This window comes from Bufo bufo, chromosome 7 (genome assembly GCF_905171765.1).
Source record: "Bufo bufo chromosome 7, aBufBuf1.1, whole genome shotgun sequence".
Lineage (NCBI taxonomy): Eukaryota > Metazoa > Chordata > Amphibia > Anura > Bufonidae > Bufo > Bufo bufo.
The window spans coordinates 141,820,701-142,373,796 of record NC_053395.1 but is presented as its reverse complement, the minus strand read 5'-3'; the positions used below and the strand labels follow the sequence as shown (position 1 = coordinate 142,373,796).

General features: G+C 44.8%; 3 protein-coding genes and 1 long non-coding RNA gene across 15 annotated transcripts; 3 read left to right on the top strand and 1 right to left on the bottom strand.

The window, feature by feature from the left end:
* The first annotated feature begins 115,912 nt into the window (after positions 1-115,912).
* Positions 115,913-361,307, top strand: NBEAL1 (neurobeachin like 1). 4 transcript variants are annotated; one of them, XM_040441754.1, is made up of 56 exons: positions 115,913-116,350; positions 127,526-127,979; positions 165,519-165,610; positions 169,786-169,947; positions 172,736-172,817; positions 174,044-174,171; positions 175,203-175,285; positions 175,363-175,448; positions 182,765-183,071; positions 183,639-183,745; positions 185,316-185,402; positions 189,720-189,803; positions 190,637-190,735; positions 207,494-208,074; positions 208,517-208,649; positions 209,380-209,502; positions 210,062-210,362; positions 216,267-216,352; positions 219,391-219,480; positions 228,389-228,557; positions 230,501-230,634; positions 233,415-233,574; positions 233,656-233,758; positions 237,854-238,001; positions 238,080-238,238; positions 246,443-246,602; positions 247,971-248,059; positions 251,795-252,376; positions 257,888-258,063; positions 258,163-258,313; positions 260,930-261,058; positions 263,084-263,389; positions 264,563-264,712; positions 265,086-265,243; positions 265,976-266,100; positions 267,159-267,279; positions 274,301-274,449; positions 282,696-282,829; positions 283,424-283,525; positions 289,931-290,026; positions 290,193-290,317; positions 290,577-290,717; positions 303,391-303,521; positions 304,506-304,615; positions 304,697-304,814; positions 306,011-306,108; positions 316,670-316,786; positions 316,956-317,045; positions 321,542-321,651; positions 325,871-326,043; positions 326,168-326,262; positions 334,104-334,220; positions 334,311-334,472; positions 345,971-346,119; positions 358,314-358,449; positions 360,757-361,307. In XM_040441754.1, the coding sequence occupies exons 2-56, from the start codon at positions 127,929-127,931 to the stop codon at positions 360,853-360,855; spliced, it is 8,154 nt and encodes a 2,717-aa protein (XP_040297688.1). In that variant the 5' UTR covers positions 115,913-116,350; positions 127,526-127,928; the 3' UTR covers positions 360,856-361,307. The 4 variants fall into 4 exon arrangements, with proteins under 4 accessions (XP_040297688.1, XP_040297689.1, XP_040297690.1 ...); XM_040441755.1 differs by having other exon boundaries at positions 115,913-116,354; XM_040441756.1 differs by lacking the exon at positions 185,316-185,402 and having other exon boundaries at positions 115,914-116,350.
* Positions 361,308-373,689: 12,382 nt separating this feature from the next.
* Positions 373,690-387,912, top strand: LOC121007710. The gene is made up of 3 exons (XR_005780462.1): positions 373,690-373,825; positions 380,748-380,751; positions 387,900-387,912. It is a non-coding gene; the product is annotated as an uncharacterized LOC121007710 (long non-coding RNA).
* Positions 374,872-449,940, bottom strand: LOC121007708 (alpha-aspartyl dipeptidase-like). 9 transcript variants are annotated; one of them, XM_040439830.1, is made up of 14 exons: positions 449,864-449,911; positions 420,070-420,149; positions 419,921-419,982; positions 419,749-419,850; positions 419,309-419,389; positions 419,011-419,227; positions 409,610-409,747; positions 403,448-403,536; positions 393,863-393,937; positions 390,208-390,287; positions 379,519-379,692; positions 378,795-378,854; positions 377,227-377,309; positions 374,872-374,970 (listed from the first exon to the last, which is right to left on the bottom strand). In XM_040439830.1, exons 6-14 carry the CDS (start codon positions 419,013-419,015, stop codon positions 374,910-374,912), a joined length of 765 nt encoding a protein of 254 aa, XP_040295764.1. In that variant the 5' UTR covers positions 419,016-419,227; positions 419,309-419,389; positions 419,749-419,850; positions 419,921-419,982; positions 420,070-420,149; positions 449,864-449,911; the 3' UTR covers positions 374,872-374,909. The 9 variants fall into 9 exon arrangements, 7 of the variants coding, with proteins under 7 accessions (XP_040295764.1, XP_040295765.1, XP_040295766.1 ...); XM_040439831.1 differs by having other exon boundaries at positions 419,011-419,389; positions 419,749-419,848; XR_005780461.1 differs by having other exon boundaries at positions 374,919-374,970; positions 378,742-378,854; positions 419,011-419,389.
* A 2-nt stretch (positions 449,941-449,942) lies between these two features.
* Positions 449,943-537,153, top strand: LOC121007707 (cytochrome P450 20A1). The gene is made up of 13 exons (XM_040439829.1): positions 449,943-450,083; positions 457,064-457,113; positions 461,438-461,604; positions 464,143-464,288; positions 485,637-485,804; positions 491,113-491,191; positions 493,407-493,522; positions 516,748-516,802; positions 525,319-525,439; positions 527,440-527,551; positions 528,972-529,036; positions 529,229-529,318; positions 535,976-537,153. The coding sequence occupies exons 1-13, from the start codon at positions 449,967-449,969 to the stop codon at positions 536,124-536,126; spliced, it is 1,437 nt and encodes a 478-aa protein (XP_040295763.1). The 5' UTR covers positions 449,943-449,966; the 3' UTR covers positions 536,127-537,153.
* Positions 537,154-553,096: the final 15,943 nt, after the last annotated feature.

The window sequence follows — 553,096 nt, the reverse complement described above, 5'->3', positions numbered from 1 at the left end:
GAGAGCCGGATCGTTCCACTGGGTATCCGTAGCCCACCTACGGAACTCTGAACAATACTCCTCTACTGGCCGATCTCCCCGTAGGAGTCTCCGTAACTTCGACTCAGCCAGGGCGACTTGGTCAGGGTCATCATATATGAGACCCAAGGCCCCAAAAAATTCCTCCACAGACCGGAGAGCCGGAGAATCAGTGGGTAAAGAGAACGCCGAGGATTGCGGGTCCCCCTGAAGCAGGGAAATAACAATCCCCACCCGCTGTTCTTCATTACCAGAGGAGTAGGGGCGCAAATCTAAAATATAACTTACAGGCCTCACGGAACGTCACAAATTTGTCCCTTCCCCCAGAAAATCTGTCAGGAAGAACGACCTTGGGTTCCGAAGCAACCTGGTTACCCATAGCGATCTGCTGCAATTGCTGCTGTTGCTGGAGGACCAACGCCTTCAATCCTGCCACCTCAAAAGACAGGCCTTGAAGTTGCTTTGTCAAAGCGGCAATAGGATCCATGCTGGATTCTAAATAGGCAAAAAAAAAAAAAAAGTCTTTTTTTTTTTGCACAAAATAAGGGCCAGATATAATATCACGACCGGCGTGCTGATCACATACGTGACGCAAAGGGAGGGAAAAAGGGAAGGTCCTGTCCAAGAGAGAGGGATAGATGGTGACCCCTAACTCACCTTGAGGCTGGCACCTGACTGCCCTGACTTCCTTAGACGGGTTTTTCACCCATACGCCGATCACGTGCCTAAACCCTGGCTTTCCTTAAGATGAGCCCCAAGTAGTGAATAGGGCGGTGGGAACACTAGTCCACACCACTAACACTAAAGGAAAACACCAGGGAGAGGACAGACAATACTGACGAAACATATAATCCCAGGTGGGCGACAACAGCGGACAACAAAAGACCAACAGGGATCCGGAGTGTAATGCTCTGGTACGACAACCAGGAATAACAGCTACACAGCTACACAGCTCCAGTGGGAAGCTCTATCTCTGGCGACCAGAGAAGTGGGAGAGGGGAATATAAAGAGGTTGGGAGTGCCGGACAAGAAACAGCTGAGGAGAAGAAGCTACGGATCCCTGAGTGAGACAAAAAGGATTGCAAGGCAAACACAGAAAGCTACCATTAAGTAACAGCTCGATCTTTAGACATAGAGCGCGCAGCCACCCGCTGCGACTTCCTGACCCCGGGTATAACGGAGTCAGACGTGACTCTTGACACCCTCATGGCAGTACCCCCCTTTCCACGAGGGGCCAGGTCTCTCAGGATAAGAGGCATGAAAAGCCCGAACTAACCTGTTGGCATTTACCTCTGACGCTGGAACCCACATTCTTTCCTCGGGACCGTAACCCCGATCACGTGATAACGCAGATGTAGTGCGTTACGTCCTCCTCTCTCCCCGCGGCTCGGCTACCCCCGCTGTTATCGGCGTCCCCGCTGCCGCTCCTGCCTTCATGGACCTGGGGCCCGAGTTGCTGCCCTAGCCTCCCGACTCCGCCTCCCCCTGGCGGTGTTTGCTTCTGTGGTTTCCTCCGACCTCCTCTCTTCCACACTTTACCTCTGTGCTTGCCTCGCTGGGATCGGTTGGATACCAGGACCTCTGGACACTGTCTTGGAGCCTTACTTTGTCTCCTTCACGCTCCCCTCTGCTTCTTCATTCGTACCTACTTCCTGGCTGGCGGGGGGAAGCGCATTCGGCTGACTGGATCGGAGGGCACCTGCTGTACTTGGGATCCTGGATGCTGTTTCCTGGGGTGCCTCCTGGTTGTCCGGTTCTTGCTAGTGACAGGCTCCTTCTCCTCTGGACGGGTTTGCTCCGCACTCTGCGCCCTAACACTGGCGGCCACTGGAGTCTGGTTGGCTGTTTCTGCTGCTTTGGACACTTGGCTCCTTTCTGGCGGCTTCCTCCTTCTCCTGCTCCGTCACCCCTGCAGTGTTTGCGGGATCAAGTGGCTTCCTCCGGTCGTTCAGGTGTGACCCCTCTGGACATTCGGACGGCTGAAGAGTGGAAAAGCGGGTGAGATTGCTCCTTTTTTCTTCCTTTGGCTCCCCCATGCCCTCTGCCCCTCTATATTAACTATACTAACTATACTAACTACTAACAAATCAATAAAAAGAAATAAAATATACTGAAGCATACCTAATCTATACCGCACATGGGCCACTACTGGGAGAGAACAAAGAGATAAATATAAAAGAACAGAGGGAAGAAGGTAAAAAGAGAGAAAAGGAAGAAATAGAAAAAAGGAACGGGGAATGGCTCCAAAAGCTAGTAGGCGCTCGGCAGATCTCTCTGGCCAGAAAGCGGGCATCAAAACTTTTGAAGCGCCAAAAATAGACCAATTCCTGAGGTCTCCAAGGGTTAATGCGAGGGGGGGCCAAAAGGATATCGGTTCCAAAAAAATCGATAATTTTGAGGGGATGGAAAGAGAGTCACAATCACAAAAACTCTCTGGACACCCTCAAGGGGAAGAGGGAACAGAGGGAGAAGACATGTCTAGCGCCAATTCCTCTCCGCTAAAAGAAATACTGTTGGCGGTAAAACAGAACGGGGATTTAATACAGGGTACCACAACCCAACTCGGGTCTATCCAAGCTGACGTGGGACTGATGAGAGACGATCTGTCAAAAATTTGAGACAGAGTTAGCAATGTGGAGAGCTCTATGGCGCTTATACAGAATGAATCCCAAAAAATAAACTGAAATTTCCACACTAAAGATAGAGTCTAATATCCTGAAGAGAAAGGTGGCGGATCCGGAAGATAGATCACGAAGATATAATGTGAGAATCTTGGGGGTTCCAGAGGGCGCCGAAGACAAGAATCCTTCCCAATTTACACAGATGCTAATCCTTGAGAATTTTGGGAGGGATTCGTTCTCTCCACTGTTTATGATAGAAAGAGCTCATCGGGTCCCAGGTGGCAAACCAATCCCTGGGCGACAACCCCGGACACTCTTTGTTAAATTGTTGGTTTCAAAGGACAGAGATATGTTGCTGAGAAGGGCGAGGGAATGTCCACCTGTTGTATATGATGGAGGCAGACTGGCCTTCTTCCCTGATTTCTCGAAAGATATCCAAGAAAAGAGACTCTCGTCCATGATGGTTAAAAAGAGGTTAAGAGAAAGGGATATTAAATACTCTCTTATGTTCCCAGCAAAACTCGGATTATTTATAAGGACACAACCTTATTCTTTGATACCCCGGACAAAGCCGTGGATTGGCTTGAACGAAATGATATCTGATCTAAGGGGTTTAGGGTTCGCAGGGAACAACAATTGGCAGAGGATGTTTATATTTTCAAGTTTTTCTGTTACCTAGCGGGGAGGTGCCGAGCGGGGAAGAGTGTGGGAGGGATGGTCATAGGAGAGAAATCTGCTACAACATGTGGTGGATTACCTGTAAGGGGGTGGGATTTGGGCTGTGATGCGTCCTTTTTTTTTTTTTTTCTCCCCACCTAACTGCTTTATATAATGTTGGTTAAAATTCTTGCCTGGAACGTACGGGGTCTGGGCGATAGAAGAAAGAGACAAGCGGTTTTTGATCTGACACGGACCCATCTCCCAGCAATAGTATGATTGTTGGAAATGCACCTTACTGGGGAGACCTCCAGGGTGGTCGGCAGGGGATGGGCTGCGCACACGTATCATTCTACTTTTTCCAGCTACTATAGGGGTGTCACCATCTATATACACAGAACGATTGATTTCGTGTGCGAGGCATCCTCGGTCGACCAGCAAGGGAGATTTGTTTATCTATACTGCAGGTTGATGGGGAGGACATGTATTTTGGCCTTTGTTTATATTCCACCGCCATTTTCCTTTACAGTCCTCAACTCTCTGCTATCATTTATGGATAAATGGCCAGAATGTCCAACATTGATCATTAGGGATTTCAATTGTGTTATTAATCCTGTGTTGGATAGGGTTTCTATGGGTGTCAAGGGAGACACTCCTGTTCAGGGGTCTCCCTTGGCACGGTTCTGTTCTGAGGCCGGGTTCGAAGATCCCTGGGGATATTTAGGTCATGGGAAAAGGGTTTATTCATGTATTAACAAATCAGGTAAATCTATGTCCAGAATAGACCTTGCCTTGATGAATAGAAAATATGTGAGACTCGTAAAACGAATGAAGTATTAGACAAGGTCACTCTCGGACCATTTGCCTCTACTTCTTGAACTCTGTTTGACCCAGGAGAAATGCATAGTGAGACCCCCATTCAGACTAAACCCGTATTAGTTATCAGTAATAAAGAGACATGAAATAATACAAAATGAAATTGACCGATTTTGGGATAATAATTACGGCTCAGTAAAAATTCAGGTGGTATGGGACACTTTTAAGGCCTATATGAGGGGAATAATGGTCAGTAATATAGCGAACCTCAGCCTCTGCTACACAATCCTTCTATGTACAGTACAGACCAAAAGTTTGGACACACCTTCTCATTCAAAGAGTTTTATTTATTTTCAGGACTATGAAGGCATCAAAACTATGAATTAACACATGTGGAATTATATACATAACATAAGTGTGAAACAACTGAAAATATGTCATATTCTAGGTTCTTCAAAGTAGCCACCTTTTGCTTCGATTACTGCTTTGCACACTCTTGGCATTCTCTTGATGAGCTTCAAGAGGTAGTCTCCTGAAATGGTCTTCCAACAGTCTTGATAGAGTTCCCAGAGATGCTTAGCACTTGTTGGCCCTTTTGCCTTCACTCTGCGGTCCAGCTCACCCCAAACCATCTCGATTGGGTTCAGGTCCGGTGACTGTGGAGGCCAGGTCATCTGGCGCAGCACCCCATCACTCTCCTTCATGGTCAAATAGCCCTTACTTTCAAAGTTTTCCCAATTTTTCGGCTGACTGACTGACCTTAATTTCTTAAAGTAATGATGGCCACTCGTTTTTCTTTACTTAGCTGCTTTTTTCTTGCCATTTCTTGCAAATTCTAACAGTCTATTCAGTAGGACTATCAGCTGTGTATCCACCTGACTTCTCCTCAACGCAACTGATGGTCCCAACCCCATTTATAAGGCAAGAAATCCCACTTATTAAACCTGACAGGGCACACCTGTGAAGTGAAAACTATTTCAGGGGACTACCTCTTAAAGCTCATCAAGAGAATGCCAAGAGTGTGCAAAGCAGTAATCAAAGCAAAAGGTGGCTACTTTGAAGAACCTAGAATATGACATATTTTCAGTTGTTTCACACTTGTTTGTTATGTATATGATTCCACATGTGTTAATTCATAGTTTTGATGCCTTCAGTGTGAATCTACAATTTTTATAGTCATGAAAATAAAGAAAACTCTTTGAATGAGAAGGTGTGTCCAAACTTTTGGTCTGTACTGTAAATAAGACGGAGGAGAATAGGGAAAATATGCAAAAGACCTTACACAAGCATACTCTAACTTCCTGCTGGACAAGGCCCAACAAAGTCTATTCTTCAAGGGGCAAAAATATTTTACAGAGTCAGGGAGACCTGGAAAACTCTTATCCAGAGTGATCTCGAGTCAAGAATCTAAAAGATATATAGATAATGTCCGGCTGGTTAACGACAGGATGGTTAGTGGACAAGGTTCTGTAGAGAAGACCCTTCTGGACTATTTTTCAGATATTTATAAAGCTGAAACTAAGATTACAGATGAAATGATGGATTCTTACCTCGATGGTATTGTTTTTCCAACTATTACTCTGGACCAAAAGAAAACACTTGAGCTAGAGTTCTCGATTCAGGAACTTGAGGGGGCAATCAAACTATGTTCAGGGAATACCACCCCCGGTTCAGACGGACTCCCATATGAGTTTTATAGCAAATATAAGGAGTGTATTCTCCCTAGACTGTTAGGGGTCTTTGCTGAATCGGTGAAGGATGGGAAACTCCCAGACTCAATGATGGAAGCAGTAATAACACTAATCCCAAAAAAGGTAAGGACCCTGCAGATCTGGGATCGTATAGACCGATCTCACTGCTCAATGCAGATGTAAAGCTCCTCGCAAGGATTTTGGCCACAAGGCTCTCCAGGGTTATTTCCTCCATTGTCCATCCAGATCAGAATGGCTTTATTCAAAATAAGGGTACGCATCACAATCTGCATCGGCTCTTTGCCAACATACAGACCCCTGGGGGGACCGCCCGCTCCATACTGTCATTGGATGCCTCTAAGGCCTTTGACACGGTGGAGTGGAGGGTTCTGACAAGGATGGGCTTTGGGGAAAGATTTATAAATATCCTTAAATTATTGTATAGATCTCCTACGGCAAAACTGAGTCTTAATGGGATCTTGACCACTAGTTTTGATTCAAATAGAGGTATGCGGCAGGGTTGCCCACTATCCCCATTGTTATTTGATATCTACATTGAGCCCCTAGCTCAAGGATTTGGAACATTAGGAGCGCAAGACCATATCTCTTTATATGCGGATGATGTTCTCCCCAGAATTATTCAAATGGTTAAATCATTTGGTGAGGTGTCCGGTCTTCTTATAAACTGGTCTAAGACCAGTTTGATGCCAATAGACCCGCTACCCCAGAAGGAGGCTCTTGGGACTCAGTTGGACATCGTTGACACCTTTCAATACTTGGGCTTGATTATATCGCCCAGGGTTGAAAATTTTGCCCAACTTAATGTGATCCCCTTAATAACGAAAACTAGAGTAAAAATAGGGATCTGGTTGAGACTTCCCCTATCCAGAGCTGACCGAGTTTCATTGGTTAAAATGGTGATACTACCACAATTTCTTTATGTGCTCAGGAATACACGTACCTGGATAGAAGATAAATATTTTAAACTCATGGAAAGAATAATTAATGATTTAGTGTGGGGAAGAAAACGAGTTTGGTTAAAATTGGAACATCTAAATAAACCACTGGAATATGGGGGTTTAAATCTCCCCTATCTTAAAGGGTATTTTTATTGCTGCCCAGCTACTGATGTGTTATGAATCAAAAAATAGTGCACTTCTAGAGAGCTTAGTAGGGAGCTATGCTCATAATAATATATTTACCCTTTTGGAATCCGGGCTATTGAGTAGCCAAGAGCGGGGTTATAGAGAGACTATAAAATTACTTTCGAAAGTGTGGGCTACTACTAGAACATGGCTGAAGGTAAAGGGTTCACTCACATTCACGCCTCTTTGGCATAACGTACACTTACAGATGCTAGATGGTATTGCAGCGGACCCATTTTGGCAAAAGAATAGGATTTTTTATATTTCACAAGTAGTCAAGGATAGAGAGATTAAGTCATTCACAGAGTTATCACATAATGTAGAAAACCTTTCATGGTTTAGGTACTTTCAGCTGCGTTCAGTATTATCTAGTCTGGATGATAAATTAATGCTGGATATAGATAGTTCATCTTTTTTAAATGACTGGATAGGGAGGACACCTTTAAGAATGAAGATTTCAAATATATATAAACTATTACTTAAGGCACGGTTTTGTGATACACAGTCACCAGGACAAAGAGCCTGGGAGCTGGATTGTCCGAATATACAATTAGAAGGATGGGGGAATATCTTTGCTAATTTAGGCTCACTATCCCAGAACTTTAACCATGTTCTAGTACATTTTAATATCTGCCATAGACTATATGTTAGCCCTATATGGCTAAATAAATGTGGGCTAAGAGATACATACAAGTGCCCTAGATGCGACACCTCAGGTGCGACTACCTCCATATGATCTGGACCTGCTCAGAACTTACAAAATACTGGAATAGTATCAACAACTTTCTTATTTACAAACTTAAAATATGAATACCTTTTGAACCACAAGTGTTCTCCACAATAAGCAGCCATAAGTATCAAAAGATTCTTCTAGGCAGGATATTGCTGTTAGCTAGAATTTTGGTTAGTCGGACCTGGTTTGCTCGGCACACTCCAGAATTAAACACATGGATAAATCTAGTTAACAAGGTAAAAAACTACGAGCAGATTCTGTACAGGCAGAGAGATGTGGATGAGAAGTGGATTAAGATATGGGGCGGTTGGAAGATATGACTGATTGTAATTTATAAAACCTTTTTTTTTTTTCTCCCCTGCCCCCTGTCTCTGCCCCTTTTTCTGGGGGGGGGGGGGCGGATGCATCACAGGTTCAGGGTGGGGGGGAGGGGGTAGGTCTGGGGGAATAGGGATAAGGGGAAAATATATTGAATATGTGGAGTGTTTACTTAATTTTCTTGTTCATTGTAATTTGTTTTGATATATTAATAAAGGTAATAAAAATAATTTTAAAAAGTAACAGCGCGATCTTTAGACATAGAGCGCGCAGCCACCTGCTGCGACTTCCTGACCCCAGGTATAACGGAGTCAGACGTGGCTCTTGACACCCTCTTGACAGGTTATAGCCAGGGGAGTATACAGCGTATAGCAATCCCCACACACATGAGACGAGGCTCTATGTTGAAGGTAAAACAGGAACTCTTTAATGACCACACAAGCATTGCCTTTTATACACATTTTCCAACAAGGTTACCACCCACGTGGACCTGGTTGGGAACTGAGGACATAACATAGCAGCCAATCCTGTACAGTTTTACAGTTTAAACACACCCATTCATCTGCTTGGGAAATAGTTGAGTTAATTGTGGTATCAGCTTAATTATTTCCAAGCGAACAATATACTTTTACACACATTTCTGTAACTCTAAAACTATACATTCAACAAACACAATGGCATTGCCTGTGACACAATCAACAACACAATGGCATTGTCTGTGACACAATGAACAAACACAATGGGTATTGCCTGTGATATATTTAACAAACACAATGGACTCTGCCTGTGATATATTTAACAAACACAATGGACTTAATCACTCACAAGCAGAAAACACACATTTTTCCCAACCACAGAAAACACCACATATCTCCATAAAAGTCACATGCCCTGATAGCATCGATCTGGGTGAACAACCTATCCAAAAATCACCCAGATTGGTTCAGGGGTTAAGGAATTTCCTGGAAGTCTTATTTTTGCCCCATCGTACACATGGTCCCATGCCCCAAATAGTTCCAGTAAAAAGTCCAAGGGGCAGAAACAGTGACTTTGAAATCCAATATGCCTAAATAGTGTCCCAGGGGCCATAGTCACAGGGCAAGAGGCTGGCAAGCAGGCCTCTCCAACTCCCAGTGACGAAGGTGCTTTCGTCACTGTGACGAATACCACACCTCGTGCCCGCTTGACGTCACCTATGCTCACGAGACGCAGTATGATCACGGGTTACCAAAGCGTGACATTACGCCCTCCAGAGGAGCAGGTAAGGTTAGCTTGGTACAGTTTACACAGACACCTCCTGTCCACGCGGGCACAGAGAGGCAACAAGCTGAGAGAGCCTTTTCACTGCCGCAGTGAACACAGCGCTGTCTCAGCCCGGGTAACTGCCATCAGCTTCTCGTTTGATATAAGCCTGTTCCTCTAACGGGATAATATAGGGTGAGAAACAAACCCGCGGTAGCTTATAACTAGGCCAAAACACGGACGTGGGGATTTGTGATCGAGATACAAGATAGCACAAGATTAAATTATATATTTAATCGCCTTAATGGCACACTAGATGACACAATATACACAGAGCATATATACAGTAGTCTGAGATTACAGATACTGGTGATATAGGTACAACAGGGTTAAGCAGAACAATAAATCAGTTTACCAGATATATGAGTCCTTTGGGTAGTGAGTTCTTAGCTGTATTCACGTCGGAGGCAGTGATGTCAGCTGGTTGCAGGTCCCTCCAAACACATTGCACCATATGACCCCCTTTCAGAGAAAAGACGCCGCCCGCTGGCTTGCATGAGCTTATGACCTGTAGCTGGCCGCTCCCCTCCCCGCCTATGGGTAGGGTCCCCTACTTCTTCTCTAGTGCTGGCAGCAAGTGACCCATAAAACCCCTTAGGGCTCATAGCCCCAGACCAGAATGTCGCAGGAAGATGGTTTCGGGCCCAATTCATCCGCCTGGGTTCCGGCTACAACTAGAGTCCAAACATGATGCCGCTATTAGGCTCCCGCGTACCCACCACCCATTCATTCCGGACCCGTGGAGTCACCCGGACTGAGCCTGACACTGAGGCCACAATTACTGGCATCAGTCGGTACTATAAACGGCCGCGTGAAGTATCGGGAAGCTGGAAAGGGTGTCCTTCAGTGCCTAGAAGGCCATCTCGCAGTCGTCTGTCCAGTCGACTGTGGAGGGCAGCTTTTTCCTGGTGCCGTCCGTCAGGGGCTTCGCCAGGCTACTATAGTGGGGCGCGAACCCCCTATAGTACCCGGCAGTGCCCAGGAAGTACAGGGTGGGCCATTTATATGGATACACATTAATAAAATGGGAATGGTTGGAGATATTAACTTCCTGTTTGTGGCACATTAGTATATGTGAGGGGGGAAACTTTTCAAGATGGGTGGTGACCATGGCGGCCATTTTGAAGTCGGCCATTTTAAATCCAACTTTTGTTTTTTCAATAGGAAGAGGGTCATGTGACACATCAAACTTATTGGCAATTTCACACGAAAAACAATGGTGTGCTTGGTATTAACGTAACTTTATCCTTTTATGAGTTATTTACAAGTTTCTCTTTGTTCACAGCCATTGACATGTCGCCGAGGTTAACACGTGAGGAGCGGATAGAAATTGTGTTGATGTCTGGTGAACGCAGTAACCGGGTCATTGCAGCAGATTTCAATGGACCCTACGAGACCACCCATCTCCCATGCTACAGTTAGCAAACTGCTTGCTAAGTTTCGTGAAACTGGTTCAGTGTTGGATTTGCCAAAATGTGGACGCATGAAATCTGTCTCTAATGAAGAAACATCAGTGGCTGTCCTAGCTTCATTCAGCAAGAGCCCACAGCGTAGCACTCGCCGCATGTCACTGGAGAGTGGCATTAGTCGAACATCCCTTCGGCGGATATTAGCTACTCACAAATGGCACCCTTACAAACTCCAGCTACTGCAGCATCTCAACGAGGATGACCCAGATCGGCGCACTGAATTTGCAGAATGGGCAAAACAAAATTTGGAACAGGACCCTCAGTTTACGCAGAAGATTTTGTTCAGTGATGAGGCAAACTTTTATGTGAATGGTGAAGTTAACAAACAAAACCACCGCTATTGGTCTGACACTAACCCACATTGGATAGATCCCTCCAAGACTGTTGGAACAAAAAAATTTATGGTATGGTGTGGTATATGGGGTACAAAGATAGTGGGGCCATTCTTCATCAATTGAAACCTCAAGGCCACTGGATATGCGAAATTGCTACATGATGATGTGTTTCCCTCTTTATGCACTGAAGCTGGCACGTTCCCTGAGTTTTTCCAGCAAGATGGTGCACCACCACATTATGGGTGTCAGGTCCGAGCATTCCTAGATGAACAGTTTCCTGGAAAGTGGATTGGTTGTCGTGGGCCAGTTGAATGGCCCCCAAGGTCTCCCGATCCGACCCCCTTAGACTTTTATCTTTGGGGTCATCTGAAGGCAATTGTCTATGCTGTGAAGATACGAGATGTGCAGCACCTGAAACTACGGATACTGGAAGCCTGTGCTACCATTTCTCCTGCGGTGTTGCTATCAGTGTGTGAAGAGTGGGAGAAGAGGGTTGCATTGACAATCCAACACAATGGGCAGCACATTGAACACATTTTATAAGTGGTCAGAAACTTGTAAATAACTCATGAAAGAATAAAGTTACGTTAAAACCAAGCACACCATTGTTTTTCTTGTGAAATTGCCAATAAGTTTGATGTGTCACATGACCCTCTTCCTATTGAAAAAACAAAAGTTGGATTCAAAATGGCCGACTTCAAAATGGCCACCATGGTCACCACCCATCTTGAAAAGTTTCCCCCCTCACATATACTAATGTGCCACAAACAGGAAGTTAATATCACCAACCATTCCCATTTTATTATGGTGTATCCATATAAATGGCCCACCCTGTACATCACCTGGTGCTTGTCCCGGAGGGTGAGCCAGGATGCGCTGTGCAGCTTGTAGGAGAGCAGCCAAGCCGGCTTGGCTGGGGGGATGGGCAGGTGGAGTGAGGACCACCGCGGACCTCACCTCCGGCAACTGGCTCTTTGGGGAGCTTTGGCTGTGCTCCCCCTTGCCTTCCACCTCCTCTGGGCCCATTATCTGGACTGCGTCCTCACCACCACCATTCAAGCATCTGCCATCTCCTTAGCTTTGCTCCGTGTGTAACTGGCCATCATTGCCACGGATGGTCACTGACACAGCCTCAACCTGACACACACACCTTATTGTATTTGTACTCAGACTGTCTTGTATTAAGCTGATCTTAAGACTCCAGCGGCAAAAGCTACTGCTGGTCGTTTTTAGTGTCTGGGAGTATAGGTCTCACACACACTAGTATCTCGATCCCACTTTGCTGCCACCAATATGTGACGCATACCACACCTCGTGCCCGCTTGAAGTCACCTACGTCGAGCTCACGAGACGCAGTATGGTCATGGGTTATCAAAGAGCAACATTATGCCCTCCAGAGGAGCAGGTAAGGTCAGCTTGGTACAGTTTACACAGACACCTGTCTATGTGGGCACAGAGAGGCAACAAGCTGAGAGAGCCTTTTCACTGCTGCAGTGAACACAGCGCTGTCTCAGCCCGTGTAACTGCTCCAGCTTCTCATTTGATATAAGCCCGGTCCGCTAACGGGATTATATAGGGTGAGAAACCAATCCGCGGTAGCTTATAACTAGGCCAAAACACAGACGTGGGGATTCTGATCGAGATACAAGATAGCACAAGATTAAATTATATATTTAATCGCCTTAATGGCACACTAGATGACACAATATACACAGAAAATATATACAGTAGTCTGAGGTTACAGATGCAGGTGATATAGGTACAACAGGGTTAAGCAGAACAATAAGTCAGTTTACCAGATATATGAGTCCTTTGGGTAGTGATGAGTTCTTAGCTGTACTCATGTCGGAGGCAGTGATGTCAGCTCGTTGCAGGTCCCTCCAAACACATTGCACGATGTGACCCCCTTTCAGAGAGAAGACGCCGCCCGCTGGCTTGCACAGGCTTATGACCTGTAGCTGACCGCACCCCTCCCCGCCTATGGGTAAGGTCCCCACCCTTCTCTGGTGCTGGCAGCAAATGACCCATAAAACCCCTTAGGGCTCATAGCCCCAGACCAGAATGTCGCAGGAAGATGGTTCCAGGCCCAATTGATCCGCCTGGGTTCCGGCTACAACTAGAGTCCAAACATGATGCCGCTATTGGGTTTCTGTGGAGAGATATGGATATCTCCCTTCCCTGGCATCCCACCCTCAAACAAAGACCATGGGCATGTTCATCGTGGCCACCGGGACACAAATATTGCGCCTGCGATGGCGGGCGATTCATAATTCCTTATGAAATGTAGGTGCCAACATATCTGGGAGGTATCATTGATCTTGGCAAGGGCTGATACCTCCTGCTGGGGGTTTTCCTGCAGGATCCGTGCTGTCTGACTGGAGGTGTGAAATATAACCAAATGTGGCCTGCTAGGAGTTTTCTGCTATCTGGCTGTGGCTTTGAAGCAGGGTCCCCCTGTGGAGCTTAATTTTCTCTGCCATCTTTCAGGACATGGCTGACAGTAAATATTAATCCATATTCCTGACAGTCACACTGGGTTTATTACAAAAAGAGGGAATAATTATGTCCTGGGATTTATGAAAAGATGACACTATGTTTGGGAGAAAGGTTGATTCTAATTTGAAAATAAGCCTTCTAAGGATTGAAAATATGGGAAAACAGTAGAAAGTACCTCACATACCCTTCTGGCAGAAGTAATGGCCACCAAAAATATAGTTTTTCAAGTCAAAAATCTTAGAAAAATGGAGGAACAAAATTATGGATGGTGGGATGCAAACGTTCTAGAAACCTAGTGTCACGACTGTGACTGATCCAGACAGGTCTGGGAGGAGAAGGTCGCAGCGACTTGCCACTCGCGATAGCTTGTGAGTTTGCTCCGTGGTTCAGGGTATGTCTTCCGGGTTTTGCCTTGTGAACCTTTTTGTCCTGACTGGGAGTTTGTAGGCATCCTTCTCAGGTGAGTCCTGTCTGCCACTCCCAGCTACTATATTAGTTTCAGTTTCACTTGCAGTCATTGCCAGATATAGTCCTTACTTCCAGTGCTATTCTGACCTTTGAAGGAGATCGTTTGACGGTGTTGCTGTGGAGCTCTTGTCCGGCGTGGACTGTCGTGTTTGGGATCGCCTTCTCTGCTCGTGACTGGATAAGTCTATCTCTGCTATAGATTGTTTGTTTGTTGCTGTCTTCTGCTGTTGTTCTCCTAGACGTGAGTGATGGTGACTAGTGCTCCCATCGGCCTTTCCCCAGTCTAGTCTTGTTAGGGTGACTGAGGGTTTAGGCATCCTGCTCGCCGCACGGGTTCACACCCCGTCTAGGGTATCAGGGCAGACAGGTGCCAGCTTAGGGTTAGTCAGGGGTGGCCGTTCTATTTCTCATCCGTAGATAAGGGTCCCCCTTCCCCTCCATCTGGTGCGACACGACTGCTGCTGGGATAGCGGTCGTGACACCTAGAAATTAATTTGTCTTCAGATAATCTGGAATCATAGAAGACACTTAACGCTGCAGCCTGAACTCTAAGAATACTAGGTTTAAGCCCAAGATCCATTCCTTCCTGAAATAATTCTAGAATTGCAGGGACACTAAGAAAAGAAAAATCAATATTATTGCTGCTGCACCAAGAAGAAAATTTTCCCCAAACTTTACCATAACTGTCTTTAGTGGTAACCTTTCTACTCTGCAGTAATTTGTCTACCACTCTAGATGAAAAACCTCTATTTTCTAGGCTGACTCATTCAACATCCAGGCTCTTAGATCTAGTTTTTTTAGTCTTGGATGTGGAACTGGACCCTGCATGACTAGATTGGGAATATGTGAAAGCTGGAGAGGGAAAGAGAGCTCATTATGAGCAAGAACCACGCTCTTCTGGGCCACAATGGAGCAACCAGTATGACCTTGGCATTTTCTATCTTTTGAAGCACCCTGGACCGTATGTTTATCGGAAGATAGGCATAACAGAGATTCGAAGTCCACTTAATGGAAAACGCGTCCACATGAGTTGGGATGTCTTCTGGATGCAGGGAGCAGAATCTCTTTAGATTTTGGTTGTTTCTCCTTGCGAAGAGATCTATGGATGGGTACCCCCATTTTTTACGATTAAGGGCTCATGCACACGACCGTATGCCCTCCGAGACATAGGGTCCGTGAGCGATCTATATGTCCCGAAGCAGCATACATTGTGGGCACGGGAGTGCACAGCATCATAGGTTACTATGATGCTGTGCACAACGGGCCGCCTGCTGGGCTATTGTCCTGCACTCATAATATCATATGAGTGCGGGACAATAGTCGCGCGGGCGGCCCGATGCGCACAGCATCATAGTAACCTATGATGCTGTGCGCTCCCGTGCGCACGATATATGCCGCTCCGGGACATATGGCCCGCTTACGGACCGTATGTCTCAAAGGGCATACGGTCGTGTGCACGAGCCCTAAATCGAATGCCTGATTCGCAAGAGTCTATCCCTCGCAATGATCCGATTTCTACTTAGAAAGTCCACCCAAACATTTTCTTGACCCCTGAGGTGAACTGCTGTCAGAGATAACAGATTTTCTTCTGCCCACTGAAGAATCTCTCCTTATAATCTCTTCAGTTGTTGCCCCCTCGTACATCCCTGATGTTGGAGAAGCGCAACTGTTATCATGATTTTCAAGTGGGATCCGGATATTATTTTCCCTGACGCTTTCATTGCTTTCCAAACAACTGCCAATTCTGTCTAGTTTGATGATGCTTCCTTCATACTTTTGCTCCAATAAAAGATATCTGACCCACGTGTGCTCCCCAACCTCTGCTGCTTGCATCCGTTGTCATTAATAGAGAGGGTTCACTGCCCATACCCCTGAAGACGCCAAGTGTTTGGCGAAACATGTCGTGGGGCAGAGAGTAATACATGTTACATTTTAGCTAGCTGATGCCTTGCAAAGTAACAAGTTCAGTTAGGACCTTACAATGAGCGTATGGTGAACACTAGGAGAGCTGCTACTACCTGCAGGTAGTGCACTGTGACACTAAATGTTAAATTTTAGATACGCTTACAACACGTGTCAACCCAGAGACAATCACTGGTCCTAGTGACCAATTGTAAATACTTTTTCACAATGGCTGACCCTTTAACGGTGACCGCCCCTTTAACAGCAACTTTCACAGTGGCCACCCCTTTAACGGTGACCGCCCCTTTAATGGTGATTGCCCCTTTAACAGTGACTTTCACGGTGGCTGCCCTTTTAACAGTGACTTTCACAGCGGCTGCCCCTTTAAGGGTGACTGGCCCTTTAACAGTGACTTTCACAGTGGCCACCCCTTTAACGGTGACAGCCCCTTTAACAGTGACTTTAGGAGTGGCCGCCCCCCTTTTAACGGTGACCGCCCCTTTAACAGTGACTTTCACAATGGCCGCCCCTTTAACGGTGAACGGCCCTTTAACAGTGAATTTCACAGCGACCACCCCTTTAACAGTGACTTTCACAGTGGCTGTTCTTTTAACAGTGACCACCCCTTTAACGGTGACTTTCACAGTGGCCACCCCGTTAACAGTGGCCGCCCTTTTAAAAGTGACTTTCACAGTGGGCGCCCCTTTAACAGTGACCACCCCTTTAACAGTGACCTCCACAGTGCAGGCCCCTTTAACAGTGAACTCCACGGTGCCGGCCCCTTTAACAGTGAACTCCACGGTTCCTGCCCCTTTAACAGTGAACTCCACGGTGCCACCCTTTTAAAGGTGGCCGCCCCTTTAACAGTGACTTCCATGGTTACCGCCTCTTTAACAGTGACTTTCACGTTGGCCGCCCATTTAATAGTTACTTTCACAGTGGCCGCCACTTTAACAGTGACTTTCACGGTGACCGCCCCTTTAACAGTGACACCCCTTTAACAGTGACCGCCCCTTTAACAGTGACTTTCACGGTGGCTGCCCTTTCAACAGTGACTTTCACAGTGGCTGGCCCTTTAATAGTGACTTTCACAGTGGCCACCCCTTTAACGGTGACAGCCCCTTTAACAGTGACCTTCACAGTGGCCGCCCCTCTTTTAACGGTGACCGCCCCTTTAACAGTGACTTTCACAATGGCCGCCCCTTTAACGGTGACCGGCCCTTTAACAGTGAATTTCATAGTGGCCGCCCCTTTAACAGTGACCGCCCCTTTAACAGTGACTTTCACAGTGGCCGTTCTAACAGTGACCGCCCCTTTAACAGTGACTTTAACAGTGGCCACCCCGTTAACAGTGGCCGCCCTTTTAACATTGACTTTCACAGTGGGCGCCCCTTTAACAGTGACCGCCTTTTTAACAGTGATTTTCACAGTGGCCGCCCCTTTAACAGTGACCACCCCTTTAACAGTGACCTCCACAGTGCCCGTCCCTTTAACAGTGAACTCCACAGTGCCGCCCTTTTAAAGGTGACTGCCCCTTTAACAGTGACTTTCATGGTGGCCGCCCCTTTAACAGTGACTTCCATGGTTACCGCCTCTTTAATAGTGACTTTCACGGTGGCCGCCCATTTAATAGTTACTTTCACAGTGGCCAGCACTTTAACAGTGACTTTCACGGTGACCGCCCCTTTAACAGTGACCGCCCTTTTAACAGTGACTTTCACAGTGGCCGCCCCTTTAACAGTGACCGCCACTTTAACAGTGAACTCCATGGTGCCTGCCCCTTTAACAGTGAACTCCGCGTTGCCCGCCCCTTTGACAGTGAACTCCACAGCGCCCGCCCCTTTAACAGTAAACTCCACAGTGCCCGTCTGTTTAATAGTGGCCCCTGCCCCCAATGCATGTAGCAGTGTAGTTGTGCCGTCATACGACTGAATATTTCAGTACCTGCGAACTGTTAAAACCTGTGATCAGTTGCTTTGGCAACCTGGAGTAGGACCTGCGAGTTTCTATTGGCTGATAAGGGACATGTAACCGTGTGTATGGCAGTTAGGATTTAAAGGGTTTCTGTCATGAGAAAAATCGGACGTCAATCAACTTACATGGGCGTGCCAAAGGGTGAGAAGACGGAGCCTCTAGGTGCTGCAGCAACGCCCCACTAGCCCCGAGAGGCTCATTTGCATATATTAAAAGTCTTTATTTTAAAAGAACGGCGGCAGGCAGGGAGTTATAAAGCATACTGTTATGTACTGCTGACATTAGCACATCGCTGTCAGTCAGATACATAACGATTTTTCTCATGACAGAAACCCTTTAAGTGAAAGGCTGGCAGGCTTGTATTGACTAATGCAGGTTATTTTTTTGGAATATCTCGGGAACGGTACGTCCTAGAGAGCTGAGACCCCCGCAATATTATTTCCATGTAGCAAGGGATGTGTATACCAAGTTTCGTTGAAATGGATGGTTGCGTTTTTTAGTTTTCGCGGAACATACATACATCCATACACACACACATCCATACACACATACGTCCTTTTTTATATATATAGATTTATATATATTAAATATTCTTATATAATCACCCACTTTTTTCCACATTTTAGGCTACATGCACACGAACGTTGTTTGTTTCCGTGTCCGTTCCGTTTTTTTTTTGCTGTGCTGTCTGCATCAGTACGTCCATTCTGTATCCCCGCAATTTTTTTTCCAATTCTTGTCCGTTTTAGCCATTGTTACAATGGATCGCAAAACACATACGGTCGTGTGCATGCAGCCTAAGCCTCATTCACACATCAGTGTTTTGGTCAGTGATTTCCATCACTGATTGTGAGCCAAAACCAGGATTGGAGCCTCCACAGACATAAGGTGTAAGGGAAAGATCTGTACCTGTTCTGTGTTTAGAGCCGCACCTGGTTTTGGCTCAAAATCACTGATGAAAATCACTGACCAAAACACTGATGTGTGAATGAGGCATTAGAGTATTATACTCTGTGCCATGATGATCTGATAGCACTTCCACCAGGAATTTGAAGTTTTACTACAGCCTGCAATCTTTTAGTAACATACCGTATTTTTCGCCCTATAAGACGCACCGGCCCATAAGACGCACCTAGGTTTTTGAGGAGGAAAATAAGAAAAAAAATTTTTTAACCAGTAGGTGTGCTTGGTGGGTTTTGAACTAATTGTGGTCTGTGAATGACGCACTGTTATGGGGGATCTGTGAATGGCGAACTGTTATGGGGGATCTGTGAGTGAGACAAAAACACAGAAATATAGTGGCAATACTGGAGGAGCGGCTCAACCCCTAACACTGTAGCGTGTTTTACATTGGGGGAGCAGCCCCACCGCATGTGGACCGCAGCAAACGACTATCCCCAGCAAAAAATGCATACGGTGGAGGATGTCGGCGCGGTCCACATGCACCACCAGGGCATCCTACACAAAACGGAGCATTGTGCGGATGTAAATACAATCATATAAATCACAGAAAAAATGCACCAAACGGATATGCCACTGACTATACTGGCTAGTCATAAATGCAGATATTAAAAGCTGAGAGTTTCGCCAATATATTCCTGTCAGGAAAATATCGGAGCCCATCATTGCACCACGTCACGGTCACTCAGCATGGCAAAGGGTCCTACCACTACGCTACCTATGGTGTGAACACGGTCTGAAGGCGATGTAATCCAGCTCGCAGCCAGGCTTCCACACAAACGCCTAGCAGGACAACTAGTGCAATGTGAACAAAGCCAAGACTGCAAGCCACGCCCATATCAGACCCTGTGATGGAGGTCACCAGGTGCAAAAGAGTGCTTGAATGCCAGGTAACGGCACATACACTACATATAAAACAAGACAAAAATACAGAAATATAGTGGCAATACTGGAGGAGCGGCTCAACCCCTAACACTGTAGCGTGTTTTACATTGGGGGAGCAGCCCCACCGCATGTGGACCGCAGCAAACAACTATCCCCAGCAAAAAATGCATCTGGATGGATCTGTGAGTGACACTTATGGGGGATCTGTGGGTGACACTTATGGGGGAACTGTGGGTGACACTTATGGGGGATCTGTGGGTGACACTTATGGGGGATCTGTGGGTGACACTTATGGGGGATCTGTGGGTGACACTTATGGGGGATCTGTGGGTGACACTTATGGGGGATCTGTGGGTGACACTTATGGGGGATCTGTGGGTGACACTTATGGGGGATCTGTGGGTGGCTCTTATTGGGGTCTCTGGATGGCACTGTTATGGGGATCTGTGTATGACAGTTATGGGGGGGGGATCTGTGGATGACACATATATAGCATCTTATGCTATGTGTCATCCACAGATCCCCTCCATAACAGTGTCCCTGTAGTGAATGACCCTCAATACAGGGGGTGGGGGTCGCATCTGCTTTTATAATGACAGCGGGGCCCGTGCAGTGACTGTATTCTACTACACGGGCCCCGCTCACTGTATAATCGTATCTGTAATAGTTAATTATGTATATACCGGTAATCGCATAATCAGCGCCTGTATAAGTATTACTTACAACTACAAGCGCTCGGTAGGTAGCAGAGAAGAGGGAGGAGGCAGGCCGGGAGGACGGGCGCTGGCAGCGTGAGTCACTACGTCATGCGCCCACGCCGCCTGCTTCATTCATAAAGTGGGCGGCGCAGGCGCGTGACATAGTGACTCACGCTGTCAGCGCCCGTCCTCCCGGCCTGCCTCCTCCCTCTTCTCTGCTACCTACCGAGCGCTTGTAGTTGTAAGTAATACAGGTGCTGATTATGCGATTACCGGTATATACATAATTAACTATTACTGTCACGACTGTGACTGATCCAGACAGGTCTGGGAGGAGAAGGTCGCAGCGACTTGCTACTCGCGATAGCTTGTGAGTTTGCTCCGTGGTTCAGGGTATGTCATCTGGGTTTTGCCTTGTGAACCTTTTTGTCCTGACTGGGAGTTTGTAGGCATCCTTCTCAGGTGAGTCCTGTCTGCCACTCCCAGCTACTATATTAGTTTCAGTTTCACTTGCAGTCATTGCCAGATATAGTCCTTACTTCCAGTTCTATTCTGACCATTGAAGGAGATCGTTTGATGGTGTTGCTGTGGAGCCTCTTGTCTGGCGTGGACTGTCGTGATTGGGATCGCCTTCTCTGCTCGTGACTGGATAAGTCTATCTCTGCTATAGTTTGTTTGTTGCTGTATTCCCCTGCTGTTCTCCTAGACGTGAGTGATGGTGACTAGCGCTCCCATCGGCCTTTCCCCACTCTAGGCTTGTTAGGGTGACTGAGGGTTTAGGCATCCAGCTCGCCGCACGGGTTCACACCCCGTCTAGGGTATCAGGGCAGACAGGTGCCAGCTTAGGGTTAGTCAGGGGTGGCCATTCTATTCCCATCCGTAGATAAGGGTCCCCCTTCCCCTCCGTCTGGTGCGACACGACTGCTGCTGGCATAGCAGTCGTGACAGTATATCTGGCCCTTTAAAAAAAAAAAAAAAAAAGTGACTTTTTTTTTTTTTTTTTTTTTTCTGCTTGCTGTTTTGCTTTGTATTCTGTCTGTTCCACTATGGATCCGGTTTCGGTTTTGGCGAAACAATTACAGGGGATATCCCTTGAAGTGGCAGGATTAAAAGCAACAGTGCTGCAGCAGCAATCCTTGGGTTCCACCGTTGCTACGGGAAACCAAGGTACTCCTGAGCCAAAAGTGGCTTTACCTGATAGGTTCTCAGGAGGGAGAGACCAATTTGTAACCTTCAGAGAAGCTTGCAAATTGTTCTTCAGGTTACGCCCTAGATCCTCCGGCGGTGAGGAACAATGGGTGGGCATTGTATTTTCTCTCCTGCAAGGAGATCCGCAGGCTTGGGCTTTCTCCCTACCATCAGACTCTCCGGCCTTACGATCAGTGGAGGAGTTTTTTGAAGCCCTAGGTCTCGTATATGATGACCCGGTCTGCTGAACTATATTGTTCCGAATTCCGTAGGTGGGCTACTGATACGTTATGGAACGACTCGCCCCTTAGGAGTCAGTTCTGCCAGGGGTTGTCTGAAAAATTAAAAGACGCGCTGGCGGTATACGAGGTCCCTGGGTCTCTTGAGGCTGCTATGTCTCTGTCTATAAGAATCGACAGACGACTCAGGGAGAGACTATTAAATTTTACGGAGGCCTCTATAGGGCAGGGATCGGTCTGTTATAGTCCAGTCGAACCAATGCAAATAGGGGGCGCCACTAGACGGGTGAATCCTCCTAAGTTCCGCCGTAGGTCAGAGGTTTGTTTTCCTTGTGGGGGGAGGGGTCATTTTGTAAAGGTTTGTCCCTCAGAACCCAAGAGACCACAAACAAAGGAGCCGCCGGAAAAACTAGAGTCCCCAGATTGTGCGGAGGAGAACAGTCTGGGCGTATTCGTTTCCTCCATACGCATGTCTCAGTTTTTGTTGTCCGCTACCGTTGAGGCGGGCAATAAAACTGAGATCTGTTCCGTCTTTTTGGACAGTGGGGCGGGGGTCAACTTGGTGGATTCACGGTTTGCTCAGGCTCTGGGTTTTACTCCGGAACCGGTATGCAGAACTATTCCTGTTTTTGCCATCGACTCCTCCCCTCTTACTCAGAGAGAGTTAACTCAGATCATCCATAATATCCATCTGCAGGTAGGGGACCTCCATAAAGAGCATATCTCTTGTTATGTCCTGGACGGTCTTCCGGCTCCTATGGTATTGGGGCTTCCCTGGCTGGTGACTCACAATCCAGTGGTGGATTGGCAGGCCGGGGAGATTGTGGAGTGGAGTGAACATTGTAAGGACAACTGCTTGAGTAGTAGGTGCTCTACACTCTCTGTAACATCTTTACCTGCCTTTCTGTCAGATTTTATGGATGTGTTCTCTGAGAAGGGTTGTCAGGGGTTACCACCTCATCGTCCATATGATTGCCCGATTAATCTATTACCTGGGGCAAAACTACCTAAAACCCGGTTATACAATCTTTCCGGCCCGGAGAGGAAGGCTATGAAAGATTATATTTCGGAGAGTTTGGCTAAGGGACACATCAGACCCTCTTCTTCACCTGTGGCTGCAGGGTTCTTTTTCGTTAAAAAAAAAGATGGGGGCCTACGTCCTTGCCTGGATTTCCGGGAATTAAACCGGATAACTATCCGAGATCCCTATCCTCTTCCTCTCATTCCCGACCTCTTTAATTAGGTTGCTGGTGCTAAATGGTTCTCCAAAATGGATCTCAGAGAAGCCTATAACCTGGTTCGCATCAAAGAGGGGGATGAGTGGAAGACAGCTTTTAATACTCCGGAAGGGCATTATTAAAATCTGGTCATGCCATTCGGTCTTACTAATGCGCCTGCGGTATTCCAACATTTTGTCAACGATATTTTTAGTCACCTTATCGGGAGATTTGTTGTGATATATCTTGATGACATCCTGGTCTATTCCCCGGATCTGAATACACATAAGATCCATGTGAGACAAGTGCTGCAGATATTAAGGGCCAACAAATTGTTTGCTAAGCTAGAAAAATGTGTGTTCGCCGTAAAAGAACTGCCATTTCTGGGGTATGTGTTGTCAGATTCAGGTTTCCGCATGGATCCAGAGAAAGTCCGGGCGATTATAGACTGGGATCTGCCTGAGAACCTGAAGGCATTGCAACGCTTCCTGGGGTTTGCCAATTTTTATAGAAAGTTTATAAAGAACTATTCCTTGGTGGTTAAACCACTGACGGACATGACCCGTAAGGGATCCGATTTTTCCAAATGGTCACATGCAGCCAAAACTGCCTTTGCATCTCTGAAGGAGAGATTCACCTTGGCCCCTATTCTCGTACAGCCAGATGTCTCGCTTCCTTTTATTGTAGAGGTTGACGCATCAGAGGTGGGGGTGGGAGCGGTACTATCTCAGGGCCCGTCCCCTGGTGAATGGCGTCCGTGTGCTTTCTTTTCGAAGAAATTGTCTACTGCAGAAAGGAACTATGATATTGGCAACAGGGAACTTTTGGCTATTAAGTTGGCTTTTGAGGAGTGGCGTCATTTTTTGGAGGGGGCGGTTCATCCCGTCACGGTGATTACTGATCACAAAAACTTATTATATCTGGAGTCTGCTAAACGTCTCACCCCTAGACAGGCTCGGTGGTCGTTATTTTTTACTAGGTTTAATTTTGTAATAACCTATCGCCCGGGGGCAAAAAATACTAAGGCGGATGCATTGTCTCGAAGTTATCCTGGAGAGGGTGATGTTGAGGTACCAGAGCCCATTTTGCAAAAGGGGGTGGTGGTCTCTGCATTACACTCAGGTTTGGAGGGGAGGGTGTTGGAAGCTCAGGGGGACGCCCCGGCCTCCTGCCCCTCGGGTAAACTGTTTGTGCCAGTAAATTTACGACTGGAGATACTAAAAGAACACCATAACTCCACACTGGCAGGACACCCAGGTAGTAGGGCAACCTCTGAGTTAGTGTCTCGTCGGTTCTGGTGGCCTAAATGGCGCCAGGAGGTGTTGAATTTTGTGTCTGCATGTGCTACCTGTGCTCGTTCTAAGGTAGATCATACTCGTCCGGCAGGGCGTCTTTTACCTCTGGCCATCCCCAACAGGCCTTGGACGCACCTGTCAATGGATTTCATTACGGATCTACCAGTATCAGCGGGGAAGACTGTTATTCTTGTAGTTGTTGACAGATTCAGTAAAATGGTGCACTTTATTGCTCTTGCCGCATTGCCTAATGCTAACACACTGGCTCAGGTTTTTATTGACCACATCGTGAAGCTTCACAGGGTCCCTTCCGATATTGTTTCGGATCGTGGTACCCAATTAGTTTCTAAATTTTGGAAAGCTTTTTGTTCTCGTTTAGGGGTTCATCTGTCGTTTTCTTCATCTTTCCATCCACAGTCCAACGGTCAGACTGAACGTACCAATCAAAACCTAGAGACATATTTGAGATGCTTTGTTTCCGAAAATCAGGAGGAATGGTCATCTTATTTACCGTTAGCCGAGTTTGCCATTAATAATCGTCGTCAAGAATCCACCGATAAGTCACCATTTTTTGGTGCGTATGGTTTCCATCCTCAGTTTTGTACGTTTAGTGAGGGGGGGCCGTCTGGGATTCCCGAGGAGGAACGATTTGCATCTTCACTTTCTTCAGTGTGGCAGAGTGTGCAAGAAAGTTTGAAGAGAATTGGTGGTAGATACAAACGTGCGGCTGATAGGAAGCGCTCTGAAGGTCCGGACCTTGGGGTGAATGACTTGATGTGGTTGTCTACCAGAAATATCAAGTTGAAGGTTCCCTCGTGGAAATTAGGTCCGAGATTTATTGGTCCTTATAGGGTAATTAAGATCATTAACCCGGTGGCTTTTCGTCTGGAGCTACCTCAGACTCTAAGGATCCATAATGTCTTCCACAGATCTCTGCTTAAGAGATATGTAGAACCTCCTGAACCATTGCCACTACCGCCTCCACCGGTGGTTGTTGATGGCAGTCTTGAGTTTCAGGTAGAAAAGATTGTTGATTCACGATATGTTCGCCGCTCTCTTCAGTACCTGGTGCACTGGAAAGGTTATGGTTCCGAAGAGAGAATGTGGGTTCCAGCATCAGAGATAAAAGCGGACAGACTCATTCGGGCTTTTCATAGCTCCCATCCGGAGAGGCCTGGTCTTGAGGGTCCAGGGGCCCCTCGTAGAAAGGGGGGTACTGTCACGACTGTGACTGATCCAGACAGGTCTGGGAGGAGAAGGTCGCAGCGACTTGCTACTCGCGATAGCTTGTGAGTTTGCTCCGTGGTTCAGGGTATGTCATCTGGGTTTTGCCTTGTGAACCTTTTTGTCCTGACTGGGAGTTTGTAGGCATCCTTCTCAGGTGAGTCCAGTCTGCCACTCCCAGCTACTATATTAGTTTCAGTTTCACTTGCAGTCATTGCCAGATATAGTCCTTACTTCCAGTTCTATTCTGACCATTGAAGGAGATCATTTGATGGTGTTGCTGTGGAGCTTCTTGTCCGGCGTGGACTGTCGTGATTGGGATCGCCTTCTCTGCTCGTGACTGGATAAGTCTCTCTGCTATAGTTTGTTTGTTGCTGTCTTCCCCTGCTGTTCTCCTAGACATGAGTGATGGTGACTAGTGCTCCCATCGGCCTTTCCCCACTCTAGGCTTGTTAGGGTGACTGAGGGTTTAGGCATCCAGCTCGCCGCACGGGTTCACACCCCGTCTAGGGTATCAGGGCAGACAGGTGCCAGCTTAGGGTTAGTCAGGGGTGGCCATTCTATTCCCATCCGTAGATAAGGGTCCCTCTTCCCCTCCGTCTGGTGCGACACGACTGCTGCTGGGATAGCAGTCGTGACAATTACAGATACGATTATACAGTGAGCGGGGCCCGTGTAGTAGAATCCAGTCACTGCACGGGCCCCGCTGTCATTATAAAAGCAGATGCCGGCCCCCAGCCCCTCCTCCCTCACAGCTGATACACCCGCCGCGCGGCATCGCGGCGGGTGTATCATTAAAAATTCTGCAAAATCAGCAGCATTCGCCCCATAAGACGCACTGCTATTTCCCCCCCACACTTTTGGGGGGGGGGGGAAAGTGTGTCTTATAGGGCGAAAAATACGGTAGTATATAAGGCCGAAAAAAGACATCTGTCCATCCAGTTCGGCCTGTCATTCCGCAAGTTAATCCAGAGGAAGGCAAAAAAAAAACTGTGAGGTAGAAGCTCATTTTCCCCACTTTAGGGGAATAAAAAATTCCTTCCCAACTCCAATCAGGCAATCAGAATAACTCCCTGGATCAACGACCCCTCTCTAGTAGCTATAGCCTATAATATTATTACGCTCCAGAAATACATCCAGGCCCCTCTTAAATTTCTTTTATTGTACTCACCATCACCACCTCCTCAGGCAGAGAGTTCCATAGTCTCACCTCTCTTACCGTAAAGAATCCTCTTCTATGTTTGTGTACAAACCTTCTTTCCTCCAGACGCAGAGGATGTCCCCTCGTCACAGTCACAATCCTGGGGATAAATAGATGATGGGAGAGATCTCTGTACTGACCCCATTGAGCATTGTTATTGTGGTTGAGATTTGATTGCTATGTTCTACGCTAACCATGTGTAGTAGACCAGAGCGGGTACTACCATTCGTACACCCTGCTACTGATTCTAATAGCTAACAATAATGTAATCTGTGTATTTTTTTACAGGTCCTCCTACACTGTGCCTTAATAATATTGCTATGCAACTGTTATGTTCATGTACTGTGCCTGGTTGTCACGACTGAGGATGGGGGAAACCCTCAGCCGTGCGATATTCTGAAGATGTCCGGTCGCTACTCGGCCAGGACGACAGAATTAGGGAGCAGGTCACCTCCTATTGCGTCCCTAACACTGACCCTGTCTCCTAGCCGTATGAGCTGACCCCGATGGTAGGAGGGCTCATACTCTGGAACCTAATAGTCCCTAGAAGCCCTCAGGCTGTCCCTGAACTAAGAGGAGGGTAAGACTACCTATTCCTCCTAGGCACGGAGGAACAGGAGTCTCACTGGCCAAGCAGCAGGGAGAAGGGGAACAAGAACAGACCTATGAATATGACAGGTGAACCAAACAGTTCCACACTAACCTGCCACAGCCTTGCTGACTGGAACCCGTGCTCAGAAACGCTGTCCACACAAACATTAGACAAACAGCACACACATAAAACACAGAGGAACCAGGATTTCCATAGCTGCAATAAAAACCAAAAGCATAGGACATCAACTAAACATCAGGGTGTCACTACCAGAGCTTTGAGACGTTCTCACAGCTCTGTTTCTCCACCCCTGTGATGATGTCACTACTAGAGCTTGGAGGCGTTTCCTCTGCTCTGTTTCTCCGCCCCTGTGTTGAGGTCTTTACTTCCTCCCAGCTGTCCCTCCTGTGTTTGATTTCTCTGCCTTTAAATCACCCCTCCTCCTTTTGTAGGGTGTGGATTATACTTTTCATTTGAGCTGTATCTCTCGCTTGAGTATCTTCACTTGTATGTTATCTTTCTATGGACCTGAGTTCTGCTGAAGCAAGTACTTCGGATAGTGTCTGCTGACTTTGGATCTGTCTTCACTGCTGCTACAGCTCCTTCAGTTAAGTGTGCAGACATTGTGTGTTTCTGTTTGTTTTCTGACTGGATCCGAGGCGACCCCGGTTCCGTCCATATTCTGAGCAGGGCACCGGTGGCCGTGCCCCTTCCACTATTGTAGGGGTTACAGTGGTCATCAGCCTTAGGTACGCAGGCATGTCTCGATCCACCATTTGGATCTGGACATGTGCTTAGCAGCATAGGGAGAGCTTTTAGGGTCTGACAGGGGTCACCCTTTATCCTCCCTAGTTTGGGTCCGGTCAGTAGCTTATTCACTGTGTATGCTCTTGTTGCTCACATACAGACGTGACATTATAATCCACCATAACCGTCCTTTTGACATGGATCCGCTTTCTAACCTGGTTGACCGTATGCAGGGTCTTTCTTTGGAGGTAGCGGATCTCCGTCAATCTATGACTCAGCTTCATGCATTGGGCTATGCTCCGGCCCATGGAGTCTGTTGCGAGCCAAAGGTCTCACTTCCGGAAACGTTCTCCGGGGGCAGTGAGAATTTTGTTCGCTTCAGAGAGACATGCAAACTCCATTTTTGCTTGTGTCCCCATTCCTCTGGTAATGAGGAGCAGAGGGTGAGGATTGTCATCTCCCTGCTCAGGGGTAATGCTCAGACTTGGGCTTTTTCGCTGCCATCGGGGGATCCCTCCCTTCAATCCGTGGAAAGATTTTTTGTGGCCCTGGGGCAGATATATGATGACCCGGATCGTGTTGCTCTGGCTGAATCCAACTTACGTTTTTATGCCAGAACAAACTGTCTGCGGAGCTTTATTGTTCTGAATTTTGGAGATGGGCAGCTGATTCAGGTTGGAATGATGCTGCACTCCGGAGTCAGTTCTGTCATGGTCTCTCAGAGAGATTGAAAGATGCGTTTGCTTTCCATGAGAGACCAACGTCCTTAGAGTCTGCCATGTCATTGGCGGTACGCCTTGACAGGCGTCTAAGAGAAAGAAACGAGACCTCTCTGTCCAGCCATTGTCAGTCTAGGGGCAGTGGTGCAGACTCATTCAGTGTGCAGGGGCCTCATCCTGTCTCGGTCCCCTCTGAGGAGGAGCCCATGCAGCTAGGTCGACTTGCCCCTGATAAAGGAGGATTTAATCCTCAGAGAATGGTGTGTTTTTGTTGTGGGGGCATAGGTCATTTGGCAAATGTTTGTCCGTCTAGGAAATTCATGAACTGTACTAAGAGTGATAATAAGAGAAAAACCTCAAAAGGTAAATCATCAAACTCTGCTTCATCTGCTACTTTGGGCAAAGTTGATGTAGGAATTGATGCTTTTCCTCTGACCTGCAGTTCCTGTTTTCTCCTTTCTGCCAAGGTGGCACTAGAGAGCAAAGTCATTTCTTGTGAAATTTTTGTCGATAGTGGAGCGGCCGTCAATCTTATTGACACTCAATTTGTAGCCATGCATGGTTTTCAGGTTTGCACATTAGAAAAGGATATACCTGTTTTTGCTATTGACTCTGCTCCACTCTCACAGAGATCCCTGAAGGGCATTGTTCACAATATTCGGTTAGCTGTAGGTGACACTCATGTGGAGGATATTTCTTGTTTTGTCCTTAAAGGATTGCCTTCTCCTCTAGTTTGGGGTTACCCTGGCTCACTAGACATAACCCCACTATTGATTGGCAAGGAAGGCAAATAAATGAGTGGAGTGAGTTTTGTAGAGAGAATTGTCTCACAGCGACTTTGGCAGAGGTGTCTACTAAAACTGTGCCATCATTTCTCTCTGATTTCTCGGACGTGTTTTCCGAGAGCGGTGTTCAGGAGCTACCTCCTCACCGGGAGTTTGACTGTCCCATTAACCTCATTCCCGGCGCCAAGCTGCCAAAAGCACGCCTCTACAATCTCTCACAACCGGAAAGAATCGCAATGCGAACCTATATCTCTGAGAGTCTCGATAAGGGGCATATTCGTCCCTCAAAATCACCTGTTGCCGCAGTTTTTTTTTTTTTTTTAAAAGATGGCTCTCTGAGACCTTGTCTAGATTTTAGGGAGCTGAACCGTATCACGATTCGCGATCCCTATCCCCTTCCTCTGATCCCGGACCTCTTCAACCAAATTGTTGGGGCCAAGGTTTTTTCCAAATTGGATTTGAGAGGCGTGTACAACCTAGTCAGGGTCAGAGAGGGGGATGAATGGAAAACGGCCTTTAATACCTCTAACGGGCATTTCGAGAATCTCGTTATGCCTTTCGGCCTGATGAATGCTCCGGCCGTCTTTCAGCATTTTGTTAACAGTATTTTCTACCATTTAATGGGGAAATTTGTATTGGTGTATATTGATGATATTTTGATTTTTTTTCCCCTGATGTTCAGACCCATCAAGATCATCTTTTTCAGGTTCTGCGGATTCTGCGGGAAAATAAATTGTACGCCAAGCTGGAGAAATGTGTTTTTATGGTATCGGAGATTCAATTTCTGGGTTTTCTCCTCTCTGCTTCTGGTTTTCGCATGGATCCGGAGAAGGTCCGTGCTGTGCTTAAGTGGGAGCTTCCTGAGAATCAGAAGGCTTTGATGCGCTTTCTGGGTTTTGCGAACTATTACAGAAAGTTCATTTTGAATTATTTCTCTGTTGTCAAACCCCTCACTGACATGACAAAAAAGGGGGCGGATTTTTCCTCTTGGTCGGAGGAGGCGCTTGCAGCTTTTTCTAAGATTAAAGAGAGTTTTGCGTCTGCTCCCATCTTGGTGCATCCCGATGTTTCCTTACCTTTTATTGTTGAGGTGGATGCTTCCGAGGTGGGTGTGGGTGCGGTATTGTCCCAGGGCCCTTCTCCTGCCAAATGGCGACCCTGTGCCTTTTTCTCTAAAAAACTCTCCCCGGCAGAGAAAAACTATGATGTGGGAGATAGGGAGTTGTTGGCCATCAAGTTGGCTTTCGAGGAATGGCGCCATTGGTTGGAGGGGGGCAGGCACCCTATCACCGTTTTTACCGACCATAAGAATCTGGCGTACTTGGAGTCGGCCAAGCGTATGAATCCGAGACAGGCCAGATGGTCTCTGTTCTTCTCCAGATTAAATTTTGTCGTTACATTCCGCCCTGGGATCAAAAATGTGAAGGCTGATGCTCTCTCTCGCTGTTTTCCGGGAGTAGGAAACTCCGAGGACCCGGGTCCCATTTTGGCGGAGGGGGTAGTTGTTTCTGCTCTGTATTCTGATTTGGAGGCCGAGGTCCAGGCTGCCCAGACTGAGGCACCTGCCCATTTTCCTTCTGGGAAGTTGTTTGTGCCTCCTGAGTTACGTCACAAACTCTTCAAGGAGCATCATGATACTGTTCTTGCTGGTCACCCCGGGAGTAGAGCCACGGTAGATCTCATTGCTCGGAGATTTTGGTGGCCGGCTCTTCGTAAGTCGGTGGAGGGTTTTGTGGCTGCTTGTGAGACGTGCGCTCGCGCGAAGGTCCCTCGTTCACGGCCTTCAGGTCCCCTTCTCCCGTTACCCATACCTTCCCGTCCTTGGACACACCTGTCCATGGACTTTATCACGGATCTTCCTCGTTCCTCAGGGAAGTCGGTGATCCTGGTGGTGGTGGACCGTTTTAGCAAGATGGTTCATTTCGTACCCTTCCCTGGTTTACCCAATGCTAAAACGTTGGCGTAAGCTTTTGTCGACCATATTCTTAAATTGCATGGCATTCCCTCTGATATTGTTTCCGATAGAGGCACGCAGTTTGTGTCCAGATTCTGGAAGGCTTTCTGTTCTCGCCTGGGGGTTCGGCTGTCCTTCTCTTCTGCTATTCACCCGCAGTCGAATGGTCAGACTGAACGTGTCAATCAGAATCTGGAGACATATTTGCGCTGTTTTGTGGCAGAGAACCAGGAGGATTGGTGTTCATTTCTCCCTCTGGCTGAGTTTGCTCTGAACAACCGTCGTCAGGAATCTTCTGATAAGTCACCATTCTTTGGTGCATATGGGTTCCATCCGCAGTTTGGGACATTCTCGGGAGGGGCTCCTTCTGGTTTGCTTGAGGAGGAGAGATTTTCCTCGTCTTTGTCTACCATTTGGCAAAAGATTCAGAGTAATCTTAGAAAGATGAGTGAGAAATATAAGCGTGTGGCTGATAAGAGACGTGTGCCGGGTCCGGACCTGAATGTGGGTGATCTGGTGTGGTTGTCTACAAGAAATATTAAACTGAAGGTTCCCTCCTGGAAATTGGGTCCCAAGTTTATTGGGCCTTATAAAATCTTGTCAGTCGTCAATCCTGTTGCCTTCCGTCTTGATCTTCCACGGGTTTGGAAGATACATAATGTATTTCACAGATCTCTCTTAAAACCATATGTCCAGCCCACGGTACCCTCCTCTTTGCCTCCTCCTCCGATTTTGGTTGATGGCAATCTGGAGTTTGAGGTTTCCAGAATTGTGGACTCTCGCATTGTCCGCGGTTCTCTTCAGTACCTCGTTCATTGGAAGGGTTATGGTCCTGAGGAGAGGATGTGGGTCCCGGTGTCGGACATTAAAGCCACTCGCCTCATCAGGGCATTTCATAGGGCTCATCCTGAGAAGGTGGGTCCTGGGTGTCCGGAGTCCACCCGTAGAGGGGGGGGGGGTACTGTCACTACCAGAGCTTTGAGACGTTCTCACAGCTCTGTTTCTCCACCCCTGTGATGATGTCACTACTAGAGCTTGGAGGAGTTCCCTCTGCTCTGTTTCTCCGCCCCTGTGTTGAGGTCTTTACTTCCTCCCAGCTGTCCCTCCTGTGTTTGATTTCTCTGCCTTTAAATCACCCCTCCTCCTTTGTAGGGTGTGGATTATACTTTTCATTTGAGCTGTATCTCTCGCTTGAGTATCTTCACTTGTATGTTATCTTTCTATGGACCTGAGTTCTGCTGAAGCAAGTACTTCGGATAGTGTCTGCTGACTTTGGGACTTTGGATCTGTCTTCACTGCTGCTGCAGCTCCTTCAGTTAAGTGTGCAGACATTGTGTGTTTCTGTTTGTTTTCTGACTGGATCCGAGGCCACCCCGGTTCCGTCCATATTCTGAGCAGGGCACCGGTGGCCGTGCCCCTTCAACTATTGTAGGGGTTACAGTGGTCATCAGCCTTAGGTACGCGGGCATGTCTCGATCCACCATTTGGATCTGGACATGTGCTCAGCAGCATAGGGAGAGCTTTTAGGGTCTGACAGGGGTAACCCTTTATCCTCCCTAGTTTGGGTCCGGTCAGTAGCTTATTCACTGTGTATGCTCTTGTTGCTCACATACAGATGTGACACAGGGATTTGGATTTATGACCGGAAGGGTGGCCCTTACTGGAAGGATGGTCACAGGATACCAGGAGGACGACTCCAGCAACATGCCTGGAGTACCCCTCAAGCTTCTGCCATCCAGCAGGAAGCTAAATAACCCAAGCGGCCACACCCACACACACACTAGGAAAGGAGCTTAACCCTTTCATCACCAAACCAGGTAAGTGTCACTTAAAGGGGAAGTGTACAGACATCAAACTCCCTTTCACCAAACATAAAAAGTGAACACTAAAACCACACGTTGCCAGAGGCAACCGCATGCCGTGACAGCGAGCGCCTAGCAACCGCTCAGGTCGCTTCACTGCCAACAACCTTATGTTGCCAGCGGCAACCACACGTGAGGCAAGATACAGAGCCCACACCTGTGGAAGACAACATAAGACAAACCGCTGACAACAGCATGCGAACCAAGGAGTCACAACCACAACCATGGTCGTGACACTGGTTCACCCACAGGTGACAGTGTATCTGGCAGAGAGAAGGGAAGATCTTTAGATAGAATGGAATGTACCATTTCATTCTCCCCCTTTTGGGTTAGTCCTGCTTCCTACCAAGGGAAGAGTTGTAGGAAGCTAAGCTCAGTGGTAGTTCTAGTCAGTTCTGGTCTAGTCATGTCAGTCTAGAGCAGGGATGCTCAACCTGCGGCCCCCCAGCTGTTGTAAAACTACAATTCCCACCATGCCCTGCTGTAGGTTGATAACTGTAGGCTGCCAGGGCATGCTGGGAGTTGTAGTTTTGCAACAGCTGGAGGGCTGCAGGTTGGGCATCCCTGGTGTAGAGTCAATAATGGAGTGTTGGAGAGATAAGACATGGCGCAGTAAGGGGAATGGCCCCCTCTCCTGCAGCAGGAGTCTCCCAAGTGAAGCATCTCATACTGCAGCATGACTCCTTACAGCTTATAGAAAGAGTATTACGAGGAGGTCAACGGCGCTCAATAGTACCAGAACTGTCATAAAGTCCAGCTACCAGACTGAAGCCAGAGTCTAGCTCATCAGAGAAAGAGAAAGCAATGTATTCAAGTTCACCTCCAGTTTACTCCAAAACCTGCTGGAGCCAGAGAAAGACCAGGTATTGTCTGGATGCAAGTTTATTCAAGTAAAGCTGTTAACCTTTTACCAAATCTGAACTCTTACGCCACCAACTATCACTCTCCCCTTTATTGCTGTTATTGCACATGATATAGTTCTATTTTGGCTGTGTGGCAGATATATGTTAATTGTTTTAAGTCTCTTAACCCGTAGAGGACCCGCGCCGTACATGTACGGCGCAACCGGACGTGACTTAAAGAGGACCTTTCATCTGGCAAAACATTTTGAACTAAGTATCATGATCTGTACAGCGGCGCCCAGGGATCTCACTGCACTTCCTGGGCGCCGCTCCGTTCTCCCGCTATGCCCTCTGGTATGTTCGGTCACTTGGTTTCACTCTAAAAAGTGACATTTTGAAATTGTATCTCTATTTTCCATTAATTCTTGTGGAACACCTAAAGGGTTAACAAAGTTTGTAAAATCAGTTTTGAATACCTTGAGGTGTGTAATTTCTAAAATGGTCACTTTTTTGGAGTTTCTACTCTAGGGGTGCATCAGGGGGGCTTCAAATGGGACATGGTGTCAAAAAACCAGTCCAGCAAAATCTGCCTTCCAAAAACCGTATGGCATTCCTTTCCTTCTGTGCCCTGCCGTGTGCCCGTACAGCAGTGTACGACCACATATGGGGTGTTTCTGTAAACTACAGAATCAGGGCCATAAATATTGAGTTTTGTTTGGCTGTTAACCCTTGCTTTGGAACTGGAAAAAATCTGCCAAAAAAGTGAAATTTAGAAATCTCTATTTTCCATTAATTCTTGTAGAACACCTAAAGGGTTAACAAAGTCTGTAAAATCAGTTTTAAATACCTTGAGGGGTGTAGTTTCTAGAATGGGGTCATTTTTGGGTGGTTTCTATTATGTAAGCCTCACAAAGTAACTTCAGACCTGAACTGGTCCTTAAGAGCTATGTCGCATGTATAGACACCCTGACGTGGCCCTACAGTGGAAACCTCAAAAAGTGACCCCATTCCGGAAACTACACCCCTCAAGGAATATTTCAAGGTGTGTAGTAAGCACTTTGACACATCGGGTATTTCACAGAATTAGCAAACGCTTGGCTGTGAAAATTTCAAATTAAATTTTTTCCAGAAAAAGTTGCTTTACACCCACATTTTTCACTTTCACAAGGGGTAACAGAACAAAATGCACCCCACATTTTGATCCCCATTTCCCCCCGAATACGCCAAAACCCCATATGTGCTAAAAAAATTATGTATAGGCGCATGGCAGTTCTCTAGAGTCAAACAGCTAAATATGGATTTTGATGACCTGAATTGGCAGACATGTATTTTAGGTGCCATGTCGCATTAAATACATTTCTGAGGTCCCCAGAAATGAAAAACCCCAATAAGTGACCCCATTTCGGAAAGAGCACCCCCATACGAACATTTTAAGTGGTAGAAAGAGTACTTTTCAGCAAACAGGTGTCTCACAGAAAACAGAAATACTTGGAAAGCATTTGAAAGCACAGATTTGTGAAAGAAAAAAAAAATGACTAGCAGACCCCAATTTTTTTCCCACAAGGGTTTAAAGGAGAAAATGCATCCCAGGTCGTGTTCCCCATTTTCTCCCCATTCAGGAAACACCCTATATGTGCTTGTAGCCTGCTGTTCGTGCACATAGCAGGCAAATGGCAAAATATGAATTTCCTTATCCCTCTTTTGGAACACACCATGCATCTTTTTTGGGTCCTTCCCTTCCTTGCTGTCTGGGGGACTTGACCTGGAAATTCTTTCCCTGGTACAACACGGGCACCATGACTCCCTGAAGTACTAGGACCCTCCACGGCCTGGCTTTGAAAAATTAGGGCTTTGATAACCACCTCTTGGAACTGGAGGAAAGTTATTGTGTGGCCTGCAGATTGAAATAGCACGTACGCATTGTACATTGCCACCTGTACAATGTGTACGGCCAGTTTTTTGTACCCCACTTTTGTTTTTCGTGTGGCACTGTAGGGCTTCAGAACTTGATCTGAAAGATCAACCCCTCCCATGTGCTTATTGTAGTCCAAGATGCAAACTGGTTTGGGGACAGTGGTAGTGGTACCTTGCACATGAGCAGGGGAGCCGGTATTTGTGTGAATGGTGGTCAGTACAAGGACGTCCCTCTTGTCCTTGTATCTAACTGCCAGCATGTTTTAATGGAGGAGAGCCCTGCTTTCACCCATTCTCAGTGGTTGCCCTACCAGGGATCTAGGGAGGCCTTTCTGATTTTTGCGCACTGTCCGCAAGCCACAGTACTTCTGGCAGTTAGGGACCTGAATAGGGGTATGCTGGTAAAATAGTTATCCACATAGAGGTGGTAACCCTTATCCAGCAGTGGGTCCAGCAAGTCCCACACAATCTTTCCACTAACTCCTAGGATGGGGGGGCATTCTGGGGGTTCTATGCATAAATCTTTCCCATCATAAACGCGGAACTTGTGGGTCTAGCCGGAGCTACTCTCACAAAGTTTGCAATTTTTTATGCCATACCTTGCCTGTTTGCTAGGCAGGTACTGGCGGAATCTAACCCTCCCTTTTAAAAGTAACAGGGACTCATCTATACATACATTTTTATCAGGGGTGTACACCTCAGCAAACTTGGTGTTAAAGTGGTCAAGGACGGGCCTAACCTTGAACAGACGGTCAAATGTCGGGCGATTTTGGGGTCGGCACTGTGTATTGTTGTTGTAGTGTGGGAATTTCCAAATTGACTCAAAACTCTTCGGGGTCATGGTGTTACTGTAAATTGGAGTCTGGTTGAAAATGTCCGAACTCCAATATTGTCTGACGTTTGGCTTCTTTACTACGCCCATATGCAGCACGAGTCCCCAAAACTTCATCATCTCTGCTGCACTTACTGGGGTCCAACCTAGGGGTCTAGCATATGATGAGGTAGGGTTCTGAGCTATAAATTGTTGGGCGTACAAATTGGTTTAGGCCATTATTATATTTACAAAATCTTCAGAGATGTTCTGTGAAGCCCACACTGTCTATCTGTATTCCGGAGTTGCCCACAAAATCCAGAATTTGGGGCTGATAATCGTCCGGAGATGGGGTCCATATGGGGTCACTCTGGGTGCTGCCTCCTCTGCTACCCTGGGGCACCTTCTGGAGGGTCCCTCATCAGCAGAGGATGATGATGATGAGGGGGTAGAGGAGTAGAGGAAAGTGGCCTCCTCTTCTCCCTCACTGGCCGACTCAATATCAGAGGCAAGATACGCGTATGCCTCTTCAGCTGAGTAAACTTGTTGGGACAGATGGGCCATTTTTATTTTATCGGGGTGTTTTGTGTGAAATGTGTAAAACTTTATTTAGTATGGGGTGTGTATGTAGTGTATTCACACGTGAAGGGGCTTGTTATAAATTTGAAATATAGAGAAAAGAGTTGAAAAAATAAATACTAAATTTACACTAACACTACCTAACTAAAATTGATTTCTATATATATGTACAGGTGAAACTCGAAAAATTAGAATATCATGCAAAAGTCCATTTATTTCAGTAAGGCAAATTAAAAGGAATTGTATTAATGCAACTTAAAATTTTAATTTTGTGAAAAGGTTCAATATTCTAAGCTCAAAGTGTCACACTCTAGTCAGCTAATTAATCTATACCCCCTGAGCAAAGGGTACCTCAAAATTGAGACTTTGGGGTTTAATAAGCTATAAGCCATAATAATCCAAATTATAACAAATAAAGGTTTGAAATATCTCGCTTTGCATGTAATGAGTCTATCTCATATATTAGTTTCACCTTTTAAGTTGCAATACTGAAATAAATGAACTTTGCATGATATTAAAATTTTTCATGTTTCACCTGTATATGGAGATTTATATATATAGATAAAACTAACTACACAAAAAAAAAAACAGGCACAGTAAACTGAGCAGACCGGTCAGAAAAATTGATGTTTCTGATCAGCGCTCAGCAGGTGCAGGACGCACTCACGCACACAGATATTATGTGCGTGCAAAAATCTACACTAACACTACCTAACTAAAATTGATTTCTATCTAACACTAAAAGTACTTTTTACACCAAAAAATAAAAAAAAATAAGCACAAAAGCGACTAGTAAAAAAAATGGTACTTATTGGTGCTCAGGGCTGCAGAACGCATGCAAGTGGACGTATAAGAATTTACTTCAGATACAGAAAAAGAACCCTAGCTAAAAATGAACTTATATATATATCATTCTAACTATTACTTCTTAAAAAAAATAGAAAATAAAGGGACAGATTAAAAAAATATATATCTACGTAAAAAAAAGTAAAGTAATAGTGGTGCTGAGCAGTGAAGTACGGACTGATCAGCACTTGGCGTTCACAGCTCGCACACAGAATAAGTGGTGCAGAGCAGGAAATTTTTTTTTTATAAAAGTGACAAAAAAAAATTTAAATTTCTTCGCCGCAGGCAAAATCGGACGGGAAGGGGGGTGGGAAAGGGATTAAGAATCTGGAACTTCTGCTGCAGAAAATAGAAATAAATCACTGCAGCAGATGTTCCAGAGCAGTAAAGGCAGTGAAAGCTGTGGTAGAACCACAAATCCCAGTAGATCAAGCACAGAGAAGCACAGAACCTCTCAGCATGCAGTCACCAGCTAGAATGACTGCATGCAGGGAGGTTCTGCCCTTTCCTGTGCAGCTATAGCGCTGCCATTGGCTGGAGTGTTGTTCCAGCCAATCGCAGCGCTGGCAGGGGACTCCAAACACTGGTGTCCCCTGCCTCACCTTGGAGGTAACCGGTGCTGACTAGTTCAGCACCGGTCACCTCCCCCTGACCTCCCCCCGACCAGCCCTGCAGCTTACATGTCCTTCCAGGGCTGTGATGTGCCGGTCTTCACTGATCGGCCCATCGCAGCGCATCGAGCTGCAGAGGAGCCAAAATAGCATATGCTGCTCTTACCCGGCATGGCTGCCTGTCGGTAAGAGCAGCCATCGCGCTCTGGTCCCCCCGAGATTTTCATCCAGAGCCCGGCGGACCTCGCGGTGTACATGTACGGCGCTGGTCCATTAACCAGGCAATTTTTTATAAATCTGACCAGTGTCACTTTATGTGGTGCTTACATTAAAACCCTTTGACTTATCCAGGCCATTCTGAAACTGTTTTTTCATCACATATTGTACTTCATGACACTGGTAAAATAGAGTCAAAAAAATGCATTTTTATTTATAAAAAATACCAAATTTACAAAAGAAAAATTGCAAATTTGCAAATTTTTAAGTTTTAATTTCTCTACTTCTATAATACATAGTAATACCTCCAAAATAGTTATTACTTTACATTCCCCATATGTCTACTTCATGTTTGGATCATTTTGGGAATAATATTTTATTTTTTGGGGATGTTACAAGGCTTAGAAGTTTAGAAGCAAATCTTGAAATTTTTCAGAATCTTTCAAAAACCCACTTTTTAATTACCATTCCAGCTAAATCCGCTCTCTTAATGCCATATGGTGCTCCTTCCACTCTGAAGCCTGCTGTGCGCCCATACATCATTTTTTGAGCACATATGGGGTGTTGGCATATTCGGAGGGAAATGGGGAACAGAATGTGGGGTGTTTTTTGTCCTGTGACCCCTTGTGAAAGTGAAAAATGTGGGTGTAAAGCAACTTTTTCTGGAAAAAAATTAAATTTTTCATTTTCACAGCCAAGCATTTCCTAATTCTGTGAAACGCCCGATGGGTCAAAGTGCTCACTACACACCTTGAAATATTCCTTGAGGGGTGTAGTTTCTGGAGTGGGGTCACATTTTGGGGGTTTCCTCTCTAGGGCTACCTCAGGATGTGTTCAATTGTCAACTATTCCGGTGAAATCTGCCTTCCAGAAGCCATTTGGTGCTCCTTTCCTTCTGACCCCCGTGGTATGCCCATATAGCAGTATACAAGCACATATGGGGTATTGATGTAATCAGCAGAAATTGGGCAATACATTAGTGGGTACACTTTCTCCAGTTCCCCCTTGTGAAAGTGGAAAAATTGCAATTTTCACAGCCAATTCCATGAATCACCTTTGAGGACAAAGTTCTCACTACATATCTTGAAATATTGCTTGAGGGGTGTAGTTTTCAGAATGGGGTTACTTTTTGGGGTTTCCATTCTAGGGGTACCTCAGGATGTCTTCATATGCGACATATCTCCCAAAAGCCAAACCTGCAAAATCTGTCCTCCAAAAGCCCTATGGCGCTACTTGCCTTTTGAACCCTGCCATGTATCCATACATCATTTTTTGAGCACATATGGGGTGTTTTTTGTATTCAAGGGGAAATGGGGAACAAAATCTGGGGTGCATTTTGTCCTGTTTCCCCTTGTTAAAGTGAAAAATGTGGGTGTAAAGCAACTTTTTCTGGAAAAAATTTGAATTTTTCATTTTCACAGCCAATCGTTTCCTATTTCTGTGAAACTCCTGATGGCTGAAAGTGCTCACTACACACTTTTAAATATTCCTTGAGGGGTGTAGTTTCTGGAATGGGGTCACTTTTTGGGGGTTTCCACTGGAGAGCCATGTTAAAGCAGCCCTAAATTAGGGCATTTTAGATACACTCTGGTGCTCCAAATCAATGTACCCCCCCCCCCAGGGGTTAATATCCACGCATTGCTGAGAGACTAGACGCTGACACATAGATGGTCAATGCAATCTCTAACTTTTATTACATGGGGTAAGCGTATATACATCTTCAGAAGAGGGCAGTCCTCACTGAGGCTTAAACATTGTTTCATTGGTCAAAAAAGAAGAAGAGATAAGAGAGAGGAGATAATACACCTGCATCTGCGCACTGGGCCCTACTTTGGAATGTGAACTAATGTAAACATCTGGTTACCATCGCCATTTTGTAATGGCTCCTATTCTAACAATAATACTGCATACGTCATATGTGACACTTCAAAGAGCTTCTCTATAGGCAGTGAATAATATATACATATCATCAAGCCATATGATTGGCTTACGCATTCCACCACACTCTATGGGACACCTGTAGAAAGATGAGAAACCAGACACCTCTCACAGCACAGCTCTTTGCCCCCTCTCTTCTACAGTCTTGAAACAAAGAGAGGGGTGGGAGGAAGGCACTTGGAAAAGAAAAAGTTAGCTCATTACAGTCCTAGAGATACAAAATATAGAATAAAATTCACACATCTTTAACAGTCCCCCCTTGAATTTCATTTTCTCCCTAAACCTAAACATCTGTCCCAATGCTCCGCCTCCTCTTCACCAGCTTCCACGACAAGCCATACCTAGCGAACAGCCTCCCGTGACACTGGATATAAGCACGGGGAAGTCAGATGATCTTTCCCTAACTGGCGTTGACATTATATGGGGGGACTGAAGGTAATCAATGCTTCTGATTTTCTGGATTGATGCTTTCATACAATTTTTCCATATTCTTTTGAGTCATAATCAACAGTCACAAGGGAAAACCAGTCTCAACACTTCCTTGAAATCAATCCAATTATGCTTTTCTTTGAGCTTCACTGTGCTTGTGGTCAACAACACTCGGAATGGACCATCAAACCAGGGTTTTAGGACTTTTCTAACGTGTCTTTTTCTACCACCCAATCTCCAGACACAAGTGGGTGGGTTCCTGGTACTTTATCGAAAATGTACTTTAGTCAAATGCTTGTACAAACTGATCACATAATCTGCCAGACAACCATGTTGCATCTGAAGCTCCTGTGGGAAATAAATCCTATCCTAGGGGCTGACCCAAAAAGGACCTTATAGGGACAAAGGCCTGTCTCACGGTTAGGCGTATACCTTACTAAAAGAGGGCTACCAGCAGGCACTCTAAGGCTTTTTGAATCTTTAACTTAGTGTCCCGTTCAGTTCCTTTTCCCTACTCTACTGCTGCTTTGTGGATGGTACGAAGCATGTAAGGCCTGTCCTACACCCAAAACCTTCATCATCTCCTGCATCACTTCACCTGTGAAGTGAACACCTGTGTCACTTTCAATGATCTAAAGTACCCCATACCTGTACACAACTTCGGCCATAATCTTCTTTACTTCTTTGGGTACAGTTTTGGCCATCCTGAAAACAAGTCATTACATATCAATACATACTCATACATGCCCACCTTGTGTAGTTGAAGGTAGTCTGCAAACGTTGAAACAGATACAAAAAGCAAGACGTGTTTCTTGAGTACCTTAACCACCTTGCCCACGTTGTTCTGGGCACAAATCATTTATCCTTGAGTATGTCTGACTGTTACAGTGCTGAACCCTGGGGCGTACCATATGCTACGTACTAAATCACACATAGCAGTTTTGTCTGGTGCATCACTCCATGGGTTGCCTGTGCCATCGTGGAGTAGAGGGACCTGGGAAGGTAAAGTTTCCCTTCTTATTTGTAGTCCCCCCTTTTCCATCCACCAGTCCCTTTCCTCCTTCCCCATCTGGTTCTGTAAGGTCTTAAGAACTTTCGGGAGACAGGAGGAGTTATTTCAGGGACCTGAACTGTGGCCACTTAAGACAGGGGTCTGCTTAGGTAATTTGCCGCCTGATCTGCTGTGGCTTTCCCCTTTGCCTTCTCTGCATCTGTTTACAGTGGCCTTTCGTTGCTATCATCACCTCCCATGTTAGTGACAAGTGGGCTTCCATCAGAGACCTCACTGCTTCCCCATTTTCAATGGGTTTACCTGAAGCGATCAAGGAGTCTCTGGCTTTCCATATGGGCCCATAGTCATGGGCTATCCCAAAAGCACACCTGGAATCAGTGTAAATGTTGGCTGTTTTTTCCATCTGCATATCTGCAAGCCATCTTCAGAGTCTTTTAGCTCCACTTCTTGAGCAGACATGTGTGGTAGTTCACGTTTAATCACCACTGCCCAACCTGTGTAGTACCTGCCATCCTGGCCATACCTCGATCCATCCACAAAGAGCACATGATCTAGATTACCTAATGGCTGATTTACCAAATCCCATCATCTGCAAACAGCCAGGAGCCTCTTCCTTTGAATCTGGAAGAAAAGTTTAAAGTGCGGTGCCCTAACTCTTCCCTCCCCCCTTGGTCCAGAGGCAACAGGGTGGCTGGATCCAAAGTATTACACCTTTGGAGAGCAACATTGTCAGGCAACAAAATGGAACACTGCATTCTCAAATAACGCGCAAAAAAACAATCATTTGGATTGTACGTACATGAGGATAGATGTAATATCAAACTCCAGCCTAATTAGATACAGTTAATTGTAATGGGTTAAAGGTAAGGAATAGACGGTCCAGCAAAGGCATAACCCTAAATAATAAATAATTTTAATAGTACTCATACAAAAAACAATATGTCCTAAAATGTCCATGCATAAAGGCGTCCATCAAAATATGGGAGTGGGGAATAAATGACCCTAATAATGATTCCTAAAGCTAGGCCCTGTGCCCAGGGGCGACTCCTGATGGTGGAGACCCCCCGTCCTCGAACCTTACTAGCAACTCCTAGTTAACCCTACAATGTATGGGCTATTGATAAATCTAGTGGTGGACTAGGTTTAGGCACGGACAAAAAGGATATATGAAGATGCACGGTGTATACAACCCTATTGGTAAATTATACCAAAAGGTACATAGTGCAGCTGCATCAGGATGTGAAGAAAATTTAAAATAAATACTGGGCCATCTTAAAGATGGACCCTGACCTTTCTGAAGTCGTGTCTGATCGCCCTTCCGTCTCTTATAGACGGGGCAAAAGTCTTAGGGATCGGCTGGTGGCTAGTCATTTCATATCATCCGTTAAAGAGGGTACATGGTTGGACCGACGTCCGGTAGGTGTTTATAGATGCGGTGGGTGCAAAGCATGCAAATTTTTAAATACAGCTAAGATTATCACTGGATCAACAACGGGTCAGACCTTCCTGATACGTGACTTCGTTAATTGCAGATCTAAGGGCCTAGTATACTTGTGTCAATGTTGTTGTCCTCTGGACTATGTCAGCAAGACAGTCAGAGAATTTAGAAGGCGAATTCTTGAACATGTAAATGACGTGAAGAAAAAGGAGGTGACCCCGATTGCGACACATGTGAATGAGGTCCATGATGGAGATCCGAGGTCCCTCCGTTTTACTGTTCTTGATGTAGTTCGTCCATCTCCCCGTGGGGGCGATTGGGACAGGAGGATTCTACAAATAGAAAGCGAATGGATTCATAGGCTCCGGTCCCAATCCCCCCACGGGCTCAATGAAAGACTCACATTCTCTTGTTTTTTGTGACCATTTTTGCTTTCTGGCCCTTTGGCATATCCCTGATATATTCTCTTGTCTCCCTCTTCCCTTACCCCTATCCCCTCCCTTTATTCCCTTGTAACCTATGGGTTCGGCTGATCGTTCTGTCCCTATATACTTTGCCCGGTGCGCGAAGCACCGATATGTTACTATTATGGACAGTGAATTATTATATATTTTTTCACTTATCTTGTTATCTTATATATATCTATTATCATATTAATACTGCAAATTTATAGTTGTCCTATGTTATACCCTCGGTTCAGCCACTCCCCATAAGCTATTTCTTACACCTCTCACTCATAAGGCATTATAATCTGGTTAATAACTCCTCATTGAGAGATACCTGATCTCCTCTCTATCACTAGGGGTTGCTTTTGGTGCCATATTTATTATATTATGGTATCTATTCCTTAAGTATATTCCAGCTGCACCTTTTTCAACGGTCCGGCCGACGTGCGTTCCACTGTGGAACGCATGTCCACGGGTTATGACGTCTAAATCGGACGCCACACACAGTCTCCACTATCTCAGTGCTGAGTTGCGCTTCACTCTGAAGCGCAGGCTCCCAGACGTCATATCCGGGTGCCGCAACCGGAAGTCTCTTGTACGGCGTGCGTTCCACTGTGGAACGCACATTATCATTACCAGCTGACGAGAGACGGATGCCGGTCTAGCCTAGCTGTCACATTCATTACCCTTGATTGGGAGGTATCTACTATAAGAGGGGGTGGCTATCCATGGCAAATTGTTGGACCCTGGGATAAGTTATCATCAATCATGGGAGGATAAGCGTTTTTGGTGGCACTAACAGTGAGTAACCCCAGCTACTTCATGGCTATGTGTGGAGCAGACTTCGATTTGGTTATAGGAACAAACGACTGATCATATGCTTTTGTTATATAGGGGATGCAGGATTGATAGCCTCTTTATCCAAGGTGTCTGTCTGATTTGATTCATTACGCTTTTGTAAGGTATGCTTTTTGCCTTGTTTAGGCTATACTATGAAGGTCTTATTAGCTTATCTCTCCATTTATTGGTCATCTCAATTTGTTTCAGTTTACCGTTGTCTGCTATTTCCAAATACACCTGAATTTGTGAACACCACCTGTCTTTAGTTTATCAGTGAGGCCAACCTAGGCCTTGTCTGTGAGCGGGGTTGTATATATCTGTATACATGGAATATCGCCTATGGACACAGTGAGTGACCCTCTTGAATGAGGCCTCTCGTTTTGGTGATGGTCCCTCACGTTTTTTATTATGGTGTTTGGCTACAGGTAGATGTATGCTTTTCTCTTTTTCCTACAGGTACCCATCCTGGTTCCAAAACACCAATATTACGTGCCCTAAAATACCATGACTGCTGCTGTTTGCTTTTTCCTCCCTTGGTTTCTCCCAGTAAGGTCATCTGGTCCAATCTTTTAAACTTTACCTTTGACTATCATTTGACACCCTTGTCTGTCCTACGGGCGTATTGTGGTTGTCCCAACTGGGCCTCCCTCCGTTGGACATTTATCATTGTAATCATTTAATATTAATCCATTTACCCCCTGATGATCGCACACAGTGGGGGAAACGCGTTGGGGTTGAACACAGATACGTCTGTGTCACTATCAGTTATCTTTTTAGGTGTCGTTTTTGTGTTAGTTAGTCAGCTGCACTGTGTACCTTTTGGTATAATTTACCAATAGGGTTGTATACACCGTGCATCTTCATATATCCTTTTTGTCCGTGCCTAAACCTAGTCCACCACTAGATTTATCAATAGCCCATACATTGTAGGGTTAACTAGGAGTTGCTAGTAAGGTTCGAGGACGGGGGGTCTCCACCATCAGGAGTCGCCCCTGGGCACAGGGCCTAGCTTTAGGAATCATTATTAGGGTCATTTATTCCCCACTCCCATATTTTGATGGACGCCTTTATGCATGGACATTTTAGGACATATTGTTTTTTGTATGAGTACTATTAAAATTATTTATTATTTAGGGTTATGCCTTTGCTGGACCGTCTAGATGTAATATCACCATCACTTTGTGGTTCAGAACTATCTCTGAGCTTTCATCAAGCATAGCTAGTACAACTACTACAGCTCTGATGCAGAAAGGGGCACCTCTGGCCATGGGATCAAGTCTGGCTGAATAATATGCTACGGGGCGTTATTGCTGGCCATGCAGTTTGGTGAGGACAGCTGAGTGATGGCCACTCACTTCATAACAATACAATCTAAATGTAATAATCTGATAGGCCCAGTGTGGGGGAACACGAAATTGCCAGTTCTAAGCATAAAAAGCATCTACCACCTCATCTGTGAGCAGGGGCGGATTAAGTGCATGATAGGCCCGGGGCTGTCTACCCAACTTAGGCCCCTACCTCTATTTTAGTTTAGGTTTTTTTTGTATGAAGAGGCTGCGGTGCTTCATGAGCGCCACAGTCTCTTCCTAGGCCATATGACATCTTCATACTAAAAAAAAATACCCCAAATTGGGTCCTAAACTGAAAAATTTGGTCGCCAAATTTAAAATACATATAATTATAATAAAAAAGACATGGAGGAGAATACAGCACCACATACCTCTTACATCCAGTGACATCTCCTGTCATGTAGACCTTCTCTTTCCTCTTCTCCTCCATTTTACCCAGACCACCATGGCAAATTCTTTCAGCCGCATCTCGTCTCTACAGTTTGTAACACAGACACGTTAGATTTCAAAATTTTTCCATCAACCTCCTCATCCTGGTGTCCCCACAGTGTCATCCTGCTGCCACCCCCAATACTGTGCCCGTTTTGCTCCCCAATGTCCAAGGTACTATACTGCTGAAAAAAATGTGACCCTAATAGACATAATTATAGTCATTTATCAAACTGGTGTAGAGTAGAACTGGATATCCAAAAGAGCTGTCAAATATGAAAGGTGAGATCTGATTGGCTGCTATGGGCAACTAAGCCAGTTCTGCTTTACACCAGTTTGATAAATTACCCCAAATGTTCCTATAGTGTCCACAGCAGCTATAATGTCCCCTAGAGTGCCCCCAGTAATAATACCACCCTCTATTGTGCTCCAGGCAATAATCCCTGTATAGTGTCCCCAAAAATAATAGAATTGCCCCTACAGTGCCTCCCCAATAGCAACACTCCATATAGTAATTTCCACAACACTGCCCCATATAGTAATCCCCCATAGTAATTTGCCCCACACAGTAATTTCCCCCAAACTGCCCCATATAGTAGTTTGCCCCCACACAGTAATTTGCCCCACACTGCCCCTACATAGTAATTTCCACCACTCTGCCTCCACATAGTAATTTCCACCACACTGCCCCCACATAGCAATTTGCCCCCACATAGCAATTTCCCCACACTGTCCCCACACAATAGTTTTCCCCACACTGCCCCCACGCAATAGTTTCCCCCACATAGTAATTTGTCCCCACATAGCAATTCCCCCACACTGTCCCCACATAGCAATTCCCCCACACTGTCCCCACATAGCAATTCCCCCACACTGTCCCCACATAGAAATTCCCCCACACTGTCCCCACATAGCAATTTCCCCACATAGAAATTACCCCACTGTCCCCACATAGAAATTACCCCACACTGTCCCCACATAGCAATTTTCCCCACACTGTCCCCACACAATAGTTTCCCCCACACTGCCCCCACATAGTAATTTTCCCCCACACTGCCCCATATAGTAATTTGCCCCCACATAGTAGTCCCTCCCATACTTATTTGCCCCCACACTGCCCCCACGCAATAGTTTCCCCCACATACTAATTTGCCCCCACATAGTAATTTGTCCCCACATAACAATTTCCCCACACTGTCCCCACATAGCAATTACCCCACACTGTCCCCACATAGCAATTTCCCCACACTGTCCCCACATAGAAATTCCCCCACACTGTCCACACATAGCAATTTCCCCACACTGTCCCCACATAAAAATTACCCCACTGTCCTCACATAGAAATTACCCCACACTGTCCCCACATAGCAATTTTCCCCACACTGTCCCCACACAATAGTTTCCCCCACACTGCCCCCACATAGTAATTTCCCCCCACACTGCCCCATATAGTAATTTGCCCCCACATAGTAGTCCCTCCCATAATAATTTGGCCCCACACAGTAATTTGTCCCCACATAGTATTCCCTCCCATAATAATTTGGCCCTACAGCCCCCACATTCTCCCCCTCCGCATGTACTCGATGTCTCTTAATATGTCCTACTGTATGTCCCCCACCCCCCACATGTCCCCCAAAGTAGGCACATGAAATAAAAAATGAAAAAAAATGAAAAGCTAAATACTCACCTAGGCTATGTCCAGGGCCAGGCTCTCAGAGGAAGGTGGGATGAGGCAGTGCTGCGTCCCGGCACAGGCGCGCGATGACGTCATCACACATGCCTGTGCCGGGATTTCACTACCACATAGGCCTCAGGCCTATATGCGGCCTGAAGCCTATGTCGGTGATCGGCGATGGGACAGGGAGCTATGCGCTCCCGTGCCCCGCCGCAGTATGTGGGCGTTCGGGTCGGCGTTGGGCCCCCCAGCGGTGCTGGGCCCGGGGCTGCCGACCCGAACGTCCCTATTGTAATCCGCCACTGTCTGTGAGGCGGTAGAGACTAAAGGACAAATCAATCACAGTGGAGTGAGCAGGGGTAATGGGAACCTGAGCCAACAAGGTGTGTGTATTGGGCACGATGTGGGTGTTAGAAACTGTGGCTTCATTAACGGCATGTAGGTCATGTACCATCCAATGGTGAGTGGTTTTGCTTTTCTCAGCTTCTGGGAGTACTGATACAAACATGGACCAGGGAATTTTATCACTAATGGCCAACAAACAAAGTTCCTGGTCGTTGAGGGCACCTGTAAGCTTCACAGTGCCGTCCTCCTGATATGAGATACCAGCATGTACTTTTGAAAGCAAATCTGCACCCAGGAGGCAACAAGGGGTGTTACCACTGACCAGCAAACGGGCATCTTGGTTAGGGGCAAATCTAATATGGATGGTTTCTGTTGAAAAGTGAGCGTACTACTTTCCCATCCACTTCTACCCAAAGACTGGTGTCCTTGGGGAGTAAATCAGGGGAGGCCATGTTTGCTGTGCACAACTGTCTTGGCTGCTCCAGTATCAATCAAAAACGGGACTACTTCTTTATCACCCAGAGTGAGGGATATCATTGGGCCAGACTGAATCTGCTAAAAGATTTTAAAAGTAGAGCCAATACTGGATTTCCTGTTTCCTAATCTTGATCTAACTCCCCCCCTCACCTGTCTTTGTGTTCTCCTTATGACAAAAAACATGGGTGTCTGTGGGGACGGACAGTGATCCGGGCATGGTCAACATAGAATACAATCCTCTCATGTGGTGTGGACGAGGAGTACCACACACAGCACAACACTCTCTCTTCTGGGATCTGGGTCCCACAGACTCTGCAGGCCCATCATAGGGTGGCAGACTTACTTTTTCCTCACTTCAAGTGAGGCGTTTGACATCAAGGCTGAAGCAATGCCAAAGGAACACTACCTATGGTTGGCACCACTGAACCACCCAATGCTGCTTGATGTTACTCTGCATTTTGGCTTACAGAAGTATCCAACTTTTCCTATCGCGGAATTAATAGACTGGAAAACAAAACAGGACTTCTCATCTTCCATGGGAGTGTCTTGTAACTAGGGGATGGGCACAAGGGCTGTCATTGTTTGTAACGTCCACCCCTATCCTCCTCCCTCCGCTCTGAGTCATCTAAGTCCACCCCTTTCAGTCGGACGCTGTGGTCCTCCTTTTGTCCGTCAGTAATGTGCCAGCTATCCATAAGAACCGAGCTCTGATGTGAAGCACAACACTTAACATGTAACACGTAACTTCAAACATTGAAACAAACAGATCTGACAATACAGACATGAACACACAAAGGGCCCATAAAAACTTTTCATTGACTTCGATAAAAAAAATGTACAGCTTGATCAATGCTGTTGGCACCAATAAAAACCAAAAACTTCCAAGAAAACGAAAATAAAATCCTCAATGCGCATATTATTTAAAAAACAAATACCGTTCTCCATACGCATTCATATACATTTTCATGTACTAATTTTCATTAACAGCTCATAACCACGCCCTTACACATAAAATATGAATTGCATTCACAGCTCTGCTAAAAACATCCATCAGTCACAAAGCCACACCCGTTCACATTCCACTAAATCATTTATGTCTTCCAACCTAGCCACACTGTTTTCATCCCAAAAACTTGCAGCACAGACAAACAAAGCTTTCCTGGAAACGGATAGCCACACCACACCCAGAATTGCTGATGGTCTGTCGCTGTAAGACAATATACATGTTATAATCATACAGTCATTTTGTTAAAAGCTGGATTCCCACAGTACACTGCTTGGGAAAGAAGAAAGAAGAAAGAAAGTTATTGAACAATTTTTTTTGTCTTCTATAATAATATTACACATATAACATCACTTACTCTGCATGATTCCCTGCCCCCATGATTCCCTCCCCCCTTTCCCTGCTCCTCTTATCTCAGGAATGTTTCTGTGTGAAGGCGGGGGGAAAGTGAATCTCTCTATTTCACACTTCCATTAACTGACCATCTTTTAGGATCTTCCCTATTTAACCAGTTCATTTCTGAACATTTAACACAAGCGCCTTTCTGATTGCAGACACTGGGGCACTTTCTTTCTTGCTAATGCCATCAATTATCATCCTGACACTGCTCTGTTTTCTCACTCGTTAAAACTCCCCCTTTAACATCACAGGAGTTCTGATGCCCACAGTCTGTAAGCTCTAACTTCACAGTTTCTTACAGATGTTCATCTATGTTGCCAGCCGGGCCACCTGCTGTCCGGGTCCACACTTTCTCTAACATTCTTTGTCACATTTTAACTTTCAATTCTCCATATCACATCCTATAATCTCCCTCTTCCCTCGCTACTAGCTAGGGGCTGTATTTTCTCCTTCTTCCTGGGACTGACCCATTTCAATAGCAGTATTTCAAACTGACACACACACAAAACAGAGGAGTGATCAGCACCTTTAACCCTTTCCTCCGCAGACAAAGGATTCCCACTGGTTTGCTCAAATATGACTATTACGTCTGACTAGTCAGCTGGGACTCCCCGCATGTCTTCCCCCTAGAGGGTCAGGTGGGCTCCGCCGCGTCTTCCTGGGGTCAGGTCAGGTAGAGAATATCTCCGCAGTCTTCCCTTAGGTCAAAGGGTAATGAGGCTCTACCGTCTTCCTGGGGTCAGGTCAGGTAGAGAATATCTCCGCAGTCTTCCCTTAGGTCAAAGGGCCATGAGACTCTACTGTCTTCCTGGCCAGGTCAGCCGGAGTTTACTTTGTCCCACACCTCGGCGCTACAGCGTCCCCTTCCAAACCAGGAGGTTACTGTCCCCTCCCTTTGTCTGTGGTTTTACCGTCTGTGCTCAACTCACTCCTCACATAAATTACAGACACACACAAAACATATACACACCAGAGTGATCTATCAATTCAGAATATGGTTCTATGGACCCCATGCTTTCAGCATATAATTTTCATTCCCATTTTCATTAAATTCTTGTGGGGCACCTAAATTTCTTGTGGGGCACCCTTGAGGGGTGTAGTTTCTAAAATGGTGTGATTTATGGGTGGTTTTAATATGTAAGCCCCAGAAAGTGACTTTATAACTGAACTGGTCCTGAAAAAATTGGGGTTTGGAAATGTTCTTAAAAATGTTAAGATTTGCTTCTAAACTTCTAAGCCTTCTAACGTCCCAAAAAAATAAAATGTCATTTTCAAAATGATCCAAACATGAAGTAGACATATGAGGAATGTAAAGTAATAACTATTTTTTGAGTTATTACTATCTATTATAAAAGTAGAGAAATTGAAATTTGAAAATTTGAAAATTTGAAAATTTTTCTATCTTTTTGGTAAATTTTGTATTTTTTATAAATTAAAAATGAAAAATTTTTTACTCAATTTTACCACTGTCATGAAGTACAATATGTGACGAGAAAACAATCTCAGAATGGCCTGGATAGGTAAAAGCATTTTAAAGTTATTACCACATAAAGTGAAACTGGTCAGATTTGCTAAAAAATGCCCTGGTCCTTAAAGAGGACCTTTCACTAGAATAGAAAATCTAAACTAAGTATTCAGACATGGAGAGCGGCGCCCAGGGATCCCCCTGCACTTACTATTATCCCTGGGCGCCGTTCCGTTCTCACGGTATAGGCTCCGGTATCTACATATGTTCGGCTCCACCCAGTGGAGCCTGCCGGGTCTCTTTCTCCCAGGCTGTAGCGCTGGCCAATTGCAGCGCTCAGCTCATAGCCTGAGAGAAAAAAAAATGGGAGAAGCATGGGAGAAGGAGACGCCGGCAGGCTCAACTGGGTGAAGCCGAACATATGAAGATACCGGAGCCTATACCGGGAGAACGGAGCGGCGCCCAGGGATAACAGTAAGTGCAGGGAGATCCCTGGGCGCCGCTCTCCATGTCTGTATACTTAGTTTAGATTTTTTATTCTAGTGAAAGGTCCTCTTTAAGGTGAAAAATGGCAGGGTCCTGAAGGGGTTAAAATTGTGAATCGTATACATTTTTTCAAGCCTCATACTATTGTGCAATCTTGGGATAATGGTGGATGTATGCATCTGCAATTTATTCCATTCTTGTTCCATTAATGCTTGTTTGCAACATGTGTCACAGACCTCCAATGATTTAACAATGTTCCTGCATCCCCACTGCATTTTCTTGAAGCTCATTTTCTTGCAGTACCACAAATCTGGGGGTTTCTGCAAACGTTTTATGTGTTGTTATGTTCTGCTCTGTATTCCAGCATAGGAGGTATAGTTGGCAGGAAGTACCCTGTATTGCTACAGGTAGTTATAATGCCCCCCCCCCATACTGTAACAGGTCGTTAAAATGCCCCCCCATCATGTCCCCATTAGTTATAATGCCCCCTTTATTGCTACTAGTTATTATGCCATTCTGTATTGCCTCATGTAGTTATAATGTCCCCCTGTATTGCTGCAAATAGTTATAATGACCCTCTGTATTACCCCAGGTAGTAATAATGTCCCTGGTAATTATATCCCCCCTCCCCTCGTTATAAAGCCAGCCTGTCTGCCATTTCTCAAGTAGTTATAATGCCCCCTATATTGCCACAGGTAGTTTAATTCCGCTGAGTAGTTATAATGTCCCCCGTATTTCCCTAGGTAGTTATAATGTCCCCTGTATTGACCCAGGTAGCCACGCTCTATTTCCTCAGTTAGTTATAATGTCCCCTAGATGTCCCTCTGTATTGCTCCCTGTCTCCCGGGCTACAACTGTCGCATTTCTTGTATCAAGCCCCAGAGACAATGTCAGAAGCGTTTTTCCCGGGCTAAGAGGAAAAAGGACTGGACTTTTGCTTGGTGGTCAAAAGTTCTGTTTTCATTTGAATTTTGCATTTCATTTGGAAATCAAGGTCCCAGAGTCTGGAGGAAGAGTCGAGAGGCACACAATCCAACTTGCTTGAGGTCCACTGTGAAGTTTTCACAGTCAGTGATGGTTTAGGGAGCCATGTCATCTGCTGGTGTTGGTCCACTGTGTTATATCAAGTCCAAAGTCAGCGCAGCCGCCTACCAGGACATTTTGGAGCACTTCATGCTTCCCTCTGCTGACGAGATTTATGGAGATGCTGTCTTTTCCAGGAGGACTTGGCACCTGCCCGCACTGCCAAAAGTACCAATACCTGGTTTAATAACCATGGCATCACTATGCTTGATTGGCCGGCAAACTCTTCTGACCTAAACCCTATAGAGAATCTAAGAGGTATTGTCAAGAGGAAGATGAGAGACACCAGACCTAACAATGGATACAAGCTGAAGGCCACTATATAAGCAACTTAGGCATCCATAACCCCTCAGCAGTGCCACAGGCTGATGGCCTCCATGCCACACCACATTGATGCAGTAATTCATGCAAAAGGAGCCCTGACCAAGTATTAAGTGCATATACTGTACATACTTTTCAGCAGGTCTTTCACAGGGCGCATCCTGATGAAGTGGGCCCTGGGTGTCCGGAGATCACCCATAGAGGGGAGTATTGTCACGGTCCCTGCCTTAACAGAGGTGAGAAGATCTGAGAGACTTGCGGCATGTGAGGGTATCTGACAGTCTCTCTGTTTTCATCTTGCAGAGTTGTTGTTTGGTAATGACCACACCTCTTGTCAGGTGCAGCTTGTGGTCATTACTGAGGTTCTATTTAGTTCTGACTCACACTGCTTACCATGCGGTTGATATTTCCTGCTGGAGTGGTTGGTTGAGCTGGTGTGTTGTTCCTTTGGATCTCCTGCTTCTCCATTCTTCTTTAAGCTAAGTGCATTTTGTTGTTCGCTTGTGTGTATTGTTGTCTAGGCCTCAGGGAGATGCTGGTTCCTTCATCTGGGGAGGAACCAGTAGTCCCATTCCCTGCCACCACTCTTAGGGCCTTCCAGGGTCTCCAGGGCTAAGGTTACGGTGTATGAGTATTTCCACCTTCAGGGTCTACTCATACTGGCAGGAGTCAGGAAGAGGTCTAGGGATTCCTAGGAGGTCACCATCCCTTTCTCTTACCTTTGAGGCCTAGACTCCGGTCTATTCCTTCTGTGTGTTATCTGGTGTTATCCCCTCCCCATTACCCGTGACAGTTGTATTATGTCTTCTACAGCCATGACCGATCCATCTTGAACACCATTGAAAGTCATTGATGGACGGATCCGTTTTCTATTGTGCCAGATTGTGTCAGATCCGCCTCAATCAGCATTTTGGTGTCCGCCTCCAGAGCGGAATGGTGACTGAACGGAGGCAAACTGATACATTCTGAGCAGATCCTTTTCCATTCAGAATGCATTAGGGCAAAACTGATCCGTTTTGGACCACTTTTGAGAGCCCTGAACAGATCTCACAAACGGAAAGCCAAAACGCTAGTGTGAAAGTAGCCCTAGCTATAAGGAAAAATCATCAACATTAAAAGAAATAAATGCTTGAAATAGATCGCTCTATGTGTAATGACTCTATATATGAGTTTCACTTTTTGAACTGAATTACTGAAATTAATTAACTTTTTTATATTTTAATTTATTGAGCTGCACTAGTGTGTGTGTGTGTGTATATATATATATATATATATATATATATATATACACTGCTCAAAAAAATAAAGGGAACACTTAAACAACACAATGTAACTCCAAGTCAATCACACTTCTGTGAAATCAAACTGTCCACTTAGGAAGCAACACTGAGTGACAATCAATTTCACATGCTGTTGTGCAAATGGGATAGACTACAGGTGGAAATTATAGGCAATTAGCAAGACACCCCCCAATAAAGGAGTGGTTCTGCAGGTGGTGACCTGACCACTTCTCAGTTCCTATGCTTCCTGGCTGATGTTTTGGTCACTTTTGAATGCTAGCGGTGCTTTCACTCTAGTGGTAGCATGAGACGGAGTCTACAACCCACACAAGTGGCTCAGGTAGTGCAGCTTATCCAGGATGGCACATCAATGCGAGCTGTGGCAAGAAGGTTTGCTGTGTCTGTCAGCGTAGTGTCCAGAGCATGGAGGCGCTACCAGGAGACAGGCCAGTACATCAGGAGACGTGGAGGAGGCCGTAGGAGGGCAACAACCCAGCAGCAGGACCGCTACCTCCGCCTTTGTGCAAGGAGGAACAGGAGGAGCACTGCCAGAGCCCTGCAAAATGATCTCCAGCAGGCCACAAATGTGCATGTGTCTGCTCAAACGGTCAGAAACAGACTCAACGCCGTGCAGGACGTTTGGCATTTGCCAGAAAACACCAATATTGGCAAATTCGCCACTGGCGCCCTGTGCTCTTTACAGATGAAAGCAGGTTCACACTGAGCACATGTGACAGACGTGACAGAGTCTGGAGACGCCGTGGAGAACGTTCTGCTGCCTGCAACATCGTCCAGCATGACCGGTTTGGCATTAGGTCAGTAATGGTGTGGGGTGGCATTTCTTTGGAGGGCCGCACAGCCCTCCATGTGCTCGCCAGAGGTAGCCTGACTGCCATTAGGTACCGAGATGAGATCCTCAGACCCCTTGTGAGACCATATGCTGGTGCGGTTGGCCCTGGGTTCCTCCTAATGCAAGACAATGCTAGACGTCATGTGGCTGGAGTGTGTCAGCAGTTCCTGCAAGACGAAGGCATTGATGCTATGGACTGGCCCACCCGTTCCCCAGACCTGAATCCAATTGAGCACATCTGGGACATCACGTCTCGCTCTATCCACCAACGTCACGTTGCACCACAGACTGTCGAGGAGTTGGCAGATGCTTTAGTCCAGGTCTGGGAGGAGATCCTTCAGGAGACCGTCCGCCACCTCATCAGGAGCATGCACAGGCGTTGTAGTGAGGTCATACAGGCACGTGGAGGCCACACACACTACTGAGCCTCATTTTGACTTGTTTTAAGAACATTACATCAAAGTTGGATCAGCCTGTAGTGTGTTTTTCCACTTTAATTTTGAGGGTGACTCCAAATCCAGACCTTCATGGGTTAAAAAATTTGATTCCCATTTTTTTCTTTTGTGTGATTTTGTTGTCAGCACATTCAACTATGTAAAGAACAAAGTATTTCAGAAGAATATTTAATTAATTCAGATCTAGGATGTGTTATTTTTGTGTTCCCTTTATTTTTTTGAGTAGTGTATATATATATATATTATATTATATTATATATAGCCCTCCCTTGTAGATTGTAAGCCCTCATGGGCAGGGCCCTCTCTCCTTCTATATATATCACCAGGGGAAGCTGTACAGTCGTGGCCAAAAGTTTAGAGAATTACAAAAATATTAGTTTTCACAAAGTTTGCTGCTAAACTGCTTTTAGATCTTTGTTTCAGTTGTTTCTGTGATGTAGTGAAATATAATTACACGCACTTCATACGTTTCAAAGGCTTTTATCGACAATTACATGACATTTATGCAAAGAGTCAGTATTTGCAGTGTTGGCCCTTCTTTTTCAGGACCTCTGCAATTCGACTGGGCATGCTCTCAATTAACTTCTGGGCCAATTCCTGACTGATAGCAACACATTCTTTCATTAGTGGTTTTTTTTTTTGTCCACCCGCCTCTTGAGGATTGACCACAAGTTCTCAATGGGATTAAGATCTAGGGAGTTTACAGGCCATGAACCCAAAATGTCAATGTTTTGGTCCCCGAGCCACTTAGTTATCACTTTTGCCTTATGGCATGGTGCTCCATCGTGCTGGAAAATGCATTGTTCTTCACCAAACTGTTGTTGGATTGTTGGAAGAAGTTGCTGTTGGAGGGTGTTTTGGTACCATTCTTTATTCATGGCTGTGTTTTGGGGAAAATTGTGAGTGAGCCTACTCCCTTGGATGAGAAGCAACCCCACATATGAATGGTCTCAGGATGCTTTACTGTTGGCATGACACAGGACTGATGGTAGCGCTCACCTTTTCTTCTCCGGACAAGCCTTTTTCCAGATGCCCCAAACAATCGGAAAGAGGCTTCATCTGAGAATATGACTTTGCCCCAGTCCTCAGCAGTCCATTCACCATACTTTCTGCAGAAGATCAATCTGTCCCTGATGTTTTTTTTGGAGAGAAGTGGCTTCTTTGCTGGCCTTCTTGACACCAGGCCATCTACCAAAAGTCTTCGCCTCACTGTGCGTGCAGATGCGCTCACACCTGCCTGCTGCCATTCCTGAGCAAGCTCTGCACTGGTGGCACTCCGATCCCGCAGCTGATTCCTCTTTAGGAGACGATCCTGGCGCTTGCTGGACTTTCTTGGACGCCCTGAAGCCTTCTTAACAAGAATTGAACCTCTTTCCTTGACGTTCTTGATGATAAATTGTTGATTGAGGTGCAATCTTAGTAGCCACAATATCCTTGCCTTTGAAGCCATTTTTATGCAACGCAATGATGGCTGCACGCGTTTCTTTGCAGGTCACCATGGTTAACAATGGAAGAACAATGATTTCAAGCATCACCCTTCTTTTAACATGTCAAGTCTGCCATTTTAACCCAATCAGCCTGACATAATGATCTCCAGCCTTGTGCTCGTCAACATTCTCACCTGAGTTAACAAGACGATTACTGAAATGATCTCAGCAGGTCCTTTAATGACAGCAATGAAATGCAGTGGAAAGTTTTTTTTGGGATTAAGTTAATTTTCATGGCAAAGAAGGACTATGCAATTCATCTGATCACTCTTCATAACATTCTGGAGTATATAAATTGCTATTATAAAAACTTAAGCAGCAACTTTTCCAATTTCCAATATTTATGTAATTCTCAAAACTTTTGGCCACGACTGTACAAACACTACACTGCATTACAACACAGATTGGGCACTATATACAAAACCACCATCATGAGGAGATATACAATAATTACACTGCAGGTGGCAGCAGAAAAAGGGTTCTCTTTTTCTGGAGAAAAAAACCTCTTTGCATATAATTTTTCCATGAAGCATTGCCACCAAGCCTCAATACACAGGTGGTCTCCATAAAGGGTTGTCCTATTTCACCGTTCAGCTTCAGACTTTAGTCACTTCGGCCCACCGGAGGATTCTCTTGTACTCTCTGGTGCAGTAGTCCAACCTTGTCACCATTTTCCACAGCAAGATGAATCTAAGCATCAGCCCTAGGTGGCTGGGCTTACAGAAAGAGCCAAGCGGGCCAGCGATCTGCTGTTTCTGTAGCTCGCATAGCAACAAATGGGAGCTATGCAAAAAGATTAGCACAGAAAGCTATGCTTCTTCTGTTACAGAAGCAGAGTGGCTTGTTTTTCTACACTGTTTGAATTGCTTCCATTCCCGGCAATAAGAGCTACAGAAACTGCACAGCACTGGCCCACTTGGCTGTTTCCATAAGCCCAGCCACCTAGGGCCGGAGCTTAGTCCCGTTTTGTCAGGGAAATAGTAAGATGGGATAAACCCTTTAAGGAGAGTCAGTATTTCCCCTAAGTTGCATCCATGACATCTCACTCAGACAGTCAGAATCGTTCCTCGCACTGTCACAGCTGTCTGCAGATGGATATTTGGTTTGGATATTTTCTCGTCACCTTCCATAGCTTGTCAAAAAGTCGGACTTTGACTAATTGGGAACCACTTCCAAAAGGTGAGACTAGCAAAGCGTTTATTTATTTTTTCGTTTTTGAGATACTTCTTTGCATACACTGAATTATAGCAGGGACAGGCGGATACATACAAAACCACCACTAGGGGAACTGTAAATAATAATACAGTTTTAGATCTCTAGCAATCTTTGCATCTATGAGGTCAGGTAGAAGGATGAGGCACCCTCTGCTTTTCGATTGGAGCCCCGCAGCGAAATCACAGGGCTCCGATCAGTTACGATGACAGCCTGGGGTCTGCTAAAGGTTCCCAGGCTTGTCATGGTAATATGCTTGCAAAGCTGTGCATGACGCACAGCTCAGCACATAGAGTGGCAGGATCCCGTTCACCATTATAGATTTCTATGATGGTAAATGGGACAAGGGATAAAAAGATCCCAGGTTGTAGCCCTCTAAAAGTAAAAAAATATATAAAGTTTAAATTACCCCATTTCCCAATTTTATATATAAAAATACATTTAAAAAAGTAAACATAACAAATATTGCCATGTCTGAAGTATTAAAATATAAAAATATTTTTTTCTACGCAGTATACCCCATAACGGAAAAAATAAAAACTGGCGATTTGAATTTTTTTTGTCACCATATCCCCCCCCCCAAAAAAATAACAGTAATTAAAAAGTTGTATGCACCCCAAAAATGGTATCAATAAAAACTACAGTTCATTCTGAAAAATCATACAGCTCTGTGGATGGTAATATAAAAAGGTTATGGATGTCAGAAAATGGGGATGCAAAGAATTTTTTTTTAAAGTTTTTATTTACCGCCATAAATGCAAAAAATGTTTTTTTTTCCACTTTAAACCCACAAAGAATTAACTTTTGCCATTAAGGAATATAACTTATCCCGCAAAAAATAAGCTGTCATATGGCTATATGAACAGAAATTTTAAAAAGTTATGGCTATTGGAACATGTGAGGGAAAAAACACAAATGCAAAAACTAAAATGGGTCCTCTACTTAAAGGGTTAACAACAACCAACAGGGAGAGAGGTACAATAATCACACTTTATTATAACAGGGATTGGCTGATATTAGGGACTGAACCCGAATTCGGGAAATGTTTTTTTACAGTAGAAATCAATTTATGAAGTTATTACACAAAGTCTCGCGAGACTCTGCGAAGTAATAACTTCGGCCCATCGGAGCCAATAATAACAATTCTAATACTGTATGGAGCGCTTGCTCCGTACAGTACTGAAACAAAGTTTTATGCGAATAGATTTCGGATGCTCCATCCAAAGTTAATTCGCTAATCCCTAGCTGATATATAAACAACTACCCAGGGTTGCACAATACAGGAATTACATTGTAGTACAGCACAGCCTGGCTGATATATTCAGAATCACCACTAGAGGGAGTTGTGCAATAATTACATTTTATTATACCACAGACTGACCAGTATTTACAGAGCTATCAACAGGGGCAGCACAACAATAATTACATTGTATTATAGCATACACTGGCTGATATATACAGTCGAAAACATACAAAGGCAGCTGTACAATAATTACACTTTATTAAACCATAGACTGACCAGCATATACAGAACCATCACAAGGGGAGCACTACAATAATTACATTTTATTATGGCATACGCTGGCTGATATACTGTATACAGTCCAAAATGTAATTATATTGTGTTAGTGCAGACTGTCTGACACATAAAACCACCACCAGGAAGAGCTGTATAACCAGAGGCATAGTTAGAATTCATAGCTAGCAAAATAAGATGAGGCCTGTAGCTGGCCAGCTAAGACCTGTCCTAGGTTGCTAATACAGCTTATATGTTTATACAGCTAGACCTGCCAATAACCTTAATACAGTTCCTATGTTTGTGTGTTAAAGACAAAAGAAGAGTTATTTACAGTGACTTCATGTTTGGATGTCATATAACTGTTATATATATATATTGTGTTCACAGAAGCAGAAAATATAATATGCCTTTAAGATTCATTATATGGATGTGAGGTAAGCTCAATGACACAGCAGAAACAACAGAAAGCATAGAGTTAAACTGATGCTGCTGGGCAGGAGTCTTGACCAATCACAGCCAGCCTCGCACACAGCAGGAGTCTTGGCCAATCACAGCCAGCCTCGCACACAGCAGGAGTCTTGGCCAATCACAGCCAGCCTCACACACAGCCTGTGTGGGAAATTCCCTAGCAGGAGCTGCTAGAAAGTATTATTCACCAGAGAGAGAGAAGCTGAACAGACATTCACTCCACTAAGAGCTGTGTTTTATGGAAGCAGAGAGGCCAAAATAGGTATTTGAAAACAGTTATATAATGTTCCTACTGTTAATATAGTGATAAGAACTGTACACTGAACCAGTTATATGTGTGTTTACTTACAGTTCCACCAATTGCAAACCACAAATTAGTTGGAAACTACAAAGTTCACAATCCAAATTCAAATTCCATATTGCAATCCAAATTGCATACAACCATACCAGATCATACTCAACCAATCTTCAAATAGTTACTGCTAACTGCATTTTGCAAATTGCGACCAAATTCAGCAAGTGAACTATTAGTTAGACCTCAGAGAAATATATCCACCATTTTATGTTGAATGACAAGATTGAACAGTTGAACCACCATCTTATGCATACTGCCATTTTGTGATATCTTTTCAACACGTGTTTTGTACATGGACTATCTGCTGCGGAGGTGGTACTGTTATATATGAAGAAAAGTTAAAGTTAATAAAGTTATTTCAAGCATTTGGTGTGCTCTTTAAACCTACTGTTTCCATAGAATGGCGCTAGAGGAATTACAGAGTAACAGACAGTCTGGTTAGACTAAAAAGTCAGAGATATCAAAATTCTTCTGATGCCACAGCGCAAAGGCACTTCATAGTGCTGCGCCTGCCACAGTGGAACTATTACCCTCAGAGGGCAAAGCGATAGCGCTCCTCAACTTGCACAGTAAAGAGCACATTAGAAGAGCAGAGCACCAGCATATACTGCCGCGCAGCAACTGTTCCCTGAGTGAGCAAGCAAAGACACCTCAGCGGAGCTACCATAGAGGCCATAGAACGTGTGCATTAGTCAAACTACAGCCGACTCTTAAAGTGGCAGAATGGCAAAGGCAAAATAGTCAGAGAAAGAGGGCCAACCCAAATGCGATCCCTAAAGAGAGAAAGAGACGCATGGTGGGAGGCCAAAGTCCAGAGCTACAGTGCCCGCACCGCTATCCACGGAGAGACCACGTACTGCAACCAGCTAGTTTCCCGCCACTAGGCCCAAAGCCTGCAGCAGCGTATCCAAGCCAGCGAATAGCAAGTCTGCACAGAGCATCGCAAATCTCCACAGAGCATCGCAAGTCATCACAGAGCATAGCAAGTCATCACAGAGCATAGCAAGTTAGCACAGAGCATCGCAAGTCAGCATAGAGCATCGCATCACATCAAGAAAAGACAAGTCTCCTTTAAGACAGACATTTGTTCCAGCAACCTTCAGATCGCAGTATCCTGCTCTTTAGAATAAGGTCTGTGCTTTCCTTTATTACTTATCATTGCATACAGGCTTTGGCTTGGCATAAAGCCACATTTTCGTGTTTAGGAATAAATTAAAACAAAGGACAGTTTGTAGTACACGGATGCTAAAGTATTTAAAGTTAAAGTCATTAATTGCCTGCATTTATCACTGTTACATTAAAAGTGAAAGTCATTTATTTCTGCATTTATTAATATTGCATTTAAAGTGAAAGGTTCCTTAATATTCGTATTGATTGTTATAGCATTTAAAGTAAAATGTCTGAGCCTAGTATTACCATGCCACTGTTAGAAGATACAAGGATAGATAGGATAGAAGGTGAAGAGCAAGAGAACCTGTCTGAGTGAGAAGAGTCTGATGCAGCATTAGTCTTGCCTCAAACGCACCATTCTTTCTGCAGTGGCTTCTATATATGATCCATTGGGATTCTTGGCCCCAGTAATCCTCAGAGCAAAAGAAATACTACAAGAATTATGCAGACAGTAGTTGGGATGGGACGAGTCCATACCTGAAAATTTGATGCCAAGGTGGGAGAGTTGGATAAGAGACTTGCAAAACTTGAGAGAAGTTCGGATACCCAGATGTTTTGTACCTCATGATTTCGGAAAGTACAAGAAAATAGAACTTCATCACTTTTCAGATGCCAGTAGTTATGGTTATGGTCAGTGCTCCTACATCAGAGTGATAGGAGAAGAAAAGATACACTGTGCCCTGGTAATGGGGAAGGCCAGAGTTGCACCTATCAGTATTCAGACAATATAAAATGGAATGAGGGGCACTCAAATATCAAGGAACCTCGGACCACAAATACATATATAGTGGTTATTTTATTAAACACTAAAAACAGGGTATCATAAAATATAACATCACATATATAAAAAGCAGGCAGATGGCTGACATATACAATCAAAATGGATGGCGTGATGATAGGGTTGGTATGGTCGTACGTGTCCGTATACAACCTAGATGGAAAGATAATCATCGGTTGCACAGACACTAAAGCTGATATCCCATATAGAGGTAGACGACCATAGACAGGGACCTGTCGTTGAGGGGCGTGTCTCTTAGTGGATATGTGGTATAACCATATGGGAATGTGTCCGTGGCTAATAGATCCGATGTGTATACGGAGTGGCTATATGCTTAGCCACCGGATCACAAGCCTGTAACAGAATTCCTTATTGCACTGCCGGTGCAGAGTCTTACCACAGGGTCGTGTTGCCGAGTGTATTCAGACAATGCCAAGACTTAAACTGACAGCAGCTGTTGTTTCAGCATCAGTAAGTAAGTTTCTGAGAGAAGAATTGGAGTTGAAAATAGATGAAGAATATTTTTGGACAGACTCACAAGTTGTCCTAGGATACATAAACAATGAAGCTCCAAGATTCCATATCTTTGTCACCAACAGAGTTGAGAAAATTTGGGAAATAAATCCAGAACATTAGCATTACATTGACACAAAGCATAACCCAGCAGATCATGCTTCAAGGGGCCTGAATGTAACAGAATTTAAAGATTCAAATTGGTTCACAGGCCCAGAGTTCCTTTGGGAAAAGGAAATCACGCCCAGTAAAGGTTACACAGAATTGTCTATGGGAGATCCAGAAGTAAAAGTTGTACAAAGGATTGAGCACTGCTGCCAAGTGTCAAGATCCGTCCGTTCCGTAAAAAGATAGAGCAAGTTCTATCTTTTTGCAGTGTAGAGGCTTGGAACGGAACCCACGAAAGCACTCCAGAAGTGCTACCGCAGGGTTCCGTTCCGTGGTTCCTTTCCGCATTTCCGGACCCATTCAAGTGAATGGGTCCGCATCTGTGATGCGGAATGCACACAGACGGTGCCCCGTGTATTGCAGACCTGCCGTATGCGGGACGCAATACGGCAACAGAGGGGCAACGGTAGTGTGAACAAGCGCTAAAGCTTTGGGAGTTGACAATCAAACTGACGTATGGAGGAAAGCAGTAATGGGAGAGAGAGGTTTGGATTAGTGATGAGCGAACCAGGTTCAGCCTGCTGTGTTTGAACCTGGTTCTTTCCTGTCCATAAGTCATAATGGGAAGGAAAGAGAAGATCCATACTTATATAAAAAGTATTGCCTCCGGTGAGGCTCTTTCAATAAGGCCGCTGGTAACGTGAAACTCAAATTGTAACGGCGCATGCATTAATATTTTATAATACAAATTCGAACTCGGGTTCATGGCGTGCGTCACAAACATTAATAAACCCGGATTCGCAATGTAAAAAATTAATGTATGCTCCGTTATTTACAGTAACGGTGCATGCACAAGACAATACATTTGATACAAGTAGGGAGCTTCTCTTTCCGTCCCATTAGGTCTTATGTACAGGAATGAAACCGGTCCACTCATCACTAGTTCGGATTTTGGTCATACACCATTGGCAGTACAGAGAGCAGGGGTAGGGATCCTTCACACAGCTTTGGTCCTGGCTTTTTGGGGCATTTTTGCAGCATTACTTAGTTGTCTTTGCCCATATAGTGTGTTTTACCTTTTTTTAAAGGCGTTCCCTGTCTCTAGATATTGCTGGCCTATCTTCAAGGTAGGTCATCAATATCAGATTGCTGGGAGTTAGTTCTGGTGCCGGAACTTGCACAGAGCAGAAGCACTAAGCTGTGTTCTATGTGTAGTGGCTCCTAAATAGGAGCTGAGCTGCAGTAACCAAGCATGGACACTACAACGAGAAAGGAGCTGTATTCCTGATCAGTTTTCTGTATTATACCGGCTGATCAGTGGGGGTGCTGGGGGACCAATCTAAAATTGATGACCTATCCTGAGAATGTTTTACTGAAAGCCGCAGTGTTCAATAAGTCTTCAGATGAGAATAATATTAGATATAGCAGCATTCAGAGAAAACATGGTAGGGACATTATCATTGATGAGGAAAGGGGGTTTAGGGGGTCATTTGAATTTTCGGATGTGATCTGAGGTCTGCAGGGATCTTAGGGAAGTTGGTATAGGGGGCCACATGAATTTTGGGGTTTGACCTGAGTTTTGAAGCGATCGGATGATTTAGGGGGCCACACGAATATGAGGTCTGATCAGAGATCTGATTTAAGGGATGGTGGGGTGGCGGTTATTGGGGGCCAAATGAATTTGTGGTCTGTATGAATTTGGGGTCTTATCTAGGGTTTGTATGAATGTGGGATTAACTTAGGGTCTGTATTAATTTTAGGCTCTATCAAGAGGTTTGTATTAATTTTTGGGTCTGGCCTGGGGTTCGCTTTGAGCCCCATAATTTTCTAGTTCTGTAGCTGTGTACTTTGGCTTTTCTTTTGGCAGTACAGTAATTGGGGGTCATTGAGAAGCAATGTGGGTACAGTAATGTGGGCACACGGGGCAGCAGAAGGCACAGTACTGGAGGAAGCTACAGGATGTTAAAGGGGCAGCTGGATAGGGAGTTCTTTACTATAGAGGGTGGGGATGGACTGCAGAAGCAATGAGTCAAGGCAGAGGTGTAACCTAATCTCTAATGTAAAATCTGTATTAGCCCCCCCCTACCATGTGCCATTTATTAATATTGGTGTCTTCTTATATGGCAGAGGGTGTAGTACACCCCTGGCCAAAGACGTCTGGACCAAATGGAGAAGAAAAGGAAAATGAACAACTGAAATCTGTGGAAACGTCACCTGTACGTCACTGGATATACATTGGGTATACCCATGACTGCTTCTTAAAAATGTTTTTAAATGTCTTTATTAGAAAGTAGGGTAACTTTAATTTGAATCGGATGGCGGGGGTGCAATCTGCCTGTTCTGTCTAGGGAACCAAAGTAATGGCCCTTTCACAATTTTGATATTGACGGCATATCCTCAAGATGGGTTATTAATATCAGATTATTGGGGGTCCTACACCCTGATCCCCCACTCGTCAGTTCTTACCTTGTAGTTAGGGACTGGAAGTGAGCACCAAAGCTACCCAGCTCCAATCACTGTGCAGTGGACGGAGCTGATAACTGTAGCACTTCTCCCATTCATTTCACTGGTAGCATGCTGCAGTTCCTAGCTCTGAACGCTATACAATGGACGAACTTGTGTAGTTCCAGCTCCAACTTTGAACCCCCACTGATGTGATATTGATGGCTTATTCCGGACATCCTCTTTAAGGAGACCCAGCACTTCCCCTAAGCTGTATTCAAGGCATCTTCCTCAGTCAGCCAGAATCCTTCATGCTGATGAGGGACAAGTACCCTAAAATGGCTGTCTACGGATGGATATATGGTTTGGCTATTTTCCCTTGTCATGTTCTAAAGCTTTTTGAAAAATGAAACTTTGGCTGAGGTTTACTAATCCTATAGATGGCGTAAACTCAGACAGGCAGTCTATAGATGCTGTAAACTCAGACAGGCAGTCTATAGATGCTGCCACCAATATGATAACCGGATCAATAGTTTAAATACTACGAAGAGGGCAAAAACGTGTAAACTGAGTCACAAACAAATTGCAACACCACACTTCGGTGAGAAAGGGGTAAATCCAAACTTTATTAAAAGTAAAATATTACAATACAGTACATAGATAATTATTTTAGACAGCAGCCATAACAAAATGGAGGACACAAAACCAAGGAGGAGGCTGAGGGGTCAGCACATACGGGACATTGCGAACAGCATGAAAAAAGCAGACATCCACCTGTCTATAAGGTACATGAAACTCCCAGACAAAACCAAGGAAAAAGGAGAAAGCAAAAGTGACATGTGGAGAAACATAAATATAGTAAATACCCGCCATGTGCTGGCTCCTCAGCCACGGCCTCCCAACGCCGTTTCACCAGACACGCTGGCTTCTTCTGGGGATGGTGTGTAGGTGGTACTATGGTCTTTTTATAGTGATCTTAATAAGAGGATAACAGATTGGTGTGCTAAAGGAACACCCACAATGGGCGGACCAATAGACCGTGTTGCCAGAAAGTCACTCGTAAATAGTTAAAATATACTGTTCAGTCAGATATACAATCAAGATAAAATAGAATAAGACTCGATAGTTGATAGTCTATGGTATAAAATGGGAGGCACACTGCAAAAATTATGCAAAAACAGCATATAAGTTCAGAGTAAAAGGACCTTCTGACATAAGGTTGTGGGTATGGCCAAACCCTACATGACACAAATCATGTGAGGAGACTTGTAGTTTCATAGTGGTAGGACCTTATGACGCACGTTTTTGTGGGCGTAACCAAGCCTCACATGACATAATTTATGGGCGTGGCTGAGCCTCACATGACATGGTTTACGGGCGTAGCCAAGCCTCGCATATAATAGTTTGTATGCCCAACTAAGCCTTGCATCACATGATCTGTGGGCGTAGCCAAACTTCACATGACATAGTTTGTGGGCGCAACTAAGTCCTACATGATCTAGTTGGTCACTACGGACAACAGTGATTGCGTATAATAGAGCAGCTGAATGAATGCCGAACCCAGTATATACCAAAGACGTAACTACACAGCGTATAATTAAAAAGAGAGACTCAAACTATCCATATCCCACAGTGTGAAAATGAGTATATATTATCTTATACTTGTTTAACACAAATCTAAATCATAATCATATGTGAAAAATGTATAAATGTGTACGGAATTGACAATAATGCACACAACATAAATAAGTGAGCAGATATATAAAAGCATGATACATAAGATATATAAACAAGGTTATAGTGATGTCATGATAATGCCCTGACAAAAATATCAGAGTGATTGATAAAAAGCGCCTAAAATACATGAATATATATATATATATGTTAATAAATAAGTACTCAATGGTACTCATTCGATCGGGATCGAACCTGCGACCCTGAGAACTCAGGTGAACACAGATTGCTGCAACGGAGCATTAGGTACAGTAAATCATGTAAGACAGATGGAACCATGGGAAAAATTTCCCATAGGTAAATAGAGGTTGTTCCAAGCACACCAAAAGAAACATGAGATCTAATGATAAAGACAAAAAAACACAACTGTTAAAATGAGTAAGAACAAAAATGTATACTGGATACCACCAGGATAATCAGGATGTGCAAATGAGTATATTGCAACAAAGGATCATGAGTAGGGTCATTATGGAAATATTACAAAAATGGTGCAAAACACATATCTTCATTTAGGCCTCTAGGTACCATACTATCTAAGTGATAGATCCATTTTATCTCTTTTTGAGCAAGAACTGGTCGCCAATTCCCACCTCTCAATGAGATATAAACTTGATCAATTCCTCTGACACGGAATGATGTGCTATCACAATTATGGGCTTCCTTAAAATGCCTGGGGATAGTTTTCAGTACAGCTAGGTCCTTCTCCTCTTTTGCTGCTTCTATCCCGAGGATGTGCTCCACAACTCGTCTCTTTAGTTCCCTAGATGTCATGCCAATATAGATTAGAGAACATGGACAAGAGGCCAGATAGATAACCCCAACAGTGTGACAGGAAATGTTATGAGTAATCTTATAACTTCTGTCACTCAAAGATGGATTACTGAAATGAGTCGCCCTATCCATATTCGGACAGGCCACGCATTTACCACATGGATAGCGTCCCCATTTGGGGCCTTTAGATCCAAAGATTTTTGATGGATTTTTACCAGGGTAGTAGCTTTTAACCAGAAGGTCTCTCAAGTTTTTTGTCCTTCTGTATGTAATGGCCGGGCATGTGGGAAGAATTTTATGTAGAGTGGGGTCTAACTGAAGCACTTCCCAATGTTTATTAAGGGCACCCCTAATTGAGCGCCACTGAGGGTTAAAGGAGGTAATAAAACGTACCTTCTCATCTGGTGTCTGATGTTTTTGGCGATAGGATAGCAATTGGTCCCTTTTAGCTAATTTAGCTTTCTTGTGGCCTTCTGTAATGCTGGTATCGGAATATCCTCGTTGTGTGAATCTATTGCGAAGATCCTGAGATTGTAGATCAAAAGACGTGTCAGTGAAACAGATCCTTCTGGCTCTCAAAAATTGGCTATATGGAATGCTGTGGATCAAGTTCTTGGGATGGCACGAATTGGCATGTAGAATTGAATTAGTGGAAGTTGCTTTACGGTATAAGTCCGTGGAGATTTTTCCTTCATTATCAACCAGGATTTTAATGTCCAAGAAGTCCAAATCGGTCTTACTCATCCTGTGAGTTAATTTAATATTGTAATTATTATAGTTGAGGTTGTTAATGAGGTCAGTGAATCCAGACTGTGGGCCTTGCGACACGATGAAAATGTCATCTATGTAGCGGGCCCACATCTGGACCCCCCCGACCAACATGTAGGTCTCTGTCAGGAAGACTTCCCTCTCCCACAGCCCCAGGAACAGGTTGGCGAAGGACGGCGCACAGGCCGCCACCATCGCTGTCCCCTGGAGCTGCAGGTAGAAGGTGTCCTCAAACAGAAAAAAGTTGTGGGTGAGAACAAAGTGTAGAAGATCCACAATAAACTCACCATATTCCTCATCGCTGTCAGACATCGTCAGAAAAAAGCATGCAGCCTCTAATCCGTCTTGGTGTCGAATACTCGTGTAGAGTGATTCGACATCACAGGATGCGATCCACATATCTGGTTCGAGGTGTAGGTCATTAAGTCGGCGTAGAAGGCCTGTAGTGTCCTTTATAAAAGATGGCAATTGTTCAACCAATGGCTGCAACACAAAATCAATGAGTTTACAGGCAGGTTCGCATAGATTACCCCTCCCAGAAACTATGGGTTGTCCCGGGGGGCAGATGGTGTTCTTATGGATCTTGGGAAGTAAATATAGGCATGCGACCTGAGGGTGTTCGGGTATAAGGCTGTCTGCTTCTTTCTTTGAAATGATGCCTCTCTTCTGGGCTCCACTAACAAGAGTTTCCAATTCTTTTTTATATTGTAGACTGGGATTATAGGTAAGGCGTTGATAGCATGATATGTCCTTTATATGCCTGTATGCCTCTTTTTCATATTGGCGTTCATATTATCTATGTACTGTATTGTAATTTTTTACCTTTAATAAAGTTTGTATTTACCACTTTCTCACCGAAGTGTGGCGTTGCAATTTGTTTGTGGCTCAGTCTATAGATGCCGTAAACTCAGACAGGCAGTCTATAGATGCCGTAAACTCAGACAGGCAGTCTATAGATGCCGTAAACTCAGACAGGCAGTCTATAGATGCCATAAACTCAGACAGGCAGTCTATAGATGCCGTAAACTAAGACAGGCAGTCTATAGATGCCGTAAACTCAGACAGGCAGTCTATAGATGCCGTAAACTCAGACAGGCAGTCTATAGATCCTGTAAACACAGACAAGCAGTCTATAGAAGGCGTAAACTCAGACAGGCATTCTATAGAAGGCGTAAACTCAGACAGGCAGTCTGTAGATGGCATAAACTCAGACAGGCAGCCTATAGATGGTGTAAACGCTGACAGGCAGTCTATAGATGGCTTAAACTCAGACAGGCAGTCTATAGATGGTGTAAACTCAGACAGGCAGTCTATAGATGGCGTAAACTCAGACAGGCAGTTTAACTCCTTAAGGACACAGCCTAATTTCACCTTAAGGACCTGGCCATTTTTTTAAAATCTGACCAGTGTCACTTTAAGTGTTGATAACTTTAAAACACTTTGACTTATCCAGGCCATTCTGAGATTGTTTTTTCGTCACATATTGTACTTCATGACACTGGTAAAATGAAGTAAAAAAAATTCATTTTAATTTTTTTTTAAATGCCAAATTTAGTAAAAATTTGTAAAAAATTGCAAATTTCCAAGTTTCAATTTCTCTACTTTTATAATACATAGTAATACCTCCAAAAATAATTACTTTACATTCCCCATATGTCTACTTCATGTTTGGATAATTTTGGGAATGATATTTTATTTTTTGGGGATGTTACAAGGCTTAGAAGTTTAGAAGCAAATCTTGAAATTTTTCAGAAATTTTCAAAAACCCAATTTTTAGGGACCAGTTCAGGTCTGAAGTCACTTTGTGAGGCTTACATAATAGAAACCACCCAAAAATGACCCATTCTAGAAACTATACCCCTCAAGGTATTCAAAACTGATTTTACAAACTTTGTTAACCCATTAGGTGTTCCACAAGAATCAATGGAAAATAGAGATACAATTTCAAAATTTCACTTTTTTGGCAGATTTTCCATTTTAATAATTTTTTTTCAGTTACAAAGCAAGGGTTAACAGCCAAACCAAACTCAATATTTATGGCTCTGATTCAGTTGTTTACAGAAACACCCCATATGTGGTCGTAAACCGCTGTACGGGCACACGGCAGGGCGCAGAAGAAAAGGAATGCCATACAGCTTTTGGAAGGCAGGTTTTGCTGGACTGGTTTTTTTGACACCATGTCCCATTTGAAGCCCCCCTGATGCACCCCTAGAGTAGAAACTCCATAAAAGTGACCCCATCTAAGAAACTACACCCCTCAAGGTATTCAAAACTGATTTTACAAACTTTGTTAACCCTTTAGGTGTACCACAAGAATTAATGGAAAATAGAGATACAATTTTAAAATTTCACTTTTTTGGCAGATTTTCCATTTTAATATTTTTTTTTACTTTTACAAAGCAAGGGTTAACAGCCAAACAAAACTCAATATTTATGGCCCTGATTCTGTAGTTTACAGAAACACCCCATATGTGGTCGTAAACTACTGTACGGGCACACGGCAGGGCGCAGAAGGAAAGGAATGCCATACGGTTTTTGGAAGGCAGATTTTGCTGGACTGGTTTTTCTGACACCATGTCCCATTTGAAGCCCCCCTGATGCAACCCTAGAGTAGAAACTCCATAAATGTACCCCATCTAAGAAACTACACCCCTCAAGGTATTCAAAATTGATTTTACAAACGTCGTTAACCCTTTAGGTGTTCCACAAGAGTTATTGGCAAATGGAGATGAAATTTCAGAATTAAATTTTTTGGGCAAATTTTTAATTTTAATCCATTTTTTCCAGTAACAAAGCAAGGGTTAACAGCCAAACAAAACTCAATATTTATTGCCCGGATTCTGTAGTTTACAGAAACACCTCATATGTGGTCGTAAACTACTGTACGGGCACACGGTAGGGCGCAGAAGGAAAGGAATGCCATATGGTTTTTGGAAGGCAGATTTTGCTGGACTGTTTGTTTTTGACACCATGTCCCATTTGAAGCCCCCCTGATGCACCCCTAGAGTAGAAACTCCATACAAGTGACCCCATCTAAGAAACTACACCCCTCAAGGTATTCAAAACTGATTTTACAAACGTCGTTAACCCTTTAGGTGTTCCACAAAAGTTATTGGCAAATGGAGATGAAATTTCAGAATTTAAATTTTTCTGGCAAATTTTCCATTTTAATCCATTTTTCCAGTAACAAAGCAAGGATTAACAGCCAAACAAAACTCAATATTTCTGACCCTGATTCTGTAGTTTACAGAAACACCCCATATGTGGTCGTAAACTGCTGTATGAGCACACGGCAGGGCGCAGAATGAAAGGAATGCCATACGGTTTTTGGAAGGCAGATTTTGCTGGACTGTTTTTTTTTTTACACCATGTCCCATTTGAAGCCCCCCTGATGCACCCCTAGCGTAGAAACTCCAAAAAAGTGACCCCATTTTAGAAACTACAGGATAGGGTGGAAGTTTTGTTGGTACTAGTTTAGGGTACATATGATTTTTGGTTGCTCTATATTACACTTTTTGTGAGGCAAGATAACAAGAAATAGCTGTTTTGGCACTGTTTTTATTTTTTGTTATTTACAACATTCATCTGACAGGTTAGATCATATGATATGTTTATAGACCAGGTTGTCACGGACGCGGCGATACCTAATATGTATACTTTTTTTTATTTATGTACGTTTTACACAATTATTTCATTTTTGAAGCAAAATAAATCATGTTTTAGTGTTTCCATAGTCTGAGAGCCATTTTTTTTTGCAGTTTTTGGGCGATTACCTTGAGTAGGGTATGAATTTTGCGGGATGAGATGACGGTTTTATTGGCACTATTTTGGGGTACGTGTGACTTTTTGATCGCTTGCTATTACACTTTTTGTGATGTAAGGTGACAAAAAATTGTTTATTTAGCACAGTTTTCATTTTTTATGGTGTTCATCTGAGGGGTTAGGTCATGTGATATTTTTATAGAGCCGGTCGATACGGACGCGGCGATACCTAATATGTATACTTTATTTTTATTTATGTAAGTTTTACACAATAACAGCTTTTTTAAAACAAAAAAAAAGATGTTTTAGTGTCTCCATATTCTGAGTCATAGTTTTTTTATTTTTTGGGCGATTGTCTCAGATAGGGGCTCATTTTTTGCGGGATGAGGTGACTGTTAGATTGGTACTATTTTGGTGGGCAACCGCCATTTTGATCGCTTGCTGTTGTACTTTTTGTGATGTAAGGTGCCCAAAAAATGGTTTATTTAGCATAGTTTTTATTTTTTATGGTGTTCATCTGAGGGGTTAGGTCATGTGTTATGTTTATATAGCCGGTCGATACGGACGCGGCGATACCTAATATGTATACATTTTTCCCCCATTTTTTATTAATTTTTTTGAACTTTATTTGGGGAAAATGAAGTTTTTGTTTATTTTTACTTGAAACTTTAAATTTTTTGGGGGAAAAAACTTTTTTTTTTCACTTAATTTTTTGTCCCACTTTGGGACTTGAACTTTTGGGGGTATATTCCTTTACAATGCATTCCAATACTTCTGTATTGGAATGCATTGGCTGTATGAGTAATACTGTGTGTATTACTCATACAGCTTCCGGCCTGTGAGATCCAGGGGGCTGGATCTCACAGGCACGTCACAGGAAGGCAGCGCGATGCCTTCCTTAGACATCGCGCTGCCTTCCACGCCATCGGGTCCCCCCTATAGCCGCATGGGGACCCGATGCCACCGCCTGCCGCAATAGGTAAAAGCCGCAAACCGCAGGTCTGAATTGACCTGTCACGGGACCCCCCCGGGCATTTAGCCGAGGTGCCTGCTCAATGATTTACGCAGACAGTCTGTGGCAGGCGCAGCACTATGAAGTGCCTTTTGCGCTGTGGCATTAGAAGAATTTTGATATCTCTGACTTTTTAGTCTAACCAGACTGTCTATTACTCTGTAATTCCTCTAGCGCCTTTCTATGAAAGCAGTAGGTTTAAAGAGCACACCAAATGCTTGAAATAACTTCTTTATTAACTTCAACTTTTCTTCATATAACACTGCCACCTCCGTAGCAGATAGTCCATGTACAAAACACGTGTTGCATAAAGATTCATAAAATGGTGGTATGCATAAAATGGTGGTTCAACTGTTCAATCTTGTCATTCAACATAAAATGGTGGATATATGTCTCTCTTGAGTATCTGTACTCTCACTTTAAGTTATTTAAGCACTTTATGATCTCTCAGAGAGGTATATCTGAGGTCTAACTAATAGTTAAATTGTTGAATTTGTTTGCAATTTGCAGTATGCAGTTAGCAGTAACTATTTGCAGATTGGTTGAGTATGATCTGGTATGGTTGTATGCAATTTGGATTGCAATATGGAATTTGAATTTGGATTGTGAACTTTGTAGTTTGCAATTGGTGGAACTGTAAGTAAACACACATATAACTAGTTCAGTATACAGTTCTAATCAGTACATTAACAATATGAACATTATATAACTGTTTTAAATATCTATTTTGGCCTCTATGCTTCCATAAAACACAGCTCTTAGTGGAGTGTGTGTCTGTTCAGCTTCTCTCTTTGGTGAATAATAATTCCAGCAGCTCCTGCTAGGGGAATTTCCCACACAGGCTGTGTGTGAGGCTGGCTGTAATTGGTCAAAACTCCTGCTGTGTGTGACGCTGGCTATAATTGGTCAAGACTCCTGCCCAGAAGCAACAGTTTAACTCTATGCTTTCTGTTGTTTTTGCTGTGTCATTGAGCTTACCTTACATCCAAATAATGAATCTTAAAGGCATACTATCTTTTCTGCTTCTGTGAACACAAAATATAACAGTTATATGACATCCAAACATGAAGTCACTGTAAATAACTCTGCTTTGGTCTTTAACACACAAACATAGGAACTGTATTTAGGTTATTGGCAGTTCTAGCTGTATAAACACACAAGCTACTTTAGCAACCTAGGACAGTACTTAGCTGGCCAGCTATACTCCCACCAAAATTACCTATAATTCTATGTTCTTAGTGGTAGGACTTAACCATGAATTTAGGGAATTTTCCATCAGGTTCCAAACTTCCAAGTGTCTTTTATCACTCTCAAGTAGAACAACTAACTTCTGTATAGGACGTTCCCACTTGAGTGGAGTAGTGAGACGTTTTCCTTTTTGTCAAGTTTTGAGTCTCCTATGTGTAACAACACCTTGGCCAAAAAATTTTCAGGTATGGGTTCATCCCATCCTAACTTCTGTCTGCATAATTCTTGTAGTACTTCTTTTGCTCTGTGGATTACTGGGGCCAAGAATCCCAATGGATCATATATATAAGCCACTGTGGAAAGAATGGTACGTCTAGTTGCAACTTTCTCTTCAATAGAAACTTCAAAGAAGAACTTGTCATTCTCTACATTCCATCCCAATCCAAGTACGTTCTGGACTGGAAGATGATCATAATTGAGATCTATATTCTTCAATGTTGATGCACGTTTAGAGTCACTGATGGATTCCAGTACCTCTCTGTTGTTTGAGATGAATTTCTGAAGGCACAAGTTTCCTCTTGCGCATAACTCTTGGCTTTCTTTCACTAGTTTGATTGCAGATTCTGTGGACTCTAGACTTATAAGACCATCATCTACATAAACGTTTTTCTTCAGAAAATTTGCTGCTGACGGGCATTCCTTTTCATTCTGATTGGCCAGGTACTTCATACCATAATTGGCTCAACCTGGAGATGATGCAGCTCCAAACAAGTGTACTTTCATTCTGTATTCTGCTGGCTCTGAATCTGTATCTCCATGCTCCCACCATAGAAACCTCAGGAAGTCTCTATCTTCATTCTTCGCATGAAACTGGTGGAACATCTTTTCAACGTCACACATGACTGCTACGGGATACTTTCTGAATCTACAGAGTACTCCAGGCAGAGTGTTTTTAAGATCTGGTTCTTTTAGTAGATGATCGTTCAATGCAACACCATCGTACTTTGCTGAGCAATCAAATACCACTCTAATCTTATCTGGTTTCTTTGAGTGGTAAACACCTTGATGTGGGATGTACCACTGTTGAGGGAAGTTTGGATTTAAATATATATGTATATATGCCCTTACATATATGCATGTATATTGGCCCTTTTGCATGGGCCGGTCCAGGTGGTATGGGTGTATACATGGAGATGTATGTATGCCCCCTTGTCAGCATACATCTCTATGTATAATATATCCATATGCAGGTGGGCTTATTACTGCCCATTTATGATATTGTGTATATGGACATGCATGTAGATGGGCCCCAAACATCTATATGGATGTATATACCTAAGTATCCCCAGGTTGTGTAGTGTGTATATGTGTACATATATATATTGATCAGCCTGGTTCGTTTATGACGTGGGAGTGGGTGATGTTATGTTGTAGCAGCAGCTGGGGGCTTACAGCTTGTGCAGGAAGTCCTTTGTTTCAGCTCTAGCATTCCGTCACACAACCCCACGATGATGTCATCACCCTCCTGTTGAAGAAGGAGGAGGGGGGCTGCTTTGGTGGTATAAAGCCCCCAGCATGGCAGACATGCTCTCTCTTGGATTCCTGGACTGCAATGAGGCACATGGGCGCTGCACCCTGAAGAGAGGCCACATGGCCCTGAAAAATGGCTGAGTACCAACCATCCCCTAACCCCTGGCTGCTGACTTCATGTCTCAGCATTAATCCTTGATGAGCCTGTACCCTGGAAGCAGCCCAGTCACCCCCTGTATAACCCTTGGTTACCCTTAACCTCTCCTGCCCTGAGTCCCCCTATAATCATATATCCCCTGTGTTCCCCCAGGATTGTAGATCCCTCATATCCCCTGTTCCGTAATAACCCCTGGTTATTCCCCGTAGGGATAGTATATTGTCAGGATTGGGTGGGCTGCTGGTAAAGTGCATGCATGTGTATTAGTACAATTGTAGTTAGATGTTGGGGAGGACTGGGGAATGTGTTAGTGTAGTTAGTACCGTAATAGTGTATTGTTACTTATATTGTTGTGTGCTGCTATAAATATATATATCTATTTCATTGATATAGATATATATAATTATAAGCAAATATTAGACTGTGACATATAGTGGGTGAATAAATCCCTGCAGAACATTAACCTCTGCATTGCTCTGTATTAACCCCTGCAGAGCCACCCTTGTGTTTAACTCCTTGTACCCCATAGGGACAGTGATTAGTCAGGCGGGTGTGTTACTGATATTTGTGTGTATACGAATGTATTATTGCATTATATAGATAGTGTGTGGGGTGGAATTTGGGATTGTGCTGTGTAGAGTAGTTAGGCTTGTATTGTGTTTATTGTAGTACCATTTCTATACTGCGGTGTGTACTTCTGTATGTATATATATTCATATCCATTGATCTATGAATATATATAGATATAGCATATTGTTCTTGTATAATTTTATTGTGTAATAAATATTCCTTATTGTTCATAATGCAGTGTATGGTGTTTTTACTAGTCGCCGCCGTAGTATAGTGATAGTAAGTCGCACGTAGTGTAGTTCAGTGTAGTGTATAGGCAATCAGAGGTAATCAGTAGTGTTTTATGTTTATTTAGGTATAAATGGGCGGAGTCATCAATAGACGGCTCCTCCCATTTATGAATATTAATTATCGATATTTGCATAAATATTGCTGATTAATATTCCCCCTTAACATTGGCGAGCCAGGCCCACTGCTAAGAATTTGTTTTCTGTGTTTGTTTTTGGTGAAAAGAATCGTTTACGCTGTCAACTAGTCAGACGGGAGGGACGCGGTCAGTGGATTCTGAGCGTCCATTGCCTGATAGTTCGTACAGGTAAAGCGTTTTGTTCAATCAGAACCAAACACGGAGCAATCTCTACAGCAGAGAATTTAAATCTTTCTGATTTGTGTATTAACGATTTTCTGATTGCCTTGCACGCCCACTGAACACTGGAGAGAAGTCGTCGCATACGTCACTGAAGAGAGGACCATCGCCGTTGGAGCTGAACAGAGAAGTCCGGCTGAGCGGGAGAAGGCGTTACAGGACCTTCTCCACGCAGCATACAAGGGACAACAAAGGACAACACCAAGGAAGATGACCTCTCATCAAAACGGGAGTATGGACTTCTCCACACTACACCAGCTAGCTAAACACAGCACATTTAACCCCATCCTCCCCACCACTCACAAGTCAGCAGAAATGCTGTGGTCCGATTTGTTAGCACAGGCTTGTACTTATGACAAGCTATGTGTTAACAGACGGACGGTGTTGAACAAGGCCACCAAACGGCTTCGGATGCTAGCCAAACTCGTTCATACGTTTGAGGCTAGCATCTGCAAGCCAAAGGAAGTGGCGCTGGTGTCTCAGTCAACAGAGACAATTCCTCCGAACATTCACTGCCAATGCTGTGCCAGTAATTCGGACCAGGTCTCGGCATTGCGAGCACAGCTGGCAGAGAATGTGCAGTCTACTGTTGACCGAGATGCGCAGGTGGCTAGGATAGAGTCACAGTTAGTAGAGCTGCAGAGGTAGAAGGAGGAAATTGAGGCTAAGTTGACTCAGTCTTATACTGAGGTCAAGGCCTTCAAGGAGCGGACTGCCTCTACTGACGTGACGGTAGCCAAATTGAAGGCTCAGGTTGCTGTAAGGTCCCAGCTAATGTCTGGCATGCAACAAGTTATCACCAGGTTGGTGCCGGCCCTTTCTTTTTCCATAAAGCCAGGGTCGGAATCTCCCAAAACGTTGCCCTGTGCAGGGCCACAAGGGGGGAGAGTAGTCTGTGACCGGTCTAATGATCAGGTCAAGCGGTCCAGACTAACAGAGATTTTTCCCTGACTTGTGAAGAGTGCGTCCCTGAGGATGGAACAATTCAGGAGAAGGGAGCACGGCTGCAGTGTAGATGGACCTGGGCCATGCAGAGCAAACATCAGATGTTTTGCATGTGGTGGCCTAGGTCACATAGCGAGACACTGCGAAACAGATAGGAACATAACACACAGGACAGGAAACCAAGTCACGTGTTTCAGGTGTGGGAACAAAGGACACATTGCAAGGAATTGCCCTTGTGCAGGTAATTGCAATGTGTCCAGCAGTATCAGCCAGGTAACAAATTGTGCAGTGGGGTCTAGTCAGCCTGGCCATAACGGGGTTACCTCTCGGCAGCATCACCAGCTGCTGAGGGGTCAGAGTGGCCAAGCTAGGCTAGGCAACATTTGACACCCCTGTACTATTTGTTACACCGTTTGTTCCCTGTGTATGTCCATGTTGTGTGTTTTTGTTATCTGTTTGTAAGTTTTTCTTGGTGTTGATGGTGGTAGTCCTTGTCTGCGGATGTGTTATACCATGCTGATTTATGTAGTGGTGTAAGTCCCATCTGCTGTCTGTTTCATTCTGTGTCCCCTTGCAGTGGAACAGTGTTATACTGTGGATCGAGAACGTATAGGCTTGCGAGCAGATAATTTCACACGGGAAATCCTACACAAAGGATGATGTGATATTATTCTGGGCAGCCAGGGTCTCGGATCGATACGGATAACACTGTTTTGCTCAAGGTTTTCGGTAGGGCTGTGTTGCGCTGGGGACTGGGGCGGACAGACAACATTGGTGTAATGTTGTGCTGCGCACTTAATTCTAGTCTGAGCAGGCAGCACAGCTCTGATAGGGATTGGACGCAGAGTGTTTGGCAGCAGAGTGTGGACTGTGTTCTTGTGTTGTGGGGTCCTGGGGAGCCGGGGCATGCCTATGCCATTGGTTCTGCGGGCCTCCACAAGATGGGATCACAGGGGGAAATCAGCCTGGGTACACATGGGTGGACGGGGATGCGGTGCCATCAATAACAAGATGGTGCTTTGTCCACAGAACTCCAGTTATCCTAACCTAGTAGGGTGGCCATCCTTATCTGTTGGTGCAGAGGGATGTGCAGCAGAGGACTCAATCCTCTGAAGGTAGGGTGTTCAGACACCAGTGTTGGGATAACGAGGGGTCCTGTGAGATAAAGGGCAGCCCAATACCTTTCTCTACCCATGGGTTAAAGGTATTGGTGCTGGAAATTTTCACATTTAATTGCACTGTTAGGGGAGAAATTCCCCTGGGAGCGCCTGGTGTTTTCTTCTGCCATAGGTGTGATTTTATATGGAGCGGAAGAAAAACCTAGGAGATGCCACAGAAGAGGCCAGCTATTCCCCCTGACACTGTTGTGAAGCTCCAGAGGATCCCACTGGATTTTGGCAACTAAGCGACCTCTGCCTAGAGGTGTTCTAGAGAAGACTGTGCCACAATCCAGCGGGAGCATTATTTAAGGCTCTGGAGGAAGACTTGGGAGACGTTCGGGTGGAAGAACTTATCACTTGTTTCACCCAGTGAAACTTCTTCTGGTTCTGGTCATCGTAATCGGAGGGTCAAGGGACTTACTGACCAAATACACCAGAACCAGACAGAACTTTGCAGAACTATCCGGAGGAGGAGGCTCAGGACATAACTCCAACTTTGTCCTGTAGCCAAATATTTTATGGACACTTTGTTTCCTATGAGGGTTCGGGACGTATAACATGTACTACCCTGAAACCCCATAGCACATTGTATTGTATATATATTGATTATGTTTGTTGGTTGATTGTGGACCTATAGACACTCTAGGTACAAATGTGTGACAGCCTATACCCAGGGAAACTCGCCAAACGCATTGCGGTGAGTTATTATTTGGCTGTACACATTTGCATCCTATAGTCGTTTCCCATTGACACAGGGGTCTGCGACCTACTTTCTTGATCAATAAAGGTGATATCACTCTGGGCATCCAGTAGCGCATAGGCGTATACCTTCTTGTTCCTCCTTTTAGGATTTGAAATGCACACTGGTACAACCATTGATGTGCCGTTGCTTTCTCCTTCCCTCACTCTGCAAAAGAATACCAATACTTTCTTTCAGTATCTTTAGGTATTGAGGATTTATCTTTCTTTGGATGTTCTTCATGTAGTAGTGTAGGATGGCGTCCTTTGCAAATGCTGCATGTGGCCTTTTTCTTACACTCCTTAGTAACATTGCCTTTTGTTAGACAACCGAAACACAGTTGGTTCTAAAGTACAAACCTTTTCTTTTCATCTGGGGACGTCTCCTTCAATTGTTGGCAATTCTGTATGGAGTGGAACGCAGAACATACATTTAAAGGTAGTCTGAAGATTTGTCAGTTCTGTCTCTCTACTGATCCCAGTAGTGACTTTGGACTTGCTCTAGTAGCCTTTCTTCTAAGGATTTTAAGACGCAAGATGATGTTACTGGATTACATGCTATCCGTGATTCCTTATTGACGAACTCACAGAACTCTTTAAAACTTGAGAGGTTCTTGCCTAGATATAACTGTTCAGTCACATAGCAATTCCATCTAGAAGCCACTTCAGGTAGCTTGGCTATCATCCTATGGTTTTATAGATAGTAGTTCATTACTTCCAGTCCTTGAACATGTGGGATGGCATTGCTGCATGCTTGCAGGAAGTCACCATACTTTTGGAGTCTGAAGTGTTCTTTAGGACCTATTTTAGGCCAGTTATTCAGTTTCTCTCTAAAGGCTCTTTGTACTAAGAAAGGATGACCATATCTTGCATTCAATTTTTCCCAAGCTTGCTTGTAGGCTTCTTTGTCTTTTCTATAGAAGTTACCTTAAAGAACTTCCTTGGCTTTTCCACCAACATATCTTTGAAGGTAGAATAACTTGTCAACTGGACTGAAGCAATGATGCTCAATAATTATCTCAAAACTTGCCTTCCACTCTATGAACTTCAGTACGTCTCCTGAAAATACAGTAGGTTCCAGAGCGGGAAGTCTAGCTAGGAATGTTCTCTGTTGTCTTGCTGGGACAATGGTTTTAACACTCTCCTGGGCATTGGAATAGAATCATCCGGTTCTATTTTCTCACTTAGTTCTGAATTAGAGGAGTCTCTTTCTTCATCTTTAGAAATAGAGGAAAAATTCACACACCTTTTTCCTAACATCGGACTAGGCCTCTCTTTGTTTTTCTCAGCAGGGATGGATGGATAATGACTTATTTCCTCACTATAAGCTGGAGATTTCCTTCCATTCTCCTGGGCTTATAAAGGAAAGTAGGAGTCTGTTTCTTCACTTAGTACATATTTAAACCTATGACTACTATGACTCATATCCTCCTCGTGTACTCTAAATCTGGCTTCTATGATCTTAATTTCTTTCTGCCTTTTCACACTTTTCATCTGTTGGTGCTGTGCTTCTATTTGATGGCACTGTGCCTCCATTTCAGCTTCCATCTGATGGCGCTGTGCATCCATTTCAGCTTCCTTTTCAACCATCAGTTGTCGCTGCGCCTCGATGGCAGCCATCTATCTTAATCTCTGCTCTCTTGACAGCAAGTTGTTCAGCTAATTCCTTTCTTTTGGCTAAAGTATTTGAGGACTCTGATATGTGGGTGGCACTTCTGCTAGTGAAGGAAGTCACACTGGAGATTGTGGTACCACCTAAGGACCTAGCATAGTCTCTCATAATAAGCTCATTCATTCTACTTCTTGCTTTAACTTCATCATAGTTTGCTGCAGATGATAGTTCTCTCATGAGCTTTACTAAATCTTTAGTGACCGCAGTACATGTGTCCATGTTCCTTACAATATCCTGGGAAGGTGTCATAAAAGACTGCAGATTGACATATGCTGCCATAAGCTTTGATTCAGATTCTTCTACCGTCTTTACCATATCACTCAAGTTCCTTTTTATACTTTATTGCTTTAGCTTTCTAAAAATGTCTTAAATGTATGATTTCCACCTATCATACATCCGGGCGAACTTTTTCTCTTTTAATGCTGCTTATTGCTCCAAATTTTTCAGCATCTTTGAGGTCGGTTTTCTGGCACGTGATGAAAGTCTTAGTTCATCTGTTTGGGCTATATTTGTTTGAGGCAAGACTAATGCTGCATCAGACTCTTCTAACTCAGACAGGTTCTCTTGCTCTTCCCCCTCTACTCTATCTATCTTTGTATCCTCTAATAGTGGCATGGTAATACTAGGCTCAGACATTTTACTTTAAATGCTATAACAATCAATACGAATATTAAAGGAACTTTCACTTTAAATGCAATATTGATAAATGCAGAAATAAATGACTTTCACTAAAAATGCAATAGCAATAGATGCAGGCAATAAATGACGAGTATTACAAACTGTCCTTTGTCTTTTATTCCTGAACACGAAAATGTCTCTTTATTCCAAAACCTATGTGCAATGATAAGTAATAAAAGGAACGCTCTGACCTTATTCTGAAGGGCAGGAACAATTGTCAGTTTTAAAGGAGACGTGTCTTTTCTCGAAGATGCTATGCGCTGACTTGCGATGCTCTGTGCAGACATGCGATGCGCTGGCTCAAATACGCTGCTGCAGGCTTTGGGCCTAGTGGCGGGAAACTAGCTGGCTGCAGTACGTGGTCTCTCCTTGGATAAAAAGCAGTGCGGGCACTCTAGCTCTGGCCCCCCACCATGCGTCTCTTTCGCTCTCTAGGGATCGCAATTGGGTTGGCGCTCTTTCTCTGACTTTTGCCTTTGCCGTTCTGCCACTTTAAGAGTCGGCTGCAGTTTGACTAATGCACACGTTCTATGGCCTCTATGGTAGCTCTGCTGAGGTGTCTTTGCTTGCTCACTCAGGGAACAGTTGCTGCACGGCTGTATATACTGGTGCTCTGCTGCTCTAATGCGCTCTTTACTGTGCAAGTTGAGGAGCGCTATCACTTCGCCCTTTGAGGGTAATAGTTCCACTGTGGCAGGCGCAGCACTATGAAGTGCCTTTTGCACTGTGGCATTAGAAGAATTTTGATCTCTCTGACTTTTTAGTCTAACCAGACTATTACTCTGTAATTCCTCTAGCGCTGTTCTATGGAAGCAGTAGGTTTAAAAAGCACACCAAATGCTTGAAATAACTTCTTTATTAACTTCAACTTTTCTTCATATAACACTGCCGCCTCCGCAGCAGATGGTCCATGTACAAAACACGTGTTGCATAAAGATTCATAAAATGGCGGTATGCATAAGATGGTGGTTTAACTGTTCAATCTTGTCATTCAACATAAAATGGTAGACATATTTCTCTCTTGAGTATCTGTACTCTCACTTTAAGTTATTTAAGCACTTTATGATCTCTCAGAGAGGTATATCTGAGGTCTAACTAATAGTTAAATTGCTGAATTTGTTTGCAATTTGCAGTAGGCAGTTAGCATTAACTATTTGCAGATTGGTTGAGTATGATCTGGTATGGTTGTATGCAATTTGGATTGCAATATGGAATTTGAATTTGGATTGTGAACTTTGTATTTTGCAATTGGTGGAACTGTAAGTAAACACACATTTAACTAGTTTAGTATACAGTTCTAATCAGTACATTAACAATAGGAACATTATATAACTGTTTTTTTTTTTTTTAAATTGTTTATTTTATTGATTTTTTTTATCAATGAAAAAATAGTACAGGTACATTGTCTCATTGCACAATCGTAAGAGGCAATACAGGTACATTACTATGTTGCATAACGTCAATACCAACAAATGTACATTAGTATACAAAACATACATTTTGCATCTGAGGCCAATAAACGCACTAAGGGCTGAAACCACAAAAGGACATAAGACAATTACAATGACACGACACATGGGGGAAATTAGAGGAAGGGGGAAAAATAATAATCTAACTGGTAATCAAAGGTCTTTTATTGTAAGTGATCAAAAGCGTCATCCCATGTTTGCCAGATCTTTGTAAATCTATCGACTGAGTTAGTAATACATGCAGTTAAGTATTCCATTTTCCTAACTTCTCTTACACTATGTATAAGGTCCATTCGGGTAGGCGCGTCTGCCCTCAACCAAAACCTCGCAATTAGGCGTCTGGCCGCCGTTAACACCTGAAGGACTAGTAGGAGGAATTGTTTTTTTAATGACATTTTTGGCATATTCAATAAGTAAAAAAAAGGTGTAAAAGGAAAACGAATTGCGAGGAGTTGAAAAAAGACAGACTCCACCATTCTCCAAAAGGGCACAATCACAGGACATTCCCAGAAAATGTGAAGGTGGGTCCCCTCACCTATCATACACCTCCAACATCTATCAGAGATATCTTGGCTAAAGTGTTTTAATAGCTGTGGGGTATGATACCAAAACATAAGCACTTTATATGTGTTTTCCCTATATGTGATACATGAGGACGACTTCGCTGCTCGTTCCCATATCTGTTTCCATTCTGCATACGTTATAGGATGGCCTAGAATTACTTCCCATTTAGACATGTAGGAGTGAGTGACAGAGGAGGATGATAGGATAAGATAAATGTCTGAAATGAGACCCTTCGTTGTAACAGTCAATTTACAAAGTTTCTCAAACGGCGTGGGGGTTGACACCTTTGTTGAGTGAAAGAGGTCCGAAAAAAAAATGGCAAATCTGCAGATATTGATACCCAGAGGACTCCGGCAATTGATGCAAGGATCGTACCTCGTCAAATGAGAAAAAGCCCAGAGTCCTATAGTTTACAACATCCGCAAATCTGAACAACTTCCTGGGAAACCATGTTTTAAGAAAAGCTGTGCTCATTCCCAACTTAAATAGTGGGTTATACAGAAAGGAGACCATAGAAGATTTTTCCGATGCAAGTGAAAACAGTCTGTTACATCTCGACCATATGTTACATGTAAAAGACATAGGGCCCAGTAGCTCAGGTCTAAGTGAGGGTTGTAGAGAGTACCAAATGAGTGAGTTCGGATGTACAGGGGCTATCCACAACTTCTCTATTTCCATCCATCTGGAGTACGCGTACATATTGGACCAGGCTGGCAGTCTTCTAAGGTGTGTAGCCCAGTAATATTTTTTAATATTTGGAACTGCTAATCCACCTTGAGTTTTGGGTGACATTAAAATTGAGCAAGCTATACGATGCCTCTTTCCATTCCAGATGAACCTGAATATGGATGACTGAAAATCACGCAGCTCCTTCTCAGGGACAGGAATTGGGAGAGTTTCAAACAAATACAGTAATTTAGGCAAAATATTCATCTTAACTGAAGCTATACGGCCCAAAAGGGAAATGGGAAAAGGCATCCATTTAATCAATAAGGCCTTGAGTTCTTGGAACATAGATGGAAAATTTTGAGCGTACAACGAGGAATAAGTAGGGGTTAAGTTGACCCCCAAATACCTCAAGGACGTTTCCGTCCATTGAAAATTAAAGCTGGATTTTAAGGTGGTCAAAATATCAGGGGCTAGGTTAAGAGGGAGAGCCTCAGTTTTTGTGGTATTAATTTTATAACCGGACAACCTACCATAAGTCTCTAGTAATTTAAAGAGGTTGGGAAGCGAAATATGTAAGTCAGTTAATGTTAGCAGGATATCATCTGCGAATAGTGAAAGTTTGAATTCTACTGCATTCACTTTAATCCCATGAATATCAGGATGAGACCTAATGGCCGCCGCTAGGGGTTCTATGCATAGAACGAAGAGCAGGGGGGACAGTGGACATCCCTGTCGCGTACCATTTTTTATAGGAAAAGGCAAAGAATGAGCATGCTTCATTTTCACTATCGCTGTGGGTTGGGCATATAGAACATGGAGGGCTGTAAGGAAAGGGCCTTTCAGACCGAAGGCCTCCATGGTAGAGAACATAAAAGGCCACCCTAAGCGATCAAACGCTTTCTCTGCGTCAAGACTTAGCAACAACGCCGAGTCTCTGCGTTTATTTGTGATATCAATTAAGTCAATGGTGCGCCTTGTATTATCTCCGCCCTGTCGGTTTCGAACAAAGCCCACTTGATCTTTATGGATCAGTTGGGGTAGCCAGTCTGAAAGTCGGTTAGCCAGAGTTTTCGTGAAAATTTTCAGATCCGAATTAAGAAGTGCAATGGGCCTATAATTTCCACATTCTAGGGGATCTTTACCCGGTTTAGGTATTAAAGTTATATAGGAGTGTGACATTGAAGTGGGTATTGGTGACCCTTGTAGGAAGGAGTTGAACAACAGCGTCATATGTGGCAAAAGAATATCAGAAAATGTTGCGTAATAGATGTATGGTAGACCATCTGGCCCAGGGGCTTTATTATTGGGCAGCTGTTTCAGTACTTCCTGTAGTTCCTCCACAGTAATGGGAGCGTTTAATGAGGCAAGAGCTTCTCCTGACAACTGAGGAAGATCACACTTAGAAAGAAAGGAATCCAGGAGGAGTCTACTGCGCCCTGGGTCAGATGGGAGTTGTTGAGGGATAGAGTAAAGTGCCTTATAATAATCTTGAAATAAGTTGGAAATGACCTCTGGGTCATACACTATTGCCCCATCCCCTCGCCTCATTGCAGTCGGAGTGTTTATAGTGCCAGAGTCCCGAAGCTGTCGAGCCAGAAGGGTATGCGGTTTGTTTCCCCACATATAAAATCTTTGACGCGAATATAGTAATTTTTTCTCAGTTTTATAAAACAACAATTCCTTCAATCTAGCACGCAGGGTTATAATGCGCCTAAGCAGAGGCCGCGAGCATCGGGACTCTAGCATCTTTTCTAAATCCTTCAGCTGTGAGGTGATATTGTGTTGTTGCATAGTACGGTCTTTTTTCAGTCGAGACCCCATAGCTATACATGTACCTCTAAAGACTGCCTTGTGGGCTTCCCATATCATAGATATAGGGGGTCCTGAGGACTGATTTAAGGTGAAGTATTCTGTAAGGCCCTCACGTAACTCCTGCCTAAGCGGCAGCTGGTGTAGGAAGGATTCATTAAGGCGCCAATGACATACTCTAGGGTAGTAACCTGATGTTTTAATGTTAATTGACACTGGAGCATGGTCCGACCAGGAAATTGGTCCTATGTCGGCATCTGCAAGCATCCTTAAAATTGGGATATTACCAAAAAAGTAATCTATACGGGAATGTGTATTATGTGGATGTGAGAAGAAAGAAAACGTTTTTGCAGTGGGATAGTTAATTCTCCAGAGGTCATATAATTCGAATTTTCTAATAAGACGCCTAAAAAGACGTGAGTTTCGACACTGATCCTTAGTAGGCGGTCTATTCTGAAGGGTTAATCTATCTAGACGCTCGGAGAAGGAGAGATTAAAGTCTCCTCCTACTAGCAATGCAGCTGGGAGCAACTTCGATAATTTCAAAAACACCTTATTAAGAAAAGGGATTTGAGCAGTATTCGGAGCGTATAAATTGCACAGTACGTGTGGGCTACCATTGAGTGTGGCTTTCAGTATAATATACCTGCCAGCTGGATCAATAATAGCATCTTCCACCTGTAAAGGGCAATCAGCAGACATGAGAATGGCAACACCTGCTCTCTTTCTCCCAGAGGAAGCAGAATATATACGAGGGAATAAATATTGCGCAAACTTGAAAGAGCCCTGGTGATCAAAGTGGGTCTCCTGAAGAAAGACTATGTCAGCTTTCTGAGACTTGCACTCAGTAAGTGCCAGGCGTCTCTTCACATTAGAGTTAAGACCTTTTACATTAAGCGAGACATATTTAATCATTTTCAAAGCATGGAATATATGTACTTGCTATGTGGCTGCTATGGATCCTTCTCAAGGACACTGTCACAGATGAAAACACCTTAAGGCATTCAGTCGATTGTGATTTGGGTTCTGGAGACCTGAGTATAAGAAACAATAAAAAGAGACACAAAAGGGAAGGGGGGGAGACACAAGACCATACAAACATAAAGAATACACCATTTAGTATCAGAACATTGGGTGTTGCCACCCAGATACAGATCAGTGAGCAGCAACTAGTGATATTAATATCAGTAAACTGCCGCCCCTCCAGCCCAACCAACAGAAGCTGGGGGGGGAGGGCGAAACTACTGGTCTGCTTATTGGAAGCATGACTGGACTGGCACAGGATGGGCCAGGTTTCAAAGCTTATTAGAACATGAAATAACCAGAGAATTGAACAATAAACCAATTCTACTAACATAGGATCTTAACAGAGAACCATAAGGCCGTCGCCTCCTGGCAAATAAGAACAGTAGGAGATACAAATTAAGCTAATGAAGTCCATGCAGCAATCATGGGGGTTCATCTTGTGGCTCACGTAGAGGGGTCCCTCCAGCGGGGGAAGATCTTCTTCTCTTTTGTCTGGCAGGTTGCCAAATTGGACCCAGGGCAGGCTGTGGATCCGGTAGTTCCCAGTCCGTGATGGATGGAATCTCAATGCCCAAAGCAGCACAAAAATCAGGGAGGTCTGAATGCTGACGCAAGATGGAGGATCTGCCATTTTTCGTGACTATTAATGCAAACGGGAACCCCCATCTATAAGGGATCTTCTTTTCCTTCAGCAGTTGCAATAAAGGCTGTAATACTCTTCTTTTTTGGAGTGTGCACCAAGATAAGTCCTGATATAAATGAACAGAAGCGCCATGGAAATCAATGGAGCGTGCTTCCCTGGCTTTGGACATAATGCTTTCCTTCACCTGGAAATCATGTACGCAGCAAATTACGTCTCTGGGCTGCGTGGATGAGGACTTAGGCCGCAGCGCTCTATGAGCTCGATCAAGCTTGATAAACTGGGGTGGCTGTGTGCCTAATAAAGCATTAAAAAGTTCAGATAATATTTCCTGCAGATTTTCTTCCGCATTAGCTTCAGGCAAACCCCGTACACGGATGTTATTTCTGCGTCCTCTGTTATCTAGGTCTTCCAGATGACGTGCATTGTCCCTGATAACTTGGGATTGAGAAGCAATAACAGATTGTAAATGTGCCACACTTCTACGGGTGTCATCATGGTCTATTTCAATAGTGTCCATGCGGTCTGCTAAGTGCTTCAGATCCTGCCTTAAAGATGAGATTTCCGATTTACAGGCATTTCTGACTTCTGAGACCAGCATTTTAAAATCATCCTTAGTAGGCAAATGTTGTAATGTCTGCTGAAGTATTGTAGGGCCCTGGGACGGTTGCAGAAGATCTCCCTCTCCCTCGTCCTCATATTCACTTCCCCGCTCCCAAGTAACAGCTTCTCCCCCCTCTCTTCTTCTATGATGCTGCTGGTTAGGGGGATCTTCAGAGGATTCGGCCCAATCTCGCCGCCTCTGGGACGGAGTGGCCATTTGTTTGGCTTGTTTAGCTGCCGATTTTGGCGGCATAATGGCGGCTGTGCCTCCTGCTAGATGTAGCCTCTCTCCTGCCCCTGTGGAATTTAGCTGTGTCCCTACAGCGTTAGTGGGTAGGAAAGTCCTTGCTAGTGGGGACAGGGAGGAGGTAGGAAGCCGTAAGGCTGGGTTACTGCTCGTACCTGTCGGCGGCTATGCGCTCGTCTCTTCACCCTCACACGCGCCGGCCTGAGATGGAAGCAGGCCGCAACCGGACGGAACCGCGCGGAGTGGACGGCTGAGGTAGGAATCGAGCGTCTTATTCCCCCAGGTGGATGATCGGGACGAGGTGGAGGGCTTGCCCAACAATTTTTTCCCCATGTGCTGCGATGGCGCGGTAGGAGAGTCTCCTTTAGCAGCTAATGGCGGCGGAGCTCTGTCTTCACGCGGCCATTCCTGACGACGTCCAGGCCACGCCCCCCTATATAACTGTTTTAAATACCTATTTTGGCCTCTCTGCTTCCATAAAACACAGTTCTTAGAGGAGCGTGTGTCGGTTCAGCTCCTCTCTCTGGTGAATAATAATTCCAGCAGCTCCTGCTAGGGTAATTTCCCACACAGGCTGTTGTGAGGCTTGCTGTAATTGGTCAAAACTCCTGCTGTGTGGGAGGCTGGCTGTAATTGGTCAAGACTCCTGCCCAGCAGCAACAGTTTAACTCTGCTTTCTGTTGTTTCTGCTGTGCCATTGAGCTTACCTTACATTATATAATGAATCTTAAAGGCATACTATCTTTTCTGCTTCTGTGAACACAAAATATATGACATCCAAACATGAAGTCATTGTAAATAACTCTGCTTTTGTCTTTAACACACGAACACAGGAACTGTATTAGGGTTATTGGCAGGTCTAGCTGTATAAACACACAAGCTATATTAGCAACCTAGGACAGGTCTTAGCTGGCCAGCTACACAGGCAGTTTATAGATGGCGTAAACTCAGACAGGCTGTCTATATATGGTGAAAACTCAGACAGACGGTTTATAAATGGCGTAAACTCAGACAGGCAGTTTATAGATGGTGTAAACTCAGACAGGCCGTTTATAGATGGTGTACACTCAGACAGGCAGTCTCTAGATGGCGTAAACTCAGACAGAATGTCTAGACCTGCAGCAGATTTATCACAGGGGCTCAGGGTGGATAATAAATATGGTGCAGGGATGGAGCCTTTTCTCTGATTCTATAGCAGATATTGGTTGGCTTAGGGCTCATGCACAGGAGCGTGTGCCCCATGCCCATATTGCGAATCACAAGCAGCAGGTCCGCAATATACAGGCATCGGCCATGTATGCTCTGTATCATGGATGCGGACCATTTGACTTGAATGGGTCTGCAATCCTGAAGATACAGAGTGGTGGAGAGAGGTATGGAGTGTAGGCACAGATCGGAAGCCCATGGAAGCACTACGAATCGCTTCTGGGGGATTTTGTTCTGTGCCTCCGCACTGTGGTACAGACCTTCTCTTGCAGATCGGGGACCCATTCAAGTCTGCAAATAGCGTGTGAATAGCGGTGCCCATGCATTGCATACACACTCGCATACATGAGCCCTAACTTTGAGACTGAATTTTACACTAGATTTGTGGGTAATTTTGGCTCAACACGGGGCAACTTAGGCCGCGCCCTTTCCCAGTGAAGTTCTGACCCCTTTTTCAAGCATGAGTGTAGAAGCTGTAGTCGTGCCGATGTGCATCACTTTTTAGACAGATTTTAGGCATAGACACATTGGGCCATTGACTCTCAGGGAGTCAGTCCCACTGGGCAGGGCCGGCCTTTGGGGTGTGCGGGCTGTGCAGCCGCACAGGGCGCCATAGCAACAGGGGCGCCGGGCGGCCGACAGCTCGCAATGTAATATGCGGCAGGCGAGGCGGCACTTGTGTTCTCCCTAGGGGCGGGCCCACCGCCCCCTCCATCTCCCCCTCCCCTGTACTTAGCAGGGGGCGCCCGGCGCCCGTCGCGGTTTAAAAAAAAATAAAAAAGTTGCTTATATAAGTTCGGGCGTCCGGCGGCGCCCCTCATGCTGCGCCGCCTGAGCGGCTGAGGCTGAGCGCTTGCCACTCTAAAGAATCCTGCCTACACCTGCTGTGTGCTGTTAATGTAGCGTGGCCGATGCCTGCTCACTTAGTGTGCACTTCCTGTCAGTCCGGCCGGGTACAGGAAACAAATGCTCCTGTACCGCGGATCGAACAGAGCTCGGCCACGCTACACTAGAGGTGGAGGTGGGAGTAGAATGAGAGTGACAAGGGGGGAGGGGGGAGGAATAATGAGAATGAAAAGGGGGGGAGGAAGGGGAGGAAATAATGAGAGTGACAAGGGGGGGGGGGGAATAATGAGAGTGACAATGGGGGAGGGGGGGTGAAATAATGAGAGTGACAAGGGGGGAGGGGGGGAAATAATGAGAGTGACAAGGGGGAGGGGGGGAATAATGAGAGTGACAAGGGGGGAGGGGGGGATAATGAGAGTGACAAGGGGGGAGGGGGAAGGAAATAATGAGAGTGAAAAGGGGGGAGGGGGGAGGAAATAATGAGAGTGACAAGGGGGGAGGAAGGGGGGGGAAATAATGAGAGTGACAAGGGGGAGAGTGGGGAATAATGAGAGTGACAAGGGGGGGGAATAATGAGTGACAAGGGGGGAGGGGGGGGAAATAATGAGAGTGACAAGGGGGGAGGGGGGGAAATAATGAGAGTGACAAGGGGGGAGGGAGGGGGGGAAATAATGAGAGTGACAAGGGGGTGGAGGGAGGGGGGGGAAATAATGAGAGTGACAAGGGGGGAGGGGGGAAATAATGAGAGTGACAAGGGGGGGTGGAATAATGAGAGTGACAAGGGAGAGGGGGGGGAATAATGAGTGACAAGGGAGAGGGGGGGGAATAATGAGAGTGACAAGGGAGAGGGGGGAATAATGAGAGTGACAAGGGAGAGGGGGGGGAAATAATGAGTGACAAGGGAGAGGGGGGGGAATAATGAGAGTGACAAGGGAGAGGGGGGGGGAAATAATGAGTGACAAGGGAGGGGGGGGGGAATAATGAGAGTGACAAGGGAGAGGGGGGGAATAATGAGAGTGACAAGGGGGGGGTGGAATAATGAGAGTGACAAGGAAGGGGGGGGGAATAATGAGAGTGACAAGGGAGGGAGGGAGGGGGAGGGGGGAGAAGAGAGTGTTAATGGAGTCCCCAGAGCCAGACTGCAGCCAGAGTCCAGATCATCTTATTGTCCTGGTGGTAAGTAGACAATGCAATATGTTTATTATTTAATTGTTTAGTTATGAATACTACATTGGAAACAAATTTTCTCAGCTGGACACCGGCCGACACTGCGCATGCGCTGGGGGCCTCACCAGCGGTTAGGGTAGGGAAAAAGCACTGGCCCGTACGTAATTTTTCCCTTCCCTAACCGCTGGTGAGGCTCCCGGTGCATGCGCAGTGTCGGCCGGTGTTCAGCTGAGAACATCCATCCGATCACTGCGCCTGCGCATTGGCCCATAGTTTTTCCCTACCCTAACCGCCGGCGAGGCTCCTGGCAATCGCACTCTGCTGTGAAATTTCCCTAACCTGTCGTTGTGCGCCTGCGCGGCGCTGCACACCTCCTCACGTCATGTCCGGTGCGACCGGAAGTGACGAGGGTAGGGAAATCTCACGAAGTAGGGAAGTATAACATTACACCGGCCTTTGGGGTGTGTGGGCTGGTAACTACTTGGTTGGATAGTCAGCCAGCCTATGCCATGATGCCAGCAACAAGCAGTGTTTTTTTTGGGGGGGGGGGGGGGGGGGGCGCCACAAGGTTAGCTCGCACAGGGCGCCTGAACACCTAAGGCCGGCCCTGCCACTGGGGCGGTTCTCTTTCTCTGGGAAATACCTCTTTGCAGTCAGGTTTCCGAACACTTTTGGACAAGGTAATTGCACATCACACCCAGTCTGAACTAACCACTGACCTTTGATTACTTTACAAAACTTAAAATTCCTTTGTTTCCTCAAGTGGAACAAGGGCTGAGGTTCTCATGAAAAAGAATGCTTTGATCACTGTGGGTCTAAAGGCCTCACAACTTAAAGAGAACCTGTCACACCTCTCCAGACATGCCTGGTGTAGTACCTGCATTCCCCATGTAATTCTGGAGCATCTATTCTTATTGCACTATGTTGTGCCGTTCCTCAGTTATTTCCCCTAGAAGTTTATAAATGAATTATCAGCAGCTGGCAGTAACAGATGGTACAGATGGGTGTTACTAGTTGGGGGTGTGTCCCTGCACAGTCTGACACAGCAGCACTGATTGGACAGAGTCAGACACACCAGCTACTGTTAAGACCCAGACTGCTGGCAAGTTATTTCATAATCTTCTAGGTGGAATAATACAGGAATGGCATAACACAGAGCCATACGAATAGATGCTCCAGAATTGTTATTACACGAGGAATGCCACCTAATATGTTACTGCTGGTGTTTCACATTATGTTTTTTTTCTGTTTTGTTTCTGCATTTCTATACATATTAAATCCGTGCACACCATTGTCTTTGTTGTTGGGGTGAACTGTACATGGTTTTGCAGGGGAAAATATCGTCATCCGAACGATCATTTGTTCAGCAGCTATTGTATGTGTCCCTCCCAACTTCCCATTAGGCCTCATGCACACGACCGTTGTTGTGTTCCGTTTCACAATATGGGGTTCCGTTGTTCCGTGATCCGTTGTGTTTCTGTGTGTCTTCCGGTTTTTTTCGCGGACCGCTATCAGTGATCTGCATTTTTTAAAGGAAGGAAAAAAAATGTCATTTTCATATCCCCACCCAGGATACAGGTATATAATGCTATTCACCGGAGTGCTTCGCGGCCATTTTCTGCAGTCTTCACAGGGTATAGAGTGTTGTTGGCTTTGCTGATCTTTGCTTCTCAGTTTGCGGCTTGGGTTCACCATGGCAGATGATTCTGAGGAAGAGGTCGTACTGCGCTGCCTTATTTCTCGTCGATGGGGACAGCGCACCCTTTTGTTGGACGAGGAACCGATTAGAAGGCGGCGATTTTGGGTGCATCCCATTGTTTCCCAACGCTACCGGAAAGGACACTTTCATACCCTCTACCAAGATCTTCGCCAGCATCCAGAGAAGTTCTTTGCGTTCTCTCGGATGTCAGTGTCTACTTTTTGCTGTCGTCTCTACGTACTGTCCTTACCTTTATGGACACCAATATGAGGCGCAGCATTTCTCCTGAGGAAAGGCTCGTCGTCACGTTGAGGTAAGCAGTATAGTACTTTTATACTTGAAATAGTAATGTGCACTGCTTCCGACATGAGGCCCATGTCAGCAAATTAGCCTGGTCTTACACGTGTTAATGTTTTTTTGCGTTGCCTTTCTTATCCCATAATATGTATGTATCAGTGACGTTTGAATTTTTCATGTAATAAATCCCAGATACCTAAAATGCCAAGTGCAAAGGTAGTCGTGTATTTTTAACCGTATTTCCTTTGGGATTTGCTTAACTTTATCAGCCTGCAGACTGTTTAAATTCTTCCTTCATTTGGCCATACCTTCTGCTTGGGAATGGCGTTATCACAGTTGGGGTAACATAGCTTGTGGAAGTAGTGCCCACACCCCAATTGCTACTAGTGTTTTTAGCTAACCCCAAAAATGCTATTGTGTAGGTTGTTATTTATCAATGGACGTTTTACAAACACGTGTCTTTAAAAGCATTAAATGAAACATGTATTGTATGTTTACTTTTTGAAGGTGTTTACTTTTTCTTTTTTTATCTTCTACAGATTCCTTGCAACTGGGAACTCTTTTGCATCCCTGCATTTTGAGTTTCTTTTGGGAACCTCAACGATTTCTTGGATTGTGCGTCACACTTGCCAGGTCATCTGGCAGCAACTCCGAGAGACGGTGATGCCGCAGCCGAAGGTGAATGATTGGGTTCGGATTGCTGAGGGTTTCAATATTTTGGCCCAGTTTCCAAACTGCATTGGGGCAATGGATGGCAAGCACATCCGTGTGAAGAAGCCGCCACACTCAGGGACCCAATTATAAACAATATTTTTCGGTAGTGCTTATGGCTGTTGCTGACAGTAACTACCGGTTTATAATGGTTGATATCGGGTCCTATGGAAGCACTGCTGATGCTCGCATCTTTAGTGCTTCTAGCATGGGTGAGCGGCTTCGTGCCAACCAGCTTGCCCTGCCCGAGTCCAGAAGACTGCCCGGATATGCAGGTCCGCCGGCTCCATTTGTCATCGTGGCGGATGAAGGTTTTGCATTGACTAACCATGTTATGCGGCCCTTCCCAAAGCGTGGTTTGGATGTCAGGAGGCGCATTTTCAACTACCGGTTGACTCGTGCACGTCGGTATGTTGAGTGCGCTTTTGGAATACTCTCTAGCAAATGGAGGATGTTTCTGTCATCCATACAGATGGATCCGGAGAATGCTACCCTGGTGATTCAAGCTTGTGTTGTTCTACACAACTTCATCTTCTGTTGACATGGATGAATTTCCGTTGTCAACAGTTTTGGGATTGGATAGGACCCTGCATAGACGACCAGGGACTGCAGGAATTGCAGTTCGTGAACTCTATGCAGACTACTTTTCCAGCCCAGAGGGGTCCTTGCCATGGCAGATGGACGCTATTCGTGGCAGTGTTTAATTTCTTCTGTTCTCGCTAGTTGTTTTTTATTTTGTCAGATAGCTAAATAAATTTATGTTGTAGTTGAGTGTAGGGACTCGCAAGAGAATGAGGACCCTTGACGTGGGCTTGCGGGCTGAGGATTTTGGGACCAAAATTTTTTAAAATTAAAATTTTATGAATAAATATGTTTATGGAAGTACACTTTGATAAACATATTTTAAATTTTTGGTTTATGGTTCCAAAATTCTTCTAATACCTCAAGTACAGATTATTTTTGCAATCATTATATATTTATAAATATTATTTATACTTTTTTTATTTTTATTTGATTATTATATTTTTTTTTACAAGAAAAAATAAAATGATGTTATATTGATCCAGGTCCAAACATATCTTTGTATTGGCCCCGATTAGTGTTTACTCTATAAATTTTATTTATTCTTCTCAACCAAAAAGGTTGATTGGTGTGTCGAGGGCTGTTTATTGTTATGCATTTTTTGGTTGACCTAATATACATTTATTTGACAAATAAACGCAGACAAATTGTTTTTGGAAAACGTCAAATTTAGTGGAAACAAACCCCCCCCACAAAAAAATACAATATAAACATGAATTACACTATTGCACATAATAAAGAACATAATTTGTTATTAATGATCAATACACTTAATTATAAATCAAACAAATCCCGACTGAACGGGCCGGGGTTTGAAAAGGACACGGCCTGTTGTGGCTGAGGTCGTTGGGTCTCTGATGGCAAAGGGCCAACCGAAGATGGATGTGCTGCTGGCAGATTTGAAACTGTTGGCCAGCGGAAAGGATTCGGCCCATAAGAAGGTTGGTCATGGGGTGGTTGTGGGTGGTAGCTGGTGACATGGTGTGTTTGTTGGGGCATGTTTTGTACCCGTAAATTATTCAATTGCGTAAGAACATCACCAGCAATTTCCTGTGAGAAACTATAGCCACCCTGGCTACACATAAATTGTGCCTTTCTCTTGGGTCACCACGCAATAAGTGGGCGAGACCCCTTAAGCAAGGCTTCCTCCTGGCCCTCACTCCTCCTCTGGGCTAGGAACTCAATAACCCGGGCATCAATCATTTCCCGAGTTACTAGCCCAGAGGTTGACTGGCGGGCACTCCTCCTTGTCCTTGGCTGGCGCTGTGGGGATGTCTGAGGACTCCCTTCTGTCCCAACTGTTGTTGCCATGGCTGGTTGAGTGGACTCTTCAGCTGGTGTTGGTGTGGGACTTGTTTCCTCTCCACCACATCCAAGTCCTCAAGGTTCTTCCAGGCTGTCCACAGTACTGTATATAGATACAACAAAATACAAATAAAAAAAAATGTTTAGGTCAAATTTAATAAACAAACACACAAAATCCTATCTTCAAACATAGTGCTGTAGGTCTATTATATAAGGTGAGGTGGCATTAATTTCAAAGGGGAGCCTAATGGTAAAGTTACACCTTCATTAAACAATAAGTACACCAAGCATCAACCAACCTTTTTAGGACTCTTGTTTTGGACACTGTGCTAATATCCAGTAGAAAAAAACAAAGCCTGCTGGCCCTTGACACATCGTGGAGCTAACCAAATGCTGATTTCAAATCCAATGTAGATCTAGGCAGCTCAACCTGCGCCCATCAAGCTGTTGCTAAAGTCCTACTCACATCATTCCCAGACAAGCTACATCTTTTAGCCTACACAAGAGCATGTTGGGAGCTGCATGTTTGCAACAGCAGAAAGGACGCACGTTGAGCACCCCTGTGGTATCTCTCAAAAGGCAATATTGAATTTAAATTTTTTTGTTTTTAAGAGCAATCTTTCGTGCCGAGTTTGCGAGAATAGATGAACAAGGTACAGGAGATATGCCAGCTAGAAGAGTTGACAAGCTGGGAAACCCTATCCCATGACAAGTTCCTAATGTCCTGGAGTAAATGGAAAGATTGGTACGCTTCTGTCTCAGATACTGTATAGAGGGAATTCCATACTTGTCCTCTAGATTATATAAGGGTGCAAGCAGGATAGCTAATCTTTTCAGACATACTAACATAAGAAGGTTAGAGGGAATTTTTGCAAGATAACGGGTTGATTATGCTATTTACATTGGATATATATATTGTAATGTGCATTGTACTTAGGCTTATGGTTAAATGGCTATACATGTGACTTGCAAACTCTGTTTGTGCCTTATTGATATATGCCGATTTTGCTTCTACGTTTCAACTTGCCAAACGAATCCCTTCATGTACCTCAACTTCTTTATACATGTAACCAGATATGTTTATTATGGAGCAGTTATTACTTCTTAATAATTTTTATTTTCATATGTACTTGTCTTATTATATGAAGAAAATCTTAATAAATAAAGATTTGCTAAAAAAAAAAAAAAGAGCAATCTTTCATTGAAAAAAATTCAACAATTCACACTGGTTGGGTGGATTGGGGCCAGAAGAATGGCGGGTGCAGTGGTGGTAAGTCTTGTGAGTTGTCACGCAATTTAGGTTATTTTGGATTGTGATTGTGTTGCATTTTTAAGATACTGTAGGTTTGTGCCAGACACCAAAAAAACTATTTCTTCACTGATGAAGTTGGTGTTTGGTTTCATTTTTAAACCATTTTAACATGATGATAGTGTTCATTAATTGCATTATTTCTAAAAACTGCAAACAACAATTTAAATTGAGGGAATACTTTTTTTCCCAAAAAAAAAAGATGATCCAGACAACATCGTCATCTAACTTTTTTTTCAAAATAAGATGACTAAAAACCTTGATTGACATAGTTTCACTCACCTGGTGGAGAACCCAATTATTACAAAAAATGTCTATTACAAAATTCAACAAGAAAAAGCAAGAAGAATATGCCGCCTACCCAATCAACTGAAACTGTTGGTTTTTAAAAATATACTTACATCAAACTGAAATTTCTACAAAACTCAACGTTTCTACACTAACCATTTTAAGATAGTTTTTTTCTCCAAAAATGTATTACCTCCCTTGCAAAGGAGCGTTCCTGATGCTGCAAATCCCCAACTCCACTTCCGCCATGACCTACCAGCACTGCCGAGGTGACATATCATTCTATAGATTTATGATGGTAGTTACCCCTTAACAGTTCATGAATGTATGGGATTAGACTGGCATTATTATTATGCCAGAGTTCTACTAGAAATTTAAATTGTGTAAAGGGTTAACTGAGCATCATAAATGAATAAAAATGAATGTGACCCCGGCAGTGCTGAAAGGCCCGCACAGAAGCTCAATATTAGATTGGCAGCGGGATAAACAGTCATCTACAACGGGACGTTGCCTATTTTAAAGAGGTCCAAAGTTGCTCATCACTATCATCTCATAGCAAACATGCAGGACATTTACACCAAATGTATATGCACTTGCCTGGCTATGTGTTCCGATTTTACACAGAAGCTAGCATTTCTATTGGGCCAGTGTAGCATCAAAATTGCACAATCTAAGGGTCCATTCACACGTCCGTTGTTCCTTTCCTGATCTGTTCCGTTTTTTGCGGAACAGATCTGGACCCATTCATTTTCAATGGGTCCTGAAAAAAATCGGACAGCTCAATGTCTGATTTTTTTCAGGACCCATTGAAAATGAATGGGTCCAGATCTGTTCCGCAAAAAACGAAACAGATCAGGAAAGAAACAACGGACGTGTGAATGGACCCTTACAGCAGGCTGGCATTTTCACACACCACACAAGTGATGCCTCAAAATATCGCCATATCTGCACAGCACCTTTTTTTGAAAAGGGTACATATACAATACAGGTGCAATGCTTTCCCTGGACGCATTGGACCCAAATTGCATTTCAACCCCTGTGAAAAGGTATAATAATTGTTTTCAAAGAGAAATTAGTGTGAGGAAAACATTTTTCAAAGCTAACCTATATTCAAAATGTTAATAATTAAAATCTCTTAAAAATTTTCTCAGTAAAAAAATAGATATTCTGACAGTGGGCAATCACATATATAACAGTTTAAATTTACTGTAAATTTTTAATCAAAAAACTTCAAGTCCATCACCGGCCTCAGAAATTGAAGCTGGGCGGAATAGATGTATGCCCTTTTTCTTGTTGAGCCCTCACCACTCCGGCCCCTTTCATTGCACTCACGCCGGTTGGTCGCGGCAGCTGTTCCAGCGGGTCTTAGTTTTTTTAACTGTGAAAGCAGCAAACAAGAAACAGTCATTGCACACAATAACATAAAACATGTTTTACATTATGGTTAAAAACCCCAAAAAATAATTGGCAAATAACCAACAAAACAAGGGCCAAATATACAGCACATGGTACACTAGGGCAGCTGTGGCTATCCTATGTTTCTATCTATCCAGTAAGGACAGGATAATTTATGCTAGGCCTTTGTTTAGTAAAAACTTTAGTATATGTGAAGTATACACATATCTTTGGCCATTAATTTAAACAGGGTCACGTGCGTCACCAAAATACTGCACAAACATGCTGGGTATACAGTACTACTGTGGGCATGAGGTAAGGTTGGGACAGCTATTAAAACATGTGCTTGTGCGGTAATAAGTGCCTAAACAAGCCATAAAACATGTCCATACCACATCAGAATTAAGCCTGCCCACAAAAGGGACATGAATCTGAAGAGATGTAAGTACTAGCAACAACATAAAGAACAACACAGGGCCAAGACACTTACCTAATTCCGCACGACCCCTGGCATCGGCTTTTTCCCATTCGGCACGCCTCATACGCCGTGCCACTTTCTCCCAAGCAACCTCCTTCTTCACCCGATCGAGAAACACATTGGTGCGTGTGTCCCACAGCTCGGGCCTTTCCTGCACCAAGGTTATTAGCCTTTCAACATCCAACTTTGGCATTTTGGAAGTCAAAATCAAGCTTTCTTTCTCTGACAAAATGCACCAACTCTCTCTGGCATGTGTCCAGAAATCACCACAGTTTGAAATCTGTCAGGTGGAACTTCCTGTACAATTTTTTTTTCATTTGGCAAAAGTTCTGAGCCACAGGTTGCCAGGCAACTGATCCGCGAAAAAACGCGGCTGCGGATGACAGACAGATGGCTTCTGTTGTGCTTCCGCGCTTTTTCGCGGTCCCATTGACTTGAATGGGTCCGCGAAAAAAAATAGGACAGATTATATTTTTTTGACGGACTGGAACCACGGATCACGGACGACAAACGGTGCATTAGCTGAGTTTTCAACGGACCCATTGAAAGTCAAGGGGTCCGCCAAAAATCACGAAAAACGGACACGGAACACAACAACGGTCGTATGCATGAGGCCTTACACATACACAGTCGGCATGGCTGAACGACTATGTGTATGCTATGGGAAGAGCAGAGAAAGCTGCTGCCTGATCCATGTCTCCCCGATGTCATCTGTCACGACGACATGTGTCTCGCGACAATAAGTCGCGCAACACATGGGGCACAACTACACTGCAACATCTGTTGCACAACAATTTTTATAATGGTAGTCTATGGTGTCACACATGCTGTGACCTGACAGTTGCAGAAAAATCCATCTTGAATGGGTTTTTTGCAACTGTCGTGTCGCAGTCGCAGTGCAGCACCATAGACTACCATTATAAAAATTGTCACGAGACATTGGTGCGCCAAATATCGTTGTGTAGACCTAGCCTAAGTTCACGCTTCAGTTATTTGGTCACTTATTTTTATCAGTTAGGGCTCATTCAGACGGCTGTATGCTGTCCGCAAAAATGCAGATGCCTTTTTTTGCAGATTAGATGCGCACCCATTCACTTCTATGGGGCTCTTTTCTTCCGTTATATGGCTCCACAAAACAAGTAAAACATGTCCTATACTAGTCAGTGAAAATCAGGACGCGGCCCCCATTGAAGTCTATAAGTCCACAAATATGCGGAATGCAATCCCTTTTTTTGCGGACATACTGAACTGTCTGCAAAAAAACGGATCCGTGTTTTTGCAGACAACATATGGTTGTCTGAATGAGCCCTTACTGTGAGCCAAAACCAGGTGGGGGTCAAAAACACAGAACAGGTGCAGATCTTTCCATTATACCTTATCTTTGAGTAGGCCTCACTACTGGTTTTGGCTCACAATAAGGCTACATGCACACGAACGTTGTTTGTTTCCGTGTCCGTTCAGTTTTTTTTGCGGATAGGATGCGGACCCATTAATTTCAATGGGTCCGCAAAAAATGCTGTCCGCATCAGTATGTCCGTTCCGTAGCCCTGCAAAAAAAATAGAACATGTCCTATTCTTGTCCGTTTTAGGCATTGTTACAATGGATCCGGAAAAAAAAAACTGATGTCATACGGATGTCATCCATTTTTTTTGGGCGGATCCACAATTTGTGGACTGCAAAACACATACGGTCGTGTGCATGTAGCCTAACTGATGGAAATAACTGAAAAATGTATGAAGTGTGAACTCAGCCTAACATGTTCGGCCGGCTTTAATATTGGTCAGCTGGGAAATTCCTACCTCCATGTATATACCATGTCTCACCAAGTTCCATATAACTGACATAATCTCCTGTAAAAGTTATCTGTAATTGTATGCATATCTGATGACATCAGTATTACAGATCAGTAACTCTATCTGCAATACGGAAGAAAACATAGATTAAAGGGGTTATCCCTTGATTCATATAAATAATGAAAATCAGACATCATATAGTACATGACAATCTCTTTAACAAAGCTAGAACCAGACCTATACCTCATATAGATCCAGAGATCTTCTCATTCATTGTTCCATTTGCTCTGCTAGATTATCTTCAGCCTGGCAGCTCAGGGGGCGTGTCCTTTCTGCTGCAGCTCTATCCCTGTAACTGCAACAGCTTCTAACACAACATATGGCTGGTTGCATTTGAAGATTTAAACTGAGCATTATTCCATATTGTGTAGGATTTTTTGTGGCACATGTGGTCCGCTGCCGGCCTCCTCCATTGTACGCATTATTTGCTGGGGATAGCCGTTTGCAGCGGCTCACATGTGGAGATTTTGCTCCCCCGGTTACAAATACGCTACAGTATTTGGGGTTCTGAGCATTTCCTCCCATTTAGGCCACTTTATTCAGTGATTTGTCTCTATATGTATGGAATGTGCTATTTTGTTATCTTTGGCAACATTCTCGTGCACCTGGTAGCCTGTGTCACACCAGCCTGTTATAGGTGGGGCTCACAGCCTCCTCTTATTATATTTGTGATCTCACTTTGGACCTTAGCACCTATTAGACAGTGTTCAAACACTATAGGTAGGTTTAGCTGTAGGTCCCGCGCCAACTGAGATACCTTAACTGGGTGCGCGGGCTCCGATATGTTCTTGAACGGAATATATTGGCTAAAGTCTCATTTTAACATCTAGCGTGAAGGTTTAACCTTGTATTTTCATTGCATATATTGTAGTGCACCTTTGCAGTGATTTGGTTAAACTGAGCACTTTCAAAAAATTCAGTGAGACAGACAGCAGGTGGCGCTATACAGATATCATTTATTGAATATCTCACTGGCTATACAAATTTTTTAATTACATGTAGTTGCAAAAGTGTTCAGATCCAGGTGCTGTTTTGAAAAATGTGGAATATGCTTCATACACTGCTCAAAAAAATAAAGGGAACGCAAAAATAACACATCCTAGATCTGAATTAATTAAATATTATTCTGAAATACTTTGTTCTTTACATAGTTGAATGTGCTGACAACAAAATCACACAAAAATAAATAAATGGAAATCAAATTTTTCAACCCATGGAGGTCTGGATTTGGAGTCACACTCAAAATTAAAGTGGAAAAACACACTACAGGCTGATCCAACTTTGATGTAATGTCCTTAAAACAAGTCAAAATGAGGCTCAGTAGTGTGTGTGGCCTCCACGTGCCTGTATGACCTCCCTACAACGCCTGTGCATGCTCCTGATGAGGTGGCGGACGGTCTCCTGAGGGATCTCCTCCCAGACCTGGACTAAAGCATCTGCCAACTCCTGGACAGTCTGTGGTGCAACGTGATGTTGGTGGATAGAGCGAGACGTGATGTCCCAGATGTGCTCAATTGGATTCAGGTCTGGGGAACGGGCGGGCCAGTCCATAGCATCAATGCCTTCGTCTTGCAGGAACTGTTGACACACTCCAGCCACATGAGGTCTAGCATTGTCTTGCATTAGGAGGAACCCAGGGCCAACCGCACCAGCATATGGTCTCACAAGGGGTCTCAGGATCTCATCCCGGTACCTAATAGCAGTCAGGCTACCTCTGGCGAGCACATGGAGGGCTGTGCGGCCCTCCAAAGAAATGCCACCCCATACCATTACTGACCCAATGCCAAACCGGTCATGCTGGAGGATGTTGCAGGCAGCAGAACGTTCTCAACGGCGTCTCAAGACTCTGTCACATGTGCTCAGTGTGAACCTGCTTTCATCTGTGAAGAGCACAGGGCGACAATGGCGAATTTGCCAATCTTGGTGTTTTCTGTCAAATGCCAAACGTCCTGCACGGGGTTGGGCTGTAAGCACAACCCCCACCTGTGGATGTCGGGCCCTCATATCACCCTCATGGAGTCTGTTTATGACCGTTTGAGCAGACACATGCACATTTGTGGACTGCTGGAGGTCATTTTGCAGGGCTCTGGCAGTGCTCCTCCTGTTCCTCCTTGCACAAAGGCGGAGGTAGCGGTCCTGCTGCTGGGTTGTTGCCCTCCTACGGCCTCCTCCACGTCTCCTGAAGCGCCTCCATGCTCTGGACACTACGCTGACAGACACAGCAAACCTTCTTGCCACAGCTCGCATTGATGTGCCATCCTGGATAAGCTGCACTACCTGAGCCACTAGTGTGAAATAAATGGGTACACGTGCTGTGCGTGGAAAATGCAAAAAGCACACATCAGTATGCTGCTTTTCCATCTGATTGATGAGCACTATTTATACATTTGGAAAAGCTCCCGGCATATGTGTTAAACATATCCATAGTCCCCCAGTTCATGTGATAAGGTCGGGCTACATGGTGATCTTGGCTGTGACACCCATCGTGCAACCAAAGAATGTGGCTGCAAACCCATTCAGTTTAATGGCTACACAGCGATCCTTGGTTGTGTGGCGGTGTATCTGCCAAGATTGATAGAGTGTGCTTCTCGGCTGTCAGGCTGCTACATTGGTATACTTTTTTCCGACTGTACGGATGTAGCAGATTTAAGTATCACAGTCATAACGCGTTAACTAGATGTGATAACTCACCAAGCGTGTATGTTAAGGGCTCTTTCACACTTGCGTTCTTTTCTTCCAGCATAGAGTTCCATCGTCGGGGCTCTATGCCGGAAGAATCCTGATCAGGATTATCCCCATGCATTCTGAATGGAGTGAAATCCGTTCAGGATGCATCAGGATGTCTTCAGTTCTGGAACGGAACGTTTTTTGGCCGGAGAAAATACTGCAGCATGCTGCGCTTTTTGCTCCGGCCAAAAATCCTGAAGACTTGCCACAAGGCCGGATCCGGAATTAATGCCCATTGAAAGGCATTGATCCGGATCCGGCCTTAAGCTAAACGTCGTTTCGGTGCATTACCGGACCCGACGTTTAGCTTTTTCTGAATGGTTACCATGGCTGCCGGGACGCTAAAGTCCTGGCAGCCATGGTAAAGTGTAGCGGGGGAGCAGCATACTTACCGTCCGTGCGGCTCCCGGGGCGCTCCAGAGTGACGTCAGGGCGCCCCAAGCGCATGGATCACGTGATCGCATGGATCACGTCATCCATGCGCATGGGGTGCTCTGACGTCATTCTGGAGCGCCCCGGGAGCCGCACGGACGGTAAGTATACCGCTCCCCGCTCCTACTATGGCAACCAGGACTTTAATAGCGTCCTGGCTGCCATAGTAACACTGAACGCATTTTGAAGACGGCTCCGTCTTCAAATTCTTTCAGTACACTTGCGTTTTTCCGGATCCGGCGTGTAATTCCGGCAAGTGGAGTACACGCCGGATCCGGACAACGCAAGTGTGAAAGAGGCCTAACTCTGCTATATCTGTACATGGTACAGCAGTCTGGTCTTTCCTATACAGAGCAACAAGTCAATAGTAGAAGTTGTAACATATTAAGGGAAATTTTGTAAGCAAAATGCAACAAAAATTCAAATGTAAAATGTGCATTAAATTTGGTGCATGACATGTACACTTTTAGACACTTTTTACACATCGGCAGTAGTGAAAAGTGTCTAGAAAATGAAGAACAGCAAAAGGTGACATACACGTAACAGCAAAGTTGGGCATTCTACAGATTTTGTAATTTTGTTCTACTTTTGTAGACAATCTCATAACGTCACACAGCAAATTTTGATAAAATTTGCACCACTATCATCCTGTGTCAGTTTTGATAAGACCAAAGAGCTAAAAGAGGTGCAAGATGTTACAAAGCAGTATGTTTTTATTAATCAACCAAGTCAATGGGACAATCAGCTGTAGGACCTATTCATGCGACCATGTGAATGGGTCCGCACCCGTTCCGCAATTTTGCGGAACAGGTGCGAACCCATTCATTTCAATGGGGCTGCAAAAGAAGCGACCAGCACACCATGTGCTGTCCACATCTGTAATTCCATTCTGTGGCCCTGCAAAAAACATAGAATATGTCCTATTCTTGTTTTCTATGATAGTGCCAGCAATGTGTGGTCTGCAAATTGCAGAACGAACACGGACTGGAATCACTGTTTTGCAGACTAGCAAAAAATGGATTTTTGTACTCACCGTAAAATCCTTTTCTCGTAGGATGCATTGGGGGACACAGCACCATGGGTATATGCCCAGCTGCCACTAGGAGGCTGACACTAGAAAGAAAAATGTTGGCTCCACCCATCTGGGCTATACCCACTGCACATGCAGAAGCTAGCCAGTAGGTAGAAAAGCAGTATGAGCACCAAACTGAAAAAAAGGAAAAGCCAACATGCCCCGAACCAGAGAGAGTCGATAACAAAAAACCCCAGAGAAAACCGGAAGGCTTGAACTGAAAACAAACCAAAGCGGGATGGATCTGTGTCCCCCAATGCATCCTACGAGAAAAGGATTTTACGGCAAGTACAAAAATCCATTTTTTTTCTCGTGAATGGCATTGGGGGACACAGCACCATGGGACGTCCTAAAGCAGTCCACGAGGGAGGGAAGAAACATCTAAAGAAAAGCATCTAACACACAGCTGCTTGCAGAACCTTTCGACCTAGACTGGCATCAGCAGAGGCCAAGGAATGGATGTGATAGAACTTTGAAAAGGTATGAACAGAAGCCCAGGTGGCGGCCTTGCAGACCTGGGAAGCTGAGGCCTGATGCCGAACCGCCCAAGAGGCCCCGACCGCCCTAGTGGAGTGAGCGGTCAACCAAAAAGGGGGAACATGACCCTTTGTAACATAGGCCTCCTTGACAGCCGACCGAATCCAACGGGAGATGGTGGCCTTGGAAGCTTGCAGACCCTTACGAGGGCCCTCAGGAACCACAAAGAGGGAGTCAGAACGTCGGAAAGACTCCGTTAACCGAAGGTACAGGCGGAGCGTCCGAACGACATCCAGATGGTGGAGGGATCGCTCTCTGGGATGAGAGGGATTAGGACAGAAGGACAATCTCCTCATTAATATGGAATGAGGACACCACCTTGGGGAGAAAAGAGGAAACCAGACGTAGGACCACTTTGTCCTGGTGAAACACCAGGTAGGGGGATCTGCAAGAAAGTGCAGCAAGCTCAGAGACTGCGGATTGAAGTAATCGCCACAAGAAAGGCAACCTTAAGCGATGCTAAGGAAAGAGAGATATCCTTCAAGGGCTCAAAAGGAGGGGACTGAAGAGCGTAAAGGACAAGATTAAAGTCCCACGGTTCCACAGGGGAACGAAAGGGGGGAGCACGGTGAGCAACCACCTGGAGGAAGGTCTTCACCTGGGGACGAGAAGCCAGGGGTCTTTAGAAGAGAACGGACAGGGTTGATATCTGACCCTTAAGAGAGGCCAGCTGAAGACCCTTGTCAAAACCAGCCTGGAGAAAAGACAGGATCCTGGGAAGAGAAACACAGAGAGAAGTACGCCCTCCAGGTACGGTGGTAAATCCTGGCCGATTGGGGTTTGCGTGCATGAAGCATAGTCTGGATGACAGACTCCGAGAGAGTACCGGAATTGGAGGGAAGAGGTAAGGGAGGCTGAACTGGGACCAAGGAAGGACCAGAGCATCTACTGCCAGAACCTGAGGGTCCCGGGACCTGGCGGCGTAAACTGGAAGCTTGTGGTTCAGACGAGAGGCGAACAGATCCACGTCTGGGGTTCCCCACCGGTGGCATAGTTGTAGAAACACTTCTGGATGGAGGGACCACTCGCCCGGGTCGAGGCGTTGGCGAATGAGAAAATCTGCTGCCCAATTGTCGACCCCGGGGATGTGGACTGCGGAGAGGGCGGGAACGTGTTCCTCCACCCACAGCAGAATGCGTGAGGCTTCCTTGAGGACCGTCCCGCTTTTGGTGCCCCCTGGTGGTTCAAGTAAGCCATGGCTGAGGAATTGTCTGACTGGATCCGGATCGGGAGACCGCTGAGGAGGGGAGTCCAGTGGGAGAGAGCTAGGAAGATGGCTCTGAGCTCCAAGACATTGATTGACAGGGAGGACTCCTCTGCTGACAACTGGGCCTGGGCAGCGAGGTACCCGAAGACAGCCCCCCAACAGTCAGGCTGGCATCGGTGGTAATCACCTGCCAACTTGGACGAAGTGAGGCCTAGTCCCGGCAGAAGCCGGGGACTAAATTAAGGGAAGAATCCAGAAAGAGGGGAGAGGCCCGGGGAGAAAGAGGGAAATCATACGCCCTGGCCATGAATTGGAGCCTAGGGGATTTTACTATCATTGGGAGGTTGAAAATACTCACCATCTGTCGTCTTCAGGCGCCGCAAGGTCACCATATCGGCAGACTCAACACAGGGACCGTGGGAATGCCGGCATGCCTCTGCGGATGCAGATCTGGGGACTGGGTGACCGGCGTAGGTACCGAAGTACGCGCCCGCAGGGGGTGCAACAAAAGTGGTGTCCCATCCTGCAGCAGGCCGAAACCCGCAGAAGAGAGAGAAAAAAAAATAATTACCAGCAGGACCTGCGAAAAATGAGCAGGTCATGTCTGCCTTCTACGGACGCTAGAAAAAAAATGGCTAGCTTCTGCATGTGCAAAGGGTATAGCTCAGATGGGTGGAGCCAACACTTTTTTTTTCTAGCGTCAGCCTCCTAGTGACAGCTGGGCATATACCCATGGTGCTGTGTCCCCCAATGCCATTAACGAGAAACACTATGGCTGTCTGAATAAACCCTTAATTATACTGCAACACCTCTACAAGCAAGGTGGCGCACAGGTCACTTTGAAGAGGAAGCAGCACTGCGCACAAGGGCCATTACCTCTTCTTACAGTTGATTGGTGGGGGTGCAGGGAGTTGGAACCTCTGATCTGATGAATAAGTCATCGATCTCTTTGCACTGCACAGCCCCTTCAGGCTACCTGAACACGTGTGCATTTTATCTGCACCTTGACATGCTGCAGATTTCAAAATCCGAACGGCAGATCAATATCAGCAAAGTGTACATAAGATTTATTTAATTTAATATTACTGGTACTGTATTACGCTGTGGGTTTTCCGCATGAGCATCCATATTTTATTACATTATTAACTACAAACATTGAGGGAAATTTATCAAGCCCTGCACACCAGAATTCTGGCTTAAAAAAGTTGCAAGTAGGGGCTTTGCAACTTTCCGGGGGTCACCTGCTTTGCAACTTTTTGAGCACTGCATCTTCCAGCGCCACCTACAGATTTGGAGTGAAAGTTGATCACTTTTGTGACACAAGTATTAGGCATCCACCTAGTGTACTTTTGATATTTTCAGACAGAGGATTTTGTCCATGACAAAATCTTCCACGTATCGAACAGCAGAAACTGCAGCACTGTCCAATGAATACCTTAGGAGGTCAACATAAAAAAAAAAGTGACTTTGAAGGAGTTGCTAATGTTTTGGCAAAATCTGTTCTGGCAGTACGGTGTCATAGAATCGGCAACAGAAAAATAGGACACCAAAATCCAAAATGCGCTCTTGTCCTTGGAAGTCTTGTGGTGAGTCCATTTTCATGGTACAAGCAGGAATGGATTTACAAATGTTTTGTCTTTATTTTTTAGCATCCACATGCTACTTACAGTACCTTATTGTGCAAATGAAACGGCAACCACTTTATTGGAGGAAAGCAGAGTATTCTATAGTAAGTACTCTCATCTCATCTCATCTATCCATCCTCAGTAAGTCATATGAATGTTAGGCTTTTTCTTTTGAAACTATTTATTTCGGTTTTGTATTTTCTAAATCAACAGAAACTGAGTGAGTGAAATTCATGTACAAGAAATGCTTGGACTCTGGGTACAAGAGTGCTGGCCAATCAGATGCAGCGCCTGCACGTCCACTGAGAAGGCAATTATTGGGACGAATGTTCATACCTGATAATTGCCGTTTGTCAGAGGAGGGGAGAGCTGTATTTACATCCAGCAATCTTCTCCCCTGTAGCTGCAATCATCGCGGCTACTGCGATCACTCATCTTCATAGAGAATCATTGATTCTGGGCAGTAGATCTCCATTTACAAAGCACAATCTGCCCACAAACACATACCTGGACCAACGTTCTAGGCAATTATCGGGAACAAACCATTCGTTATCGATGGTTGGCTGATCGTCAGCAGAAGGGAAAGCTGCATTTACATGCAGCAGTTACCTGCATACTAGTGATCGTTTGACCCCATAAAAAATGATTGCTTCTGGGCAGCAAATCCCTGGTTACACAGGGACATGTGCTGTAAATCCAACATTACTCCCCATCTGACTAGACTGTGCACAACCATGAAATTATCATAGAACAGCATTACGCCGGTCTATGATATCCCCTGCGCTGCCAGAGGATGTACATAATTTATGACAAGGCGCAGGTCTTGTGATAAATTTAGGCGCTACCTTCTGGCAGTCCATGCACCTAAACGGAAGTCTTCACCAACTCGGAGCTGCCGTAGATTTCAGTCTTACTTTACGGCAGAAGACTGGATATGCCCGGCCCGCTGGCCCCGTCCCCTCCCTCACCACAGCCCTTTCTCAGGAATGTAGCAAGGGCAGAGTAGAAACTTTTCTTGCGTCTAAAATTAGATGCAATGGCGTTTTAAGAGTCACAATGTCTAAGTTTGTGACTTTTATGCCAGAAAACTAGAGTGGGATATGATAAATCCCCCCATTATCTTATTAGCAAGTGAAACGAACACACGCTCACTAAAGTTTGCCTAGTCACTCCTTTGTGTTAAAGGGGTTGTCCGCTTTTTACTACTGATGACCTATCCTTAAGATAGGTCAATATCAGATCGGCAGGGGTCTGATTCCTGGCACCCCCGCGGACTAGCTGTTTGGAGAGAAGGCAGTGCTCATAGAAGAGCTGCCTTCTCTGCTCTGTTAATCTGCTTGCAGCAATTGCAGTGGTCAGCAGGTGTAATTACAACTATGGCGTCCCCATTCACTTCTATGGGACGGCTCTGTACTAGTCACTTGAACAGACAGAGCCGTCCCATAGAAGTGAATGGGGACTCCATACTTGTAATTACACCTGCTCAGCACTGCAATTGCTGCAGCGAGCAGATAAACAGAGCAGAGAGGGCTACAAAACATACAGGGTAATAAAGCGCCACATATGTACCTCTTACATCCAGTGACGTCTCCTCTGATGTGGACGTTCTCTTTCCTCATCTTCTCCATTCAGACCAGACCACCATGATGATTTATTTCAGCTCTCTCTTTTCGTTGACAAACAGACATCTAAGTTTCCTACCTTTCCATCATCCTCCCACCGTCTGAACACCCCATCCTGCCGCCCTCAATGCTGTGCCCACTTAGCTCCCCAATACTATACTGCAGAAACACTCCCCCTGAAAATACAGTTACCACACAGATAGTGCCCCCATTAGTAGTTATTGGTACACAGTGCCCTAAAAAATAACTGCGCCCAGCAAATAGTGTCCCTAACACTAATAGTATCAATATGATGTCCCCAAAAAATAATTGTGATAATCTGATATAGTGCCAGGGTACCCCGACAGTAATAGTGCTCCCAAAGTCCCACCATTGGAAATAATTATCTGCCAGAGCGCACCTTGTCTTCAAAGTGCCCCTAATAGTAATCATGTCCCCCATTGAGCCCTATTCATTATTTATGACATATTCCGCAGCGCTTTACAGATTTGCATTGGGCTGTCCCCAATGGGGCTCACAATCTAAGTTCTCTATCAGTATGTCTTTGGAGGCCTAGATGTATTAATGCCCCCACAGTCCCCATACTAGTAATATCATGTTCCTCATACTCCCCCAGTAATAATTCTCCTTATAATGCATGCCAGGCCAAAAAATATTCCATTATAATACATGCTAGTGCAAAACACGCTCCCTCTTAGTGCCCCCAGTAGAGCCAAAATCCCTATAGCACCCTCCATGTGTGTCAGTACAATAACATGCCGCATTGTGTGTGCCAGTACAAATGCCCCCATTCATGGTGGCCCAGCAGCATGGTGCCAAATGAAAAACAATAAACTCAAATACTTCCCTCCATGTGGCTATCAGCGATGCGGTGCAGGTCTATTCCGGCCTGTTTCCTGAGCTGCATGCCGCCTGTGCCAGGCTCTCATATGCTACAGGCACTAGGCTGGAATCCTATGAGAGGTAGAGGTGGGGCATGGAGACATTTCTCCCTTGCCATGCCGCAGCACCTGTGCCACTGGCAAGGGGGGGTGGTCTCAATTGAGACCATTATAGCTATGCCCCTGGATCACATGACGGTTGGGTTCCAGTATAGAGGCCTTGTGGTGAGCGACACACTGCCCCAGCTGCCGGTCTGATGATCTGTGCAGCCATCGCATACGACAGTCGGTCCCCCCCTAGTAGTGATACAGGGGACACTAACAGCTCAGGGATATGTGCAGGACATCCTGCGGCCACATGTGCTGCAGATTTATCACCAATCGGCCATTTACGGGACCAGATGGAAACGGCAGCTTTACCATCAGTGGGCAAAAGTGCCACAGCTACAGGATGCCATACTGAACCTGCATGCCTCCTCTTGCATCCAGGCTAGAGCCTACTTTCAGTTGTATAGTTTTCCCCAATAAACTTACCCTTTTGCTCTAATATTGTAATATTGTAATAATTTACATATATCATCATTACATTCACACATAGAAGGTGGTCTTGGTGCCTTCCTTTTTTGTCAATGAGTATAATTTTGGTTTTACATAGACCCCCTGACTGTAAAGCGCTGCAGAATACGGGCTCATGAACACAAACATATTTTTTTCTCCGGAAATGACTCTATGTGTGCGTATGTCTGTTCCACATAAAAATAGAACATGTCTGCATTATGGACAAGGATAGGACCGTTCTATTAGCGGCCGGCCTTACGTTCCGAAAAATACGGAATGCACATGTCCGGGATCCAATAGCCGATTATTGATTCCGCTACCACGGACCACAACGGAATTCGGAATCCATATCGGGATCCTCCGCTAACCGGACGCCGAACTTAAAACAGAAGTTCGCTCAACACTATGCATGAGCCCTATGGTAGTGCTATATAAATCAGTCACCAGAGAGGTGCGGGGTGCTCGCCTCATAAAGTATGGTCCACATTTACTAATGTCTAATATTAAAAGGGTTTTCCGGGCTTTTAATATTGATGACCTATCATTCACAGACAGCAAGCAGAGATCTTGTATTTGTTGAGCAATGGTAAGTGCAGTTCTTTTCAGCATTCATTTACACAACACCTGTTTCAGTGCATTCCCACGATATACATGCAGGGATGAGGTAACCTAGGAAAGGCTCACTCTGCAGACACGTCACTGCCCCACAGCTTCCTCTTCCCTGGCAGGACTGGGAGATGCACCGGGCTCCACACACCTGGGGGTCAGGTGCTGCGCATGCGCGTCCGTCCTGCACGGCGCTGCGCTCCATAGGGTCTTTGCACTAGTTTATTCCAGGCCTGTTCCCGTCACACGCCCGTTCTCCAGCATGCACCGTGTAAACGCACCCCGGAAAGGCTCCCAGCGTCCAGCAGGCTAGTGGGCGTGGCTGGGCTCCTCGTCACGTAGGGGCGGGGTTTGGAGAGGCCGCCTGCTGCGCGCTCCTGGGGTGACAGGTCGTGAGTGTGTGGGAACGCGGAGAGGACGGCGCCGCCCGGGACTGGGATATCGGACTCTGGGACTACTGCGGGCTCACCCGGCAGCGACTACACAGTAGGTGTGAGAGGAGCGGGGGAGCGGCTGCTGCTGAGCTGGCCGGGCCTGCTGATGTGGAAGAATGAGGGAGGGGGGACTGTCAGCTCTGAGGGGCAGGGTGCGACAACAAGTATAGGATGGGACCATGTGTGGACTAATGGGAGAGACTCAGGCTGCTGACCCTGTGCCCCTCATGTCATGCCCATCACCCCTCATCCAGTCTGGGGTCTTGTAAACATGCATGCTCGGATCGGCTCAGCATGCGTGTTTATAACGACTGTCCCCTATGGCATGGCGACTGTGGTAAAATGTGGTCCTGTTACGGGTAGTTCAGATTTCAGGTTGGGACGAAGCAGTGGAAGCAGGACTCCAAAGTCACCTTAGTTAATGGTGGAGATTAATCAAAGTGGTGTAAAATAGAACTTGAGTAGTTGCCCATAGCAACCAATCAGATTCCACCTTTCGTTTTTCACAGCTCCTTTGGAAAATGAAAGGTGGAATCTGATTGGTTGTTATGGGCAACTGAGCCAGTTCTACTTTACACCAGTTTGATAAATCTCCCCCAATGACCATAGAAAGTTGTCCAGTGGTGACGGATCCTGGCGTTCATCGGCCAGTACTCTGCTGAGTATATGGTACAGTACTCTGCTGAGTATATGGTACAGTACTCTGCTGAGTATATGGTACAGTACTCTGCTGAGTATATGGTACAGTACTCTGCTGAGTATATGGTACAGTACTCTCCTGAGTATATGGTACAGTGCTCTGCTGAGTATATGGTACAGTACTCTGCTGAGTATATGGTACAGTACTCTGCTGAGTATATGGTACAGTACTCTGCTGAGTATATGGTACGGTGCTCTGCTGAGTATATGGTACGGTGCTCTGCTGAGTATATGGTACGGTGCTCTCCTGAGTATATGGTACGGTACTCTGCTGAGTATATGGTAGGGTACTCTGCTGAGTATATGGTACGGTACTCTGCTGAGTATATGGTACGGTACTCTGCTGAGTATATGGTACGGTACTCTGCTGAGTATATGGTACGGTACTCTGCTGAGTATATGGTACGGTACTCTGCTGAGTATATGGTAGGGTACTCTGCTGAGTATATGGTAGGGTACTCTGCTGAGTATATGGTACGGTACTCTGCTGAGTATATGGTAGGGTACTCTGCTGAGTATATGGTAGGGTACTCTGCTGAGTATATGGTAGGGTACTCTGCTGAGTATATGGTAGGGTACTCTGCTGAGTATATGGTAGGGTACTCTGCTGAGTATATGGTAGGGTACTCTGCTGAGTATATGGTAGGGTACTCTGCTGAGTATATGGTAGGGTACTCTGCTGAGTATATGGTAGGGTACTCTGCTGAGTATATGGTACGGTACTCTGCTGAGTATATGGTACGGTACTCTGCTGAGTATATGGTACGGTACTCTGCTGAGTATATGGCACGGGGCACTCTGCTGAGTATATGGCACGGGGCACTCTGCTGAGTATATGGCACGGGGCACTCTGCTGAGTATATGGCACGGGGCGCTCTGCTGAGTATATGGCACGGGGCGCTCTGCTGAGTATATGGCACGGGGCGCTCTGCTGAGTATATGGCACGGGGCGCTCTGCTGAGTATATGGCACGGGGCGCTCTGCTGAGTATATGGCACGGGGCGCTCTGCTGAGTATATGGCACGGGGCGCTCTGCTGAGTATATGGCACGGGGCGCTCTGCTGAGTATATGGCACGGGGCGCTCTGCTGAGTATATGGCACGGGGCGCTCTGCTGAGTATATGGCACGGGGCGCTCTGCTGAGTATATGGCACGGGGCGCTCTGCTGAGTATATGGCACGGGGCGCTCTGCTGAGTATATGGCACGGGGCGCTCTGCTGAGTATATGGCACGGGGCGCTCTGCTGAGTATATGGCACGGGGCGCTCTGCTGAGTATATGGCACGGGGCGCTCTGCTGAGTATATGGTACGGCGCTCTGCTGAGTATATGGCACGGGGCGCTCTGCTGAGTATATGGCACGGGGCGCTCTGCTGAGTATATGGTACAGTACTCTGCTGAGTATATGGCACGGGGCGCTCTGCTGAGTATATGGCACGGGGCGCTCTGCTGAGTATATGGCACGGGGCGCTCTGCTGAGTATATGGCACGGGGCGCTCTGCTGAGTATATGGCACGGGGCGCTCTGCTGAGTATATGGCACGGGGCGCTCTGCTGAGTATATGGCACGGGGCGCTCTGCTGAGTATATGGCACGGGGCGCTCTGCTGAGTATATGGCACGGGGCGCTCTGCTGAGTATATGGCACGGGGCGCTCTGCTGAGTATATGGCACGGGGCGCTCTGCTGAGTATATGGCACGGGGCGCTCTGCTGAGTATATGGTACAGTACTCTGCTGAGTATATGGCACGGGGCGCTCTGCTGAGTATATGGCACGGGGCGCTCTGCTGAGTATATGGCACGGGGCGCTCTGCTGAGTATATGGTACGGCGCTCTGCTGAGTATATGGCACGGGGCGCTCTGCTGAGTATATCATACTGGTAGAAGTCTTTGTCTCGCTTGTCCTTGTCCTGGTTAACACAGCATGCAATGGCGTCCACCCAGGACAGTGGTCGTGGTGCTGTGGATGGCTCGTCAGTAGCGTTGAGCGAACTTGTATTTTAAGTTCAGCCTATCTATATAAGTTATGGTCGGTGGTAGCAGAATCCATAGCGGAATTCTTAGATAACCCGAACCTTGTGCGCCGAACTTGAAAAGAGAAGTTTGCTCATCCCTACTCCTCATCACGTGCTGCAGTAATCGGAGGACTGGTGGAGACCGGGGGATAGCCGCACAGGTAGGAAACCTGAAATATTTAGGCTAATTCCAGATGTGCGTGTCCACATGTGGGAGCGTGATCTCTGCCCGACCTCCGCTGTTGCATATTGCTGTCCGTACAAATCAGTACATGGAAGGTTGGTCAGAGACACACAGCCTCATAAATTATCTCCTGTCCCCGGAGAAGTGTCCATAATGGAGATCGCACTCCCACACGGACTGCGTTTCCTGCAGTGGACACTCTTGTCTGAAATGAGCTGAAAGGGGTTGTCCATATTATTTTTATTGATGACCTATTCTCAGGACAGGAGATCAATATGGGGGTCCGACACCTGGTACCGCTGCTGATGAGCTGGTTGTCGTGCCCGCACTGCCTTCCCTTCATTGTCGACATCGCAGAGGTGAGCAGCTGTAATTACAAGCCGTCCTATTCACTTCTATGGGACGGCTCCTTCCCATTCAAGTTTATAGGAACGAGCCGCCCCATAGAAATGAAGGGGACAGCATTTTGTAATTACACCTGCTCACCGCTGCGATGTCGATGGCAAACAATGAAGGGAAGGCATTGCTGGCACAAGCACCACTCTTCTCATGAAACAGCTGATCGGCGGAAGTGCTGGGTGTCGGAGCCCTGCCGATCTGATATTGATGACCTATCCTCAGGATTAATGAAGAGCTACATCCGAAGTCGCTTTGCTCAAAACTTCAGAATAATACTGTGCGGAGATCCGACTCCATACAGTATTAGAATGTATGGGCTCTGATGAGCCGAAGTAAGTTATTCGCAAAGTTGAGCGTGACTTTGTTGAATAACTTTTGATTTGTAAAGTGGAGGAACTTGAAACAGAACTCGGCTTCAGTTCCAACTAGTGCCTCAGATCCGAAGCAGCGTTCGCTTACAAGTTTTATAGTATTCTGCCACTTTACAAATCAATTACCAAAGTTATTCAACAAAGTCACGCTCAACTTTGCGAATAACTAACTTCGGCTCATCAGAGCCCATACATTCTAATACTGTACAGAGACGGATCTCCGTCCAGTATTAATCCGAAGTTTTGAGGGAACCGACTTCAAAAGTCGCATCTGAAGCTCACTTTGCTCATCACTAATCCTGAGGATAGGTCATCAATAAAAAATAACTTAGACAATCTCTGTAAAGGGGTTTTCCTCAGGATAGTTCATCAGTATCTGATCAGTGGGGGTCCTAAACCCGGGACCCCCTGCCAATCAACTGTTTGAGCAGGCATCGTCACGCGCAGTTTAGCTGTGTCCTTCTCTCAGCTTTCTCTAGGCCGAGTGAGGACACGTTCTTCAGTCACGGTGCGAAGTGAAGTGAATGGAGCTGAGCGTGATACCAAGCACAGCCACTGTACAACGTATGGCACTGTGACTGGTGAGCGCCGAGAAGGCCTCCGCATTTACAGGAAGGCCGGTGCCTTCTCAAGCAGCTGATCAGCTGGGGTGCCGGGTGTCGGACCTCCTCCAATGAGATACTGATGGCCTATCCTGAGGCACTATTCATCCTGTCAGATATGATGGACTCTATGAGTCTGATGGGATTATAGGCTGAAACGTTAGTGAATTCCATTCTCCACAGTATAATAAGGGAAATTGTGTACATTTGGCATTTTATGGCTGAGATGGTTGCTGGTGAGGAACCTCCTCGGTGAGTTGGAACGCTTGGAGACATCTGAGTGATCTGATCGTCTTGTAGATATAGATTGAATCTGACTGGGGGAATCGGCCTTGGGGCTGAGTGTGGGGAGTTCTGTGTGTCCTCAAGCCTGTGCATTAGCGTCACATGCTGCGCTTACTTTGCTGTTTTTTGTTTTTTTGTGGTGCTTTTTCTTCACTGAGAAATAGGAAAAAAATCAAGATCAGAGCATCTCCTAGGACTGGCACCAGCAACCTTCGGCACTCCAGCTGCGGTGAAACTACAACTCCCAGTATGCACACTTGTTCAGCTGTTTTAGAAGTGCCAGGAGGATTCTGGAAGTTGTAGTTTCAGAACAGCTGGTGTGCCGGAGGTTGCTGATCCCTGTCCTATAAAGACGTGGCTGAAGTAGTGTTTGTAGACCACGCGGTCCGGAGGAATTTACTGAGATGTACAGCGATAAATGTATTGTAAAAATGCCAGAGAGCGAGAACAATGTGCCACAAAGAAGGAATACAGCACATTCATGGTTGTGGCGCCGGGCACTGTACCTGCCGACCCTTTTGGACAGCCTCTGTGTATATCTGTCCACAGCGCCTGTCAATCATTGGTGAGGGGCGAGCTCCAGGACAGCTACTCCACTGTATTGTTATCAATGGATATAATATAAATGGTTGGGTTTGTCATAATCGTATTCTGCCCTTTAATAGGGTAGCTTATTTGTATGATGGATCCCTTTAAGTATGTCTCCAGGCTACTGTTCTGCCCGCTTCACTGGATATAAGCAGTCTGGGCACCACACACTAGCCTTGCCAACTGTAGTGTCTGGCATGCAGTTTGGTCTCTCCATGCATGATGTCAGATGGGTGGGACGTCGCCCTGGAATACACGGCAAGATTCAGACTTTGCACTGTGATGCTACACAAAGCCACATCACTGGTGCAGGGGGAGCAGATGCTTCGCAGAAGGGACTTTTCTGCTGATTATAATATAGGAGTTATTGATTTGACACATTTAGGGGCTTTGGAGCCTTTTTGAAATAAGTTGGACAGCAGTTAAAGGGGCCGTTCACCCATTTCGGAGGCGTTTGTTATGTGAATACAAATTAGAATGGAACCACTTCAGGCAATTTCTGTTGTAGGCAATTAAAAGGCATTTTACTTGAAAACACAAGACTTGTCGAGCAAGTGTGAAGAATTGTAGAAACCTTTGTTGCGCCAACTTGCACCAGTTAGTGCCACTTTTTAGACAGATTTTAGGCACAGACACATTAGTAGATCTGGGACGGTGCGTCTTACCACTAGTGTTTTTCTTCATGGCGTTTCTTCCCCTATAGAGAAGGTGATGTGAAAACGGCAAGAGCTACATCCTGCTGTGTGCTTAAAAGGAAGCCAGAAAGGCCAAAACGCCACCTAATTAATGAAGGCACCAGCAGGAAAAACGCCTGTGTGTCCTGAGTTTAATATTTCCCATAGACCTTCAGCTAAAATATGGAGCTGGCGTGGCAAAAAGCACTGCAGAAAAGAAATGCAAATGTGCCATGTGAGTGAAGAGCTTGCTATTATTCACGCTCCGTGGTCACCCGCCTGCACGCACAACGCTGCTTTGGATCCTGACGTGCACACATTGTCAGGACATTTTAGTTCACTGGCGCTGCGGCTGGGCACTGATGGCTAGGAGGGGCAAGGGAGGGAACTGATGGCTGGTGGCATTGGGGGAGGAGCTGGTGGGAGGGGGAGGGGGAGGAGCTGGTGGGAGGGGGAGGAGCTGGTGGGAGGGGGAGGGGGAGGAGCTGGTGGGAGGGGGAGGGGGAGGAGCTGGTGGGAGGGGGAGGGGGAGGAGCTGGTGGCATTGGAGGGAGAGCTGAAGGCACTGTGGGTGGGGGAGAGCTGAAGGCACTAAGGGGAACTAATGCACTTGGGTTGATTGCACAGGGGGAAACAAAGGGTGTTGGGGACTGATGGCGGGGGTCTGATGAGTTTTTATAAAAGAAAACAGTCAATTCATTTTTTCTTATTTGAATACTCGATTAATTGTAAAAATAATTGGTAGAGTACTCGATTACTAAAATAATCGTTTACATATATATATATATATATATATATATGTCACAAGGTGACAACTGTCTGTTCAATAATCCAGAAAATCTGTTCCCAGCACAGATCTTAAATGGATTCTGTCATCAGATTTAACCCCTCTAACCAAAACATATGCTCATGTCCAGACTAATAAGAAGAATCCTAAGCTGGCCTTATTAAACCTCACTGTGGCTCTATTTGCCCAAAAAACTGGTTTTTATAACCTGTCAATCACTTACTTAAGGTGCCCAAGGGGAGGTCCGTTAATACAGGGTGCCCAGCTGCACCCCTCGCCGTCCAGTGCCCAGCGCCGCCTTCCCTGTCTTCAGCGCCGCCTTCTACAGCTCAGCGCCGCCTCCGCAATCCTCCCCGTCCCTCTGCCAGATCCCGCACCAGCGCAGTAGGCTAGGCTCAGGGACGGGGAGGATTGCAGAGGCGGCGTTGAGCTGTAGAAGGCGGCGCTGAAGACAGGGAAGGCGGCGCTGGGCACCGGACGGCGAGGGGTGCAGCCGGGCACCCTGTATTAACGGACCATTTTAGTGTAGGGACCCACTCGAAAGAGGTCACCTTGATGTGCCGAGCAGGCTTTTGCATTTTGTACTGTATTATGCTGCTTTATTTGACGTCAGCTGTACTTCTCATGCAGTACTGGAGGTTTTAGGACCTGTCTGAATTTCACACGTTTGTTCACATGCGGCAGATTTGTTGCAAAAAGTTCTGCAACTGAAAATCCATTCAGCACATGTGAATCGGCTGTCCACTGCGGGTCTGTCTCCTGAAACCATATTATTGCCAGGCAAAGAGATCTAAACCACACACAATACATGGTCAAGTTGGAAAACGTCACTTCACAGTAGATCTTCACTCAATAAGGGGCGATCCCGAGCAGGGGGACTCAGATGTGATGTAAATATTTCCTATTGGGACAACCCTATCAAAGTATGATTGCCCTGAGTTATTTGGTCACGTGTGATCATTGTCCTTATGCTGGGCTCATGAATGGGTTAAAGGTAGAAGTCACATGCTGCCAGCTGATCCTGAGGAATGTGCCCTGTGGCAGATCTCCTCTCTGTTTGGAGGCAGCAGATTCCTCTTATGGTCGCTTAACACGTTGCTTTCTGAAAACGCATACGTTTTTACTGCTATTGTGTGTTTTTTTTTTTTTTTTACACGTAAAATGTTAAATAAGTGTGTTTCACTTAAAAACTGCATGTGCAATTACCACACTGATTTTACATTTCAACTGTTAAAAAAAAAAAAAAAAAAAGCAATTTCAATAAAAGTGCATGTTTGTTTTTATGTGTCTTTTGTAATGGATTTTTGATGCATTTTAGAAAGCAGCAGGTGAACCTGGCGTGTCCCTCACTTTACAATATATTGTCCTGTTCAGTCATCATAGAAAAGGCCTAGGCTACGGCCCACGGTGCAGCTGGCTGTATGTGTACAGGCCCCGTCCACCCGTGGCAAACAATGACCATTTTAGTGTAGGGACCCACTCTAAAGAGGTCACCTTGATGTGCTGAGCAGGCTTTTGCATTTTGTACTGTATTATGCTGCTTTTTTTTTTTTTTTTTTGCAAGAGAGTCCGCACTTAATCCACAACCTGTGGAGGTAGCCTAAAAATATGGAGACACAAAGCCAAATTTGTGCTGCAGAGTTTGCTGCGTTTCCACAGCTAATTCTGCAAAATCTGCATGTGTTACATGTGGATTTGCCACAGATTTGGATAAATATGTGCTACGGATTTCACCTTATGTATTGCAAAGGGTGAAATCCGCGGTGGAAGTCCGAAGCAAAAATTTACACATATCTCAGGTCAGCTTACGATATTGATCTTTTTCACAGCATGTGGATTAGTTTTGCGGAAAATCCACAGTTGCGAATCCACAGTGAATCCATCCTATGTGGACATGCCCTACAGATTTTCCCTTGATTGACGTTTTTTCCATTGTTATGATATGTGGTCACTTTCTGATTTCCAACCTCTCATGCCATGGCTCGGGATGAAGGTGCCACGTTGCTGCTTCAGCTGAATGGAGCCCTCAGACCCTTACCAGTCAGAAAGGAATGTACCTACTGCTAGGAAAAGTTTTGTGGAAATTTTTAATTTCTTTCTTTGCCAAAAAATAAAAACAGTTTCTCCTGTATAATTTTAGCTGGCGAATGCCTTAAATGCATTCTCATTGCTTTGTCGCCCCAGCCTTATTCTTTGGTTTTAGAGTTCTTTGTATGTTTACTTCAGTATGCTCTCTTAGAGGGTTCTGACTTCTAACAGGCGTAAAGGGGTTGTCCGACCTCCAAAGCAATTTAACGTATGGCGCTGAAAGTGCTTACCATAAAAAAGCCAGTTACCTATTCACTGGCACTCTGTTACTGTACTGAGGGTCCCATCCCTGCTGCTTCTAGTCCCCTGTGGACCAGAAGTGTGTCTTCCCGTCCGTCGTCACATTCACTGCTGCAGCCATTCACTGACCTCAGCAGTGACATGTCCACAAAGAGGAACATGATGGCTGAGGCCAGTGAATGGCTGCGTCAGTGCACGAGACCACGAGCGGGATGTCACACTTCTGGTCCACAAAGGACCAGAAGCAGCAGGGACGAGATCCTCAACAAAGTAAGGGAGCGCCAGTGAATAGTTAAATGGCTTTTTTTTTTCTTCATGCCAAACATGTTTAGGGCCATATGTAAAATTGGTTTGGGGGTCAGACAACCGCTTTATGTAATGTTCACATCATGTGTAGCTGTACGTTTGGCATATGCGATGGGAAGCTCCCAAAATACATGCAGAGGCCAAAACGGTGTCCTTTTGGCCCCATCGTGTTGGGGATGGAAAAGCGTAATAGAATGTATATTTCATACAGTAAAAAATAAATAAAAATCCTGTGTGGATTACGCTACTTTCCCACTTCCAACAGGCTGTTTGGTCAGATCTCCGCCAGACCCCATTGTAGTCAGTGGGGCTGCTGGGCATTGCGGTAACGTCCGGCGGATCCAGAGAGCTCCGTCAGGTCTGTCATGTCTGCAGTGTGAAACTAGTCCCGATCCTAATCTGGATTCTGTACAGTGGGGATAGGTTGCAGCCCCCCATCGGTGATATCCTTGTACGCTGGGAGATGTGAACAAAGCCATAAATGAGTTCTATTCATCGGCTTTAAATACATGCATTCCAGATCAGTGCATCAGGTATCTTCTGTGGTGGAACTCTCCATAGAAGCATTGTCCAAGAGTCCTTTTGGAAATGTAATGACAAATTTGGATGGCATTTTCTGGGCCTTACTTTGTGCCATGTCATGGTACTTATATTTCGGACTGGTTGAATGTAGTGTAGCCCAGGTTTAGCTATAGAGCCAGAGGCGCTGGGTCCTGAACACTACTGAGCCCAAAATGAGAGAAACTGGGGGGGGGGGCTGCAAAACTTTTCTGCCCTTCCTGGCAATTCTTCCAGCATCAAATGGCTGATTACAAGGAACAATAGATTGTATTTAAGTGCTGCAAAGCATACAAATCGGACACACGTGAGGTTTGAAGTCCCTTTGAATTTCCCATCAACATAAATGGTTTTGCTTCTTCTACCAGATTAGTGATTTGTTTGCAGCATTTGTCCTAAATCATGGGGCTGTCACAGGACCTCGTTTGGTGTTACCATGGTTTTCTAGGCAGTTTTTGGCCGCATAGTATTTATAGGTTAGTCAGGTTAAAAGCCTGTAAACACTAAAAATTTGGTGGGGAAGGGGATGGTCTGCGAGGCCCGTCTCATTTACCGTTTTCTATGCTTGGTTTAGGCGGCTCTTCATAACTTCGGCAGATCCAGCGCAGGGGTTATTAAGAACTGCTCCTAAAACGCCGGTCTTAATAAATGACCCCCTAAGAGCCCCAAAACCTCCTTCACAGCTCTAGGAATTTGCCATGAAGCCCCCTGCATTTGACTGCAAACTACCAGTATGCGTGAGGGCATCCTTTGTGGGAAGTGCAGATCAATGCGCCAATCAAGTCCGCCGTGTAGGAATATTCGCTGACTTTGTATGGCTGCTGACTGGCCCCCTTTGACCCCTGGCATTACGTGGCTTGTCTGATGGACATTCACAGATCAGCTATCAAGGGCTTTATCTTTATAGTATCTTCACATGTAGCAGACTTTCCATCCGGATTAGCAGATTATTACAGAAGCAGCAAAGCAGATAGGACTATAACAAATCTGTGATATCCACATCAGATTTTTGTCCAGTATGTGTTGACATACCCTTATTTTTGCACATAAGTGAGCATTGCACCTACAGTATGTTCACGGGCTTGCCAGACTTGCTGCTAATAGTTTTCTGACTTTGTATGCTTGCTGTGAATTGAATCGTCCTGTGGACAGCTTTAGGGTCTGTTCATGGCTGTGACAGATTCTGCCGTGGATTCCCTGCCAAAATCCGCATTGAGGACAGTCCGCATGCTGTACATGGGGTGTCCGCAACTCCGTTCACATGCAGCCGAGTGGCTGTGGAAATGGGTAGAATGCAGTTTGTTCTGCTGATTCAGCAGTATGCGGTGGCGTTCTTGTGCACGTCCACATCAGCATGTCATCCATGTGCAAGCCTTCAATGATGAATATTTTACTTCAGGTTCAGTGTTATTTCATACATTGTCTTTCTTCTTAGGTGGCCCAGCGTCCTGATCTAACCATCATGGTAACAGAACTCCCCGACGTGTGCGCCATCATCGGACAATGGATGTGACCTTACCTAGCGTAAGAAATAACCTCACTACAACTTGTTTGGACTACGTGCACGTCACATAACTTTTTAATTTTTTTGGGCCACCAGTGTTTTTGTCACTAGAGGAAGTACAGCCTTACGAAGCGGGTCCAGGTCCTGTTAAGCTGGTTTTGTGCTAGTTCGATCTGCAGAGAACTCGCCTCTGAGCTCTTTCTTTCTTCTTGTTTGTTTGGCGGGAGTACACCACCGGAGACGGTAACATAAACTACCAAGGACGAAGCTCTAGAAAATGTTGATGGACTGGTTCTGAAATATATTTGTGCAATTGTGAAGCGGAGGTGACGGGATGGCTTCCAAGGAGAGACTGTGTGAGCTGTGGATGCTGTATTGCAGCAAGGTAAGCCCTTCTCCTCCAGCTTGTGATTTGGGGAGGGTAGAAAGAGATGCTTTAGTGTTGAGAGATGAGGCCAGGCAGAAGTATATAAGGTATCAATGTATCTCAATGTACAGTTTCTCGCTATCCTGAAGAAGGGTTTGTTCTGCATATAAATTTTTTAACATTTAATGAAATAGCCTCAGGTATTTGTATATGTATTTATGTGTTTGGTGCTCTCCTGTGACCGTCACCTGCCAGTTACACCCTGTCATTAAAGTGTCCATTACAACTGGCCATATCCCAAGGCATCCCTGGGATAAAGTGCTCCTGACTATCTTCATGCTGACTCTGCCGTCCATAAAGTGGTAGGCTTCTTGGAACCATTAGCAACCTCTAGTTTTGGAGGTGTTACTTTCACACTAGCGTTCGGAGCGGATCCGTCTGATGTTTCATCAGACGGATCCGCTCCGATAATGCAGACGTTCGCATCCGTTCAGAACGGATGCGTCTGCATTAAAACTTAGAAAATTTTCTAAGTGTGAAAGTTGTCTGAGCGGATCCGTTCAGACTTTACATTGTAAGTCAATGGGGAACGGATCCGCTTGAAGATTGAGCCATATTGTGTCATCTTCAAGCGGATCCGTCCCCATTGACTTACATTGTAAGTGTGGACGGATCCGCTCGCCTCCGCACGGCCAGGCGGACACCCGAACGCTGCAAGCAGCGTTCAGGTGTCCGCTCACTGAGCGGAGCGGAGGCTGAACGCTGGCAGGCGGATGCATTCTCAGTGGATCCGCCTCCACTGAGAATGCATTGGGGCCAGACGGATGCGTTCGGGGCCGCTCGTGAGCCCCTTCAAACGGTGCGCACGAGCGGACACCCGAATGCTAGTGTGAAAGTAGCTAGAACTTAATTATTGATGACCTATTTTTAGGGTAGGTCATCAATATGTGATCAGCAAGGGGGTCTGACTCCTGGCACCGCAGCCGATCAGCTGTTTTTATTAATTGTGGTGCCAGAATCGGGCACAGAAACTACACCCCTCTGTACTCTGTGCAGTGGCATGCCTGGTTCAAGTGAATGGGAGCGGCGCTGCAGTAACCGGGCATGGGTGCCACTCATAGTACGGAGCGGTGGTGTTCTGGTACCGCAGATAGTAAAAGCAGCTGACCAGTGGAAATGTCATGAGTCGGACACCGCTGGTCTGATGTCGATGACCTATCCTAAGGACAGGTCGTCAGACTCGTCAATAAGTAAGGCAATTTTGGGGTTTGCCCATAATGGGCATTTATCACCTGTTCACGTCACAGGATAAAAGCCCCAGCTTGAATAGTGCGAGGTTGACATGAGCCGTGTAATAACGCCAATGTGCTGACAGTAACTGCACTCAGCTCTCTGACTGGAGTGATGGGGGCATGCTCAGCTGATGCTCCATTCAAACCCCTAATCACTGGAGTCGTGGACTCGGGACCCCCGTTCTAGTGATCAAGTGTATCTTGGTGTGACAGCGGTGGGAGCCCCCAGTCATCAGACATTTATCATCTATTCTGTGAATAGGTGTGAAATAATAATTGTAGAATAACCCTCGTATCCTTTACCATGGCTCTTAGCACATGCTCCATACCTTACACTCTGTAAGTGGATCTCTTCGATGCTTGAAGTGTTGACCTTGTGAATGGGAAGAAGCACTTTAATAAAGGGGTTGTGCAGAGGTTTTATATTGATGGCATCCCCGCTGTTCAGCTGCTCTTTACACTAGCGTTACCTCCCCTGTAGCGGTGGTGTAGTGTAATTCCAAGTACTTGCGCTATTCATGTGAACAAAGCGAGTACTTGTCATTACACGCTTCTGAGACGACGCACGGTGTAATGAACAGGAAGCGTCACTCGCATGGAGCGCCACCTCCTCTTGAAACAGCTGATCGGCAGGGTCTTGGGTGTCGGACCCCCACCGATCTGATATTGATTACCTATGCTGAGGATAGGTCATCATTATAAAACCCCTGCATAGCCCCTTTAATGACAGAAAACAAGCATACCCTAATGATAGACCCTTGTTCTGTGTCCTTCAGAGAAAGTTTAAGAAATGACAACTAGGCAATGTTTGTTCCTAAAATATCTGAACACGTTACGAGGTCTGCATGATGAGACAGTCACTCTTATAGGGTTAAAAGAAGAAACTGCGATCTGCATCAGCCCTGCAGAGCGCCCTGCGCCGTGCCCATTACACACGGTGTGGTTCCTGGTATGCAGAGGCTGTAGTCAGGGATGAAATGTTTGCTTGTCGGCAAGCCGTCAGCATCCAGAATACACTGCTGTACTGTCTGTACGTGAACTTTAGGTCTGCATAGCTGGCATTGTTTGTTTATGTCCTGGCAGGGGCACAGCGCCAGTTTCTTCACAAAGTATCCGTCCATGAATCTCCGTAATATTATTCGTATGATTGTAGATAATGTGTGCCCCGTTGATGAGTCTGCCGCATGCTACACAGACCTGCTAACGACCTACTGCGATTTCCGGACATCCGCAGTGTGGATGTCGAGGTTGTGCTGAATTGTCCCATGAATGGCCATGATTGTGTGAGCAGATCTGGGCCGGCCAGCACTGCCCGTGATTAGACTGATCCCATGTTTGGTCACTCTTGAGCCTTGGAATCCACATTATTTTCAGCTGATCTCAACCAGGGAAAAGGTGGGTTAGCTGAGAAGTGCGTCACTGATCTCTGAAAAGAATGCTAAGGCTACTTGCACACTAGCGTTCGGGTGTCCGCTCGTGCGCACCGTTTGAAGGGGCTCACGAGCGGCCCCGAACGCATCCGTCTGGCCCCAATGCATTCTCAGTGGAGGCGGATCCACTGAGAATGCATCCGCCTGCCAGCGTTCAGCCTCCGCTCCGCTCAGTGAGCGGACACCTGAACGCTGCTTGCAGCGTTCGGGTGTCCGTCTGGCCGTGCGGAGGCGAGCGGATCCGTCCAGACTTACAATGTAAGTCAATGGGGACGGATCCGCTTGAAGATGACACAATATGGCTCAATCTTCAAGCGGATCCGTTCCCCATTGACTTTCAATGTAAAGTCTGAACGGATCCGCTCAGACAACTTTCACACTTAGAAAATTTTCTAAGTTTTAATGCAGACGCATCCGTTCTGAACGGATGCGAACGTCTGCATTATCGGAGCGGATCCGTCTGATGAAACATCAGACGGATCCGCTCCGAACGCTAGTGTGAAAGTAGCCTAAATCGGGATCAGCTGAGTGAGATACGGACAGGACATAGATGAAAATGGTTTAATTACATCCTTATTCATTATTAATCAGTCCAGCTTATCAGGGTTTCCTCACTGTCATTGGTCATGAAAATGGAACATTTTAGTCTGCCAATTATCCGTATGTAGCCAATGGGGAGAGGGCAAAAACTGCTGGCAACTCCCGCAAGAAAAAACGGCACAAAAAAGTGTGATCTTGGGACCAGTGCAGTGTCACAGCCGGGCGCTGTTTGTTATTCCTTTCTTTTCTGTCAGGTTTTCTTTGCTGTGTGACGGCGAGCATGGCGTAAAAACAGAAAAACAGGACAGGCCGTTATGCCTCATTCACACTTGTGTATTTGGTCAGTATTTTACATATTTGTAAGTCTAAATCAGAAGTGAAACATAGGTGGAGAAGAGTATGATGAAAAATTTGTACCTCTTTTGTGTTTTGAATGTTCTCCTGGTTTTGACTAATGCAAAAAAAAAGATCATCAATGGATCCTTCATAGCCGTAATGGCTGTGACATCAGTGCGAACAGGATCCTGCGCAACGTTGTGTGTAGGAATAGGTAAGCACACTTGCAATTCTCTTAAGGCTAGTTTTACACCAGTTAGACTGCCTGCTGGAGTTCACCGGATCCGGCCTAGCTGGATACTGCTGTTCACTGCGGGACCTCATTGACTATAATAGGATTTACCACTATCTGGCATACCGTAAATGCCGGTTTTCGTACGGACAGAAACTGTTGCATGCAATGGGTTTTGCCACCATGTCGCTGGAAAGCAGATGGTTCCCAACTTCCCATTATATTTAAAGGGGTCCAGTGGTGAACAGCAATATCCAGCTAGGCCGGATCCGGTGAACTCCGGCAGGCTATTCTCTGCCAGAACAGGTAAACGGAGGTGTGAGACTAGCCTTAGGCCTCTCTTTCCTTTAGCAGTGGGAGTCTGTTAGGCCCTGAGAGTGCAACAATCCAATGTATACCTGCAGTGTATCCCACTGTATAAGTGTGCGGTTAACCCTGTTGCCCATAGGGTTGCATTGTAAGAATATATCCAGCATGGTTTTTTGCAGGACCCTGGCCAGCCGGAGGGCAAAACGCACTCTTATGGGCCTTCCTGAAGTTAATTGAACTGTATGGCCCCTTTCACACGGGCGAGAATTCCGTGTGGGTGCAATGCATGAGGTGAACGCATTGCACCTGCACTGAATCCGGACACATTCACTCCAATGGGGCTGTGCACATGAGCGGTGATTTTCACGCATCATGTGTGCGTTGCGTGAAAATCGCAGCATCTTCCATATTCAGCGTTTTTCACGCAATGCAGGCCCCATAGAAATGAATGGGTATGCGTGAAAATCACAAGCAAGTGCAGATGCGGTGCGATTTTCACGCATGGTTGCTAGGAGATGATAGGGATGAAAGCAACCCGGACCCTATTAAAGTGTATTCCCTGTATTATTTTCCCTTACACATATGGTTATAAGGGAAAATATTAGCATTCTTAATACAGAATAATAAATAATACAATACTATTTTTACTATTACAGAATAATAATATTAATACAATAAATAAAATTAACTTACCTGTTCCAATTGATTACGCAGCTGGCATTGTCTTTTTGCTTCTTCTTTCAGGACCTGCAAAAGGACCTTTGGTGACGTAATCGCGCTCACCACATGGTGAGCGCGGTGATGTCAGCGCAGGTCCTGCTGAATGAAGATAGGACACCAAACCCGAACTTCAGTGAAGAAGTCCGGGTTCGGGTCTGGGTACCACAGTCAGTTTTTATCACTTGCGTGCAAAACGCATTGCACCCGCGCGATAAAAACTGAACATCGGAACGCAATCGTAGTCAAAACTGACTGCAATTGCGTACCTACTTGCACGATTTTCCCGCGACGCACCCGCATCCTATCCGGCCCTCACACGCGACGCCTATGTGAAAGGGGCCTATGGGGCACGTTTAATGTGTACAAGAGCTTTTCTCGGCATACGCGTGTAGCAGCAGCCGGTTGCCTGATCTGAACAGTGTCTGTGATGTCCTACTAAATAACACGATTCTCTTCCTTAGGAGACGTCTACGTGTCCTTTTCTTATACATTACACTTCAATAGGAAAAATCGAACTCATCACATCTATTTTGTTTCCGCAAGTTTGGACAAGGGTTGATTGTTTCTCAGACATTTGAAGTCACTGTTCCTTTAAGTGATTTCTGTTCCTACAGTATTGTGCATGTCTTCTCTGCTTTTTATGAGATTTCATTTACTGTGGACATCATAGTCACCTAGGTTGGTGGAATCTCCTTTCTTCAGGAAGTTCTGTGCACTTTGTTTTGTGAGTAGCGTATTAAGTGTTGTCACGTCATTGAAGGTGAATCATTTGGGTGATTTGGAGTGTCATGGCTATGATTATCTGATACAAGGGACGAGTTATATGGCCGATGGTGACTAAATATACATAATACAGAGAGTGGTAAGTAGTGTTAGGTCAGTACTTCAGGTGTTATGTGAATGGGTGTTACACGCCAGGCCTGATGGCTAAGTACAAGGTCTTGTCAGACTAGCTCGGTGTGGTATGTGTACCGGTTCTGTTAAGCAGGCTAGATATCAGGAATGCAGGCTTACATAACAGAGGCTGTTGTTTTCCTTTCTTTTAATTAGAAACTCTCTAGCTGCAAAATCGAGATTTTCGTTAATCCTTAATTCTTAAGCTAGTTAAACACGTCACCTTAGGGTCGGATAAAAACTGCAATAAAGGAGGAAAACAACTCGTAAAGACATCGGGGTGTTGTCAATCAGAATAACATTGTACTTATAACTGTATATATAATATGTATAGTACAGACTAGTAATAATGAAGGAATACAACCACACGCAATGCCACCCCGGGGATTTTTGTTTTGAAGCAGATCATTGCTGTGAAAAGCACCTGATAGTCATATTTGTATGTAATTGGAAAAAAGACTCAGGTCCATCAAGTCCAACCTACACTGTATAGACAAAAGTATTAGGACAGTCTTCTTAGTCCTTGAATTCAGTCCCATTGCCACAGGTGTATAAAGTCAAGCATCTAGCCATGCAGGCTGCCTTTACAGATGTCACGCCCTGCCCTGTGAGAGGTCTGAGAAGATCTGACAGACTTGCTGCACGTGAGTCTATCTGACAGATTGTTCTGTTTCTCTTTGTTGTGGTTTTGGGCAGGATCCCACCTCCCCACAGGTTCTGCTCATTAGCTATTTAGTGGTGCTATTTATACCCGCCTCTCACTATAGCCCTTGTGGTTTATATTTGCTTCTTGGGTTCTCAGCTGGTGTTTGGTGGATCTCCTGCTCCCCGTCCGTCTTAAAGCTAAGTCCTACTCCTTCTCTTTTGTTGTGTGTTCTGGCTAGGCCTCAGGAAAATGCTGGTTCCTGCACCTAGCGCTAGGAACCGGTCATCCTATCTCAAGCTCCCTAGCTGAGGGTTGGTTACAGTTTCAGCTAGGCTTAGGTTTCAGCGCATGAGCACTTCCACTTTAAGGATTTGCTCATGTTGTCAGGAGTCAGGGAAAGGCTCAGGGATTATCAGGTGGTGCCCTTTCCCTGTTCCCTAGCTTTGGGGCCTAGCCTGGTGTTTTGTTGCTTTTGTTGTATTTGGTTTGCTTCCCTTCCCTCACCTAACCGTGACAACAGACATTTGCGAAAGGTCTGCCACCAATGCAACAAATTAGATCGTGAAAGGTCTTCCCTCCTAGATATGTGAGCAACTGTGAGTGGTATCAATGTGAAGTAGAAGCATTTAGGAAGTACAGCCACTCAACCATGAAGTGGCAGACCATGTGAAGTTATTCAGCGTGGTCACCAATGCTGAGGAGCATAGTAGTCTAAACCTCCTCTTCCATTAACATTACAAGAACTGCTTCATGACATAGGTTTATTACACGTCCAACCAGCTGCATGCAATTCTTACATCACCAAACATTGGATGTAGTGGGGTGAAGCATGCCACCACTGCACTTTGGAGCACGCTTCTCTATCTGGCAGTCTGATGGACAAGCCCGGGTTTGGCAAATACCAGAAAAATGTTACCTGTCTAACTGCATTGTGCCAACTGTAAAGTTTGGTAGAGGATGGATAATTCTACAGTTGTTTTTCAGAAGTTGGCCTAGGCCTCTTAGTTCAAGTGAAGAGAAATCCTAATGCTTCAGCTTACCAAAACACTTTGTATAATTGTGTGCTTCCAACTTTGTGGGACAGTTTGGGGAATGCCCTATCCGGTTCTAGCAGAACTGTGCGCCAGCACACAAAGCAAGGTCCATAAGAGCATGGTTTAGTGAGTTTGGTGTGGATTCTGTGGAAGAAATTAACTGGTCCACACAGAGCCCTGACCTCAATCCTATTGAACACTTTTGGCATGATCTAGAATAGAGATTGTGATCCAGGTCCTCTGATCCAGCATCAGTGTCTGGCCTCTTCTGGGTGAATAGCCAAACATTCACTCACACTGACAAACTCTGAAATTTTGTAGGAAGCCTTCCCAAAAGAACAAAGGGGGACCCACTCCATATTAATGCCTGTGGGTTTAGAATGGAAAATCATAAAAGCTTCTGCATGTGTCCCAATGCTTCTATCCATATAGAGTATGTTGATTCAGAGGATGGCAAAACCCCCTATGAGGTGGTCAACATTTACCCAATATTAGGGGAAAAAGGTCCTTCCATACTTTAAATATGGCATCAGAATAAATCTCTGGATCAACTTCCCATCTCCAGAAATCCGGTACCCATAACTTGGAGTATTTTTACTTTAAAAAAAGTGTTTAATAATGCTGACCTATCTTCAGGATAGGTCATCAGTATCTGAATGGTAAGGGTCTGACTTGCCGCAACCCCGCCAGTCAACTGTTTGAAGCAATGAGCACTACGGTCTAGGCGTAGCTTAGTCCAATGCAAGAGAATGCGGCTTGGCTGGAATACCAGCAATGGACGGTGCTATGCTTGGTGAGCTGCAAAGAGGCTGCGGAGCTCACTGGAGCGCTGCAGCCTCCTCAGTCAGCTGATCATCGGGGTGCAGGGATTGGGGCCACCACCGATCACATACTGATTGCCTAGCCTTGGGATAGATGATTAGTATGAAACATTTGGACCACTTCTTTAAAGGGGTTATCCCATCAAAAGGATCATAGTTTAATTTGTCCATGCTGCGACAATGATCATTTTACTAAATATAATGTTTAAGCCAATTCCTACCCTTCTCGCTAAAAACCTCCCCCTTTTACCTCATTGTTGTACTGTGTCCTCCCTTAGTTACGGCCACCTTTCGCTGGCCGAATGCAATGGCCTCGCATGCGCGGCGAGCAAAACAACCTTAATCCAGTGTGTGGCTGCATTTCTTCCATGAACGCGCACGCCACCGGCCCGGCATGCACGGTTCTTCTTTCCTTCTGTGCGGCTTCTGAAACAGAGCCGCGCATGCTCTGTTTTTAGCGCAACACAAGTGCGGTAGTAATTATTGTGCCAGCAAGTCCGGAATGCAGGACGTGAGAGGGTAGAGAAAGCGCTGCGGCGTCTCCCGGAATGAAGTTTGGCTATAACGGGAGCGCGCACGTAAGTAAGGGAGGCGAAGTCAACTGATCAGCAGAGCGCTGACGAGCTGCCCAGCAATAGAAAGGACAACGCCCCAGGAAATAGTACAGAGCTAACAGGAGACGCTGCAATGAAATTAGAAGGTGGGATAACCCCTTTAAGTCTATATGTAAAGGCTGTCCTGTTTTCATGTCTACCGTAGGTATAAACATATCATTACAATTATCTCTGTACTGTCCATGCATGGATTTGTACGTTGTAATTGGATTGCCCCAAACCCCAAGTTTGAGAACTTTTCTTGGTACTACAACCCACCCATTCCCTTAGCGAGGACCTGTCGCCTCCCCTGACTGGTCTATTTTAGTAAGTAATTGTTTTCCCCTTAAATAGCCATTGTGGAGCATCTTTTGTATCTGTAAGTTGTGCCGCTCCTTTATTATTCCTGCAGTCTGCCACTGGCAGCCCTGATTAGATAATGTCAGACTGCGCAGGGACACGTGTCAGTGGGTAGAACCCAGCTGTACCAGTCGTACACACGTTCTGTGCCACGCCGTAGTATGCAGCTGCCCAATTCATTTCAGTGATTAATTACCGAAAATAAGAAGGGGCCTCAAATACTCTCTTCCTGGACTACTCCCTTAAGCTTTGGGACAACCCCGACCAATGTAATAGGGGTGTTGCCAGTCTTTATTTGGTAATAGTTTCTGTGGCTAATTGCAGTGCAATAGTCAATTGATAATGGGAGGTTCAGTCATTTCAGTGACTGGAAATCTCTCGTGTCGCAATATGTTTGAATTCTCTTCCTAAATGTCTTGTAGGCCTCCTGTGTGTCTAAACAGTAGATACAGCTGATCTGATGGGTTCACATCACATTTTATGCCTCTGTTTAACGTATACATTAGAAACAAAAAGGATACAAAAACGCAGCACACCGCGTTCTTGTATCCTGCACAGTCCTGTAAAAAAGAATGTACATTTTATTTCTTTTTATTCAATGGAACTCTATGGTGAATGGATGCCACTGTATATCATCAGTCTGAGGCATCCGCTAAACGTATACATTAAACGGATGGAAAGAACGTAATGTGAACCCACCCTAAGACTGAACATTGGACCGATACATTCATGAGAACTATTTTCAGTGTTTTCATTGGAAATTAATATGTACTTTGATGATATTCTCTTCTTTAGTTGGTCAGGCCATAGATTACAGTGGTCGTCCCAGGAAGGATATTTATAACCTATCTACAGAACAGCTGATACGTTTTGGAATCTTACCAGGTCCAGCCTTCGGGACTCCCAGCAATCCAGTGAATGAGGCCTCCCCAGGTCCAGTCCCGGGTCCAGTGCTCCATTGATTTCTACAGAACTATAGAGCAGTCTGTGTGGGACTGAATAACAGGTGGGGTCTAGCTGACACACTGTGCTGTGCTCCTCCACGCTGCTCAGCCGCTGCATTTTTATTTATTTATTTTTTGGGTCATTGAACTGTTTTAGGAAATTGGAGAGCCGCACATCTAAACCTGGTGATGCTGGTTTGTTGAATTTCCTCAGCATAACCGTGCTGTTGCTAAAATTGAATTATCAGATTGGTAGAAGCAAGGTCTGTATCACAAGTGCTGCGTATATTAGTTATAGAATTCAATGGCGCATAGCTTTACAGTAAATAAAATGTGCATGCACTGTGGAAAATTTGTACCGTATTTATACATTTAATCACTTGTTCTGCACTCCTAGGGGCAAACCTGCAAAGGGATGCGTATTTAGGCTACTTTCACACTTACACTTACAAAAAAACTCTTCAGTTACTGATAATACAACCGTCTGCATCCATTATAAATGGATCTGGTTGTATTATCTTTAACATAGCCAAGACGGATCCGTCATGAGCTCCATTGAAAGTCAATGGGGAACGGATCCGTTTTCTATTGTGTCTGAGAAAACAGATCCGTCCCTATTGACTTACATTGGGGGTCATGCCGGATCCGTTTTGCTCCGCATCCCATGATGGAACGAGCAAGCTGCGGTTCGCTCTCCGGTATGGGAACGCAATCGAACGGAATGCATTTTGTAGCACTCCTCTCTGTTCAGTTCTGTTTTGTCCCCATTGACAATGAATTGAGACAAAACGGAAACAAAATAGAAGCGTTTTTCTCTGGTATCCTCTGCCGGATCTTAAAACCTGAAGAAAAAACGCACATGTGAAAGTAGCCTTACCTGCTTCCCAGCTCCTCGTTCTCCGGGTCAGTACAGTTGCATCGATACCACATTTTTATAGTTTTCCTGTGTTTTAATAGTTTGAAAAAAACAAAATGTATTTACATCTATGGAGCTGTGTAAGGGCCCATTTTTTGCTCATTTGTAGTTTTTATTGATTCCATTTTGGGATGTATGACTTTTTGATCACTTCTTATTCAATGTTTTTGGGAGGTGAATCAGCCATGTTGATATTATTTTATTTTTTTCCTCCATTATGCCGTTCACTGTGGGATAAAATTATTTTTAATGTGGGGAAAAGGGCGGTGATTTAAATTTTTATCTCTTTACTTCACTTTAACACTTTATGTCCTCCTAGGGGACTTTAACATGTAATTGTCTGATTACTTCTCCCATGGACTACAAAAAATTAACATTGCAGTCTATGGGAGATTCAGTGTGCTCCAGAGCACCACAGCCTTTTCAAACAGCTGATCGGCCACTGTGTCGAACTCTCCCTGATCAGATACCGATGGCCTTTCCTGAGCATAGTTCATCAATATAGAAGTCCCAGAAAACCTGGAATTTTCATATTGATGCCTTATCCTTAGGATCAGTCATCAATATGAGATCAGTAGAAGTCTGACACACCCACCGATCAGCGATTTAAGGAATCTGCAGTGCCCACCAGCGCTATGAGTACTGTGGCCTCCTTGCAGCTTAGGCCACTTTCACACTCACGTTTGGTGTGGATTCATCTTGTATCTGCACAGACTGATCCGCACTGATAATGCAAACACTTGTATCTGTTAATAACGGATCCGTTTGCATTATTAATTGAAAAATTAAAAAGTCTAAGTCAAAACGGATCCGTCTCGACTTACATTGAAAGTCAATGGGGGACGGAGCCGTTTTCAATTGCACCATATTATGTCAGTGAAAAATTGATCTGTCCCCATTGACTTACATTGTAAGTCAGGACGGATCTGTTTAACTCCGCATTGTCAGGCGGTCACCAAAACGCTGCAAGCTGCGTTTTAGTGACAGTCTAAAAAACGCAACGGAGACCAAACGCAGCCAAATTGATGCATTCTGAACGGATCCTTATCCATTCAGAATGCATTGGGGCTGAACTGATCTGTTTTGGGCCGCTTGTGAGAGCCCTGAAACGGATCTCACAAGCGGACCCAGAAACGCCAGTGTGAAAGTAGCCTTACCAAGCATAGCGCCGTCCATTTGCTAGCTGTGCTTGGAATGGGACTGAGCTGTGCCTAGGTCCTATGACCAGTCAACGGGACGTCACGTGGCCCAGGAAGAGGCCTAAGCGCTGCAGTCTTTTTGAACATCTGATCGGCACTGTCGATCTCATATTGATGACCAATGAATGGATTGCTGGCGCTGTTAGAGTACCATAACTCTGGTTTTGATGAACCATGGGAGGTCCTGGCGTGGCATCCATATTATGTTCACAAAAAAGTAACTGTATTACACCCGTCTTTTAAAGGTGTGGATTTTGAAATCTGCAGTGTCGGCTCTGCCCAAAAATCTGCACTGAAAATCTGCATCAAACTACAATGCAGTGTTTTTTATTTTTTATTTTATTTATTTTATTTTAATTTAATTTAAATGCATACTCATCCACTGGGGTCATACACACTTGTACAGAAAGAAAGATCTGAGTAAGGTATTGTTTTAAACCTAAGCTTTCAAACAAGACTAGAAATTGTGGTGCTAGCTGCAGTACTAGCTGTAGTACAGTTTGGGAGTAAAAGCTGCATATACCTGATCAGGCAGCAGCTTCAACATGGAGGACATTGTACAGCAGAACTAGATATGAATCAAGCACTGGTGTGAGTGAACTTCTTACAGTCACCAGCAGTGTCTCTGTGCGTATGTGCTTCTGTCTTCCTCCAGCAGCAGGGTGGACAAAGAGGTATTTTTTCTTCTTTGAAAAGATGTATGACAAAGTTTCTTATATTTGCTTTTACTATTAATTTGTGCAAAGCTTGATGAAAATACAGTGACTGTTTAATGGAGTTTTAGGGTACTTTCACACTAGCGGTCTTCTTTTCCGGCATTTAGTTCCGTCCTAGGGGCTCAATACTGGAAAAGAACTGATCAGTTTTATCCTAATGCATTCTGAATGGAGAGCAATCCGTTCAGGATGTATCAGGATCTCTTCAGTTCAGTCTTTTTGCCATTTCAGGATGGAGAATATACTGCAGCATGCTGCGGTTTTCTCTTCGGCCAAAAAGACTGAACACTTGCCGGAATACCGGATCCGGCATTAATTTACATTGAAGAGTATTAGTGCCGGATCCATCATTAAGTGTGTCAGCTTGCTCAAACCTGAAAAAAATGCTAAAAAAAATTATACTGGATGACACCGAAGAGACGGATCCGGCATTTCAATGCATTTGTCAGACGGATCCGCCAAGTGTGAAAGTACCCTTACTGTAGAACTAAATGTTCATAACAAGAACCGTTTTTGTCATTTCCTCTTGAAGTACTGTAGCTCTTTTCTTGACCTTTAGATCCAACAATCTCGTTTTCTGTTAGGGGAATGAAGTTATGCCACCAAAAATCCTGCTTTCCACATGTGTCCATGGCTATAAATGTTTATCTCTGAGAACCTGTTCTTCTTGTAACCAGAGCTGATCCCATGATAGGGGAAGTCATTGATTCATCTGATCATAATGACCTTGTAAAAGCACAACCGCCTGGTGACCTCATATCTCACTGCAAACAGAATGTTTTTGATACCATCATATACTGTCTTTTTATTCAATCCTGAACCCAGCAAATGTCAACTTGAAAAAATTAGCACATTAAAGGAACAGTTACAGCAGACCTTAGATTTGGACTTAAAGGGGTTGTGTCACTTCAGCAAATGGCATTTTCATATAGAGAAAGTTAATACAAGGCATTTACTAATGTATTGTGATTGTCCATATTGCCTCCTTTGCTGGCTGCACTTCTTGTTTCCATGGTTACGACCACCGTGCAATACATCAGCCGTGGCCGTGCTTGCACACTGTAGGACTCTCTAGTGGCTGGGACCATGGGAGCACACACAGGCTTACGCCTTTTCCCTTAGTGCGCTAGCATGTTTAATGTGATGGAAAAATGAAGTCAGCAAAGGAGACAATATGGACAATCACAATACATTAGTAAGTGCCTTGTATTACCTTTGTCTACACGGTAAATACCATTTGCTGAAGTGAAACAACCCCTTTAAGGTGGATTTAGCAGCTGCTCATTCAGTGGAAGTGAAGCGCGATCACCTCCACAGTATAAGAATGAGGGGTCGCTATTGCCAATGCTCATCCTCATACAGATTCATTGTTTCTGGGCAGCAGATCGCTGTTTAGACGACACGATCTGCTGCCCACAAATGATGATTTAGGTGCCTGCACGAACAAAAGAATTACCCGATGAACTTGCGTTTGACCTCTTTCACACGGTCAGTATTTTGCATCAGTATTTGTAAGCCAAAAGCCGGAGTGGGCCAAAACACAGCAGACATGCGAATATTGCCATCACATTTTATCTCTGCTTTGGACCCACTCCTGTTTTTGGATTACAAATACTGATAAAATACTGACCGTGTGAAAGAGGTGTTTCACTCATTTATCAGGTGATCGGCTGCACCTTTACACAGCAGATTGTCGGAAACAAGCGTTTGCTCGTCTAAATCCACCATTAACAAAAGCCATTGAACAGTTCAAAACAGCATGGTTTTTAAAATAAGGTGTTTTAAAAAAAAAAAAAAGGCAAAATCTACCTTTTCGGCAGCACGTCACTATTCCCTGTAATCTTTTCTAGATTAAGTAAGAAAGGTGTAGACGAGTAGTGGAGCCCACTTCAGTTAATAATCTGCACAGCGTGTTCCAGATGCATCGGTACAGGAAACACTTGCACGATTATCCAAGTCAAAGAAAAGGTTTCCACGCGCCAGGCGGTGCTGCTGCACCGTGCTGTTTTTAATGTTGTTTTTTTATTAAAAGAATTGGATTTTTTTTTCCTGACGTGCAGAAACCTTTTTTTCTACTTATAAAATCAGATGACCCTTTTAGGGCAATCTGGTAAATTCTGGCAGATGAGACAGATTTTAGGCAGATGAGATGACTTTTACACACACCAGTTCATATTGATATTAATCTGAGTGGGAAAAAATAGTCAGAGATGTGAGAACGTTAAAGTGACATTAGATTACTGTTGTAGGAGCCTGACAGTCCAGCCTGCGTCAGGATTGTGTGCTAGGCCAGCCAACAGGTCAGCAGGAAATAATCCCTGACCAGGGGGCCTGGAAGTAGCTTATTCCCCTCTCATCAATGGAATTAATGTGCATGCTCAGTCTTTCTGGGGATCCAATCGCACCACACGTGGCTTGTAGACTACAGACACGTAGCACTGCATGGGACCTGTATACAATACTAGCATGGCACGACCACTTACTGTTATCTCACATATATATTCTTATTATAGCCAAATTTACCACCCTAACTCCTCCCACAGTTTTACACTACATGGACAGTAATATACTGAAACGCGCGGATTGTTCCCGATTGGTGTGCTATTACTTTGTGGAACGTTCCGCCGGTGGTTCACGAAAATATCAGCGTTTTTGTGGCGGAATGTTCAAAACTAGAATGGGAGCTGAAAAATCAGGACATGATTTCTAAACTACCACCACTCCCTCATTTTCAAGCCCACCTACACAAAACGTTCAGCTATCCCTGCTGCCACTAAGCCATAGTCCTGGTAGTTTTCACAATATGACCGTTTGTTTGCAACTCACGCCGCCCATTGACATTCATTAAAACTCCACTCTAGCCACCTCAAATTTGAAGGGCAATTTCTAAACTGCGACTGTGCCTTTATTTTTAATATTTCAGAGACAAACTATGCATGAAAATGTAGGTCTGGGTCTTGTGATTCTCTTCGCTGTAGGATTTATAGTTTTTAAACTACAACCGTTTGACGATGGCAACCGCCAGTGAAGTGACCTCTCTTTACTGCTGGGATGGGGTGTGCTTTCTATTGCTGTGTCTGTACAGAAGTCTGAGGGCATGTCATGTGACTACTCCTCTGAAGATGCTTGCTGCAATGCATGCTGGGATATTTACTTTCACTTTACAGCTGCTCCGCCCACACAGCCGGTCTGAGGAGCTCCTCAGGGGAACATGTCATGGTGAACAGATTCGAAAAACTACATATAGCCAGCACATTTAGCATGATATAAATACTTCATAGCTTGGGCTATTGTCTGGGGCACTTTGGATTTTTGATACATAGGGTGGCCAACCCCTTTAACCCCTTAAGGACCAGGCTCATTTTCACCTTAAGGACCAGGCCATTTTTTGCAAATCTGACCAGTGTCACTTTATGTGAATAATTTTAAAACGCTTTGACTTATCCAGGCCATTCTGAGATTGTTTTTTCATCACATATTGTACTTCATGACACTGGCAAAATGGAGTAAAATTAAATTCATTTTTATTTATAAAAAAAATACCAAATTTACCCAAATTTTTTAAAAATTAGCAAATTTCCAAGTTTCAATTTCTCTACTTCTATAATGCATAGTAATACCTCCAAAAATAGTTATTCATTTACATTCCCCATATGTCTACTTCATGTTTGGATCATTTTAGGAATGCCATTTAATTTTTTGGGGACGTTACAAGGCTTAGAAGTTTAGAAGCAAATCTTAAATTTTCAGAAATCTTTCAAAACCCACTTTTCAAGGACCAGTTCAGGTCTGAAGTCACTTTGTGAGGCTTACATAATAGAAACCCCCTAAAAATGACCACATTTTGGAAACTACACCCCTCAAGGTATTCAAAACTGATTTTACAAACTTTGTTAACCCTTTAGGTGTTCCACAAGAGTTATTGGCAAATGGAGATGAAATTTCAGAATTTCAATTTCTCGTCCATATTCATTGGGGGACACAGGAACCGTGGGTATAGCTAGGTCCTCTAGGAGGCGTTGACACTAGTAAACTCTGTTAGCTCCTCCCCTGGCAGCTATACCCCCTCCAGCCTGGAGAGAGAGATTCAGTTTTTTTCTAGTGTCAATAGGAGGCAAGACCTCCCTGCTCTGCAGGGATCTCCTGAATATTTTTTATTTTAGTTTATTTTTTTCCTTCTTTTTCAGATGGGAAAACAGTGGACGCCTCGCCTCCCTGTTCTCCCGGGGTCGAGTTGCGCCAGTGCCAGTCATCCGCACTGCTGCCTCCCCCACAGAAGACAATGTGGACCAGGGCAGCCTCGCTCCCCTGCATCCCGCCAGCCAAGGGGTCACCTAGGTCCGCCAAAGAGAAGACCCTCCCGCCATACCAGACTCCTGCCACTCCGGTGCCAGCTGCTGAGGAGGTGACCCTGCTGGAGAAGGTGACCTTATAGGCCCACTTAGGGAGGGTGAAGAGGATGAAGATGAGGTGAATACACGGGACTAGGTGAGTATGAAGTCCCCCCCCCCTTTTGAAGATCTGGGTCGCCCTAAGGACATATCAAGGGTTAATGGCCAGGGGACTTTATTTAGCTAAGAAACTAGTCCCCTAAGGAGAGAAGGGGTTAATCCGGCGGGCGCCATGCGCCACCAACGACACGCGGCCCCCCATATCTCACTTCCCCTCTAGGCCGACGGCTTTCCGGCTCATAGAGGGTTAATGTATCTTCCCGGACACCTCCAGCGAAAGACTGGAGCGCAGGGCGACTCCCACTCCCAGCTATTCAGGCAGCAGTGTCCTCCATATTCCTCTTCTTTCGAAAGCAGGCGCCAAGCACGCCACTCCGAAGGAGTTAATGCGATCGCGGACGCCTGAGCCCTTGCGCGAGGCACTTACTTTGCATGGGAGCACAGGGTATTGGACTCCCGCTGTCACGATTTCCGGGCCGCGGGGTGAACATCCCGGTCTTCCGGGCGCCGCAAAAAATTTAGGCCCCGGCTTCAATTGGGGCCTACAGTTGTCATCCCGGCCGCGGGGCGGCACCTCCGGCCGGAATGTGTATGTTGCGCACCGCTCCGGGTCCCTCTACCCTCCGGCTGACTTACAGTACAGAGGGGGAGGGTCCCGGTTTGCCGAGTATCGGAACTTTAGGCCCTGGCCTCGCGGCCTAGTACTAGGCCGCAACACATCTTAAGTATGTGAGGGGGAGGGAGGTGGGCTGGCGCGAATTCTTCCCGCCTAGCTGCCGCTGCCCCCGCCCCCATCAGCACCGCCCCTGGGTTTCAAGTTCTTTTTTAACCCTTCCTAGCCAGCCACTTCTGTTAGGCCGGCACCGGATTGTCAGGGGTTAGATGGGCAGTGAAAAATTGCTTCATATTGCACAGTTAACCCCTTCCTGCCTCTTATCCTGAGGGGTAGACACTTGAGGCTAGGCATGCCAGTGTAAGAAAAAAAAAGAGAAATAAAAATAAACGTTTAAATCCATACGGGCCCTACTCCCCTCAGTCACAATCCACTCTGACTGTGCGGCACCAAGCTGGGCCTGTGCCCTATCCCGGACATGTGACGACCTCTCATAATTTCCCAATCTGCCCTCCGCGGCTGTTTTGTTGATAACTCCCCGCCTGCACAATACAGTGAAGGTCACCTGAAGAACCCCCACTCCGCCCTCTGGGGCCGTTTGGTTGATAATCCTCCACCGACTTAATCCAGTGGAGGACCTCTGACAGTTCCCAACCCACCCTCCGGGGTAGCTTGGTTGATTAATTTCCTCCGGTTAAATACAGTTGAGTACCTCTGGAATTCCCAATCCACTCTCCGGGGTCGTTTGGTTGATAATGCACCGCCTGCGCAACCCAGTTGAGGACCTCTAAAATTCCCAATCCTCCCTCTGGGGTCGTTTGGTTGATAATTCACCGCCTGCGCATTCCAGTGGAGGACCTCTGGAATCCCAATCCACCCTCCGCGGTCGTTTGGTTGATAATGCACCGCCTGCGCATTCCAGTGGAGGACCTCTAGACTTCCCATTTCACCCCCTAGGTAGTTTGGTTGATAATCCTCCACCTGCGCATTTCAATAAAGGACCTCTAACTTCGCAATCCACCCTCTCGGGTCGCTTGGTCGGGATTCTCCACCTGCTCAATTCAATAAGGACCTCTCACTTCCCAATCCACCCTTCCGGGTCGTTTGGTTGATAATTCTCCACCTGCGCAATCCAGTGGAGGACCTTTGGCACTTCCAATCCACCCTCCGGGGTTATTTGGTGATAATGCATTGCCTGCGCAATCCAGTGAATGGACCTCTAGAGTTCCCATTCCACCCTCTGGGTAGTTTGGTTGATAAGCCCCCACCTGCGCAGTTCACAACTGCCAGGGGCAAGGTTCTGAGGGGTAGACTTACGCGCAAGCGGACCACAGTAGGACATCCTTTCTCTGTGGATATCTCCTCTCCCTCACCCTTCCTCCCTGGGTCATGCTCGGACATACCTTCTCTCCCCGGGGAGGATCAGTCCGAGGGGGTTGGATCACTAATTCAGACTCCCGAAGATACACCCGAAGCAGTCTCCCAAGATTGCATCTACGGTGGCCAGCAGTACTGTTGTATGCTTGCCCCCTTCCATATGCAGAGTCATTGCACTTCTACGGGGATACAGTACTCGCTTCATATACTGTCCCCTTCCTTGGGTGGACTAAGTACGATAACACTGATTTTTCAGTGCCAGGTGTATTCCCCCCCCCCCCCCTCCCCTTCTGTAGGTGGCGGAATTGCATCTTCACTGGGTTCAGTACCTGACGTATGCATTAGCCCCTTTTATAGGTGGCGTGATGACATTATCACAGGTTGCAACGTCTGCTGTAGGCATTACCCCTTACTTAGGTAAAATAATTGCACTCCCACGGGGTACAGGATTTGCCATATGCACTAGTTCCTGCCGTAGGCATTGCCCCCCCTTCACAGGTGGAGTATTTTCCCTACCACTGGTTTAAGTACTTGCCGTATGCATTCCACCTTCCATAGGTAGGGTGATTGCACTGCCATTGGATTTGGTCCCGACTGTCGCGCTATCCCTTCCATAGGCGGAGTGTTGCACATCACCGTGCTTCCGGTCGCATTACCCCCTTCCACTAGTGATCCACTAGCGGGGGAATAATAAGCATCTTGGGATGCCGCATTTCAACTGAACCATGACTTCTACGGGACAGTCTCAGGCCTCCCCCTCAGTTTTGCGCTGACGGGGCAAGCACTGGCTACTACTGTGGGAGTGGTAATTGCTTTACAACTACATACTGGGCTGCTTATTTCACAGCTCCTTCGCAGGTGGCGGATCCTTCTAGTACTGAATTCGGTGGCCTCTGCGGGTGGCCCCCTCCTTTGCTGGAGTAGGGGGCTAACAATACAGTATGACTCCTCTTGCCTGGCTTCCTGGATGCCTTATTTTATTTCGCAAGTGGGGCCTGTCACCAGTCGGTACCCGCGGTTGCCCGGTACTCTAGTGGCATATGGGTACCGCCAGTGGATACGGTGGCTATTCCACATTGTATCCTCTTCTTTTGATGCTGGTTTTGGGCATGACTAAAACTTCCTCTGCCTTCAGGGGGTTACCTAGCAACACTTGTGTCCCAGAGACCCCCATCTCCATGAGCCTCCACTGTTCCAGTCGGTCATGGATTTGTCCGCATCAATACGTAGTGCGTACATCATTACACTTATATGGTGCATGCGTTCCACCGAGTCGGGTGTTTTTCTCTGACTCTGTAGTCTCTATCCACCACTTCTCCTTATTGGTAAAGTGATTATGCTGGCACTCTGGTTTAACTACTACAACCAGTTCTCCTCCACAGGGGCAGATTTTACGCTAAGGCTCGAGTTCGTGGTTGCTGCAGTGAGGCATCCCCTCAGATGTGGGTCCTACCCTGGCGTTAGCTTGGCAGTTGCTCCTGTTCAGCGCCCTTCCAGGTAGAGTTTTTTGAGGCTCATGCCACCCCGCAAGCCTTAGTGGCTCCTAGGTTACTGCCTTCCCTCATCTGCATTGCACGGGGTATTCTTTCTGGCCTTCCATTCCCCTTTTACAGGGAATCCTTCCCATTGGTCCTGGGTGTGCTTACTGTGTCTACACGAAGCTTCCCACCCTTCTATCCCGAGCAAGAGATCCAGAAGCATGCGGCGTGGACGTCCTGCTCTCCCCTTGGTAGGAGTTCCTCCTCTACGTGCTTTCCCTTTCCCCTCCTATTCAGGGTTCTACGGAAGATCATGATGGAGGGCATTCCGACATTCCTAGTCGCTCCGGATGGCCCCGTCGCACGTGATACGCCGACCTCGTTCTCTTTCTAGGAGACGTCCCTTGGTCGCTGCCGCTCAGAGACTACCTTCTTCAGGGTGCGGTCTTCCATCAGCATTTAAGGTCTCTTCGTTTGACGGCGTGGCTATTGCAACCGCCATTCTGACGCGAAGAGGTTTTTTTAGCGGATGTCATGCGCACTACGATTCAGGCCAGGAAGCCTGCATCGCCCAGGATCTATTACACGGCCTGGAGGTCTTCCTGGGTTTCTGGGGAACCGGAACATTGCCCCACTTCGTTGTTTCTCTCCCCAGGGTCCTGTCCTTCCTTCAATCGGGGTTGGACCTTGGTCTGGCCCTTAGTTCTTGGCAGGGTCAGGTGTTGGCGTTTACTATCTTTTTCCAGCGTTCTCTGGCCCCCTTGGGCCTGTAAGAACCTTCTTTCTAGGAGTGGCACATTCGGTTCCTCCGTGCCAGCCTCTTTTAACGCCTTTGGATCTGAATTAGTCCTCTCTGTGCTCCAGGCTTCCCCCCTGAGCCCTTGCAGGAGTTTTCACTCAGACTCCTGTCCTGGAAGGTAGTTTTTTACTGGTTGCTATCACATCCATTAGATGGGTGTCCGAGTTGGCAACGTTCTCTTCCAGAGAACCCTTACTGGTTATTCATAGGGACAAGTGGGTTTCCTCTTGTCCCTTCTTTTCTTCCGAAGGTGGTCTCTGACTTCCATGTTAATGTGGAAATTCCTTCCCTCACTGTGTCCATCTCCTTCACATTCTGAGGAACAGGAGTTACACCATTTGGACGTTGTGAGAGCTCTGAAGCTCTATTTAGCAGCCTCCAGTCCCTTCCGCCGTACGTGCTCCCTTAACATGACATAGTAACATAGTACTTAAGGCCGAAAAAAGACATCTGTTCATCCAGTTCGGCCTATTATCCTGCAAGTTGATCCAGAGGAAGGCAAAAAAAAAACCTGTGAGGTAGAAGCCAATTTTCCCCACTTTAGGGGAATAAGAAATTCCTTCCCGACTCTAATCAGGCAATCAGAATAACTCCCTGGATCATCGACCCCTCTTTAGTAGCTATAGCCTGTAATATTATTACACTCCAGAAATACATCCAGGCCCCTCTTGAATTCCTTTATTGTACTCACCATCACCACCTCCTCAGGCAGAGAGTTCCATAGTCTCACTGCTCTTACCGTAAAGAATCCTCTTCTATGTGTACAAACCTTCTTTTCTCCAGACACAGAGGATGTCCCCTCGTCACAGTTACAGTCCTGGGGATAAATAGATGATGGGATAGATCTCTGTACTGACCTTTATATATTTATACATAGTAATTAGATCTCCCCTCAGTCGTCTTTTTTCTAAAGTGAATAACCCTAATTTTGATAATCTTTTAGGGTACTGTAGTTGCCCCATTCCAGTTATTACTTTAGTTGCCCTCCTCTGGACCTTCTCCAGCTCTGCTATGTCTGCCTTGTTTACAGGAGCCCAGAACTGTACACAGTACTCCATGTGTGGTCTGACTAGCGATTTGTAAAGTGGTAGGACTATGTTCTTATCACGGGCATCTATGCCCCTTCTGATGCAACCCATTATCTTATTGGCCTTGGCAGCAGCTGCTTGACACTGGTTTTTACTGCTTAGTTTGCTATTTATTAAAATTCTTTTTCATGTCAGTGTTACTGAGTGTTTTATCATTTAGTATGTACGGGTGACTTGCATTCTTCCTTCCCATGTGCATAACTTTACATTTGTCAGTGTTAAACCTCATCTGCCACTTATCTGCCCAAGCCTCCAATCTATCCAGATCCCTCTGTAGTAGTATACTGCCCTCTTCAGTGTAAATTACTTTACACAGTTTAGTGTCATCTGCGAAAATTGACACTTTACTATGCAAGCCTTCTACGAGATCATTAATAAATATATTGAAGAGAATAGGGCCCCCAATACTGACCCCTGAGGTACCCCACTAGTGACAGTGACCCAATCTGAGTGTGTACCGTTAATAACCACCCTCTGTTTTCTATCATTGAGCCAGTTACTTACCCACATACAGACGTTTTCTCCCAGTCCGAGCATTCTCATTTTATATACTAACCTTTTATGTGGTACAGTGTCAAATGCTTTGGAGAAGTCCAGATATACGACATCCATTGATTCGCCGCTGTCAAATCTAGAACTTACCTCCTCATAGAAACTGATTAAATTAGATTGGCATGACCGATCCCTCACGAAGCCATGCTGATATGGCGTTATTTGCTTATTTCCGTTGAGATGCTCTAAGATAGCATCTCTCAGAAAACCTTCAAACAGTTTACCCACAACAGATGTTAAACTTACCGGCCTATAGTTTCCAGGCTCTGTTTTTGGACCCTTTTTGAATATTGACACCACATTTGCCATGCGCCAATCCTGTGGGACATTCCCTGTCAGTATAGCGTCCGCAAATATCAGAAATAAGGGTCTGGCTATGACATTACTTAATTCCCTTAGGATATGGGGGTGTATGCCATCCGGTCCTGGCGATTTTGTCTATTTTAATCTTTAAGTCGCTGATGTACTTCTTCCTGGGTCAGACAGGACACTTTTTTAATGGGGAATTTATTTTTACATTCTGCATGTCATTTGACAGTTTATTTTCCTCAGTGAATACATTGGAGAAAAAAATATTTAACAACTTTGCTTTCTCCTCGTCGCTCTCTGCGAATCCCCCCTCATTACTCTTTAAAGGGCCGACACCTTCAGATTTGTACTTTTTAACATTTTATATAATTGAAGAACATTTTAGGGTTAGTTTTACTCTCTTTGGCAATTAATCTCTCGGGCTCTAGTTTGGCCGCTTTTATTTGTTTTTTACATGTTCTATTTTTTTCCTTAGTTTTTCAGTGCTTCCGTGCTACCCTCCTGTTTTAGTGATTTATGTGCTCTCTTAGTTGGCTAAATTTAGCTTTTTTGAAGTTTGGTATTTTTGTTCCTCCCTGTAGAAACGGTCTTTTGAATGATAATTGGAAGGTTATTACTTTTGGTCACTATTTCCCAGGTGTCCCACAACCTGCACGTCTGTTGTTCTGTCAGGTCTATTGGTTAATACCAAGTCCAGTATGGCCGTCCCTCTAGTCGGGTCCTTAACCAGTTGGGAGAGGTAATTGTCTTTGGTTATTGCCAAGAACCTGTTTCCCTTATGAGATATACAAGTTTCAGTTTCCCAGTCTATAACTGGGTAGTTGAAGTCCCCCATAATAACCACCTCATTATGATTTGCCGCCTCGTCTATTTCGTTTAGTAGTAGATTTTCTGTGGACCCTGGTATATTAGGTGGTTTATAGAAAACTCCTTTTAGTAATTTATTGTTGTTTTTAGCTCCATGTATCTCTAACCCACAGTGACTCCACATGTTCATGTCCCTCACTTATATATTCACGGAGTGTGGGCTTTAGACAGGACTTTACATAAAGGCAGACCCCTCCCCCTCTCCGGTTTTGACGATCCTTTCTAAACAGACTGTAACCTTGTACATTAACTGCCCAGTCATAGCTATCATCCAGCCATGTCTCAGTTATTCCCACTATGTCATAGTCCTCCTCACACATCACTAATTCCAGCTCCCCAGTTTTATTAGTCAGGCTTCTGGCATTAGTATACATACATTTGAGAGGTTTATGTATATTTTTTACCCTACACCTTTCCTTCTGAACTGTTCTAGTCCCTCCTTCCATTCCTCCCCCAGTCCCACTACCTTGCCCCCGGTCTCTATCTGCACCATCTTCCCCTTCTATAGTGTAATTACCCTCCCCCCCCAGTCCCTAGTTTAAACACTCCTCCAACCTTCTAGCCATCTTCTTCCCCAACACAGCTGCCCCTTCCCCATTGAGGTGTAGCCCGTCCCTACGATAGAGCCTGTATCCGATAGAGAAGTCGGCCCAATTCTCCAGGAACCCAAACCCCTCCTTCCTACACCAGTTCTTGAGCCACTTGTTAATCTCCCTAATCTCCCACTGCCTTTCTTGTGTGGCTCGTGGTACAGGCAGTATTTCGGAAAATACTACCTTTGAGGTCCTTGCCCTAAGCTTTTGACCTAAATCCCTGAAATCATTTTTAAGGACTCTCCACCTACCTCTAACTTTGTCATTGGTTCCAATATGGACCATGACCGCTGGATCTTCTCCAGCCCCTCCCAGTAATCTGTCAACCCAATCCGCGATGTGTCTAACTCTAGCGCCAGGAAGACAGCACACTGTTCGGCGATCACGATCTTTGTGACAGATTTTCCTATCTGTTCTCCTAATAATGGAGTCTCCCACTACCAGCACCTGTCTGGCCTGCCCTGCTCTCCTCAGGCCGGCGCATGCTCACTTCGCTCAACGAAGCCGCTGCCAGGAGTCCGCGGCGCATCAGGCTGAGCCTAGTGCGCAGGCGCCGGATCTAGCAGAGGGACGGGAGGATTGCGGAGGCGGGGCTGAGGTGAGGAAGGCGGCGCTGGGCACCAGACTGCGAGGGGTGCGGGCGGGCACCCTGGGTTAACGTAAAACCCCTTGGGCACCTTAGGTAGGTGAGTGACAGCTTAAAAAAAACTGTTTTTTGGGCTAATAGAGCCACAAGCAGGTTTAATAAGGGCAGTTTAGGATTCATGTTATTAGTACGGACCTGGCCATATGTTTAGCTTATAGGGCTCAAATCTCATGACGAATCCCTTTAAGTCCCGCAAAGAAATGACGTACATGTACATCATGGGTCCTTAAGGGGTTAATGTTACTGTGAAGCACTTTGGGCAACAACATAGCAATTAAATGTGGTATATAAATAAATCAAAGTTGAAATGCATTTCTCACTCTCCAGACCACCATTGTCTATACCAAGTAGGTAATACTAGCACAAATTACCGTCGCCCCATTAGAACTTCCCCTTCCTGCATTTTGCCGAGGTTACTGATAAAATAAAACTAGCGCCGGTAGTGAGAGCAAGAATTGTTTGGGGCATTTATGAAATCTGGTACATCAGTGTTCTGGTATAAAAATGTCACAAGTACTGGTGCACGGGACTTTTTGTGCAAAGTGTTGATTTTCTTAACAAAAGTTGCAAAAATGTTGCAACTTCATGCCAGGCATGCACCAGGCTACTTTAAAAGATATATGCGTCTACCACCTTGCCCTTGCACCAAATTCATTATTACTGTGCGACGTTTCATGAATTGGGCGCACCGGCACAAACCAAAGATGGACTTAAATCTGACACAAAAAAACACTGCAAATGGTAAATTCCCCTTCTGAGTGTGTTGAGGGGAGACAGAAGGGACATCCTTCATGAAATATCATCCACAGAGACGGCTTTTCTTGAGTGTACTGTTCACATAGGGAAACCACGGCACCTTCTTCAATGTAGAATATTTGATGGACTGGGTCTCTACCACATGGCACATGATCTAGACGTCCTAGGTCGCTGTGATGTGAAATAGCTTCTCTTTAGTTGGATTACTAGGATGAAATCACTGCAGTTCCCTGGTCTCTAGTCTGTAGCGGTGACATGGTTTCCCATGGCGTGGCCACATATGACGGCACTTTCTGGCTTCTCTCCTTCTCCACCTGTTTCCTGTCAGCGGCATACTGTGCGGCTCCTCCATCAGTGAAGAACAGCTGGTTGTGTTTGTAATGCTCGTGAATTTGCAGTTGTCCATATGTGCTTGTCTGAGGAGTGTAGATTACTGGAGCTCATGTAGGTAACAGAATGGCTTTTGATATGAGACTATGTATTTGTGAGACTATGTTACATTTTAAAGTAGAAAAGTCCCATATTCAATTTTACTCAAAATTGGAATGTCTAAAAAGATGCTACTAATGACCACTCAAAGATAAGCATCTTGTAAGAACATAATATAATGGAAAAAACTGAGTTCCCTCCGCTGCAGCCCGGTAGACAAGGCTTTATTAACATGAATATGATTGGTTTGTGTGATTCGGCTGCTGATATTAAGAGATTGTGCTGGTGAAGGGACAGCGAGAGAGAGATGCTCCTTAAAGGGCTTGTCCAGCCTAGGAGTTGATAATCCCAATGGCCAAGTGAAAAAAAAAATAAAAATTGTCTGTCCACGGTCCCGCAGGTCCCATGCAGTGACATGCCATTCTAGCACATGTGACTATTGAGGTCAGTGATTGGCTGTAGTGGTCACAGGACAAATGTGTTTTTATTTATTTATTTTTCTTCACTTTGCCACAGGTTACCACTTTTGGGGTTGTTTTCTCCTAGATGGACAACCCATTTAAAGGGAACCTGTCACCTGCAAAACGCATATTAAACCGACCGCAGTACCTTACAGTATCCCCCAGTGTGTTGCTAATCATGTTTTTCTTTCCTCTTTGTGTATCTTCATACTTGTTAAAAACGCTGTTTTAATGTCGGTTGGCGCTGTCTCTGAGTCAGGCTTGAAGTCAAGGGGGCAGTGGCCTCCTTGCTTCAAGTAAAGCTAAGCCCACCCCTTACCCCTCCTCTCTACAATTAGATGGACGTGATGCCAGGATCGCGCTCTTCTAGTGCATACGCGGTACGCTGCCTGTTACAGCGCGATCCTCACTTACCCGCCTGCATTTTGCTGACTGCGGATGCACTGGACAGTTCGATCGCGCCCGGCCGTCACGCCAACCGACATTAAAACAGCGTTTTTAACAAGTATGAAGAAAGAAAAACATGATTAGCAACACACTGGGCGATACTGTAAGGTACTGCGGTCGGTTTAATATGCGTTTTGCAGGTGACAGGTTCCCTTTAATTAATTGTCTGATTAAATGTCTGTTCCAGAGACATTGTACAGACAAATGCAACAGTCATAAATTTACATACCCTGGACAGAATTTGTTTTTGGAAAACATGAGGGACTCTGCAAAACCATTCATTATTTTAGGAGTATTGGTCAGATGAATTGTATAGCGTCACAGAATTATTTGTACTGTTTAGTGAAATCTCACAGATTGCCATGATGAAAAGTTTACATACCCTTGAATGTTTGAGCTAATGATATACCCTGAAGTTGGCACACACAGGTTGAGATTGCAGTGAAGGCAATCTATCAATGCCTCTGCACTGTTTGAGCGCATTGAATCCAGACATAGTGTCACAGTGCACCCGGAAACTATGCTGATGAATGGTTTTACCACCAATCAGGGCTAGCGGCCATGAATGGTCTGTTTGACAACTGCATTGATGTGCTGCCTCATCCTCCTCTCCTACTTCTCAGGGATTATGATCCTGAATACAGATGATAAGATCTTCAGCTGAATCTCTGTAGGAATGGAGTTCATGAGGAGACATGAAGTACAGAGAAGAGGTGGGGATGTGGCTAATGAGCAGCAGCACTTGTTTACAGTCTCCACTACCACAGCCCCACATTACCACCGTCTGTCCTGCCTGTTCTCTCTTCAGCCTTCTACTCATGAACTCTATTAATACAGAGATTCACCTGAAGATCTTATCTGTATTCAGGATCATAATCCCTGACAAGTAGAGCAGAGAGGAGGATGAGGCAGATTTTTAGCTCAGTCTTGTGAAGTAACTTGTCCTCCTGTGTGATTAGGACAGGTTTTATGTGTACTAATAGGATGGAGGCCATTTTATTTCTCCCAATGATTGCTCCCCAGACATAGCAAGCTATTATAAATAATGAAAGTTATTTGGGAATATATATATATATATATATATAGCAAAGAAAAGCAGGCGACACCACCTTCTGGAATAAGCGTGGAACTGTGGAAATACTCTTTGGAATATTTATTCAGAGATATCACACATATAAAATGGCCAATATAATGAAATAAAATACACTAAAACATTCAATTACAATAATACACTGAATAAAAACAATTGAATAAATAAGGAAGTGATCTCCTAAAATAATGTCACATGAGATAAATTGCGGCAGAGAGCTGTAAAAATCCACCTGTAAGTGTTTTCCAAATAGGACTGTCTCTGTGAGACTCTTACCGCTCTATAGTCCCGATGTATATGGTAAACTTCCACGGAGCGGTGGAGAGGTGTTATCACCAGAACCCTGGACGCTGGATGTTGAACAAGCGTGCAGCTTGCAGTATGTAGTCACACGTCGGTGCAGGATACAGACACCGGAGCGCAGGACGCTGAGTGCTGAATGTTCAGCTCGGAGGGCGTGCTCTCAGTCAGGTGATCCTATGCAAATGAATCAGATGTTCTGATCAGCTGATAGGTATCGCCCAATCACGTACTGCTCAGGTCCTTGTCCTTGCTACTGAGGAAGAGGCAGGAGGCCTCGAAACGCGTCTAGCGGACTACGCAACTTTCATATCTAGTACTGGTCCGGACCCCAAGTACGAAAGATCCCGTGGACAAAGAGTATTTACACTCTAAATATTATCCACCAACACTGCAATTTTAGGACCTGGATTGACGCTGTGCCTAGTGACCTTTGGTACAAGGACCTGAGCAGTACGTGATTGGGCGATACCTATCAGCTGATCAGAACATCTGATTCATTTGCATAGGACCACCTGACTGAGAGCACGCCCTCCGAGCTGAACATTCAGCACTCAGCGTCCTGCGCTCCGGTGTCTGTATCCTGCACCGACGTGTGACTACATACTGCAAGCTGCACGCTTGTTCAACATCCAGCGTCCAGGGTTCTGGTGATAACACCTCTCCACCGCTCCGTGGAAGTTTACCATATACATCGGGACTATAGAGCGGTAAGAGTCTCACAGAGACAGTCCTATTTGGAAAACACTTACAGGTGGATTTTTACAGCTCTCTGCCGCAATTTATCTCATGTGACATTATTTTAGGAGATCACTTCCTTATTTATTCAATTGTTTTTATTCAGTGTATTATTGTAATTGAATGTTTTAGTGTATTTTATTTCATTATATTGGCCATTTTATATGTGTGATATCTCTGAATAAATATTCCAAAGAGTATTTCCACAGTTCCACGCTTATTCCAGAAGGTGGTGTCGCCTGCTTTTCTTTGCTATATATTTTATTTTCTTAATTGGGTGAGTGACCCAATTAGCAGTGAACCCACCGCTATCCGTTCATCCTAAGTGTTGAGCCTCCCTACCTTGCCTTTTTCTATATATATATATATATATATATATATTATATATATATATATATATATAATCTCTATCTCTCTAAGTATTTTCATTTTCTTAATTCCCAGAGAACCCCTTTAGGAAAGAAGCTGGTCTCTGATTGCATATGATTAGGTGTTGGCCAGTTGTCTGCTTCAGCCGTCTTCTCCATAGGAGCCTCTGCCAAAATATATGCTGCAGTGGGAAATGGATCTAAACCTAATGTTCACTCCGGAACGGAGACAACATGCAATTATCTGTCTTAAATCATCTGTTGGCTCATGATGTCAGGAAGCAGGACATAAATTGTTCTCTGATTCAATGTTCCAGCCCGATTACATGCCCTCATGCAGGGAGTTGATCCCATGTGTTAGGCCCCTTTCACACGAGCGAGAACTCCACGCGGGTGCAATGCGTGATGCGAACGTATTGCGCCCGCACGGAATCCGGACCCATTCATTTAAATGGGTCTGTGTACATGAGCGGTGGTTTTCACACATCACTTTTGCGTTGTGTGAAAATCGCAGCATGTTCTATATTCTCCGATTTTCATGCAACGCTGGCCCCAGAAGTGAATGGGGCTGCGTGAAAATCGCGTCCGCAAGCAAGATGGTTGCTAAGAGATGTTGTTTATAAACAATTAGTTTTTTATCACGCTCTTGCATAACGCATTAAATCGCATTGCACCCGCGCGATAAAAACTGAACGCGATCGCAAACAAAACTGAATGGCTTTGTTTGCGAAATCGCACAGTTTTCACTGAACGCACCTGCAATGCATCCGGACATAATCCGGACACGCTCGTCTGCAAGGGGCCTTAGGCTACATTCACGCAAACGTATTTTGTTTCAGTGTCCGTTCCTTTTTATTTTTTTGTGGACAGGATGCGGATTTATTTTAATGGGTCCGAAAAAATGCATTGTGTGCTATCCGTATGTTTGTTCTGTAGCCCTGCAAAAAAGATAGAACATGTCCGTTTTTCTAACAAGAATAGGCATTGTTACAATGGATCTGCAAAAAAAACTGATGCCATACGGAACGTCATCCGTTTTTTTTGAGGAAGAGGCTACCCTTCCAATCATCTTCACAAGTATTACATTTCCAGGATCGCAATAGATAATATGCGCTGTAACTGGATTGTCCATGGAACTCTGAGTTCAGTTGCTGTGAGATACATTTGAGTGTATAAAAACAAAAACCCTCTACTAAATTTTCTCATGATGGCCACTTCCTTGATGTGGAAAAAGATATTACAACTCCCCCCCACCCCCCAATAATGTTGCTTTGGTTTTCCAAGGTGAATGATTTCATGTATTTGAAGAACATGACTTCCTCCATACATGATTCGTATGACTGCTTTTATAAAACAAGGTTCTGTTGGATGGAACATTATTCATATGGTCGTGTGTCCCATTCTCTGGTGAAAGTCTACCCAGAGGTGCTGGCTGTTCCAATTTAAAGGTAATCTGCTCCCCTAAACTATAGTAGGCAGTATATATAGTGTAAGTGACGCAGGGTCCGGGTATGTAACTTTTATCGTCATACATCCAACGCTGTGCTCTGACGAAACAGCAGTAAATGCATTGAGAGGACTCCCGAGATCATGCACATAATGGAGAGGAGTCCTCGCAATTGGTTTGTGGAAGCACAGCGTCAGAATGCAAGTGAATATGGAAATTAAAGTTATATAACCGGATCCTGCATCACTTGCGCTGTACACCGCTTATTCTACTTTAGGGCATGTTTTGGAGCTGAAACATTGCTTTTAAGTAAACGGCTGAGCGGTGATTAAAGGGTCGCCCTCCTGGGGCTCATTCAGACGAACGGATCTGAACCTGTTCATTTTAATGGGGCCGCAAAAGATGTGGACAGCACACTGTGTGCTGTCCGCATCTGTACTTTCATTCCGCGGCCCCGCAAAAAGATAGAGCATGTACTAAATAGGCATTTCTGTCATAAGGCCTGCCGTGTGCGTTCTGCAAAATGCTGGTATCCGTGTTTTGCGGACAGCAAAACGCATACGGTCGTCTGAATGAGCCCTTACTCTAATTAATATACTGATGATGGTCCCGGAAAAGGGACTGTAGACTGTTTGTAATATAAACCAATAAGACACCGGGAGTACGCTCTGCTTTAACTCCTTAGTGACCAGCCTTTTTTGGGCCCTACTGACCAAGCGTTTTTTTTTTTCTTTCCTTTTTTGATCGTTGCCTTCCAAGAGCTATAACTTTATTTTTCCACCTATGTAGCCATATGAGGGCTTTTTTTTTTTTCTTTTCCGCAGGACAAGTTGTAGTTTTTAATGGCACCATTTTGGGGTACACATAACTTTCTGATTAACTTTTATTAACTCTTTCTGGGAGGGAGATGGGAAAAACAGCAATACTGCCAATGAACTGAGTTTTTATGTTTATAAATTTCATGGCATTCATTTTTTAAAAAAGGATGAAAATCATTTTGCATCGCCACTCCCAAAGACCAATAACTTTTTTTATTTTTCTTTCTATGGAGTTGTGTGAGTGCTTGAATTTTGCAGGACAACTTTTAGTTTTCATTGGTATCATTTTGGAGTAAATTAAGCTGTTTGATCGCTTGTTGAATAAATTAGCAATTTTTAGTCTTTTTTTTTTATTTTATTTTTTTTATTCATATTTTTTTTTACAGCGTTCACTGTAGGGGATAATTTACATGATAAGCATGTAGTGCATGTCGTTACGGATGCGATGATACTAAATATTTGGGGGGGATTTTTTTTTGTTTGTAACTTGCGGGGTGCCAATGGGAGACAGAGGGAGTCTGCTCCCTCTGTCACCGCTTTACATGTGGTGGGCGCCATTTGCCGCAGCATGTAAAGGGTTAAACAACCCGAATCGGCACTCCTGATGGTCCAGGCTGTGAGAGTCAATCCACCATCACAACCCCCCCTTGTACAGAGCTTAGACTGGGCCGCCATGAAAAAGTGGCGGCCCAGCCAAAGGCCCCTTAGTGACTGCCGTAAGAAAAAGCGTATTGGTGGTCACTAAGGGGTTAATGAATGAACCATTGGCATCTTTTTTAATTTTCAGCTTTTCCCTTACTTGCATAAGTGGTTACACCAGTACTTTTATACATGGCCTCCATTGGGTTACGCCCAGCCTGTCCTCTTACTAGCAAACTGTGGAAATTACTGATTTGTAATTGCTAATGACAGTGATCTTGCAGAGATTCCGGTTATCTCAAGTTCAGATGCACTGTAGCAATGCTAAATATTAGATGCCTTGTTTTGGTCTTGGCGTGCAAGGATTTTTGCCAACACAAGCAAAGCTACATTTTGGCGCCCCCCCCTCCCCAGTCACATCACCCCCCCAGTCACATCACCCCCCTCCCATGTCAGATTTCACCCCCTCAATGTCACATTTCTCCCCCTCTACTCCATGTCACATCACCCCCTTTGTGTCACATTTCTTCTTCCCCATGGCACATCATTCCCCCCCTTCCCCAAGAGGCCCTTTCATGGGTCCAAACATTGTAAGATAACGATCTGTATATGTAGTGCGCCGCCCAGGGATCTCACTGCACTTATTATTTTTCCTGGGCGTCGCTCCGTTCGCCCGCTTTGGCCCCGTTACCATCTCCGGCGCTGTATGATAATTACTACTATGGGAGCAATGGGGAGGAGACATCAGCTTCTCTCCTGGGCGTTCCTTCTCCCTCGCTGTGACGATGTGCGATTGGACAGCGCTACAGCCAGGGAGAAGGAACGCCCAGGAGAGAAGCTGATGTCTTCTCCCTGTTGCGAAGTTGGTAGTAATTAGCATACGGCGCGGGAGACAGTAACGGGGGCCACAGCGGGCGAACGGAGCGGCGCCCAGGCATAATAGAAAGTGCAGTGAGATCCCTGAGTGCCGCGCTACATATACAGATATATAATATATATATGTTTCATTTTTCAGTCCCCCCCCCCCCCTCCCCACCGGCTCAGCGTCTCTGCACCCTAAGGCAGCCACTTGGTCTGCCTTATTATAGCGCCGGGCCTGGGCGTGCCCCCTGCGTTGCTACACGTCTGGATTTTTCACTGCGTGTTAGGTGATCTCATGTTAGAAGCGAGCAGAGGCTGAAAACGCGTGGAGAGGATTGCGTACTTGAGATGAGTGTTGCACTATACCATGGAAGGAATGCATTGCCCTGCCCTGGCTGCACTCCCTGTTTTGGCTTTGTTCCCAGCTCTCTTTTCCTCAGGAGAATCGAAAATGATTTTTGATACAGGCAAGAGAGTAAATGATGACCTTGACATAGAGAAGGCCAGTGCGGTGGCACAGATTTAGCTCAATTGATTTGTTTTGTATGCAATGAAATATTTCTACTGCCACCACCTTGATGCTCGCTGCACCAGGGCATCGCACACTGTATCTGCTGGGGCCCCACCACACATACCGTGGTAACACCTAGGCCTCACCATTAGCACTGGAATTCCATGCTAAAATTATCATTTAGCAGTTTATCTTTTATCTGTCTCCTGATCGCTGTATAACATTAAAACAAGATTAAAAAAATGAGAGAATTGACTTGCTAAGGCCTCATGCACACTGTATTAATTTGGCGGTCCGCATATCTTGGATTTGCAAAAAACGTATACCAGCCGCTGCTTTCCACATTTTACCCTTCCGCACAGCCCAACCCATGTTAAAAATGCCTATTGTTCGCAATTTACCGGAATGGGAGATGAATGACCTTTTTTGCTGGTCGTCAGAATGTGGATAGCACACTGTGTACCGTCCACATTTTTTGTGGCCTCATTCAAATGAGTGGGATCTCATCTGATCTGCAAAGTATGCGAACCAGATGCAGACCAAAAATACAGTTGTGTGCACGGAAACCAGTAATGAGAACTGCCTCTCCTCCTGCTGAGCCTTGCCAACAACTAGGCACCAGCACTACTGTACCCACTTCTGCCTGTGGAAGTGAAGATAATACCACACTCTGATAAGAAACGGTTTTAAACTGCTTTACAGAACATGAAATTGTGTGAAAAAATTTATAAATGAAAACCTGTATTGTAATTTGACTTGTATTGTTCTAAATGAAAGCCATGACCCTGTGCTGGATGACGCATGGGTAAATGACAGACCCCAATGACTGCTAATCAGCAAAACCCTTAGGCTTCTTTCAGACGGGCATTGCGGGAAAATGCGCGGGTGCGTTGCGGGAACACGCCCAATTTTTCCGCGCGTGTGCAAAACATTGTAATGCGTTTTGCACTCGTGTGAGAAAAATCGCGCGTGTTTGGTACCCAAACCCGAACTTCTTCACAGAAGTTCGGGCTTGGGATCAGGGTTGTGTAGATTGTATTATGTTCCCTTATAACATGGTTATAAGGGAAAATAATAGCATTCTGAATACAGAATGCATAGTAAAATAGCGCTGGAGAGGTTAAAAAAAAAAAAATAATAATTTAACTCACCTTAATCCACTTGCTCGCGCTGCCGGCATCTCGTCTGTCTCCTTCTTTGCTGAACAGGACCTGTGGTGAGCATTCATTGCAGCAACCTGACCTGTGGTGACGTCACTCCGGTAATCACATGATCCATCACATGACCCATCACTATGGTAAAAGATCATGTGATGACCGGAGTGACGTCACCACAGGTCCTGTTGCTGCAATGAATGCTCACCACAGGTCCTGTTCAGCAAAGAAGGAGACAGACGAGATGCCGGCAGCGCGAGCAAGTGGATTAAGGGAGTAAATTTTTTTTTATTTTTTTTAACCCCTCCAGCGCTATTTTACTATGCATTCTGTATTCAGAATGCTATTATTTTCCCTTATAACATAATAATAATGATCGGGTCTCCATCCCGATCGTCTCCTAGCAACCGTGCGTGAAAATCGCACCGCATCCGCACTTGCTTGCAGATGCTTGCGATTTTCACGCAACCCCATTCACTTCTATGGGGCATGCGTTGCGTGAAAAACGCAGAATATAGAGCATGCTGCGATTTTCACGCAACGCACAAATGATGCGTGAAAATCACTGCTCATGTGAACAGCCCCATAGAAATGAATGGGTCGGTATTCAGTGCGGGTGCAATGCGTTTAACTCACGCATCGCATCCGCGCGGAATACTCACCCGTGTGAAAGGGGCCTTATAAAATGCTCTAGTACAACTGTGAACGTAGCCTAAGGCTAGTTTCACACTAGCGGCAGGGGACTCGGGCAGGTGAACAACCTTTCGGATCCGTCCTGCCGTTAGTTCACGTGTGCATGCAGTACTTTTAGTCCGGCTGCCTCTCGCCATGCACTGCTGTGCTGTAGCCAGAACTCCGCCCCTGCCCCCGCAGTCAATGGGGACGGAGCGACAGTCCGGGGGCACACGTGAACTAGCAGCAGGACGGATCCGACAACCGCCTGCTGGACTCCCCTGCCGCTAGTGTGAAAGTACCTTAAGTTAGAGGTTATCATCTGTAAGAAGAAGAATGGTGTCAAACACTTTTCAAGGGCAGTAGTGGAGATAACTGAAAGGACCCGATAGGTACTGGACTATCGGATATAGTGGATTTTTGATTAATCCTAAACTATTTTCAAACCCAAACTCCAGAATATTTCCAGATTATCATATCTGGAGATCTAGTGGAGTTGGCCTATCACACATGTAGCCATCACCCCAGAGAGGTTCCCTGTCGGATGCGTTGTCACTACAGAGGAAATGTTTTGGGTCCCTAGGCAAGGGGCAGGAACTTTAGGCATGGCCCACTGTGCTTTTGTGGAACATTTGCTGCTTTTTTCACACATGCACTCACTCAGACAAAAGAGTTAGTACTAGGGCTCTGGGACAGATCATTCAGATGTTTGTGTTCACACTCCAGGTAGTCTCCAGAAAAGGTCTGGATTCCTCTAAGTGTAAATGGGGCTCTAGAAAGACACTTACAACTCACTTGTAAGGTTTGGAAACTCTCAGAAAGAAAGCACAAGCTAACACAGAATGATTATCTCAGGATGAAAATTATTTTTCAAAAAGAACCTGCTGAAGAGGTCATCTTATCAGCGTGGGTCCGGAGATCAGTTGGGGGGAGCAGGGGACATGTCGCTAGTGTATCTGTGATGATCAGCAGTACAGTGGAGCCCTAGGCGCTTATTGTCATTCTCTGAACTTTGTTTTTAAGCATTATTTGTTTTGTAGAATTTGTTTGTGATAATTGGAATAATTGACTCATTATTTTATTTTATTAAATGTCTGTTTTTCATTCACAGAAAGACCCGGTCTATCTGCGGCTGTGGTTGGACAGTTTTGTTTCTAATTCTGAACAATTCCTTGATGTTGACTTTGATGAGTTGCCAACCAGGTAAAATAAAAAATAACACGTGTATATATAGCAGTATGTAATGGTTTTTAAAGGGACTCTGTCACCACTTTCTAACCCCCCCTTTTAAAAGTATTGTTATCTCCATGGCGCCCCTGTGATTACAAAGGTGTTGTTAGAAGATAAATTCGCCGTCTCCTTTTGATAAAAAGAGCTTTTATCTAACCTGTCAATCTTCTTGATAAGGTGCCCAGGGCGTTTCTGTTGGTCTCAAGCTGCCGCCCGCCGCCGCCGCCGCTGTTGGTGCCCAGCTCCTCCCCTGATGCTTTCAGCGCCGCCTGAATGTAATGAAATACGCCTCCGGCTCTCGCTCAGTGCCCCCGGCCGGCTGCAGTGCTCGTCTGATGAGGAGGTTGAGCGAAGTGCGCGCATGCGCACTTCGCTCAATGAGGCTGATTGTAAATGTCCGCACGGGCGCATCAGGCACAGGCCTGTGCGCACGCGCGGGATCTTTGAAATGGAGGAGGGGGCACTGAGCGAGAGCCGGTGGCGTATTTCATTACATTCAGGCGGCGCTGAAAGCATCAGGGGAGGAGCTGGGCACCAACGGCGGCGGCGGCGGGCGGCAGCTTGAGACCAACAGAAACGCCCTGGGCACCTTATCAAGAAGATTGACAGGTTAGATAAAAGCTCTTTTTATCAAAAGGAGACGGCGAATTTATCTTCTAACAACACCTTTGTAATCACAGGGGCGCCATGGAGATAACAATACTTTTAAAAGGGGGGATTAGAAAGTGGTGACAGAGTCCCTTTAAAGGGAGTGTTTGGGAATTTAGCCATTTCTCCATATAATAAGATCACATTTAGCGACGTCAATGGCCTTATAACATTAAGATAGTGATTAGGTAAAACCAATCCTCTTGGCTGATTGCATGAAGGGTTCATTTGACTCTACATGAGTTACTGTAGTCTGAAGAGTAAAAGTAACCTGCACATCAATTTTACCACATATTAACGTCCTGTATGTGACTTCTGTGTAATGTTTTTTATAATAAATGAGTGAATAGTTTTCTGTGGTTGTCACTCCATGTATACTATTTCCTGTCCATACTTTAACCTCCTCTCTGTACTTATAGTACATCAGAGAGTCTCGCTTAACACTTTCAGGCCATCAGTCGGACCAGGGAGGAGTGGTGACTGAATTAGTGCAGAACATCTATGCTATCACAGAATTGTGAATGATCCGGTTTATACTAACAATGCACTACTCCTCTATATGTTTATTAGGCCAAGGGTACGCAACCTTTTCTTGTTGGGGGCCACATTGTCAGACTGAAGCAATCCCAAGGGCCAAAAATAAAACTTAGAGGGTATTGCCAACTGAAGTACTGTACTTATGACATATTGTACATACAGTGTATACCATAAATGTCTGGTTACACTTCCAGGATTCCCATCTAATGGAAGAATACATGAAAAATACATATAGTCATACGCAATACCTGTGCAATACATACGTGCGGCAGTAATACATATGCAATACATGTGAGCAGCCACAAGATGGACATACATGTCTGCTATCAGATGGTTGAGCACCACACAAATTGGTATCAAGGGTCGCATGTACCCCCAGGCCCCAGGTTGTACACCCCTGATTTAGGCCCATCAAAAGAACAATAGAGCTTTCATGCTGTCTGTTTTTCCAGTCCCCTGCCTACTACTCAAATGAGGATTACTTTGCAGATAAACTGTTCCCTGTATAGTGGAGTCACAACTGAGATTACTTTGCTCACTCATTGAGAACTTTTATCTCTCTGTGATCACTACTAGTGTAGAACAATATTTTGTGTTTAGTTTTCATTAATCTAGTAATGAAAAATTTTAAAAAGGCAAAAATTAAAAAGTTTACTATGAATATTTAGTTAAAAAAAACAACTTTGCGTTCAAAAACCCTTTCTGATTGAAGTTCCACTTTAAAATACAAAGACATTTTTTTGTCAGAAAATGGCCTAATGTTTACATCTATTTTTTATGTCAAACTTTTTTTAAACTGTGGGTCCTGTACTATCTGCAGTGCAATTGGAAAGTCCAGCCCATTTCACTTTTTTCACATTTTGTTATGTTCTGCCAAGTTCATTACACCGTAATGACAAAGGAAAAACTAAAATCTTGCATTGACATAAGTATTCAGACTCTTTAGGGCTCATTCAGACGGCCGTATGCTGTCCGCAAAAATACTGAATGCTATCTGTTTTTTTGCGGATCCGCAAAAAAAATTAAACATGTCCTATACTTGTCCGTGAAAATCAGGACATGGCCCCACTGAAGTCTATGGGTCCGCAAAAATACTGAATGCTATCCGTTTTTTTGCAGATCCGTTTTTTTTGCGGATCCGCAAAAAAACGGATAGCATTCAGTATTTTTGCGGACAGCATACGGCCGTCTGAATGAGCCCTTACTCAGTACTTAGTTGAAGCACCTTTGGCAGCGATTACAGCCTCCAGTCTTCTTGGGTATGTTGCCACAAACTTGGCACACCTGGATTTGGGTATTTTCTGCCATTCTTCTCTGCAGATCCTCTCAAGATCAGTCCGGTTGGATAGGGACTGTCGGACAGTCAATTTCAGGTCTCTCCACAGATGTTCTATTGGGTTCAAGTCAGGGCTCTGGCTGAGCCACTCGACATTCAGAGTTGTCCCTAAGTCCCTCCTGTGTTGTCTTGGCTGAGTGCTAGGGTTATTGTCTTGTTGGATGCAGAACATTTGGCCCAGTCTAAGGTCCAGAGCCCCCTGGATGAAGTTTTCATTAAGAATATCTCTATTCTTTGCTCCATTCAGCTTTCCCTTAACCCTGACCAGTCTCATTGTTCCAGCTGCTGAAAACCACCCCCACAGCATAATGCTGCCACCTCTATGCTTCACCTGGTATTGTGCAGGTGATGGATGAGAAGTTCCTGTTTTTTTCCCACACATAACGCTTAGAATTGGGGCCAAAAAGTTCAGTCTTGGTTTCATCAGACCAGAGAATCTTGTTTCTAATAATCAGAGAGTCCTTTAGGTGCTTTTATTTTTGTATACTCCCGGCAGGCTTTCAATTGTCTTTTACTGAGGAGAGGCTTCTTTCTGGGCACTCTGCCTTTAAAGCCTCGATTGTGGCGTGCTGAAGTGATGGTTGACCTTTCTGAAAGCTTCTCCCATCCACACACTTCTTTTGAACTCAGCCAGAGTGATTACTTACCGTAGTTTGGTAGGGTGTCCAGTTCTAGGAAGAGTCCTCGTTGGTGTAGACTTATTCCAGTTAAGAATTATGGAGGCCATTGTGCTCTTGAGAACTTTCAGTGTAGCAGAGATTTTTTGATACCCTTCTCCAGCTCTGTGCCTCCACAAAATCCTGTCTCTGTGCAGTACAAGCAGTTCTTTCCTCCTAATGGCTTGTTTTTTGCTCTAATATGCATTGTCAGCTGTGAGGCCTCATATAGACAGGGCTGCTTCTCTCCAAATCATGTCCAATCAACTGAATTTACCACAGGTGGACTCCAATCAAAGTAGAAATATCTTAAAGATGATCAAAAGCTAAATTTCAAGTGCTGTAGTAAAGGGTCTGAATACTTAAATACAGGCAAAATTCTAGTTTTCTCTTTTTAATAAATTTGCGAAAATTTCTACTATTCTGTTTTCAATTTCTCATTATGGCGCTAAGAGTGCAGATTGATTGGGGGAAAATGTTTGTGGTTTTGTTTTTTAGCACAAGGCCGAAGCGTAACAAAATGTGAAAAAAGTGGAAGGGTCTGAAGACTTTTTGAATGTATTGTATAGAGGTTATTGTACTTATAATCCAGGTTTTTATACAAAAAACTGTTTAATACAGTACCAAATCTCATATATACAGTGCATTTTATGTGTAGATTTTGAATCTGCAGCATGTCAATTATTTTGTGCAGATTTTACCCTTTATAATGCCAAGTTTGAGATGCAGATTTTAGTGAGGAAATTCAGTGAAATGCACAAACTACATTGCAATGTTAATGTAGCATTAGGATTAGTGGCAATTTAAAAAATAAATATCTAAAATTGTTTAACATGTTTGATTTATACGCTAGGTCATCTTCACATTCACTTTGAACATTTTAAAATAGACGAATTTCAAGGCTGTGGTCAACTTAGCACTTTTTTCCTCCTTTTATTTGTACTTTTAACTACTTTTATTTCTCTTTGCAGAATTGATGATGAACCCCCAGGATTATCTATGCTTGAAGACCACATCTTACAAGTGCTTAGGCTCCAGCTGCTGTACTGTGTGCAGAAGACAGCGGATGGCCTGGAGGAGGAACAGCAGGCCCTGTCACTTCTACTTGTGAAATTCTTCATTATAATTTGCAGGTGCATTGCTGCTTGCTGTGCAATTACCAGCTTCCAGAGTGTTTTATCTGTCTGTCCAGAAAATGTCCTATTCTTGTGAGAAAAATGTGCAATGCACGTGGAAGGTATTGGTATTTGTGCATGTTTGCAGTCTGCAATACGGGCATGGTCATGCGCATGAAGCCTCAAACATAGAAACATGCTATATTAGGCCTCTTTCACACAAGTGGGTTTTCTATCCGGATGCTATGCCTGTAGTGAGCACATAGTATCCAGACTGAATCCTGACCCATTATTTCAATAGGTCTATGTACAGTCATGGCTGAAATTGTTGACTAGTTGATGAAGCCTGGATGGGACAAAACGCGTCCTAATATGTACTTTATGATGCAATGAAGAGCATAAACTTGGAAACACCTTGCGTGTGCTGGGATTTTGTTACTGTGTTACTGGAGATATCGCCTTCCCGCTGCAGCGCACATGAAGATCACATGCTGACTAGTTCCATCTACATTATGCCCGAAATTGTTGGCAACCCTGAAATTTTTCTAGAAGATGAAGTATTTCTCTCAGAAAATTTATTTTGTTATACACATGTTTATTTCCTTTGTGTGTATTGGAACAACACAAAAACAGAGGAAAAAAAAAAAAGCCAAAAATGATATAATTACACACAAAACTCAAAAAATGGACCAGACAAATTTACTGGAACCATCAACTTAATATTTGTTTGCACACCCTTTGGAAGAAATAACTGAAATCAATTGCTTCCATCAAAAAGCTTCTTACTTCTCTAAACTGGAAATTTGGACCACTCTTCCTTAGCAAAACTGCTCCCAGGTCTCTCATATCTGAAGGGTGCCTTCTCCCAACAGCAATTTTAAGATCTCTCCACAGGTGTTCAATGGGATTTAGACCTGGACTCATTGCTGGCCACTTTAGAACTTTCCAGCGCTTTGTTCCCCTCCATTTCTGGGTGCTTCTTGAAGTATGGTCATTGTCCTACTGGAAGACCCATGACCTAGGACGCAAACCCAGTTTTCTGACACTGGGCCGTACATTTTGGCAAACTGCAGTCTAGTTTTTTTTTGTAGTGTGCGATCACATTTGCATTTTCCGTTTGTATATGTATTTCGCCATAGTGATCTGCACCTGCAGCAGGTTGTGCTGACCCAATCCCTTATTTTTTTCTTTGTAGTATATATTGGAGGCGTGGCGATCTCCTTGGAGTCATTGCACACCTGACCAGTTAATCTGTCCTTGAGGCTGGTTTTAAAGTCAGTATAAAACTGAGTCTGCTTGTATAGAACCTACCATTAGCCATCTGGCTCCAGGAGAAGTATATGGTAGGTTCAGCATGCATGTTGGTACTTGCATCCCTGGATCCGATGAAAGCTGTAATGGCACCGGACGGGGTTACAAGCAAAGTGTACTTGGCTTGCATGCTGACCTGCATTCCCTGGATTTTATGTGGCTGTCATGGCCCATGAACAGGTAGGAACAAGAGTTAGGGACCACTCATGAGACAGCCTTGACGCGGTGAGTGGCTTACTATGCTTTGGCCAAAATATAAACCAATGTCTCATCCAGCATGGAGGGCAGAGTGCTGGATGTAGTGTGCGATCACATTTGCATTTTTAGTTTTTTTTTTTAGTTTTTTTATGTCTGTGTCCTCCTGGGTCTCCTGCCATAGCATTTTATTCAAATGTCCACAGAGAATTCGCGCTCACACTGATGCCCCCTTAGCCTGCAGGAAGGCGTGAATTTCTTTGGAACTTGATTGGTACTGCTTATCCACCATCTGAACTATGCTGCGTTGCAACCTTTAATCGTTTTTCTCTTCCATCCACGTCCAGGGAGATTAGCTACACTGCCATGGGTTTAAACTTCTTGATTATGTGGTGCATTGAGGACAAAGGAACATCAAGATCTCTGGAGATGGACTTGTAACCTTGAAATTGTTGATATTTTTTCACAATTTTGATTCTCCAGTCCTCAGACAGTTCTCTTCTCCTCTTTCTGTTCTCCATGCTCAGTGTGGTGCACACAGACACACAATGCAAAGACTGATTCAACTTCTCCCCTTTGTATCTGGTTTCAGGTGTGATTTTTTTTTTATTTTATTAATTTTTTTTATATTGCCCACACCTGTTACTTGCCACAGGTGAGTTTGACTGAGCATCACATGCTTGAAACAAAGTTGTTTACCCACGATTTTGAAAAGGTTTTGAAACAAATTGTCGGCCCATTTTTGGAGTTTTGTATGAAAATTATGTCCAATTTGCCTTTTCTCCGTTTTTTGTGTTCCAATACACACAAAGGAAAGAAACATGTGCATAACAACACATGTGTAATTGCAATAATTTTCTGGAAGAAATATTTTATTTTCTGGAAAAATTTCAGGGGTGCCAACACTTTTGGCCATGACTGTATGTACATGTTTTTCACGCATCATCCCTGCGTTCGGGAAAAATAGCAAATGGTGCAATAAAAAAAATGCTCATACTGGAAAAAACCACCTCTCATATGGTTTTGGAGAAATTAAGAGTTACGGCTCTCGGAAGGCAGGGATGAAAGAACAAAATCATTGCGCCACAGAGGCTAAACTGGCTGTGGCACCAAGGGGTTAAATAGCAAAAGTTCTCCAACTACTGGGCTGCGTCCTGGATTATTCTTCTGTTTGCAGTTTTGATCACTGTTTTGGCAACTGGGGTTTTCTTTTCTTACTGGAAAGACTGTTTGCCCCAGCTGTACTTGGGTTTATTTCTCTATTAACACTGAACAATATTATCTCATTATCTATTCCCAGAAACCTGTCCAACGTGGAGGAGATCGGGTGCTGCTCGTACATCAACCTGTCATTACCAATGACAACACTCTATGTCCAGCAGGTAATCTGCGCTATGTTTAATATGGCGTTGATGATTACTAGAGGTGAGCGAATCGGTTCATTCCTCAAACAGATTTCTTGAGCAGCGAGGGACTGTCCCTGCTGCTGAAAATGCTTCCCCTCTCACTTGATTGTCAGGGCCGGACATCTCACCCAGCCCTATCAATCTCGTGCCTGCGCCACCCGTCCAAGTAGTGATGCAAGTGCAGAGGCCCTGCTGCTACTAGTGGAGCAGTGACTGTTCATGCGCAGCTACACGTCCGGGTAGCAGTGGGCACATACACATTCGCTGCTCTGGTAGTAGTACCTGAACCTTTGTGCTTGCGCCGCTGCTCTGACTTGTCCGGTGCTGTGAATCGAGCAGGGAGCCTCTTGAGTAGTGAAGACAACTTATCACTTCTCAAGTACTCTGTATGATGAACAAATCGATTTGTACCAATTGTTTTTCTCATCTCTAAGGGTGACCATAGGTCTATCTTTCCTGTCAAAATCTCATTTAAAAGCTGCGTCCTCGACATGATTAGTCAGCCAATATAAAATGTAGCTTATTCGTAACATTTCTCTTTGGTGTGTGTTTTTGATTTATTAATTTTTTCATTTATTTCTTCATTTGCTTTTACTCTGTGCATGGTACGGCTTTGTTCACATCCATTGGGTATTCTGTTTCTTCTGTTCCATCATAGATCACATAACGGACACCAGTGATGGTCGATGAACCCCGCTGACTATAATGGGGTTTATCGGGTTTCCGTTCTTTTACTGGATAGAATTAGCACAGTATGCTCCTCCATCTTTTGCTAGCATTTTTGGGGGAATCTGTGATGGGAGCTTCTGCTCCATTCATCTTTGTGGTGGGTCCAGAAATCCTGGACATGACCATTTAGATTTATAGAACAGAACTTTCTGCAACGAATAAGTGTATGTAAAAATGCGTCCGTTTTTTGGGAGAAATTTCTGTTCCATAAACCAATCTGAAATTGTATTACTTTACCGGAAAACCCCTTTAGACAAAATCTGAAATTAGACATATTAAGGGATCTTTATACAGACATCCCGGTTGTCACCTTTGCCTTAGCTTCTTTGGTACTGATGGAACATGCTTTCTGAACTGTCTCACTATGTAGATGAAACCTCATTGCTAAACTTTGGCATCTGCTCCAAGTTTCTTGACATGCATAAACTTTTTAGGATTTCAGTAAATGGCAATTGTTAATAACTTGTTTACAGCTTAAAAGTAAAACAAAAGAGAAAGAAGTCACAGACCAAGCCCCTATAGAAGAATTTGTAAGACATGCCCTGGTGTTTTGTGAAAGCCTGTATGACCCGTATCGGAACTGGCGGTATATTGTGTCGGGGTAAGTCTCATGAGGAATGTACTGTACAAAGCATTCCAATACCAGCAGACATGGAAACCTGCCAGATATCGCAGTTCTTTCACTGTTCAGTGTATAGATTCATAGGCTATACTACATGATAATAAATTATATTCAGTACCCTAAATTTGTTTGTCAAATTGATTTTTAACCTCCTCTGTAAGAATTTAGACATTTTATGTGCAAAAGTTACAGTGGGGTCTGGGGAGCAGAGTTGTGTAGTCCTCTCTGAGTTCTTACTGTGGACGACTGACCAGGGCCTGCACAGCTGGTGAATAGAACTTTTGGGTTCTTGGTTTTTGCTAGTCAGGGCCTATGATTTTCAGTGTTAACATCCATGTCCTTGAGGCGCCATTTGCTTTAACATTTTACATTTTTTAAGGGATTGTCCAGGATTAAAATATATCCTGCTATACGATATACAGTGTACAGCTCATGTTCATACCCATGTATCTCCATGGCTATGCCTGTGTGCAGTCTGATCCTGCAGTCATCTGTTACTCCCTTCTTTTGGTGCCCACTCCTACTTCCTGTAGGTTGGAAAGAAAGGGAGCAAATGGCAAGGGTTAATTTCTGACTGGAGGATGAGACTTCACATAGGGTTTGTAACCATCCCATGGAGACACCTAGGCAGAGTTGCTTAATTTTTGGATGTAGCAAGAATAAGAATTAAAAAAACCAAAAAAACTTGCAAAGATATGCCTATTTTACGGTTCAAAATTTTGGACATTGTGAGATCTTTCAATATTTGGACCCCCTTTCACTACAAATCTAGTTTACTGGCAGAGTATTGGGGTTCACAGGTGGGCTGATGTGCAGTCAGCTGTCCATGTTGATGAGATATCTGCCTGTCCACGGCTGCTCTATAGTAAGTTACGATCACATAGATACAATAAATATCTGTTACATTCATGGAAACAATGAGTCTGTCAGTAGAGGCGCGAAGAGTGGTTATGAATACTTTTCAGATGACTTCCATATAAACGGTAATGATGAATCCCATTGTCTTTCAGTCGAACCATCAGTCCTGTGGAAAAGAGCAGGCAGAAATACAAAGCAGCTCCTCTAACAGTAGAATTCATTCCCTTCTTTTACCGTAAGTACCGATGTGGCATGCAGAGTGGTAGACTCCGTCTGTCCTATGAGTCTTATGGATGATGTCTCTAATTTCAGAATGTTTCCAAGAAAGTGAACATCTCAAAGAAAGTTTAAAGTGTTGCTTATTACATCTGTTTGGAGCTGTTTTATCTGGTGGGCAAGTAAGTGGTCACCGCTATTCTAAAATATATTTTACACTTTCAGATATCAAAGCATTTCCTTAAAGGCTATGTACACCTTTTGGAGGCAATTTTTGTTTATGATTGCTAAAAATCATATTTTCAATTGGCCTTTCTTAAAAACATTGAGCCATTCTGTCACAAAGAGTTAACTGTTTTTCTAACTGTGTGACTGGTACTTTCACTTTGTGCTGGTCATCTAATAAACCATATCTCTAAACTACTAAGAGGTCTTTAAGCCACTTATTCAAGCCACATTCTTATCAGTAAGATAAGGACTGAGTTTATAATGTCAGAGGGCAGAGATAAGGAGTCCTTCTGCTCCTGGTCTAACAGAAAATCTTGGTACTGGGGTTACGGTTAACTACAGCCTCCTCTCCTTTCTGTGACTGGGACTGAGCTGCCATACCAGGCACAGCCACTGTGATCAGTAATGAGCTGTGCCTGATAATAAGGGGGTGGGGCATGTCTTGAGTCAGACCTCTACTGCTCTAACACTGAAGTGCCAGATAGCTCCAGTTCCAGATGATAGACTGTCTCTGAACTGGCCTGCAGATATCTGTACTCAGTTGCGTAATGCAGTTGTCTTAAAGGGGTTCTCCAGAAATGGTTTAAAATGGCTTCTAGCAATATGTCCTAGAATGTGAGCAGGTTGGTTGCCTAGGGAGCTGTGGGGGTGAGGCCTCACTACACACTATGCTTCAGCACTCGCATATACTACACATTGGTGAGCGTTCCTAGCAGGCTGCTCAGCCATGATGGCATATTGTAGGCAGGACCCCATCATCACCCTCTATTGTAGAGCAGTGCAGTGAGACCACCCCCTCCCCCCCAACCCCTCTTTCCCTAGGCAGCCCTGCAAATGAAGGTAACCAGGCCCGCTCACCTCCTAAGAAAGGTTGCTTGTGGCCATTTTAAATCTTTCCTAGAGAATCCCTTTAAGATGGAGGCAAGTACAAGAAGTCATTGTTAACATGAGTCACTTTTTTCTCGGAGACTTCACAGCATCATCATGGAATTACTTGACATTACGTGCTTAAAAATGTTTACTACAATACTGATACTACTTTACCGATGGTTAGTACAGTAGCTTGTGTCGCATCTACTTAAAGGGGTTGTGCACTGTAATGATATCGATGACCTATCCTCACTATCACTTGAATGGGGCGAGCAGTTGGTTTTACACTTCACTGCTGTTAATAGCTAGATGGCGTATAGGTAAAGAGGACGCAGTGCTCGTATGAGTGCGGCACCACTTTTAAACAGCTGATCATCGGGGTGCTAGTATTTAGTCCTCTGTCAATCTGGTATCGATAATGTATCCTGAGGAAAGGTCATCAATATCATTACAGCTCACAACCCCTTTAGCCACTGTTTCTCGCCCAGTTTCCTTGGGGGACACAGAAGACCTTGGGTATAGCTCATCTCCATAGGAGGCGTGACACTAAGTGAAAGCTGTTAAGCCCCTCCTCCACAGCTATACCCTCAGCCTGGAGAGAGAGAGACTGCCAGTTTTTGCTTAGTGTCCAAGGAGGCAAAACACTCCCTGCTCTGCAGGGCTGGTTTCTCCTTGTTTAAATTTTAGATTTTTACTTTTTTCTTTTCTTTTTGTTCCAGATCATCAGGGATAACAGAGACGCACTAGACCTCTCTGTTCTCCCGGGGTTGAGCTGCGCAGGTGCCGGTCACCCGCACTGCTGCCTCCCCCACAGAAGACAAGGTGGATCAGGGCAGCCCAGCTCCCCTACATCCCGCCAGCGCAAGGGTCGCCCGCACGCCAAGTCCCTCTTCCAGCGTCCTGCCACTACGGTGCCAGTAGCTGAAGGGGCGACCCTGCTGGAATGGACCGAGGGTGAAGACGGCTGTGGTAAGAGAGAGGCTTCTCCAGCCCTACGTCCCCCACCCCTCCACCCTGGTCTCCTGCGTGCCTGACCCCCATACTGGGCCTCTAGTCCCCTGCTGGATCTATGCTGGCCCCAGCTACAGAAGCGGCAACATAGTTTATTTCTCTATCAGCACAGGCACCCGGTCTCTGGGTACCCCCCTACATCTCCTACCGGAGTGTTGCTCCAGGCCTGAGGCTCCTGACGGCTGTGGAGTAAGGCCTCGCCTCCGGCCGACATTGGTATTCCGGTGCGGCCGGGCGCCGCAAAAATCTTAGCCCAGGCTCCGCGGCCTGCTAGGCCGTCATTCCGGGTCCCTGACTTTTCCGGCCGGCGGGGTGGGCTCCCGCGGCCGGCAAGCCGCCATTCCGAGCCCCTGACTCTTCCGGCCGGCGGGGTGGGCTCCCGCGGCCGGCAAGCCGCCATTCTGGGCCCCTGACTCTTCCGGCCGGCGGGGTGGGCTCCCGCGGCCGGCAAGCCGCCATTCTGGGCCCCTGACTCTTCCGGCCGGCGGGGTGGGCTCCCGCGGCCGGCTTTGGGCTTGACTTCTAGGCCCAGCAGGCCCCGGCCGACCGTCGGTGCCGGTCTGTGGGGCTCCGCAAATTTTGGCCCAGGCTTCGCGGCCTGCTGGGCCGCAATTCCGACCGGCCCGCGGGGTGGGCACCCGCGGCCGGTTTGATGCGCCACTCCGCCTCAGGTCCCGGCGGTACATACCGGGCGCCGCAAATTTAGACCCCGGCTTCACGGCCTACTAGGGCGCAAAATTCCGGCCTCTGGTGGAGGGGGCGGGAACTTCTCCAGGCGCGAATTCTTCCCGCCGGGAGGTTCCTCCGCCCCCAGGGGATCGCAGCGCCGCCCTCCAGGCCGGATCCATGTTAACCCTTTGGGTACAGGCCGGATCCCAATGGGCCTGTATGGCTGGCCCCCCTTTTTCCTTTTTCCTGACTATCTGTGCCCCTATATGGTGGCCCCCTTTAGCCTCAGAGAGGCTGTGTTTAAAAAAAAAGAAAAAAAAAAAAGAAATAATAATAAATACATATATATATATATAATAATAATAACAGATTTCTTTTGGACTGCGCAGGACGCTGCAGCCTCATCAGTAGTGCTGCATGTCTGCATGCCCTCTTTCCACAGGCGGCATAGTGTTGCGCTCCCAACCTGCGTCGCTGCTAGGGCATTTCCCCTTTTAGGCGGTTTTCCTGCCCTCTTCCAGGATACGGCGCTGGCCAAGTGCATGCGGCCCTTCCGTAGGCAGCATTCATCATCTCTCCAGTTATGGTGCCTGCCATGTGCATCCCCCCCCCTCCTAGGCGGGATACTGCACTCTCCCTGGCTGCCGGCTGGCCATGTGCATGACCCCCTTTTAGGCGGAATACTGCACCTTCACCGGATACGGTGCTGGCCATGTGCACGACCCCCTTCCATAGGCGGAATGCTGCACTCTCTATGGATTTGCTGCCGGCCATGTGCACGACCCCCTTCTCTAGGCGGAACGCTGCACTCTCACTGGATTCACTGCCGGCCATGTGCGTGACCCCCTTCCATGGGCGGAACGCAGCGCTCTCACTGGATTAGTTGCCGATCATGTGCATGACCCCCCTTTTTAGACGGAATACTGCACTCTCACCGGATACGGTACTGGCTATGTGCACGACCCCCTTCCATAGGCGGAACGCTGCACTCTCTCTGATGGGCTATGATGTACTTATGTACTATGTTACTATGCTGCACTCTCACTGGTTTCGCTGCCGGCCATAGGCATGACTCAGGCAGCATACATACATCCCTCTGTCTGTGGTTGTTTTCTCGCAGGTACGTTACTGGCCATGTGCATGTACCCCATACATGGCGGGGTGCTTGCACTCTCGCTGGATCCGCTGTCGGCCATATACATGACCCCTCTTCCGTGGGCGGTGTACGCACTCTCGCTGGATTCGCTTCCTGCCATGGGCATGCCTTCCTTCCTCAGGTGACATACACACATTCTCACTGACTGTGTTTGTCTCTCACCAGTACGTTGCTGGCCATGTGTATGACTCCCATACATGGCGGGTGCACGCACTCTCCCTGGATGAGATGCTGGCCATGTGCATTAACCCCCCTTTTTTTCTGGGCGGCATGCTACACTCTCACCGGATACCTTGCTGGCCATGAGCATGGACCTCTAACATGGGTGGAACGCTTGCACTCCCATTGGATACGGTGCTGGCCTTGTGCGTGACCACCCCACATTCCATGGGCAGAATTTGGCACGCTCATGAGATTCACGGCTGTCCTTGTATGGCTGTGCTGGACTTGTACATGTCCCCCTTCATTGGCAGAGTAGTTGCACTCTCGCTAAGTCAGTGTTGGGTGTATTATTGCACACTCACTTAATGCTAGGATAACCCTGTGCATGTTCCCCTTTCACTAGGTGGACCTCCTGCGTTCCTGCTGGATTATAGGGTATGTCCTGCTTCTCTGAAGTAGGTACGGCCTTAGGCATCACTCCCTTTTGGGACCGGCCTTTGCACTCTTGCCGACTGCAGTTTGCCAGATACAATTTCCCCCCTTTCGGGGCGGACTGCTTGCGTTCCATCGCATGCTATACTAGGCTTGTGCATAACTCCCTTGCAGGTTGCACTTTGCAATTACGTACATGCTGTGGCACTCTGTGGCGAGCCCCCTTTTTCGCTGAATTAACCTTTTTGCAGTGAGCGGACGTTCTTGTGCGTTGTTTGGGCCGTGTATGCCTTCTCCTCCTGTAGGTGGGTTGGCCTTCTCACTGCTTACGGGCTGCTCGTACGTATGCCTCATCTGCTTCCTGCGGCATACTTTTGTTTTCTTGGGATACGATGCTTGCCGCAAGCCTTGCACTCGTCTCTAAGGAGTTCATTCTGTCCACCTGACCCGGACGGGCTCTACTTGCTCTCTGCTGCACGGAGCTGGGTGGTACTCATTCATTTAGTTGGCCCTTCATCCCAGGGAGTGTTCGTGGTTCCTAGATGCGTGCCCATTCGTCCTTCCGCGGTATTGCTTCCCTGCGCTAGTGGTCACATGGTCGAGAGTGCTGTTGTCTGGAGCGCCCCTCGAATTCTTCGTTGGCTCTGGCAGGACTGCGGTTCCCTTGCCTGCTGCAATTTCCTCCTCTTCGGATGTAGTGTGGTATGAGTCCTTCCTCTTGGCGCCTCTACGCTTCAGTCTGATCTGCTACCAGGTGCGGGCCGCTTTTCTCGGGAAGGTCACCCAAATTCTCTTGGGTGCTCGATTACCTCCACCTTGGGTTCTTCAGGGTATTCGCCTTCTGCGAGGCGGTGAACCGGGCACCTCACAGTGTAGCAGGGTTCTGCTTTTGAGCTGTCCTATGGCTTCCCTGTTGCCCACTCCTCCGTTCGGTTGGAGGGTGTTATGCCGGCCTCTGTCTCGACTACCTTATCTCGCCGGCTCTGTTTGGCTCCCGCTCGGTACAGATCACTCCGATGTGGCTTCTGTCCCGCCAGACTTCAGAGGCTGTTCCTTCACTGTCCTCCCCTCTGGGGAGAGCATGGTTGTTCATGTGGATGGTTCCGGTGTTCCTTTTGGCCTCGTACTGTCTCCCTTGTTCACACTGGCTGTATTAGCTGTGCCTATTTACCGAGTCTACCGCGTTCTGTCCTCCCGCTGAGTGCAGATTGCGTGGTCCATTCTAAGACAATGGTCCTGCTGTAGACTTACCTTCTCGGTAACTTGGGGGGGACTACCTTTCGGTCCAGATTGTCCTTTGATCTCCCACACCGGGACTGTAGAACATGGCTACATCAGCATGGACTTTAGCCTGTCTTGTCCTGGCATCTGGCGGATACTGGGCGGACCCTTTGGTTCCGTTCCGTCTGTCCTTCTGCTCCCCCATTAGGGTGGATACGGGACAACGTTGCTCGGGGGCCGACGGGACCAGTTTTGTCGACTTCTGCCCGTGTTACTGGTCTGCGCCTGATCACATTGGGTTTTCGCCCGCTTGCCAGGCGACTCCAGCGGGTTCGCTACTGTCCGCTCCTGGCTGTATTTCGTCCAGGATCTGTCGTAAGACTTATGGTTTTTTTGTCTGGGGTTCTGTGGGAAGCTGTGCATTCCCCACTCTGACTTTTTCTCTCCCCATGGTTCTGTCTTTTTTCCAGTCCGGCCTGGACCTGGGACTGGGATTCCTTTACTTGAGGTGTCAAGTGTCAGCGCTGTTCTTCCTCTTCCAGCGTTCCCCGGCCCTCTGGGCCTGTCAAGACCTTCTTACTCGAAATGGCTCTTTGGTTCCTCTGTACTGTCCTTCGGTACCGCCCTGGGAACTACATACTGAGCTCTCGGCGCTCCAATCTTTTCCTTGGAGCCGTTACAGAAGTTCTATCTACCCCGCCTGTCCTGTACGGTTGTGTTTCCGTATCAGTCGTGTCTCTGACGGGTGCCTGAATGGCCCCTTTTTGTTCTGAGCCTTCTGTCTTTTCCCAGGACAGGGCTGTTTCTACATCCCATTCCTTCCTTCTGAAGGTAGTGTTGCCTTTCGCTTCAACACTTCACCGATTTGGACGTTGTTTGGGCCTTGCCGGTTTTACTTGGAGATCTCTGACTCTTGTCGACGTTCGGTCTCTTGGGTTTCCTGGAGGTCCGCGCTTAGAGTTGACGGACTCCAGGGTGGTTTTCCTCCGCTTTATCAGATTGGCTATTGCTGAGGTTACCGCACCGAGGGCAGGATTCTGCCTTTGCTGTCACCGTTCATTTCACCAGAGCGGTCGGTGCCTCCTGGGCCGGAGGCATTGGGCTTCGGCCATGCATTTGAGCAAGGCGGCCACAGGTATCCTTGCACGCTTTACAGAGTTCTACAGGGTGCATACTCTGGCTTCGGCGTATGCTGCCTTGGTCCGCCTGGGTCTGCAGGCGGCGGTTCCTTGATGCCTTCGGGTGCTTCGCCTTGGAGCTGTGGTCCCTCCCCTTTTGGACTGCTTTTGAACGTCCCAAGGTCTTCTGTGTCCCCCAAGGAAACTGGGCGAGAAAACGAGATTTTTGTATAACTTACCAGTAAAATCTCTTTCTCACTCTTTCCTTGGGGGACACAGCACCCACCCATTCATTGTTTTTCTCTACACGGTTTCCGAGTTTGTTTTACCCGTTGGGTAGTTGGCTTGTTGGTTCCTTGTTGGACTTTGCCTTTTCTCACTGCTTGGACACGCAACTGGCAGTCTCTCTCTCCAGGCTGAGGGTATAGCTGTGGAGGAGGGGCTTAACAGCTTTCACTTAGTGTCACGCCTCCTATGGAGATGAGCTATACCCAAGGTCTTCTGTGTCCCCCAAGGAAAGAGCGAGAAAGAGATTTTACTGGTAAGTTATACAAAAATCTCGTTTTTTGTGAATTTTTTTTCTTCAGATTACAACTAGCAGTTTAACTATATTTCTGTTTTTTTTTTTTAGAAAAATGCTCTTCTGGTCATTTCTCCTGCCACCATGGAGGTCCTAATGCGTGTATTAGCAGACTGTGACACATGGGATGAACGTGACCCAGAGGAAGTGAGTCGTAAAGCAGAGCTGACCCTGAAGTGTCTGACGGAGGTTGTGCACACCCTGTTGATCAGTAGTTCTGACCAGCGGCAAGTGGAAATCAGCACTGTTTTAGAGAATTACTTCAAGCTACTCAACTCTGACCACTCGGCATTACCGGGATTGAGGAGAACCAGGCAGTGGGAGAGCAGGTTCATCACCCTGCAAATAAAAATGCTAGGTAAGTTTTCCACAGAGTCGTGGGCATTTAGGGGCCTTCACTATTATAGGGGTTCTCTGATAGCTACGCTAAATGTATTTTGAAAATATTTTCACTTCTTTTGCAAAATACTGATCAAAATACAGTATCGTGAAAGACCGCGTTCCTACAGTGTGGATTTTATCTATATTTTTTTTGTAAAATCTGGATTGCAACCTAAACACAGAAAATGTATAATGCAACAATTTATCTGTGTAGGCTACATTGACACGACCGTAGTGTTTTGCGGATCCGCAAAACACGGATACCGGCCTATGTGCATTCCACAATTGCGGACCAGAATAGGACATGATCTATATTTTTTGTGGGGCTGCAGAAAGGAACTACAAATGTGGACAGAAGACATTGTGTGCTGTCCATATCTTTTGCGGCCCCGTTGAAACGAATGGGTCCGCACCCGTTCCGCAAAATTGTGGAATGGATGCAGACTCATTCATACGGTTGTGTGAATGAGCCCTTAGCTGCAACCTTTTTCCCCTGTGAGGTGCTTGGCTTATTTTTATGCATTGTTTTTTTCATTTTCTGTAGATTGTATGACTGCAATGTTAAACTGCAAGGACAGGCCGGTGCTGCAAGCAATATTCCTAAACAGCAACTGCTTTGAGCACCTCATCAGACTGCTTCAGAACTGCAGGGTAAGGCGGCTTTGCTGGTTTTTGATGGATTGTGTATAGGAGCAGGTGAGATTTGTGATGTGCTAATAGGAATTGCCCTGGCTGCTCTATAATGGCTACATCCATTCATATAATGCAAACTAAACAATTGCAGCAAATTGCTATGCATGTATACATTGCATCCATTCAGTAGTGAAGCACTAAAAGGATTTCTTTTACCTGTGTAGCCACCATGCATGACACTGAGATTAACTCCATGTTAACAAACCAGCAGCAATAACAGATTTCGGGTCTTAACTGCATCATCAGAAGTACAGTATATCAGTAGAATAAATGGCTTCTGGTCTGGAATTTGTACAGTGAAATAAGGAAAAATTTCTAGAAAATTGGGATTTCACATTTTAATTTAAAAGTATTTAGTGACTAGAAATGAAGAAAAAATTACTTTAAATGTTAACTATCTATAATTTATAGTAATAAACATCTTTTTAATTTAAAGAAGCACTCCCACAAGCATTTTTATTTTCTGGTACGCTGAAATGTACATGATGTAAATTGCTGCTGGTTACATTTGTGAGTTTTTCTCTTTCCTGGTCCTCTTCGGTGTCCTGTGACCATCCCTGTGACTCCATCTAGCACAAAGTCTTTCTCTGTTCATTCCTATGGGAACCTCAATGTGAGTATCATAGGAATGAATAGAGAAACTGGCTTCCTGTCCACACATAAGACACTGCGCCAGTTAAAGAGTCAGAGTATCGGACACATGACACAGCTGAGGATCAGAAGGGAGAGTATAACTCACGGGTACAGTCACCGATAAGAAGATTATCTTCACTACACTTTACATCATATACCTTTCTACTGGGCCACAGAATGACATTTTTCTGTGGGAATGTTTTTTTAAAGGGGGTTGGTTGCTTTGGGAAAATATTAAATGCACTGGAAACATGATTTTAATAAGCTTACAAATATGTGCTGATCAGAAGTTCTGTGGCATTTGCACTCCTTGATAAGCCACGTGTCCCTGACCACACACCACTCCCATCCATAATGTGGCCGCACATGGAGGAGCACGTGACCAAGCATGTCACTCTGTATCCTTCATTGTAGCACGCTGCGCCTGTGCAAGCCCTGGACATTGGGCAACTAGCACAGGTTACAATGAGGATGCAGACTGATGTGATTGGTCACAAGCTTCTCTGTGGCCGTTTTATGCACTTGGGGGATACGACTGTCAATGGCGGGCCGTGGCTTCACAAGGAAAGAAAGAAAACTGCTCAGGACCGCCAACACATTGGTAAGTTTATCAGTGGCCAACCCCTTTTTAAGTGTGATAAGACAAATATACTTTAGCAATCGAGCACATATTTTGTTATGTTACAGTAGAAGATCTGTGCTGCTCGTCATGGACATCTATACCTTATGTATAACTGAATGATGTGTCCTGACAGCATTAGCATAGCATGAAGTCATTCTGCGCATTGCACAGCTGGTAATATGCATGTTCTCGTAGAGACAGATCCCTCGCTCTCCTTGGCTGCTGCTAATCTATAATCCACCTTTCTGCAATGTTCTTGTCTCCATCCTGCAGCTCTTGTTAAGCGCTAACACTAGAGGGGCAGACAAGAGTGAAAAAGACCTTGCCAACAAATTACTGACAGAAATGAATGAAAATCAGGTACACATAGCTGCCAACACTGTAAGAATGGTCTGCAACTGCTCAGGATAACCTGGCCACAGCCTTACTGCAACCTAGTTTATTGGCTTTATTTGTATGTTGATATGATGAGTACATGATGAGGTTTCCTGTCTGGATCCTTTTCTGGCTCCGGGTAATCGGCTGCCATTGCCAGGGAAGGTGCTGGCACTCTTTGCTGCTGCAGGAAATGTAATATCAAATGACTTGTGTAATAGATGGTCACCAAGTCCATAAGAATTGTAGCACCTCTCCACTCTGACTAAGGGCCCATGCACACGACCGGATGTATTTTGAGGTGCGCAAAAAATATGGACTACATCCGTGTGCATTCCGTATTTTGCAGAACGGAACAGCTGGCCCCTAATAGAACAGTCTTTGTCCGTAATGTGGACAATAATAGGACATGTTCTATTTTTTTGGTGGAACGGACATACGGAAACGAAATGCACACTGAGTAACGGTACGGTCGGCTAAAAAAGAAAATACGTTTGTGTGCATGAGCCCTCAATGAAAAGAATTGCTGCCCCGATTAAATATCATCTTTACAAAGCTTTAAAAATATGTTTATTGGAGAAGAGAATATTATAGTACTTAGGTTAATAGATGACATTTTAATATGTGACGGGCAACATGCTTTCTGTAATATGTGATTTAAAACAAGGCACCAAAATCAATATTTCAGCAGCCATGATTGATGTGGTTTCAATCCCTCATTAACCACTAGCTGTGAAGGAAGTTGTAATTTCCTTGAGGAAGCAGCAGCTGATATGTAATGGCTGTTGCTCCACGTATTTTGACCTGCCATGAAGCTCTAAGAGATAGTCTGCTATGATCACAGTCGGGGAATACCATGGATTTACCTTCTTTACCATATCATGTCATAATTTACTGTATATACAGTAGATTAGGTGACACGGTCCTAAAGGTCTTGTCTGGGACTTTAAGAATCCATTCAGACGTCTGTTGTGAATTGCAGATCTGCAATACACCCGGCCGGCGCCCCCATAGAACTGCCTATTCTTGTCCGCGGACAAGAATAGGACATGTTCTATTTTTTTTTGGGGGGGGGGGCGCGCTCCGGAAATGCAGATGCGGAGAGCACATAGTGTGCTTTCCATATCCATTCCGTCCCCATAGAAAATGAATGGGTCCGCACGGATGTGGACCCATTATACGGTTGTGTGAATGGAGCCTAATGTTGATGATCTATCCTCAGGATAGGACAGCATCAATTTATTTATTCCAATGACTTTACAAAGGAGTGGTCTACTAGTGGTCGTACATTATATATGGAGGAAAGGAGATTTAGATCATTACATGAAAGGATTCTTTACAGTGAGTAGTTAAACTATAGAATGGCCTACCCCAAGAGGTAATAATGAGAGACACTATGTCAGCATTTTAAAAAGGGCTAGATGCTTATCTAATAGCAAACGGTATTGATGGTTATAATAGTCTAACAATTAATGTCATATATAGATTGAATTTTGGGCATCTGTGTCTTTTTCTCTCTTTTTTTTTTTTTTTTCAACCCATGTAACTAAGTAAAAGCAGATCATTGGAGGTCTGACTCGCAGTACCCCCTCTTTTCAGCTCTTGGAAGAGCCATGGCAATCTGGTGAGCACTATGGTCTCTTCCTCGGCCTGTGACGTTCCGTTGATCGGGGACATGGGATTTGTGCAGCTCAGAGTGAATGGGATTAAGCTACAATACAAATCGCAACCGCTATACAATGTACAGCACTGTTCTTGGTGTACGGTGTAGAGGCCCGTCAAACAGCTGATAGGCGGGGGTTCTGGAATTGGACCCCCATCAATATGATAGTGATGACCTATCCTGAGGTTAGGTCCTCAATATTTTATTCCCACAAAACCCTTTTTAACATTGTGCTTTTGAGTTTTACAGTATATTCTATAATTTTTCACATGGCAAATAGTTGTAAATGGTAATTTGCAACATAGATAAATTATATAAAAGTGTCCATTTTCCATATTGAGTGCTACTCCTCAATAGAGCCCTTTTAAGCTGAGTAGTAGTAATGTGCTGGCCTGGTTATTTTGCACTAGACCGTATCGATAAGAGAAATATACCTTTCTAGGAAACATAATGTCTTAATTTTTAGCTGTTTCGGTGGACTGGTGTTCTGGGCCTCTACGTATGTATGTCCTGTGTGTATGTTCACTTATTCTTTGCAGCCTACAGTAAATACTACATTTATGGTCTGTCTCCCTTCTAGTATTGTAATAGATTGAAAAACCACATTTACAGGCCGAATATGACTTGTCATTTAATACTAGGATAATTTTATGTGTCTGTCCTATCAGTCAGTTATAACTTATTAATGTCTTTTTTCTTATCCGGTTTGTCTTTTGTGCTTATTTATTTCTAGTTTTTTCTTCCTTTCCTGGCTTCTAACATATAGACACAGGCCGCTAATATTCACATGCAAATTACTGAGGTCTGACGGCCTTTCAATCCTGAAAGAACTGGTCCACCATGTTGTTCTCATATTAAGTATCTTCTGATAAAACTAATAATATAATTATATATCTCGTTTGTATCTTTTGGTGGCCTTGTCACAGCAACGTGTGCTGTACAAGTTCTGGGAATGATGAGAACATATTTTATGTAATGGTCTATTACTAAAAATACCAAGTTTCCTGGAGGTATATCTATTTATCACAAGGCAATGCAGGTTTTTAAAAGCTTGCTTTACCAAATGCTGAGAATTTGCATTTGTGTGTAAAGAAGTACAATATTTTTCTCCTAATGACAGTGGTCCAGGACGCTGAGATCTGTGATGGTCACTGCATTACAATTTTATTCACCACACTTTTAAAATTGTTAGGGTACAAACAGAGTGTCCACAAGATAGGTGATATTGCTGAGGTCTGACTACCCAAACCCACGTGATTACCAAAAAAGTAGGGGTCTCTGAGTCCCTTGTGTGAATGGATTGGTCATTGCTTATATGTGCCGACTTCTCCATTCACCTTTATTGAACTGTTGAAGAAAGCCAAGTACTGTACTTAGTAGTCTTAAAGACTTCTAACAGTGATATACTCCTATGTACTGAAGATAATGCTGTAAAAAGTTTTCAACAATACAAAGCCCATATCTCTAGCTGCTACCAAACCAGAGATATGAGCAGTTAAAGCAGCCCCCCCCCCCCCCCCCTTCAGTCTGGAGGAGAATGAGGGAGCAGTTGCAGAGCTGACAGTCTGCAGGAGGCAAGGAAAAGTAGTAAGTAAACAATATAGAAATGTGGCATTATCATCAGTGTAGTGACCCACATAATAAAGTTATGTAATTTTTATCACACAGTGAACCCTGTAAATAAATTCCACAAGATGTTAAATTTGATGTTTTTTTTCTTTCACCCTAAAAATAAAATAATAAAAGTTATTTGCTACACTATATATACCCCAAAATGGTTCCTAAAAAACCTACAACTAATCCCACAAAATAAAATAAAAATTAGAAGAAAGAATTAAAAAGTTATGACTGCTAGAACACAAAGGGGGAAAATATTATTGGTCCTTAAGGCTAAAATGAATTATGTCACTAAGGGGTAAAAAGTTCAATAGTGTCCCCTGAGTTGTGCGCCAACCAGATTTACTGCAGACACACATTAAAAATCTACAATAAAAAAGTGACATTTTTGGTAGGGTTTTTTCCAATTTTAATGTGCCAGGAGGCTAAGGAGTTTCAAAACCCTGCCTAAGTTGTTAGGGGAAGAAATTCATTAGTGACCTCCATGTTCTTTAGGTCAGTGCAGCAGATACAGTGACAGCTAAGGATGTGTTCTCACCAGGTTAAGCCAGACCTAACTGCCACTAGTTAAGCCTCCTCCTGTCTTCAGTTTGGATGCTGTTCCTGCACGAATTCTTATAAACTACAATTCACTAAACTACCAGTTAGAAAATGACTGATATGTAACCAAGTCTTGTTCACTGAGGCAACTGAGCCTCCGTTATTGGGATTCTGGAAATCTGTTCTCTCTGGACTGAAACCTGGGTAAGGTAATAAAAAATGGTGGTCAAGACTGTCAGCCAGTACAGGCAATGCTAACCGCTTTCTATTTAGCAATGCTGCTTGTCTACGATGAGTGTGTGTTCTCCCCTCTTTCTTGTCTTTGCTTTATAAGGCCTTTACAAGTGCTGGTGGTGGGATTGTATTAGTATGGAATTCTTATAAAGCACTAACACTTTGGTATTTAACTGCAGCCGGAAGGTCCAAATGTGCCCAAAATCCCAAATGTGCTCAGTTTTTTTCTGCCTTTCTACCTTTTTTAGGTTTTTCAAGAGCAGTTAGACACTTTGGTTGTCTGTACTATTAAAGCACTTACAGCTGTGAAACATAAATCTCCCGGAGCAAAGGTAAAATGTGATGTTGTGGCTAATGCTGTGCCAGATCTCTTCAATTTGTGAGCAATTTAGCGTTTGTCTGTTGCAAAATCGGTAATGTGCTGTGTCATGGTATAGCTCAAAATCTGAATTCATGGACCATAGCAGCAAGACTGTGGCAACTGTGGACGAGGCTGGTCAAGTAGAGTAAAGTGGTATTATCCTGCACCCTTGTTATATGACTGTGTTTAGCTTTCTTTTTTAGCCAAAGAAAGATTTTAGGTAGAATTGAAGGTCTACCCCTTTGGTCGGCAAGGCTTTTCCCCGTCCATTTGCCATTTCCATCCATGGGATGGCAACTGACGGAAGGACATGCAATCGGAAACGTCGCTCAACCTCCTCCACTGCAGACCCGGGGTTTTCTACATTTTAATGCCATTTTTTGGCGTATGGGGATGATAAATCTACCCTCTGGTATTTGTATCACTGACATTTCTAAGGAGGTTGTGTTAGCCCAGTATCTGGAGGATCTTGTGCATATTGCTCTTTCGTGACATGTAACGCTGAAGGCCCATGCGTATGTGATTTCTTCTGCATAAACAAAGCCGTACAGCCTGTGTCAATGCTAGCTTGGTCGTCCGAATGATAAATACTCAGAATTCTCATTATTCTTTATATCGAGTCTTGATAAGCACACCCATGATCAGCAGAACAAAGAGGCCATGGTACTTATAAAGCCTCCACAGCTCCATCTTGGCCCATTAGTTCTGCTGTTTGGTGGAGGTCCATAAGATGTGACTGCTCATCACATTAGAATATGTGCATATAAAATATATAAGTGTGTCATTTATTTTTCATTTATTTAGGAAGTGTTTAAGGAAAGAATTGGCTACATTCACTTGCTTGAGGTGTTGAAATCTCTAGGCCAACCATCAAAGATGTTACTTGAAGAACTTCTTAACATGGTAATGTTAAATGTGCTAATTCTTTGTTACTACTTTCTGCATTTTTTTATATTTTCATTTTGTCATTAAATTGTGAACTGCAGCATCACATTTAATATGCAGCTAATGTAGAAAACACAAGCAAACTAGCTACATTTGCCCAGCAAATACTTTTACATAGTTACATAGTTAATACGGTTGAAAAAAGACATAATTCCATCAAGTTCAACCAAGGGAAAGGTGAGGACGCGAATCCCCAGTTGGAATTGAGACTCAGATTTCTACATGTTTTCATAAGCATTAATGTTGTTTACTTTTAAGAATTCATCTAAACCCTTTTTAAAACGGTCAGCTTTTCCTGCTGTGACCACGACCTGAAGAAGTCTATACCACAGATTCACAGTTCGTACAGTAAAGAAGATCTGACACTTCTGGAGACTGAACTTTTTCTTCTCCAGTCGGAGGCAGTGCCCCCTTGTCTTTTGAAGACTTTTTACATGGAATGGTTTTTCACCGTATTTTCCATTACGCCCCATGACAGCACCTGTGAGAGATCCTCCTCCTTCCGGACAGGAAACAGGAACTTCCCAGATCTTTAAATTGGTCCCATGCCTTCCACCTTCAGTTCTTTCCTGTTTCCTGTCCAGGGACAGGAGGATTTCTTTCCAGGTCTATTTTCGGCTGCAGGATCTCTAGGGTTAAAACGAAACCTAGTGGAGGTACCTGTCGGCGTAAGTCTCCACTAGGAGCCGCTGAGAAGCCCGGCGTCTGCTGTTTTTTCCCTTCTTTGGTGCCATGGGGGGAATCCTGTTGCTGCCTTGTGACCCTGCCTGCCGGCGAAGTTGCGGCGTGAGGGGGGAGGTTCGTCTTCTCCGCTCATTGAGGCTGGCTGAGCTGGGCGTGCGCGTCGCACCGGAGGTGACGCGTGCGTTCCACCGGCCGGAAGGGGAGGAGCTTAAACATGGCGGGCGTTGCGCGGCCCATTTGAAAAAGGGAACGCCGGCCAGCCAGCGTGGAGGGAGCAGCAGCAGGCAGATACTGACCGGACCGGACGCCAGACGGCACCTGCAGCCCTCCATTGGCCCCCCTTGAGATAGCATTATCATGCAAGAAGAGGGGGAAGTACAACAGCGCACCGACAGACAGGAGCAGCTTTCGGAACCAAGCATGGTACTCCTGGGGGTAAGAGGGGTTAACCCCCACCATCTCCCTTCGGGGAGTTATTATTATGGTCAGGTTAGACTGATTGGGCTGTTTTATTAAATGCAGGTTAAAGAAGCCCCAAAGAAAGCTTCCCACAAAAGAGCTAAAGAGTGTGGAATTTGCAAGCGGAAGTTGGATCCGTCTTACCCAAAAACATGTTGTCAATCATGTCTGGATAAGTTAGTGGCAGAGGAGTCGCCATCTTTATTGCAGAGTATCCAGGATTTAGGTAAAAACGAAGTACGTTCTTCTGTGGAGGAGTTTAAAAAATCGCTGCCTAGCTCATCCAGGCATAAGAGGGCCCAAAAGGCGATAGTGGAGGATTCTATGGACTCTGGGTCTGAGGAGGGCGCTATTGCAGACTCAGATTCCTCCTCTGAGGATTTTACAGGGAAGCCGTTATTTAGTGCGGAAAATACAGATCTACTATTGAAGGCGGTTAGATCCACGATGGAGCTTGAGGAAGAAAAGCAGTCCAGGTCTAGACCAGAGCTAATGTTTGAGAGCCTAAAGCCTAAAAGGTCTAGGGTGTTCCCCATTCAGGACTGTATCAAGGACCTGATTAAACGCGAATGGGAGAAGCCCGATAAAAAATTCTTTATCCCTAGAGCGGTCAGGAGAAAGTACCCCTTTGACGATCAAGAAGTATCAGCTTGGCAGGAGGTACCGAAGGTAGACGCTTCCGTAGCTAAGATAAATAAGAAGTCAGCTCTCCCGTTTGAGGATTTAGGGTCCCTTACAGATCCCATGGACAAAAGGGCTGATGCGTACTTAAGGAAGAATTGGGAAGCTTCCACTTCTGCCTTTAAACCAAATATAGCGACTACCTCGGTGGCAAGGTCATTAAAGCTCTGGTTGGAGGAATTAGAGTCTCATATAGAGAACAAGACTCCTAGGGATCAGCTGCTGGAGGCTATACCAACTATGTCCAGTGCAGTGGATTTCATCTCTGATGCCTCTGCTGAGGCATTGAGGCTTTCCGCTAGGGCGGCTGCATTGTCCAATTCAGCCAGAAGGTCGTTATGGTTGAAAGGGTGGAAGGGCGATGTAGCTTCAAAATCTAAGCTCTGTGCCCTCCCTTGCCAAGGAGATTTTTTGTTTGGGTCAGCCTTAGATGATATTTTAGATAAGGCATCTGATAAGAAAAAAGGATTTCCAGCACTGTCCTTTCCTAAACAGGGGAAGCCATTTCGGATCAATGAAAGAAGGAAAGGTTTTGGGGATCAAAAGATAAGGAGGGAGTGGAGTTCTGATAGATCCAAAGGTGTGCTGTTTAAGTCCAGACCTCAAACATCAAGTTCCACTCAACAATGACGCCAGACCCCAAGTAGGCGGTCGTCTTTCCTTATTTTTTCCGGCCTGGCGAAATATTACCGCAAGCGCCTGGATAAAGGGTGTTATAAGGGAAGGCTATCGCCTAGACTTCAAGAGACTACCACCCAGGACATTCAAAATTACTTCATTAAACCAAAATCCTCCAGAACAGGTGGCACCTTCGGAGGAAATAAACAACCTCCTGGAGAAGGTAGTCCTCGTTCCAGTCCCAAAGGACGAACAAGGAGGGGGTTTTTATTCAACCCCATTTCTGGTCCCCAAGCCCAACAGGCTGATGATAAATCTGAAGGGCCTAGTCTATGCTTTCCCTCCCATCACCCTATTGCCCAGAGTGATCCAGAAGATCAGGAGGGAACAGGCTACAGTGATACTAATAGCACCATTCTGGCCAAAGAGAGTTTAGGTGGCTTGGTTGAGGAGACTATCAATAGCCGATCCCTGGGTGCTTCCAGAAAGACAGGACCTATTATATCGGGGCCCTCTACGTCATCCGGAAGTCAAGAACCTCCACCTGACAGCTTGGATTTTGAGAGGACATTCTTCAGGTCTAGAGGCCTATCAGAACAAGTCATTGGGACTCTCCTGGCTAGTAGGAAAAAAGTCACCTCCGAAATCTATCTGAGAGTATGGAAAACCTTCCTGCCCAAAGTAGTGTCGGTATTCCATAAGTCTCGGGAGATAGTTCTCCCTTCCTTTTGTCAGGACCCAAAGAATGAAGGAGAAAGATCCTTTCATACTTTAGACGTAAGAAGGTGTGTCTGTGAGTATTTAGAGTCTACAAAGGACTTTAGAAAGACCCCGCAACTCTTTGTTCAATTTCAGGGTCAGAACAGGGGCTCAAAGGTTACAAGCCGTACCTTAGCCAGATGGATCAAGAGAGCGATAGGTTTGGCATATTCACTATCAGATTGTCAGGTCCCTTCAGTTTTTTCAGCCCATTCCACCAGGGCAGTAGCCTCTTCCTGGGCAGAAAAAGGGTGTGCTACCATAGAACAAATCTGCAGGGCTGCAACGTGGAGTTCTCCCTCTACGTTTTACAAGCACTACAGGTTGGACCTTTCATCTGTGCGGGATATGTCTTTTGGGAGAAAGGTGCTGCAGGCTGTAGTCCCTCCCTAATAGTTATCTAGTCTAGTCTCTCACAGGTGCTGTCATGGGGCGTAATGGAAATACTTCAATTACTCTTACCGGTAATATGTTTTCCATGAGCCCATGACAGCACCTACATAATTCCCTCCCTTAAAAAAAAAAAAAAAAAAAAGGAAATAAAATATTTTTTATAAAGTATGATGATGAAAAAAAAAAAAAAAGAGAGAAATTTACTCTTTAGTATGGTGCCAATGAAGAGATATGCCTGGCATATATTTGGCGCAGAGTTTTTTTCTATTATGTTTTCTCGCCTATGTTGTTAGTTTTCACTATATATAGGTGTGTTGCTGGTCCCAGGAATCTTGTCAAATACTGAAGGTGGAAGGCATGGGACCAATTTAAAGATCTGGGAAGTTCCTGTTTCCTGTCCGGAAGGAGGAGGATCTCTCACAGGTGCTGTCATGGGCTCATGGAAAACATATTACCGGTAAGAGTAATTGAAGTATTTTTTGTATGGCCCATTTATATATTTGTATAGCTTAATCATCTCCCCCTTAGACGTCTCTTCTCAAGACTAAATAAATTCAATTCTTTTAATCTTTCTTCATAACTAAGACCCTCCATGCCCCTTATCATTTTAGTCGCTCTCCTCTGTACTTTTTCCAGCTGTAGTGCGTCCTTTCTATGGACTGGTGCCCAAAACTGAACTGCATATTCCAGATGAGGCCGCACCAATGCTTTGTAAAGTGGTAATATTACATCCCTGTCCCGTGAGTCCATGCCTCGTTTAGTGCTTGAGAATATCCTGGTAGCCTTAGAAGCAGCTGATTGACATTGTTTGCTGTTATTTAATCTACCATCTACAAGGACACCCAAATCCTTCTCTAAGTGACTCTCCCAGTGCTACATCACCTAGGACATATGAAGCACGGAGATTATTACTGCCAAGATGCATAACTTTACATTTATCCACATTGAACCTCATTTGCCAAGTTGATGCCCAATCACAGATTGTTCAAGTCAACTTGTAGTTTATGGACATCTTCCATAGACCGTACAGTACTACACAGCTTAGTGTCATCTGCAAAAATAGATATGGCGTTATTAATCCCGTCCTCGATATCCTTAATAAATAAATTAAATAATAAAGGCCTAGCACTGAACCTTGGGGTACACCACTTAAAACCCAGGACCATTCTGAATAGGAATCATTGACCACAACTCTCTGGACACGGTCATTCCGCCAGTTTTCAATCCAATTACAAACTATACTTTCCAAGCCTATAGACCTTACTTTACCTTTTAAACATCTATAATGGACCGTATCAAAAGCCTTTGCAAAATCCAGAAACACTACATCCACAGCCGCCCCTCTGTCCAGGCTCGCCTCCTCATAAAAGCAAATCAGGTTAGTCTGACAACTTCTGTCCTTGGTAAACCCATGCTGGTTATCACTTATAATATTATTTATAATCACATACTCCTGTATATAGTCCCTTAAAGGGGTTGTCCGGGATTGGGGACATGGGTGTACATGTACAATGGTCCCCTAAATATTACATTCATGCCTGTCCTTCCCTTACCAGACATTTCTGATGGCCCTTTTTCACTTCACAAATTTTCAGCCGGAAGTGCAGTTTCTATCACCGTCAGTAACGTACCGGGTCCCTTTCTGCATAGCGAAGCCTCTTCTTCCGCTTCGCAATGAGCCCGGTGACGTCACAGTCAGCCTCTAATTATTCCAAGCGCATGGAGGGGCAGTAACTATGCGGCAACAGATTGTGCTAAGCCACGCCCCTCACCACGCTAAGCCACGCCCCTCAGTGAGCAGGGCGCCTTCTTAGCAAGGAAGGAGGCGTTTAGGGGCGTGACTAAGGCGGAGGAATAGTGGCAGGAGGCGGCATATGAATTAGGGGGGGGGTGGCTGCACGGAGGAGCAGGCGCACACACTCGAAACAACGCGATGCTGCGCTGGGACCCAGAAAGCCTTGAGGCAGGAAGTTACCACGCACATAAACAGAAAGGTAAACAATCAGTGGGGGACTGTAGGAGCCCTGCTGAAGTGTAAAAATACCTAAAAACATCTGGGGGGACCTTCAAACCGCTATTAATAGTGATTTAACTGGTTTTAAAAAAAAAAAATCTTGATCCCGAACAACCCCTTTAAGATTCCTTCAAACATTTTTCCCACAACAAAAGTTTAACTAACTGGTCTATAATTTACATGTAGAGGACCTAGATCCTTTTTTGAATATGGGCACCACATTTGCCGTGCGCCAGTCACTTGGCACTGTACCAGTCCCTAGAGAATCTTTAAAAATTATAAACAAGGGCACAGCAATGACTGAACTGAGCTCTTTAAGCACTCTTGGGTGTAATCCATCTGGACCTGGAGCCTTGTTCACATTTACCCTATTTAACTTCTCTTGGACCATATCTACAGTTAGCCAATTGAGTATATTACTGGATGTACTAACTGGCCCAGCACCACAGATATCAGCTCCTTTCTCTTCTTTAGTATATACAGAGCTAAAAAAAACAACATTTAGTAACTCTGCCTTTTCCTTATCTTCAGTGACAAACCCCCTTTACAATTATTTAGGGACCTACCTGCTCAGACGTAGTTTTTTTTTTTAGCATTTATATATTTAAATAATTTTTTGGGGATTTGTTTTGCTTTCTTTTGCTTCCTGCTGTTCGTTTTGTATTTTTGCTAATTTCATCTCCTTTTTACAGATTTTATTAAGCCATTTGTAATCTTCAAACACTACAGCTGACCCCTAAAATAACTTTTCTGATTTTATGTAGATAAAGCTGTATAAATTAAACATGCACTAACTCTGTGGTTTCATTCTTCACTACTTTCACAATCTATGTTTGCAGTGGGACTACTGCCTCTGAATGTGAACAAAAATGCTCTCACTGACTGACTGCAAACATATGTTGAAATAGGAATTGAATTGAAATACAAAGTATATTAGGAAAAAAGTGATTATTATGTATGGTTTGGCAGTGCACGTAGCTGGGTCCTTTCTGGAAGGAGGTCCTTGATATTAAGAGAGTATATTCCATTGAGTTTGTGGCAACACTGTATTCTGGGAATTGCTGATCTTGGAAGAGGCACAGAGAATACTCTATCAGGCTCCTAAGGCTATTTTGGCATACTGGACTCGAACAAGTCCTACACTCTGGGAGTTTATCTCTAAAATGAACAAGTTTATCAGGCTTGAAGGAGGAGTTTATCTCAAGAGAAACAGTATGTCAAAATTTGAGGCAATATGGTATATGGATAGATACACCACCAGCCTGTCCAGTCGTATCTTACTTGATTCCAGTACAAGGTTAGTGAGTAAAGGGTGTATTAGACAGCACGATTTAACAGGCGATTGTCTGAAAGGAAGCTTTCCTTCCCGGAAATAGTCTGCTCGCCACTGGAGGAGACAGCTACTATTACATGCAGCCAACTCCTACTCGGTATAGGGAGTAGCGACCGTTATACCATCGCTCCTCCCCATACTGAATCCTTGTTTGCTGGCGGCAGATGGTTATTAAACACCACGATCTTCCATCTGCAAATTATGATTTTTTAAAATGTAAAAATAATTTGATTGCCTGATGAACGAGTGTTTGCTCATTCATCAGGCAATGGGTGGCAGTATTACACTCCCAGATCATCACTAAAGAGCGTTACTACAGGGAGTGCAGAATTATTAGGCAAATGAGTATTTTGACCACATCATCCTCTTTATGCATGTTGTCTTACTCCAAGCTGTATAGGCTCGAAAGCCTACTACCAATTAAGCATATTAGGTGATGTGCATCTCTGTAATGAGAAGGGGTGTGGTCTAATGACATCAACACCCTATATTAGGTGTGCATAATTATTAGGCAACTTCCTTTCCTTTGGCAAAATGGGTCAAAAGAAGGACTTGACAGGCTCAGAAAAGTCAAAAATAGTGAGATATCTTGCAGAGGGATGCAGCACTCTTAAAATTGCAAAGCTTCTGAAGCGTGATCATCGAACAATCAAGCGTTTCATTCAAAATAGTCAACAGGGTCGCAAGAAGCGTGTGGAAAAACCAAGGCGCAAAATAACTGCCCATGAACTGAGAAAAGTCAAGCGTGCAGCTGCCAAGATGCCACTTGCCACCAGTTTGGCCATATTTCAGAGCTGCAACATCACTGGAGTGCCCAAAAGCACAAGGTGTGCAATACTCAGAGACATGGCCAAGGTAAGAAAGGCTGAAAGACGACCACCACTGAACAAGACACACAAGCTGAAACGTCAAGACTGGGCCAAGAAATATCTCAAGACTGATTTTTCTAAGGTTTTATGGACTGATGAAATGAGAGTGAGTCTTGATGGGCCAGATGGATGGGCCCGTGGCTGGATTGGTAAAGGGCAGAGAGCTCCAGTCCGACTCAGACGCCAGCAAGGTGGAGGTGGAGTACTGGTTTGGGCTGGTATCATCAAAGATGAGCTTGTGGGGCCTTTTCTGGTTGAGGATGGAGTCAAGCTCAACTCCCAGTCCTACTGCCAGTTTCTGGAAGACACCTTCTTCAAGCAGTGGTACAGGAAGAAGTCTGCATCCTTCAAGAAAAACATGATTTTCATGCAGGACAATGCTCCATCACACGCGTCCAAGTACTCCACAGCGTGGCTGGCAAGAAAGGGTATAAAAGAAGAAAATCTAATGACATGGCCTCCTTGTTCACCTGATCTGAACCCCATTGAGAACCTGTGGTCCATCATCAAATGTGAGATTTACAAGGAGGGAAAACAGTACACCTCTCTGAACAGTGTCTGGGAGGCTGTGGTTGCTGCTGCACGCAATGTTGATGGTGAACAGATCAAAACACTGACAGAATCCATGGATGGCAGGCTTTTGAGTGTCCTGGCAAAGAAAGGTGGCTATATTGGTCACTGATTTGTTTTTGTTTTGTTTTTGAATGTCAGAAATATATATTTGTGAATGTTGAGATGTTATATTGGTTTCACTGGTAAAAATAAATAATTGAAATGGGTATATATTTGTTTTTTGTTAAGTTGCCTAATAATTATGCACAGTAATAGTCACCTGCACACATAGATATCCCCCTAAAATAGCTAAAACTAAAAACAAACTAAAAACTACTTCCAAAAATATTCAGCTTTGATATTAATGAGTTTTTTGGGTTCATTGAGAACATGGTTGTTGTTCAATAATAAAATTAATCCTCAAAAATACAACTTGCCTAATAATTCTGCACTCCCTGTACGAATGCCTGTTAGCGATCATCTGCAGAAAAAACGGCAGGCGTAATACACCCGTTACTTGATGTTGAGTCTCCCCATGTGCAGTGGGTTTTTTGTGTGCTTTCTTTAACAAATTTTTATGGTCTGTTTTTGCAAAATTTCATATCTGATGTACAACTATTCAATCATATCTGCCACATGCTTAAGTTGCACATTGCTGGGTATATATTTTATTAAGACTATCTCTCGACCGGAAAGGATGAATGCGTTTAGGAGGTTGTTTTATAGGTTTGTAAATGTATTAAAATGTTTCATAAAAAGTATCTCATAAAAAAAAATAAAAAAAAAATATATATATATATAGTGATTTAAGCGGGATTTACATAAAGCCATAAACCCCCCCTTTAACCCCTTAAGGACACAGCCTTTTTTCACCTTAGGACCAGGCCATTTTTTGCAAATCTGACCAGTGTCACTTTAAGTGCTAATAACTTTAAAACGCTTTGACTTATCCAGGCCATTCTGAGATTGTTTTTTCGTCACATATTGTACTTCATGACACTGGTAAAATGAAGTAAAAAAAATTATTTTTTTTGCACAAAAAAAATACCTAATTTACCAAAAATTTGAAAAAATTAGCAAATTTCAAAGTTTCAGTTTCTCTACTTCTGTAATACATAGTAATACCCCCAAGAATTGTGATGACTTTACATTCCCCATATGTCTACTTCATGTTTGAATTGTTCTGGGAATGATATTTTATTTTTTGGGGATGTTATAAGGCTTAGAAGTTTAGAAGCAAATCTTGAAATTTTTCAGAAATTTACAAAAACTCAATTTTTAGGGACCAGTTCAGGTCTCAAGTCACTTTGCGAGGCTTACATAATAGAAACCACCCAAAAATGACCCCATCTAAGAAACTACACCCCTCAAGGTATTCAAAACTGATTTTGCATACGTTGTTAACCCTTTAGGTGTTGCACAAGAGTTATTGGCAAATGGGGAGGAAATTTGAGAATTTCATTTTTTTGTCTAATTTTTCATTTTAACCCATTTTTTTCCACTAACAAAGCAAGGGTTAACAGCCAAACAAGACTGTATCTTTATTGCCCTGACTCTGCCGTTTACAGAAACACCCAATATGTGGCCGTAAACTACTGTACGGCCACACAGCGGGGCGTACAGTGAAAGGTGCGCCGTTTGGTTTTTGGAAGGCTGATTTTTATGGACTGGTTTATTTACACCATGTCCCATTTGAAGCCCCCCTGATGCACCCCTAGAGTAGAAACTCCCTAAAAATGACCCCATCTAAGAAACTACACCCCTCAAGGTATTCAAAACTGATTTTACATACGTCGTTAACCCTTTAGGTGTTGCACAAGAGTTATTGGCAAATGGCGATGAAATTTGAGAATTTCATTTTTTTGCCTAATTTTCCATTTTAACCCATTTTTTCCACTAACAAAGCAAGGGTTAACAGCCAAACAAGACTGTATCTTTATTGCCCTGACTCTGCTGTTTACAGAAACACCCCATATGTGGCCGTAAACTACTGTACGGCCACACAGCGGGGCGTAGAGTGAAAGGTGCGCCGTTTGGTTTTTGGAGGGCTGATTTTGCTGGACAGTTTTTTTTACACCATGTCCCATTTGAAGCCCCCCTGATGCACCCCTAGAGTAGAAACTCCAACAAAGTGACCCCATCTAATAAACTACACCCCTCAAGGTATTCAAAACTGATTTTACAAACTTTGTTAACCCTTTAGGTGTTGCACAAGATTTAATGGAAAATAGAGATACAATTTCAAAATTTCACTTTTTTGGCAGATTTTCCATTTTAATATTTTTTTTTCCAGTTACAAAGCAAAGGTTAACAGCCAAACAAAACTCATTATTTATGGCCCTGATTCTGTAGTTTACAGAAACACCCCATATGTGGTCGTAAACTGCTGTACGGGCACACGGCAGGGCGCAGAAGGAAAGGAATGCCATACGGTTTTTGGAAGGCAGGTTTTGCTGTACTGTTTTTTTTACACCATGTCCCATTTGAAGCCCCCCTGATGCACCCCTAGAGTAGAAACTCCAAAAAAGTGACCCCATTTTAGAAACTACGGGATAGGTTGGCAGTTTTGTTGGTACTAGTTTAGGGTACATATGATTTTTGGTTGCTCTATATTACACTTTGTGTGGCAAGGTAACAAGAAATAGCTTTTTTGGCACCGTTTTTTTTTTTTTTGTTATTTACAACATTCATCTGACAAGTTATATCATGTGATATTTTTATAGAGCAGGTTGTCACGGACGCGGCGATACCTAATATGTATAAAAATTTTTTTATTTATGTAAGTTTTACACAATGATTTCATTTAAAAAAAAAAATAAAATGTTTTAGTGTCTCCATAGTCTAAGAGCCATAGTTTTTTCAGTTTTTGGGCGATTATCTTAAGTAGGGTCTCATTTTTTGCGGGATGAGATGACTGTTTGATTGGCATCTATTTTGGGGTGCATATGACTTTTTGATTGCTTGCTATTACACTTTTTGTGACGTAAGATGACAAAAAATGGCTTTTTTTACACCATTTTTATTTTTATTTTTTTACGGTGGTCACTTGAGGGGTTAGATCATGTGATATTTTTATAGAGCCGGTCGATACGGACGCGGCGATACCTAATATGTATACTTTTTTAAATTTATGTAAGTTTTACACAATGATTTCATTTTTGAAACAAAAAAAATCATGTTTTAGTGTTTCCATAGTCTAAGAGCCATAGTTTTTTCAGTTTTTGGGCAATTATCTTGGGTAGGGTATGATTTTTGCGGGATGAGATGACGGTTTGATTGTTACAATTTTGGCGTACATGCGACTTTTTTGATCACTTTTATTACCTTTTTTGGGAAGTAAGGTGGGCAAAATTTCAATTTTATCATAGTTTTTTATTTTTTATTTTTATGGCGTTCACCGTTCGGGTAAAGTAACATGACCGTTTTATAGATTGGGTCGTTACGGACGCGGCGATACCAAACATGCGTAGGGAATTTTATTTTTTTCATTTTTAATCAGTGATAAATGTGTTTTTTGATTTTTACTTTATTTTCACTTTTATTCACTTTTTTTTTTTTACCCAGACCCACTTGGTTCTTGAAGATCCAGTGGGTCTGATGTCTGTATAATACAGTACAGTACAATATATATTGTATTGTACTGTATTTTACACTTTTTCTGAACAGATCTATGCCTTTTAGCACAGATCTGTTCAGCACCATGGACAGCAGGACGCCTGAGACGGCGTCCTGTTGCCATAAGAACCTTCCCTGTCTGCTCAGTACTGCTCAGAACTGCGCAGACGGGGAAGGGTAAGGAGGGGATCTGTCGGGGGGCTGTCTGGGGGCTCTCTCCCTCTCCATCGGGGGGCTGCAAAGGCACAGCAGCCCCCCGATGGGAGAGGGAGGGAGCTCCCTCTTACTGTTAACTTTTTCCATACAGCGGTCCGTACGGACCGCTGTATGGAAAGGGTTAAACGGCTGACATCGCATCGCAGATGTCAGCCGTTTATACCAGGGTGCCAGCAATGTGCTGGCACCCTGGTATACCCACTAGATGCCAACGATTATTCAAGGGGAGGCGGGCGGGGGATCGCGATCCCGCCTGCCGCACCGCCCGCCTCCCGCAACGCCCCCACCGCCCGCAACCCTCCCCCTGCACCTCCCACCGGGCTAAAATCACTCGGGGGTGCAGGGGGAGGGATACAGATCTATTTTAGGAATACTAAAGTTTCTGATCCCCATGGATCAGAAACTGCAGAAATCGCAGCAAACCGCAGGTCTGAATTGACCTGCGGTTTGCCGCGATCGCCGACATGGGGGGGTCACGGGACCCCCCCGCGCATTTAGCCTAGGTGCCTGCTCAATGATTTGAGCAGGCACCGAGTTCCGATCACTGCCAGCCGCACGGCAGTGATCGAAAATACACAGGGCGTACATGTACGCCCTGTGTCCTTAAGTACCAGGGCACAAGGGCGTACCTGTACGCCCTATGTCCTTAAGAGGTTAACAATCAGGATGCAAAATAAGATATTTTGGCAGCTATTTTCAGCTATTATATGTAGCAATACCGGAATTATTATTATTTTTTATTTCTTCACAATTCATATTAAATAATGTTTTTTTACTAAGTTAATAAATAAACCGTAACAGCTTGTTAATAAGATGATAAGCCTCAGATGATTCCAGATTGGTCTCACCCTTTTGTCAAGGAATTATTACAGTGTACCTATAAAAAGTAAATGTACCATTAATAATACTATATATTGTATATGAATACTTTTTTGTTCAATGTGTGCATTTTATAGATATTCCATTGCTAACATGTTGCCATTTCTTAGTTCTATTTGTTTCTAGAAAAATTAAAGGGGTTGTCTCACTTTGGCAAATAGCGTTTATCATGTAGAGGAAGTTAATACAAGCCATTTCCTAATGTATTGTTATTGTCCATATTGCTTCCTTTTCTGGCTGGATTAATTTTTCCATCACATTACACACTGCTCGTTTCTATGGTTACGACCACCCTCCAATCCAGCAGCGGTGGTCGTGCTTGCATACTATACTAAAAAGCACTAGCCTATGTGCGCTCCCACGGTCTCGGCCACCAGAGAGGCGGATGCTTTTTCCTATTGTGTGCAAGCATGACCACCACTGATGATTTGCAGGGTGGTCTGTAACCATGGAAATAAGCAGTGTATAATGTGATGGAAAAATGCATCCAGCCAGCAAAGGAAGCAATATGGACAATCACAATACAGGGAGTGCAGAATTATTAGGCAAGTTGTATTTTTGAGGATTAATTTTATTATTGAACAACAACCATGTTCTCAATGAACCCAAAAAACTCATTAATATCAAAGCTGAATATTTTTGGAAGTAGTTTTTAGTTTGTTTTTAGTTTTAGCTATTTTAGGGGGATATCTGTGTGTGCAGGTGACTATTACTGTGCATAATTATTAGGCAACTTAACAAAAAACAAATAGATACCCATTTCAATTATTCATTTCTACCAGTGAAACCAATATAACATCTCAACATTCACAAATATACATTTCTGACATTCAAAAACAAAACAAAAACAAATCAGTGACCAATATAGCCACCTTTCTTTGCAAGGACACTCAAAAGCCTGCCATCCATGGATTCTGTCAGTGTTTTGATCTGTTCACCATCAACATTGCGTGCAGCAGCAACCACAGCCTCCCAGACACTGTTCAGAGAGGTGTACTGTTTTCCCTCCTTGTAAATCTCACATTTGATGATGGACCACAGGTTCTCAATGGGGTTCAGATCAGGTGAACAAGGAGGCCATGTCATTAGATTTTCTTCTTTTATACCCTTACTTGCCAGCCACGCTGTGGAGTACTTGGACGCGTGTGATGGAGCATTGTCCTGCATGAAAATCATGTTTTTCTTGAAGGATGCAGACTTCTTCCTGTACCACTGCTTGAAGAAGGTGTCTTCCAGAAACTGGCAGTAGGACTGGGAGTTGAGCTTGACTCCATCCTCAACCCGAAAAGGCCCCACAAGCTCATCTTTGATGATACCAGCCCAAACCAGTACTCCACCTCCACCTTGCTGGCGTCTGAGTCTGACTGGAGCTCTCTGCCCTTTACCAATCCAGCCACGGGCCCATCCATCTGGCCCATCAAGACTCACTCTCATTTCATCAGTCCATAAAACCTTAGAAAAATCAGTCTTGAGATATTTCTTGGCCCAGTCTTGACGTTTCAGCTTGTGTGTCTTGTTCAGTGGTGGTCGTCTTTCAGCCTTTCTTACCTTGGCCATGTCTCTGAGTATTGCACACCTTGTGCTTTTGGGCACTCCAGTGATGTTGCAGCTCTGAAATATGGGCAAACTAGTGGCAAGTGGTATCTTGGCAGCTGCACGCTTGACTTTTCTCAGTTCATGGGCAGTTATTTTGCGCCTTGGTTTTTCCACACGCTTCTTGCGACCATGTTGACTATTTTGAATGAAACGCTTGATTGTTCGATGATCACGCTTCAGAAGCTTTGCAATTTTAAGAGTGCTGCATCCCTCTGCAAGATATCTCACTATTTTTGACTTTTCTGAGCCTGTCAAGTCCTTCTTTTGACCCATTTTGCCAAAGGAAAGGAAGTTGCCTAATAATTATGCACACCTAATATAGGGTGTTGATGTCATAAGACCACCCCCCTTCTCATTACAGAGATGCACATCACCTAATATGCTTAATTGGTAGTAGGCTTTCGAGCCTATACAGCTTGGAGTAAGACAACATGCATAAAGAGGATGATGTGGTCAAAATACTCATTTGCCTAATAATTCTGCACGCAGTGTACATTGGTAAGTGCCTTGTATTAACTTCCTCAACATGATAAATGCCACTTGCTGAAGTGAGACAACCCCTTTAAGGCAAGTGATATATATGCCTTTATAGAGCTGAGCTTGTCATTTAAAGGGGTTATATAGGACTTCAACATTGATGACCGCTCCTCAGGATAGACCTTGAATGTTTGATCACTGGGGGTCCGTAGCTATATAATAAAGCTACCTTTTTAAGACTATTGAGTGCTGTTAATATTTTTTTGTTATACCTTTATGTGGCCAAATTATCTTTTCATACCTTCAGTATGTGTATTCTCTGATCCGTGCTACCGCAAGTCCACCGTGCCGCAGGAGGTCTGCTCCAGCCTCATTCACTATAATGGGGCGGGATGGAGGTCCGGACGCAGCACGGCAAACATGCCAGCAGCCGGACAAAAACCGCAGCGTGCTGTAGTTTTATTCCGGCCGCCTCTCTGCACGTTTGCCGTGCTGCGGCCAGACCTCCGTCCGTAGTGAATGGGGCCAGAGCGGACTTCGGGCAGCACGGTGGACTTGCGGTAGCACGGATCCAGCAGGATGTTTCCCCGCCGGAAAAGGCTACTGCAAATGTGAAAGTAGCTTAAGACAAGGCAACAGTAGGAAAGTATGGCAGTAAAGAGGATTTCCTTGTTAAAGGGTTTATGTCACCCCACAAAACTCATTTTTTTTTTTTTTTGGATAGTTAGATTCCTTATAGCGCGATATAGGAGAATATAATAGTCTTACTTACTTTCATGCGGCCGATTCTTTAGAAAACGAAGTTTTATAATATGTAAATCAGGGCTCTACCAGCAAGTAGGGTGTCTACTTGCTGGTAGCCGCAGCAGAAATCCGCCCCCTCGCCGTGTTGATTGACAGGGCCAGCCGTGATCTCCTCCTCCGGCCAGCCCTGTCTGTATTTCAAAAATCGCGCGCCTCTGGTCATTCGGCGCAGGCGCTCTGAGATGGGGAGGCTCGTCTCCTCAGCACTCCCTCAGTGCGCCTGCGCCGATGACATCACCGAATCGGCCGCATGAAAGTAAGTAAGACTATTATATTCTCCTATATCGCGCTATAAGGAATCTAACTATCCAAAAAAAAAAAAATGAGTTTTGTGGGGTGACAGAAACCCTTTAAGGATATTGATGGCTTATACTTAGGATTGGCTGTCAGTGCCAGATTGGTGCGGACCTTACTCTCAGCACCCCCCTGATCAGCTGTTTTGAAGGGGCCACAGTGCTCAATGTATACTTCAGTCCATCTTCCAGCATGGTTTTGCAGTTTGTTACAACTTTGTCCCATTCACTCGAATACCCTGCATCACCACAGAAGGATTGCACATAGACACCCCCTGTAAATGATAGAGACCACAGCGCTCACATAAGCTTTGTGGCCCCTTCAAAGGCCTGATCAGTGGAGGTGCTGAGAGCCAGCTTCCCAACGACATGATATCGCATACTGAACCCAGAAAACCCCTTTAACTTTCCTGGCCATAATTCACCTATTACCTGTAATACTTTATAACTTCTCACTGTATTTCTTATTTTCAGGCTGTAGAGGGAGAGCATGCCGCAGTTGGGATTTATGGCATAAGCAATGTCCAACCCCTGCTCCTGCTTATACAGTGGTTGCCGGAAATAGTGTCCCATGATCTCCAAATCTTTATCTCTGACTGGCTGAAGCGAATCTGCTGCATCAACAAGCAAAGCCGTACAATGTGTGTCAATGCTAGCATGGTCACCCGGATCATAGATACTCTGAATTCTCATTACTCTCTACATCGAGTCTGTGCAGAAAACTTGATCAGTCTGTTAGGCTCATTAGGCAGCCAGTCAATGGGCTCGGAAGAGCTGTTTCATCTTATTGGCCTGCTGCGGATGGATGAACCCAAAAAGAGCCATCCGTATGTTGTCCCTGTGACCAGAGCGATGCTCACCATTGCCCGTAAGCAGGGGTTAGAGAGTGCCTTGCAGTACTTCAACCTGTCCCACAGCTCGTCAGGAATCGCCTTGCCTACAATTCAGAAATGGCCTGGCTCGGCATTTACATTTTATGCCTGGTTTTGTCTTGACCAAGATCAGTCCTCCTATGGCTTTTCAAGCGGTGGCTCAAAAAGAAAACAGCTATATAGGTAATGCCATATTCATTCTATTGTGAAAAGTACGCTCTCCTTTATTACAGCTGCTAAATACCTAATGACCGAATAGCAGAACATTTCTGTTCAGACCAAACTGGTCATTTTAATGCCACCTTTATATCATAAATATTTCTTTTGTCATTTTACATGCTGAGGTTTGTACAGAATTACCTCTGATCATTAACATGTGTAATTTCTTCTGATGTGGGGTGTCGGCATAAATGGAGAAAATGATGGGCCCAAAGGCAATATTGAATGTGTGACCACTGCATTAGAAACCCTATTCCCTTGCATTACATTTTTGCGACCTCGCCCTCAAAGCTCTCTACTGATGGTAGCAGCATTACCAGTTTCATATTAGGGCTGAACACACTGCATACAAGATTAACAAAAACGTTAATGTTATTTCTTTACATCATGGTCTCTTTGCTTCCAGCTTTTTTACAAGCAGCGGCACAGGATTTGAAGCTTTCATCACCTCCTCTGGTTTTCTTGTCGTGGCAGTGTGCACCAAGAAAGAGTACACTGCCGTTATGTTGCCAGATCACTGCTTCTGTGATTCATTGTGGGTAAGCGGCACTGATTATATGGTCATCCTGCTGGATTTTGTTAATTTGACTCCATGAAAGGGTTGCACACAGGTACACGTATATGACACACAAGTTAGCTCTCTTCCTGGGTCAGGAATTGACTTACAGGGGAGCGATCTATAGGTGGCTTTGGAGACACTGGGGCTCATTTATCAAACAGAAATACGCCTAAATTAGGTGTATTTCTGGCGCAGTTTACAGCACAAAGTTCCTGCGATTTCTCCCCTCTCGCCCCAGGTCTAAAATAGGGGGCGTGACGTGGGCGGGAAAGGGGGTGGGCTGGCTGTTTTAGGCATAGAAAATGGTCTAAATGTAAGACAGCTAGGAAGCGGTTTTACATTTAGAAGCAGCGGTGGATCCGCTGAAGTTATGAGAGGCCACAGCCTCTACATAACTGCTGTGGATCCACCGCCAGGTATAGGCGTTAAGACCGCCGTCTAAAATGACGGTCTTAATGTGTTCCAAAGTTTTCTTCCTTCTGATGGAGAGTTAATATACATATCTTTTCCCAGGTAGAATTGCCTCTAAGACTCCCTGCGCCTACTGGCAGCCTTTGGTAGGGGAATCGGTACCCACTGAGAACTGATTGACTGAAACTTTTCAGTAATACCTGTGCTTCTAAATTGTATCCCTTACAGTTCTGGTGCAGACATGTGCTTCTCTATTTATTATCAGCGACATTTGACTTGTTTGTGGTTTACTTTAACAGCACAGCATTGCGATTGTCCATGTACCTACAAAAAGGTCCTTTTTTGGACAAAGCAATATCCACATTTATGTTAATGGACAGCAGAAAATCTCTTCACCCCTGAAGTTTCCCACTATGAGTGAAGTAAGTATAGCATTAAACATATGGGTTCATATTTCAACGCGATTTTGTACAGTTGTCAAATGAATCTTTGTTGTAGACCTACAGTAAATGTGGCAAAGGTTAGGTCCCTTTTACAGTGGTCAATGCACAGGGCAATTATCGGGATCGAACCATTAGTTCCTGATCATTCCCCGATCCTTCTGTCACAAAAGAGCTGCATAGAAATGCCGCAATGGTCCCCTCTTACTGGAGATGGACTGTGATTGTTCATCCCCATACAGATTCATTATTTGTGGGCAGCACATCTGTTTACGCAGGGTGACATGCTGCCCACAATCAATGATTTTAGGCACCACGTGAAAGATGTAATCACTGTGTGAACAAGCATTTGCATTCTTTATGTAATTGGCAGAACGTTTACACAGGACAATAATCAGGAATGAATGTTCCTACGAATTGTTGTCCCCTATAATTGTGCCTAGCCTCAGCCCATGTAAAATGGCCCATAATCTGTGGGGTGCACACAGTTCTTCTCTCACATTCACAGCTAGTCTCATAATTTGACTTTGCAATTTTTCAGCCTTTTACTTCATGTTGCATTGGATCTGCTGGGCAAAAGACCAATACTCCACCCCCATCACAGATAGCAGACCCACCAGTCTCTCCTCCAAGTAATACCAGCAGGTCATCACTGGGAAGCATTCTGTCATCACCATCAAGAAGTGGGTTACAAGGAAAGACAGATTCTGTCAAACTCATTTCCGCTGGAACTCAAGATAGTGAATGGGGGTCTCCAACATCACTTGAAGGACAACTTGGATCTGTTCTCATCTTCCATGATGCATTGCAAGCAAATCAAATTAAGGCTCTGTACTTGGCTGGTAAGTGATTAAAGTAATAGGGGTATACTACATTTAACCACTTAAGGACCACAGGTTTATACCCCCCTAAAGACCAGGCCCTTTTTTACAAATCGGCACTACACTACTTTCACCGTTTATTGAAATGAATTTTACCTCCTTTTCTTCTCGCTAATAGAGCTTTCATTTGGTGGTATTTCATTGCTGCTGACATTTTTACTTTTTTTGTTATTAATCGAAATTTAACGATTTTTTTGCAAAAAAATGACATTTTTCACTTTCAGTTGTAAAATTTTGCAAAAAAAACGAGATCCATATAGAAATTTTGCTCTAAATTTATAGTTCTACATGTCTTTGATAAAAAAAAAAATATTTGGGTAAAAAAAAAAATGGTTTGGGTAAAAGTTATAGCGTTTACAAACTATGGTACAAAAATGTGAATTTCCGCTTTTTGAAGCAGCTATGACTTTCTGAGCACCTGTCATGTTTCCTGAGGTTCTACAATGGCCAGACAGTACAAACACCCCACAAATGACCCCATTTCGGAAAGTACACACCCTAAGGTATTCGCTGATGGGCATAGTGAGTTCATAGAACTTTTTATTTTTTGTCACAAGTTAGCGGAAAATGATGATTTTTTTTTTTTTTCTTACAAAGTCTCATATTCCACTAACTTGTGACAAAAAATAAAAACTTCTATGAACTCACTATGCCCATCACGAAATACCTTGGGGTCTCTTCTTTCCAAAATGGGGTCACTTGTGGGGTAGTTATACTGCCCTGGCATTCTAGGGGCCCAAATGTGTGGTAAGGAGTTTGAAATCAAATTCTGTAAAAAATGACCTGTGAAATCCGAAAGGTGCTCTTTGGAATATGGGCCCCTTTGCCCACCTAGGCTGCAAAAAAGTGTCACACATCTGGTATCTCTGTATTCAGGAGAAGTTGAGGAATGTGTTTTGGGGTGTCTTTTTACATATACCCATGCTGGGTGAGATAAATATCTTGGTCAAATGCCAACTTTGTATAAAAAAATGGGAAAAGTTGTCTTTTGCCAAGATATTTCTCTCACCCAGCAGGGGTATATGTAAAATGACACCCCAAAACACATTCCCCACCTTCTCCTGAGTACGGGGATACCAGATGTGTGACACTTTTTTGCAGCCTAGGTGGGCAAAGGGGCCCATATTCCAAAGAGCAACTTTCGGATTTCACAGGTCATTTTTTACAGAATTTGATTTCAAACTCCTTACTACACATTTGGGCCCCTAGAATGCCAGGGCAGTATAACTACCCCACAAGTGACCCCATTTTGGAAAGAAGAGACCTCAAGGTATTCGCTGATGGGCATAGTGAGTTCATAGAACTTTTTATTTTTTGTCACAAGTTAGTGGAATATGAGACTTTGTATGAAAAAAAAAAAAAATAAAAATCAGCATTTTCCACTAACTTGTGACAAAAAATAAAAAATTCTAGGAACTCGCTATGCCCCTCACGGAATACCTTGGGGTGTCTTCTTTCCAAAATGGGGTCACTTGTGGGGTAGTTATACTGCCCTGGCATTTTCCAGGGGCCCTAATGTGTGGTAAGTAGGTAAATGACCTGTGAAATCCTAAAGGTGCTCTTTGGAATATGGGCCCCTTTGCCCACCTAGGCTGCAAAAAAGTGTCACACATGTGGTATCGCCGTATTCAGGAGAAGTTGGGGAATGTGTTTTGGGGGTGTCATTTTACATATACCCTTGCTGGGTGAGAGAAATATCTTGGCAAAAGACAACTTTTCCCATTTTTTATACAAAGTTGGCATTTGACCAAGATATTTCTCTCACCCAGCATGGGTATATATAAAATGACACCCCAAAACACATTCCCCAACTTCTCCTGAGTACGGCGATACCAGATGTGTGACACTTTTTTGCAGCCTAGATGCGCAAAGGTGCCCAAATTCCTTTTAGGAGGGCATTTTTAGACATTTGGATACCAGACTTCTTCTCACGCTTTGGGGCCCCTAGAATGCCAGGGCAGTATAAATACCCCACATGTGACCCCATTTTGGAAAGAAGACACCCCAAGGTATTCAATGAGGGGCATGGCGAGTTCATAGAAATTTATTTTTTTTGGCACAAGTTAGCGGAAATTGATATTTTTAATTTTTTTCTCACAAAGTCTCCCGTTCCGCTAACTTGGGACAAAAATTTCAATCTTTCATGGACTCAATATGCCCCTCACGGAATACCTGGGGGTGTCTTCTTTCCGAAATGGGGTCACATGTGGGGTATTTATACTGCCCTGGCATTCTAGGGGCCCTAAAGCGTGAGAAGAAGTCTGGAATATAAATGTCTAAAAAATTTTACGCATTTGGATTCCGTGAGGGGTATAGTGAGTTCATGTGAGATTTTATTTTTTGACACAAGTTAGTGGAATATGAGACTTTGTAAGAAAAAAAAAATAATAATTCCGCTAACTTGGGCCAAAAAAATGTCTGAATGGAGCCTTACAGAGGGTGATCAATGACAGGGGGGTTGATCAATGACAGGGGGGTTGATCAATGACAGGGGGGTGATCAATGACAGGGGGGTGATCAGGGAGTCTATATGGGGTGATCACCACAGTCATTGATCACGCCCCTGTAAGGCTTCATTCAGACGTCCGGATGCGTTTTGCGGATCCGATCCATCTATCAGTGCATCCGTAAAAATCATGCGGACATCTGAATGGAGCTTTACAGGGGGGTAATCAATGACAGGGGGGTGATCAGGGAGTCTATATGGGGTGATCACCACAGTCATTGATCACGCCCCTGTAAGGCTTCATTCAGACGTCCGGATGCGTTTTGCTGATCCGATCCATCTATCAGTGGATCCGTAAAAATCATGCGGACGTCTGAATGGAGCTTTACAGGGGGGTAATCAATGACAGGGGGGTAATCAATGACAGGGGGGTGATCAGGGAGTCTATATGGGGTGATCACCACAGTCATTGATCACACCCCTGTAAGGCTTCATTCAAACGTCCGGATGCGTTTTGTGGATCCGATCCATCTATCAGTGCATCCGTAAAAATCATGCGGACATCTGAATGGAGCTTTACAGGGGGGTAATCAATGACAGGGGGGTGATCACCACAGTCATTGATCATGCCCCTGTAAGGCTTCATTCAGACGTCCGGATGCATTTTGCGGATCCGATCCATCTATCAGTGCATCCGTAAAAATCATGCGGACATCTGAATGGAGCTTTACAGGGGGGTGATCAGGGAGTCTATATGGGGTGATCACCACAGTCATTGATCATGCCCCTGTAAGGCTTCATTCAGACGTCCGGATGCGTTTTGCGGATCCGATCCATCTATCAGTGCATCCGTAAAAATCATGCGGACATCTGAATGGAGCTTTACAGGGGGGTGATCAGGGAGTCTATATGGGGTGATCACCACAGTCATTGATCACGCCCCTGTAAGGCTTCATTCGGACGTCCGGATGCGTTTTGCGGATCCGATCCATCTATCAGTGGATCCGTAAAAATCATGCGGACGTCTGAATGGAGCTTTACAGGGGGGTAATCAATGACAGGGGGGTAATCAATGACAGGGGGGTGATCAGGGAGTCTATATGGGGTGATCAGGGGCTAATAAGGGGTTAATAAGTGACGGGGGGGGGGGGGGGGGGTGTAGTGTAGTGTAGTGGTGCTTGGTGCTACTTTACTGAGCTACCTGTGTCCTCTGGTGGTCGATCCAAACAAAGGGGACCACCAGAGGACCAGGTAGCAGGTATATTAGACGCTGTTATCAAAACAGCGTCTAATATACCTGTTAGGGGTTAAAAAAAACACATCTCCAGCCTGCCAGCGAACGATCGCCGCTGGCAGGCTGGAGATCAACTCTCTTACCTTCCGTTCCTGTGAGCGCGCGCGCCTGTGTGCGCGCGTTCACAGGAAATCTCGGCTCACGCGAGATGACGCCTATTGGCGTTAGCGTAGCCTGGGGGAGCCGCCGCAATGACGCCTTTCGGCGTTAGCGTGGCGGCAAGCGGTTAAAAGGCATCTGTCAGCAGATTTTTACCTATGAAACTGGCTGACCTGTTGCATGTGCCCTTGGCATTTGAAGGTATTTGTGTTGATCCCATGTTCATATGTGCCCGCATTGCTGAGAAAAATGATGTTTTAATATATGCAAATGAGCCTCTAGGATCAATGAGGGCATTAGCATTTCACCTAGAGGCTCTTCTCTCTCTGCAACTGCTACACCCTGCACTTTGATTGACAGGGCCAGGTAGTGATGATGATTCAGGCACATATGAACACAGATGCCTTCAGCTGCCGAGCACACATATACTAAGTCAGCCAGTTCATAGGTCACAAATCTGTTGACAGATGCCCTTAAATGTAGTCTTTTACACTATTAACACTGTATATTCACATATAAATAAATAAATATATATATATATATCTATAGGGGATTCGCTCTGGTAGACAGGATAAGCTGATGCAGTATAGAGGCACCAACCAATTCTTAAATCAAACAGTTCAGTGTTTATTCACACTCTTGGTTCATAAACAGTCACATTCAACACAAAAAGTCACCTTTTGGTTTTGGTGTTAGTTTACACCCAGCTGGCAGTTTTGCCTCAAAGAGTCCATGAACAGACTTTAGGCGGCCTGTTTCCGCTCACACTGGTCTCAGACCTCCAAGCCCAGCTCAAGCCTCAGATCCCAATACAGATCCTTTCTGTCCAGTCCGGTGTTTGACCCCACCTGGGAAAATTATAATATATTAGGGATCGACCGATATTATCTGTTTTACCGATATTATCGGCCGATATTCAGGATTTTGACAGTTATCGGCATCTATTTTGCCGATATTCCGTTAACTTATTGGGAACACAGATCTCGCTGCTCTCAGCGCTCTGTGTTCCCTCAGCAGCACAGGGGAGAAGGAAGCAGTGTCTCCCTCCCCCTGTGCTGCTGCTGCCGCCAATTAGAGGAGAGAGGACAAGAGGAGGGGAGGGGCTGTGGCCACTGCACCACCAATGATGTTAACGCACTCATTCATTCAAATTGAACAGGAGGTGGGAGCTGGCTGCAGAATCACATAGCCGGCTCCCAACCTCTATGAGCGGTAGCTGCGATCTGCGGTAGTTAACCCCTCAGTTGCCGCGGATCGCAGCTACCGCTCATAGAGGTCGGGAGCCGGCTATGTGATTCTGCAGCCAGCTCCCGCCTCCTGTATATGAATAAATTAGATTTATGTTCATTGGTGGCGCAGTGTGGCCCCCCAAGCCCCCCAGTATTAATCATTGGTGGCGCAGTGCGCCCCCCACCCCAGTATTAAAAACATTGGTGGCAGTGGCCACAGGGTCCCCTCTCCCCTCCTCCTCCGATCGGAGCCCCAGCAGTGTAAGCCTGGGGCTTCAATCGGTTACCATGGCAGCCAGGACGCTATTGAAGCCCTGGCTGCCATGGTAAGCTCCATGCTGCTGTGTGCACAAAGCACAGAGCAGCAGGGACAGTGTGAGATCCTATTCACCCTGATAGAGATCTATCAGGGTGAATTAGGACAAGGGTTCTAGTCCCTAAGGGGGCTAAAAGTTAGTAAAAAAAAACACCAAAATATCAAGTATAAATGAAAAAGAAAGATTTACAAAAAAAACAACTACACATTAACAATAAAAATATAAATTTTCAGCAGATTTGTGTATGAATCTTTATTTTTTTTCAAACATGAAATTTCACAGAATATCGGTATAAATTACCGGCTATCGGCCTGAAAGTTCACAAATTATCGGTATCGGCATTAAAAAAATTATATCGGTCGATCCCTAATAAATATATAAATATAAATATATATATATATATATATATATATATATATATATATATATATATATATATATATATATATATATTATTATTATTATTTTTATTTTTACCAGGTCCTAACAGCTTGAGCCCCTGGAAATCACAGGACACAGAACTAACAGACTTACCCAGCAAACTACTCGTTTATTATACCCCGAAGGTTAGTAAGAACATTTCTATTGTCCTTCTATGGTTTATGTGAGATTTCTTTCCCATGCAGTGTATTAAATTAATTCAAGTGTCTATATTCAGTTTTGTAAGATAAAAGAGACAAATGGGTAGTGCTTATAGGCATCAATTTTCCAGTAATGAACTGAGCCTTTTTGAATGATTGGACTTCTACACAACTGCATCTCATTGGAAACTTGCACTTCTTAATGGAAAGAGTTAAAGATGAATAGTTAAGAATTAAAGAGTTGTCTAGGTTTTGGCAAATTCATAGTAAGGTTGCTGTGACGTAATGTATAATGGGAGTTGTACACAGCAGCTTCATCTAAGTGGTTTCCACCTCTGTCAAATCTAACTCAGGCTTTCAAATGGACAGTGCAACTTGAATTTCGCCAAAATCCAATTACATTCGGATAACCCAAGTCATGCTAATCAACAAAACACCTAAGCACAAAGGGCATGAGACTCTAAAACCTAACCTTTAATCTATTTTAGATAAAATTTCTATTAGTATGGAAAGTACAATAGACCCAACCAAAATATATATATATATATATATATATATATATATATATATATATATATATATATATAAAAAAATACACAATTGGTACATACAAAAGTAAGGCGTAACAGAGGTCGTGAAGGTAGTCGTGGGAGGATCTTACCCTAATTGGACCCTGACTACCCCTGGCTAACACAGGGAAGCACCCTGATGGTGGATGCACCCTGTACGGGAACCTACCCCTTGTCCGCCGTATTACAAACCCTATGGCATTCTAAAGCATCCCCCCGGAAGCCCAAACTCCCCCCCCCCCCCCCCCCCCCCTTTCTTCCCCGCTGGATTCATCTGGGATGAAAATTAAACAGGGTATAAGCAATAGAAGAATGATACAGATTATATCAGATAACAACAATATTGCGGCTGTGTATGATCACTGCAACATACTACCAACCAATAGACCCCATATACAGTGGGGGAAATAATTATTTGACCCCTCACTGATTTTGTAAGTTTGTCCAATGACAAAGAAATGAAAAGTCTCAGAACAGTATCATTTCAATGGTAGGTTTATTGTAACAGTGGCAGATAGCACATCAAAAGGAAAATCGAAAAAATAACTTTAAATAAAAGATAGCAACTGATTTGCATTTCATTGAGTGAAATAAGTATTTGAACCCCTACCAACCATTAAGAGTTCTGGCTCCCACAGAGTGGTTAGACACTTCTACTCAATTAGTCACCCTCATTAAGGACACCTGTCTTAACTAGTCACCTGTATAAAAGACACCTGTCCACAGAATCAATCAATCAAGCAGACTCCAAACTCTCCAACATGGGAAAGACCAAAGAGCTGTCCAAGGATGTCAGAGACAAAATTGTAGACCTGCACAAGGCTGGAATGGGCTACAAAACCATTAGCAAGAAGCTGGGAGAGAAGGTGACAACTGTTGGTGCGATTGTTCGAAAATGGAAGGAGCACAAAATGACCATCAATCGACCTCGCTCTGGGGCTCCACGCAAGATCTCACCTCGTGGGGTGTCAATGGTTCTGAGAAAGGTGAAAAAGCATCCTAGAACTACACGGGAGGAGTTAGTTAATGACCTCAAATTAGCAGGGACCACAGTCACCAAGAAAACCATTGGAAACACATTACACCGCAATGGATTAAAATCCTGCAGGGCTCGCAAGGTCCCCCTGCTCAGGAAGGCACATGTGCAGGCCCGTCTGAAGTTTGCCAATGAACACCTGAATGATTCAGAGAGTGACTGGGAGAAGGTGCTGTGGTCTGATGAGACCAAAATAGAGCTCTTTGGCATTAACTCAACTCGCTGTGTTTGGAGGAAGAAAAATGCTGCCTATGACCCCCAAAACACCGTCCCCACCGTCAAGCATGGGGGTGGAAACATTTTGCTTTGGGGGTGTTTTTCTGCTAAGGGCACAGGACAACTTATTCGCATAAACGGGAAAATGGACGGAGCCATGTATCGTGAAATCCTGAGCGACAACCTCCTTCCCTCTGCCAGGAAACTGAAAATGGGTCGTGGATGGGTGTTCCAGCACGACAATGACCCAAAACATACAGCAAAGGCAACAAAGGAGTGGCTCAAGAAGAAGCACATTAAGATCATGGAGTGGCCTAGTCAGTCTCCGGACCTTAATCCAATCGAAAACCTATGGAGGGAGCTCAAGCTCAGAGTTGCACAGAGACAGCCTCGAAACCTTAGGGATTTAGAGATGATCTGCAAAGAGGAGTGGACCAACATTCCTCCTAAAATGTGCGCAAACTTGGTCATCAATTACAAGAAACGTTTGACCTCTGTGCTTGCAAACAAGGGTTTTTCCACCAAGTATTAAGTCTTTTTTTGTTAGAGGGTTCAAATACTTATTTCACTCAATGAAATGCAAATCAGTTGCTATCTTTTATTTAAAGTTATTTTTTCGATTTTCCTTTTGATGTGCTATCTGCCACTGTTACAATAAACCTACCATTGAAATGATACTGTTCTGAGACTTTTCATTTCTTTGTCATTGGACAAACTTACAAAATCAGTGAGGGGTCAAATAATTATTTCCCCCACTGTATATGCGGCTACCACAAACACATGTATACACAGGTACTATGCACAGTGCAACTTGGGCTGTGTTGAGATAATCATTTTGTGCAGCCGATGGCTCAGAGGGATGCCATACAGTAACATCCGTCACCGTAGTATCTCTTTGTAAAAAAAAAAGTGTACGTTTTATTTTACTGGGCTTTGCAAGATGGAAAAGTGAAGTATACTACACTTTTCTATACTGTTTTTCCCACCATGTATGTAAATGTAGTATCTAACATGGTGTAAATTCTGCCTTAGATTTGTAAAGTATGACAGAACAGGTAACCATGCCAGACATGTAGACTATGTTACAGTAAAGCTATAGAGTTGTATTTAATGGAAGTATTATAGTTAAATCAATGAGTTATTGTTGTTATTCATGTTGGTATTTTTTATGTATTTTTATTATTATTTTTTTCTTTTGATAGGCTTGTGGGAATCACATCTGCCTTGATTTATCACCCAACCTATTTCATGGACGATTGACTGGGAACAAAGTTGTTAACTGGGACATTAAGGTATTCTGTAGAAAAGTGTGAAAGGAGATCCTAACAAGCCGCAGTTTCTTGCTTTATAAATCGGTGCTTGATACCCAGGGTTGAGTGAGGGTATGTCCACGGGGGACGTATACACTGTAGATTTGTGTGCAGCAAATCTTCGGTGCTTTTACAGTTCCAGCAAAGTGGAAGGAATTTTAAGGAATCTTATTGACACTGAGGGAAAAAAAAAAAAAAAAAAAGTTCCTCTGGATAGGTCATCAGTATCTGATTGGTGGGGGTCTGACTCCTGTTAGAGAGGACAGTGGCACCTCTCTCAGCTTTTCCTAGGCCTGTGACGACACATTCATCTGTCACATGGCCTAGGCGCAGCCCAGCCCTATTGAAGTGAATGGAGCTGAGCTGGGATACCAAGCACAGCCGCTGTACAATGTACGGCACTGTGCTTGGTAAGCACGGACAAGGCCACTGAACCCACAGTACTAGTACCTTCTCAAACAGCTGATCAGCGGGGGTCCCTGTGTGTGTGTGTGTGTGTGTGTGTGTGTGTGTGTGTGTGTATATATATATATATATATATATATCACATATATATACACATACACACACACACACACACAGACCCGGGTATATTTCATCCATTTTATTTAACCCTTTAATGCAAAATGCCATGCATGTATGGAGGGGGATGCATTGCCCGATCATTACAGGGGTCCGACAGTCCCTGGTAGCCGGGCCCCTGCTGTATCCGCTGACATCGCTGTTTACAGCAAGGCCGGTGGATTAACCCCTTCTATGCCATGGTCAGAGCTGACCGCGACATAGAAGTGCTTTGCGGTGGGTGAAAGAGCGCATCAGGTCCCCGTGCCACTGTGGCAGGGGACCCGATGTGTGACAAGGCAGCCTGATGCCGTACAGAGGCTGCGCAATGCCTTGCACGGCATCGGGACCTGCCTTCTACGGGTGACGAGGAGATCCAGCCTCAGGCTGCGTCTCTTAGGCAACCTGTTAGTGTATTACACTAACAGGCAATGCATTACAATACAGATGTATTGTAATGCATTGCAGAGGGGATCAGACCCCCAAAAGTTGAAGTCCCAGAGTGTGACAGAAATAGTTTTAAAAAAAAGTGTTTTCAATTTTAAAAAAAGTTTCAAGTTAAAGAAAAAAACGCCCCTTTCCCCTGATTTTATAATAAAAAATAGAAAGAAAAAACACATATTAGGTATCGCCGCGTCCGTAACGACCGACTCTATAATCATATCACATGATCCACCCAGTCCGTTAGACACCATAAAAAAAAAACTGTCACAAAAAGCCATTTTTGTCACCTTACACCAAGCGATCAAAAAGGCGTATGCCCCAAAAATAGTACCAATCTAACAGTCACCTCATCCCGCAAAAAATGAGCCCCTACATAGGACAATCACCCCAAAAATTTTAAACTGTGGCTCTCAGACTATGGAGACACTAAAACATGTTTATTTTTGTTTAAAAAATGCTTTCATTGTGTAAAACCTAAATAAAAAAAGTATACATATTAGATATCGCTGCGTCCGTAACAACCTGCTCTATAAAAATACCACATGACTTAACCCCTCAGGTGAACACCGTAAAAAAAAAAAAGAAGTTTAAAAAAAGCCTTTTTTTTCACCTTATATCACAAAAAGTGTAATAGCAAGCGATAGTCATACGTTGTACCACTCAAACCGTTATCTCATCCTGCAAAAATTATACCCTACCTAAGAGAATCGCCCAAAAAATAAAAAGAATTATGGTTCTCAGACTATGGAGACACTAAAACATTATATTTTTTTTGTTTTAAAAAATGCTGTTATTGTGTAAAACTTAAATAAAATAAAAAAAGTATACATATTAGGTATTGCCACGTAAGTAACGACTTGCTCTATAAAAATATCACATGACCTAACGCCTCCGGTGAACACCGTAAAAAAATCAAACTGTATCGAAAAAGCCTTCCTTTTTTTTTTTGTCACCTTACATCACAAAAAGTGTAATAGCAAGTGATCAAACAGTCATACGCACCTCAAAATAGTACCAATCAAACCGTCATCTTATACTGAAAAAAAAAGAGCCCCTACATAAGACAGTCACCCAAAAAAAATAAAAAATATATGGCTTTCAGAATATGGAGACACTAAAAAGTTTTTTTTTTTTTTTTCAAAAATGCTTTATTATGTAAAACTGAAACAAACAACCCCAAAAAGTTATCATATTTGGTATTGTCGCATCCGTAACCACCTGCTCTAAAAAGAATAGCTCATGATCTAACCTGTCAGATAAACGTTATAAATAACAAAAAATAAAAACGGTGCCAAAACAGCTTTTTTTTTTTGTTTTGTTACCTTGCCTCACAAAAAATGTAATATAGAGCAACCAAAAATCATCTGTACCCTAATATAGTACCAACAAAACTGCCACCTTATTCCTTAGTTTCCAAAATGGGGTCACTTTTTTGTAGTTTCTACTCTAGGGGTGCATCAGAGGGTCTTCAAATGTGACATGGCAAGTTAAAATTATCCCAGTGAAAGCTGCCCTCCAAAAACCATATGGCGTTCCTTTCCTTCTGAGCTCTGCCATGTGTCCGTACAGCAGTTTACGACCACATATGGGGTGTTTCTCTAAACTACAGAATCAGGGCAATAAATATTGAGTTTAGTTTGGCTGTTAATTCTGGCTTTGTTACTGGAAAAAAATGATTAAAATGATAAATCTGCCAAAAAATGTGAAATTCTGAAATTTCATATCCATGTTCAATTAATTCTTGTGGAACACCTAAAGGGTTAACAAAGTTTATAAAAATCAGTTTTGAATACATTGAGGGGTGTAGTTTCTAAAATGGGGTCACTTTTCGGGAGTTTCTACTCTAGGAGTGCATCAGGGGGGCTTCAAATGGGACATGGTGTAAAAAAAAACGGTCTATAAAAATCTGCGTTCATTTCCTTCTGCGCCCTGCCGTGTGGCCATACAGCAGTTTACAACTACATATGGGGCGTTTCTATAGATTACAGAATCAGGGCAAGAAATATTGAGTTTTGTTTGGATGTTAACCTTTGCTTTGTTAGCGGAAAACAAAATATTAAAATGGAAAATCTGCCAAAAAAGTAAAATTCTTAAATTTCATCTCCATTTTCTATTAATTCTTGTGGAACACCTGAAGGGTTAACAATGTTTGTAAAATAAGGTTGGAATACCATGAGGGGTGTAGTTTCTAAAATGGGGTAATTTTTGGGTGGTTTATATTATTTAAGCCTCACAAAGTGACTTCAGACCTGAACTGGTCCTTAAAAAGTAGGTTTTGGCAACTTTCTGAAAAATTTCAAGATTTGCTTCTAAACTTCTAAGCCTTCTAACGTCCCCCAAAAATAAAATGACATTCACAAAATGATCCAAACATGAAGTAGACATATGGGAAATGTAAAGTAATAACTATTATATGAGGTATCACTATCTGTTTTTAAAGCATAGAAATTGAACTTTTGGAAAGTTGCGAATTTTTAAAATTTTTGGGTAAATTTGGTATATATAGTTTTTTTTAAAAATGAAATATTTTGATTCAAATTTACCACTGTCATGAAGTAAATTATGTGACGAGAAAACAGTCTCAGAATGGCTTGGATAACTAAAAGTGTTTTAAAGTTATCACTCATGTCAGATTTGCAAAAATCAGTCTGAAACATGACCCGGTCCTTAAGGGGTTAATGTTTGTGTGTGTCGTTAAAAGATGTCGACAGTGTCCACTATAACAGTGACATCTACAGTACCCTGCCCCTTTAACAGTAACATCCACAGCGCCCTCCCCTTTAACCCCTTAGGGACGCATGACGTATCGGTACGGCATGTTTCCCGAGTCCTTAAGGACCCATGACGTACCGGTACGTCATGTGTTGTTCCGATCACTGCCGTGCGGCTGGCAGTGATCGGAACCCGGTGCCTGCTCAAATCATTGAGCAGGCACCTCGGCTAAATGCACGGGGGGTCCCGTGACCCCCCCATGTCCGCGATCGCAACAAACCGCAGGTCAATTCAGACCTGCGGTTTGTTGCGCTTTCTGCAGTTTCTGATCGCGCGGTCCCTGACCGCGGCGATCAGAAACTTTAGTGTGGCAAAAATATATATTTATCACCCCCCTGCACCTCTGAACGATTTTAGCCCGGTGGGAGGTGCAGGGGGGGGGGGGGGTTGGGGGCGATGCGGGAGGCGGGCGGTGCGGCAGGCGGGATCGCGATCCCCCGCCAGCCTCCCATTGAATGATCGTTGGTGTACAGTGGGTATACCAGGGTGCCAGCATCGGTGATGCGATGTCAGCCGTTTAACCCTTTCCATACAGCGGTCCGTACGGACCGCTGTATGGAAAAGGTTAACAGCTCAGGGAGCTCCCTCCCTCTCCGATCGGGGGGCTGCTGTGCCTTTGCAGCCCCCCGATGGAGAGGGAGAGAGCCCCCAGACAGCCCCCCGCAGCCCCGTGCTCACCCTTCCCCGTCTGCGAAGTTCTGAGCAGACGGGGAAGGTTCCCATGGCAACAGGACGCCGTCTCAGGCGTCCTGCTGTCCATGGTGCTGAACAGATCTGTGCTGAAGGCAGAGATCTGTTCAGTGTAAGTAAAATACAGTACAGTACCCTATATAGAGTACAGTACTGTATTATACAGACATCAGACCCACTGGATCTTCAAGAACCAAGTGGGTCTGGGTAAAAAAAAAAGTAAAAAAGTGAAAAAAAAAAGTAAAAATCAAAAAACACATTTATCACTGATTAAAAATGAAAAAAATAAAATTCCCTACACATGTTTGGTATCGCCGCGTCCGTAACGACCTGATCTATAAAACGGTCATGTTACTTTACCCGAACGGTGAACGCCATAAAAATAAAAAATAAAAAACTATGATGAAATTGAAATTTTGCCCACCTTACTTCCCAAAAAAAGGTAATAAAAGTGATAAAAAAAAGTCGCATGTACGCCAAAATTGTAACAATCAAATCGTCATCTCATCCCGCAAAAAATAAGACCCTACTTAAGATAATCGCCCAAAAACTGAAAAAATTATGGCTCTTAGATTATGGAAACACTAAAACATGATTTTTTTGGTTTTAAAAATGAAATCATTGTGTAGAACTTACATAAATTAAAAAAAAGTATACATATTAGGTATCGCCGCGTCCGTATCGACCGCCTCTATAAAAATATCACATGACCTAACCCCTCAGGTGACCACCGTAAAAAAATAAAAATAAAAACGGTGTAAAAAAAGCAATTTTTTGTCATCTTATGTCACAAAAAGTGTAATAGCAAGCGATCAAAAAGTCATATGCACCCCAAAATAGTGCAAATCAAACCATCATCTGATCCCGCAAAAAATGAGACCCTACTTAAGATAATCGCCAAAAAACTGAAAAAACTATGGCTCTTGGACTATGGAGACACAAAAACTTTTTTTTTGTTTTAAAAATGAAATCATTGGGTAAAACTTACATAAATTTAAAAAAATTGTATACATATTAGGTATCGCCGCGTCCGTGACAACCTGCTCTATGAAATTACCACATGATCTAACCTGTCAGATGAATGTTGTAAATAACAAAAAAAAAAAAACTGCCAAAAAAGCTATTTCTTGTTACCTTGCCGCACAAAAAGTGTAATATAGAGCAACCAAAAATCATATGTACCCTAAACTAGTACCAACAATACTGCCACCCTATCCCGTAGTTTCTAAAATGGGGTCACTTTTCTGGAGTTTCTACTCTAGGGGTGCATCAGGGGGGCTTCAAATGGGACAAAAACAGTCCAGCAAAACCTGCCTTCCAAAAACCGTATGGCATTCCTTTCCTTCTGCGCCCTGCCGTGTGCCCGTACAGCGGTTTACGACCACATATCGGGTGTTTCTGTAAACTACAGAATCAGGGCCATAAATAATGAGTTTTGTTTGGCTGTTAACCCTTGCTTTGTAACTGGAAAAAAAATATTAAAATGGAAAATCTGCCAAAAAAGTGAAATTTTGAAATTGTATCTCTATTTTCCATTAAATCTTGTGCAACACCTAAAGGGTTAACAAAGTTTGTAAAATCAGTTTTGAATACCTTGAGGGGTGTAGTTTCTTAGATGGGGTCACTTTTATGGAGTTTCTACTCTAGGGGTGCATCAGGGGGGGCTTCAAATGGGACATGGTGTCAAAAAAACAGTCCAGCAAAATCTGGCTTCCAAAAACCAAACGGCGCACCTTTCACTCTACGCCCCGCTGTGTGGCCGTACAGTAGTTTACGGCCACATATGGGGTGTTTCTGTAAACGGCAGAGTCAGGGCAATAAAGATACAGTCTTGTTTGGCTGTTAACCCTTGCTTTGTTAGTGGAAAAAATGGGTTAAAATGGAAAATTAGGCAAAAAAATGAAATTCTCACATTTCATCCCCATTTGCCAATAACTCTTGTGCAACACCTAAAGGGTTAACGAAGTTTGTAAAATCAGTTTTGAATACCTTGAGGGGTGTAGTTTCTTAGATGGGGTCATTTTTGGGTGGTTTCTATTATGTAAGCCTTGCAAAGTGACTTCAGACCTGAACTGGTCCCTAAAAATTGAGTTTTTGTAAATTTCTGAAAAATTTCAAGATTTGCTTCTAAACTTCTAAGCCTTATAACATCCCCAAAAAATAAAATATCATTCCCAAAACAATTCAAACATGAAGTAGACATATGGGGAATGTAAAGTCATCACAATTTTTGGGGGTATTACTATGTATTACAGAAGTAGAGAAACTGAAACTTTGAAATTTGCAAATTTTTCAAATTTTTTGGTAAATTTAGGTATTATTTTGTGCAAAAGAAATATTTTTTTGACTTCATTTTACCAGTGTCATGAAGTACAATATGTGACGAAAAAACAATCTCAAAACGGCCTGGATAAGTCAAAGCGTTTTAAAGTTATCAGCACTTAAAGTGACACTGGTCAGATTTGCAAAAAATGGCCAAGTCCTTAAGGTGAAATAGGGCTGAGTCCTTAAGGGGTTAACAGTGACCTACACACGGGCCGCCCCACAATACCCCGTCTCGTTAACAATGATTTCCACAATAACCCGCCCCCCTTAACAGTGACTTCTACAGAGCTCTGTTCCCTTAAAATGTGACCTCCAGAACACCCCACCCCCTTAACAGTGACCTCTACAGCACCCCGCCCCTGAACACTGACCTCCATAGTGGATCGTCCCCTTAACTGTGACCTCCACTCTTCTCTGCCCCCTTAATAGAGACCTCCACAGCGCCCGCCGCTTTATTTTTTTTAAACTCATTTTATTGAAGTATAACAAGTAAGGCAGGTTACATCAAGACAGTGCAGGGGTAAATCCCACACAGGGGATACAATGACATCATGATATATCTCGAGAGTCTTACATCAGACCTGAAGAGGAATCCATTCTCAGATAAATATAAGAAAACATCAGAGGTAATGAGGATTGACCAGTGATTTCCATTGACCCAGTGTGGGTGCTCTGTCAGCCATCCACCTTAGAGCAATGGCTTTTCTAGCAAAGAATAGAGTCTCACTCAAGAATACCCTGTGTTGATGCCCCCAGGTTTCCTCATCTAATATTCCCAAAACACAGACTTTAGGGCAGAGCGGTACTGCAGTGGGGACCAAAGTTGTCAGCACCTCTGTGACCGCTCTCCAGAAGCCTTGTAAGTGCATGCAATCCCACATGAGATGCCAGAAGTCAGCATTATGCCCGCCCCTTTATTAGTGACCTCCACAGTACCCCTTATCTCCTTAACAGTGATTTCCACAACACCCCGTCCTCTTAACAGTGGCCTCTACAGCAATATGCCCCTTAACACTGACCTCCATAGCGGACCGTCCCCTTAACTGTGACCTCCACAGCAGCCTGCCCCTAGGGTGGCCAGAGGTCCGGTTTTAGGCCGGACAGTCCGCCTTTCAGACTCCCTGTCCTCCGTCCGCAGGGCCTGGACGGACAAAGGGATGTTCCTTTGAACAGCTCACTCTCAGACAGCAGCACCGTGCTGTCTGAGCGTGAGCTGCAGGGAGAAAGTCACCCTCCCTCCCACCCCTGCAGCTGACAGAAGTTGATTTTTGCCTTCATTTTTTTCAATCCCTGTCGGCTGCGGAGTGGGAGGGCGTGGCTTAGCGGGACCTGGGGGTGGGGTTTCTAAGTCCGTCTTTTCAGGGTGGCTTGAATGGCCACCCTACCTGCCCCTGAACTATGACCTCCACAGCGCCCTGACCTGCAGCAGTGAAAAAAAATGGCTGGGTTGTTATGGAAACCTGGAGTAAAACGGTGTGTATGTGAAGACTAAGGGCCTGCGAGCTTCTATTGGCTGATAAGAGACATGTGGCCGTGTCTATGGCAGTTGGGATATGAGTGAAAGACTTGCAGGCTTCTATTGGCTAATGCAGGTAATTTTTGGGGAATCTCTCAGGTGGTACGTCCTAGAGAGCTGAGACCCCCACAAGATTTCTTTCCAGGTAGCAAGGGATGTGTATACCAAGTTTTGTAGAAATCGATGGTTGCGTTTTTGAGTGATCGCGGAACATGCATACATACACATATATACGTCCTTTTTTATATCTATACCTGTGTGTGTGTGTGTGTGTGTGTGTGTATATATATAATATTAAATGGGTCATGTGATTTAATTCAGTGCGATTTCCTAGATGTTGAGGGAGCGTTTTTGGTCAGATCGCTCAATTGTTAGAAACATTTACATGCCACCATTCTCGTCCATCTTCCATCTCTTGCGTTGTCTACATCCACCTTTACTGGGAAATTGCTATTAAATCCATTCCCTAATCTGAAGTTGAAACGTATTTGCATTATCACATGTAAAGCAGTTAGCATTATTACATTGTACTCTTTGTAAGTTCCAGGTGACCAAATACTCACATCCTTATTTCTGTTTCAGGACATGATCAACTGCATTGGTGGGCTGAATACATTGTTTCCACTACTGGAGCAGATCAGCTGTTTAAATGAGTTTGCCGGTGACAAATCGGAGAGTATCAGTCTTCCCCCCGAACTGTTGACCCCTACTGAAGGAGATTTTGTGGTTGTGTCTTCCACGAAAGCTTCAGGTATCGCCTTTATTTATACTGACCTGGTGTATGATTTCTACCTATACTTAACATTACCTTTTCCCAGCTAAATAACCCTAATTCCTGCCTTTTTGTTGTAAAAAAGAATATTTATCCTATTTTATATGTGTATGTGCCATCATGTGGAACACTTCCAGTAATGACCCTCCCTTTGTAATGCCATTACTGATCTAGACAGACGGTCCCACGGCACACATACTGTAGAGAGTGAAGGGTCGGCCTGTTTATCTGTAAGGAATTGTAAGAAGCATTGAATTAATCTGTGAAGGAAATCTAACTCTTCTATTATAAGTAAACTAATGCTTCCATTGTTCAGTATAGGGCTCACATTCTAGTGCCGCATGCACATCCCACCCATTGACTGCTGCCAGGGAGTTAGGTCAGAAGCTAAAAACCTGCTCCGGAAACCCCCAGATATTCCAAACCTGAATTTTCTTATTGAATGTCATCAGAATTATCTATTCAAATTAGCCTGATTTAGGCACATTTGTCTTAGCACTGATGTGTAGCAATTGCCTGATATTTCCCCCTCACAATTTTTTTAGTACCTATAGTCTGTCACTTATTGATGAAATGGAAATATACTGTACACTGACTTCCTGTTGAACTTGTGGTAGGCTTGTGCTTACATACAGCAACCTGCAGTCTAAAGCATGGGGGAGGATATCTGATGAACATGGGGATTTCTGATTTACGTGGTATTCTTGTAGCAAGGTATGCCCTGTCCTCAGGATATTGGGTAACTAGTAGATTGGAGGGGGTCCTACCACTTGCATACCCACTGATCACCAGAACAGCATCCCAAAATGAATGAAGCATCAGGTTGAACCTGTACACTGCGGATCCATTCATCTCTATGGGTGTTCTGACGATAGTTGAGCACAGTGCCTGGCTATTTCCACGACTCCCATAAAGATGAATGAAGCGGCAGTGTGTGCGCTCGGCCTGCTGCTTTGTTTATGTCAGGTTACCCTGTGGGGTGCGAGGTCCCTGTTCTCATGATTGGTGTTAGGACTCCCTCTGATCTAACAGTCCTTTAGCTCGGACCTCTTACACAGGGCGCGGAGCACTCATGTGAACATCAGTCTTGTCCCCATGTAAATAGGGCAGCGACTTGCCAACAGTCAAGCAAACGGTCATTTGTCAGCAGAAAACTGCTTGCTGGTCGGCACCACATGTTACACTGTAGACTAGGGATATTCTCCTGACATAATGTAAAGTGTACTAGTGATCATTCATCCCCATACGATATCCATGGGTAAGTGTAAAGGATCTTTAAATGAGTGTCGCCCAACTTGATAGATTATCGATTGGCGCTTTTTACGGCTGGGCATCAGACCATGTTAAATCACTCACGGGTCCCATTACATATTGCAGTAATAGACGGATGTGTGACTGATCACAGCATTGAGCACAAGGCTGAATACTTATATAATGATGCATGAGATTTAGGGTTATAATTAATTTAGTAGGGAATGACATGTAATTGATCTGAGAATGGTTGAACTGGATGAATATGCCTATTAACTATGTTAATTGTGAATCTCTGCAGTTGCTTAAAGGGTTTGTCCTGCCATTTATATTGATGGCCTACCGTCAGGATAGGTCATCAATATCAGATCGGTGGTGGTGGTCGCATAGAGCGCCGTCTCCTCTTCAAACAGCTGATCGGTGGGGGTGCCTGGTGTCAGACCGCCACCGATCCGATATTGATTGACCTATCCTGTGGATAGGTCATCAATATAAATGACAAAATTGAATGAAATTGCCACAGAACCAAGAAATGAAAGGTGATGATGAACTGACTCAGGAGCTTCATGTTTGTATGTTTTGGGTAGTATTTATTGAGGCACTTTGGGCTGTCTTTTTGCTTCTCAGTATCCATCTAAAAAAAAATTATTATTTTTTTGCTTCTGTTGCAGAAGCTCGTCTGGAAAAAAATATTGTAGCTACTTTTGTTTTGCTGATTAAGCACTTTATTCAGAGACATCCAATCAATCAGGAAAATCTGATGCATTCCCATGGAGTTACAACATTAGGGGCACTGCTGCAGAAGGTAACACAAGTGTATATGTATTTGTTGTAAGGGCATGCGGGGAATTCTGCACTGAATACGGTGTGTAAACTACTGAACTCCATATTATTTACTGAAGCTCCTTCTGTTTTAGGTAGCTTTGCCTAAATCTACTTAGAACAACCTAGTTATAGCTACATCCAAAGATGGGGATTAACAAGGCTTTGCTGCTGTTGGTAATCCGTGCAGGATACTTTTGCATTTTAATAGTTCAGACATTTTCGGACGTGGCAATACCGATTGTTTTTATAAAATTTGGGAAAAGTACTTTTTTTTTAATGATCTTTTTCATATTTTCTAAAAATGATTTTTTTTACGACTATTTTTATTTTTTTACTCCGTATAGAGGACTTAAAGACTAACTAAAGAGAATTGCAAGACCGTTCCCTTAGCTCAGCGGAGCAGGCAGAAGCAGGAGCCCGCTCCGCTCAGCTAATTCTGGCATAGTACATGAGTACAGGGTACCCATGTACTATGCCAGAAGTTAGAAATTGTCCGGGGAGCACGGGCAGGAGCGCACATTGTTCTCCCTGCGCTGGTGCGGCCCCATTCATAAATTGAGTACTCCGTACACTGCTGAGCTGTATATTAGAAAAAAAAGTTTTAGGGGATTTGGGACAACATATTAAAAATTATTATAAAAGTTTAGTTAATCTTTAAACATGTGATAGTTCAATTACATATACCGTACACTGCAATCATTCAGAGAACAAAGGGAGCGCCATCCCTCTCTCTAACTGCCCAGATGCCGCGGTTGCTATTGCCATATCCGATCCAGGCTACAGCGGGCGGGTTTCAGCTGACACACACCATGTATGGAGCGGGCTTAGCTCGTGAGTTTTCTCCATACACACCTCGTACTCCTGGGGTGTACAGTCATTAAGGTGTGCAAAGGAGTTAAACCATGGCCTCCTCTTTTATTACTGTAGCACAAACATTACTTAAAGCAACCTGTCACATCCTTTATGCGGAAATCAATAGTCTGTTGCTTTTCTGCTAAAGTAACGCAACTGCTACAGTGATAGATGCCAGCTTAGTCATGGGTTCCCTCTCTCCCTGCCCACCTGGCAATAATTGAAAGTTCTCTCCTTAGTTTTCTTCCTAGGGGAGAACTGTCAATCATCAAGCATTGACCGGACATGGTTTTATAATTGACATATTTTTAAAGAATTTTTGATTGTGATTTTTAATTTTTCATGTCAGTATCTATATTAACACAAAAAACATAAAATCCTGCAGTTTTTGCACTGGCCACAAAGTTTAATAGGCACCACCTCTTGTTCTGTACAGATCACTTTACTGCTTATCTGTATTACACCAGGCGATTTTCGGGCAGATGATGGCTAACAAGCAATCGTAGAAATGTTCGTAGCATTGATCTGCCTGTGTAATATTGCCTCCGATTACCTGATAAACGATGAAATACAATCTTTAAGCAGGTTTAAAAATCATTGCTTGCCAGCGTCAGATTGTGCTGTCTAATCCCGATCTGCTGCCGGTAAATAATGATTCGGTGTGGGGAAGAGCGATGGCATTAGTGATTGTCAAAGCTTTTCTATTCCTTTCTTGTACAATGGCCTTTAAAACGCTCCCATATAAGTCAATGAGGTCCCCTCCTGTCCATTGTGTCTGTGTCGTAAAGCAATTTTCTTAAAGGGGTTTACCATCTCAGACAATGGGGGCATATCGCTAGGAGATGCCCCCATTGTCTGATAGGTGCAGGTCCCACCTCTGGGACCCACACCTATCTTGTAAACACAGCCGGCAAAGTGAAGGAGGGTGCACCGCTCATGTGCAGTTTGCCTCCATTCATTGCATTGGCTCGGCTATTTCCGTTGGCCCCATAGAACTGAATGGGAGCGGTGGCTGTGCAAGCGCATTGAGCTCCCATTAATTTCTATTGGGATTCCGATAATAGCCAAATGCACTGCTCGGCTATTTTAGGTGGGCCAATAGGAACGCTTGGTGGTGGTCGGACCGGGCACTGCTGGCCACCACTTTGCCGGCTTCGTTTTTGGCTGCATTTAAGAGATAGGTGCGGGTCCCAGACGTGGGACCTGCACCTATCGGACAATGGGGGCATATTATAGCGATTATGCCCCCATTGTCTTAGATGGGAATACTCCTTTAATGCTTTCTAAATGCTGTTGAGAAAAACTTAGGCAAGATGGCCGCCTCCATAACCATGTTCAGAAAATAGAATAAAAACTTAATGCAGTCAGAAAATAAAAACTGATTAGAAAAACAAGATACGTGTAGTTAACACACAGTGTCTGGACTGAATCCTGACCCATTCTTTTCAGTGGGTATGTGCAAGTATCATCTTTGCTTTCAGGAAAAATCGCAGCATGTTCTATATTATGCGTTTTTCACGCAGCCCTGGCTCCATGGAAGTGAATGGGGCTTGTGTTAAAACCGAAAGGCCTCCGGATGCAATGAATTTTTCACTGGCGGTACTAGTAGACGATGAATGTCATTCTTCAGTTTTTCTTTACGCATTTGAAAAACGGATCAAAAAACTGATTGTATCCACGTGGACAGAACTGGGAATGATCACAATTGCAAACAAAACTGATTCAACTTGTGTTCAAAACCATCAGTTTTTCTCTGACCAGATCCTGACACAATCCATATCGCCTGTGTGAAAGAGGCCTTAGGGAAACGTTACGTTGCTACGTTGTTTCCGTAGCTCCCATACTCATTGATCATTAACTTTGTTTAGTTACACAGTCTGTTCAGAACAACAACTGCTTTACTCTCAGGTCCCAGGCCATTTCATGGATGTGAATGTTCTGATGGCTGTCCAGCTCCTGATCGAGCAGGTGTCTGTGGAGAAGGACACTGCTTTGCTGCAGCATATGTACCAATATCTGCTGTTTGATTTCCGGATCTGGAATCGTGGAGACTTTCCTTTTCAAATAGGTGAGAATTTCTATAAATGCCCACAAAAATGAACACTAATGTCAAATGTTTGTCCTCATGATTTTTTATTTTTTTTAATAGGACACATACAATATTTGTCAACCATCATCAAAGATAGCAGAAAACTCTTCCGCAAAAAGTATGGTGTTCAGTTTTTGTTGGATACAATCCGAATATATTACAGGTATGAAACATTGCTACACCATTTTTAGGGTCGTTTCTTACTGTCCATATAGAGCACGGTCCCTGATCCCCAGTAAAGCAGTCAGGAGGATGCCAGTATTAACTGTTGTAATCAAGGGGGTAAATTACCAGGATTTACACATTTAAAGGGAACCTTTCATTAACTTTATTCTGGCCTCACTGACAGACACGCTGATATCAGTGGTCTGTCACTGATGAGCTAATATTAAGTAGTTGCTGAGAGCTTGCTGTATAATTACCTCAGCCCATGCCTGAGAAGAGTCATGGCTGCCTGAGAAGAGTCATGGTCATTCATGATGTCGGGTATATAAAGCAAATGCTTTATATAAGTATAAAAAAAAAAGTACGGATCAAAAGAAATATAGTTCAAATGATATTGACCCGTGAGATGGACATAAACATCTCAAAAAGAGTTCAATCAAGAACCTTATTATTTTGTTTAATCCGTAAAACAGGGTACAAGCGTCTATGCAAAAATATAAATGATTTATTATACAATAGTTTAAAATACAATCAAAATTTAAATCAACATAAATTTCAATAATATACAATAACACTAGCTTTTGAACGGCACAGTAATCTTCTCATGGACTTACTTCGGCCTACATGAAACTTTATACAAAACAGTGAATATAAATCAACATTGCTCTTAAAGGGACACTGACAGGCCCAATAAGCATATTTAGGTATATATATGACAGTACAGGTCTTATAAAGTGTATTAGAATCATCTAAGTATCCCTCCTGTCCACTTTATAAATACAGTAAACTGAAGTTTTATAACCTGCTTGAATCGTCTTCAATCTGCCCAAGGGGCGGCGTTTCATCTCCACTTGCGCCCAGCCAGCCTCGCCCCAACTGCCGTTTTGAAGCGCCGCCCAGCTCATCAATATTCACTTCGCTGGGCGGCTACTCTGAAGCGCTGCTCTGAACTGTGCCCGGCGCATGCGCATAAAGCAGAGGCTGCATCGGCCTCTGAGATGCAGACTGTGCGCAGGCGCGATGTGATCCCGGCCATGCGCTGAAGATGAGCCGGAGGCCGATGCCCATAGGATTGTATTGGGCATGCGCCGGATCTTGCGTCGGGGACAGTAGTAGCCGCCCAGCGAAGTGAATATTGATGAGCTGGGCGGCGCTTCAAAACGGCAGTTGGGGCGAGGCTGGCTGGGCGCAAGTGGAGATGAAACACCGCCCCTTGGGCAGATTGAAGACGATTCAAGCAGGTTATAAAACTTCAGTTTACTGTATTTATAAGGTGGACAGGGGGGATACTTAGATGATTCTAATACACTTTATAAGACCTGTACTGTCATATATATATATATATATATATATATATACCTAAATATGCTTATTGGGCCTGTCAGTGTCCCTTTAAAGGCAATGAATACCCATTATAACTAAAATAAGTAGATATACCGGTAACTGTTTACACTTATGAAAAAGCACAACAATGAGCTCCTGTTTTCCACACCAATCTTCTGATGATTGGCAGTTTTCGCCTTAGTTTCTTCCTTAGTAGAAAACTGTTAGTCTTTGAGAGAAGAACAGAAGCTCATGAATTACCATGACTCTTTTCCGGCAACCTGTGACTCTTTTCCACCATGGCCTGCAATAATTATGCAGCAAGTTTAGTGAGGGCAGTAATAAAGTGGATGACAGATTCCCTTTAAGGTGTTTTGTACATTAAAGAGCCTCTGTCACTAGGATCAACCCTATTAAACCAGGCATATAGCCTGGTAGGGTTGATGTAGCTGAGTAAAATGAGATCTATTTACACTTTTATTTTTAGACAAATGAGCCATTGGAGCACCAACAGGCGGTCTGTGCTGTTTGAGCACCGCACCAGTGACGACCTTGGTGCTCCAAACACGCCCTACTGCCCACACCCCAAATGTACGGATTGGTGAAGGAAGGGTCCAGGACTTAATACACAGAAGGTGGTTAGCAAATACTGCACTAACAGGCAATGTGAGTAGACACAGTCCTTGTTGGACCGTCTGCTCATATGAGATATAGACACTGATTAATTGGAATGTGTTAAATCTCAGCTGATTTATGTTTCAGAGTAATGCATGCGAGTAGAAATTTCAGATTTGGAATCGGCATCTTTTAAGCTATTTACAAATTACTGTCGTTTGTGGGGGTTGAAGTATAACTACCATTTAATTATTTTTTAAGTTGAGGGGATTGTCAGTGTGTTTATGGAATACACTGTATTATGAGAATATGTTAATTTTTATAAGAAAACTGTATGTAAAGTCTCCCCTTAGAATCTAAGGGTTTCTAAGGAGAATCCATTCAGTAGAATGCTGAAGACAATGGATAACTGTAGGAGCAGAGGTTTTCCTATCCCGGCTTCTGCCTCCTTACCCCAGCCCTGCCTCTCTAAATATGTAATATAGCTTAGGCTACTTTCACACTTGCGGCAGAGAGATCCGGCAAGCAGTTCCGTCGCCGGAACTGCCTGCCGGATCAGGCAAAATGTATGCTAACTGATGGCATTAGTAAGACTGATCAGGATCCTGATCAGTCTTAAAAATGCCTGATCAGTCGAAAAAATGCATTGAAATGCCGGATCCGTCTTTCCGGTGTCATCCGGCAAAAACGGATCCGGCATTTATTTTTTCACCTTTTTTTCAGTCTGCGCATGCGCATACCGGAAGGACGGATCCGGCATTCCGGTATTCTGAATGCCGGATCCGGCACTAATACATTCCTATGGGAAAAAATGCCTGATCCGGCATTCAGGCAAGTCTTCAGTTTTTTTAGCCGGAGATAAAACCGTAGCATGCTACGGTTTTCTCTTTTGCCTGATCAGTCAAAACGACTGAACTGAAGACATCCTGATGCAAACTGAACGGATTACTCTCCATTCAGAATGCATGGGGACATACCTGATCAGTTCTTTTCCGGTATAGAGCCCCTGTGACGGAACTCTATGCCGGAAAAGAACAACGCAAGTGTGAAAGTAGCCTTACTGAAACGAATGTTAGATGCTTCCCTGCAGACAGCTCTGATCAGAAGCAGTGCTCTTCTCTACCTTCCCAGCGATTCTCTAGTTAGCCCTTGAAAGATAGAGAGAGGATCAGGATGCAGTGTTGAACGCTGACCGTAAGTGAACTATGTTCTTAACTATAAATATTGTCAGTGCTGAACACTGCAGCCCGCTCCATTCTCCATCTTCCCAGTGCTAACCAGGGATGCACTGGGAACATAGAGCGGGAGTGTTGGCGCCGGAGACCAGTGCTAGCAGCCGATAAACTGTCCGGAGGAAAGCATGCAAATGTGTTTTAGTAACGTACATTATGTGCACATATTGGAAGACAGGGATTGAGTAAGGCGGCAGAGGCTGGGGCAGAGAGACCAGAAGCAGGCTGAGAAGCCTCTCCATCTTGGTTATCCAGCGTCTTCAGCTTTCAGACCACTGAAGGCTGATTCTCCTTAGCGTAGTGGTTTTCTTCCGGCCGATTCTCGGTTTATATGCCTGAATGCGGCCAGATCTCCGCTGGCCCTCATTATAGTTAATTGGACCAGATGTAGACTTACAAACGTCCGGCAATGCTAAAATGCAGAGAGATCCAGCCGGCTGTTCCCTGCCGCAACAACTGGCCGGATTTCAAGAGCTAGTGTGAAACTAGCCTAATAAAGTGTTACAAAAACACATCACTGTACACACACATTAAGCAAATGAAATGACAGTTACACAAATTCCAGTTAATCAATGGCTGTATCATACGAACGGACGGTCCAACAAGGGCCGTGTCTACTCATATTGCCTGTTAGGGCAGTATGTGCCAACCACTTTCTGTGCATTTAGTCCTGGTGTATATGAATGAAAAAATAAGTGATCAAAATCCATTTCTTAAAAATTGAAATAAAATAACAGAAGTGACATTAAAATAACAAATTGGAAACATTAACAAATTATATGATAAAATTACAAAAATGAATGTTACAAGATAGCAAATAATTTACACAGTATTATTCATGATGATGTGTGGACAACCAGGTAATTTGTGGCGTTTTTCCCATTTATACTTCTACTTACTTTGATCTGTTTTTGCTCTCTTAGTAAGGAGAACTCCTTGTCCTATGAGGATTTGACCTCAATAAGAGTCTCTCTATTTGGACTCCTCAAATACTTTCTCAGCAAAGCTGGCACACAGGAGGAGATTCAGAGTGTCATGGGTTACATTGCAGCGACCAGTGATGAAGAACAGGTACTTCTTTTCTACTTTCTTCTTTTCTTTTCTTCCCAAATGATTGCCTTTCTTTCATCATCTTGTCCTTTCTTTTAGCTATGTGGAATATTGGGTGTTATACACAACCTCCTGAATACCACACCTTCTCAAGACCAGCTCTTTCTGCTACTTTTTGAGCCAGGCAGTGCTGATATTCTGTATGCATTGCTGCTGAATCAGAGGTATTCTGACCGACTGAAAGATCTTGTATTCAAGGTATGCCTTATCCCTACTGATGTAGACTATAGTTTTAACCATAGGGATGACCATGACAGTACACAATTATCTCTGCTCCCTACTAGCTTGGGGTAGATATGGGATGGGAATAGACATTCTTAATATCCAGGTCTATATTTGCTCCTTCAAGCAAAGCTCCAGTAATTCACTGAAATAGCTAGTGATATCTGGCTAATGTCCCCAGCATAGAAAATGCTTAAAGAAAATGTGTCACCAGAAAATGTGTCACCAGAAAATGACCTAATGTCTAAATCAACTTTTTATAAATGTTACGTTTGTACGTTTTTATAAATGTACGTTTCTTGTACTTTTTTCCATTGGGGGACACAGACCATGGGTATAGCTTAGAGATATTAGTAGGAGGGACACTATGCAAATACAAAAGAGCTCCTCCTCCTCGGGCTATACCCCCCCGACTCCACCAGGAGAAGCTCAGTCTTTGCTTAGTGTCTGGTGAAGGAGGTTGACACTTTTTTATTCGTCTCCCTTTTGTTATTTTTCTTCCAGCTCGGGACGTAGGTCGGCATTGCGCCTTCCTGGTCCCCCATGGAGTGCCCGTCGCCGTTTTTTGGACGTTGCCAGGCTGACTCCATTATCCCCCCAAGAAGGCAAGTGGATCCGGGCTCGACCTGCAGCTCCGGTATCCCACCAGCTCCTGGGTCACCTGCTGCTGCCCTCCTCCAGAGCACTGCACTCCTGAGCAAGGAGTCAGAAGTCTGAAGAGGTGCATCCCTGCTGGTCCTGGAGTCGAGGGAGAAGATCTGCAGGAGCAGATAAGTATGAAGCTGCACCTCTGTGTGTCCCCCCCCCCCCCTTCCTCCCTACCTCCCTCCCTACCTCTCTGCTCTGAGACCTATGGGCCTCCTGGGTGAATGGGGATCTAGGTGGCATTGTTGTTCTGTCTGGGGCGCAAGGGTCATGGAGGCACTTAACTGGGCAGGCGTCTCTGGACGTCCCTGCTCCTTCTCTGGCGGCATATCATGTCTCTCCCTCCGGTCTCCGCTTCTCTGGAATTGCCATCCCCTTGCTGGGGACGCCTTACTTTAGTTTTCATTTTATTTCCCTTCTTTACACAGAGAGCTCTTTTCGCGCTCCTATGACGCGATTGGGGGGCGGAGCCTAATCGTGGCCGGGGGCGGAGCCTAATCAGAACTCTGTCTCCTTCCTGCTGCTGCTGAGAAGCTCTCACACCAGTGGCGTTGCTAGGGCTGGTGTCACCCGGTGCGGTAGAAAATGGTGTCACCCCTTCCCCCCCCCCCCCCCCCCACCCCCTCCCCGAAGCAATTTTTTTTGCCATATATGGGGGCTATGGTGGTGCTACTGCCATAGGGGGCATCCGTTAGCTCAGCAGACCCCCCCTAGCAGTCAGAGCCTGGTCTCGGGAGGGGCACTTCCAGATTATTTTCTGTCCGCTGCCACAAAACAATGGTGCTTATAGAACAGACTACACAGTGTAGCGGTATACTGTATATTGTGTGGCACAGTGTAGAGGTATACTGTATATTGTGTGGCACAGTGGAGAGGTATACTGTATATCGTGGGGCACAGTGTAGCGGTATACTGTATATTGTAGGGCACAGTGTAGAGGTATACTGTATATTGTGTGGCACAGTGTAGCGGTATACTGTACATTGTGGGGCACAGTGTAGCGGTATACTGTACATTGTGGGGCACAGTGTAGCGGTATACTGTATATTGTGTGGCACAGTGTAGAGGTATACTGTATATTGTGTGGCACAGTGTAGCGGTATACTGTACATTGTGTGGCACAGTGTAGAGGTATACTGTATATTGTGTGGCACAGTGTAGAGGTATACTGTATATTGTGGGGCACAGTGTAGAGGTATACTGTATATTGTGGGGCACAGTGTAGAGGTATACTGTATATTGTGGGGCACAGTGTAGCGGTATACTGTATATTGTGGGGCACAGTGTAGCGGTATACTGTATATTGTGGGGCACAGTGTAGCGGTATACTGTATATTGTGGGGCACAGTGTAGCGGTATACTGTATATTGTGGGGCACAGTGTAGAGGTATACTATATATTGTGGGGCACAGTGTAGAGGTATACTGTATATTGTGTGGCATAGTGTAGAGGTATACTGTATATTGTGGGGCACAGTGTAGAGGTATACTGTATATTGTGTGGCACAGTGTAGCGGTATACTGTATATTGTGGGGCACAGTGTAGGCTATATGTGTATAACAAACATATTTCACATAAAAACTTAGTTACTTGGCTTGGCCCTTGGGGATCTCGGACGCCACTTCAACACTTTGGCCGGGGGCTCGGCGGAGCTGATGTGCTTTATCCTAATGAGAAAGATTTCATAATAAGGATTTGGAGAAGGGGCAGAGGGGTCACAGAGCAGGGAGAGGCTGGTGCTGCTACTAGGGGGTCATACCATGGGGGAGTAATAAAGCCCACCATAATGCCCCCTCCCCCCCCCAGTAGAAATGATTCTCCTTATAATGTGACAGTGCAAAAAATACCCCCTTGTAATGCCCCCAGTTGAGCTAATGTCCCCATAGTGCCCCCATAATGTCCCAGTATAAAATACCCCTATATAGTGCCCCCAGTGAATTCCCCCATAGTGCTCCTTTCCCCCTTCTTCCTGCTAGTGCCCCCCATAATGTACCAGTATAAAATGCCCCATATATAGTGCCCCTGTAGATGCCCCTCAGTGTCCGGCCTCTGATAGGCTGCCGGCCTAGTGTCCCCCATAATGCCCCCCAATAATGTGCCAGTAAGTGTCCCCATAGATGCCCCCCCATCATGTGCCAGTATCAAATGCCTCTCTCCTCCCCCCCACATGTCCCAGTATCATAGTGCCATGCCACCCCCCCCCCCCCAAAAGTGCCAGTATCAAGTGCCTCCCCCCCATGTCCCAGTATCATAGTGCCATTCCATCCCCCCCCAAAAGTGCCAGTATAAGGTGCCTCCCCCCCCCCCCATGTCCCAGTATCATAGTGCCATGCCATCTCCCCCCCCCATGTGCCAGTATCAGGTGCCAACCCCCCTCCCCCATGTGCCAGTATCAAGTGCCTCCTGCTCCCCCCATGGCAGTAACAGTCGGGTATTAAAAAAAATAAAATAAACACTTCTACTTACCTTCATGTCAGCGATGCAATGCAGCCTCTTCCTGTGTCCCGCCCTGTATGTCCATATATGGAGTTAGTGCTTGTGTATTTCAGAAAAGGTTTCTGCTGGGATTCGAACCCATGACTTTCTGTACCAGAGGCAAAGCATCTAACCACACGGCCATAAGAACAGTCTTGCTACTGACTGAAAATATATGAGACTTCTACTGTTATAGCTGTACATCTATACACATGACAGCTGCCCTAACACACCCAGCACTGCTATATCTCTATATGACAGTGGTCCCAGCACACTCAGCTCTGCTATATCTCTATATATGATAGCTGCGCTAACACACCCAGCTCTGCTAATCTAATACACATGACAGCTGCACCAGCACACTCAGCTCTACTATATCTCTATATATGACAGCTGCTCCAGCAAACCCACCTCTGCTACATCTATACACATGACAACTGCCCTAACACACCCAGCACGGCTATATCTCTATATGACAGCTGTCCCAGCACACTCAGCTCTGCTATATCTCTATAAATGATAGCTGCCCCAGCACACCCAGCTCTGCTACATATGATACACATGACAGCTGCACCAGCACACTCAGCTCTACTCTATCTCTCTATATGACAGCTGCCCCAGCAAACCCAGCTCTGCTACATCTATACACATGACAGCTGCCCAAACACACCCAGCACTGCTACATCTAATACACATGACAGCTGGAGCAGCTGTCATATATAGAGATATAGAGATATAGTGCTGGTGCAGCTGTCATGTGTATCATATGTAGCAGAGCTGGGTGTGCTGGGGCAGCTATCATTTATAGAGATATAGCAGAGCTGAGTGTGCTGGGACAGCTGTCATATAGAGATATAGCAGTGCTGGGTGTGTTAGGGCAGCTGTCATGTGTATAGTTGTACAGCTATAACAGTAGAAGTCAGTAGCAAGGCTGTTCTTATGGCCGTGTGGTTAGATGCTTTGCCTCTGATACAGAAGGTCGTGGGTTCGAATCCCAGCAGAAGCTTTTCTGAAATACACAAGCACTAACTCCATATATGGACATGGGCAGGACACAGGAAGAGGCTGCATCACAGTGCTTTGCCTCTGATACAGAAGGTCGTGGGTTCGAATCCCAGACACATCTTTCCCTCTCCTGAGGACGGCAATACAAATGGTTAGTAAATGCCGGCCCTGCTGGTGTCACCCCCATCAATGGTGTCACCCGGTGCGGTCCACACCCCCCTTGCAACGCCACTGTCTCACACTGAACAGCTGCTCCCCCGCTCCTCTCTGGATTGATGCTCTTGACTGAGCGGTAGGATTTTTTCTCTCTGTACTGATTCCAGTCACTTTTGTGAAGAGACCATCATGCCTAAGACTAAGTCTGGTAAGACCTCTTCTCAGACCCCAATGGGGTCCCGTTGGAGTGTCTGCTCCCACTTTCGGTCACTGGTGCCTGTGCCTCCTGCCCTGCCTCTGGACAGAATCACCTTCCTCCCAGTCTCGGGGTCTAGACGATCGCATCCGCTTGTCTCAGCGGGTTCGGGCAGCTCTCCGTTGGTGGCTATCCCCATTGAACCTGAGGTCGGGGAGATCCTTTCTCCTGGACGGTCGTCACCACCGATGCCAGCCTCCTGGGTTGGGGCGGCGTTCTCCAGTCTCGCACGGTTCAAGGCATTTGGTCGGCGGCAGAGTCTCGCCTTCCAATCAACATTCTGGAACTGAGGGCGATTTTCCGCTCTCTCTCTCCCATTGGACCCCTCTCCTTGCGGGACTCCCAGTGAGGATTCTATCGGACAATGCCACGGCCGTGATCTACGTCAACCATCAGGGTGGGACCCGCAGCCGGATGGTGATGCAGGAGGTGACGAGAATTCTGACGTGGGCGGAGACGCACGTTCCGGTGTTGTCAGCAGTTTACATTCCAGGAGTGGACAACTGGACAGCGGACTTTCTAAGCCGCAACAAGGTGGATCCAGGCGAGTGGTCTCTGCATCCAGAAGTGTTCGAAGAAATCTGCCACAGATGGGGCCGTCCGGATGTGGACTTTAATGGCGTCCAGGTTCAACAACAAGCTCCCAGTGTTCCTGGCTCGCGCCCGAGATCCGAAGGCGTACGGATGGACGCGCAGGTGTCTCCGTGGCAGGACTTCAGCCTCCTCTATGTTTTCCTCTCCTACCAAAGGGTTCTACGCAAGATCGAGGCGGAAGGGATCCCGACCGTTCTCTTCGCCCCAGAGTGGCCTCGCCGCGCGTGGTTTTCGGACGTGGCTCGGATGCTGGCGGACGCCCTATGGCCTCTTCCTGACAGACAGGACCTACTGTCTCAGGGCCCGCTCTTCCACCAGAATTTACGGTCTCTTCGTTTAACGGCGTGGCTGTTGAAACCGCCATCCTGAAGAAGAGGGGGTTCTCTGATTCAGTGATTAGGACCATGATCAGAGCGAGGAAGTCTTCTTCCTCCCGGATTTAATATCGTACCTGGAAGGCCTTCCTGTCCTTTTGTGAGAGTTCGGGGTTCCCTCCCCTTCGCTTTTCCATCCCGATGGTACTGTCTTTTCTTCAGTCCGGGCTTGAGAAGGGACTGTCGCTTAGTTCCCTGAAAGATCAGGTTTCGGCGCTGGCCGTCTTTTTTTTTTTTTCAGAGGTCCCTTGCTCTTATGGGTCCGGTGAAGACCTTTCTTCAGGGGGTGGCACATTCGGTTCCCCCTTTGTCTCCTTGGGATCTCAATTTGGTCCTGCGCGCTCTGCAGTCGGCCCCCTTCAAGCCTTTGAGGGAGGTCTCTCTGACTGTTCTCACCTGGAAAGTGGTCTTCCTTGTGGCCATAACTTCTAATACAGCTACATAGCGTAGTTCTGGGCTATTATGCAGAAGCTGTGAGTTCAAATCCCATCACAAGCTTTTAAATCAGTCTGGTGTCGGAGCTGGCCGCTCTTTCCTGTCAGGAGCCTTTTCTGGTTTTCCACCAGGATAAGGTTGTGCTCCGTCCGGTACCCTCCTTTTTGCCCAAGGTGGTCTCTCCCTTCCACCTTAATGAGAATCTTGTCCTGCATTCCTATTGCCCTTCTCCGGCTAACCCCAAGGAACGCACTCTGCATTCCCTGAATGTTGTAGGGGCCCTGAAGGTGTATCTCGCGGCTACTGCTTCCGTCCGCCGTTCATGGCGCGCTGGATCTGCTTGGCTATTTCCGCGGCTTATCGCGCTTGTGGTAGAGTTCCCCCGGCTAGGATTACCGTTCACTCCACTAGGGCGGTGGGGGCTTCCTGGGCAAGATGCAATCGTGCATCTGCGTCTCAGCTGTGTAAGGCGGCCACCTGGTCGTCCTTACATACCTTTACAAATTTTTATCAGTTGCATTCACTGGCTTCGGCTGATGCGGTCTTTGGCCGCAGGGTTTTGCAGGCTGTGGCTCCTGTTTGACCGTTGGACGTTCCTCCTGGCGGTGCTGATATTTTTTCCCACCCCATGGACTGCTTTAGGACGTCCCATGGTCTGTGTCCCCTAATGGAAAAAAGTACGAGAAAAGGAGATTTTTTGTGAAACTCACCTGTAAAATCTTTTTCTCGTCTTTTCCATTGGGGGAAACAGCTCCCACCCATTCTGCCTGTTGCAGGAGGGGTCTTCAATTCAGTTTCTGTTTATGGTTGGACCTTATGACTTGGTCCGATGGTTTCCATAATTTTTTTCTTGCTCCTTCTCCTACTGCTTGTGCAACGCCTGAGTTCCTCCTGGTGGAGTCGGGGGGTATAGCCCGAGGAGGAGGAGCTCTTTTGTATTTGCATAGTGTCCCTCCTACTAATACCTCTAAGCTATACCCATGGTTTGTGTCCCCCAATGGAAAAGACGAGAAAAAGATTTTACAGGTGAGTTTCACAAAAAATCTCCTTTTTAGAAATTTTTATTTTGTGATTTACATGTCCCTATCAATAATTTAAAAAAAAATCTGCAGTTTTCACACAGGTCCCTAAGCCTAATAATGTGATGAGACTTTTTGTTTGGGGAGTTTACTTGCTAGCAGTCATCTCATTATCACCATTATCAGATAGCAGTAAAAGATAACACCTCTGTATTCATAACACAGGATGATGGTTACAGCTTATCTACCTACCCTCCCTCCCTGTGCAATGTCATCTGCACAAGTCGCCCAATATGTTTAGAAAAATTCCTATGGAATTATAATGAGACTCCACAAGTCTATTGTGACTGTCGCCTATGTTGCCTTTTGTAAGCATACGTATCTCTACAGCTCAGATAAGATAGCCACCACTATAATCATGTAAATCAGAAAATAAAATGAAAAATATGTACGATCAAAAAATAAAAATGGTTTAAATTAGAAAACAGAATGTGTCACTGTCTGGTTTTAAAGGACATCTGTCAGCAGTTGACACTGGCTGACCTGTTACATGTGCGCTTGGCAGCTGAAGGCATCTGTGTTGGTCCCATGTTCACATGTGTCCGCATTGCCGAGAAAAATGCTGTTTTAATATATACAAATGAGCCTCTAGAGACTCTGCTTTCTCTGCAACTACTGCACCCTCTCCACTTTGACAGGGCCAGGCAGTGAAAACACCATCACATCTGACCCTGTCAATCAAAGTCATCTGGCCCTGAAAATCAAAGTGGAGTTGGCACAGCAGTTGCAGAGAGTGCTGAGCCTCTAGGCCCCCGTTGCTCCTAGAGGCTCATTTGCATATATTAAAACATCATTTTTCTCCGCAATGCGGACACATATGGCTTCAGCTGCCAGTGGCACATGCAACAGGTCATCCAGTTTCATAGGTACAAATCTGCTGACAGATGCCCTTTAACAGAAAGTAATAGTGGTGACACATTCCCTTTTTAAAGAGGTTTTCTAATCCCTTTACAGCTTACAATGGTATATAATAGGACAAGTAGTAATGCTCACCTTACCAATCCCCCCCACTCTCCCACCGTGTTTGCTATCTTTCTGAGATAAATGGATTTAATGTCGTTTTTTCCTCTTTTCAGCATATGATGATTCTTTGTAGGTTGAAAATGCAGGTCTGAAAATATATTCACTAATTTAAGGTTTCCTTAAATAATGTTTTGACAGATATTACAACTGATGTTGAATTGTAATAAAGTTTATGAAAAAAGCAAACTGCGAATTCGACTGAGAGAAGTGGGATACTCTGGTCTTGGTTTGCTGGTGAATGATGCCCCTGTCAGTATGTTACTCATAAAAGGACTTCTCAATCAAGTGCTTAGAGCAGGTAGGGTTGTTTCACTTCACTCTGTGTCCTTTACAGACCCCACAGCCTAGCTGGACCCGCTCCATCACTGCCCTTCCAGCTCTGCAGGTCCCGGTTCCCCCGACGTCAACATCTGGTTTGATGCAGGGCATGTCACCGCTACAGCCAATCATTGGCCACAGAAGTGACTTGTGACCCAGTTACATAACAATTGGGTGACACATGACTGTTGCTGCCAGTCATTGGTTGCAGCGGTCATGTGTCCCTTGTCAAACCGGATGTTGACACGAGAGAGACCTGGGACCTACAGAGCCACCAGGGCAGCAATGGAACTGTAACCAGCGGCGAGGATCAGGTAAGTATGGCTACCATACAAAGGTGAACAACTCCTTTAAAGAGGTTGTTCAGTATATAAACATGATTCCTGGCTGCTATCACTTTACTTCCAGGCTGCGATCACTTGCCGTCTAAGCATGTGACTGCTGAGGCCAATCTCTGGTCTTAGTGGTATCCCTGATGAGACCAGTGATTGGCTGCAGTACCCAGAAGAGTATTAGTTATTTTAATGGGCATCTTTCAGCAGATTTGTACTGATGAAACTGGCTGGCCTGTTACATGTGCACTTGGCAGCTGAAGGCATCTGTGTTGGTCCCATGTTCATATGTGTCCGCATTGCTAAGAAAAATGATATTTCAATATATGCAAATGAGCCTCTAGGAGCAATGGAAGTGTGGCAGTTACACCCAGAGGCTCTGCTCTCTCTGCTCCCCCTACACTTCATTGACAGGACCAGGCAGTGTAAACGTGATCGCTAGGGTTGAGCGAATCGAGTTTCAGATCATAGATCCAATGTCGATTCATTGAAAAGCTTTGTATGTAATGCTGTTTCCATACAGCATTTACAATGTATTCGCTCCATGTAGGAAAACTTTACCTCGTCCTAAGTTGAGCGAGACTTCAGTATTCCTATCTCCGGATTTAAAAACATTTAAAAATAGGAATCCAAAGCCGACTTATCCTAAACTCAATCAAAGTGGAGAGGGAGCAGCAGTTGCAGACAGAGCTGAGCCTCTAGGAGCAATGGCAATGCCCCCATTGCTCTTAGAAGCTCATTTGCATATATTTAAACATAATCATGCAAATATGAACATGGGACCAATATAGATGCCTTCATCTGCCAAGCACATATGCAAAAGGTCAGCCAGTTTCATAGGTACAAATCTGCAGACAGATGACTCCCAGCCTTTAGGGAACCGTGTTTACATGCTGGACAACCCCTTCAGTTTTAATGAGTTGTCATATGTAACATTTTCTAATCAATGGTTTTTAGAAACTGTGTTGTGGTGGTCCTAAGTGATCAAGCATTTTTGTCTTTAAAAAAAAATCTAGATCCAGTTATAAACTACAGAGACCTTCTGGCAGTGGTACACATGTCTTACAAGTCTGATCTCATGGTACGAGTCGCCATCTGCAGGAAGGTGAGTGTCACCATTTGAAGTGCGTGTGGTTTTGCAAATGCATTTTTGAAGGTCATGAATACTATATTATAAAGAGTGTCTCATGGTTTATATCAATACAGCTCAATCCTCATATAAATGAACATTTATACCACTGTCTAATATACTTTATCTTATAGTTTGTCACACTTCTTAAAGAGGACCTTTCATCAAATTAATTTTAATGAACTAACACTCCTACCTAATAGTGCGGCATCCACTGATGTTCCCCCTTTCTTTTTCTTTTTTTTCAAATCGACCCCCGAATTCAGTAATAAAAGCCCCGTTTCTTCTGCTGCCGCGTATGTCAATCAGACGGATTTTTGTATGGGGCGTTGCTAAAGATTTTTCTGCGATATTCTCCTTGGCTGAGAGCACAGCCAATCGCAGCGCTCGTCTCTCAGCCAGGGAGAAGGAGCTAAACTATGGATTTACCAACACAAAAACTGTAGTCCTCGCAGGGTATAAGGACTTTTTGACCAGTGCCGACAAAATCAAAGGGTGGTCTGACGGGTGCGCTATAAAAGACAGAGCCAAAAGGGAACTGTATCATTAGAATAGGTTCGCGAGAACTTTAGCTCCTTCTCCCTGGCTGAGAGACGAGCGCTGCGATTGGCTGCGCTCTCAGCCAAGGAGAATATCGCAGAAAAATCTTTAGCAACGCCCCATACAAAAATCCGTCTGATTGACATACGCGGCAGCAGAAGAAACGGGGCTTTTATTACTGAATTCGGGGGTCGATTTTAAAAAAAAAAAAAGAAAGGGGGAACATCAGTGGATGCCGCACTATTAGGTAGGAGTGTTAGTTCATTAAAATTAATTTGATGAAAGGTCCTCTTTAAATATGTTTTCTGTGATTGAGTGAGAACACCCTTCAGAAGTTGCAAACTTTTACATATTTAATGCGCTGTCACTGAGAAGTGGATACAACTGCATCAGTCTAGGCCAGTGATGGTGAACCTTTTAGAGACCGAGTGCCCAAACTGCAACCCAAAACCCACTTATTTATCACAAAGCGCCAACACGGCAATTTAACCTGAATACTACAGTCCAGTATATCCTCCATGTAGTTTATCAGTTAGCTATAATAGCCTGCCTGCATTCAGTGTGCTGCCTGTGCTGTTCATAGTGCGCCCTGCACTGATGAATGGCACGAAAAGTCTAAGGCATATTGGTACACCATAGACGTATTCCAGGGTGTGGGTGCCCACAGAGCGGGCTCTGAGTGCCACCTCTGGCACCTGTGCCATAGGTTCGCCAGCACTGGTCTAGGCACTACAGTGAGCTACACTGGCACTAGACTGGTACATTGTAAAAAAATAAATAAAAATTCCAGTAAAATTTGTGATGCTACTCATGTATAGTCTAGATTGGATCTGCTTCCTTTATTGTTATTCTAGAGCTTGAATTTTCAACGTCCTTTAATGTCAAATCCCCCATTTGATTATTTTATTCCCACTTGAAATCATACTGATCTAGTTAAGATACGGTTATATCCAAAGAAAGAGAACCTTCTCACTAGTGCCACCTATTGGAAATGGCTCACCATGAGTCAGTGTTGGTCTTTTTAACAAGACTTGGAACATGACCAGGGAAAGAAGCCAAGCCATGTATCCATCTGCAGACCACTCTGTAAAGGGAGCCCACCCTTTATCAGTATGGCGTAGGAATCTGTTTGGCTGAGAAGATGGATATATGGCTTGGCTCTATTCCATTGCCATGTATCAAGGTTTGTTAAAAAAGTGGAACGTTGGCTCATAAAGGTTTCCCATGAAGCATTGCCACCAAGTCTCCATACACAGCTGGTCTCCTTAAGGAGAGCCAGTACCTCTCTTTTAGACTAGTGCTACACGGCGACAGTTGTCACTCAAGTCCTGCGGCAATTTTTATAATGATAGTCTATGGTGTCGCACACACGTCACATGACAGTTGCATGTTCCAAGATGGATTTTCTGTGACTGTTGCGTCGCAGTGCGACACCATAGACTATCATTATGACAATTGTCGCACGACTTTTGAGTGACACATGTTGCAGTGTAGTTGTACCCTATGTGTCGCTCAACTAATTGTCGCCATGTAGCCTTAGCCTTAAAGGGGCTCTCCGTGATTTACATATGGATGTCCTATCCTCAGTATAAGTCATCAATATGAGATTTGCTGAGGTCCGATATAGTAACAGCAAATGTTAAACATAATTTAAATTTTTAGTCAATTTATCCACCTTCCTTAGACGGGTCATACAAGGACATACTGTACCGAGGGTGCAATATCTTGTATATAAGTTAGAGGCAACATAAGGGAGCACATGTAGTCGAACAAAGAAATTCTTAACTTCCTGCTTTTTATATTAAATGCTTCCTGATGGAAATTATGAGGATATATACATTGCTGTTTGTTAAGGCTACTGTCACACTAGCGGCAGGACGGATCCGACAGGCTGTTCACCATTTCGGATCCGTCCTGCCACTATTTCGCCGGACCGCCTCTCCATCCCTATTGACTATAATAGGGATGGAGGCGGAGCTACGGCGCAGTGAAAGGGCGCCGGACTAAAAGTACTGCATGTCCGACTTTTTAGTCCGGCGGCCTCTCGCCGTACACTGCCGTGCTGACCTGGAGCTCCGCCCCGTCCCCATTATAGTCAATTGGGACGGAGCGGCGGTCTGGCTGCACGGCGAAATAGCGGGAGGACGCATCCGACAGGGTGAACAGCCTGTCGGATCCGTCTTGCTGCTAGTGTGAAAGTACCCTTAGCACACATGACATGGTCCTGTTGGTTGATTTGTAAAGGGGTAACTCCCAGCGGTTTTGTTTTTTTTTAAATAAAGGAAACTTCTGGCAGTGGGTCAGAAGAAGATGATTCAGATACTGCAATGGCTCATGTCTTCTCTTTTATGGACAATGGGGGCATATCGGTATGCCGCCATTGTCTTATAGGTGCAGGTCCCACCGCTAGGACCCGCACCTATATCAAGAACGGAGCCCCGCAAGATGGTGGCTGGAGGACTTCAGTCCAGCCACCCCCAAGCCGACTCCCCATAGAAGTGAATGGGAGCGTACCGCGCATGCGAGCCCCCCACTCCCTTTTTTATTTCTATGGGGCCGACAGAAATAGCTGAGCCAGCGCTCGGCTATATTCGCCGGCCCCATAGAAAATAAATGGATGGCGGGCGCGCATGTGCAGTTCGCCCTCCCTCACTTGCGGGGCTCCATTCTCGATATAGGTGCGGGTCCCACCACTGTGGTTCATCCTAGTGATATGCCCTCCCCATTGTCCATGATGAGACAACCCCTTTAAGCAACTTTCGCTTACCCCTAGATGGAATTTTAAAATGGCTTGTATATTAATTCTGCCATGACACTGATGAGCTGTACAAAGCGGCTGCAGCACTCTTTGGTTGCTTAGGCCTCTTCCTAGGTCACATGACTTAGGTGCAGCTCAGCCCTATTCAAGTGAATGGAGCTGCAATACCAAGCACAGCCACTATACAATGAACGGCACTGTGCTTGGTAAGCGGCAAGGAGTCCGCGATGCTCACACGAGCATTGCAGACTTCTCAAACAGCTGATCGGCGGGGGGTGCCAGAAGTCGGACCCCTGCCGATCTCATATATTTAAGATCTATCCTGAGGATAGGTCATAAATATGTAAATCCTAGAGAACCTCTGTAAGATATTGTTAATCAAATAATGATGTTATTTTGCTATTATTATCCAGGTTCTTCAAATCCTGCAGTTCCACCCAGATGCAGCGTCACAGATTGCTCAGCAAGTTGGCTGGCAGGATACTTTTGTACGGTTCTTTCTAAAGGAAAACTCAGAATTTAAGAACAACACTAAAGTCAATTGCCAAGATACTGTTAAAGAAGAGGATAAAAGTGCCAGGGCCGAGGAGTCACACAGAAGTCATTTTAGGAAGGTGGCCATGGATAAAGCAGACATTTCAAATAATGGTACATGTAACAACTGGTGTCCTGAAGAAGTGAAGTCTCTAAATTCAAGCCTCCAGTCTACAAGCACACTCCTGGATGAAGATGGACCCTCTTTTAGTGAAGCTCAGCTTCAAGTAGAGGACCCAGAAGTCTGGCCTGGTGACCCCTCATATCTCACTTTAGAACTGGCTAATTTTGAATTAGGAGATGCGGGAAATCAAACACCGGGAAGTTTAACCAGCACACCTTCACCGGTAGAATCCGCTAAGTCCTTTAACATGGATCGTCTTGATAAAGAGTCTAACTGCTCAAATAATGTACTCTTTAGGGATGATCTCTCCCTTAGTGTGAATTTAGAAAGCAGAGAGGTAAGGATGCACAGCTCGGTTTACTATATGTTGCTCTCTGCTATAAATCTGCATTTCACTTCATCTATCTCTAATACTCTGGTGTTTGAAAGAGTAAGTCGATGCAATAAATCTAGTGAATATAGGTTACACTTGTAATGCTGACACTTTATAAACAGATCACACGCTGAAGGAGGACCTGTCACCACTACTGACTTGTCTGTTTTAGCAAATAATTATAACCCCTATAGCATAACATTTCTGCATCACCCTTTCTAAGAACTGTGTGTTGCTCTGTTCCTCTATTATTCCTACTAAAATTTCTGAATAAATTCCCGAATGGGTGTTACTAGGTGGGGATGTTTCACTTCACACGGTCTCTCTGTCATGTTAGTGCTGCCAGTGTCAGACTGTGTGGGAACACAAACATTTGGCAAGGGAAATGGTAACATCCACTTTCTAGGAGGAATAACTCAGGAACAGCACAAAGCTATAAGCACAGAGTTATAAGAAAAGATGATACAGAATTGTTATTTTAACCCCTTCACGAAATCCGCCGTACATGTACAGCGGATGTTGTGTATTTGAGGATGGCGCCCGCTCCTGAGCAGAGCGAGCACCATAGCCACCAGGGGCCTGCTGTATTAGAACACAAGAAAAACTATATGAATGTGGCATAATTGTGATCGTACTGACCCAGAAAATGAAGAGCATGGGTCAGTTTTACTGCATAGTGAAAATATAACCCATAAAACTTTAGCAGAATTCAGTTTCTTTCCTAATTCCACCGAATTTGGAATTCCCACTACATTATATGCAATATTAAATGGTGCCATTAGAACGTATAATTTGTCCAACAAAAAACAAGCCCTCATACAGCTACATGAACGAAAAAATAAAAAATGTTATGGCTTCAAGTAAAAAATGAAAAATCGCCATGTTATGAGGGGGTTAAAGGGAATATGAGTATTTACTAAAATAGACATGTCTGGAATGGTGACAGTTTCTCTTTAAGGTGGCCATACATCTTTAGTAGCCCAATGCTCGGCATCCATAGCTCACAACACCCAGTATTTGGGGGGTACTATCTTTCCTTGGGGAGAGAGCGCCTTAATCGGCATGAGGAGACTCATGCCGATTAAGGCACTCTCTTCCCAAGGAGAGCTAGTACCCCCCAAATTCTGTGAGGCCTCTCACTCAGTTAAGCCAATACTCTCTGCTCTGCACTGATTAGGGGCAATCACCCCAAACAGCTGTCTGCAGATGAGGTGCTGGCTTATTTAATATCCAAGTCATGTGTCAAGGCTTATTTAAAGAGCTAAACATTGACTTCTAGGATAGCTGCCTTATATCTGGTGGCAGTAGAGGCAGAGCTTGTTAAGAGCTCATTTGCATCCCTTTCAACCCCCTAGTACACATGCGTTCAGCTGAGCATGTATGTGTTCTCAGTGGTGAGAGGGGAGTAAGTTACATAGTTGATACGGTTGAAAAAATGACATAATTCCATCAAGTTTAACCAAGGGATAGGTGAGGACGCGAATCCCAGTAGGAAGTGAGACTCAGATTTCTACACGTTTTCATAAGCATTAATGTTGTTTACTTTTAAGAATTCATCTAAACCCTTTTTAAAACTGTCCACTGTTCCTGCTGTGACCACGTCCTGAGGAAGTCTATTCCACAGATTCACAGTTCTTATAGTAAAGAAGATCTGACGCTTCTGGAGACTGAACTTTTTCTTCTCCAGTCGGAGGCAGTGCCCCCTTGTGTTTTGAGGGCATTTTACATGGAACAGTTTTTCACAGTATTTTTTGTATGGCCCATTTATATATTTGTACAGGTTAATCATCTACCCCCTTAGACGTCTCTTCTCAAGACTAAATAAATTCAATTCTTTTAATCTTTCTTCATAACGAAGACCCTCCATTCCCCTTATCATTTTGGTCACTCTCCTCTGTACTTTTTCCAGCTGCAGTGCGTCCTTTCTATGGACTGGTGGCCAAAACTGAACTGCATATTCCAGTTGAGGCTGCACCAACGCTTTGTAAAGTGGTAATATTACATCCCTGTCCCGCGAGTCCATGCCTCGTTTAATGCATGACAATATCCTGGTGGCCTTAGAAGCAGCTGATTGACATTGTATGCTGTTATTTAATCTACCATCTACAAGGACACCCAAATCCTTCTCTAAGGCTACTTTCACACCTGCGTTTGGGTGTCCGCTCGTGAGCTCCGTTTGAAGGGGCTCACAAGCGGGCCCGAACGCATCCGTACTGCCCTAATGCATTCTGAGTGGATGCGGATCCGCTCAGAATGCATCAGTCTGGCGGCGTTCAGCCTCCGCTCCGCAAGCGGACACCTGAACGCTGCTTGCAGCGTTCAGGTGTCCGCCTGGCCGTGCGGAGGCAAGCGGATCCGTCCAGACTTACAATGTAAGTCAATGGGGACGGATCCGTTTGAAGGTGACACAATATGGCTCAAACGGATCCGTCCCCCATTGACTTTCAATGTAAAGTCTGGACGGATCCGTTCAGGCTACTTTCACACTTAGAATTTTTTTCAAACTATAATGCAGACGGATCCGTTCTGAACGGATACAAACGTCTGCATTATAGGAGCGGATCCGTCTGAGCAGACATCAGACGGACCCGCTCTGAACGGCAGTGTGAAAGTGGCCTAAGTGACTCTCCCAGTGCTACATCACCTAGGACATATGAAGCACAGAGATTATTACTACCAAGATGCATAACTTTACATTTGTCTACATTGAACCTCATTTGCCAAGTTGGTTGCCCAATCACAGATTGTTCAAGTCAGCTTGTAGTTTATGGACACCTTCCATAGACCGTACAGTACTACACAGCTTAGTGTCATCTGCAAAAATAGAAATGGTGCTATTAATCCTGTGCTCGATATCCTTAATAAATTACGGTAAATAATAAAGGGCCCAGCACTGAACCTTGGGGTACAACACTTAAAACCCAGGACCATTCTGAATAGGAATCATTGACCACAGCTCTCTGGACACGGTCCTTCAGCCAGTTTTCAATCCAATTACAAACTTTCCAAGCCTATAGACCTTACTTTACCTATTAATCGTCTATGAGGGACAGTATCAAAAGCATTTGCAAAATCCAGAAACACTACATCCACATCCGCCCCTATGTCCAGGTTACTACTCACCTCCTCATAAAAGCAAATCAGGTTAGTCTGACAACTTCTGTCCTTGGTAAACCCATGCTGGTTATCACTTATAATATTATTTACAGTCACATACTCCTGTATATAGTCCCTTAAGAGTCCTTCAAACATTTTTCCCACAACAGAAGTGAAACTAACTGGTCTATAATTATCTGTGAAGGACATAGATACTTTTTTGAATATGGGCACCACATTTGCCTTGCGCCAATTACTTGGCACTATACCAGTACCTAGAGAATCTTTAAAAATTATAAACAAGGGCACAGCAATGACTGAACTGAGCTCTTTAAGGTGTAATCCATCTGGACCCGGAGCCTTGTTCACATTTACCTTATTTAACTTCTCTTGGACCATATCTACAGTTATCCAATTGAGTATGTCACTGGATGCACTAACAGCCCCAGCACCACAGATATCAGCTCCTTTCTCTTCTTTAGTATATACAGAGCTAAGGCTACTTTCACACTTGCGGCAGAGTGATCCAGCAAGCAGTTCCGTCTTTCCGATGTCATCTGGCAAAACGGATCCGGCATTTTTTTTTTCACCTACGCAGACTGGAAGGACGGATCAGGCATTCAGGTATTTTGAATGCTGGATCCGGCACTAATACATTCCTATGGGAAAAAAAATGCCGGATCCGGCATTTAGGCAAGTCTTCCGTTTTTTTGGCCGGAGATAAAACCGTAGCATGCTGCAGTTTTATCTTTTGCCTGATCAGTCAAAATGACTGAACTGTGAAGACATCCTGAACAGATTACTCTCCATTCAGAATGCATGGGGATATGCCTGATCACTTCTTTTCCGGCATTGAGCCCTTTTGACGGAACTCTGTGCCGGAAAAAAAAAACGCTAAAGTGAAAGTACCCTAAAAAACCCATTCAGTAACTTTGCCTTTTCCTTATCTTCAGTGACTACCCCCTTACCATTATTCAGGGGACCTACCTGCTCTCTTTTGGGATTTGTTTTGCTCTCTTTTGCCACCTGCTGTTTGTTTTGTATTTTTGCAAATTTTATCTCCTTTTTACAGATTTTATTAAGCCCTTTGTAATCTTCAAACACTACAAATGCCCCCTCAGATTTATATTTTTAAATGCCCTTTTTTTGTCTTTTATTGCCCTTTTTACAGTAGCTGTAAGCCATGGGGGGTTTAATTTTAGCCGTTTATACTTGTTACCTAAAGGAATAAATTTTTAGTGCAATTACTCAATGTGGATTTAAAGATCTCCCATTTATCCCCTGTATTATTATGTGACAGTAGCTGCTCCCAGTCTATGCCCTGAAATGCTGCCCTCAACCCAGGGAAATTAGCCTTTTTAAAATTCAGTGTCTTTGCTCTGCCTGACAGAGTTTGCTTCTTATAGTTTAGGGGGAATATAATTATATTGTGGTCACTATTATTTCTCAAACAGTAACATTACCAATAAGCTCTGCATCATTAGAAATTACCATATCCAACAGAGCATTGCCCCTAGTGGGAGCTTCTACAAACTGGCCCATAAAGTGGTCCTGCAGAAAGTTGAGGAAGTTGCTTCCAGATGCCTCTTTTATCTTCCTTGAGAACCAAGGATAGAACATGTTAATATTCATACTGCTCAGTCCTTTTTTTCCACTAACATCATGAAAATCATTGTGCTCGTCCGACCATTCTTTAATGTGTTTGACCACCTTTACAGCAACATGCTGGCCCGTACATTACCAGATGTCTTCCTCGACAGTGTTTGTTAGACATGTGCCCCTGTTTAGACTTATGCTTAAAGGGGTTATCCAAGACTATAAAAAGCTCCCCTATATGCCCGGGCCCCTCACAATGATAATACTTACCTGGCTCCCTGCGCCACTCCTGGTCCCCGGACCGACGCTGCAGCTTCTCCCCGTGAGTGGATGAAAACATCTGGTGTCGGGGGTGGAGCAGCGAATAGCGGGGACGTGGACGAGCCTCCCTAGCATTGCGGGTGACGCTAGGGAGCCTCGTTCCTGTCCCCACCTGTCATTGACTGCCCCCCCAGACACCAGATGTTTTCATCCACTCACAGGGCGAAGCGGCAGTGCGGGATCCAGGAGCGACTCAGGATGCCAGGTAAGTATATTCAGTGTGAGGGGTCCAGGCATATGGGGGAGCTTTTTATAATCTCGGGCAACCCCTTTAAAAGGCTTTTCCGAATGGTTGGTTGCATCCTCTTCAAACAGCTGATCAGTGGGGGTGTTGAGAGTCGGACCCACCAGCAGTCACACATTAATTTTCTATCATGAGGATAGACCATCAATATGAAAATCTCAAAAAAAAAACTTTCAACTATAACAAAGTAATTGTACTAAATAAAATACATTCTTCAGGACTGTGAAGAGGAGCTGGTGCAGCTGCTGACAGACATACTGCTGTGTCTTATGTGGAAAGGCCTGGACAAGTCGGATAATGTTACCTGGATCGAAAGAGGACAAGTATTCTCTGCACTAACCAGCCTTGAGATGGCTAATGAATTGCTGCGACCATCAGATGTAATTAAACTGAAGTATGTCATTTTTTTCATCATACATTAAAATGTTTAACATGTCCTATTCCTTTATATTTGTATGTGTTCAATGCCTCCCATAACATTCACTATACACAGCTTGTTGGAGAAAATGCCAGAATGGGCTGTAACCGAAAACAGAGATCCGAAGACCCAGGTCAATGCCGAAAATGCAAACAGATTATTACACATTGTACAGGATTTTCTACAAGCTGAAGGTCGGGTTAATCCCTCGCTCTGGACAGAAAAGGTGAAGTAGATTTATGGATGTCTTTACACATTGTATGTTTCCTTCTTTATAACCAGCATATTAAGCCCAGTGCACCGACGTATGAAGCACACCGGCGATTTCACACTATTATCATAGCTTTTACAAAATGAAGGGCACATGCTGACTGCCAGTCCATTCAAACTCCTTTTCACTTTGATCGTGCAATAAAGAGCAACATGGGGCATGGAACCCCGATTCTAGTGATCAGTGGTTGTGTCACAGGTAATGGGAGGGGAAAACACCAGATAACACACAGAAGGAAATAGACCTCAAATCTAAGGGAGAGGGATGGTGACCTCCTAGGAATCCCTAGACCTCTCCCTGACTCCTGCCAATATGAGTAGACCCTGAAGGTGGAAATACTCATACACCAGAACCTTAGCCCTGGAAAGCCCTAGGAGTGGTGGCAGGGAATGAGACTACTGGTTCCTTCTCAGATGAAGGAACCAGCGTCTTCCTGAGGCCTAGAAAACAACAAACGCAAGCGAACAACAAAATGCACTTAGCTTAAAGAAGAATGGAGGAGCAGGAGATCCAAAGGAACAACACACCAGCAGGAAATATCAACCGCATGGTAAGCAGTGTGAGTCAGAACTAAATAGAGCCTCAGTAATGACCACAAGCTGCACCTGACAAGAGGTGTGGTCATTACCAAACAACAACACTGCAAGTAGAAAACGGAGAGACTGTCAGATACCCTCACCAGTCTCTCAGATCTTCTCACCTCTGTCATGGGAGGGACCGTCACAGGTGGTCCCAGACATGGAGCCCTCAGATTCAGACATTTATTCACATTGTGGGGAACCCCTGTAAAGGGGTTCTGTCACCTCCAAAATCTGTTTCAAACTAATTTAGAGTAGGTGCCCTGAAACATAACCAGTCTTCTAATTCTGAGAAATGCTGTCGATTTTCAATTTTTATGTAAATAAAGTTTTCACTACACCATGAGCCGGGCCGTTCCTTTTGGTGCAATAGGCTTTCCCTGTGTTATTGCTACCGAATCTGAAATCTCATTAACTGTCAAAAAGGAGGGGCTGGCACTGGGTTTCATTATATTGGAACAATTGCGCAAAAAACTCAGTAGCCTTTCCCACAGTGCACCAAAACATTATTTGCATAGAAATAAAAAGAAGCATCCCCTTCAGAACATCTGCTGTACATGTACCGCAAATGTCTGTCCTTTAAGGATGCGGGTCCCATAGCCGCCGGGTTTTTGCAGCTTCAGACACCTGAGACTAATGTCTACGATCGGTGATAACACCAGTTTCAGACATTTAACCCCTCAGATGCCATGGTAGTTCTGACCAAGGCATCTGAGGTAGCTTTCCCTGGGAGTGCTGCACTCTCGAGGCTCAATTGGCATCCCTATTCATTACCTCTGGTAGCTTCAGTCCCTCTGACGGATCTAAGGCCACTATTGATTTATATTGATGACCTATCCTCAGAATAGGTAGTCAATATCATATCAGCGGGGGGTCCGACACCTGCCCCCCCCCCTTTCCACCTCCCCGCTGTTTGAAGAGGAGGCGACGCTCCATGGGAGCTCCACTTGCTCTTCATTATGCTCCCCGTCTCGGAAGCGAGTGTAATTACAAGTACTCGCTCCATTCACTTAAATTGAGCGAGTACTTGTAATTACTTTACGCTGCCACTGCAGGGGAGACAACGTGTAGTGTAATAACGAGGAAGCAGCACATGGAGCACCACCTCCTCTTCAAACAGCTGATCGATAGGTCTCCTTTATTAGAAGTAAAAAAAAAAAAAAGTATAAGCAAAGTTTTTAAAAATGTTTAAAAAATAAATAAAAATTCTAATCAACTCCCTTTCTTCATAATAAAAATAAACATTATTAGCATTACTGCGTCCCAAAATGTCCAAACTATTAAAATGTAAACCTATTCATTCTGTACAGTGAACAGTGATGGCCGATTCACAATTTTTTTGGTCGCTTTACCTCTCGCAAAATGGTATTTTTGGAAAACTACACAGCTCCGTAGATATAAATTTTAATAAGTTATAAGGGTCAGAGTATGGCAATATATACAGTAATCAAATATATGCAAATCAAATATATATATAATTATTATTATTTTTTTTCAAAGTTTATTAATTATTATTGTATTGTATTAAAACACAAGAAAAACTATACAAATGTTGTATCGCTGTAGTCATATTGACCCAGCGATACCATATAAGGACACAACCCATAAAACTATAGCGGAATTGCTTTTTGTTTTTCAACTTCGCCCCATTTGGATTTCTTTTTTCCAGCTTCCCACTATGTCATATGCAATATTAAACGGTGCCGTTAGAAAGTACAACTTGAGCCGCAAAAAACAAGCCCTCATATGGCTCTGAGCACCCCAGGGGTAATAAACAGAAATGCAAAAATTGAAAATTGTTCTGTAGTTAAGGACTTAAACTATATTATATATATATAACAGGTTTGATTATGTTCCTGAACACCTGCCCTACGTGCCAGTATTCTGAAAGGCTCCCTTTAATGTGGATACTTTTGTAGCTTTAGGTATAGGAAATGTTACTTTGATGTCATGCTCCTATAATAGAATGTAAATGTACTGTTTTATCGTACAGCTACTAGAGGAGATCGTCACCCTGATGGACAGCCTGTCGGTGTGGTACCCAGCTGGTCTTGAATCTGAGACCCTTTCTCAAGTAGAGTTCCGACTTCTGCTCGGCTTCATTGGACAGGACAATCTGCAGGTTTGTTGAATGTTTCACCAGTTTGTCAACTTATCAGCCTCATCACTGATAATCGTGGAGCACTGTCCAAAATGATTATTTTACCTAATAACATGGCTCTATTCCTCTTTATTGTACCAAAGATATGAAGCATGATGCCCTTGTCCTCTCCATATCTCAGACATGGAGGTTTCAGTGTAGTTGTTCATGAAATCTACTACAGTTGAAATATTCTAACCTGTCGCTCCATTGTGAGTTTAATCCTCAGTTCCCTCATCTAAATTACCCCCCCAAAAGGGGGGGGGGGGCCATAGCTATTCACTTACAAGCACTGTCCCACATTTATCATTGGCACACTTTACACTAAAATAGGAGGATATTTATTATTCTTAATTTGTGTTCACTGGTGTCAGATGTGCCACAATTTATTAAGAGGAAAGAACCTCTTAATAATGGTGGCACATCTTGCCCAGTCTGTACGTCAGCTAGGATTTAGTTTTTTAACACCAGGAAACTGGCATACCAAGTTTACTAAATCTCCCATAATGTTGAGAGCCCTGTGCATCATGCTTGTCAGTTTGTAAAAGTGGAAAAAAAGCGTGGGTGTCATTTACAGAATTTAGGCACATTTATATATGTGACTTTTTAAAAAGTCAAAACTCACATCTCTACTGCACACAGACCCTGGTGTAGAAAAATTGCACTCTTTTAGCCAGTGTGAAAGCGAAGGGCAGTGATGCAAGTTCCAGAAGATTAAGGGTCCATTCACACATCCGCAAAATGGGTCCGCATCTGTTCCGCAATTTTGCAGAACAGGTGTGGACCCATTCATTTTCAATGGGGCCGGAATGTGCTGTCCGCATCCGTATTTGCGGATCCGCACTTCCGTTCCGCAAAAAAATAGAACATGTGCTATTCTTATCCACAATTGCGGACAAGAAAAGGCATTTTCTATGAGAGTGCCGGCCATGTGCGGTCCGCAAAATGCGGAACGCGCATTGCCAGTGTCCATGTTTTGCGGATCTGCAATTTGCATAACGCATACGGACGTGTGAATGAACACTTATCAAAGGAGGCACATTAGCTTTAACTTAGATACTGGCTAAAACGACATCACTTTTAATAATGGTGGGCCCTAGACTGCTGTGTTCATGTTGACTTTATGCTTGTTAACATAGGTAATTATTAAAGAAAATAAGTAAACCATTGGAGGCAATGGCAATTGGCAATAGCAGTATGGACTTTAGGGTCACTTACTTTACTGGAACAATTCATTATTTCACGCTGGTCCTAAAAATGTAAACTTGCAAGGTGCTCTATACACTGTGGGTCTTCAGCAGCGCAGGCAATAGCAAATACTCTTTCTTGTTACTAGACTGTATAGCAAAAGTAACCAAAATGATGTTTCTTGCCTTTTTACTTTACAAATCAGTTTGTCTAATCAAGCAGAGTTCTGCACCTGTGACAGAGTGTATCCAAAGCTGAGGATGGTTCCCCCGCCGCTTGAATGACAGGGCTGGACATCTCGGGCAGCCCGGACAATCTCACACCTGCGCTGCTGCCCTGAGTTGTGAAGTGCAGAGACTCTGCTTCAGGAACAGTGACTGTTCAGGCTATCCAGGAGTGTAGCAGTGCATGCCCAGCAGCGGAAGCAGAGCCTCTGTGCTACTCAGAGCCCCATCAGTCAAGTGGGTGAGAGCGTCATGAGCTTCAGGGACTCGCCGTGGAAGGTGCACAACTCTGATGATGAATCAAATTGATTCTTACAAATCAATTCACTCATCTCCAGTTGGCTTAGTTTGAGAGAGAATTTTATGCCAGAATTGTGGCACAATTTTGCCACTAAATATCTCATACTTGGCCTCACACCTTTCCACGAAGCCTCACCTCTTTTCTGGTAAGAGATGCACCTCGTTAGGTGCACGGGATTTCTCAAGAACTGCAGGCACCAAATTGTGTCAGTTTGAGCAACTGTGTTTAGGAGCACTGACTATAGTACATGTGAGCCCATGTATATTCCTATGAGAACTGTCCATTCTTCTATAGGTGTGTGCCATGGCCACTGCAAAACTGAATACTTTGTTGCAAACAAAAGTGATTGAAAAGCAAGAAGAGGCATGTTTTCTTCTCGGGAAACTGGAAGGGATCCTCAGCAAATCTATTCAGGAGAAGTCTGAAACCTACTCCTTTCTTGTTCCCATTGTGAGGACTCTGGTTTCCAAAATATATGAACTGCTCTTCATGAACCTCCATTTACCGTCCCTTCCGATTACTAATGGGAGCCCTTCCTTGTTTGAAGACTTCCAGGAGTATTGCAAGTCTGAAGAATGGAGGATCTTCATCGACAAATTTGTAAGTGTGTTAGTTTTTTCTTTCATGTACAGTCTGCAGTAAGTGTGCACCTTCAATGACCATTGTTCACGGGATACTGCTCCTGCTAAGACTAACCTTGTGTTTGGAGAAATATACTGTAGGTTCATTTATAGGCCCAAATGTTATTTCAGGTGGGTTATAGAGAACCTGTGGTGATTTCTTATATATATATTTTTTAAGATTCAGTCCAGTCTCATTGCAGCAGATTGCAATTCGGCCCATAGAAGACACTCCTTACCCTCTTCTTGCTGTGTTGGGTCTCTGTTACATGGAGGCAGTCCACTTTTCCTCTGTTTTCACTCTAGGCTTTAGGGTGGCCATACATCTTTGATAGCTCTCCAAACGCCTTGACACATATGCATACTTGTGTTCTCAGTGAGGAGAGGGGAATAATTCAAACGCCTCTGATAGCAGCTCATCTCCCTAGACAACAAAAGAAAGCCAGTCTATGCACATATGTAAAATACACCAAAAGGTTCACATACATCCACAAAAATGAACATTAGTGCACTGTATTGGATATTGTCATTGATGCATCTGTCAGCTACTGATTAATCCCAGGATTTCCATGGGGAGTGGGAGACATTACTGGCAGACACCTTTAGCAATAGAGATATATAGAAAATGAGGCGGAGAGCAACATCGAGTAATACCCTTCATGTATAAAGAGACACAATATGGAGATGCTCACCTGATGAGCCATAACAACTATAGCAGCATATATTATGCCCCCCGAGGCGGGTTCAGATCAGCCTCAGGGGTCCCACTATCCATGTCACTTGGAGTAATCTGAACACCCCTGTGGAAGTGCTGACAAGTGCAACATGAAAAAAATAGTTAAATAGCTGATACCATCGTGAGATGTAATAAAATAAGAATCTTTATTCATGACTGCAATTAAAAGTAGTCCTTAGGTAAAATGTATTTTGGGGACCAGCCCCTCCTTCGGTTACACAGGACAATGGACACCTTTGGCAATGGCAGAAGAAATATTAGTGCCTCCAACAGAGATGAAGCATATCCTGATTTCCTGCATACATTTGCCTATATTGACTGTAGGAATGACATTGCTTCTTACTGCTCAGCGAGGACACTTACCTAAGTCATGGCCTGCTACAGTGGTATGTAAATGTGTTCCTTTACCGTTAACAGATTATATCTTATATGAAGCAGTACGAGGCGGTCACATTTAGCAAGAGCCATGAGCAGATGGCTTTGTATTGGAAAGAATGCCATGAGGCACACATGATGAGTATGCACAAGCGTGAGCGCGAGCGGGGCGAAAGCAAGCTGAAATTTCAGGTATATGTCCTAGAGATCTCACAATCTATTTTAAATCACTTTAACTTAAAGATTAAATGGATGCTTAAAACGCATGTCATAAAATCGCGTCCATCACCTGTTTTTTTTTTTTTTGTTTTGTTGCTGGATTCTGCAGGATTGAAAAATGTAATCCTTTTGTGTCCTTTTTTCCCCCCAGTGTATATGTTAAACATAGGACAAAACTGTGATGTCAGCAGCCCCTAATCGATATGTCACTGGCAGATTTCATACATCTTTTTCCCTGAATAGTAGTATTCTACATGATTTGTTGTTTTTTTTGCTCTGGTTCTATTAACCAGGTTTTGTATTCCATACTGTATACTTCATTTCAAATATTTTTTCTCTTATGTAGGAATTTTTTTTGGAGCCATTTAATAGAAAAGCACGTCAGGAGAACTTGCGTTATAATAGTATGCTGAAGCAAATCAACAGCCAGCACACTGCCACTTTAAGGCAGTGGAAAGCAGCGCAAAGATACCTCACCTGTGAACGTGGACCTTGGGCTGACAGGTTAGCTTTACCTGAATGTTCTCACTTTGACGGTCTTGTCCGGCTGAAACCTGGCATTTATTCTGCAGACCTCATTGCAGTGAATGGGGATCCAGTAGGCTGCTCAGTTCCCAGAAACAGCCTGCCGGATCTCAGAACTGAGATGTGAACGAAGCCTTAGGGTACCTTCACACTAGCGTTTTTGTTTTCCGGAATGGAGTTCCGTCCTATGGGGCTCAATACCAGAAAAAAACTGATCAGTTTTATCCTAATGCATTCTGAATGGAGAGCATTCCATTCAGGATGCATCAGTTCAGTCCCTTTTACGTTTTTTGGACTGAGAAAATACCGCAGCATGCTGCAGTTTTATCTCCGGCCAAAAATACTGAACACTTGCCAGAAATCCGGATCCGGCATTATTTTACTTTGAAATGTATTCGTGCCGGATCCGGCATTAAGTGTTCCAGCAAAATGGATCCGGCTTTTCGCAGACCTTTAAAAATAAAAAAAAATAAAAAAATTAATACAGGATTCGTTTTTCCGGATGACACCGGAGAGACTGATCTGGTATTTCAATGCATTTGTCAGACTGATCCGCATCCGGATCCGTCTGACAAATGCCATCAGTTTGCGTCCGGATTTCCGGTTCCGGTGATGGAACTGGCTGCCGGAATCCTCTGCCGCAAGTGTGAAAGTACCCTTAGTATATAATGATTCTGGATAATAATCTGTATTGTTGTATTGTCTTTTAAGGAAAAAGAACTGGGAATACTGGAAGCTCTCCAATGTAGAGAACTACTCACGTATGAGGCTCAAACTGGTGCAGAATAGCAATTTTGACCCCCATTTAGAGGCCAGTAATTTGCGTGATAACTTGGGTAAGTTTATGTTCAAATGATCAGTTCTCCTAAATGTCTAATTTGAAAAATATGCGTTGTGCTGCATATAATGTAAAAATGCAGAACATAAAACAATGGAATATACTCGGTCACAGTATTTATATATGAAAATATTTTTTTGTCATGATCGATACATTTGACATTATTGCACACACACGCTTCTAATGTCCAGCTACAGCTGGTTTATTGGGATTTATTCGCCTCGCCCAGAGTATTTTTTGTCTGTTTTTTATGTCTGTGTGATATCCTAGTGCACAACAAGAACAATTAGTTTGGACACTGAACCTATAATAATGAACTAATGTACGTAAATTACTTTCTGCACAAACACACAAAGACTCAGATGCTGTGGAAATAAGATTGCAGCATGCATGTTTGGATGCCAATTTGCTGGCAAGAATTGCCCACAGATGTCAATGGGCATGCAAAACTATTGCATCCTCAAAGGGTTTTTCTGGTTTGCCATATTGATGACCTATCCTCAGGATTGGTCATCAGTATCAGATCCACGAGGGTCCAAATTCCGGCACCACTTCCAATCAGCTCTCTGAAATTCTCTTCACTGTTACCCGTACACCATGCCTGTTTTTTTTTTTTTCAGGTTAAAATATAGATGATTTTTTTGTCCATATAGTTGTGCGAATTAGACCTAATATTTATTTTTTGCTTTTTAGAGCTAGTTTCTTATATTTTATTTTATTTTTATTTTTTTATAAAATGTCACTTTCCAGTATATCAGGTACTGCTTGATGATACCAGATTCCATAGCAGTGGCTGTAGTACCAAATTCCCGAAGAGCCAGGCAACACCAATAAGGTTCCTATCCTGCTGTCAGTTGCTAGTGATCTAGTTCCACATTTCAGTGATGCTGAGACATCAGACTGCAAATGTCTCTGCTTAAAATTGGTGAATGTATACCTTTAAATAGGCTAGGTGAAACTGGTTTGGTAACAGTAATAATCCTGAAGTATCCTGAGTTTAAGAACAAAATCATAATGTCAGTGAATGGATTCTACATTGAATTGTCTTTTCTGCAGGTGTCCAACAGGCAGAACTGTCTAGTGAGTCACTACTGTTGGAAGCTGTAAAGCAAGTTAAAGTTAGTGACCTAGAAGATGATGGACTTGAGCTGCCTGAAGAGGACAGTACAGTCACAATGTATGTTCGTAATCAATCTTATTCTTACACTAAGATGATATTTGCATCACTTTTATTGAGATTAATTACTAGTTATTTCTGTACAATTTCATCTTTGTTGACATCCACAGTTGTGAAGGACCAAGAAATGGGTGGTTGCTGGTCCTAAATGGAGTATTCACAATAGCAGAATTAAAAATATTCTACCTACAGTAAAAAAAAAAAAAAAAATTCCTAGAGAAGTCTTTGAGCTATATCCAAGACAGGAACATCATTGTACTGTTTTACAAAGTACAGTATTAGTTCAGCATTATATGAAATATAAAGTTCTGGCACCAGTTCACAATAAGTATAGTAACATGATTTTAAGACTGAAAAAGACATCTACCCAACCAGTTCAGCCTGTTATCCTGCAAGTTGATTCAAAGGAAGGTAAAAAGCCCCATGAGGTAGAAGCCAGTTTTCCTCATTTTAGGGGGAAAAATCCTTCCCGACTCCAATCAGGCAATCGGAATAACTCCCTGGATCAACGACCCCTCTCTAGTAATATTATTACACTCCAGAAATACATCCAGGCCCCTTTGTTTGTGAGTTTCCCATCACCTTTTCCATCAGAGATTTCCATAGTCTCACTGCTCTTACAGTAAAGAATCCTCTTCTATGTTTGTGTAGAAACCTTCTTTTCTCTAGAAGCATAGGATGTCCCCTGAGGATAGGTGAGATCTCTGTACTGAACCCTGATATATTTATACATAGTGAACAGGTGTGAAAAATATATACGGTAAGTGGTGCTGTTCCGGGAGTTGACCCGGAGGCAGCAAGGGGGCGCCAAGGAGCGGAAATATTAGCAAAGCGTGAAGCTAAATGTGTTTAGTGAGGTTAAAATGGGCATGGTAAGATCATGTCCACAGTGATATTATTTAAAATCTGTAGTATAAACATACATAAGCATCGTTCGTATTGCCACTGATGGCAGTTGAGATAGAGTGGGACTTACTTTACCGGGGAGGGAAGTAAAGGATAAACTCAATACACCAATACTTGCACCTCCCCCGCCGAGATCGCTTGTAGATGATAAAAGTGGCTTCTCTCGTCCCCAAAAGATGGCACCAAATGCTCCTGGATTAGTGGGTCTTTATTTTCAATAAATATCTCGACGCGTTTCGGGATGTAAATCCCTTTCTCAAGAGCATACATACATACAGTGTGATATGGCAGTCTTTATATAGGGTGACTACATGCACATGGTTTTGGGTCATGTGAGTTCATATGGGGGTTCTGTGGTGGTGTTTTCAGTGGCTTAGGGACATGGCTGGGTGTTACTTCCAGCGGTGTGTGCGCCGAACGGCCGGTGCGTTCCACTGTGGGATGCATCGGACCGGAAGTGTATTGCGGCTGCTGTGTCTTGACTACTTGTAGGATGATGCACTCCACCCTGGAGCGCAAGAAGGAAATGCGTTCCACCATGAGGCGCAAGCAGTGCGGCCCTTCTGTGTCACATGGTGAGGAATGACAAAGGGGGCGTGTACGAGACAGATGAGTGCTAGATGTAGCGGTTGGGCATGTAGAATAGACGGTTGGTGTACTTAACATGTGGTACACAGTATTTTTCGGCATGTAGTGACCGGTACATATATAAGCAAATAAATAAGTATAGACAGATGTAGATAAATATAAAACAATTATGAACAATAATAAACATTATATTGTGATAAAAAGATGAAAACAATTATAGACCATAACGGTATATTTTGATAAAAGGGTTGCCATATGAAAGATATAAATATGTGAACTCATAAAAGTCACACTGGTAGTGGTTGTTTCTCCCTAGATTTGTCTTCACTCGTGTGGGTTATATTGTGTGCCTCTTCGGAGAAGTTAAATTAGGTAAAAACATAGATTAACAGGATAAAAGCATATGATAATGAAAGACCAAATGGAAACCCTTAAATCTAGATTTCTGGAGAAGGGATACCCAGAAGGCCTCATCTCTGACTCCATTCTCCGAATAAAAGAAGAAACCCAAAAAACTGCCTTCTCCCCAAACATAATACTGAGAAAAAGAAACCACAGACCCATGAAAATAATGAATATGTCTATAATTGTATTACCCAATACACCTCTTCCCACAACAAGATTAGATCTATATTCAAACACTGGCCAATACTTCGGAAAGACCCAATCATTGGCAACTCCTTACCAACTTCACCACGCATGACATACCGGAGGGCAAGAACCCTTAAACATATTTTGGCGCCCTCCTGTCCTAAACTAGGGGTATCCACTGAAACCTTCAAACATGCTATAAAGTCCGAGAACCCTAAGGGATCCTTTAAATGCGGACACAAACTCTGCAAATGTTGCCTAACAATAGCCAATAACACACAATCTGTGACCATCAATGGCTCAGGTGAAAAAAATCTCTCTCCGTAGCCATATGAACTGCAGCACCACGAACGTGATATACATGCTCGAATGCCCATGTGGGCTGCAATACATAGGCCGAACCACCCAGAGCATTAGAGAAAGGCTGAACTCACACCGTTCAAACTTCCACAAAAAATATGCCAAACACAACTTTTCGAGACATTTTGCGGAGACACACTCAGGTGATGCATCTCTATTACGATTAACACAGATAAAATGGGTCCCCAAATCCTACCTGCACAAAATAAATGTTTTGGATATTCCGATTCAATTCCTTGACTCCCTTCGGTCTGAACGAGTCTTTAGAACATAACTACTATTAATAACGACAAAGACCCACCACTTGTTTTATGATATACAATGGAAAATCATAGACCTCACTAATGAACGCTAAGCTTCAATAGTTTTTATGAATTCTCTCTCTATCAAATTACATAAATTTATGCTTTTATCCTATTAATCTATTTTTTTTAACCTAATTTAACTTCTTCGAAGAGGCACACAATATGACCCACACGAGTGAAGACAGAAATCTAGGGAGAAACAACCACTACCAGTGTGACTTTTATGAGTTCACATATTTATATCTTTTATATGGCAACCCTTTTATCAAAATATACCGTTATGGTCTATAATTGTTTGTTTTTATCTTTTTATCACAATATACTGTTTATTATTGTTTATAATTGTTTTATATTTATCTACATCTGTCTATACTTATTTATTTGCTTATATATGTACCGGTCACTACATGCCGGAAAATACTGTGCACCACATGTTAAGTACACCAAACGTCTATCCTACATGCCCAACCCCTACATCTAGCACTCATCTGTCTCGGACACGCCCCCTTTGTCATTCCTCACCATGTGACACAGAAGGGCCGCACTGCTTGCGCCCTTTATGGTGGAACACATTTCCTTCTTGCGCTCCAGGGTGGAGTGCATCATCCTACAAGAAGACAAGACACAGCAGCTGCAATACACTTCCGGTGTAACGTTACATTTCCCTACTTCGTGAGATTTCCCTACCTCCTAACTTCCGGTCGCACCACTAATGACGTGAGGAGGCGTTCCCCGAACATACCGGAGGACATAACGGGAGAACGGAGCGGCATCCAGGGATAATAGTAAGTGCAGTGAGATCCCTGGGCACCGCTGTATATGCCATGATACTTAGTTCACAATGTCAGGATCGGTGAAAGGTCCTCTTTAAGAGACAGGGAGCAGAATCTCCTGTCCCCTTGTGTATTCTACAGGTAGAAGCTAGTGTCCACCCACCATCTGAGAGACAACTGCAACTACAGTACCCAGAAAGATTGTCAAAATTAGGACTGAATGAAGATCTAACAACTATGTATAAATATGCAAAGACAATCAAAAATGGAGTCAGCCAAAAGCAAGGATTGGGATAGTAGGGGGGGGGGAGAGGATTTGAGATGACAGAGATTCACCTGGATGTGGAAGCGGTATAACCTGGTAGAGAAAGAAACGTGAGGCACCTTCCCAGACCGTAGGAGTTCAGTACAGGGCAGTGTACTGTATAGTAAGTGAACAGGTGTGAAAAATATATACGGCAAGTGGTGCTGTTCCGGGAGTTGACCCGGAGGCAGCAAGAGGGTGCCAAGGAGCGAAATATTAGCAAAGCGTGAAGCTAAATGCGTTTAGTGAGGTTAAAATGGGCATGGTAAGATCATGTCCACAGTGATATTATTTAAAATCTGTAGTATAAACATACATAAGCATCGTTCGTATTGCCACTGATGGCAGTTGAAATAGAGTGGGACTTACTTTACCGGGGAGGGAAGTAAAGGATAAACTCAATACACCAATACTTGCACCTCCCCCGCCGAGATCGCTTGTAGATGATAAAAGTGGCTTCTCTCGTCCCCAAAAGATGGCACCAAAGGCTCCTGGATTAGTGGAAGTCTTTATTTTCAATAAATATCTTGATGCGTTTCGGGATGTAAATCCCTTTCTCAAGAGCATACATACAGTGTGATATGGCAGCCTTTATATAGGGTGACTACATGCACATGGTTTTGGGTCATGTGGTCAGGAGGGGGCTGACCCTATCTGACATCATTTCCTGTTTTGCAAAAAGGGTGAATTGTCTTAAATAATACATTAAACTTCAGATGTGATGAAGGACAAATAGTCAGGTTTTACAAATATTAGAGAAAAAAAGAAAATATATTGAATTGTCTGTTTTTACGGCCGATATACATCATGGCCGGAAGTGGGGGGCGGAGCTATCTTGCGTTCCAGCTTGGAACGCGTGTGGAGTAGAAAGAGTATGGGCTATTTATTTAAATATTCTTACTGTCTCATCAAAGGGAGTTGTAACGTTACATTACCCTACTTCGTGAGATTTCCCTACATCCTAACTTCCGGTCGCACCGCTAATGACGTGAGGAGGCGCTCCTGAGTTTTGACGATCTGCGCATGCGCAAATGCACAGTTTAGGGAAAAATCTCACAGCGGAGTTCAGCTGCAGTGTCCCACTGTGCATGCGCCGGAGAGCCTCAGTAGGGAAATATTATGGCCCAGTGCGCAAGCGCGGGTAACTCCAGAACATCCATCCGATCTCCGAGCCTGCGCAGTGTGGGGGTAGGGAGATCTCATGGGCATATTTTTTATATATATATATATATATATATATATATATATATATATATATATATAAACATAAACTCCCAGGCTGTGAGCTCTGCGCTGCGATTGGCCAGCGCTACAGCCTAGGAGAAGGAGACGCCCAGCAGAACAAGGGCAGACTCCACCTACTATAACCAAGTCCCCGAACATACCGGAGGACATAACGGGAGAACGGAGCTGCGCCCAGGGATAATAGTAAGTGCAGTGAGATCCCTGGGCGCCGCTGTATAGGTCATGATACTTAGTTCACAATGTCAGGATCGGTGAAAGGTCCTCTTTAAGGCAGGTTTACACCACATAATGTCACAGCCGATTGTCAGGAAGGAAGCGTTCCTTCCCGACAGTCAGCTGCTCATTCAGCGATCCTTTGTCCCCATACAGAATAATTGTTTCTGGGCAGCAGATCGCTGTACAGACAGCACGATTTGCTTCCCAGAAACGATGATTAATGTGCCTGCACGAACAAGAGGATCACCCGATGAACGAACGTTTTGCTTGTTCATTGGGTGATCGGCAGCATATTAGATAGCAGATTGTTGGGAAACAGTCGTTCCCAATAATCTGCCCGAAAATAAGGCTGTGTGAATCCACCTATACTCACAATCGTCCAGAAACATCATATAAGACATCGTAGAGAAGCGCTGAGCAGTTTAGATGTGAATAAAGCACTTTGTGAAATATAACATTTCCTATTAGCTGCTGAATATGCTGAATCATGTCTGTGTTGTGCTCGTCTCTGTTTCTCTCTACTCTTCCTCCTTTCCTCTCTAGATCTCTATGGGATGATGTAACATGATCATTCAGTAAGCAGGCAGCTGGTCTTGGTCTTCCAAGTCAGAGAAATGTTACTGTAGTTTTATAAAAGATTGGGGGGAGGTAGGAAACATCATATAGCTCCAGAAAAATTTATTTTTACATGAGGTACATTACAAAGTCACCTGTACTAGTAATTCATGCAAAGTTTTGAGAGAGTGCCTTGACCAATTTACAATACATAGTTTTAGAAGAAACAAGAAAGGCTTAGATGACATCTTAGAACAAAACAACAACATTTATACTTACTGAAATCTGTAGAACCCTTGTTTGAATGTCATTCAAGCATGATGGTGATGTGGAAACCAGGAAGGAATTTTATCCCCTTCACAGTAGATTGTCTAATGCCTCATTGTTTTACTTCCTTCCTTTGCATCACTTCTGAAAAACATCCGAAGTCAATTCACATAAAACTTCGTTCCGATACTGTACGGAGCTCCTGCCGAAGTTATTGTTAACTTGTGATTGGCTAAATTGTACTTTTTCTTGGAACCTTAACATCACAACTAGGGATGAGCGAATTTCATATTTTGAAGCTCGTGTGCTGGTTCTTGTTGTGGTATTTACTGAATTGCGTTATGGATTCCGTTACCACGGACTATAACGCAATTCCATGAAGGAATGCATAACGGAATGCCTTTTAGAGGCATTCCGTTCTTTATTCCGTAATAATAGAAGTCTATGGGCTGCAAAACGGATCTGGAGTCCTCTCCTGCTTAACATAAACCGGACGGATCCGTTATGCAGGCCATAGACTTCTATTATGACGGAATGAATAACGGAATGCATCTAAAGGCATTCCGTCGTGGAATTATAGCTATGTCCGTGGTAACGGAATCCATAACACAATTCAGTATATACCACAAAACAAACCTGCCCACAAACTTCAAAATATGAAATTCTCTCATCTCTAATCACAACATATGGCAGCGAAGGGCAAATCTTGGTTCTAGGAGTTGTCCTAAAATAATATGTAGAAGAAAGTAGGTCTAGACTTTAGTGGTTTCTGTATTTGATATTCAGTATCTTACTAAATATGGGATAAGAGCATTGAGGTAATATTACCCACCAAATAAGCTTAATCGTTACTTTCCTGTATTGCATTTTACCCAATAAAGTTACTTGAAATAAATTGTCTACTTGTTAAGAGGTGAAAAAGAAGAACAGAGCCAGAAGGAGAAAACCGTTCTATCTGAGGACTGCGAACTCATCACTGTAATGGATGTTATTTCTGGCCGCTTAGAAGTTACCACTCAGCATATTTATTTCTTTGATGGCAGCACTGAAAAAGAAGAAGGTAAGACTATCTTGTTTGTATAGTTTCATTTTAACACACGTGCAATTGTGAACTAAATGGGATTTTCTGAGATAAATTGACTGACTTGTCCTCTGGATAGGTCATCAGTATCTGATCGGAGGGGGTCGACATCCGGGACCCATGCCAATCAACTATTTGAGAAGGCACCGGAGCTCACAGTAGTTCCACGGCCTTCTTGCAGTTTTCCCTAGGCCTTGTAACTTCACGTTCACTGGTCACATAACATAGGCACAGCTCAGCCCCATTGAAGTGAATGGGGCTGAGCTGCAATTTCAAGCACAGCCACAATCGAATGGACGGTGCCGAGCTTGGTGAGCAGAGAGAAGGCCCCGGCGCTACTGCGAGTGTCAGTGCCTTCTCAAGCAGCTGATCAGGTGTTGGACCTCCACCAATTAGATACTGATGATCTATCCTTAGAATGGGGCATTAGTAAAAATATCTTGGAAAACCCTTTTAAGGTATAATGGAGCACGATTATAATAAGTAAGTCGTCTGGTAGTGGTAGTGGTTTTCTCAGAGCAGCAAAAACATGGCAAAAGTGAGATAAAAATGCTATGTGATTTATATTGTACTACACATATTCCTGCAAAATGGATGGACCATTATGTTCTAATTACTATAATAGGACATAAAAGGATCTTGTAATCATAAAATACAATGTAAGCTGCAGGCAGTATGTTCTAGAGCAGGAGGAGCAGAGCAGATTGATATATAGTTGTTTGGGAAAAGATTCAATAAAACTTGTATTATGTTCATTTAAATTCCTGCTCATTCTGGGCTGTGAAGTCCAGGAGGTGGTCCTACAAGTGATTGACAGCTATCTCTGTATACAGTCATAAAGGGAAGGCTGACAGCCTCATTGATAGGACCGCATCCTGGACTTCACAGGGATTGACCGACTATCGGAGTTACAGATATTATTGTCCGATATTCATGATTTTTAAAGTTATTGCTATCTGCATCTAACCTTGCCGATAATGTGTCCAGCGCGCTATCAGAGAACATGAGCGCACTGCTGTCAGCGCTCTCATGTTCCCTCAGCTCACAGGGGAGAAGGAGTTACTCTCTTCCCCCCTGTGCACTGCGCCACCAATGATAATTAACGTCTAATACAAGTACAGGAGGCGGTGCGCAGCCTATATGACAGGAAGCTGCGATCAGCGGCAGTTAACCCCATAGGTGCCTTACCTGAGGGTTAACTGCTGCCGCTGATCGCAGCTCCCTGTCAGAGGCAGGGTGCCGGGTATGTGATTCTGCGCCGACACACCCGCCTCCTGTATTAAAAGTTAATTATGTGCATTCTCCCCAGTATTAAAAACATTGGTAGTACAGTGCGCCCCCACCCCCCAGTATTAAAGTCATTGGTGGCAGAGACCACAGGGTCCCCTCCTCTTCATTGGTGGCAGTGGCAGCTTCTCAATTGGAGCCCCAGCAGTGTAATCCTGGGGCTCCGATCGGTTACCATGGAAGCCAGAACGCTACTGAAGCCCCGGCTGCCATGGTAATCTCCCTGCTGCTGTGTGCACTATGCACAGGGCAGCAGGGACATTGTAAGATCCTATTCACCCTAATAGAGCTTAAAAGATCCCAGGTTCTAGCCCCTAAGTGGGGAAATAGTTATTAAATAAAACGTTTTAAAAAAAACAAACAAAAAAAACCCCACCAAAATATTAACTATAAATCTCCCTCTTTACCAATTTTACATATAAAATATCTAAACAATAAATAAATATATCACATATTGCCACGTCCGAAAAATCAAACTATTAAAATATAAAAAAATAAAAATCTCCTATGTGGTGAACGCCGTAACAGATTATTATTTTTTTTCTTTTTCAAGAATGAAAACGCACAGAATATCGGTATAAGTTATCGGCTATCGGCCTGAAAGTTCACAGGTTATCAGTATCGGCGCTCTAAAAAAAAATCTATATCGGTCGATCCCTAGTAAAAAATATAAGCTATGCTGAATCTTTCCTATAAAACTAGATATCAATCTGCTCAGCTCCTCCTGCTCTATAACATGCTGCCTACAGCTCAATATTCAATGTGACAGGTTCGCTTTAATTGTTTAGGGTATGGCACAGACACTGTACAATAAAGGACTGCAGCTTCCTAGTCTCTAGGAGGACATACAGAAATAGTTCCTGTAGAGCTGTATTGGTTGTACAACCTTATATACACATGAAATTATCACTCATACTTACAGCTCAAGCTTACCTGTGCTTTTAAAAAAAACTTTTTCTCGCCCATATTCATTGGGGGACACAGAGACCTTGGGTATAGCTATGTCCTCTAGGAGGCGTTGACACTAGTAAAAGCTGTTAGCTCCTCCCCTGGCAGCTATACCCCCTCCAGCCTGGAGAGAGAGCTTCAGTTTTTTCTAGTGTCAATAGGAGGCAAGACCTCCCTGCTCTGCAGGGATCTCCTGAATATTTTTTATTTTATTTTATTTCCTTCTTTTTCAGATGGGACAACAGTGGACGCCTCGCTTCCCTGTTCTCCCGGGGTCAAGTTGCGCCAGTGTCGGTCATCCGCACTGCTGCCTCCCCCACAGAAGACAAGGTGGACCAGGGCAGCCTCGCTCCCCTGCATCCCGCCAGCCAAGGGGTCACCTAGGTCCGCCAAAAAGACCTTCCCGCCATACCAGACTCCTGCCACTCCGGTGCCAGCTGCTGATTAGGTGACCCTGCTAGAAAAAGGTACCTTACGGGCCCACTTAGGGAGGGTAAAGAGAAGAGAAGGAAAATAGTTGAGTACGGGACTAGGCGAGTATGTTAACCCCCTACCTCCCCTTCCTATTAAAGGGTTCTATGGAAAGGCTCCCTCTTTGGCCAGACAAGGGCTTCATTTATCACTAGCCCAGCTCCAAGTCTTTCTTCCCTCCCCCTCTGTGACGTTTATATTCGGGCACATAATGGGGCTAATGACCAGCTCCCCGCAGGCGCTATCATATTATACAGCGGGCTCCGTGCGCACCACTTTGGTCGGGTGTGGGGAACGGACGCAGACTGCCTGCGCAACTCGCTGACACAGGGGTCGTTTATAACCTCTGCTCCCCTGTGATATTCATCCCTGGAAGCGGGCGCCTAAGTGCGCAAGGCTCCAGGAACCTAACGCCAGCTTGGCTCCAGACACCACTAATCTGGCTCCGCCTTCACTCAGACCTGTGCTCCCACATGCGGGCGCATCGCTCTACAGTCTGGCGCCATTCTAAAGCGCTACCTGCGCTTACAGCGATGTGTGTGGTCATGCCGGACCTTTTCACCTGCGCATTCCGATTCGGCCGGCGGCGGTCATACACAGTTGTCCCCACAGCCCTCGGTGCGCCGACGGTACAGTCGGCCGGGTCCTATAACTTTAGACCCCAGTTTGCGGCCTACTAGCCCACAATTTTTCTCCAGGGAGGGGGGCGGTCTGGCGCGAATTCTTCCCGCCTTGCCTTGCCTTCCCCTCCCCCTATAGCTTGCAGAGCCCGCCCTCGGTCCTCAGGCAGTTAACCCTTCCTGGTCAGCCCTTTCCTGAAGCTGACACAGGGTTATATGGGGTTCTGGCTGAGGGGCTTTACTGTTGAGGGACCTGGGTCCTATCACGGTCAAAAGAGGACCCTTCAGTTTTTCTACACTCGCCCTCTGGGGGGCCGTATGGTTGCCATGCGCTGCCTGCGCAATCCAACAGTGTACATATGGACCTTCCCACTCGCCCTCTGGGGTCGTTTGGTTGATAGGCACCACCTGCGCAATCCGACTGTGTACATCCGGACCTTCCCAATCACCCTCAGGGGTCGTTTGATTGATATACACCACCTGCGCAATCCGACTGTGTACATCCGGACCTTCCCAATCACCCTCTGGGGTCGTTTGGTTGATAAAACACTGCCTGCGCAAATCCAATTGTGTACATCTGGACTTCCCAATCACCCTCAGGGGTCGTTTGGTTAATAAAGCGCTACTTATGCAATCCAATTGTGTACATCCGGACCTTCCCAATCACCCTCCGGGGTCGTTTGATTGATGAGCACCACCTGTGCAATCCAATACTGGACATCCGGACCACCTGTGCAATCCAATACTGGACATCCGGACCTTCCCAATCACCCTCCGGGGGCAGTTTGGTTGATAAAGCGCTGCCTGCGCAATCCAATGGTGGATCTCTGGATCTTTCCAATCACCCTCCTGGGTCGTTTGCTGGGATAGGCACCGCCGGCATAATCCAATGGTGGATCTCCGGACTTTACCAATCCACCCTCAGAGGTCGTTTGATAAAGAACTGCCAGTGGCAACCCAATGGAGGACCTCTGAAAATTCCCATTTCACCCTCTGAGGTCTTTTGGTTGATGTACCTCCACCTGCGCAATCCGGTGAGTGAGCCTCTAGACGTTGCCATTCCACCCCAAGTAATTTGGTTGATAGATTCCACCGGCGCAGTCTCAGCTGCCATGGGCGTATTCTTGTGAGGCAGGATTGCACATAGTCGGCCAGAGCGGGTTATATTCCTCCTCGGTCACCTCCACACCCCCACCCTTCCTCCCTAGGGTCACGCTCAGGCGCACCCTCCCTCCCTGGAGAGGTTCGGTCTGAAAGGGGGATCAGTGGTTCGGTTCTCGCCGTGATTCCGGTGCGATCTTCCAAGATGGCGTCCGAGGAGACAGCAGTACTTGTCGTATGCATTACCCCCTTCCTCAGGCAGAGTATTTGCACTACTACTGGATAAAGTACTCCCTTGGTTGATACCTTCCTCTATTGGGGTCTAACCGCCCTAGCACGGTTTCAGTGCCGGCAGTAGGTGTTTCCCCTTTTATGAGGTGGAGGAACTGTTTTCCCACTGGGGACAGTACTTATGGTAGGCATTAGCCTCTTGCATAGGTGGCGCTATGGCATTGTCCCTGGTTCAGTGTTTGCTGTATGTATTACCCCTTTACGTAGGTGGGGTATGGATACGGGACTCTCCTTATGCCTTGCCCTTTCCGTAAGAGGCGTACTCTCTCTACTTGGATTCAGTTCCTGCTAGATGCATTACTGCATCGCCACCCTCATGATGGAGTATTTGCACTACCACTAGTGTAGTGCTTGCCGTAAGCAATACCCCCCCTTTTAAATGGTGGGATCATTGCAACATTGCCCTTTTCACGATCTGATCCACTACCGTGGGGAATGAGTACACATCTTGGATGTTGCACTTCAACTACGCCACAGTTATAGTTGTCTTGGCTTCTTTTACAAGTGGAGCGTAGCGAGTATCGATACACGCTGGGGCCCTGTATGCTTCTAATGGTATTTCGGTACCGCCAGGGATACTGTGGCTGTTTCCACGTTGTGTCTTGTTCTTGGTACAGTTTTAGGGGATGAGTATGACAACCTCTCTCCAATATGGGTCTTCAACAATAGGTAGTGCGTACTCCATGGCACGTAATGTTGTGATTACGTTTCAGTAAGTAGAGTGTTACACTGACTCGATATTCCCTATGCACCATCTTTGATATGGGAAGTAGTGGTGCTTGCACTCTGTTTTAGCATTGCATCGTGTTCTCCTCCGCTGATGCAGATTTTTTACGCTGATACTACCGTTCGCAGTCGCTGCAGTGGGTCATTCCCTCAGGTAGGGGTTCTACCCGTACGCTGGCTTGGCGGTTGTTCCTGTCTAACGCCCCTCCCTGGTGAAGTATTTAAGGTTAGCTCTCCTTCCTGAGGCAGTATGGTACCATGGCCTCTTCCGGATCCCTCTAGTCTGCCCCTCAGCTTGGGCTGGCGGGCGCCCTGAGGATACTACAGTACGGGGGTCCTTACATACTCTGGCTCCTCCGTCAGTAACAAATTCTTCTATCCTCTAGATTCGGTGGCGTGCGCTGCATGGCCCCCTCTTTAGGCGTAGTGTGGCACCGCCGCTATCATCCGGTGGCAACTACGGTGTAGTGCTACTCTCAGATGGGGAATGGACTTCGCCTTGTCATTTTATTTATTTTTTATTTTATTTTTTCTTCCGATTTTCTTTTCCTTTTCTGGCTCAGGGTTCACGGCCACTCCGCAAACCTTGGTTGCTCCTACGTTACTACTTCCCCTCATCTATGTGGATGCAGGGTATTGGTTCCGTGATTTTTTTTCCCCTCCAAGTCCTGTTCCGGAACATCTGTTGGGCTGTGACGTTTTTTCCAACTCCTACCCGTTGGTCCTGGGTGTACTACCCGTTTCTACAACTACCTCTCAAGTCTTGACTAGTGACTACCATGTCAGTCTGATGTAGTCATGCCTTTTCACTGCACGTTCCGTGGCTAGACTACGAGACTCGCCACGCCAGGCTGAGCAAGGGTGCTGTCACGAATGTTGATGGAGTTTTGTTTCTGGAACGGAACACCCCTTCTTTTCTTCCTCTTCAAGGCAGGAGTTTTTTTCTCTCGTCTTGGTCTGTTTGAAATTGTCAAGCAGTGTTGCTACTCCGTTAATACACGGTCGTTGACGGAACTCCACCACCAGTGATTCTCATATTGTCTCTGCTTTTACCTAGCCAATGTGTTGTTTCCTGGGCAAATGCGGTTCCTCCATACCATTCTCCCTTTACCGCTTTGGGATCTGACCTTAGTCCTTTCAGCACTCCCGGAATTCTCCCCTTGAACCCTTGCGGGAGATGTCTCTCTGACTTCGGTTCTGGAGGGTGTTTTTTTTCTTGTGGCTATCACATCCGTCAGATGGGTGTCCGGGTTGGGGTTCTTTCTTGCGGAGAACGTTCTGGTTCTAACAGGGATAAGCGGTTCCCCGGCCCGTTCATTCCTATTCTCCGACGGTGGTCTCTGAGTTCCATTTCAATGAAGAAACTGTCCTTCCATCACTGTGTCCCTCCCCTTCACCCCCTAGGGAACAGGAGTTAGATCATTGTTAAGTTGTCAGGGCTCGGACAATTTATTGCTAGCCTCCAGTTCCTTCCGGGGTACGGACTCTCCTTTTTTTGTCAGCATGGAGGGTCCTCGCAAGGCATTGGCGGCCTCCAGGGGGCAATTGCACATCTACATTTGCACATCTACATCTACATTTGCTTAAGCGTACTGCACCCGGGGCAGGGTCCCGTCCTTCGGTGTCACGGCTCACTCCACCAGAGCGGTGGCGCTCTTGGGCTCGGAGGATTCAGAGTTCGGCCGCGCAGTTGTGAAAGGGCGGCTACTGTCCTCCTTGCGCACATTCACAAAGGTTTGCCAGATGCATGCTTATGGTCTTACAGGCGGCAGTTCTTAGTTATCTGCAGGGGCGCTTACTCCATGGGTGTGGTTTTCCCTCCCTGTGGACTGCTTTAGGACGTCCCAAGGTCTCTGTGTCCCCCAATGAATATGTGCGAGAAAACGAGATTTTTTTAAAACTTACCTGTAAAATCTCTTTCTCGCTCTTCATTGGGGGACACAGCACCCACCCAATGTTGTTGTTTGACCACAGTTGTGGCTGTTGCTGGTTGGAACCTTGTTCGGTTCTTGGCATTGTTGCTGTTCCACGTTTTTTCGTTGGTTTACTTGCTTCTCCTACTGCTTCTCACAAACTGAAGCTCTCTCTCCAGGCTGGAGAGGGGTATAGCTGCCAGGGAAGGAGCTAACAGCTTTTACTAGTGTCAACGCCTCCTAGAGGACATAGCTATTCCCATGTCTCTGTGTCCCCCAATGAAGAGCGAGAAAGAGATTTTACAGGTAAGTTTTACAAAAATCGCGTTTTATATGCCATAGTAACCTTTCAGTGGTTTTAACCAGTGGCGGTCCGAGTGCTGAGGCTTCCACTGTTCGCTAAAAGTGGGAACTAAAAGCCCTCACAAAGCACTGTCTCTCCTCGCTGCTGAAGAATGTCTCAGTAGAAGGTCTGAGGCAGTCTCCATTCCATCTCCAGCAGCGAGGAGAGACGGCTCTCTGTGTCGGCACTTCTGTATCCTCATTTTAGTGATCAGTGAAGATGTCAGCACTCAGACCCCCACCTAAACTATGGTGTGGCTGTCGTGCACAAGGAAGAGTTGTGGCCTCTTCATTGTTCACATTCTGAGCAGCGCCATACTTGTAGTGGGGTAGGCCGTCAATTGTAAGAACCTGGATAACCCCTTTAAATACTACATACAGTTGTACTGTTTTCACCATGCCATGTCTCCCCTTTTCTGTAAATGAGAGATGGGTCCTGGTAGTAGAGTTACTTTTTAACTTGCATCTTACCTATGATGTATTAAAATATGGATACCTCTGAACCCACCTGTACCTCTTCCTGCAGGTGTGGGGTATGACTTCAAGTGGCTGCTTTCTCAAATAAGAGAGATTCATTTACGTCGGTACAACCTGAGGAGATCGGCTTTGGAAATATTTCTAGTTGATCAAACCAACTACTTTCTGAATTTCAAAAAGGAGGTAAGAAGTGTACATCTTGGCGCTCATTTGTGGCCCATTCATTTCAAAGGGACCGCAAAAAATGCGGGCAGCAAAACAAATATAGAGCATGTCCTATTCTTGTCCGCAAGATTGAAAAGGCATTTTCTGTTATAATTGTGGCCATATGCGATACGCAAATTGCGGAACGCACACTGGCCGATATCTGTGTTTTGCGGATTCTCAAAACACTACTGTCGCGTGAATGCGCCCTAAATCTGTGTACTTGGAATAACTGCAGTAGAATATATTGTCCTATGTAAATGGAGCATATTGCACACATAGGTCCGTTCCACTATTGGCCTGAATGGCACATATAGTATATGCGAGTATTCACCGCACTTGTCCGTCACTGCAGAGACGGTTGGGCGAGTGCTCACTTCATTAATGCAGCAGGCAATATCTATAATGGGTTACCCTTACATAAGACAGATCTGCTTTAATCCAATTAAAATCGTAAAGATTGATTTTGTTTAGGTCTGAACATGGTGAATTGCGCATAAATGTTTGGTTTAAACGGTTTCTATCTTGCCCTTAAAGCAAAAAGTTCTAATTTAATATTTTATGATCATTTAGGTCAGAAATAAAGTATACAGCCGCATTCTTTCTCTCCGTCTTCCAAATTTATATGGAACTCGGTCACCACAGGAATTATTGAAAGCATCAGGCCTTACCCAAGTAAGTGACATGGATGTGTAGAGTCGTGTACTTAAATAGCATGTTCATGTTAAAACGCCTGCAAATGGATATGTTCACCCAGGTGTACGGGCAAACCTTATTCTTAGGTCATTTTGGTGGTTTGTATCTGATGAACAACGGATCCGGAACCATGCTATGGCATCTGTTATAAACGTGCTTATATGATTAGAGCCTAATATTTAACCTAGCATCCATACAATGCTCTTCAAATCCCACAATCCTACTGTATGGATTTAGTTTGCTATTATATATATATATATATATATTATATATATATATATATATATATATATGAATAATTAAAGCATTATTCCATCTCGGCTTTCTATGGCTGAGATAGAAAATGGAGTTTCAAAAATGGCCCAGCGGGCTGCTTTCTGCTGTTTCTGTAACCTTCACAGCAGTGAATCGGAGCTACACAAACAGCGTAGCTCCGTAAACGGTACTGATTCTGTTAACTGCTGAGTTACTGAAACCAGCGTAGCTCAGAATCACTGCTATGGGAGTTATGGAAACAGGCGAGCAGCCAGATGTTTCGGTGACTCGGGTCAGTCCTGGCTGATGCTTATTCAGGTTCTTCCCGTCTTGGCCCCTAAAGGCCCTATAAATAATAATAATAATAATAATAAACTACTAGTAAAACATTGTTGTCTTGCTGGCACAGTTTGCCCTTTATCAGTAATATTGAAGTACTGCTGCACACTCTTTAGTATGATGCAAGTGAAATATCTTTTATTGTGAATCCTCCATTTAACCCTTAGGATACCGTTTTTTTTTTTTCTCGCTCATATCATTGGGGAACACAGGACGGTGGGTATAGCTTGCTGCTGCCACTAGGAGGTGACACTAGGCTGAAAACTGTTAGCTCCTCCCCTGCAGGCTATACCCCCTCCAGTCTGGAGAGTGCATATCAGTTTTTAGCTTAGTGTTGTAGGAGGAAGACCTCCCTCCCTAGCAGGGGGGGCTCTGCTGTTTATTTTCTTTTCTTTAAATTTTATTCTTTTTTCTCAGGTCTTGGGGACACAGAGTTACAATGCTGCTCTGTATCCCCGGGTGGCTGGCCGGTGACTGTTGTCCCACCCACCGCCTTGCCTCCCCCCAAGAAGACAAGTGGACCAGGGCAGCTCCCCTGCTCCCCTGCTTCCCACCAGCACGAGGGCCACCTGCTCCAAGCTCTTTGCTGCCCGGCCCGCTGCCACTTCTGTGCCAACGGCCGTAGAGGTGGCACTGCTGGTCTGTCTTGGAAGGGCGAAGACCACAGATGAAGACAGGTGAGTATGTACCACCACCAGCTTCCCCCTTTTGTCCTCTCACAAGGCCCAAAGGGGGTTGCGTTCCTGGCCATATCTCCCAGTCATGCGGGGGTCAACTGCGGCTCCGGCAGGCGGGGCGTTAACGTTTGCGGCGATCAGCGGGGGCACTCTGCGGGGGTTTCCTACCGCTTCCCCCTGCAGTCACGGATGAGCCCGGATAGCTCAGTCGACAATTCGATTCGGTTTTACTGTCAATGATCGCAGTCTTCAGCATGAAGGGCATACTGAGCGGACATTCAGGGGGCATGGCTTGAGGTTCTTCCCTCCGTTTAGGCTCCTCGTGGACAGGCAACATCTCTGTGTTCTGCATGTCATGTGCCTGCACAGAGCCATCCCTCCCCTCCACAGCCCACAGAAGTTCAGGACCATCCTGACTGTGTAGAACCTGACTGGATCTTTCTAAAATCTCCCACTCCACCCTTTCTCTATTGGGTCGTTTGGTTGAGAAATCGCCACCGGTGCAGTCTACACCGTCTCATGGCGTACAACCCAGGAGCAGGCTTCCCAGCAAGCGACCTAGAGCAGGTCGCCACTCCTCCTCTGACACTTCAACATCCCCACCTCCTCCCGATTCCCATTCACAGGCATCCTCCCTTGGTGACGCTCTGTCAGAGGGGGAGATTGTGGATTCGGATGCGGAAATGGATCCGGCCCAGATTGCATCCATGGTCTCCTGCCCTGGATTCTGTGCAGAATCAGAATGGAGAACATCCAGGCGATCCTGATTGCTCCGGACTGGCCTCACCGGGCCTGGTATTCAGAGCTCATTCGTCTTCTAGGGGGACACACCGTGGCCCCTTCCACTCAGGGCCGACCTTCTTTTTCAAGGTCCAGTCTTCCACCAGAGTTTGGATACACTACGTTTAACGACGTGGCTATTGAAACCTTCATTTTGAGACAGAAGGGTTTCTTGGATGCGGTCATTAGGACTATGATTAGAGCCAGGAAACCCTCATCATCCAAGACTTATTACAGGACGTGGAAGTCCGTCCTGCGTTTCTGTGAGGAGCGCGATCTTCCTCCTAGATTTTTTTTTTTTTCTTCCTAATGTACTGGCATTTCTGCAGTCTGGATTGGAGCTGGGTCTGGCGGCACTTAGTTCATTGAAAGGGCAGGTCTCGGCCCTGTCCATTTTTTTCCAAAGGCCCCTGGCCGGGTTAGGTCCGATCAAGATGTTTATGCAGGGGGTGGCTCACACAGTGCCCCCTTATCGTCCCCCCTTAAATGCTTGGGACTTCAACTTGGTTCTAGGTGCTCTCCGTTTGAACCTCTGAGAGAGGTCTCTTTTCGCTTGCTCTCTTGGAAAGTAGCTATTTTAGTGGTCATCACATCTATCCGGAGAGTTTGAGAACTGGCAGTTCTTTCTTGCAAGGAGCCCTTCTTGGTGTTCCATCAGGATAAAGTGGTGCTTCGCCCCATGCCATCTTTTCTACCGAAGGTAGTATCAGCTTTTCATGTTAATGAGGACATTGTTCTGTCCTCGTTTTGTCCGCAGCCTTCTTATCCGAGGGAGGTCTTGCTCCATCGTCTGGATGTGGTGCGGGCTTTGAAGTCTTACCTAGCAGTCGTGGCTCCCTTTCGGCGTACGGACGCTTTGTCGTCCAAGAGGGTCCTCTTAAAGGTTTGACGGCCTCCAAGGTGACGATTGCCCGGTGGATTCAGTCGGCGATTGCTGAGGCTTATTGCTCCAGGGACAAGGCACCTCCTCCTGGGATCACGGCTCACTCTACCAGGGCGGTCGGGGCTTCTTGGGCTCACCTACACCACGCTTCTGCATCCCAACTGTGTAAGGTGGTGTCCTGGTCCTCCTTACATACCTTCACAAAATTTTACCGGGTGGATTCTCTGGTCTCGGCAGATGCTGCTCTCGGCGCAGAGTCTTGCAGGCTGCAGTGTAGTGACTTCCATGAGGGAGTTGTTTTATTGGGGGTGTTGTGTTCCCTCCCCAGGGACTGCTTTAGGACGTCCCACGGTCCTGTGTCCCCCAATTATATGAGCGAGAAAATGAGATTTTTGTGAACTCGCCTGTAAAATCTCTTTCTCGCTTTATTCATTGGGGGACACAGCACCCACCCATTGTTCCTAGTATGGCATGTGGGGTCCATGGGTTGCCAGTTGGGACCTGGTTTTGGTTTGGTCTTATTGCAGAGTGCAGTTCTTGTTTGGTTTTCAGTTTAATTTTGCTTCTCCTACTGCTGGAGCACAAACTGATATGCTCTCTCCCGACTGGAGGGGGTATAGGTGGCAGGGGAGGAGCTAACAGTTTTCAGCCTAGTGTCACCTCCTAGTGGCAGCAGCATGCTATACCTACGGTCCTGTGTCCCCAATGAATAAAGCGAGAAAGAGATTTTACAGGTGAGTCCACAAAAATCTTGTTTTTGCGTTTTTATTTTTCTTCCCTATCTTCCTTGAGCCATAACATTTTTATTTTTCCGTTCACATCCATATGAGGACTTATTTTTTGCGGGACAAGTTGTACTTTCTAATGCCACCATTTAATATGGCATACAATGTAGTGGGAAACTGGAAAAATTCCAAATGGGTGGAATTGAAAGAAAAAAAAAACTCCACCGTTTTACTGGTTTTGTTCCTACAACATTCCCTTTGCAGCAAAACTGACATGTGTAGGTTTTTTTAAGTCTAAATAGTGTAAAAATAAATTAGAACTTTGAAAAAAAAAATGTTTTATGTCACCATATTCTTACCCCATAACTTTTTGTATTGCTATATCTAATGAGCTATTTGGGGTTTCCTTTTTTTTTTGCAGGACGATCTGTGTTTTTATTGATTTGGTGTGTGTTTGACGTTTTAATCACATTTTATTAAATTTTTGGGGGTAAGAAGAGCGATGAAAAAATGGCGAATCGGCCATTTTGACCCCTTTTTTCCATTACGCCATTTGCGGTATTGGAAAAATATTTTTATATTTTAATAGTATGGACCTTTTCAGATACGGTGATGCCCACAATGTTTATACTTTTTGTTATTTATGTATTTATTTTTTTATTCTACGGAAAGGGGGTGATTTAAACTTTTTACATTTTTTTAAATATATTTTATATATAAACTTTTTTTTATTTTATTCCGGACCATTATGTTTATTACATATCCAAATTGGTAGTAGAACTGCTGATTTCTTGTGTTGGCCTGCCATCTGGTAGCCAAAAGAATTGCAGCTTCAATACCCTGAGTCTCTTCAGAGACACCCAGCATATCGAAATCAATTACCGGCATCCTCATTGGCCGCAGAGGATGCCGGTAAGAAGCCCGGAAGCGCAAGTTTCCAGGTTTTTGACCCTTTAGATGCCGTGATCACAGTTGATCACGGCATCTAAAGGCTTTAAAGGGGTTATCTCACTTCAGTAAGTTGCATTTATCATGTACAGAAAGTTAATACAAGGCATTTACTAATATATTGTTATTATCCATATTGCCTCCTTAGCTGGCTGGATTCGTTTTTCTATCACATTATACACTGCTCATTTCCTTGGTTACAAACCACCCTGCAATCCACCACTGGTGGTGGTGCTTGCACAATATAGGAAAAAGCACTAGCTTATGTCTGCTTTCATGGTCCCGGCTAACAGAGAGGCTGACGCTTTTTCCTATAGTGTGCAAGCATGACCACCACTGATGGATTACAGGGTGGTCTGTAACCATGGAAACGAGCAGTGTATAGTGTGATGGAAAAATGAATGCAGCCAGCAATGGAAGCAATATGGATCATAACCGTACATTAGTAAGTGGCTTGTATTAACTTTTTCTACATGATAAATGCCACTTACTGAAGTGAGACAACCTGTCACGGCTTGGAGGTTGTTTGCCGTGGCACTTTTGCCGTGCATGTGTGTGTGTGTGTGTGTGTGTGTGTGTGTGTGTGTGTGCTTGCTTTCCCTTTAAGGTGGTTTCCCTTCCCTTCTGGTGAGCATGGGGTTAAGGTGTGTGCTAGGTGGAGCTGGGTGTGGCCTCTTGGCTCTTATAGCCTTTATCGGGGCTGGATGCTCCTTTTTGGGCATTTCCAGCTGCCCTGTCATTGAGGGCCACCTTGTGGGACATCCAGGTCCTTGCCTATGTCTACCCTTTCCCATTGTTATGTTTGGTGCTGCACTTATGGGTTGAGGTTTGTCTAGTTGTTTGTTCCATGTGTGGTTTGTCTATGGTGTGGTTGATCCTGCATGGTTGCTAGACATGTCCTGTTGTACCTCCGGAAGGGGGTCCCTGGGGTTCCCTGGAGAGGGGGGGGGGACTACAAGACAGCAAGCTGTGGCTTCTGGTAATTGATCTTGTCGTTCTTTTGTCTGTGGTCATCTGGCCACAGGACACTTACCTGCCGTTCTGTTGTTGCTTGCTGTCTCCTCCTTGTTACTAGGCCTGTGGAAGACTCCGATTTATCAGTGTCATGGATGAATCGGCCGTCTCTTATTCCTGACTTCCATATTGCAGGGACCGATAGTCAGTAGGGCCCAGGTTCCGGTGCATGAGCCCTCCTACCATCTGGGTTTGTTCATGCGGTTAGGAGGTCAGGGAAAGGATGAGGGTGGCGATAGGAGGTGTCCTTCTCCCTTATCCTGGCTTCCAGGCTTTCCTTCTTTTCAGACTTTGGACGGTGGGAAGTTCCCCCACTCCCCACCGTAACACAACCCCTTTAATGACCTCGATCAGCATTATTGCCAGTCGCGGTCATTAGCTGCTGGGCTTTGCATTTTGAAACAGGGAAGACCCGTCGGCCATGGGGCCCGCTGCACATACTAGCGGGCGCCATGTTTGTCCAGTGCTGTACATGTACGGCGCTGGTAGCGAAGAGGTTAATCAAATGCAATAACAGAATGGCATAAGCTCAAACCTGACTGTCAATTACTGATTGTGGGGCATATCCATCCCATCTTGCACCTCACAACTATTAAGTGGAGAAAGAAAACGGTCAGCTGGATACATGAAAATCACTTCTATTACATTGTGTCTGCTTGCAATGCTATTTCCTATCGCTGTATTTTCTGATATTGTTTCATTATAGTGTCCTGTTTAGATTGATAGTAATACTGCTATTTTTATACATTTTTTCTTTCTCTAGAAATGGGTAAATAGGGAGATTTCGAATTTTGACTACCTCATTCAGCTGAATACAATAGCTGGGAGAACATACAATGATCTTGCCCAGTACCCAGTGGTAGGTAATATGTGTGCATATGGGAACAATGTTCTGTACAGTTTTCTTGCTTATAAGAGGTTATGTTTTTTTGTTTTTTTGTTTTGTTGAAAACCTTTGCAGATTTTATAAAGTCATAAAATTATGTAACAATAGCTTTATAGGAAAACTGCATTGTTTGTTTCAGTTTCCATGGGTCCTTCAAGATTACACATCAGAAGAGCTGGACTTGAACAACCCAGCTGTCTTTAGGGACCTATCCAAGCCCATTGGGGTGGTGAATGAAAAGAATGCTGCTTCTGTGCGGGAAAAGTAAGTGACAACATATGCAATAGGCCAGTGTATTCCAGCGTCATATGATGATGATAATCCAGATTAATTTAATAGTCCTCTATGATGATGCTCATTCTGGGATCCACCGATGAGCTGGGATTTGGGGCTGTAATATGGGCAGAAATGCACTGGTGGTATGCTTGTTTGAAAATGGCTATGCATGCAATTTATGTGTTTTGTGTTAATTAAAAATAAATGTTGAAATTTATACAAAAGTTACCGAAAATATGAATTTCAGGTATGAAAACTTTGAAGATCCTTCTGGAAAGATTGACAGTTTCCACTATGGTACACACTACTCCAATGCTGCTGGTGTGATGCATTATCTCATTCGTGTGGAACCATTCACTACCCTCCACATTCAGCTTCAGAGTGGAAGGTAACTTTGTAACTAAGATGCTTGTTTAAAGGAGTTTTCCACGATTAACATATTGATGACCTATCCATAAGTCAGGAATCCCCACCGATCAGTTGTTAGCTGCTGCTGCAGCTTGCAGTGCATGGAACTGGAGCACCACAGCGCTGTACACTGTGTAGTGGTCCTTCTCAGGTACTGCAGCCCAGCTCTCGCAGGTTACTGCAGTAACCTGCGGCTGCCACAAACACCACCACCAATCTCATATTGATGACCTATTTTAGGTCATCAATATGTTGGTCTCAGAAAACCCATTTGAAGGCTATGTACAGCTTCAGGGGCAATTTTTGTTTATGATTGCATTTTATTCATTTATTCATTTTTGTCTAAAAATCTTTTTTTCAAATCTAATAAACCTTATTTCAAAACTACTAAGAGGTCATAAACACTTATTTAAGCCACATTCTTATCAGTAAGATATGACCTGAGACATAATCAGTTTTTATAATGTCAGAGAGCAGAGATAAGGAACCTGTCAGCTCCTTGACTGATGGAAAATAGAGAAAATCCAGAGGCTGCTACTACAGCATCTCAGCTATGTACAGAAAAAGGGCTTCACATTTTGAATAAAGACCAAGTGAAAAAATTAATTTTAGCTCAAAATTTGTACAATGCAATAAGAAAAAAAATTTGGAATTTCCACTAAAGGTTTACATAGCCTTTAAGTGTTTATTGGAGAAGAGACTGGTAGCAGGGGGCCCTCGCTTACTCTCCTTGATAAAACAAGCATATTTTACTAATTACAGTTATTTATATTATAATTAGAGATGAGCGAATTTCATATTTTGAAATTCGTTCACGCTTCGTTTAGTGGTATAAGCTGAATTGCTTTAAGGTTTCCGTTACCATGGACCATAATGCAATTCTGTGATGGAATGCATAATGGAATGCCTTTGAGGCATTCCGTAATTCATTCCGTCATAATAGAAGTCTATGGCCTGCAAAACGGATCCGTCCCGTTTCCGTTATGCAAGGGAGTCCTCTACATAGTTACATAGTAGTCCAATGTCACCCTAAGGCTACATGCACACGACCGTGCCGATTTTTGGGGTCCGCAAATCGCGGATCCACAAAAAACGGAAGCGGCCCATTGGAACGGGCGGCCCATTGTAGACATGCCTATTCTTGTCCGCAAAAGGGACAAGAATAGGACATGCTATATTTTTTTTTTTCCGGGGCCTTGGAACAGAGCAACGGATGCGGACAGCACACGGAGTTCTGTCCGCATCTTTTGCGGCCCTATTGAAGTGAATGGGTCCGCACCCGAGCCGCAAAGTCTGCGACTCTGATACGGACCCGAAAAAACGGTCGTGTGCATGAGGCCTAAAGCAGCTTTCTACTGTCTATTAGACTGCATGCAAAGAGTCTAAGTCAATGAATATCAAGGCTCACAATTATTGGGAGAATTTTGACTGGAGAAAGTTTTAAAGTGTATTCTCTTTCAGTTTATATATTATACATTCCATTGTGGACATTTAGATACAGGATATATCTTACTTTTTAGTGCCTCTTTTAGATAATTTTAGGGCCCCTTTTATACACATACATAAAATTCAGGATGGCAGCATTATAAGTTACTAGAGGAGAATGCCAATCGCTTAGTGAAAAATATATTTAAAATAATGTAATTCTATAATGATTGCTCCAAATACATTTGGGTATTTGGTGACTCCTTTAACCCTTTCAGGACCAAGCCACTTTTCACCTTTCTGCCCAGGCATTTTTTAGCAAATCTGTCACTTTATGTGGTAATAACTTTAAAACGCTTTTATTTATCCAGGCCATTCTGACATTGTTTTCTCGTCACATATTGTACTTCATGACAGTAGTAAAATGGAGTCAAAAAAATAAATTTTTATTTGTAAAAAATACCAAATTTACCAAAAAATTTGAAAAATTTGCAAACTTCCAAATTTACATTTCTTTACTTTTATAATAGTAATAACTCCAAAAATAGTTGCTACTTTACATTCTCCATATGTCTACTTCATGTATGGATAATTTTGTGAATGCCATTAAATTTTTTGGGGACTTTAGGCTTAGAAGTAAATCTTGAAATTTTTCTGAAAATTTCCAAAACCCACTTTTTAAGGACCAGTTCAGGTCTGAAGTCACTTTGTGAGGCTTACATAATAGAAACCACCCAAAAATGACCCTGTTTTTGAAACTACACCCCTTAAGGTATTCAAAACTGATTTTACAAACTTTAAATATTGCCCTGATTCTGTAGTTTACAGAAACACCCCATATGTAGTCGTAAACTGCTGTACGGGCCTAAGGCAGAGCGCAGAAGGAAAGGAACGCCATATGGTTTTTGGAAGGCAGATTTCACTGGGATAATTTTAAGCGGCCATGTCACATTTGAAAACCCCCTGATGCACCCCGCACCCCCCCCCCCCCCCCCCCAGAGTAGAAACTCCCAAAAAAATGACCTTATTTTGGAAACTACGTGATAAGGTGGCAGTTTTGTTGTTACTATTTTAGGGTACATATGATTTTTGGTTGCTCTATATTACACTTTTTGTGAGGCAAGATAACAAAAAATAGCTGTTTTGGCACTGTTTTTATTTTTTGTTATTTGCAATGTTCATCCTACAGGTTAGATCATGTGGTATTTTTATAGAGCAGGTTGTTACGGACGTCACAATACCCAATATGACTACTTTTTTGGTTGGTTGTTTCAGTTTTACATAATAAAGCATTTTTGAAAAAAAAATAAATTTTGTGTCTCCATATTCTGAAAGCCATAGTTTTTTATTTTTTGGGTGACTGTCTTATGTAGGGGCTCATTTTTTTTATGAGATGATGGTTTGATTGGTACTATTTTAGGGTGCATATGATTTTTTGATCGCTTGCTATTACACTTTTTGTGATGTAAGTTGACAAAAAATAGCTTTTTTGACACCGTTTTTATATTTTTCAATTTTTTTACGATGTTCACCCGAGGGGTCAGGTCATGTAGTATTTTTATAGAGCAGGTTGTTACGAACGTGGTGATACCTAATGTCTACTTTTTTATTTTATTTTTTACATTTAACACAATAAAAGCATTTTTGAAACAAATAAAAATCATGCTTTAGTGTCTCCATAGTATCTTTTATTTTTTGGGCAATTGTCTTAGGGGCTTATTTTTACTGGATGAGGTGACTGTTAGGCTACTTTCACACCTGCGTTCGGGTGTCCGCTCGTGAGCTCCGTTTGAAGGGGCTATCAAGCGGCCCCGAACGCAACCGTCCAGCCCTAATGCATTCTGAGTGGACGCGGATCCGCTGAGAATGCATCAGTCTGCCGGCGTTCAGCCTCCGCTCCGCTCAGTGAGCGGACACCTGAACGCTGCTTGCAGCGTTCGGGTGTCCGCCTGGCCGTGCGGAGGCAAGCGGATCCGTCCAGACTTACAATGTAAGTCAATAGGGGCGGATCCGTTTGAAGATGACACCATATGGCTCAATCTTCAAACGGATCCGTCCCCCATTGACTTTCAATGTAAAGTCTGGACGGATCCGTTCAGGCTACTTTCACACTTAGAATTTTTTTCAAACTATAATGCAGACGGATCCGTTCTGAACGGATACAAACGTCTGCATTATAGGAGCGGATCCGTCTGAGCAGACATCAGACGGACCCGCTCTGAACGCTAGTGTGAAAGTAGCCTTAGATTGGTACTATTTTTGGGGGGCCATACACCTTTTTGATCGCTTGGTGTTGCACTTTTAGTGATGCAAGGTGACAAAAAAAAAATTTGTTGTTTTTTTTTTTTTAGCACAGTTTTTTTATTTAATTTTTTTACATTGTTCACCTGAGGGGTGAGGTCATGTGGTATTTTTATAGAGCTGGTCGATAAGAACGCAGCGATACCGAATATGTCTCCTTTTCTTTCTTTTTTTATTTTTTTTTTACAATTGTTTTTTTATTTATTTCAACTTTATTTTGGGAAAAGGAGGCTTTTCTATATACACTAGAAACTTAAAATGTCTTTTTTGGAAAACTTTATTTTTTTTGACTTTTTTTACTTTATTTTTTGTCCCACTCTGGGACTTCAACTTTTGGGGGTCTGATTCCCTTTACAATGCATGACAATACTGTATTATAATGCATTGGCTGTTAAGGTATTACTGAGTGTAATACAGTTACAGCTCCCTGCCTGTGAGATCCAGGGGGCTGGATCTCACAGCCTCTCCCGGAAGGCATCGGGCTGCCTTCCCTGCCATCGGGTCCCCATCACAGCAGCTCGGGGATCCGATGGACACCCTGCACATGTCTGAAGTCTGCACGTGCCGCGGTCATCGCTGACCGCGGCCGTGCAGTGGTTAATGCGCCGGCATCGGTGATTTCACCAATGTCTGCGCATACAGCAGGGGTCCCGCTATCATTGACTGCCGGACCTCTGCCGCAGATCGGGGTTAAAGGGAATGTCCGGGAAAGAGGGAAAAAAAGTTAAAACAATAAAAACATCAGTATAATTAGAGATGAGCGAATTTCAGGTTATTAAATTCATCCACTGTTCGTTTACTGACGTGATAACTTGGGTGCATGCTGCGTCGCGCTCCCCCTCCTCTCCTCCACCTCGCTCCCCCTCCTCTCCTCCATGCTGCGCCCGATCCCACTAGGCGGCTTCTAATCGCCTTGGGAGCTGCATGCCGGCCTGAATTGCTAGACACCTGTGAGGGGCCCTGAAGTACAGATACGGACTTCGTGGCAGTGCTCTGGGACGTCTGTGCGCTTGATGCCTTCTCGTTTTCTCCGCCTCTCCCCGCCGCTTGTCTGTGCCTATTTCCGAGAAGGAAGATTTGAAATACCCTGACCTGGACTTCTTTCTATTTTCAAGATTAATCTACCCTCCCTCTGCCTCTGATCTCTCCCTCCCCCTCTGTCTGCTTATTGATTATTTACGCTTACACGAGTGTTATGATGTTACATCCTGCCCTGTTGTGGACCTTTTATTTCCTATTTTGCCTTGGAGCTGCCATACCTACCTCTAACCCTTTTTTCCTATGTGCCTGATATTTGCCTTAATCACTGCGGTAACATCAAGCTATTCGTAGCTTCTGGGTTCCATACATCCGTCTTGATAAGGTGTTCTGCTTGCGCCTTCTTGAGATGAAACCTGAATCGTGGCAGTGCTGACTTAATTAACGCTGGATTTAACCCGGATATCAAAGGAAGACCAGTGAGATTTGCCCATATTGGACATATTGTCTTTGACGAGTTTTGCTCCTTTTTTTGTGAAAGAAAGTGAAGGCAGGAAAAGGGAAAGAAAGAAGAAAAAGAAAAGAGGAAAGGAAAAAAAAAACATGGGTCCCAAGCAAAATAGGTGTTCATTGGACTATTATAAAACAGGGCAGAAGCCAATGTTATATAAAAAATAAAAATGCTTGTTCTATAATGGAGGAGGCGGTGGAGGATTGTACCCATGAGGATAGGGGAAGGGGGGGGGGGGGGGGGGAGAGGATATTTACGATCTGCCAGTTGCTGAATCTTCTCCACTAGAAGAAATTCTAGTGGCATTAAAGAAAAATGGAGAATTAATGCAAGACATTTCAATGCAGCTCGGTGGAATCCTGTCTGATATGACCCTGATAAGGGACGATGTCTCTAAGATACGGGACAGAGTCACAACTATCGAAAAATCTGTTGGAGAGTTGGAGAGTGAAGCAAAAATATTTAAAACCCAAATTTCCTCCCTAGAGGTGGATCTCAATATTACTAAAAATAAGGCGGTGGAACTGGAGGATAGGTTGAGGCGATGCAATGTTAGAATTGTGGGCATACCAGAGGGCGTAGAAAGACAGAGCTTGGTTGAAATGACAGTCCTTACTTCTTGAGAAATATGGAACGGAACACTTTATTTATTTATTATTTCTGGTAGAAAGAGCACATCGGGTTCCAGGGGGTAAATCAATTCCTGGAAGGCCTCCACGGATGATATTGGTGAAGATATTTGTTTCCTGTGACAGGGACATGATCTTGAGAAGGGCCTGGGCATGTCCCCCTATTGAATATAATGGGAGTAAAGTGTCCTTTTATTCCCTGATTTTTCCAAATAGATTCAAGAAAAGATTTTTTGATATTGGTGGGGTTGGAGGAGAGGGGGAGGAGTGGTCATAGTTAAGAGATCTGGTGCATTAATGTAGCGGATCAAGATGATTGGGAGAGTTGCGATGCGTCTCTCAGGAGGAGGAGAGGGGGGAAGGGAGGTATTATCACCTCTTTTTTGGGGACTTTATTGGTTTAGGTGATGTTGACTAAAATATTAACTTGGAATGTTCGGGGTCTGGTGGATAGGCTCAAAAGACAAGCGGTTCTCGATCTGGTTCAGAGACATTTACCAGCAATTGTGTGTCTACTGGAGACTCCTCACTCAGGAGACGGTTGTTCAGCTAGATAGAGGATGGGCCGTTCAGACATATCATTCTACCTTCTCTAGTTATTCCAGAGGAGTGTCAGTCCTAGTCCATCATCGCATTGCTTTTGTCTGCCGGGCATACTCTATTGATAAGCAGGGTAGAATTTTTAATTACGTTTCTAAAACTCTTTAATTACGTTCTTAAACCAGGGACCGATAGGATTTCAACGGGGGTTGACATCCAGACTTCTGTACAAGGGTCCCCCTTGGCTAGATTCTGTCAGGAATCAGGCTTTGATGTATTGGGCCTTGTAGGAAGGGGGAAAAGAGTTTATTCCTGTGTAAGTAGGTCTGGAAATTCCATGTCTAGGATAGATCTGGCTCTGATAAATAAAAGCTTTTGTAGTTTTATAAAGCGAATGAATTATGAGGCCAGGGTTCTATCCGACCATGTACTATTTTCTTATGCGGTATCAACACTAGACAATAAATAGACCTCCCTTTAGATTAAATCCCCATTGGATCTCATTAATAGATCCTAAAACGATGGAACAGGAGTTTGTGGTTGTGATTTTGGGATATTAATTATAAGTCGGCAAAAACTCAATTTGTATGGGATGCATTTAAGGCTACTTTCACACCTGCGTTAGGTGCGGATCCGTCTTGTATCTGCACAGATGGATCCACACCGATAATGCAAACGCTGGTATCCATTCATAACGGATCCGTTTTGACTTACATTGAAAGTCAATGGGGGACGGATCCGTTTTCAATTGCACCATATTATGTCAGTGAAAACAGATCCGTCCCCATTGATTTACATTGTAAGTCAGGACGGAGCCTTTTGGCTCTGCATCGTCAGACGGTCACCAAAACGCTGCAAGCTGCGTTATATAGGTCAGATAAGATTATTTTAGATGCAACGATCGATACATATTTGGATTCCATCTCCTTATCGGTCCTTAGGGATTCCCAAAGAGAATCTTTAGATCTAGATTTCTCCTTTCATGAACTAGAGGCAGCTCTAAAAGCCTGCTTGAGAAGCTCCTCCCCTGGTTCAGATGGACTCCCATATGAATTCTATTGTTTATTGAGGGTGTTTGCTGAAGCATTGGAGGATGGTTTCCTTCCAGAATCAGTCAGAAGCTGTGATAATATTAATACAAAAAAAAGGTAAGGACCCTTTGGACATGGAGTCATATAGGCCGATTTCACTATTAAATACGAAAGTGAAGCTTTTTTCCAGAGTCCTTGCAACGAGGCTTGCTAAAGTTATAACATCAATCATTCATCCTGATCAGAATGGCTTTATTCCCAATAAGGGCACACGTTTGTTTGCCAATCTGATATATAGTCTCTCGCTCCATCCTGTCTGTTTTGACAGGGTGGAGTGGAGATTTCTCTGGAGGGTTTTAGAAAAAAATGGGATTTGGTGCTAGGCTTATAAATATGATTAAGCTTTTGTACAACTCCCCTAAGGCCAGCTTGAACATCAATGGGAGTTTGACAAATAGTTTTATTTTGAGTAGAGGTACTCGTCAAGGGTGTCTTTTCTCTCCATTTTTATTCGATATTTATATTGAACCTCTTGCAGCTAAGGTGAGGCAGGACTCTGGGATTAAAGGGTTTTGGACACTGGGAATAGACCGTATTTCGCTATATGCTGACGATGTGTTATTCTTCATACAAAATACTAATGTTTTACTCCCAAGAGTTATTCATACAATTAACTCTTTTTATGAAGTCTCGATATTAACTGGTTAAAAACCACTCTTATGCCTGTAGATAGAATTAAACTCCCCATTAAAGGGCCTCTGAGTACGCTGAAGTTCTTTGATTCCTTTGACTATCTGGGCATGATGATTTCCCCCAAGACTAAAGAATTTTTCCATCTTAACTGGAATCCTTTTATAAGTAAACTGAGGTCTGAAGTTGCAATATGGCTCAGACTCCCTCTATCTAGAGCCGATAGAATATCCCTAGTTAAGATGGTGATTGTGCCCCAGTTTCTTTATATTCTCAGGAATTCCCCAATATGGATTGAAGATACATATTTTTTTTTTTTAATTGAGGAAATTATTAATGACCTTCTCTGGGGAAGAAAGCGTGTTAGACTAAAAGTGGAACGTCTCTATAAACCGATAGAAAAAGGAGGATTGAACCTTCCCTATTTTAAGGGTTATTTTATATCTGCGCAGTTATGGCTTTTTTTTGCCAATGGAAGAAAAGCCCACTATGTAAGACTTTGGTGACTAGATCTGGATATGATAACATGTTTACTTTATTGGAATCCTGGCAAATATCTAATGAGCGGCAGGACTACAGTGAGAGTAGGAGATTACTTAGTAAGTCCTGGTGCACTATTAGACGATGGTTCGGAATAAAGGGATCTTTATGTTGTACACCCCTTTGGTATAGTTATAATTTACAGGTTTTAGATGGATTAGTAGGGGATCAATACTGGCAAAAAAAAAAATTTTTATGCTGCACAAGTGGTGAGGAAAAGAGATATACAGTGGCGGAAATAATTATTTGACCCCTCACTGATTTTGTAAGTTTGTCCAATGACAAAGAAATGAAAAGTCTCAGAACAGTATCATTTCAATGGTAGGTTTATTGTAACAGTGGCAGATAGCACATCAAAAGGAAAATCGAAAAAATAACTTTAAATAAAAGATAGCAACTAATTTGCATTTCATTGAGTGAAATAAGTATTTGAACCCCTACCAACCATTAAGAGTTCTGGCTCCCACAGAGTGGTTAGACACTTCTACTCAATTAGTCACCCTCATTAAGGACACCTGTCTTAACTAGTCACCTGTATAAAAGACACCTGTCCACAGAATCAATCAATCAAGCAGACTCCAAACTCTCCAACATGGGAAAGACCAAAGAGCTGTCCAAGGATGTCAGAGACAAAATTGTAGACCTGCACAAGGCTGGAATGGGCTACAAAACCATTAGCAAGAAGCTGGGAGAGAAGGTGACAACTGTTGGTGCGATTGTTCGAAAATGGAAGGAGCACAAAATGACCATCAATCGACCTCGCTCTGGGGCTCCACGCAAGATCTCACCTCGTGGGGTGTCAATGGTTCTGAGAAAGGTGAAAAAGCATCCTAGAACTACACGGGAGGAGTTAGTTAATGACCTCAAATTAGCAGGGACCACAGTCACCAAGAAAACCATTGGAAACACATTACACCGCAATGGATTAAAATCCTGCAGGGCTCGCAAGGTCCCCCTGCTCAGGAAGGCACATGTGCAGGCCCGTCTGAAGTTTGCCAATGAACACCTGAATGATTCAGAGAGTGACTGGGAGAAGGTGCTGTGGTCTGATGAGACCAAAATAGAGCTCTTTGGCATTAACTCAACTCGCTGTGTTTGGAGGAAGAAAAATGCTGCCTATGACCCCCAAAACACCGTCCCCACCGTCAAGCATGGGGGTGGAAACATTTTGCTTTGGGGGTGTTTTTCTGCTAAGGGCACAGGACAACTTATTCGCATAAACGGGAAAATGGACGGAGCCATGTATCGTGAAATCCTGAGCGACAACCTCCTTCCCTCTGCCAGGAAACTGAAAATGGGTCGTGGATGGGTGTTCCAGCACGACAATGACCCAAAACATACAGCAAAGGCAACAAAGGAGTGGCTCAAGAAGAAGCACATTAAGGTCATGGAGTGGCCTAGTCAGTCTCCGGACCTTAATCCAATCGAAAACCTATGGAGGGAGCTCAAGCTCAGAGTTGCACAGAGACAGCCTCGAAACCTTAGGGATTTAGAGATGATCTGCAAAGAGGAGTGGACCAACATTCCTCCTAAAATGTGCGCAAACTTGGTCATCAATTACAAGAAACGTTTGACCTCTGTGCTTGCAAACAAGGGTTTTTCCACCAAGTATTAAGTCTTTTTTTGTTAGAGGGTTCAAATACTTATTTCACTCAATGAAATGCAAATCAGTTGCTATCTTTTATTTAAAGTTATTTTTTCGATTTTCCTTTTGATGTGCTATCTGCCACTGTTACAATAAACCTACCATTGAAATGATACTGTTCTGAGACTTTTCATTTCTTTGTCATTGGACAAACTTACAAAATCAGTGAGGGGTCAAATAATTATTTCCGCCACTGTACTTACCCTCTCGGAGTTAGCGCAAAGGGACAATATATCTAATTTATCATGGTTTAGGTATTTTCAGCTTCGTTCTGCACTATTTAGTCTAAAAGAAAAATCTTTGCTAGATATAGACACTTCTACACCCTTAGGCCTCATGCACACGGCCGTTGTTTTGGTCCGCAAAAATGGCGGCTCGGATGCGGACCCATTTACTTCAATGGGGCCGCAAAAGATGCGAACAGCACTCCGTGTGCTGTGCTGTCCGCATCCGTTGCTCCGTTCCGTGGCCCCGCAAAAAAAAAATAACATGTCCTATTCTTGTCCACGCTTTGCGGACAAGAATAGGATTTATATTGAAGGCTGTCTGCGCCGTTCCGCAAATTGCGGAAAGCACACAGACGCCATCTGTGTTTTGCGGATCCGCGATTTGCGGACCGCAAAACACACCACGGTCATGTGCATGAGGCCTCAAAGGAATTAATGGGGGATTTAGGTTGAAATGTTAGGATTGCTCAACTTTATAGTTTATTAGTTAAAGCACTATTTAAAAATATTAGCTCTCCCGGTCAAAAAGCCTGGGGAACCAATTGTCAAGTAGAGGATTGGGAAAATATTTTGTCAAATTTAGGATTGGTGTCGCACAACTTCAATCACGTTTTGGTTCAATTTAATATTCTACATAGAATATACATCAGGCCATTATGGCTTAATAGATGTGGTTTGAGAAATACATCTAATTGTCCACGGTGTGATGCACCTGAGGCAGATTTTTTGGCACATGTTTTGGTTTTGCACAGAATAAAGAGTATTGGGGAACAATTGACACGGTTACTACTGGTAAATTAAAAGTATGGTCCCTTTTAAGGCTGAATGTTGGATATTGGGGGCTCTCTCTAAAGTAAACTGCCATAAGGATAAAAAGATTCTTTTGATAAAGGTAATCTTCCTGGCAAGACTTTTGATCACTTGGGTCTGGTTTTCACGGGGTACACTAAGTTTGACTACATGGTTAAACTTGGTGAATAATAAGATCAAGAGATATGAAACAGTGAAATATAGAGGATAAATGGATTGGGATATGGGGAATTTGGAAATGTTAGTTTTCCTCCTCTTGATTCCTCCTTAGAGAGACGCATTGCAAAGGGGAGGGTTGGTAGGGAGGGTATTATGGGTATGGGTAAAAGGGAAGAAAATTAATATCGATTTGGAAGATGTATAGAAAATTGTATTTTTGATTCTCAATAAAATTAGTTAAAAAAAGGGGTTATCCGGAAAAAAAAGAGAGGGAAAAAAAGGGAAATGGGTTGGATCCGTTTTGCAGCCCATAGACTTCTATTATGACGGAATGCCTCTAAAGGCACTATGTTTTGCATTCCTTCATAGAATTGCGTTATGGTCCGTGGTAACGGAATCCATAATGCAATTCACCTTTTACCAATGAACGAAGCTCCCAAGGCAATTAGAAGCTGCTCCAGCCACCTAGCGGGATCGGGTGCAGCATGGCGAGGTGGAGGAGAGGAGGGGTGACACAGCATGCATGCATCTACGTCATCACGTCAGTAAACGAAGCGTGAACTAATTTAATAACCTAAAATTCGCTTATCTCTTATTATAATGATGTTTTTTAATGTTTTTACTTTTTTTTTCCCTTCTTTCCCAGACAATCCCTTTAAAGGGGTCACCAAATGTATTTGGAGCAATCATTATAGAATTACATTATTTTAAATATATTTTTCACTAAGTGATTGGCATTCTCCTCTAGTAACTTATAATGCTGCCATCCTGAATTTTATGTATGTGTCTAAAAGGGGTCCTAAAATTGTCTAAAAGAGGCACTAAAAAGTAAGCTATATCCTGTATCTAAATGTCCACAATGGAATATATAATATTTAAATTAATAGAGAATACACCAAAACTTTCTCCAGTCAGCATTCTCCCAATAATTGCGAGCCTTGATATTCATTGACTTAGACTCTTTGCATGCAGTCTAATAGACAGTAGAAAGCTGCTTCAGGGTGACATTGGGCTACTATGTAACTACACAGCCAGCACCTATAGCATCCCTGCCTGTGCATTATGTACGTAATGTAATACCCATGGTTTATATAACGTGTTAACATTGTGTAGAATATAAAATCATGTAAAGTGTCATTTATTTCACCTCCTCGTACCACTGTGTAGGTTTGACTGTGCCGATCGACAGTTTCATTCCATTCCAGCCACTTGGCAAGCTCTTGTGGATAATCCAAATGATGTGAAGGAACTAATTCCAGAGTTCTTCTATTTCCCAGAATTTCTTGAAAACAAAAATGGTAAGAGAGAGAGGACAAACATGAGGGACATGATTGTACATACTGACGGAGTACACCCAACCCAGCTTTATATTAATGGATAAGAGACATCTCCTGGCAGTTGTAGGACTCTTGGTCACATTATGTCATATTAATACACATTGGAATCTAGATAGTATTGCACATTCACATGTTTTAAAACCAAGTTAAAAAATGCCACTTAAAGGGGTTGTTCCTCAGGGTCGTTGATAACTGTCTGATCACTGGGGATTCCTAACCCATAGTTCCTCCTATAGCAGGTTCAATGGGGCGGTGGTCACTAATGCACACTGCCATTCCATTCAAGATCCATGGGGCTGACAGAAACCGTCAAGCACATCGCTCAGTTGTCTGTCTTATAAGCATTGCATTGAATGAAATGGCAGTGCAAATATGTGACCACTGTTCCATTCAAACTCCTTCTCACTGCATTCATGTAGTGAGGAGGAGCTAGAGGGACCCCCATTCTACTGATTGGTAGGGCTCCAAGTGATTTGACATGTATCTCTTTGTGATTGGGTCATAAATATCCTTTGTGGGAAACCCCTTTAAATCTTTACTTATATGGCTTGTGTTTGAAGTCTTTATAATCACTTTAAAAATAAACCGTCAGTAAATCCTAAATACTCACATGTGTGCTGTCGTGTTGCCATCACAAGTGCCCAGGTGAATGGGTCTCTGTCCTTTCCCTGCTAATGCCTCCTGCCAAGTGACAACTTGTCACATAGTTTGAGAAAGCAAACTTCTATCTGTAGTCTAGGTTTTTCCCATTCTTCCCCAGCGTGTACATTACTACAAGGAGAGCTGTGCTAGAGGTGGTTGTATTAGTGCAGGTATGGGCAGCATGAGGCTCCTATATAACATGCAGATAGGAAACAAACGCCACATGTTCTTAGTAAATCCTTGCCAAGTGTGAACATAGTGTATTTTTATCAGTACTTCTTATATTTGTCTTATTTATTGCAGCGTTTGATTTGGGAAAGTTGCAAATTTCTAAAGAAAGAGTAAACAATGTTATTCTACCAAAATGGGCCAAAAGTCCTGAAGATTTCATCAGAAAGCACGGGATGGCCTTGGTATGTGCTTCTGCATTTAGAAAATTCTGGCCTAGTCACTTCACAGAGTTGTTACTTACTATTTCTAATCTGTGTCACTAGGAGTCAGAATATGTTTCTGCCCATCTTCACGAGTGGATAGACTTGATCTTTGGCTATAAGCAGAGAGGACCAGCAGCTGTGGAGGCGCTCAATGTGTTCTATTACTGTAGCTATGAAGGTATTTGTACTTAGTAATGGTATTGTCACTGAAGAATGCTTGCTGACTTCACATTTAAGAGCCTTTTGCTAAAGTATATTATGTATATATAATCAGTGGCATCTGATTAAGTAGTAATACACTCCTGCTTTAAAGGGTCGTCAAGAATTTTAAAAGTGATGGCCTATCCTCCGGATAGCCCATCAGTGTCTGCTCGGCAGAGGTCTGACACCCCGCATCCCAGTCAATTGATTGTTTCAGAGTAGCTCCAGTACCAGAAGTATACGGCTCCATCCATTGTGCAGAGGACGGAGCGCTGCCTCCACTCACTTCCTTGGGAGCAGCATCACAGTAACCAGATGACAGAGCGGTGTAGTTTCGGCACAGGAGCTACTGTAAAACAGCTGATCAGCGGGGTGTCAGACCGCACTGATCATATATTGATGGCCGAGCCACTTTTAAAATCCTGGACACTCTGTTTTAAATGGAATGCGTCACGTATAATTTATTTTTCTGCTAGTTAAAACCAGATATTTGCACATATCCTTTTTCTAATCTTATTTTTTATTTTATTTTTTTATTCTATTTCCTGAATATTATTATGTGGGTGTCCATCTTTGGCTTCTGTAAGACAGTTTTTGAGGCATGATCTGTGACCTGTGCAAAGTACAAGGACTCACAATCACCTGTTGTGAATGGTGGATTCTGTGTTATCTATACAAAGATTGTATCTGTCATTGCAATTCTGCCTGTGATGATAATCAGATGACTCTGTACAGACCAAGAAGTGGTGCCTATTAGGTTTAGTGGCCAGTGTGGAAACTAGTATTTTAGGGTTTTTTCCAGATAGATATAGTGACTTGGAACATTGAAAATAACTTCACCAGAAATTCTTTAAAAATATGTTTAACATAAAAACTTTATTTAAAACCTCATAGTGAACAAACATTTGTAATGCACTTTTCTCACAAAAGACATTCGGTTTGTTATTAATGACTTTCAAAACCCATTTTCTGATGACGCGTTCCCTTTAAATTTATTCTTCTCAAAACTGTTCATAGACTGTTCCAAATTATGTCAGTTTATCAGTAGTTTGTAAACCAGGTAATAAGGGATCGACTGATTATAGATTATTTTAGAGCCAATACCGCTAAACTACGAAAAAAAAATACTATTCTTTAAGAAAGTGCGAAATATGTGTCGTCTTGTAAAATCAGGTGCTGTGGACCTGGATGCAATTGCAGATGAGAAAGAGAGGAAAGCGATAGAAGGAATGATCAACAATTTTGGACAAACACCATGTCAGCTGCTGAAGGTATAAATGAATATCATTGAGTTTAATGTAAATAATAGCATGCCTAGTTATCTTTATTTTTTATTTTTTATACTGTAGATTTTTATTAGCACATAGCATGCAAATTTTCAATAATACAGAAAGGAAGAAAAGGGAAAAATAAGAAATGGTACGACATAGCTCATACAGAGTCACTTGACAGACCATCAAAATGGGAACATATGCACAATGAACATCGCGTGTAGTAGTACAGGTCCCATAATTATATCCAAAGATGTAGCACGTAAAACTCAGGACTAGGGATAAGACAACTGACAAGACACAAAAGGAAAGGAACAGGTAAGGGGAGAGTAATAGTGGGGATGGTAGGGTGGGAGGGGAGACCATTAGGGGGATACCAAGTATGTATCCCAAGGTAGCAATATTGTTTGGAACACCGTGCAGCACACATACGACTGAACCCCGACATTCAGGGACTTAAAGTACAGGACAGTGAATTTAAAATCTCCCTTTCAGTCGTATGTGTGCTGCAAGGTGCTGTTAAGGGACGCCGTGAGACATTCCACGGACCCTGGCTATAAGCATGGATTTAGTGGGAAGGATAGTCTGCTTCCAGGATTTAGCGATCAAGGATTTGGCTGCAGTACATAGTGTGAGAAACAGCCTGGAGGAGTGCTTGTTCAACCCCGGAGGTGGCGGGTTAAGTAAGTAGACCTTTGGGTCTAGCTACAGGGGATCCAAAAAGGGAATGAGCCACGTCCCTTACCTCCCACCAAAATGGGATAATACTGGAGCACGTCCAGAAAAATGATACAAAGAACCCACGTTGTTCAAGCACCACCAGCAGACAGATGGAACAGTAGGGTTTATGGAATGTAGGAGTGCAGGGGTATGGTACCAGTGCATTAGCAGCTTGTACTGCGTTTCCTTATACATGGTGCAAATAGATGACTGGGCTGCCATATTCCATCCATACAGTCTGCCAGGCACTGCGAGAAAGAGGCGACCCGAGGGTGGTAGCCCATTTTTCCATGCAAGCATGATGTGGGGTCTCTCCCTCTGCAGTTGTGGCTAGAAGGCGGTAGATAAGAGAGATCAGACCTCTCGTCCCTGTGCCCAGTCTGCACAAGCGCTCAAATGGGGTAGGAAGTGACACCTTAAGCGAACCAAAAGGGTTGCTCACATAGTGACTAACCTGGAGGAAGTGGAGTCCCTCCGTCGCCGGTAATTTCGATTGGTCCTGAAGTTGCGCAAAGGACCTCAATGTCAGAGTAGAGGCTTCTACAATGTCCACCAGATGGAAGAGACCCAAGGATGACCAGACTCGGACCATGGGGGGCAGTCAAGCTAGAGGGAATAGCTGGGTTGTAGAGAAAGGAGATCATAGAGGAGTGCTGAGAAGCTAAGGCAAACCGTCGGTGGCAGGTATCCCATATGTGTTTGGTAAAGGCCTTAGGCCCCAGGAGGGGGAGTGTGGGGAGCTACGGGGACCCGCTGCCATAGCAGGGTGTTCGGAAGAACCGGGGCAATCCAAAGTTTTTCGATTTCTACCCATTTGGTGTATGCCTGTTGGGATACCCAAAAAGGAACGACACGCAAATGAGAAGCCCAGTAATAGTGTAGGATATTAGGGACCGATGGGCCACCTCTATCTGTGGCCACGAACATAACCTTACGGGGGATGCGGTGACGTTTACCTTGCCATATAAAGTCGAGAATGGCCTGTTGGAGGAGGCGTAGTTCTCACATAGGGATTCGTACTGGGAGCGTCTCAAAGTAATTAAGCAATTTTGGGAGGAGGGACATCTTCACCGCTGCTTTGCGGCCTAGCAATGATATGTATTGGGGTTTCCATTTTGTGAAGAGGGACTTAAGTTCCCGGAAGAGGGGAGGGAAGTTACTGGAGTATAATGAGGCATACGTAGGAGTAATATGAACCCCTAGGTACTTCACCGTGGTGTCCGACCATCAATAAGATGGAGAAATGTAAGATCACGGGCGGGTATGAGGATAGGTAAGGCTTCTGACTTAGGCCCCTTTCACACGGGCGAGTATTCCGCGCGGATGCGATGCGTGAGTTGAACGCATTGCACCCGCACTGAATCCCGACCCGTTCATTTCTATGGGGCTGTTCACATGAGCGGTGATTTTCACGCATCACTTGTGCGTTGCGTGAAAATCGCAGCATGCTCTATATTCTGCGTTTTTCACGCAACGCAGGCCCCATAGAAGTAAATGGGGTTGCATGAAAATCGCAAGCAAGTACGGATGCGGTGCGATTTTCACGCACGGTTGCTAGGAGACGATCGGGATGGAGACCCGATCATTATTATTTTCCCTTATAACATGGTTATGAGGGAAAATAATAGCATTCTGAATATAGAATGCATAGTAAAATAGCACTGGAGGGGTTAAAAAAAATATTTAACTCCCCTTAATCCACTTGATCGCGGAGCCGGCATCTCCTTCTGTCTTCATCTTAGCTGTGTGGAGCAACAGGACCTGTGGTGACATCACTCCGGTCATCACATGATCCATCACCATGGTAAAAGTTCATGTGATGGATCATGTGATGACCGGAGTGACGTCACCACAGGTCCTGTTGCTCCACACAGCTAAGATGAAGACAGAAGGAGATGCCGGCTCCGCGATTAAGTGGATTAAGGTGAGTTAAATTATTTTATTTTATTTTTTTAACCCCTCCAGCGCTATTTTACTATGCATTCTGTATTCAGAACCATGTTATAAGGAAAAATAATACAATCTACAGAACACCGATCCCAAGCCCGAACTTCTGTGAAGAAGTTCGGGTTTGGGTACCAAACATGCGCGATTTTTCTCACGCGAGTGCAAAACGCATTACAATGTTTTGCACTCGCGCGGAAAAATCGCGCGTGTTCCCGCAACGCACCCGCACATTTTCCCGCAATGCCCGTGTGAAAGAGGCCTTAGAAGCCTTGACCTTGTATCACGAAAGGTCGCAGTAGTGAGTTAAGGCTTTTTGTAGGTTTGGTAGTGTAATGTGGGGATTGGTCAGGGTGAGGAGGACATCGTCCGCATAAAGGGAGATTTTAAATTCCCTGTCCCGTACTTTAAGTCCCTGAATGTCGGGGTTCAGTCGTATGTGTGCTGCAAGGGGTTCTATACCCAATGCAAGAATAAGCGGTAAGAGCGGGCAGCCCTGACGTGTACCATTACAAATATTGAACGGAATAAAGGAGCTGAAGGGCAACTTGACAAGCGCCGAAGGGGCAGAGTAGAGGCTGAGGATGGCTTGCAAAAAGGGTCCTGCGATACCAAAGGTTCGGAGGGTTTCGAATAAGAAGGACCAATCGAGTCGGTCAAAGGCCTTTTCTGCGTCAAGGCTCAAAAGAACTGTGGGGGTCAAGATACGCGTCGCCACGTCAATCAGCTCAACAACCCGGCGAGTGTTATCTCAGCCTTGTTTATAGCGGATAAACCCCACCTCCTGGTGGACCAGGCTGGGGAGCCACACATTCAGGCGAGCGGCGAGAATACGGGTGAAAATCAGGTTTCAGGTTTGTGTTAAGAAGGGCGATCTGTCGATAGTTAGCGCAGTCCTGAGGGTCTTTACCCGTCTTGTGGATGACTACAATATGGGATAAGAGCATAGACGACGGGATTGGAAAACCCAGTAGAAATGAGTTGAGTAAGGCCAGGAGATGGGGGTAGAGTTCTGATTCAAATGTTTTGTAGTACAGGTCTGTGAACCCATCAGGTCCCGGTGATTTGCCTAGGGGAGAGTTTTAATCACATCCCTGAGTTCCTCGGCTGATATGGGGCTGTTCAGAGAGGCGACCGCTTTCGGAGGGAGCTGGGGCAATTTACAAGAGGCTAAGTAATTCCGTATGCGGGGTAGGGTGGGTGGGTGTGAGTGTTTGTCGGCATCGGCAAGATTATACAATTTAGAGTAATAATTACGAAAGCATTGAGCAATCGCGTCAGGGTGGTATTGGGGACAGCCAGCTGTTTCTTTCACCGCCTGGGGAAAGCATCCCGTAATTGACAGGCCAAGATAGTGTGGGAGTAAAGTAGCATGCGTTCCACAGTATGCATGGAGGCAGGGGCGTAGCTAAAGACTCATGGGCCCTGGTTTAAAAGTTCAGCCTAGGGTCCCCCCCCCCCTTCCCTCAGTGTTTTGTGGCTAGGGAAGCACATAGCCTTCATGCTGCCTGCGCCAAAAATTTAAACAGTAGACCACCCCCCCCCCCCCCCCCCAACCGCCCCATGCCAAATTTTTTACCCAAGCCCTTCCCTCCAGCCAGAGCTATAACTTGACCAGCATGCACTTTCTATAATACTGGTGTCTTCTTATGGGGCGCAAGGGTCTTTGGTCCCCCTCAGGCTCCTGGGCCCGGTAGCGACTGCTACCTCTGCACCCCCTATAGCTACGCCCCTGCATGGAGGCATCTTTTAGTTTAGCGCGGGCCTCCTGTCTATGAGGCACTATAAAGTAAGACATATCATCATTTATCTAATGTCCACAAATGGAATATGTAATATTTAAACTGATAGAGATCACACCTCAAAAATTGGTGACTGATACACTTAGTTTCTTTCCCCAGTCAGCATTCCCCCAGTAATTGTGAGCCTTGATATTCATTAACTTCATTGAGTCCTTTTTTTTTTTTTTTTTTTTTTTTTTTTTAAATAGTTTTTTTTATTTTAGAAGTCAAAATATTAATACATAAAAACAATATTGAACACATTGACGTACAGTAATATATCAATCATATCATCATTATACATGAATTATATGCGTCAACTTAAGTTCACGCCTAAGATATTAGAAAATCTATATATATATATATATATATATATATATATATATATATATATATATATATATCCCACCCCACCCTCCCCATTGGCTGTCATTCACACTGAATTAAGGTTTGAATATCATGTATATCACTTCGTAGTTATGCGTGTAACTCTCCGCTTGAGTCCTTTGAATGCAGTCTATAGACAGTAGAAAGCTGCTTTGGGGTGACATTGGGCTCCTATGTAACTACACAGCCAGCACTTATAGCAGTGATAGCTAACCTCCAGCTGTGGTGAAACTACGACTCCTAGCATGCTCCTTTCCTTTTTATGGAGTTCTGGGGAAAGCCAAGCAAGTGTACTTCTTGGGAGTCGTAGTTTTACCACAGCTGGAGTGCCGGAGGTTAGCCATCACAGACCTATAGCATCCCTGCCTGCTTTACCACTGCCTGGCCCTGTCAATCAAACCAGCCGGGGAGGGGCTGACCACAGAGATTAGTGGAGCTTGGAAGCAACAAAAGCAATGGTTACGGCAGCAAAAGGCAAAAACAGTGTTAAAGAGAATTTATAAAAATAAAAAATACAAAATTTGTGTTTTCATCAGGTGAACCACAGCTGTGTGTCTAATGCATATAGTTGGAAAGGGAGGTCCCTTGCTTGTTATTAGGGGAAGTCATTTAGGCGTACAGCACTGTCACTAAGTAAAGATAAGATTTGTAACAAAAAATACTTGATAGGCCAGGAGAGAACTTGTTTGATGGGGTTTTTCAACAATCCTGTTGAAGGACATGTGAATAAAGCACTGGTGTAAAACCTTAATTCAAGTAAGGCCTCATTCACACGGCCGTTGTTTGGGTCCGAAACGGCGGCTCGCATGCGGACCCATTCACTTCAATGGGGCCACAAAAGATGCGGACAGCACTCCGTGTGCTGTCCGCATCCGTAGCTCCGTTCCGCGGCACAGCTAAAAAAATATAACATGTCCTATTCTTGTCCGCGCTTTGCGGACAAGAATAGGCATTTATATTGCGGGCGCCCATTCAGTTCCGCAAATTGCGGAAGGCAACACGGGCGGCTTCCGTTTTTTGCGGACCGCTAAAAACGGCACGGCCGTGTGCATGAGGCCTAAGCCTGCAGTTAGTAATATTTTTGGACATTGGAGCGCCATTTATTCTCTACAACTGCCACCTAATTTAGGTAGATCATTACTTTATTTATGTCTAAAGGAGCTTTTTAGCAAATGAAGACACAAAGCGCCAGCTCCTGGTTGTGGCCTAGCCAAAATTTTGAGAATCATAGTGCATTTAGGACCAGACCATTAGTTCTCCATAAAGAAGAAAAAAGACTAAGTTTGGATTAAAACTGTCTGCACACATTTGAAATTACGCCTGTCTGATAATTTTCTGTCTTTGGAGAATTTGGTGTCCATTACTTTAGCAATTGGCCTTTTTAAGTGGATTTGCAATGTGTGAACATTATTAACCCTTTCATGACTGGGCCCAAAAAAGGCCTGAATGTTCAGGCAATGTTTTGAGATTTTGTGCATGTGGTGGTTTAGTGACCGTACCTTTTTTATTTTGCTAATTTTTTTTCTTGCCCATATCCATTGGGGGACACAGGAACCGTGGGTATAGCTATGTCCTCTAGGAGGCGTTGACACTAGTAAACGCTGTTAGCTCCTCCCCTGGCAGCTATACCCCCTCCAGCCTGGAGAGAGAGATTCAGTTTTTTTCTAGTGTCAATAGGAGGCAAGACCTCCCTGCTCTGCAGGGATCTCCTGAATATTTTTTATTTTAGTTTATTTTTTTCCTTATTTTTTTCAGATGGGAAAACAGTGGACGCCTCGCCTCCCTGCTCTCCCGGGATCGAGTTGCGCCAGTGACGGTCATCCGCACTGCTGCCTCCCCCACAGAAGACCAGGTGGACCAGGGCAGCCTCGCTTCCCTGCATCCCGCCAGCCATGGGGTCACCCGTCCAAGTTCCTCAATTCCAGCGTCCTGCCACTACGGTGCCGGTAGCTGAAGGGGTGACCCTGCTGGAACGAGAGGAAGGGTGAAGATGGCGGCTGGACAGATAAGTAGATGCCTGCTCCAGGCCATCGAACCCCCATACCCCTCCAGCCTGCCCGCCTGCCTGCTTGGCGGCCTTGCATCTCCACTGGGTCTGGGTTCTGTCCCTGCCGTATTCATCAGTCTTTCTCCCATCACCGTGCTTCCTGTTGCATTCCCCTTCCACGAGTGATCCACTTACAGGGGCATACCCGAGCAGCTTAGATTGCTACAGTTCATCTACGCTACGGCTCTAGATGCCTTAGCTTCTTCGGGGGGGCGAGGCAACAGTCGATACCCGCGGATGCCGGTGCTCTGCATCTGCGGTGTAGTGGTGCCGCCAGTGGATACGGTCGCGGTCTCCACTTGGTATCCTTCTTATCTTTCGGTGCTGGTTTGGAGCATGGTTGTGACATCCTCTGTCTTTCAGAGAGGTTGCCTAGCAACACTTATATGTCCTAGAGACCACCCTTCTCCGCGGACCTCTTCGGTTCCAGTCGTTCAGGACATTGTCCTCATCAATACGTAATGCATCTGCCATTGCGCATATTCTGGGGAGTACGTTTCAGCGAGTCGAGTGTTCACTGACTGTGTAGTCCCCCCTGACGCTAGCTTGATGTTGCTCCTGTTCAGAGCCCTTCCAGATAAAGTTTGAAAGCTAGCTCTTCTTAACTGGGGCAGTATGGTGCCATGGCTTCTACAGATGGCCCTTTAGTTTTGCGCCAACGGGGCAAGCGCTGTCTGTTTCTGGGTGAGTGGTATTTGCGTTACCACTGTATACTACGGTTCTTACTGCACAGCTCCTTCGTCAGGTGGCAGATTCTTCTAGATCTGAATTGGTGGCCTCTGCGGTGTGGCCCCCTCCTCTGCTGGAATATGGGCTAGCGATACAGTTGTGGCTCCCCTTACTTGACTTCGTCCTCTGGCGGAGTTTTGGCACAGCCACTCAATCCCTGGCTACATCGGCATTTGCACGGGGTATTCTTTAGTGGCCTTCTATTTCAGAGTTTCGGACCCGGCTGGTGAGATGTGGCGCGCTCCACTTTTCTCCTTTTGCAGGTGAATCCTTCCATTGGTCCTGAGTGCGTTACCTGTATATATTTATATTACCTCTCTTGCGACATAACTAATGTCTAGGTCACGTCAGCCCTCTGGTGATCATACTTTCCACTGCCCATTCCGGGGGTAGACTGTGAGACTCCCCACATCAGACGGAGCGGGGTTGCTGTCACGTCTTGCCGTGTTGATAGACGTTCCATTCCTGGTACGGAAGTTCGGTCCTGGACGTGTGGACTTGGCTTCGAGACTGTCTCAGAAACTTCCCACCTTTCTCTCCCGAGCGTGGACGCCCTGATTCCCCCGTTAAGGGTTCTCCCTCCTTGCGTTTTCCCCCCTTCCCCTTCCTACCCAGAGTTCTACGGAAGATCAGAATGGGGGGTATTCCGACTATCCTAGTCGCCCTGGGGATTGGCCGTCGCACGTGGTACGCCGACCTAGTCTCCTTCTAGGGGACTTCCTGGTCACTGCCACTCTGAGATGTCCTTCCTTCGCAGAGTACGATCTTCCATTAGTATTTTAGGCCTCTTCGTTGCCGGCATGGCTATTAGGACCGCTGTTCTATGCAAAGAGATTTTTTCGGCGGATGTCTTCCGCCGGCCTGCATCGTCCAGGATCTATCAGGACCTGGAGGTCCTTCCTGGTTTTCTGTGAAAGCGAAAATGTTCTGCCACTTCGTTTTTCTCCCTCACGGTCCTGTCCTACAATCAGGGTTGGACCTTGGTCTGGCCATTAGTTCTTGCAGAGTCAGGCATCGTCGCCTTCTATCCTTTCCAGCGCTCTCAGATTCCATGGAGCCCTTGTGGGAGGGTTTTTTCCTTTCCGACTCCTGTCCTAGAAGGTAGTTTTTTTTCTGGTCGCTATCACTTCCATCAGACGTGTGTCTGTGTTGGCGGCGCTCTCTGTAGAGAATTCTTCCTGGTTCTCCATAGGGTCCAAGTCTTCGCTGGCCTGTCCCTTCAGTTCTTCCAAACGGGGTCTCTGACTTCCATATTAACGGGGCCATATTAACGGGGAAATTGTCCTTCCCTTACTTTGCCCATCTCCTTCACCCTAAGGACATGGAGTTACACCATTGGTCGTTGTTAGAGCTCTGAAGATCTGTTTAACAGCCTCCGGTCCCCTCCGCCGTACGGATCCCCTTTTTGTCATTCCGAAGGGTCCTCGGAGGGGTTTGGCTGCTTCCATGGGGCAATCGCGCGCCGAATTCGGTCTACATTTGCTAAAGCATACTGCGCCTGAGGCAGGGTTCCGACCTTATGGATCACGAATACTCCACAAGAGCGGTGGGCGCATCTTTGGCTCGGAGGAATCGCACTTCGGCTGCACAGTTGTGTAAGGTGGCTCCCAGTCCTCCTTACACATGTTCACAAGAGATTACCAGGTGCATACTTATGCATCGTCGGTCTCTGCGTGGGCCGCGTGGTCTTGCAGGGGACAGTTCTTAGTTGCCTGCAGGAGCGCCTGCTCCATGTGTCTGTGGTTTTCCCTCCCTGTGGACTGCTCTCGGACGTCCCACGGTTTCTGTGTCCCCCAATGAACATGGGCGAGAAAACGAGATTTTTGTATAACTTACCAGTAAAATCTCTTTCTCGCTCTTCATTGGGGGACACGGCACTCACCCAGTATTGTTCGGCCACAGTTGTGGCGGTTGCTGGTTAGAACCTAGTTCGGTTCTTAGCATTGTTGCTGTTCCATGTTTTTTCGTTGGTTTACTTGCTTCTCCTACTGCTTCTCACAAACTGAAGCTCTCTCTCCAGGCTGGAGGGGGTATAGCTGCCAGGGGAGGAGCTAACAGCTTTTACTAGTGTCAACGCCTCCTAGAGCTATATACCCACGGTTTCTGTGTCCCCCAATGAAGAGCGAGAAAGAGATTTTACTGGTAAGTTATACAAAAATCTCGTTGTTTTTTTTTTTACACTTAGGACTTTTTATTTAGAGTTTTTTGGGTTTAAATTGGAGGAAAACAGCTAATTATTATTAAAAAGTAATTTTTTTAATTACACACAATATTACACACAAAATTACACAAATTAATATTGCAATGGGTTCCCTATTTTGTGACTATCATTTTCATATATAACGTATAGGTTTGAGTGAATGGGGCGACTATGGTGGCTGTTTCTGTTAGCGACTGTATTTTTTATTATTTTATTTATTTCTTTCTTGTATTTTTTTATTTTTGTTTTTATTTATTTTTGGCACATAATATGTCCTCAGGGAGTCATTAAAAGACCTCTGGAGGACATTGACTGATCAAGGTGTCCATAGATCCTGCAGCTCTGCTCCTGCCCTGAGACACCTGGCGGTCACGTGACCGCCAGGACTAACAGAGGAAGCGGCTTCCTGCTCCCTCCACCATGTGCTTGTGCAGCGCTTTCCTGCCGACACAGAAGAAGGCAGAAGCGGTAATAAACCGCTCCTGTCTTCTTCTCAGGGTCCCCACTGTGTCTGTCAGCCGGGACCCGACCTGCTCTTGCTAGATTGCAGGAACTTTAATCCCAGCGCTGGGATTAAAGCGCTGCCAGCACGTATATACACGTTCTATCTACACAGGGCATGTGCAGATAGGACGTATATACACAGTTGGCAGTCGGGAAGGGGTTAAGCAGTATATGAAATGTTTTGGAAACTTAGGAAAATTTTGTCTCAAACCTTTTTATTTTTACTAACTTTATTCTAATTCAATGCAGGAACCTCATCCAACTCGGCTATCTGCAGAGGAAGCTTTGCTGAAACAGACCAAACTAGACAATGGAACACTGAATTTGTTCCAAAACCTCACAGAACTGAAATCATTCTTTATAAAGGTAGATCTGGGGAACACAGCCACCATAAAATAGCAGACTGTCACTTTTTTATAATTTTGGTTTACACAGTCAGCTCTGACTTAGCATTCTTTGTTATTTTTAAAGTAAGCATTTAAGTAATAAAGAATTGATTGTAAACATATTGTCCTTTACCTCTCTTTCTCTGCAGGGTATTAGTGATGAAATTCCTGTGGTTAAAGCCATTGTCCCAAAAAGTCAGTTACGTTCCTTTATATCTCAAGGGAGCCCAGAAACACTGGTGAGTTTTCAGAAATTAAATCTGGCTTAATAAAGGTTCTTGGATTTTAGCTAAAATTGTTCTCGCAATCGTATATATCTGCTAGAGGTATAGTTTGAAAGAATAGGTTAATTTTACATAGAAAGTGTTAAAAGGAGTTAAATGAATCCAGAGGGGTAAAAAAGCAGCAGTCTGGTTTGAAGTTGTCTGGGAGCAACACCTATATAAGCAGACTCAAAACGCGAGTTTGGAAGAGTTTGCGTGTTTTAATTTCAAGTGTGTGTTTGTATTAAGTGTGTGACTTACGATATGTGACTTTAGATTAACCCCTTAACGCAGAACGCCGTGCATGTACGGCGGGGGATGCATTGCCTGCCAGAATGCATTCCGCCGTACATGCACGGCGGGATGATCGGGCGGGCACCGGAGCGGTGCGCGCCAGATCACTACAGGGGTCCGGTAGACCCTGGTAGCCGGGCCCCTGCTGTATCCGCCGGCATCGCTGTTTACAGGATTAACCCCTTCTAAGCGCGCGGTTCGCGCTGACCGCGACATAGAAATGGTTTGTGGTGGGTGAAGCAGCGCATCGAGTCCCTGCGGGGACCCGATGTGTGACAAGGCAGCCCGATGCCCTGCACGACATCAGGACCTGCCTTCTACGGGTGCAAAGGAGATCCAGCCTCGGGCTGGGTCTCCTAGGCATCCTGTTTGTGTACTACTTACTGATTTTATAATAAAAAATAGAAAAAAAAAGAAAAACCGCATATATTAGGTATCGCCGCGTTCTGTAACGAATAGACACCATAAAAAATAAAAGCCATCTTTGTCACCTTACATCACTAAAAGTGCAACACCAAGCGATATGCCGGTATGCCCCCCAAAATAGTATCAATCTAACCGTCACCTCATTCCCACAAAAAATGAGGCCCTACATAGGACAATCGCCCAAAAAATAAAAAAAACTATGGCTCTTAGACTATGGAGACACAAAAACATGATTTTTATATTTTTTTGTTTCAAAAATGGCTTTATTGTGTTAAATGTAAAAAAAAAAAAAGTATACATATTAGGTATCACCGTGTCCGTATCAACCTTCTCTATAAAAATATCACTTGATTTAACCCCTCAGGTGAAGATCGTAAAAACGTTTTAATAAAAATAGTGTCAAAAAGCTATTTTGTCACTTTACATCACAAAAAGTGTAATAGCAAGCGATCAAAAAGTCATATGCACCCCAAAATTGTACCAAACAGTCATCTTATACCGAAAGAAATGAGCCCCTACAAAAGATATTCGCCAAAAAAAAAAAAAAAAAAAACTATGGCTTTCAGACTATGGAGACCCTAAAAAATCCTTTTTTTCAAAAATGCATTATTTAAAACTGAAACAAACAACCCCAAAAATATTTTTTGATATTGTCGCGTCCGTAACAACCTGCTCTATAAAAATAGCTCATGATCTAACCTGTCAGATGAACGTTGTAAATAACAAAAAATAAAAACTGTGGCAAAACAGCTATTTTTTTGTTACCTTGCCTCACAAAGTGTAATATAGAGCAACCAAAAATCATCTGTACTCTAAAATAGTACCAACAAAACTGCCAGCTTATCCCGTAGTTTCCAAAATGGGGTCACTTTTCTTTGTAGTTTCTACTCTAGGGGTGCATCAGGGGGTCTTCAAATGTGACATGGCAAGTTAAAATTATCCCAGTGAAATCTGCCCTCCAAAAACCATATTGCGTTCCTTTCCTTCTGCGCCCTGCCGTGTGTCCGTACAGCAGTTTTTTGACCACATATGGGGTGTTTCTGCAAACTACAGAATCAGGGAAATAAATATTGAGTTTAGTTTGGCTGTTAATCCTTGCTTTGTTAGCAGAAAAAAATGGAATGGAGGGAGGGATCAGAATAGTTTTGTAAGGAAAGGACCTGGGTGAAAAAAAAATCCAAAACCTCTTAATTGTATGTTTACTAATGCCAGAAGCCTGAATAATAAACTGGTTAAAGGGGTTGTCCGGGACCAAATGTTTTCATTTTCAATGGGGCCGGAAAAGATGCAGACAGCACACTGTGCTATCCGCATTTCCGGTCCGCGGCTCTGCAAAAAAATAGAGCATGTCCTATTCTTGTCCGCAGCTGCGGACAAGAATAGGAATCCTCTATATAGTGCCATCCATGTGCGGTGTCAGTGTTTTGCGGTCCGCGAATTGCAGACCACAAAACACTACGGACGTCTGAATGGACCCTTAGGGAAATAGATGAGGCAGCAAATCATAATGAGGTAATCATTATGGGGAACTTTAGCTACCCTTATATAGACTGGGAAACTGAAACCTGTACATCTCATAAAGAATACGGGTTCTTGGCAATAACCGAAGACAACTACCTTTCCCAACTGGTACAGGACCCAACTAGAGGGACAGCCATACTGGAGTTATTATTAACCAATATACCTGACAGAAGAACAGACATGAAGGTTGGAGGACACCTAGTGTGTAGTGACCATAATATACCAGATTTCCAGTTGTCACTCAAAGAGTGTTTCTTCGATGAGGCACAAAAATATCAAACTTCCAAAAAGCAAAATTTGACCCGCTAAGAGAGGCCATTAGCCTCAATAACTGGCACAAGGTCCTTAAAAATAAAAATGCAGCCAAAAAAATTTCCTTATGGGAATAGAAGGGTGAGGTATTAGAAAAAAAACAATGTGGATAAATAGAAACGTAAAGGGAGCAATAAATGACAAAAAGAAACTATTTAAATCACTGAAACATGAAGGTAGTGAGGAAAAATTGAAAAACTATAAGGAAAATAAATAGAATATGTAAAAGACAGATAAAATCAGCCAAGCTGGAGACAGAGACTTATTGCCAAAGACATTAAAACTAACCCTAAAATTTTCTTCAATTATTTTAAAGGGTTAAAGTTCAAACCTGAAAGTGTTGGCCCCTTACAAAGCGATGGGGAGAAAGCAAAGCTATTAAATATCTTTCTCCACTGTATTTACCAGGGTAAATGAACTGTAAGATGAAATGCAGAGTGTCAATGTAAACTACCCATTAAAAATGGCCTGTCTCACCCAGGAATAACTGCAGTGGAATCTTAAAAAGATTAATATAGACAAATCACCGGGTCCAGGTGGCATACACCCCCGTATCCTAGTTTTACATGTGCAACGTTTTAGCCAATCACATGACAAATGCGACTCTGCTTAATACATAATTGGCTGAAAAAGTGTACATGGCAAGTACTAGCACTTCCTTTCTGACTCCTGACAGCATAATTTTAATTGGCTGCAGAGAAGATATCATGTTACATTGCACAGGTAACCCTGGCATTATCAATTCTACAGAATTTGTATACTCGTTTATTTCATGAATGTACAGTTAGTGATGGGCAGCGCTGGACTGAAGTCCCTTGGGCCTACCAGAGGAAATTATTCTGAGTGTCCACCCACTGTATATATAGGACCTTAAAGGATAACTGTCACACTTAGACCCTAATTTCAATTTTCATATATGTAGTTACTAATAACATGATATTCCAGAATCAGTTACTAGTAGACTGACTTACCCCATATTTAATAAGATTCAGCCCTTAGCAACCAGTCTGCATAAAACTGCAATTTCACTTTTCAGTTAAGATGGCCGCCACTGCCCTCACCCGGAGGCTAATACCACCTGCCCTCACTAGCCAGTAACAATAGCCCCCCCAAAAGTGTCAGTAACCAGAGCCCTCCCCCTAAAGGGTTAATCTCCTGCAGCACAAAGGGGTCCTCTTACCACATGTTGCTTTCATTTATACACTGAGCAGACGGCAGATCTCCTTTCCCTGCTCTGCGCTGATTCAACTCTGCCTTCTCCAGCTCTGCTGAGTGAGGGAGCGTCTGCCAAGCGCAGGGACAGGGAGAAGTGCACACAGCCCAGGCACTGTTATCAGCTGCTGGGGAGGACCTGGCTTTAATCATTTACTTACAGTCCCTGGCTGTCAGTAATCTGACCTGGCACGCAGCCTGCTACATGCCTAGCAACCCTATTTTAAGCAGAGGTAAAAGTAGGCAGTACAGGGAACAAAAATGTGGAATTAAGGGGTAATTGAATACACAGTGAAAAGTTGAAATAGGGCCACCAAGGAGATATTAATCACCACAATCCAATACTCCAAAAAAAAAAAAAAAAAATACGACAGTTATCCTTTAAGGGCCCTACTTTATTACAAGTCCACTATTGTCAGAGCTTGGGAACACCGGAGGATCCTCTGGTACTGTGGTGGGCCAGTCCGACCCTTTTGATAGGTTCTCTTGTATTCTTTTACTCTGTGAACAAAAGTTAAAGAAGCTGCTAAGAAAAAAAAAAAGCTGATCACATTTTTCATTTTCTGTCTTTCACTTCAGAATCCACTTGCAGTAGTGTTTAATGAGGCCAATTATATATGTGTAGTGTAATGCCTAGCACTTTAATGGTATGAAATATTCAGCCACTTGATATCATTAATTCAGTTTGTTCTGTTTGTCTGGTTTAGGTAACAATAGGTCAGAGCCTAATTATTGGAACCCATGGATGGCTACCATATGACAAGAACATTTCAAATTATTTCACCTTTACTAAGGACCAAACTGTATCTAATCAAAAGTAAGTGTAAACCTACTGTAGGTAATTTTGATCCCCTGTATAGGTATCGGATTGGTGAAGACCAACACTTGAGGCCCCAAGCTGTTTGAGAAGGCAGCGGCGCCGAGGCCTTCTCACAGCTTTGCCTAGGCGAGGTGAGGTTCATTGGTCACATGCCCTGGGTGCAGCTCAGCTCCATTGAAGTGAATAGGCCTGAGCTGCGATACTCAGCACATCCGCTATACAATGTACAGCTGTAAGCTGAGAGAAGGCTGCCTTATCAAACAGCTGATCAGCAGGGATCCCAGGTGTTGCATCCCCACTGATCAGAAACTGATGACCTATCTCTGCCCTCCTGGAGCCATAACTTTTTTTTTCTGTTAACAGCCATGTGAGGGCTTGTTTAGGCAAAATGTCTAACCAAGCACCACATTTATCCAGCCTGGGCCACTGTGATCAGCTTAGTGCAAGTCTAGACAGCCAAGTTTACACCATCTACAGGATTAGTTAACCAGCCCCTATGGTTTCCATTTCTGATGGAGGTTTACTTGACCTCTGTGGCTGTTCAAAACGGCTGTTCCCACTACGTAGCCACATGGACTGCAGCACATCTCATGTAATATACATGCTGCAGTGTCCATGTGGCCTTCAATACATGGGCCACACCACCCAGAGCCTTAGAGACCTTATCAATTCCCACCGCTCAAATATAACAAAAAAAATACATGAAACATAGTGTCTCAAGACACTTCGCACAAGTCCACTCTCGCAATGCATCTTCTCTGAACTTGACCCATATAGAATGGATTCCAAATTTCTTTCGAGAATTATGTCAAAAAGAAATGTACTGGATTTTCCGTTTCAACTCTCTCATTCCGTTCGGCCGCAACGAATCCCTACAACACAATAAATGCTAATGATCAACCACTATTACCCCACAAGTAAAATGATCCGAACCTTTTGACCCTTGGCTCAATATAATAGGGTGCATCATTACATTCACTTAGCTTATTCAATTTTTATAAAAAATTTTCCCATACATGAATGTGTCTCTCTCTATACATGTATGTAGCTGTGTATACGCATATATGTTTTCATATTATTTATTTACTTTATTCACTTATTTGTTCATTTGTACAAATTCCATACCAAACATGCTTTCTCTAATGGATGTTCGCCTAATGTCTGTTACACGCCCACCCCTTTTTGTCTAATTCAACATTGAATATGTTTCATTCTATGGACGTGCCCCCCCCTGTTTCACCCCCACCCCTCACTAACACCCTATACATTATATTACCCCCGCCCCTATCACTTCATCCATATAATAATATATTTTATCTTATCCAAATGACAATATATATTTTTATCATTTTATAGGGCCAACAGCCCACCATTCAACCTCCCTCTTATTGAAACTCATTTATATATATATATTTATTTTCTTTTTTTTTTTTTTTTTTTTTTTAATATATATATATATATATATATATATATATATATATATATATATATATATATATATTTCTTTGTTTTATTTCTTTTTATTCATTTTTCCTTCTTTTTTATTATTCATTATCTATCTATATTTATATTGCTTTACAAATATATATGTGTGTGTTTCCCTTTATCCCCATACTTCCCTTTAGACCATTAGACATGTCAGGCTAGTACATGTCCTTTTAATTTCTTTTCATCCCCATGTCCATGGCTCCCCTCAACCAATCCATTTACACCAGTATGCCCACATGTTGCGCTCCATAGTGGAACGCAACACCACTGTGCCTCACACTAGCACTCCACCTCGGGGCGGAGTGAGCAAGTGTCCATACTTCTGGGCTTCCAGCCGTGAACTGGAAGTTCGGGCATGCGTTCCACTTTGGAACGCATGCAGTAGGAACCGGAAGTCCCCCCGTGCGTTCCACTCTGGAACGCATGATGGACACATACAACCGACGATACGGCTCAAGCAAGAGAAATCCTCCTAAAGGGCCCTCAACCCCTAAAGAGGCCATCTCACATGCCGCCACCATATGCATACAACATTATTATTCAATAACTATGGGTCACATGACTCGGACAATCGGACTGGAGGTGAAGCCCCGCCCACTTCCGGTCCACGCCAAATTTTGCCACCACTTGACTCTTAATTGACTGATTACCACCCCTATTTATGTATGTTGCCATGCACACTCTTGCATTGTATTTTACTTGCATTTGAGAAAGGGGGATATATACCCCGAAACGCGTTGAGCTATTAACCATTAAAGAACTCTCCACTTGGAACCCTGGTGTCATTCTTCTGGGACGTGGAGGCGAGTCCATACGATCATATCAAGCGATCTCGGCGGGGAGGGGAAGGTATAGGTGTCATATGCTTATCCTATACCTCCCTCCCTGGTGAAGTAAGTCCCCCCCATCTTCGCCTTATATCTATGCAAATATTTATTACACCATTTTAGTTTTAATAAGACCTAACTCCACCATATTGACACTATTTTAGTTTTAATAAGACCTAACTCCACCATATTGCAAAAATTAACTGGAATATAATTTTGGACTTAAAATACACTGCTCAAAAAAATAAAGGGAACACTTAAACAACACAATGTAACTCCAAGTCAATCACACTTCTGTGAAATCAAACTGTCCACTTAGGAAGCAACACTGAGTGACAATCAATTTCACATGCTGTTGTGCAAATGGGATAGACAACAGGTGGAAATTATAGGCAATTAGCAAGACACCCCCAATAAAGGAGTGGTCCTGCAGGTGCTCACCACAGACCACTTCTCAGTTCCTATGCTTCCTGGCTGATGTTTTGGTCACTTTTGAATGCTGCCAGTGCTTTCACTCTAGTGGTAGCATGAGACGGAGTCTACAACCCACACAAGTGGCTCAGGTAGTGCAGCTTATCCAGGATGGCACATCAATGCGAGCTGTGGCAAGAAGGTTTACTGTGTCTGTCAGCGTAGTGTCCAGAGCATGGAGGCGCTACCAGGAGACAGGCCAGTACATCAGGAGACGTGGAGGAGGCCGTAGGAGGGCAACAACCCAGCAGCAGGACCGCTACCTCCGCCTTTGTGCAAGGAGGAACAGGAGGAGCACTGCCAGAGCCCTGCAAAATGACCTCCAGCAGGCCACAAATGTGCATGTGTCTGCTCAAACGGTCAGAAACAGACTCCATGAGGGTGATATGAGGGCCCGACGTCCACAGGTGGGGGTTGTGCTTACAGCCCAACACCGTGCAGGACGTTTGGCATTTGCCAGAAAACACCAAGATTGGCAAATTCGCCACTGGCGCCCTGTGCTCTTCACAGATGATAGCAGGTTCACACTGAGCACATGTGACAGACGTGACAGAGTCTGGAGACGCCGTGGAGAACGTTCTGCTGCCTGCAACATCCTCCAGCATGACCGGTTTGGCATTTGGTCAGTAATGGTGTGGGGTGGCATTTCTTTGGAGGGCCGCACAGCCCTCCATGTGCTCGCCAGAGGTAGCCTGACTGCCATTAGGTACCGAGATGAGATCCTCAGACCCCTTGTGAGACCATATGCTGGTGCGGTTGGCCCTGGGTTCCTCCTAATGCAAGACAATGCTAGACCTGATTTGGCTGGAGTGTGTCAGCAGTTCCTGCAAGACGAAGGCATTGATGCTATGGACTGGCCCGCCCGTTCCCCAGACCTGAATCCAATTGAGCACATCTGGGACATCATGTCTCGCTCTATCCACCAACGTCACGTTGCACCACAGACTGTCCAGGAGTTGGCAGATGCTTTAGTCCAGGTCTGGGAGGAGATCCCTCAGGAGACCGTCCGCCACCTCATCAGGAGCATGCACAGGCGTTGTAGGGAGGTCATACAGGCACGTGGAGGCCACAGACACTACTGAGCCTCATTTTGAATTGTTTTAAGGACATTGCATCAAAGTTGGATCAGCCTGTAGTGTGTTTTTCCACTTTAATTTTGAGTGTGACTCCAAATCCAGACCTCCATGGGTTAAAAAATTTGATTTCCATTATTATTTTTTTGTGTGATTTTGTTGTCAGCACATTCAACAATGTAAAGAACAAAGTATTTCAGAAGAATATTTAATTAATTCAGATCTAGGATGTGTTATTTGTGTGTTCCCTTTATCTTTTTTGAGCAGTGTATTAACTAAGAAAGAACAAAACAGTAGGTACACTTAAAGTCAAGTTTTCTCACTATATTTTACTTTTATATAAACTCTCCCTTTTAGGACTCAGAGGGTGGTGTCTGGTCCATTTGCTCCTGGTCTTGAGGTAACTTCAAAACTGTTTGTGGTGTCCCATGATGGGAAAGTGTTGTTCAGTGGGGGTCACTGGGATAACAGCATCCGGGTAACTTCATTGGCTAAAGGCAAAGTGATAGGACAACACATCCGGCATATGGGTAAGGATCATGTACATTGCTAAAAGTTTTTAGCATCTCTTTTCTAAATTATTGAGATGTAAATTAATGTAATATAACATGTTTATGTCTGTTCCATTAATTTTCCCCGTCCGACATGTAATAGACATTGTGACCTGCCTAGCCACAGATTACTGCTGTATGAATCTTATTTCTGGCTCTCGGGACAGAACGTGCATGATCTGGCAGATCTCACAACAGGTTGGTCATCTCTTTTTACTTTTATATAGTATTCATTTTGTACTGTTGATATTGGGGGGCAGCTTTTTAAAGGGAGTCTTTCACCTCCCTGGAGTGCTATTAGAAGCAGTGCTACATGAATATTACTACTCCTCCCAAGTCTGGATCGATAAAGTTTATGTACACACTTCCTTCCCATCGTTCCACCACTGCCAAATTGGGGGTAGTATAGTATGTGCATAAAACTGAACTCTGGCGGCATCCGGCATGACAGATTCATTTTAAGGTGTACATCACCAGAAGCAAACTATTATTTAAGGTATAAGAATATGGCTTTCGGATATGTACTGAATACAGTAATGATATGTGGTACAGAATAGATTTTACCCTTTTAAATGATTACAATAGAATTTGTTAATAGCACAAACAAACACAAACCACTCGGCACAGTTTACAGTGAAAAAAATCACAAACCTAATAGAGGAGATTGCCTTAGATAAATGTGCCATAATTCGGGCTCAGTTTGTGACAAAAACTGGCTTACATCGTGGGTGATGGGGAGGCTCATCCCTGTCGCGGCCTGCTATTGGCTGCTCCCCCCGTCGCCATGTGTTTTGATGCAACAGCGGGCATCAGGAGCAACGTTGGTGCCAGGGAGCAGGGTAAGTTTAACCTGTATGAGGTGCCTGGGCATTTTGGGGGCAATAAAGGGGTTGGATAACCCCTTTAAAGGGCTTCTGTCACTTTTCAGTATTAGTCAAATCTGTTTTTATTGATAAATAATGGTCATATTGTACATAATGGATGAGCAGACCATCAAACAGTACATGTATATTATAGCATACAAACGACCACTCCCGTTCACAATGATAATCTGGAAAATCAATACTCCTAGGCCATAAGCCTGACAACACAAGTAGGTGAACAGGTACAGTCAATGCAAGCAGGTCCTTTCATTCCTTCATGTATGCATACATATGCTGAGGAAACAGAAAAATAATACAACAGACGGAAATAAACACTAAAAGAAAAAGTAACAAGTAGGTCCTGCCGACTTGACTCTCTCCTATATAGACAGGTATCATCAGCTCCTAGATCAAAGGTTAAGCTGAAGCTAAGAAGTTCACTCCAGTTTTCAGTTACATTGGGTTGTCTTTAGTGCAGATCTAATGGCCCAACTTTCTCTACAGTAACTCATAGGCTGTTTAAGGTACATTCCCCCTTTTGTAGCTATCATTATCTCTTATCTTTGGTGTATTTAATCCATGGTTCCCAGGTTTGCAAGTATTTATCTCTGCTATGACAAGACCACCCCACCAGCTCCTCCATTCTACATATGTCATCCATTTTATCATGCCACATTTTAATTGACGGTGGGTCCCTATCCTTCCATTTTGTAGGAATCAATAGCTTAGCAGCCGCTATCATATGTGTGGGCAGGTTCATTCTGTTCGGTCTAAAGACGGTCGAGGGTAGCCACAATAGAACTAACTCCGGTGTAAGCCTCAAATTCGTTAAACAAATCTGATTAATCAGTTTTTCAATATCCACCCAAAACCCCTTCAGACCTGGACAGAACCACCAGATATGCGAAAGAGATCCCCTATGTTCTCCACACCTCCAGCAGAGGTCATCCATCCCTAACCCCATTTGGAATAGCCATTCAGGAGTCCTATACCATCTGGTAAGTATTTTCAGGGAATTTTCTTGGGTCAGAATGCATTTTGAGAATCCATGTGAATGAGTTAAAACAAATCTCCTGTCACTATCATCTAATACACAGTTCAGTTCTTTCTCCCAAGCTTCAACATATGGTGGTAGGCAACTATTCTTATCTCTCAACAATTGCGTATATATGAGTGATATACATTTCAGGGGTGTTTTGGGAAGCAATATATATGTTTCTAACCACGTAGGATCTGCTAGTGGAACAAGTCTGGATTTTTTTAACTTAGTACACGTGATTTCAAAATCTCTTTCCTGCAAAAAATCCCATTTTGTATTCTTTTCTTTACTAAGGGAGGTATAAAAACTTGACTGGCTACCCAATTTAGCAAGATCTCCCACTAATACTTCTGGTAAGGACTTCCAAATGGGACTGGCTTCAACACGAGCTGTATTTAGTATTTGGGGCAACATTCTGAGTGGCATCAAAGGTGACAGCTTCCCCTCTCCCATATTGAGCGCCCACGTCTTATTACAAGCGAGGATAGTACTCTTTGTGATAGCACTGATCAGAGTATCCTTATCTGGCTTTTTGAAAGGAAACCACAACATATAGTCTGCTGTTTCCCCCAGTAGAGCAAGTTCCAACTCCACATGTATGGGTGAGGGTGTAGGTCTAGTCAGAGCAATCCATCTCTCTAAGTGAATGGCCTGTGTGTATTGTTCTATATCCGGGAGTGAGATCCCACCCTGTTTTCGTCTCCTAGTAAGCAGCCCAAAGGGGAGTCTAGCCTTTTTGTTCGCCCAAATATATCTCCCAATCAGGAGTCTAATTTTGGACATGTAATTCGCCGGCAAGTGTAATGGAAGCGAACGAAGGGTATATAGCAGTTGAGGGAGAACATAGGCCGTGATCACATTTTTCCTCCCTAGCCAGGACAGGAATGGTAAAGAGCTTTTTGTTAAAAAGCTCTCAATCTTTTTCAGCAGAGGAAGGAAGTTCAGACTGAACAGCAATCTAGGATTGCTAGGTATGTTTATGCCTAGGTACTTAATAGAGGTTGAGGGCCATTTAAAGGGAGTCAAATCCCTAAGTTTAGATTGCTGTGTCTGTGAAAGGGATATTCCCAATGCTTCTGATTTGTCCATATTGATCTTGAAGTTGGACAATTCCTCAAACTTTTGGAAGATATCCAAAACTTCTGTCATAGCTTCAACTGGGTCTGTTAGCAAAAGAAGCAAATCATCGGCAAACGCCGCCATTTTATGGGTAAATGTACCTAGATGTAACCCTTTAATCACCTGGTTTTGTCTAAATTTTAACAACAAGGTCTCTAAGGTAAGTACAAAGAGAGTAGGGGAAAGCGGGCATCCCTGGCGTGTACCATTGCGTATTGGGAAGGCGTCCGACAGAGTTCCATTTACCATGATACGTGCTGATGGTGAGGAGTACAGAGAAAATATGGCTCCAATAAACTGTTCAGGGAAACCAAATGCTTCTAAAGCACTGCGCATGTAAAGCCAACTGACTCTGTCGAACGCCTTCTCCGCGTCGGTACCCAGTAGCACCAATGGAGTCCTGTTCTTTTTAGCATAGGATACAGCATGGACTACCCTACTCACATTATGCCTCCCCTCTCGTCCTGGGACAAATCCCACTTGTTCCTCCCCCACAAGCCCAGGCAGAAGCTTGGAGATTCTAGCGCTTAGCAATTTAGCCCACCACTTTAGATCAGTGTTAAGCAAGGAGATTGGCCTATAGCTTCCACAGGCCTCCTGATCCTTCCCTTCCTTATGGATCACCGTTATGTGCGCTGCCTGAGCTTGTGGGGGTAGGGTCCCACCCCCTAACAGAGAGTTGCACAGACTCACAAACTGGGGAATAAGTATGTCCCTAAACTTTTTATAATATGTAATAGGAAACCCATCTGGGCCAGGACTCTTCCCCGATGGTATCGTGTCTAAAACTTTCGTCACCTCCTCTGCTGTAAAGGGTCTAAGTAGCTCCATACCATTCGCTTCTGAAATGGTAGGGATTTTAATTGAGCTCAAAAATTCCTTAATTTGTGAAGTCATACCTTGACCTGGGTTTTTGTCTTTTAAGTTATATAAGGCCTCATAAAACTTACAAAACTCTCTGGCAATAGCGGGTGTGTTTGTGAGTCTATTCCCCCCTGGGGCTTTTATCGCTTGTATAAAGGACCTATTCCTTTGCTGTTTAAGGAGAGCGGACATCAACTTGGTGCTTTTATTACCGTGAAGGTAATGTTTAAAACGTAGATTCTGGAGTATTTTGGCAGTTCTAACATTGAGGATATCCTTCACTTGTTTACGTAGGGAAGCAAGGGAAGTGTACACCTCTTCAGTCTGCGACTTCTTATGCAAGCTTTCAAGCGTTGATATCTGCAGCAACAGAGTTTAGCTCTTTTAACCTACTCCTCTTCAACCTGGTGCCCAAACTAATAAGCTCACCTCTAATTACCTCTTTATGAGCCTCCCACAAGATGGAATTTGACACCTGATCTGAGCTATTAATCAAAAAATAATCTTCCAGCTTCTGCGAGATAACCTGTGCATGTATTGCATCATCCATTAGTGTGGTATTTAAACGCCAAGTCCAGGTTCTATGTGGCAAGTCCGCAAGCTTCATCCTCACACTAATTGGAGCGTGATCTGAAATAACCGTGCTCTCTATCTTAGCTTCTGTGACTAATGTAAGCGCTTGGTTAGACAGGAAAATATAGTCCAATCTCTGGTACGAATCATGTACTCTGGAGTGGAATGTATAGTCCTTATCTTCTGGATGTAAAATCCTCCAAGCATCTGACACTCCTAAATCAGATAATGTAAGGTGGAGCCTGCGGAGCTGCTTAGCTGACAAGTTCCTGGACTTAGTCGTAGTATCTTTCATAGGGTCAAAAATCATGTTCAGATCTCCTCCTATAATCAACAGACCCTCCGCAAAGGGCTTCAGGATCTCAAGCGTCCGCAATATCCATCTAATCTGATTGCAGTTAGGGGCATATAAGTTTGCCATAGTTACGGTTGTGTTCAGGATTTTACCTTTAACCAAGAGGTATCTACCCTCTGGATCAGCAATTTTTGCTGTCATTTGAAACGGGATATCTTTCCCAATACCAATTGAAACGCCTCTCGAGGCTGATGAATGGGACGCATGAAGCCACACGGGGAAAAGTCTGCTGATCATATTAGGAATGCGCATATGCCTAAAATGAGTCTCCTGTATAAAGGCGATGTCAACATGCTCTTTCCTCAAAGTATGATATAATTGACTCCTCTTTTGAGGTATATTGGCGCCATTAACATTAAGGGAGTAGATCTTCATTTCAGCCATATTCAGACATACTTTTCTCTAGGTTGTCCTTAATATATATGTCAAGTAAGTCAGGACATGAAAAACAACAAACATATAAAACTATGAACATAACAAGTGGGTTATAGACCCAGTAGCGTCCAGGACGCTGTGCCCCATACGCTGGACTGAGAATCGAGGCCAGCGGGGAGGGGGGGGGGGGTAATGTGTGAGCAGATCGCTCCGCTCATCTCCATCTTCTCGGTCTCTCATGCTTACAGATAATACCCCCTGGTTACAATTTTAAAACGGTAGGAGAACAGAAGGGTTAAAACATACATAAATATGTTAGTAATAAACCCCTAACTGAGCAAGGTAGCTCTACCATTACAACAATGAACATATGCCTGCAAAAAAGGTTAGTTATGCATATCAACATATGTAAGAATAAGAACTAAAGAGGAGCAATATAGGGATAGACTTCTCTTATATTGTGAAAGTCCTGGGTTTTCAGGTGATCCTCTTCTTTGGCGAACGGCTTTTACCAGACGATTGCCAATTCAGGTTCGGCGGGAGTTGAGGGAGTTCTGGCGGGAAAGCTGTCGGCAGCCATGATGGAATTTCCAGCGGCTCCATCTGTAATGCCTCCCATATCTTAGGTAAGTCCTCTGGAGCTCGCACTGTAAGTTGACGGCCATTAATATTAGTTGTCAATCCAAAAGGGAAAAGCCATTTCACCGGGTACTTCTTCTCTCTTAAGGCGTTGGTCAATGGGCGAAAGGCTCTCCTTTTAGCTAGCGTACTAGCTGCTAAGTCCTGGAAAAGTAGAATCTTGTGTTCTTCCAGAAGCAGGTCTCCCGCATCCCTCGCAGCCTTCAGCAAAGCTGCCGTGTCTAAATAATTCAAAAGGGCACATACCACATCTCTCGGCGGTTCCGTGGCCGGTGGTTTCGGTCTCAAAGCCCTATGCGCCCTTTCAATAACAATAGCATCTGCACGCTCTTTGCCAATGAGCAATTCAAAAAGATGGCGCACTGTGGGAGTTATTTCTTCTGCAGGGATTGTCTCGGGTATACCCCTCAAGCGAATGTTCTTCCGACGGCCTCTATTCTCCTGGTCTTCCAGGTATAAAAAGGCATTATTCACCTGCTTACATACTGAGGCAAGCTGTTTTTGCACCCCTGCACTATGCTGCGTCATGAGGGAATGTGAGTCCTCCAGCGCCTCTACTCTGTGTCCCATGTGTAGGACTTCTGTCTTGATGTCCGATAGCTCCTTTAGGACTGGTGTCAGGGCTCTATCCAGTGACTGGGCTAACGACTGCTGCAGAAAGGCTCTGGTAATCGGCAGGGTGTCTCTGTCATTTATACTCTCAGAGCCGGCATCAGAGCTCTCACCCTCTGAGTCTTCTTCCCGCGTCTCCACTGAAGTCGTGGTTCGCGTCGCTTTCCCTCGCTCCGGCAGAGAGGAAACCCTCTTACTGAGGTATTTATTCATATCGCTCTGCGAGCTTTTTAGTTTCGGGGTACTCTCCACTTCCCCCCTCTTTTCTCTACCAGTTTTCCCCATGTTCTCGCTGGGTAGCTTTGAATTAGGCTAAAAGACCGGGCTGATGGCGAGGAGCTCAGTCACACACGTCCTCCACCATGCTCAGTCGGCTCCGCCCCCCCCACTTTTCAGTATTGGACTTAATATAATCGCTAATGTACGCAGAGTCCATATATACCCCTCTTACCTCTGGCTGTACTTTAAATTCTTTAAAAATAGTACTTTTGTGATATGCAAATTTCTTCACTACCAGCAATTTGGGCTTACAAAGAATTTATACAGGGGTTATATTACACTGGGATCACAGGTTTTTATCTATCTTTTTCTACACCCTAACATCGTATTTGCTTTTGCAGCTGCTGCCTGACATTCAGTGCTGCTGCGTACTTGTAACCAGAATACCCAAGTCTTTTTCTTGTCCTGTTGTCCCCAGTTTTATTCAATTTAATGTGTATGCAGCCATATGATTGCTGTGTTCTAGAGTTTTTGCTTAGCTTAATTAAGTTTGGTATGCTGCATGAAGAATATTATTAAAGTCTTTTGTATATTACATGCATTGTGAAGTCTGCATAATGATGGTGATGCAGTGACAAGCTTAGTCAGCTGTAAAGTACACAGAACGGTCTGCTTGCCCGAGCTACTGCTGATCAGCTCAGGGGCAGAGGTGCGGGGTGTCAGACTTCTGCCGATCAGCTAGTGATGGCCTAGGCTGAGGTTAGGCCATCACTTAAAAAAAAAAGTGGACATCCACTTTAAGTAATTCCCCCCTCAAAGAGTTTACATGCTATGTTCACTTTTCTAGATGTTTTTTTATTTTCCCATTGCATCTAAAATAAGCCATTTTGTAATGAGGTCATAATTAAAATATCCTGTTAATATATTGTTTAACCTTCTACATAGACCTGTGACCCATGGTAAAATATAAAACCTGTACAGTCTGATCCTGCAATCGTACTCCCATCCATCTGTCCTTTAGTTCATAGAGGGGGCGAATGGATGGAAATATAACTGCAGGATGAGGCTGTGCGGGGTTTCTGTGGAGATGCTTGCCTGCATCGGAGCTGTAGAAACAAAACGACTAGTGGAGGTGGACATAGCCTTTAAGTTTGCAGCTACTGCAATGCGTCACTCCCACCTATTCCCGTGAACTGTTATAAGACACTTTTATTTAGTAGCAGATCTTTTTAATTGGAACCTGTCATCAACTTTATGCTGTCCATGCTAATGGCAGCATAAAGTAGAGACAGGTGAGTTGATTTCAGCGATCTGTCATTTAAAAGTTAAAAGTAAGTGGTTGCTGAGAACCGACATCACAATTGTATTCTATTCTTTCTAGGGTGGTGTTTCTGGCGACCTGTCTGCTAAGCCTATACAGATCCTGTATGGACACACGGATGAAATAACTAGTGTTGGCATCAGCACTGAGCTGGACATGGCTGTTTCTGGATCCAGAGTAAGATACTACATGGAGCATACACCTTTAAAGAAAACAAGACGACAATGGGAAGTATTTTTTTGCTATTAATGGTTGTTCTTGATCTAGGATGGGACAGTAATTATTCACACAATCCGAAGAGGACAATACATGAGGACCTTGAAGCCACCAACTGAAAGTTCACTTGTCATGACTATTCCCAATTTAGCAGTCTCCTGGGATGGACATATTGTCATACATAGCAGTCTGGAGGGGAAAGGAACCCTAAAAGTAAGTTTTTCAGTATTTTTTGTTAAAAGAAGACTGTCACCAGGAAAATCATTGTTATATTAGGCCCGGAGTCTCGTAGGGCTAGCTCAGCTGAAAGCAACAATACTTTGTACTTGGAGATCTGTTGCTTTATTCTGAAGAAATCATACTTTCTCGCCCATATTCATTGGGGGACACAGAGATCATGGGTATAGCTATGTCCTCTAGGAGGCGTTGACACTAGTAAAAGCTGTTAGCTCCTCCCCTGGCAGCTATACCCCCTCCAGCCTGGTGAGTGTCAATAGGAGGCAAGACCTCCCTGCTATGCAGGGAATCTCCTGAAGATTTTTTCTTATTATTTTAGTTTATTTTTTTCCTTCTTTTTCAGATGGGAAAACAGTGGACGCCTAGCCTCCCTATTCTCCCGGGATCGAGTTGCGCCAGTGCCGGTCATCCGCACTGCTGCCTCCCCCACAGAAGACAAGGTGGACCAGGGCAGCCTCGCTCCTCTTCATCCCGCCAGCCAAGGGGTCACCCATCCAAGCCCCCCTTTTCCAGCGTCCTGCCACTACGGTGCCAGGAGCTGAAGGGGTGAGCCTGCTGGACCAGAGGAGGGGTGAAGATGGCGGCAGAAGAGAGGTGAGTACACGGGACTAGGTGAGTATGTTTGACCCTCTGGGTTGGTCTCCCCCTCCCTCGTGGTGGCAATAGTCTGCGAATAGACAGGGCTTCAGCATAGCCCAGCATCTGCAGCCATTCCAGCACCCCTGAAGCATTCCCCTCTGGCACAGGCCGTTTGGTTGATGATTGAGTGGAGGACATAGGGGGTTAATAGTGTGCTGTATGCATTACTGGCGCGAATTAGGACCTGCCTTATTTCCATATTAACATGCAGGGAGCGGAGCGCAGCTCCTGCTCCCCTACAAGGCGGCATCTACCCTTCTTCACCCCTTCGGGAGCGGACGCCGGGTTAAACCTCCTGGCCCTCCCTCACTCTTGGTGGTGATAGTATTCAACAATCAGGGGCATACTTATGCCCTGAAACCATTTCCAGGACCACCCTGTCTGCCTGAGGCCATCACCAGCCCCCCTCAAGCCACCAGCACCCCTCTTGTCATTCCCTTCACTCCTCTTATTGTCCAAGAAGGGACATTGGCACATGGGGGGTTAATACGCCATCCGGAGCGCACATGCAGAGAGGGGAGCGCAGGAGGCTTCTGCTCCCCTCCACCCTCTGGAGTCGGATTGATAAGGGCCGGCGCCGTCCACTATTGCGACACCTACCCCCTTCGGAAGCGGACACCGGTCGCGCCGCTTCGTAGGGGGTTAACGGCATACGTTTGGCCGGCACCGCACTGGTGCTCCGGCCGCGATATTCTTTGCCCGGCCCGCAGGGTGCAACCCCCGTCTGTTGCCGGGCGGGCGCATTCAACTGCTGCTCTGTTAATGCGCTCTGACTCAGGTCCCTCTGCGCTCCGCCGTGCGCTAATGCATAGTCCCGACCTCCCCCACTGCAGACCGGGAACATGCATCGGCGGACACACAGGGAAGGGAGCGAAGGAGGCTCTCCCCTATCTGTGATCCGCTGTTGTCAGGGCTCTTAGGGGGTTAATAACTTCCCTGACAGGAGTGGGGGGTGCGGTCACCTCCACACCCCCACCCTTCCTCCCTAGGGTCACGCTCAGTCGCACCCTCCTCGGTCCGAAGGGGGGGGGGGGGGGGATCAGTGGCTCGGTCTCTGCCGTGATTCCGGTGCGATCTTCCAAGATGGCGTCCAAGGTAGACAGCAGTACTTGTCGTATGCATTACCCCCTTCCTTGGGCGGAGTATTGCACTACTATTGGATGCAGTACTCCCTTGGATATTACCTCCCTCCATTGGGGTCTAACCGCACTAGAACTGTTTCAGTGCCGGCAGTAAGCGTTCCCCTTTTGATAGGTGGCGGAACTGCATTCCCACTGGGGTCAGTACTTAATGTATGCATTAGCCTCTTCCATAGGTGGCGCTATGGCATTATCCCTGGGGGACTCTCCATATGCCTTGCCCTTTCCGAAAGAGGCGTACTCTCTCTACTTGGATTCGGTTCCTGCTGGATGCATTACTGCATTGCCACCCTTCATGGTGGCGTACTTGCACTACCACTGTGCAGTGCTTGCCGCAAGCATTACCCCCTTTCATTGGTGGGATAATTGCAACATTGCCATTCCACAAGCGATCCACTGCCGTGGGGAATGAGTACACATCTTGGATGTTGCACTTCAACTACTCCACGGCTATAGATGCCTTAGCTTCTTCTACAAGTGGAGCGTAGCGAGTATCGTTACACGCTGGTGCCCTGTACTCTTCTTCTAATGGTATTTTGGTGCCGCCAGTGGATACTGTGGCTGTTTCCACGTTGTGTCCTTTTCCTTCGGTGCCGGTTTGGGGCAGAAATATGACAACCTCTCTCTTCAGGGGGTTGCCCAGCGTCACTCATGTGTCCTAGCGTCCCTATATCCATGGTCCTCCACTGTTCCAATATGTTATCCACCATTTCTGATGTGGGAAGTGGTTGTGCTGGCACTCTGGTTTGGCTTTGCAGCGTGTTCTCCGCTGGTGCGGTTTTTACACTGGTACTAGCGTTCACAGTCGCTGCAGTGGGGCATCCCCTCAGGTAAGGGTTCCACCCGGATGCTGGCTTGGCAGTTGTTCCTGTTCGACGCCCTTCCCAGGTGGAGTGTTTAAGGTTAGCTCTCCTTCCCTGAGGCAGTATGGTACCATGGCTTCTATCGGATTCCTCTAGTCTGCCCCCTCAGTTTGTGCTGGCGGGGCACGCTGCGGCTCCTACGGTACGGGGGTCCTGTAGTAGCCATTACATACTCTGGCTCCTCCTGCACGGCTCCTTCGTCAGGTAACTGATTCTTCTAATGCCGAATTCGGTGGCGTACGCTGCATGGCCTCCTCCTTAGTCGGAGTATGGTGCCGCCACTCTCATCAGGTGGCTACTTCTGTGTAATGCCAGTCTCAGATGGGGAATGGGCTTCGCCCTGCCCCCTTTTCCTTCCGTTTTTTTCCTTCTCTGGCTCAGGGTTCACGGTCACTCCGCAAACCTTGGTAGCTCCTACGTTACTACTTCCCCTCATCTGCGTTGATGCAGGGTATTGGTTCTGTGTTTTTTTTCTTCCAGTCTCGTTCCGGACTGACTGTTGGGCTGTGACATTTTTCCATATTCTCCTTCTACAGGTGAATCCTACCCGTTGGTCCTGGGTGTCCTACCTGTATCTACAACTACCCGTCAGTCCGATGGTAGTCATGCCTTTTCACTGCACTTTCCGTGGCTAGACTATGAGACTCACCACGCCAGGCGGAGCGGGGGTGCTGTCGCGACTCGCCACCGTTGCTGGAGTTTCGTTCCTGGAACAGAACACCCCTTCTATTCTTCCTCCTCGAGGCAGGAGTTTTTCTCTCTTCTTGGTCTGGTCGGAATTTCCGTCGAGCAGCGTTGCTACACCGTCAATACACGGTCGCTGACGGAACTCCTCACCGCCGGTGATTCTCATATCGTCTCTATTTCTACCTATCCAATGTATTGATTCCTTGGCTTGCGGTTGGACACGCCTTTTTCTTGGTAGTTTTATCAGCCGGCTTCTCAGTCTCCCCACAAGCCTCTTCGGCTCGAGGGACTTTGGTGGACCAATTACCGTTTCCGGAATTCCCCCCTTGAACCCTTGCGGGAGATGTCTGTCATGCCCTGCTCAGACGATGTGCGGAGGTCTGTCAGATTAGCAGCACGTGTCTAATCATTTGTTTTCTTTTGGAGTCGTGCTAGATCCGCCTCCCTTCAGGTGCTCTGGGTAGGGTCATTGGCTTAAATTACTTTCACTCCCAGGGGGCCATGCGGGTTATAGCTCAGTCAGTCTGTGGAAGTAAGGAGTGAAGGATTGGCTTTTCCGGCTCTGATAAGTTGGTTTCTTATTTCTTTGGTTTGCTGTCTTGGCTTTTGTGTGTCGTCTGTCCCCTCCTGGTTCTGAGGGAGCAGGCTGTCCCTTTTTCCCCTTTCCCCATCTCAGGGATTCTAGAGTATTCTCAGCCCAGGCACGAGGACACATTATTCCTACCTTCAAGGTCTGAATGTGGGTAAAGCAGAATAGGGAGAGCAGTTAGGGATTAGCTAGGAGGTGACCTTATCCCCAGCTTCTCGCCTAGAAAACTTGTTTTGTGATTTATGCATCTTATATCCTGTCCGCCGTGACATTGTCTCTCCGACTCCGGTCCTGGAATGTAGTTTTTTCTTGTGGCTATCACATCCATCAGACGAGTGTCCGGGTTGGGGCGCTCTCTTGCAGAGAACCTTCCTGGTTCTTCACAGGGATAAGCGGTCCTCCGGCCCATTCATTCCTTCTCCCGATGGTGGTCTCTGATTTCCATTTCAATGAAGAAATTGTCCTTCCATTCCATCACCGTGTCCCTCCTCTTCACACCCTAGGGAACGGGAGTTACACCATTTGGACGTTGTCAGGGCTCTGACGATTTATTTGCCAGCCTCCAGTTCCTTCCGGCGTACGGGCTCCTCTTTTTTGTCATCCCGGAGGGTTCTCACAAGGCATTGGCGGCCTCCAGGGTGGCAATTGCACGTCTGCAATTGCTGAAGCATACTGCACCCTGGCAGGGTTCCGCCCTTTGGTGTCACGGCTCACTCCACCAGAGCGGTGGGCGCTCTTGGGCTCGGAGGATTCAAGGTTCGGCCGCGCAGTTGTGCAAGGCGGCTACTGACCTCCTTACGCACATTCACAAAAATTTGGCAGGTGCATACTTACGCATCGGCGGGCGCTGCCTTGGGCCGCATGGTCTTGCAGGCGGCAGTTCTTAGTTGCCTGCAGGGGCGCTTGCTCCATGTGTCTGTGGTTTTCCCTCCCTGTGGACTGCTCTCGGACGTCCCATGGTCTCTGTGTCCACCAATGAATATGGGAGAGAAAACGAGATTTTTGTGAAACTTACCAGTAAAATCTCTTTCTCGCTCTTCATTGGGGGACACAGCACCCACTCAGTATTGTTCGGCCACAGTTGTGGCTGTTGCTGGTTAGAACCTGGTTTGGTTCTCGGCATTGTTGCTGTTCCACGATTTATCGTTGGTTTACTTGCTTCTCCTACTGCTTCTCACAAACTGAAGCTCTCTCTCCAGGCTGGAGGGGGTATAGCTGCCAGGGGAGGAGCTAACAGCTTTTACTAGTGTCAACGCCTCCTAGAGGACATAGCTATACCCATGTCTCTGTGTCCCCCAATGAAGAGCGAGTAAGAGATTTTACTGGTAAGTTATACAAAAATCTCGTTTTTATCAATATGCAAATGAGCAGTTTAGTGTCTCAAGGAGTGGCCGAGGCCAGTTTCCTGTGTAGACATGTCGCCTGGCCCTGTCAATCAAGAAGGAGAGGGAGGGGCTGGCAGAGAAAGCAGGAGGAGCAAAGGTGCACAGAGTAGCATGGGCACCCTGTCAGTGGACTTTTTCTTAATCAGGTATAATTTTTATTGAAAATAAAGAACAAACAAATTACATGCATTTCTTGTACAAAGGAATAGTTAACATCGTTCTAATTATAGTAAAATGTTACCAAATTACAAATATTGCATATCTTGTCATTCTCAAAAATACAAATCTTAGTTGTAGAGTAAAAAAAAAACTGAAAAAGTGCAATACATACACGCAGTAATAACCAACCCCCCTCTTCCCCCCCTAACTTTCTTGCGGAGAGACGACCTTTCTAGCCCATATTAGAAAAACATTATATTGTGATGCTTGGTGAGCATAATATAACACTATATATACCTTTAAATAAGTATCTAGTCCAAAATGTGAAGACCAAACAGATATTCCTATTTAATTTATGTTAGGGTTCTCCTCAACTCACAATACTTGCCCTAGTGCAGAAAGTTGACCCCTTGATGCCAAACCAGGGACTTCAAGCCACCCCCTCCAAATAGTTAGGAATTTGGCTGGGCATCTTCTTTTTAAATATATTCCTCTTTCATATCTCAGTAAGTTGTTAATTCTACTAATAAATTCCCGTTTAGTGGGTGGGTTCTATTCTATCCAATGTTTAACTATTATTATTCTAGCTTGAAATAGTAGTCTTTGTATACTTAAAGGGGTTCTGCCCTTTGTTTAAACTGATGATCTATCCTCTGGATAGATCATCAGCTTCTGATCGGCGGGGGTCCGACACCCCGGACCCCCGCCGATCAGCTGTTTGAGAAGGCAGCGGCGCTCCAGCAGCGCCGCAGCCTTCTCACTGTTTACCGCAGGCCCAGTGACGTCACGACTCGTATCACTGGCCTAGGCGCGGCTAAGCTCCGTTCCCTTGAATGGAGTTTATCCCCGCCCAGGCCAGTTGATACAAGTCGTGACGTCACTCGGCCAGCGGTAAACAGTGAGAAGGCTGCGCCGCTGCCTTCTCAAACAGCTGATCGGCGGGGGTCCGCGGTGTCGGACCCCCGCTGATCAGAAGCTGATGATTTTTCCAGAGGATAGATCATCCGTTTAAACAAAGTGCAGAACCCCTTTAACATTATTCCACTATCACCATTTATCACTTCTATAAGACCTAGTATGCATACTCTAGGATCACTCAATAGCTTTATTTGGGTTGTCTGGGCAATTTTCTTCAAAACTTCTTTCCAATATAGTCCTAACTCAGGACATTCCCAGAACATATGCATCAAAGAAGCCTCCTCCATCCCACACCGGGGACAGCATGAGTTCGATCGTATACCTATCTTGTTTAGAAATACAGGGGTTTTGTATACTCTGTGTATCAAATACAATTGGGAGAGATGCTGGGATTCACTAAGTGTCAAGCTAGTTAATGCGAGGACATTATCCCACTGCTCCTGCGTAATAGTCCCAACATCACGTTGCCATTTAGCTTTGATAGGTAGACAGCACAATGTAGTTTTGTTAAACAGATGCCTATAGATCATAGAGATAAATACCTTAGACCTGCCACTGCGCATTACCTGCTGCACTATCGGATGGGTTGGTGACATTAATACGCCTTCCTTGAACTGTGCCTGGTATGCATACCTCAATTGTAAGAATTGAAAAAACACAGTATGCGGAAGAGCAAATTTCTGTTGTGGTTGTGTAAACAATTTCATAACACCTTCCTTCTGAATTATCTTCCCACGGAGAAAAACCTTCTAACCAAAATATCTCGGGCAACCGTGGGCATGTTATCATAGACCCTGAAGACCAACCAAGTCCTTAATCTTAGACCAAATTTTTGCTATTAGTGATATTGTGGGATAATTCCCAGGCCATGTCTGCGGTTTTCCCAATTCCGCCATAGCAATGGGTATTCTTTGTTTCATAATAAATTACGCTATTCTAGCTGGGGGCCCCATATTAGTATATTGTCCCCGTCCCTTGAGATGCTCTACCTGAGTGGCTATACAATACAGCCATGAATTTGGCAGATAAAGGCCCCCCTCCTCCTTACCCCTTTGTAATGTCTCCATAGTAATTGAGGCATCAGTATAATTTTAATTAAATTGCACCGACCAACTACTGATAAAGGGAGTTTACACCAGGCATTTACCTTGTCTGTAAATTTACGAATCAGGGGGTTCATATTTACCTTAACATAATCTGTAATTGTTGGTGTTATCATTATCACCAAATATTTGAAGCTATGAGCGATTTGTAGCGGAATTTGCGTCCAATCCAACTGTGGTAGAAGGGGGTCAAGAGGAAGGATCACTAACTTATCCCAATTAGTTAGTCCGGAACGCTTTCCAAATTCGGTGATGCAGTTGATAATCGGGTAGATATAGCACTCTCTATCTCCTGTATATATCAGCATATAGGGAGATTCTCTCCTCTCGGGGACCCAGTGAAAACCCTCTCCAATCAAGAGACGCACGCAGAAGACAGGCCAGGGGCTCGATGCAGATGGCAAACAATAGAGGGGACAACGGACAACCCTGTCTTGTTCCCCTATGCAATGGAAACTGTGCAGAAAACACCCCGTTTGCCCTAATTCTGGCCACTGGTGAGCAGTATAAAAGCTGAACCCATGACAAAAATTCCGGTCCGAATCCCATAGTTCTCATAACCTCCCACAGATACTCCCATTCAACGCTGTCAAAATCCTTGGCAGCGTCGAGGGACACAACCGCGCGGCAGCCCCTAGTGTCCATCGGTCTCTGGAGATTAAGAAATAATCTCCGAAGATTAATGGAGGTACTTGTTGTCCAGCATAAATCCCGACTGATTCTCATGTATAATGGAGGTAATCACCTTATTCAGGCGATTGGCTAGTACCTTTGCCAGTATTTTCACATCGCAGATAAAATGGAGATGGGTAAAGTCTGGTCTGGTAAAGTTAGGTCCTTCCCAGGCTTTGGAAGTACCACCACCACCGCCTCCCGCATGGATGCAGGTAATTTCCTCAATCGCAAAGCATCTTTAAGTGTGTCTAATAGGTGAGGGAGAAGAGTTTCCTGATAACATTTAAAGAATTCAGCTGGCAGACCTTCAGAGCCCTGGGCCTTCTTGTTAGGAAAAGACCCAAGAGCCGCTTTAAGTTCCTCCATTTCTAAGGGCTCATCCAGATACCGGGCTGATTCTGGTGACCGTATTGGTATAGGTATATTGGCAAGATGGGATTTAAGGTCACTAGCGTTCATGTTTAGTTTTGAAGTGTATAACTCCTTGTAATATCTATAAAACTCATTGAGGACAACCGAGTCATCTGTAGAGTGGATTCCTTCTTTAGTTCTAATAGCCATTATTCTGGATAGGCCCTCCTGCGAGCTGACCACTCTGGCCAGTAATCTGCCCGCAGATGCATTTACAGTCGGATAGGGGAGTGGTCTGATTCTATAGCAGAGATAAATGATGAAGCCAGCCTCTAAGGACCCAATAGGCAAATCTATTCTGGAGAGAGAGCTATAAGATGTTGAAAAGCAGGAATACTCGCATGTATCTGGATATCGGATTCTCCACAGATCATTTATATCCAGTTCGCGCAATAGCTTTGCCAATGAGGTCTCCGGGGTACCCGTTAGAGTGGGGCCATGTTGAAATTTATCCAGGGATGGGTCTAAATACTTTTTAAAATCTCCTAACATAAGTATCGATGCTGGAGGGCCTCGAAGTACGGCTGTCATAACCTGTTTAATCACATTACAGGAGTATGGTGGAGGTATGTATATGGCAATAAGGAAAAATTGTACTTCATATATAGAGCAATATAAGCAAACATATCTACCATCAGGATCGATCTCTTAAGAGTAGCATTCAAAAGGCAAAGCCTTGTGTTCCAGAATGCTAACCCCTCTAACATGTGAAGAATAGGTGGAATGATAGGCATGCGAGATCCAGGGCTTACTGAGCAGTCTCTGAGAGTGCTTAGACAGATGTGTTTCTATGAGACACAATATGGCCGGTTGGTGCTGTTGCATAGCCATAAAAACTGCCTTCTGCTTTGTGGCATCACCCATGCCTCTAACATTCCAGACTATGACCTGAGTCTTACCCGCCATATTTTAGAAAAGAATAGATATACGTAGGATATTTGCAACCATATGGATTATTCTCTATCCAGTGGTCAGCTAAACAAAAGGTATGTCGTCTCTCTGCAAATTCCCCCCAGTACAAAAAATATAACCTAAAAGAACTCCAATGAAGAAACCTTCCTTTCGTCCCAAAAAAGGGACATGGCGCACAAACATTTTCTGTAGCCGATAAACAAGAAGAGGCGGCACCAGGGACCCGCCCCCTACAGTGCAATGCAATATAACCGGTGCACTATGAACATAAGGGTATCTTTTAAACATAGTACCCCGAGCAGCAACAATTCTAATGTAACAAGCGGCTTTTTGTTCATTTAGTGAAGTACATGGATGCCAAAATACTTAAATTCAAAGAAGTGAATCTTCCCACCAGCGACTACACGTAGCTTGGAGGGATAGAGCATAGAGTACTGCACATTTTTCATTCTTCTGCGTTTTTTTAACATCCCGAAATTTCGCCTGTCTTTGGACCTCTGCCGACAAGTCCGGAAAAATAAATATCTTGTTGCCATGGATCCGCATGATCTCTTGCATTGTGGAGAATAGTGTCCCAGTCTTGAAAATGCAGGATCCTAAGCAGAATTGGTCTGGGGGGTGCCCCTGGTGTTGGCAGTGGTGTGGGGGAACGGCACCCTATGTGCCCGTTCAATTGCAAATAACGGAGACAGGGAATTTTGACCAAACTTATCCTTGAACCTCTCCTCAAAGAATAGCGTAGTATTAACCCCCTCTGCCTTTTCCGGTACTCCTACCAAGCGAAGATTATTACGGCGTGATCTGTTCTCCAAATCCTCAGTTTTATTTATAAGAAGGGTGATGTTGTGTATAACCTTGGCCAGGTCCCGTTTTACAGGGGGTACTTGATCTTCCAAAAGACCCACTCTTTCCTCCACCCCAGCAACACGCTCATTAACTTTTCTTATGTCTTGCCGGATAAAAGAGACACTTTCTTGAAGGGACCCCATAGATGTATTTAGGGTCATTAATGCAGAGCTGCAGCTTTGTACTGCCAGAAATATATCTTTAATTGTAGGCTCTGAGTCTTGTGGCAGAGCATGTGTAGATAACTGACTGTATCAAGGGCTGTGCAAGAAGCTTCACGAGCTCCCCCTTCTTCAACTCCCGCCTCCTCCACGTGGGGTCCGCCATCTTGGCGATCGCATTTTCCCCTGGAGACATACATATGAGGGCTTATTTCTGTTCCCTCTATCTTCCCCTGCTGTACCTCTGCGCCTTCAGCTGCCACGTCCACTGACACGTCCACTGCCACGTCCACTGACCTAGTTGACACGGCGGCGCCATGTTGCTTAGCCGGACCTGCGCCCTCCCGATCTTTCTTTGTAGTGCAGGTCATGGCTGAAAACATTTGTGGGGCACTTGTCCACAGTCTCCGATCTCCTTCCTGTTGATTCGGAGGCTCCAGCCGCAGGATGCCTGAGGATATTGTTAGTTGCCGCATCGGAGCTCAAGGTACACGTCTCTTCACATTGGCGGCCAGGCCACGCCCCCCGTCAGTGCACTTAACTACTTATTTGCATGATTAAAAGTTTTTTTTTCAGAATGAAACAACGGATTGCTAAGTGAAAGTTTTTATTAGTCTCATTAGCCCTATAAGACAGAGATCAGCAGACTCTGGCACTTCAGCTGTTTTGAAACTACAACCCCCAGAATCCTCCTATCACTTCTGTGGGAGTTACAAGAACAATCAATAAGTGTGCATGCTGGGAGTTGTAGGTTCACAGCAACCGGAGTGCGAAGGTTGCTGATCAGTGCTATTTTTGCCTGGTTTAACAGCGAAAGCCTCTTCATGATTCTCCTTTAACGTAAATAATCACTGGATGCCTAAGTATTTTGTGTCTTGCCTTTTTATGCTGTGTTATCTTGTAATTCATTTTTACACAACTGTGTCCTACTGAAGTTAGAGGATTGTCTAGATCTGCAGTTATTAAGGATTGTGTTTCTGCTTGTAGAACAAGAATGCCTTGCATCTGTATAGTGTGAATGGAAAATACCTGGGCTCTGAGGGCCTGAAGGAGCAAATATTGGACATGTGCGTCAGCGGAGAATACATTGTGATTGGGAGCCGTCAGGGACATCTTTCTATACGTGATCTGTACAGGTTAGTAATAGTGGCTGCTATAGGGTACCATAAGCAGTTTATATTATCAAGATACTGCTGCACAGGTACAAATCGGTTTGTTTTCTTTAACTCTGTACATTACATTACAGGAATGTCATCCAAATAACATGTCTTGTAATATTATTACATCTGTGCTGCTTTGGAAGACTAAGGCTAGTTTCTCACTAGCATCATTAGTTCCAGCAGGCTTTTCTCTGTTGATGTGAAAGTGGCCTCACTATAATATTATATCATCATGGGATTGCAAGTATAGATGATATGTCTTCAGCATTGGCCCATAATCTTTTTTTGAATATGTCTTTGTAACAGAGTTACATAATACAGTTCCCTAAGCCTTTTTTAAAAACCAGTGTTCCAGCCATTGCCATGTCCTGAGGTAGACTATTCCACAGATTCATAGTTCTTATGGTAAAGAAGCTTTGTCGCCTCTGAAGATTTAACTTTTTTCCTTCATCATTATCAGGTCGGCCGGCACCCCTTCCAATCAGCTGTTTGAAGAGAAGGCCACCTTCTCTTCATTGTTTACCTGCTCGCCGTCGCAACTGCAACGGTGAGCAGGTGTAATTACACCTAAGCCGTCCCATTCACTTCCCTGCTCCTTCCTATTCGAGTTCTACAGAGGCGTCCCATTGAAGTGAATAGGACTGCTTAGTAGTAATAAAAAAAAACTGCTGCAGTTGCGATGGCGGTAAACAATAGAGAGAAGGCAGCGCTTGTAGTAATGCAGCCTTCTCTTCAAAATGCTGATCGGTGATCATGGGGGTGTCCGGAGTTCCTGCCCTCTTCCAATCTGATATTTATGACCTATCCCAGTGGTGGCGAACCTATGGCACGGGTGCCAGAGGTGGCACTCGAAGCCCTCTCTGTGGGCACCCACACCCTGGAAAAAGTCTATGGTGTACTAATATGCCTTAGACTTTTCCTGCCATTCATCAGCGCAGCGCGCACTATGAACAGCGCAGGCAGCTCATTGATTGTAGGCAGGGTATTATAGCTGAATGATTAAGTACATGAAAGATATACTATATTGGACTGTAGTATTCAGGTTAACTTGTCATGTTGGCACTTTGCGATAAATAAGTAGGTTTTGGGTTGCAGTTTGGGCTCTCTGTCTCTGAAAGGTTCACCATCCCTGTCCTATCCTATATTAAATCTTCCTCTCTATGCAGTATGGGGACCAATCTGGGTATGGGTCTGGTTTCTAAGATGCGGATCGCGCCCCGGCCAGCGTGATACCATGCATATAAGTTGTACCTTGCGCTCTTGAGGAGCGAATAGTGACGTCACTATGCAAACTACGGATAATTGCGAGTTCCAAACGTCCTTCCAACGCGTTTCGGACCATACGCTGTCCGTAGTCAGGGAAATGTAATACGATAGTGCTGATGGATTCCTTGTATATATGCACTTTCTCTGAATGACCACACTTTAACCCTTTACTTCCCCTCTTTTAATACGTTCAAATACCTATCCAGGCATATTCTCTATATATTTATACCTATACTGCACTATTCAAACGCAAATAGTTCTATTTCATAATTTAACCCCTTACGGACTCAGCACTATTTCACTTGGCCATTTTTTGCAAATCTGACCAGTGTTTTTTTTAAATAAATATTCTTTATTATTTTTCACATAAATTATCATTTACATTTAATTTATCCATTTTACAATACTTTTCAGACATTCCCTTTATTTCCCCTACATTAGACAACTTATCTATAATATACTTAAATATAATATTTCCGCCCTCCCCACTGCTTGTATAGAAGGACAAAAAAAAAAAAGAGGTATTCTCTCTCTCTCATTTGCCCATCCCCCCCATCTCCCCCTCCAATCTCTCATCTGAATTCATTTTAACCATTTCTGCCAGAGTTCATCGAATCTAGCTTTTTTTCCCCTAGATACTAGATGAAATTTCTCTCTTGCGAGTGAGGTTCTGACCAGGGGCGTAGCTAGAAATGCATGGGCCCCATAGCAAAAAAAATTTATGGGCCCCCCCAGCCCCCACATATCTATCGGGCCTCCCACCACCCCTTCCAGAGCTCCCACGCAAACACGCAATGCACCTACCGCACCCACCTCCTGTGCATACGGTAGATGTTTTTTCTTTTCATGAGAATGGGGCCAGGCCGCCAGGAAGGGTCGGCCGGGGGGGGGAGAAATGTGACACACAATAGGCTATTCCCCCCCCCCCCCCCGCCCGGACGGCTCTGGCCCCATCCATGATCACATCATTACCCCCTATTGTGTCACATTTTACACCCCCCCCCCCCCCCCCCCATCCCCATGGCACATCATTCCCCCCCCCCAGGCCGGCCCTTCCTGGCGGCCTGGCCCCATTCCCATGTCACATACAGTGACATACTCAGAGTACAGACATTTACATTGTCCCCCCCGGCCCTCCCTCCAGGCTCCATCATGTCAGTGTCACGGTCACACAAACTAGCACCAGAGCAGAGGCGCTCAGGATTAGCACGGCATGACCCCCCCCCATAAAAAAAATTTAACACATCATTGATGCTGTGCTAATCCTGAGCGCCTCAGTGTGTGCGCTAGCTAGCCTAGCGCTTTGCGCTCACATGGCCCTGGCGCTCATCTCAACATTTTGAATTAATTTTAAATCAAATGATCATATTAATTATTATAAAATAACATTCAAAATTCAATTGGAACCTACCCTAACAAGTCCTGACCCCTGTCCTGTCCTGAAAGCCTGCCGAGTGCCGTCTCCTGCGCTGCTGCTGGCTGCCGCCTGCCAGAGTGCCAGTGTGCGTTTGTCCGAAGGTCTGACTGACTCTGCTGAAGCCTGAATATATATGACTGACTGAAGAATCATGATCTGATCTAATCTGATGATAATTCTGATTCAATTTCTTGGCGGGCGCGGGCCGCGGCTGCCGTCTGACTCTGCTGAATATATTATGTCTGAGTGACTGAATTCTGATCTAAATTAGATCAGAATTCATTCAGTCACTCAGACATAATATATTCAGCAGAGTCAGACGGCAGCCGCGGCCCGCGCCCGCCAAGAAATTGAATCAGAATTATCAGATTAATCTGATTAGAGCTGCCTGTGTGACTGTCTACTCACGCCCCCCCTGTGCAAGTCAGGTGACTTGAGTTGTCACTAGTAGTGGCAGCCAGAGCGGCGCTGCTGAGCCAATGAATGAATATCTATCATTCATCTGTGATCATCTAGCTCTGCCTGCCTAGCTGCTGCTGCTATGTTGCCCTGACTACGAGTTCGGCCGGGCGGCCCAGCCAGCACACAGCCGCACTCGCACACACAGGCTGGGGGGGCCCGGAGGAAATCTTTCCTGCACTGCGGCGCTGGTGCCAGCCGGGCTCCGCCTCCGCTACGCCCCCTCCACCGCCTACCTCATGTTCTCCTTGTGCGGCAGTGCGCCCCGGGCCCGCCTGCTCTAGGCCTACAGTACTCCTCCTTCCTTAGTTCCTTGGCTTCCCCCCAGCCAGGCCTGAGCCGCGGACCGCCTGCTCCCCGCCCACTACACTGGGCGGGCGGTCGGGCCTGGCTGCCTGTGTGTATTAATAAAAAAATAATAATTATGCGGTCCGGACGGGCCCCCAGTGGTGTAGGGCCCCATAGCCACTGCTATGGTTGCTATGGCGATCCCTACGCCACTGGTTCTGACCTGGCTCTCCCACTCCCTGATTTCAGGGGCCACGCCGTCTCTCCAATGTGCTACAATACATCTTCTAGCTTGGAATAAGAGTTTGAGTGACTGAATTCTGATCTAAATTAGATCAGAATTCATTCAGTCACTCAGACATAATATATTCAGCAGAGTCAGACGGCAGCCGCGGCCCGCGCCCGCCAAGAAATTGAATCAGAATTATCAGATTAATCTGATTAGAGCTGCCTGTGTGACTGTCTACTCACGCCCCCCCTGTGCAAGTCAGGTGACTTGAGTTGTCACTAGTAGTGGCAGCCAGAGCGGCGCTGCTGAGCCAATGAATGAATATCTATCATTCATCTGTGATCATCTAGCTCTGCCTGCCTAGCTGCTGCTGCTATGTTGCCCTGACTACGAGTTCGGCCGGGCGGCCCAGCCAGCACACAGCCGCACTCGCACACACAGGCTGGGGGGGCCCGGAGGAAATCTTTCCTGCACTGCGGCGCTGGTGCCAGCCGGGCTCCGCCTCCGCTACGCCCCCTCCACCGCCTACCTCATGTTCTCCTTGTGCGGCAGTGCGCCCCGGGCCCGCCTGCTCTAGGCCTACAGTACTCCTCCTTCCTTAGTTCCTTGGCTTCCCCCCAGCCAGGCCTGAGCCGCGGACCGCCTGCTCCCCGCCCACTACACTGGGCGGGCGGTCGGGCCTGGCTGCCTGTGTGTATTAATAAAAAAATAATAATTATGCGGTCCGGACGGGCCCCCAGTGGTGTAGGGCCCCATAGCCACTGCTATGGTTGCTATGGCGATCCCTACGCCACTGGTTCTGACCTGGCTCTCCCACTCCCTGATTTCAGGGGCCACGCCGTCTCTCCAATGTGCTACAATACATCTTCTAGCTTGGAATAAGAGTTTGGCCGCTATCTCCCGGTGTTTAACAGAGCCTATCCCATCTAGCCTTCCCAGTATACAGGTTTCAAATTCCCAGGGGGCTCTAAATCCATGTTGTTCATATATTGTTTCATTCACCTTCCACCAGAATTCGCTGATCTTCTTACATGTCCATTATCTTGCCTAATTGCCCACATTTTTTGCAACCAAACTCCTTGGTTTTATAATATTGCGTTAACTTTTTAGGGGAATAGTATAGGCAATATATTATATTAAATTGCGTAATTCTATGGGAAAAGTTACTTGAGACCCTATTTTTTGCCCTCATCACCCCCTCCCAAAATTCCTCCCGTTGAGGCTCCAAAGCATCCTGCCATTTATGCCTTAGGCAGTTAACTGCACTTTTTGTTTTTTTGTTTAACAAACTGCCATATATCTTGGACACCAATTTCTTTCCTGTTTTTAATTTAAAGATATCGATTTGTGTTCCCCTGCCTAATGACACTCGTAGGGCTTGTTTCAGTTGTAGATAAAAAAAAATTCAGGTCCTTATTTCCAAATCCGCCTTCATTTTTAAGATCTAGTTAGGTAACTATATCTCCCTCCCGCCATACCTGCCCCAAATTAACAATTCCATGATTCCACCAGATCTTCTGTTCAATTGATTTCAATTCTATGAGAAGTATATTGTCCCATAATAAGGTATCTGTATGTAACCTAGTCTGAGCCCACAATTGTCTTACCTCTTTATAAGTTTTGGTCCATAGCCCAAATAGCGGTATTTTACTAGTTTGCTGCTGTGACAGAATATCCGCTTCCACTATTTGAAAAATACTGCATTTATCCAGTTTTTTTTTAATGCCTGCCAGCATGTTTTTATATCTTTGTGAGTTGCTCCATATTATCATGTTTCTAATGTGGCCAGAGAGAAAATATAGCTCCATATCCGGAGCTGATAGTCCTCCCTCCTTCTCTTGGGTCTCCAATATTTGTGTTCTTATTCGCGTTTTTTTGCCACGCCATATTAAGTCCGCCAGTAAGGAAACAATTTTTTTGAAAATCTTTTTTGGGATTATTATCGGCCCATTCCATAATATATAATTCATAGAGGGTAAAATGCACATTTTCACCAGTGAAATTCAGCCTGCCATTGAGACATGCAGTTTTTTCCATACTACTATTTTCTTCCTGGTTTCTTGTATTTTAGGTATTACATTTAACCGAACGTAATCTTTGGAGTTAGGCGTTATTTGGATCCCTAGATATTTTACTGGTTCATCTACTCTCTTAATTTCCAGTTGACCTGGTATTAGCCCATTCAAGGGATCAATCGGGATAAACGCCGACTTAGACCAGTTTATATTGAGTCCAACATATTCGCTGTACTCTTCAAAGATCTCGAAAATCCTGGTAAGTGATCCATGGGAGCCCACAAACAGCATAATATCGTCTGCATACAGGGCGATTTTTTTTCTTCATAAGATCCATACTTGAAGCCTTCGATATCTTTATCTTGCCTAATCAAATCTGCCAAAGGTTCCATAGCTATAGCGAATAGCAGGGGGGAAAGAGGACAACCCTGTCTAACCCCCCTGCAGATGGATATACCTTCGGAGTGTATTCCATTCAAAATCACCCTCGATGTTATATCAGTATATAAGAGTTTTATCCAAGAAACAAATGTTTCGCCGAATCCCATTTTCTTCAGGGTTGCCATTAAAAAGGGCCACTCTATAGTGTCTAATGATTTTGAGGCGTCTGTAGTTAAGATCATTCTCTCCCCCCTGTTTGTGGGCTCCATTTGGATATTCATAAAATACCTCATAATATTTTCAGTTGTGGTTCTACCCGGCATGAATCCTGCCTGGTCCTCATGCACAAGTCCTTGCACTCCCTGTTCTCCCGGGGTCGAGTTGCGCCAGTGCTGGTCATCCGCACTGCTGCCTCCCCCACAGAAGACAAGGTGGACCAGGACAGCTTCGCTCCCCTGCTCCCGCCAGCCAAAGGGTCACCTAGGTCCGCCAAAGAGAAGACCCTACTGCCATACCAGACTCCTGCCACTCCGGTGCCAGCTGCTGAGGAGGTGACCCTGCTGGAGAAGGTACCATTATGGGCCCACTTAGGGAGGGTGAAGAGAAGAGGAGGAAGATAAGGTGAATACACGGGACTAGGTGAGTATGTTAACCCTCTCCCTCCCTCCATATTTGGCAAAGGAGCGCATAGCTGATAGCTCAGTGGTAAAAACAATTGCCTCAACCCAGTGTTCTGTGTTCAAAACCCCTTTCACTGAGCTCCCTCCTTCCCCCTCCCTCTGGGCCAGACCCTGGGCTTCATTTATCCTAGCCCTGGACCTCCGGTGGATTTCCTCCCCCCTCCCTCTGTGCCGACACTGCACGGGCACATAGGGGGTTAATGGCCACTATCTCCTGCGGGCACTGTTAGGCACAGCGGGCAGCCGAGTGCACCGCTGTGCTCAGAATTTTTTTCTTTTTACCTCGCTGCAGTAGGGGAGCGGAGGAGGTTCCCGCTCCCCAGCGCCGTAATCTGCCCTTCCAGGGAGCGGGCGCTAAGCGTGCTGCTCCAGAAGAGAACCGTGGGATCGTTTGGTTCCAGCACTGTGTCCGGGCGCCGTTAAATTTAGGCCCCGGCTTCACTTTGGGCCTCACGGCCGGAGAGTGATTCTAATGTCACTACTTCCCGGGCGGCGCACTTCCCCCTCTGTGCCCCGGCCGGCCTGTCAGTAGAGCGGGGTGCATTCCGGTCGGCCGTGTCCATAACTTAGGCCCCGGCTTTGCGGTATACGAGGCCGCAATCTTTCAAAAGGGGTTAAATCACATTGCCTTGCGGATAGGCATAATCCTGCGCCAGCCTCAAGAGATGGCTGGCCAGGAAGGGTTAATAGCCTTGAAAACGGGGCGGGGCTCTGCGGGCTACTGGGGTATGGGGGGGACTTCGGTCTGGCGCGAATTCTTCCCGCCTTACTTCCCCCCTCCCCCAGTAGCCTGCAGAGCCCCGCCCCCGGTTTTCAAGGCTATTAACCCTTCCTGGCCAGCCATCTCTTGAGGCTGGCGCAGGATTATGCCTATCCGCAAGGCAATGTGTTTAATCTAATTTAACCCCTTTCTGCCCTTGTCACCTGAGGATGGGCATCCCAGTTTTATAAAAAGTCCATTTCGGGTCCTGCCCCCTCACACCTTATCACCGCAGGACCGCCCTGTCTGTATCAGACTGAGCCAGTGTCCTAACACGGACAGAGGAGGAACTCTCAATTCTCATTCCACCCTCCTGGCCGTTTGGTTGATAGGCACCACCTGCGCAATCCAATGGTGGTCCTCCGGACCGTTCCAATCACCCTCTGGGGTCGTTGGTGTGAAAGCACTACCTGCGCAATCCACTGTGGACCTCTGGACCTTCCCAATCACCCTCTGGGGTCGTTTGGTTGATGAGCACTACCTGCGCAATCCACTGGTGGACCTCTGGACCTTCCCAATCACCCTCCGGGGTCGTTTGGTTGATAAGCACTACCTGCGCAATCCACAGGTGGACCTCTTGACCTTCCCAATCACCCTCCAGGGTCGTTTGGTTGATATTCTCCACCTGCGCAATCCAATGGTGGACCTCTGGATCTTCCCAATCACTCTCCGGGGTCGTTTGGTTGATAAGCACCGCCTGCGCACTCCAATGGTGGTTCTCCGGACTTCCCAATTTCCCCGGGTAGTTTGGTTGATAACTCCCTCCGGCGAGTCTGCGACCGCCATGGACAAGATTCTCAGAGTTAAGACTGCACACAACGGGCCAGAGCAGGATATTTTCCTCCTCGGTCACCTCCACACCCCCACCCTTCCTCCCTAGGGTCATGCTCAGAGGCACAGTCCTCTCCCTGGAGAGGTTCAGTCCGAAGGGGGGGATCAGTTGTTCGGTCTCTGCCGTGATTCCGGTGCAATCTTCCAAGGTGGCCTCCGAGGTAGACAGCAGTACTTGTCGTATGCATTACCCCCTTCCTTAGGCGGAGTATTTGAACTACTACTGGATACAGTACTCCCTTGGATATTACCTCCCTCCATGGGGTCTAACCGCACTAGAGCTGTTTCGGTGCCGGCAGTCGGCGTTCCCCCTCTTAGTAGGTGGCGGAACTGCATTCCCACTGGGGGCAGTACTGACTGTATGCATTGGTCTCTTCCATAGGTGGCGCTATGGCATTATCCCTGCTTCAGTGTTTACTGTATATCTTCCCCCCTTATGTAGGTGGGGTATTGATACAGGACTCTCCATATGCCTTGCCCTTTCCGTAAGAGGCGTATTCTCTCTACTTGGATTCTGTTCCTGCTAGATGCATTACTGCATTGCCACCCTTCATGGTGGGGTACTTGCACTACCACTGAGTGCAGTGCTTGCCTTAAGCATTACCCCCTTTCATTGGTGGGATTATTACAACATTGCCCTTTCCACAATGATCCACTATTGTGGGGAATGAGTACACATCTTGGATGTTGCACTTCAACTACGCCTGGGCTATAAAGGCATTAGCTTCTTCTACAAGTGGAGCGTAGCGAGTATCAATACACGCTGGTGCCCTGTACTCTTCTTCTAATGGTATTCCACCAGTGGATACTGTGGCTGTTTCCACGTTGTGTCATTTTCCTTCGGTGTCGGTTTGGGGCATGAATATCACAACCTCTCTCCTCACGGGGTTGCCCAGCGCCACTCATGTGTCCTAGCGTCCCCTATCTCCAGGGTCCTCCATTGAACCAATATGTGTCTTCAACCATATGTAGTGCGTACACCATGGCACGTAATATTGTCATTACGTTCCAGCGAGTCGAGTATTGCACTGACTCTATATTCTCTATCCACCATTCCTGATGTGGTTGTGCTGGCACTCTGGTTCAGCTTTGCAGCGTGTTCACCTCTGCTGGTGCAGAGTTTTCACTGGTACTAGCGTTCGCAGTCGCTGCAGTGTGGCATTCCATCAGGTAGGGGTTCTACCCTGACGCTAGCTTGGCGGTTGTTCCTGTTCAACGCCCTTCCCAGGTGGAGGGTTTAAGATTAGCTCTCCTTCCCTAGGGCAGTATGGTACCATGGCTTCTACTGGATTCCTCTAGTCTGCCCCTCAGTTTGTGCTGGCGGGGCACGCTGCGGCTCCTACAGTACAGGGGTCTGGGAGTAGCCTTTACATACTCTGGCTCCTCCTGCACGGTTCCTTCGTCAGGTGACGGATTCTTCTACCGCTGACTTCGGTGGCGTACGCTGTATGGCCTCCTCCTTAGGCGGAGTATGGCACCGCCACTATCATCCGGTGGCTACTTCTGTGTAGTGCCAGTCTCTGATGAGGAATGGGCTTCGCCCTGCCACTTTTTCCTCGGGCTCAGGGTTCACGGCCACTCCACAAACCTTGGTAGCTCCTACGTTACTACTTCCCCTCATCTATGTTGATGCAGGGTATTGGTTCTGTGGTTTTTTTCTTCCAAGTCTTGTTCCGGCCCGACTGTTGGGCTGTGACGTTTTTCCAAATTCTACCTGTTGGTCCTGGGTGTACTACCCATATCTACAACTACCTCTCTCTTTACTTGACTAGTGACTGCCATGTCTGTCCGATGTAGTCATGCCTTTTCACTGCACATTCCCTGGTTAGACTACGAGACTCACCACGCCAGGATGAGCGGGGGTGCTGTCACGACTGTTGATGGAGTTTCGTTCCTGGAACGGAACACCCCTTCTATTCTTCCTCCTCGATGCAGGATTTTATTTATTTTATCTTGGTCTGTTCGAAAATTCCGTCGAGCAGTGTTGCTACACCGTCAATACATGGTCGCTGACGGAACTCCACCGCTGGTGATTCTCATATCGTCTCTACTTTTACCTATCCAAGGTGTTGATTCCTTGACTTGTGGTTGGACATGCCTCATTCAAGCGTTTTTTTTTTCTCTCGGTAGCTTATCAACCAGCTTCTCAGTCTCCCCACAAGCCTCTTCGGCTCGGGGGACATTGGTGGACTACTTATCATTTCCGTGGAGCTCTTCCCTTTAACAGGGGTGGATCCTGCGGTGCTGGGTTTTTGGTTTGGCCATTATTTTCTTGCTGTGTCAGGTTCGGTGCTGTGTATCCTTTTCCAGCGTCCTCTGACTCACCGTCGGCGTCCCCAGCGTTTTCCAGCGTCCTCTGACTCTGGGGCCCATAATACCTTTCTTCAGGGAATGGCATATACAGTTCCTCCATAATGTCCTCCTTTACCGCCTTGGGATCTGACCTTAGTCCTTTCAGCGCTCCGGAATTCTTCCCTTGAACCTTGTGGGATATGTCACTCCGACCCCTGTCCTGGAAGGTGGTCTTTTTCTTGTGGCTATCACATCCATCAGACGGGTGTCCGGGTTGGGGCGCTCTCTTGCAGAGAACCTTCTGGTTCTGACAGGCATAAGCGGTTCCCTGGCCCGTTCATTCCTTTCTCCCGACGGTGGTCTCTGGTTTCCATTTCAATGAAGAATCTGTCCTTCCATCACTGTGTCCCTCCCTTTCACACCCTAGGGAAAGGGAGTTAGGTCATTTGGACGTTGTCAGGGCTATTTGCCAGCCTCCAGTTCCTTCCGGCGTACGGACTCTCCTTTTTTGTCATCCCGGAGGGTCCTCGCTAGGCATTGGCGGCCTCCAGGGTGGCAATTTCACGTCTGCATTTGCTTAAGCATACTGCACCCGGGGCAGGGTTCCGCCCTTCGGTGTCACGGCTCACTCCACCAGAGCGGTGGGCGCTCTTGGGCTCGGAGGATTCAAGGTTCGGCCGCACAGTTGTGGAGGGCGGCTACTTCTCCTTATGCACATTCGCTAAATTCTGCCAGGTGCACACTTTTGCATCAGCGGGTGCCGCCTTGGGACGCATGGTCTTGCAGGCAGCAGTTCTTATTTGTCTGCAGGGGCGCTTGCTCCATGGGTCTGTGGTTTTCCCTCCCTGTGGACTGCTCTAGGATGTCCCACGGTCTCTGTGTCCCCCAATGAATATGGGCGAGAAAATGAGATTTTTGTAAAACTTACCAGTAAAATCTCTTTCTCGCTCTTCATTGGGGGACACAGCACCCACCCAGTATTGTTGTTCGACCACAGTGGTGGCTGTTGCTAGTTAGAACCTGGTTCGGTTCTTGGCATTGTTGCTGTTACACATTTTTTGTGGGTTTACTTGCTTCTCCTACTGCTTCTCACAAACTGAAGCTCTCTCTCCAGGCTGGAGGGGGTATAGCTGCCAGGGGAGGAGCTAACAGCTTTTACTAGTGTCAACACCTCCTAGAGGACATGGCTATACCCACGGTCTCTGTGTCCCCCAATGAAGAGCGAGAAAGAGATTTTACTGGTAGGTTTTACAAAAATCTAGTTTTTTTGCCCTGAATGTAAAAGCTCACCCTTACATCAACCATTTTATAAGTGAATGCATGCTTAAGTTCTATATTCTCATTGTTTTTTTAATATATATTTTACATACCGTAATCATTTCTATCTGCCTGGGCTTTGTAGACTGTTAGCAATTAAACTGGGAAAAATGAAGGTTAACTGTAATTACATAAATGTATAATGATGCATACACTCTATATAAATTACCCACATAAGAAAAATGAGGTAATGGAGATCATCTGATTACGTATATTTTCTTTATATTACTTTTAGTTTGAGTCTCAGTGTTTCACCTTTGAGTATGCGGGTTCCAATTCATTGTGTCTCTGTGACCAAGGAAAACAGTCACATTCTGGTGGGTCTAGAAGACGGCAAACTCATCATTGTTGGTGTTGGCAAGCCAGCAGAGGTAAGAGCCATTGGAATCATAATGTTACAGTATGTTAATGATCAAGCCATTGAGGTGAAAATCAGAGTCATCATTCAGCTAATGAAGTAATGGCTAAATCAAACATTTCACACACAGAGGTATTCCCCAGTAAAGTAAGTGATGTGCTATCACTTACTGATCACTGGGGATCTGACTGCCAGGATTATTAAAATGAGCAGATAGTGTGCATAATATTTTTACAACATATAAAAAAAAAAACAGCAGAGAACACAGAGGAGAGTGGCGGACACTTATGCAATTCAGAAGAACCTTAGTCATAGTATGCACCTGAGCAAGAATGACTTCCTTTTACCTGGATAATCAGGTCACATAGTTAGGTACAACCAATGTAAAGCGAAATTTGAACACTATACAGCGGTTCCTGTTTAATAAAACAATCATTATTGGTAAATCACATCCTGTTTAGTATTGCGTTCCCAAGGTATTTCTAGGGTAAATATCCACAGTATAGTGTATGGTGATTTTGAAGTCCGAGCACCTAATAGGGTTCTTTGGTTAAAGTGGCTCTGTCACCTGGATCAACCCTATTAAGCCACACATACTGCCTTGGTAGGGCCCATGCTGATTAAAACTATACCCTTCTTTTGTCTGCATGTTTAATATCTACGGAGATGTCCATGTTATTCAAATGCAAATGAGCAATTGGAGCACCAGGAGGTGGGGCTAAATCGTTGGAGCACTGCTTTGTAAACCCTCCTGTGCTCTGTACACTCCCCCTCTCCTTGATTTGAGAGGGCTAGATAGCAGGCTGAGGGCTGACCTGTGCACTAGTAATTAGTGATGAGTGAACTTCATGTTTTGAAGTTCGGCGTTCAGGTTTTATGGCAATTCCGTTATGGATTCCGTTACCACAGGCCATCATCGAATTCTATAACAGGATGCATAACAGAATGCCTTTAAGAGATATTTAATTTTACATTCTGTCATAATAGAAGTCTATGGGCCACATAACGGATGAACGCCACCACAGATTTATTATAGAAACATTAAAATAATAAAACTATTATTTTGTTGCACCTGGCAATTACTTTATTTCTAGATCATAAGAATGTGCTGTTACTTACTATAAGGTGGAGACATGTTTTTGTCCTCTTTCCTCCTTTGCTTTTCCATTCCTTGGCTGGGTACTGCACAGCGATAATCTCATTGTCCATTGTGCTCCATACTAGGAGAATTGGGATATACGAAGCACTGCTCTCTTGTATAATTTTAAAACTTATTATTTAAAAACACAAAGCTAAAACACAACCCATTTCGACAGCAGCTCCACTGTCTTCATCTGGTTAAGACGGCCAACCTGCCATCTAAATGCGCTGTGTTTTAACTTCATGTTTTTAACCCCTTCCCACACCATGCCATACGTTTATGTCATGGAGAATGCAGTAGCTAAGGGTGTCCACGGTAACATATAGTTGAAACCCATCCAGGCCATTTAACCCTTTAGATGGTGTAGTAAGTAGTGACTGTAGCATCTAAGGAGTTTACAGAAGGTGAAATGTTCCCCTCTCCCCCATTGGGCCCCCGCAATGTGATCAGAAGGTCTCAATAGTTGCTATCAGCTTGCCATGTAGGGAAGCAAGTGTCAGTGTAAAAAACTGACAGGTACAAAACTTCGGCAATAGATGACTACTGCTGTGTTTTGTACCAGCCCAAGTGGGACTTAATTTTTTATTTTTTAAGTAAAAAATATCACATTTTCCCATTTCCATATATTTGTGATTGGTTAAAAAACTACACATAATTGGTATTGTCGCTTCCGTAAAAAAACTCATCTATAAAGGATCATGTTACTTATGCCATGCGGTGAAGAGCATAAAAAGCAAAAACTATGATGGAATATCTGTTTTTGTCACCTCATCTCCCCAAAAATGGTATAAAAAGTGATTAAAAAGTCATATGTACCCCAAAATGGTACCAATAAAAAGTATGGACTGTCCCACAAAAAACAAGCCCTCACACAGCTACATTGACAGAAAACTAAAGTTATTGGCCTTAGAGATGCGTTAAAAGGGGTATTCCCATCTAGGACATTGTGGGAGTGTGGGATGAAAGAAGAAAATGCACAGTACTTTTACCACTGCTCCTGGTCCTGCAGGCATCTGGTGTACATTTCTCACATCATTTTTTTTATTTTATTTTTTAGATCACACAAGTCTTTTAATAATTTATATTTTTATAAGTTTCTAATTTACCAAATGTGATCTATCATTCCATAGTATGGTGATTTTAATTTTTTGTTGTTAATGGCAGATTTTCTTTTACTAGGCCAAATCAGGTCAAATTTCCAGGAAGCTTTTTGGATCAAGCAGGAGACTCAGCCAGATCTCCTCTGGAGAGACTGAATATAACACACAAGATTCCTAGTGTGAGAACACAGTTATGTGAGGAGCTCATAATCTAAAGCCTTGTCAGAGTGTTACGAGGATAACTGTCAATGAAGGCTACACACTACAGTTGTGGTGGATCTGAGAGGATATACACACAAGTGCATTTTTCTTTGCCTCATATTGCTGCTTAACTGTTCAGCCGCCAGGTCGGCTCCTGCCTTCAGGCCAAAAGGTTATTTATGTATGAACTCCAGACGTAGACCTCTCTAAGTCCATCTCCTCCCTTGATTGCACTACTTTTTGTCTCTTTATGTTGTTCAAAATTTTATCGTATTTGGGCTTTCTAGCACTACTGGGAGTATCACGACATTCCTCCTTTAAGTAAGAAAAGTACTCTACTTTAGTCTTTTATGACTTGTTCACGGTATGGTTGATCCATGGAGGGATGTTTCCAAGCAAAGTTTTAGTCTAAAGTAACTAGACAGTAAAGTAACAGATGAAGCCTTTTTATATCAAATGTTTGTGTTTCCATTGAATGTTTTTTTTTTTACGTGAAATATCGTGTATTGCTTATGGGGTTCTCCCTTCTGGAATAATGACCCAGTTTAGCTGTGGTTTCAATCCAGTGTTGTAGTAATCATTAACATTTGTGCCTACTGAGCAATCACATTTTTCTGTCTAGCAGAAACCATTTCTTATAGAAAGCACGTGAGGTTAGTTCCCCTCAAGGATGCATGACTAGTAACCGTATTTAATGTTACATTGCACATGACATAAGGGCTCTAATACTCTCTTTTTGTTTTATGTTTTCTCCTAAATGAGATGGTCACAGGGTGTCTTGCCGTAGGGACACCCAGCAGTCATCTGGAGTGGGGGAACCCAACAGCAAGTGTTCAGTTTCCCTGCAGCACCACCATAGGAAATGAAGTATCACTAGTTCTCATTGAAATGAGTTGGCTTTCTGGGTATTGCATGGACATGCCAGGTTCACCAGAGCAAGAAATGCTTTTTATGTAAGCCCTTTCCACAAGAAAAATTGTGTGGTGGGAAGTTAGGCTTAGTTCACATATGTGATGTGAACCCCGACAGCCTGATCTAGCCAAGGAACACACCACCGGAGTTCACCGTATCCAGCATAGCCAGATAGGGCAGTGCATTGCTGGGTCCCCATGGACTACAACGGGTTCCAACTGGGATCCGGGCACTCTCTGCCATAAGACTTATATTTTTTTTTTCGGCTGGACAAAAAGTCCTGCATGCACAACTTTTTATCCAGCCAAGAAACCAGCATTTATGCCGGACAGATCCTCATCATATCCCATTGTACTCAAAGTGGATCCGGCTATGCCAGATACGGTAAACTGTGCCAGTCTGTTCCTCTGGCAGATCATTGTATATTTGAACTTAGCCTAACTTCAGACCACACAAGTTTTCCTCAGGTTTTGGCAACCTCAAAGTAAAGAGTTCAATAGATTTTATCTCATAAGTTTTTATGATATGGGCTATCTTGTTCTGGCAGTCAAATAGACAATGCAAACGCCATAACGAAATAGTTTATGCACAGAATATGAGTAATGCTGTTTAAGGTGCAGCACTGAACAAATCCCATAGATTAAAACCCTGTATAAACCGTTATATGTCACTACTTGAAAGGGTAAAATCAGCATTATGTAAATTGAAAGACATTCCTCAATTAAGCTCTATTAATACAAGAAATGGTGTGCAATCATATCTAATGCTCTGATTATTATGTATGTGGTGTTTGTATTTATTATCTGCTCATTATACTATACGTTGCATTGGTCTTTAATATTCTAACAATCATAAATTACCTTTTATGTCGCTTTCTTTCCACAGTCTACTCAGGCTCTGTTCATACCATAATTTGTACTTAATGACCAAAAAAGAAAGCAAAATTATTTATATTTATTACAGTTGTAGACCGATTTGGTAACTGGATCAGTTAGTACAATTTTTAGTGCATCCAAAACCAGCATGAACAGTGATGTGTGCCAAGTGGACTCTGTACAGCTCCCCGCACTCTGATGTTAGCTGGAGCACAGGAAGGGCAGTCCTAAGACAGGTGCAGCACGTTCTTACCATTGCGAAGATTCTCGGTAAACAATCACATTTTGGTAATTTTTTTTTTTTATATATATAAATTAAAATTTTTGCCAGAGAATATTGTTAATCCAAAGGTGAATATAATGTCAGTGGTTGCAGCAAATCTGTGTTTCTCGAACATAATGCATCTGACAAGGAATAGGACGGTGAATTGTGAGTTTGTCACATGTAGATTTGTAACCATTCATTGTTTATATGACTTTGTGGAGACACTTACTCCTCATAGTTTCTCAATTAACTTATTGGCATGACATTTTATATAGACCATAACACACAGCACATGAAGTGTAAATAATGAGTTTGCATAGGGAATATTCACACACGGCAGATTTGTCACAGAAATGTCTGTGACAGAATTGGCAGCATTCATCGCAAGCACATGGATGAATGAGACAGTTGCAGACATTTCTGAAACTAGGGATGAGCGAACTGGTGTCTGTCCGTGGTAGCAGAATCCATAACGGAAGTTCGCTCAACACTATCTGCAACAAATGTGCCACGTGTGAATAATCTAAGGTTTTATACAATGTATTGATTAATTTGCTGCTGTAGCGATGACACTATTCTAAAAGTTTTATTTAATGAGAATTTATTTAGCAATTTTTTAACATTAAAAAGGTCTCTAAAAACACTAAACACTTCAATCGCGAACTGTATAATGACCTTGTCAACCAAATACTTAGCTCAGTGTGCGGTTTCTATTTTATGCTTGAGATTCGTCTACTGATAATTTTTTATGCATTATGTATATACTACATTCTTAACTTTGTAAATATGAATATGCAATTTTTTGTTTTACATACAATCAATGCAGTCCTACATTTGACAAGTAGGTGATTTATTTCTTATGTGCATTTTCATGTAAAGGTTATATAGCATTACTATTCATATACCTAAAACTGATCATTCATGTCTTCCAGGGACTATTGTGTTCCATGTATTTAAGGATTGGCTCACTTTATTTTATTAACGCCAAGCTTGACACTTTGTGCTCAGCACATTTGTTATGTCTTGAAATTCAGCAACAGCGGTAGCAAAGCGGAGTCTGTTGTTTAGAAATCATGATGTGAAATCAAACTCTTTGGGGGAGATTCATCATAGACTGGCATTTGACGCCGGTCTACAATAACCCCTGCACTGCCAGAGGATGCACCTAATTTATGACTCACACCTCATCGTAAATTAGGAGCATCCTCTGGCAGCCCATGCACCTAAACAGAAATCTGTGGCAGCTCGGAGCGGCTGTATATTTCTGTCTTCATCTATGCCAGAAAACGTACTCCATTTATTGGAGGGTGGTGTAGAAACCTCACTTGCAATAAAATTTTGTGTAAGTGAAGTTTGAAAAGTTGCAAACTGGGTTAGCAAATTTTTTACTCAAGAAAAGTGGGGTGTGATTCCACCTTAGAAAACAAATAAAAACCAAATATTTGTGACCAGAGTAAAGGAAACCTGAACATTTTAATAGTAATCTAATTTTATTTTAAGGAACATTAAATAAACTTTAATATTACAGCTTTTCTTTACTCTACATAAGTATTTCTCAGGATTGTGTGCTTTGTCTTTGCTGTGTTACATATCTGCCTTTCGGAATAATATAATTTTTCTGGCTTGTGCTGAATTTTTTGTGCAATATTTTTTGTTATATACAGTAATTGTCTTCTACAAATTGAGTTCTTTGTGACCTGAAATTTTTATAATATACTCCTCTCGGTGACTGTAGGATACTGATGTGCAAATCAATGAACTGCATATGTTAATGGCGCTGAAAGGACAGTGTGTGTATATCTGCTCTATTTTATGTACAGGGTGTTGGTGGATGTTTTCAAAATAATTTGCACTTTTCTAGAGATTTCAGATTTGTAAACTGTAACTGTTTAATATTTTGTACAGAATAATTTGAATTGACTATTGTAAATACGATGGACAAAATAAAACTTTGAATAACACTTTAAATTTCTGCTGCAGTATGTGATTTGATTTTTTATCTTAGAATTTTTTTCTTAGAATTTTTGTATTGCCGTAATTAATGTGATGAATTGTATAATTTGAAGGGGTAGTCCGGTTTCAGCCTGGGATTAGCCTGCAATAAAGAACTGGTAAGTTCTTCCATGACAGAGCCTTTGCTGTTCCAGTCCTCCAGCCTGAGCTCCATTTACCTGGCTGTGGAGGTGATATCACATCAACAACGGGACTATTTAACCTGTACAGTAATACAGCGCTGGCTACTGTGTTTAAAATACCAGCGCCGTAGTACTACGGTTCATTGATCAGCTGCAGGGGTCTGGCAGTGACTGATAGCCGAACCCCTGCTGTATGCGCCAGCAGCGGTGAAAACACCAATGCTGGCGCATTAACCCTAAATGTGCCGCGGTCAACGATGTCCGTGCAGGGAGGGAGCTGCCATCGGGTCCCCGCGCTGCTGTGTAGGGACCCGATGGCCGGGAAGGGAGCCCGATGCCTTCCTTAGGCATCATGGTTGCCTTCCTGTAAGCCTATGAAATCCAGGCCCCTATGGTGCTCCTTTCCTACTGACCACTGCCACGTGCCCATAGAGCAGTTTACCACCACATATGGGGTATTTCTGTAAACTGCAGAATCAGAGCAATGTATATTGAGGTTTATTTTGCTGTTAACCCTTGCTGTGTTGCAAAAAAATGCAAGAAAAATCTACCAAAAATATGAAATGGTTTGGGTAAAAGTTATAGCGTTTACAAACTATGGTACAAAAATGTGAATTTCCGCTTTTTGAAGCAGCTCTGACTTTCTGAGCACCTGTCATGTTTCCTGAGGTTCTACAATGCCCAGACAGTACAAACACCCCACAAATGACCCCATCTCGGAAAGTACACACCCTAAGGTATTCGCTGATGGGCATAGTGAGTTCATAGAACTTTTTATTTTTTGTCACAAGTTAGCGGAAAATTATGATTTTTTTTTTTTTTTTCTTACAAAGTCTCATATTCCACTAACTTGTGACAAAAAATAAAAAGTTCTATGAACTCACTATGCCCATCACGAAATACCTTGGGGTCTCTTCTTTCCAAAATGGGGTCACTTGTGGGGTAGTTATACTGCCCTGGCATTCTAGGGGCCCAAATGTGTGGTAAGGAGTTTGAAATCAAATTCTGTAAAAACTGACCAGTGAAATCCGAAAGGTGCTCTTTGTAATATGGGCCCCTTTGCCCACCTAGGCTGCAAAAAAGTGTCACAGATCTGGTATCTCCGTACTCAGGAGAAGTTGGGGAATGTGTTTTGGGGTGTCATTTTACATATACCCATGCTGGGTGAGAGAAATATCTTGGCAAAAGACAACTTTTCCAATTTTTTTATACAAAGTTGGCATTTGACCAAGATATTTATCTCACCCAGCATAGGTATATGTAAAAAGACACCCCAAAACACATTCCTCAACTTCTCCTGAATACAGAGATACCAGATGTGTGACACTTTTTTGCAGCCTAGGTGAGCAAAGGGGCCCATATTCCAAAGAGCACCTTTCGGATTTCACAGGTCATTTTTTACAGAATTTGATTTCAAACTCCTTACCACACATTTGGGCCCCTAGAATGCCAGGGCAGTATAACTACCCCACAAGTGACCCCATTTTGGAAAGAAGAGACCCCAATAACTTTATTAACTTTAGAACAGAACATATTAACTTTTTTTTAACTTTTTTACTTACCGGTAATTTTTTTTTTTGTTTAGTTTTTTTTACCTTTATAGAACAAACCTCTCCTTCCCCATGGGACAATGTGCAAAGCGCAAATCGCCCAAAGATGTGGCGAAGTACGTTATGCACTTTATCCCAGGTGAAAGGAGAGGTTTGCAGCAGCTGAGAGTAAAAGGGCCCTAATAGCCCTGTGTGCCTGTCCTGTGAGATGCAATCCCTATGCTAGGTGTACCTGTGTGTGGTACTTCCGGAAACACTCACCAAAGCATAGGGCAGGGTGGTCAGGACAGTCAGGACAGAAATAGCGGGTGTCACGCCTTATTCCACTCCTGCTACAGACACGACATCTTTTTCGGGGTGACGGTTGGGTTGAGGTACCAGGAACGACACTGGGGAAATGTCGCTCGTGTAGACGGCTAACTACACTGGTGGATGGGGATATAGGAGGTTCTCGATGATCTCTTCCTGGAATTTGAGGAAGGATCCTGTTCTCCCAGCCTTACTGTAGAGAACAAAACTATTGTAGAGCGCCAATTGAATTAAATATACAGACACCTTCTTATACCAGCGTCTGGTTCTGCGGGAAACTAAATACGGAGACAACATCTGGTCATTGAAGTCCACCCCTCCCATGAGCGCATTATAGTCGTGGACACAGAGGGGCTTTTCAATGACACGGGTTGCTCGCTCAATTTGGATTGTCGTGTCTGCGTGAATGGAGGAGAGCATGTAAACGTCACGCTTGTCTCTCCATTTCACCGCGAGCAGTTCTTCGTTACACAAGGCAGCCCTCTCCCCCCTTTCAAGACGGGTGGTTACAAGCCGTTGGGGGAAGCCCACGCGACTAGTTCGCGCGGTGCCACAGGCGCAAGTCCGTTCTAGAAACAAATGCCTAAAGAGGGCCACACTTGTGTAAAAATTGTCCACATAAAGATGGTACCCCTTGCCGAATAAGGGTGACACCAAGTCCCAGACTGTCTTCCCACTGCTCCCCAGGTAGTCAGGGCAACCGACCGGCTCCAAGGTCTGATCTTTTCCCTCATAGATCCGAAATTTGTGGGTATAGCCTGTGGCCCTTTCACAGAGCTTATACAATTTGACCCCATACCGGGCACGCTTGCTTGGGATGTATTGTTTGAAGCCAAGGCGCCCGGTAAAATGTATTAGGGACTCGTCTACGCAGATGTTTTGCTCGGGGGTATACAAATCTGCAAATTTCTGGTTGAAATGGTCTATGAGGGGCCGAATTTTGTGGAGCCGGTCAAAAGCTGGGTGGCCTCTGGGACGGTGCGTGGCCTCTGGGACGGGAGGTGGTGTTGTCGCTAAAATGCAGGAAACGGAGGATGGCCTCAAATCGTGCCCTGGACATAGCAGCAGAGAACATGGGCATGTGATGAATCGGGTTCGTGGACCAATATGACCGCAATTCATGCTTTTTTGTCAGGCCCATGTTGAGGAGAAGGCCCAAAAAAATTTTAAGTTCGGAAACTTGGACTGGTTTCCACCGGAAAGGCTGGGCATAAAAGCTTCCCGGGTTGGCGGATATAAATTGTGTGGCATACTGGTTGGTCTCTGCCACGACTAAGTCCAAGAGCTCCGCAGTCAAGAACAGCTCAAAAAATCCCAGGGCCGAACCGATTTGAGCCGTCTCAACCCGAACTCCAGACTGGGCAGTGAAAGGGGGAACTACAGGTGCGGCTGAAGTTGGTGACGGCCAATCAGGGTTTGCCAGCACCTCAGGGATTCTAGGGGCTCTACGGGCCTGTCTGTGCGGTGGCTGCGACGGGGTAACTAGTGCATGTGCCACCGTACCAGCTTCAACTGCCCTTCTGGTGCTCGCCACGTCACCATGTTGTACGGCAGTGCTGGTACTAGGTCCAGGGAGGGCTGCGCTGCTGGTGTATGCCTCACCACGTGATCCGGCAGCGACAGCCCCACTCTGCTGCTCTTGAAGCGGATCCTGCATAACCTGTGGTCTAGCGACACAGGGCCGGGTACGCCTGGTGCTGCCAGGGACCTCCACCTCCTCGTCCGAACTTTGGGTCAGAGAGCCACTGCTTTCCACAGGTTCATATTCTGACCCGCTAGATTCGTCAGATGAGGGTTCCCACTCCTCATCCGACTGGGTCAGAATCCTGTAGGCCTCTTCAGAAGAATACCCCCTGTTTTGACATTTTGGACTACTAAATTTAGGGGTATTCCCTGAGACTACCCAAGAAAAAAAGCAAGCCTGTCTTACAAAGGGGAGGCTAGCGAAGTACCGGAGGCCGCTGCGGTTGATAAAAAATATCAAAACTGATTTTTTTATCGCCGCAGTGCGTGTAAAATGAATGTGCAGTGATCAAAAAAATATATATTTTTTGTCACTGCGGTGGGGCGGGCGTGGGTGAACGCACGTGTGGGCGACCGATCAGGCCTGATCGGGCAAACACTGCGTTTTGGGTGGAGGGCAAGCTAAGATGACACTAATACAATTATAGATCTGACCGTGATCAGTTTTGATCACTTACAGATACTATAAAAGTACAAATGCTGATTAGCGATACGCTAAACAGCGAATAAGTGAGTGCGGTGGGCTGGGCGCTAACTCACGCTAAACTACCTAACCAAGGGGCCTAAACTATCCCTAAATCCTAACAGCCAATACTAGTGAAAAAAAAAAAGTGACAGTTTACACTGATCACTTTTTTTCCTTTCACTGGTGATTGACAGGGGTGATCAAAGGGTTAATTGGGGTGCAGGTGGGTGATCTGGGGCTAAGGTGTAGTGTTTGGTGTACTTACAGTTCAGTCTGCTTCTCTGCTGGATCCAACCGACGAAAAGGACCAGCAGAGAAGCCATATAACAGATCATATTTACTAATATGATCTGTTATATGACTTGTGATTGGATTTTTTGAAAATCGCCAGCCTGCCAGCCAATGATCGTTGCTGGCAGGCTGGTGACGAAATTGTTCTTTAACTTTTGCCGGCCCGCGATGCGCATGCGCGGGCCGGCTTGGAGCGAAATCTCGCGTCTCGCGAGATGACGCGTATATGCGTGATTGTGCGCATCGCTGCCACCTCCGGAACGCGAATCTGCGTTAGGCGGTCCGGAGGTGGTTAACAGCCAAACAAAACTCAATATTTATTACCCAGATTCTGCGGTTTACAGAACCACCCCACATGTGGTCATAAACTGCTGTATGGGCACACGGCAGGGCGCAGAAGAAAAGGAACTCCACATGGTTTTTAGATGCCATGTCCCATTTGAAGCCCCCCTGATGCACCCTTACAGTAGAAACTCCCAAGAAGTGATCCCATTTTGGAAACTAGGGGATAAGGTGCCAGTTTTATTGGTACTATTTTTGGGTACATATGATTTTTTGATCATTTATTATAACACTTTATGGGGCAAGGTGACCAAAAAATTTGTTGTTTAAGCACAGTTTTTATTTATTTATTTTTACAGCGTTCACCTGAGGGGTTCAGTCAAGTGACATTTTTATAGAGCAGATTGTTACGGAAGTGGTGATACCTAATATGTATACTTTTTCTTATTTATTAAAGTTTTACACAATAATAGCCTTTTTGAAACAAAAAAATTATGTTTTAATGTGTCCATGTTCTGAGAGCTATAGTTTTTTTATTTTTGAGAGATTTTCTTATGTAGGGGCTCATTTTTTGCGGGATGAGGTGACTGTTTTATTGGTACCATTTTGTGGGACATACGCCTTTTTGATCACTTGGTGTTGCACTTTTTGTGATGTAAGGTGACAAAAATTGCTTTTTTTGACTTTTTTTTTATTTTTTATGGTGTTTATTGGACTGGGTCGATTATGTGATATCTTTATAGATAAAAAAAATTATAATTTATTCCTTACTTGGGGAATGTGAAAACTATTTTTATTTTTTTTAAACATTTTATTTTTTTTATTTTACACTTTGCGTCCCCCATAAGGTCATACAAGACCTCTGGGGGACATTTAACTTCACTTTTTTTTTTTTGACATAGTAGCCCCAGTTACAGGAGAAATGCACCCCCCAAAGAGGCTGTACAGCGCAATACAGCACTGTACAGCCTCAGTGCAGGCCTGATCGAGGTCTCTGAAAGACCTCACAGCTCCTGCACTCACCCGGCTCAGGCAGTCACGTGTCCTGGAGATCATGCTGATTGGTCTCCAGGTAAAAACAGCTGCTGGAGTATAAATGTACCGATCTCCCTCTCCTGCCAGCACTAATGAGAGGGAGACAGTACAAGCCTTTCTGAGCGCTGTAACTGGAAATTACAGCGCTCACAACACATGCTCTGGAGACTATGCTGCTGATTTGTCTCCAGTGAAAAGAGCTACTGGGGGATCGCTGGTGGGGTGTGAATGTACCGATCTCCCTCTCCTGCCAGCGCTACAGAGAGGGAGACGGTACAAGCATTTCAGAGCGCTGTAACTGGAAATTACAGCGCTCACATGCCCCGGAGACCATGCTGATCGGTCTCCAGGGCTTACAGTTTAGCATTACGATCGCGATGCCTACTTTAAATACCGGTCTCCCTCTCTGACTGGCAGTAATAAGAGGGAGATGGTAGATGCATTTGTGATCGCTCTGACTGCTTGTCAGAGCGATCAAAAGCCCGGAGACCAGCAAAAAAGGTCTCAGGGTAAAGCTCCATGTTCTTAGCTGTCAGGAGGGAGCTTAGTCACGGAGTTTCTATGTACAAGGGCGGAGCACAGGGGGGAAAGCTGCAGGACGTTTTAGAACGTGCTTTCAGAAATAGAGGTCCACCTCGCGGACGTTTATAGTCAATGGTCAGATGGGAGGTGGTTAAAAAAAATAAAAAAAATTGAAAACTTTGAAAAAGTGCTTCTAAAATTCTGAGCCTTCTAAATTAGGCCAAAATAAAGCAGACGTGGGGAATGTTCACTGATAACTATTTTATAAGCTATTACTATCTGTCTTAAAAGTAGAGAAATTCATATTTAGAAAATTGTCTGCATTATTGGTAAATTTTGGATTCTTTAATAAATAAAGGTGAACTATATCGACTCAAATTTACCACTGTCATGAAGTACAATGTGTCACGAGAAAACAATCTCAGAATGGCTTTGATAAAGTAAAAGTGTTCCAAAGTTGTTAGCACAAAGTGACGCATGTCAGATTTGCAAAAATCGGCCTGGGATTTAAGGTGAAAAATGGCTCGGTAGTGACAGGGTTAAACAGGCAACTGCTGGCCACAGGTGCCTGAGATTGTTTTTCTAGCCTCTCTAGCTACCTATATGTTTGCTACTCTGGATCACTGATGTTTTCCTACTGACTTTGCTTCTGATTACTGATATTGCCTCTGACATGACCTCCAGGTATGTGAGTCTGCTAGTCTTTGACTTCACCTTTGCCAGCTTACTTTTGTCACTTTATGTATGTGTATCTGATTTTGGGTCCTGATCTGGTCCTGGTTTTCCCCTCTGTCTCACTGCTCTTTTCCCATTTGGTTTAGGGCCCTGCACCTAGCTAAGGGACTGCTGTCCAGTTGTGGGCCGTCACTTAGAGCAGATCATGCAATCAGGCAGGGACAGTGGTGCGGGTATAGTACAGGGCTGCAATGTTCCCTACCCTTTCATGACACAAGTCTGAAGCTGGATAAATAGAGCCCACCCTGGAGAACAGTATTGCTAGTACAGGATCTGCCAGTTAACTACTTACTTACCAGTTCTTTATTGCAGGTTGATCCCTAGGATTGTCTGGTTTGCTCCTGAAACCAGACAAACCCTGTAATAAGTTGTCTGGGAAGCCAAACCTATCATACTTGGAAACTTTAACATTGCTGTTAAAGGGGTGGTCCAGTTTCAGTAAGAAAATAAAGAATAGAGCAGTACTTACCTAGCAGATACATCGACAACACTCCTGTTAACCATTCTAGGCTTTGTTTACCCAGCTGCAGCAATGAAATCCCTTCAACAGTTGACTGTTTTGGTGTACTACCGAGGCCAATGATTGGCAGCAGCAATAACATGTAGCTTACATGATGTTGTCGCTGCATCTGGATAAGCAGAGCCTGGCCAGCCAGGAGAACTGGGGTGACAGCACTGGATGTGCTAGGTAAGTACTGCTCAATTCTTTATTGCAGGCTATTCCTCAGTGTTGAATAGTTTCTTACTGAAACCGGACAACCCCTTTACTATTGATGGTTTATTCACCTGATCAGCAGCGGTCCATCAGCTCCTGACTAAACAGATCTGTTCAGTGGACTGAGCCTGTAACAACACTGCTGCTCCCATTCACATTGTACATTATAAACACATATAAACAAAACTAAAGTCCGCATGCCTGTTACACCATTTCCCTATTATTTTATAGAGAGGAAAAGCCACTTCTATATCACCTCTGCCAGGAGAACTAGAAGATCAGGTGTTGAAATCCAAAGTGCCCTATCCTTCTCTCACCTGACATTATCAGGGAGAGTCGGAAGATCTCCATACACATCAACTGCAGACTTGGCCGACAATGTGTATGGGGACCATAATACAGTTGTGTTCAAAATAATAGCAGTATGTTTAAAAATGTGAATAAAGCTCAAAATCCTTCTAATAGCTTTTATTTCCATACACACAAATATTTGGGATCACTACACATTATATTCCAAATCAAAACATGAAGAAAAATATATCAAATTTGTATTGTTCCTCTAAATAAAACTGAAGAAAAGTAAAAAAAAAATGGCAATGTATTCTTCTTTACAAACTCAAACATTCACTATATAAACTGAAAAATGTTCGAAGATTTTGCTTTCCTTGAAATCACTTAACTAATATTTAGTTGTATAACCACTGTTTCTGACAACTGCTGTACATCTGTGTTGCATGGAGTCAACCAACTTCTGGCCCCTGTGAACAGGTATTCCAGACCAGGATGATTGGACTACATTCCACAGGTCTTCTCTATTTCTTGGTTTTGCCTCTAACTGCATTTTTTATGTCGCCCCACAAGTAAGATCCGGGGATTGGGCTGGCCACTCCATAACATCAATCTTGTTGGTCTGGAACCAAGATGTTGCACGTTTACTGGTGTGTTTGGGGTCGTTGTCTTGTTTAGAACACCCATTTCAAGGGCATTTTCTCTTCAGCATAAGGCAGCATGACCTCTTCAAGTATTCTGATGTATTCAAACTGATCCATGATCCCTGGTATGCGATAAATAGGCCCAACATCTTAGTATGAGACACATCCTCATATCATGATGTCTTCACAGTGTACTGTGGCTTGAATTCAGTGTTTGGAGATCGTCTGGCAAACTGTCTCCAGCCACTAGACCCAAAAAGAACAATCTTACTTTAATCAGTCCACAAAATGTTGCGCCATTTCTCTTTAGGCCAGTCAATGTGCTCTTTGGCAAATTGTAATCTCTTCAGCACATGTCTTTTTTTCAACAGTGGGACTTTGCAGGGGCTTCTTGCAGATAGAAGAGGCCTATGTGAAGCCAGGCTAATTGTAACATTGTACTCACAGGTAACTTTTTAGACCTTCTTTGATCTTCCTGGAGTCCTTGCCATTTTGGCTATTCTTCTATCCATTCGAATGGTAGTTTTTCGCTTTCTTCCACGTCTTTCAGGTTTTGGTTGCCATTTTAAAGCATTTGCAATCATTTTAGCTGAGCAGCCTATCATTTTCTGCACTTCTTTATATGTTTTCCCCTCTCCAATCAACTTTTGAATCAAGGTACGCTGTTCTTCTGAACAATGTCTAGAACGACCCATTTTCCTCAGAATTTCTGAGAGAAATGCACTGTAACCAGCATGTACAACATTTGCTGCCTTCCTTCCTTAAATAAGGGCAATAATTGCCACCTGTTTTTCAGAGAATGAATGACCTCACTAATTGAACTCCACACTGCTATTATTTTGAACATGCCCCTTTCAATTAGTGATTCAATGACACAGAATCAGCAGCATGCATGTCATGACTGTTGGATTTCTATTACTCTACTACACCTGCTAGTAAATTATTTGCCATGTAGAAATATCATTTCTACCAAAAACAGTGATTGATCAGGTTAGTGATGTCTGACTGCTATTATTTTGAACACAACTGTACATGCTCTTAGTGTTTTCCAAAGTCAATTCTACAAATGCACCAAAACCTGCATTGTCTGTGTCTTATGTTTGGCGCATTTTAAAACCCATAATCAAATCCTTGTGTGAACTAGTCTTCACTGAGATTCAAGTTGATGATATGATTGACAAGGGATTCTCTGTTTAGACTAAATGATCCAAAATAATATCACAAAGTAGAAGGAATTAATTTATTCTCATTAATTTGCTGAAAACTATTGATTCAGGAGGAAACTGAAGTCTTGACCTGGCTCGTGTTCTGTTGGGGATTTGCCTCTGTAATACAAGAAAAATGGCTTAGATCTTTAGGGTGATTTCACACTATAAGGCCTCATGCACGCGACCGTTTTTTTTTTAAGGTCCGCAAAAACGTGGTCCGTAGGACATGAAAAAAAAGTCGTTTTGGTGTCTGCCTGGCCGTGCGGACCCAAACGGATCCGTCCTGACTTACAATGCAAGTCAATGGGGACGGATCCGTTTGACGTTGACACAATATGGTGCAATTGCAAACGGATCCGTCCCCCATTGACTTTCAATGTAAAGTCAGGAGTCCCTATTATACCATCGGATCGGAGTTTTCTCCAATCCGATGGTATTTTTTAACTTGAAGCGTCCCCATCACCATGGGAACGCCTCTATGTTAGAATATACTGTCGGATATGAGTTAGATCGTGAAACTCAGATCCGACAGTATATTCTAGCACAGAGGCGTTCCCATGGTGATGGGGACACTTCAAGTTAGAATATACTAAGAACTGTGTACATGACTGCCCCCTGCCGCACCTGAGGGGGGTTAATTGTGCGTATCATAGTCCCCTGTAAGAGATCAGACCCCCCTCCCTCCCTCTATTGTATTGATTTCATTGGTGGCCAGTGTGCGCCGCCCCCCCCCCCCCCCCCTCCCTCTATTGTATTATTTTCATTGGTGGCACAGGGTGCGGCCCCCCCTCCCTCCCTCTATTGCATTATTTTCATTGGTGGCACAGTGTGCGGCCCCCCTCCCTCCCTCTATTGTATTATTTTCATTGGTCGCACAGTGTGCGCCCCCCCCCCTCCCTCCCTCTATTGTATTATTTTCATTGGTGGCACAGTGTGCGGCCTCCCCCCGATCATTGGTGGCAGCGGAGAGTTCCGATCGGAGTCCCAGTTTAATCGATGGGGCTCCGATCGGTAACCATGGCAACCAGGACGCTACTGCAGTCCTGGTTGCTATGGTTACTTAGCAATATTAGAAGCATCATACTTACCTGCTGCGCTGTCTGTGAACGGCCGGGAGCTCCTCCTACTGGTAAGTGACAGGTCTGTGCGGCGCATTGCTTAATGATCTGTCACTTACCAGTAGGAGGAGCTCCCGGCCGGTCACAGACAGCGCAGCAGGTAAGTATGATGCTTCTAATATTGCTAAGTAACCATGGCAACCAGGACTGCAGTAGCGTCCTGGTTGCCATGGTTACCGATCGGAGCCCCATCGATTAAACTGGGACTCCGATCCGAACTCTCCGCTGCCACCAATGAAAATAATACAATAGAGGGAGGGAGGGGGGGGCCGCACACTGTGCCACCAATGAAAATAATACAATTGAGGGGGGGCCGCACACTGTGCCACCAATGAAAATAATACAATAGAGGGAGGGGGGGCCGCACTGGCCACCAATGAAATTAAAACTGGGAAGGAGGGGGGTCTGCCCCCTGCTGCCTGGCAGCCCCTGATCTCTTATAGGGGGCTATGATATGCACAAGTAACCCCTCAGGTGCAGCAGGGGGCAGTCATGTACACAGTTCGTAGTATATTCTAACTAGAAGCGTCCCCATCACTATGGGAACACCTCTGTGTTAGAATATACTGTCAGATATGAGTTTTCACGAAGTGAAAGCTCTGAAAAAGCTTTTATGCAGACGGATCTTCGGATCCGTCTGGATGAAAGTAACCTACAGCCACGGTCCACGGACGCGGATGCCAATCTTGTGTGCATCCGTGTTCTTTCACGGACCAATTGACTTGAATCAGGTCATATTTTTTTGACGGACAGGAAACACAGATCACGGATGCGGCTGCAAAACGGTGCATTTTCCGATTTTTCCACGAAACAATTGAAAGTCAATGGGTCCGCGAAAAAAAACGGAAAACGCCACAACGGCCACGGATGCACACAACGGTCGTGTGCATGAGGCCTAATTCCAATAGACTTCTTTATTTAAAAAAAATAAAACATTTTTCTGACAAAGTAGTAAATTTTTTAGACATTTATGGCATATCCACAGGATATACCGTACATGTTTGAAGCGAGTGGAGAAGTGGTTGCACGTAGATGTCTCTCTTCATCCATTTCTATGGGAGTCTCAAAAACAGCTCTTTCAGTCTTGGTTGGTTGTTTCTGAAAATCCCATAGACCTGAATAGAGAAAGCTGTATAGGTGCGGCAACCTGTCCATTCACTCAGAGCTTCACTGCAACTGCCAGTATTTCCAGCGTGCAATATATTATTTTTTATTAAATAGTCTACCTAGATGAAAGTATATGTCTAAATATTACCTTAAAAAAAGCCGGGCTTTGGTTATTCCAAGAAGCGTTGCCTTACTCCCTTCCACTAACAGCATGCAACCCTCCCGAAGAGCCTGCAAATATACAACATGAGCATTTAGACAAAACCACATTTTAGTTTAATTCTACAACCAATGACGTTCACTTACATTTTAATGCACCAATGTTTTTTTGTTAAATTTACCAGTGATGAAAAAAGTTTAAACGTTGGGGCACATGTCCAATCGATTAAATAGTGAGTGTTTTTTTTCCTGTTTAAACCAAATTTAGGACTCCTGAATACTTACAATTATATCTTTGATTTTGTGACCACTGTTTCTGTGAGATTCAAAATTTTGTTATACATCACATCTTATTAGTATTGCTTATAGAAGAAAATGTGGTGCTTAAACGGGGAGCAAGGAGTGTACTACAGTTTCATGTTACAGGCTACGTATCACATGTGCCCATGCACAGAATCATAAATGCAGTTCTGTTAAATAGGGTTCTGGACGATGCAGAGGTCAAACGGGTGCTGATACACTCACATGGGTTCTCTTCCTGTATCAGTCTACAGGAGAACCATTTCAAATTACTTTCAAGGTGGTACAAAACCCCTGACTTTCTCTTCAAGAGAGGTCTAGCTGCTACAGGAGAGTGTTGGAGATGTGGGGACGGAGTAGGTTCTCTGTCGCATATTTGGTGGGATTGCCCTCGGATTAAGTCCTACTGGAGAGAAGTGGAAGCGTTGATCCAGAAACTCACAACCCCAGACTTCAGACTTACACTAGAGATGGTGGCTCTAGCTCTCCCCGCCCCACAATATTCCCCATCCAAACGGAATCTAATATCACACCTTATAGCTACTGGCAAAATGGTAATTCCCCTTCATTGGCTAGATACAAACCCCCCTTCCATACAAGAATGGAAGGCTAAAGTCGCTCAAATCTGTCGGTTTGAAGAGATGACTGGGTGGATTAACAGGACTCATGATAAATTCTTGAAGTTGTGGAGTCCTTGGAGGACCCTGGCGGAGGTGACCCCTGACTAAACTGATACACCAGCATACAGATAGGAGGCATCATTTATTTGCGTCGTCGTCCCCCCCATCCCTGCTTTCTCTTTCCTCTCTACCCTTTCTTCTCATCTTCTTCTTCTACTGTTATTCTTTACCTCCCCTAAATAACTCAAACCTGAAATCTCAAGGAAGAGAGTCAGAATTGATGGGGTTTTTTCTTCTCTCATAAGTACCTTCCATTTTAGGGGTCTTGAACAATAATGACAATAATAATAATCCATGTATATTTACAGATAGATTAATATGCTTGCCATTGTGAGACATTGGATACAAATACTACATGGCTTTACCTGTATCTGTCATGTTTATCTGATTCTGTTATTTGAAAATTGAAAAATGAAAAATAAAGAATTTATAAATAAATAAATGCAGTTCTGCACTAGAATTATTTTCAATAGATTCTGTAACATACTATGAAACTGTGGACAGACAGTATGCTTGATATTTACATTCAGCTCTTCTACATATATTATATATATTGAAAATGGTCATCATTACATACAAGCACAGGAGGAGTATCTGGTTCTTCATGAAACTGCATGATGCGCTGTTCTCGTGTCTCCTAGATATAATCAGAAATATTCTCTGTTAATAAATATTATATAAGCAAACAGATCTGGGCAGTACATTATATGCAGAAATATTTGAATATTGAACCTTAGGCTACTTTCACACTCGCATTTTGGGCGGATCCGTTACAATAATACAACCGCATGCATCCGTCATGAACGGATCCGTTTGTATTATCTTTTTTTTTTATAATTCTTTATTTATTATAAGCAATAAATAATTTCCGCTTTATGCGTGAATGCACGTTTGTATTATCTTTAACATAGCCAAGACGGATCCGTCATGAACTCCACTGAAAGTCAATAGGAGACGGATCAGTTTTCTATTGTGCCAGATTGTGTCAGAGAAAACGGATCCGTCCCCATTGACTTACATTGTGTGTCAGAACGGATCCGTTTGGCTCAGTTTCGTCAGACTGCAGGCAGCGTTTTGGTGTCCGCCTCTAGAGTGGAATGGAGACTGACTGGAGCCAAACTAATGCATTCTGAGCGGATCCTTATCCATTCAGAATGCATTAGGGCAAAACTAATCCGTTTTGGATCGCTTGTGAGAGCCCTGAACGGATCTCACAAACGGAAAGCCAAAACGCCAGTGTGAAAGTAGCCTTAACTCATATGGAATTATTGCCAAAGCATAACACAGGTGATTAAACATACCCCCATATGTTTGCTGTTAACATCTGGATCCAGGAAATGTGGGTTTATATTGAATGTTACCAACCCAAGAGCCTGTAAAGAAGGTGGGTACACAATTGGCATGTCGTTGGTGGTGTTGATGCTGATTGTTGCCACATTGGTACCGGCACTGGAACCTATATAAGGGATCCCATCCTGGAAACAGCAATTATGTTACTGAAAAAATACATGGAAAGTAAAACGAAAAAACAAAAACAAAAGCTACACACAACTTTACAAAATGTAAATTTGAAAATGTAGCTATAAATTACAATACAATGTGTTTATTGTACTACCCTGCCACATACACTCAAACCTCTAACAGGATTTCTCTATAGGTGGCAGAACGGCTGGTAATGTACAGTCGTGGCCAAAAGTTTTGAGAATTTCATAAATATTGGAAATTGGAAAAGTTGCTGCTTAAGTTTTTATAATAGCAATTTGCATATACTCCAGAATGTTATGAAGAGTGATGAGATGAATTGCATAGTCCTTCTTTGCCATGAAAATTAACTTAATCCCCAAAAAAAAACTTTCCACTGCATTTCATTGCTGTCATTAAAGGACCTGCTGAGATCATTTCAGTAATCGTCTTGTTAACTCAGGTGAGAATGTTGACGAGCACAAGGCTGGAGATCATTATGTCAGGCTGATTGGGTTAAAATGGCAGACTTGACATGTTAAAAGGAGGGTGATGCTTGAAATCATTGTTCTTCCATTGTTAACCATGGTGACCTGCAAAGAAACGCGTGCAGCCATCATTGCGTTGCATAAAAATGGCTTCACAGGCAAGGATATTGTGGCTACTAAGATTGCACCTCAATCAACAATTTATAGGATCATCAAGAACTTCAAGGAAAGAGGTTCAATTCTTGTTAAGAAGGCTTCAGGGCGTCCAAGAAAGTCCAGCAAGCACCAGGATCATCTCCTAAAGAGGATTCAGCTGCGGGATCAGAGTGCCACCAGTGCAGAGCTTGCACAGGAATGGCGCAGGCAGGTGTGAGCGCATCTGCACGCACAGTGAGGCGAAGACTTTTGGAAGATGGCCTGGTGTCAAGAAGGGCAGCAAAGAAGCCACTTCTCTCCAAAAAAAACATCAGGGACAGATTGATCTTCTGCAGAAAGTATGGTGAATGGACTGCTGAGGACTGGGGCAAAGTCATATTCTCCGATGAAGCCTCTTTCCGATTGTTTGGGGCATCTGGAAAAAGGCTTGTCCGGAGAAGAAAAGGTGAGCGCTACCATCAGTCCTGTGTCATGCCAACAGTAAAGCATCCTGAGACCATTCATGTGTGGGGTTGCTTCTCATCCAAGGGAGTGGGCTCACTCACAATTTTGCCCAAAAACACAGCCATGAATAAAGAATGGTACCAAAACGCCCTCCAACAGCAACTTCTTCCAACAATCCAACAACAGTTTGGTGAAGAACAATGCATTTTCCAGCACGATGGAGCACCGTGCCATAAGGCAAAAGTGATAACTAAGTGGCTCGGGGACCAAAACGTTGACATTTTGGGTCCCTGGCCTGGAAACTCCCCAGATCTTAATCCCATTGAGAACTTGTGGTCAATCCTCAAGAGGCGGGTGGACAAACAAAAACCCACTAATTCAGACAAACTCCAAGAAGTGATTATGAAAGAATGGGTTGCTATCAGTCAGGAATTGGCCCAGAAGTTGATTGAGAGCATGCCCAGTCGAATTGCAGAGGTCATGAAAAAGAAGGGCCAACACTGCAAATACTGACTCTTTGCATAAATGTCATGTAATTGTCGATAAAAGCCTTTGAAACGTATGAAGTGCGTGTAATTATATTTCACTACATCACAGAAACAACTGAAACAAAGATCTAAAAGCAGTTTAGCAGCAAACTTTGTGAAAACTAATATTTGTGTCATTCTCAAAACTTTTGGCCACGACTGTACACTTCTAAGATAGCATAGACTGCGTCCATGCAGAAGACCAATCCTTAAAGGGGTTGTCTCAATGCAGCAAATGACATTCATCATGTAGAGAAAGGCTGCACAAGTTTAAACAGCGCACACATGGGCACCTTTATTTGCACAAAATAGATTTCTAACAAAACAATTTATTTGCCTTTTTGAAATTCTCTCTATAATTAGCAATACTTTGTGCCTCACATCAGTAACTCACCTAACTGCATTTCACTTTAGTAACTGAATGTGCCCAGCGTAATCCCAATTCACCTCACATTAACCACATTAGGGATGTTAACGTAATGCACATTGGGTTATTATTTTAGGGCGCCTTCACAAGCAGCAGAAAATTCTGTGACTGAAACCAGTTCCCAATTGGGTACACAATTGGCATGTCATTGGTGGTGTTGATGCTGATTGTTGCCACATTGGTACCGGCACTGGAACCTATATAAGGGATCCCATCCTGAATTTTCGGGCACAAAATCTGCCGTGTGTGAAGGCACCGTTAGGTCTCTTTCACATGAATGTAACGGATTAGGTTTGGATGCGTTCAGGGTGCGTTCAGTGAAACTCACACCATTTTGCAAGCAAGTTCAGTCAGTTTTGTCTGCAATTGCGTTCAGTTTTAATTCTTTATTCAGGCTAATCTTCAGTGTTGTCCGGATACTTTCTGATACCGGACAACCTTTTTTTTTTTTTTGGTTCATTGGAGATTGCAATAGAAATGTAAGAACATATAAAAGACAACCAAAGAAATTTGTGAAAAACACATGAAATCCACGAACCTAAATTAAAAACCACTATAAACAAGTGTGTATGAAGGAGACCTTAGTATACTATTATCTCATTCTGCTGCAATATTTAAAGATCATCAAAATGTTATTTTTAGGTCATATCATCCAGCCCTAAACTTATGAGGGAGAAAATGCAGACTAAGGGTCCATTCACATGTCCGCAACTTGGGTCTGGATCCGTTCCGCAGGTGCGTACCCATTCATTTTCAATGGGGCCGGAACGGATGCGGACAGCACACTATGTGCTGTCCGGATCCACAATTCCGTTCCCCCAAAAAATAGAACATGTCCTATTCTTGTCCGCAACCGTGGACAAGAAAAAGCATCTTCTATTATAGTAACGGCGATGTGCGGTCCGCGAAATGCGGAACGCACATTGCCGGTGTCCGTGTTTTGCAGATCCGCAATTTGCGGACCACAAAACACCTACAGATGTCGGAATGGACCCAGCCATACATCACTGCCCTAGGCAAGACAGATACCACATTAGTCCACCGTTCTACACACAATATAATAAGACATGGTTAGCACATAAAAAGAAAAGTAGACTCAGAAAATCGAGATTTCAAAGATGAATGGACTGAGAAATATTGTTTCATTCTTATGAATGTTGCCAACCCAAAGCCAGTGTTTAATATGCAATGAAACAGTGGCCCTTTTAAAAAGTAGTAATGTAAAACGACATTATGAAACAAAACACAAAAGTTTTGAACAGAATTATCCACAAAATTTTGAGATACAAGCAAAAAAAATTGCTTCGTTAACTGCATCATATCAAGCTTCTAAGACTCTTGTTAGTTCAATGTCCGAGCAGGAAAAATCGACTGAATCCTCACTGAGGGTTGCTTGGATTTTAGGAGGACAAAAAAAAAACATATTTTTAGATGCAGAGATTGTTAAAGAATATATGATGGAAGTTGTAGACACCATGTTTGAAGGTAAACGAAAGAAGAATTTCAAGGGAAAAATCAAACAAATTCCCTTGTCTGATTCCACGGCAGCACGCCGCACTGAAATCATTTCAGAAGATCTGCTCTCCCAGCTTGAGGTGAGAATGAAAAAGGCAGATTGCATTTCATTAGCTGTGGATGAATCATGTGATGAAACTGGTAATGCCCAGCTCATGGTATTTGTTAGATTTTATGACGACACAAAAAAAGTTTTTGGTGAAGATCTACTTGGCATGACTGCCCTCCATGCTCATACAAGAGGTGAAGATCTTTATGGAGCAATAACAGAAATGCTGAAGAAAAGGGACATTAACTTGAATTCAGTTAAGTTGTAACTTATATGGAATGTACAAAGAGGGTTCGGACCGCGCGTATCGTAAATAGACGGTATAAAACAGTTTTTTTCTCTTTCTCCCTTCAAAAAGGTACCGAGGTCTGCAGATGTCCTATTTGTGGATATCCTGCAACTTCTAAAAGAATACAATAGTGTAAATCCGTATGGTTGTGCTGCCCTGTAATGCACAGATTGTACTTACACGGCACTCCACCAACAACAGGCGTATCAAACGCTAACCTACTAAATAAAAGAGAAGGGGGAGAGAGAGATGATGTGTGCCCCTGACTAAGCTCATGGAGCGAAACCTGGGTCGGGCAAGGAAAAAGACGCTGGGATTTTTTAATGCGATTTTAAAGTGCATGTTTGTAAGTATGTACTGAATAAACCTTTTAAATAGTTATCGGAGCTTCACTATGGTGGGAGCCACTTGTATCCACAGAAATTTCTGAATTTAAGGAGTTGGGAACATTAGCAGACCCATCTGGTGTGTGCTGTACTTAAGTCCGTGGTTGAGCCCTGTGTACTGGCGTGTGAACGTGGATCTTCGCCACGAAGAATTAAACGAGCTGCGGAGGATACCTTTGATACGCCTGTTGTTGGTGGAGTGCCGTGTAAGTACAATCTGTGCATTACAGGGCAGCACAACCATACGGATTTACACTATTGTATTCTTTTAGAAGTTGCAGGATATCCACAAATAGGACATCTGCAGACCTCGGTACCTTTTTGAAGGGAGAAAGAGAAAAAAACTGTTTTATACCGTCTATTTACGATACGCGCGTTCCGAACCCTCTTTGTACATTCCATGAAAGTGTGATCAACCCCACAACACTCCTCGGACCTGCAGCAGATTTCTTGCGGACTGGTGATTAAGTATCTCTTTTTTAAAGTTGTAACTTATGGAGCTCCTGCTATGGTAGGAAAAGAGAAAGGGTTGGTGCCACGCCTGAAAGTGCTCAATCCTAGTTTGATTTCTTACCATTGTAGAATACACCAGTCTGTCTTGTGTGCTAACCTTGGAAAAAAATATGCAAATATCATGGAAAATGTTATGAAGCTGATTAATTTTCTCCGGGCCTCTTCAGCACTTCAACATCGTCTTCTGAAAGACTTTCTAACTGATGTTAATGCTGACTTCAGTGATCTACTTGTCCACAACAATGTACTGTAAGATGGCTTAGTTAGGGCAGAATTTTAGAACGCTTTTGGAGTATTTGGAAAGAGCTGGAAAAGTTTTTAGCTGAACAGAAGACAGAAAAAGAAAAAGCCTTTTTGACATTTATGTGTAACAAAGACAAAATGGAAATGATTGCTTTCCTGGCAGATATTACAAGTCATTCAAATGCTTTAGGCTGCTCTCACACTAGTGTTTTTGCTGGATCCGGCAGGGTTCAGCAAAAACGCTTCCGCTGATGATAATAATACAACCATCTGCATCCATTATAAACGGATCCGGTTGTATTATCTTTAACATAGCCAAGACGGATCCGTCATGAACTCTATTGAAAGTCAACGGGGGACGGATCCGTTTTCTATTGTGTCAGAGAAAACGGATCCGTCCCTTTTGACTTGCATTGTGGGTCATGACTGATCCGTTTTTGCTCCGCATCCCAGGACGGAAAGCAAACCGCAGCATGTTGCGTTTTGCTCTCTGGTATGAGAACGGAACAGAATGCATTTTGGAGCATTCCATTCTGTTCAGTTACATTTTGTCCTCATTGACAATGAATGGGGGAAAATATTAACGCTAGTGTGAAAGTAGCCTCAAATGTAAAACTAAAAGGCAAAAATCTAAATACTTTTGACCTTGTGGAAGCAGTGAGGGCTTTTCATAAGAAATTTAAAAAAATTCACAGTGATCTAAAAGAGAACTTGCTTCATTTTCCAAAGCTTGATGAATATATCCAAGAAGAAAAGACCAAAGAAAGTGTGTTCTCCAACCATAGGGACTTCATGCAAGATCTAGTTGACAATTTTGAAAGTCGCTTCCAAGACTTCACAATTGGCCAAGAAGTTTTGTTATGTACAGTCGTGGCCAAAAGTTTTGAGAATTACATAAATATTGGAAAAGTTGCTGCTTAAGTTTTTATAATAGCAATTTGCATATACTCCAGAATGTTATGAAGAGTGATCAGATGAATTGCATAGTCCTTCTTTGCCATGAAAAGTAACTTAAAGGGCTTCTGTCAGCCCACTAAACCGTTTTTTTTTTTGTTTGTTTACTAATAATCCCTATACTGCGAGTTCTGCATACATAAGTTAAATAATCATTTTGGTTCAGTAGAATTTGATAAAAAGCTTTTTTTAAAATATGCAAATTACCTTGCTACCAGCAAGTAGGGCGGCTACTTGCTGGTAGCAGCCGCATCCTCCGATCCTAATGACGCCCCCTCCGCATTGTGATTGACAGGGCCAGCGAACGGAATCGTTCTCTGCTGGCCCTGCCTGTTAGCATTCAAAATCTGGCGCCTGCGCCGCGGCCGTAACTATCTTCAATCTGCGCAGGCGCACTGAGAGGCGGCCGCTCGCTCCTCAATGCGCCTGCGCCGAGTGTAGATGTGACGTCATCGGCGCAGGCGCATTGAGGATGGCGCCAGATTTTGAATCCTAACAGGCAGGGCCAGCAGAGAACGATTCTGTTCCCTGGCCCTGTCAATCACAATGCGGAGGGGGCGTCATTAGGATCGGAGGATGCGGCTGCTACCAGCAAGTAGCCGCCCTACTTGCTGGTAGCAAGGTAATTTGCATATTTTAAAAATAGCTTTTTATCAAATTCTACTGAACCAAAATGATTATTTAACTTATGTATGCAGAGCTCGCAGTGTAGGGATTATTAGTAAACAAAAACAAAACCCGGTTTAGTGGGCTGACAGAAGCCCTTTAATCCCAAAAAAACCTCTCCACTGCATTTCATTGCTGTCATTAAAGGACCTGCTGAGATAATTTCAGTAATCGTCTTGTTAACTCAGGTGAGAATGTTGACGAGCACAAGGCTGGAGATCATTATGTCAGGCTGATTGGGTTAAAATGGCAGACTTGACATGTTAAAAGGAGGGTGAGGCTTGAAATCATTGTTCTTCCATTGTTAACCATGGTGACCTGCAAAGAAACGCGTGCAGCCATCATTGCGTTGCATAAAAATGGCTTCACAGGCAAGGATATTGTGGCTACTAAGATTGCACCTCAATCAACAATTTATAGGATCATCAAGAACTTCAAGGAAAGAGGTTCAATTCTTGTTAAGAAGGCTTCAGGGCATCCAAGAAAGTCCAGCAAGCACCAGGATCGTCTCCTAAAGAGGATTCAGCTGCGGGATCGGAGTGCCGCCAGTGCAGAGCTTGCTCAGGACTGGCAGCAGGCAGGTGGGAGCGCATCTGCACGCACAGTGAGGCGAAGACTTTTGGAAGATGGCCTGGTGTCAAGAAGGGCAGCAAAGAAGCCACTTCTCTCCAAAAAAAACATCAGGGACAGATTGATCTTCTGCAGAAAGTATGGTGAATGGACTGCTGAGGACTGGGGCAAAGTCATATTCTCCGATGAAGCCTCTTTCCGATTGTTTGGGGCATCTGGAAAAAGGCTTGTCCGGAGAAGAAAAGGTGAGCGCTACCATCAGTCCTGTGTCATGCCAACAGTAAAGCATCCTGAGACCATTCATGTGTGGGGTTGCTTCTCATCCAAGGGAGTGGGCTCACTCACAATTTTGCCCAAAAACACAGCCATGAATAAAGAATGGTAGCAAAACACCCTCCAACAGCAACTTCTTCCAACAATCCAACAACAGTTTGGTGAAGAACAATGCATTTTCCAGCACAATGGAGCACCGTGCCATAAGGCAAAAGTGATCACTAAGTGGCTCGGGGACCAAAACGTTGACATTTTGGGTCCATGGCCTGGAAACTCCCCAGATCTTAATCCCATTGAGAAATTGTGGTCAATCCTCAAGAGGCGGGTGGACAAACAAAAACCCACTAATTCTGACAAACTCCAAGAAGTGATTATGAAAGAATGGGTTGCTATCAGTCAGGAATTGGCCCAGAAGTTGATTGAGAGCATGCCCAGTCGAATTGCAGCGGTCCTGAAAAAGAAGGGCCAACACTGCAAATACTGACTCTCTGCATAAATGTCATGTAATTGTCGATAAAAGCCTTTGAAACGTATGAAGTGCGTGTAATTAAATTTCACTACATCACAGAAACAACTGAAACAAAGATCTAAAAGCAGTTTAGCAGCAAACTTTGTGAAAACTAATATTTTTGTCATTCTCAAAACTTTTGGCCACGACTGTATTAAAAAAAAATCTGGTAAAATGTGGTTAAAAAAAAACATTGGGCATTTTGCTACTGAGGCCCATCATGCTTTTACCTGGGCAAATTCTGCTACTCTACAGATGGAGCTAATTTGTCTGCAAGAAGATGCTGCTTTGAAGACTCAGTTGATTGATTGTGACCCTGTTACCTTCTGGACAAAACTGGTTATTCCAGCTAAATATGCACTTACAGAAAAAAATAGCAATTCATGTCCTTACTACACTGCTCAAAAAAAATAAAGGGAACACAAAAATAACACATTCTAGATCTGAATTACTTAAATATTTTTCTGAAATACTTTGTTCTTTACATAGTTGAATGTGCTGAGAACAAAATCACACAAAAATAAAAAAATGGAAATCAAATTTTTTAACCCATGGAGTTCTGGATTTGGAGTCACACTCAAAATTAAAGTGGAAAAACACACTACAGGCTGATCCAACTTTAAAGTAATGTCCTTAAAACAAGTCAAAATGTGGCTCAGTAGTGTGTGTGTGGCCTCCACGTGCCTGTAAGACCTCCCTACAATGCCTGTGCATGCGCCTGATGAGGTGGCGGACGGTCTCCTGAGGGATCTCCTCCCAGACCTGGACTAAAGCATCTGCCAACTCCTGGACAGTCTGTGGTGCAACGTGACGTTGGTGGATAGAGCGAGACATGATGTCCCAGATGTTCTCAATTGGATTCAGGTGTTGGGAACGGGCGTGCCAGTCCATAGCATCAATGCCTTCGTCTTGCAGGAACTGCTGACACACTCCAGCCACATGAGGTCTAGCATTGTCTTGCATTAGGAGGTACCCAGGGCCAACCGCACCAGCATATGGTCTCACAAGGGGTCTGAGGATCTCATCTCGGTACCTAATGGCAGTCAGGCTACCTCTGGCGAGCACATGGAGGGCTGTGCGGCCCTCCAAAGAAATGCCACCCCACACCATTACTGACCCAATGCCAAACCGGTCATGCTGGAGGATGTTGCAGGCAGCAGAACGTTCTCCACGGCGTCTCCAGACTCTGTCACATGTCACATGTGCTCAGTGTGAACCTGCTTTCATCTGTGAAGAGCACAGGGCGCCAGTGGCGAATTTGCCAATCTTGGTGTTCTCTGGCAAATGCCAAACGTCCTGCACGGTGTTGGGCTGTAAGCACAACCCCCACCTGTGGATGTCGGGCCCTCATATCACCCTCATGGAGTCTGTTTCTGACCGTTTGAGCAGACACATGCACATTTGTGGCATGCTGGAGGTCATTTTGCAGGGCTCTGGCAGTGCTCCTCCTGTTCCTCCTTGCACAAAGGCGGAGTTAGCAGTCCTGCTGCTGGGTTGTTGCCCTCCTACGGCCTCCTCTACGTCTCCTGATGTACTGGCCTGTCTCCTGGTAGCGCCTCCACGCTCTGGACACTACGCTGACAGACACAGCAAACCTTCTTGCCTCAGCTCGCATTGATGTGCCATCCTGGATAAGCTGCACTACCTGAGCCACTTGTGTGGGTTGTAGACTCCGTCTCATGCTACCACTAGAGTGAAAGCACCGCCAGCATTCAAAAGTGACCAAAACATCAGCCAGGAAGCATAGGAACTGAGAAGTGGTCTGTGGTTACCACCTGCAGAACCACTCTTTTATTGGGGGTGTCTTGCTAATTGCCTATAATTTCCACCTGTTGTCTATCCCATTTGCACAACAGCATGTGAAATTGATTGTCACTCAGTGTTGCTTCCTAAGTGGACAGTTTGATTTCACAGAAGTGTGATTGACTTGGAGTTACATTGTGTTGTTTAAGTGTTCCCTTTATTTTTTTGAGCAGTGTATGTTTGCTTCTACATACACTTGTGAATCTGCATTCTCCACTATGAATCTGGTGAAGAACAGATACCGCACTCAGATCACAGATGAGCATTTGCACCAGTGTGTTCGGCAGTCACCCCCCTTTCTACCGAATTTCAAAGGGCTGGTGAGAAATCACAGTTTTCACACTAAAAACAATTATAAATCTGAATGTAAATAGTTCTACAAAGACGTTAAAAATATGTCATCTTCCTTTTCTGGTGTAACACATTTCAGCAATGCATTATACACTTCTCATTTTCATGGTTACGACCATGCAATCCAGCAGCGGGGGCCATGCTTACACACTATAGGAAAAAGTGCCGCCTATGTACCCACCCATGAATCCAGCCACCAGAGCGGTGGCACTTTTTCCTATAGTGTGCATGCACGACTAAGTCTGCTGGATTGCAGGGTGATTGTAACCATGGCAACGAGCAGTGTATAATATGATAGAAAAATTAATCAAGCCGACAAAGGAGGCCCAATCTTTAAGAGGTTAATTTACTCAAGAGCATACATTACCTCAATCACTTTTTTCCGGATAACAGGTAATAAATTATTATCATACAAGGCTTTTAGAAGCCGGAACGTGTTACCACCACCTGCAGTCAGGAAAAGAAAAAAAATGCTTAAAAATCAGACAACTATTTGTGTAGTAATTAGGCACAGAAAACACAGAGGTGTGACTATTGGAATACGCAAGTATGACGTAGATGGAGAGAGGGCGAGAAAGAAGGGAAGTGAATGTGTAAAAGAAAAGCTACAGGACGGAACTATCCATTATCATTCATCTGACGTCAGCTTTTAAAAAAAATCTAAGGGGATTGGAAATATACCGCTCTGAAGATTCAATAAATCACCTGCAGGCTACGCATTACGAGTAGGAACATCACATGACCTACTCCTGCATCACGTGATCCACTACAAACCACGTGGGATGCCATCCTCGCCGCGGGATCTGCAATACTGACCGGCATAGAGGAGCAGTGCCGCACAGAAGAACAAGGCCGGGTGGGACGCCCCCGCTGTCAGCCTGTATATGAAATAGTCTCCTGTGAGTAGAGACTTAAAAACTAATCTACTAACATACTCGCCATACGGCGCAATTGTTTGCGGCATACATTGACCCTTTACTCCTCATTACAAATAATCAGCTTTCATTCAGCCAATATAAAGTCACATTGGCTTACCTCAGTTGGATTAAATATAAGAGGACATCTTCATGTGGTTATAATTACCTTGAATATCCCAATGTACTCAGCGTTTATATATTCAGCAAAGACAAAGCCATATATGTTTACCACAATCTAATATACTAATATAACACAAGGAGACTATTTTCTATTATTTTTTTTTTTTTTTACAGTGGGCGTCAGGTGAGAGGGAACGTCCTCCATGAATACAGCAGGCACATAACTACTATTAATCAAACAGTACAATATTTAAGGGCAGCATAATATAGGGACAGATCTGCTACACTGTTAAACCAAATGGACCAAATAAATAGGACTGCATATTATGGTGACAGAGATACCTAGATCTGTGAGATGTCTCTTTTTCACTTTCCCTGGAACCCTGCTTCACCCTCATCAGACAGTAGGGAGACTTTTGGCAGTGGGAAAAATATGTACAAGGAAGAAAGCTGTGTAGTAGCCCTATAGGTAGAAGCCGTGAATCAGAAGAGTTTGGGGCAGATCTGTTTTGGTAGCTACGTCTCATCAGTTCCATGTAGGTTTCTGGTTGGCTGAGATGGCACTTTTACAGCATTGCTTGAATACTGCTTCCACTGGCACACAGTGCATTACCACGCCATGTCGTGCTATACGGGTCTCAGGACCCTTGGTCATACCTGCCCTCCAGGCTCTGCAACAGTCTCTACTCCTAAAGAGGCAAGAAGCTGTTCTGGCCCAGTAGCAGAAACCTGTCCGGTATCTGATCCCCCATCCCTAGTATCAGTCTCTCCTCCTGAGGAGGAAATAAGCTGCAGCACTTTGGATGCTGGTGTCAACAGAACAGAAAGAGAAAGTCCGACATGAGAAAGGGATTAAAGGGAGAGTGAGTTTTACACATCGGCGCCAACCTTGGATTAAAACTGACAGCACACGCAATGAAAACTGACCCATTAAATACAATGGATTTATGCAGATGGGTGTTTTTTTCTCATGCAAGATTGCTCTGTGTGAAAAAAAATGCAGCATGATTTATCTTTTTACACAAAATGGACCCCATATAAATGAATGTGTCTGCATGAAATACACAACTAAAAGCAGGTCATGAGTTTTGCGTTTTTTTTCATGCAGAACTTGCCAGTTAATGTGCCAGTGAAAAAAAACTGAAGCACACTGAAGAAAGGTTCATTTTCACTGATGGTTGCTAGGAGATGCAGAGCATTATTCTACAGTTTTGGGTGAAAACTGCATAAAAAACTGATGAGATCCGCATCAAAGAAATGCAAGAAACACTGGAGAAAAACATCAGTTTTTCACTAACTGAACTTGCAAGAGTTTTATGTCGCATTTGTATGCCTCAGATGGACAATGATCTGTAGGCATTTACTGCAAGCGCCATTGGGACTGTTTTTCCTGTGCTTTGTACACCATTCTGGCAGTGTCAATTTATATAAGAAATAATCAGTACATAGTAAAGAGACAGAGGGGTCTATATATGGAGCCAAATTATAGTTTGTGACCAGAACAGAATTGCCCTGCTATGGTACACGGGTGCAGGTTTAATACCTGAAAATGCCCGCAGATTTCCAAAATACACATTGCGGTCTTGGTGCAGATGAGATGCAGTTTTGGTGCAGATCTCACCCTCCCACTGAAAACGATGAAATCCACACCAAAAATCACACAAACAATTGGCATGCTGCTTCAAAATCTGCAAGACAGGTTAATTACCGCACAGAAAAAAGCAAAGTGTACATGAGATATGTCTAATCTGCATTATGCTGTGGTTTTTCAGCACAAGAATCCGCGTGGAAAAACCGCATGTAATCCGCAATGTGTGCAAGTAGCCTTACAGACAATTATATCCATACTGAATCTGTGACTGAGACACATACATAGAACGTTTCTGTACCTACTCTGTTGCTGGCGATATATTGAGGGAGTACTTTGATACTACAATATGGTACAGGCATTCTGTATACTCTGCTGGAACTCTCTCTTTAGCCCTGTAATGCTGGAAACTGATCATGTGGGATGAGAGGAGTAATCTGAAAGCATCACTTACCGTACCTGCTGTGTGTATTATTGAGACTGAATTAAAGATGGGCAACACTTCATATATATGCAGTGAGTTGCTATCCGATCACAGGACAGATAGGAACTCATCATGTGAGTATAGTACAACAGACTTGCGATCAGGTAGGAACTCACTGCATCCGAAATCACTAGGATACAGCGAGTTCAGGTCTGAGGAGCAGCCGTCAGTCCGGGAGATATGGCCGACAGACAGGCCATGTTTCCCAGACCAAGCAAAGTGAGCCCTAACACTGCTGAAGCAAAAGTATCTCTCTTTCATCAGATGTGAGAAAGAAAAAAATGTCCTTACTTGAATCCCAGAATATGGGATTTTTTTATTTATTTTTTCAGGACATAAATACCTTAAAGGGGTTATCCCATCTTAGACAATGGTGGCATATCGCTAAGATATGCCCCCATTGTCTGATAGGTCTCCCGGGGTCCATCCACCACCAGGCGCAGCTCCCCGCCTCTCCCATTGAAGTGAATGGGAGTGCACCGCGCATGCGAGACCACCGCGTCCATTCATTTCTATAGGGCCGACGGAAATAGCCGAGTCAGCGCTCGGCTATTTTCGGCGGCTCCATAGAAATTAATAGAGGGCGGCTGCGCATGCGCGGTGCGGCCTCCTAAACTTTCTACGCTCCGTTCTCCTTGTAGGTGCAGGTCCCAGAGGTGGGACCCGCACCTATCCCAACGATATGCCCCCATTGTCTAAGATGGGATAACCCCTTTAAGGAATCAGAAGAAACTGAGAAATAAAAAATTAGATATAGAAGTCACATTTGCAAATTATTTTACATTGAACCAGCAGCTTTTTTTTCTTCCTGCTTGGGAAATGGTGAGGAGGGGTAATCAGAGAGAGGGTAAGAACGTCGGAAGAAAGGAGTAGTTTGATGATCTTTCACAATAAAAAATAATGAAAGCATTACCAATGAATATGGCTTCCGATTTTAGAACTGAATCTACAGGATCAGCAGCTTCATGAATGCTGTCTAATGCATAACCTGAAAAAACAACATTCATAATGTCAGACACAACTTTTTATTTCTTCTCAATGCAAAAGTGATCACTATAACCAACACTCACTTTATCCCACTACCAAGAGACAAAAAGGCAACTCACATTTTACATTTAGCAGCAGGGCTTTGGAGTCAGATTCAGAACTTTGGCAACATGAACATTCTTATAATAAGTAGGGAAATTATCTTCAGTACAGCATTGGCTATCTCTGGCAGTCCCATAGAGATGAATAGGGTGGCAGCACACATGAAAGACCACCACTCCACTCAAACAGGGGAACATGGGACAACCTTTCTTGTGACCATTGGAAGCTCCAGCAGATAGCCAACGCTGATCAGACACATACCCCTTTTATATGGAGAGGGGATAAGTGTTTGTCATGGGACAACCCTTTCAATTCATTTTTTTTTCTTGGCACTGTCAATCTCACATCTACGCTTTGCTCCAAGGCTCTGCTGCTGCTACTAGAGCTGCGCAGATGCTGACTGTGCATGTGCTACTACACTTCCGGGTACTGTGTTTTTTATTTATTTTTTGTGGCTGCAACAAACAGCAACCTTTTTGTTTATAAACTTTGTATTAATTTACAATCGACCACACATGAATGGCATCCGTCTGCTCTCCATGGTTTTCGCAGAACCACTGGATAGAATGGAAACATACTGTCCACAAAACTGACCAAAGTAGCGTATGCTCCCATGTATTTCCTGTGGAGCAACAATCCATAGAAAAACACATTTGAAAGAATCCCGGCAACCGTGTCTTGCTTCTAAGTATATTCCTTTATTGTATTGTCATGCATGTAATTCATCCAATATGACGCGTTTCGGCACAAAGCCTTTATCAATAATACTTAATCAAGACAAGCATATTACTTATATAACAAAGTCAATTAAAACACAAGTGACGTCAGATGCCCAGCTACCGGCGGTATCCGGGTCAGAACGAATCAACATCCAGGTTTCACTTCATACAAAACATAAGCAGGAAAGTAAAGGATACTATACTATCCATTGAGAAGATCAGCGGGACGATGAAGTCTATAAAAAATTATATAAAGAATGACAGATCAGTGATCTGGAATATGAACAAAATACTCCTTACAAACGTGCAATCTCATGTTCACGATTCAAACCTCTGGGATGCATCGTGTTCGAGGTGTGAATCCAGTAAGCCTCTCTGCGTAACAACATCTTCTTGATATCTCCCCCGCTTCTTGGTCTCTTTATTTGTTCAAGCACCTGAAATCTCAGCTGTGACACAGTATGTCTACATTTATCAAAGTGAGAGGGCAGTGGTAATAGGTTTTTTGTTCTTATAGTGGATTTATGTTTCCCTATTCTATCTAGGCATCTGACGTCACTTGTGTTTTAATTGACTTTGTTATATAAGTAATGTGCTTGTCTTGATGATGTATTATTGATAAAGGCTTTGTGCCGAAACGCGTCATATTGGATGAAATATGACAATAGAATAAAGGAATATACTTAGAAGCAAGACACGGTTGCTGGGATTCTTTCAAATGCTTTATGTGGAGTCCGCTCCTTCCCGTTTGCAGCGTGAATGCCATGGTTGAGTGCCAGCTGGATTTTAATATAACATAGAAAAACACAGGCAACTGGATTGACATACAGAATTCAATAAATCCATATGGTGTCCGTGGAAAACGTTGAAGTGTGAATAAGACCCTAGTGATTAAGTATGCTCTACTTAGTTGTCCACACATCTTAGTGAAGACACAATTCAAGGGCTGAGAGTTGACTGTAGTCACAAACTCCCCCTGTTCAGTCAAATTATTTTACCAAATTTGTGATTTTTGTAGATATGGCTACTTTCACACTTGCGGCAGAGTGATCTGGCAAGCCGTTCCGTTGCCGGAACTGCCTGCCAGATCCGGCAAAACGTATGCCAACTGATGGCATTTTAAGACGTCATACGCACAAACGGATCCATTACAAAAAAAAATTCACATATACCAGTCTGCGCATGCACAGACCGGAAGGACGGATACGGCAATCCGGTATTTTGAATGACGGATCCGGCACTAATACATTTCTATGTAAAAAAATGTTGGATCCGACATTCAGGCAAGTCTTCCGTTTTTTGGTCCGGAGATAAAACCGTAGCATGCTGCAGTTTTATCTTTTGCCTGATCAGTCGAAAAGACTGAACTGAAGACATTCTGATGCATCCTGAACGGATTGCTCTCCATTCAGAATGCATGGGGATGAAACTGATCAGTTCTTTTCCGGTATAGAGCCCCTAGGACGGAACTCAGTGCCGGAAAAGAAAACCGCTAGTGTGAAAGTACCCTAACCCATTCATATGAGATTTTATAGCTAAAACAAATTTGATGGTCAGTGATTAATCCAACAGAGTGCAACTGCTGTTAAGGTTAAAAACAATGAGGCGGACTTACTAATTCTGTTTCATTTTTAGACAGTGTAAAGTCTAAGAGTACTTTCACACTATCGGCAGGACGGATCCGACAGGCTGTTCACCCTGTCGGATCCGTCCTACCGCTTTTTTGCCATGCCGCCAGACCGCTGCTCCGTCCCCATTGACTATAATGGGGATGGGGGCGGAGCTCCAGTGGAGCACGGCAGTGTGCGGCGATAAGCCGCCGGACTAAAACTACGACATGTCCGACGGCCTCTCGCCGTGCACTGCCGTGCTGCGCAGGAGCTCCGCCCCCGCCCCCGTCCCCATTGTAGTCAATGGGGACGGAGCGGCAGTCCAGCGGCACGGCGAAATAGCGGTAGTACGGATCCGACAGGGTGAACAGCCTGTCGGATCCGTCCTGCCGCTAGTGTGAAAGTAGCCTAAAATTGTGCCAGATTCATCAAAGTGGCTGATGCTGGATGATACATTTGGCACACCTTTATTTTAGACTGTCAATTATACGTCTACACCATTGATTGGTTGTCTTTCTTTATGGCAGAATTGTGTGCCAAAATTTTGGCTCTTTTTATGGTGCACCCCCTTTTCAGGTAGACCTGTCCCTTTCCTGCTAAGAGATGCCCTCTTGTCGGAAGAGCAGAAAAAAGTGTCTAAAGGCTTAATAAAAGTATGTATGCCAGTTTAAGGGCACAAAATATTCCAGAACTTTTTTTAAAGTATAAAAATATTTCAGGTAGTGTTGTCATTGTTCACTGTCCCACATCACATGTAACAAATCAGTAGGTGTTTGGGACAGGTAGGTGGGACAGGCTTGCGAAAAATATATAATTGGGTAAATTTATTGCTTGTGGCTGGAGAAACTAAAATATGTGAATGCAAAATCTCTTATCATTTCAGATTTCCCCCGGTTGATTCAAATACCAGATCCTTTCACCAAAGTAACCTACAAGTTTCCTAGCATGATGTAGGGTGAATCAGAATAAAACAAGGTTATCCACATGCAGATCTATTTTAGCGGTACAGGGCTAAAATACAGGTGTATACAATAATTACGTAGATATAGAGAAGAACCGCAGCATGCTCAAGTCTCAAGTTAGACTTGAGCATGCTGAGGTTCTTCTCTATATCTTGGATAACGGGGGCACTATAGGCTGGTACCCATCACGGCTGGCACCACCACGTATTGGATTCAATTTTTTTATGTAAGTGCTGCTACAACCCTCTTTTCATGTTTATATACAGTACCATAATAACGTAGGTATAAGTGAACTTTTAAAGCAATATCTCTATAGATAAAGCTAAAGAAAAGGCATTCAGCAGAAAGGCCAATCAACTGAATAAAAGGCCTGGCCACATGCAGGAAGGCCCAGTCCCAGTCAAGTACATACCCCAACTACACGAACACATGTTAAAGGTTATGGTATGCAATTATCTGTAAGAATAGTACTATTGGGGGGGGGGGGCGTGGCTAACTGCCGACATGAGCGGCCGCATCTGATCTGAGCTCCGGCTCCCGTTTATGATCCTGATCAATCCTGAGCACTGACACCATCAATCTGACAATAGAAAAGACGTGCGACATCACGAGAGCTTACAGAATATAAAGATGGGACCCAGCAAGGCTCAAGCGGTGGCTGAACGCCTGAAAGAGTTTGCGCGCCAAGATAACCAACATGGCGCTTCAACAACTAGTACACCCCGTACTCAACATACTCGCGGCCAGGCGGCTCAGCAAGCGGTCAGTGACGAACCGGAGGCGCCAGAGCTTTCACTGAAAGAGGCGCATGAACAACTCTTATCAGCGATCCTGGCCTGTCAAACTTCCCTCACTACCAAGATTGACGAGGTACGTGTGGATGTAGGCCTCCTTAGACAAGACGTCCAGCAACTCAGAGAGCGGGTGAAGGGAGCGGAAGAGAGGATCTCGGAACTAGAGGACCTCACTCGTCCCATACCTGCCAAGATCCATGCCCTGGAAGATTCGGTCTCCTTGTGGAGGCAAAAGTGTGATGATTTGGAAAACAGGGCCAGGAGGAATAATGTGCGCATTTTGGGCCTACCGGAGCGAACAGAAGGGCCGGATCCTGCCGCTTTCCTAGAAACCTGGTTCAAATCTACCTTTCCTGAGGCAGCCTTTTCCATGGCGTATGCAGTGGAGAGAGCCCACAGGGTTCCAGCTCGTCCACCACCACCTGGAGCTCCACCTAGACCGCTGCTAGAACGCTTGTTGAATTGGAAGGATCGTGACCTTATCCTTACACAGGCGAGGAGGAAGCAGACCATCATGCATGAAAATGCCAAAGTGTCCTTGTTTCCCCGATTTCTCTGCCGAGCTTCAGAAGAAAAGGGTGACCTTTGTTTCTGTAAAGAGAAGGCTTCGGGACATGAACTTACCATATTCCATGGCATACCCCGCCAGGCTGCGGGTGGTGGATGGAGAAAAATCGCATTTCTTCACTGACCCCAAGGAGGCGGATGATTGGGTCGTCAGGAAATTGCGCAGAGTGGCTCCATCTTGAGAAGCGGTATGGCATCAATACCTCGTCTTTTGTCTGGGGACTCTACCAACGGGACTTACTGTTGTACTGGCGGTGGAGACTCGTCATTTACATTATGCGAAAATGTTCAGTTATGGACTTTGTAATGATTGCGGGCTGCCACCTCAGAGTGAGTTTTACTGTTCTGTGTGTACGCCATTAGTTAAATGTCAGTATGCTATACAATATTTGAAGGGAGCTGATCAGATACCTGCATAGTTTATTTACCAGCTTGTAATATGCAGGTCCCTGACGCTGTAGCCACAGGGAAGTCACTTTCCCGCATTGGGCAATAGGCACTTTATTTCAGTGTTCGTTTATGGCATGTTTTGTTTTGCCTCAAGCTTGTATACTCTGTTCGGGCATTATGTGGTAGATCATTAAACTACAGGCAGAACTGTGAATGTGAGGGGTAATTAGATGGGAGGAAGCTATTCGAAATTGCAGCAGAAGTGCAGACTCGCATTAAGATATGAGACACGAATAATATGGCCACCCTAGTGCTAATGTCCTGGAATGTGAGAGGGCTAGGAGACACGGGTAAGAGAATGTCCGTTTTTGCACATGTCCGCAGGCACTCAGTTTGCAGGAGACTCACTTAACGGCTGATACAGCCGGTAGACTCCAGAAATCATGGGTTCAATGTGCATATCACTCGTACGGTACCTCACATTCCAGGGGAGTGTCTCTGTTAATCAACCGCTCTGTTAGATGGGAGTTACATACAATTGAGAGTGACCCGGAGGGAAGATACGTTTTTGTTTATGCACACGTGAATGGTACTCCATTTGTGATTCTGAGCATTTACTGTCCCCCTCCTGCTGACTTGACAATTCTGCAAACTTCAACCATATTCGCAGCTCAGTACCCACAAGCAAAACTATTAAGTGTAGGGGACATTAACATGGTCATGGACCCACGGAGGGATCGCTTTTGTGCCCATCCGACTTCCTCGGCTCACAGCCCTCCCACTTTGTTGTCGGCCTGGACCGGAGAGGTGGGATGGTTAGATTTCTGGAGAGAAAAACACCCAGATGTAGTAGAATACTCTTGTTTCACTCCCTCTCATGGAGCTTTGTCCAGGATTGACTACATATTTGGGTCCCCCGATGCTTACCTGGAGCTGTCCACTGTCTCTCATGGCCCTCAAAGTGTATCTGACCACGCACCCCTAATAGCGCAGTTCAATGTCTTGCAGGGGTTAAGTCCTCGATTGAAAACGAGGATACAACCATTTTGGCTTACCCTATTAAAAGAACAAGATAGAGTCCCGGACCAATTACAAGTTTTTCTTGAGGTGCATGACGCTGACACGAATGCTCTGCTTATATGGGAAATGATGAAGGCATATTTAAGGGGATGCCTTAAATCATCAATTTCTTATATTAAGAAAGACACCCGGAAAAAAGAGGATTCCCTTAATGCTTGTGTTAAGGAAGCTGAAGCTAGATTTGTGTTGGATCCATCTGAGGCAAATAGGCAAGACTGGTTACTGAAGGGAAGTATGTATCTAGTTCACTTGCATGAAAAGAATAATAGTAAGCTATTTTTTTTACAAACAGCAGGCCTTTGAGGTAGGGGATAAGGCAGGAAGACTATTGGCTCACATAGTACATAGACATACCTCTGCCCCACCGGTTTACGTATTCAGGTCCCGGGTGGGGAGGTCAAGGAATCTGTCCCGGATATAGTAGCGAGCTTTGCTGACTTCTATCGAGAGTTATATCAAACACGAGTGACATACTCGGAGAGGGAACTTGAGCACTATCTAGATGAGATAACCTGCCCAACACTCTCAATGGAGGACAGCAACTTAATGGAGGAAGATATAACTCTAGAAGAGATACAAGATGCAATTAACGGATTGGCGAATGGGAAGTCTCCAGGCCCTGACGGGTTGCCATTGGAGGTATATTCCAAGTATGTTGACATCCTCGTGCCTCAATTGAAAGAGATGTTCAAGGAGGCATGGCGTATAGGTAAACTCCCAGACTCCCTATATGAAGCGTCCATAGTAGTGATTCTTAAACCGGACAAGGATCCGATGGATTGTGCCTCCTATCGGACAATATCCTTACTAAACTTGGATTACAAAATCCTGACAAAAATCTTGACCAATAGGTTGAACAAAATAATAACTAGCATAATACACTGCGATCAAACTGGGTTCATACCAGGAAGATCAACCTCTAATAACATTCGCAGAGCGCAAATCATAGCCCAAATTGAAACCCAACATGAGAAACAGTGGGCGATGGCTTCATTAGATACGGCCAAAGCCTTCGATTCGCTGGAGTGGCCATACCTGATGAGAGCACTAGGGAAATTTGGCTTCGGTCCTAGATTCCTACAATGGATCCGGATAATATACAAAAATCCAAGAGCCAGTATTTTAGTTAATGGCACGGCCTCCCCCTCTTTTTCTCTGCAGAGGGGCATGAGGCAGGGTTGTCCTCTCTCCCCTCTGTTGTTTGCAATTGCCATTGAACATCTGGCCTTACGTATTCGTCAAGACTCGACATTTAGAGGGGTTGGGATAGGGGGGATAGAGGACAGAGTAGGCCTATATGCAGATGATCTCACACTGTATATGAGTGAGATGGACACCTCTTTGCCACAAGCGATCACGATTATAGAGCAATTTGGGCACTTCTCTGTGTTACACATTAACTGGGCCAAGTCGGCCTTGATGCCGTTATGGCGATCCGATTGGCCCGAGGTCTATCATAATCTTAGAGTGGTAGACCACTTTAAATATTTGGGGATCGTTATCACCAGAGAGCCGAAAAACTCATATTCCAGGAATGTCGCCCCTTTAGAAACCATATTCATTGACAAATTCAAGGTGTGGAAAACCCTTCCTCTGTCCATCATGGGCAGGATCAATTTAATCAAAATGATCCTATTGCCTAAAGGGTTGTATATACTGGAACACGCTTGCACCCCAATACCACAGAGTTTCTTTGATCGCCTTCACTCCCTAATGGTTCAATTTATTTGGGGAAGAGCCAGGCACAAACTCGCTCTGAATACGTTGCAGAGATCCAAAGTGCAGGTTCTTGGCTGGTTGGGTTAGTGGGAAGCCCCTGCAGAACATGGAATATTATTTACAACAGCATCTGGATATATCCAACTTGTGGCCAGTACTTGAGGGGGTCGGATCCCTGTCGAAACAACTGCTGCAGGTACACAGGTTAGCGCAGCAAGTTTGGAGAGACGCCAAATTGAGGCAATATCAGGATTGGGCCGACATCATACCTTTATGGGATAACCCATTATTCCCCCATTTACAAGGAATAGAGGGAACACATGTTTGGGTAGCATCCGGGATTGTAACTCTGCGAGATTTATATGATGAAGCCATCTTACGCTCCTTCTCTCAAATCCAAGAACGATTTGGGATAGCACGCACCCAGGTTTTTAAGTATCTACAGATCAGGCACGCCCTTCAGGAACAATTTAGGGATGGAAATAAGGCCATCTCCTCTTATCCCCTTATTGGAGTCATTAGATCACAGGGACCTAGAGGCATAGTATCTGTACTCTACACTCACCTTTTGGAGAATCACATGTCAGCACAACCCATATTAGCTGAGGTCAGATGGAGAGGGAACATCCCACATCTCTCAGCGGAGGACTGGACAGAGGCGTTAGAGGCGGTCACTAATGTATCTCCCTCGATTAATAACAGGTTAATCCAGCTATTTATGTTACACCGCAGCTATTTAACCCCCACTAGACTACACAAGATTGGGAGAATTCCCCAACCCAACTGTCTAAGATGTTCTCATAATAATGCAGATTTTTGGCATATGATGTGGGACTGTACACACATTAAATCATATTGGCAGGCGGTACTCGGGATACTTTCATCACTGGGCTTAGGCCCTATTCCATTATGCCCTAAGATATGTTTATTAGGTTTCCTGGATAATGATGGTTGGTCCCACTATAACAAGATATTTCTAAGCAAAACTTTATTTCTAGCCCGCAAGGTAATTGCTCTTAAATGGATGGCGGAAGATCTACCAACATTGGGGATCTGGAAAAGACTGGTTAACCAGGTAATTCCCTTTGAAAAGGTGATATATGTGAATAGAAAATGTCCTGATAAATTCCAGAAAGTATGGGGTCTATGGTACGAATCACATTCAACAACTTCAGTGGGATCAGCAGTTTCTATTGGCTCTTAATAGGGCTGGAACATTTAAAGTCTCACGCAATACTTTTGTACAACTCAGTTTATTGTATTTTTAATGTATATGCAAAGAAAATGATGTGCCCTCTCTATACTGAATTACTTGAGTATGTATGTTATTCTTATTCTGCATGATCTGTTCTGTCGTATAACACTGTATCATGTTTACATGAATGTACCACAAACATGCCTTGTTACTCTTTTTCAATAAAACGAGTTTAAAAAGAATAGTACTATTACTAGAGCTGGAGACAAGTATTCACAGCTAGTATAGAGAACAGTACATGTTGGCAACCAGTAACTTACTCATGACAGCAACAATGAAGACAATGGATGGATCTTATGAAGCTTTCACTTACCTAAACTCTCAAATTTTTGCCTTGCAATTTTAGCATAATCATCTCTGTTGTGGAGTGCATAAGGAATGAAAAGGACTCGTTTCACTTGCCTAAAAATAAAACAAATATTCATTCACCCAGGAGACTTAAAACATTTTTTATTACTACAGTAACTTTGTATTTAAATGGTGGCTTCCTAAATAAACAGCACATACAGAAAAACCAGGTCAAAATCTAAAAAAATCTGACAACTTGGTGGTTCTGATCATGCCAAGCTTTATCATCTACAACCCCAATTCCAAAATAGTTGGTATGGCCTCGCACTCCCTGGTCCCTAAAGCCATATGAAGAATATGGACAGGTATACAATCTCTTTCTTCACATGATTCACCTCTCCTCTATATTTCTGCTTGGGAAAAGGAACTCTCTTTGATGCTATCAACCTCATAGGTCTCCCAGATTTATAAATTGTGCGTAGGTCCTTCTAGCTGCATCACCTTACAAGAGACCTCGTACAAATTGGTTAGCACGTGGTACAAAACCCCTGTTGTAATGAATAGTATTGACCCCACCATACCGGCTACTTGTTGGCAGTGTTCTAAATATGTAGGCTCTTAATTACATCTTTGGTGGGATTGTCACTTGCTTTCATCATAACGGACTAGGGTGTGCAAGGTCTTATCCAATCTATGCCCCAATGTCACAATAATAGCCCCTTAGGTTATATATTTTAATCTCCTACCTGCTTCTAGTACAGCATATAACAAGACTCTCTGGCTGCAATAGGTATTGCTCCCTCTATTGTTCATTGGCTGCGGAAAATTGTTCAAATTGCTAGACTGGAGGGGTTGTGTCATCTTGCGAACCATACCATTCCTAAATATAGGTTTATATGGTCTCCATGGAATTCACTGATGGTCCAGAGAGCCTTCCTTTTTTATCTACTCAATGACTGGTTTGGATTTGATCCAAAGTATCTAGCGTTTCATTAAATGGTGGGTCTGTCAAGTTAGGTGTCTTTCCCCCTAATTCAATCTTTATGCCTTTCAGCTCTTGTACCATATTGATATACCTCTCTGCATACCAATATGCATGTACATCTTTATGTTTTTGTACATTTATGTCGTTATATATGTTTGTTTACGCTGTTTCCATAGCCTCCTGAGAGGCCTGTCTTCTACTGGACATTTGTGGACTTACTGTATTTGTGCCTCCTGTGCAACAGTCCTGTTTTATTCTGTATTTGGTCCTGATCTGTTGCTTTAAAAAATGTAATTAATAAAAAGAGATTTGACACACAAATTTGATACCCCATCTGATACATGTTCTTTGTTTTACTGTGAAAAATATGTGGTTTTATGAGATTTACAGATCATTTGCATTCTGTGTTTATTTACATTTTACACAGCACCCTAACTTTTTTTTGGAATTGGGCTTGTATTCGCAAACACATATACAGATGTAGCAAAGCTGAGTTTGTCATTTGACACAATACATCATGACATCATGTTGTGGTTTTCCATTAAAGAACATCTCATGAGCACTTTTACATGGTACAGTATTGACTAGAAAGATTCATGTGCACAGAAAATGAGGTTAGTATAAAAGGACTCCTGTACTCCACTTTGAATTTCAGTATAAAGCTTTATTTAGTGCGGTTCCAGTCAAAAAAACGTTTTCGGCTGAATAGCCTTCTTCAGTGTAACTGGAAAGGCATACAAGGTATCACAATAAATACGTGTACAATGATTACAATACATGTGCAAAAAAACTTACAGCATTGGATTTGTTTTAAGGAAAATCGTACACTGTATATAGTGTTACAAATAGGTGCGGAATAGACATACAGCACATAACATATCGATAGAATTGTGTACAGAAAGAGGAAGACGTGTCGATATGGCATGTCAAGAGAGCGTCGTCTGTCATCTGGGGATCCTGTGGGGTCATCTCCATCGGGGTAATCCATGGTGGGTAGGTGGCTTTGGTCGTGGGTTTATTCTATGGTGAATCATTCCGTGCTCAACCCAATTTAAAGTGGGGTGATAGGCAGTAATGGTGGAAATAAGGAATAAAAAGTAAAATCTGACATGGCACAAGAGAGCGGATCCCTGTAATACGTGTACTGTGGAGGTAAAACCTGTTCATGCAATTGGCTGGTCCAGCCCCATGCAGCATCCAATTGGTAAATGTTGCAAAGGACATAAAGACATATCGGTGCTCAATCTGATATAGCGCAAATAGATAAAGCCCTATAATATGTATGTTCTAGGGTTTAAAAGTCATGCTGTTGTATCAAGCTAGTCTAGCCAAGTGCAAGTACAGGTACTTAACAGACATGTTCATGCAGGGTAGCAAAATAGCAACAAATATACAGGTAGAGAGGCAATTATGTACATGCAATATTGATGCGGTATAAGTCATTGTCTGCCCTTACCCGGATTGTTGCTGCAAGGTGTGTAAAGCTGAGTGGGGGTGGATTCCCTCAGTGGGTGGCAGGAAACGCTGCTCTTGGTTGGGCTCTATGTCCCTAAGGCACGTGGTCCGGGAGGCTGAGGCCTGTAGTCCGGGTAGCCATGCTGTATGCTGTGTCTCCGTTCCCCTTTATGAGGAGGTTCGGCTGCGCTGCATGATTGGGGGGCGGATACTGGCTGGCATACTTCCGGGTATGCCATGATGGCGTCCGGAGCTTTCAGTGAGGATATGTGCATGCGCGTGTCATGTCTGGGCGGACGTTGGAGCGGCCTGTTTCTTCTATCATTGCGCATGCGTCGGGTGTTAGATCTGCCGGCTGTTTCAATATTTGCGCATGCGCCAGGTGTCTTTGCCGTGTCAGTAGCTGTCTGTGCTGGGGAGGCGATGTGGCTGGGATTTAGGAGAGTTTCTGTTATAGTTACCTATAAATGACGCTGTGGCTGGGATTTAGGAGGGTTTCTGTTATAGTTACCTATAAATGACCACCAGAAGGATGAAACTCAAAAAGGATATGATCTAGTCATCTCTTGTTAGTGAACTTGGATGAAGTTCAATATCTGCTCTAAAATCGGAATAGAGGTGTCATTAGTATTGTATCCGTTGAAAGTAATGGTCCAAGTTTGTAAAGATCAATATATATAAAAAATTCAATATATACACAAAAAGGAGTGGTCTAGTTTTCAGTGCTCTATGCAGATAATACATGTAGTTGATTTGCATTAGTACAGTCATGCGGTTAAATTGCATTAATACAGTCATATATATATATCAAATGTACATGTTGCATGTTAAATTTAAGTTGTAGACCATTGGCACCGGTGTCACCGTCGCTTGCGATTCCAAGATATTTTCTAGCAAAATTTACAGAATTTTACATTATATTGAACATATCGTCCGCCGGTAGTGTTCATATGATTAAGATAGATAACCTGTTATTTTGTGAACATTGATGAAAGGGAGGAAAGGAGGGATTTTTGTTACTGTAGGAGCTATATAAAGCTCCCTATTTCATAATCCTGGTTGAGTCCCTTGGGTTCCAGCGTTTGCAGACGGTGGATCCACATGGCTTCCCTGTTCATGAGGAGACGTGATAGGTCTCCGCCCCTTCTGGGGACCGTTAAATGTTCCAATACTTGGAATCGCAGTTGGGCAATAGTGTGGCGTTTGGCCGCAAAATGTGCGGGAATAGGCAGGTGATTGTTTTCACATCGGATGTTGGACTTATGCTGGCATATCCTGTCCCTAATGGTCTGGGTTGTTTCGCCCACATAAGTTAGGCCGCAGGGGCATTTAATGACGTGAATTACGTTGGTGGAGTCGCAGGTGAAAAAACCTTTTATAGGGATCCCTTTCCCTGTTAAAGGGTGGAAGATCTTGTCACCTTTCGTGACGTGCGAGCATTGTGCGCAATGAAGGCACGGAAATGTGCCTTTGCGCTGTGTTTGTAGAAGCCGAGACAATTGCTCCTACAAACACAGCGCCAAGTCAAACGCCACACTATTGCCCAACTGCGATTCCAAGTATTGGAACAGGTAACGGTCCCCAGAAGGGGCGGAGACCTATCACGTCTCCTCATGAACAGGGAAGCCATGTGGATCCACCGTCTGCAAACGCTGGAACCCAAGGGACTCAACCAGGATTATGAAATAGGGAGCTTTATATAGCTCCTACAGTAACAAAAATCCCTCCTTTCCTCCCTTTCATCAATGTTCACAAAATAACAGGTTATCTATCTTAATCATATGAACACTACCGGCGGACGATATGTTCAATATAATGTAAAATTCTGTAAATTTTGCTAGAAAATATCTTGGAATCGCAAGCGACGGTGACACCGGTGCCAATGGTCTACAACTTAAATTTAACATGCAACATGTACATTTGATATATATATATGACTGTATTAATGCAATTTAACCGCATGACTGTACTAATGCAAATCAACTACATGTATTATCTGCATAGAGCACTGAAAACTAGACCACTCCTTTTTGTGTATATATTGAATTTTTTATATATATTGATCTTTACAAACTTGGACCATTACTTTCAACGGATACAATACTAATGACACCTCTATTCCGATTTTAGAGCAGATATTGAACTTCATCCAAGTTCACTAACAAGAGATGACTAGATCATATCCTTTTTGAGTTTCATCCTTCTGGTGGTCATTTATAGGTAACTATAACAGAAACCCTCCTAAATCCCAGCCACAGCGTCATTTATAGGTAACTATAACAGAAACTCTCCTAAATCCCAGCCACATCGCCTCCCCAGCACAGACAGCTACTGACACGGCAAAGACACCTGGCGCATGCGCAAATATTGAAACAGCCGGCAGATCTAACACCCGACGCATGCGCAATGATAGAAGAAACAGGCCGCTCCAACGTCCGCCCAGACACGACACGCGCATGCGCATATCCTCACTGAAAGCTCCGGACGCCATCATGGCATACCCGGAAGTATGCCAGCCAGTATCCGCCCCCCAATCATGCAGCGCAGCCGAACCTCCTCATAAAGGGGAACGGAGACACAGCATACAGCATGGCTACCCGGACTACAGGCCTCAGCCTCCCGGACCACGTGCCTTAGGGACATAGAGCCCAACCAAGAGCAGCGTTTCCTGCCACCCACTGAGGGAATCCACCCCCACTCAGCTTTACACACCTTGCAGCAACAATCCGGGTAAGGGCAGACAATGACTTATACCGCATCAATATTGCATGTACATAATTGCCTCTCTACCTGTATATTTGTTGCTATTTTGCTACCCTGCATGAACATGTCTGTTAAGTACCTGTACTTGCACTTGGCTAGACTAGCTTGATACAACAGCATGACTTTTAAACCCTAGAACATACATATTATAGGGCTTTATCTATTTGCGCTATATCAGATTGAGCACCGATATGTCTTTATGTCCTTTGCAACATTTACCAATTGGATGCTGCATGGGGCTGGACCAGCCAATTGCATGAACAGGTTTTACCTCCACAGTACACGTATTACAGGGATCCGCTCTCTTGTGCCATGTCAGATTTTACTTTTTATTCCTTATTTCCACCATTACTGCCTATCACCCCACTTTAAATTGGGTTGAGCACGGAATGATTCACCATAGAATAAACCCACGACCAAAGCCACCTACCCACCATGGATTACCCCGATCGAGATGACCCCACAGGATCCCCAGATGACAGACGACGCTCTCTTGACATGCCATATCGACACGTCTTCCTCTTTCTGTACACAATTCTATCGATATGTTATGTGCTGTATGTCTATTCCGCACCTATTTGTAACACTATATACAGTGTACGATTTTCCTTAAAACAAATCCAATGCTGTAAGTTTTTTTGCACATGTATTGTAATCATTGTACACGTATTTATTGTGATACCTTGTATGCCTTTCCAGTTACACTGAAGAAGGCTATTCAGCCGAAAACGTTTTTTTGACTGGAACCGCACTAAATAAAGCTTTATACTGAAATTCAAAGTGGAGTACAGGAGTCCTTTTATACTATATATCTGGTTTGGGAACCATCTCCTAATACCCATGCTATCCAATTGGAGAGCTATCCAACCTTATAACGCCAGAAAATGAGGTTAGTTATTAACTGCACAGATTGTAGAAGCAGTTGGGCAATCAGAAACAAGGTAAAACAAATCAGTAAGTCTATAATTTAGTTCACTTACTCCCCTAAAAACTGTTGTATCTGGTCTTGGCAATGCTCCAGATACCCCGCGCCATGCAGCGTTGAGTTGGAAACAAGCAGCAGTCGCCTCAGCGTCATCATTAATGAAGTGTATCAGCCCGAAAAGCTGCACTGAATATAAGCTGTGGACAAAGACGTAAGAGAATAAAGTTCTGCGACTCACTCCTTATAATAGCTGACATCTGCAAGTATTTCTTCCGCACAACAAAGTTCCTTTTTTTAAGAGTTTCAGACTGGATTATGCTTATCTAGTCACTATTCAAGGCCGAGTTCTACAGACTAAAGGTTAACAACTCATTTGCTTTTTAAAAGTACTGTACAGTATTATCCAGTTATTTCACGTCAGGAAACTGTAGTCATTTTTCATTTAATTAGTCACTTATTAAACAAATACCGGTATTCAGCTGTCTTTTCACTACTTATGTTTCAATAAAATAACGAACAATAATTAACCTTCCCAACAGGGGCTAGACCCAAATACAATAAGGGCCCTCTTAAAACTTAAATGGTCACTGTCATTTAAACACAGACAGAAAAAACTGATGGTAATAAAAGAGTGGATAAGTGTAAATGTGACAAAAAAACAACAACAAAAAAACACATTTACATTACTAAAACAGGAAGGCAGTGAAGAAGCACAAAAACCTTTAACCTCTTAACCCATCATGTTGTACCCGTACCCGCAGACCCATGTGCGGAACATCTATGGACCTATTCATTTCAATGGGGCCGCAAAAGATGCGGACAAAACACTGTGTGCTGTCCGCATCCATAGTTCCATTCCGTGGCCCCGTAAAAAAAGATAGAACATGTCCTATCGCGGACAAGAACAGGCATTTTCTATGATGGGGCCGGCCATGTGCGGTCCACAAATTGCAGAACCCTCCTCCACTTTCCCAGCTCCGTTCTCTGCATAGGTGCGGGGCCCATTAACGCCCCTGGTATTTTCCATTTTTGCGTTTTCGTTTTTCACTCCTTGCCTTTCCCTAGTCCTAACTTTTTGTTTTCCATTCACATAGCCTTATGAGGGCTTATTTTTTGCAGGACAAGTTGTACTTTCTAATGGCACCATTTATAGTTGCATACCATGTAGTAGGGAGCGGGAAAACAATTCCAAATGGGGTAGAATTGGGAAAAAACGCAATTCTGATGAGGGTTTTTGTTTTTTTTACACTGTACCCTATGTGGCAAAATTGACCTGTTATCTTCATTCTCCAGGTCAGTACGGTTGCAACGATACCACACTTGTATAATTTTTATTGCATTTTAATACTGAATTATTTTTTTTTAACCTTTGAGGAAATTTTTTTTTTTTTTTATAACCATATTCTGACCCCTATAACGTTTTTGTAGTTATGTGTACGGAGCTGTGTGAGGGCAAATATTTTGCGGGACGATCTGTTGTTTTCAGTAATACCAATTTAAAGTGTGTGCGACTTTTTGCTCACTTTTTATAAAAAAATTATTGGGTAGTTAAAGTGACAAAAAATGGCAAATTGGCTGTTTTTATATTTTTTTCCCGTTACGCCATTTGCTGTATGCCATTAATATTGTTATATTTTAATAGTATGGGCATTTACACACGAGGCGATGCCCATGATGTTGATTTTTTTATTAAGTATTTTTATTTTAAGGAAAGGGGGCTGATTTGAACTTTTATTTTTTTTATATTTGTAAAAACTTTTTTATTACTTTTTTTAAGTCACCTTGGATGGTGTGACAGAGCCCAAATCACATGCTGATGATAATAATCTTATCAGCATATTGTCATGAAAGAAAAATTCCTTCCTGGCAATATGCTGCCCATTACCTTTATGTGAAGTGGTGCTGTACATGTTTATGCTGCAATTAACTCATCTGTATGAGGAAATTTGATCACTATTTTGTTCACTTATCCTCATACATGTGCACGGATCGCTAGACAACGAACGATCTGCTGCTCAGAAATGACAATGTTCCTGCACTGACTATTATTTCACTTGAGAAATTAGCTTTTGACTCATTCTTCCTGTGATATACAGCATAAAAAGGCAGATAGTCGGAAACACGCATTCGCAGAAATGTTCATACCAGATATTCTGACTGATTGCATTAAAAACAACCAAGTGATGAGGCAATCAAATATGATTATTTCTTTACTAAGGTTCGCTGTTTTTCCATAAAGTAAATAAGAAAGAAAAACATACACAGACAAAATTAAACCCAAAAATATTTTATTTACAGAATAATTTAACAAACAATAAGAAAAGCTGATGTAACTGAGGTGGGGGGTGGACGAACTTGGGCCGGCATTGGTTGCCCCTCTGTCCTCCGTCAATTCTGCTGATTAAAAATCACGGAGTCTGGAGAAAGACGCAGGATGAATTTGTGGGGTGTAGAGAGAGGAGGGTTCTGAAGGTGACAATGGTTCCCGAGCATGTGTAGAGGGAGTGGGGAAAGAGGTTGGAGGTAGAAAGTGAGGAGCAGAAGGAGTAGAAGTAAAAGAATGAGAAGGAGACACATGCTCGGACGGGTGTTGGGAATGGGGATAGGACTGCGACCGAGGGTGGTGCAAAATGTCCCAGATCCCGTTCTCAAGCAGTAGCTTGAACTCATGCAACTGCTCGGGTGTCATTTGGTCCATCTAGGAGAGAAGAGTTAACAGAAAATGATGGGCAGGGGCAAGTTGACGCGATTGACTCTGCCCTCTCCAGGCGTCGCATCAAGTCATACCTCATGTCCCTTATTTTATCTGCAAAACTTTGTAAGGTGTCAGAAACTATCCTTACAAGTTCCTCTAAATCCCACCGACGGCTCCTACCGGTCCTCTGACGAGCCAAAAATGCCCGGGAAGTGGTGTTAATCTGCTCCCGGGCGGCTTTAACTGAGGGAAATGGTAGGGGACCAGCAGTGTCCTGGGCAGTGGCATGCTCAGAGGGGCTTGTGGTGGCGGCCAGTTCAGGGACCGCTTCTGGCTTGACTTCAGGCTACCGAGTGCTGCCTGCAGTTCTGTGGGAAAAAAAAAATGTATTTGTTATATCCATTCACTCCATCTGATTGTATGGAGCTGCTCGAGAAGCCAAAAGCTCCTCTGTCCTGGTTGGCCCCTTTTGGTTAACTCCTTAACGACCCAGGACGAGAATGCTCGTCCTAAATGGCCGGTACTTTGCGCCCCAGGACGAGCAGTCTCGTCCTTCGGTCCTTCCTCCCCCCATGTGCGCTGCTGCGATCAGCAGCACAGATCCGGCTGTTACTAACAGCCGGATCCGTGCTGCATCCGCCAGCATCGGTGATAACGTTGATGTACGTGGATTAACGCCTCATATGCCGCGGTCAGCGGCATATGGGAGGTTTGCGCTCCCTCTCCTTAGCCATCGGGTCCCCACGCTGCGGTAGCGGGGACCGGATGGTTGCCACGGCAGCCCCGATGCCTTACACAGGCATCGGGGCCTGCCAGCTACTGAAGCCCAGGAGATCCAGCCTGAGGGCTAGGTCTCCTAGGCAACTGTCAGCGTCTTACTGTGTAAGACGCTGACAGTTCAATTCAGTACAATACAGAATGTATTGTACTGAATTGCAACAGCGATCAAACCCTGAAAAGTTGAAGTCCCACAGTGGGACAAATATAAAAAGTAAAAAAAGTGGGGGTTTTTTTATAATAAAAAAATAAAAAGTTTCAAGTAAAAAAAAAAAAAAAGTGTCCTTTTGCCAAAATAAAGTAAAAAAAAAAAATAGAAAAAAAAATAAAAGTAGACTTAAGTATCGCCGGGTCCATATCGACCGACTCTATAAAAATATCACATGACCTAACCCCTCAGATGAACACCGTCAAAAAAATTAAATAAAAACTGTGCTAAAAAAACATTTTTTATCACCTTACATCACTAAAATTGCAACACCAAGCGATCAAAAAGGCGTATGCCCACCAAAATAGTACCAATCTAACCGTCACCTCATCCCGCAAAAAATGAGCCCCTACCTAAGACAATTGCCCAAAAAATAAAAAAAATATGGCTCAGACTATGAAGACACAAACATGTTTGTTTGGTTTTTGTTTTAAAAAATATTATTGTGTAAAACTTAAATAAAATAAATCATAAATATTAGGTATTGCCACGTCCGTAACAACCTGCTCTATAAAAATATCACATGATAATCCCTCAGATGAACACTGTAAAAAAATAAAAACAATGTAAAAAAAGCCATTTCTATATTTGTTTGTTTATTTGCTCAAGCAAAACACTGTATAAACATATGCCGGTACTACGATACCGATAATGCTTTCCTGAAAAAATTTAATAAAAATTATTGATGGAAAAAATTGCCATTTCTTTTGTCACCTTACATCACAAAAAGTGCAATAGCAAGCGATCAAAAAGTCATATGCACTCCAAAATCATACCAAACATCTCATCGCGCAAAAAATTATACCCTACCTAAGACAATCGCATAAAAACTAAAAAAAACTAGGGCTCTCAGAAAATGGAGACACTGAAACATGATTTTTTTTTTTTATTAAAAAATGCTGTTATTGTGTAAAACTTAAATAAATAAAAAGTATACAAATATTACATGACCTAACCCCTCAGGTGAACACCGTAAGCCATTTTTTGTCACCATACATTACATAAAGTGCAATACCAAGCGATCAAAAAGTCATACGCACCCTAAAATAGTACCAATCAAATCGTCATCTCATACCGAAAAAAATTAGACCCTAGATAAGACAGTCTCCCAAATTTTTTTTAAAACAATGGCTTTCATCACAATATGGAGACACTAAAAAAATCTTCCAAAAATGCATTATGTAAAACTGAAACAACCAAAAAAAGTTGGTATTGTCGCGTCCGTAACAATCACCTTTAGGTGTTCTCTGCGTCCGGCCGGGAGCTCCTCCTACTGGTAAGTGACAGGTCATGTCACTTACCAGTAGGAGGAGCTCCCGGCCGGACGCAAACATCGCAGCTCGCAGGTAAGTATAATGGTTCTACAAATTGCTAAGTACCCATGGCAACCGGGACTGCAGTAGCGTCCTGGTTGCCATGGTTACCGATCGGAGCCCCAGCGATTAAACTGGGACTCCGATCGGTACTCTCCGCGGCCACCAATGATAGGGGAAAGATTTTAATTAGGAGGGGGAGGGAGGGGAGAAGGCCCACTGGCCACCAACGAGTTAACTACAGGGGAGGGAGGGGGGGGGCCACTGGCCACCAATGAGTTAACTACAGGGGAGGGGGGGGGGCGGCCGCACTGGCCACCAATGAGTTAACTACAGGGGAGGGGGGGGCCGGCCGCACTGGCCACCAATTAGTTAACTACAGGGGAGGGGGGGGCCGGCCACACTGGCCACCAATGTGTTAACTACAGGGGGGGGCTGCCCCCTGCTGCCTGGCAGCACCTGCCAGGCAGCAGGGGGCAGTCATGTACACAGTTCTTTTAGTATATTCTAACCTGAAGCGTCCCCATCACCATGGGAATGCCTCTGTGTTAGAATATACTGTCGGATTTGAGTTTCGCGATGTAACTCAAATCCGACGGTATATTCTAACATAGAGGCGTTCCCATGGTGATGGGGACGCTTCAAGTTAAAATATACCATCGGATTGGAGAAAACTCAGATCCGATGGTATATTAACTCCTGACTGTACATTGAAAGTCAATGGGGGACGGATCCGTTTGAAATTGCACCATATTGTGTCAACGTCAAACGGATCCATCCCCATTGACTTGCATTGTAATTCAGGACGGATCCGTTTGGCTCCGCACGGCCAGGCGGACACCAAAACTTTTTTTTCATGTCCATGGATCCTCCAAAAATCAAGGAAGACCCACGGACGAAAAAACGGTCACGGAAAAACGGAACCCCGTTTTGCGGACCGCAAAAAAATACGGTCGTGTGCATGAGGCCTTAGTAAAATCAGTTTTTAATACTTTGATGGGTGTAGTTTCTAAAATTGGGTCATTTTGGGTGGTTTCTATTATGTAAGCCTCACAAAGTGACTTCAGACCTAAGATGGTCCTTAAAAAGTGGGTTTTGGAAATTTTCGGAAAAATTTCTTTATTTGCTTCTAAACTTCTAAGCCTTCTAACGTCCCCAAAAAATAAAATAGCATTACCAAAATTATCCAAACATGAAGTAGACATATGGGGAATGTAAAGTAATAACTATTTTTGGAGTTATTACTATCTATTATAAAAGTAGAGAAATAGAAATTTAGAAATTTGCTAATTTTTAAAAATATTTGGTAAATTTGGTATTTTTTTTTTATAAAGTACAATATGTGATGAGAAAACAATCTCAGAATGGCCTGGATAAGTCAAAGCGTTTTAAAGTTATCACCACATAAAGTGACATGTCAGATTTGCTAAAAATGGCCTTGTCCTTAACCCCTTCTATCAGTTTTCACCTTCCTGCCTAGGCAATTTTTTGCAAATCTGACATGTGTCACTTTATGTGGTAATAACTTTGGAACGTTTTTATTTATCCAAGCCATTCTGAGACTGTTTTCTCGTGACACATTGTACTTCATGACCGTCATAAATCTGAGTCAATATATTTCACCTTTATTTACCAAAAATTTAGAAAAATTCACAATTTTAAAAATTTCAATTTCTCTGCTTTTAAAACAGAAAGTGATACCTCATAAAATATTTATTGCTTAACATCCCCCATATGTCTACTATATGTTTGCATCATTTTGTAAATGTCATTTTATTTTTTGGGACGTTAGAAGGCTTAGAATTTTAAAAGCAATTCTTAAAATGTTTCAGAAAATTTCCAAAACCCACTTTTTAATGACCAGTTCAGGTCTGAAGTCACTTTGTGGGGCTTAAATAATAGAAACCTCCCATGAATGACCCTATTGTAGGAACTACACCCCTGAAGTTACTCAAAACTGATTTTACAAACTTTGTTAACCCTTTAGGTGTTCCACAAGAATTAAAGGAAAATGGAGAGGAAATTTCTAAACTTCACTTTTTTGGCAGATTTTCCATTTTAATCCCTCTTTTTCTTTAACATATCGATGGTTAACAGCCAAACAAAACTCAATATTTATTACCCTGATTCTGAGGTTTACAGAAACACCCACATGTGGTCGTAAACTGATGTAAGGGCGCACGGCAGGGCGCAGAAGGAAAGGACTGCCGCATGGTTTCTGGAAGGCAGATTTTGCTGGACTAGTTTTTAGACACCATGTCCCATTTGAAGCCCCCCTGATGCACCCCGACAGTAGAAACTCCCAAAAGTGACCCCATTTTGGAAACTAGTGGATAAAGGTGACAGTTTTATTGGTACATATGATTTTTAATCGCCCTATATTAAGTTTTTTGTGATGCAAGGTAACCAGAAAAATAGCTGTTTTGGCACTGTTTTTATTTTTTACAACGTTCATCTGACAGGTTAGATTATGCGCTATTTCTATAGAGCAGGTTGTTGCAGACGCAGTGATATCAAATATGTCAAATTTTTTTGTTCGTTTCAGTTTTACATAATAAAGCATTTTGGGGGGAAAAAATGTTTTTGTGTCTCCATTTTCTGAACACCATATTTATTTATTTTTTCTGCCAATCGTCATGTGCAGGGGCTCATTTTTTGCAGGAAGAGTTGACGTTTTTATTGGTACCATTTTTGGGTACATTACACTTCATGAGGCAAGGTGACCCAAAAATTTTTTGTTTTGGCACAGTTTTTATTTTTACAGCGTTCACCTGAGGGGTTAGGTCACGTGATATTTTTATAGGAGCAGGTCGTTACGGACGTGGCAATAACTAATATGTCTACTTTTTCTTATTTAAATTTGACACGATAATAGCATTTTTGAAACAAATAAAAATGATGTTTTAGTGTCTCCATAGTCTGAGAGCCATAGCTTTTTTATTTTTTGACTGATTGTCAGGTAGGGGCTCAATATTTGCAGGATAAGATGACTGTTTGATTGGTTCTAGACTGGGGGACATATGCCTTTTTGATCGCTTGGTGTTGCACTTTAAATGTCACTTTAGGTGATGGCTTTTTTGGCACTGTTTTTATTTTTATTTATTTTACTGTGTTCACTTGAGGGGGTAAGTCATGTGATATTTTTATAGAGCTGGTTGTTACGGACGCGTCGATTCCTAATATGTATACTTTTTTTTTTTATTTCACTTACAATAATAGCATTTTGAAGCAAAAAAATCATATTTTAGTGTCTCCATAGTCATAGTTTTTATTTATTTTTTGGGTGATTGTCTTAGGTAGGATCTAATTTTTTGCGGGATGAGGTGACGGTCTGATTGGTACTATTTTGGGAGGCATATGCCTTTTTGATCGCTTGGTGTTGCTATTTTTATAATGTAAGGTGACAAAAATGGCTTTTTTTAAAACGGTTTTTATTTTATTTTTTTACAGTGTTTATCGGACGGGGTGGATCATGTGATATATTTATAGAGCCGGTTGTTACGGACGCGGCGATATCTAATATGTGTGTGTTTTCTTTTTTTATTCCATTTTTTTTATATACAATCAGGGGAAAGGGGCGTTTTTTCTTTTTTTACTTGAAACGTTTTTTTTTTTTTTTTATTAAAAACGTATTTTTTTTTTTTTACTTTATTTCCGTTCCCACTCTGGGACTCTACTTTTGGGGGTCTGATTGCCTCTGCAATGCATCACAATACATCTGTATTGTAATGCATTGCCTGTTAGTGTATTACACTGAGTCATACACTAACAGGTTGCCTAGGAGACCCAGCCTGAGGCTGGATCTCCTCGGCACCCGTAGAAGGCCGGTCCCGATGCAGTGCAAGGCATTGGGCAGCCTCTGCATGGCATTGGGCTGCGTTCTCACCCAATGGGTCCCCGCCACAGCAGATGGGCTCCCTCACCCGCCGCAAATCCCTTCTATGCCGCGGTCAGCGCTGATCGCGGCATAGAAGGGGTTAATCCGCCGGCATCAGTTTGTACAGCAATACTGGTGGATACAGCAGGGGCCCGGCTATCAGGGACTGCCGGGCCCCTGCAGTGATCGGCGCGCACCGCTCTGGTGCCGGCCCGATCACCATGACGTAATAGTACATCAAAATGCGGGAACGCACCTGCCGCCATGACGTACTATTACGTCATATGTCGGGAAGGGGTTAAGGTGAAAAATGGCTGGGTCCTTAAGGTGTTAATGGTAGCAAACATTAATTTGAAAACATAAACTTTTCACAATTTCACATCCAAAATTTAAAATAATAATAATAATAATTACCTTCGCAATGCCAGCGTCTGGCGTAGGTATTGCGGCCTTGAGGTCCCCCCAGATCCAATCGGGGCCCGAACTTCTGCATTACAATCTGTCTGGATGCGGTCCCTCATTGACCGCCACCTAGTCATAACCGTTTTCACTGTAAATCAAAGATTTTTTTTTTTGTATGCACGACTTACGACATTGACTCCGAGCCTCTCCTGAGAGATCCTCCCAGGTCAGAAACAGAGCCGCACTGTCCTCTTCCCACAGTCGCTGGGTGTGTTGGTGGTCAGAATGTCGGCAGTTGGTGTGGTCCCATAAGGTGTGCCTCGCCTCCACCAGTTGGATGAGGAAATCATTATCAAGATGCAACATAACCTCCTCCTCACCTTCACTGGTGGAGACTCTGGAACCCTGGAGTAAAAGAGAAAACAAATATTTAATTGTTGCACGTGAAAAGAAAATTTAAATGTGAAAGCTGTTTTCAATAGTTACACGTCCCCGACCGCCGCAAGCTCCCCGGCGAACTGTGGAGGCGGCTCGGGGATCTCCTCCTGCAACTCCAGCTTCAATGTCCTTTGAATAAAAAATAAAATAAAATGTTATGTATTGTAATTAGATATGAGCGAATTTCAGGTTATGAAATTCGTTCACGCTTCGTTTACTGGTAAAAAGTGAATTGCGTTATGGATTCCGTTACCACAGACCATAACGCAATTCTATGATGGAATGCCTTTAGAGGCATTCCGTTATTCATTCCGTCATAATAGAAGTCTATGGGCTGCAAAACTGATCCGTTCCGTTATGCAGGGGAGTCCTCCTTAACACAATTCACCTTTTACCAGTAAATAAAGCCTGAACGAATTTCTAAATATTAAATTCGCTCATCTCTAATTTTAATTATTAACAAAGTCAATATAGATGTATATACTTACTTCTTGCCGACCTGGGTCCCTGTCAGATCCACACCCCCATGGCGGGGTATTTTGTGGCTCCCGGGAGGGAGAAGTCACAAATTCTTCATTCAATGATGAGCTCTAAAAATAAATATTGAGTAAATAAATATATATTATTTTATTTTTTAAATGTAACTTTACTTTTACTTACAATTCGCTGAATGCGCATTCGTCTTCTGGGTGGGATGGATGGAGGGGAATCTGAAGACATTTCTGTAGGAGACAATATGGGTATATTCAGGAAAAAGTAGAGCAAAATAGAGAAAAAATAATAATTTATTTTACATGCACGATACTTACTACTTCGATATTCAATTATAGCTTGCCAAACCGCAGAATCCTATCTTCTATATATTTTTTGGAAAAAATTCTGGTTCAGTCTACAAAAACATATAAAAATAATTTATATCTAGCAAACTCACACACGTACACAGTGTGTGTGTTTTTTGTCCTTCGGTAGCATTATGTGTAATATCAATATGAATGATTGTAGTATGTCCTTATGTCGCATATAGAGCGTAGAATAGCAATGTGTGTATATATATATATATATATATATATACACACACATACACAGTCAGGTCCATAAATATTGGGACATCGATACAATTGTAACATTCTTGGCTCTATACACCACCACAATGGATTTGAAATGAAACGAACAAGATGTCCTTGAACTGCAGACTGTCAGCTTTAAATTGAGGGTATTTACATCCAAATCATGTGAACGGTGTAGGAATTACAACAGTTTGCATATGTGCCTCCCACTTGTTAAGGGACCAAAAGTAATGGGACAATTGGCTTCTCAGCTGTTCTGTGTGTTATTCCCTCATTATCCCAATTACAATGAGCAGATAAAAGGTCCAGAGTTCATTTCAAGTGTGCTATTTGCATTTGGAATCTGTTGCTGTCAACTCTCAAGATGAGATCCAAAGAGCTGTCACTATCAGTGAAGCAAGCCATCATTTGGCTGAAAAAAAAAAAAAAAACATCAGAGAGATCGAAAAAACATTAGGCATGGCCAAAACAACTGTTTGGAACATTCTTAAAAAGAAGGTCTTTTGGTGAGCTCAGCAACACCAAAAGACCCAGGAAACCACGGAAAACAACTGTGGTGGATGACTGAAGAATTCTTTCCCTGGTGAAGAAAACACCCTTCACAACAGTTGGCCAGATCAAGAACACTCTCCAGGAGGTAGGTGTATGTGTGTCAAAGTTAACAATCAAGAGAAGACTTCACCAGAGTGAATACAGAGGGTTCACCACAAGATGTAAACCATTGGTGAGCCTCAAAAACAGGAAGGCCAGATTAGAGTTTGCCAAACGACATCTAAAAAAGCCTTCACAGTTCTGGAACAACATCCTATAGACAGATGAGACCAAGATCAACTTGTACCAGAGTGATGGGAAGAGAAGAGTATGGAGAAGGAAAGGAACTGCTCATGATCCTAAGCATACCACCTCATCAGTGAAGCATGGTGGTGGTAGTGTCATGGCGTGGGCATGTATGGCTGCCAATGGAACTGGTTCTCTTGCATTTATTGATAATGTGACTGCTGACAAAAGCAGCAGGATGAATTCTGAAGTGTTGCGGGCAATATTATCTGCTCATATTGAGCCAAATGCTTCAGAACTCATTGGACGGCGCTTCACAGTGCAGATGGACAATGACCCAAAGCATACTGCAAAAGCAACCAAAGAGTTTTTTAAGGGAAAGAAGTGGAATGTTATGTAATGGCCAAGTCAATCACCTGACCTGAATCCGATTGAGCATGCATTTCACTTGCTGAAGACAAAACTGAGGGGAAAATGTCCCAAGAACAAGAAGAAACTTAAGACAGTTGCAGTAGAGGCCTGGCAGAGCATCACCAGGGATGAAACCCAGCGTCTGGGGATGTCTATGCATTCCAGATTTCAGGCTGTAATTGACTGCAAAGGATTTGCAAACAAGCATTAAAAAGTGAAAGTTTGATTTATGATTATTATTCTGTCCCATTACTTTTGGTCCCTTAACATGTGGGAGGCACATATGCAAACTGTTGTAATTCCTACTCCGTTCACCTGATTTGAATGTAAATACCCTCAAATTAAAGCTGACAGTCTGCAGTTAAAGCACATCTTGTTTGTTTCATTTCAAATCCATTGTGGTGGTGTATAGAGCCAAAAATGTTAGAATTGTGTCGATGTCCCAATATTTATTGACCTGACTGTATATATATATATATATATATATATTTACATATATATTTACCATTTCGCTCACTGCTACTCTCTATGATGTACGGACAGACACGCAAAGGTGGCATTGTTCCAAGGGGAATATTACACATTAGGCCTCATGCACACGGCCGTTGCCCTTATTGATGCCGGCAAACAGCAGGTCGTCAATATACAGTCACCGCCCATGTGCACACCCTATCACGGATGCGAACCCATTCACTTGAATGGGTCTGCAATCCGTAACAGTGACCTCCACAGTGCCTGCCCCCTTAACAGTGACCTCCACAGTGGCCTGCCCCCTTAACAGTGACCTCCACACTAGCAGCCCCTTTAATAATGGCCCCTGCCCCTTTAACAGTGAACTCCACAGCGCCCCTGCCCCTTTAAGGCTAGGGCTACATAACAACATGTGTTACGCAACAATTTTTATAATGATAGTCTATGGTGTCGCATTGCGACTGCAACACGACACTCGCAAAAAATCCATCCAAGATGGATGCATGTAGCAGTTTAGTTGTGCCTTATGTGTCGTGCGACTTATTGTCGTCGTGTAGCTCTAGCCTGAAGCTGACCTACAGCAGTGAAGAAAAATGGCTGGGTTGTTATGGAAACCTGGAGTAAAACTGTGTGTACGTGGAGACTAAAGGCCTGCGAGCTTCTTTTGGCTGATAATGGACATGTGACCTTGTGTATTGCAGTTGGGATATGAGTGAAAGACTTGCAGGCTTGTATTGGCTAATGCAGGTAATTTTTGGGGAATATCTCAGGAATGGTACGTCCTAGAGAGCAGAGACTCGGTCAAAATCTTCCCGGACACCTTATGTACTTGTGTGCCAAATTTGGTGAGGAACGGTCCAGTTGTTTGGTCGACAGACAGAAAACGAGATTTTTGTGAAACTCACCTGTAAAATCTCTTTCTCGCGTGGTTCATTGGGGGACACAGGACCGTGGGTATAGCTTGCTGCTGCCACTAGGAGGCGACACTAGGCTGAAAAAAGACTTAGCTCCTCCCCTGCAGGCTATACCCCCTCCAGCCTCGAGAGAGCATGTTAGTTTGTGCTCAAGCAGTAGGAGCAGTAGAAAACATGTGTCAAGCAAAAGAGAATGCAACCAACACTGGCGGAACCGAACCCGCTAGACACCCGACAGGCAACCAGACATCACCATCAACAATAATAAATACTGGGTGGGTGCTGTGTCCCCCAATGAAGTACGCGAGAAAGAGATTTTACAGGTGAGTTTCACAAAAATCTCGTTTTCTCGCTGGTATCATTGGGGGACACAGGACCGTGGGACGTCCTAAAGCAGTCCACGGGGAGGGGAAAAAATAAAAAAAATCCACGCCCATGGAAATAGCACTCTCGAGAATGCTTAATGCACTGCTGCCTGCGAGACCCTGCGGCCCAAAGCAGCACTGGCGATGCCTAGGAAGCACCTAGCAAAAAACTTGGTACAACCGCGAAGCTGATGCAGGGTGAAACCGGCCCCGGGAGCGGAATGCCTAAGCAACCGCCAACGAATCCACCTGGAAACACCCCTTGGAGACCATCGAGCCCTTCCAAGGACCTCCAGGAATGACAAGGTAAGAATCCACACCGTGGAAAGAGCTAGTCATGGACAAGCAAACCTCCGAGCTCGAATCCATACTGATGGAGAGCTCACCCTCCCGAGTGCGAGGGAGAAGGAAAAGAAGGGAAAACAAGGTCCTGTCGACGTGGAAGGCGGCGACTACCTTCAGCAAAAAAAGAAGGTAATGGGCAGAGCACTGCCTTACGTGAGTACCTGACAAGAAAAACATACGTACAAGAAAGGCGCTGCCAACTTCAAAATTTGCTGGGTGGAAATGTTCGTCACTGCAACGCCACCAAACGACCCATTGGTTGTCTGGACGAAACCAGGTACCAGGCCCTAACCCTGGAAGCAGAACCAAAATCCCAGATCACAGGATACACCTCTGCAAAAAAAAAGGGACGCTCCACGGAAGCGGTCGATTTGCAGACCGATGCCCCCAGAGCCGAAGAGGCTTGCGGGGAGACTGAAAAGCTGGTTGATAACCCACAGAGAAAAACGCCTGAATCAGACACACCCAACCGCAGGCCAAGGAACTAATACATGTGAGATAGGTAGAGTAAGGCCGGTGCGAGAACCGCCGACAGTGAGGAGCTCAGTCAGTGACCATATTTTGACAGCGTGGCAACGCCGCTCGACGAAAATTTCGACCAGACCAAGGTAAGAAAAATACCCCTGCTGGATGGAGTGCGATGACAACGTCAACGCATGGCTACTGGACAGGTAGATAGAAGGGAGAGACAAGCAATAATCGGCTCGAGGAGGAAAAATAAATAGAAAAGGTGTTCCGTTCCAGGAACGAAACATCCCTCAGCGGTGGTAGGGCATGACAGGACCCAGGCTCCGCCTGGCGTGGGGAGTCTCGTAGTCTACCCACGGAATGGGTAGTGAAAAAGTATGACCACCACCGGACTGACAGGACAGACATTACTCATGTCGTAAGAGAGATAATTGTAGATACAGGTAGGACACCCAGGATCAATAGGAAGGATTCACCTGTAGAAGGATGGTGTGGAGGCGTCACAGTCCACCAGCCGGGACCGGAACCAATACCCCGTGCCAATGCAGATGAGGGGAAAGTAGTAACGTAGGAGCCACCAAGGCTTGCGGGGTGGCTGTGAACCCGGAGCCAGAGAAGGAAAAAGATGGAAGGAGAAAAGAAATCAGGGCAAAGCTCATTCCCCATCTGGGGCTGGCACTATGCAGAAGAAGCCACAGGATGTGCAAGGGGAACCGCAAGTCAATTGCTAGCATCATATTCCAGCTGAGGAGGGGGCCACATGGCAGAGGCCACAGAATGCGGCGCTAGAAGAATCCGCCACCAAACGAAGGAGCTGTCTTGGAGGAACCCTAGTATGTTGTGACAGCGCAAAGACCCCTCGTATCATTGTAGTCACCGCATGTCCCGTCAATGCTGAGGGGAAGGTATGAGGACTTGCAGTATAAGTCATGGAACCCTACTGCCCTAGTTAAGTAGAGCTAACCTAAAACACCCCACCAGACAAGGGCGCCGAACAGGAGCAACCGCCAAGCTGGCGTCAGGGAAGAGCCCCCACCTGAGGGGGGACGCCCCACTGCAACAGCTACGACCCTTAGCACCAGCGTAAAAGGTGCACATGCGGAGGAGAACACACTGTAAAAACTAAACCAGAGTGTCAGCATAACCACTTTCCCAGATAAGGAGGAGTGGAGCTACAGAATACAGAGAGTCAGTGTGACCCTCGACTCGCTGGAGCGGAATCACCATATTATGTGCAATGGCGTACGCCCTCCACATTGTTGAGGACAAATACCATGACCAAATGAGATGTGGGTCCCTAGGATACTGAAGTGTTGCCTGGTAACTCCCTGAGAGGACAGAGGGTGACATATTCATGCCCCAAACCAGCACCGGCAAGAAAAAAGGCCACAACGGGGAAATAGCCACGGTATCCACTGGAGGCATCCATAGTTACCAGATAAAGAGTCCAGGGCACCAAGGGAAGATAAGGCATCCATCTAGAGCCCTGGCACAGTGGAGGTGCAGCATTTCAAAATGCTTAGTTATCCACCCGTTAGCGATCACTAACGAAAGGGTAAAACAACAGTAAGCATGGAGATGTTGATGTGACTGAAGAAATAACCTCCAGCGGTATTGCAATACTCCGCTTAAGGAAGGGGGTAGCACAACCGTCAGAACCGTATCCAACGGTACTGGAAGTACCCCATCAATGGAGTTTGACAATGCCTACGTCGAGCACTTCCTCAGTGGTAGTGCAACAATTCCGCCCCAAAGGGGGAAAAACGCATACGGCAAGAACTGTATCCAGAGGAAGTGTAAGGACCCCACCTAAGGAAAGGAGTGCTGCATACGGCAGGAACTAAATCCAATGGCAGAGAAATTATGCCACTTAAGGAAAGGGGTAATGCATATCGCGAGTCCTGTACCCGGTGAGAATGCAATTACTCCACCTAGAGAGGGGTAATGCATACGGGAAACACTGTGCCATAACACCACCTATGGAAAAGGCTAATGCATACGGTAAATATTGTACCCGTGGAAATGCAATTCCGCCACCTACATAAGGGGGAACGCCTACCGCCGGCGCTGAAGCCAGTGCTAGTGCCGTTAGTCAACCTATGGAAAGAGGTAATGTCTAAGGCAAGTACTGTATCCAGTAATAGTGCAAATACTCCGCCTAAGGAAGGGGGTAATGCATACGACAAATACTGCTGCCTGAGTCCGAATCAGTGATCCCCCCCCTCGGACAGAACCTCTCCAGGGAGGAAGGGTGCGTCTGAGCGTGACCCTGGGGGGGGGGAAGGTTGGGGATGCAGGAGTGACAGAGGAGGAAACACATCCTGCTCTGGTCCGCTTGTGTGCAGTCTTGACTCTCAGAGTCATGACCATAGCAGCCGTGGACTGCCCTGGTGGGATTTATCGACCAAACTACCTGAGGGGTGGAATGGGAGATCCGGAGATCCTCCATTGGACTGAGCAGATGGTATTTTATCAACCAAACGACCCCGGAGGGAGAGTGGGAAGGTCCGGAGATGCTCCACTGGAGTGCGCAGGCGGTGCTTATCAACCACACAACCTCGGAGGGTGAGTGGGAAGGTCCTGCACAACTCAGGATGGTGGATTTGGAAACCACAGAGGACCTCCTCTATCCGGGATGCACTCAAGTGGGCAAAAGGCAGGAAGGGGTTAAAATCCTCAACAATAAGACCCATTGCACCACAGATAGTATAATCCTTTGACAGCCTCAAGCGGAGGCTGGCCAGGAAGGGTTAACCTCCTGGAGGACCGGGGGCGGGGCTCAGTGAGCTACTGGGGGAGGAGGAGGCTAGGCGTGAAGGATTCGCGCCAGCCCGCGCCCCCCCCCCCCCCTTCCTCACATGGCCGGAAGAGAGCTGCGGCCTAGTAGGCCATGAAGCCGGGGCCTAAAGTTGTGGAGCACGGCCGACTTGGATGTTACTGCCGGCCGGAGAACAAAGCGACTTGGAGTGGCTGGGACCGGAAGGAGAAGGGAGGTAGGCTCAAGAGAAGCCAGGGTCCGGTCGTCCTGTGCGGGCTTTAACCTTTTCGGAGCGGCGCGCACGGCGCCTGCTGCCTAGAAGGGTGGATAATAGCGCTGGGGAGCAGGAAGCCTCCTCCGCTCCCCTCCCTGCATGACAGCTGGCAGTAAAGGTCCGGACCGCAGCAGCGCGGACGGCCACCCGCTGTGTCCGGACAGTGTCTGTGGACGTGGCCATTAACCCCCTATGCGCCGTGAGGGGAAAGTGGAGAGAGGCCCTCAGAAGTCCTAGGGTAAGAATATATATGTGGGAGATCTCTCCCAGGAACCAGAAAAAGAGGGGGGAGGGCGGCGGCAAGCGCAGCGCCGCCGCCCGTGAATCGCTGAGGCCGGTGGGGAAAACGCTGCACGTGCCGAGTTAACCCCCGCAACCCCATGCCGGCGGTGCCGTGCCGACAGGTCCCCTCATGGAGAATCTCCATGCCCTAATAGAGAGTCCAGCCCCTGGATAGTACACACAGACAGACATATTCACCTGCCATCATCTGTGTTCTTCACCCTTCTGACATGGACCAGCAGAGCCACCTCTTCAGTCCCTGGCACAAGTGACATGGACCGGGTTGAAGGGCAGGAACAGGTGGCTCCATGGCTGGGGGGAGCAGGAAGGTCAAGCCCTCCTGGTCCACTTTGTCTTCTTGTGGGAGGCAGAGCGGTGGACCAAGCGTCACCGGTCAGCCCCCCCCCGGGGATGCAGAGCTCTTAGTAGCCCTGGACCCCCAACCTAAAAGGTAAAATTAAAAACAAAAAAATAACAGCCACCCTGCAGAGCAGGGGGTCTGCCTCCTACGATACTAAGCATAAAACTGACATGCTCTCTCGAGGCTGGAGGGGGTATAGCCTGCAGGGGAGGAGCTAAGTCTTTTTTCAGCCTAGTGTCGCCTCCTAGTGGCAGCAGCAGCTATACCCACGGTCACAATTGAATCCAGTCCTGGGTGACCATAAAGCCACCCGCACATGCTGCAGAAGACATGTGTTTTTTTTCTGTGCGGATTCGTGTGTGAAAAAGCCGTAGTGTAGTATAGTACCAGCAAAGTATATGAGGTTATACCTGAGGGGTTAATTGTGCGGATCACAGCCCCCTGTAAGAGATCGGGTGCTGCCAGGCAGCAGGGGCCAGTTATGTACACAGTTCTTAGTATATTCTATGTTAATATAGTGGGACCGCGCTGCTCCTCATTTACACGCAGAGCGCTTTTCCACGAATGCAGGTAATCACTGTATCTGGCCCAAGACAGACACCCTTCAGTTGGATCGCAGTGTACTTCTACGCAGATTGAGACTCAGTGTGTCTATGCTGGATCGTCATAGGCTCCTCTGCAAGATTCTTTCCGCACAGCCCGACCCGGGTTTCACATATAGCTTCGTCAGGGGGCGAGAATCTACCACGCCTAGGGTAGGCGGATATTTATCCCCCTTCCCCCCACATGGCACAGCTGATAATTATATTACCCATCCAATTGCACAAAGGATTTCTTCAAAATGCTCATATTCCAAATAAAACACAAATAAAAACACATTCCATTCAACTTTCAGAAATCCACATACAAAATATCGCAGTTGTATAGTTTTTTCATGCTGACTCTTCCTATTGGGAATTGTATTACAAACACGGCTAGGTCAACCAATGACTGACTACCAAGTGCTTAATTCATGAAGTCACACGTCCAGGTAGGTTCCCTCCCCCTGCTGGACAATTCGTTACTCTACACTTTCACTGCTCCGGCGCACTACAATGCCAATATTCCAAATACATTCAAACTAAGCAGGGCTTAAGGTCGAATTCAATATTCATCCCTTTAGGTTGAAGGGTACTTAGTTTATATATCCATTCGATCGCTCTTCTGTTTATTCGCATAACTGGGTCCCCACCCCGCCAATGGGGTTTAACCAGTTCCAATCCCACGAATTTCAAACCCCTAGGGTTCTTTTCATGGTGCTCTTTAAAATGAATAGAAACACTATGTGTAGTTAGACCTTTTTTGATGTTAAGGATGTGCTCCTGTATTCTAACTTCCAGTTTCCTGAGGGTTCTTCCTACGTACTGGAGGCCACAAGGGCACTTGTATTAGGGAGGGGTTTAAAATTTGCGCCCACGAAATAGTTAAATAAATTCGAGACTTTACTTGATATACATAGATTTGTGAAAAAACTGAACATTGCGAAATATTGCATGAGCAATCAGAGTGCCCCCCTTGAAAAATGCAGTAAATACACCATTGGGTGCGTCTATAAAAGACGCAACTAATGAAAAGGGGATAATACACACCCAGCTTCGAGAAAAATCAAAACTTTTTCCCGAAAAATACCAATAATGAGTGCATAGAGGCCTTCAAGAGAGGACTTCTGAATGAGCTAGATAAGATAGAAAGTAAAAAGAAATACAATAACCTCTCGCTTAAGGAGAAAAAAGCCTTGCAAGATCTGGAAGCTAACCCCTTGATTGTAATAAAATCTGCAGATAAAGGGGGGGGGGGGGGGGTAGTTGTAATGGATAAGGATAAGTATGAGATGGAAATGCATAGATTATTGGCAGATGAGACCACATATAGGAAATTAAAGAGTGACCCCACGAAAGAGTATAAGAAGACATTGGATGAGACTTCCGGTTCCGGCGCCAACATGGTGAGACGCGCCTGATTGCTCCTCTGTGAAGAGACACTCTGCACAACCTTAATCCCCTACATACCGGAGTTATTTTCGGGATCACCGTTTCCAGCGATCAAGCGTCTCTGTATGGAGCGCTACTTACGGAACATGGGGAGCAGAAACAAAACCAAAAGCCAAAGTAAGCCGCAGAAGCTGGCAGCGCGGGAAACTGAAATGGCGGATGACGACCCTGAAGCAGTAGAAGATACTGACCTGACTGAGATCGCAACCGCTGATTGTGAGGACTCGAAAGCGGAAGGCAGAAGCATAGACTATGTCAGGCTAGCTATTGAAGTAGCAAAAAGGATCCTTACGGACCTGCAAGAGTCGCTACCTAGCACGGTGGGGGTGACGCTTCAAGAACTTCAGCATACCGCCGCAGAGCATGGCAGCAGATTAGATGTGGCGGAACATAAGCTACAAGAGATGGATGACACATGCCACAAGCTACAAATAAAGTTGGAGTCAGCTCTCAGGGATAATAGATTCCTAAAAGACAAAGTGGATGATCTGGAAAATCGCTCACGCAGAAGCAATTTAAGGATCGTGGGTTTACAAGAAAGTGTTCCGTCACAGGATCTTATTCGCATCTGTGAAACGGATATACCAGAAGCACTGGGAATACCTACAAAATGTAAAGCGGAAAGAGCCCACAGATTGGTCCCGGACTTAAGGTCTGGTAAAGATGAAAATAACACCAAGCTCATAGGTGCCCTGAACCGCCGCCCTAGGGCAGTGATTGTGAAGTATCTGGACTTTACTGATAAAGTGGCAATCTTGAGAGCCTATAAGAGACGCAAGACAGCGTTGGAAATAGATGGCCAGAGACTGCTAATATTCGGAGATTACTCTATGGAGGTGCAGACCCAAATTTAATCAATCGCATTAAAACGGATTTGGAAAGATGGTCACACCTTCCATTGTCACTGATGGGCAGATGTCACCTGATAAAAATGATAAGCTTCCCGCAACTATTATACCAATTGCAAACAATACCTGTCCTGTTAAAACACTCAGATGTCAATGCCCTGCATAGTGCTTTCCATAAATTCATATGGGCGGGGAAAAAATCAAGAATAGCACTGAAAACTCTTATGCTTACTAGGGAAGAGGGGGGCTTAGGCTTTCCTGATGTAAGACACTATAACATAACTAGTCTGATGAGGTACGGAGTAGACTGGATTAGAGGATCCTCATATTTCTCTAACTTCTCTCTGGAATCACAATTGGCAAAGCCATGGAGCCTTAATGCTTTATTGCACACTAGGTATTCGGCATTCCCGCCACTGATTAAGCACAGTGTACTAATTAAAGATACAGTAGCGGCTTGGAAGGTAGTCAGGAAACTGTATAAACTCCCTTTCTTGATGTCAAAATACTTGTCTCCATGGCGGCATCCAGAATTCCAATCAGGGTCATTGAACAAGCAATTTATAGAATGGGAAAGTAAAGGGATAAACAAGGTTTCGGATTTATGGGATAAACAGAAAGCGCAATACTACTCATTCATTGATTTGCAATCAATATATGGTATACCCTCGAAGCACTTTCTGGCATACCATCAGATCATGAGATTCTTGAAAGAGAGACTCAAAAATACTGTGTCTGAATTTTCACTAAATGACTTTGATGGTATACTATCTCCTAGCTATGGCAAACCCTCCATAGCCTCCCTATATCAAAGGGTGAGGAAAACACTCTCCTCAGACATAGTAGATACTCTCTTTAAGAAGTGGACAGGGGGACCGAACATTAAAGTAGAAACCGAAGATATATTGAGGGGATGGGAAAATGTACGTAAAGCAGTATCTAGTGAAATATGGAGGGAGACTCACTTTAAATTGATGCATAGAGCGGTATATGGCTTTGATATTAAAGGTAACACTACTATTGCCGTTAGTGAAAGGCTGAATAATTTTTTAAGTTCAGTCCTGCAGCGGATGTAGTTAAACGGGCAGTGCATAGTAACTGGGACCTCTTGAAAAATGAATTGTCTCTGGGCACAGTAATCTCCAGCAAACCCCTTATCACTTTTAGGAAGTGCCATACCCTAAGGGACAGATTGGTCCATAGTGCTCTTCAGCCTCCCAAGGGGTCCAATTGGTTACAAAGCAGAATCCCAATGGGTAATTACAAATGCGGAACGTGCTCATTTTGTCATCTGAACTCCCAAGCTAAAAGTCTGTCCCTAGGGGGCGTTATGCACAAGGTCACACAGTTTATTAACTGTCGCACTCCATACGTGGTGTACGTCATTTCATGTAGTTGTAACAGGTTCTATATTGGAAAGACAATTAGGCCCTTGCTTGAACTGGTACGCAAGCATTTTAATTCCATCCGTACTGGACGAGGTTCACCTCGCCTTATTGAACACGTTCGCTCATCTCATAATGGTGATCCATCTGGCCTCTCTTTTGCTGGCATTGAGGCCGTGGGACCCATCCCTCGGGGAGGTGATCGCCACCGCCTCTTGCTGCAACGGGAGGCCAGATGGATCATTAGGACAAGAGCCATGGGACCCCATGGCCTTAATGACAAGAACGACATGGCTGTCTTTTTGTGACCCTAACACCTTGCAACCCGCATACGGCCACTATTTCTATAACTCCACTCCCTATATTCCTGACTTTCATAGTATCTCCGGTGATTGTCCCATCTTGCCTCTCCCTCTCTTTTTCCCCCCCTCCCCCTTTTTTTCATGTAAAATTTTTTGCCTCTAAGTGGCATTTATTCGTCCCTCTGTGTCTTTACACTGGTCTGGCACCTGGAACTTGTCGCCTATATTAAGAATTGTATATTGATTTGTTGCAATGTTTGCAACTTGATATGTCATGTGATATTATTAACATTGTCTTGGGTCTCTCCTTGATTTGTATCGCAGCTGCGCATAGGGGAGACCCGGGATCACCATGGTGATGTCCGGCAGCTTCCCTTTAAAAGGTTTGTCTGTGCGCCTGCACGTCACATCCGGTCTGAAGAAGCGCGATTTCTGCGCAAAACGGCCGTCGCCAACGCACATTGTGGCCATCCCGCTCCCCTGCCTGCGCAGTATGACATTTGAGCTGCAATAAAAGCAACCAACATAACCGATGGTGAGTGTCGCGTCTCTCTCTACTTACTTATTAGTGAAAGGCTGAATGCCTGCCCTAAATGCTTGTTTCCATATGCGAACATGTATCATTGCATTTGGGAATGCAGGGAAATTGGGGAATTGTGGCAAAAGATAATCAGAGAACTAAATAATAAGTTAAAAACAAACCTATCTATGGATCCGAAAGAATTGCTGTTCCAAGCTACAGGCCCTCGGGTTCCCTTGGCGGTACAGGTAGTTCTGCTAGCCACAAAAAGCAGAACTACCTGTACTACCATTTTTTTATACAAAATTGTCATTTTACAGAGATATTTCTCTCACCCAGCATGGGTATATGTAAAAAGACACCCCAAAACATATTGCCCTACTTCTCCTGAGTACGGCGATACCACGTGTGACACTTTTTTGCAGCCTAGGTGCACAAAGGGGCCCAAATTCCAATGAGTATCTTTAGGATTTCACAAGGCATTTTTTACGCATTTGGATTCCAAACTACTTCTCACGCTTTAGGGCCCCTAAAATGCCAGGGCAGTATAAATACCCCACATGTGACCCCATTTTGGAAAGAAGACACCCCAAGGTATTTCGTGAGGGGCATGGCGAGTTCATAGAAGATTTTTTTTTTTTGGCACAAGTTAGCGGAAATTGATTTTTTTTTTGTTTTTTCTCACAAAGTCTCCCTTTCCGCTAACTTGGGACAAAAAGTTCAATCTTTCATGGACTCAATATGCCCCTCAGCGAATACCTTGGGGTGTCTTCTTTCCAAAATGGGGTCATTTGTGGGGTGTTTGTACTGCCCTGGCATTTGAGGGTCTCCACAATCATTACTTGTATGGCCAGCATTAGGAGTTTCTGCTATTCTCCTTATATTGAGCATACGGGTAATGATTTTTTTTTTTCGTTCAGCCTCTGGGCTGAAAGAAAAAATGAACGGCACAGATTTCTTCATTCGCATCGATCAATGTGGATGAAAAAATATCTGCCAAAAAATTTGCAAAAAAAAAAAAAAAAGGAGGGGAAAGGCGTCTGCCAAAACATAGGAGATCCGCCCAACATCCAAACCCACTCAGCTCGTATGCCCTGGCAAACCCGGTTTCTACATTCACATCAATCGGTGTGGATGAATAAATCATTGGCAGAATTTTTATTTATTTTTTATAAAAAATGTTTGCCAAAGCATATTAACACCGCCCCTCAGCTCGTAAGCCTCGGCAAACGTATCTTTTTTACTGCAGAGAAGAAATCTCGTCTTGCAGCGCCGCATACACCGACTTTGTGTAATCTGACAGAAGCGCAATGCTTCTGTCAGAATGCACATCAGTGCTGCAGCTGGTTCATCGCTTAGTCCACCTAGAAGGTTTAAAAAAAAAAAAAAAACACAGGCCGCAACGCAATTAATTTATTAACATTAACTTTATATAACATTTGAACAGAACATTAACTTTTATAAACTTTATTGAACTTTTGGAACATTAACTTTTTTGCTTACCTGTGATTTTTTTTTTTTTTTACCTTTAGAGGTCAAACCTCTCCTTCCCCATGGGACAATGTGCAAAGCTCAAATCGCCCAGAAATGTGGCGAAGTACATTATGCACTTTGTCCCAGGTGAAAGGAGAGGTTTGCAGCAGCTCTGTGTGAAAGGGCCCTAAGACCCCTGTGTGTCTGTCCTGTGTCACGCAATCCCTATACTAAGTGTACCTGTGTGTGGTACTTCCGGAAACACTCCCCTAAGCATAGGGCAGGGTGGTCAGGGCAGTCAGGACAGAAATAGCAGGTGTCACGCCTTATTCCACTCCTGCTACAGACACAACATCTTTTTCGGGGTGACGCTTGGTTTGAGGTACCAGCAACGACATTGGGGAAATGTCGCTCGTGTAGACGGCTCACCACACTGGTGGTTGGGGCCATGGAACCTCCTGGATACAGGAGGTTCTCGATGATCTCTTCCTGAAATTTGAGGAAGGATCTTGTTCTCCCAGCCTTACTGTAGAGAACAAAACTATTGTACATAGCCAATTGAATTAGGTATACAGATACCTTCTTATACCAGCGTCTGGTCCTGCGGGAGAGTAAATAAGGAGCCAACATCTGGTCATTGAAGTCCACCCCTCCCATGAGCAAATTATAGTCGTGGACCAAAAGGGGCTTTTCAATGACACTGGTTGCCCGTTCAATTTGGATTGTCGTGTCTGCGTGAATGGAGGAGAGCATGTAAACGTCGCGCTTGTCTCTCCATTTCACCGCGAGCAGTTCTTCGTTACACAAGGCAGCCCTCTCCCCCCCTTGCAAGACGGGTGGTAACGAGCCGTTGGGGGAAGCCCCGGCGACTAGGTCGCACGGTGCCACAGCAGCCAATCTGTTCTAGAAACAAATACCTGAAGAGGGGCACACTTGTGTAGAAATTGTCCACATAAAGGTGGAACCCCTTGCCAAATAAGGGTGACACCAAGTGCCAGACTGTCTTCCCACTGCTCCCCAGGTAGTCAGGGCAACCGACCGGCTCCAGGGTCTGATCTTTACCCTCATAGACACGAAATTTGTGCGTATAGCCTGTGGCCCTTTCACAGAGCTTATACAATTTGACCCCATACCGGGCGTGCTTGCTTGGGATGTATTGTTTGAAGCCAAGGCGCCCGGTAGAATGTATCAGGGACTCGTCTATGCAGATGTTTTGCTCAGGGGTATACAAATCTGCAAATTTGGTGTTAAAGTGGTCTATGAGGGGCCAAATTTTGTGGAGACGGTCAAAAGCTGGGTGGCCTCTGGGACGAGAGGTGCTGTTGTCGCTAAAGTGCAGGAAACGCAGGATGGTCTCAAATCGTGTCCTGGATATGGCAGCAAAGAACATGGGCATGTGATGAATTGGCTTCGTGGACCAATATGACCGCAATTCATGCTTTTTTGTCAGGCCCATGTTGAGGAGAAGGCCCAGAAAAGTCTTAAGTTCGGAAACTTGGACGGGTTTCCACCGGAAAGACTGGGCATAAAAGCTTCCCGGGTTGGCGACTATAAATTGAGTGGCATACCGGTTTGTTTCTGCCACGACTCGAAGTCAAAGAGCTCCGCAGTGAAGAACAGCTCAAAAAACCCCAGTGCCGATCCGATCTGAGCTGTCTCAACCCGAACTCCAGACTGGGCGGTGAAAGGGGGAACTACTGGTGCGGCTGAAGATGGGGGCTGCCAATCAGGGTTTGCCAACACCTCAGGGACTCTACGGGCCTGTCTGTGCGGTGGCTGCGGCAGGGGAACGACTGCACGTGCCACCGTACCAGCTTCTACTGCCCTTCTGGTGCTCGCCACTTCACCATGTTCTACGGCAGTGCTGGTACTAGGTCCAGGATGGGCTGCGCTGCTGGTGTATGCCTCACCACGTAATCCGACAGCGCCAGCCCCACTCTGCTGCCCTTGAAGCGGATCCTGCGCAACCTGTGGTCTAGCAACACGGGGCCGGGTACGCCTGGTGGTATCAGGGACCTCAACCTCATCGTCCGAACTTTGGGTCAGACCGCCACTGCTTTCTACAGGTTCATATTCTGACCCGCTGGATTCGTCAGATGAGGGTTCCCATTCCTCATCCGACTGGGTCAGAAGCCTGTAGGCCTCTTCAGAAGAATACCCCTCACTTGCCATTTGGTCAACTAAATTTAGGGGGTATTCCCTGAGACTACCCAAGAAAAAAAGCAAGCCTGTCTTACATTTGTAAGACAGGCTTGCTTTTTTTCTTGGGTAGTCTCAGGGAATACCCCCTAAATGGGAGGCTAGCGAAGTACAGGAAGCCGCTGCGATTGATAAAAAAATATCAAAACTGATTTTTTTTATCACTGCAGCGCTTGTGTAGTGATTGTGCAGTGATAAAAAAATAAATAACATTTTTGTCACTGCGGCGGGGCGGGTGTGGGTGAACGCACGTGTGGGCGACCGATCAGGCAAACACTGAGTTTTGGGTGGAGCGCGAGCTAAGGTGACATTAATACTATTATAGATCTGACTGATCACTTACAGATACTATAAAGTACCAATGCTGATTAGCGATATGCTAATCAGCGAATCAGTGACTGCGGTGCGGTGGGCTGGGCGCTAACTACCTACCAAATAGGGCCTAAACTAACCTAAACCTAACAGTCAATACTGGTGGGGAAAAAAAAGTGAGATTTTACACTGATCACTATTTTCCCTTTCACTAGTGATTGACAGGGGTGATCAAGGGGTTAATTGGGGTGATGGGGGGGGGGGTGATCTGGGGCTAAATATGTAGTGTTTGGTGTACTCACTGTGAACTGTGCTCTCTGCTAGGACCAACCGACGAAAAAGGACCCAGCAGAGAGCACAGAAGCCATTTAACACATTATATTTATAAATATAATGTGTTATATGGCTTTTGGCTTGTTTATTTAAAAGTCACCAACCTGCCAGCGCTGATCATTGGCTGGCAGGCTGGTGACCAACTCCTTTTGCAACTTTTCCCGACCTGCACTGCGCATGTGCGGGCCGAATATGCGCGTAATCTCGCGTCTCGCGAGATGACGCGCCGATGCGTCAAGGAGGAATAACTCGGCCGCCCGCAGGACGCATCCCTGCGTTAGGCGGTCGGGAGCTGGCTAAATAAGAAAGAATTTGAGTACCTAACTGTAAAATATCCAGTAACCCCTGTGATATACCACCTACCAAAAATACACAAGTGTCTCCTTAAACCCCCAGGCAGGCCCATAGTCTCGGGGATAAACTCCCTTACAAGCAGGATCACTGAGTACATAGACTTTCACCTACAAAAATATGTCACACGAATTCCTTCATATTTGAAGGATACGAGTAGTGTATTAGATCTGATAAAAAGACTAGAGATGCATCGAGAGGAGGTATGGCTGGCGACAGTCAACGTGACATCATTGTATACTGTGATACCGAAGGCCTTAGGAGTGAAAGCCATAGAGAACCAGGTGTTGAAAGACCCACTAATGACAGACACACAAGGTGCATTTATTTTGAGGTGCGTAGAGTACTGTCTAGACCACAACTATTTCTGGTAACTTTTATGTCCAATGCACCGGAACTGCAGGAGGAGAACATTACCCCGATACTAGGAAAGAAAATTTATGGAGGTGAATTGCGGGTATGGAGGAGATTCATCGACGACTGCCTTTTAATCTGAGAGGGAGAAAAAAGGGGGCTGGAAACACTCATCCAGAATTTGAATGAGAACAACTGGAATTTGCACTTTACCAGTAACATAAGCAATGTGGAGGTTAATTTCCTAGATCTTTGTATTTCTTTCGAAAATGGAAAATTGACTACGAGAACCTACTTCAAAGAAACAGACGTGAATGCATATATTGATAGGACCAGTTGCCATTATGGTGTATGGCTAAATAATATTCTAAAAGGGCAGTTTAAAAGAATAGCACGTAACTGTACAAAAATAGAAGACTACAGGAAGCAGAGTAAAGTGATTAAAGAAAGGTTTGTGGAAAAAGGATATGAGGAGGATGAGTTGGAAGAGTGCCGAAATAATTTGGAGGTTTGTAAAACAGAGGGTGATTGTGGAAAAAAGAATAAGGAGAGGCATTTCCGTTTCATGTTCATGACGCAATACAATGCCAATGCAGGGTTCTTGAAAAACGCGCTTAACCGCCTCCGGACCGCTCCGGAGGCGGCAGCGCTGCGCAGAGTCACGCATATACGCGTCATCTCGCGAGACGCGAGATTTCGCTCAAAGCCGCCCCGCGCATGCGCATCGCGGGCCGGCAAACGTTAAAGAACAATTTCGTCACCAGCCTGCCAGCAACGATCATTGGCTGGCAGGCTGGCGATTTTCAAAAAAACGAATCACAAGCCATATAACAGATCATATTAGTAAATATGATCTGTTATATGGCTTGTCTGCTTCTCTGCTGGTCCTTTTCGTCGGTTGGATCCAGCAGAGGAGCAGACTTCACAGTGAGTAGCACCAACACTACACCTTAGCCCCAGATCACCCCCCTGCACCCCAATTAACCCTTTGATCACCCCTTTGATCGCCCCTGTCAATCACTAGTGAAAGACAAAAAGTGATCAGTGTAAACTGTCACTTTTTTTTTTCACTAGTATTGGCTGTTAGGTTTTAGGATTAGTTTAGGCCCCTTGGTTAGGTAGTTTAGCGTCAGTTAGCGCCCACCGCACCGCAGTCACTTATTCGCTGATTAGCGTATCGCTAATCAGCATTTGTACTTTTATAGTATCTGTAAGTGATCAAAACTGATCACGGTCAGATCTATAATAGTATTAGTGTCACTTTAGTTCGCCCTCCACCCAAAACGCAGTGTTTGCCCGATCAGGCCTGATCGGTCGCCCACACGTGCGTTCACCCACGCCCGCCCCACCGCAGTGACAAAAAATTATTTTTTTTGATCACTGCACATTCACTTTACAAGCACTGCGGCGATAAAAAAATCAGTTTTGATATTTTTTATCAACCGCAGCGGCCTCCGGTACTTCGCTAGCCTCTCCTTTGTAAGACAGGTTTGCTTTTTTTCTTGGGTAGTCTCAGGGAATACCCCTAAATTTAGTAGTCCAAAATGTCAAACAGGGGTATTCTTCTGAAGAGGCCTACAGGATTCTGACCCAGTCGGATGAGGAATGGGAACCCTCATCTGACGAATCTAGCGGGTCAGAATATGAACCTGTAGAAAGCAGTGGCAGTCTGACCCAAAGTTCGGACGAGGAGGTGGAGGTCCCTGATAGAACCAGGCGTACCCGGCCCCGTGTCGCTAGACCACAGGTTATGCAGGATCCGCTTCAAGAGCAGCAGAGTGGGGCTGTCGCTGCCGGATCACGTGGTGAGGCATACACCAGCAGCGCAGCCCTCCCTGGACCTAGTACCAGCACTGCCGTACAACATGGTGACGTGGCGAGAACCAGAAGGGCAGTTGAAGCTGGTACGGTGGCACGTGCAATAGTTACCCCGTCGCAGCCGCCGCACAGACAGGCCCGTAGAGCCCCTAGAATCCCTGAGGTGCTGGCAAACCCTGATTGGCAGTCACCAACTTCAGCCGCACCTGTAGTTCCCCCTTTCACCGCCCAGTCTGGAGTTCGGGTTGAGACGGCTCATATCGGTTCGGCCCTGGGATTTTTTGAGCTGTTCTTGACTGCGGAGCTCTTGGACTTAGTCGTGGCAGAGACAAACCGGTATGCCACACAATTTATATCCGCCAACCCGGGAAGCTATTATGCCCAGCCTTTCCGGTGGAAACCAGTCCAAGTTTCCGAAATTAAAAATTTTCTGGGCCTTCTCCTCAACATGGGTCTAACTAAAAAGCATGAATTGCGGTCATATTGGTCCACGCACCCGATTCATCACATGCCCATGTTCTCTGCTGCTATGTCCAGGGCACGATTTGAGGCCATCCTCCGTTTCCTGCATTTTAGCGACAACACCACCTCCCGTCCCAGAGGCCACCCAGCTTTTGACCGGCCCCACAAAATTCGGCCCCTCATAGACCACTTCAACCAGAAATTTGCAGATTTGTATACCCCCGAGCAAAACACCTGCGTAGACGAGTCCCTAATACATTTTACCGGGCGCCTTGGCTTCAAACAATACATCACAAGCAAGCGTGCCCGGTATGGGGTCAAATTGTATAAGCTCTGTGAAAGGGCCACAGGCTATACCCACAAATTTCGGATCTATGAGGAAAAAGATCAGACCCTGGAGCCGGTCGGTTGCCCTGACTACCTGGGGAGCAGTGGGAAGACAGTCTGGGACTTGGTGTCACCCTTATTTGGCAACGGGTACCATCTTTATGTGGACAATTTCTACACAAGTGTGGCCCTCTTTAGGCATTTGTTTCTAGAACGGATTTGCGCCTGTGGCACCGCGCGAACTAGTCGCGTGGGCTTCCCCCAACGGCTCATTACCACCCGTCCTGCAAGGGGGGAGAGGGCTGCCTTGTGTAACGAAGAACTGCTCGCGGTGAAATGGAGAGACAAGCGTGACGTTTACATGCTCTCCTCCATTCACGCAGACACGACAATCCAAATTGAGCGAGCAACCCGTGTCATTGAAAAGCCCCTCTCAGTCCACGACTATAATTTGCTCATGGGAGGGGTGGACTTCAATGACCAGATGTTGTCTCCGTATTTAGTTTCCCGACGCACCAGACGCTGGTATAAGAAGGTGTCTGTATATTTGATTCAATTGGCTCTGTACAATAGTTTTGTTCTCTACTCTAAGGCTGGGAGAACAGGATCCTTCCTCAAATTCCAGGAAGAGATCATCGAGAACCTCCTGTATCCAGAAGGTTCCGTAGCCCCATCCACCAGTGTAGTTAGCCGTCTACACGAGCGACATTTCCCCAGTGTCGTTCCTGGTACCTCAACCCAACCGTCACCCCGAAAAAGATGTTGTGTCTGTAGCAGGAGTGGAATAAGGCGTGACACCCGCTATTTCTGTCCTGACTGTCCTGACCACCCTGCCCTATGCTTTGGTGAGTGTTTCCGGAAGTACCACACACAGGTACACCTAGCATAGGGATCACATCTCACAGGACAGGCAAACAGGGCTATTAGGGCCCTTTTACTCACAGCTGCTGCAAACCTCTCCTTTCACCTGGGATAAAGTGCATAACGTACTTCGCCACATCTTTGGGCGATTTGCGCTTTGCACATTGTCCCATGGGGAATGAGAGGTTTGTTCTATAAAAGGTAAAAAAAACTAAACAAAAAAAAAAATACCGGTAAGTAAAAAAAGTTAACGTTCAGTTAAAAAAGTTTATATGTTTGGTTCAAAAGTTAATAAATTTATTGCGTTGCGGCCTGGTTTTTTCTTTTTTGTTTTGTTTTTTTTACCTTCCAGGTGGACCAACCGATCGACTAGCTGCAGCACTGATGTGCATTCTGACAGAAGCATTGCGCTGCTGTCAGATTACACGCAAGTCGGTGTATGCGGCGATGCAAGACGAGATTTCTCCTCTGCAGTAAAAGATACGTTTGCCGAGGCATATGAGCTGAGGAGGTGGCGGTGTTCATATACTTTGGCAAACACTTTGTATATATAAAAAAAAAAATCCCGGCAAGGATTTATTCATCCACATCGATTGATGTGAATGGAGAAATCTGGTTTGCCAGGGCATACGAGCTAAGTGGGTATGGATTTTGGGCGGAGCTCCTATGTCCTGGCAGACGCCTTTCCCCTCCTTTTTCTTTTTTTGGCAGAGATTTTTTCATCCACATTGATCGATGCGAATGAAGAAATCTGTGCCGTTCATTTTTTTCTTTCAGCCCAGAGGCTGAACGGAAAAAATAAATCTCATTACCCGTATGCTCAATATAAGGAGAATAGCAGAAACTCCTAATGCTGGGCATACATGTAATGATTGCGGAGACCCTCAAATGCCAGGGCAGTACAAACACCCCACAAATAACACCATTTTGGAAAGAAGACACCCCAAGGTATTTGCTGAGGGGCTTATTGAGTCAATGAAAGATTGAAATTTTTGTCCCAAGTTAGCGGAAAGGGAGACTTTGTGAGAAAAAAATCAATTTCCGCTAACTTGTGCCAAAATTATTTTTTTTTCTATGAACTCGCCATGCCCCTCATTGAATACCTTGGGGTGTCTTCTTTCCAAAATGGGGTCACATGTGGGGTATTTATACTGGCCTGGCATTTTAGGGGCCCCAAAGCGTGAGAAGAAGTCTGGTATCCAAATGTCTAAAAATTCCCTCCTAAAAGGAATTTGGGCCCCTTTGCCCACCTAGGCTGCAAAAAAGTGTCACACATGTGGTATCTCCGTATTCAGGAGAAGTTGGGGAATGTGTTTTGGGGTGTCATTCTACATATACCCATGCTGGGTGAGATAAATATCTTGGTCAAATGCCAACTTTGTATAAAAAAATGGGAAAAGTTGTCTTTTGCCAAGATATTTCTCTCACCCAGCATGGGTATATGTAAAATGACACCCCAAAACACATTGCCCAACTTCTCCTGAATACGGAGATACCACATGTGCGACACTTTTTTGCAGCCTAGGTGGGCAAAGGGGCCCACATTCCAAAGAGCACCTTTCGGATTTCACAGGTCATTTACCTACTTACCACACATTTGGGCCCCTAGAATGCCAGGGCAGTATAACTACCCCACAAGTGACCCCATTTTGGAAAGAAGACACCCCAAGGTATTCCGTGAGGGGCATGGCGAGTTCCTAGAATTTTTTATTTTTTGTCACAAGTTAGTGGAAAATGATGATTTTTTTTTTATTTTTTTTCTTACAAAGTCTCATATTCCACTAACTTGTGACAAAAAATAAAAACTTCCATGAACTCACTATGCCCATCAGCGAATACCTTGGGGTATCTTCTTTCCAAAATGGGGTCACTTGTGGGGTAGTTATACTGCCCTGGCATTCTAGGGGCCCAAATGTGTGGTAAGGAGTTTGAAATCAAATTCTGTAAAAAATGACCAGTGAAATCCGAAAGGTGCTCTTTGGAATATGGGCCTGAATACGGAGATACCACATGTGTGACACTTTTTTGCAGCCTAGGTGGGCAAAGGGGCCCACATTCCAAAGAGCACCTTTCGGATTTCACCGGCCATTTATTACAGACCCCATTTTGGAAAGAAGACACCCCAAGGTATTCGCTGATGGGCATAGTGAGTTCATGGAAGTTTTTATTTTTTGTCACAAGTTAGTGGAATATGAGACTTTGTAAGAAAAAAAAATAAAAAATCATCATTTTCCGCTAACTTGTGACAAAAAATAAAAAGTTCTATGAACTCACTATGCCCATCAGCGAATACCTTAGGGTGTGTACTTTCCGAAATGGGGTCATTTGTGGGGTGTTTGTACTGTCTGGGCATTGTAGAACCTCAGGAAACATGACAGGTGCTCAGAAAGTCAGAGCTGCTTCAAAAAGCGGAAATTCACATTTTTGTACCATAGTTTGTAAACTTTATAACTTTTACCCAAAGCATTTTTTTTTTTATCAAAGACATGTAGAACAATAAATTTAGAGCAAAATTTATATATGGATCTCGTTTTTTTTGCAAAATTTTACAACTGAAAGTGAAAAATGTCATTTTTTTGCAAAAAAATCGTTAAATTTCGATTAATAACAAAAAAAGTAAAAATGTCAGCAGCAATGAAATACCACCAAATGAAAGCTCTATTAGTGAGAAGAAAAGGAGGTAAAATTAATTTGGGTGGTAAGTTGCATGACCGAGCAATAAACGGTGAAAGTAGTGTAGGTCAGAAGTGTAAAAAGTGGCCTGGTCTTTCAGGGTGTTTAAGCTATGGGGGCTGAGGTGGTTAAAGGGAATCTGTCACTAGCATATTAGTAAAAAAAAAAATTAATGAATCCATGTGTAATAAAGTACCTTATTTCCATATGTCTTGTTCTTTTTATTCTGTGTCTTGTCATTTCTTAAAAGAAAAACGCTTTTTATGATATTCAAATGAAGCTGTAAGGAGCCCAGAGGGGCGTTATTCTTTGTCCACGGTGCCCCTCTGAAGTGCCGTGCCTGATAAGACGACTGAGGGCAACAGCTTCAACAGTGTCACTGGGCATGCGCCGATCCCAGCTGGCTGAGGAAACAGCGAACACGTCACTGGGATCGGCGCATGCCCAGTGACGCTGTTGAAGCTGTTGCCCTCAGTCGTCTTATCATCGCGCAGGCAATCGCCGGCACGGCGCCTGCGTGGGATTTCGGATGCGGGCGAGAGGAGGATCGGGGGTGTTTGCCGCAGAGCACGGCGCTGGGGGGGGGGGGGACTTAGCCTCGCCTCTGGGAGGCGATTTAGGCGATCTTGGAGGAGTTCTTAGTTTTCAAATTTAGGCGGGCACAGCACTTCAGAGGGGCGTTCCTGGGCACCGTGGACAAAGAATAACGCCCCTCTGGGCTCCTTACAGCTTCATTTGAATATCATAAAAAGCGTTTTTTTGAAGAAATGACAAGACACAGAATAAAAACAAGACATATGGAAATAAGGTACTTTATTACACATGGATTCATAAAAATAAAAAAATCCTAATATGCTAGTGACAGATTCCCTGGAAATTGGGCAACACTGAAGAACGACCCCATCCTGGGGAAAGAGATACCTAGGAGGCCAGAAATCATATTTAAGAAGGCCCCTAACTTGAACACACGTCTAGTACACAGCGCAATTTCGATTGTCCCCCAAAAAAATGATACGCAGAAATTCACATGGTGCGGCTTTTGTATAGGCTGCAAAAATAGAATCTTGAAAGAGAGAACACAGCATGTGGGGGTAGTAAGGTCCACAGTAAGTGGACAAGAGTTTAAAGTAAAAGGGGGTCTGTCCTGTAAGAATGAGGGGGTGATATACGTACTGGAGTGCCCTTGTGGCCTCCAGTACGTAGGAAGAACCCTCAGGAAACTGGAAGTTAGAATACAGGAGCACATCCGTAACATCAAAAAAGGTCTAACTACACATAGTGTTTCTATGCATTTTAAAGAGCACCATGAAAAGAAGCCTAGGGGTTTGAAATTCGTGGGAGTGGAACTGGTTAAACCCCATTGGCGGGGTGGGGACCCAGTTATGCGAATAAACAGAAGAGCGATCGAATGGATATATAAACTAAGTACCCTTCAACCTAAAGGGATGAATATTGAATTCGACCTTAAAGAGGACCTTTCACCGATTCTTACCCTATGAACTAACTATACAGACATGTGGAGCGGCGCCCGGGGATCTCACTGCACTTACTATTATCCCCGGGCGCCGCTACGTTCTCCTGCTATGCCCTCCGGTATCTCCGCTCACTAAGTTATAGTAGGCGGAGATACCAGTCCCTAAATTATGGTAGGCGGAGTCTGCCCTAGCGCTGGCCAATCGCAGCGCAGAGCTCACAGCCTGGGAGGTTATTTTCTCCCAGGCTGTGAGCTCTGCAATGCGATTGGCCAGCGCTAGGGCAGACTCCGCCTACCATAACTTAGGGAACGGAGATACTGGAGGACATAGCAGGAGAACGGAGCGGCGCCCGGGGATAATAGTAAGTGCAGAGAGATCCCCGGGCGCCGCTCCACATGTCTGTATATTTAGTTCATAGGGTAAGAATCGGTGAAAGGTCCTCTTTAAGCCCTGCTTAGTTTGAATGTATTTGGAATATTGGAATTGTAGTGCGCCGGAGCAGGGAAAGTGTAGAGTAACGAATTGTCCAGCAGGGGGAGGGAACCTACCTGGACGTGTGACTTCATGAATGAAGCACTTGGTAGTCAGTCATTGGTTGACCTAGCCGTGTTTGTAATACAATTCCCAATTGGAAGAGTCAGCATGAAAAAACTATACAACTGCGATATTTTGTATGTGGATTTTTGAAAGATGAATGGAATGTGTTTTTATTTGTGTTATATTTGGAATATGAGCATTTTGGAGAAATCCTTTGTGCAATTGGATGGGTAATATAATTATCAGCTGTGCCATGTGGGGGGAAGGGGGATAAATATCCGCCTACCCTAGGCGTGGTAGATTCTCGCCCCCTGACGAAGCTATATGTGAAACCCGGGTCGGGCTGTGCGGAAAGAATATTGTTATATTGATATGCTGCTAAACCATTTTACTTCTGTGAGTATAATAAAGCAGAATTTTTAATTGTGCCAGAGGTACTCTCACTATTGTACGGTTTATGACATCTTGCAGAGGAGCCTATGACGATCCAGCATAGACACGCTGAGTCTCAATCTGCGTAGAAGTACACTGCGATCCAACTGAAGGGTGTCTGTCTTGGGCCAGATACAGTGATTACCTGCATTCCTGGTATATTAATAGGGACTCCTGACTTTACATTGAAAGTCAATGGGGCACGGATCCGTTTACAATTGCACCAATATTGTGTTAATGTAAACAGATCCGTCCCCATTGACTTACATTGTAAGTCAGGACGGATCCGTTCGGCTCCGCACCGCCAGGTGGACACCAAAACGCTGCAAGCAGCGTTTTGGTGTCCGCCTCCAGAGTGGAATGGAGGCTGAACGGAGGCAAACTGATGCATTTTGAATGGATCCGCATCCATTCAGAATACATTGGGGCTGAACTGATCCGTTTGGGGCGGCTTGTGAGAGCCTTGAAACGGATCTCACAGGCGGACCCTGAAGCGCCAGTGTGAAAGTAGCCTAATATGCCTATAAATGATTGCACAGTAAAATATAAATTTTTACAGAAGATACTACTGATTAAGGGTACTCTCACACTTGCGTTTTTCTTTTCCGGCATGGAGTTCCGTCACAGGGGCTCTATACCGGAAAAGAACTGATCAGGCATATCCCCCTGCATTCTGAATGGAGAGTAATCCGTTCAGTTTGCATCAGGATGTCTTCAGTTCAGTCGTTTTGACTGATCAGGCAAAAGAGAAAACCGCATGCTACGGTTTTCTCTCCGGCGAAAAAAACTGAAGACTTGCCTGAATGCCGGATCCGGCATTTTTTCCCATAGGAATGTATTAGCGCCGGATCCGGGCGTTCAGAATACCGGAACCGTCCTTCCGGCCTGCGCAGACCGGTAAAAATGTGAAAAATGTACAAGACGGATCCGTCTGTCCGCATGACAAGCGGAGAGACGGATCCGTCCTTGCATTGCATTTGTGAGACGGATCTGCATCCAGATCCGTCTCACAAATGCTTTCAGTCAGCGGCAGATCGGCGGGCAGTTGTTCTGTTTTTGACCTGCAGCTGGATTCGGCTCACAATCACTGATGGAAATCACTGGTCAAACACTGACTATGTGAAAGCGACCTAAGGTTGAGGCCTCATGCACACAACCATTGTTTTATTCCGTGTCCGTTACGCCGTTTTTTGTGATTTTCAATGGGTCAGTTGAAAACTCGTCTAATGCACCGTTTGCCATCCGCGTCCGTGATCCGTGGTTCCAGTCCGTCAAATAAATATTACCTGTCCTATTATTTTCGCGGAAAACGGTTCACGGTCCCATTCAAGTCAATGGGACCGCTAAAAAACGCGAAGGCACACAAGATTGTCATCCGCGTCCGCACGTCCGCGTCCGATTTTTTTTCCTATCATTTGCATGGCAAACCTGTCTTAGACTTTTTTTTACTTTCCTTTAGGTCTGGTGGTCCTCCAAAAATAAAGGAAGACACACGGAAACAAATCCCAGAACAACGGAACCCCATTTTGCGGAACGGAACTCAACAACGGTCGTGTGCATGAGGCCTTACACACATGGGAAGGACATGCTAAGATTACGTACAAAAAGGAAAACACTGAAAACTGTGGCAACACGTCAGGCAACTGCTGTAAAGGCGAATAGGACCATGAGGTGGGCGCAATAAAAGGGGCATAGATGCACATGATGAGAAAAATAGTTCTACCCCTTTACAAATCACTAGTCAGACCAAACATAGAATATTGGGGGTCATTTATCAAAGACCAGGGCATTCTCCGGCAGTGTGCACCTGGAGTAAAATTCTACTTTACAGTCGTTTTTCCACAACTTTTATGCCTGTAAGTGGTGTAACTGTTTGTTAATGTTCAGGGGTTAATTGGTCGTCGCTCAGTTATGAGGACGGAGTAAAAGGGTGTGTGTTCTGGAATGTACTGTATAAGACTGACAGCATTATGCCAGTGTTATCCAATACCAGGGCTGTGGAGTCGGTAGATAAATGCTCCGACTCCACGACTCCGACTCCTCTGTATTTAATATGCAAATGTATTTTATACATTCCTTGAAGGAAAGAAAGGCAACATACATGTCATTACCACAGAACTACTGGCTAGGAAGCTGCTGCCTTCTCCTTTGTGTGCTGATCTTCTGCTGAAGATAGGGCAGTGGGAGGATCCAGGAAGGGGCATTTATTGTAAAACATGATTTCCCTAGTAGAATCACTGGGCTCCATTAAAAGTAAAAGGAGAAAAAAAAGGTATTAAAAATATAAAAAATATGAAAGTTCAGATCACCTCCCTTTCCTTACAATAAAAATACTTAACCAATAAAAAAATAAACATCAAGTACATTGCCTGCGGGAAAATGCACATACAATTAAAATAGTACAACATTAATGCTATACCGCAAATGGCGTAATGGGAAAAAAAATAAAAACAGCCAATTCACTATTTTTTGTCACTTCAACTCCAGGATTTTTTTTTTATAAAAAGTGATCAAAAAGTCTCACACACTTCAAAATGGTATCAATGAAAAGTACAGATCGCCCTGCAAAAAATGAGCCCTCACACACCTCTGTACACATAACTACAAAAAAGCTGGGTCAGAATATGGCGATAAAAAAAATATTTTTTTCTCAAGGCTTTTAATTTTTTGTCAAGTGTGGTATCGTAACTGTACTGACCTGGAGAATGAAGGTAACAGGTCGATTTTACCACATAGTGAATGGTGTAAAAAAATAAATAAACCTGTCAGAATTGCGTTTTTTCCTAATTCCCACTACATTGTATGCAACTTTAAATGGTGGCATTAGAAAGTACAACTTGTCCCACAAAAATAAGCCCTGATAAGGCTATGGGAATGGAAAAATAAAAAAGTTAGGACTATGGGAAGTCGGGGAGTGAAAAACAAAAACGCAAAAATGGAAAATCGCAAGGTCCTCTAAGGGGCTGACCGGGGGGGGGGGGGGTGAGGTCTGACCAGTGAGACCCTCTGCGATCTACCGGGGTCGGACACACTCACAGACAGTGTGCAAGGAGACTTTGTTTTTTTTTCCATTTGGCTTATTAAGATGGAGGGAGCACTTCCCAGCACTATCATTGTGAGGAATGGATTCTTGTACTGATTTTCCCACTTTGGGCCCCGCAAGAACTACACAGAAAACACCACAAAAAAGTGCTGTCCAAGGAGAACACATGAAAACTACTGGCGAAAACATGAAAAATTTTCCATTTTTTAAATTAATTTCCTAATAAGTAAAAAAAATGGTGATATACAAGGACGTATCACATCAGCGCTGCAAAGAGCCCAGAAACCACCAGCCACGTCACATCCAGCCTCTTATGGTACTACAAGTCCCAGAGTGCCCACCGCGCCTCAGACGCGCCCTCCTCACGTTACCCACGTGTCACTAGTCAGAGACTTCCACGACGCTTCCGGGATGAGGGATCGATTGCTCCTGGCTGGCAGGGGGTGGGGCCGATGGCCGAATGGGCTGAGCTCGCTGAATGACACATAGGCCGTGCTGCCGGGCGGCGGGCGCAGGACGGAGGATGCTGGATTTCGCTATATTCGCCATCACCTTTCTCCTGATCCTGGTGGGAGCCGTGCTGTACCTGTACCCGGTAATGGCGGGCATATGCTGCACTTTATACACTAGTTCCTGGCTCATTACATGTTTCCATGTCACCTTGGGGCCACATCTTCTACCAGGGGGCCACAGTGCCAGCTTTACCCTGCTAGATAAATGGCTATTACCGGGAATCAGCTTCCCTCCCCGAGCCCTCAGCAGAATACAGGTGTGGGTGGCAGCCTGGCTTCAGCACACTTCATCCGTAGCACCAGGGACCAGGTGGCCCAGTCCTTAGCAGTTGTGCTGGTTCCTATAGTCCTGCATCTTAGACTAGCGATGACATTGTAATAATTCCGAATGCCTCTGGTACCGGATCATTGGAAGTTGTAAATGAATGGAAGAAGCGCCATACTGATCTAGAAATATACAGAGCAGCCATCGTCGTCATGTTGTGATAGGCGACCTCCAAATCGCACTCCTAGACGTGTCTCGGGCTGATGTGTGGACTGATTAGACGCTGGGTCTTGCCACAAGAGGGTGTAAAAGTGCTTCCCTTGCTGCCCCATAGAAAGGCTCTCAGGGGCTACCTTTGGGCAGTGTACCTCTTGGTGAGAGTATTGACTGTTAGGCATGGCTCTATGACGCTCAGACATTTTGCAAAGTTACTTTGAGAGGGTATGCATCATTGGACTGAGAGAAGCAGGATGGTCTTTTCTAAAAAACAATTGCCGACCATCTAGGCCGTTCTGACCTAGCTGTTAGGAGGGTTGGGAGCAGTGTTTACATGAGGGCACGCACACATGGCGACTCAGACTGAGCGCCAGCACAGAGGATCGTTTGATCCGCCAGCAAGCACGAGCAGCTCCCGCAGTTTTGTTGTCCACCATCCAGACGCGGGTGTTCAAAATGCGTTCAGTGTTACTATGGCACCCAGGACGCTATTAAAGTCCTGGTTGCCATAGTAGTAGTGGGGAGCGGGGGAGCAGTATACTTACAGTCCGTGCGACTCCCGGGGCGCTCCAGAATGACGTCAGAGCGCCCCATGCGCATGGATGACGTGCCATGCGATCACGTCATCCATGCGCGTGGGGCGCCCTGACGTCACTCTGGAGCGCCTCGGGAGCCGCACGGACGGCAAGTATACTGCTCCCCCGCTCCCCACTACACTTTACCATGGCTGCCAGGACTTTAGCATCCTGGCAGCCATGGTAACCATTCAGAAAAAGCTAAACGTCTGATCCGGTAATGCGCCGAAACGACGTTTAGCTTAAGGCCGGATCCGGATTAATGCCTTTCAATGGGCATTAATTCCGGATCCGGCCTTGTGGCAAGTGTTCAGGATATTTGGCCGGAGCAAAAAGTGCAGCATGCTGCGGTATTTTCTCCGGACAAAAAACGTTCTGGTCCGGAACTGAAGACATCCTGATGCATCCTGAACGGATTTCTCTCCATTCAGAATGCATTGGGATAAAACTGATCAGGATTCTTCCGGCATAGAGCCCCGACGACGGAACTCTATGCCGGAAGAAAAGAACGCAGGTGTGAAAGGGCCCTTACATCATTTAATTCGCTCGTGGAAGGTTTCATTAGATTCCAACAACTCCTTCTTGGTACCTTATGTTTTTTTTGCAGTGAGTGTTCAGCCCTGCTGGATTTTTGATCGCACACAAGGTTGACATCATAGACTTGCAATGCAGAACTTGCAATTTTTCTGTTTTATTTTATTTTTACAGCCAAATTGTAAATTGAAAATAGTCGCAACTAGGGCTGAAACGATTACTCGATTGAATCGAGTAATTCGACACAAAAAAACCTCGCTGCAAATTTTTCTCATCGAGGATTCATTTGTGTCATGTGACCACGGAGCGGGAGTGAGGCGCTTGCTATTACTCACCGCTCCGTGGTCACCGGCCGCCCTGCACCTTGCTGCACTCCTCTGAGGGAAACTTTGTGCACGTCCAGCTGCCATGCCGGTCGGCAGTCTGCTGCCTTTCAGTGTGGAGTGTTCTTCCAGCAGCCCCCGCAGCGCACCGCCTTTGGTCCTGGGCTGCAGGATGAAGAGGACGGGGTCGGCTTGCCCCCTGCCCGGATCCGGGAGGAACATGAGAGGGCTCTGCGGGAAGCCAAGGTCACGCTGATAAAAAAAAATCGGTCGAATACGCTATTTCTAAAATAATTGTTTACTGCAGCCTTAGGCTACTTTCACACTTGCGTTCGGAGCGGATCCGTCTGGTGTCTGCACAGACGGATCGGCACCTATAATGCAAACGATGGTATCCGTTCAGAAGGGATCAGTCTGCATTCTATTTCACAAAAAAATCTAAGTGTGAAAGTTGTTCAGACGGATCCGTCCAGACTTTGCATTGAAAGTCAATGGGGGACGGATCCGTTTGAAATTGCACCATATTGTGTCAACTTCAAACAGATCCGTCCCCATTGACTTACATTGTAAGTCTGGACGGATCCGTTTGGCTCCGCACAGCCAGCCAGGCGGAGCGGAACGGAGGCTGAACGCTGCCAGACTGATGCATTCTGAGCAGATCGGCATCCACTCAGAATGCATTGGGGCTCTACGGATCCGTTCGGGGCCGCTTGTGAGACCCTTCAAACGGAGCTCCCAAGCGGAACCCCGAACGCTAGTGTGAAAGTAGCCTTAGTTGCAACTGAAGTCACTGTGCAGCCCTTTCCTAATTCACGTCGCCCGATGTTTCAGCTTTCAGTGGAGACGTTTTCACTTGGCTGGAAGCTATTGGAGCGCTGCTTCATTCATTGTGGTAATTCGAGGGCTTCCACACTACATTTTTGACATTTCATTTTTTTTTGCCCAAAAATGCCTGGTTGTGCAGCGGTTTTTGAGGCATTTCTCCTGGATTTTCTGAACAAATATTGTGTTTAGGGACTTGCCCTTATTTTTTTAATGCCCCTTTTTTTGCATGCTGTACATTTCTATATAGAAAAGTAGTCTGCTCTGATTTCACTTGCAGTTAGAGCAGTATGGGAAAAATGCATTGGCAAAAAAAAAAAACACATACTGCCACTTGAGTTTTTTCAAGCAGGACAAAAAAAAACCAATGCATGTCTGAGACAAATCCGCCGGAAAATAAGCCACACCCAGGGCATGCTGCAATTTTACCAAAAATGTGCAAAATTACCAGAAAAACACTTGTTTGTGCTGTGTTTAATATTTCCCACAGACATCATTGTAACATCTGGAGCTAGCGTTTTTTTTTTTTTTGCCTAAGGCTGGATTCAAATCACCATTTCATTTTCCGTTTGAGCCACTTCTGTCTTAGGGGGGGGGGGGGGTTTTATACGGAAAGTCTTGCATGCAATATTTATTTTAATTTTTTTCACACCTAAAAAAGACGGAAATGGATTCCAAATGTGCATTACTGTTGTGCAGGACCTGTTTGTTTGGATTTTTTTTTACAGGATCCCTTTTTTTTCTTCTTTTTTTTTTTTAGTTCTTCTGACAGATCAGAACAATGGAAAATGAAACTGTTATTTGAATCCAGCCTAAAGTATAAACTAGGCTTAATGCCGCTTTCACACATCAGTGTTTGATCAGTAATTTCCATCAGAGCCAAAACCCGGAGTGGAGGCTACACAGAGATAAGGTATAATGGGAAGATCTGCACCTGTTACAGCACCTGGTTTTGGCTCACAATCACTGAAGGAAATCGCTGATCAAACATGACTGTGAATAAGGCTTTAGGCCTACATGTGTTATCTTGGTAAAGGGGATGTCCGGTTTGAAGAAGAAACCTGACAACACAGGGGATTGACCTGTAATAAAGAAAAGATGATTACTTACCTAACAGATCTTGCACCACCACTCTGGTTCTCCCAGCAAGTTCTGTTTTCCCAACTGCATTGGTGACATCACATCGACAATGTGTGACCACTGCAGCCAGTCATAGGCCTCAGCGGCGCACTGAAGAGGTGGCGATCATTGGCTGCAGTGGTCACATGTTGTCAACGTGACGTCATTGCTGCAACTGGGAAAACAGAACCTGCTAGGAGAACTGGAACAGCAGCGTGAGATCTGTCAGGTAAATAGTCATCTACTCTTTGTTACAGGTCAGTCCCCCAAGTTCTTTGGTTTCCTCCCCTTTAGGCTGCGTTCACACGGGCGAAATTTCCGCGCGGGTGCAATGCGGTAGGTGAACGCATTGCACCCGCACTGAATCTGGACCCATTCATTTCTATGGGGCTGTTCAGATGAGCGATGATTTTCACGCATCACTTATGCGTTGCGTGAAAATCGCAGCATGCTCTATATTCTGCGTTTTTCACGCAACGCAGGCCCCATAGAAGTGAATAGGGGGGCGTGAAAATCGCAAGCATCCGCAAGCAAGTGCAGATGCGGTGCGATTTTCACGCATGGTTGCTAGGTGACAGTCTATAAACTGTATTACTTTCCCTTATAACATGGTTATAAGGGAAAATAATAGCATTCTGAATACAGAATGTATAGTACAATAGGGCTGGAGGGGTTTAAAAAAATAAACTCATTAACTCACCTTCTCCTCTTGATCTCAAAGTTCCCGGTCTCTTCTTTACTTGAGTTGTGGGCTAAAGGACCTTTGAGTTGAGTTTACTGATGAGTTGTGGGCTAAAGGACTTTTGGTGACGTCAGATCTCATGCTCCAATCACATGGTACATCACCACGGTGATGGACCATGTGATTGGAGCATGAGATCTGACGTCACCAAAGGTCCTTTAGCCCACAACTCATCAGTAAACTCAACTCAAAGGTCCTTTAGCCCACAACTCAAGTAAAGAAGAGACCGGGAACTTCGAGATCAAGAGGAGAAGGTGAGTTAATGAGTTTATTTTTTTAAACCCCTCCAGCCCTATTGTACTATGCATTCTGTATTCAGAATGCTATTATTTTCCCTTATAACCATGTTATAAGGGAAAGTAATACAATCTACACTACAACTAACCCAAACCTGAACTTCTGTGAAGAAGTTCGGGTCTGGGTACCAGACAAAACATTGCACCCGCGCGATAAAAACTGAACATCGGAACGCAATTGCAGTCAAAACTGACTGCAATTGCATTCCTACTCGCGCGGTTTTGCCGCAACACACCGGGACGCATCCGGACCTAATCCGGACACGCTCGTGTGAACCCAGCCTTAGGCCCCAACACTGGTATCCTAATGGATAGTCCTCCAGCAGTGCAGGCTTCAGGTCCTACATAGTCACCATGCAGTATTGGCTAAGCAGATGAGATTTTTAAAATTGCAAAAAAGTTTCCTGACCTCCGGTGTAGATTTTGCAGCATGTCAATTATCTGTGCAGGTATTTATTTTAGATTTCTCCCTTTGCAATATATAGCGTAAAATCGGGCAAAAAGTGTAATGCATGCAGATTTTGCGACTTTTCTCTGCACTTTTCTGAAGTGTGGCTTAGTGGAAGGGGTCGTGGCTTTGTGCCGCACCATTTACTATAACTTTCGCCAGAAAGTGGCAGAAGTTGTAGCTGAAGTCTACACCAGCCTGTAGCTGGCGTAGACTTCAGTTTCTGGTAGTGGATGAGCGAACTTGTGTTTTAAGTTCGGCGTCTAAAGTTCGAGTTCAGGTTATCGAAGTATCCCGTTATGGATTCTAAATTCCGTTATGATCCATGGTAGCGGAATCCATAACGGGATACTTCGATAACCCGAACTTTAGACGCCGAACTTAAAACACAAGTTTGCTCAACACTAGTTTCTGGCGCACAGCAGGGCAGGAATGCGCTTCTGCCTCTTAACAAATCAGGCGCATCTCACGCCAGCGCAGGGAGATTAAGACAGGCGGATGGATCTGCCAGTCTTGGTATATCTCTGGGCATAAAATATCAATTATGACATTTAAGTTAACCCCAGTTATTCATGTTACAGTAAGGCCCCATTCACACAACTGTATTTTTGCTCTGCATCTGATCCGCATTTTTTTGCAGATCGCACCTGGACCCATTGGTTTCAGTAGGGTTTCGTCTGCATCCGTATGTCCGTTCCGCACAAAAGACAAACATTTTGCGCACAAGGGATAGGCATTGTTACATGGGTCAGCAAAAAAAAAAAAAAAAAAACTGATGCAACACGGACGTCATCCATATTTTTTGCGGATCCACGTTTTGCAGACCACAAAATACATACAATGCTCCCTATGGCTACATTCACGTGACCATTTTCGGAACTAATGCAGTTAATTGTTCTCTGATTATTTTTTTATTTACTTTATTTTTTTTAATGACTTGAGAATAACATTTTCACAGACAGCCCCATACAATGCAAGGGGCCCATTTTTAATGGCAGTTTTAGAAAGGCATCCATTAAAAATGGACCGTTTTGCCAGTTTTAACTTTTTTTTCACGGTCAGTCATGTGAATTTAGTTTAAGGGAAGCTGCACATGGGGCTGATTTCTACAGGCAAATCCACGTTTATAACATTAAGATTTTGCTGGGGATTTCACCCTTAGGCTCCATTCACACGTCCGCAAAACACGGAAAGCGGCAATGTGCGTTCCGCATTTTGCCGGCACTAATAGAACATGCCTGTTCTTGTCCGCAATTGCAGACAAGAATAGGACATGTTCTATTTTTTTGCGGAACGGAAGTGCGGATCCGCAATTCCGTGTTGAATAAGTCCGCAAAATGCGGAACGAAATTGCGGATGTGTGAATGGAGCCCTATTCAATGAAAGGGGTGAAAATTGCGCTTCTGAAAGTGATAAGCTGCGGATTTAAAAATCTGTACTGCAGGTTGGTTTTTGCACAGAAAATCTCAGCAACGTGTAGATGAGATTTTGTTATATCTGGCCTCTGTGGCTGGATCTCAGGGGGTGACTTCTGCCATGGTCCCTGCGGGGGACTTACTTTGTGGCCGCGCAGAATGTGCAGATGTTCCTCGCCTTGTTTTGCTTAACTGCTTTGTTGCTGAAATTCCTTGTGCATTAAGACTAATTCAATCACTTACTGACCTCCGCTCAGATATCTCGTTAATACCTTGCATTTTATTAATTCCGTGTTTTTCTTTTTCAGTCATCTAGACAAGCATGTGGTATACCTGGACTTGCCCCCACAGAGGAGAAGTGAGTAATGTCATGTATTCCCCTTACAGTATCCCTGGGCAGCTGCATTGTGTTATTTCAGATTTCAGTCTAAGTTTACAGTGTACATCACCCAGACTAAACACTGGCCAATAGGAAAATTGATGACAGCAGGTTCATAGGGGGTTAAAAACCTAAAAGGACCAGAACTCACGTCACTGATCTCCTCCCCACTTCCATTCCACCACTGCCCAGGTCTCCGCAGGTCTCTACTTCCAGATAGTCACACAGACAGCGCCCAATCATTGACTGAGGCACCGCCAGGGCCACTAATTGGCTGAATGAGGATTTCCTGGGGGTTGACACGGGACTAGGAAATGGGGACCTGGGCGGTGGAGGTCAGTGAGATGAGTATTTATTGGTTCTTTTATTTTTCTAACCCATTCTGAGCCAATCTCGCCAGTTTTTTTTTTGGGCTGGAAAACAACTTTAGTTTCCTCTTCATCTGATTTTCAAAGTGGTGTTCCGGTTACAAAAGTTATCCCCTATCCACAAGCTATGGGAAAAACAATAAGATCGGAGGGGTTCCTAGCAATGGGACCCCCATCGATCACGAGAACAGGAACCCCAAACTCCATGGAGCCCTCCCTGAGTTGGAATGTGTGCAGCTGCTCCATTAATTTGTATAGGAGCCCCAGATGTAACCAGAATACCTATTTAATTGCTATATGAGGGCTGGACTTATCTTAGGCCTCTTTCACACTTGCGTTTTCCGGATCCGTCGTGTACTCCATTTGCCGGAAGTGCCCGCCGGATTCGTAACACCGCAAGTGAACTGAAAGCATTTGAAGCCGGATCCGTCTTCAAAATGCGTTCAGTGTTACTATGGCAGCCAGGACGCTATTAAAGTCCTGGTTGCCATAGTAGGAGCGGGGGAGCGGTATACTTACCGTCCGTGCGGCTCCCGGGGCGCTCCAGAATGACGTCAGAGCGCCCCATGCGCATGGATGACGTGATCCATGCGATCACGTCATCCATGCGCCTGGGGCGCCCTGACATCACTCTGGGGCGCCCTGACATCACTCTGAAGCACCCCGGGAGCCGCACGGACGGTAAGTATACTGCTCCCCCGCTCCCCACTACACTTTACCATGGCAAACAGGACTTTAGCGTCCTGGCAGCCATGGTAACCATTCAGAAAAAGCTAAACGTCGGATCCGGTAATACGCCGAAACGAAGTTTAGCTTAAGGCCGGATCCGGATCAATGCCTTTCAATGGGCATTAATTCCGGATCCGGCCTTGTGGCAAGTGTTCAGGATTTTTGACCGGAGCAAAAAGCGCAGCATGCTGCAGTATTTTCTCCGGCCAAAAAACGTTCCGGTCCGGAACTGAAGACATCCTGATGCATCCTGAACGGATTTCTCTCCATTCAAAATGCTTTGGGATAATCCTGATCAAGATTCTTCCGGCATAGAGCCCCGACGACGGAACTCTATGCCGGAACAGAACAACGCAAGTGTGAAAGAGCCCTTACTTTGGTCTAGGAGACCGCTCAGAAATAGTAGAGGACCTGTCTACTCTCCTGACATGTCTGTTTTAGTAGCTTCTTGTATTTCCCATATAATCATTGTGGAGCATATATTCTTATGACTGTTTTGCGCCATTCCTTTATTATTCCTGTTAGAAGTTATGAATGAATTGCTAGCAGTCCGCAACGAAGATCCAGCTGGGTGTTACCAATTGGGGAGTGTCCCTACACAGTCTGACACTGGCAGCAGTAAGTGGATAATGTAGTAATAGAGTAATGAGCGAGCACTCATACACTTGGCAACCAAATTGACATGTGCAGAAAATATTTATTATATCCCCATAAAATACAAGTAATAAAATTTATAAGAACAATGTAGCAATAATATACAACATTACAGTCACATATTGTGGTAGATATGATCAACACTATATTCATATGACTCAATAGTGTCGATAAATTCAATAATATATATCACACCAAGAAACTTCAAGTATATGCTGTTATTTGGGAAGAGGGGGTATTCTCTTCTAGAGCTCTATCCCAATTTGGGAAACTGAATGTCACTAAAAATGTTGTAGGTGTATTCACTGGGAGCGCAACATGTTCATAAAGTGTCCACAGGAATCCTGATAATGTGAAAAGTCTCTTATAGCTGATCCTTTTAAGCTCGATATGAGCTTTGGATTGGAGAAAACTTTAAATCGATGTTTGGCTTACCGTCTAGCGTCTGCTGTCTCCCTATTGCTTCAATGGAGCTTTAAATATTTGCCGGCTTATTCAGTCGCTCCATACAGTAAGCTGGTTTAAATTTCGCAGGAGTTCCAAAGATCGCAGGAGTTGCCACTCTGTTCCGCAATTTCCTTTGGTGCAGCTTTCGACGATAAGAATAGTTAATCCTTTACTGTAGAGATTTTCTTCTGTATGGCCATACAGTATTATCGGAGGCTTTTCAATGCAGGTACATCACTTGTTTCACCATACGCGTTACGAGTAGATTCACTCTCCCTTCCTCAGTGGTCAAGTCACTGAGGAAGGGAGAGTGAATCTACCCGTAACGCGTATGGTGAAACAAGTGATGTACCTGCATTGAAAAGCCTCCGATAATACTGTATGGCCATACAGAAGAAAATCTCTACAGTAAAGGATTAACTATTCTTATCGTCGAAAGCTGCACCAAAGGAAATTGCGGAACAGAGTGGCAACTCCTGCGATCTTTGGAACTCCTGCGAAATTTAAACCAGCTTGCTGTATGGAGCGACTGAATAAGCCGGCAAATATTTAAAGCTCCATTGAAGCAATAGGGAGACAGCAGACGCTAGACGGTAAGCCAAACATCGATTTAAAGTTTTCTCCAATCCAAAGCTCATATCGAGCTTAAAAGGATCAGCTATAAGAGACTTTTCACATTATCAGGATTCCTGTGGACACTTTATGAACATGTTGCGCTCCCAGTGAATACACCTACAACATTTTCAGTGACATTCAGTTTCCCAAATTGGGATAGAGCGCTAGAAGATAATACCCCCTCTTCCCAAATAACAGCATATACTTGAAGTTTCTTGGTGTGATATATATTATTGAATTTATCGACACTATTGAGTCATATGAATATAGTGTTGATCATATCTACCACAATATGTGACTGTAATGTTGTATATTATTGCTACATTGTTCTTATAAATTTTATTACTTGTATTTTATGGGGATATAATAAATATTTTCTGCACATGTCAATTTGGTTGCCAAGTGTATGAGTGCTCGCTCATTACTCTATTACTACATTTGCCTTTAAGAGAGGGTGGGGTGATTCCCTCTATATGAGCTTGCAGCACCATACCTTAACTACTTGCTAGTGAGCCACCACAACCTACCACTATTTTTAGTAAGTGGATAATGTCACACTGTGCAGGGACACCTCCCAACTTGTAACACCCGTCTGGAATGCTGGTACTTCAGAACTTCTAGCAAGAATAATAAAGGAATGGCACATCACGGATAAGAAAACTAGATCCACGAGAATTATTACTTGAGGAAGCAAGTAGTAGACAAAACCGACATGTCGGGGGAGGTGACAGGTCCTCTAAGTGCAAAACTGGCACCACCTGAAGAGACCTTAACATATTACACTTTCCCAATGAAGCCGTGTGTAAATGTAATAGGCAGATAAAACCCTACAATACTAATTGATACTACTTAACTGTATTTATATTGTAGACCTTGTGCTGGCAGTCAACACGTGAGCAGTTTATCAGATTTACGTTCTATTTCTGCATTGACCTCTGCTACCAGTGATCAATGTGACAGGTAGAGCTGGACGCTCCCAGCCTAGTTCCAGGGTTGATACTGGATGGGATGCAGTCATGATGGGAACACAAACCATCACCAAAGAAGTTATGGAGATGCCCCAACTCATGATGGTGAACACTACAATCCCTTAAAGGGGTATTCCAAGAGTTTAATATTGATGGTCTATCTTCAGGATACGCTATGACTATAAGATTGGTGTGGATACAACATCCCATACCGCCACTGCTCAAGCCGATTCATCTTGGCTCCAGGGTCGGAACTACACGGCTCTGTCCTGCTGAAGGATCATGTAGCTGCAGCGTTGCTCCTGTTCACTTCAGTGGGAGCAGCATGGGGTTCAAGAGCGTCCCCCACTACACAGTGGATGGAGCTCCGATGTAATTCCTGTGCCGGAGCTACTTTGAAACAGCTGATCGGCGTGGGTGCCAATCAATGCTAAAAGCCTGGATTACCCTTTTCAGTAGTATTACGTTATGAGATAGCATTTTCCTTGCTTCTTCTTTACCAGCCTTTTGTTTCCGTTTTAGGGATGGAAATCTGCAGGACATTGTGAACAAAGGGAGTCTACATGAGTTCCTGGTGAATTTACATGAGAAGTATGGCCCTGTGGCTTCCTTCTGGTTTGGTAGACGGCTTGTAGTGAGTCTTGGTTCATTGGATCTTTTAAGACAACACATTAACCCCAACAAGACATGTGAGTACACAAAACCTTTCATATATTTCATCCATTTAACAGTACCTCCATGCATAGCATAAAAAAATGAGTTGCTGATCTTACTGCAGATCTGTAGCAGAATCCACATCACCTGCTGCCTGAGAAAAGGAAGGAAATCTGCTGTGAAAATCAGCATAAAAAATTGATTTAAATTCCGCACAGCATGTCAATTTCCATGTTGATTTTTTTTCTGCAGTTTGTGGATCGCCGCAAATCCGGACAGAAAAACTCCAACGTATCTACCTTAAAGGAGTTTTCCAGTTTTATGTAAATAATGTGTAGTCACCGTTAAAATGAGTGTTGTGCTTGTTGTCAATGAATGAGAACACTCCTGTTTACATGCAGAGGCAACTTATCCATAAACTAATCCTGCCCTCAGCTGCAAAGATACATTTATTTCAGGTCTAGGCCATGCTATATGAGTTGACTGCAGACTGACTCATTTTAACAAGTTATACTATTACACCGGACTGTGGAATCGGAATCAAAACTAGTTTTGGGAGTCAGTAGAAATGTACTGAATCTGACTCCTGCTTAAAAAATATTATCTGCTATTAATACTGTGTAACTAATTTATTAACTTTCATATAAATATAGAAAAGTTTAGTAATGTTAATCATAAATATATTTTATGTTCTATAAATCTAAGGCCCTTATTTATAAAAAAAAAAAACAGTAATAAGTAGCGTGTTCTAGTGGTGATAGAGAATCAGTTCTCACCTCTTCTGTGTTCTCTCCTGTCCCTTATACTATAACCAGTGATAAGCAGGGTGTTCTAGTGGTGATAGAGAATCAGTTCTTATCTCTAGTGTCCTTATACTATAAACCAGGGATGCTCAACCTCCGGCCCTCCAGCTATTGTAAAACTACAACTCCCACCATGCCCTGCTGTAAGCTGATAGCTAAAGGCTGTCTTGGCATGCTGGGAATTGTAGTTTTGCAACAGCTGGAGGGCCGCAGGTTGAGCTTCCCTGCTATAAACAGTGATAAGTAGGGTGTTCAAGTGGTGATAGATAATCGGTTCTCACCACTCCTGTGTTCTCTCCTGTCCCTTATACTATAAATAGTGATAAGCAGAGTGTTCTAGTGATGATAGAAAATCAGTTCTCACCACTCCTGTATTCTCTCCTGTCCCTTATACTATAAATAGTGATAAGCAGGGTGTTCTAGTGGTGATAGATAATCAGTTTTTCACCTTTTCTGTGTTCTCTCCTGTCTTTTATACTATGTATCTTCATACTGCTTCAAGGCCCTTAGTTACAATGCCTGAAACTGTGCTGCACGTGCTCAGTTAGGTTCCTCCTCTAAAGACCAGACAAGGAAGTTCACTACTGGGCATGACTGCAGTCGTCTCAGAACTACTAGTCAGAACAGGAAGACTGCATTAAAGGGGTTGTCTGGGACTAAGTAACTTTTCACTGGAGCCCGCAGCCTGCCTCTACTATGAAAAGAATCCTACCTGCTTCCCACTGCTCTGGTCCTGTGTGGCAGCTCCCATGTGTCCGTCTTCTGGTCTGCGGCTTGTTTAATTCATCCCTGTCACAGGCATGATCATCTGCTATGCTGCAGCCAATAACTGGCTTCAGCAGTGATGTGTCTCTTGTGGACATGTCACCACTGAAGCTGATGATCACAACCATACCGGAGAGGAAATAAAGAAGCTACGGATCGGAAGATATACACATGGGAGCCAGTGCGCAGGACCGGAGCTATGGGTAGCAGGTAAGTATGAATCTTTCCATAACGGAGGCAGGCTGCGTCACTTTGGAAAAGTGACTTATTCCCAGACAACCCTTTTATGTCAGCACTGAATATATCAGCTACACTTTTTAAATGTTTCTTTTATTCCCAATTAGACTTTAGCATATGATTCTCATTAGGGATGAGCGAATCGACTTCGGATGAAATATCCTAAATCGATTCGCATAAAACTTTGTTAGAATACTGTACGGAGCGAGCGCTCCGTACAGTATTAGTGTATTGGCTCCTATGAGCCGAAGTTATAACTTTGCGAAGTCTCGCGGGACTTTGGGTAATAACTTCAGAATTTAATTTCTATTGTTAAAAACCTTTTACCGAACTCTGTTTCGGTTCCAAGTGGTGTCATAAAATGCGCGAGTCTGAGTCAGAACTTTGGCTTATCGACTCAGCCCTGCAAATAAGAGCCAATCAATTAAAATTTGTCAAAAATATTATTGAAATGTACAAACCTATTGTTAACAATGAGTTTCACGAAAGATGAAAGAAGACCCCAGGAGGAGAACACACATAATCTCATATACTAGCAGTTATTTTACATCGTGCTACACCACTATCCATGTTACTAAAAGATATAATGATAATAAACTAAACAGTCACAATTAGTAAAGAGCTAATCTCATGTCCTCCGACCAGGATGGCGGCAGTCCAGACACACGTTATGGAACTGTCAGAGATTTGTGCAGCTGCTGATGTATTTGGGAATTCACATTTTTGTATACTATACAAATGCAGCCTCTTACTATACTGTTCTTATAGCCGACCCTTTCCAGATGATGCTGAAGTCACTCTTGGGATACCAGTCAGGAGTTATTAGGGATTCAGCTGAAAGTCATATACAGAAGAAGTTGTATGAGAATGGAATCAACAAGTCTTTGCAAAGTAACTTCAGTGTAATATTAAAGGTATGATACACTAATTTCTATTATATATTCTAATGTTTAACCCCTTGGCACTGCAGGCAATTTTCAAATTTTTCACCCTGCCTCCAATTCACCCTGCCTCCAATGATCTATAAGCTTTTCCATCTACATAGCTGTATTTGGGCTTGTCTATGTGCGGGAAGAGTTGTACCTTTTAGGCTAGGTCTACACAACGACATTTGTTGCGTGACAGGGCACAACTACACTGCAACATTTTGTTGCACCAACGTCACGCAACAATTTTTATAATGGCAGTCTATGGTGTCGCACTGCAACATGCGACGCGAGAGTCGCAGAAAAATCCATCTCGAATGGATTTTCTGCGACTGTTGTGCCGCAGTCGCAGCATGTTGCAGTGCGACACCATAGACTGCCATTATAAAAATTGTTGCGCGACATTGGTGCAACAAAATGTTGCGCGACAAATGTCGTCGTGTAGACCTAGCCTTAAAGGGGTTGTCCCATTATAACAAGTGTCTGATCAGCAGAGCTCCAGCCAGTCACTAGATGTTCCTCCATTTGAGTGCTCAGCTATCCACAATCACCCCAGTAGAGTTGAATGGAGTAGCAGTGTGTATGTGAGACCATCGCCTTCATTCTAGTGATCCGGGCAGCCCCAGCATTTGGACCTCTGCCGATCAGACGCTGTGGATTCACTGTGCAGTAAAAGTGACATGTTCATATTCTTCTGCTGGTTAGTACGGCAATAAAAAATGTATATAGTTTTATGTTCTACTACTTTTAAAAACAGAATTCTAAACTTTTGGGGGAAAAAGTTTCTGTGGGTCACCATATTCTACTGCAATACATTTTTTTTTATTTTTCCATTAAAGTAGCTGTGGGAGGGCTTGTTTTTGTGTGGGATAAGCTGTTGTTTTTATTGTTACTATTTGGGGTACATATGACTTTTCTTTGATCACATCTTGTTAAAAAATTTTGGCAGGCCGAGATGACAAAAAATTTAATTCTGGCCTTTGGCTTTTTTTTTTCTGATGTGTTTACCATTCAGGATAAATAACATGATTTTTTTTATAGTTCTGACCTTTCGAAATGAAACTATGCCAATTATGGTAAATCAAATTAAGAGTCAGCGGCTCACCTACTTCAGGCTATTGGGTATAGGTGCTCTATCCTAGGTGTACCCGTCCCCTACATATTATTAAAAAAGCAAATGGAGATAGGAAATGGATGGCACACTAATATCTGATGTCGCATGGCTTCAAGGTTAAAATATTATTTATTTGCACACGTAATTACTAGGGATGAGCGAACCCGAACTGTATAGTTCGGGTTCGTACCGAATTTTGGGGTGTCCGTGACACGGACCCGAACCCGAACATTTTCGTAAAAGTCCGGGTTCGGTGTTCGGCGCTTTTTGAAAGGCTGCAAAGCAGCCAATCAACAAGCGTCATACTACTTGGCCCAAGAGGCCATCACAGCCATGCCTACTATTGGCATGGCTGTGATTGGCCAGTGCACCATGTGACCCAGCCTCTATTTAAGCTGGAGTCGCGTAGCGCCGCACGTCACTCTGCTATGATCAGTATAGGGAGAGGTTGCAGCTGCGACGTTAGGGCGAGATTAGGCAGGTTAACTCCTCCAAAAGACTTCATTCTGTGATCGATCTGCAGCTGTGGATCATTGAAGTGCTATTATTGACTTGCTCACTTTTTTGAGGCTGCCCAGAGCGTTTTTAGATCACTTTTTTTCTGGGGTGATCGGCGGCCATTTTGTGACTTGTGGTGCGCCAGCACGAGCTATCACCAAGTGTATTTAACCATCGATAGTGTGGTTATTTTGTGCTATATCCTACATCAGCTGCAGGCTGAGCCTGTGTCACCGAAGTGCATTTAACCATCAACAGTCTGGTTATTTTTTGGCCATATACTACATCAGCTGCAGGCTGAGCCTGTGTCACCCAAGTGCATTTAACCATCAACAGTGTGGTTATTTTTTGGCCATATATTACATCAGGGGCAAGTTGAGCCTGTCACCCAGCGCCTAAAAAATAGACCTGACATTTCTATTCAACCAAATCTGCACAGTTTTAGCTGGTCAAGTTATTTGTAGTGACCGTAAAAGCAGACTTTTTGTTCTGGGTTGAAAAAGCATTCCCAAATTTGCCATTCTGAAAATAACTAGTTTGTGGTATTTGAGGCCTACTTGAAATCTATCGCAAAAAGAAAATCTTACATTGAAGGTATTGATAGTGTCATTCAGAAAAACCTAAGACACACGCTAGCGTGCTGGTAGAAGTGTTATTCTGTGATTAAACCTATAACTGTCACACAGCGCAAAAAAAAACAGGTCTCACATCTCTATTCAACCAAATCTGCACAGTTTTAGCTGGTCAAGTTATTTGTAGTGACCGTAAAAGCAGACTTTTTGTTCTGGGTTGAAAAAGCATTCCCAAATTTGCCATTCTCAAAATTGTGGTGAACGGGAACAATGAGGAAAACATCTAATAAGGGACGCGGACGTGGACATGGTCGTGGTGGTGTTAGTGGACCCTATGGTGCTGGGAGAGGACGTGGCCGTTCTGCCACAGCCACACGTCCTAGTGAACCAACTACCTCAGGTCCCAGTAGCCAGCAGAATTTACAGCGATATTTGGTGGGGCCCAATGCCGTTCTAAGGATGGTAAGGCCTGAGCAGGTACAGGCATTAGTCAATTGGGTGGCCGACAGTGGATCCAGCACATTCACATTATCTCCCACCCAGTCTTCTGCAGAAAGCGCACAGATGGCGCATGAAAACCAAGCCCATCGGTCTGTCACATCACCCCCATGCATATCAGGGAAACTGTCTGAGCCTCAAGTTATGCAGCAGTCTCTTATGCTGTTTGAAGACTCTGCTGCCAGGGTTTCCCAAGGGCATCCACCTAGCCCTTCCCCAGGGGTGGAAGAGATAGAATGCACTAACGCACAACCACTTATTTTTCCTGATGATGAGGACATGGGAATACCACCTCAGCACGTCTCTGATGATGACGAAACACAGGTGCCAACTGCTGCGTCTTTCTGCAGTGTGCAGACTGAACAGGAGGTCAGGGATCAAGACTGGGTGGAAGACGATGCAGGGGGCGATTAGGTCCTAGACCCCACATGGAATGAAGGTCGTGCCACTGACTTTCACAGTTCGGAGGAAGAGGCAGTGGTGAGACCGAGCCAACAGCGTAGCAAAAGAGGGAGCAGTGGGCAAAATCAGAACACCCGCCGCCAAAAGACTCCGCCTGCTACTGACCGCCGCCATCTGGGACCGAGCACCCCAAAGGCAGCTTCAAGGAGTTCCCTGGCATGGCACTTCTTCAAACAATGTGCTGACGACAAGACCCGAGTGGTTTGCACGCTGTGCCATCAGAGCCTGAAGCGAGGCATTAACGTTCTGAACCTTAGCACAACCTGCATGACCAGGCACCTGCATGCAAAGCATGAACTTAAAAACAAGGAAGTCACTCAGGCTCCCCCTGCTACCTCTTCTGCTGCTGCCGCCTCGGCCTCTTCTGCTGCTGCTGCCTCGGCCTCTTCCTCCGCCTCTGGAGGAACGTTGGCACCTGCCGCCCAGCAAACATGGGATGTACCACCAACACCACCACCTGCGTCACCAAGCATCTCAACCATGTCACACGGCAGCGTTCAGCTCTCCATCTCACAAACATTTGAGAGAAAGCGTAAATTCTCACCTAGCCACCCTCGATCCCTGGCCCTGAATGCCAGCATTTCTAAACTACTGGCCTATGAAATGCTGTCATTTAGGCTGGTGGACACACACAGCTTCAAACAGCTCATGTCACTTGCTGTCCCACAGTATGTTGTTCCCAGCCGCTACTTCTCCAAGAGAGCCGTGCCTTCCCTGCACAAACAAGTGTCCGATAAAATCAAGTGTGCACTGCTCAACGCCATCTGTGGCAAGGTCCACCTAACCACAGATACGTGGACCAGTAAGCACGGCCAGGGACTCTATATCTCCCTAACTGCACACTGGGTAAATGTAGTGGCGGCTGGGCCCCAGGCAGAGAGCTATTTGGCGCACGTCCTTCCACCGCCAAGGATCGCAGGGCAACATTCTTTGCCTCCTGTCTCCTACTCAGCTTCCTCCTCCTCTTCTTCCACCTGCTCATCCAGTCAGCCACCCACCTTCACCACCAACTTCAGCACAGCCCGGGGTAAACGTCAGCAGGCCATTCTGAAACTCATATGTTTGGGGGACAGGCCCCACACCGCACAGGAGTTGTGGCGGGGTATAGAACAACAGACCGACGAGTGGTTGCTGCCGGTGAGCCTCAAGCCCGGCCTGGTGGTGTGCGATAATGGGCGAAATCTCATTGCAGCTCTGGGACTAGCCGGTTTGACGCACATCCCTTGCCTGGCGCATGTGCTGAATTTGGTGGTGCAGAAGTTCATTCGCAACTACCCCGACATGTCAGAGCTGCTGCATAAAGTGCGGGCCGTCTGTTCGCGCTTCCGGCGTTCACACCCTGCCGCTGCTCGCCTGTCTGCGCTACAGCGTAACTTCGGCCTTCCCGCTCACCGCCTCATATGCGACGTGCCCACCAGGTGGAACTCCACCTTGCATATGCTGGACAGACTGTGCGAGCAGCAGCAGGACATAGTGGAGTTTCAGCTGCAGCACGCACGGGTCAGTCGCACTGCGGATCAGACCCACTTCACCACCAATGACTGGGCCTCCATGCGAGACCTGTGTGCCCTGTTGCGCTGTTTCGAGTACTCCACCAACATGGCCAGTGGCGATGACGCCGTTATCAGCGTTACAATACCACTTCTATGTCTCCTTGAGAAAACACTTAGGGCGATGATGGAAGAGGAGGTGGCCGAGGAGGAAGAGGGGTCATTTTTAGCACTTTCAGGCCAGTCTCTTCGAAGTGACTCAGAGGGAGGTTTTTTGCAACACCAGAGGCCAGGTACAAATGTGGCCAGACAGGGCCCACTACTGGAGGAGGACGAGGATGAGGAGGAGGTGGAGGAGGATGAGGATGAAGCATGTTCACAGCGGGGTGGCACCCAAAGCAGCTCGGGCCCATCACTGGTGCGTGGCTGGGGGGAAACACAGGACGATGACGATACGCCTCCCACAGAGGACAGCTTGTCTTTGCCTCTGGGCAGCCTGGCACACATGAGCGACTACATGCTGCAGTGCCTGCGCAACGACAGCAGAGTTGCCCACATTTTAACGTGTGCGGACTACTGGGTTGCCACCCTGCTGGATCTTCGGTACAAAGACAATGTGCCCACCTTACTTCCTACACTGGAGCGTGATAGGAAGATGCGCTAGTACAAGCGCACGTTGGTAGACGCGCTACTGAGAGCATTCCCAAATGTCACAGGGGAACCAGTGGAAGCCCAAGGCGAAGGCAGAGGAGGAGCAAGAGGTCGCCAACGCAGCTGTGTCACGCCCAGCTCCTCTGAGGGCAGGGTTAGCATGGCAGAGATGTGGAAAAGTTTTGTCACCACGCCACAGCTAACTGCACCACCACCTGATACGGAACGTCTTAGCAGGAGGCAACATTTCACTAACATGGTGGAACAGTACCTGTGCACACCCCTCCACGTACTGACTGATGGTTCGGCCCCATTCAACTTCTGGGTCTCCAAATTGTCCACGTGGCCAGAGCTAGCCTGTTATGCCTTGGAGGTGCTGGCCTGCCCGGCGGCCAGCGTTTTGTCTGAACGTGTATTCAGTACGGCAGGGGGCGTCATTACAGACAAACGCAGCCGCCTGTCTACAGCCAATGTGGACAAGCTGACGTTCATAAAAATGAACCAGGCATGGATCCCACAGGACCTGTCCATCCCTTGTGCAGATTAGATATTAACTACCTCCCCTTAACAATATATTATTCTACTCCAGGGCACTTCCTCATTCAATACTATTTTTAATTTCATTTTACCATTATATTGCGGGGCAACCCAAAGTTGAATGAACCTCTCCTCTGTCTGGGTGCCGGGTCCTAAATGTGTGACAGTGGCCTGTTCCAGTGGTGGGTGACGTGAAGCCTGATTCTCTGCTATGACATGAAGACAGATTCTGCGCTGACATAAGGCCAGATTCTCTGTTACGGGACCGCTCTCCTCTGTCTGGGTGCCTGGACCTAAATGTGTGACAGTGGCCTGTTCCAGTGGTGGGTGACGTGAAGCCTGATTCTCTGCTATGACATGAAGACAGATTCTGCGCTGACATAAGGCCAGATTCTCTGTTACGGGACCTCTCTCCTCTGCCTGGGTGACTGGGCCTAAATGTGTGACAGTGGCCTGTTCCAGTGGTGGGTGACGTGAAGCCTGATTCTCTGCTATGACATGAAGACAGATTCTGCGCTGACATAAGGCCAGATTCTCTGTTACGGGACCGCTCTCCTCTGTCTGGGTGCCGGGGCCTAAATGTGTGACAGTGGCCTGTTCCAGTGGTGGGTGACGTGAAGCCAGATTCTCTGCTATGGCATGAAGAGACTGATTCTCTGCTGACGTGAAGCCAGATTCTTTGCTATGGCATGAAGAGACTGATTCTCTGCTGATGTGAAGCCAGATTCTCTGCTATGGGACCTCTGTCCAATTGATATTGGTTCATTTTTATTTTTTTTATTTTAATTCATTTCCCTATCCACATTTGTTTGCAGGGGATTTACCTACATGTTGCTGCCTTTTGCAGCCCTCTAGCTCTTTCCTGGGCTGTTTTACAGCCTTTTTAGTGCCCAAAAGTTCGGGTCCCCATTGACTTCAATGGGGTTCGGGTTCGGGACGAAGTTCGGATCGGGTTCGGATCCCGAACCCGAACATTTCCGGGAAGTTCGGCTGAACTTCTCGAACCCGAACATCCAGGTGTTCGCTCAACTCTAGTAATTACATAAATGTTCACAGGTATATGTTAAAACCAGAAGATAGGGTGAGTGCTAGTGTCAATAACAATAGGATATCTGTGCCACAATAGGGAATGTGGATCTGTTATAAATCCTCGTGATAGAACCACGGAATTTGGTAATAGTAATGGTATTGACAGTAGTAGTCTCAGTGCTCCCTGTATTAGTTCAACAGGGAGTAGTGATTTTCATAGGTGGTAATTATAACAACCGTCTCTAGGTGGCAGCAATGGAACAGTAACAATAGTGGTTCGATATACTCAGAATTTATTAAGATATATATGATATAGATCCAAAAAACTATAGAAATCAGAATAGAAAAAATAAGAAATAAAATAGATAGTAAATGAAATAGAAGTTGTTAAAAAAAATTGAAAAATAGTAGGTCAGAAGTCTCTCTTCATATATTTAATCCTCAGAGCTTAACCACTTCAGCCCCCAGTGCTTAAACACCCTGAAAGACCAGGCCACTTTTTACACTTCTGACCTACACTACTTTCACCGTTTATTGCTCGGTCATGCAACTTACCACCCAAATGAATTTTACCTCCTTTTCTTCTCACTAATAGAGCTTTCATTTGGTGGTATTTCATTGCTGCTGACATTTTTACTTTTTTTGTTATTAATCGAAATTTAACGATTTTTTTGCAAAAAAATGACATTTTTCACTTTCAGTTGTAAAATTTTGCAAAAAAAACGAGATCCATATAGAAATTTTGCTCTAAATTTATAGTTCTACATGTCTTTGATAAAAAAAAAATGTTTGGGTAAAAAAAAAATGGTTTGGGTAAAAGTTATAGCGTTTACAAACTATGGTACAAAAATGTGAATTTCCGCTTTTTGAAGCAGCTCTGACTTTCTGAGCACCTGTCATGTTTCCTGAGGTTCTACAATGCCCAGACAGTACAAACACCCCACAAATGACCCCATTTCGGAAAGTACACACCCTAAGGTATTCGCTGATGGGCATAGTGAGTTCATCGAACTTTTTATTTTTTGTCACAAGTTAGCGGAAAATGATGATTTTTTTTTTTTTTTTTCTTACAAAGTCTCATATTCCACTAACTTGTGACAAAAAATAAAAACTTCTATGAACTCACTATGCCCATCACGAAATACCTTGGGGTCTCTTCTTTCCAAAATGGGGTCACTTGTGGGGTAGTTATACTGCCCTGGCATTCTAGGGGCCCAAATGTGTGGTAAGGAGTTTGAAATCAAATTCTGAAAAAAATGACCTGTCAAATCCGAAAGGTGCTCTTTGGAATATGGGCCCCTTTGCCCACCTAGGCTGCAAAAAAGTGTCACACATCTGGTATCTCCGTACTCAGGAGAAGGTGGGGAATGTGTTTTGGGGTGTCATTTTATATATACCCATGCTGGGTGAGAGAAATATCTTGGCAAAAGACAACTTTTCCCATTTTTTTATACAAAGTTGGCATTTGACCAAGATATTTATCTCACCCAGCATGGGTATATATAAAATTACACCCCAAAACACATTCCCCACCTTCTCCTGAGTACGGAGATACCAGATGTGTGACACTTTTTTGCAGCCTAGGTGGGCAAAGGGGCCCATATTCCAAAGAGCACCTTTCGGATTTGACAGGTCATTTTTTTCAGAATTTGATTTCAAACTCCTTACCACATATTTGGGCCCCTAGAATGCCAGGGCAGTATAACTACCCCACAAGTGACCCCATTTTGGAAAGAAGACACCCCAAGGTATTCCGTGAGCGGCATGGCGAGTTCCTAGAATTTTTTTATTTTTTGTCACAAGTTAGTGGAAAATGATTTTTTTTTTTTTTTTTTTTTTTTTTTTTTCATACAAAGTCTCATATTCCACTAACTTGTGACAAAAAATAAAAACTTCCATGAACTCACTATGCCCATCAGCGAATACCTTGGGGTCTCTTCTTTCCAAAATGGGGTCACTTGTGGGGTAGTTATACTGCCCTGGCATTCTAGGGGCCCAAATGTGTGGTAAGGAGTTTGAAATCAAATTCAGTAAAAAATGACCTATGAAATCCAAAAGGTGCTCTTTGGAATGTGGGCCCCTTTGCCCACCTAGGCTGCAAAAAAGTGTCACACATCTGGTATCCCCGTACTCAGGAGAAGTTGAGGAATGTGTTTTGGGGTGTCTTTTTACATATACCCATGCTGGGTGAGATAAATATCTTGGTCAAATGCCAACTTTGTATAAAAAATTGGGAAAAGTTGTCTTTTGCCAAGATATTTCTCTCACCCAGCATGGGTATATGTAAAATGACACCCCAAAACACATTCCCCACCTTCTCCTGAGTACGGAGATACCAGATGTGTGACACTTTTTTGCAGCCTAGGTGGGCAAAGGGGCCCATATTCCAAAGAGCACCTTTCGGATTTGACAGGTCATTTTTTTCAGAATTTGATTTCAAACTCCTTACCACACATTTGGGCCCCTAGAATGCCAGGGCAGTATAACTACCCCACAAGTGACCCCATTTTGGAAAGAAGAGACCCCAAGGTATTCGCTGATGGGCATAGTGAGTTCATGGAAATTTTTATTTTTTGTCACAAGTTAGTGGAATATGAGACTTTGTATGAAAAAAAAAAAAAAAAAAAATCATAATTTTCCACTAACTTGTGACAAAAAATAAAAAATTCTAGGAACTTGCCATGCCCCTCACGGAATACCTTGGGGTGTCTTCTTTCCAAAATGGGGTCACTTGTGGGGTAGTTATACTGCCCTGGCATTTTCCAGGGGCCCTAATGTCTGGTAAGTAGGTAAATGACCTGTGAAATCCGAAAGGTGCTCTTTGGAATGTGGGCCCCTTTGCCCACCTAGGCTGCAAAAAAGTGTCACACATCTGGTATCTCCGTACTCAGGAGAAGGTGGGGAATGTGTTTTGGGGTGTCATTTTACATATACCCATGCTGGGTGAGAGAAATATCTTGGCAAAAGACAACTTTTCCCATTTTTTTATACAAAGTTGGCATTTGACCAAGATATTTATCTCACCCAGCATGGGTATATGTAAAATGACACCCCAAAACATATTCCCCAACTTCTGCTGAATACGGAGATACCACATGTGTGACACTTTTTTGCAGCCTAGGTGGGCAAAGGTGCCCAAATTCCTTTTAGGAGGGCATTTTTAGACATTTGGATACCAGACTTCTTCTCACGCTTTGGGGCCCCTAAAATGCCAGGGCAGTATAAATACCCCACATGTGACCCCATTTTGGAAAGAAGACACCCCAAGGTATTCAATGAGGGGCATGGCGAGTTCATTGAAAAAAAAAATTTTGGCACAAGTTAGCGGAAATAGATTTTTTTGATTTTGTTCTCACAAAGTCTCCCTTTCCGCTAACTTGGGACAAAAATTTCAATCTTTCATGGACTCAATATGCCCCTCAGCGAATACCTTGGGGTGTCTTCTTTCCAAAATGGTGTTATTTGTGGGGTGTTTGTACTGCCCTGGCATTTGAGGGTCTCCGCAATCATTACATGTATGCCCAGCATTAGGAGTTTCTGCTATTCTCCTTATATTGAGCATACGGGTAATGAGATTTTTTTTTTCCGTTCAGCCTCTGGGCTGAAAGAAAAAAATGAACGGCACAGATTTCTTCATTCGCATCGATCAATGTGGATGAAAAAATCTCTGCCAAAAAAAGAAAAAGGAGGGGAAAGGCGTCTGCCAGGACATAGGAGCTCCGCCCAACATCCATACCCACTTCAGCTCGTATGCCCTGGCAAACCAGATTTCTCCATTCACATCAATCGATGTGGATGAATAAATCATTGCCGGGATTTTTTTTTTTATATATACAAAGTGTTTGCCAAAGTATATGAACACCGCCACCTCCTCAGCTCATATGCCTCGGCAAACGTATCTTTTACTGCAGAGGAGAAATCTCGTCTTGCAGCGCCGCATACACCGACTTGCGTGTAATCTGACAGCAGCGCAATGCTTCTGTCCGAATGCACATCAGTGCTGCAGCTAGTCGATCGGTTGGTCCACCTGAAAGGTAAAAAAAACAAAACAAAAAAGAAAAAACCAGGCCGCAAAGCAATAACTTTATTAACTGTTGAACAGAACATAGAAACTTTTTTTAAACTTTTTTACTTACCGGTATTTTTTTTTTTTGTTTAGTTTTTTTTACCTTTTATAGAACAAACCTCTCCTTCCCCATGGGACAATGTGCAAAGCGCAAATCGCCCAAAGATGTGGCGAAGTACGTTATGCACTTTATCCCAAGTGAAAGGAGAGGTTTGCAGCAGCTGTGAGTGAATGGGCCCTAATAGCCCTGTGTGCCTGTCCTGGTGAGATGTGATCCCTATGCTAGGTGTACCTGTGTGTGGTACTTCCGGAAACACTCTCCATAGCATAGGGCAGGGTGGTCAGCACAGTCAGGACAGAAATAGCGGGTGTCACGCCTTATTCCACTCCTGCTACAGACACAACATCTTTTTCGGGGTGACGGTTGGGTTGAGGTACCAGGAACGACACTGGGGAAATGTCGCTCGTGTAGACGGCTAACTACACTGGTGGATGGGGCCACGGAACCTCCTGGGTAAAGGAGGTTCTCGATGATCTCTTCCTGGAATTTGAGGAAGGATCCTGTTCTCCCAGCCTTACTGTAGAGAACAAAACTATTGTAGAGCGCCAATTGAATTAAATATACAGACACCTTCTTATACCAGCGTCTGGTTCTGCGGGAAACTAAATACGGAGACAACATCTGGTCATTGAAGTCCACCCCTCCCATGAGCAAATTATAGTCGTGGACTAAGAGGGGCTTTTCAATGACACGGGTTGCTCGCTCAATTTGGATTGTCGTGTCTGCGTGAATGGAGGAGAGCATGTAAACGTCACGCTTGTCTCTCCATTTCACCGCGAGCAGTTCTTCGTTACACAAGGCAGCCCTCTGCCCCCTTGCAAGACGGGTGGTTACAAGCCGTTGGGGGAAGCCCACGCGACTAGTTCGCGCGGTGCCACAGGCGCAAATCCGTTCTAGAAACAAATGCCTAAAGAGGGCCACACTTGTGTAGAAATTGTCCACATAAAGATGGTACCCCTTGCCGAATAAGGGTGACACCAAGTCCCAGACTGTCTTCCCACTGCTCCCCAGGTAGTCAGGGCAACCGACCGGCTCCAGGGTCTGATCTTTTCCCTCATAGATCCGAAATTTGTGGGTATAGCCTGTGGCCCTTTCACAGAGCTTATACAATTTGACCCCATACCGGGCACGCTTGCTTGGGATGTATTGTTTGAAGCCAAGGCGCCCGGTAAAATGTATTAGGGACTCGTCTACGCAGATGTTTTGCTCAGGGGTATACAAATCTGCAAATTTCAGGTTGAAATGGTCTACGAGGGGCCGAATTTTGTGGAGCCGGTCAAAAGCAGGGTGGCCTCTGGGACGGGAGGTGGTATTGTCGCTAAAATGCAGAAAACGTAGGATGGTCTCAAATCGTGTCCTGGACATAGCAGCAGAGAACATGGGCATGTGATGAATTGGGTGCGTTGACCAATATGACCGCAATTCATGCTTTTTTGTCAGGCCCATGTTGAGGAGAAGGCCCAAAAAAATTTTAAGTTCGGAAACTTGGACTGGTTTCCACCGGAAAGGCTGGGCATAATAGCTTCCCGGGTTAGCGGTTATAAATTGTGTGGCATACTGGTTGGTCTCTGCCACGACTAAGTCCAAGAGCTCCGCAGTCAAGAACAGCTCAAAAAATCCCAGGGCCGAACCGATTTGAGCCGTCTCAACCCGAACTCCAGACTGGGCGGTGAAAGGGGGAACTACTGGTGCGGCTGAAGTTGGTGACTGCCAATCAGGATTTGCCAGCACCTCAGGGACTCTAGGGGCTCTACGGGCCTGTCTTTGCGGTGGCTGCGACGGGGTAACTATTGCACGTGCCACCGTACCAGCTTCAACTGCCCTTCTGGTGCTCGCTACTTCACCATGTTGTACGGCAGTGCTGGTACTAGGTCCAGGAAGGGCTGCGCTGCTGGTGTATGCCTCACCACGTGATCCGGCAGCGACAGCCCCACTCTGCTGCTCTTGAAGCGGATCCTGCGTAACCTGTGGTCTAGCGACATGGGGCCGGGTACGCCTGGTGCTGCCAGGGACCTCCACCTCCTCGTCCGAACTTTGGGTCAGAGAGCCACTGCTTTCCACAGGTTCATATTCTGACCCGCTAGATTCGTCAGATGAGGGTTCCCACTCCTCATCCGACTGGGTCAGAATCCTGTAGGCCTCTTCAGAAGAATACCCCCTGTTTGACATTTTGGACTACTAAATTTAGGGGTATTCCCTGAGACTACCCAAGAAAAAAAGCAAACCTGTCTTACAAAGGGGAGGCTAGCGAAGTACCGGAGGCTGCTGCGGTTGATAAAAAATATCAAAACTGATATTTTTATCGCCGCAGTGCGTGTAAAATGAATGTGCAGTAATCAAAAAATATATATTTTTTTGTCACTGCGGTGGGGCGGGCGTGGGTGAACGCACGTGTGGGCGACCGATCAGGCCTGATCGGGCAAACACTGCGTTTTGGGTGGAGGGCGAGCTAAGGTGACACTAATACTATTATAGATCTGACCGTGATCAGTTTTGATCACTTACAGATACTATAAAAGTACAAATGCTGATTAGCGATACGCTAAACAGCGAATAAAAGTGACTGCGGTGCGGTGGGCGCTAACTGACGCTAACTACCTAACCAAGGGGCCTAAACTATCCCTAAAACCTAACAGCCAATACCAGTGAAAAAAAAAAAGTGACAGTTTACACTGATCACTTTTTTTCCTTTCACTAGTGATTGACAGGGGCGATCAAAGGGGTGATCAAAGGGTTAATTGGGGTGCAGGTGGGTGATCTGGGGCTAAGGTGTAGTGTTGGTGCTACTCACAGTTCAGTCTGCTCCTGTGCTGGATCCAACCGACGAAAAGGACCAGCACAGGAGCAGACAAGCCATATAACAGATCATATTTACTAATATGATCTGTTATATGACTTTGGATTGGATTTTTTGAAAATCGCCAGCCTGCCAGCCAATGATCGTTGCTGGCAGGCTGGTGACGAAATACTTCTTTTAATTTTGCCGGCCCGCGATGCGCGGGCCGGCTTTGAGCGAAAGCTCGCGTCTCGCGAGATGACGCGTATATGCGTGACTCTGCGCAGCGCTGCCACCTCCGGAACGCAATCCTGCGTTAGGCGGTCCGGAGGTGGTTAAAATCCATGTGTAAAAAGAGTCTAATGTGCAAAAATATTTGGGTGGATGTATGTATAATATAAATATATATATATATATATATATATATATATATATATATATATATATATATATATATATATATATACATACAGTCATGTGAAAAAATTAGGACACCCTTTGAAAGCATGTGGTTTTTTGTAACATTTTTAATAAATGGTTATTTCATCTCCGTTTCAACAATACAGAGAGATTAAAGTAATCCAACTAAACAAAGAAAACTGAAGAAAAGTCTTTTCAAGATCTTCTGTAAATGTCATTCTACAAAAATGCCTATTCTAACTGAGGAAAAAGATAGGACACCCTCACATGTATTCCCTCTTAAATTGGCTCAGATCTCACACAGGTATATCACACCAGGTGCACATAATTAGTAGATCGTTACTCTGCATGTTGAATGAGGCTTGCCCTATTTAAACCTCAGACATTTAGTTTGGTGTGCTCCTGACTGTTGAAGTGAGAGTGAGCACCATGGTGAGAGCAAAAGAGCTGTCAGAGGACTTCAGAAAAAAGATTGTAGCAGCCTATGAGTCTGGGAAGGGATTTAAAAAGATCTCAAAAGATTTTGAAATCAGCCATTCCACTGTCCGGAAGATAGTCTACAAGTGGAGGGCTTTCAAAACAACTGCCAACATGCCCAGGACTGGTCGCCCCAGCAAGTTCACCCCAAGAGCAGACCGCAAGATGCTAAAAGAGGTATCCAAAAACCCTAAAGTGTCATCTCGAGAACTACAGCAGGCTCTGGCTACTGTTGATGTAGAAGTACATGCCTCTACAATCAGAAAGAGACTGTACAAGTTTAATTTGCATGGGAGGTGTGCAAGGAGGAAACCTTTGCTTTCCAAGAGAAACATCGAGGCCAGACTGACATTTGCCAGCGATAAAGTTGACAAAGACCAGGACTTCTGGAATAATGTTCTTTGGACAGATGAGTCCAAAATTGAATTATTTGGACACAACAGCAGAGGACATGTTTGGCGTAAACCAAACACAGCATTCCAAGAAAAGAACCTCATACCAACTGTGAAGCATGGAGGTGGAAGTGTCATGGTTTGGGGCTGCTTTGCTGCAGCAGGACCTGGTCAGCTCACCATCATAGAATCCACGATGAATTCTACTGTGTATCAGAAGGTGCTTGAAGAACATGTGAGACCATCAGTTAGAAAATTAAAGCTGAAGCGGAACTGGACCATGCAACATGACAATGACCCAAAACATACTAGTAAATCAACCAAAGATTGGCTGAAAAAGAAGAAATGGAGAGTCCTGGAATGGCCAAGTCAAAGTCCAGATTTGAATCCCATTGAGATGCTGTGGGGTGACTTGAAAAGGGCTGTACGTGCAAGAAACCCCTCAAACATCTCACAGCTGAAAAAGTTCTGCATTGAGGAGTGGGGTAAAATTTCCTCAGACCGATGTCGAAGACTGGTAGATGGCTACAAGAACCGTCTCACTGCAGTTATTTCAGCCAAAGGAGGTAACACTCGCTATTAGGGGCAAGGGTGTCCTATCTTTTTCCTCAGTTAGAATAGGCATTTTTGTAGAATGACATTTACAGAAGATCTTGAAAAGACTTTTCTTCAGTTTTCTTTGTTTAGTCGGATTACTTTAATCTCTCTGTATTGTTGAAACGGAGATAAAATAACCATTTATTAAAAATGTTACAAAAAACCACATGCTTTCAAAGGGTGTCCTAATTTTTTCACAAGACTGTATATATATACACATACACTGCTCAAAAAAATAAAGGGAACGCAAAAATAACACATCCTAGATCTGAATTAATTAAATATTTTTCTGAAATACTTTGTTCTTTACATAGTTGAATGTGCTCACAACAAAATCACACAAAATAAAAAAATGGAAATCAAATTTTTTAACCCATGGAGGTCTGGATTTGGAGTCGCCCTCAAAATTAAAGTGGAAAAACACACTACAGGCTAGGGTTGTTGCGGGTATCGAAATTTCGATACCCAATCGATACTTTTGTCCCGGTATCGATACGATACCGGGATTTCCGTTTTTTCGATACTGGGCTGCGCTTCTGCGCAGTCTACTATCTCTGAACATGAGCGCGCTGCTATCGGCGCGCTCATGTTCTCTCTCAGCAGCACGGGGAGAAGGAAGCTGTCCTCCCTCCCCCTGTGCTGCTGCCGCTGCCACCAATGAGATGAGAGGGGCGGAGGAGGGGCGGCAATGAGAAGAGAGGGTCGGAGGAGGGGCGGCAATGAGAAGAGAGGGGGTGGAGGAGGGGCGGCAATGAGAAGAGAGGGGCGGAGGAGGGGCGGGCGCACTGCGCCACCAATGATAGGATTACTATCGGAGCGATGGGAGGAGACATCAGCTTCACTAGTGGGCGTTCCTTTTCCCTGCGCTGCGATTGGACAGCGCTACAGCCAGGGAGAAGGAACGCCCACTAGTGAAGCTGATGTCTCCTCCCCATCGCTCCGATAGTAATCAGCAGCATGTGGAGCAGGAGAGGAGACAGTAATGGGGCACTGCGGGCGAACGGAGCGGCGCCCAGGACTAAATGGTGAGTGCTGAGACATCGCTGGGCGCCGCTCTGTGTGGCCTAATAGTGAAAGTCTGGACTCATATACAGTAGTCAGTCTTTAACACATACAGGAGGCGGGTGCCGGCAGCAGAATCGCATTGCCGGCACCCTGCCCCTGACAGGGAGCTGCGATCAGCGGCAGTTAACTGCCGCTGATCTGCTAGTACCCGCCTCCTGTATAAAGGGGTAAAATCATTGGTGGTGCAGTGTGCCCCCCCCCTCAATCCCCCCATCCAATTAAAATCATTGGTGGCACAGTGCGCCGGCCCCTCTCAACCCTCCAGTATTAAAATCATTGGTGGCAGTGGCCACAGGGACCTCTCCACTCCCCCTCATTGGTGGTGCAGTGGCAGCTTCTGATCGGAGCCCCAGCTGTGTAAGCCTGGGGCTCCGATCGGTTACCATGGCAGCCAGGACGCTACAGAAGCCCTGGTTGCCATGGTAACATCCCTGATGCTGTGTGCACAAAGCACAGAGCAGCAGGGACAGTGTGGAGTCCTATTCACCCTGATAGAGATCTATCAGGGTGAATAGGAAAAGGGATGAAAGATCCCAGGTTCTAGCCCCTAAGGGGGGAAATAGTTATTAAATAAAAAGTGAAAAAAAAAAAAACACTAAAATATGAAGTATAAATCATCCCCCTTTTCCCAATTTCACATATAAAATATATAAATAAACATATTACATCGCCACGTCAGAAAAGTCCAAACTATTAAAATATAAAAAAAAAATCTAGGTGGTGAATGCCGGAACAGAAAAAATAAAATAAAAACTGCGCGATTCGCCATTTTTAAAAATGAGGAATGCACGTGGCTTTTTTTGTTTATTTTTTTCGCGTGGTATCGAATGGTATCGAGTATCGCAATACTTTTTCATGGTATCGAAACCGAATCAAAAATTTGGTATCGCAACAACTCTACTACAGGCTGATCCAACTTTGATGTAATGTCCTTTAAAACAAGTCAAAATGAGGCTCAGTAGTGTGTGTGGCCTCCACGTGCCTGTATGACCTCTCTACAACGCCTGTGCATGCTCCTGATGAGGTGGCGGACAGTCTCCTGAGGGATCTCCTCCCAGACCTGGACTAAAGCATCTGCCAACTCCTGGACAGTCTGTGGTGCAACGTGACGTTGGTGGATAGAGCGAGACGTGATGTCCCAGATGTGCTCAATTGAATTCAGGTCTGGGGAACGGGCGGGCCAGTCCATAGCATCAATGCCTTCGTCTTGCAGGAACTGCTGACACACTCCAGCCACATGAGGTCTTGCATTAGGAGGAACCCAGGGCCAACTGCACCAGCATATGGTCTCACAAGGGGTCTGAGGATCTCATCTCGGTACCTAATGGCAGTCAGGCTACCTCTGGCGAGCACATGGAGGGCTGTGCGGCCCTCCAAAGAAATGCCACCCCACACCATTACTGACCCAATGCCAAACCGGTCATGCTGGAGGATGTTGCAGGCAGCAGAACGTTCTCCACGGCGTCTCCAGACTCTGTCACGTCTGTCAAATGTGCTCAGTGTGAACCTGCTTTCATCTGTGAAGAGCACAGGGCGCCAGTGGCGAATTTGCCAATCTTGGTGTTTTCTGGCAAATGCCAAACGTCCTGCACGGTGTTGGGCTGTAAGCACAACCCCCACCTATGGACGTCGGGCCCTCATATCACCCTCATGGAGTCTGTTTCTGACCGTTTGAGCAGACACATGCACATTTGTGGCCTGCTGGAGATCATTTTGCAGGGCTCTGGCATTGCTCCTCCTGTTCCTCCTTGCACAAAGGCGGAGGTAGCGGTCCTGCTGCTGGGTGGTTGCCCTCCTACGGCCTCCTCCACATCTCCTGATGTACTGGCCTGTCTCCTGGTAGCGCCTCCATGCTCTGGACACTACGCTGACAGACACAGCAAACCTTCTTGCCACAGCTCGCATTGATGTGCCATCCTGGATAAGCTGCACTACCTGAGCCACTTGTGTGGGTTGTAGACTCCGTCTCATGCTACCACTAGAGTGAAAGCACCGCCAGCATTCAAAAGTGACCAAAACATCAGCCAGGAAGCATAGGAACTGAGAAGTGGTCAGGTCACCACCTGCAGAACCACTCCTTTATTGGGGGTGTCTTGCTAATTGCCTATGATTTCCACCTGTTGTCTATCCCATTTGCACAACAGCATGTGAAATTGATTGTCACTCAGTGTTGCTTCCTAAGTGGACAGTTTGATTTCACAGAAGTGTGATTGACTTGGAGTTACATTGTGTTGTTTAAGTGTTCCCTTTATTTTTTTGAGCAGTGTGTATATGTGTGTGTGTGTGTGTGTGTGTGTGTGTGTGTATGTATATATATGTGTGTATATATATATATATATATATATATATATATATATATATATATATATATATATATATATATAAAATATATTAGGTTTCCCATCCTGTTAAAGTACCCTAAACCAAACGGTTGTTATAATTACCACCTATGAAAATCACTACTCCCTGTTGAGCTAATACAGGGAGCACTGAGACTACTACTGTCAATACCATTACTATTACCAAATTCCGTGGTTCTATCACGAGGATTTATAACTGAGATCCCCATTCCCTATTGTGGCACAGATATCCATCCTATTGTTATTGACACTAGCACTCACCCTATCTTCTGGTTTTAACATATACCTGTGAACATTTATGTAATTACGTGTGCAAATAAATAATATTTTAACCTTGAAGCCATGCGACATCAGATATTAGTGTGCCATCCATTTCCTATCTCCATTTGCTTTTTAAGCTCTGGCTTTGGGAAAAGCACTTGAAGGGGTTTTCCGGATTCAGAGCTGAACCTAGACCTGTGATGGCTAACCTCCGGCACTCCAGCTGTGGTAAAACTACGAATCCCAAGATGCACACTTGCTTGGCTGTTCTCAGAACTCCATAGAAATGAATGGAGCATGCTGGGAGTCGTAGTTTCACCTCAGCTGGAGTGCCAGAGGTTAGCCATCACTGACCTAAACATAAGCCCTTCTTCCCCCACTGTTTCCGCCTAGCAGTGATCCCGGTGATGTCACCGGCACAAATGGGCGGTCTTTAGCGTTGCCCTAGCCTGTTTTTCAGCTTGTGTCCGTGGAGTGGGGGATGGGTAAGTTGTCTTTTACCTGATCAGTCAAAAAGACTGAACTGAAGACATCCTGAACGGAATGCTCTCCATTCAGAATGTATAAGGATAAAACTGATCAGCCCCTAGAACGGAACTTCAGTCTTTTTGACTTTTCAGGACAGAGATAATACCGCAGCATGCTACTGTTTTATCTCCGTCCAAAATTCCGGAACACTTGCCGGAATGCCGGAACCGACATTTTTTCCCATTGACTTGCATTAATGCCAGATCTGGCCGCGAGTGTTCCGGCAAAACGGATCCGGCACTGCGGTCTATGCATGCTCAGACCGCAAAAAATGTGAAAAAAATAAATGCCGGATACGTTTTTCCGGATGACACCGGAGAGATGGATCTGGCATTCTAATACATTTGTCAGACGGACCAGGATCCTGATCCGTCTGACAAATGCCATCAGTTTGCATGTTTTTTTTACGGATCCAGCAGGCAGTTCCGGCGACGGAACTGCCTGACAGAATTCTCTGCCGCAAGTGTGAAAGTACCCTAAACCAAACAATCTGTCCACAGGATAGAGGACAGGCCAGTTTTTATAAATGGCCTGGAGAATCCCTTTAAAGGTAATAGTTGTCAGTTCATTCATACGGTTCCAGGAGGAACTATAGAGGAATGGCACAGTGTAGAGTTAGGACTTTTCACATTCTACTTACTATTGTGACACCTTTCAAATTAAACAGCTAATATTGGAAGTAAAAAAGTGGTCTCCTGTGGCTCAGGTTAGCTGTACTCTATGAAGCTGCCTTTTTAAAATTGGTCTTGTCCAGTTTGTCCATTCATGTTCAAACACCTAAGGACTTTCTGGTTACTGTTGACCAATGTGCTTGTGAGATCATACTATAGCACTTATTAATATAGTCTTTGTTTATATTCTGCACCATTTTCTATATTTTATAAGATATGCCCTTGGTTTGTCAAGTCTTTTGTGCTGTCCACACAGATCTTGTCCATAAGATGGCCGCTGATGGAGGGTCATGTGACCAGGCAAATCTCCATGTGTGATGTCTCCTCCATTCAAATACAATGCATCTGCCATCTGCACTTGCACTGTTGGGAGTTTAGTGTGTTTGAATGGAGGAGACGGATCTCCGTGGTCACGTGACCCTCCCTCAGCAGCCATTTTATGGACAGGACCTCCCTGTGGACAACACCAAAAAACCTTGGCAAACTAGGGTGCATATCTCATACAATATAGAAAAAGGCACATCATTTTAACCAAGGCTATATTAGTAAAAGCCATATAGTCCTCTTATAAACACATTTGTCAATAGTGGCCAGAAAGTAGCCAACCCCTTCAATATCTCACTGAATCCACTACCAGTACTTCTTCAGGTCCTAAATATTATGTAAAGACCATAAATTCAAAATGATGATTTTTTTTATATTTTTCCATAGCTGACGGCTTTATGTGCACTATGCCTGTAATATAGAATTGCAAAACTTAATAATAATTTTTTAAAAAAGCACTTTTTTTACAGATTTATGTTTCTTACAGCTCTCTGAGGAGTTACTGTCAAAGTGGAGTTCGATTCCTCAATCTCAGCATTTGCCCTTGTGTCAACATATGCTTGGGTTTGCCATGAAATCTGTTACTCAGGTTGCAATGGGCAGCATCTTTGAAGACGATCAGGAAGTCCTCCGATTCCGCAAAAACCATGATACTGTGAGTGCTGTGTATGTACTATAAAGAGTTTAATACAACCTCACCTTTTCCTTGACACCCAAAGGATTCACCCCATATTTGAGTGTTATTGTGTGTTTTTATTTATTTATTTTTTGGGTGGGGGGTGCTTTTTCTTTTTACTGGAGAGCAGTAGGGGGGAAGCTTTTATTTGGGAAAGGAAACATTACATTTATCTTTGATACCACTGTTATTAGAATCCTATCCTATTGTGATGGGTTTCCAGAGCAACCCTCCTGCATACAGCGTCCTGATGCTGGCGTCTCAGCCTTGTGTGCTTGGCCTAGGCAGTAGTCCCACGCCTTACCCTATACTGTCATAGATGCAGTGGAGGAGATGCTGCCTTCCTCCAAAGCACCTGTGGACAGATGATCAGATCCTGACAATAGTCCTCTAGTTTAGGTCTGCTGGCCTACAGAATTAACCTTACGGTGTGGGCACGCCTAGAACGATGAGCATGCATTGTTAGCTTTACAAACACAGTAACAAGGTAGGTTATTAAAATAGTTACATATCTAAAAACTGCTCTCATCCAGGAGGAGGAGACCTTCCATCTACTATGTCAATGTTCATCTCGCTGACAGGCTTATAACATGGCTTAAGCTCAACCAGAATCATTCCAATAAGGAGACTGGGTGTCATTTCCGTTTGGGTAAGATTTTGGTTTGACACACATCCCAATTCCTGTTGCAAGGATTGGTAAATTGTCAAACATGGACTTATAGGATAGCTACTTCCCGTAGGTTGCAATAAAGAGATTCCCTAGACTAATAACATGTAATAAAACATTCTTTTGTCATTTTAAACCAAATAAAAGCCGTCGCACTGAGAAAGGCTATCACCGCTGAAAACGGATGTAAATGTAGTGTAGATATTCTGCAGAGCAGATTTGCTGTGGCCAATTAAATTCGGGTGTAACCACTGAATATCTCATTCCTGTAGCTTGTGTTGCCACTTCTCATTATCCAAACAGAAAGATGCAAAAAAGTGATTGTCCAACAGAGTGTGCAGTACTGTGCAGTGATCCTTCACATCATATGGTAATATTCGGAATCACACTGCTGTGACAGGTTCAGGTTTTTTATGTATTATGTTCTTTTGGATTTCCTATTAGAAACTGAAGTTCATTCCTACACTTCCAACAACATACTGATACACTACTGTATATGGACATAAATAATTGGGACATCTACACATTACTCCTATAGGAGCTGTTATTACAATCCATGGACATTGATATGGAGTTGGTCCACCCTTTGCAATTTAAAGGGAACCTGTCACCGGGATTTTGTGTATAGAGCTGAGGACATGGGTTGCTAGTTGGCCGCTAGCACATCCGCAATACCCAGTCCCCATAGCTCTGTGTGCTTTCTTTTGTGTAAAAAAAACAAAAACTATTTGATACATATGCAAATTAACCTGAGATGAGTACTGTCCCTGACTCATCTCACGTAAAGGACACATCTCAGGTTAATTTGCATATGTATCAAATCGATTTTTTTACAGAATAAAAGCACACAGAGCTATGGGGACTGGGTATTGCGGATGTGCTAGCGGCCATCTAGCAACCCATGTCCTCAGCTCTATACCCAAAATCCCGGTGACAGGTTCCCTTTAAACAACTTCCACTTTTCTGAAGGGCTTTTTTGGAACATGCCTCTGGGAATCTTTGCCCATTCACCCAGAAGAGCATTCGTGAGGTCAGACAATGATGTTAGATGAGAGGGCCTGACTCCCAATCTCTGCTTTAGTTCATCCCAAAGGTGTGTGTTGGGCTTGAAGTCAGGGCACTGTGTCGGCCAATCAAGTTCTCCCGCGCCAAACTCGCCCAACCATGGCTATATGGATCTTGCTTTGTACACTGGGGCACAGCTCTGCTGAAACAGAAAAGGGCCTTACCAAAACTGTTCCCACAAAGTTGAAAGCATACAATTGTCCAAAATGTCTTGGTATGCTGAAGCATTAATATTTCCCTTCACTGGAACTAAGGAGCCTAGGACAGTCCCTGCAAAACAACCCCTATAGGATTATCCTTCCTCCACCATACTTTACAGTTGGCACAGGTAATGTTCTCCTGGCATTCGTCAAACCCAGACTTGTCATCAGACTGCCAGATAGAGAAGCATGATTTGTCGCTCCATCCAACGCTTGTCATTGTGCTTGGTGATGTAGGCTTGCATGTGGCTGCTCAGCCATGGCAACGCATGCCAGATGATGTTTGGACCAGGGGCGTTGCTGGGGTCTCAAAAGATCCAGGCCCCAAGCCCCAATGAATATGGCCCAGTTCTCGACCCTTCCCCCGCACACCGCATTTTGCTGTACTTGATATACAGCAGCACGTACCTCTCACATCCAGGGCCTCACAGGTGATGTCTCCTCCGATGTAGATCTTCTCAGCATCTTTTCCTTTTTGTCCGTACAACTTCTTTCAGCCGCTCCTCTGCAGAGTGTGACACACGGACATCTTAGTTTCCTCACATTTCTGTCATCATCCCCCAACCTGGAGTTTCCTCAGTGTTATCCTGCTGCTCTCTGTGGTCCCCAATACCCCAAATACTATCCTGAATAAAAATGAGTGCCCCCATAGTAATAGTGCTCCTCATAGTCCCACCAATAGTAATTCCCTTCTAGAATGCCCCCATTAGTAATACTGCCCCCAACCGTGACAATGCTCCCCAAGAGTGCCGCCATTAGTAGAAGAGCCCTCCAGTATTAATAATACCCTCACAGAGCCCCCAGTAGAAATAAGGCCCCCTATTGTTCCCCCGGTGGTAATAAAGCTCTCTACAGACCCCTCATTAGTAATAAATCCTCCCATAGTGCTCTTAGTAGAAATACGGCGGATCTATAAGTCCCTCCTATAGAGCCCCCAGTAGTAATAAGAATGCCTATAGTGTCCCCCTACAGTGCCGCCAGTATTTATACTGCCCCCTACTGTTATAATGCTCACCCTGAAGTGCCCCCAGTATTTATAATGCCCCCCTGTAGTTATATTCCTCCCTCCAGCATACAGTCCCATGTAAATAACATCACACCATCTTTCCTTCCCCCTCAAAAATAAAGTCCTATGTAAATAACATCACTCCCCTCCCTTCAGCCCCTCCAATATATAGTCCCATGTAAATAACTCTATTTCCCTCCCTCTGCCATAGAGTCCCATGTAAATAACATCACACCATCTTTCCAGCCCCCTCCAAAATACAGTCCATGTAAGGCTACTTTCACACTAGCGTTCGGAGCGGATCCGTCTGATGTTTCATCAGACGGATCCGCTCCTATAATGCAGACGTTTGCATCCGTTCAGAACGGATCCGTCTGCATTATTACTTAGAAAATTTTCTAAGTGTGAAAGTAGCCTGAACGGATCCGTCCAGACTTTACATTGAATGTCAATGGGGAACGGATCCGCTTGAAGATTGAGCCATATGGTGTCCTCTTCAAGCGGATCCGTCCCCATTGACTTCCATTATAAGTCTGGACGGATCCGCTCGCCTCCGCACGGCCAGGCGGACACCCGAATGCTGCAAGCAGCGTTCAGGTGTCCGCTCACTGAGCGGAGCAGAGGCTGAACGCTGGCAGGCGGATGCATTCTGAGCGGATCCGCCTCCACTGAGAATGCATTGGGGCCGGACGGCTGCGTTCAGGACCGCTCGTGAGCCCCTTCAAACGGAGCTCACGAGCGGACACCTGAACGCAGGTGTGAAAGTAGCCTAAATAACATCACCTCATCCCCAGCCGCCTTCATCATACAGTCCCAAGTCAATAATATCACCAGCTGCCTCCATCATGCAATCCCATGTAAACATCGCCCCCTCAACATTCAATCGCATGTAAATAACATCATTCTCCCCACCAGCCACCTTCATCATACAGTCCCATGTAAATAACATCACTCCCTCCCTTAGACCCATGTAACATTCACAAATGTTTGTACAGGCAGACTACATGGCTAGAGATGAGATTTTATACACCTGTGTCAATGGGACTAAATGAAACGCCTGGATTTATGTCGCATTACTATTGTCCACATAGTGTATGTTCATTAGCTACCTTATAAGTAGGCCATAACCTGATGGTGGTGGAAATGGGAAAATTACATTGCAAGCTCCAATCATCAAGTGGGAGCAGTGGGTGATAGTGACCTACCATCCAATCACATTGTCGCTGAGGCCAGTGATTGGCTGCAGTGGTCACAGGCTGAGGAAGGGAGCGTCGGCACTGGAATGATACCACTGTGGACAGGTGAGTCCACAATCAGCTAGTCGGTCTACAAGCAGAGAGTTGGGAGATCAATACCAGAAAAAATTAGCCCCGGCCCCTGTAAGAATAAATAAATAAAAAAATATACAAGGTTTGAGAAAACAAGAATAAAACTGAATTGTGGACCTGGTTTTGTCTCAAGAAAGGCGTAGATAACCTGTGTATGGCATTCATGTGTGTTTCCTGTGTGCTGGTTAAAATGAGCTAGAATTGTTCCTACCCAGTCGCTCCTTTTTATGATGGTGCAAACATTTGTACCACTTGTGGGAGACTGGTAAACTTATATTACATGCGCAGATCATCCAGGCGATTGTCGGGAAGGAAGCGTTCACCTACTTGTTAGCAGAGGAGACTGCTGCTATTACATACATGCAGCGATCTCCTCCACAGTATGGGGAGGAGCGATAGCTAATGCCATTGCTCGTCCCCATACTGAATCATTCTTTGCAGGCAGCAGATTGTGATTACACAGTACGATCTGCTGCTGGCAAACAATGATTTCTAAACCTGCTGAAAGATTCCAATTGGCCGATGAACGAGCATTTGCTTGTTCATCGGATAATCGGCAGCAGTATCGGATCCGCAAAACACGGACATCGGCGATGTGCGTTCCGCATTTTGCGGACCGCACATTGCCGGCACTTAATAGAAAATGCCTAATCTTGTCCGCAATTGCAGACAAGAATAGAACAAATTCTATTTTTTTTCGGGAACGGAATTGCGGATCCCATAGAAATGAATGGGTCCGCAATTCCGTTCCGCAAAATGCAGAACGAAATTGTGGACGTGTGAATGGACCCTTACACTGCCAGATCATCACTAACGAGCGTTCATACGAACGCTTGTTAGCGATTTACCTGCGTGTCTAATATAGGCTTTAGCCATTTGTGTAAGAATTTATCAATTTGCAGTACGGTACCGGTCTATCTCTGGGAGCCTGACGTGTAAGATGCAGACTGTAAAATGTCAACCAGAACAAATAAATCTGAAATTGTACACATAACAATGTAATATACCTGTGTCATTACAGATTTGGGCTGAGATAGGAAAGGGGTTCCTTGATGGATCCATAGAAAGGAGTCCCAATAGAAAAAAACTGTATGAGAATGGTGAGATTTTGTATATAAATTATTTTTAGTTTGTATTACATTAAGGGAACATAGAAAATTCACAAGAAAAACTGTCCCAGCAATGCCCCTCTTAGGCTACTTTCACACTTGCGTTCAGAGCGGGTCCGTCTGATGTCTGCACAGACGGATCCGCTCCTATAATGCAGACGTTTGGATCCGTTCAGAACGGATCCGTCTGCATTATAGTTTAGAAAAAATTCTAAGTCTGAAAGTTGTTCAGACGGATCCGTCCAGACTTTTTACATTGAAAGTCAATGGGGGACGGATCTTTTTGAAAATTGAGCCATATTGTGTCAACTTCAAACGGATCCGTTCCCATTGACTTACATTGTAAGTCTGGACAGATCCGTGGGTGTCCGCCTGCTGAGCGGAGTGGAGGCTGAACGCTGCCAGACTGATGCATTCTGAGCGGATCCGCGTCCACTGAGAATGCATTAGGGCTGGACGGATGCGTTCGGGGCCGCTTGTGAGCCCCTTCAAACGGAGCTCACAAGCGGAGCCCCGAACGCTAGTGTGAAAGTAGCCTTAATTTCCACCTTGGTAAGCCACACTGTGTGCAAAAAACACCATAAAAACAGCAGGTGGCCAAAAAAACAACAACCTGAGCTTTATTACAGGTAAAAATTAATTTGTGTGACTCCTAACTTTGTGTAACTCCCACATCTAAAATATTATACATTTTTAATCAAAGTTCTATGCTCTTTAATTTTAGAATATATTTTTATTGCTCTGAATTAAGGGGGTTGTCCAGCCTTTACTAACTAATGGTCTATTATCAGGATCGGTGGAGGTCCTACCCGTTCCAGTGTAGCTCTATTGCCAGAAGTTAGCTGCAGAACTACACAGCACTGTCCACCTTGTTACCACAAATGCTGCCCTCATTGACTTTAGTGGGAGCGGAGCTGTGGTAATAGGCTCTCTCCACTACAAGGTTGATGGAGCTGTGTAGTTCTAGCACCAGCATCCAGCGACAAACTACACCCAAAGAGCTGATCGGCAGAGGTTTGGGGTGTCCTGAGGATAGCCCATCACTTAGTAAACCCTTTTAAATTATGCCATCTGTTTGTCTGCAGCCACCAATGGGCAGGTTAGTAAATAGTAATTCCTTCTTCAATCGACTCATAATCTCTCCCTAGTGGTAGCTGTAGGCATTCTGAACCTTATTATTTGCCTATGACCCAAAACTGTGTAGGATACATAAAACCCAACTTGTCTGTTGAATATTACAGAAAGACCCAGATAAGTTGGCAGCATGGGCAAAAACATGTCCGATTATTTAAATGTTTATAAATGTAAAGTAATGCACCTGGGGACAGCAGAGCAACAAAAAAAAAAAAAAGATCTAGGAGACCTAAAAAAAGGGTTCAGAGGTCGGCGACCAGATTATTAAATGGGATGGAAGGTGTCCCCTAAAAATTGGGCTTCTTCAGATGCCTTAGAGGTGATCTTTTTTACATGTGTAAATACATGTGCGGTCACAATAATGAACTATTTGTTCCAAGGAGAAGGGGACAAATATGGGATTCATTACATATGGAGGAAAGATGATTTTGACATCAGTATAGGAAAGGATTCTTTACAGTTAGAGTAGTTAAACTATGCCCTACCCCAAGAGGTAGTAATGGCATGCATTTTAACAGTTATGTCAGCATTATATAATTGGCTAGATGACTATCTAATAGCAAATGGCATTGAAGAATATAATTAAGCTAACAAATTTTGTATAAATGATCGAGAAAGGTTGAACTTGATGGACTTTTTTTTATGTACCGTATGTTTCTATGTAACACGACGTTTATTTTCACTATAGTCCTGTTTCTACAAATGAAGAAGTGTTGCTTCCCATGGAGAACTTCAGTTCTATATAACAGCATAGCGGTCCTGTGATATACTGATGTGTCTGCAGACTGTGCTCTGTATCTTGGCCATAGAACTGTAAGGCCTTTTCTGCTATGCCAGGCTGCAATGATTTCTAGTTCACAAGCGGTGCAGATATACTTTCCTTTTATATAAATTGATTAAAATATTTTTTTATAGTAGACCAATTTTTTCCCCCTTTTAAATTGCACAAACACTTGATTTTGCCTATACAGGTGACATTACATGATATTCTCTGTACTGCTATAGGATGTCCAAATTACTCACATTCTTACAGATGGCAGTGTAGGTAACAGTTTCCCTCTTGTGGTTTAAGCTCTGATGGAAATGGAAACTGTGATGAAGAGAGCCATCAAGGAGCGCAGAGGAAAGAACCCTGGCAGATATGTGTTCATGGACTCATTACTACAAGGGAACATGAGTGACAAGCAGGTAAGTCCGCAACTAGCAGAGGACACCGTTTCCTAAAAATCCTAAAGTGGTTGTCCAGGAATACACATTTTCTAACCTGCAACCCGCCTCACCTACTGAAAGGATCATACTTGCCTTCTCCAGTCCTCCGCATTGGCTCCAGCATCTCCATCCTCCCCTGCATGGACATGGTCACCTGATCCTCTTCAGCCAACCACTAGCTCTGGTGGGAACGTGTCTGTTGTGGACACATCACCGCAGAAGTAAGTGATTGGTGGAACTAAATCAGGTGACCGTGCTGGTCAGGAAGAAGACAAACCCCGGACCAGAAGATGGAGAGGCGGGAGCCAGCGCGGGGCGATGGAGAGCAGGTAAGTATAATCCTTTCTGTAGGGGAGGCAGGCTGCCGGCACCTATTAAAAATTATTTCCAGACAACGCCTTTAAAGGGAAATGTCTTGTATTTAATTTGAATTCAGTAGTAAGATATAATTATGCAGCAGAGAAATAATAATTATTCTTTTAACGTTGGAGCTACAGAGTTTATATTTTGAAAAACTTCCTGGAGACAGTTTGAATGGCAATTAAAGGCTATAGACATTTATAGGGCTTTTTTTTTTTTTTTACTGAAATGCATGTATATTTAGATTAAAAAAAAATGTTTTTAATTGAGTTTATTAAAAAATATTTATTTTGTCTTCTGCAGCCTACATTACAGGCTACTTAGTCTCCTTCAGTGTGAAATCTGTCAGACCTGCTCTCTGCAGCACTTCTCTCTCTCTTCTTAGCACAAATCTCAGCCGACTTCTTTACAACCAAATAAAATAAACTTGAACCAAAAGATGTTGCTTTATGGGTATTCAGAAAATCTCTTGTAACAGATTTCACACTGAACAGGACTGAGTAACCTGCAGTGTATGAGAATACATGCAGGCTGCAGAAGACAAATGCTTGAAATTTTTTAATAAAGCCCATTACAAAAATGATTTTAGCCAAAAAGACACAGGCTTAATTGTCAGTCTTTTATAGCTGTGAGAAAGTGGTGTAATACAGTCCCCTTCATCCCAGAGTGACAGGGGAGATACAGAAAAAAATTGAATCTGAAAAAATACAAAATGGCAGCTTAGTTCCTCAGCCTTTTAAAGGTGATGACTCTTCTCATTCTGTCTCAGTGCAGACAGCAAAGCCGACAAGTGTGCTGCAGAAAACCGGAAATGTCAGCTTATCGGGGTACATTTATCAAGACTGGCATTTCCATAACACCATTCTTGATCGCCTGTATGCTGAAGTAACATGCGGCTAATTTATTAAAAGACAAATGCAAGGGGTTTTTCAGGATTTTAATATTGATGACCTATCTTCAGGATATGGACGGCGAGCAGGTAAACAATGAAGGGAAGGCAGGGCTTGCATGGAGTGCAGCCTTCTCTTCAACCAGCTGATCGGCGGGGTGTTGGGCCCCCGCCAATCTGACAATGATGCGCTGTCAATATTAAAATTCTGGAGTCTAGGTTAGGTGTATCTCTGGCACTCCATGTGCCAGAAGTTTAAATCTGTGCCAGCTAGAGCCTGGTATAGACTTGAGCTATAACTTCACAAAAAATCAATAACCCCATATCTTACCGTACTGCAGCACATAATAAAATTGCACTTGTTAGTTTACTGGTATCAGCTTAGCTTCACATGCACTCAGAAATGCTCTGCTATGAGATTCACTCACTGTTTCTCAGGTCTCCTGTGGATTTCACCAGCACAAGTTCCACAGTCCCGGCCCACAACCTGTTACACAGCACAGCTAGCAGCTACTTAGGCTACTTTCACACTAACGGTTTTCTTTTCCGGCATAGAGTTCCGTCCTAGGGGCTCAATACCGGAAAAGAACTGATCAGTTTTATCCTAATGCATTCTGAATCGAGAGCAATCCGTTCAGGACGTATCAGGATCTCTTCAGTTCAGTCTTTTTGACTTTTCAGGATAAAGATAAAACCGCAGCATGCTGCGGTATTATCTCCGGCCAAAAAAACGGAACACTTGCCTGAATCCGTTATTCCGGGCTGCGCATGCACAGACCTTTTAAAAATGTTTAAAAAAATTAATACCGGATCCGTTTTGCCGGATGACACCGGAAAAACAGATCCGGTATTGCAATGCATTTTTCAGACTGATCAGTCTGAAAAATGCCTGATCAGTGAGAAAAAATGACATGCATTTGCATACAGTTTGCCTGAGGCAAACCTCAGTTCAGGCAACGTAACTGCCTGCCGGATTCAAACAACGCCAGTGTGAAAGTACCCTTACATACAGATGGCTTGTAATCAGGAGATTTATTTCTTATTTTCCATTCTGTAGAAATCTATTATTTGTAGACACAATAGATATTTCTGCTGGTAACATTAGTGTAGTTTCATCAACTAAAGAATGTGACTTTTAAAATTACCTTTATTATAATAGAAGGGGTATAGGTGTGTGTGTGTGTGTGTGTGTGTGTGTGTATATATATATATATATATATATATATATATATATTTCTCGCCCATATTCCTTGGGGGACACAGGAAACCATGGGTATAGCTCTGCTCCCTAGGAGGCGTGACACTAAGCGAAAGCTGTAAGCCCCTCCTCCATCAGCTATACCCTTCAGCCTGGAGAAGAGACTGCCAGTTTTTGCTTAGTGTCCAAGGAGGCAAGACACCCCCTGCTTATGCAGGGTTGTTATCCTATGATTTTTATTTTTACGTATTTGTTGTTTTTAACTCGGTTTTTTTCTACCTACAGGGACAACAGAGGCGCATTAGACCCCTCTGTTTCTCCCGGGGTTGAGTTGCGCCAGTGCCGGTAATTCCGCACTGCCGCCTCCCCCACAGAAGACAAGGTGGACCAGGGCAGCCTCGCTCCCCTGCGTCCCGCCAGCTCAGGGTCGCCCGCACGCCAAGTCCCTCCCCCGGCTTCCTGCCACCGCGGTGCCAGGAGCTGAAGGGGCGACCCCCGCTGGATGGACTGAGGGCGAAGACAGCGTATGGTGAGAGTGGCTGCTCCAGCCTCCCCTTCCTCCCTCCCACCGCTGCTACCAACATGGCCACTGTTACATGGCCACTGCTACGATCCCGGACAACCTCCGCCCCCCCCCCCCCCCCCCCCCCCCGCATATCGGGACGTTACCGGGCTTGGTTGGAGGGCAGTTTATCTGGGCAAGTCCTAGAACGCTGCCTTACAGGGGACGGCTGCAGACTTGCAAGCAGTCTGCTACATCTAGGCGCGGTGGGAGCCGTCTTCCTGAGGCGCCATGTCATGGCCGGCACTTCAACATCCTTGGGGGTTAAAATCATTTTGCCGCGCGCGCGCGGCTCTGCTTCGGCTTCAGCGCGGCAGAGGGGGGGGCGGAGCTTCCTTACACATTCAGCTCCGTGCTGCTGCGCTCCGCTACTTCCGGGTTCATCTCTCTGCCGTGCGATCCTGAAGCCATTCAGCTCCGTGCCGCTGCCTCTCCTCCACAGCCTCCTCAGTCTGTTCCCCATTACAGCTGCCGCTTGTATCTCCGGGTCTGGTAGGACTGTTTAACCCCCTCCGTGCCACAGTACTGTTGCTTGGTTCTCACTTTTAAGTGCAACATCTTTCCACCATGTCAGACCCTTCTGCAGCCGCCAAGCCATGGTACCATGCCTGTACTGCTTGTAGGGAACCCTTTCCCCGGGGGCAGTCTGATCCGCACTGTACTGCATGCCGAGCTCCACCGCAGCCTCAGTCGCCCGCTGTGTCGCTCCCTGCTTCCTCTGACCCGCCTGACTGGGCTAGATCCCTGTCCCAGGCCGTGGAAAGCCTCACTCATGTCGTGGGCCGCCTAATAGACAGGCCACCTACCCCGCAGGACGCCACTCTGACTGTCGCGCCCTCCGGGTCCACTGCTTCTGCCGCTGCAGCGGGTTCACCCTCTCCTAGTGACCCCTCCCGAGCTAGGCACTCTCAGAAGCGTATTAGAGTAGAGCGAGCCTCCTCCTCGGATGCCTCCCTCTCCCCGCCACGCGTGCGCACCCAGACGAGCCTCTCCTCTCCAAAGGATTCGCTCTCTGAAGGTGAATTGGCGGCTTCAGATTTGGAAATGGACTCGGCCCTGCCGTCCAAGCTAGCCTCAGCGATGGGTCAACTCATCTCTGATATACGTGACACCTTTAAGGTGCAGGATGACCCCCTAGCTCGGACGCAGCTAGCGTCTCCTTTATCAGACCCAGGCAGGCCTCAAAAGTCTTTCCAATCCACTCTGATTTCTCCTCCGTGGTGTCTAAGGCTTGGGCTCGCCCGGACGCCCGTTTTGTCAACCCAAAGAAGCTGGACATTTGCTATCCTTTTCCAGCCGATGTCGTGGCCACATGGTCCTCCCCACCCAAGGTGGACCCCCCTGTGGCCCGGCTGTCAAAGAACACGGCCATCCCTGTTCCCGACGGGTCCTCTCTTCAGTCAGCGGAGGACCGTCGCATGGAGACCCTGTCCAAGGGCATTTTTGCTGCCTCCGGTTCTGCCCTCAGACCGGTTTTTGCCTCTGCTTGGGCAGGGAAAGCAATCTCTGCTTGGGGTACACAGCTGGAACAGGAGTTGGACTCGGACATCCCCATCCAGGACCTACGTTCCTTGGCCCAGCTTATTATTCGGGCCGGGAATTTTGTCTGTGAGGCCTCCCTTGATGCGGGAGCCCTTATTGCACGCTCCTCCGCCCTGGCAGTTGCCGTCAGGAGGGAGCTCTGGCTGAAGGTCTGGAAAGCGGACGCTGCCTCCAAACGTTCCTTGGCGGGGCTACCGTTTGCGGGTTCCCGCCTTTTCGGGGTCCGCTTAGACGAACTTATTTCAGAGGCCACGGGTGGTAAAAGCACCCATCTTCCTCAACCCCAAGCCAGGGGCGCCCCCCGCGGACGCCCTGGTGCGTCTCGTTTTCGGTCCTCCCGCAGGGCCTCTGGGGCTCCCACCACAGCTGCCGCTTCGGCTCCTCCCCAGGACAAGCGTAGGAAGCCGTTTTTTCGGGCGCAGCCCTCCTGGCGCAAGCCGCAGGCTGCCCGCACACCCGCAGCAAAACAGTCCTCTGCCTGAAGGCGCGCCCCCACCCACCCGGGTGGGGGGCCGGCTCCTCCTTTTCAAGGACGTCTGGATGGCTCACGTCTCGGACGCCTGGGCCCTCGAAATTGTGTCCTCCGGATACAAAATCGAATTTGCATCCTTCCCTCCGGATCGGTTCTTTCGCTCCCGCCCCACGCGAGACCCGAAAGACGCGGCTGCGTTCTCCGCGGCCGTTCAAGCCTTACTGGACAGGGGGGTGATTACCCCCGTTCCTCTAGAGGAAAGATTCCAAGGGTTCTACTCGAACCTCTTTGTAGTTCCCAAGAAGGGAGGTTCGGTGCGGCCCATTTTGGACCTCAAAAAGCTCAACCGTTTTCTCCTCCTTCGACGGTTTCGGATGGAGTCCCTCCGCTCCGCGGTGGCCTCCCTGGAGCAGGGAGATTTCATGTCTTCCATCGATATACAGGATGCCTACCTCCATGTTCCGGTAGCCCAGTGTCACCATCGCTTCCTTCGATTCGCCGTGGGGGACCTCCACTTCCAATTTGTCGCCCTTCCCTTTGGACTGGCAACAGCCCCCCGGGTGTTCACCAAGGTCCTGGCCCCGGTTTTAGCCTTACTCCGTTCCAGGGGTGTTTTTCTGCTACCGTACTTGGACGATATCCTCATCAAGGCTCCGTCCCTTTCTCAAGCGGTTGCCAGCGTGGATCTCACTCTAGAGACTCTGGCGAGGTTCGGTTGGGTCATCAACTTCCCCAAGTCCTCCCTTCCCCCCTCCAGACAACTCGTCTTCCTGGGGATGCTTTTAGACACGGGAGCGGCGGAGGTACGTCTTCCCTCGGAAAAACGTCTGATCCTCCGTGGGGCGGTTCGGGGTCTCCTTCTCCACCGTCGACCGTCCTTCCGCTTCTGCATGCGGGTACTGGGGCAGATGGTTGCCTGTTTCGAGGCGATCCCATTTGCGCAGTTTCACTCCCGCCCTCTCCAACGGGCGATCCTCTCCTCCTGGGACAATCGCCGCAGTCTCTGGATCATCCCTTCCATCTTTCGCCTCCGGTGCGGTCATCTCTCCGCTGGTGGTTACAGTCCCCTCTTCTGGGCAGGTCCTTTCTGCCACTCAACTGGTTGGTGGTTACAACCGATGCCAGTCTCTCGGGCTGGGGAGGCGTGTTTCCTCCCCGATCCGTCCAGGGCATTTGGTCTCCATCGGAGTCCAAACTCTCGATCAATGTCCTGGAACTGAGAGCGGCCCTTCTGTCTCTACGACACTGGACTCATCTGCTGAAGGGTCATCCAGTTCGTGTACAATCAGACAACGCCACGGCCGTGGCGTACATAAACCACCAGGGGGGCACTCGCAGCGCTGCAGCGATGCGGGAGGTCACCAGCATTCTCCGTTGGGCGGAAGCCCACGTCCCGACCCTATCTGCAATTTTTATTCCAGGGGTGGACAATTGGGCGGCGGACTTCCTCAGTCGCACCACCGTCGACCCCGGCGAGTGGTCTCTTCACCCGGAGGTATTCGAGGCCATTTGCCTTCGTTGGGGCATTCCGGACGTGGACCTCATGGCCTCAAAATTCAATCACAAGGTCCCCGCCTATCTGTCCAGGGCCAGGGATCCGGGAGCTTGCGGAGCCGACGCCCTCGTTCTTCCTTGGCGAGGCTTCGCGCGCCCATACATATTCCCTCCCATCCCTCTCCTACCCAAGGTCCTTCGGAAGATCGCGGCGGAAGGCGTCTCGGTGATTCTGGTCGCTCCGGACTGGCCCCGCCGGTCTTGGTATGCCGACCTCATGCTGCTCCTGGCAGACGCGCCCTGGCCACTGCCCGCCAGGGAAGATCTTCTCTCTCAGGGACCGATCTTCCACCCGCGTTTAGGGTCCCTACGTTTGACGGCGTGGTTGTTGAGACCACCATCCTGACACGTAGGGGCTTTTCTGCGGACGTCGTCCGCACCATGATCCGCGCACGTAAGCCGTCCTCTTCTAGGATCTATTATAGGACCTGGAGGACTTTTTTGGGGTTCTGTGCCGATCTGGGGATTCCTCCGCTCCGCTTTTCTCTCCCCACCGTTTTGTCCTTCCTGCAGAGCGGACTGGCCCAAGGTCTAGGCCTTAGTTCTTTGAAGGGTCAGGTATCTGCGCTGTCCATTTTGTTTCAGCGCCCTCTGGCCCCCCTTGGTCCTGTCAAGACCTTCCTTCAGGGCGTGGCTCACGCGGTTCCCCCGTATCGCCCTCCGGTACCGCCCTGGGACCTGAACCTGGTTCTCTCAGCGCTCCAGGCTTCTCCTTTCGAGCCTCTGCGGACGGTTTCCTGGCGGCTTCTGTCCTGCAAGGTTATTTTCCTTGTAGCCATCACCTCTCTTCGGAGGGTGTCCGAATTGGCTGCACTCTCCTGTCTGGAACCTTTCCTAGTGTTCCACCAGGACAAGGTGGTTCTTCGTCCGGTCCCTTCCTTCCTTCCTAAGGTGGTCTCCGCCTTTCATCTGAACGAGGACATCGTTCTCCCCTCTTTGTGTCCTTCCCCTTCCCATCCGCGGGAGAGGAAGCTTCATCGCCTGGACGTTGTCAGGGCGCTCAAGATTTACCTGGAAGTAACCAGCTCTTTCAGGCATACTGACTCGCTCTTTGTGGTCCCGGAAGGGTCGCGCAGAGGGATGGCGGCATCCAAAGTTGCTATCGCTCGTTTTGTCAAGATGGCTGTTACTGAGGCTTATCTCGCCAAGGGCAGGGTTCCTCCCCTTGGTGTTACCGCTCACTCCACTAGAGCGGTCGGGGCTTCCTGGGCTCAGAGAAATCGGGCTTCTTCGGAGCAGATTTGCAAGGCGGCCACTTGGTCCTCCTTGCACACCTTCACCAAGTTCTACAGGGTGCATACTCATGCGTCGGCTGACGCTGCTTTAGGCCGTCTGGTGTTGCAGGCGGCAGTTGATTGATGCCTCTGGTGTTGGTTGAGTTTGTTCTGGTCCCTCCCTTCTGGGACTGCTCTGGAACGTCCCATGGTTTCCTGTGTCCCCCAAGGAATATGGGCGAGAAAAGGAGACTTTTGTATTACTTACCAGTAAAGTCTCTTTCTCGCTCTTCCTTGGGGGACACAGCACCCGCCCTTCATTGGGTTACAGTTGTGGTTCCGGCTTGGTTGCCCCCGTTGGGGCTCGACGGTTCTTTTTCCGGTTGGTGGTTATCTTTCACTACTTGGACACGCAACTGGCAGTCTCTTCTCCAGGCTGAAGGGTATAGCTGATGGAGGAGGGGCTTACAGCTTTCGCTTAGTGTCACGCCTCCTAGGGAGCAGAGCTATACCCATGGTTTCCTGTGTCCCCCAAGGAAGAGCGAGAAAGAGACTTTACTGGTAAGTAATACAAAAGTCTCCTTATTTATTATAATATATTAACCATTAAATTGTGCACTGCAAATACTTGAATTTCTTTACAGGGGAGTCGTAACCCCTATGAAGACATTCGTAGTGACAGGATAGAAAGACAGGTTCAGAGGTAGGGACCAAGGTCTTATCAAGAGGGCACGGCAGACCAAACTTACCCTGGTTGCCCTACAGACTGCTTAGCCCAGGGCGACCCCCTGATGGTGGAGGTTCCCTGTCCCCGAACCTAGTACTATCCGCTCCCTAATAGACCCTAACAAGGGAAAGATAATTACATACAGAGTGTCGATGGTTATCCCAGTAAATGGATGCCACTGCCACTCTCTAAAAAGAGAAACAAAACCCCGACGCGTTTCACCTAGAACTTTCTAGGCTCATCAGGGGGTGATCTCAATACAGAAATAGATAAACCAATTATGATACTAAGTGTGATACTTGGCTCCAAGCAGGATGCAAAAAAGGTTTTGTGGACCACCAGGAATAGGGCTGTCCCGCTAAAGATGCCTAAAGGGAATGTATACAAACAATCAGTATAGAGCCCATGTCCTTCAGACAAAGTATCTATTTATATCATAACAAGGTCCATCCAAACAAGAAGACCGGGTCCTACTTACATGTGGACAAGTGATGAAGTCCCCACACAAACAAAAGTGCTGGAGCCATGATGTATCTGGCCGTTGTAGCGCCATTTATTCAAGTCCGTGCGCTTCCCCAGGGCTGACATCCGGAGGCTTACTTCCGGTGTCCGGACCGCACTCTGAAGCGCATACCTTCCTGTCTACATCACTTCCGGTGACGTGACACGCATCGTGAACCGCATATGGTTCAATGCCGAAACCGGAAGTTCTTATACGTCACCTCCGGATTCGTAATGGAACGCATCCTGGGACGCAAATTGTCTATAGGAGTGCCGGAGATAGCGTAACTAAAAATTAATAATCGGTTAAACATGGGACTATTGATCAGATAGAAATTGCCAATAGACTCAATGTTTTTTATGAAAAAAATGGCACCCAAAAAAAGGCCAGAAAAGTGATGGGACCGTCGCAAACAAATGTCTCCCATAGTAGTCATAGGTATACAAAGGAAAGGGTAACAATCACTTGGGTCATCTCCCTAGTAACCATATGGGAAGGGGGAGGACACCAAATTAAGAACGATATGGTGAACTGATATTCGTTCACCTATTATAGGATGCTTCTCGCATCCTCGCATCAATCGGGCCAGTTAAAGGGCCACATACAAAGTTTTTTAAATTATTACTGAGGAAAGATATATATTAACGGAACAGGAGATTCCGATAAAACATGTGAAGTTTAATCTTTCATTAAGCCCAAGGGGGGACTGGGACTGAAATCGATAGATCCATGCTGTTTCTTTTTTGAGGATCTTCTTGTCCCAATCACCTCTCCTTTCAGGAAGGGGGACCACCTCAAGAACAGAGAAACGAGCAGAGCCTACATCACCCATATGATAGTTATTAAAATGATGAGCTACAGGCTCATAAAATTAAAATACAGGCTTTACAAGATCCGCATTTTTAAAGACGCCCAGGGGCTTACGGTCTAGCCAAGTACCCTCTCTTATAGGACCCTCATAGTGACTATGAACTAGTCGATCCCGTAAGCTCCTGCCTTTCCGGTAGGTAACTTGGGGATATTCCTTAATCACCTGTACTAGATCCGGGTCCATCGTGAGTATTGGCCAGTATGTTCTCAAAATAGATACCACCTCCTTGTTACCAGAGCCAAAGGTGGAATTCAGACGTATCAGACCCTCGTCTGACTTGCCACCGTACCAGCTTGAACTGCCCTTCTGGTGCTCGCCACTTCACCAGGGAATACGGCAGTGCTGGTAGAAGGTCCAGGAGGTGCTGCGCTGCTGGTGTATGCCGCACCATAAAAAAGATCAGCGCTAGCACCACTCTGCTGCAAATGAGGCTCATCACGTGGGGTATGCAGAACACTGACATGGGATCGGGTACGCCTGACCATAGCAGGGACCTCAACCTCGTCATCTTCACTAGCGGTTAGAGTGCCACTGCTGTCTACAGGTTCATATTCTGAACCACTGGATTCAGCGGGTGAGGCGTCCCCATCGCTTTCATCCATCACGGCCAGAATCCTGTAGGCCTCTTCAACGGAATACCCCTTATTTGACATTTTGGGCTCACTAAATTTAGGGGGTATTCTTCTGAGACTACCCAGGAAAAAGAGCAAACCTGCCTAGTAAAAAGGAGTGCTTGCGAAGTAAAGCTGCGATCGCTAATAAAGATCCAAAAAGCTCAAAAGTGATCTTTATAGCGGCGCAGCGATTTTACGGTGTTTTTGCAGTGATCAGAAAAAAATAATTCTGTCACTGCGGTGGGGCGGACTGAAAGCAAGTGTGTGCACAAGATCAGGCCTGATCAGGCGAACACTGCGTTTTTTGTAGAGCCTAAGGTGACCCTAATGTACTTATATAGATCTGATTGCGATCAGTCTTGATCACTTACAGATACTATATAGTACTAGTGCTGATTAGCGACAGCGATGACGCTAATCAGTGACTGAGGTGCGGTGGGCTGGGCGCTAACTACCTAACAAGTAGCTAACTACCTGGCGGTGATGAGGGACCCTTACAGGGGGGTGATCAATGACAGGGGGGTGATCAGGGAGTTTATATGGGGTGATCAGGGGGGGGGGTGTAGTGTATGTGTGGTGTTTGGTGCTACTAATAGAGCTGCCTATGTCCTCTGGTGGTCGATCCAAGCAAAAGGGACCACCAGAGGACCAGGTAGCAGGTATATCAGACGCTATTTTGTAAATAGCATCTGACATACCTCTTTGATTGGATCTTTTAAATATCTACAGCCTGTCAGCAAATGATCGCTACCGGCAGGCTGTAAATGAACTTCTGAACTGCGTGATCCTGTGAGCGCGCATTTACAGGAAATCTCTGGTCTCACGAGATGACGCCTATTGGCGTCATCGAGACCTGAGAGAGCCGCCGCACTCACGCCTTTTGGCGTTAGTGTGGCGGCAAGCGGTTAAGGAGGCAGGGCACTGTGGGGGGGGGGGGGGGCAGTGTTAAGGGGTGGGGGGCTGTGGAGTTTACTGTTAAGGGAGCAGGGTGCTGTAGAGGTCACTGTTATGGGGGATACTGTTGATATCTTTACACAACACAAAAACATGAAATTAAATAGATGAAATATACCTATGCAAAAGTCGGGTCCTTCTGCTAGTGTGTGTGTATATACAGTGAGGAACAGAACTATTTGAACACCCTGCGATTTTGCAAGTTCTCCCACTTAGAAATCATGGAGGGGTCTGAAATTTACATTGTAGGTGCATTCCCACTCTGAGAGACAGAATAATAAATAAAAAATCAGGAAATCACATTGTATGATTTTTAAAGAATTTATTTGTCTTGCACTGCTGAACATAAGTATTTAAACACCTGAAAAACAGCAAGAATTCTTGCTCTCAAAGACCTGTTACTGTGCCTTTTAAAAAGTCCACCTCTACTTCACTCATTAATCTAACTTAGTAGCACCTGTCCACCCACAGTCAGTCAGACGCCAACTACTACCATGAGCAAGACCAAAGAGCTGTCAAAGGACACCAGAGACAAAATTGTGGACCTCCACAAGGCTGGAAAGGGCTATGGGGCAATTGCCAAGCAGCTTGGTGTAAATAGATCAACTGTTGGAGAAATTGTTTGACAGTCGTCTTTAGCCTCTTCCATTGTCAGTCTCCCTCAGACTGGTGCTCCATGCAAGATCTCACTTCGTGGGGTATCACTGATTATAAGAAAGGTGAGGAATCAGCCCAGAACTACAAGGGATTAGCTGGTCAATGACATGAAGAGAGCTGGGACCACAGTTTTAAGGGTCAATGTCGATAGAACACTACGCCGTCATGGTTTCAAATCATGCATTGCACGGAAGGTTCCCCTGCTCAAGTCATCACATGTCCAGGCCAGTCTGAAGTTTGCCAATAACCATCTGGATGATCCAGAGGAGGCAGATCCATAGGAGGCATGGGAGAAAGTCATGTGGTCAGATGAGACCAAAGTAGAACTTTTTGGTTTAAACTTCACTCGTCGTGTTTGGAGGAAAAAAAAGGATGAGTTGCATCCCAAGAACACCATCCCTACTGTGAAGCATGCGAGTGGTAACATCATGCTTTGGGGGTGCTTTTCTGCAAAGCGGACAGGACGACTGCACTGTATTAAGAAGAGGATGAATGGGGCCATTTATTGAGAAATTTTGAGCAACAACCTCCTTCCCTCAGTCAGAGCATTGAAGATGGGTCGTGTCTGGGTCTTCCAATATGACAACGATCCGAAGCACACAGCCAGGATAACCAAGGAGTGGCTCCGTAAGAAGCATATCAAGGTTTTGGAGTGGCCTAGCCAGTCTCCAGACCTAAATCCAATAGAACATCTTGGGAGGGAGCTGAAACTCTGTGTTGCTCGGCGACAGCCCCAAAACTTGACAAATCTAGAGGAGATCTGTGTGGATGAGTGGGCCAAAATCCCTGTTTACAGTATGTGCAAACCTGGTCAAGAGCTACAGGAAACGTTTGACCTCTGTAATGACTTCTGTATGAAATATTAACACAGATTTTCTCAGGTGTTCAAATACTTATGTTCAGCAGTGCAAGACAAATAAAGTCTTTAAAAACCACACAATGTGATTTCCTTATTTTATTTTATTTTTTATTATTCTGTTTCTCAGAGTGGGAATGCACCTACAATACGAATTTCAGACCCCTCCATGATTTCTAAGTGGGAGAACTTGCAAAATCGCAGGGTGTTCAAATAGTTCTGTTCCTCACTGTATATGTGTATATATATAATATATATGCAGTTCCGGGTGCCGGGCAAGTAGTTTGAACAGTTGTTTAGCCCTGTGCGGGCAAGTAGCAGGGACATGTCGGTTGGGCAGTAATAGGAGCGGTCATATGCTAGCCGCGAGCTGACCGCTCCTACATCTATGTCAGCCTGCCCCTGCATCGTGCATATGAGTACCGTACATATCACTTCCTGCAGGCGGCCCCCGCTCCTCCCGGCTCCTGTATCGAAGTCTCCGCCCACCTGCCAGCACAGGAGCGCACAGTAAGTCAGCACACCGTCTCTAGAGACTGAGTAATTGCAGGCCAAGATGGGAGAAGAGGAGTGAGAGACCCCACGGCCCCCTGCAGATGAGCGTTCCTCCCGGAGCCTGTCCACATCGCAGCTCCCGACCTGACCTGCAAGCGCTGACTGGGGTCACATAGCATTATACTGATTTATGATGCTATGTAACCCTTACAGTTCTGGAATGTGTTGGATAACACTGACAGCATTATGTCAGTGTTATCCAACACATTCCAGAACTGTAAGGGTTACATAGCATCATAAATCAGTATAATGCTATGTGACCCCAGTCAGCGCTTGCAGGTCAGGCCGGGAGCTGCGATGTGGACAGGCTCCGGGAGGAACGCTCATCTGCAGGGGTGTCAGAAATAAAGGTTGTGCTGTCTGTCTTCTGAGGCTCTGGCCCTGCCTGCAATCTGCACTGCACGTGGCACTTGATAAACTATAATGTCTCCCTGTTGCCCCCATACAGTATAACATCACCTTGTGGCCCCCATACAGTATAACGTCACCCTGTGGCCCCCGCCCCATACAATATAACGTCTCCCTGTGGCCCCCGCCCCCATACAGCATAACGTCTCCTAGTGGCCCCTGCCCCATACAGCATGACATCTCCTTGTGGCCCCTGCCCCATACAGCATGACATCTCCTTGTGGCCCCTGCCCCATACAGCATGACATCTCCTTGTGGCCCCCGCCCCATACAGCATGACATCTCCTTGTGGCCCCCGCCCCATACAGCATGACATCTCCTTGTGGCCCCCGCCCCATACAGCATGACGTCTCCTTGTGGCCCCCGCCCCATACAGCATGACGTCTCCTTGTGGCCCCCGCCCCATACAGCATGACGTCTCCTTGTGGCCCCCGCCCCATACAGCATAACGTCTCCTTGTGGCCCCCGCCCCATACAGCATAACGTCTCCTTGTGGCCCCCGCCCCATACAGCATAACGTCTCCTTGTGGCCCCCGCCCCATACAGCATAACGTCTCCTTGTGGCCCCCGCCCCATACAGCATAACGTCTCCTTGTGGCCCCCGCCCCATACAGCATAACGTCTCCTTGTGGCCCCCGCCCCATACAGCATAACGTCTCCTTGTGGCCCCCGCCCCATACAGCATAACGTCTCCTTGTGGCCCCCGCCCCATACAGCATAACGTCTCCTTGTGGCCCCCGCCCCATACAGCATAACGTCTCCTTGTGGCCCCCGCCCCATACAGCATAACGTCTCCTTGTGGCCCCCGCCCCATACAGCATAACGTCTCCTTGTGGCCCCCGCCCCATACAGCATAACGTCTCCTTGTGGCCCCCGCCCCATACAGCATAACGTCTCCTTGTGGCCCCCGCCCCATACAGCATAACGTCTCCTTGTGGCCCCCGCCCCATACAGCATAACGTCTCCTTGTGGCCCCCGCCCCATACAGCATAACGTCTCCTTGTGGCCCCCGCCCCATACAGCATAACGTCTCCTTGTGGCCCCCGCCCCATACAGCATAACGTCTCCTTGTGGCCCCCGCCCCATACAGCATAACGTCTCCTTGTGGCACCCGCCTCCATACAGTATAACATCTCCTTGTGGCACCCGCCTCCATACAGTATAACATCTCCTTGTGGCACCCGCCTCCATACAGTATAACGTTAGTATAAGTTCAGGACAAGTAGATGGTCATGAGGGACAAGTAGATTGAGCCCCCACTTTAGTCCTTCGACAAGTATTATTTTTTTTTTATTTCCACACCCCTGTATATTACGCTTTTTGTGAGGCAAGGTAACCAAAAAAAATGGCTGTTCTGGCACAGTTTATAGATCAGGTGATATTTTTATAGAGCAGGTCGTGACAGACGTGGCAATACCTAATATGTCTATTCTTTTTAAATTTTATTTTGGTTTTACACAATTTAAATTAATTTTTGGGAAAAAAAATCATGTTTTTGTGTCACCATTTTCTGAAAGCCATATTTTAATTTTTTAAAATTTTGGGGACGATTGTCTTTAGGGGCTTATATTTTGCAGGATGAGGTCACGGTTTTATTGGTACTAGTTTTGGGTACATATGATTTTTTAATCACTTTGTATACCATTTTTTGGGAAGTGCGGTGGGCAAAATTGCAATTCCATCATAGGTTTTTTTGTTTTTTTTTATGTTCACCGTGTGGTAAAAGTAAGATGATTCTTTTATAGATCAGGTCCTTACGGATGTGGCGATACTAAACATGTTAAGTGTTTTTTATTTTTTTAACTAATTACAGTATGTGTGGATATAGGAAGAAGTTCGTGTTTTTTTACTTTTTTCACCTTTTTGTTTTGGGTCTGATGGCTTACAATACACTGCAGTACACTGTATAGTATACTGCAGTGTATTGTGAATTTACACCTAGCCTGATCAGGCTCCCGCCTTTGGAAAAAAAAAATACCGCTTCCCACTACATTGTATGACATAATTAATGGTGGCATTAGAAAATACAACTTGTCCCCCAAAAAATAAGCCCTCATACAGCTATGTGAATGGAAATATAAAAACAGTTATGGCTCAAGGAATATAGGGAAGAAAAATGAAAACACTAAAACCTCCGGTATCCTAAGGGTTAAAGGGGTATACCCATCACAGACAATGGAGGCATATCGCTAGGATATATCCCCATTGTCTGATAGGTGCGGGTCCCACCTCTGAGATCCGCACCTACAGCAAGAACGGAGCGGGGAGAGTGGTGGCTGGAGGACCCTGGGTTTCCCAGGGTCTGGCCACCACCAAGCGCTCTCCCCATACAAGTGAATGGGAACACACAGCGCTTGCACAGCCACTGCTTCCATTCATTTCTATGGGGCCTATGGAAATAGCCAAGGCAAAGCTAGCGGTGGTAACCAGTTGGGGGGGTGTACCTGCACAGACTTACTCTATCCAATGCAGGTACACTTCCCCCCCCCCCCCCCCCCCCCCCCAACTGGTTACCCCCCCTCTGTACCATCACTGAAGGCTAATAGCAATTCATTCATAACTTCTAGTAGAAATAATAAAGGAATGGCACAACACAGAGCCATAAGAATAGATGCTCCAGAATTGTTATTACACGGGGAATGCATGAAGCTATTTAAACAGGCATGTCAGGAGCGGTGACAGGTCCTGTTTAAATAGAATTTTATGTGATTTGTGAAAGAACTGAAGGAGCACTTGAAGGATAATGTAATGAAACAAATCACATGAAACCTTGGGGAGGCATACGCCTTTAACACGATCATTGAACGTTCTGTGAGAGCTTAAATGTGTTTTCTCGCTGGTATCATTGGGGGACACAGGACCGTGGGTATAGCTTGCTGTTGCCACTAGGAGGCGACACTAGGCTGAAAAAAAGACTTAGCTCCTCCCCTTCAGGCTATACCCCCTCCAGCCTGGAGAGAGCATGTCAGTTTTTAGCTTAGTGTCGTAGGAGGCAGACCTCCCTGCTTTATGCAGGGCGGCTTTCTTATTTGATTTATTATTTATTTATTTTTTTCTTTTAGGTTGGGAAACAGAGTTGCTCAGCCTCTCCGTTATCCCAGGGAGCAAGAGCGGTGAGAAAATCCACCGCTTACCTCCCCACAGAAGAAAAAGGAGGACCAGTGCAGCCTCGCTCCCCTGCTTCCCGCCAGCCAAGGGGTCACCTAGGTCCACCAGAGAAGAAGACCCTCCTGCCATGCCAGACTCCTGCCACTCCAGTGGCAGCAGCTGAGGAGGTGACCCTGCTGGAAAAGCTGACCTGCCGGTCCACTAGGGAGGGTGAAGAGAAGAGGAGGAAGATGGGGTGAGTACACGGGACTAGGTAAGTAGGTTAACTCTCTCCCTGCCTCCCTCCCTCTTTGGACAAGTACCGGGCTCGCTCTTTTCTCTCTTCACCCCGACTCCCACTTTTTCTTTGGCAGACGCCGGGCTCCAACTTTTGTGCCCAGGATTTCTGAGGGCATCCCTCCACTACCCCTCACGGCACATAGGGGGTTTAATGGCCACGTCCCACACTGCCGGACACAGCGGGCGGCCGTCCGTGCTGCTGCGGCCCAGACCTTATGCCCAGTGTTATGCAGGGAGGGGAGCGGAGGAGGCTCCCGGCTCCCCAGCACTAGTATCCACCCCTCTAGGCAGCAGGCACCGCTCCGGAAGGGTTAAAGCCCGCACAGGACGACCGGACCCTGGCTTCACTTTGCCCTACCTCCCTTCTGTTTCCGGTCCCAGCGGCTCCGAATCGCTCTGTACTGTATAAGACACCGCCTACGCAGTCCGGTAAGTGATCCTCTGGAAGTTCCCATTCCACCCCCCGGGTAGTTTGGTCGATAAATCCCACCAGGACAGTCTGCAGCTGCCATGGACAAGACTCTGAGAGTCAAGATTGCACACAAGCGGACCAGAGAAGGATGTATTCCTCCTCGGTCACTCCCGCACCCCCAACCTTCCTCCCCAGGGTCACGCTCAGACGCACCCTTCCTCCCTGGGAAGGTTCTGTCCGAGGGGGTGGGGGGGATCACTGATTCGGACTCATTACCCAGCGCAATCTTCCTAGTTTGCGTTCACGGTAGGCAGCAGTATTTGTCGTATGCATTACTCCCTTCCTTAGGCGGAGTATTTGCACTATTTCTGGATACGGTACTTGCCTTAGCCTTCCATAGGTGGACTAACGGCACTAGCACTGACTTCAGCACCGGCGGTAGGCGTTCCCCCTTCTGTAGGTGGCGGAATTGCAGTTCCACGGGTACCATACTTACCGTATGCATTAGCCTCTTCCATAGGTGGCCTTAGGGCACAGTGTTCCCGTTTGCATTACCCCTCTCTAGGTGGAGTAATTGCACTCTCTCCGGGTACTAGACTCGCGATATGCATACCCTTTTCCTTAAGTGGCATAATCTCTCTGCCACTGGATTCAGTTCCTGCAGTATGCATCACCCCTTTCCTTAGGAGGGGTGCTTACACTTCCTCGAGATACAGTTCTTGCAGTATGCGTTGGTCCCCCTTTTGGGTGGAATTGTTGCACTACCACTGAGGCAGTGCTCGACGTAGGCATTGTCAAACTCCATTGATGGGGTACTTCCAGTACCGTTGGATACGGTTCTGACGGTTGCGCAAGTCCTCAGACCTTCCCCTCAGCATTGACAGAATATACTGTGACTACAATGATACGAGGGGGTCTTTGCATTGTCTCGACATACTAGGGTTCTTCCTCCACAGCTCCTTCATTTGGTGGCGGGTTTTTTTCTAGCGCCGCATTTGGTGGCCTCTGCCGTGTGGCCCCCTCCTCAGCTGGAATATGATGCTAGCCATAGTCTTGCGGTTTCCCTTGTATGGGTTCCTTCTTAGGCGGAGTATGGCACCGCCACTATCATCCCGTGGCTTCTTCTGTATAGTGCCAGTCCCAGATGGGGAATGAGCTTTGCCCTGACTTCTTCTCTCCTTCCATCTTTTTCCTTCTCTGGCTCCGGGTTCACGGCCACCCTGCAAGCCTTGGTGGCTCCTACGTTACTACTTTTCCCTAATCTGCATTTGCACGGGGTAGTGTTTCCGGTCACGGCTGGTGGACTGTGACTCCTTCACACCCTCCTTCTACAGGTGAATTCTTCCTATTGATCCTGGGTGTGCTACCTGTATCTACAATTATCTCTTTTACGACATGAGTAATGTCTGTCAGATCAGTCCGATGGTGATCATACCTTTTTTCTGCCCATTCCGTGGGTAGACTATGAGATTCACCACGCCAGGCGGAGCAGGGGCTCTTGTCATGCGTTACCACCGCTGATCGACTTTTCGTTCTGGGAGCCTTCTATTTCTTCTTCCTCCTCGAACCGCTGGTTGCTTGTCTCTCCCTTTATTTACCTGACCAGTAGCCATGCGTGGCACTGCTCTTGACTTCCCTCATCATTTTTTTCCTATCTGACCAGTGTTCCCTGGTACGGGTGGGGCGTTGGACGTCGTCATCGCACTCTATCCAGCAGGGGTATTTCTCTTATCTTGGTCTAGTCTAAATATTCGTCGAGCGGCGTTGCGACGCTGTCAATATATGGTCACTGACGTAGATCCTCGCCGTCGGTGGTTCTCGCACTAGATTTACTCTACCTATCTCAGATGTATTGGTTCCTTGGCATGCGGTGGGCCGTGTCTGATTCAGGCGTTTTTTCTCTGTGGGTTATCAACCAGCTTTTCAGTCTCCCCTCAAGCCTCTTCGGCTCGGGGGCATCGGTCTGCCAATCGACCGCTTCTGTGGAGCGTCTCTCTTTAGCAGGGGTGTATCCCGTGGCCTGGGTTTATGGTTCTGCATCTGGAGTTAGGGCCAGCTACCTGGTTTCCTCCAGGCGACCGATGGGTCATTTGGTGGCCTTCAGTGAGGAACATGACCTCTCTCTGTAAATCTTCTTCCCCTCTTTTTATTTCTGGGAATGTGGCATTCCTGGGGGCAGGTTTTTCCATCCAACGAATTTGGGAGTTGGGAGTGCCTTTTCTTGTACGTACATTATTTTTTTTTTTTCTTGTCAGGTACTTGCATAAGGCAGTGCTCCGCCCATTACCTTCTTTTTTGCTGACTGTAGTCGCTGCCTTCCATGTCGACAGGACATTGTTTTCCCTTCTATTTCCTTTTCCCTCGCACTCGAGAGACTGTGCTCTCCATCAGGATGTATTCGAGCTCGGAGGTTTGCTTGTCCATAACTAGCTCTTTCCGCCATGCAGATTTTTACCTGGTCATTCCTGGAGGTCCTTGGAAGGGCTCGATGGTCTCCAAGGGGTGTTCCAGGTGGATCCTTTGGCGGCTGCTTAGGCATTCCGCTCCCAGGGCAAGGCACTGCCCGGTGGAGTTTGGGACATCTGACCAGTGGTCAACTCTTTGTGAGATACATGTTTCACCCTGCATCAGCTTCGCGGTTGTATAAGGCAGCGCATTGGTCTTCCTGGCGCGTGTTCACAAAGTTTTTTGCCAGGGGCTTTCTAGGCATCGCCAGTGCTGCTCCGGCCCGCCGGGTCTCGCAGGCAGTAGTGCATTAAGCATTCTCGAGGCTGTTATTCCATGGGCGTGGACTTTTTTCCCTCCCCGTGGACTGCTTTAGGACGTCCCACGGTCCTGTGTCCCCCAATGATACCAGCGAGAAAACAAGATTTTTGGGAAACTCTCCTGTAAAATCTTTCTCGCGTAGTTCATTGGGGGACACAGCACCCACCCAGTATTTATTAGTGTTGATAGGGATGTCTGGTTGCTGGTCAGGTGTTTAGCGAGTTCGCTTCCGCCGGTGTTTGTTGCATTCTCCTTTACTTGGCACATGTTTTCTACTGCTTGAGCACAAACTGACATGCTCTCTCCAGGCTGGAGGGGGTATAGCCTGCAGGGGAGGAGCTAAATCTTTTTTCAGCCTAGTGTCGCCTCCTAGTGGCAGCAGCAAGCTATACCCACGGTCCTGTGTCCCCCAATGAACTACGAGAGAGAGATTTTACAGGTGAGTTTCACAAAAATCTCATTATCTCTTCACAGAGAAAGATCTTTGTCCACTGGGCTATTTAAAGGGAACCTGTCACCACAAAAGCCAGTGCAATCTTCAGCATGTTATAGAGCAGAAGGAGCTGAGCAGATTGATAGTTTTGTGGGAAAAGATTCTGTAAAACTATTTATATCTCTGCTTTTTTGGAACCTAAGCCCACCCCCATGTACATCTATCAGTGACTGATGGCTAGCTCTGCTAACTGCATCCACACATAATTGAAAGTATCTGTGCGGATTTCAGGGCATTTTTGTGCAGATACAGTGCTGCCCATAATTATTCATACCCCTGACAAATTTTGACTTAAAGTTACTTTTATTCAACCAGCAAGTAATTTTTTGATGGGAAATGACATGGGTGTCTCCCAAAAGATAATAAGACGATGTACAAGAGGCATTATTGTGGGGGGAAAAAAAAACTTTCTCAGCTTTTATTTACATTTGAGCAAAAAGTGTCCAGTCCAAAATTATTCATACCCTTCACAAACTGTCAGTCTGTGGGAAAATCAAAAGTTCTATACCATTCCAAATAGTCCAAGCTGTTCTAAAGCATCCTAATTACCCTGATTAATTGGGAACAGCTGTTTTTAATCAACTCAACAGGTGAAAAACAGCAGCTCTCTGCAGTTGGTTTGTGGACAGTCATGGTTAAGACAAAGGAGCTCAGTGAGGACCTGCGGCTGCGCATTGTGGCTGCTCACAAGTCAGGATAGGGCTACAAGGCCATTTCTAAATGTTTTCAAGTTCCAGTGGCTACAGTGCAAAGTATTATTAAAAAAAATACAAGATGTTCCGCACTGTGGAAAATCTCAGAGGACGTGGTCGGAAGCCAAAAGTGACACCTGTGCTGGCCAGGAGGACAGTTAGAGAGGTGAAAAAGAATCCAAGGATCACCACCAAGGCCACCCTGGTGAATCTGGGCTCTGCTGGTGGCAATGTCTCAAGGCAGACAATCCAACGGACACTGCACACTGCTGGGTTCCACGGATGCAGACCAAGGAGGACGCCACTTCTCCAGATAAGGCACACAAAAGCTCGCTTGGCCTTTGCAAAAGCTCATCTGGACAAAGAAGAAGACTTCTGGTCTTCTGTGTTATGGTCAGATGAAACAAAAATTGAATTGTTTGGTCACAATGATGTTTCCTTCATTTGGCGTAAAAAAGGAGAAGCCTTCAACACAAAGAACACCATCCCCACTGTCAAACATGGTGGTGGGAACCTAATGCTTTGGGGGTGTTTTTCAGCCAATGGAGCAGGGAACCTAATCACAGTAAACGGCACCATGAAAAAAGAGCAATACATGAGGCTTCTCAACGACAACATCAGGCAGTCTGCAGAGAAACTTGGCCTTGGGCACCAGTGGACATTTCAGCATGACAATGACCCAAAACACACAGCAAAAGTGGTGAAGAAATGGTTAGTAGACAACATTAACGTTTTGAAGAGGCCCAGCCAGAGTCCAGACTTGAATCCAATTGAGAATCTGTGGAGGGAGCTAAAGATCAGGGTGATGGCAAGAAGACCCTCCAACCTAAAAGATTTGAAGCTCATTGCTAAGGATGAATGGGCAAAAATACCTGTGGAGACATGCAAAAAGCTAGTCTGCAATTATAGGAAGTGTTTGATTGCTGTAATAGCCAATAATGGCTTTTCTATTGATTATTGAGAAGGGTAGGAATAATTTTGGACTGGACACTTTTTGCTCAAATGTAAAGAAAAGCTGAGAGATGTTTTTTTTTTTCCCCACAATAATGCCTCTTGTACATCGTCTTATTATCTTTTGGGAGACGCCTATGTCATTTCCAGTCAAAATATTACTTGCTGGTTGAATAAAAGTAACTTTTAAGTCAAAATTTGCCAGGGTTATGAATAATTAAGGGCAGCACTGTATGTTAATTGGCAATGTACCGTAGCTTCTCGAACTGTAAATCCATAAAAAATTGTTTACAATGTATAGGACTTTGTATTCTTAGCTTCCAAATTTGCCGCCTTTGAGCAAAATATTGTTCTTCGTTACGGTTATGCTCTATTTAAGCTTTCATATTAATTTTAATTCTGAATGAGCAATCAAAATGGGGCTGCTGAGGCAGTTTTGCAGCAACGTGCCTTTTTAGACTTTATGCAGATCATTTTCCTTTTGACCTAGTTTGAATTTGCTCTTTACTGCATCTCATTATTAGTTGTCAAAATCTCAGAATCTGAAGACTGTTTGTTTTTCTTCCAGGTTCTCGAAGACTGTATGATCTTCTCCTTGGCAGGGTGTGTGATCACAGCAAACTGTAAGTTTTAATCTCTCAATACTGTTACTGGCAGTCTAAAGCTTTCTCTTCTGAATTGCATCAGCGTAAAAAGGGTGTCATTTTTACATCACTTTTATGATTATAAACAATAAGCGCACAGCGCCTATTTGTCAATCCTATTTAATATTTACACTGTCTAAATCAAAGCCTAGACAGCCAAAAATGCACCACATTTATCAGAGTGGCTGAGGCTAGATGATAAATCTGGCACACCTTTGGACTGCCCAGTTTTTAAGGTTATACCACCTTTTAATTGGCTTACTTTATGGTCATGTTTGAGCCAAAATTTGCCACATTGATTTTTAAGTTATCGCAACTAACTTGAGCCACAGTCCTTTAAGCATAATGCTCCTATTTCCGGGTAAGCCACAGCTCTTGTTGAATAAGTCTGAAAAAAAAAAAAGTCTAAGAGGGTCATCTATTATACTGAAATACGGCAATATTAGGCATATTTCAGGTGCAGATGGCCGTGCACCGGTTAGTTGCACCTCAATCTGTGACCTTTCCCAGCTCATACCAGCAGGCCCGTCTCATTCATAATTTTATACGCCTAGTTTAGGCATAGAAAATGCTCTAAATGTAAGACTGCTTACATTTAGACTGGTGCTGGATGCGCCAAAGTTTTATGTAGAGGCCTGTGCAGTATTATTTTTGTTGTAATACATTAGCAACAATACATTCGTATATTGGGTGATATGATGTGCTGTACAAGAAAAAGATCATGCAGCTTAGGGCTTATTCACACGGACGTATGAATGAGTCCGCATCCGTTCCACAGTTTTGCAGAGCAGGTGCGGACCCATTCATTTCAATGGGGCTTCAAAAGATGTGGACAGCACACGGTGTTCTGTGGTTGCGTTCTGGGGCCCCGCAAAAAAAGATAGAGCATGTCCTATTCTTGTCCGCAATTGCAGACAAAAATAAGCATTTTCTCTTAGTTGCCGCCATGTGCGGTCCGCAAATTGCTGAACGCACATAGCAGGTATCCGTGTTTTGCAGATTCCCAAAACACTACAGTCATGTGAATGTGCCCTTACACTGATTGCAAGGCTACACTGAGCAGCTGTAGAGCAGGGAAAAAACTGCGGCATGTCAGAAACGAAAATTGTTAATGGCCGCACAGTTCTGCAGGTAAACACTTCTGCAATCACTTTATGATATTTATTTTTATTGGATTGGATTTAATAAAGAATCAAAATTTTACTATTTACCCATTGCGTGGCTTTTTTTTTCTTTTTTTTTTTTTTTGGTGTTAATCGGTAAAAAGTACTACCCACAAAAACGGCATAGGCATTAACAGCCAATATGAAAACCGTGCCAGAATGATGTCAGGTCTCAGTGTAGGTTCCCATGTCATTAGCAGATGGGCTCACACAATTTCATCAGAATGTGCCCTAAGAACTTCACATTTATATACACAGTAAATATAGCCGTAATACAATTCAAAGTAATCCATGTATTCGATGTTTGCAACTGTCTTCGCACTTAAAGCAGTGCACTGCTGCATGTAGTGTTTGGTTGCACCTTAGCTGCTGGTGGAGATTCCCTGTAACCTTGACCTAAGGATGATCATATAAATGTACTAGAATTAACTAGATTGAGCCCTTTAACCACTTGCTTACCGTCACATGACTTTATAGGTAACTGTAACCAACCATATAAAAGCAGCGGGTTACATTACAATCTGCTGCAGATTGCCGTGATCACACTGTCATTAGACAGCTGTGGTAACAGTGAAGATCCCGGAGATCAGCTGAAGTAGTCTCCAGGCATGAGATCACAGTGACAGGCCAGCAAGGGTGCGCTCAAGTAAGAGCGTGAGCGTGACACCTGCTGATTGTAATGTGAACTGTGATCCTGCTATATGTGAATTAACCACTTCCTACGCTGTCCAACAGGAAAAAAGTTATAGTTATCATTTTTAGCAATAATATAACTATACACACATATTATTCCACTTCTTTCAAGTTTTATGGTATAGCAGACTTTGTGTAAAATATACAAATGTACACACATTCTTTCCTTTTTCTATCATACGTTTTGTTTTTTAAATATATTTGTTTTATAGTATTCAAAAATAGTATTTGTTTTAGCTGTATTTCGGATAGCTTTTTTTTTTTTTTGTGCGTAAAATATTTTAAAAAACACACACATTTTTTCATTTGTAGAACATTTTTTAATAAAGCCAAAAGTGTGAAATGTCCAAATTTCCCCAAGATGAATTGCTTAGGGGGTCAATATAAAAAAAGGCGCTTTAATGTGTTGGCACTGTACAACATCTGTTCTGGCAGGATGATGCCATAGAACCCACAGCAGAAAAATAGGCCTCCAAAATGCTCGCCAGTCCTTGGAAATCTTGTGGTGGGTTCAGCCAGTAGATAAATTACATTTTCACAATATGAACTTATAGTAATGGTTTTAGAAATGTTTTGTCTTGAAATCTTTGGTAACAGAAAGAAAAATTATATATATATAATACTTTTTTTTTTTTATCTGTCTAATAACACAAAATAAAGTTCTAAGGCAGTGATGGCTAATCTCCGGCACTCCAGCTGTGGTGAAACTACGACTCCCAGCATGCTCCATTCATTTCTATGGGGTTCTGAAAACAGCCAAGCAAGTGTAACATAATTTATAAGGCTGAAAAAAAGACATCTGTCCATCCAGTTCAGCCTGTTATCCTGCAAGTTGATCCAAAGGAAGGCAAATAAAAACCTGTGTACATCTTGGGAGTTGTAGTTTTACCACAGCTGGGGTGCTGGAGGTTAGCCAGCACAGGTCTAAGGTATCCTTTGAAAAATAATAACAAATACATGTAGGTTGGTTTAGAAATTAAATAGTTATTTGCAGTTAGGCCCATAGCAAAAATTGGCCTGGTAAGGAAGGGGGTAAATGACTATATACACAATCCAGCATCAGATGTGTGTGTCAAGAATATCGGGCAAAATCGGCAGGCAAAGAGCATTAATATTTCCTAGCAATAGGTACTAATTGTACTGTTGTTATGATCAAGCAAGATCAGCAATAGTAATATGGTTCGTCATTGGCCGTTTTCCTTAGTTACAAGCCAAATTGTTACAAGTATTACAGAACAGCCCGCCAATAGAATTGCGTTTTTCTACTCGCACTACACTGAGGGTAGAATTTCTTTGTTCAAATATATAGAATTACGTGCAGTTCTGCCTACAATTTTATTTTTATTTTTTTCCAGTATAAGTTAATTTAGTTCTTGACTTTTTTTTTTATTCTGCATCTGGGATGCTGTGTAGTAACTCCATAGTAGATGCAGGTAAAGGTTTATTTTTCATTTTTTATTTTTTTTATAAGCATCAGTTTGTTGAGTATGATGCATGATATGTGTCAGCCTCGAAAACTAGCATTAGCACAGCATGGAAAATTGTTAATTCAAGCAGTATTTTTAAGATGTTGTCCAGGTTCTAGTAATTCATTTCTGGTGGATAGATATATGTATATGTACAAGACCTATAGTTCCACCTACGTTCTGCTGCTACCACTGTAAATCTTGGGGTCCGCACTGCCATTGGTTTAACATTAAATACCTAGAATACAGCCATTTCCCATATGTTACACTTCTGGACAAACTCTTTGCTCACTAAGGCTCCATTCACACGTCCGTGGTGTGTTGCGGACCCACAAATTGCAGATCCGCAACACACCCACCCGACACCCCTATAGAAATGCCTATTCTTGTCCGCAAGCTGCGGACAAGAATAGGACATGTTCTATCTTTTGCGGAGCTGCGGACCTGAAGATCGGGGCCACGCTCCGCAAATGCGGATGCTGACAGCACACTGTGCGCTGTCCGCATCCATTCCGTCCCCATAGAAAATGAATGGGTCCGAACCCGTTCCGCAATTCTGCGGACCCATTTGTGCACGTGTGAATGGAGCCTTACATTTAGCTTAAAGGGGTTTTCTGGAAATTTTATATTGATCATAGTATAGTCAGTCGCTTGCCGATCTGATATTGATGACCTGCATCAATATTAAAATCCCAGAAAACATGTTTAAGATTTTTGCATGTACTGTTTCTGTATCAAATATGGTTCTTTAAAAACAAATGATGTCATAGAAAACACGAAAATAATTTCTGTTGTGGCCCTTTTCTATTGTCACATCTGTATAGTTCTGGTTGAAGTGCACTTGACTTTGGAGCTTTACATAGATCTTTGTAAGGCCTCATGCACACGACCGTTCAGTTTTTTGCGGTCCGCAAACCGCGGATCCGCAAGAGATGGAAGCTGTGTGCTTTCCGCAATTAACGGAACGGGCGGCCCATTGTAGAAATGCCTATTCTTGTCTGCAAAACGGACAAGAATAGGACATGTTATATTTTTTTGGGCGGGGCTATAGAACAGAGCTGTCCGCATCTTTTGAGGCCCCATTGAAGTGAATGGGTCCGCATCCGAGCCGCAAAAACTGTGGCTTGGATGCGGACCAAAACAACGGTCGTGTGCATGAGGCCTAAGGCTACTTTCACACTAGCATTTACATTTTCCGGTATTGAGATCCGTGATAGTCTCAATACCGGAAAAAAAAAAACGCTTCCGTTTTGTCCATATTCATTGTCAATGGGGACAAAATGCAACTGAATGGAGTGCTCCAAAATGCATTCCGTTCCTTTTGGTTGCGTTCTCATACCGGAGAGCAAACTGCAGCATGGGATGCGGAGCAAAACAGATCCGGCATGACCCACAATGCAAGTCAATGGGGACGGATCAGTGGGGTTTTCTCGGACACAATAGAAAACGGATCCGTCCCCCATTGACGTTCAGTGGAGTTCATGACTATGTTAACCCTTGCTATGTTAACCCTTTCCCAACCAGCGCCGTAATAGCGCTGCCGGGTCTTTAAAGATGGAGCCTGCTCCTGAACGGTGTGAGTGCCATAGCTGTGGATGGCCTTCTATTTCCTATAGCAGACACCCGCAGCTAATGTCTGCAACCGGCAGTACTGCCGATCGTGGACATTTAACCCTTCAGATGCTGTAGTCAATCCTGACCACGGCATCTGAGCGCGTGAAACACTGTGCGCTTCCGGTGATGCTCCGGCTCCCCCATGCGGCGATCGGAGGAGCCGGAGCTTGTGTGCAGCAGCCCCTGTCTTTGTGAACGACAGGAGGCTGCTGCATAGTATTTCCTATGGAGTCCTTGTCTGTAATAGGGCTCCATAGGAAACTAGCAATTTTCTGATGGACTCCACTGCTAGTGCATTGGGGTCTATGAGAATAGCAATCTAATGATAATATAAAAAAGTTTTTAAAAATAAAAAAAACATAAAAATTGAAATCACCCTTTTCCCAAAATAAAAGCAAAAAAAAATAAATATACATCATGGGTGTCGCCATGTGCGAAACCACGCATAGTTTAAAAATATATTCCCCATACGGCAAACAGCAGAACGGAAAAAAGCGTCTAAATGGCCGATTCGCCGTTTTTGGTCGTTTCATTGTCTACCAAAAAATGGAATAAAAAGTGATCAAAAAGTCATATACAGCCCAGACTGGTATCAATGAAAAGTTCAGATCACCCCGCAAAACATGAGCCCCTACACAGCTCCATACACATAATTACAAAAAAGTTATAGGGGTCAAAATATGGCGATGAAAAAATAAAACTGATAATTTTTTATTTTTTGGGCAATTTCACCCCATTTGGAATCTTTTTTCCGCTTCACACTACAGCATATGCAATATTGAATGGTGGCGTTGGAAAGTACAACTTGTCCTGCAAAAACAAGCCCTCATATGGCTATGTAAACAGATAAATAAAAAAGTTATGGCTCTGGGAAGGCAGGGAGCGCAAAACAAAAAAACCTCTGGGTTAGAAAGGGTTAAAGATAATACAAACGGATCCGTTCAACACGGATGCAGATGGTTGTATTATCGCTGCCGGATCAGGCAAAAACGCAAGTGTGAAAGTAGCCTAAGGCTACATGCACACGACTGTGTTTTTTGCGGTCTGCAAATTGCGGATCCGCAAAAAAAACTGACGTCCGTATGTCATTGTTTTATTTTTTTGTTTTTTTGCGGTTCCATTGTAACAATGCCTATCCTTTTATATTTTTTGTATTTTATTTTTTTGCGGGGCTACGGAACGGACATACTAATGCGGACAATGAATGGGTTTGTGTGCATGTAGCTTAAGGCTACTTTCACATTAGCGTTTTTTTGCGAATCCTTCATGGATCTGCAAAAAACGCTCCGTTACAATAATACAACTGCATGCATCCGTCATGAACACCATTGAAAGTCAATGGGGGACGGATCAGTTTTCGATTGTGTCAGAGAAAACGGATTCGTCCCCATTGACTTACATTGTGTGTCAGGACGGATCCGTCTTGCTCCGCATCACATGGCGGACAGAAAAATGCTGCAAGCAGCGTTTTGGTGTCCGCCTCCAGAGCGGAATGGAGACGGAACGAAGACAAACTGATGCATTCTGAGTGGATACTTTTCCATTCAGAATGCATTAGGGCAAAACTGATCAGTTTTAGACCGCTTGTCAGAGCCCTGAACGGATCTTACAAACGGAAAGCCAAAACGCAAGTGTGAAAGTAGCCTAAGTATGCTACATTGATACTTTAGCATTTCCCCAAGTAATGGTGGGTATTTCCGTGTATAAATTATGCCCTCTCTAGCAGGATATGCATACCCTCCTCTGTTAATTGTACCAAACAAAAGGGCACACGGGAAGGGTTTGAAGTGAACATATTGAGGAATTGTTGCTGCTGTCAGATGTGATGTTTGAGATTTCAGTTTACCATGAATCTTATCTCCAACGTGCTATTTTAATAGAAAGCCCTTTTTAAAAGCACAAATGAGAAATATTATTTTTGTCTGTTCCCTTAAAGGGGTTGTCTCACTTCAGCACATAGCATTTATTATGTATTTTTCTATCACACTCTACACTGCTTGTTTCCATGGTTACGACCACTCTTTTTCCAATAGTGTGCAAGTACGACCACCACTGATGGATTGCATGGTGGTCGTAACCATGGAAACAAGCAGTGTATCTAGCAAGCAAAGGAAGCAATATAAGCCAATGATGCAGTCACACTATACAACAGAAACTCAGTTTACCGGATTAGTGTAGATACAGATCAGTCAACGTTCCAGCATTCCTTGTGTTTCAATCTTCGTTTCATCAAGGGTCTGTGAGCCTGTCCTGGTCATGTCCAAATAAGGGGCTGTTCACACAATTCCGTTTTGGCGATTCACAAATTGCATGTTCCACAAAATATGGATGCGGTCCATGTGCATCCCGCACTTTTCGCAGCCCCCATTTTAACAAACAGACAAGAATAGGGAATGTTCTGTCTAGCGGGGCCGCGGAACAGAAGTGGACAGCACACAACGGGGCCGTAACACATTTTTTGTGGCCCCGTGGAAATTAATAGGTCCTCATGCAATTCACAGAAAAAGCACATCGGACGCAGACCGAAAATAGTTGTGTGAATAGCCCCTAACCCAAGTGCTCGTTACAGAGAGACACTAATAGGCTGAGTTCACACGGCCCAGAACATTGGAGGCTGAGGTGTGCACAGAATGTGGCTGTGGTTTCAATGCCTGCATCTAAAAGTACTATTGGCTGTAATGACCGTGTGGTGAACTGACATTTCATTGCATTACTGTGCCGCAAATAAAAGTGCTTTATTGGTGTGAACACAACTATATACATAAAAGGCCACACCTAATTTGACACGATCAGGACAGGTTATCCGTTTCTGAATAATAAAAACATTTCCATCCACTGATGGCAAACCGATATTCAGGATAGTGATGAATTGGCGCACAAATTATATTAGAAATGTGCATCACTAATGAACGTCTTAAAAGGACACTTTTAGCAAAAAAAAATTTTGCAAATTTTAACAACCGATATGTGAATATTCTATATAATATTTTTACATAAAAATGGGTGGATGGTTTTCTGAGTAATTTTTGAAGAGTTTTAACTTCTCTCTGTCTTGACTTTTAGCATGGTAGAAAGTCTCTCCTAATACTCTGTCAGACCAGCAAAGAGTTGAGAGGTGGCGACTTAATTATAGCACCACATCTCCTCCATGCTATCCTAGTAGTGTAGCTGCCATGGCTTCTCATTAGACACGGCTCCTATGTGGGCATATTTATTTAGGCCTAAGAGAACTGAGGTTTCATTCTGTCAGTCATTCCAGTCCTCCACCTACTATTCTAGTGAGGATTATTTAGCAGATAAATCCTTCCCTATGCAGCAGTGTCACAGCTGAGATCACTTTGTTGCAGAACTGAAAATCAGTTCCAGTCATTTGAATGTGATTGTTACTGCAGCAAGAACATGGGTTTCAGAGAAATAAGGCAGTCGCAGAAATGTGTGGGCATAATCTGTGTGTGAGCATCCCCACTCTTTAAGGTGAAATACTATGGCTGTCTGTAGGAAAATACTGTCTGCACTTTTACATGGCACAATTTCCTGAGACTTGCACTCTATTTTGCAGTATGCACATGGGCCATTTATTTCTTGACAACTGCCGAAGGGGTTCAAGAAAAGTTGTACAAGGAGATGACCCAGGTCCTTGGAAAAGGACCCATCACAATGGAGAACATGGAACAGCTCAGGTTGGTGTAACTTCGTCTGGGTGGTATGTTTGTTGATTTCTGATTTTATTGTCCGTTTCAAATAATATTGAAAACTCCCTTAAAGAAGAAATAATGCTACTGTATTGTAATCAAGAGCACCCTCCTGGATGACTAGCCAAACATGGAAGCTTTAGTAGAAAGAAATCTTTGTGTGTCATGTTAACATGAAATTTAAAGGGGTTGTCTCATCTGAGACATTGGTGGCATATCGCTAGGACTGAGGTGGGACCCGCACCTATCTCTACAACAGGACAGACCAAAAAAAGGAGAGCATACCATGTGTGCGCAGCGTGCTCTCCATTCACTACTATGGGAGTTCTGAAAAAGAGAGGAGCAAGTGTGCCTCTTCAGAACAGGACCCCCGAAGAGAGCGGAGAGCAGCCACGTATAAGTGACCACCTTCCATTTATTTTTGTAGGACTGATGAAAATAGCAGAGCACTCGCTTAGCTATCTCCAGCAGTCCCATAGAAGTGAATGGAGCGGTGGCCACGCTTGTGCGGTGCGCTATCCATTCATTTCATTCATTTCTATAGGACTTCCGACAATAGCCGAGCGTGCTCACTCGTCTAATTTTGGAACTCCCACAGAAATTTATGAAGCACACATTGCACATGCTCCTTCACTTTCGGGGTTGCTATATTGTTGTCTGTTGCTGCTATATTATTGCTATTTATTATGCTATTTATTATCTATTGTGCCACTGCTATTTTATGCCGTTATTTTATGCTGTCATTTTAGTAATTGATTGTATTATAATAAATATCTCATTTGTTGGCTACATATATAGAGTGCCTGGTCTATCTTTACAAACTTTCGGGGTCTTGTTCTGGAGATCCTAGCGATATGCCACCAATGTCTAAGATGAGACAACTCCGTTAAGATCTTGTGATGCATGTTTATAGCATGTGCTATATACAGTACTGTCTGTACTTGCTCATTCTGTAGGAGTCTCTGTCCTTATAACATTTTCAGTATTATACAACCAAATTCTAAAGCTCTACCCCCTCCCTCTTTACACACAGAACACTATATTTTGGTCTACATCATTGCAGCTTCCCTGATGGACCTACAGACCATTGTGTATAATCTATTTCTTCGTCTCTGTCCTCTCCTCCATCACTGACCGCCACAGCATAGCATTTTATATCATCTTATTATTATCACAATTATTATTATTTTTTTTTATTATTGTTGCTTTTGTCGGCTTCTGCAACTTCTGTTTCACAGCACATAGCAGCTGTAGAAAGCCATTATGTGATAAATCAGTCAGACTGGCTTTCTCATGGTTAGGTCTCCAAACCCTCTCTGACTGCTCCTAAACAATCTAAGCTAATTTATACCAAAATGAAAGTTCAATCCAAATGAAATGAGTTCGCACAGGGGGCATAAATCAGAGAAAAAGATTTTTCAAGAGGTCAGAAAGGGACTGAAGACTGAGTTGTCAGACTGCCAGTCCGACTGGTTCATTTCTACAACTGCTATGTACTGTGAAACATGATGCTTCAGAAGCCCAACAACACAACATTTTTAATAAAAACCAATTACAAATCATGTTTTTTGCACAATATTACACATCAAATTACTAATCATCTTTTTAAATACATGTAAATCAATATTTGTGCCTGTAGATCTTGAAGCACAGTAATAGTACCACCAGATTCCATCTGCACCCTAACCTCTATTAGTGTTTCAGATTGTTCATCGGATACTCCTTCACTAGGATATAAGTAATGCAATATTTCATTTGATAGGTTTGAAACATACAGTAGTACAGATAATAAGGTGATATTCATTGCACCTTCTAAGCCATTACGGTATTTAAATGAACATATCAATAATCATTTGCATAGACTGCAGACACAGTCCTACCCAGAGTTTCCCCTGATCCAAAAAAAAAGCTTATTTTGGAAATCTATTCTAAACGTCTGTTATAATGCTTTTCTTTCATCACATTACTATCGCTCTCTTGTTCTGCAGCTATTGCCGACAGATACTGTGTGAGACCGTGCGAACAGCCAGCCTCACTCCAATCTCTGCCCGTCTGCAAGAACTTGAAGGGAGAATTGACCAGCATGTCATTCCTAAAGAGGTAAAGGAAGCATTCCCCTTTCTTGTCTCCCGAACATCTACATTTATGTGTTTAAAGGGGTTGGCCCATCTCACACATTGGTGGCATATCGCTAGGATATGCCCCAATGTTAGGTACCCACCTCTTGGACCCGTACCTGTCTCTAGAATGGTGCCCTCAAATGCCTCCCTGAATTCACTTCTATGGGAGTGCTAAAAATAAAGCTGAGGCCATTTCTGGAACTCCCATAGAAGTCAATGGAGAGCTGGCCACGCTTGCACTGTGCGTCCTCCATTCTGTGGGAGTTCCAGAAATAGCCGAGCACACTCACTCAGCTCTTTTCAGAACTTTCATAGAAGTGAATGGAGGTCATGTTGCACATGGGTGGTGCACTCTTCTTCGCTTTGGGGGCCCTGTTCTAGAGATCGGTGTGGGTCCCAGAGGTGGCATCCCCACCTGACATTGGTGGCATCTCCTAGCGATTTGCCACCAATGTGTGACATGGGCCAACCCCTTTAAGTAATAAAGAAAAATAGTGAAGTGTTGGTTTTCCTAGTAAAATGTGTTCATCTTTGTTACTGATTTATTATGTTTGGACACGGCTTATCTCCTATGGAAGCAGAAAATCAGACATTTTAAAAAAACAGCATTCCCAATCACTCCTGACCCTGACATCTGCCAAAGGAGAAAAGTTGGGAGACCCTATGCAGGTCAGCCGTTTTTTGTCGCTGTTTATCTCATGTTCTACCCAGCATTAGGGCTCAGGCACACAGGACTATGACCAGGCTTACTGAAGATGGTGTGGACCCTCTTGGTCTTTTAGGGGTTTGGTGTAGGCCTAAACCAGGGAATGGAGTTAAAGGGGTCCCCTGCTTTTCCTATATTGAATACCTATCCTCAGGATAGGTCATCAATATCAGATCAGCAAGCTCCTACTGCCGCCCCCCCTCCCCTTCCTCATCAGCTGTTTCAAGAGTACGGTTTTCTTCTCTGTTTACCTGCGCAGTGTCGACATTGCAGCATCGAGCTAGGAAGAGGCTGTGGAGCTCCTTTACACGTCTGATCACTGGGGGTTCTGCGAGTCAGAACTCCACAACCAGATAATGATGACCTCTCCTGAGGGTAGGCTATCAGTATTAAACAGGCCATAGCTCTGTGCATGTACATGCACCCCCAGCAGTGGTGAACTTTTACAGAAGGACATCTGCAGCCAGGAAGAGGACATCTGTCACTGGAGGAGGGTGGACAGGGCAGCGTGTCAAGGACACAACTAAGTAGGGAAATGTCTTTTTTTTTCCAAAAAGAAGTTTTTGTACAAAATAAATATCCTAAACATCATAACATGTTTTATGAACTACATACTCCACACTTATGATTAAGCATTCTAGTTCAGTGCATTATTATATCCTGTACCTAAGCTGTAATTCATTTCTGTTTTCAGACTCTTGTGTTGTATGCGCTCGGTGTAGTTCTACAGGATAGCACAGCCTGGCCATCGTCTTACAGGTATGCCATGCGCGTACAGAATCTCTATCTCCAGCTCTGACATTTATACATTTTAATGCCTCTTTGTATTGTATATAAAACCTTGAGGTTCTGAAAGCCTTATAAAAAGGCTTTTTCTGCTACTGAAGCTGCGTCTATGTCTTTCTGAAAACATAAAATCAGCATAACTGAAAGTGTTCTCTCTACACTCAGATTTAATCCAGAACGGTTTGAAGAAGAAGCAGCCAAGCAGAACTTGACATTGTTAGGCTTTTCTGGGAGCCAAGAGTGCCCTGAACTAAGGTAAGATAAAAAATGCCTTTTAGTGCTTGATCCAAGTAATAGTCTCACAATTTAGCTGGCAGTTGTATATTTCAGAATAGGAAAAGCATCAATCTTGCATGTATAGGATATCCCAAATATACTTCTATGGTGTGGGAATTCTAGTAGTGAATGAGAAAAGTGAACTAAAGAAAAACGTGCTAATTTCAGAAGCTGTGGAAACCCTACAGAGAAGACCGGTATTTGATTTCTTTCTGAATCCTTTTGATCTGTTATTGGAGTCATACAATTGAGGAAGGGATCATGCTGCAGTCAGTTGCCTCACAGCCAGACACAGGTTTGTGTGTGCTTGTATGGCAACTATTACCCCTGGGCGCCGCTCTGTTCTCCCGGTATAGGGCCCGGTATCTTCAGATTTTCGGCTCAACTGGGAGAAGCCTGCTCTTGTTCTCTTGGGCGTCTCCTTCTCCCAGCTTTTTTTTCTCCCACTCCCACTTTTTTCCCCCTCCCTGACGGCCGAGCAAAGTCTGTGCCAGTGCGATTTGCTGGAGACTGAGGGCAGGAGCTTAATCGTCGTCACTGGGCATGCGCCGAGCCCAGTGACGTCCAATGCTCGCGCGAGACTTCGCTCGGCCGTCAGGGAGGGGGAGGAGAGGGATGAGACGCTGTGGGCGGTTAGAGATTCTGGAGGAAGGCGTTTTGGGTAGGGTTGTCCCGATACCACTTTTTTAGGACCGAGTACAAGTACCGATACTTTTTTTCAAGTAGTCACCGATACCGAATACCGATACTTTTTTTAAATGTCATGTGACCGTTTTGGGGGATCTGTGGATGACGCACTGTCATGTGGGGGATCTGTGGATGGCACTGTTATGGGGGACCTGTGGATGGCACTGTTATGGGGGATCTGTGGATGGCACTGTTATGGGGATCTGTGGATGGCACTGTTATGGGGGATCTGTGGATGGCACTGTTATGGGGGATCTGTGGATGGCACTGTTATGGGGGACCTGTGGATGGCACTGTTATGGGGGATCTGTGGATGGCACTGTTATGGGGGATCTGTGGATGGCACTGTTATGGGGGATCTGTGGATGGCACTGTTATGGGGGATCTGTGGATGGCACTGTTATGGGGATCTGTGGATGGTACTGCTATGGGGTGGGATATCTGTGGATGGCATTGTTATGGGGTGGGGGGATCTGAGGATGGCATTGTTATTTGGTGGGGGATCTGTGGATGGTGCTGTTATAGGGGATCTGTGGATGGAACTGTTATGGGGGGGGATCTGTGGATGACACTGCTATATGTCATCCACAGATCCCCCTCATAACAGTGTCCCCCAATACACCGGGCCCCGCCGCTCACCGAAGTATTTATAAACGTGAATCCTTATCCTGTTGTTAAGTTGAACTAACGCTGCGCTCTCCCATGTTCCCCTGTATCCCCACAGCACTTACGAACAAGCTTCCATAGCAGGCAGAGCGGACGGCACCAGTAACGTCACTCACTGACGTCGCGCGCCTGCTCCGCCTGCTTCACTCATAAAGTGGGCGGAGCAGGCGCTCTACGTCAGTGAGTGACGTTACTGCTGCCGTCTGCTCTGCCTGCTATGGAAGCTTAAGTAAGTGCTGTGGAGATACAGGGGGATACAGGGGAACATGGGAGAGGGCAGCGTTAGTTCAACTTAACAACAGGATAAGGATTCACGTTTATAAATACTTCGGTGAGCGGCGGGGCCCGGTGTAAGAGTACAGTGACTGCACCGGGCCCCGCCCATAGTTACGCCCATAGTATTCTATTTATGTATCGGGGCGGGGTATCGGCGGCTGAGTACCGCCGAGAAAACTCGGAATCGGTCCCGATACCGATACTAGTATCGGTATCGGGACAACCCTAGTTTTGGGCACTGTAAGAGGGGTGTTACTGGGCACACAAAGGGGAACATATAACGCCCCTCTGGGCATCTTCAGGGTTTTATTAAAGTCGTTTTTCTGCAAAACTGCTGGACGGATTACAATAAAAAACAGCACAGCCGATTCAAGGTAAGCTGTGGAGCATGACTGGTTTAAAATCTGAATTTGTGTTATACGAGGTGACAGAATCCCTTTAAGCCCAAAGCTCATTGCAATTGTGTATAGGAGGGCCAGTCTGAACACAAATGCAATTGTCCTACCAATATAGTTCAAAAGGAATAGGTCATCATCATCCGTTCCTGGATAACCGCTTTTAAATCTAGTCACCAGTTCAATGGCTGATTACGTTTAAAAGGACATTGCAATTCTCTGTACCAGGCTGTGATGGTGATGCCCTGATAATACTAATTTGATAAAGAATTCAAATACTTATGTCTTTCCTATAAAAATTATATAAAATTACAAAATTAATCAAAGCTCTTCACTTATTACTCCAGGCACACCTGTATCATGTTTCCTATATAAAATAAATGCCCTACTAGAAGGCCAGTGACCCATGTCACAGATGGTGGTTTCCCAAACCCACCAAAAATCGTCCTTGTGCTTCATGTATGCACTCGTCCATATCTGCACTTAAATGTAAGGAAGGTCCTCAGATATGAAGAAAGAGACATTTGCGCAGGGCACAACAATGTGTGAATTCAATAAGGCTGGGTTTGCATCACGTTTATCTCATCCGTTTAACGTATACGTTAAACAGATGCCTCAGACTGATGCCATACAGTGGCATCTGTTCACCATAGAGTTCCATGTACGTTTTTTTTACTGGACTGTGCAGGATACAAGAACGTGGTGTGCTGCTGTTTTTTGTGTCCTTCCTTTTTTTTTTTCTCTAACGTATACATCAAACGGAGGCATAAAACGTGATGTGAATCCACCCTAAGTGACACAACCCCTAGCCCCAGTAAATAGGGCTCACCGGCTCCACACTTGATAGAAGACATATCACTTGGAGGGCACTTCACCAAGTCCAGAGGATAAGAGAATATGCCGTAGATTAGAATAAGCATATTATTCAATACAAAAGCGCTTCAGAATAACCATATCCACATGAGCTAGCGCATCATTTAGATTCAGCTGAGCAAGTAATCGCTTCTGGACACTGAAGGCCACACACAAGATATGTTTGAAATCTATGCTATCCAAGCTTGCATTCAGCTCTTCCACAGGAATAACCAGCCCTGTCTGTGGTCGTATATTAGTTTTGGAAAGAAGTGCCCGTTGCTTGGTGGATGAATGAATCTCTGCAGGCACAGTGATGGATGATCTGCTGCGGTTTTCATCTGATGTAACGCACAGGCCTGTGGGAGGCATAAATCATCTCATATTTTAAGGTTTTGTGCTTCTTGTTGAGTGCTGCAGACACCAGGGTTATTTGTACAATGTAGTTGCCTTTTCCCCCCTAACAGACTGTACTTATATCCATATTTGCACTTGTGATCCTCTGCTGTGTGAACGCTCTTAACACATTGCACGATGATCATTTCCCAGCTCTAACCTACAGTACATGGTGATTATCTGGAAGGGACCACTCTTTCCCAATAATAGCCTGCTTGTCAGTGGAGGTAAAGAGCTGCATTTACATGCAGTGATGAGCGAGGGTTACTGCCATTATCAGATTCATTGTTTCTGGCCAGCAGATCATTGTTCACACAGCACAGGCTGCCCCCCAGAAACAATGACTTGGTGTGCTGACTGAAAGATCATTTCACTTTCTCATTGGGTGATCGGGAGCACATTTACATGGGCCGAGTATCCGGAGTAACATTTGTTCCCAATAATTGGCCTGACAATTGTGCGGTGTTTGTACAAGTGATTACTAGAGAGATGAAAAAATATATTGTTGTGTCACAAAAGTGCATGACAGTGTGAGCAGGCAGAGCGGGACCCTTTATAACAGATAATGATCAACTTATTGGGAGTATTTCACCAAATCACTGTTCAATCTGGCGCGGTGCCTTGTAGGGCTAGCTGAATGTAATGGTAACATATTAACATAGTACATAAGGCCGAAAAAAGACATTTGTCCATCCAGCTCGGCCTGTTATCCTGCAAGTTGATCCAGAGGAAGGCAAAAAAAACCAAAAAAAAACCCTGTGAGGTAGAAGCTAATTTTCCTCACTTTAGGGGGAAAAAATTCCTTCCCGACTCCAATCAGAATAACTCCCTGGATCAACGACCCCTCTCTAGTAGCCATAGCCTGTAATATTATTACACTCCAGAAATACATCCAGGCCCCTCTTGAATTCCTTTATTGTACTCACCATCACCACCTCCTCAGGCAGAGAGTTCCATAGTCTCACTGCTCTTACCGTAAAGAATCCTCTTCTATGTTTGTGTACAAACCTTCTTTCCTCCAAACGCAGAGGATGTCCCCTCGTCACAGTCACAGTCCTGGGGATAAATAGATGATGGGATAGATCTCTGTACTGACCCCTGATATATTTATACATACTAATTAGATCTCCCCTCAGTCGTCTTTTTTCTAAAGTGAATAACCCTAATTTTGATAATCTTTCAGGGTACTGTAGTTGCCCCATTCCAGTTATTACTTTAGTTACTCTGGACCTTCTCCAGTTCTGCTATGTTTGCCTTGTTTACAGGAGCCCAGAACTGTACACAGTACTCTATGTGTGGTCTGACTAGCGATTTGTAAAGTGGCAGGACTATGTTCTTATCACGGGCATCTATGCCCCTTCTGATGCAACCCATGGTACTTTTCACTTAGAGATCCGTTGCTTCATTCTGGAGAAAAAGTACTCTTAAGGTACATGCACACGTTCAGGATTTATGTGCGGAGAATCCGCACTGAAATCCACAAGTGTTCCCAGGGAAATCCGTGCAGACAATCTGCATCAGTTGGTGCGGATTTAATAAAATAAAGTTAAAAAAAATTAATTGACATGTTGCGGATTTTAAAATCCGGACGGCAGGTCAAAATCCGCACAGAAAAAAAATCCACACCATGTACGTGAGAATTTCAAATTCAAATGATTGTGTGCAATTAGCCCTAGGATGCCTTCACACGCAGCAGATTTTGTTGCTGAAATTTTCTGCAACTACAAATCAGCTCAATTTATCTGATTAAGGTTGTTTTCGGGGGCAGCACAAATATTCCTGCAAGCCCCATTAAAATGAATGCAACTGATTTTCAGTCACAGAAATTTTCTGCAACTAAATCTGCCATGAGTAGATTCTCAAAGTTTTTAATTGACAGGGCCAGGTTCCTGCATCACCATCTCAAATGGCCCTGTCAATCAAGAAGGAGAAGCAAGGGTGCACAGAGTGGCTTGGGCCCACCCCTGGTGCACTTGACTGCTTGGTAGTCTTCCGGTCCCTGCACTGTAAGCTTCTGGACGGAGAAGGTCATGCACGTTGCTTCTGGACGGAGTCGTTGGCTGCAGCAGCACATGTGACTCTATGCGCCCGGAGGTTTATAGGATGGGGGACTAGAAGACTGCCGAAGGGAGCCAGAGTGGCGAGGAGCAGGCGAGTAGGATTATTATGAGCAGGCTACTACTGAAAGTTAATAAGGTCCAGAAATCTGAACAACCCCGGTAAGGTATTCCATCCTGAGATCTGTTAGATGCTGTGGTTGACAAGCGCATTTGAAAACTGCATCTGCCTTTACCCCGATTCACCACAGTATTGTAAGGAGGCAATTTCCTCCATGATTTTTACAGGTTGAATACATTTATTTCACATGTTTGACCTGAGAAAAACATATCACCATTTACCACATCACAAAACTGTCAATGAAAAAAATAAAATCTGTGTTTTTGATGCAGTGAGGGTACCTTCACATGAAGCAGAAATTTCTACAACTGCAAATCCGTTCCATTCATCTGAATGGGGCTTCCAGAAATTCATGTGTTTGCCGTTAAAACAACCTCATTCGGATGAAGGGGACTGAACAAAACCTTCCTCAACCACAGCATGTGAACATACAATGACGGTTGCCATACAGATAATGCTGCAGCACAAGTAAAGGGCCAGCATCCAGGAGGGCCTCCGCAATCCCATTTGGCCTCCTTCAAGGCATAATTACATGCAGCAGAAATTCCAGGGATGAAAACCTGTTCCATACTTTTCAATTGGGGTTGATTTGGTAACAAGTAGAAGGATTTCTGCAAGCCCCATTTAGATGAAATTTCTGCAACAAATCTATTGATTTGTGAATATACCTTATGGGTACAATCGCACCGCGATCGCAGTGGCTGCACAGGCCTCAGCAGGCTCCTGTTAAACTATAAGGACTGGGCAGCCATTAGCAATAAAACTGTGCCTCTATAGATGTGCGATTTTCACCCGATTCTAATCCTCTTTGTCCCATCTTCATACGTGCCTCCAATTCTGAAAAGTACGTTTTTTAATTGTATGCAAATGAGTCCAGGTGCACCTGTTGCTCATAGTCTTTGCTGGCTGCACCCCAACCGCTTTGACTGGCAGGGCCGGGCAATGTAGGAGTAATCCCGCCTGGTGCCTGGTGCTGAAATCTCGTGCGTCGATCACAAACTGCTGCACTGTATATTATGACAAGACGGACAAGGAAAAATGTAAGCTTATTGGCCAAAAAAGTGGCAAAAATTATTTTCTCATGTAAAAAATAAATGAAAATTCTGTCTAATCAGTGCTCAGTTGTGTGTTTTTGTTCCTTTACTATGCTGTAGCCATTTCTCATACTCTCATTTCTCTGCCTTAGGTTTGCCTACATGGTAGCCACCATACTTCTAAGTGTTCTCATCAGGAAGCTGCATTTACTGCCTGTGAAAGGTCAGGTGATGGAGACCAAGTATGAACTTGTGACTTCTCCAAAAGAAGAAGCTTGGATCGCTCTGTCCAAGAGGAACTGAAATGACCAGGCGCGTCCTGCCCTTCCTTTTCATCTAGAGAAGACACAAATATTTTACTTCTCTTTCAACCCCGTTATATCTATCCTCCCAACAACATGACAGTGAAGTGTACCAGGATAATTAGTCTAAATGATTTAGTAAATGTCCTCAGAAGGCAGTATAACGGTTACGGGGTTACGTAGAACTCATCAATTATTAACATTCAGTACAGTTGCCGTTGCCTAAAAATCCAGCTCCAGCTTGAAGGCCTTATTTACACCACACTTGTTTGTGGAAGTTAAAGGGAACCTGTCACCATGAAAATGCAGTACAATCTACAGGCAGCATGTTATAGAGCAGGAGGAGCTGAGCAGACTTCTATATGGATTTATTGGAAATGATAAATCAAAACCTGTAATTTATTCACTGAAATGTCTTCTCATTCTCCGCTCCATAGCCATGTGGCCCATCTTATCAGTGACTGACTGCTCTCTAGGGTATACATAGATACTTGGCTACTGAGGCAATGAATAAATTACAAGTTTTGATGAATCATTTTCCATAAACTTATATCAGTCTGCTCAGCTCCTCCTGCTCTATAACATTCTGCCTGCTGTTTGCACTGCATTTCATGGTGACTGGTTCCCTTTAACATTTAATGCACTTGGAACAAATACTGTAGGTATTGTAATCATTTTAATACACTGATAAGGGTTGCCCACATTACAGCGATAATGGACCAATGTAGTCTTCTTTAAATCCGTAGCTATCCCAAAACTTGCGTTCAATACACCAACTGACAGCATCAGATACAAGATGTATTTGATATCATTGATTTTCCTTGAAAGCATAAAATCTTCAAACAAATCTTGTCTTCTATAATCTGAATATCTATTGACGTGGTAGTGAAAATTGTTCTTCTGCCATTCAGGTAGCTAACAAACTGGAATTATTTTGGAAAGCTGTCTAGGTAAAGTATTAGAACTTCAGATTCATCTAATAGTTCTTCTCATAAAAGTTTTATTTTTTATTTTTATGTAGAAAACATGAGGAGTTATCAAAAAATAAGGTCACCAGAAATGTATTTAGCATTGGCTTGTGTTCACTATTTTCTTATTTATAGGGGTTAGGGTACTTTCACACTTGTGGCAGAGGATTTCGGCAGGCAGTTCCGTCGTCAATCCGGACGCAAACTAATGGCATTTGTCAGACTGATCCGTATGCGGATCCGTCTGACAAATGCATTGAAATACTGGATCCGTCTCTCTGGTGTCATCTGGAAAAATGGATCCGGTATTATTATATATTTTTTTTTGCATTTTTAAAGGTCTGCGCATGCGCAGACCGGAAAGCCAGATCAGTTTTTCCGGAACACTCAATGCCGGATCCAGCACTAATACATTTCAATGTGTTGAGTATTTTTGGCCGGAGAGAAAACTGCAGCATGCTGCGGTATTTTCTCCGTCTAAAAAACTTAAGAGGGACTGAACTGATGCATCCTGAACGGATTGCTCTCCATTCAGAATGCATTAGGATAAAACTGATCAGTTTTTTTTCTGGTATTGAGCTCCTGTGACGGAACTCAATACCAGAAAACAAAAACGCTAGTGTGAAAGTACCCTTATCCATCCAGTAACGTTTAAAAAAATATATAAAAAATGTCAGGGTGCCATAAAAATAAATACTCACCAATCCAATTCTGAACCATCTTGGTCTCTCTTGAAATGATGCTCAGCCAATGACTGAGACGGTCAGTGGCTGGCTAAGAGGTTATTTTCTGTATGCCTAGCAGGACCAGGAAATAGAGACCAGAGGGGAGTTACATTTATTTTGTATTTTATGCTAATTTTACCCTTTAAAAATGAATTAAAAAAATTAAAACTTACCAGCTGGGCAACTCTTTTTTAATCTTTTTTGTTCATTTTGATGGTCCAAAATCTTAAGAAAAATGACTGCACAAGAGAAATACAGTGTGGAACTGATGCTTCATTTTTACCATCCAGTTCATATAAATACCTCTATCAAAGGAGCTGAAATCGGTGGTCAACATGGAAACAGTCATGGGATTGTGTGAATTCTATGAAGTGACCCTGCCCTCAATGTGCCTGATGCATGCTCAGCATCAGGGTGACCGTTTTCATGACCTACCTTGGTGCAGATGCATGTTAAGCTATTTTTTGTACCGTTTCCGGGGCAAGTCATAGCAACCTCTGCCAGTGGACTTGTCTTGTCTTCAAATAGTCCTTGATGGATCTTTATTTCAGCAGGAACTAGAAATACCTTTGGTCACTAGAGATGAAGTTGCTTCGCTCATCTCTAATGGTCACTGAAACAATTCACATTTTTTTTCCATTGCTATTTAAATATACATCTGATTTTCAGTATATTTAACCTTAATGTACTTGACTAATTTACCGTAATTAACCAGATATTAAGCCAGTGTATGGTGGACAGCCATTTTTGTTTTTTCAACCAATATATAGATTGTGGATGTACTGTATTTGGTATGTATTAATAATCAGCAACCACAAAAACTTTAACATTCCTGATTTTAAGAAAATGTGTATAAGTTCAAAGGAATCTGGTAAAACTTTCACATCCAACCAGAAGACTCTTCTGAGGTTTTTGATCACATACACATTCCTTTTTTATTTTTTGGGGGACTGGATTCAGTGGAAGACATCTTACATATGGACATCTAAACTAGCCCTTATCTTCTGTATTACTTTATGAAACTGTATCCTGTATATCTTATGCGGCACAAGCAGCTGTACCTCCACTACTGTGCATGCTATCTAGTCATCTGTGAACAAGCTGTATTTTTGGAGTATGCTGTAATTGTTTTCTATACGTATATAGGGTTGATGGTTTGTTTAATGTTTCATATGCTGCAGTTTGAAATGGTTGAGTATTTTGTGCAAAACTGCTGACAGCTGTAGGTAGGAGTTGGGGAGAGCAAGACGAGGCCAAACCTTTGTTGGAGTTTTCATTATCAGGAGTACTGTAAATATGAACTTATATTTTCAATGGCATTACTTCTGCAAGTGCGCAGGTGATGCATCTTCACTGGGAAGCGCTCTCGGCCTTGAGCTGCTTCAGAGCACCTCCCTTACGCTGTGAGCAAAAGTGGTTTCATGGTTAAAAGCTACAGCTGTCGCTCAGAGGGGAGGTAAAGCAGAGTGCACTTCACAATGAAGCACTGCCTCCAGGAACAGAACCTGGCAGAATAAAAGTTCACATTCGCACTACTCCTGATAATAAAAGCTCCACAAAAGGTATTTGTCCTACATTCCTCAACCTTTAACTAGGCCTGTCAACCGTTTTGCATGGTCACTTCTGACTGACACCCCTTAGCAAGTGATAAATAAAACTGCATACCTTTTATGTGCCTTTTTGGGAGAAATTTTTGTAAACATCACTGTCATGTAAATGTATTTTTACCTTCAAAACAAATGATGAAACAATATACAAGAAAACCCTTTACAGTGTGAGCTGTATTTTTTTTAATCTGTGTGATATTTGTGGTCCTGTACGTGTGCAGAGTATCCGTCTTTGTTTAAACTTTACATGAAAGAAAATACTTGGTAAATTGTGATGTCTAAAAGGACCAATATACACCTTTTTGCTTCTTTCCACACCACATCTAACACATCTTAGCTGTTAAATATGCACTGTATGCAGTGTCATCCATATTAAAACAATCTACTTTTGTACTGTTTAGAATTTTTTTATACAACAGAAGTTAACCTCCTGAATGCAATGTCAAATCAAAATACAGAATAGTCATTACATGTAGTACATAGGTTATTACATTTATTTCATATTAATTAGAGGTGAAAAAAGGCCAGTGGCTTAAAAAATAAAATAAAAGTAGTCATACCTCACCGATCCCCACTGTTTCTGTTCCAGTGATTCCCTGGCCCCCCGTTAAGGTCTATTTACACGTCCATAAGTGTTTTGCGGATCCGCAAAACACGGACACCAGCAATGTGCGTTCCGCAATTTTCGGACCGCACATCGACGGCACTATAATAGAAAATGCCTTTTCTTGTCCGTGGACAAGAATAGGACATGTTCTATTTTTTGGGGGAATGGAATTGCGGATCTGGAAATGTGGATGCGGACAGCCCATAGCATCTGTTCCAGCCCCATTGAAAATAAATGGGTCTGCAAAATCTGGAACGGATCCAGAAAAAAATTGCAGACGTGTGAATGGAGCCTTAGTCTTTATTTTCTGCTTATTCTTGACACCGGAAATGTAACAGTTCATCCAATCACTGCCTGCAGAAATGGCCCACCTTTGTCAGTAATTGGCTGAGTGGTCACATTTCTTTCTCGAGAGAGACTAGGGAACACTGGTGGGGGGACCTAGGAAGCTTCAGAATGGGAACGGTGTGGAATTGGTGAGATCATTATTGCATTTATTTTTGAAATCATTGTGATACATAGCAGTGCAGTAGGGGAGGGAATGTTTTGAACTCTGCACTACAGCATTCTGTCTTCATAAAGTCAAAAAATAGGGCTTACTGACATTTTGGGCTCATTTCCATTTTATTCCACTCATTCTAGTTTTGAAAAATGGATGGAAAAGTGGGCATGATTAGCCTGGGGAGCTGATTTAGTCCTTTCCCTGCTAAGGACATATTGCAGGTGGCATTCAGTAGCCAAGGATATCTGAGATACGTCCTCTCTATTGATAGCTGTATCTCAGTCTGTAAATAGAGCTGGGTGAAGGGGATGCTGCATATACCTCAAGCTCTCACTCTTGATCCGGTTTCTGAAGCTTCTATCTCTGGCTGCATAGCAGCGAGTACTGTGATCTAATTTTAAAGCTTATATCTCTAGCTGCTATACAGCCTGAGATAGACCAGGTTGAAGTAGGTCCCAGAAAACCCTTTACATTGTGAGCTGTATTTTTTATATGTGTGATATTTGTGACCTGCAGGAGGAGAGTGGGGGATGTGCTGATAGACTTCAAGAGAAGGAGGGTCATAGATCCTCCTCTCCCTGTCTAACTGCAGATGACCCAAGGGAAGGAGTAAAATGGACTTCTGTGCATGTTATAAATCCACTCCATCAATCAGAGAGCATACCTTCTATCTGTCACATATGAGGGTCTTTTTTTAATATTTTTTATACAGAAAAGCACTGAGAAGATCACTTGCTCATCTGATCACCCCTCTGTACCTAATTGGGTATTTTGTTGCTGCCAGGACCCAGAGGTTTGTCAGTCTCTATATTGCAGTATCAAGTTAGTTGCTCAAAACACTTGCACCACACATAAACCTCAAAAGTTTCTATTTTACACTGTCCCTATCTTGGAAAAGATTTCTGTCAGTCAGAAATGACATTTTCACCCTATGATTGTTTTCTATCAGTTTCACATTAAAAAAAAACAGTATGGCAGGTTTTTATGCTCATATTATGGATGCAATACTCTGACTTTCCACTGTTAATCAGAACCAGTTATAGTGATGTAACTCATTTTTTTAATGAACTGCAGTAGGTTCCATAATATTGGCGCAATAAAGCATCTGCATTACCTGTCTGAAAACAACTTTAGTTAAAGAGGCTGTCTCACTTCAGTAAATGACATTTATCATGTAGAGAGAGTTAATACAATGCACTTACTAATGTATTGTGATTGATTGTCCATACTGCCTCCTTTGCATGGCATCCGCTTGTGTTAAAGAGACCTAAGCACAATGCATGGCTACACTCACCCAGTCCTAATAAAATCTGGTCCTAACTCATCCAGGGTGTTGTTGGCGTGATGGTCCACTGGATCCAGAACCAGGTCCCTATGTGATTATTCTTTTTTTTCTCTATCACTATAAGGAAGAGATGGTGACTGCCTCTGTGAAATCACCAGCAGGGGGCGCTGTGCTGGTTCTGTAAGACTGAGCCATGCCAATGTATAGCAGGGAAATCTAGGACATTTCCCCTAAGTGCTACCACACTGTACTAATGCCCACCTTGTGTGCCCTCACAGTACTAATGCCCACCTTGTGGCCACTCACAGTTAAGCCCACCTTGTGGTCCCTTCACAAAAGTTATGTCCTTCTTGTGGCCCCCTCACAGCAGTTATGCCCACCTTTGTTCCCGTCACAGTAGTTATGCCCAGATATGTGCCCCTCACAGTAGTTATGCCAGATATGTGCCTCCTCACTGTAGTTATGACCAAATATGTGCCCCCTCACAGTAGTTATGCCCAGATATGTGCCCCCTCACAGTAGTTATGCCCAGATATGTGCCCCTCACAGTAGTTATGCCCAGATATGTGCCCCTCACAGTAGTTATGCCCAGATATGTGCCCCTCACAGTAGTTATGCCCAGATATGTGCCCCTCACAGTAGTTATGCCCAGATATGTGCCCCTCACAGTAGTTATGCCCAGATATGTGCCCCCTCACTGTAATTCTGCCCAGATATGTGCCCCCTCACTGTAATTCTGCCCAGATATGTGCCCCCTCAGAGTAGATATGCCAGATATGTGTCCCCTCACAGTATTTATGCCAGATATGTACCTCCCTCACAGTAGTTATCCCCAGATATGTGCCCCCTCACAGTAGATATGTGCCTCCCCCACAGTAGCTATGCCAGATATGTGCCCCAAGGATTTTTGCCGCCCTAGGCAAAAGAAAAGTTTGCTGCCGCCCCCCCATGTGACATCACAATGCCCCACCCATATGATCTGCCATATTAACTAACACCAGTGCTGCCGTGTTTACATTAAAAAGCCTGCAGGGACAGGTTATAAAGACCAGAGCCACTACATTAAGCTGCAGTGGTTCTGGGGACTATAGTGTCCCTTCAATGTGAGGTAAATTAGAGATTAGTGCCACAAATAATATACTAGATTGCCTCCTTACAATCAGATGAGGATGATGATGGGCTCTAGTTGCAGTCTGGCTCCACTGGTCTTGTGTAGAACAGGCTTTCTGTAGGCTGTTTGTAACTATGGTCACAAAAATCTATGTTCTGGGAGAACGGGAAGCAGCTCCATTTTTTTGGGGCCCTTTACACAGCTCAAGGTCTGGGCCCCAGGGCCTGACGGTGAGTATGCCCAAAGGGCCACCCGTAAGTCCACCTACATGTTCCACCCATGAGTTTGTTCACAGTGGGTGAAGTGTGTAGGGGATGTGTTATGTGTTGCTGTAGAGAATCTAATGTGTGTGCTTATGGAATGTAGTGTATAGGGCAGGGGCGTAGCTATAGGCACATGGGCCCTGGTGCAAGAGTTCAGTTTGGGCACCCCCCTTACCTCAATACCATTTCCTAACACCACCAGACCCCTGCACGCCCACCGTGCCCAATGGCAGAACTAAAATCTCACTGAGAAAATAAATTTTAATAATAAGTGCATGCGCAGCTGCTCTCCATTCATTTTCTATGGGGCCAGTGAAAATAGCCGAGTGCTGGCTCGTCTATTTCCGTCGAGCACATAGAAGTGAATGGGAGCGGTGGCCGGTCATGCGCGGTATGCTCCCATTCACTGTTATGGGGAACCGGCTTGGTGATGGCCGGACTGGAGTCCTCCAGCCACCACCTTGCCGGGCTCTGTTCTCGATATAGGTGCGGGTCCCAGCGGTGGGACCCGCACCTATAAGACAATGGGGGCATATCCTAGCGATATGCCCCCATAGTTTATGATGAGACAACCCCTTTAAAGGGATAATTTATTTAAAGTTCGGCTGCTACGTTCACATGGCTATGGCGCTGCCGTGCCTGTGGCACCACAGCCATGTGAATGTAGTTGACACTTAAAGTCAATTCTAAAATAGGGATACATCAGAAGGCAAGGTAGTGGCAGTGTACCCCCCAAACTGAGGTGACATGCTGTACAGCCACATTACAGCAGTGTCACTCACACAGTGACTATTACCCAGTCCCAGTAGAACCCAGCCCCATCCCAGGCCAGCACAATCTGGGGAAACCAGTAGAAACTGGCCACTTTATACACAGACTACTAGCAACTAGGTCCTGGGCCCCTGGCCCTGCCCGCCTACTATCCTGTAGCATCCCCTTCCACATCAGTCAGGCGTCCGCTGCGCTGGAGACCTTTAAGCTCATGCTGGCTGCTGTGTCAGTCAGTCCCCATTTCTACCCACCCGGCACCATCGCTCTGTAGAGCTCTGCTGGTCACGCCGCCTCACCTTACTCACTCCCTGCAGCAGGCACGTGCAGCTTCACCTCCACGTCCGGCTTATAACTCTGCCACAAACTAACAACGGGAGCGGGACTACTCCCTCTCCTGGCTGCGCCTGCACACACACACCACCTCTGCCTCCGCCACCACCACTATGTAAACTTAGCCGGAATTGTATGTAAATCACTCTAGCGCTGCCTGCAGACAGTGCTGAAGCATGGCATGGGCCCCCCTGACTTAGGGGCCGGTCGCAATTGCAACCGCTGCGACCCCTATAGCTACTCCACTGGTATAGGGATACCAGTTTGTGTAGCTGATGCAGTGTGTGTAGTGTAGTGGATTGCAGTGTGTTTTCGTGTAAGGGATAGAAAGAAGTTTGTGTTTGTGTATGAGGTATGTATTGTGTATTTCTGAATATGTGTACGGAATGTGTTGTGTGAATCTGTGTTTGTATGTGTAAGGGCTGCAAGGTGTGTTTCTATGTATGTAAGGGATGTAGTGTGTGTGTCTGTAAGGGGTGCATTGTGTGTTTCTGTGTATGTGTGCAAGGGGTGCATTGTGATGGATGTCAATCTCCCCCCCCCCCTTCCTTGTCACTCTCTTCTCCCCGACACTCTCCCCCCCTCCCTTGTCACTCTCTTCTCCCCCCCTCCCTCCCTTGTCACTCTCTTCTCCCCCCCCCCTCCCTCCCTTGTCACTCTCTTCTCCTCACCTCCCTCCCTTGTCACTCTCTTCTCCCTCCCTTGTCACTCTCTTCTCCCCCCCTCCCTCCCTTGTCACTCTCTTCTCCCCCCCTCCCTCCCTTGTCGCACTCTCTCACCCCCCCTCCCTTGTCGCACACTCTCACCCCCTTCTTGTCACTCACATTCCCCCCCCCCTCCCCTCCCTTGTCACTCTCTTCTATTCCCCCCCCCCCCCACACCTCTAGTGTCGCGTGGCCGAGCTCTGTCCGGTCCGCGGTACAGGAGCATTTGTTTCCTGTACCCGGCCGGACTGAAAGGAAGTGCACAGTAAGTGAGCACTTCCTGTCAGTCCAGCCGGGTACGGGAAACAAAAGCTTGTGGACCGGACAGAGCTCAGCCACGCTACACTTGAGGCGCTTCCCTCCTGTCAGTCCCTCTCTTCATGCTGCGCCCAGGCGGTGCACCCTCATGGACGCGCCAGCCCGGGCAGTGCAGCAGCCACCTGAGGCTTTCGTCACCCCATCAGTCTGGTGTCACGGTCACCCGATGCTGGGGAGGGCCCGCCGCCGTACTTTGAAAAAAGACTTGTGGCAGGACCGGCCTGTGCCCCCCCCCCCCCCCCCGGCCGGCGGCCTACCGGGAAATTTCCCGTATCCCTGTAGGCCAGTCCAGCGATTCCACAGTCCCAGCCACCAGAGAGGCCGGGCGCTTTTTCCTATAGTGTGCAAGCATGGCCACCGCTGCTGGATTGCAAGTCAATACCCCTGGAAATGAGGCATGTATAATGCGATTGATTCAAGCCAGCAAAGGAGGCATTATAGACAATTGGAATACATTAGTAAGTGCCTTGTATTAACTTTTTCTACGTGATGAATGCCATTTTAAAGTGAGACAACCCCTTTAACACATTATATTAAAGGGGTTCTGCACTTTGTTTAGACACCCGGGACCCCCGCCGATCAGCTGTTTGGTGAGGCAGCAGCGCCGCGGCCTTCTCACTGTTTACCGCTGGCCGAGTGACGTCACAATTTGTATCAACTGGCCTGGGCGGGGCTAAGCTCCATTCAAGGGAACGGAGCTTAGCCGCGCCCAGGCCAGTGATACTAGTAGTGACGTCACTCGGCCAGCGGTAAACAGTGAGAAGGCCGCGCCGCTGCCTTCTCAAGCAGCTGATCGGCGAGGGTCCCGGGTGTCGGACCCCCGCTGATCAGATGCTGATGATCTATCCAGAGGATAGATCATCAGTTTAAACAAAGTGCAGAACCCCTTTAAGTTTAGGAATTTATAATTGCATGATTTTGCTATTTCATGACGTAAAGTCATGATTTTATGAAAGACATGGATGCGAGTATTGCTTAACCCTTTCTTTACTGTCCACCAAGAGCAGCAAAGAATACAACAGTAGGAAAAAAGGAAACCATATTGATAGACCACTCCCATATTAAGTCCCAGTATAATAGGCAGAAACTCCCTATACTATTACTCTTTCTTTGGAGATGCTACCCCAAACCATCAACGAACAGTGCAGGACACCGTAGATTCGATCATCTCAAATGTAGCCGGATAGGAATTCGGGAACCATCTGTGAACTGGGACTAAACCATAAACCGGTGACGCAGTGTCAACAACTAGGAATACTTATCAGCCGTGTCCATGGATCTCCAGCCAACAAGGTGAAGTCTCGGGACGAAGTGTGGGCCTCCAAATGGCACGAACAGTGTGGATCACCCTGTGAAGATATAAGATAGGAGCACCAACGTTAACGCTGTACTTAGACAAATTGCGCCTGCCGAGGCGTAACATTTTAAGAAACTGGAGCAAGTTGTGCCCCTCGTATCAGACAAAGGACAATAGTAAAAAACATCGTAACCTAATTAAGGTATCCAATAGGCCATATGGTGAAGAGGAAAACAATACTTACCCACATGAGATAAAAAACAATAGGGGGGAAATAGGCAGAACCAAAATCGGGTGGGGCAATACTCGCCTCCGTGTCTTTCATAAGATCTTATGTCAAGACACGGAGGCTCATATTGCTAGCTTAAAGTAGGTCAATAACAGAAGAGAAAACATGTGGCGGAGGTCGAAAGTAAAATTCTCTGAAGGTGGATTCGTGGGACCAGTCCGCCATCCTCATTAAGTCTTCCAGGCGTGCACTTAAAGTAACAATCGACGTGGCTCACACCCCTCGGGCGGAATGGGCACCAAATATGGAAGTGTCCACGCCAGCCAGTGATATCACCCATTTCACCCAACGGGCTAAGGTAGCGCTGGACACTGGAGCGAAGGGTTGTCGAATGGAAAGAAAGAGCTGAAGGGGACGCGACTAAATGAGCCTTCGTCCGAAGCTCATACTCTCTCAGACAGGCCACTGGGCTCAACGCCGGGGAAGAAGGAAAACTAGGATACGAAACTGAACGTATAGCCGTTTTAGTGCGTCTGGAGATGTTAAAGGTCACTCCATCCTGGGTGAAAGACCTCGCATCGTAGTCTAGGGCCTGCACATCTGAGACCTGTTTGCAGGAAATGAGGCAGAACAGGGAGACCAATTATGCCGACAGATGACGAAGCGTGAGGTCCGAATTAGGAGGCCAGGAAGAAAAAAGTGATAAGACGCAGAAACACCCCAAGTAGCCAAGTATCGAGGTCTGGGAGGACGCGATAGGCGCGAGCCCCAAAGTAAGCGGCACACTAAAGGGTGTTGGCCCGCAGAACGGCCATCGAAACCCTGGTGGGCCGAAGATATGGCTGATCTGAATAAATTTGTGCGGTACGCTCGACCAGCTTCGAACAATGAAGTGAGGAATTAAGGTATCGCTGTTACAGGTGCTGAATTGGGATCCAAGTCCCGAGCCAGGCACCAGCAAGACCAAGCTCTCCAAGCTGCCCCATAGGCTCTACGGGTGACGGGAGCCCATGCGTCAGCCAAGAGGCGTCGAGTTGTGTCCATAACTGCTTGGATTTCCCAGGGGTCCCTGAAATTCTCCATGCGAGAATCCGCAACGACCCGTCCAGAAGGAGGGGGTGTCGTTGGCCCAATGGACCCAACAGAAGATCCCGGTGGGTTGGTAGGAGTCTGGGCACATCTATCACCAGTACCAGGGGCTGTGGGAACCAAGACTGGGTCCCCCAGAACGGGGTCAGCAAGATCATGTCGGCCATATGGCGCCGTAGTTGGAGTAGTACCTGAGGGTTCATGGCAAACGGAGGGAAGACGTAAAGGAGCGAGTCGGTCCAATCTTGCAAAAAGGCGTCCACTGCTTCCGCGGCTGGGTATGGGCGCCAGCTGTAGAACCAAGGTAATTGGGCATTGAGCCGGGAAGCGAAAAGGTCGATGGCAAAAGGTCCCCAGAGGGACGAAATAGTAGAGAGCACCTCCACATCCAATTTCCAATCGCTGCTGTCCGATAGTGTGAGCTCCAATCCGCATGGGTGTTGTGGAGACTGGGAAGGTATTCCGCCTGGACTAACAGATTCTTGGCTAGACAATAGGTACAGAACTCCTTTGCCAAGCGGGCCAGCATCGTCGAATGCGTGCCTCCCATGTGATTGACGTAGCGGAATGCTGAGATGTTGTCCATACGCAGCCTGATGCACGCATTGGCGGTCTCGTTCGTGAAGGTCCGGATCGCGAAGGAGCCGGCCAGGAGTTCCAGGGCATTGATGTGAAGCCGGGATTCGTCCTTCGACCAGCGTCCCCTATTGGTTGCTCCGTTGCAGTGGGCCCCCCAGCCGAGGAGACTTGCCTTGTCTGAATCCACCGTGAATTCTGGTTGGGGCCCGAAGATGGCTTTGCCGTTCCAAGCTGACAGATTGTGGATCCACCAGATCAGTTCATCTCGGTTTTCCAAATCCAGGGAGACCGTGTCTGCATATGATGCCCCTTTGCGAAGATGCGCGGTCTTCAGACGTTGGAGGGCACGGTAATGGAGGGGGGCTGGGAACACTGCCTTGATGGAGGAGGACAAAAGGCCTATTATTCGTGCCAGATGACGCAACGACATCTGGGGGCGCGATAAAGTGCAGTGTAGTTCCTTGCAGATGGAGCGTATCTTGGCCGGAGGGAGGCTGAGAGACTTTGCCTCTGAGTCCACAGTAAACCCGAGAAACTCCATACAACGGGAGGGGGACAGGCGGGATTTCTCCCAATTGAGGAGAAAGCCCAGGCGAGAAAGGAGATCTACTGTCCACCGAAGGTGAGTCAGGAGGACCGCGCGGTCCTGCGCCATCAAGAGGATGTCATCTAAATAGACTATCAGATGAACACCTCGACTGCGCAGCCAAGCCATGACAGGGCACATCAATTTGGTGAAACACTACGGAGAGCCCGAAGGAGAGGCATGTGAAACTGCCTTTCCAGAGGAATCGTAGTAAGTCCCTGGAGGCCTCGGTCACTGGGACCGTCAAGTACGCATCCTTGAGGTCGAATTTTGCCATCCAGTGCCCTTGAAGGAGCAAATCCCGTAAGAGACGAATGCCCTCCATCTTGAAGTGGCGGTAGCGTACTAGAGTGTTTAGGGCCCGGAGGTTGATAACTGGGCGCATCTGCCCGCCTTTCTTTTCTACCAGGAAGATGTTGCTGAGAACCCCCGTGGGGGACATAGGTGCCCGTTCTACTGCACCTTTTGAGTGGAGGGCCGATAGCTCCTTGTCTATTAGGGCACAGTCTGTTATCGACAATACAATAGGCTGAGGGGGGGAGAGATGACACGGGGTGTCGACCAACTCTTTTGAAAAAAAAAAATCACCGTGGATAGAACCCAGGGATCTGAGGTGATGTCCAACCAGGCTTGGAAAAAATGACGGAGTCTGCCCCCTACACAAATACTGGAAAAAACATGGGGTAGATGAACTCTTACCGTAAGGGCGTCTGGAACCGGGGCTCCCTCTGAAGCGCCATGGTCTTCCACGGGAAGGGAAGAAAGGTGACTGATGCCTCGCCTCCTGGTATGGTGGTCTCTTATTGTAGGAGCCTCGTCCCGAACATCTGGTGTGGTAATTAGGCCGGCCGGACAGAAGGCCCCTGCTACTGCCGGCCCTGGTAGAGACCCGTCCCTGAAATGCCCTCTTCATAGAGGATTGAGCCTTGTCTAGGGCTGTAAAAGCGCATACAAAGCACCCCAGATCTTTAATAAAGGATTCCCCAAACAAAAGGCCCTGGGCGTCTTTGCCCGACCTCCGTGAGGTTTAAGCCTTGCTATAGACAGGGAAGTGTTCACAATGCCCGCAATGCAGATTGCCCTCTGTATACAATCCCGGAGCTCTTCCGGGTCAACCTGTTTTTTTTTCCGGCTCTGGCTAGTTCAGCCAGGTCAAACATTTTTGCCAACGGACCGAAAATATCCAGGAGTTTGTCCTGGCATGACTTTAGCGCGGAATCCAGACCCTTGCGGGGATTCCATCCCAATTTAGAAAGAAACTGGGTCATCATGGGATCAACAATGGGGGTCTCACAGACCTTACTGGGGACCAGGGGTCTAGGACATTCTGCCCTAAGTTTATTGCGCGCCGACTTGCTAAGAGGGCACCGTACCCAATTTTCCAGGTACTTAACTACATGGTCCGCTGGGAACCATTCCGCGGACCACGGGTAATGGAGAGTGTCCGGGTCAAACATAGGTTCCCCCATAGGATCCATGAGGGTGGAACTCGCAGAAGCGGGAAGGTCGTCACTAGAGCCACTAATAACTAAACCTGAAAGGGCAGGGGCAAAGGGGTCAGTGACCTGTCCGCCATTATCCTCATTGGGGTCACGTACGGTCTCAGCATCAGCCTCCTCACCAGACCCGATTTCTGAGTCGGAGTCGCTCTCAAGCCGTGCTCTAGCACATTTCCACTGCCCGTTCTGCCTGGTACAGTAAGGCTCTCTTGCGTGACAAAGGCACGCTGTCATGGGTGGAAAACGTCACACCGATCGTATAGTTTCTGGAGGCAGTAGAGCTTAAATGACCAGATTGGGCTGAAGTTATAATTGGGATACCCCCTGCCGGGTTTTGCGCAGGACGTTAGGCGTGTTTGCGTAGTAGAGCCCTTTTCGGTAATGGTCTGGGACAGGGCAGAAGACATGGATCTCATGCCCGCCATGATGGCGTCTGAGACTGAGCGCTGTAGCGCCAGGGATTGGGCATCTGAAGGTACAGCCATAGGGTCATCTGCAGGGGAGGGGGGACCCAAGATGGCCGGGGAATTATCAGACATATGCGGTAGATCCATATTCTCAGGGGACAGGGGGGTGGTAGGCCCTTTAAACTTACACATGACAGCTGAAGAAAAAACTAACCTTGCTGCAGGGGTAAGGTTAAAATAAAGGGACCAGGAGAGCGCAGGCCAGGAGTAATTCACCCCAAACTAGCCGCCGATTGAATGAACATTATGGAGCTCACCAGTGCCCAGACCTGAGGCAGAGCGGAGGACACGAGGAGAGATGGGAGGCAGAGGACGAATGAGGGAAAATGGACGCGGAAGTGTCGCGAGATTTGCGGCGACATAACAAAACGAGAGCCACGAGAGGAGCGCAGCGGGAAGGGGTTAGGCCGGCCGAACAAAGAAGAGAATCGTCAAAGCAAAACAGCAGTGAGTAGGGCAGCTGGCAAGAAGGAGAAAGTATAAAACCCCCCGCAGCAGGGGAAGAAGAAGGCGCAAAGGAGAAAGAAGGGGAAAGGGAGGATAGAGATAAAGTCCTACGGTCTGGGGCCCTGGAGATAAGAGCAAATGGAGTACACGCCGGATCCGGACAACGCAAGTGTGAAAGAGCCCTTATCTGTCTGGTAGCAGCAAACAAAGAGGAAAAGTATGGGGAGGTGCTGCCTATTATACAGGGACTTGATATGGGAGTGGTCTATCATTATGGTTTCCTTTTTCCCTACTGTTGTATTCTTTGCTGCTATTGGTGGACAGTAAAGAAAGGGTTAAACAATATGAGCCTTCGTGTCTTGACATAAAATTAAGATTACAGTTTGTACTGGAGAAAGGAAAATGATATACCTTTTGTAATTCCCAGTATTTGCATGCAAAAGTTGGTGCATTTCTGCAGTTTTACATTACTTTGACACATTCAACAGTGAATGTAAACATGTGGTATGTGCGAACTCATATCTTAACCCCTTCAGGACCCTGACATTTTTCACCTTAAGGACCAGGCCATTTTTTGCAAATCTGACATGTGTCACTTTATGTGGTGATAACTTTAAAACGCTTTTACTTATCCAAGCCATTCTGAGAAAGTTTTCTCGTCACATATTGTACTTTATGACAGTGGTAAATTTGAGTCAAAATAATGAATTTTTATTTATAAAAAAAATACTAAATTTACCAAAAATTTAGAAAAATTAGCAATTTTCTAAATTTCAATTTCTCTGCTTTTAAAACAGATAGTGATACCTCCTAAAATAGTTATTACTTTACATTTCCCATATGTCTACTTCATGTTTGGATCATTTTGTAAATGACATTTTCTTTTTTTCGGACGTTAGAAGGCTTCGAAGTTTAGAAGCAAATCTTGAAATTTTTCTTAAAATTTCCAAAACCCACTTTTTAAGGACCAGTTCAGGTCTGAAGTCACTCTGTGAGGCTTACATAATAGAAACTACACCCCTCAAGGTATTCAAAATAGATTTTACAAACTTTTTTAACCCTTTAAATGTTCCGCAAGAATTAAAGGAAAATGTAGATGAAATTTCAGAATTTTCTAATTTTTTCCAGTAACAAAGCAAGAGTTAACAGCCAAACAAAACTCAATATTTATTGCCCTGATTCTGTAGTTTCCATAAACACACCATATGTGGTCGTAATCTGCTGTACGAACAAACGGCATGGCGCTGAAGGAAAGGAACGCCATATGGTTTTTGGAGGGCAGATTTCAATGGGATAATTTTAAGTTGTCATGTCACATTTGAAGACCCCCTGATGCACCCCTAGTTTTGTAGGTACTATTTTAGGGTACATATGATTTTTGGTTGCTATATATTACACTTTTTGTGAGGCAAGGTAACAAAAAATAGCTGTTTTGGCACCGTTTTTATTTTTTGTTATATACAATGTTCAATGTTATATACACCTGCTGCTGATCAGGAGGGCGTAGCTCCTGCACTCGCCTGATCAGTCCGCTGTACATGTACGGCGCTGGTTCTTTATGGGGTTGAAGCGTACTTGAGTTTTCAA

Bases quoted from the DNA above. Each gene is read 5' to 3' on its own strand.
- NBEAL1 (XM_040441754.1), top strand. From the start codon at position 127,929: ATGGCTTCCAAGGAGAGACTGTGTGAGCTGTGGATGCTGTATTGCAGC. The intron at 174,172-175,202 runs GTAAGTCTCATG...ATTGTCTTTCAG, and splicing joins TGGCGGTATATTGTGTCGGG to TCGAACCATCAGTCCTGTGG. The intron at 189,804-190,636 runs GTAAAATGTGAT...TCATTTATTTAG, and splicing joins ATAAATCTCCCGGAGCAAAG to GAAGTGTTTAAGGAAAGAAT.
- LOC121007707 (XM_040439829.1), top strand. From the start codon at position 449,967: ATGACACATAGGCCGTGCTGCCGGGCGGCGGGCGCAGGACGGAGGATG. The intron at 464,289-485,636 runs GTATGATACACT...TGTTTCTTACAG, and splicing joins ACTTCAGTGTAATATTAAAG to CTCTCTGAGGAGTTACTGTC. The intron at 491,192-493,406 runs GTGAGATTTTGT...TTGTGGTTTAAG, and splicing joins AAAAAAACTGTATGAGAATG to CTCTGATGGAAATGGAAACT.
- LOC121007708 (XM_040439830.1), bottom strand. The intron at 393,938-403,447 runs GTAAGTGAAAGC...TTGTTTTTTCAG, and splicing joins GCAAAAATTTGAGAGTTTAG to GTTATGCATTAGACAGCATT. The intron at 377,310-378,794 runs GTATGTAATGAT...GTATATTTGCAG, and splicing joins CAGATACTCCTCCTGTGCTT to GCTCTTCGGGAGGGTTGCAT.